Source organism: Diorhabda sublineata, chromosome 4 (genome assembly GCF_026230105.1).
Source record: "Diorhabda sublineata isolate icDioSubl1.1 chromosome 4, icDioSubl1.1, whole genome shotgun sequence".
NCBI lineage: Eukaryota > Metazoa > Arthropoda > Insecta > Coleoptera > Chrysomelidae > Diorhabda > Diorhabda sublineata.
In genome coordinates this window covers 29,469,498-29,911,223 of record NC_079477.1, presented here as the reverse complement: position 1 = coordinate 29,911,223, position 441,726 = coordinate 29,469,498, and the positions used below count along the sequence as shown (strand labels likewise).

General features: G+C 32.1%; 3 protein-coding genes across 3 annotated transcripts; 1 reads left to right on the top strand and 2 right to left on the bottom strand.

Annotated features, from left to right (window-relative positions):
- Positions 1-11,170: 11,170 nt before the first annotated feature.
- Positions 11,171-405,481, bottom strand: LOC130442609 (neuroligin-4, Y-linked). Its single transcript, XM_056776885.1, has 8 exons — positions 405,116-405,481; positions 323,636-324,364; positions 179,636-179,782; positions 170,567-170,823; positions 113,736-114,434; positions 78,093-78,244; positions 52,317-52,435; positions 11,171-15,046 (listed from the first exon to the last, which is right to left on the bottom strand). The coding sequence occupies exons 2-8, from the start codon at positions 324,087-324,089 to the stop codon at positions 14,016-14,018; spliced, it is 2,859 nt and encodes a 952-aa protein (XP_056632863.1). The 5' UTR covers positions 324,090-324,364; positions 405,116-405,481; the 3' UTR covers positions 11,171-14,015.
- A 14,394-nt stretch (positions 405,482-419,875) lies between these two features.
- LOC130442827 (cleavage and polyadenylation specificity factor subunit 5) lies at positions 419,876-421,417 on the bottom strand. Its single transcript, XM_056777186.1, has one exon. The coding sequence runs from the start codon at positions 421,084-421,086 to the stop codon at positions 420,367-420,369; it is 720 nt and encodes a 239-aa protein (XP_056633164.1). The 5' UTR covers positions 421,087-421,417; the 3' UTR covers positions 419,876-420,366.
- On the top strand, positions 421,235-432,395 carry LOC130442825 (BTB/POZ domain-containing protein 6-B). The gene is made up of 6 exons (XM_056777184.1): positions 421,235-421,830; positions 422,710-422,941; positions 425,631-425,801; positions 425,956-426,172; positions 426,283-426,648; positions 427,859-432,395. Exons 1-6 carry the CDS (start codon positions 421,731-421,733, stop codon positions 428,324-428,326), a joined length of 1,554 nt encoding a protein of 517 aa, XP_056633162.1. The 5' UTR covers positions 421,235-421,730; the 3' UTR covers positions 428,327-432,395.
- The last annotated feature ends 9,331 nt before the right edge of the window (positions 432,396-441,726 follow it).

Here is a 441,726-nt window from a genome sequence, read left to right as displayed (position 1 = left end):
GGTGTAAGAATCGGCCATACATCACTTTTTGTATCATTTTTTTTTTCAATGTTGTGTTTTTATTTCGCATGTGTTGATTAGTGTTTCATCTTCAGTTTCTACTACGTGGATTTATTTCATTGGTGTTATATGGTGATTTTTCTGTTGTTTTCTACAAGCTGTAGGATGTAGTTCACGATTTCACTGATTTTGTTGTTGTTGAAGTTTTCCTAGAGCTTTAGTATGCTCAATGTTTTGTTTTCTTATTTCTTTTTATTTTAAATCTCTACCGCCATATCTCCTCTTCACACATAGCGTCTCTGTTTAAGTCAAGTAGCTTACATGTTATCAAGTTTTCTTGTCTTAATATTAATTTTTTTATTGGGATAGCTACATTCTCTATGATAAGTGCGAGAACACCTGTTTCCAAAAAGGTCTTCCAATTTATTCTTGCATATTTCTATCATTTAATTTTTCATTTGATCATTTTCAAATTCATTGATTCTAAGTATGCCTGGATATTTCTAGGTTTTTGAATAATCTGTCGTTCTCATATTAAATCAATGTTCATCCAATTCAGAATCTTTACCACTTTAGCATTGTTCGTTTGAGGTAGAAAAATAAAATCATGCGCAACGTCTGGATACAACGTATTGTAACAAACAAGCTCGCGAAAAGGCTCCTTAGGTCGGCTTTGTCCAGCTACAATGAAATTTTAAAATTCGGCGAATTCACCCGACGACTTTAGCATTTTTTAAAATGGCAGAAGCGCCTTTGATGTGTCCTTCTAGAACTTTTTATTATAACGGGTGGGTTATTTACAATATTTCTTTTAAATGATTTCTGGAAAAGTTTATTTATTCATTTCTTTTGTTCCTTTTTGTATTAGAACTTTGTAGAATTCTGTGGTAGTAGAATTTGTGGTATATAAATTAGTTTATGTAGCGCATTAAGTTAGTTTTAATTGAATAGTCGTTGTGAATATATTGAATTAGTCAAAGTAACCGCAAAGATCTCTTTAGTGATATTTATAAGTAAATTATTATAAGTTAAGTGTATTGACTAGTGGGTGAATAAATCAAGAATAGCCAGTATTTATCAAATCACTCAACTAATAGAAAGAATGTAAATAAGTACGATAAGGGAGTACTTATTGTAATATTATCCGGACGAGGAATTTCATTTCCCTTATAATGATCTATAAGTATTTCGATTCCATCGGAGGTGAGCTATTCTAATTCATACATTCATTTAGGTTGTTACAGAAACACTATTTGACAGAAAAGTGTTATTTGTGGAACCGAGATGATCCTGGTCAACGATGGAATATTGTTATTATGTTTCCTTTGAATACTTGTTTCAATAATATCTGAATATTCATATATTCAAAAATTATTAATAGAGTCATAAAATTTCCTCTACAATTATAGAAAATTGAAAAGTGATACCTTAGCACTAAAGCAATTTGGTTCATAAGAAGTAACATTCATTTTTTCTAAATTCTAAGATGGTAATATTTCAATCTCCTTTGATGTAAGTTCATTATTTCACAGCGTGCTGATCCCGCAGACTGGAGTACTACAGACTACAAATCTAATTAATTAATCCTCATAGGCTAGATAAATCTTTATGTGAAACCACTTTTTCCAAAAACCAAAACAAAAAACAAGAAAAATTTGTTCTAATACCTTTCAATGCTGTTTTCACAAAAGGATTCGATGGAATATTTGATAGAGTGGGTTTTAAATTGGTTTAAAAATCCAACTATACAAACAATCATTTGAGAATCCTGCAGATGAAATATCAAATTTGGAAAAGAGTGGTATATATGCAATTAGCTGTCGTGATTGCAATAGAAAGTATATTGGGCAGATTAAGATATCTTTTATGGCCCGGTTTAAAGAGCACATAGCTCATTTGAAATATGGACAGACCGTAAAATCAGGTATCGTCGATCACATTCATAACATAAATATCAATAATGTAAAATTGTTAAAAATATATCCTATAATGAGTTGTTGGCTGCACTTCAAAGCTTAGAAATTGCTAGATGTCAAAATAGCTTCAATAGGCCAATTGTGGAAATTCTTGCTATAGAAGGTTTTCCTACTGGGATAAATTTTTGCAGGAAAAGGTTCATTAGTCGGAAAATTCAGTACACAGGAAAGTCAATTCTCTAAAAACGATAACTTGCTTATAGAAACGTGCGTTAGACAGTGTAATCGTGAGTGTTGGTGTAGTGGTGTTGTGAATAGTGTATTCAGTATGAATATCGCCAAAGGTTCAAGAAATTCCAACTAACTCTTTCACAATATCTTCTTGTGTCGAATGAATACATAATACAAAATCAGCAGATGAATAGTTCTCATATCAATAAAATATTTCGTTACTTACCTCATCGTATCAATTGGCTACTCAGCATGTTTGTCTTAGACTCCGTCTCAATTCGACGATATATGCATCCCGTAATAACTAACTTTGTCTGGGTCGTGGGGGGAAGAAGTCATGGAGCGAATAAAATTATTATCTTGGGTTCTTGTAGATGAAACATGCATTATAGACGTCCATTGAGTTTGTTAATAATGATTTATCATTTACTCAGCTATACTACCAATTCGAAGCAACAGCCATATCTATGCCTATATATTTATAAACAGACATTAAATTATGAAATATTCTAAAAATTCAGTTATGGAGCAGTTTACAGCTGGGTCTTCTTTTTAACACTCTTTAACTTTCGGTTTATCTATTTGCTCTATTCATAGTTATTACTCTTGAAACTCCTTGAAATTAATTTTGTCGAAAAGTTGTAAAAATATTCGGAAAGATTGTGCTTCCGTGACTCTAGCAGACATAGCTAAAGAATTTTTAAGTGCAATATACAAAAAAAAATGCGCGTCATCTGCTAGTTACGAATCCGTCGTCAACCGAAAGTCACAGAAGCTTATAATCTTCGTCTTTTTTAATCAAACGTAATATTTATATTCTGCTTCTTTTAGAAAAGGTGTTAGATGCTTTCAATGAAACAACAAAAATTTCTCGAAGAACTGTATTTTTATTCAATTCAGTTAATATTCATTTTAAAGATCAAGAGGTTTACTTTATTTACACATAAATGTTTTTAGATAATCATCTTTTAATTGTATATAATTTTTCTAATATCCATCGCCAAGTTTTGAATCACTCTGACAAAAGTATCGTTTTTCATAGATTTTAATCATAAAATTAAAGATATTACCATAGAACTATAATGTCAATATGGTAAACAGATAATTAGAATCAAAAAGATAAAATTCAATCAAACTAATATATTTTAAGTAGTTTATTTCTAGCAAGCTTGAAATAATTTTGAAACCTTTATTTGGTATTAGATCTGTGTAATATGAGTTTGCACAACCAGATCTTGAGCTTAACATTTGGTACCCAAAAAACCACCAAATTATTTCACTATTGCAAGTTTTTTGTTTGTGGCTGGAGAACGGTGTGTCGGACAAAAAATGTCATAATATAAAAAAATACAGAAAATTTGATTCTGCGTTAGCTGACACATAGAAATTTAAATTCGGTTTAGTGGTACAGCCGGTTTTCTCAATACGTATATACCGTATTACAAGTACCAACCGCAGAAGGTGCTCGAAAATGACAATTTTAGACTCTACTACGATAGGTCCATTATCACTGACAGACAGGTGACGAATAACAGACCTGACATCGTAGTGGTTAATAGAAGAATCAGTCCTTCTTGTCGATGTAGCTATACTGAACTCATAACGTTCTCAACAAACACCAGGAGAAACTGGCCGAAACTGGCCAAATACTCGGATCTCGCAACTGAGATTAAACAGATGTGCGAAAATTTGTAAATAGTCCCAGTTATTATGTCAGCAACTGTCGTCGTGCCTAAGACCCTGCACGATAGCATCGCCAAACTGGGATTACCAAAAAACACCTTCGCCGACATCCAGAAGGCTGTAATACTGAACACTCGCCACACATTGCGCAAGTTCATTATGTGAACCGAGCCTAATCCTTTTGATACTTTCTATCCGGGATAGGTAAATAATACCGGCTCTAAGCTGAGTAGTGCATAAGTCTTTCGCATAATAATAATAATAATAATAATAATAATAATAATAATAATAATAATAATAATAATAATAATAATAATAATAATAATAATAATAATAATAATAATAATAATAATAATAATAATAATAATAATAATAATAATAATAATAATAATAATAATAATAATAATAATAATAATAATAATAATAATAATAATAATAATAATAATAATAATAATAATAATAATAATAATAATAATAATAATAATAATAATAATAATAATAATAATAATAATAATAATAATAATAATAATAATAATAATAATAATAATAATAATAATAATAATAATAATAATAATAATAATAATAATAATAATAATAATAATAATAATAATAATAATAATAATAATAATAATAATAATAATAATAATAATAATAATAATAATAATAATAATAATAATAATAATAATAATAATAATAATAATAATAATAATAATAATAATAATAATAATAATAATAATAATAATAATAATAATAATAATAATAATAATAATAATAATAATAATAATAATAATAATAATAATAATAATAATAATAATAATAATAATAATAATAATAATAATAATAATAATAATAATAATAATAATAATAATAATAATAATAATAATAATAATAATAATAATAATAATAATAATAATAATAATAATAATAATAATAATAATAATAATAATAATAATAATAATAATAATAATAATAATAATAATAATAATAATAATAGTGTACCGGTCGCCTCTACTCATTGATGTTTTGGTGCAAAAATAACATGAATTCTCTCGAAACGATTGCAATTATTTCGAATTAATACCAAATTTCGAATTTCAAATCTATTCAAAAACTAAGATATGTATGTGACGTGATATTTTATTTTCTACAACTTTCATTCTACATGTTATAGGAGTATCTGTATTCAAAATATGTGGACTTCGAAAACCACACAATGTGAGTTTGCACGATTTTTCTTCGAGTTTTTAACCTTCTATTTCGGCTATACCACTTAAACTTTATTCGATATTCAATATGTCAATCGATGCATAATTCAGCTCTCTCTATTTTCAAATAGAATAACATTTTTGAGCGACGCAATTTTTTCCAGCAACTAGCGAGAAACTTGAAATAGTGCAATAATTTGACGGTTTTTTGTGGCTACTAAAAGTTGAGCTCACAACCTGGGATAGTGCAACCTTAGATTACACGCATTTGGACCAAATAGATATTTTAAAATAATTTAAAGCTTGCTGGAAATTGATTCCTGAAATGAGTTTTTTTCGACTTAATTTTACTGGTCTAACCGAGGTAATATTTAGAACAAAATTTCACATTAGTTTTATTTTGGTATATGGTAGGCTCTGACGAATCCCCTTAAATCTGGATGATTACAATAATAGTGTGAAAACATTTCTGTCATAAGTAGAATCAACTTAAGACCTAAATTTTCAATCTTTCAATTCAATATTGAGGAGAATTGCTGAACGTTGAGTTATAATATGGATTTCAAAGAAATTACAAATCTCCGATTCTCTATATCTCTCAGATATATTATAGCATTCGAAATTTATAGACAACTATGGAAAACTTTAGTTTCAAGACTTTCCTTAATCAATTATATACGAATGATGGTCTTTTGAAAATAATAAACCTTAAACACCTTACTATATCTGCGATCTCTGAACTTCCATCTAAACTTACTAAAGATTTACTTTATTATTAATTTAGAAGGATATTTCGTGAAATAAGGAAACTTTATGACAACACGTATTCTTCCTAACACAAGCTTTTATGACAGCTATTAAATACCACCTTTAACTTTAAATGAATCCAGCGAATGAATGTTACTCATAATTCAGTATTAGGTATCTCATTTCATTCAAACATGAACAAAATATTTTAATAAATGCTTTGTAATTATTAGAAGACAAATCTAGAGATCCACAGTCAAGCGTGTATAATCTGTTTAATTTCACTGACCAAGATATTTGATATTTGATTTTTCTTAATGTATAAGCATATAAATCTGAGATCATTCCTTTCATTTTCCACTTCTCAAACCTTTTTATATGTTTTCAGGGAATCTTAATTATGATTTTAACTATATTTTCATAGAAAATCAGGTCAACATAACCGTTGAAAATTTGATGCTTCGTTTTATTTCGTTCTTTATCAAAGTATACCTGAAATCCATGAGAATTGCAGTCGAAACTTTGCAGGTAAACTCTCATTGATTTAGTCTTCGTAGTGTCATTTTCTTCTTAAAAATTTCATTGAACGAAGATATTTTGAAAATTTCTCGAGTTTTCACCTGTTCCTTTGAACTCATTTTCTGTTTAAAAATACCTAAAATGAAGATAATTGTTTAGGAAAACCCTGAAATATTTCAGTGTGTACTTCGAACAAATAATCCATAAAAAATGTTCTTTCCTTATATTGAAGCCCACAGAAGTTTCTGTTCAAGAAAAATGTTGCTTTAAACTGTAGTTTGAAGCATATAAGGATTATCAAGTACCGCTAAAAAACAAAACAATTCAACTTAACTAAAGCATCATTTATTGTACAAATGATTAATTGGATGCGGAAGGTATATGAGTTCATCTTATTTGATATCAAACAAAACATATATCATCAGATGTATATGGTATACTATTGTCCAAAGTAATATATTTTTGAGAAGTTTCTTCCACACTTAGGTCAATCGTCACAGGTTTTTAGATTTGAGCAAAGCTATCAAACATAGAAGCCTTTACACTTTTTTACTGAATACACTGTTCACACCACCACTAAACCAACACTCATAATTAAACTGTCTGACGCGCGTTTCGATAACCAAGTTATCGTCCTCAGAGACTGAAGGTAAACTAAAACGTAATGAGTTGACTCACCCGTTTTATACTAAATTTTACCACCAACGAATTCATTCCAGCGGCAAAACTTCCATGTTATATTATCACCTTAAGACTCTGAAGACGATAAATTGATTATCAATTTCGTAGGCATCCAAGTTGTGATATTGATTGGTTGTATGGAGCCATACCATGTACAGGGGTTACAGCACTGTAGTTTAAAACACCTTCCTTAAGTAGTAAGCTCTGACTCCAGTGGCGTCGTTTCTACCACTTTGAGATCAACGTACAGATACCACAAATTGATACACCACTAAATGTTTAGTTGCAATTCTTGAGGCAGCCAATAATCGTGAGTATCACGCATCAATAAATCGTCACGCAATGCATGGTAGACAGAGATTAAACATCCACCCTATTTTCCTGATTTGTCTATGTGTGATTTATAATTATTCTCGGCCTAAGAAACATTTAGGTGATATATACTTTCCGACGGAGGATGGAATAGATGTAGTAATTCATCAGTTTTTTGTACACTGATGTAGGTGATTAACCTAAATAATATTTTGTGGTTTTCTTGTATATCAAAATACACGTTAGAATTTTTTGGTTTGAATTTAAAAATTGGAGATACACTTTTTTATTCAGCTTTTCTGTCACATCCGTCACACATCTGGGGTACATTCCATTGAAAAATATACATAAAATATTTCCTCAAAAAACGGGAAACTGATATTGCCCACTGCTAGAAATGTGACGGCGCCATGATGTAACGTTGCAGTATTTACAACCGCATTGAATCTATACACAATTTTTTTATTCCTACGTGATTTCACAGCCTCTATTTTCCGACGGCGCTTTCTGGAAATCTCGAGGCTCAACGATAATATAGTGTGCACTGAATGCTTTTGACATTTCTAGGATTATTTTTAATGTAACTCAAACATTCAGTGTTGTAGAGAATGTAGTATTGAACAAAATATTGTGTACATTTCATTCTGCTATTTTTTTTGTAAAATTTGAAAAAAATTATCACGAAATTTGCTCTGGTATTAATTACAATTATTTACTTTCAATGTCTTCCAATAATTACTGTTAATTTTCAATTATGATGTTCCACTAGTCATAACCGACTGTGCATACCCATTCTCTCCAAATGAAAATCATTGTGCCTAGAAACACCTTCGTCGAAGCTAGCTTCCATCATTTTCGTTTTATTTTGGCTTCTTAATGTGGCGAGTGAAATATGACTATCAAATGAGGCCAATAGGCCCATTGGCCATAATTCAAAATAAATAAAAAAATCTAAGTTATTGATACTCTTAATAAAATCATTGCGGATCTTATATAAATTAGAAATTATCAACCCCAGCATAGATCGAAACACAAAAATTTCGAAATCAGTGAACGCTATGCAGTCGTATAATTTCCTTTGTTTTCTTTTCCCGATACTGGGCAAGCTTTCGACTTACATTGGCACAGAAAATAATCTCAATAAAGTTTAACAAAATTCTCTTGTAACTATAAGTAGACGTATTAACCCAGATTCACCACTCGAGTCACGAATTACACGAAGAGAAGAAATCTGAAATTGCATGTATGAATCTATACAACAATTCATATAAAAATACGACAAACGAAAAGTAGAACATCTTCAAGAAACTAGATTTTTCGAAACAGGAAACATATACGCGATATTTTTAAGAATATCAAAATTCGAGTGGAATGAGCAGTTTCAACATTTCCACATTCGTTGCAATTATGGCATATGATTATTTTTAAAATTTTATTTATTATGGAATTCAACCAATGTTTGAAGCTAACAATGTGATAAGAAAATCAATAGGAATCACAAATAGTTAGAAGTGAAATGGACCATAGTTTACATTGAAGGTTAGCTAATTATCATCAGATTTATAACTAATATTCTGCAAAAGGAAGTTCTAGGAATAGAGAAGAAGCTTCATATATAGTATTCAGGTCTAAAAAGAGATTGTCTATCTGTAAAAGTATAAAAATCTTTCAGATCGTCACCTACCGGTTCTATGGGATGGGTAGAGGTATATATTAGAGTATTATTAAGTAAAATATAGAGTGTCACATACCCAAATATATGATTTATCCAACAGGATTTCTTATAAATTTCACTGAATCCGAATGTCTCATATTTTGTAAAACATTTTCCAATACGTTTCAGTGAAAAGGTGGTAGATCAACGCATCAACGAATATAAGTCAAACTGTGTCCGCTTGCTGAGAGAATGGAATGAGTTAATGTCAATTATGGTTCATAATATTTATTACAAAAGAACACTATTCATATGGACTTCGAGTATAATTGAAGTTATATAGGTGAAACCGTATGCTCCATAAACAAGTCCGAGTTTTCCTCCATTCCGTATATGAGAAAATTTTCAAATTATAGAATGTAGGATAGGTTAGGTTAGGTTAGGTAACTCCGATCTAGATTGGTCAGGATTCACCAGAACGCGTGAGGCCCATTGTGTTGTATATTTCATTTTACATAACTTAATAGAGTAGCTTACTAATCATTCGAAATTCTAAACCTAGGAGGAGGTTTTTCATTTTTCTTATTTCTAGTTCTGGAATTATTTAAGCATTCGTCGTTTCTCCATAAAGGTAGGGCACTGGTAGAGCCCATGATCCATCGGCTCTTCTTGTCAGAGACTCTTTTTGCAATAGTTGTCTTTAATGACTTCTAATTTCTAAAGTCTAATGACCACAGTACAATGTCTAATGATCACTCGAATGATCTTTTGGATCGAGTGTTTGGTGAAACTAATTATTTTAGTATTCTCTTCATTAGGCATTGTCCAAATCCCTCTAGATATTGTGCAATCACTTCTGTTTGACTCTGATTCATGAGTCAATAGCACCTTTCAACAATTCAACTGGTTGTTGCACTCTCACTATCTCTCTTCTCGCCTCTTTAGCAAGCCTTAAAGGTCCCTTGCATTTCGAAGTGTCCAGGTACGGTCACGGTACATACTCTGACAATTTTTTCGGTTAAATGTATTCTTTTTCTCAACAAAAGTGACGGATGACTTTTGATTTTAACATAAACATCTATACCTTTCAAAGATATATCCGTATGGCGCAGCAAAGACTTATATCAAAAGAAATATGAGCATGTAGAATTCAGTATGATATATAAGGGTCTCAAAATATCACATGTTCAATTTCCAGCAGGGTAAAGCAGCACAAACTATGGATATAAAGTCATCTACTATAACTATTATTCATATTTTTTCTCCATAAAATCTATGTAATAAAATCCGATAGAATGAATTTGAAACCATTTTCGTGTTGTTGTATTCAACTGTATAGAAAGAACCTATTTATGAGGGCTTTAAAGCTCTCGAATAAGCAATCGGTATAGTGTTTAGTCACGGAAACAAAAGTATCAAGTGCCAAGAGTGGGTGTATCCTGTGAAAAAATTTGCCAAATAATGCCAAAACGGGGGACTCAGGATTCAGTCAAGTGAATCTCTTTAGTATGATTGGCTACTACTTCTATGATATCACCCCTTATCTCCAATGATTTTATAGGCTCGTAGGAGCCATTATGATACTGAATTGTTGAAAACAATAACAGTGATCATTTGGAAAACATAAAACTGAGTTGATTTTTCACAATTTCTTGACACTTCCTCCATCGATTATCCAAAACTCGCTAAAATTGGAAATATCTGAACACTACAAAAAATCAAAAATGATGATAATTTGTTGAAAGGAATTAAAAGTAATTGTAAAGAAAAATCGTGATTTTGAAACATCATCATATCCACGTGATTGCACCATACAGTTAATATTGAAGATAGAGTGAGCAAGTTTATTTGAGTGGGCTCCAACTGCTAAAGTAAAGCATCGAGACAACCATCTCTATCCCCCTTAGCTCTAATTTAATTGGATTGCCATAACGTGTAAGTACTAAATGAGTGGAAAAAGTCCGTTACAAAAATTCAGATCTATATTTGAAAAACCAAAGGGCTACCCATGAAGGATCAGATTATTATATATTTGTCTAAGAGAGAGGAATTGCCAATATATTCAGATCATGCTTGATGTATATAAGAGATGTGACAAGAAATTAGCATCAAAAATTACGTTAATAAAAGTAATTGTATAGTATACCCCCTAAAAATAAAAACAACGTGAATATATATCACTATTTTCAATATCGCTGAGATTATGGTGATTGTTTTGTGTCTTTTTCCTTTTCTATTCTTGTATTCTCCTATTGTTTTTGAGTTTTCATGACCACGAATAAAAATCATTCGAACACAATGTGCTATTCCATCAAAAGCTATACAAAATTAGAATTCATAAATTCCTTGTAACAATAAATAGAACATTGAAACGTTTTGTGAAATAATAGTCAATATTGATTCATTGGGAAGAAGTGGTATAACTGCCTCATGAAGTTCAGCGAAACGTAAAATTGATATGCACTTTGTATTTGAATTCCGAACAGCAATATATAAATCTCCATTTTATCATTTCATCCTACTGTAATTTCCGTTCTGTTTACAATAGAAAACGCTTACCTCACTCATAAATGCCACTCGTTATTGTTTACGCCTATTAAATTTTTGTCAGAGCAATTCGAACACATTATGTCAATCAATATTCAAATCTGAATTTGTTAGCACACAAAGAAAGAAATACAATCAATTCATTTTATTATTGAATCCTTGGCAACCGTTCTATTTTGTTGTCTCTGAATACCTCAACTATGTTAATTCAAAACAATATATTAATAATAAATTTATGGTTTGGTAATGAAGGTTTATCACATGAAAAATTTAGTGAATGCTAGAATCGAAACGTGTCAAATTCTAGAATATTGTTATTAACTCAAATTACTGAAATAATTTTTTATTGCTTCTTTATTATGAAAAAATATTGTGTAATATTTTTTACATTAAATTAGAGTGTTTCTTTTAACTAATATACCAATTACTTGCTCTATTTTTTTTTCATAACGGGAAATATTTTAGTATTCTTCAGTCCATTATTTTACCTGCATTGATGAGACTTATAATTATTAATTCATTGAATAGCTGTATAGCTTGTATAACATTTCGATAATAACAGACGATAGAAGTCCTAAATTTTTCAATTGAGCCGGTGTCTTCATTGAATTACCTAGAGAGTGCGTAAACCCTAAAATGTAACTTGGACTCATAGTTTCCGGTCTCAACGAATGGGCTTGTCTCGAATAAACTATAAACTAGCTGTATCGATAATATGTTCGTGTTAGGAAGAAGCAAATTTTGAAAAATTTGAATTAAATGGATTGTAAAGAGGAAGTACCTCAGCAAACTAGCCTGTTACATCCGGATTACTATAATCACTGACGTGAAGAGTTTTCGTTGGATGTGAAAATCTATCTCGCGAAAAGTCGTCAGCGAATTATCTGATTTCCTTTTCAAACATTGATAATAGAGTTTTCATGTACCACATGTCTATTAGAGCATCTAGTTATCATGTGGATAAGGATATCAAGAAAAAATTGGATAAAAGTTGTGTTTTCTTTATTTTCGATTCATATCATCTTTTGGATGGTTCTGAAGATCATCGACAAACCACTTTGCAAATGCTACGATTTTTTCGCCGCGACCGATAATTTACTGAAGCTGGTTGAATATTTAGATAGAAGATGTGAATTAAGAGCTTATGAATTGGATCAGCTCATGTTTTGTGATAGTAATAGTCCCAGAGCTGGCTACATAAAACAGCAACGATAAGGTACATGACGTTTGATCTTGGAAACTTCTCACTTTCGTCTCAAATGAAAATTATTTTTCTTGGCTTCATAGATACTATCTGTTTGCGCTACCCAAAATTAAAACAAAAAATCATTACGAAACGTTGAAAACTCGATGAAATACAATCTTTTTTTGCCTCTCACTCATTTTCGGCCGTTTCGCGCCGCCACTGCCAACTTCCCCGCCACGAAAATGGACTTCTAATTTTTTTTGTGAATTCATTTACAGCGCTAATTATTTATCGAAAAGTTCTTCAGTAACGTTCATCAGCTCATGGTGCCTCAAGAAACCAAGAAGAACGGGGTAAGATGATGCTCCCTTCTCAGAAATGCGTTGACGTGTTCGCTCATTTAACGCCGCGCCCATTCCATGTTTAATTAATTACATTTTTTGCATGCAATATAAGTTTCCATGGAGCACCGGACTTTTTGGCAACGATACAACATTTCAAAAAAAATTTCATGAAAACCGGTTTATAATTAACGCTGTAAATGTATTTACAGAAAAAAAGTTAGAAGCCCAATTTTGCGACGGAGAAGTTGGAGGAGGCGGCGCGAAACAGGCTAAAATGAGTAAGTGGCATGAAATCATGCGCGCAAAGAAAAAAATATTGTATTTAAGCGAATTTTCATCGTTTCCTGCGCGCAAACAGATAGTTTCAATGAAACCAACAAAAATCATTTTCATTTGAGCCAAAAACGAAAAGTTTTCAGTGTCGATTTTCCTTATTTTTTAATATCTCCTATCTCCAGCTATTCTTTGCCAATTTCTTATTCAATGCTTTCTAAGGTCTGACATTACACCGTTGAGATATTTTGACTTAAATTGGCCATTTTCTATATCCAAATTCTTGTCGAAATAATGTTGAAGAGGCTCTATTTCATTTATGTGACAGGTGTACCCCAACCTTTGCGTTTCTACCACTGCCACGATACAGCCCAAATCTTTTGCCTGTTGAGAATAATTGAAGAAACCGAGAAAAGTTTCATAATATACTGAAAATGGATAAGCTAACAGGAGATTGCTGATAAATAAATTATCAATTCACAAATGGTAAGTGACTTTTCCATTAAAATTTGACAATTTTTTGGATAAACTATGTTGTTTCGTTTTAGGTATTCAAATTCATACTAAAGATGTCACCATGGATATCAAAAGAATATGATCTAATCATATATGACAGTTTTCAAATCAGAATGTACTTTTAGTTAAACAAATGTTTCTTCATCGGACGAATATAAAAAGTCACTTGTGCACAATCTAGTTTTTTCTCGTTTGTGTCTATCACACCCTCATCTCACTCATGGCAGCATGTGGAAGTCTCATGTTACATTTTCCAGTATTGTTATGGGTTAGAAGTGGTTGGCTTTCTGGACTTTTGGATCTGGGCGGCGGGGGTGGTTTCGGCACACTGAGTGGCATTGTAGCGTTACCGTTTGGCGGCTGTACGTAACCTTGTTGTTGCATTTCTGCTATTATACAAGCAGTATTATTTAGCATGGTTGCAGTTTTTGGCAGTGTCAGACATCCTTGATGTTGATATCCTCCATATGACATATTTTTAGGTAAAGTCATACAGTTTTGTAGCATGACGTTGGGACTAGGAGGTGGTGCTTTTAACGTATTTGAAACTGTAGTAGGACAGATCTGATGTATCTTATTCATATTATCTTGTTGTGCGTTAGTTAAAATTAACGCTGAGGTATCTTGTTCTACGTCTACAATCACATTTGTGCTTTGAGAATGCCCTAAATGATATTGATGTTTAGAAATTGTTTCAAATGCTGCTTGGTTACGGTTCTGCTGTTGCTGCAAATTTTTAACTTCCATTCTTGTCTTATCTCTCTGATAATATACACCAGCAAAAATAAGAACGTTGAGTATTAGTAATGAGCATCCTATTGCTATTGTAACACTCAATGCTGTACTGTACGCAGCATACCCCGCAGCTTCCAAACTAGCTAGAGTATCAGAAGAGTTATGACTTTGAAATATTTGATGATTATAGTTTCCAGACGAAACAATATTCACGCAAGTAGTGACGATGGTTTCGATAGTAGTTGGAGCTTCTAGCGTTGTTATACTAGCATTCGGTCTTCTTCTAATGAGTTCCATAGTAGGATCATAGTAACTTATTCTCGACAGTGGATCTGGCCGAACTGCTCCTTCGTATAGATCAGCACTATTATGGTTTCTAAATAAATTATGTTTAGCTACAACGTCTTCCATACCAGCTCTATGCAATTCCGGTATAAGTCGTAACCATACGCTCAGTTGATGCGCACGGAAATGATTCTTCATTCTTGGTTTCATACCTGTAACAAGAGATTATATTAAAGGATTGTATGAGATGAATTGGAATCATATATAGAAGCTGTCAGTAATATCTACGATAGAGAGATAAGGTGACATTTTACAACTATTTCAACTCGTACTTTTATCCTTCTGCTACCCTAGTGAAATCGTGTATCGATCGTAACTGTCGTGAAACTATAATTAGCTCACAATAATGTCAATGAAGTATGAGGAAAGTGGAAACATGTTAAAAACGATTTTATAGTAACTGTTAAAAATGTTAACAAGTAGTTTGAGTGATTAAAAGTAGAAAATAGTGTTCTGACTTCAAAAAAGGATGAACATACAATTGATAAAAGAATATTTGCAAACATTTTTAAGAAAAAGGTTGAAGGTTTTTTATCGTTAATGTAAGAATCCATACAAAAAGTTATAATCAACTCGTAAGTTCTTGGATTTTGATTGTTTATTTATTTACATATGCTTTGCCCACTATTTTAATAACTATACTATTTTAGCATCTTTTCTAAAATGAAATAAGAACTTGAAAGAAAACGTTTATACACGTAAAAGCAATTGAAAGCTCATTGCGAAAAAGGCCTTCCAGTTATGGACTAAACTTTGAGATATTGCTAACCAGGTGGTACTTTCAAGAAGATTATCTCAAATGGAATGTTACTTCTTAACTTTGTTTTCAGGAAAATAAGTCACTGTATTTTTTATTATATCTCGTATGAGGTTTTTGTATAAATAAATGAGCGTAGCTTTTATTATATCAATCCAATACTTTGTTGTTAGGAGGGTTTCAAAAGTTCAACTTCCAACAGAGTTAAGCAGCACAAAATACGGATTTGAAGTCATCTACTATTTCTATTGTTCATATTTTTGTTCATAAAATCTATGTAATAAAATCCTATACAATAAATCTGAAACCATTTTGGTGTTGCGGTATTCAACTGTATGGAAAGAACCTTAAAAGTATTGATTTATATATGATAGTAACTTTTGATAGAAATAACATTAGAATATGAGAAGTAAAAGATGTTATTAATGCAATATTTAGGGCGTGATAATATTAGTGATTCACGCAAATTTTTGTCGCATTTCTGGAAAAAAAAAGGAAGAAAATGTATAAAAATAACTAATACACAGATCAAAATGTGGAAAATATCTTGAAATTATATAGTTCGTTTTTAGAAATACCGCTACCAATTCAGCTTTGGTATATTGCTAACCAGGCCGTACTTTCAAGAAGATTATCTCAAATGGTATGTTACTTTTTAAGTTTGTTTTCAGGAAAATAAGTCACTGTATTTTTTGATCACATCTTGTATGTGGTTCTTTTATAAAAAAAGAAACTAACTTTTATATACTTTATATAAGTAGAAATAGTTGAGATTCTGTTCAAGGAAAACTATTAAATAATTTTAGAATATATCAACCAAATCCTTTGTTTTTAAATGAAATTAGATTCCTTTTAAAATAAAATGATATTTTCGCGATTTATATATAAAATGACAGAAGTAACGATATAAAAATCAACGTCAAAATTTGAAATATGATGAATCTCGTTTTTCAGCATTTTCTTGAAATACAGGCAATGAATAATTTTTTATCATAACTAATTCTAAAATCGTGCTTCTCAGTGTTTTTAAACTGTATTTGATTTCTTGCCTTATGAAATAATAGAGTAAAAATTTCCAAGCCTTTCGAAGTTCAAAATCTTGACTTATATATACAGATTGACAGCTAGAAAATTAAGAAATTAATACGAGTTAAACAACTTAAAATGATTTTTTCAACACTTGTATGTGAAGTAAATAAGCAAATTTACATTTGTCGGAAATCTACGTAGGAAGAAACAATAAAAAATACTTTCATTATAAATATTCATGAAAATATTAATATTGTTATTGCTGGGTGATGATATATATCTCTATTTTATAAACGGCCAACGCAACAAACCCGTTTAGCGCTTGGGTTTGTAACCGTGAACTAAGAAAGTGAAAGAACCCAAGTAACATACAGTCAACGACGGAAATATCCAGTGGACGAAAAGGCAAAATACCTAGACGTAACCTTAAATCGAGGTCTCATCCTTAACGAACACATGAAAAACACTGTAGACAAAGTTAGGCAAGCGAGAGCAAGACTATGAGAATCCAATCTAATCGGTAGGAAAAGCAACCCAAGGATGATAAACTACATACCAATGAAAACAAGGAATAAATGTCTACTGGACAACAAGAAGATAGAAACTATACGGAGAAACGGAACCGCAAAAAGTATTGGACAACATGTATGAAAGGCAGAAAAGCTATTCGAGAACTTGACAACACAGAAGGAATTGAGGGCATTCACCAGATGCATCAGAGAGGATTATAGGAAAGACGGGAGGGCGGGAAGACAACTGGATCTATAGGTTAAGTTAGGTCAGTAAAAAGAAGTAAAAATACAGAAAAAAAGACAAAACACAAAAATATTTTTCCAAAATCCTAGGTTTTCTGAGTCAATCGACAAGATCGCACCCCCCGACACGATAACTACGCACTTTATAAGCAAGTGCCGAGTTATACATCGAGGACAGCGATGTCGAAGGACCACTCTAGCTCTCAACATAAGATAAGACCTCAGAATATACTATAGATCTCAGGGTAGAGGAAATAGTCTTCGCACGAAACTGTGACGCGAACGAGGATGTGGACCTATCGAAATTTCAGGTGGTATATTCGCATACATCCTCGGAAAAATCCATACACAGCTTACTCTTTTATTGGCAAATTTTTCTATAGGTTTCTGCTGTGTGAGAAACATTATAGGTTTTTAAAGGTAATTTAGAGGACGTATCACTTTATTATACCTTCTGGTGATCGATGTATGTTTCATAAGCTTTTTTTCTACCTGGTTCCCAAGCTCTCATGAAACAGCTTTATCTTTGTTTTTTAGGAGCTCCACAAAAAGCGTTGAATGTTAATTGGTCCACAAGTACCATTGTACGTTCATACATATACGTTGCTTTCTATTTAAAAGATCTATAATCTTCGCCTATATAACTAATCTTATAATCTTCATAAAATTCGTGGGAATAGTTGAATTGACGTAGTTTTTGAAGTTTGTTAATATATCATTTGACCTTTATTATATCCGTAGTGTGACGATTTGATCGATTCAGCAATAAAATGAGCAGAATGTTATTTCATTGTAATATAATAGTACTCATATTGATTACAGAACGACCGAACTTAAAAAGAAGTTAGTGATAGTGTCATTTGAGTCTTCTTACCAAACTGTTAACTCAAAAAATTACTAAGAATAAAATAAATTTAGGTTACATTAGGTAATTCACGTTGTTCAAGGGTTATTTAGAGGAAGAGAGCGAAACTGGGGGATTATTTATTTTGGAAATATCTTAGACAGGTTTCATAATCAATTGGATTGTGTTGATAAATTTTGGTCGTAGAATGATCTTGAACGTTTTATGATCAATAATATTTATTCGACAGACGCCATGATGCACTTAATCGAGAAAAGCAGTTATCGAATATTATATTATTCGATATTATTATCAGATGAAAAGTAAAAAGTGGTACAGTTAGAATTCATTTCATCATATAAGATAACTACTGAGGTGGTGCTACAGTAGCTTTATATAATTGTTATTCTGTGACAGCTCCGACTACTTCAATAAAACGGTCGAGTAAAATGTTGATGAATATGAGTGATTTTTACAATGTTCAATCGTGTCTCTAACTTTTTTGAGTACTATTTATTTTCCGAAAATTTTCATGTGAACGGTTATTTTCCGTTAATAAAACTAGTTTTGTGACTTAAGAAACAGCTGAGACGAAGGGAATGAAGTAGGAAGGAATAAAAATTAATATGAGAGATAGAAAGGAGGTAAGAAGAAAACATATGTCATAACCCTCAATGAAACTGCCAAACATCTAACGGTGATCTCACTTAGGATAATTATTATCAAAAATCAACTACAGGAAATTAATGAGAAAAATAAAAGCTCTTGTTAATATTAATATGAAATATATCACTTTTGCAATTCTTCAAAAACACCCAAAGAAAAGTAACTTCATATTCTGACCTAAACCTTGATCAGATAATCCAAATTTCTGATTCGGCAATCATAATCAAACGATATTCACAAGAAAATATCAATTTTTCACAAAAATTATAAAACGAACTTATTTCAATAACTGAAGAAAGTATATTAGATTTTTGTAAGCCTTTCCAAGAGACTAAACCTTGATAACTTTATTTGACAATGCAATGAAATCTTGGTAAATAGTGAAGTGAATTTCATAAGAGGTTCAGAATGGTTTTTACACTCACTTGAGACTAGTATAAATTCCACAATAAAGACCTCAGAAAGTAGACAAGCTATTTCTCTCGTACCTAGAGTAATAATAAACATCTTCAAATACGACAAAAATAAATAATTTAGTAGTATTCAACGTTCATATACAGGGTGTTTCTATATTCGATCGACAACTCTGTACCACAGAGAGATCTCAATGAATGATTAATTTTGATATAGGTATACGAACCCTTACTGGGCCTAGTTGCTGAGATATAGGGTAATTAGTTTACAAATTAATTAATTATTCATTTCATTTCGAATAATAATTGAGCGTAAGTAGTCAAAACAAATAAAAATTATTCACTACCTCAATTTCAAACAAAAAACAAAAATATATTACAACAATAACAAAATTGTCAAAGTTACAGTAGTTGTTCAAACTATTGACCACTCACTTTAATACACATATTACACTGTTTTGTCATTGAATAACATGTCTTTGAGATAAGTCTGAATGAGATTGAATGATTTCTGCCGCAGATTGAGTTCTAGCTGTACACTTAGGACTTCATATAACTTTATAAACAAAAATCGATAGGATTTGAGTCAGGTGATCTTGAAGGCCAGCAATTGGGTCCACCCCGACCAATCCATTTTTCTATAACGCGTCTGTTCAAGTAATTTCTTGGTGCTGCAGCAAATTTATCCAAAATTTCTTTCAGAAGTTTGGTAAAATGTAAAGCCCAGTTAGGCAATCTTCAACCATATCCACCCACACATTAACCGAATATTAATACTGAAATCCCCTTTCACGAAAAAGTGCGAATTTTCTTTATCCCAAACGTAACTATTTCTAGAGTTGAAAATTCCTTCTCTAGTAAATCTAGCCTCGTAGCTATACAACACATATTTTGTAAAATTTTGATTTTCACGACACTTTTGTAAATACCAGTTTAAAAATTCCATACGGACCTGAAAATCTCTAGGTTCTAATGCTTGAACAATGGTCAATATGTATGGATGTAATACTTCTTCCTTTAAAACTTTCCATACAGTAAAATGGTCCACTTTTAAAGCGCGATCTACAGTTCGAGTATTTAAACATGGCTTTCAAAGATATCATCTAATATTTCCTCTTCCAGATGTACAGTCCTTGTTCGTTGCTTTCGAGCATTATTTCTTTTAATTAATAAGTTTTCGGTTTCTTCCATCCCCCTGTCGATACTTGCAAATGTAGAATGATGTGAAATTCGACGATTGCAAAATGTTTGTTGGTATAAACGAGCTGCCATTTCACCATTTTTTCGAGCTTCCTCAATAACATATCGGTTAACTCTTCCAATGAAAAATTCATTCTATAATAGCATAATTAATGTAAAAACTAAATTAAAATTCTATGTTTCTATCAAGATCGTGTCAAATACACAAAGGGTCACGAACTATCAAAAATGTGAGACGTGCCTACAAGATTATAATTTAGAAATTTTGAGTAGTATTTAATTACCTGCAGACGTTTGTTTAGAGGCAAATTGCCACAACATACAGCACCGTTCATTTTAGTTCCATGAAAGGTTAGTTAGTTTTTAAACTAGAAATAATAAGGCAATTTAAAACAAAATTTAAAAAGAGTTTGCTCCAGTGGCGAGAAAAATAGGGGGATAAAAGTGACAACTAACCTTGACAACGCGCCACAGGTTAAATTTTTCCAAAGTTTGTTCATGTTAAAATATTACTTTATTAAGGAGCATATTGGTCAAGGAATTTGAAAAAAAATTCAAAGGCATTCTTGATTTATGGCAAATTTTTGATTTTGATTTAAAATCGTGAACACCCTATACCTCAGCAATTAAGCCCCGTAAGGTTCATATTCCTATATCAAAATGTATCATTCATTGAGATTTCTCTGTGGTAGAGCGTAGTCGGTCTAATATAGAAACATCCTGTATATTTTCGTATAATGTCTTTAAGTTCAATACCTGAGATTTTAGTATGAAGACGCAGAGTGTTAGCACATGTTTAATTCACTAATATAAATCATATATCTGTTCTATTTAATTCATTTTATTCAATTCGATTTTATTCAACCATTTATATTGTGATGCGTACCATATATTTCCAGTATTCTTCAGATTAGCCGTTTAAATTTATGTAGAATAGTGAACACTTTTGTGTATATACGAATCCGGGAAATTTTTTTTATATACAGAGTAAGAAATGTATTGTTTCCTATTTATCTGGCTTACATACCCCGAAGGTTCATCATTCTACATTATATATTCCAGGCAGCGGTAACACACATCCTGATCCTTCCAGAAAGAACATTCACATTAATCTTACTCCGTTTACAACATGAATATCCAAAGGATATATAACCACAGGAAAATAACAATGGTAGGTAGGCTTCACAGTTCTATCTACACTTCAGTAGAATTCACGTTTCATTCAATAAAATTCACAAAAACACCTGCTTCTCTTTTATGAAGATTGAAACGGATATTCGAGATTTAGTTAACTGGGTGATGATATTGAGCAATTTTAAAAAAGTGGATGTGAATTATCCAAAAGTTCTTAGGACGATAATCATAATATTGGAGTGTAATTACTTAATTTTTGCGTAACTTACACCAATATGTGATTTGATATTTGAGAATGATTGAAAATACAAAAATGTGAATTAAGTTGAAAAGAAACAGGTAAAAATTGATGTTTCGATGCTCAGCTATCTAAAATGCAAAAACTGTGTAATAAGCAAATAATTATCCTCAAAAATGATTTATGAAAAGGATTAACAGATACTATGAGCAATAAAGGAACAAATAAGACACTTAACATTTGTTAAGCATTTCTAATTATTTGTGTTCAATAGCTGCTGGTAGTTTCATTTGTCGATGATCATATGTGATTTATTATATAAGGATTTTCTTAATAACTGTTGAATTATTTCATTGAATGAGGTATTTTTTTAAGTCAGGTGTTATACCCGTTGCAGTCCCCCATATTCTACTTCTTACCCTTAGAAGAAATATTTTCTAAAACTAAAAAAACATAATATAATGCACACTGAAACACCAAAGAGGTGTTTCACTGTAGTCTTAAACCGAAAAAAATAAATAATAATATTTTAAAAATTTCTATCAATTACTTACATTGTCTAAGAACGAGCCTTCCTTTTTGAAAACTAGGAAGGGATTGATTTTCAAAATTTCACCGTATTGTTACTTTGGACGCTTCTGCTGAACTAAAACGGGTGATTAGATATCATGAGAGAATTTTATTGGAAAATTAGAGACAATTAAGCCTACTTTCACCTGTGTTTATACGCAATATATGGAACTACAAAAAATATCCGTTTAGTAGGCTCATAGCATAAAACATCGAACAACAACCACGCGTAAATCCCCAGACTTTTCAGATCAATTGACGATTAAGCTTTTCGACTTAACACCCTGTATCTATTTTCCGATGGGGATTGCAGCATTCACACAGCAATAACTCCCCTTTTGGTTAAAGGTATTTGCGTTCGTGTATCGAATATGTATTTCAATTACTGAAAATGATGAAAGAGATTCAATCAACGGATTTAACGATGATTGATAGACGACCTTTTGCAATAACTTTTTACGAACAGTTTTGAAACATTGCCGAACGAAGCGTATGTATTAGTGTAATATTTATTCCCAAAATGACTTTAAACGCACTTCACATTTGAATTATTAATTGGTATATATTTAGATTGGATATTCACTTCATATATCATAATATTTTTCACGGTTACTTTTTTGTCAATACACAATTTTTTTCATCCAAATCAAGCTAATTTATTAGTAATTTTCATCAAAAGATAAAACTTAAAAATTGGGATATTGAAATGGTGATTGAATTTTTTCATATTTTTGCACTATTTGGAAGAAAGTATGCAGAGAAAATAACAGCGGCGAATATCAAATAACTGAGGAAAGGACAGCGAGGATAGATACGATAAGGAATCATGTGACAATTACGAACTCAAATGGGAACCAATAGGAAATGTTAAGGACACATAAAGAAGAGAATATCCCAAGCCTTAATAATAATAATGACAGACCCAAAAAGACATGTGAACCGAATAGAATAATACAAAAAAACTAGGTTAGAAAGAACATCATGACAGCACAAGAAGGTGTAAGCAAGGGAGAAAACAATACAACGAAAAAATGAAGTGACAAAAAACCGGAATTAATTTGATAAACCCCTCAAAAACCACCCTAGTTTTATTCACTCTAAAGAACAATTACGGCTAAAAACCCTCAGAAAAATACCGGATTCGGACTAGGTCTTGGAACAGATACTAATTATCTCAAGGTGGTTTTTGATCAGAGACTGATATGGAGATAACAAAGTTGCTTTCGCATGGGAACACGGGCTCAATGATATTCTACACTGAGCGTGAGTAGAGGTAGGAATATATAACCCAGACACTAAGCTCACTATTGTCTAGTCAAAACCAGACGCTATTGTTACAACTTTTTCAATGCAAATATATTTATCAGGTAGCAGACTACCAGGACAAGTATCTATTGAAATTAATTCAAAGCTAGTTTGGAACTACACCCAATCTTCGAACTCAGTGAAAGCTAACAACTAAGTTGCTCAAACGTTTTTACCTGTCAACACCAGAATGCACGCCAATCAATAAACTAATCACCTGAAAAGAAAGCGTGACAACTCTTCATAAGATCACAACCTTCCCTAAAAAGACAACAAGTCGTGGTCATAAAAAGTGGGAAAACGAGAAGAAATCAGAAACATGGAGTGAGATCCCAATGAAATGAGAGGTTTGTTTCTTATTTCACCAAAGGATTCCAAAAGGATGAGCTAGGAAGAGTTACTGGATGCTAACTAGACAGCGATGAACTATCACCTGAAGAGCAGCTCTCGACAGCTTTTGTAGTTTCTGCTAGGAAATAAAAAAACACTTAACACATCCTCGGTGTGTGCGATGCTGTTCACAAGTGCTATGGTACTTATATCCAAGATTCTTAGAACTAGAAGAGGTTAGCAGTGTAGCTCACAGACAAGATGTAAATTGGACCAAATTAAATACCTGACATACGCAAAACTGCTGGTTCTTGAGCGGTAAACGGTTCAAGCTGCTCAATTGATCAATAGATCAAAATGTAGATTCACGGCCTTCACGCCCGAAGTCATCTAACATAATCTAAAATTAGTGGTTTGCAGAGGCTGAAAAACTTTTTTCAAGATGCATTTTTGTGAGTGACACAATGATAGATCAGTCCCCTCATAAACCAAATCAAAAACTTGGTGCAAATATAATCAACAACAAATAATATTTGATATATTACACTGTTACGAACGCGTCTTTGCCCTGGAGTCAGTCCCGCTTAGATATAGTGAAACTCTAAAATTCGGCGGAGGCGCGCGGCGTCTTTGACATACTTTTTATAAACCGTAGAATCCGTTTGATGTATGTTTCATATGAGTTTTAATTAAAGTAGGCGATTTATTTATTTTTTCTTGTGAATAATTTCTAGGAGGATATACTTATTTATTTGTTTTGTTTCTTCATTTACTAGAAGTTTTGAGAATTCTTTTGGGACATATAAAAAGTTTGTGTAACGCAGTTTAGTTAGTTCATAATAAATAAACGTTGTGAAAAGACCGAAATAGATAGTAATCGAAGAATTGAATTAAATTATTTGAGTTAGTTGAGTGATACTGTTAACTGAATCACTTAGAACAGTTAAGTAAAGTGTAAGGTATTTGAATATATCAAGAACGTTAGAGATAGTGTCTATTAATTCATCCCACTGATGAAAATCGTATAAATAAAGAAAAATATTACAATATCTCCTGAGAATCTTGAATATCTTAATAAATGATGTAATGTCCAGAAGTATAATTCGAGAATGTATTCCCAATACCAACAAACAACTTTTGTGGACAAGTTTACAATATTTGCAATTAGTTCTAGTTATTCGTACCTAAACGTTTCAGATACCTGGTGAATAATATGCCACGCTTCCTGCGGGATTTGATAAATGGCCCAAATCCAAATTGATTGCTGGTTATATGTCTAACGTTTGATATGCTACTTAGTCATACTCCAATTATTTAATCTGTTGTCGTAGTTACATCCCTTTAAGTGAGACTTGGGGATTATTCACTTACTCACTTCTCTAATAATTATATCTTCCTAATCTTACGACAATATGAGATAATTCATAATGTGACGAATATATTGTAGCACTGCATTGAATAATCTGTATCAAAGTATTAGTGAATGTTCGATTTATATTGATTACACTCAAAAATAATAATGAAAATTATTATTTGTTTTTGAAAAAATGACGTAATTTGTATTCTAGCCCATTATAGAAAATAATTAAAATTAATGATTAATATTTGATTACAGCTATTGAATAACGAGCTTGTAGGTGTTATAAATGAAGTTCATTATGAATGCAGCGCCTCTCGCCACTGTGGATGGGCAACTTAATCGTATAACAACGAATTGTAATTGAATTGAACCTGCTTTTCTCAAATGACACTCATATTTATTGGTAGAAATGTTTGGCTATGGGAGATTATCGCTTGCGTATGTTCATGAGCGATTAAAAAGCTTCAAAAATGACTGCGAATACGTTTTAGATGGGTTTCTAAAGAAAATATCGTAATTCAAATGAAGCGTTACAAATTGGTGCCCAAAATGTTGACGTTAGGAAAATAAAAATCTCGCAAAAATATTATTCTAAGGATGCTATGAAAGAATCAACATTACTCATTAGCAATCTCCACTAATTTAGAGTCATTTCTTATATGTCTTACTGATTTCCATGTTAACGATACAACGCCAACGATTAGCGTGCTATTCGTATTTAGGTCATGAAAACCTGTACCGTAGTCTCCACAACAGCATCACCCAAACTCTGCACAATTATTATTACTGTCAACTTTTAAAACGAAAGTAGTATTAATGGAACAATTGAAATCTGTTAAATATTGGTTACAATATTGAAAATAAGAATTTGAAAGCATAGTACCAGATATTACTTGAAAATCATCCGATGTTTCTAATCATTTGCTATCATTTATATCAAGACGAAAACCTGAAATCGATTGAAGTAACTTGATGAACTGGAATGCAAACCAGAGAAATTATTCTCATTTCTGAGAACACCTGTTAGATTATTTCGAAAAAATGTCAAGAATTTATTGCGGGATCAGATATTTTAACTCTAAAATCACAGAGCTAGAAATCCCACAATGTTGAATTCTATATCGATAACTTTGTGGCTAACGACATGAAAGTTTAAAAAAATGTACATAAACTGATTCAGCCTCCAATATAATTAGGACACGAATACAACAATGCTGTGGAAGCTCAAAACGTTTCCCTAGCAATGTCAACATCGACCTCCACTGATGTTTTAATTACCGAAAAAGGTTGGAATGTAACGATTTACCAGAAATAACTTTCTAAAATTGTTCAAATATAACTGTTGATTAGCATTTTACTAAAATATAAAAATCAGTTATTTTGGTATATATAGGGTGTTTCTCTAGGATAGATAGAAAATTTGAAGTAAAAAAATCCTCAACGTCGGATTTTGATACACGTTTTTCACGATTTTGCCGCAACTACCAGCAATACTTTTCGAAGTATTTTGTTTTGAAAATTTTTAAGTAATAACTGATGCTGTTATGAAATAATGCAAGTTGAATTTTTTCTTTCAATTTTTGAATCCACCTCTGTAGCAAAAACATTTTCTTCGGGATACGACCAAACTGTGTAATCCAAGGGATTAAAATCGCGTGACCGAGGAGGCCAATGAATTGGAGCTTCTGTACCTCTACCAATCCTCCTAAATGGTTACTCATCCAATTACGACACCTTCTATCAAAGTATGGTGGAGCTCCATTGTGCATAAAAAAAAGATCTTAGTTCATTTCGCGTTTTTCTGATATTTCGAATAAGTGATGGCTGCAAAACTTCAGGTACATATCACAATTTATATTTCCAGGTAAAATATTATAACCTATTAATTTATTGCCCGAATTTGCTGTCCAAATATTAACTTTAAGTCAGTGTTTTGACATGTGGATTCTCATCAAACCAGTAGTGTGCATTATGAGAGTTTAACATATCTTGTCGCTTAAAAGTGGTCTCGACTGTGAAAAGAATACATTTGAAAAAATTTGGATTGAGGGCTGTCCTTTCTTGTAATGTTTGACAAAAATCCGCTACAATCAGTGAGCGTTTGGCAAGAGCTCTTGGACTTGTCTGTATTGATAAGGATTTGGCTATTGTTCTCTAAATATCATTTATTTATTTATTATCATTTATTTCTTTATTAATGGTTTTTGATGTTCTTGTCCTGCCAAAATTTATTTTCTTAGTTGTCACATTCCCAGCTTCTTGGCATCGTCCAATTTTTTTTACTTGGCAAGTTTCTTCGAGAAAACTTTTCTGCAGAAGGCGTAACAGCTCTACTAGAATTTAATGAGGTTTCAATAATTTTCAATTCACATCATGCTTACTGATTAATAATAATTAATAAGTTTATCAATACTTTATACCAGCATCTGTTATTACTTCATAATTTTCAAACCAAAATATTGCGAAAACTGTACGCATTATCGAGTTTTATTAATAGTACCTTTCTGGTGTGAAATTATATGATGTTTAAAATATTGCTGAATAAATCTGATATTGAATAAGTTATGTTGATATGAATCATATAAAAACAAATTCATTGGATGTATCAGCTGTTGTCAGAAGTTGAGGCAAAATCGTGAAAATGTGTATAATTTTTCTTTCTGCAACGCCTTTTATCTTGAATACTAATGAAGTTACCAATTTTTTTTCACTGAGCAAACCCCAAATATTTTTCAGTTTCGGTTCAGACCGAAACACCTTGCATTTTACTCCAAAATTTTTGCTTTGGATGCATGGAAACGAAGCGTTCATAACAAAAGTACAGTATACACCACGTGAGAAAGTGAAATATTTGATCTACAAACCATTGTGATTTTATTATATGTGTAATTTACTATCATACACAATATGGACAAACTAATTGAGATGTATGAAATCGTCTGACAGAGTATAGTGTAAAATAACAGATGTAAAATTTGAGTTGAGGTTGATTTGAAGCTATAAAAAAAGAAGCGATATTCATCCTAAAAGAGATGATATAAGAAAACTTACATAACTCTTTTAAGTTGACAATTAGCATTGTAAAAATATATGGAAGTGTTTTGATAAAGTAGAAGTTCAAAAAAACGTATTTATCTATCTCTTTATTCAATAGCAATACCTCGTATATTTGAAATGGTAATCTTCCGAATAGTTAGTAGCGACTGCTATATTGATTCTAGAGATTAATAAGGGCAATGAAGGGCAAAATACTTAGAAAATTATAATAATTACTTGGTAAAACATCATGTATTCATCATATTCAGAAGCATTATTTAGTTTTCTAGAACTAGAAAAAAATACAATATTTAAAGAAGCAGAACGTTATAAAAGAAAATAGAAAAAAATTGTCTACTGTAAATAAATATGAACTTGGAGCACATTTGTGGTATCTCAATGAAACGATTGAAAAACTTATAGATAGAACGAGAAATTATAATTACATGCATAAGTACCTCTATAAGTTGAGTTGGTTTTTTTGGAATTGTTCCTTATGTTCATCGGAACACATTGTTGTTGTAGTGATAGTGTGAACAATATATTTAATATCTTGATGTATTGATGTTGATTTTAGGTGTCTTCTCTTATAATAATAAGTTTTTTATTTAATTTTTGGAAGGTATATAGAAACTTTGACATGTCGACTTTTTTCAATCTTCATCAAAATATGATTTGACATCGATAATTTGCGTATTTATATCAATAAATATATCACCTAGGTACATCATGAAAATAAAATAAGAAAACAAGAAAAATTAATTTTTACTTAGTTTTTACATCAAATAGGTAGCAGTCATTAATTAAATTATTTTTATTTTGTGGACTGTTTAGGGAGTTTCATTTTTTTATTGTATTGATGATAGCGTCACAATTAGTACAAGGCATTTCATATATAATATTACTCCTCAGTATTGAAATTTGCCAATTCGCTGATAAAAATTAATTCTTGTTTTTCTGGTAGTTGTTACCATATATAAGGTATCTCATTTAAGATGAAAACACCTATATCCTTTGTTAAATTTAGATTTAATAAGCCAGCGAGTGGTAGTGGGTGATGGAATCAAATCAATTGGAATTTAAAATTTATACTAGGACTACTGCGGTCTCTATAATTAATATCAATAATCAAAATATGACAAACTGTATTAGAAAACACTAATTATATCAATATTTTATTTTTTATGTCATAATAATACATATTTCATACTGTCTATCATCTCCTAAAACTCTCATTAAAATTGTTCATTTGCTGAATTATTTGTTGCTAAATTAAGAGATGACTGGGGTAATTTAGTTTAAATTCATTCTTACTTTGATTTCCACTTTAAATATATAATTTTTGAGTTGATACACATCTAATTTCCTGAAAAATGTGCTGAACATCCTCACATTGTTGACAGGTTTTTAAAAAGCATCAACATTTCTGATATCTGAATATAAATTTTCTCGAAGGAAGATTGTACAGAAATAGCAATTACCGACGCAAGTAGGCGCTTCCGCTACCAGCTGTCATCATAGATCATAAGTGTTATGGGAACGGAATTAAGCCACTGATGGCAACCCAAGCCTTCTAAATTCGTTCTCTTTAATTTAATATCGATCGCTGTATCTGCCAACGATAAGATACATTTCTGGAAGACCAGAGAGCAGTATTAGTTTACTTTAATTGATGTTTCGTTCGTGTTAGAGATACGGAAGGTGTTAACGGGTATTTACGAGGACAAAAAAATATCAGGGCGTGGCTTGGTTCGTGCTTCTTCTACAGACACGTCTTTTATCTAGAAGAAAGACGTGAAGGAGGAATTTCATGTTAACGTTTTATAGATTGAACTTGATAAACCACAAGCCCAATTTATTTCACGTTGAAGTTTCTCAACAATATTCAAGACGTTATACAAGCATATTCATCAATTTATGTATGTGAAAGCAAGTTTTTGTATCATTTCATGTCTAGAGCATATTATATTCTCCATGCTCGTATATTGGATGACAATTTTTAAGAAAGAGACTATTTTATTTACCCCAAATCCAGGACTAGTTCGGAATGTTTATGATAACCTTGGAAATATTCGCACTGCAAGCTTTTTCATTTTCTCAAAATTGTAGTACAACAATTACATGCTCCTCACAAAATTAATTGATTCTAAGTTTTGTATACAAGAGTAACGTCTATATCCGGTTTTGTTAATATCCGTCGAGTTTAGGAAATAATTAGTATTCAGATTCGATTTCAATATCGAATACATGAAAGTAAATTGAGCTACTCCTAAAATATCGGCAAGTGATGATGGCCAATGGTGTTCCGACGTTAACATCTTTTCATCGTTATTTTCGTCCTATTATGGGGATCAAAATGCCTCCGGCAGGTGTGTTTTCCGCAACACGGTGAGGAGAGACTCTTCTCCCGTGGCAAGCTTTTTATTGTAAATTTTTTTTACAGATTAGATCGATAAAGGATATTCTTGTTCAAGATTCGGTTTTCTTGGATCATAAAATCAGTATTCCATGTAGTTTTTACATTATTTCTCTCACTGATGTAACATTTTCAACGCTTGTAACAAAAACTAACAAACCAAATAGCTGGTCAGTCCTCAGAGAAAAGAACCAATTCGTTTGGATACATATAGTCATAGTTAGATCATCATCTTCTTCTATAGTTCCAAGTCCGTTATGGGACTTTGGCGATTATGTTGGCTTTGATAATTTTGTTCACTGCAGCTCGGAAGAGTGAACTAGTTGTCTGTCCGAACCATGATGTTCTCCCTCTCCCAGGACTCGTTTTCCGTTTATTTTTCCCTGGATGATAAGATGCAATCTACTAAACGTGTGCGAGGGAAGATAATTTTCTGGTCTTAACAGATCTTACAATCTCTCTCTCTCCTTTCTCATTCGCACTCTATTTGCCAGCTAATTCGGAGTATACGCCTATACGTCCACATTTCAAAAGCTTCGAGCTTTATAAGAGTTGATTCCGTTGGTGTCTTAGATCGTGGCTAAGCAAGAAGTTTTTTAGTCCAATGAATATTACTCTAACTTTCTCAATGCGACATTTTTTTCTCTGTTGAGTGATCCCATTTGTCATTAATAGTTGTTCCCAAATAGTTAATCTTTTCCGTTCGTTTTAATGGTTCATTGTCAACAATAAGGTCACCATCGTTTACTTGATTTTTGGTGATGATTATGTCATCAGTCTTTTTGATATTAAGTTTTATTCCATACTCCTGACATTTCTCAACCATTTGATCTAATAACGTTTGTAAACCTTCTATTGAGTCAGCTACGAGGACAGTGTCATCGGCGTACCGTATGCCTCTCGGAATATATATTGTATATATAAGTATAAATTGAATATTAGTTGTGACAGTATACAGCCCAGGCTAACTCCTCTCCTAATGTTAATATCTGAAGTTAATTTATCTTTTAGTCGTAAATTTATTTTTGATTCCAGTAAAGATTTGTTATAAAATTGATATCTTTGCTATCAATAGGATATTTATTAGTTTATGATGACGGACCTTGTCGAATGCCTTCTCAAAATCTATAAAGCATAAATATATGTTACGGTTGACATCTCTACACCTATCCAACTAAGTTTTTTTCTCTTCCATGCCCAATTTTAGCATTCATATCACCCATTAACACTGTGATAGCTCCACTGTATTTTCCTTATAAGACGGTTTAAGATTAAGTCATTATAGAAGTTGCCATCTTGTCCGAAAAGGGTATAAAATTTGTTACTGATTGTTGAATTTCTTTGGCAACTCTAGATGCTACTCCAATACGATGGTGTGGGCCATTCTCCCCCGCATGGAATATAACATGGTCTTTGCCTTTGCACTGTCCTGATTGTGGCCAACACATTTCACTTATTCCAAGAATGGGTATATTAAGTCTTTCCATTTCTGCGACTGTATTGTTTATCTCACCGGTAACAAACATGCTTCTAACGTTCCTCGAATCCTTTCCATAATTCATAGTGGCTCTCCGGGAGCTAAATCATAGAATTATTAATTTTTTCAATAGAATTACACTTATTAGTATTGCTTTTCATCAAATCATTCATAGGTCAAGTTAAGGTTACGTTTAAATTATAATAAAGTTAAACATAACATGAAATATTTGCTGTGGCTTTTATACTGCTGAAAATGAGTTCAAGAATACTGAAATTTCACTATTGGAAAAGTGTATAGGGAGAAATTGAAAATTATGTACTAATTTTTAATTATTTATTTTATATATTTATTATTTAATTAATTATTTATTAAGTTTATTGAAGTTTATTTCGTGATTTAGCCTTTGTATATTAATTTTTGCGCTTAAACACTAATTTATTTAGTGGATCATAGCATTTGATCTGATCTCCATATATTCTACTTTGACTCGTATTAGATTACTAGTTTTTACAGTACTTTAGGGATAAATCTTAGTACTGCGTTTGCCTTCTTCCGTTAATTTTGATATTTAAAGAATCAGAAGCTTTTCTTCACTCGGGCCTTGTTGAATAGCGAATCCTAGATTATCGATTACAACTTAAATATGAGTTTACCACAGCTACGATTGGAAGAAATATCAGAACTGAAAATTTGTTTTTCCGATTCTGAAACTTTTATTCCCAATGCAGGAAAGTTGACTCCTATTATTGTATTGTTTCTAAGAAAATGATAATGAATTGCAAAATTTTGCAAAAAGAACAAAGAACAAAGAAATTTCTCCGTGGAATTGTTTTGTTTGCATAATAAAGAAAGTATTGCGAAACTGCATTATTTCATTCAATAGTTGACTCCATATTAACAAAACTAGAGTAAATTAGTTTTGTTTTACCTTCAACAAACAATGGAAACGTGAATATCCATACACCATCGATTGGTGGATAATGTAATACGCGGAAAGTGTGTTACCGTTCGTCATTCAATGATATTCAATTTCATTTGGGAAAAACGGATAATTTTATTACATTTTGACTAAATGTTTGCTGTCCTTATATATTGTTCTTACAAATTATTATGTACTGGTGTGCTCTTGTTACACAAAGAGGACAACTCTCATATGATCTCAAACGAATAGTTACTCAAATACTTTATAATTATGAGCTTATTCTTCTGCAATGCATATTTATTAACATCTTGTACATCCAAAAATACATTTTAATGGTAATATCTTTCTATTTGTGTAACACTGAAACGGTAAGTGTAGGTCGAGCTTCTTTATTTCTCATAGAAAAATGAATAAATGCCGGTTCAGCCAGCCACTCAATGAAGATGGAAAGTTGGTAGTTTAATTAGCAAAACTAACAGTTTGATTTTGAGAGAAGTAATGCACCTAATCACACGATCCACTGTTATTTTATTTTTATTATCTAATATATTGAAGACTTTACTGTTTTAAGTATTTACAATGGTTCAATTAAGAAATTGAAGTTAAGGCTAGTAGCCATTGAACCCATTTTCAACTATCACTTTTCATATAAGTTCAAACATCTTAATATAAATACGCAAATTGTCAGTGTCAATTATCATATTATGATAAAGAGAAAAGTAGAAAAGTCAAATTTGATCTTTCTTCCAGAAAAGATTACAAAAAACTAATTTTAAAACAGAAGAGATCTAAAATCGAGGACATTACAAGAAGAAATATAAATGCTTCTAAATGTTCTCGATTTTAGGTCTATTTTGTTCTATAATTAGTTTTTTTCAATAATTTTTGAAAGATTGATAAAAAGTTGACGTTTCGATTTACTTTCACTCTTTATGAAAATATGATATTGATACTGATAAAGACTGACGTAAAATCAATTTAAAAGCATTAATATATCAAAAAGACTAATAAATAAGGATTTAAAGAACTTTTTACACACACACACACACACATATATATATATATATATATATATATATATATATATATATATATATATATATATATATATATATATATATATAAATGTTACTAAATGTTCTTGATTTATATATAATTTAGGAAAAAAATCATTCTTTATCAGTTGAAATGTGTTCGAGGGTGATACCATTACCCGATGACGCTGACGGCGGTTTCGACGGAAACAGAATGAAAATTTCAAGAGGTTTCCATCTGTTTACGAAGCTACTATTAAGGAGGTGAAATAAAAGGATGGAAGTATTATTTACCCCAGAGTGACGGCCAGGTCCTAAATCTCATTTTGAAACGGGCTGCAATTTATATAACTCTGCGTAATTTATTTATTCGGAGAAGATTTGCAGGATTTACGTCTCTCAACATGTCTGACCCTATTTCGGTCGAAAATTGCTCAAATTATTCTACCTTCCCCTAATGTCTACACTCATGATATATACTTTATACGTAGGTAATATTTTGCAATCCAAATTTAAGGCCAAACCGAATGTTATTCGAATTACTAATAATATGATTCTTGGGTTCACATCCAACTTATTCAACTGGAAAATATTGGATTATTTGATAATTGTTATATTAAGTGATCAAACTCAAATATATTTGAATCTCTGCTCTGAGTATACATATTTGTGATATGGTCTCAACCTTGAGGTAGTAATGTACTTGTATTGTCGCAATACTATATTTTGAATAAGTGAAGCAAGTTTGCATTGAGTATACTAATACTGAAAATGAGGAAGTTTCGTACATCGTTAATAGCTACGTAGTCCCTTTGTTGTTTTAGCCCTAGATCATGTAGTCTATCTAGGATTATATAATCATTTGGGATGTAAAGCAAAGCTCATATACCAGGTCGAATCCGAAGTTTTTTCTCACTGTGTTCAAAATATCTTCACAATTTCATAAGACTTTTATCTCATTTTCCGCTTTTACCCAACAGTTCAGGTAGCGGCACTGCTTTTGTTGAATGTTTGACTTTCACGTATACTGTGATTGGCCCTCCAGTAGTTCTTCACAGGTTGAGATCACGTATACTGTGATTGGCCCTCCAGTAGTTCTTCACAGGTTGAGATGGTCGTAAGTCTATGAGTAAGAGAATTCTACTGTAGAATGGGTCTCGTCAGCAGTTGAGTGGCTTCAAATTTGTGCTTACCCCAGAGTACGTTTGTCCAGCAGTCCAGAGCAGGTATTATTTCGTTTTAGGAAGGAGAGTATTCTATGGAATTGAATGTATTATCTTGTCAACTACTTCGTTGAGCTTCAAATTATTCATGACAAACCTATGGTATGGTAAAGTTTCGAAATGTTTAAGAAATGATATTTTATTTTTGGCAACAAAAACATCTAACGTAAAATCAATCAACAAAATACTTTTTAGTAATATGTTGAAGATTAAAAACTTACCGAGTTTAAGATTTATAGACTGGATTGTAGCTGAAATAGTGAAATAATGAGTAAGAACGGTTGAAAATAGAGAAGCATGAGGATAAGAGGGACTTCACAACATTAGAAAATGCTGAAGAAAGGAAGAAAAAGTATAATAAGGAATAATTAGTCATGAATTAACAGTGGCTGCGTAGATAATGGAAAAGGGAGTGTTCTCTTATTTATTTCAATCAAGGCTAACGACTTTCGAGAAGAAAACTACTTGCGTACCCACAACAAAACATTTCTGATCTGATAGACTTCTACATCGTTAGAATATTTAAATTCAAGAACAGTGAGACATTTTTCTGCAATTATTTGATTAGTGTGGACAACTATATCAGCAATAATCATTCCATCAAAAAAGAGCAAAAAACATTGAAGCGGAGTTTTGGCATTACTTCCATATTGTTCAACTTCTGGCAGGTGGGTTATAATATTTTCGGACCTGGTTCTTACGTTTCTTACGTTATATTCCTTACACCATGTTATTCCATTTTTTCCATAAAAATTATGGATTTCAACCGGGTCTGCAATCGACCTCCTGCATTTCTGGGTTTTCTTCTTCGGCATCCTGTTCTAAGTCAATGTTATCACTACACACGCTGACATTGTCTATTTCGACGTCTTCTTCGGAATCATCCTCATCAATAAAGTTTTCATTTTCTGCAACAAGCCATAGTCTTTGGAGACGTCTCTGCTCTTCTTCGTAATCTCTCATCGATACACGAGCTAATACAAGCGATAATTCAAAAATAATAACCATAGTAGATAAAAATAAAGAACCTACCTGTAGAAACGATGTCACAAAAACAAAACAAATCTGCTCAAAAAAAGTTCCGAGTGTAGACAGGTGGGATGTGAGAAACCAAGCAACTTTGAAACGGTTCTATTCACACTGTGTCTATGCTGGAACTATGCTTTCAACAACCACGTGAAGAGGAATACTTAGTTTGAAGGTACTGAGGCGCTAGCGTAAATTGACCGAAATAATAAATTAATTTCATTCAGTCTTCCCACACTATATGATTTGTAATGTTAATAATTTGTAAATTATGTCATTAAAATATTAAGAAACTTAATTTTTCTATAAAAATTTTTTTGTATTTTTAGGAGACTATCTGTTATGATAAATTTGATTTAATTTATGTTCCATAGACATAAAGGTAATTTCTAAGTCATAGGCAGTTATCAATTCTTGAAGTTTCCAATTTTTCTATGTTGAAAAGGTTTCAATTTTTTTGATAGATGGCGGTAACTACGCCGTTTGCATTAATACCTTAGTCAACACAACTTAAGCCTCTTATTCTCAAACAAACATCAGTGACATATTGATTTAAGAGGGAAAATTTTGATTTTTTTTTAAAAATTGAATTTGAAATATCAATAACATCATTCTTAATATCCTAAACTCAAAGAATATAGGGATAGTTTGTTTTGTTGAATTCTTCATTTCTCATATTATGTTACTGTTGGCCTTATGGCTGATATGTAGATTTTCATTTTAGTACATCCACTGATTTTGGGCATATTACGTTAATTTTAACAGAAATTTATGAAAATTCTGAAGATGATGCCGAGTAAGACCAAAGTTAGTTACAGAGTAGTAATTTAAATTAGCTGTAAGTTGCTGATTGAAGTGAGGAATCTATTATATCCCAAAAATAATCAATTTTTCTCGTTATACATTACTGAAACATATAAAAATATCATCATTTATAAGCTTCAATATAAAATTGCCATTATCATTTTATTACAGAAAGCATTATAAAAAATTTATCGATACTCGAAGCTCAAACAATGTGAACTTTTCACGTTAGTCACTTTTCAAGCCTCTTTTTAAAAATGCATCAGCATGAAAACGTGTCAACAATACTAGAATATTCAACGTGACTGAAAGGAAATTTGTTGTGAAGGGAAAACTATTCAGCAGGAAATGAAATTCAAGTGCTTTAAGTTATCGCGTTTCACGCCAGTTTCTAAATTATGGGCTAAAAGTATCTTATCACCGACAAAAGTATATGTTATACAACGAGCAATTTGTGTAAGTGGTGATTATACAATTGAGACAGTCATGGTTTATTTAAAGGTAGTTCCTTCATTCTGGAAAACTAAATATGAAATGAGCTTGGTTATCTCCGCATAAAAACCTTCGGGTTCAAGAGAAAATAGCGGAAGGGACTTAATGTATTTGGTTCGATGTAGTTCACAATATCTTCTTCAAGTAATTATTGCTGCAACCCACTCATACATAAGCTGCCAAAATTTGCTATAATCTACTTGCTGGTACTCAGAAATCAATCGATAAACCTTTCAGAAAAACTGTGGAACGTTTTTCTTGTTATTATGTACTTTTTTAATTCAGTACAAAAGATCGTGGATTAAATTGTCAAGATAAGTTAGAAACCTCCTGCATTTATTGATACGTATTCTAATCGAAAATAAATAAACAAATCTACATTTTGACAAATGTGAAACATTTTGATGAAGATATGGATTCAATCCAAACCGGTCTTAAACTAGTAGAGCAATCCTGTACCTGATGAAACATCCTAATAAGAAATACAATGTTTTGCGAGAAATTCATTTTAATTAATTTAGAAAAATGCATTGCTTTGTGGGGATGTGTAGAATTAATCAAAGTAGTGTTCCACAGATAAGTTTTCTAACAAAATCTCAGAATTCAACGGAGAAGTTTCAATCAATCTTGAAATTGTTAAAAAACGACAAAAAAATTTCAACACAAAATATTTAGTTCTGGCAATAAATAAACAATTTAAAAAATGAGAAATATCGGAAAAATTGTGGAGAAATTGTATGAAATGAAAGATAGAGAAACTTTAAATATAGATGAGCATTATTATCACATTGGAATAAACAAAGAACAAAACATGAAGTAGAATAGGGCAAAGAAGGAAATAAGGTTGAACGATCTTTCACATTGTCTATAGAGAATTTGTTCATTTCATCACATACCCTTAATTGCAAAATTCTAAGTGATCAAATTTGTAGTTCTATTCATGATTTTTAATAGATATAGAATCCAACTTTAATGAACTTTTTGAACAATGGAAAATAATGCGTACTAAACCGTACTTACATTCTAGTAGCATTCATGTATTTTTGAATATTGAACAGAATGACTGCATATGCATTTTCAATGAGTAGTAGTTTATAACGATATACTAATGATAAATTTCAGAAAAAACAAGTTTTTTAGCTGATTAATGAAATTTTTTAATCTTTAGTACACAGTAAAGTATTTACATAAATACATCTTGGGAATTACTCAATAATATATCCAACAACATGTTTTCTAACATATTCTGAGAAAAATGGAATCTCACCTCATTGCTACGCTAATTTTTTGTGAAGTTCTAAGTATATAATTTATTGCTTGAATATGTACACGAAAAAAAGGGGGAATATGGTGTGACTTTGCCGGTCACTCGAAGTCATTTATATCCACTTCAAATCAGACAGAAAACTTTAGTATATTGGATAAGGTATGGGGAGCAATGTTGTCAAGTAAAAATGAAGAGCGAGCAGAAATAAATATCAAAATAGCCAAAGGAAGTAAAGCCATGTGATCATCAAGTGAAATGATAAAACCAAAACAATAATACGACCAGCAGAGAGAGAGAGAGAGAAATCCCTGCATTAAGCCCTTCTGTTAAGTCCGAGTAAATATCTAACAGCTCTCTTTTGTAGGTCATATCGGAGATCCGCCTCAATAAGAGCATAGTAGACTGTTAAGGCGGTAAATAAGCTCGGTTCTTTGGAAACTGATCGCAGCGTAAAGCTGGAAAAACTTAATTTTTCAGATAAGGGGCTAATACGTAACTCTCAATTCAAGGAATTTTCCACAATAAGCACTCAGAATTCTACAGATTTAAAGACGTCAATGGTGGTGCTATTTAATATAAAAGGCTGCAATCTATTTTCATATAATAAAAATTTGGCTTTAAAACGTTGAAACAGAGAAAATTAGTATCGCAACATGATTTGAGGGTGATAAGGTCACGTCACGGTAAGAACAGGGCTGCTCCAAGAGAAACCGAGCCTTGGGGCACTCCACATTCTACTGGCTTGCAAGAAGACATCGTCGTTCAGCCCTTACAAGCTGACTTCTGTTGGTAAGATATGACTTAAACCATGGGTGAATTGTACCCCTGAAACCGTAATACTACAATTTTCTATCAAAATATTATGATTAACACAATTGAAAGTCCTAGAAAAATCACAAAAAAGTTGTTGCAGTGAAGTGATGGCTGTTTAATTTGATAAATTTTTTGGCTACATTTACAAACTTTAAGAGAATTGGCGAGTCTCCTATCACAATAAATATCTTTGGCAGCTTTTATTGTGTTATATATTTTCTGTATAGTTTCATACAATTTCTGAAAAAGACACTATCCAAGAATTTCTTAGGTGAGATAAAAATCGCATGCTCTTCACATATATACGTAAACCTTTAGTTACATACATACGGATGTGAAACAAGGATTTTAACAAAGGGTGGTGAAGAAACAAAACTAGATATATGGGAAAAGACGGTGCTGAGGAAAATTTTTGGAGTGATAAAGAAGAACTTAAGGAAATGTATCAATAGCAAGACACATGAAAGTCCCTGGTTAGGGCATATTAAAAGAATGCCGGGAAAAAAGATTTGCAGATAGGGCCGTTGAAGGGGAATGAGGTACAAGCAGGAAGAGGAGATCGAAGATAAAATTGTTGGATGCAGTTTTGGAGGATATTAGAGGTGTAGAACGGAACTGGAGCGCTAAAGTACAGAATCACAACTTGTGAAAAAGAATTGTGAAATCATTTGAAGACCGTTGAGAAATGAAAATTAAGCCATGGGCATTAGTGGCCAGTTGTACTATAAATATATAAATAGATGAGATATAGGCTTTTTCTTATAACTGATCATCTTTCAAAAAAACATTTTCCATATATTTCTTGAGAAGCACTTGAATAACGGTTTCACTATTATCTTGACGATCTACTTGCCTACTATTCCAAATTTTCATTCGTATTTAGCTCTTGGTAAAATTTCACTATATATACCAGTTTCCTGATGCTTAACAGTATTCTTATTTTTATCTAATTTCTTATTTCTTAGACCTCTTGATATTTTGAAAAAGACAAAAGTCTAGCAGTGCACACTGCAGGGACTTCTTTAAAAGATTGAAAATCACGACTCTTTTCTTTCCTTATTCATCTTTGAATCCGATTACCTAATTCGTAAGCACGCTTCTTCAATTTCAGAAAGATCGTTGCACGACTATCCACTTAGGAACGCTGAGCAAGATCTTTAGTTAGCTACTTCACGTTCAGAATTCGCAATAATCTGAGGGCATATTTACTGGAAAGTACCTTCTACTCTATAAACAACTTCTATTCTGATAAGAATATGCAATGACTTATATACTAATTATTACCTAATAGTTTTACCTATAATTTTGTTACTCATTGTGATTAGCTTCTGCATATTGAAATCTTATTTCATTTATTTTATTTTGATTCAGTTATTTTTAAGTTTGTTTTCCAGTTTTTACAAACTTTTGTCTACAAATTGTAAAAACCTTTTTTCGATAAAGCTTTCTCTCTAAATATTAACACTTCATTTTGTTTACATTTCAAGAATAGATGCAACAAATAAAAGTCATGAAGGAGTATTTTTCCACTCACATCTTTTATTTGATTACATCATATAGATACTATAGATTATTCCCAAAACCTCAATAAAATATTGACTAACTCATCATTTCCTACCACAGCGGTCGTGATGTATTTTTTTTTGGAAACAAATTACTATGCAGACTCAGTAGCTCGTTCTAACGCGATCAGACTAACTAATTCTTTTTTTAATTATCAGTAGACATTTCCTTTTTAGTACATAATTGAGAAAATGGCACAAGAATACAAGTCGAGATAACGAATTTAGTAAACTTTGTTGCATTTTTTGTAGACGTATGTAATACGGAAAGTGAACTTTATAACATAATATAGTGGCAAACAGAGACTTATAACCGCACGTAGTCAAATTAATCAAAATTAGATTACAAAAGAGGTAATCACTACTATATTCGAAGCAGATACCTCGCAAAAAGTACTAACTATATGGCAATAAATTAAAAGATGTTTTGGAGTTTTTTCAGTTTATAATGAGATGTCCATTATTTATCGTTTCAGTAGAAATGGGATATTATTCAACCTGCCTTATCAGTATGGAAATATGCACTTGAAGTTCCTATTGGTTTCTAGATATTTTTTGGTTTTTCTTGAGAAATTATTCCTCTGGTAGCTAGTGCCAATTCTTGAAAGGTAGCACTTCTATTTCACTAGCTTCACTAGAAGGAAATTTCACTTCCATCATAGCTTCTGAATTGAATGAAAAAATTCCGGTTGGAGCGTGACTTATGTCACGCTTTTATTCCACGCAATAGAGACACTATTACCAAACCGTTGATTTATGATATTTGTATCCTGTCCACCTAATCATTTTGATGAAATAATAGAGAAACACAAATTCATCCATGAATTGTGATTCATTTTTTGTAATACTCGGCAAAGTACAATAAAGTGTCTTTCTGTTACATCAAAAATTCTCCAGTACAGATGACATTGAGCATCGTCGAATAAGCAAACAGTTTCTCATAGACCAAACATTTCATACAGGTGTGGTCATGCTGGTGTTAACTTTAGGGGCTATTAGTATTAGTGATTCCGGTGTTTCTCCACTTTGGCTCCATTTTTTAAATTTGACGTAAATTGTTGAGAGAATGAAATGACCTCAAGCAGTGCCCCAGAACACAATCGTGATGTCTTTTGAACATCAAATATTTTCTCTAGGAAATTCATAAGATGAATTCCATTAGAACTCATTTCAAATTGGCGATTCAATGTTTCCCTATGAACCCACCATGTTTTTTATATATGAAATATGAAAGAATTCAAATTATTCGCAACTTAATTTCAGTGAGATCCAATCGCTGGTCTTCTTATAGTTTTCTTGATCATGAAAAAAATTGATACTCAACTGAACAAGAATATGAAAAATATTGTAAAATATTTTTGGGCATGTTATCAACAAGACAGAGCACGAATAAACATAAGTACAGAAAGAGAAAGCAAACAAACAGAGAGACAAGATTGTATCCTAAATAAATTCATTAGATCTAAAAGATAGCTCCTATTCGACAAGGAAATTGAAAAGGTGAAATTGACTCCAATGGTACAGAAAACGACTAGCGATGAATCAGGAACTCAGCATTATCGTCTTCAGTGATATATCTGACCTCGAAATACAGATTGGTCGAGCTCGATTGAGAAAGAGAAATAAAGATGGGTACATTACGGGTTTCTACTCTTCATAAAACTCGTATCTACACATAAATATATTGAGATATATTGGTACTTTATTTGATCCATTACTTTAAGATCCTTAAGTTGAATTTTTGAGCTCGCCTATATATAGCCGAACAGTTTTGACTACTTCTTCTAGGTTATAATTTATCTCCTACTTTGATAAAAGTTTAAGAACTTGACGGTATTTAAGGGATATTCCAGAAAAACATTGATCATGAATATGGCCGGACGTATTTTGAAACGCATAAGAAATCATGCTGCTTGAATTGATTATCAAAAATTGTGTGCGTATACTTAAATTAAAATGAACTACAGTGAAATTTCATGATTTAATCAACCGAATACCTCAATCAATTATATTTGATTCGTGATCGATATTTTATTAATATTATACTATCAGAACCTTATGAGGAATACTTAAACTCGGAAGACACTTCAAACTTTCATACGATTCCCAATAACCTCTTGTAACTAACCGTTATCGACAAATTTTAGCTCCCATATGGTAATTTATTCTTTTATGGGTAGTTAAATTTCAGCTGACGTGCATTGATTCTTGAGAACTTTTTACGAACTACTCTGTGTTGAATAGCATACAATATCGAAAAAAATATATTGTTCTTGTCTATTTTACTGCTCTTTCGTTTGTTTTCGGCTTTAGTGTATTTATAGCCGTGAGGGAGAAGAATGTATCAGTGTATGATACCTAATGCATAATTATTCATTTTTTGGTCAAGCATAATCGGTGTAAATTTATCGAAAATTCGGAGATTAGTGCCTCTCAAAGAAGAACATGAATGCCGGTTTCCGAAAAGACCGAGAAGTGGCGACAAACTTGCCACATGCGCGCCGCCTCAAAATAAATATAATCGATGAGATCGTCAACACAACATGAAAGTTTATTTTTGGAGGGTGAAGGGTTGGGCATCAGCCTATCTAGTATTGAGCAAACAATTTATGGACGGCTTGGTTATCGCAAAATTTCAGCCAGCTGGTTGCCAAGACTTCTGAATTTTGAGAATCAATTCACAAGTTTTCATGCGTCCCCTGCAACAGTATGAAATGTAAATGACATATTAGAATCAATAAAAATGCCACTAAACTGTAATCGGTTAGCTCCAAAACAGCAAACAGAACCCAATACTCGTAAAGCATTGATTATACACCAAGTATCTCTGAGAAGGTATTATATCAAACAAGAGATTTCCATCTGAAAACCAAGTAACCTTTAGCTCCAGCGTGATAAGATCCAAGCTGGTTTGGAGATGCCTGAACAATTATCTAAGTTGAATTATCTAAGCAAAAATAACGAAATTACCCTCTAATTGGTTCGAGACACACTGAATTAGAGAAAAATTGAATAGCAGAAAGACTTGCTGAAGGAGAGGCGGACTTTGATACGACTTTTATACTAATTATTACCTATTACTATTACCTATAATTTTGTTGTGATTTTGTGGTTTTCTTATATATATTGATATTTCGTTTTATTTGTATCATTAGTCAGTTATTTGTATGTTTGTTTTTTAGTTTTTACAAGCTTTTGTTAATAAATTGTAATAATTTTTTGACAATAAAGCATTTCTCTCTCTCTTTCTCTCTTTAAGGAAAGTAGGACTTAAACTTTTCTGTAGAATCAGCTATAGGACTATAGAGAAAATAATAGAGGTAAACTTAGATAGAAAAAAAATTTGATAACTGTTGTTAATACAGACAAAAACACGTTTTGGAGAAAATGTGTTGAAGGTTTAAAGTGAGAATAATTTAGGGATATTAACAAAGGGTTGACCAGACATTACCACCTCAAGATACTAGGTTCAGTGAAAGGAGAGACGTATAGAACTAATTCCTCTTCCCATATTCTCTCGAGGTATGAGAAATTACGAAACAAAACACTGTACCTGGAGGCATATGAAATAAGCAATGCAGGTCTTCAGCAGCTGGAGATATAATTCATCCCAAAGTGTGAAGAGTTAGGTTAAAAGAGATGAGATGAGATGATGATGAGAACACTGAGCATCCTTATGCCACAGAAAAAAAGGAGATACTATAGATCTTTAATGTCGTACTATATAACATCTTAAACCATACCCATACACAAAGTATGATATAAAAGTAAATCCTTCACTTACAAGTAGCTCATAGTTCCACATGAATGAACGCGAGTTAGTTGATAATTCAAAAATGATTTCCCTTCCAACAATTATTCCTAACAATCAATTGTATTGTTATTTAACTGAATTTTTGATGTTTGCACGATATTTAATAGATATGACGCCACTATAATATATGAAATAGCATGATCCGTTATTACTTATTTTATTCACTCAATAACTTCAATTATATAGTCACCATTATCAAGCAAATTTTATTCACGATCTGTCGCGTAATTCAACCACAAAATCGTATCATCAAATTTTATTGACTACAGTCGATTTCGCTCTAAATTGCTCATGATCCTACATTATACCTTCGGATACATCTGCTTCATTTTTAATTATACTCAGTTCAAATAACTGATAACTGAATTTTCTTGTTTTGCGTTTGGTGTCGGATTGGGGCTTTTGAACTCTCTCAACAAATTTTATAAAACCTCCTGTCCCTGACCTGTCCTGACCTGTCCCTAGCTTGTCAATCCATTATTATGTTACCCTTCACAATTATTTTGTCAGTTATACTTCGATGGTTCATTCTAGTTATGTGAACACAATTTTTTCAATTTATTGATGTTTAATTATTGCATCATAATGTGTCGAGTTCCAATTCGTTCAATAGTGTCATTTTCAGTAGACTATTTGCATTCGGGTTGAAGGGACTTGTCTACAAAAGCACGTCTGCTCATGCTACCTTTACAAAGATTGTGCATGTTATGAAGCAGTACATTAACAGCAGTTTGTGGTTTTGTTTTTGATATTATGGTCAAAAAGATTTAGGGTAAAAACTGTATTTTTCAAATTTGAATAGACAAGATATGAGAAAGTTTTTTTATTAAATATTGATTCTCAGCATCTGTAGAAGAACAGTGGACTATCAAAATGAATGAATCCTAGCATTGCCTCTCTTATAAACTGGAAATACACTAAGAGAATAATAAGTTGAATAAATAACTCACGGAGCTGGAGTTGAGTTATGTAAAAAGCAAGCACAGGAGGTTGAACACTATCACACTTGAGTAGTTCCAGTAACGCCTGTCGTGTGGATGTACCTATAGAAAAGACTTGTCTTGATTCGACAGGATTGTACTTCTCCATAGAAAGAAATCCCGATAATTTGACGCTCTACGCGTCTGCAGGTAACTCAGTATTCATAAGACAGGTTGGCGAACTTTTTCTGTATGCTTTAAGCTGTCCAATTTTCTGGTCAAAACTTGATTGTCCAAGTCGAATGACTCTCTTCTGTAGTGAGTTGCGCTTTCTCAGGGTATGCTAGGGAGACAAGCTCCAAACGTGTGAGCAATTTTCCTAAGTAAGACGAATCTAGCCCTTGTAGAAAATTAGATGTTACGGAGCATACAGCATTTTGGTTTCAAAGAGTTTTTATGAAGCTGCCTTACATAATTCGGCCATGTGAATATGCCACCACCTTTTGCTGGAGCCCAAAAGGGAAAAAAAATGCGACTATCAAATCTATTTGGAAACAAAAAGAGATCTGGGAATCGCGATATCAGTATATCCAGGAGTAAAGGAGAAAATTGCTAGAGAAGACAAGAGACAAGCAACCAGGAAGCCAATGCAAACAGATTCTTATACGTCACATTCCTTTACATGAAGCCGCGGTGTTATAGCTAGTCGTGTGGGAGACCCTCTGTGAGCTGTACCTATGTTGTAATCCAATTCTCAACTTTTTATGTATTTTGCATGGATGTATTTTGAAATTTTGAAACTAGAGAATAGAAAGTTGGCAATAACTTGTTATCTAGTATATGAAAAATCCTATCCATTTACTCGGCTATCGGATAATATCGTTCATGTGTTTGTTATGGAGCAGTTATTATTTGGTTATGTACGAAATATGTTCACAAGTTAGATAATGTCACGACCATGAACTACACCATTTTAATTATTCATAAATTTCCATTTTAAAATATTGTAAGCCACTCTATTGTATTCAGATATCTCCAAAAATGTATCAAATTTCTCGTATGAGAGCAATTGAATTTCCATTTGATCATGATACACTCTATCACTCTATACCATGAATACGCCAATTATTTTGCGGAAATCGTCGATTAACTGGAATTCCGGCTTATTGGGGAATAATGATTATGAGTTCAGCGAATGTTGATATTTACATTATAAAAAGCAGTAATAACCTATTATGAAATATCCAGAAAAAAGAGATTTATCAGAATGAAGAAGACTGAGAGACCGAAACTCGATTTAAAACGTTTCTCTTCATTTCCTTCATACATCATTTTCGCCAATAACGATCGTTTGAGCAGAGGTGTATCACAGATTATTAGTTTCAAAAAAAATTATATAGAATAGAACAACCCATTTCTAACTGACTGAAAGTATTGTTTGTATGTACATGTATGTATGTATGTACATTTACATACTTTTTGGAACACACTGTAACATACCATTCGGCGTGTTTTTCTTTTGAATATTCCTTTATTCAGGTATTGATATCAATCTCCCAATTCAAGTTTCGTTACTGAATCGTCCTCTATCTATCTCCACTTTAAAAATAATTGAATCAAAGTGAATTTAGTAAAACCTGTGCTGCTATCATTGTTTATATTCGCTGGTAAGTTCATCTTATAGCTTCTTAACATTGCTTCTTAAACAGTGCTCACAAAATTTCAGTTTCAGTTGTCTTCATGAATTTCTTTTTGTTCCAAGACATTTTTCGTGTAAATTCCTGTTTTCTATTTATTTGGGGAGCAGAACGAATTGAATATAACAGATTTGGTTATATTGAAGAAAATATATGGATTCACTTGTTTTATATGTTAGAACATGAGATCCTTTTCATTCATATCTGTTCTACCTACTCGTTTGTTCTTTAGTAATTTCCCACAGAGTTCCTTCATTCTATTCCACAGATATACTGCTGCCAGGTTGAGCGCAACCACACAAGGGACTCAACCAGTACACTACTATCTCATTAAGTTCAACTCAAACAACCGAGAACTCAGTTGAGGCTGCAGTCATTCCGGCTATTCATAAATAAGTTTCAGTCTCATTTTTGATAATAGAATATCTAAGTAGTTTTTAATTTATCACTTTTTCATTCTTTCTGCTCTTTTGGATACACGAATGCGAATTTTTTTTTATTTTTTTTTTATTGTGCACAGCAATAAATATTTGATTTGAAGACTTGTATCCGGGGATAGTTTTTTTGGTTTTCATTAATTTCATTCAAGGTGTTTCCAGGTTTTCCACCTTTAAACGTCGTTCGTTAAAAAGCTGGTGGTGTCCAATTTAATACTAACTGAGACCGAATACCACTTCCTAAGGAGGAGTCTTCAGCCGGTTACAGCACCCTATACAATTCGTGATATATTCATCCACCATTAAGAGATTGAATCATTTTCACATTCTTGACCAAATATCATGAAGGACACTCTTAAAACATCAAGTTTTTCCTAACTTAAATTTCAAACCACTTCAACAAAAAGTTATTTCTTACTCACTCACATTTGGAATATAAAATCATAAGATTTGCTATAAAAGCAATCAACAGAATGCACGGAAATTGATATGAACAAAATCGGATATGCTCACGGAAAAACTTCAGAACGTGAATGAAAAAATAAATATCGCGGGATTTTACATTCACTTGAAATTTATTCATGGGAAGAGTTTCATGAATAATAGTTGAATATTTAAAATAAGCAGATGAGAAAATTTGATCCGAGACATATTAAAAAAGAAACTCCAGAGAAATTGAACGGATTAGGTTTTCTTGAAGAAAATATGGAATGAAGCAAAATATTAAATACAGCTTACGTGCGAGTTATTTACTTTACGATATTCGAGATGACAAAGTTCACTTCTTGAGTTATATCACTCGATAGACATAGAAACCTAAATGTTCGACAAGAAATGATTGAAAAATGAGGAGAACTGATGAGTTTTCGACTTTTGCTGAATGGACTTTTTTTATATCAGACGTATGTGTTTGTACCCAATGTAAAATCATATAAAACTACACCGATCCTCATTTATAAGGAAAACAAATGTGGGAATTGACATAGGAACGAGATGGGCTTCATTTTTAAATGACGATATGCTCATTTATCTTCTAATAGATACTCGAAGAAAAGAATTGGAAGTGTGAATGATGGGGTAATTATTCCTTTCGTATTTGTATTCTGAGATTCTGGAATTAAGAATTGAGATATCGTTCATTGACACTATCAATAATTGTAAAGACAATGAGGTTGTGACCCACTATATTAGAAAAAACTATATATTGAGGGTCATGTCTAGCGTGAAAAATCGAATTTCCCCAAAACAATGGGAAGTTTGATAAATCAAGATACTTGAAGACTTATTTATCTTATTCATAAGCGTACAACAATTTATATTTGATATTAAATGAATTATAATAGATTATAAAAAAATACGATGTATTCTCAACCTTCCTAGATGATGTAAACTTCTCAAACTGTTCGGAAGAAATACTTTAGCTATGCAGAGGTGAGGCAAAGATTGTAGTAGTTCTTATAATAGTGCTCGAACAAGGCGATTATCATGGATACAGCAAAGAACTATGATACTTATCCTTTGAAATTATTAAAAAAACCATTTGATTTGACTTGTTGGAATAGTTTTGCTTTGAAGTTAGCCACTCCTGGCGAATTCTCTAATTTTAGATAACCTCCATGAGTCTCGCAAAACTGGAAATCACAAAAAAATATCTCAATTATTACCACGTTTCCTCAACTTACTATCGTGTCTTTTAGTTTGCTTGGTTTCAAATTGGATTTTTATTTGTAACATTCCTGAAAACCAGATTGACTTGAAACTTCGTTTCCAATCTTCTGACACCCAAAAATTTCATATTTTGATATCGTATTCTTTTGAAATCTTCTACAAATTCTCTGAAGGCTATTTCCACTTTCAGATTATATTAACTCCTTTCAGTATAAATCATATTTTTAATTATTTCTCTCTATAAATAAACATAATATCTGTTTTTGTGAGACCCGCATTTCCAGTATTTCAACATAATATGTTAAATATGCGTATAAACCGCGTTATGATAAATTTATATACATCCATTTCAAATGATAATTTTTTGTTTTGCGATATGCATAGACATCGATGATAACTATAAAGTACTTCTAAAGTACTATTTAATTCAAAAGTAGCATTTGTTGAAAAAAAGTTTTGTCTTATCACAACAATACACCTACTTATTTGTTCGTCGTGGTTACCGAAAAATTAGTTGAACTGCACCACTTTATCCATAGTCGCTAGATCTGGTTCCCTCCAATCACTCACTTTTTTGAAATCTGAATAATTTGCTAGGTGGAAAGCGATTTAAGACGAAGAAAGCGAAGACAAACTTGTGTTTGAGTATTGCGATGTCTGCCTGTTTGAATATCTGAGTTACAGGGTGTTGGTTCCAGCGTTTAAGTATTTCACTGTTCGATTTTCGACTTCAACCAATTTGTTTTTCAATAGACAATCTCCATATACCGATTTGGAGATAATGCGTTGGTAATGTGATATTGTTCCATCTTGAATGATAATTTTTCTGATAAAAATAATTATTTATGAAAAATAGTTAACTCTTAACAGAAGGTTCAATCTAGTAATCGTGAAGAATATCAATTTATGTACAAAATTCCATTAATACTCATTTATAAATATAATAGGCAGTAGAATATTTTGGGTATGATTTTTAGTATGATTATCAAGAAATGAGAGATAAATACAAAACGAGATATAATGTAGGTTAATAACTAACTCAGATGGAGTTTTCTATGATCTATCAAGTAATTTATGGCTATTAACGTTGAATTTTTGTTAACAAATTTATATTTACCTATAACGATGCTATGAAAATATTAGTTGTAATTACTCATTGCATTTATTCACAAAATTAACTATAAAGTTTGACCAATTAGTTAACCGATATACTCAATATGATTGTTTCTTTCTGTGTTTGATGTATATATGTTATGAACATACTAACTGGTTGAAGTATGACTTATAAAAATGTACATTTCATCACCAAAATATATTTTAGTCCTTTCGTAATCGTAATCGTTTCGTATCATTTAAACACAGTAGTTGATCCATGGCCTTTCAAAGAACTTTTTTATTTTTGGTATTTGGTACACTAATAATGAAAATAGATGATAATGATATTCCTAATCTCATTTTGTCTACATTAATTCAATCTAGTAGTTCTGAAAGTGGACCATTTCGAATATACGGCGTTGATTCCTAATTCACACCTATGTTGGGATTATAACGTATGGTTGTGAAGTTATCTGGCAACTGAGCATATTTGCACACACCGATTTTGGATGGCCTGCTTAAAATCGTCTGATATTTTATCGGTAGCAGGCTAATTTCACACATATCCGATTTTTATCAGTCAAACAATCAGTTCCGTTGTTGTCGTGACAGAAGATTTTCAAATAATGATTTCAAATAATAATGAGTTGCTATTTGATTATTGTATCGACGTATTAAACGCCGTAGGATTGAGCATATGTACAGGATTTATTCTATCAATCAAAGCAGAAAACCCACGAGAACATTCTACACTCTTTCTGAAAAACTAAGATCGGACGGTGGAAAGTTCTTTGACTTCTTCTACCAAAACTAGTTTATTTAATCGAGAATGGAAAGGTATGAAGATCTAGTACATTTGCAAGCGTGTTTTCAGTCGAATAGTCCACTAGGTCACGGTAATACTAACAGAAAATAATACAGGTGCAGCATAACGAGGAAATAAACGAAGAAACGGGAGCGCAAAAAGTACTCGACATCATGGACGACAGGGCAGAAAAGTTAAGAAATAATTCCAATAACTTCTTAGAATAATAATTATAGTGCGTTATAATAGTAAGTTAATGTATCTCAATAATAGAAATGTATAAAACCGATTATCAAAGTATGATACTTACCAATTTCTAAATACTTTTGATGTACTGAATCATATTCATCCCAAACTATAGAACGGAATCTGTTCCTTTCTCTCGATGCTGCTAGAATAGGTTCTTGCTTGTGATTATCATTGGGATTCCTGAAACAAAATGATTTCTTCCATTTAAATGGATTTTGATCATTTATAAATTTATAAAAGAAAAAGACGAGAATCAGAAATTCCTCTTGGACAGATATCTTTTCGTAGAATCTTTGACAATATATCAACATTATTGTATTTTTGTGAAAGTTATAAAAAATTTAACCACAGTAAGAGCTAAAGCATTCTCTCATGATTCAAGTAGATATTTTAGAACAGTGAAAGATTTCTTAAACTTGGACTGGCTGGAATTATTTGTAATCTTCTTCGATATTTATCTTTTACTATTATTTATAACGAGAAAAAGGTTGTTTCATCTTTCCAAAAATGAATCGTTACAGCTAAAAACACATAATTTAGAACTTGAATTTCTAGCAATTTCTGAAAAAATCTGTAATTGGTAGGAACGTTTATCTTCGAGGGATAGTTATACAATGAACTGAATTCTAATTGATGTTATTTTCATTTAATTGTTGTCATAGAGAATAAAATAATGGTTGGAATTGACGGAAGAAATTTTTGAAAATGATATTTATTTTTGTAGCAAATAATTTGTATTATTTATGTAATTCAAAATTGTAATTTCCATTTGTAGATTGGAAATCTATTTAATCAACTGACTGAAGTTGTTTGTCATTTGAATAAATACACGTCTATAAATTTTTGATTAGATTATATTTATACCAGTGTTTTTCACAGAGTTAGAGTGACCTTACAAACGGACAAACATTTTGTTCAATTCCTCAGAATAATCTACTCTTAAATCAATGTATTTTCGCCAGAAATAATTTTCCATCTTTATCGATCACAGTTTTGGTTTCTATCGTTCATGTGCAAGGGTGTTTTTCATGAAAAAATTAATTTATAGTGAAAAATATTATTTTTAACATAAAATTATTTCTCAAATATATCCACATGATTGTTCGGAAATTCCTAGAGATATGCCTTTGTCTCTCCTAAGTCCTCTTCATTTGTCTAAAATTACTTTCCGCCAAACAATATTGCTAGATTTGCCAAGAAAATATTCTCAGAGAACCAGATCAGGTGAATATGGCAATAAATCAAAAGTCGCTTTGACTGATTCTCTAAAATGAACGAATGCTCAGCCGTATTGTCCTGATGCATTCTTTAATATAGACAAAAAATCATTTCAAATTACCTTTATATCCACATATTTCGGAAAGTTTTGATTGCTACCGAGTTTCTTAACTCATATTCAAAAGGCCTTTTTTAAAAGCGGGGTACCATTTCCGAATCATTTAATTGGACGAAGCTCTTAGAAGGTAATGTTAGTTCAACTTTTCTTCGGTTTCTTAATTTATTTTTTTCACGTAGAAAACAATGATTCACCCGAATTATTTTCCACCCAACAGCGAGGATATCTTCCTCCATTTTAGTATTAAAACTAATATATCTATCAAATATATATGAAACAGATTATTGTCTTAGTTTAGTCAAACTATCTAGTTTTGCTTCAAACCGTCCTCATTTGATGAATGTTCTCCAAACTAAATATTTGAATAAGTGAGAAAAAGACCCAGAAATATACAGAATTGGGAGTGAATTTATAAATTTCGTCAAATTTAGGCAAAATTGTGAATTGATATATTGACAATTTTGTTTCTATTACATACAGTAGTTTTTCTTGTGATTTATCTTTCAAGCTTGTCAAGTAATGATGCGTCCTATTCTTGTTAAAATTCCAAGTCTATTCCAAAAAGTTTGCATCTTGCAAGTTGTCTTTTTTAGAGCAGGTTTCTCCGATACTATGCGATCTGTCAAAACACATTTTTTCACAAAAATACAATGTCCAAGAGAGATGGTGGTGGTGCAGCAAGAACTAAGTTCTTGCTCATCCTGTTGGAGAAGTAATCAATTGTGCAGACAATACAGAATCTGAAAACTTGTATGAAATTGCTGTACAAGGTATCGGTGGAAATCTAAACCATTTACCGTCTGCAGGTCCCAGTGATATGATTGTAGCAAATGCTAAAGTGCAAAGTTGAACCTGCGGTTGTTATCAGGCAGAGAAAGCCGTATAGAAGGAAGGATGGGGTCTTTATCTATTTCGAAGACAATGCAGGAGTTATAGTCAATGACAAAGATAAAATGAATATATCCCCAGGATATCGGGCCACCAGCATTGCTTAAAAAATGAATTAAATGGAATATAGATGGAATATAAACAGAGGTACCTTCAAAACATGTGATTAAAATAGATCAACCGATTGTTAAGGTGTAGAAAAAAGTTGACCTCTCGATTTATATTTGATCTGCGGCAATAAGAAGAAATAATTGGGTGCCAAACACAGTTTGTGTGTCAGATCACCCAACGATCTAATGTTGTGAATGTTGAAAAACGTTTTTGTTTGAATTGATGTTTGAGAGCTCGCATATTCGTGGTGAAGAATGATTTTTCTCCTGCGATTGGATTTGCTTCTGGCAAACAAATACTTGTGTACCATTTAGACTCAGCCGTTTCACGTTGCTCTAACAGAACGGTAGCAACATGTCCAGTTATTCAAAATAAAATATGATCATTTGCGTCCATGTGCTTCATGAGTGGAAAGCTTTTGCTGCATTTTTGAATTCATATGAATAGATCAATGATTCACGATTCACGATTATGCGACATCCATCGAAAACAAATATTCTTGACAGCTAAAGATTCATGCAATATTGAAGGTACAATAGTGAAACCAATGCCTAAGTATATTTAAATTTTATGGTGTGTCACATGACGATCTTGCAATATCAGTTTAGGCACAGCATCGATGTTTTCTGGCACAACTTCCGATTTTGAACGACATTCATGTAATTCATCCTGTTTCTAAGTCCGGAAACGATTGGATTCGGAAAACCAGTGAAACCCTACGGCTTAAGACGTTGCTTCAATATCAAAAATCGAAGCTATTTGATCGGTACACAGCTGTTGACTCAATTCACATTGAATGGCTTAGAAAATCAAGGCACAACAGTGCTGCGATATCTCAAAATTAAAATAGATACCCCCGTATTGTACGGGTCTTGTTATTTTTAGTTTGAAAATGGTTAATTTGAGCGATATGTTTTACTTGAATTTGAAAACCACTAGTTTAATCATATCAACAACATCAACATATACTTATCAGTAGTTTTGTTTATGAACACGTTCATGGTTTTGCTCTTTTTGTCAAATTCAAATTGATTGCTGTTAACGAGTCACCCTCGTAAACATAAAATTATATTAATCTAAATATGAACGTTGAAATAAAAGGACGGTTGCCATATTATTTTTTAATTTATAATATGTTCATATATTCACAATAGTTTAATAAATTCTCTCGACAATCAAATATAATTTTGTTGTTTTATGGAAGAGTTATGTTATGTTGTCCTTTTTCATTGGACCCGTATGAAAATAGCTGAGTTTTATAACTGAACTATAAAACCGTATATCAGAGCAAAAACAGACACGTTAGTTAATTCAATTCTCTAATCTGATGGCAATTTAAAAGCTTTATGATGGTACATCAGCTGTTAAATCAACAGATGGAATTTTATATTAACTATTTTTATACAAGGTACTTGAATAGTTATACATTATTTCATAATATTGAGAAGTAGTGCGACAAGGGAATGATTACAATGACCGAATTGTCTTTTACTCTGTTTCCCACTATAAAACAGTGATTAAATGTAAATTTGCAATGACAAGATCCATTTACGAGGGTGAGCAACCTCAATTAGGGTCACCCTAATTTATATTCAACGAAATGAAGAGTTCTATGGATGGACATTATGTGACAGCGGCGTCACTATCAATGTTTCACTAAAATAATAAATTCACATAGTTTAGTGATTTTGATTATTATCTTCAAACTTAAACCCGGAGTTGTAATGTTTTTGGAATGTTATTTATCGTATACAGCTGAACAGGTTTTCAACTTTTCTTCCATAATGCACACTCTACCATTCATATATAAAAAATAATTAAGTGTTGTTTTAATTTACTGAACATACTTTCATCATTTGAATTTGTGCAGATTTAGAACAAGTATAGCGAAATGTGGGAAAACTACCCTCAACTAACTTTTACACTCGTGAGAAGTTAAACTCTGCCATACTAGCACAATATAATATGATGAATAAAAAACTGTACTTGAATTATAAACTGTACTCTAGTAGCCAGACCTCGTCGTATTAAAACGAACGTGTTTTTTTTCTCATGTCGAAAACCATCAGCTCTTGCATCAACGGGTCTGCTCAGATTTCTATGAAAGGTTAGAGAAGTTAGAAAGAGATCTGCTTTGAAAGGGACCCGATTTGAGTCAACGGAAGCGCTGAAGCGAAAAACGGCAGAGCTCTTAAAGGCGCTCACAACAGAAGACAACCAGCGCTGTTTCGATCAATGGAAAAAACATATAGAAAGGTGTGCATCGAGGGCAGGAAAATGTATTGAAGGGGAGCATTCTAATGTAGAATAATTTTTATGATAAAACCCTTTTTCGTAGTCAGTTGGGTTATTTAATAGCCATACTTCGTAAATCATATGAGCCGGTGAAAGTGACATCAGTCAGTTTATAGCTAATTTGATATGTTGGCATTGATATAGAAAATTCGTAAGAAAAGATGCAATACTTATAACTGGAAAATGTCTACATGTAAGTAGTTAATCTTATATACAAATATGAACTCTGCATATTTTATTATACAGAAAAAAAATGGACTTAAGTGACTTTAGCTACTTTCACTTCACACATGTGCGAGGTAAATAAAGTCATAATGACTTAATACATAATGACAAATACATTTGGATCTATAGCGTGACAAAGTATTTTGAATACACTACATTCATTTTCAATTTTACAGAAGTGTTATATTACTCGCTTGTTTCGCATACTTCTCCGTTATCTTCCTTTTCAGCAATAGGTTCATCGATTTCTTTTTCATGATATGGCAATGGTACCATATCTTCAACACCTTTTAAGGTTTATAGGTTATATGTCTTGTTTTACATCTCCCCAACCGGTCCAATTCTTGCTTGAATTTTTTCGGACGTCTCATTATTTGAAGCTACGGGACTTTCTATTCTTCCAGTCGGCTCTATGTTTAAGGCATAAAACTGCTGCAATGCTTGTTTCCATTCCATTTTAAAGGGTACTTGTTTTTGTAGTCAGAACCACTGAATTCCAGTTCACATGATTTTTTCTAGTATATATCTTCCTCTTGCTTTATAAATTAGCACTAGTGAGAATATCTTTTTTCATTTCAAACAAAACGATTAAAAATAAAGAGAAGAAACTGCATGAGATACTATAACAAACAAAAACTGACAAAGCTTGGATGAATTTTAGGAGAAAGATTCAATGAAAAAAGGAACTCGACAAAGAGGTCTTACACCCGTGAAGGTATACATAACGATTAAGTGAGTAGAGTATGAATTCATCAATAAGTAACTATTAAATTTCACGAAGACTATTTGAAAAAAAAAATAGGAATTATAGTGTACCATTTGAAATAATCAACCTTGGATTAAAATGTACTCTGGATCCATGACTGAAACGTTACCTTTTTTACACAGCTCATATTTTCAGGGAAAACTAGAAATTGATTAGTGTTAAATCTGGCTAGTAAGGCGAGTGTATATAATCAACTAGGCTTTCAGCATCCAAAAACTGACTAATCAAAAGCAACATTTAGCAATAATCACATTTGAAAATATCTATATAAGTACTTGAGGATCTGTAAAATATTTTGAATGTAACAGGACCGCACATCCCACTTAAGAAATAATTTGCCGTTCCATACAGCAGATTAAATATAAATTATAAATAATTACGCACAATTATTATCAATTTGGAATTGGGAATAGATATAATGTGAACGGCCAAAATAAGGAACACATTCTTTCAAACATAGGGTTCAATAATATTCGAATTTTTACTTATATCTAACTATATATAGCATCTTATTCCTAGCACTGAATATAGGAATTGATTATGCATCGGAAAAATATAAACAATCTTACTGCAGTACGATAATACGATGCCGTCCCTGTACTACACTTGATCTAACGGCTTCTTCAGCGATGCGGCACGCGCCCCTCCCACGCGGCTTTTTATTTGTGGCATATTAATCTTGGACGAATAGACTTTAACTTAATTGAAAAATTCACCTCCGGTCTCTGAGGAATATAACTTGGTTAAACAAACAGTGTAATTGTGTGTTCAATATGAATATCCCAACGAAGGGTTTCAGATATTTTAACTCAATAGATTAATCATAAAATCGTTGCGATGTTTCCGCTTCTTATCAGTACAAACTATGTTTCTTGTACAAAGTTCGTCACATGAAAATCTGATTACTTGGTGATGAACGATCTCAGTTTTTCTTATATTATAATAATACGAGTATGAAACAAATACTAACTACGTCAATATGCATTCTGTTAAGTGGAAATTCATAATTCTGAAGTATTATTAGGATATTCTTGGTATCACTCGAAATTTTCATTTGTTCAAAGAAGGAAGTTTCTAGAGCCTTATTCAATATTTGTTGCGGTATATGATCAGAAAAGTTCTTTTTCTGTTTTTTGAAACATGATTCTTGATTGCATTTTTGTTAAAATATAATTCAATCAATTTTTCGTTATAGCTAAATAAAATTCTTGAGAAGATATTGAGCTCTTGTAAATTCATGATATAGTCTGGTCATTATAGATATTGAAAATGTAAATGAACCGAGAAGAATCAACTTTGAATTATGATGATTCGTAGTAATTTTTTTGTTCAAAATACATGCGATATAATAGGTTCTATATATTTCTTCAGTAATTTTGAAGGTAATGGATCTTTGCAATTATCCCTTTTCTCATGATGGATATCAAAAACTTTTAGAGCTTATTCAGACCTACAAATTAGTTTTTGTATTTTTTCCTTTCAATAAAATCACTATCTCAAGTGCGCTAGAAAGTATTTATCACATGGGACTTATTAAACGAATAATTTCTTTGTGAAAATAATAATTAAGAATCTCTTTTATTTGAATTTTTGGTCATTTGTTCGTTTGGTCCGAGTCTTGGAGACTCTCGAAGCTCAGGAAAGATGCTGGGATGGACAATATATCAACATTATCATCATCGTCATCAACAGACCTCCTAATTTGTTCAGCATACTTTCTCTCATAGTTATTACAGCTAATATGAGTTAATAGACCTAGTTCAAAACTACTCTATTGAATATATCCATCAATTATTTTGCTTAAATTTGATAGGAAATAAATGAAGCAAATTTTTTCTGACTACTGTTTTATTTTTGCAATAGGCAAAGACATTCCTGAACCTATGTCGATTAAACCAATAAATATTATCACTTTTTTAACAAAAGTCGTTTTAGTATTGTGTGTTAGGTTGTAAAATAATCAGACCTACAGGGTAATGGACATTTCCCATTTCATATTAGATAAAATGAAAAGAGTCAATTGGGATATACCCGAATATTGCTATGTTTTTCATGAATAAATCAATTTCTTTAAAACTGAAGTCTCCGAAACTTCATAATTTTCATAGATGGACATTTTGAATAAACTTCCGTGATTGATTTCTTGTACATATGCAAATATTAAAAATATCATCCACATATATATACATCAAGATTATACTAAAAATTATAGTCTTACATCGAAGGATATAAAAATTTCTCTATCTGTTATTCTTGTATACTGAATTCTACAGATAAATTCTAGACAATTCTTGACTAAGAAACTCTCTTGAGGGGTAGATTTCAAAACTCCTTTAAAAACCATTTGGAAATATTAAAGCCAGGTCTACAAACTGTCGAAACAATAGGTCTTATGGTCCCAGGTTTATGAGTTTTACCATGGCAATAGGGCTTTGACATTTGCCAACAGGTAACTTACACTTAAGTTTGCTGGCGAGAGGGTTGTTGCAACTTTTGACTGTTAGTTATGAACTTGTGATCATTCTCCTTAATGTATTTTTTGATATCTTGATATATAGTCCTGCTTCGATTGTTTATTATCTTAACCTCATTCACTTTATTGATTGTGTATGACCTAAATTATATACCTAAAGGACTGAACTAAGAGAAGCTCGTATCTTCTAATTAAATTAAGGTACTTTAAACAAACAAAACTTACTATGTAAATCAAACATCTTAATAAACTCACATTAAGTAGAATTTGTTAGCTTTAACGACTTGACAGCAGTTGTCCGCAAAATGGACTAGCGAAGACCCGCGCTTTGATTTATGTCAGGATAATAATAGAGAGGAATGAGAAGTGAAACAAGCCGTGTATTCAACATCCTTTTAAGTTGATTTAAAACCTCGTAAATGAGCATCGATTCACGCAACCATAGTATAGTTCTATTATTTCCGGATGAGCAAAAATTAGCTTCAAGTAAAATTCGATATAATTAAGGTTAAATTTCATCACTGGAAAGGACATACTGTCAGTGAGACGCAGCTGAAATTACTTAACGTGTTCATATGTAGGCAGACCATCTGAAATTGTTCAGAATGTCAACAACAGATGAATAAGTTGATGGAGGTATTACTGTGAAGCACAAAACAAGAATTAATATCAATTCAAAGATATTAGAACGCCTGAAGTCCATTTTGAGATACACACTTACATTATCAAATGATAATTTCAACAGATAATTTCAAAACCAGCGAATTTGTCTATTCAATTTAAAATTGAAACTTTCACATTTTATATGAAGAAATACAGTACAAACTATTTAATTTATAATGTTATACATAACGAATATAACTTATATGAACGAACAGAATAAAGCAATGTAAATAAATCGAATGAAATACGGCGTTCAAAATCCCAGACAGTGTATACGACACTCATTGAAATAAGATTTCCAAAGTCCTTTCAAGACAACTTTTCAAATGATCCATTCACAAAACTCTCTCCACTATAAGTGTAGGCCCGATTCAAGGTATTTGAATTCAACTAGTACTCAAAATACAGAAGTTTCTCATTAGGAAACTTTCTGGAATTGAATATTGCGATATACGGAATTTCTCACAGAAATATAATGACTACCTGTCTCGAAATTTCCGAGTGACCTTTGTGAGGTATGAGAATCACTAAGTCTTCATGAACTCACTACACGTGATTATTCGTATACAGTAAGCGTTTTTTATGGGGAAATTAGATGCAGGTTTTGCTATATATTTGAGCTAGATTATTACTAATAATAAATTGTGACTATCGTCCAGAAATGAAACGATTATTTCTATTCGTGGAGATAATTGATAGACACTGTCTTTTACATTCTTAATTTATTTAAACACTATACACTACACTAACTTATAATAATTATCTCACCATTTATTTAAATTTTTCAATTACTTTGATGTATAGAACAGAAAAATGAAGGAACAAAATAAATAATTAGATTTTCCAGGCATTTCATCAAAGGCGGCACCTTCGCCGAGTTCTAGAATTATCCTCTATCCAAGCAGGACCGGCTCCAGGGCAGAGATGAGTTCGTAACAGTATGTTGCGAGCACTTACTAGTACACAATTACGCCATGTTGAATTGGTAAGAAGATTGTGTGAGACAGCTAGAAGATAAAAGATAGTCTATTCGATAACACAGAAACGGTTGAACCTGAATAACGAGTATAGTGGAGAAAATTTCGAATTCTCATCTTGGGTGATACTTTGGGATGTGAAACCCTTTCTAGGAGCTTGCTATAAAATCGAATTGAGGGTTTTTTCAAAGAAGATATATGAATTAATGAATATAAATCCTTCGAAAATGAACCAAAAGCTTGAACCACCACAATGTAAGAAATAAGATAAGCATCGAGTAAGCTGAGGCCAGTTTTGACTACCTGAAAGAATATGAGTTACCCCATTGTAGACCCACATTTTTAAGAAAAACAAGGGCAACAAGGAGAATTTTCTAATATAACCGAGAAATTCATCCGCTCTTTCAATGAACTTAACAATAACATTCAATAAGATGAGAATATAGAGTAAATATTGGGAATATCAGTGGTAACTATGAGAAAAATAAAAACGTATCAGTCTTTCTCTATGTCTAAAACAATTTGATAAGCTCAAAACTACTTGATAGAAATAATATCGAATCTTCACTTTGTTCCCTAATGTAAACGAGTTACACGATGTCAGTTTGTAATAACAGGACCTCTTGAACAGGGTAGACGACTTGTAGGCTGGATCGTAAACTCGAAATGATAGTTTCTACTTATCCCCAATTGGTCCTAAATTAGTGTTCCCTAATTTGCATATAATGGAAAGGAAAGTTTGGTAAATGAGAATAAAGAGACAACGTGCTTCAGCTCGTTGGATTATTCAGTCGAAATCACGTAAGTAATTATAGAGTATATAATCCAAATATTATTCATTTATAAATAAATCAGAATTATATCATTATGAAGTAATGAATTTTTTCAATTGAAACGAATGAAACCAAATTATCACATTCTAAATATTCTGATGAGACATCAACATTATCTTTGATACACATTTCAATAGGATTTTTCATATATTAGCTGTAAATAAAATTTTTTTCATGTTTCAAATGCTGAAATAATTTTTTGCAGTCAACTATATTTTATTTCCAGTGTATGAGGTGTCTAAATTTTCTAATTATTTCTGTTATGTTCGTAAGCTCGTTCTATTATATTCAAATTTAATTGAGTTCACAGTGGTATCGATGGAAATAAGGTACCGTTTAAGTAGATTTAAGACATTACCTTAACAGATTCGGAAGAAATGTTTTGCTGAGAGAAGTTTTTAGACCATTAGCTATTCAAACATACGCTCTGACTACAATGCGTATTGAATATGAAGCTTTCTTCAATCGGACTTTCTTCTAGTATACAATTAACGGCATCTTGTATTTTGCTTTGCTTTGATGTCCAAAAATTTCAGAAAAATTTTTTGTTTGTTTGAAACCAGTTGATAGGAAAATTTGATTTCCACTTTTACGAAGTTTATATTTTCAAACAATTAACGGAAGTCACTAAATGTTGTACAAAGAAACGGTAAACAAGGTAAGGAGAAAAAACATTAAATCTGTGGCAGTCTGATACCACTACTATTGATAGCCTCCATGGATGGATCAATTAGAAGTGCAGGAAAGAGAACTAAACTACTGTATAATGGATTTCGAGAACTAGAATGCATTTATATATCGAAATGCACCTTTACAGAATATATAATAATCACAGTTAGTTAGCTTCCAATACTCAGGAACTATGTTGGAATGAGCAGGAAGACAGGATTTAGAATTAGCGAACAAGGTAGGTATAGTATGCATATACCAAAGGGCTCATTAATAAAAACGAAATCTCATAAGAAACTGGAACGAGAGTATTCAAATCAATCTTCAAGCCAATTCTCACATATGGCTGTGAATTTTGGGTGCTGACAGAGAAATGCTAACTTTGAAAAGTGAAACAAGTGACTTGAAATCATAAACCCACAAACTCGCACGTGAGAGAAGTTTTGAAAGCTGAACCCATGCAAGATAACATTGAAAGGCAAGAACTAGGATAGTGGAGCTATCTACGATAGAATAATACAATGTCAACTTTTCTCTGCTCCAATATCTACAGTTCTGTTTGTTAACCGTTCCGTTTAAATGAAATGTCGTTTCATCAAAAAAACTATTTTATTCATGAACGGTGAATTTGCGTTCATTCTGTTCATCATCAATTCACAGAATTCTCACCTTCTGTCACGATCATATTCATTCAATTCCCGAACTAACTGAATATTGTAAGTTTGATATTTTTCTTAATGTAAAACTTTCAAAATAGATGATTTACTGAAGTAATTGTCGGCGGCAAGTTCTCGAGTTGTCTTATGTGTATTCTCCTCAATCTCTTACTTTTTTTCATCAGTAAAATCATCACTTCTACCTGGTTTTTTAATATTTTTCCCATGTCTAGTTTCTAGAAACTTTTTTTCAATTTCGCTTACTGTATACTGCGTAATGTGTTGACCAGGGTATTAATTATAAAAATTTCCTCCTTTTGAGTTCTTGTTTCATCTCCACAACTAATCATAATTGGAAAGACTATTCTTTGAGTCTCGGACAAATGAGCTATAACAATATAAATTTAATACGCGCACAAATATTATACTGACGTCTTTGCGAATATTCACTTTCTTATTAAAGTTCATTTATTGCAAGAAATCATGAGTTTCATAACTTTCTTTAATTGTTTGAATAGGTACAAGAATGAACCCTTTATACCATTACGCATAGAAGCATGTTAGCTAAACAATTAAATTATTGGTTCGGATCTATTGACCAAATTATGTGCCCTATTCACATGATAACAAAACCCACTAGCATGCAATGTTTAGCAAGCTCTGGATGTGGGAACGATTCATAGATCGATAAAGCAGTTAATAATGTTATCAAAAGATAATGTTTCATTACGGATTTGTGGGGTGACATATGCAATTTGTCCATGTTATCTCTATGTGTTAAATCTCGAATGAAATTATCAGGTATTCAAAAAATGTTAGGTATAGAATGAGGCTTCATTCATTATTGAGAATATTTTTTAAATGTTAAAATATATTCAAATATTCAGCCATATCCACAAAATATTCAGAATGGTTTTCTACATTTTTTATCTAGCATCGTGTGTAAAAAAATGATTTTATTATGAGAGTGTTAATTTTTTGCCAACACCGTCTGAAAACGATATGCGCCCTTCACCGTTCTCAAAAACTTTTCGCTTTTTTCAATTTTCTCGCCCTCGAAATGATTTTTTTTATCCTCGGACTGCACCCTTAGCAGAATAGAGAACTGCGAAGAAGAGCCTCGGTAAACCCAAAAAAAAACAGAAACAAATAAACCAGCTACGAACATTATACAACCATGAGACAGCTACGCAGTAGATGCTAAGAAAATGCCAGCTCCCGCAGAACAAGGAACGACTGAGCAATTAGCACAATATGCAGACACTCATAGCAACGCTGATCTCCTAGCAGGTAGAGTTAAACGGAGGATAATGAAATTTATTTCATGATCCTAGGTTTTCCTACAGAGCCCAGCCCAGCCCACAATAGGGCACTCCCCGACACAGTAACTCCGTACTTTATAAGAAGGTGCCGAATTTTACATCGGAAACAGCTGTAGAGAAGGCGAAGGACCACTCTGATAAGATCTTTTCGTGCCAAAAAGACTGGAAAGGCTTTACTTGAGGCAACGGAAACACACACAGACCAAGAAGACAAGAGTGTATACCCAATAGGCTAACTCTTGACAAAAAGATAAGACTTCCCAGAAACTCTGTCAAAATGGCAGGGAGTGGTGCAATGTCCTTCTTCTTCCTTCTTCCAGCTTCCGAAGAACAACAAGGATTCAGGTCTAATAGATTAACAGTGGACGCAATATTCATAGTTCATCAATTGGTGGAAAAGTCGATAGAATTCAATAAACCCATGTTTGTCTGTTTTGTTGACGTCACCAAAGCATTTGATAGAATACGCCTGGGAGACTTGATTAGGAGTCTTGAGAAAAACAACATAGACTATAAGTACCAACTAATCATCAAATAACTTCATACTGGAGCCAGAACAAGGATTAAAACTAAGGTAAGACTCTCTGAAGAAGTTCAAATAAATACTGGTGTTCAGCAGGAAGACAGTTTTAGCCCAACCCTATTCAACATCAGAATGCATCAAATTTTAGAGGAAGTCAACAAAGTCAATGCAGGATACAGAATGGGTCACCGCTCCCTAAAGATATTGTTTTATGCAGACGATGGTATTGCCGTAGCAGAAAATGAAAACGACGCACAATGTCTACTATATAAGATGAAAATTTCTGCCGAGAAATTTAATATGAGCATCACAGTCAAAAAGACACAATCAAAAATCCTATTGGATGCAAATGGACAAGTCGATAGCGGAATAATACAGCAGGTATCAAGATTCAATTACCTGTGAGTGATTATATCTACTGAAAGAAACCTGACAGAGAAGGCACGGAAACAAGCGATGAAAGCATCAAAAGTCAGTGGCTGTCTGAGATATATAGTGTGGAGAAACAAAGCGATGAGCTCACAGAGCAAGACAAGAATCTATAAAACGTGTGTGAGACCTATTTTCACATATTCCTCAGAATCCAGCGCCGAGACATCAACAACAAAAAGAATAAAGAGAACCACAGAGATGAAAATACTGCGAACCATCAAGGGACCTCAGAGACCGATTAAGAAGTGATGACATAAGAGAATAATTAGGCGTACAGGATATGGTGAGATGGTTCAGTGCACGAAAAAGATACTGGAGGGATCACGTAGGAATAATGCCAGTAGACAGATTGGTGAAGTGGGCTAAAATTGAGAGATGGAACACACGCAGACCTGTAGGTAGACCACCATAGAGGGGGTTCGAGAGCTGGAGTTCAGCTTCTCAGAGATCCAGGAAATGGGCTAAACGAGGAAGAAGAGGAACCTTCAACAAATGAGACCATTCCATTTCCTTAATTGATATAGAGTTGCAGCCCTTCCAATATATCGATAAAGAATTAAAACTTTATCAATCAAATTTATCTGTTACAAAATATTGTATGATATGAAATCAATTCCATCCATATTTTCATGAATAGAAATGATCAATGTATCAAACTATTCAAATTGGATGCTTGAATCAATTAATGTTTCTTATTCTGAGACGTATCTTCTAATCTGAAGAATAATGAAAATTGCAGTTTGAATTTTGGATGCAGGTGCTTCATTACATTCCGTAACCGTCCTATATAATTCCATCCAACCGACTTCCCATTAAGTAATAAATTAGAAGTAATACATTTCCAGTGAGTTCGTGAATCAAGGATAGAGTGCATGAATATAATAGATATCTTGCTAATGAAATGGCGTCTCTGCAGGTATAGATTTTCCAGAAATACAGAGAATGGGACAAAGAACCCTAAATTCTATTTTCAATCGTTGTGTTCCCATTCGAGGTATTAGACGTCTTTATTAAGGTTATTATGAAACATTCCTCGTTATAATGTGTGCCAAAAGGCTATATGGGGTGAATATCATTTTCATCCGCAAATATTTGGATTGTATTCAACAATTTGATTCAAACACATATAACATCCAATATTTCATAATAAATAGAAGAAATAAATTTCTCGACTTGAATATCATAGACTACATTTCGAGAAATGTCGAATACTAGATTGAGAGAAGGCTTTTAGCTTGGTGATTAAATTATAGATGAGTAAGAGGAAAAGTACATTTCCAATTTTTTCACTTTGTAATATGATATTTCTTCCTGTCACAACTAGAATTGAGAGAATACACGTAAAAGTATGACAACGATAAATTTTTTTGAAGAAATCGTGCCAATCAGTTTTATTTTTAGTGCCTTCATCCAGTCGCAGTAACAAACATAAAAGATTCAAACTGTTCAACTAACAGTACAAAGTTCATTTTATTCTGCTCACAGTATCGATGATTTTACGTTAATGTGTGTTACCAACATCAATCATTTCCCATTCGAATCGCCGCTAGCTGCTTACATTTAATCATCATAATCCTGATTTCTGTATTTAAATTGCCTTCAGCCTTCCCTGTGCTCTATAAATATCGAATTCACCTTGGCACTTTGCTACAAATGTTCTGACTATCAATTTCATAGTATTTATATAGTGCATTTAGCTGTTTATCGTTCACGTATCGGCAACCAAAACTGATTTACTGTTAATTCAAGTACCACAACTGATATATCACAGAAGAATAACATTCAAGGAAAGTCATACAGTTATTTATTGAATATTGGAACTTTTTAATCAATGAAATTTCGAATAGATGATAACATTACGCTGATAGCGCTTTTACCTGGTACATGAGGACTGTCGTGCGAATTGACAGTATTTTGCTTTAAACTGTTTAATATAAACATTATTAACCACGAAAATATAATCAACAACTTCTCAACATTAGTTTTATTTGAGAAAGAAATGAATGAATTATCTTCTACATTCGAAAGAATAATACAAAGATTGTATGAATGTCAGATCATTAAATCGTATATATGTTGCAGTGAAAATTTGAATTTGTACATGGACATTGTCAGTCGAAATAGGTAAACTCATCTTCCATTAGTGTTCCAAAGTGCATCCACATTTAGCATTCCCCCAAATATAACAACCCTTCAAAAGTTAGTTACTTTGACTTTTCTCTTACGACTATAATTTGTCCTCAAATTTCTGATACGTTTGTTGGTATACTTTTGGTATAATACTTTTTAAATTTAATTCAAAATATGTTCTCCGACCGCGTTCCCACATTTTTTAAGGTGTATGCTTCTACCAAACCGTGGTACTCTCTCCGCCAAGAAACATTGGTGCATCTATTAGGTTTTCATCAACATCTTCATCACAAACTAATTCTTCCACCTCCTGTTATCAAATACGATAACTTCAATATTAATATATAGCAGAACTTCTTTCGTCAAACGTTGCAAACGATCTTGCTCTGTTTCATCAGATCACATGTTAAACTAAATAGGTGATTCCAGGGCTGACACGCGGGTGCTTGCTCCGTAAGCATTTATAGCTTTCCCTTGATTGTCATAATGTCATAATGCTACTGATATTTTATCTCAACTAATCGTCGACGTTGCGTCCTTATCATCGAAAACGGTCCGTATCCATTTGACATATAACAATTCATGGTCATAATAACAGTGAGAAATCATTCCTAACTATAACGGCGTATATTTGTCACTAAGTCAGAACTTCTTCGTTTTGAACGTATTAGAAAATTAGAACAAGACCAAGCTCTAAAGATCTTTTTAGTATTGGAACTAGAAACATCAAAATGGCTGTGATATGAGTTATCCTAAATCGTAGGGAACTAGTTGAAATCTAGCAATTGACCTTAGGACATATTTTGCATCAATTAATTCAAAAGGAGAACAATAGTATGAAATGACATTTACTGTACATTAATGAGGAAAATTAAGAAAGAATTTATGAAGAAATAGATTGAGAATAAATATTTTTCTTAATTATTTATATTCGTGAGGTTAATTAATAAACACTGTCTCTAACGTTCTAAATTTATTCAAATACTATACACTTCACTTAACTAAATTATGATAGTTTACTTATCACTATGACTTAACTAACTGAAATAATTTATTTAAAATTTTCGATCACTTTGCTGATTCGTTCTGTTCACTACGACTATTTATTATAAACTGCGCTACAGATACTTATTCATATATGACACAGAGAATCCGCCAAACTTCTAAAACATAAAGAAACAAAACAAATACATGAATAGACCTTCCTAAAAAGTATCAAAGTCGACGCATGCGTCTTCGCCGAATGTCAGAATCCCAATACATCTAAGCAGGACCGGCTTTTAAGCAATATCTTCAACCAAGGCAATTATAATGATTACATTAATTGAGAATTCATTGTATTCTCCGTATCAGTTCCATACTTACTACTAGCTCTTTTGAGATCTAATTTCTTGTAAAATATAATAGACATTTATCAATACATGAAATCGATAAGCAAATATATGTGTTTTTAAAAACATATCTAAATATTTGCTTTGTGTTCCAAGTGACACTGGTCACATTCATGTATTTTATTCACTCATAAATAACTGAATATTGTGTTATCATTTTGATAAAGTATTGTCATAAAATAGTAGAAGAAATCATCCAAATCAACTCCTTCAATTTTCGCCTATTCACTATAATTTCAATCTAATACTATTGGAAAAAGCAGTTTTTCAGTCAGTGAGTATAATTACTTGTGAACTACCCACATACTCAAAGACTTAAAAGGCAATAGTATATTATCAATCGATATCATATGGCATACTTTCATGAAATTGACTTGATGTTACATTTTGATAAACAAACATTTCAATAACTATTCATTTACTATACAACCGCGTAATTAATACATATTAGTTAATATAATTTTCTTACAAAATGAGTTTTATGTATAGAACGCCCCATTTATCTCGGTAACGGCTTGTACGATTTTCATAGATTTTTGTGTACAAGGGTCATGTGATACGGCCGGTATTATGTTGCTATTTACATTGTTGTGAGATCTTTCGTTTTTTATGCCTTAATTTCGAAGTTATAGCTACATTTGCGTTATCTCCGAAGTTAAAATAATACATTTATGTGGCTATGACTGCTACAATAACAAATTTGACGTTTCAATAAATTATTATTGTTGGAGTTTATTGGAAGTCACAATGGATCGTTTATCTGAAAAAGAACAACAAGAAAAAAGTCAACAAGAAACGTGTAATACATTCAATAATTTATATCCTAACAGAAATTTCATAACAAGATCTACTGTAGGTAAATTAGTAGTGAAGTTTAACGAAACTGGTTCAGTGAAAGATTTATCTAAATCAGGGCACAGAGAAACTACATCAACTGAAAACAAATCTTCACATGATTGTGTCCTGTTAGAAGACGATCCACAATTGAGAACTAGACAAATATCCAGGGAACTTGATCCGTAATAAAAATTTCACGTGATAATAAATTCTATCTATATAAAGTTACGTTGGTTCAAGAGTTGTCACAAGACGATTTTGATAGACGTGAAGAGTATGCAGACCTAATGATGGAAAGTGTTACAATCAAAATGATCCAAATTTTCAAGTAGTGATATGTTTTGCGATGAGGTCACTTTTTGTATTAATGGAAACTTCAATCGGCATGAATGTGGATACTGTTCACGTAACAATCCCGCAACCAATGTCCCAAAAAACTAAATGTAAGGACTGGAATGACAGGCGACAAAATAATTGGTCACTTTTTCAATGAGGGTAACTCGAGTTGGCTCAGATATTTCCAAATACAAGAAGTATTTTCAATCACATTTAAAAAAAAAATCATTATTAGAAATTTTCAGACAATAACCTAATTAATGTGTTTCGTAGAAGATGGATTGTCAGGCGTGATTTTATTGAATGGCCCCAGTGATCACCCGACATGAATCCTGGAAACTTTTTCCTGTTAGGTAACTCAAAAAACATCGTTCTTGAAACAAAACCTGCCAATATTCAGAAATTAAAAGATAGGATTACCACAGAGATCAGAAAAATTGAGCAGTCAGTGCAAAATATATTGCAAAGTTTCAAAAATCACATGGCTTGTTGCATTGAAGTAAATGGACAACATTTTGAGCATCTGCTTCACTGTATTTTCTCTAAAATTCGTGATTTTTCTGCTTCATAAATGTGGATCTACTTGACTTAAATGACACAAACATTTGAAGATTTGTCTTCAGTTACATACTAATACTAGACCTTGTTATGAGATTTGTATTAGCACATAAATTATTGAAGAATATTTAAATGAAACTTTTGTAGAGATATTGTAAATGTAGCTATAACTCCAAAATTATGGTATAGAGATTATGAAAAATAATTAGTATTTTTCAAGGATTTCTGAAAATACAAAATATATAGGATGCTTTATTTGAAATAATAAACTTCATTATTTTTCCGGAAAAATGATAGATCTGACAACAATGTAAATACTACCACAATACCGGCCGTATTACAAGATCCTTGCGCACAAAAATTTATAAAAATCGTTGAAGCCGCTTTCGAGATAATTGAGGCGTTCCATACACAAAACTCACTTTGTATTTAGATAGTGTATAAGTGAATATTTCTCACAAGAATTATACTCCATATATCTGGAAAAAATAATCAAAGCTGAACAGAATATACGTCTAGGTAGCGTACTCTCATGCATAAATATCAAGAGAAAAAGTAGATGAGATAATTTAATCAAATAACTTGAAGCTTGACGGCTTAGTGTTCATGTCCTAGCGACACATCCTGCTCATTACTGTTGAAATGGTTTCACTCTCTTATTTCTTGTCATCACATCAAACAAAGGCGAGGTCGAAATACTTTGTTCTTTTTTCATTTAAAAAAAATCCAGTGTTGCAGGTGTACACATCAGACGAAAATCAGAAATTACTAATTATTTGAGACCATGAAATAAATATTATCAACATGGAAATCTCTCTTCGAAATAATGTGCATTGCATCGTAGATATCTTAAATATATATTTATCCTATTCTAAGTCATGAATCACTTATAAGAGTGGTGCCGTAAAACCTTACAACTTAGCTCAGAAAATTCTTGTTTTAGAATATTATCGTTTTGTGAGATTATTATTTGCAAATTGCGTTTATGCGGAAAGTTTTGTTTTAGTTTCACAAATTGTTAGAAGTAGTGTTGATTGGCTATCTTCTGGGGAAGTACCCGAAATAAAAATAAAATGAGGTTGTGCAAAGTTGTGAGCAAATATTACAGCTTTGCTTGATAAACCAGAAAGCAATGGTAACCGTGTTAATAATAGTAAACTTTGTCGACAGATAATGTTTTTGAAAATGTTTCTGCATGTATGGGAAATAAAAAAATAAACATGTTTTCAACTATAATTTTTATTACAAAAATTAAAAATTGTCATGAGAACTTGATACATCAAAAAGTTCTTCTATAAAAAAAATTAAAATTAGGTTACAGTTTCACTGTTAAACAAAACAAATTCTCACCCATAGAAAAATTCATAAAATGAATAATTTCCTCGGGTAATATTCAGTTTGAAGTTTGAATCTTTCGAGATGTTAAATGAAAATAATCACAGACATCGTCACAGTTGGGGTGAATATAGTCAGTTTTCATTGTATCTCAAAAATTTAATGGTGTAAGTGTGGTCATTATCAAACACCGACAAAATTTTGCTAATGAAGTGCTTCATGGTCTTTTTCAATGTAAAACAAACAACTGATTCTCGATCATATGGGCTAAATTCGAAAATAGATTCAGGTACATTTTGCCTGCTTCTGCTTCTTCTTCGATTACTTCCATTGTGTCTTCTTTATCATCGTCTTGAATATTGGGTTTTGTTGATGTAGGCGCTTATGACACCTCTATGAATATATCAATTTATTTTGGGGAAAAAACACCGAAAATGTGGGTGACATTATTGCATATCTATTTTTATTTCCAATATGGGATTTCTAATAAACACAAGTGAAGTGCAGACCTTAGCTCTTTATAATGAAAACCGCCAAAAATCTAAGTCAATTTCCTTACCTAATTCCTAAGAGCAGCCTGCTTCGTACACGTTAGAAACAGTACTGAACAAGTACCTTGCTTAGAAGCTTTCGCAACTGTTGAAACACTTAACTCTTAGTGTTACCAAATTCAAAATATACGAATAGTTTATTACCTTGCGTCTGGACAAAGTTATAAGATTTTACGGTACCTCAAGGTTATTAAAAAATATAGATTTGGAGTTACTGTAGATTTGAGACGAAATAAGTATAAATCACGCACTTACACTTATTTTCAAAAGCAATTAAAAGTACCTTGAATATATTCAACAGAAAATCAAGTTTTTAAGCCAAACTTGTTCAATATATATTCCCGTTACGAGTTTAAAAACGGCAGCTAAGGGTTAGAAGTTAGAATTGGAGAATAGGTACGGTCTTCATATTATTTTTTAATGAGGTGCATTGTTTTGGTATCAGAGATTTTTTTATTCTGTCGACTTCTCCTTTTCATTGTAAGTAAAAACGCGGCACGCATTCAGAAAGGAAATTTCTTGTGCTCTTGTTCTCGTTTCTCACGTTTTTATGAAAATGAGACTATCCAACATCATTCACGACTGAAATTTTGAGTAGCTTAATCTAAACATGAACGTATTAGTTTCACTGACGATGAGTGTTCGAAGCTTCCTCAAAGTGCATCATCTAAAAAGTTCAACCAATAGTACTGAATGACTAGCAGATAAAGTTTAAAAATACAAGATCTCACCTTATCAAAAGAACGTATTTGCCATGAACTAAGTTATTATGCATGCGAAGCTATCCGTGTCGTAATTGTTCATTTTGAACCAAAATCGTAATCGAATGAATACTTCCCAGGGCTAATTTAAGAGGTTTATGCAAATTGAGTTGAATTTTTGCCTCATTAAAACCTGTATGTGATCCACTATTAAAATACTGAAATGACAGTAAAGCCAGTGGATTTCAAAGGAAGAATCTGCTGCAAAAAAGGCAAATACGGTTTCATCGTCTAAAAAAGTGACAACAACCATTTTTTGGATAGTCATTGAATTGTATTTACGGATACTGTGAGAATTCACTATCAAATTAACTATTTGTGACAAATTGGGAAACAGAATGATGTAAACCAAGCACATAGCTTGAAACAAACTATTCAATTCATACAGAAAGTATATATGTATTTGAAGTATAGAAATTTACGGTGCACACGGTCGATACGTCATGTTGACAAACTGAAGTGAATTCAATAGATTCAGCCCCCAGCGACTTTTCCCTATTTCCAAGCCTCAAAGTTTCACTTGCGGGAGAGAGATTTTCATCAGAATAGGACGTTGTCACATACATTTGATGGAGAAAGTCGGCAACTATTATTTTGAAGATTTAAAAGGTTGCAGTAATACTGAACGAAGTGTAAAGACTAAAGACTAGGTTAAGAAGTGATTATGGAAATGAATGCCTTACTTGTTGATTATTAGGAATAAAACTTATTAGACATGGAATAATCATAAAATGGTATAAACAATTTAAATACGTTATATCTGTGATTTTCCATCACTGCTTGCTTTTATGACAATTGTATAAACAAATAATTGAAAAATTTTACAAAGTATTAGCAAAAGTTATATCGAGATTTTTCACCCCTTGTTTATAAAGATTGCACTTTAAGGGAGAACTATACGAGTTATGATGACCTACATTCGTGACAACGAGGACCTATTGATCGATGTTTCACCACAGAGATTTTCTGTTCAACTATTTGAAAACCTAATATTGTAGAATTATTGACAACATCGTAATAATTTTTCAACGTGAGGAAATATTCAACAATGAGACATGGAATGAATAAGGAGAATATAGCTACAAAAGAAGGGCATGCATGTCCTGAAAATATTATCTCCTTGGAAAAAGGCAGATATGTAGACCATAAAGAACGGATGAATGTGATATTATTTTTTAGTAACTGATAAATCTATACGCCATTCTAAACTCTTGAGTTTTTCTATTTAAGATTTAAATCTAAACCAGCTTTACGATCCTCTAAAAATTCCCACAAAATAATCTTTACAGCCAATATAAAATTATGGGCGAACATTTTTGAAAGAAGCGCTTTATAAAAGAAAACTACGTAGCTTAGCAATTATGATCTAAAAAACCCGCTGTGGAATAGGCCACAAACTACCTATGTAAAATCTAATTATCTAGCTGCTGTGGTGGGTTATGAAATATGTCCATCCACTCCAGGAAGTCGATGGTCAGCTTGAAATTATGTTAATAAAAATTTGCATAGCCTGAATATTTCTGTTAGTTTAGTGAAAATTGGAAGACCAACCAAGAATACGCATATACGAGTATACGATGTGATGTTACAAGTCTGCAAATCTCGAACTTAAAATTCTTCTTTCCCTTCTTTTTTCTCTTTGCTTCCAATTGTAAAATAAGAAATGTCACTGTTGTTGTCATTTTATTTTAATATCTTGAGTCAGCTTATCCATTTATTTTTTTATCGTCACCTTCTTTATTAATTGTGCTTTACAATTAATCTTTCCAATTTCATTTGCACATTTTCACAAGACTGAGCTGTTTCTTGTTTATCCTGTTATTCTTTTGTTACTTTTGTCCTTGTTTTGCATCCTATCCTACTCAGCTTTCCTGTTGTTCTCCATCTCCATCTATATTTGCTCCATCGTATTCTTATCCAATTTCCTGCTACGTATATCATTTGATGTTTTTCATATTTATTTAAACTGTTTCTAACGATGAGGTAAATCAATTTCTTGTTTATTTATTACTGAATTTATTCGTCAACTCACATTAAGTACATTAAACTATCCACTATTCACTAATTTATACACCTTAGTCTTATTACTTAACACTTATCTTATTCTTAACATACTAAACACATTTAATTGCCTATCCCGATTTGTTCATGAAGATATCAGATTATATACCAAATTACTCGTTAATAACTAAGCGCCTACTTATACAAAAAACAGATTTCTCGATAATTCGATTTATAACTTTGTCTCGTAATTTGTATCCGGCTTCTTATTCTTCTTCAGCTGGCGCTATGGTCCTTTGAAAAACAGGGACTTACCAACAATCGGCTGCTTATCCTAAGCCTTCAACGTCGAACTGTAGCTGGATCAGGTTCGCCTCAACGTCCTTCAACCAGCGAATGCGCAATGCTCCTCTCGGTTGAGGTCTTCTAGGAACTCCATATATGACTCTGGACGCGTAAAGATTAGAAGGCATCCTCTCCAAGTGTTTTAGTTACCTCAGACACGCCTCCTAGATGAACGCCACCAAATCTGGTTCCCCATACATTTGTTACAGCTCAGCTCCACGGACCATTCTCGCAAAGATGGCCAGGTCTTTCGTTTGGTCAAAATCCACTAACCCGTCGCGATAGTCTCGTATCGGTATGTGACTCCGGGGTGAATTAATATCTTGTAAATCGTGAGCTTTCACCTTCTTAAAACCCCTTAAAACTAGAGCATTCTCTGGACTGCACTGTCCAGAAGCCTTTGTTCTCTGCAGCATTTCTTGCCTGGATCACCGTTGTCACGTCATTATCTCCAGTTATCAATTTCCCAAAATATTTGAATTGGTGGCTCACAGGGAAGCGATGTTCTCTGAGCTAGAACGTGGTTTGGGAGGTTACGTTCTCCTTAAGGTTAGCATGTACATGGTTTCGGTTGGATTCGAGCTCCAGTGAGAGATTGAACGCTGTTGTCGCCAGTGGGTCACCAAATTTCAGATTCTATTAACATCGAACAGGACCGACTTAACAGTGCATGTCGTGGACTAGTTCGTAATATCATATTAGCATTGTGTAAATTTTCACACCCATGTCTAAACTTTTACCGTTTACTTTAGTTCACAGACTTCATAACGTAATTGAGATTATTTGATAGTTGAAGATATTAAAGAAAATATTATACTCTGATTACCCTTTTTTGTGGTAACAATTGGATAACTAAATAAAATTATTCTTGTTCACTTCACCAATGTAGGGAGATAGTCTTTTCTTCCCTTGCGATGAAGTTAACAAATTTTGACAATATTTTGAAGCACGTTAGTAACAATTTCCCACAAAGTTAGTCCTTAAAGACTGGTTGTAAGTGAACTCAACCAACACCCAAAAAAATACACTATAATTATGACCGATTGGTTTTTCGAACCTTAGGATGTTAGGATGCTTAGGATACTTCTACTACTACTACTACTTCCTCGGTTTATGAAACTGCTGTGGAAGTTTTTGTTGTCAAATTTCTTGAAGTATTGATTCGTTGCTCTATATCTTTTCTTCGAATCTTCTTGCAAACTTTGCTAATTCATAAATATATATGAATAATTCCATCAAATTGAAAAGGATATAAAAATAAATTATAAAACTTCATTGCTATTCATCGTTAATACCCCGGCGCAAAACGAAACTACTTGTTAATCTAACTTCCATTCTCAATAGTATAAATAAATATTTGATTGTGATTTGACAAGTATTTCTCTTCAATTAATTGATTAGTAAAAGCTCTTCTAGAACTTACCCTGTCCGAACGAAGTTTGCTATATAAATGAGGAATGATTCTGATAATGCCAGCTCAGATCTTGTATAATTCTTGGGAAAGTGATTGAAGCCATCGACTAGAGGTGCTCCGAAAATATATGGAAGCTCTTCACCATGAACAGTTCCCATCCTCTGCAAAAATTAAAGGCGGCTGATTCATTTGAAATATAAAAATAAATTTTATGGATGTAGGTACATATTATTTAATGAAGGTAGGTTCAAATGAAGGAATCCTTTTGGTATAGCACGAATTAACAGTATTTGAAGATATTTTATCAATACGATATAAGAAGTGAGAATAGATTCTTCCATAGGAAACACATGAATTTGTAAACTCGATGTATTATTGCTATCATCAATGTCAAGAAACTTCTACTAGTGATTCAATCTTCGTAATATCGATATCATCATCAATAATTAGCTACAATTAACTTGAGTTTAAAAAAGTTGGATGATGGGCAGGTTGCGGTTTTTCATTGAGTTAGTCTGTTTGTTACTTGCAATCAGGCGAGTATGATACCAAAACATCATACATTATGATATATAATTAAGCTCATTATTACACGATATTTATTGGGATGTTTTTTGTCTAAAATTGAGACTTTAGATAACAGAAGTACCGTTATATGGTAGAAAATTTTAATATGGTTTTTTTTGAAGATTTCCAAGTGAAATGACTAACGAGAGGAATGAAGGCGAAGTATTGAATATAAATAAATATATATAATGAATGTAATAAATTTTCTGTAGAAGCTATTTTTTTTTCATTCTAATATTCCATGTAATCGTAATCTATTTATAATCAATAATGTAAAAACACGAAATACCAACAAAACTTTTCCTTGGTTTCTATGGAAACACATACAACCACTAACTTTTCAATTTACTGATAATGAAGAGGTTATAAAGAAAAGGCTGATGAAGGAATATGAATGAACAATAGACAAATAATCCATTGGGCCAAGCCATGGTGATTCACGACACATAATTGGGGAAATATGGTCCTTATATTAGTGCTCTTTCAACGTTGGAAAGAGAACATATACACTTTTCGCCAAATATTGATTGTACGTTGGAAAGAGAACATATACACTTTTCGCCAAATATTGATTATATGGATCTAGAATCCCAATCTAAAAGGATGACGTTTGAAGCGTTCGAAAGTAAAGAGGGTAAAAAAATTTAAAGGAGAGAGTAGTAGGTTCTGGTAAGCGCCTAATATAATTTATCTTCCGGCATGACATCGATCCCAAGCATCTTCGAAACTGTGAAAGGAGTATTTGAAAGAATTGGTAGGAAAGACTGTAATTAAGCTAGGACTCGATTGTTGTGGGAAAAATTGGACAGTCAGAATGGAAACACATAGACTACGATTATTTGTCATAAATGTTACAGAGAATGCCCAAATTGTGAACAGAAATAATGAAAGTAAAAAAAATTCTTATCTATATATGTTCCTTAAAATATAAATAACAAAATAGAACTTTTGATCGGTAGTGCCTTCGGGAACTGTCAGTACCTATCCTCTCATCAACTGTATGAGCATCGCTACTATTCACAATTTGGGAAACAAAATGTCTTCGTCGTGAAATAAGTAGTTTTCTCATGCCAACGTTTGTAATATTTTTATCTGATACCCTTTCTCAGAAATAATCATATGCTAGAAGAAATAACATTGCAAACTTTATTTAAAACTTTTTCTCACACATAAATACACAAAGAAAATCAATTGAGAATAGTTGGTGATACATTTTGGATTTTTGTATTTTTTATCGAATAAATAGTTTCAATATGTACACTACACTACATTCCAGACACGATCCTTTCTCACTCTACTGCTTCTGATAGCATAAGTTCTGTATGTATCCTCATTTTAAAAACGGAAGGATGTGTATTCAAGTCATTTTATGTAGGAGCATCTATCTTTTTCAGGTGCTCTTAGTTACGTTCGTGAAGTCCTACATCAGTAGTGTAGTGGAAAATTCCAAAAAGGATTATAGCGATGCAACTATTTCACGCAAATGATGTTGATTGAGGTGTACCTATTTGTTTTCCATTGAATTTGAATATTTTTATATTAAAATAAAAAACTAGTTCCAATGAATAGTTGAATTTTCATTAGTCGTTCTATATAAATGAGATAAATGTGAATCAAAATTCCTACAGGAATAAAGTTCCTAATTACGACAACTGGCCTGTTGAGTTGCTGTGGTCATATCTATCATAATGGGGATGAGTTTATATATATATATATATATATATATATATATATATATATATATATATATATATATATTATATCTATGTATAGAGAATTAACAACACTGTTGTTTTTATCCCACTCAAGGAAAATATATTCATAAGAACAATCCTCATGACTTTTATCTATTAAAAACAAAAGTTGTGTAGAAAACAAAGAAATAAGTATACACATAACTAAATAAGGACACAGACTATTATTTTTTCTTTCCCAGTAGATTGAATTACACTAGGCACACTTAAAATTTTAGAAGATGAAATCCTGTTAAAAGATTCATTTATTCATTTATTTACCAGAGTGACAGTACATTACATTACAAAGTAATACAAATCACACAGGAATCCGACAGAGGAAAACGAGTTTTCTGTTCGTCAATCTGAAGTTACGAGACAAGCATGGCTTTTTTACCCTAAATAATAACTTGAAACTAATATGAACAGTTATGTTCAATGTAACAACAAATACTCAATTCAATAAACTTCCGAATAACTCCTTTTAAATTTTATAGACTTAAATCATCTGTTAACTCTAACAGGTTCAAGTACATATTTATAAAATTCATACATAGATCCAATCTCATTCAACTTTATCTATTTTATAATCTTTATCTTTGACATAATTATTGATGTTTTAATAACGATTACATATGTGTATTTTCACTAATACAATCTTTTAATTTTTTATGAGAGCTTTCATTCTTATATCTAGTTATTTCAGTTCATTTGGCAGCATATTAAATATTGTTATTTTTATTATTTACAGTTTTGTATGTTTTTGAAACTGTATTACTTTACGTCTTGTAGTACTGTTCGAGTTTATCTATATATTTTTTTAAGCGTTACAATTATATTATATTATATTACTACTTCTCCAAGATATTTATTCATTGATGATTCTACATTTTCCCAATCGTTACCTATTGAAAAAATTTCGGTATCATCATCAGATGATATAATTTCCGGCATACGTATCAATAAATCATTTATGTAAATTATGAAAAGTAATTGACTCAAGATTGTACCTTGTAGTACTCCTGTGTCTTTGTTTTGGATATCGCTATGATCTTGACTTATACTAAATACACTATTCACACCACTTCTACACCAATACTCACAATTACACTGTCTGACGCGCGTTTCGATAACCAAGTTATCGTCTTCAGAGACAGAAGGTAAACTGAGTTTACCTTGGTTATCGAAACTCGTGTCAGACAGTGTAATTCTGACCTTTTGCTCTCTACCCTTAAGATAGCTTTTCATTAAATTATTGGTCCTTCCTCTTATACCGTACGCGTATAACTTCTCCAGTAGTATTCTGTGATTTACAGTGTCAAAAGCTTTTGCTACATCAATGAACATTATTGCTACTGGAGTACTTTTGTCTATTGTCTATTGTAATTTTGGCAATATTGGATATTAATGAAATCTGTCTATAGTTTTCGATTTACTTGATTTAAAAGTTGTAGTTAATCTGGCCAAATTGATTTATCTATGCAATTATTAAATATATACTAAACTTGCTAACGTATCACTTATTAGACTAGATATCTTGATAGATTTGGCACTTATCAATTCAAATTATCAATTGTCTTCAATACTTCCGCTTTGACACCTTTTGTTACTTATAATTGATTACATTGTCTAAAGAGTAGAATATTAATATTCATGTGTTACAAATGAACTAAAAATTAAATAGTTACCTCAAATATCACCAGTTTTCTTGTATTGAGAATATTTGAATATAATATGATTATCATGATTAGTTTTGGTCTGTTACTTTTCAACTAATGGATTTTTCTTTATAGAAAAACGTTTTCAATATATCCGTACAGTTTGTAACGTTTAAGATTGTGATTCTTTTATTTTCCAGAAAATAATTGATTATAACTACTTTTAAACATGTTTCGAGGAGTTTTACCGTGCGGGATGTAGTTCGTAACAGTTTTCCACTTTATCTTGGGAAATGGTTGTACATTTTACATTTTAGTGTATCAAAAGTGAAAATAGTGAAGATATTAGTTTCTACCTTTATCGCTTGAAAATATTGGAATTTCTTGACTACACATGAAGAAAATATAACAATAATGAACATCAACTTTTGCAGCCATAACATGAAATGTAATTTTATTATCGATGCTTTTTATCTGCACCAAAAAAATTGTGATACTATTGATCAGAATATTCTGATCAATAACTCCTTATAAACTTCAATAGGGATTCTCAAGAAGTGAATGAGTTCTGGAGAAACAAAAAGCCTCCAAGGTAAACGTTTTCATCTACATTTGAAAAAGTAGGTAGAATTCAAAGTAAAGTTTCGATGAAGAAAAAGCAAAATGCGAGTTTTTATACAAATAAGTTATTAAATATTGTAAATTTGAATTTTTGTAGTCGTACATTCTGAAGTGTAGAAGGGAACATTTCTTATATTGTTCTACAAGTTCTGATTTTCCTTCGTCAAACAAATAAACTACCTCCGATCTATCATTCAGTGACGCGAACCTGCAGCTTCTCGTCATTCTCACAGTCTTCCATTCTTGAAATTAGTTCAAAATAACAAGTCGTATTAACTGGACTGTAGGACAGATGAGAAAGAACTTTTTATTTTGATTTATGACGACTTTCTGGAGCGTGGTTTGTCGAAATCTTCAAGTCACGAGAGAACCTCAATAATCGTCCTTAAATGATTTTGAACGCACCTCATAGAACAGAATATTTTCATTTACACGTTTTTTTTTTAGTGTAATAGTCAAAGAAGCGATTGGGAGAATGTTTTTTTCTGAAAATGCATGGTGATATGATAATTATTGCTGCAGTTTATCACTGTATAATTATTCCTCTCACAAATAAGATTAATTTCTCAAAGAAAACTCTTGGTTATGAATAAGCATGTCAAAAATCAATCAGACAGTCGTTAATTTCTAGCTATCTTTTGTATAAAAATAACGCAAAAGAATAATTATCATTTCATAAGGTTTCCTTGGACGTTGTGTCTAGAATCCATTGAACAAAACAGAAAAGGAATAGAAAAATGGATTGTATAACATTATTATCTCGTGTTCCAATTCTTATTAAAACCTATATACCCTTAGGTACGACTAAAATTGACGATGTTTTGAAAAATTACCAATTGAAATTAATTCTGTGGAAATTTCACATCTGCAATACCATATTTGGTCCAGGGGTGGCTAATACCCAATGGTTAACCATTATAGGGTTTTTTGTTTTTATTTAATAAGCTGAAGGCTAGCCAACTAAATTTTCCTGCATTTTTTTCTTGTAAAGACTTTTATTCTTCATTCGATTTTTTCATTTTTGAGATTGAATAGTTGCTGCTACATAAAAATGTAACAATATTAATTACGTGAGACTTACAGGCCACAAGTTTCTGATGATGAAAAAATTCATTAAATCGCAACATCGCCAGTTATTACTAATTATTGTACAATGAGGTTTTTATGCGAAAGCAGTCATTCCAATGCATACCGGAAATTGAGATGAAAAATCGTTTATAGATATCAAACAAGGTGGACAACAGGTGACACAGAGATAGACTCAATGAGTCTTGTATTATAACATTAACTAAATGCTTTAATACTGTGAGATATTTCAATTGATCAATTCTCATTTAATTCAGTATGGCAAATATACTAAATGAAAAATAGTCCGCAATTTTTCAAATGTGAACACTCAACTAGAAAGTTCCTCGTCGTTAACATGAATTTTATCTATGGTTTGCTAATCCAAAAAGACGTGATTATATGACAGACTAATAAAATCAGTACTGTTTTCTCTAATTGAGATTGATATTGGGAAAACTGGGTTGAAATAGAACCTTCACTAGTTGAAAACGATTACTTTTCATTGGCTAATACTAAGGGCAATTAATACATCAGAGTAATATTTTCTAAATTTTTCTCCAAAAAATACACATTTTCAGCTTGAAAATGCACGAAAAATCAATTTTTTTATCCAATAGTTCCATTTCACAGTTGATTTTGTTTAAAAATATGCAGGGCGGCTTTTCGACTGACGAGAGATCGTATTCAACGTCGTAAGTTAATTCAACTGGAATATTCATAGATTAAGAAATGGAATGGTGTTTTTAAAAGTGACAACGAAACCATAAGAAGAGCTAGAGAGGAGATAACGAATAACTGTTGAACTGAAAATCTGTCAAAAATAATTTGAAAAATCGCGCCTAGTTCCTCCCAAGCAATTTTAATTTGCACTGCTTTTTCTCATAATAAAAATGAGATGCAATTTCCAAACTCAAATTTCAAATTTTTCTCTTCAGATTTGTTTATTTTAAATCGTGAAGTCTCAATTTATTTCCTTCCATAATATAAAACGGTGAGGTATGTAAATAAAGACACGATAGTTAACTATTTCCTCGAAATAATCTGCTCAGTTTTCTGAGACCTCCTACTCTCCTGCTTCCTTCAAATACCTTAGTTATTTTACACGTAATAAAACATGAAATTTATAGCCGCTAATAATTCCACGTTTTCATTTTTCCCGAACAGAACTGGCATTTGAAATATATTCCCATGAATATATTTTAGCTGTAAACTTTAGTTCGGTTCTTGGCGTATATGTCAATTTTTAGTCGAATATACCGTCCATTTGCTCCTTTTCTTTCTATATAAATCATTTAAGTCATAATGGATTTTAAAACTCATATGGGAATGCATATATCGTTTCATTGAAAATTATTGGAAAATTAATAGTTAAATTGTTGATATCAGTATTATCATTATTCAGCATAGAAATTTAATTCATCAGATTTATGTTGAGCATTAAAAACCAAGAGGGCTGAACAATCAGAACTTAGACAGGAAGCTATGGAATATTTTGATCTTTCGATCAGATTCTTAACAAATTTCTATCTTGGGCTGTATTAGGAACAAGTTAGTAGAAAATTAAAGGCTTTCTTTTTCTTCTTCTTCTATAGAACTCTTTGTATTTTCGAGCATCAGAGTATTAGGAATTTAGTTTTGATTGTCCTTTCATCCATTTTCCGCTCTCTCCGATCCTTTGCTACTCAATTCATCTGCTGTATTGTTTTCCCTTAACTTCCCCCTTCCTGTGATCTTTATTGATACAAAGTTATCCTGGGTCTTCCTTTTCTTCTTCTCTTATATCTTTCTGCTTCTATCAATTTTCTTATTAGGCTTTGTGGTGCTTCTATGTGTACGTCTCTGCTATTATTTTTGCTGTTTCGTCTCCGCTGCTAATATTTTTAGCTGTCGTTTACACTTTTATTTTTATGTCTTCGCCCTATTTCTATGTTCTCAATAATAGTCTTATTTGGAGCATAGTATATTTGATTTGCTTTTCTCAGTTTTCCACTATCTCTATATCTATATTTTCGTGTTCTGTGAAAACAAATTATAGTTAGTTTTGAAATTGTTAATCTTTTGCTGATAACCCAGATATGAGATAAAGTTAACGAGAGACTTCTCTAGATTCAACAGAAATCTTCACTTGAGTCTTACATACATACATACTTATATACGACGTCGGTATGGAAACCTAATCACGTTCATTTTTACCTCATCATATCTTTTTGCAGAAGCTGCATATATTTTTCACTTTTGTTTGATCTTTGATTATTTGTCCCATGTTATCCTCTTTTTGTCTCTGCTGCTCCTTTCCTTTCCTTGTTTTTTTTATAATTGTACCTACTATTTTGGATTCAAGCCTTCTTTTTGATATTCTGTTTCTGGGCATTAGATATATGTCTGCAAAACATCTCAATATTTTTATCATTAGTTCCGTTTTCAATCTCACTCCACTTCTCGTTTCTTGGCGAATGTCATTTCCATTGCATTTATTCTAGCTATTCGATTTTGGATAAAGGTCTATTCGTCCTTGCTGTTTAATATAATAGACCTGCACTTATTTTTCATTATTCAGATATTTATAACATTACACCAGTTTAATTTGTTTTATCTGTATTTTAAAACTCCGAATTTCATGTTTCCATGCTTTTATTGTGCCCCAAAGTCAAAATTCATCTCAATAATTTCCATATGTAAATATCCAGGTTATGTATCAATTCTTCTAATGTTATCTATCATACAGGTATATGTGATTATTGATCAAGTTAAGTATTTTTATAATATATATTATGAATACTTATTCAACCCCTTTCTCCATTTTGACACCCCATAGGCAATATCAACAGATTTTGTTTTATTGGGACTACGTTCAAGGAAACAAGCCCATTTTTCCCCGGTAAATGAATGTTCTGGGATTTCCCCATCTCGAATAATTTTTTTTCCCTGAGAATCATGCAATAATTTAAATCTAATCAATCCTAAATAAACATGTTCGTCGTTGGTTGTTGTAGAACTGATAAGAAAGAAACAATCCTTTCGAATTGTGGTCTGCGAGGCCCACCTACATTACACCACTTGATTTATATTTATGTAGTATAGGGAGGATGAAATTATGAGAACAATGAACACATATCCATGAGGAGTTTGAGCCTAATTGGGTTTGTGAAGAAATTACCATCACTGAACTCAGAAAAGTTGCTGAATAGAATTGAAAACGGATAAAGATTACATTTGGTATTAGTTGATTATTTGTAATTATTTTTTTTTGTATACTCATCGTGCATTAGCGGTGTCTTACCTTTTTTCACGTACTTCTCCTGTATTTATATGAACAAACCAAACTCTTGGCCTTTGTTGAAATCAAAGAATACCCATAAAAGCTTCTTATAATTAATGATAAGAAATGACTGTTGTGTAAATCAGTATATGACGTTAAAATAATATTCTGTACAACTTCTTACCATAGGTTTTTCATAACGTGGAGCAAACTCAATTCGGGCATAGCTTTCAAAATTGAGTTAATTATTCTTCGAATTGAGGCCTGTCACCTTGTACTTTCACGTAATATCAAGAAAATGAAATATGGAGTTTTCTTCATCTCAACTGCAAGATTATCTGTTTATGCAAATTTAGACCAATTGCCTGATAGAATTCCCATCTACTTTTATTTACTTCATATAATGGAAATTCTATGGTTTTTTCGTCTCAAAAGCAGCACACTGTATATATGCCTATATCTTCGGTATACTCAACTCAATATATTTATTCTCCTTTTGTGAGCAACCGAAAGGATCTTTCAAAGGTTATCATTATCAATTCTGAGAAAAGAGAAGTTACAGACAAAGATTAAATATAATAGCTATTTCGTCTTATTCAAATTGTTGAACGAAGTTTCGTATCAGTTCACAACCATGGAAACATTCTATTTTATCAAATACCGCAGGAAGCGTAACTTTCGAAAAATTTTACTCAATTACATTATTTTATTTTGGAAATAACTTTATTGGAAAATAAAATGTTTTGTAGCAAAGTTTTAATAGACATATAGATATAGAAAAAGAAAACTTTATTTAGTGATATTTTTTATCAGAGGAATATGTATGTCAATAATATCCAACACAAATATTATCTCATAATGTATCACATATTCATTCTGTAATGTATCTGACAATCTCATCACTCTCGTTCAAGTTTAACATGAACACAAATATACTTCTTCCAAATGGATTTATTTTTTCTTATTCCATAAATATATCTTGGAACTTTTTAATAATCAATTGGTATTTTTCGACATAGTTTCCCTGAAATTCAGAAGCCTTATCATCTGATTTTCACATAGAGTATCTTCTCATAATGAATTGCTCATACTAGACTAATTGATTCCCGGCTGATTCCTTTAATCTACTAGTGATATATTTGTAATGGATAATTTTGCATCGTCCCAGCACATTGTAATCTATTATGTATCCCAAAATATCATCAAGTTGTGATCATAGAAGAGTGAAAAATCAAGAGAGAATTATACAAAAGCAGTATAATCGAATAGATTTCATACTTTTCCTGCTAATTGAGTTTCCAAAAACCTTCCATTCAGTACAAAAGAGCAATGGAGAGTTATTGATATGTTCAATATAAAACATAAGAGAAACTACCGGCAGATCTTATAGATTTTGCAAGTGAACGAAAGAAACAGCCAAACACATTTCTTGTAATTGCGAATCTGACTATAAAGACAATGTTATTTATTTAAACTATACTTAAAACCCTAATACTAACACCGTTTAGCCCACAGATAGCTAGCTCATCCTTTGAAGTCGCTGTCGCCTGACGCGTAAACGGTGCAGCATACGAGGATGTGTCAGTGTAAAGTTTGACGTCCGAAATTGTGAAAAATTTTATTTAAAAGGGTTAAGAGGTAAGCAGATTTACGAAGATGCGCTTGGTGATCAATGTCCTTCGTAGGCGACCGTGAAACTGCAAGCTTCAAAAAAGGTATATGTTCCATTGAAGGTGAAGACCGATCGGGAAGGCCACTTTCTGTATCAGTCCCCGAAAATATCGATGCAGTTCATAACATGATTTTATCAGACCGTCGAATTGGGCTAAAACGGATATCTGAAGCACAGAATATTTCATACGAACGCGAATTGTTACTAGGGATGAGACTTGGGTACATTTCTACGATCCCCAAACAAAGCAACAATCGATGGAATGGCGACACTCTGGTTCTCCAAATCCTAAGAAGTTTCGTGTCCAGAAATCTGCTGTAAAAGTTGCTTCAGTTTTTTGAGACTGTCATGGAGTAATGATTATTGATTTTTTGGATAAGGGTAGAACAATAACTGGAGATTACTATTCGACATTACCGACCACTCTACGGGAAAAAATTAAAGAGAAAAGACGCGGAAAGCTATCCAAAGGTGTTTTGTCTTTGCAGGACAACGCTCCTGCACACAAATCTCATGTTGCCATGCAAAAATTCGTCATTTAGGGTTTGAATTACTAGAACACCCCCCTTATTCACCAGATTTGGCTCCGTCCGACTATCATCCCTTTTCGCAATCGAAAAAAAGTTTAAAAGACCTTAGATTTTCTTCCAACGAGAAGATAATAAAAGCTGTGGACGTCTGGATTGCAGAGCAAGAAGAAATATTTTTTTTTGAAAAGGTTTGGAGACGTTGCAGGTTCGCTGTAATAAATGTATCCAATTAAGAGGAGAACATGTTGAGTAATAAAATATTTTGACATCATAATTACGTTTGGTTCTATTGTAGGTAAGAATTTTTCAATATATCCTCGTACATAATAGATTGATAGATCAAAGTTTTAAAGAAGTCGATTAATGGTTTTCACGCCCTAACTTATTGGAACCTATTACATATAGACCCACTCTACAAAATGGAAGGTATCAACTGTTTAAGTGAGTATAAAGCCCGAATTACAGGGATTTACATCTCAGTATCAATATGAATCTTATTAAGCGGAGATTGAATATTTGTGTTGTCAGAAATTGATTTCAAGACAAATTTAAGACGATTTGATGGATTCATTAGAAAATTCTGTAGGATTGAGTGACATGGTGAAAAAGTGATATCCTGAGTTTTCCCGTGGTAGAATGTTAAAGAAGTCAATAATCTCGTGTAGCAGAATCGACGTTACGCTATTAGATAAATAAGAGAGTACCTCCGAGTTACGTAATGTCATCGAATCAAGCATGAGTTCAACTATATATGCATTTACAGTAATCGTTCAAAAAGTATTCACCAGATGAGGATAATTTATTTGCAGGCTTTAATCTGAAGAATAGTGCTTCAATGCTCTCATTCCATCACATATGTGATTTATGAATTTGTGAATCTAGAAATATTTCGAAGGAGAAAACTAACGTGAACATTGCCTATTAAGCGATATTGAGGGTGCAAATGTATTGAGGATACTGTACAACAGAGTCAGTGGATCCACTCGTAAGTTGTATTATTACACCAATTCTTATCGTCAGCTTATTGTTTATACATCTGTCATAGCTTCTATTCTATTAGTTAAAACAATGTCAATAAACCACTTCACCTCTCTGTCAAGATGCTCAAAACCTGATGGCCGACTGGAAAGATCTATTTCCAGCCGATAGGAGAAATAAAACACAATTTTTTATAAAAATTGGAGTCGCTATATGAAAATGCGATCGAGGAAAGGAGCTCTGATTAAGTGTTAGGTGATGTATAGTTCCTGAAGATGAATATGGAATTCTTCTCTTGACGATCTCTCAGAAAACATTAGGAAAAAAATTCACACTTATGGTTTGGTTGTTTGTCTACAGAAAATGAGAAAGCATTGATATAAATATGACTAGAATACCACCAAAACATTTAAAAAGAATTCTCTAATACGAGTAATTTTATTATATAATAGTATGAGGAAGACACGATTGAAGTGAATCAAATGAAGATTATAGAGAAATACAGAAGATTACTACATGAATACTCACAATTACGAGGATGGTTCTAGACGTATTAGAAAGTCCACAATATATACAGCATATAATTAAAGTTTGCAGACGCCACGTTGTTTAGTATTTGTTTGGCAGCCATCAATAGTGAAGTTTTTAAATGAATTTGTCAACATGGAAAAACTTCTACTCTGGGTTAGACTGCACCTTCGTTATCAACATTGGATAGCAGAGTTTCAACGAGGCCGTACGACCTGTGAAGACCAGCATCGCAATGGTCGACCAAATGAGGTGACGACTCCAGAAAATCAACAAAGCGGTACTGGATGATCATCGACTGAAAGTGCGCGAGCTAGCAGGCATAGTAGGCATTTCAAAAAGTTTAGTACGGCACATATTAACTTGAAATTTTGACGTATGTATGTGACGTTTGAATTGCTATCCCAAGCATCCTATTCGCCAGATTTAGCTTTTTCGGATAATTTTCTGTTCCCATTTATGAAAAAATGTGTGTGTGGTCAAAGGTTTTCTAACAATAGCTATTTTATTAAGCTAAAAGGAGATAACGTTGATAAGTTAATTTTTTTTGTCCCAAAACTTTTTTGTTTTCTTAGCTGGGCCAGGTACTGTTCGGACCATCCTCGTCCACTGACTGACATGCGATTTGATAACCAAATTATCGTATTCAGAGACTAAAGGTAAACTGTTCACCGTTAGATGATGTAATTGTGTCTAGTATTAGTATGTAATATGAATATATATCACCAATGGTTCCCAAAAATTTCATTTTAATACAAGATTCATGTACTGTTCCACTATTTGATACAAAGATAAAAAAAATCCGGTTCAAGGTAAATTATCTGGGAAAATACAACATTTCTACAAGTTAAAAAGATTATGAGAATTTTTCTGAATCCTTCAATAATAAATGATCAAACGAGAAACCCTTTCCAAAACAGATTTGTTCTCTTCACGAATAATGTCAAGTTCTATTCTTTATCAGAGTTTCTGATTGAGTAGACGTTGATACAAAGTTAATATGAAATACGCTCACATAAATAATCGGAGAAAGGAAATTTATTTTCTTTGATCAGTATGTAGCTTCCAATTTTCCCATTAATATATGTCGTTTAAAAAATACGAACATTAAAACGATGTATGGAACTATTATTTATGTGCTTAACATGACGAATTGATGAAAAAATAGTCAACAATAGTGTTCGACATCATGCTTCGCACCATGTTCACTGCGTGTGTCCGATGACGCTATTATATTTTTTATGTGGCTGTCAAAAGGTGGGCATGAATAGTGTAACCAGCATGAATCGAGAAAAAATCGCCTTTCAAAATAATTCTTTATTTGGAGTTTGATGGAGGCTATTTGATAAAAATATTGATTATTGATGGTTAAAAAGAAATTTGTTGTCTTTTCATGTAGAAGTGGAAGTTTGAAATCGACATTAAAATCGAATGAACCCAATTTGATGTTTATTTTGAGAAATCCTAGCAATAAGAGTTATATACGAGGGCGGTTTAAGGAAATTGTGACTTTAGGGTGGTTTTATGATGATGATATTTTTGACATCAAAAATAAATCCTCATTTGGTACCAATTCGCTTACATTAAGTGTTTTTGAGTCTGTCGGAATGCACATTGAATTATCTTAGGACTCTAATAACTTCAATAAACATTTCGTTTCAGAATGTCACTTTCCAAAATTTCCTCCAAACAGTAATAATTACAATCAAAGGAGGAGATAGTGATAAAGCAACGAGCGATTGCCCAATTGCACTCCTTTCCACGTTATCTAAGATCATTGAAAGATTGGTCAGAAAGAAGCTTTTATCATTTCTGCTTGAATATAGAATAGTTATTATCCATCAATTTATATTTTTCAATAACAAATGCACAAATGATGCTATATTCTCCTAATGTTCACTTAAGCCAAAGCAACCATCACTTAACTGCAACAATAATCATTCTATGATTTCTCTAAAGCTTTTGATTCTGTAAATAATATTTTTATCAGAACTACAGTTTCAGGGGAACACCCACACTTCTAGAATGGTTTAAATTATACCTTAAGTCAGCTTGTAAGGGTTGATAGATCGATGTCGATGTTCATATGAGTCAATAGAGTGGAGGGTACCCTAATTTGTTTCTTCTCTTTCTTAACGACATCGCCTATCTAGACATCAGCAGTAGAATATATATTTTTGCAGATGATACTAGTTTCTCTTGGAGTAACACGGCACTTTTTAATACCATTTCTAGTGACCTACTCACCCTTAAATCATGGTGTGATTCTAATCGTCACAATCCCTAATAATACCACCATTAACCTCGTTTAATCAGTAAAATTATTTCAGCTTGTTGTGGACAATTTTTTGAAATGGGAGGAATTACATATTGCCGCCTTATCTAAAAAATTAAGTTCGGCCTCTTTTGCACTGATATCAGTTTCCAAGCAACTGAACTTATTAATCTCTATAACAGTTTATCACGCTCCCTCCAATATGCTATTCACTTCTGGGGAACGTGTTGTGCGACTCAATTTTAGCGAATATTGACTCTTCCTTCCTTATCCATCTTTGAGTCCGTATGTCTAATCCGTAAGCACTTTTCCTGTTTTAAAAACGTCATTACACAGTTATCATACAAATACACACGCAAGGAACGCGGAGCACAATATATTTCTACCTACTCCACATACAGAATTAGTTAAGGGATCATTACTATACATTGCGAAAAAATGCACAGTCATGTGCCAATTGAAATTAAATCTCTAACATCTTTTAATGCACTTAGCACGAATTTGAACGCATATTTACTGGAAAGTGCTTTCTACACTGCACACGATTTGCACACTTGGTTAATGTTGATATTAATTTTTTAATACAAATCATCACATATTTATTATCTGGTTCAATTATGACATCATAGTTTTCGTTTGTACACTTCATATTTTGATTTTATTTCATCTGTGTATTTATTTAGTTATTTCTAATTTTGTTTCTTAGTTATTTACAAGCTCTTGTTGTAAGCAAGTTTTTGACAACAAAGCATTTTCCCTTCCTCTCTCACTGCCTTATATAGACAAAACTTTCTTCATTGTCAATGGAAAGAATCATACAAATTGTGGTGGCTTGTATTCAAGGAGCGATTTGTTGAAAGAATGAGGAGTGTGTAGATAGATATTATATTTTGTTTATTGAAAGTATAATGCCAGATATTGATTAATATTTGTTAAATATTCTATACTGTCTCAGAGATCTCCTTCTATATCTGAGGGTAGTTAATACTTTTATTTCAATAAATCGTTTATTCGAATACAAACAACAATTCATATTATCTTCTCAGTTACATGTTTTACGACTTAACGTTTGAGAAGATTCTTTATATGCAGTGCGAAGTTTAATAAAATATACTAAAACGATGACTTGTTCTTATTTCGTCACCAATATTCAAAATTGTTGTATATACTTCTTTTGGATTTTTCAGGAACAAATTCTGTGAGGTAACGTAAGCTACTTTTTATATTGTCAGGGGTGTTATCAATATAAGAATTAATAGAAATAGATAAAGATCATTTTTTGTATATATAAAAAAAATTATCAAAAGTATAGGATACTTTTTAATAAAACGTAAGCAATTACAGTCTTATTTCCTTTTTCAGAATATTTAGAATTGTGAGAAGTTATTATCAATTTTTTTCTCTTTTCACGTATGCCATTAATTATGAATATTGGTTGATCCACCAGGAATTTGCATCCTCAAATATTTCAAGTTTTCTTCAAATTTTATAAAAAATTGGAACAGGTCGTTCTTAATCTAGGTAGGATTAAATTCCTATGTGTGCTTCAAATTGAGGTGAAGGTGTTAATTTGAGCCTGCTTCTATTAGTTATGTAACCTTTTTATATTTAGTTTGATTGAATTTTGGAAAGTGGAAAGCTACCTCGGATTGATTGGAATTTTCTGACTTGTCCATCCTGATATATACGTTCAAAACTTTCAGAAAGTTATGGATTGGGTGAATTCTGTTTTTATCTATACTAATGATGATCAGATTCTCTTCTCGGCATTTCGGTCCACTACTTTCAGGATTCTGGCCATTATCACATATCCAATGTATGATTCCTTTCTTAGAGATGGTTATAGGCTACGTCCCCTCCTTGGAAACTCCTATTCTATTGAATTCTCAAAAACACAATTTTTCACTAGAATGTTCCTATAAATTCATCCAGACAAATTATTTGCGTCGGAATTGCTCAATTCTGATCAAGAGCTAGGCTTGAATAAAAATTCAGATATCTTTGGACGTGATCCGAGTTTCTGTCAATATGTCAAAGTAGATGAAACCTGACTATACTATTTCGAATCCGAAACGTAGAGTTGAAAAAAAGGAAGACTCAGTTTCCCTGCAAAAATGGTTTTGAGATTCCATCGGTCCGATATTGTTGATGTAGAATTTTACGATTTATTGCGTCATTCACTTTATTCAATTGATTTGGTTTCTTTCGATCACTTTCGTTTCAAATGTTAACAAAAATGTCTTCGATGGAAATCAATTTAGACAAATAAACATGTGATGGAATGAATAAAATCGTATTTTCAGGAAAATCTGCAAGATTACATTTTGAATGTTATGAAACTGATTAAAATGATTTTGTATAATTGAAATAAAGTTATCTTCAAAACATGATTTTCTTCTATTTCATTCACTATCATACAAAAACTGGAGAATAGCTTGTATACTTATTTCTCAACATTACGAAGATAGAGAATGAACTGGGCAGTAGCTGGTACCTAGATCACAGAATATCTGTTTACTAAGGCATCATGATTAAATTTTCATGAACTTCAGAAACTCATTTATTCCGTAATTTCAGTTGATGCTATTTAATGGAATATCAATGGAGTGTATTTTATAAATTTCGACAAATTCATGTTTTATTTCTGTTGAATATTAGATTTCCATCTCCTTATAAATAATTTTGATCCCATTAATTGAAGTCTACAAGATAATATGGATTTTCACGAGCAATTTTAATAGGAAAAGAGAATTTTTTTTCATCAATCCCGCGTCATAGCAACTTGATAAACTCGTATTTGACTAAACCACGTTCGAGTAGACATATCGATGATGATCGATTTTACAAACAAATTCAGTTAACTAGAAACACCTAGTAACAATATCATATTGTTGAAAAATATCTCATACATATATCTAAACATTTCCATCAAATTATTCACCATACAAAGAGTGCTAAGAAATTCAAATCGTAGTAAACTAGATCGAATTGTTAGTGTTGGGAGAGCAGTAAAATTGCTCCGATGAATTGGTAGTAGAATAAACCCTTGTGAGGATAGCACCAAGAAGGCTACGACTAAAAAGACAAGATGCGCAGGGCAAGTGAAGGAGACAAATTATTTCCAATATCGTCTCCTAATTTGAATTAGTTACATAAATCTTTTCCCATCGAAAAGGACAATTGATCAGAGGACAGTCTATCTCTATCTCCTTGGCTGGCTAGAAACCAGTGAATTATCACTGGAAAACAATAAGGAGAGAGATTTTGGGAATTGTAACAGAAAAAGTATATGTACAAGATGATTATTATACCAGTTGAAATCTTGTCAAATATATCATTAGATTGATGGTTATGCAATACTTCACAATGCAACGGTCAGGATGTCTACTGTCGGGACCTTCTAGGACTATGAAAAAGTAGTTAATAAAAAAACAATTATAATGCCCTTTTTCCTTAATTTTCTCAAAATTGACGGAACACATAATCTCTCACATTTCCAAATAAAGAGTCTCTTTAATCGTGTTTTCTACAATCATGAGAAAGCGGACAATACCACCTTGTTCAAGTTGATTTTGTGAGCATATAATTTTAGACGTTTATTGCTATCCCAAACCCTCAACTTTCTATGCCCATGTCCGTCTTGGATATTTTTTTTCTGCTTAAACTTCCAGATTCCTTGAATTAAAAAAAGGAACTACTGTAAAGTGGCTTTGTCTATCGACAAATTTTGTCTATCTATTTTATCTTCACTGCTTTCAAAATCTCAGTAATCGATTGATTTATATATAGTGTGCTCATAAAGTGATGTATGCTAATATTTGACTTTTTGCTATTTAGTTAAATATATTCAAATTATGAAGACTATTTTCGTATTGGGAATGTGGCAAAATTCAACACCAAAGTGTTATTTCCTAGAACTTTCAGATATATCCTACATCGTCTTGATTCTAGGTCTGTTTTGTTTTTAAATCAGTTTTTCATAATTTTTCAACGGCAGATAAAAGTTTGTAACTTCGATTACTTTCAGTCTCTAACAAAATATGTTTTAACACTGGCAATTTGCGTATTTATATTAATCAATAGACCACCTACATAATAGATATCAAAATAAAAATAGGATCAATATAGAATCCTTTTAGAAGAATATAGAATTATTTTCCCTTAGTTTTTACATCTCCAAAATATGAATCAGCCATCAATCAATTTATTTGCTTTAACTCACTTATTTTATGACAGGTATCCAAATCGCAACGAATTTACCAAAACTGTAGTGTGAATGATTTTACAACATTCCAAAGAAGTGGATTTAATTGAAAATCACACTAAAAGTATCCAAGTAAAATCCAAAACGATTTACGAAAAACTCTTGTTTATAAATATTTTGTTGAAAATCCTTGATACTGATCCTCGTTTCACAAGCAAGATAGTCTTTTTCGATGAAGCCATACTGATCCTAGATAGACATGGAACCGTGGAACTTACTATTTGAATAAGTATTATTGGTACTGAATACCCTGTTCACACTGCTAAGGGTTCCAAAAATTCTAACTTGGATGGACCAAAATATTTAGATTTGTTGATAAATTAAATAGCTCCAGCAGAAATAAATGCAGTGAGTACATTAATTTTTTGATATACCTTCCATTTTTTTTGGATGTGTATCAGACAAAACCTGATGGTCGGAACCAAAGATAGAATAATTTTTTCAAAGAAAATATACCTGTGAATGAATTCTTCCAATATCAGGTGAATAAATATGATGTTAGTACATATTTCTAATTGATTATGAAAAATTCAAAATATATGTAAGGTTTACTATTTGAGATCTGTATACTTTTGAAGTATGAATATAGATATAGGTGCATACAGAACATGCCGATCGATATTGATCGATTATTAACATCCCTTAGTAGAGCAAATGTCACTATAAAATGGTGAGTTCATCTATATTTGATAAAGAAATAAATAGGAGTCATTTCAAAAATGATTTTGAAGCAAAACTGATACAACACAATTACCACGATTTTTTAAATTATAAACTTTGCTAGATTAGTTTAACATTAAATATCTTTGAGTATAATTAACATTAGTTCCAATTTTCAACTTCAAAGATAGAGAGAGGAATCGTCGGTAACATTAATTAGAACTCGAATAACATTTTTTCTTCTAAGAACTTTATTTCTCATCTACCATGTAATTGACTCTATGGAGCTCATTTTATGGGGTAATATTTGAGAACCTTATCGAAGGAATAGGGAGACTAGTTATTGGAACATAAAATATGGATAGTATGTTTTATGTTCATTACAGCAATTTCAAATTTTAAATAATACTCTCACACTCACGTCCAATGCATTTAACAGTTTTTTCAGTGCATTTTAAGATAGTAATATTCCATTTTATTTCCATTAATCTTGAAAAATTATTAGTTATTGTTCAATCTTCCAAAAATACTGTAAGACACATCAAAGATAGTTTCATAAATGGAGCAATATAAACAGAATAAACGACAAATGCTGAATGCAGTCTGTGTGATTTAAGAGCAGTGGCGGATTTGAAAACTGAACGTCTGTAATCCAATAATCTTCTTTCGCCTCTACTGGCCTTTAAAATTCATTATGTTAGTTTGCGTTTATTCAAATTACATTTTCAATCAAAACTATCTTCATTTTATAATTTACGTTATCATTAAATATTTTTCTTATAAAGAATTGTTGAAAGACACTCACAACTCACAAAGTAAGGTGAGTTGTGTTTTAAAACTTCTCAACACTTATATAATATGAATAAAGCTCATATAACAAGTAACATTGATGCATGTTTCTCATTGCACCACAGCCTAACAACAAAATAATAAATTATATGAAAACTTCAGGTGTGACTAGAAATAAAATAGCTGAAGCGTTAAGTGTTTCATGACTCAAAGTCCATAGTAAATAGTTCTTCACTCATTTCAAGCGAGAGAAGCTTCTATCACAATTTCGAGCTAAATCTTCTCTAGTTCTTTTGTCTATTAGCTAACTCGGATATAAGACAACTAGAAACGTATCAAGATTGGAGAGAATCACTAGCAGCCATTCCTATATCTTCATTAACTGTTCAATCAAATCTTTTTTATCGTATAATTTCTCTAGTATATACTTTCAATAAGCTCAACTCCATCGCTTTTTATTGGAATTCTCTTGTTATGCTCATTAACCCTTAACCACAGACATGAATTTGATTGACATTACAACAAACAGGAGTCAAATTGACTCTTTGTATTTTAAATGGGTTTTTTTTAGAATTAATATGAAACACTTGAAGATTTATCTAATTAAAAATTATTTTCAAGTTTAAAACCGTTTATTATAAAAATCATAATTATAAAAAACAAATAAAAAACACATTCTAAGAATATGAGTAAATAATTATTTTAAAATTTAAAAACGTTTAAAACAAAACAAATTTATCCTAAAAAAAGATTAAAAAAATATATTTAAATGCATGTTGAACATATAGAAGATGAACATTGTAGGCGTACTGGACGCCTGCATCTAGAGCATAATGTAGAAGTTTTCCTTTTTAGTTTCTTGGTTCTATTGGTTGCTCTTCTTTTCTTCCCAAAATGTTTCTAATAGCTACTTTTATTTCCTGTCTTACACGTGAATTACTCTGTCTTCTCTCTAATTCAGTGATAAGCTGCTTTCCAAGATTTTTCATTAACTCCAGTCCAGAACATTGCCATAGGCCATCTTTGCATTCTACGGCCAGTAGAATATAAAACACATTTTTGATCTAGACTGTCAACGCCAGACTTCGTAGTATTATAGAAGTGAATCATTTCTGGTTTGTCGACATCAAGATCTTGAGCTGCGGAGGAATGCATTGATGACACGAGTAATATAGCCTTCTATTTTTTTGGTACATGTGATAAAAAGTGACATTTTCCGAAAAACCATAAAGGGAACTTCCAATTTGTCTCGTCCTATTAGGCTGAAACTCGGGAGGTATTTCCGATTTATTTTTTTTCAAAGTACCGACGTATGTCAAGTTTTTGGTCTTCAAAACATTAACCAATTCGATGGATGAAAACCAGTTATCAGCCGTTATGTTTCTATTGCTTCCTTAAATAGGTATTGATAAACGTAGTACTGCTTGTGTTGGAATCAACAATTTTTTTTCAGTTTCAGTAAGCGTATTCCCATCAGTTTTTTTCCACAATACAGATATCCGTTAAAAAAATAATTATTTCTTGAATCAGTTAGTGCCATTAGTTTCAGGCCATATTTGCATGGTTTCTAAGGTATATACATTTTAAATTTGGATCTTCCTCTAAAACTTATAAGCATTTCATCCACACAAGCCAAATGTCCTATAGTGTAAGCAGCTTGACAATTTGCAACAAATTTCTCAAATATTGCAGAAATAGGTGCTAGCGGATCATTCTCCTTTCGTTATTGTCTGGTTTCTGAATCATCAAATCTAAGGCATTGTAATAAAATAGCAAATCGATTTCTGTTCATAACACAGCGAAAAATATCTCTGCCTGTCCCATCCGTTGAAAACAACGAAGTGATATTCTCGTCATTTGATTTGAAAGCCGCAGTATATATAAGTAATCCTAAAAAGGCGTTTAGTTCAATCATGTCCAAGTCACCTAAATCCGATTTTGTGGGATCCTCATATAAATCTCTCATTTTTGATAGCTTTTGATCAGAACATTTAATAATTTCTTCTGACATATTTACGTCTAGAAGGGACGTCCACGATTCTTTTTCGGATATTTTGTCTCGCTGGCGCAGAGGATGGCGCAATCCAGGAAGTTGCCTTATTATATTATGTTTGGTGTTCTCACATATGAACTTACTAATGGCGTCTTAGACCAACGAAATTTAGATTCTCCTTTTTTTCCTTTACCATAAAAATATTTATTTTTGTCTTCCGTTTCTAAATTTTCATCACATTGTTCATCTTCCTCCAGATATTCACTTTCTTCTTGATCAGTATCACTGTTATGATCACTAAGAATGTATTCAGAATCACTGACATCACTATCATTGTTGTGATCCGTCTCAACTTCATCACACCACCTTGTTAGGGTTTCCTCAAAATCTCTGTCAGTTACTCGAACCCTTTTTCTGGTCCCGTTTATATATTAAATATTTATCACGTAACAACAGACGGGAGTCAATTAGACTCCAAAGATGCGCGCAAAACTTTAAAACCAAATAACGTAAACAAAACAATGTTGTTGATCACTTCAAGCTTTCAAGCGTACTGAAGAATATTAGATTCGAGGGTACCTCGAAGCTTGAGCGCTGATGCGCGCGCAAACAAAAAATATTTTGATTATAAATTGCACATGGAGTCAATTTGACTCATGACTGTGGTTAAGGGTTAAAACTCCAGTTGCAGAAATAATTTTTTTCAAACTTATAAATCAGTATAAAATATAGCTAGACAAAATTTGCCGCCCCTTGAAATCTTCTCAGCCTGTTGGTGAATCCGCCATTGTATAATAGAGAAAGTCAATGTCATGAAGAAGTCAGAAAATATCGATTCCGGTTACTGCGTAAAAAGATGTATCATATCACCCACTAATCTCATGTGTATCGTTTTTCTCCAAGATAAATATTGAAATTTTTTTATAACTTGAAAACAAAATTGATATTGAATGACATTATCGTAGTTATAATAGTTTATTATGGAAAATAGAGTTTTAGAAAAGTTCTCACTGATACGAATCAACGATCAGTTGAGTCCAGGGTGGAAGCATCGGTTCTGGTGAATATACAACACTAGCACTGACTAATATCGTTTTTTCCAGCAGTTTTTTCATGTGATATTAAAATGATGAGAAAAAAATTAAAACCTCATTATTTGGAGGAGACTGAATACGAAAATATTATTTAATGACTACTTACTATTATACAACATCCACGTTTGTATACAGAAAATTTCCGTAGATGATGAAGCAAAAGTTTGGGAATGAGAAACCATTTGCAGAAATTGGGCAGATTTATAACAACATTATCACCTCTGAACAATTCGTCGTACGACAGTGGCTACATAAGATATGACAATACTGTTGTTATTATATCAAATCTGACATTATCATCATAAAGTTTGACATTTTTGATGATGAACGTATTCACAACGTGTTGACATACGAGTGCTATTTGAGCTGTTCACAAATACTTGAAACTTTATCTTTGTCAACAAATGGTATCAACAGTACATTTTTCTGTCATGATTTTTTATATGTTTCGATGAGGATTAAGTCAACAACAGTGTGCCGATCAACTAGCTTCGACTTTTGGTGATGAATTAGGATTTGGATTCATCATGTTTGGCTGCTTTTCCATATTCATTCAAGGTCGCACAGATATTGCAGGGTCGCCATATGACATTACGTACTGATATCGTGACTGATCTACGAATCATGCATCTATGTATATGAAACCGTGATTGGACAACAAATGACTATATGTGTCTTTCAAGATGATCCAAATCCAACAAAAGCGCACAAAGCAAATGATTTCCCGTTTTTTCGGAATTATTGTAACCACTGTTCCATTATAGCAACGTAAAACGGTCAATTCTGAATGGTACAACAGCATTTGTTTGCCAGAAGTGTTTGAAAAAATCATTTTGTACAAATCCGTTCAAACAAAAACGTTTTTTAAGTCTCGAAACATCGCCGTGCAGTCCTTGTTTGGCATTCAGTGATTTCTTCGATTTTCCGCAGATCGAAAATTAATTACGATATCAACGTTTTTCTACACCATCTATCTCAAAACCTAAATAGCAACCCTCGTATATATTCTCAAAGTATGAATATCAGTGAAAAATTGGAGGATTTCTCAACAAATCGGTAATTTAATATGATTCCAACTAGATTTGGAAGTGGGCATACATTTGCTACTCATTCACACATCATTACAAGTCCAATCCGAAATGTAGGTCGAAAGCATACGTCGGTAATATATTTTCTTCAAAGTATACGTTATGAAAATCAGTAAGATTACAGTGTTCAATAGAAACTAACCTATATTCTGTCCAGGAATGGTGTGGCACTGTAAAGTTCGCATATCATCAAACTATTAATTTATTTCACAAAATAAGGATGATAATTAAAAATGTGAATTGTTCATAATAAATACATTATTGAATAAATTCGGAAGGTGCTTTGTGTACATATTGGAACGAATTGATTGATATGGAATTTAGTAGTTTTGGTAAAGATAACTTCCAACTTAAGACATAAGGAGCCAAATTCCAAATTCATATGGAAAAAATGGCGACAGTTCTCCATTTCTCATAGAAAGGTCATAACAATTGCTATAAACAATGTTTTGATAAAATATACATTGTTATTTAATTTAAAAAGTAATTAAAAATTCTTCCTTTTCAAAAACAGCCTTAAATTTTACACAATGCCCTAGTCTGAAATATCTTCATAAATATCCATTTACTTTAGTGTGTACATCAAATTCTGGTTACTTAGTTATAATTTATTGCAGTTTGTTTTTAGGACGACCACCCCATATCACCATATAATTCACTTCCGTTGGTCTGAGTGTTTACCACAGTTCATATTTCAGACTGCAAATGATCATAAATTCAAGTAAACTGTAAACTGCCAGTTATCCATGCTTTTAATGGTGTTTTTAGTCGTATGCTCGAAAGTGTTCCTAATAGAAGATGCCACTATCCAGCAAACATTAATTTTCTAAAAATTCTGAAAAAATATTAGATATGGAGAATGTATATGTGAAGTGTATCATTATAATGATTAATTTGAGTATGAGTGACATCAATAACGAATTATAACAATTTTAGTATCTGCAGTGAATAACTGAACTCGAATAGCATCAATAGATATGATGCAAGATATCATACAGATTCGAAATATTGCAAATACTGGAACTTTCATATTATTGCTGTGAAGTGGAGTTCTTGTTAACGTATCATTGCTACCACTATTTGAAAATAATCCTTTTCTTGTTCTCCACAATTCGATTTGAAAAAGTGGATAGGGTTTGGTATATAGGTCGAGTTATGAAAAAGTAATTATACAGCTGTAACTGGAAAAAAAAACGTATTGAAACGAGAAAATTGCATAAATGGCGTATAGATTGATTAAAAGTTTCTTGAAATAACTCAAAGTTTGAAACGACATCTAGAGCGAGACTAACCTAACCTAATTTAACCTAACTCAACCATACTCAATCTAATCCAACCTAACCTAAAAGATTGTTTTTATCTTAGATTCCAGATTAGAGCACAGAACCTCAGGTTACGCAATGTTACCTTTATCAATTTAGCTATGTATGTGTTAGGTGATATTGCATGATTAAAAGTTCATTATAAATAGAATTTATAGACATTTGATAGCTTCTGTGGGATCAAAGAGCTTTTGAAAAAAAATATTATATTCATGTGTTCAATAAGCGTATACTTATTATAAAAGTCAAAAAATCACATTTTTCATTTTGTTCCATGATCGATTCAATCCAATACCTTTTTCCTTCGATTCTGTAAGTGAAACACATCAAATTCTCAATACATTAGGCGTCAAAATCTAACACACCCTATATATTTTCAGGAGATTATTTGATCTATTCAGTAGCACGCTTTTCAACCCTCTGTAACGTGAAGCATCCAATAAAAAGTAATAATTGATAAATAGCATTCAAAGTGTTTTCTCAAAACTTTTAACTGAAGAACAAACAGTTGGTGGTTTAATTTGCTGATAACAAAATATTTGTCGTCGAATTGATAAATGAGCGCTCTCCGAATATTTTCTTTATCGAGCGAAAGGTTTTTTGCTTCTCTACAGATATTTCCTCCACCATTAATTTCCACTTTGAATTTTGCATAGGGTAATCTGATTTCGATTGAATGTTGAAACCTCCCTTAACGCGAAAGCTTAACGAGTTTTATGAGATAAGTTTTTCTCTAGAATGTTCCATTTGTACATTGTGCTCGTTCACATTCAAATATAATTAAAATACTCCATTATACCATTTTCCAGGTTTTTTTGACCACCTGCGATGATAGTGAGATAAGATTCTCTATTCTACAATACTAAACCTCTCTTAATCGATTCCTTGTCAATGCAGATGTAATCTCCACAGTGTAGTTATAGTTTTTGGCAATGACGCCAACCCAAATTCATTCTGGAATAGTTTCCCTTCAATACATTACCATTTTTTGTACTCAAATCAAATTATGCCCAAAATTTATTGGAAGGAAATGAATCGTGAACGTTTTTTGAGAAAAATACTTTAGTATTATTGGATATAACCAAATTATCTGCTTAATGAATCTATCAAGTTATAATTTTCATATTATATTCGAATTCCTGTACATAGTTTTTAAAATAAAATTCTGATACTATTATTCACGAAATCACAATATTTGAAATCCTAGATAATGGATTATTATTATACAAACACCATCGACATCAACATAGTCTGCTGGAATATATGAAGAAAATTAAAATTGCCAACAAAGGTGTCAATATAGACGGCAAAAAACTTCAGATTCACCTTCACTTCAGATTCGCGGAAGACATTGTACTAATAGTATCGAGGATGTCAGAAGTATACATAACTAAAGTATTAAATAGAGCCCCCAAAAATAGGGTTGATTTTGAATAAAAACTCTAACCTTAACAAAAGCTACCATAAACAAAATCCAGCTAATGTAGCGAAGGATGGAACGAGCGATGCTAAGTAAGAAGAACTTAAAATGGAACTGGGCGTCTTATGTGGCCCGAAGAACAGACAATTGGTAGACCCAAAGAATTATTAAGTGGAGACTGAGGAAAGGTGCCCTCAGAAGGAGAAGACGCCCATAGATATGCTTGTCTAACGATATTAAGAGGGTGGTTCCCAGTTGGATGACAAATGCTAGGACCAGTGGCGAAGATGGCCTATGTCCAGCATTAGCAAGGACTGGCTGTGTGATGAACAGGTCTAATACTACTGAAATGACAAAATACAGGTTGTTGCCGGTTTGCGCAAGTAACACCAAACTAAATTAACCAGAGATGAAGGGTGATAATGAATAAATTCAAGAATAATAGTAGAAACAACTTAAGTTTCGATTTAAAAGTAAAGGAAAAGAGCTTTTAAGTCACAATTCTTTTGTTATTATATCACGAATTTCCAATATTCAACTTTTTGTATATGACATGAATCTCCTCAATTTCAGTATACCTCATATATTTGCTACATCAATTTATCTGAAAAATATGGTTATAAATGTAAATGTCATCCATTAGAGTTCGCCATTTGTAACATTTATGTTTACTGGTATTCAGCAATTTCACTCATTTCATTCACTTGCACAAGGGCTCTCCATCATTCTAATTGGGGCGTTTAACCAGCTTAATTTTATCCGATATTATATGAAATGTTATATCCACATTAGCAATATCATGAGTTTGAAAAAAATTCCATAAAATGTGTATGAATCTGTAATTAATTTTTTATCACCTTTTTCCACTATTGTTCCTAATACCGAAAGAAAGATAACAGTTACCAGTAAAAATGTGTAATTAGAGTAATAATTTTTCCATGCATTAATTGTAAGCATTGAAAAATCATGGAACAGTAGATTGTTCCTTCTATTATATTCGTAGTAGGTATTAAGATAAAGGGATTAAAATGAATTATCTAGCGAAAGGGCGGTAGAGCTGCTCCGAATCACATGTGACTCAGGGAGAATGAAAATGCTGACAACCTCGTCAAAGCGTGGACCTACTAAATCACTAATAGTGCTAGAACCTGCGGTGGCAATCTTTTTTCCGCTGATTCAGGAACAATTTAAGCTGTAGCTATAGTTCTAGCTGCTAAAAAACCTAGTGAAAGAGCCTTTTATTGAAGTCATCAACGCTCTAATTTTGGAAAACTTCCATGTGCTTGGGCGAGAGCGAACTAGGTAGATGGGAGCGGTAGGGCATTCGCTTTAGTATAAGTACTACACAGCTAGTTGTAGCACCTCCTATTTGTATGTATTCAACAGTCACTAAACGGTAAATCGTAACTTGTCACTCAAATTGAACCAATAGAAGTTTTCCGCGAATGTTCTAGTTGAATAACCAGAACTTCGTGATATGCATTAGAATGGGACTTCAAAACGAAGTCGCGAATATTGTTTCGTTATATCCAAATTATCACCAATTGTCTCCAAGCTACTTTAAATTACCTCATAGATTAACTCATATTTTTCAAAACATTACCGAAAGAAGTTTTGTGTTCTATTTTTGTTAAACGGAAGAAGTGCGGTTATAATATAAACCAGGGATGGGGAAACTACGGCCCGTGGGCTATCTCCGGACCGCAAAGCGTTGAAATCCAGCCCGAGGCCATCAAACAAAAATCAAGTACAGCTTTCGTATTATCAGGAATTGTCTTCGTAATATGCTTTCGGATGACCTCCTTTTTCCATTGTTAACAATTCAGCATCACACTTGGAACCGGCTTATGATGAAGTCATGCAGAAACAAAAACAGTTCCACATGTCACATGTTCCCACAAAGACCAGAGCTCCTCAACCTTTTACTTCGCAGCTAACTTGAGTTCAATTAATTGCAATTGAAAATGTTATTTTCCAATATTGCACAAGAAATTAACGTTTCAGAAAAATTGGAGTAATACTTTTCTTTCAGTGAATAATGTAATGCTACAACTAGGCCCGCTATATATTTCGTTAACAAAAATTGGCACCCGAAGAAAAAAGTTTCCTCATCCCTGCTATAAACGGTGAATCGGAAGTCATCAAAATATTAGAAACTGAGCAGAGACGACTCTGCGATAAATAAATTGTCTACTACATGTAAATGAATTTCCTTTGAGACCCCTATTTTAATATCTTGATGGACACTCTACGGGTCCTAGAGCATTTTCGGGTCCAATAGGAAAACCGCTTGAAAATTACGAATAACCTCCAATTGCAATTTACCAAAAAAATTGAATTGAATTAGTTATAAATTGATCAGGAAGACCAGGGACTGATCAGAAGTTCTCGATGACTGCAAATAGAATGTCTCGTATGAAACTCCTTCTAGAATTCTGAAGGTCTTGCAGAATTTAGTATTAAGGTTTATCCTCGAGACCTTCTTGATAGAATGGACCTATTCATTTGTGAGGAATCATCAAACATACTAGGTACCTAGAAAAATGAAATAGAGAATTGAAGTTATTCGAAGAAATGCGTTTTCCGCCAACTCAAAGAATATTCTTCTTGACTGTAGGAAACATAATTTTATGGATTATGGTGGCAAGATAAAGGCCTAATGAAAGTGTTTATTTTAGAGAAATACATCGAACTCAATTTCAACTCTCTACTTTCAAAACTTTCCAAGACCCTCCGGCGGCAGTTAAAGGTCTAATAAAATTGTAGTTTAAAGTACATCTTCCTAATTTTGATGCATCTGAATATATAGATTTAGAAAATTGGAATGCAAATGCACCGAATCTTCAATCTTATCACGGTTGACCGCTTAAGGAAGTGAGAACATGGTTCAGACAAAAGATGCCACGGATCTCCCACGATTTCCCTGTTATTCCCAGCCGGTGGGGAGATTTGTCAAAGTTGCTGAAGCCGCACTAGCTGTACTAGGATGTGAATCTAGATTTAGTTTCATTTTGGGAACACTGAAGGGTGGGAGGTAGGTGGTAATATTCCGTTTATAACAAGGATATATGAACTAAGAGATGCGTTCTTTAAGCCTTGGTATTTTCTTGCTGCCTTATCAAATATTGACACCTCTGTGCCACCAGAAGATGAATTGTTTTGCGTTGCATATTTGATGTATTATCTTCGCTTGATTCACAAATATCTCAGATTTTTCAGGCAAATTGTTGCTCTTTTACAAGGTTCACTCTCTCAATGAGACCTAACTCCTCAGGTTTTATATTATCACTAATGAAAATAAACATTTTTTCATTTATGTCACTATCACACATTCATTTCGTCATCACTCATTTATTTCACTATTACCAGTCAAAACGGAAACTGGATTCTTTTTGTTATAATTCCACCCTAGTATACATTCAACGAATATTGGCTATCTTCATTTGATTCACTATTATTCCATATTTTCATGCAAATTTTGAATGTACTCCTCTGGTTTTACCAGATACGAAATGGTGATGGAATGCTCGAACCAAGGGTAGTTGTGTTCACAATGACTATCAAAAATACTGAGATTGTTAAACAACATCATGCGTATGGCAGCACTTCAACTCTCCTCTGGCGCTTTGATGAAAAAGGAAGCGATTTTTGTGCCAGGTATAATTGACGTTCATTTCTTATCCCATATTGAATACAATAAACCGAGGAATTGTTAATTTCCAAAGAATGTAAAGCATGTTATGCTGATTAGAAGCATCATGTTTATACCTAACAAACGATGAACCAATATAGTAGTGACTGCCACATGTTGCTTTCTATGAACAAATACAAAGGGAGCTTTTTTGTAAATAGAATTATTGACAATACTTTGTAATTTTTTTTGTTTGTTAGGGAAATTATTGAATGGAAATTAGAATTTCACATTTGACTCCCCATATAACAGTTTTCTAGACACCAGAAAACCATATTGTTTATTTTCCATAATGTATATTTTCCACTACAGCAAAGGTATTTTTATTCATACATCTGATTGAATAACAAATAAGCTACGTGCTCTTGAAACAATATTGAATATAGAATGGCTTTTTTTCCCAAATTATACAGAGCATCACCACACAACATTCGACAAAACATTCAAATTTCACGTTTCAGTTCTATCTAATATTGGATATTAATCTCTGAACGAATTTCTCTACCTCTGTATGTTTTAAAGGTTTTTATCCTTTAATCTCATCGTACAAATGTAATCTGAATGAACTATGGGAAAAAATTAATTGTCACTAAATATTTACATAGATCAACAAATACGAGGTCTGGCTATTAAATAACGAGTCTGCGCGCCTAGAAGGCGCCCTAGACGATTGGGTTGAAAAACGAGTAGTGCGTTGAGTATCTAGATATCTTATCTATGCACGTCACAAAACACGCTTCCGTCACTTTTATATTATTTGTGCAGTAGTGGCTTGAAACGAACGTGTTTTTCTCTCGTGCCGAAAATCATGTGTGACTAAAAACAGGAGCAATGTATCAATATAGCGCTTTAGTGAGGATCGAGAGCAAATCAAAATTCAAAGCAATGTTGATCATTTTTTTCGACATTAACGGTATCGTGATGATTGCGAGAACGAGTTCGTGAAAACGGCCCGTATAGTGGAATAACAACTCGTGGATTTTGTACCAGGACAATGCACTTGCCCATAACGCGCTATCTGAAAGCAGTATTTTGCCAGTAAGCGTACTCCAGTGCTCGAAAACCCGCCGTACCCTCCAGATTTGGCAACATGCGACTTTTTTTTGTTTCCAAAGAGAAAAAAATCTGCTTTGAAAGGGATCCGATTTGAGTCAATGGAAGCGGTCAAGCAAAAAATGGTAGAGCTTCTAAAGGCACTCACCAAAGAAGACTTTCAGTACTGCTTCATTCAATAGAAAAAACGTATGGAAAGGTGTGTGGAGATGGAAGGGGAGTATATGGAAGGGGAGCAATCGAATGTAGAATAATTTTCATAATAAAACCCTTTTTTGTAACCAGTCTCGTTATTCAATAGCCAGACCTCGTATACTCAATTACGTATAAAAAATATTAAATACTGTTTTTGATTTATCTAATCTTCGTTCTCAATATCATCCCAGTGAATTTAATAATCACACATCTATGTTTGTTTCTAACTTATTTATTTGAGGAATCATATAATTAGCAATTCACATCTTATCTTCAACTGTTTTATCAGATTCTCAAGAGTCTCCAAATATTTTGGTTGCATCGTGTAGTAGTAGCATCGTGAGATTCATTGAATGGTTCATAACTATGTAAAAAAGTGTCCTCATGGTATCCCTAACGAATTTCATACGAAGTAAGATCTAATTAACCACATATTCCAGATAATAGCTTCAACATCACTTGATGTAGTAAATTTAAAGCAACATCAATCAGTTCTAGATAATAATAAAACAAAATATCCCAGAGATAGAGAAATGAATCTATTCTTATCCAACTACGAATTAATATAAATCCTGCTTTGAGAAACAAATTGTTAAGATTGAAAGCAACATATTGATAAAATTTTTCTCCAGTTTTGGAAGAAGCTAATTGCATTTTTATATTTATAAAATATTCAGCATTTTAGAAAAAATGGACAAAAAGCGTGAATAACGCTATAGAATAGAAGATAGAAGTAACAAACTATCAAGAAACAGAAAGGCAGATTTATATTACATATCGCACTTTCGCTCAAATAGTGTCATAACTCAAAAAATCAAAAAATCTCTTTTTTCTACTATTGGTGCTAGAAAACTTGAAAATTTTATCTCAAATAAAAATAAGTATGTCAGTTTGTGAATCATCATCCGAACAGTGAAAAATAGAGCTTGAATTGATTTCAAACGCATGTTTGTTTTTGTAAATTATAATCTTCATTTTTGTTATTTTTCTCTATTTTATTGATCATTTGTTACTTTTATTTCAACACACAATATTAGCTGACCACTTTCGGGTTAAAATAATTTCATTTGGAAGACAACTTGATATGGAATGAATCTATATTTGAATTGAGTAACAAGAAGTTGCTAAAAACGAGATGAACAGAAAGATTGAATACTCAAGAAAAAAATACAAGAAGGGTTGCGTGTTGAAAACGAAATTTCTCAGTTTAATGCCCTTTCAACTCAACTACCACATTTTTTCTGTAGAATCTGTTTTCAAAATTTCCATTGTTAATGGATTATGGTCTTAGCCGACACAAACTCTTCGGGAAGTGTTCTAGGCATGGTGTGATTAATGGTCTTTTCAAATCTGCTTTTGTTTCTTTGGCAAATGCGGCAAACTAGGGAGCCAAGTTAATCCGTAAATTTAACATAAAGAGGGATGTGGAGAGAAAAATTCAAAGAACCTTCAACTCATGGGTGATAACAATATAAATGTTTCATGAAGTGGAGATAGTAAAAAGTTTCCTTAAAGAATTCCTGGAAGCTTACTATCATTGAATTTTCTATTTGTTGCTACTGTTTTTTATTTGGAGGATAATACCGAATGTTTTGTATTTAGTTAGAACTGAAATTTAGTGGACAATGAGAATGTCGTCAATATTGGATTGAGAGTTAGATTCAATTTACCATCTCCTTTTGAACGTATTCATTAATTATAGATTTAATAATGAATTTCGGCCCCAATGATAGAAACTGTGAAATATCATTGGGTATCTCTGTATTTGGAATACTTTTGATACAATTATCTTAGGGCTTAAGAACACAATTCATTTTTTTTTGTTAATAAGAACATTAAGCTTATTCTATTGTTTCTTTTCAATTTTATGAAATTAATATTAACTTGATGCCGGCTCGAAAAATTAGATAAATTCATTCTTTGTATTAATTATTTGGTTTTTAAATTTTGAGAGATCTTTTCTCACTATGAAAATTGGTTTTATATTAAAAACTTCATATTATTTTGAAGAAAGATGGAAAGAATGTTCTTTTTATCACTTATTTATCTTATTTTTTCGAAATTTGCGAATTTACAAATTGAATTGAAACTTGAGTTAGCTTGGATAAGTTTCAAAAGCCTGAATTAACTATATTCCCAACTTGAGATTTTCTAGCTTTTGTCTCGTACACTGAAGGAAAGAGCCTTTAGCTGTGGTATAAGTATGTTATGGTAGTAAACACTCACATCAACTATATTTTTAATTATTTATCAAATGTTTAACACATCCATTGAATTGGAATATAATTATCCATGGTATGTTGTAAATAAGCAGGTTGGATATTTAGAAATTCAAAAAATTAAAAAGTTTAACTCAGTACTTCATTCCCATATTCGCTCCTTATTATATTTTATAGTAACCCCATAAGTAGTAATATGAAATTTTCGATTATTTACTTGTTGTGTAGCACCGGTAAAAAATCCCAATCATGGACTGAAAAATACCTCAATACACTTAAACATCTTTTTATTAACGGACAAACTTTCCCAGTACCTAATACCCTAAAGTATCTAGCGTATATTACACACAGAAAAATATGCAAACGCTCACATATTGCAACAAGTACGGAAAGTTGAAATTGATCAAACTTTACCCCACAATTTGCAAAAACACGAAAAAAACTGATCATATACAAATAAATCTTAAGGCCCATTTTAAAACACGCAGCATCAGTTTATAACAAAGGAATCAAACATAATTTCAACTCCCTGGAGATGGTAAAAAAACAAGTGCATCCATATTACTATAAAATATTCATGCATTAGAAACTTTCTAAGACCCTGGTGATTATATGATATGACGACATTCACAATGTCAAGGCCTATATAACAAAAATCTCAACAATCTTCGTTATTAACTCAAAGTCGAAATATAATTAACGTCAGCCTTGTCAAAACTAATAGCCCCGATCGATTCTTAAACATTATTTTTAAGCTGATTTTCGGGGATAAGTTTCTAGAAACCATATCTTGGAATGGGGAATAGAATAAATGACGTGGTGTGAGTATTCGAATAAATTCAGAAATGACTTGAATTCACACTTCCCTTAAATTCTTTACAAAATTATTTTTGTACTAATTAATATGAAAATTGGATAATCACATGCGTTTTCAAATATGTTCTCATTCATATAATAATTTCAAACCATTCTTACCTGTGGATAATCCCCGTCTTTTGTTTGGTAATCAAAAACATAGAAAAAAGTTTTAGGCCCTTCACCCTCTTGTCCTGTTTGCGGAGGTTTGGCACTAAGTAAATCTCCTGTTTGCACTAAAGGCGCAACGAACTGCGCGTCACTAAGAGCCGCAATTACTGAATCTCTAGTATTTACCGGATGTTGTACTGTCCGTTCCCAATCTGTGTACTCGTTCACAATAGTGAAGAATATTTCACTTAAATGGTATGTGTAAGCGTTACGAACATAAGTCCTTAATATTCTATCTCGTCGTTCTCCCTCGAAACCGGCAGTGATGTCGTTGTTCGAAAACATCCACAAGGCCTCACTTGTCACTACTCCGTATAAAAGATCATATGGATTATTTCCTCTCGGAGTGATTGTAGCTTCGCTTCTTTTCATATTTGCATTGACAGGTCTCATAAAGTTCTGAAGATCCTGAGGTTTAAAATAAGTTACCAATTCCTTAGCAAAGTCTGCTTTGATTACTACACCATCAACACTAGGCCCAAAAGCGGTAAGATATGATGGAGCTTCGACGTCAGCTTGCAGTAATTCGTGTAGAGGTGTTTCCCTGAGACAGTCCACGATCACCTCATGATCCTTACCAACATCGTCCGGAATGGAACAATTCATTTCTTTTGCCAGTTTCACAGCGTAGTTGACCGGATCTTCGACCTGAAACAGAGAAATAAAATAATGTGAAGTTTGTGGTATTTTATTAAGTGGATCAAAATAATAGACGCTACAGTTCTCTGTAAAAATAAAAATATAATTCATGAAATCCTATGTTCAATTTGATAATTTGAAAAGCCAACTTATATAGAGATATTTTAGTTGTAAATAATTTCGAACATAATTTTACGAAAATTTCTGCTTCTTTCTTTGATTAAATAATGAGCAGTTCTCTACTTCGTGAACTTGTATTTCCATTGAGAAGAAGCACACTAGATCATTTATTTACAATAGAACAGTAGTAAAATTGTACATGTCCTTCTTGGACTGACGTAAATAATTGACGAGCTATTGATTAACGTTTATGACCAAAAATTAAATCTATTTCATCCAATATAGCAACAAGGTGTTATATGATAATGATTTCCTATGAACCGCTATATCTAGATGGTATCTACATTTTTTTCAGCAAGACAACCCACGTTGATATATTTTGCTGTGGCCTTTCTTTATCACCAGATATAAATCCAATTAATGATCTCTGGGATATTATTGATACGTACGACACTCAAACCAAATTAATATTCTCCCCGTAAAAAATTCGGTAAACATCTAACAAACCGTCAGTACACTTGAACTCATCATCTCCACTGTTTACCAATGAAAAAATGGAATTGTAAGCCTAAATGCATTTCTAGTGGCCGAAGTCGGAAGGCGTATGTACACAATTTTTTTGATATATTCCTTCCAGACAGCCTACGATAAGGATAAATAGAAATATGGCGAACTTTAGACCATGAGCAAATGAATACAATGAAATTGCACAGTGTAGTGAGATGAGTTTGATAATAAAGATTCAGATATACAAACACATTAAGTTATTTTAAATATATGCGAATGTTTGAAGAAAAAAAAATATTCAGCAATCTGATAATGTAATCATAATAAGAATTGTTGAATTAATTAGACTAAATAAATTTTCCATTTATCGAGTAGTCACGAAACGCGTTGCTTTGGATCATTCACAGGACCGAAAAACATGTAAAAAAAACTGAAATCAGTAGACATAGGAACTCCAGATTTTATATGTAGCACAATTTATAATTTTTATAAGGAGAACAGGGAAGTAATACAGTCAAATATAGCAAATTATCCAGAATACAATTATACTAGTTAAGAAACATTGCTTTAAGATTTGTCAGCATGTGGTTTCAAACACAAAAAACAGAATAAATGGATGGCAATAACCGAATCGCCAAGGATCGTTCGATGGTGACAAGATTTTTTCAGATAGAAGACTACCAAAGTTCTAATTGACACATAATTCATCTAGTTGAAACATGGTATTAGAGTCACGATGTAGTTATCGGTTGGGTTGACAATAGTAAAATTGTTGTTTGAATGAGCCATGTTCGAAAGAGAAACAGATTATAATAATACACGCTGGAATTAAAGCTTTTACATTCCGCCACAGTCAGTAATCCCAATATTCCTATTCATCGTCAGTGATCGTAAAAAAGGCCCAACAAACAAAGAATTGCTTACTGTTATTAAAGGTCTGAAGCTAGCTAAAATTTATTATATTGTGCGTAGAACAGGGTTCTACTTTTCTTAGACTACCTCCTTATTATTGCATATTCAACCCTATAGAGTTAATATGGGCAAACGTAAAATCAGAATTACGAATATTTAGAGGTTGTAGAATTTGTAAAGAAAGCTCTAGAAGCAGACCGCGAAAAGCTTTTGAGAAACTGTGTTTAACATGTTATCAAAGAAGATCAGTATGTGATATCACCCTATTTATAACCTGTCAAAATTCAATCAACTGATTACTCTAGTTCAGACGATTCTGACTACCATGATTATTTATAAAGATACTTTGGAATTAGAATGTTTTTTTTCCCTTTTGTTTTATTTGCAAAGAATTTATTTTCCTTCGTGGTTTTTGCTTCGAAATTTCTTTATCCAAAAAAAAACGATTGGGGTACAAAAAGACCTAAGTTCACATTTGGTACTCTGTTTAAATCAAACTCCTTACAGGCAGGTACTCGTCTATTTACGTTTCATAATTTAATATTTTTAGTTGTTGCAAGTTGAAGAGGTAAAACTTTTTAATTTCCAAGTAGGACTACAATTAAGTGCATCTTTTTAAATAACGACGTATAATGAATAAAATGAGCTATCTACGCCTATGGTAGATCAATTATAATTTTCGGCAAGGGTTTTTATAATCTGCAATTTATATAGGAAGAACTATAATAATGCAACAGTACTATGCCAGCGGGATGCATTAATACTTTCTAGTATTTCTTCCAAAAAACTATATCTTTTACAAAAAAATTGTAGAGACCCTTTTTCATCTTACCCTATAACGTTCTGTTTTTTATTTTCTTCAACCTTTATCACAGACAGAAATAATGGGAAGTTTTGAAAATCAAAATGATCCTCGAAATTTTCTTTTACTTTGAGAAATCGATGGACACCTGAAGTTTTCCCTATATAAATTAGCTCAATTTAAAGTACAAAAAAAAATTTAGCCTTTTTGCTTATAACTTGTACTTGTGGCCTCCAGCAACTGGGCTATCAATGACCACCGCGCTGTCGGGGCATGTTAAACTGAAATAAAATGAAATCAATGAGACGACAAATTATAAAGCACATTTTCATTGTTGAAGTGGATTAAATTGATGAGATTTTTATAGAGCTGTTTTCTTTGCGTAAATTATCTTTGTGTTATTTCATTAAAAGAACGTTCTTCTTCACAGTGGTTTCTTTTGTTTTCTTATTTTGTGAGTAACAGCACCTAAATAAGTGTGCACATAAAACAATAAATTAGATTAAGCTCCCCAGTTTTGTTTGATGTCTCAACTGTTTGTATCCAAGATTGTTGATTTTATCTTATATTCGAATCGAATGTTTCCAGAAATTTGATTTGTGACGATGATGCGATTATGTTCAGAAGAAGATTGTGTTTCCTCTTATTATTTATTGAAAAATTAATTTATAAATAATATTCAAGAAATATCTTATCAAAGTCAACCTCACATCTTAATTTATTGAAAGATTTTCATGAAAAGTGTTCCAAGTGAAATTGAAGAATCACGGATTCAAATAAATATGGTGTTTGAGAGAGCCGGATTCAACTTTATATTTAGTTAAATAAAAAAGGAACAAGGGCAATTTGATCATATATTAGCATAAAGGGAGAAGAATTTATGTTGCACAAGAAAGCCCACAAAAATAATTGACCAGACAAATTATAATATAAGAATAAACTACATGATGGTGGTAGTACAAGGAAATTTTAGGCTCACCAGTACTTTCACTTTCAGTATTGATGTTCCTGATTACCTTTGAAATAACATAAGTACTAGCAGCTATCATAATGTGATGAGATTTTTGTGTAAAGTGAACTAGATGCTGCTAAATGAGAAAGAGAGGGTCTTTGGGTCGAATATGTATGGAATGAAAAATATATTGGATGAGAATTATTTTGATTTGGCTCTGATATAGTCGTCAGAATTTTCGTGAAAGTGTCTTGATAAGATAATACCTCACTACTCTGTCCAGTGTGTCATTCAAATTAGCAGCCTAAAATAGAGTGTAAATGAATCCCAGACCTAAATAGACTGCTTACGTATCGGAATACTTGAAGACGATAACTTGGGTTATCTGATAATTGACAAGTACCTTTCATCACTTACACTAATCCAGAAGATTTTAGGATCTGACATTGACAGAGCGTTTGCCTGGGATAGAGATGAAGAACTGCATAGATGGAAAAGTTTCCCCTCAAATAATCAACAGAAAACAAAAGAATGGAAAATAATTGTTGATAATTAGAATGATAAATTCAGTATTGTATTGAACCTTGGACCAATATGATTTAATATATCCAAGACAATTTTATGGTCTTCAAATAGCTTTTTAAAAAATAAAATGAGTTTACGATCTCTCACTGTAAAAGAAATATCAATAACCTAACTTTCATGTAGTAAAGAAAATCAAACTCCAAATTATTATAGGGTATTATAAATTGTAACCGGCGAGGAAATTCTAAATATTAGACGTATTTCAAGATGTTCAAAATACAAAGTTTACAATTTTCAATAGTTTCCATTTCCCTTAAATTTCTGGATTTATATAACATCCTCCGATCTTAATGGTATCAATAGCAACTAATTTCCAGATAGAGCAATATGGCTGCATTTCAAATACCTTAAGCTCCTTCAAAGAGAACAGAGAAGACTTGATTCGATGTTCAGTTACACTTAACATAGACTACTAAGAGAATATGAATGGCCTCAAATTTCTTTCTATAAACATGAAAAAAGAGAGTTGAAAATAGACGCATAGACAACAATCAAAAAGTAAATATACAAAACGTCTTTCGATCTTATTTTTAATCCCAATTTGGAATGATTGATTCTTACTCATTTTATCACGACCCCTGTCCATTTCAGTGGATGTCACTTTACTCAAAATTAATAGAAAAATGTTTAATACGTGAGTAAAAACAAATTTTAGTAGAGAATGGATCTAAATAAATACTTTTTTTAGAATTGGAACTATTTGAAAAATTTTGATTATTTTTGTAGAAAAAATAGATGAATCTTGTTTGAGGAACTGTGACGATTACAGGTTCAAATACTGTCCAAAAAAATCCAGTTCAAAATTATGACTAAAGTATTGACATTTGTAGACGTGAAAATTCTATTCATTCATAAGATTTTTCCATTATTGCAAAGCTCATACATTTGGACAAATCTATCAAAATTATTATAAAGCCATTAGTTCGTTCATTCCTTTCAGCTACTACAATTTAGGTAATACATTCCAGTTATCAAAAAATAATGAGAATTGCGAAAAATATAATTTTAAGTGATATCAAGAGTTCGCAATATATTTTCCTTATTTATATGTGCTCTTTCTAGGAAATTTCTTTCCAGAGTTAAGAACTGGGATCTGTTAAAATATTATCGATTTAAGCTACATTTGTATCAAAGTCATTACCCCAAGGTAATGTATATCTGAGTAGGAGTTTTTAGAAATCCCAGGAGGATACTAAGTTCTCGAGGATGCGTCGTTTGAAGTTGTTAGATTTATTATTGGATAGATGGATGTAGAATACTCGTTGGTAATATACAGTATGATAATATTGGAATGGGTATTCAACATACTTCAAACTTTTGATGTTAAGTAGTTATCATAGTAAAATATTTTATTTAAGAAAAACGAATAGATGAATCAGCTGAATTTGGTTTGGAAGAAATGTATTCAACTCTATTTTTAATAAACGATACATAAGAGGTTTTTCCATCTACATTTCATCTACGGGGGTGATATCCAAGTTTCCAGATAGACAAATAAAACAAAATATTCATAATTGGATGTAGCTTCATAGTATTCAAAATATTTTTCATGAAGATAATACGTGTTTGAATAAATTTGCTTTTTTTTTCATTCCGATTGAAGTACCATCAAAACATTCAATTTTAACGCATCAACCGCTTCTTCAGGTGTAGAAAAACGACTTCGCAATTTATTTCTGACTTGCAAGAATAAGAAGGAATTATTGTGTGCTAAATAAGGACTAAACACTAGATGACTTGGAAGTTTTGACTGATCGAAAACGATTTTGTGAGAACGAATGTGTGAGAGCTCGTATTTTCGTGATTGAGATGTTTTGTCTTCTGCGATTGGTATGCCTGATTTTTCCGAACATTTTTGGCAAACAAAAACTAACCATAAATAGTTGACTGCTCTAATTAATCCGAAGAAAAGCGATCATTTGCTTCGAAGTGCTTCTTGCGCGGACAATTTTTGTTGGATTTGGCCAGTCTTGAAAAAGCCAAGTCAATTGATGCTAAGTTTCGGGTTCTTATGCAAAGATCCGTGATTAGTTGCCCATCACTATCTCATAGACGTATTTTGAAGTACTGTCCTAATTTTTTCAAAAATCGACACAAGCTTGTTTTTTGAGTTATTATCAAATTATCCTGGATCCAACTTGACAAGTCTTTTTGAGAACCAAACGTTTATTCAATATTGAATAAATGCGATTAGAACTATTGCCGATTTATGCATCAATCTCACTGTATGTCACATGACATCCTGCAATATCAGTTTACGCACAGCATCAACGTTTTCTGAAAAACCGCCGACTTTGGACGAAATTAATCCTGTAGCGAAGTGCGACCAAGATTGAATTCGGAAAACCAGCGAAACGCGGTGACTCGAGATTCTGCTTCATTACCGAAAGTCGGAGTTGATCGGCAAACTGCCTTTGGTTCAATATACGTCATAGAAATTCATCACCCGAAAATGTTCCATTCCATTTTTTATCTAGATGTATGTACAGTATGACAACGCGTTATGAGTATGTTTGCCATTAAAAAAAGTTCATGATAGTGATGTCAGATTTGACATATTCACATAAGTGTTGTCATATATCAAAACTGGATTGGATACATAGCATAAATTCGCAGAAAAAATCATATTGATGTTTATCGTTATAACTTCTCGTTTATCGATAATAAGTAGCGTAGCTGCATTAAAGCGTCTCTGCTGCAGCGATAACACATCTCATCTTGTTAAGTAGCCCAAAAAGAATAAATATACTTCACGTTAGAACGAATGTTCTAGAAAATAGAGTTCGATTATTCGAATAAGTGAAATAGCAGAATAAATTCAGTTCTTAGTGAATTTACGATGGAGTAATTATTGACACTTAACTAGAATCTTCTCATTAACTTTACTCTTACTTTTATCAATCAATTTGTGAGTGTTTCTTTCTTCAATGATGTTGTCATAATTTGTATTACATAGGAATTAATCACTGCAATAAATTTCAATAGGATCTGAAATGTACGTCACGATTTTCATTTTATTCATCTTGGTTGTCACACTCACTTCAGAAATTTTGTGCTAGTATTAGAGTTCTTTCATATTTGCCAAAGTATACAGCATAAAGCTACTTATATAATACTTTTCCAAGTGTCCTCAAACACACTCTCCAATATACATCATCATTCATCACACAATAAAATGATTGGAATAATGGAATAAATATTGACGGATTAATTTGATAATTATATATCAATACCTCTATATTTAGACCAACTAATTCTTAATCATTTGATAACCTCAAAAACGGCGAAAGATAGGTTAACTTTATTCATATTATTGAAGCATCTTATATATCCTCAAATAGTTGCTCGCACGTGAGATTTATTAGAAACAAATTGAGTTATAAACTCATAATTTCATTTCTTGTTGAAATAATAATAAGAGGTATGTGATTTATGATGTTCACCCGGTATAAAGTGGGTACTAATAATTCATATTTCTGATTAGAAATCAAATTAACGTACTACGTAGCAATGTGATAGGTTATATTGAGAGCTTCGAATAATTCTAAGCTTAGAGATTGAATAAAATGGAATAACTATAAAAAGCAATTATTTTTATCGATAACTTTGAAATAATTTATGAGGATATTCGATTCTTCAAAATATCAAAAACAGTCGTCATTTCTTTGACCTTAGCGATGTTACACTTTAGACCTTAATAATAATGTAACGTTTTTCCTATTTATTTACACTCTTAATATTAATTTACTTATAAATATCACTTAAATAATTTCTGCGATTACTTTTACTAATTTAATCTACGACTATTTATTTAAAACTAACTGCGTTTACACGAATCATTAACATACCTAAATAAATTCTAGAACAAAACACAACAAATAAATAAATGAATAGATTTTCCTAGGAGTTATTCAGAAGACATACACCGCCTGCTATTAAAAAAATTATGTCAGTTTTATTTTATAAATAAACATCAAACGAGTTTCTCCATTAATAAAAAAAGTGAAAGAGGCCGACCGAAAAGCACTACGCGAATTTGCCGAATATTTGAAATTCCACAGCAGCTGAACAGGGCCACCGTACGGAACCATTTTACGAACAATAATTTTCTTTCGGCCTCGGTTTTCTATTGAATGCTATATGCGGCGTCCGACATTAACGTAAACTTTCCTAACGACGTCTGAACGCCAGGCACAGCGTCAGTTCAATAGGTCCAAAGCATCTAATATGCGACGACGTCTCGTATTAGATTGGACGTACTCAATACATACGATAGTACATTTCTATAATAAGCATCGTGACGCGGCGAACGGCTTGACGCTGTTCGCGGCGAACAGCGTTTATAGGAGACCATAGTCTTAGGCACAACTACTCAAGTATGTGAAGTTTCACGTATTCGAAAGTGTGTCTAAAGTACGCATGATAGAAGAAGAAATTGCAAATATTTTTTGCTAAAATTTAAATTACCATTTATTGAGTAGGATATTTATATATTTCCTGCGCTCCCGCGAAAGAAATTCTGTTTTTGGTATCAAATTTACTACAGATTCTTCGTTCAATATTTGTTTCCGTTATGAAAATCGTGAAATAAATTTCAGTAATGTAAACAAACGAGTTAACGATCGAATTTTGCGTGAGAATATTTGCAGTTGTGCTATTTTAGTGACAAAACTTTTTTAGCGGACTTACAAATGATCAACTATTAGTAACTAACTAAAAATACGTGAAAGTTTCCATACATATATTCAATATTACGTTTGGAAATATATTTTATAAATCTAATAGTATTCCGGATATTCATAGATATTCACTCGAACCAAACGAACAAAAATTTATTCAACGTCAAGAAGAGGAATAAACGAATCTATGCGATGATTGCTTGGTGAATAAATAATGAGAGATGTTACTGGTTTTATCCATGAGTTCACATTTCGTATCGCATAAGGTATATTCTAAATTATATCCCAATTCACGGTCCTCATACTATTCTTAGTCAGTCCCAAGAAAGCTGCGAGGTTTTCAGTTGCGAGCCCCATGATTCTTCGACCTAATTTATTATTTAAAGGCCTTCCAGTGAGTTTTATACCGGATGATTTTGACTCTAGAGACTTGTTAATAACTTTCACTCAGTTATAATTTAACAATATGGTTCATAAATTTTCTATAATACAGTGTAATCATTGGGGTAATGAAAACCTCTTTTACAAAGTAGTTATTCCTATTTATATAAACAAATAAGTACAAGCAACATATTTCTGTATTTTCATGTCTTGATTATCAATTAATATTAATATTAAACAAAAATGGCCGTTGATAATTTAATATCCAATGTTTCCCAGAATGTCACATTTGGAAATCGCACTAAGAAATAACAATTCTTAGTATAAAAATGCTTTGAATGGCGTGAAAATTGATGTTAATGTGCTAAAACTATTCGGCTTAGTGCAACTACATGAAGTTATCTAGTAGCAAATAACAGAAAACATAGATGAACGACGGAACAATTACCCGTATACACCTTGTTTACAGTCGATAACCAATTTTGACAATTTTTACTTGACAATATTCTGCTTATAATCATACGTCTCCGCGAATATTGATAGACTCACTTATTTGTTTAATCGTGTTCAATCGTAGATTTCACCATCGTCATTGACAAGGAAAATATATGGTGTAGGTAAGGTGTATGCATTTTGAATTTATATGATCGTTTGAAGAGAAATGTTACAAACGAATGTATATCACTTGAATTTTATTGATCTTTTCTGTAGTAATTACAATACATGGCAGTTCTTGATGTTCAGCACCAACCCTCTTTGAAGCACAAAACCTATTAAAAGTAAACAAATATTTTCAGAAGCTGCATAGTAGATTTGTAACTGTTCATCGAAAATAATGTTCAAAAAATGTTTGGATTCTTTCTTCTCAATATATACTCAACAATAGTTTTCTTCTTATGAATATGAAAAGTAAAATGTCTAGCAGATTTAAGTGAATTTAGACAGATGACTCTTTCTTTAGATCGCCCTCGTGTTGTGTTGCGCATTTATTTCATTGTGTATGTCTCATTAACGTCGAGGCTCCGTATTTACCGTTAATAATTAATGACTCAATCGAAACATCCATTATAGTATCTAATTCTCATGTTCTCTATCACTTATTCTTTCATAGTAAATTGTTAAATGCAATTCATACATGACTGAGGTTTGACATTTTGTATTTTGTATTGATTCGGCTCACAGTGAGATAAGGAAATATACGGTGTACAATTATATGCCACTCACAAGCCATTTCGTCGACAACTTATTACTTGAATTCTGGGATATATCTTCTCTCTACATTTGATAATTCTACTCTCAATATGTTAACATCGAATGTTATATATCTTTCACGAAGTAGTTCATGTTTTCGCTAAGCTATACCATGGTGAAGGCTTCAATTATCGATTGAATTGCTTGAGGTTTAGTAAAACCAACAATTTTTGCTCGTCCATTCCTCGATGATGGTCACCGTAGATTCGAATAGTAACAAGCCGTGAAAAAATCTAGCTATACCTGATATATGTATAAAATTAAGATATACATTCGCTTTTTTCATATATTTTTCTTGACTTTACTTCGTTATTTGTTTGTTTGTGGGCAAATTAGCAATCTCGCAATTTTTTGAAGCTGAGCAAACATCCTTCCTACACTAAAAACATCTAGTTGAATCGAATGTTTTTTTTTGTTTTTATCTTTCTATTTTCATCACTTTAAATTCAATAATAACTGAGTTATTGCTCATTGAAGGATGACTATTTTTGAGGAACACCGAAATTGAAAACCTATAAACTCAAATAACTTGAAATTGGAAAAACGATCTTCTCAAAACATGTGAAAAATCCTCTAAAATGAGCATTTAAAAATATCTTTTGTATAAGAGTTAACTCATTAATAACAAAAGTGAGGTTTCTTCATTTTTCTTTTTTGAAAAAATGTAATAATTATAAGATTATACAATTAAGGGATGATTTGGAGGGGATGCATGTGTCCGATTGATCATAAACTTGTTTGAGAATATCATCAGATCTACTAATAATACATTTGAACTGTATTTTACTCAAATACATGCTGAAATCTTGGGTAAGAAGGTAAGTAGATATCAAATCCAAATTTTCATAAAAATCGACGTTGATTAATGAAATTGTACAGTTTTAACCTTTTTCACCGATGCCGCGATGGTTCCTGGCATAATAGTGGCTGGTTAGTATATATATTGAACGGATTTATTACTTAAGCTGTAACATATGTACATATATAATTTGTAGCATCAGTAAATATATTGATAAAAGGAATGAGTTGGATGTTGATGAACAAGTGATCCCAGAGTTTAGTGATATTTATCGATGACATTCTATTACTAAATCTATTCTGTATTAACACTGAATATTTTATAGTGTCACGATATCCAGTATTAATAAAGAAAAGAAAATATAGCGTCAAGACAATCTCCCATTTAAAAAAATGTTTCGCTGTTCATTGTTTCTATATCTATTAAAAAAAACTTCGAACGAAAGTTTTTAATTGTCTTTCACAGCTTCCTTTATCCAATTCATAATGGAAAACTGGATATACCTTTTACTTCTAGAATATTCTACAATTCTCACTCCAAGAAATTGTTCTTTAATTGAATCGCATACCCATAGATTGAAATACAAATTAAATGACAATATCAGTACAGACGTAATCAAGTATTGGATTTATTTTCAGAAATAAAAAATATGCTCGAAGAAAAACATTATAACATTGACCAAGAGATAATTGTCATACAATCAATTGAGAAACAAATCTCACAGTCTCCTACATCGACTAAAAACTAATTTACTTCTAGCTATACCTAAAATAACATTCATAAAAATTGATTTTTCTCGATACTACGAATGAAGAACAGATGTGATTTTTTCCTTTCTCTCAAACCTTTTCAGTTGTCAGATAAAAGTCTTGAAACAATTTGTTTCACAATCGTTGGGTATTTTCCCAAATCCTATATTTTATTGATCTGTAGCTACCTTGTTTTACATCTTTCTAAATTAGTTTCTAGTAAAACTCAGTTCATCTGGAAGTGTACATATATTGCTGTAGATTGACTTAAACAGAACAACGTTGCTTTCCAAGGTTTCCAAAGATGGTATAATTATTAGTATTTTATTATTTATAACACTTTACTAACTATTATTTTGTTCTGTTTCTGACCCTCCAAGGCTGGAAGTCAGTAATATACTGAACTGAATTGAGTGTGATCTAAGTGACGTCGAACAAGAATACACATAGAGCCAAGAGCAGAACGGGTACAAGCTTAAGCGCAGACAGAGCGGTAGTCTCAACCCGTTCGTCCTCACACTTGCTTTGTATACTAACGTAGCTTTAAGAGAAATACAGAGAAAGAGATTTGTGGAATGGGGTTGTGGAGTCCGCTCTGACGCATTTATATCGGAATAACTTGTTCCACATTTGCATGCGTGTGATTCTGTATAAAATCACAAATTACATTTCCAACTTGTGAAATAATATAATAATTTTAATGCTATTTTTCATTACAAAATTAGAGAAGAAAATCGTTGAATTCGTAGTAAATTGTGAAAAACCTATAAACATATAAATTTCCATTATTTTCACATAGATTTAGGACTATAATCTTGGAAAATGAGTGAATGATATGAAATGAGAATTTTTTTGGATAATAAAACTCACAATCTCCAGCGGACATCACAGCAAAACGTTAATATTTTTAGATGAAATGATTAGAAAAAAAAATCATAACAGTTCAAAAGATAAATTCAATGATGTGGGAATTTGCTTAAATTTCAATAAACTATTACTAACCCAGAAAAAATCCCGGATAATCAGTTTCAAACAGCCTTCTAAAGAGTGAAGCCAGGTATATAACATAACTCAATAAGTCGTGTGACTGACACACAGATGGCGATGTCATTGTCAAATTTATATGACGTTTATGAAGTACCAACTTTCAAAAGACTATAGGTGAAATTTCATGACGTTTAGGTTAGTCAAAAAAAGTGACTGCAGCTTTTGTTATTTTGAAAACAATTTCGTGTGTTAATTTATCATTGTTTTTTGTAGAGAAAAATAATGTACAAGCTCAACAATGGCTTCAAAAGTATTATCCGTACTCTGCTTTATTGGAATTGGAAAAAACCATTTGTTATTGGTTTGTTCAATTTAAACGTGGTCGTACAGATATCGATGATAGTAAAGGTTCTGGTTATCGAATGAGGTCAGAAAACATCAAAAAAGTCCACAAATTGGTTATACCTAATCATAAATTTAAATTCCTTGAGGACGTAAAGATATCAGAAAGGTATTTACAATTGTGCATGAACAATTGACCATCAGAAAACTTTTTCAAAGTGAATGTCACGCTCAGACGGAAACGATCGAAAACAACAACGTGTTGATGAATCAGAAGAGGGTTGTTAAATAAAATCGATTTTTTACAAAAAGAAACTGCTTTTTTTTAGTTATTCTCACGACTTATTGTTACCTACCCAAAACATATCGCCATCCCAGAAGAATAGTATCTTAAATGGAAAAACTTGTTTTCTACAGGAGAATGGAAAAATCGAAGATGTATAAAACGTATAATTGACAAGGGTCGACGTAAGAGGAAATAATGGTATATTGAGAGCATCAAGGAACTTCCATTTTCGAAGGATTATTATTTAATCAGCCTAAACTCAGCCCCAAAGTGCAGATACGTCATCGTGTCTCTTAAAATTGTTCCTTGTTCTAGAGCACACAAACTTTCGACTATTACTTGTTCCAGCGATTTTATAAGATTTCTGTTATTTTATGAGAAGCGCATATTTAAGACCAGTTAATACAATCAAATGGAATTCGATCTAGATTTTTGTCACTTGCCTACATATAGCAAGTAATTTTGATAACTTGGTTCCGTGTTTAAATTCAATTACAAATAAGGAATTATGTCAGAAATTGTTACCCAGTTATTGGAGTTGGTCCTTTAAAAGAGACAAAATTGTGAGAAATAGGATTTTTAAATCAAAGTTTTGTCAATTTGAATCATCCTCAGTTCATTATCACATATCATATTCCTTACATCGATTGCTTAGAAAATTATAGTTATAATAATTATTAGTACTCTTCCTCGTTTCAAGGAAAATATATCAACACTATCATGAAAGATTTATAAAAACAAGTATTCATAAAAACATGATTCTCTGTTTGAATTCGAATACAAGTGGGGAATTTTGTCAAAAATTGTTCCTCACTTATTAGTTTGTCGTGAAAAAATAGAAAATCAAAAGAAATGAGATTTTTTATCTAAAAGTTCTGTCAATTTATCTAGTACTCAGTTCATTATCGAGTATTATATTTCCTTCATTTCTTATATCAATTGATTGGAAAATTATAGTTGAAATAATTATAAGTACTCTTCTTTAATTGGAGGAAAATAATATGTCGATAACATCAGATTTCTTGGAACGATTTCTGACAGAAAACTTAACTGTGAGCAGTACGTCAAAGAATCATGCCAAAGCTGTTCAAGCTTATTGAAAACAATCGCAAGCAAATCTTGGTTTTCTACCTTGAAGCAACTAGAAATTATCCAAAACCCAGCACTAAGAATAACAATAGGAGCATTCCATTCCATACCAATAGAAACCAAACCGGAGAACCCCCTACTTACATTTCAGAAGAAAATACCTTGCCGCTTCATATGCACTATTCATCAGCAAAAACCAGCAGAACCCAGTTTATTCCAACATGCAGCGTATTCGCTATAAAATTCCACATTCAACTAAAACAAAAACTGATCCTCCAAAGAAGCTGACTACAATGCTCGACAAGCAGTGAATAGTGAAACCGCGTGTGTGAACGATAGTGTACAACGATATGGAATCACTACTTAAATCGAAAGTGCAGAAACTATGGAAAAACGAAAGGCTAGGCTACGCGATGTGAAACATTGGTCGCAATCAAGATCAAGAAGATCATTCCAAGTTAAATTAATTAGGTAACGAATAGGTCGCACTCAGGGTTATTTAATTATAAAAGTCAACACCCAAAATATAGTCGCAAAAGATATAACTAATTATAAAACACCTAATAACTGACTGCCCAGAATTTTAACAATCAAGACAAGAAAATAATCTCTATTGAACAACAAATATTATAAAATATTACCCATTTATAAATCCTACCGCAAACTACCCTAACGTTAGATGCGACCTGCCTGCAAAATAAAACAAAATAAAAAAGAAAATAGCGGGAAGAAATCTCCACAATATCAACATCAGCATGAAATATTGATTGAGGTTAGAATTAACTACCGAATTTTGTACTCATCAATTGCTCATTAAGGAATGTATCCAACGCTGTTTTATACAGTATATCAAAAATTAAGCACTCTGGAAAGTTGGATCATTTATCATAGAAAAATCTTGTTGGATAGATCAGAGGATGTCATATTCTTTCCATGTTCTCATAATTAAATTAAATGTTCATCAAATTAATTAGATGAGGAGTATTTAATTATTAAAAATGTGGATGGTTTGACGTTTTTGTAATGAAATGTTATGATATGTAAAGGAATTGAAAATTTTGAATTCGATACGATGCAACTACCACTAATCAAATATGAAAAACTATTTTTGTGCGCTTCTAAATAAAGATCGATAATAATGTAGATTTAAACTATTTATCCAGATACATATTTATAAAAGGGATTCAATATAATAACCACCAAAAAGTACAACAAAAAATAAATTCTAAATACTTGAAATCACAGAAATTCTAACTGTTTAAGTCACACCCGCATCTCCAATTGTATTCAAACACCAAATTTAGTAAATGATCACGAAATCTTAGGGAACCTCCCACCGCAAGCGCCGCGCTCGCGCTCGCGTCGGCATTTAGTGAGTTAGGTGCGAGCACTTGTGTTCATTGGGTGTGTTTTTTTTCCTATCTGTAATGGCAAATGAAAACTTAGAGTAACGAGTTTTTGTGTTCCGCTGTTGAATTCTTCAATGGAATCAGATAAAGACAGTTATAAAATCACGGAGCATGCTAAAAACCGTCGAAAGCAAAAAGGAAAACTTTATTTTCGAAAGAAAATTTACTATTGTGAGGGGCGCAGAGGAATTTATCAAAAATGGTCATAGAAAAAGTTCATATGACTGCAGAGGGAATAAAACGTTCCTATAGGAGTAACAAAGTGAAGTTGCAGGATGAAATTTAAAGTAAAATATTTTCATGTTTTCACTTATGATACTTTTTCTAACCAATTATTGCGGATGAGATGAGGTTTTTCTTTTCAAATGGAATATGATGAAAAAAAAAAATGCATCCATTATAAGTGGGTGTTTCAAATTTAAAAAGGATTTACGGTGAGGTGAAGTGAATACCTCAATATTTATAGCAAAATTGTGTCGCGAGAGGATTCACACACGATCAAACAACGTAGCAAATTGACAAAATAATTATCGACTATGAATTGAAGAGAATGGAGAATTTCTCACAACAAATATAATTATTATATCAAACAGCTTCAATTGAATATTCCACTCAACCTTTATAAAATATAATGAAATATTTTGGGATGATTCGCTTTAGGTTGGTTAAAGTTGTGACTGGATGAGAATATTAAGCTTTAATTGAAAATTGAAGGGTCCAAGGGTTTGTTTGGAATGTCCACATATCGAATAATGGGTTTGTTGTGACATCATTAGAACATTTGGAAATTTCACTTATTGAGCTCAACAGAAATTCACATTAAAATGTTGAACAAAATATATTGTTCGATTCATAAATATGCTTATTATTATATAAACATTGAATATATCTGCATATTTAGTTCAATACTTACTTGAAATTCTCATTATTATTAATTTTTATTCAAAGCCCAAAACCAACATAGTTAATTCTAGTTTCAATCAATATTTCATGATTTTGAATTATATTTCTTGCAAACAAAGGTTTATGCACGAAATTGTTTTGATTAATATTATTACTACGAGATCAATTGTTAAGAGGTTTGGGAAATGTAGATTCTAAAGAACTAAGCATCAGTCAAATGGATAATATTTTTAAAGAAATGAAATATCCACTTGTTTCTCAACAAACAAAATGTTTTGAAGTTCCCACTCGTGTTTGAATTTGGATACACTTTTAGGAATACAAAATCTAGAATATTTCTTGCTAATGCTTCCAGATATTGCGTTTTATGCTTAAAAATTATCTAGTTAAACGGATAAGTTCAGATATATCTTCGCTACGTAACTTGGCTGTCCAGAAGGTAAGTTTACAACAGATCAACAACCTTGGATGACAAAAACAGAGATCGATTTCTGAAGATGGACCAGCAGTTAGCGAAACGTCAAGTATTAATAGTTATTTTGAACGGCATGGAACATTAGTGAATAACGATGACCGCGAAAGCCTTACAAAAATGAAACAGACTGAATAGAAAATAATAGTAATCGCTGATCGTCATAACAAAACGTGGTACTAATTCTATAATGAGAGATACTAATAAAAATATCAGCTTTGGAGAACATAGGAAAACATTTCTGCTTACTTTTAGCCCCACTCTGGAATGGTATATGTGCACTTCTATATCAGTTTCTATTAGAGTAGGGACTAATTTAAAAAGGGTAGATCTACCATTTGGAGGAATTGTGGCAAAAAGAGTAGACACCAAAGGTAAACTGTTCAATTGTTTACTTTAGACTCTAAAGAAGAGGACTTAGTTTCCAAAACGAGCATCAGATAGTCTAATTGACTGAATTTCACCAGATTTTAGAAACTTCCACTTAGTTTTTCAGTCAAGAATACAGTTATTTTTTGGTGTCAACTCAAATATTATTGAATCGTAAATCAATTCAAATTCACTCAGTACTTATTGAATGTATCAGTACTTATTAAAAAATATTGAAAAATTGATTTTCATGGGGTTTTTGGAACGACAAAATTATTTTGATTTAGATAGAAGCTCCTGGTAGGACTAGAAGAGGAAATAAAAATGTGACTTATAGTGCCAGTTAAGTTCAGTTTTTTAGCCCAAATATCTCACTATTGTCGCTCATACTCATACTTCATACAGTTTGAGAGTGACAGTTACGAAAGTTCCTCTAGAGAATTCTGTATATATATATACCATATTCCACTTACTGCCTAACTGGAATAAAAAAATTGTTTGCTGTATGAGTATTACGAATGTTAACATATGCACACAAGTAAACTTAAAAAGTAAGTATGGACGAGACAAAGAAAATGTTCTAAAATGTCATAGATCCATTAATATGATGAGGACAAGATATGGAGTGAAGAACGGGAACATGGTAGATACATCAAGACATTCAAGATAAAATCGTCAGCAGGAAAAGTTATACTAATCATATTTTGGAGACGAGATGCGTTATTTAAAAAGAAAAATACAAATACCAGAAAGAAGTTGCGTGGAGGTGTTATTTTGTAATTAGATAACGGCATCCAGTTTCAAATTTGGAACAGCTTAGTCAGGCTTAGTGTGTAATGAGCATCCACCATATTCTCCAAATCTGGCCCTTCGCGATTATCAGCTGTTTCTAGAAATCAATCACAGCTATTACTAATTTCACTTTTCCAGTCAGCTATCTCTTTTTTTATAACAATCACTAGGAAGTGCTGCTCGTCGTATGCCCAGAAGGCGAATTGTTCGTGAAGTCGGGAATCTCTCAACAATGTAGTTAATACATTTCCTTCTTATATTTTGTTGTTTCAAAAATCCACATCTGCTTTTACCCTGCAGTTCTTCACTCTTTCAAAAGTATCTGTCAGCTCATTTATTCTGCTCCTTCACCGAATATAATGTTAAGCTTAATACGTATATTATATATGAATCCTGGAATATTCATAATATATTATATAAGTTGGTTGATGTATTCATTATTTTAGATATGCTCCATTTAGACACATTGAGAAGATACCAAATTATAACTTAATATTTCCATTGATATAAAATAATGGACATTGATAAAGAAAGTGTTTACATTTATTTTCTAATCAAAGGTATATTTTTATGTTTCCTTTCTCTCAAATAAATTAATGCGTAATTTTTACAGACGAGTTTTTGCTTTGTCCACTTGTTCCGATTACGAATGTGAGCGTATTATATTTCAGGTGAGAACCAGAAAACACTAATTAGCCCATTAAGCAGAGAATACAAGAGAAAGGTGTTACGTTCTACGATAATATTCACAATACGTAGTCTGTTGAACGTCAACGACCACTAATACAGTTAATTATCCAACATCTGCATTCACGGAGGTTTGCAAAAAGAACTATTCGTACTTTCAACTCTTAATTGGGTAATGATTTTCCCTGAAATGCAAAACTTTGTATTTTCGACAAATGTAATCAGCTTTTTTGTTACTTTGTGTCTAAAAAAATAACAATGGAAATGATGTTTTTTATTGTTTGATACGTGCAGTGGGCTCGATGAAATTGTTGTGGGATTTGATATTTTAATGACGTGACGGTAGTCGTTTATATGGAGATACATTTTGTTCGGTTCGTTGAGCGTTAAATTGCGTTTCATTAGAATACAAGTTGATCACGGAAATATATATTCAAATATCCTAAAATTCAAAGTCATTTTACTGGATGGGATAATAAGCTGTCGAATTTTGTGTTTCCTATAAGAGAAAAGTTACTTGTAAGAAGAACTTTACATAGAATCAAGCCAAAATTTTAATAATTTCCGTTCTCTAAAAACTCATTTTTGAAAAAATACATTTTGTTCTAAAGTCAGGGATACAGCATTTTGAACTAAATTTATTGAATAATAAATAGGTAATTGATAGAATAAAATCTCACTCTCAAAATATTAAACTAAATTGGAACTTTAGAACAACTTGGAAAATATGTGGATACAATACGACTAAATTTTTAGCCCACTGCCTTCCTCCACACAGTCGCATTCCCTTTCTTCGCTCATCATCGTTTCTTCTACTTCTTCACCGCCTTTCCTTCCCTTATCGTTTTCTTATTTCAAACAAATCTTTGTGAATATGTGAAATGCCCATGGTATCCATCTCTCATTTATAAAAGTTTGTCAAAAATGAGTCATAACCCTTTAATCTCTTTTTCTATACTATATTTTTTAGTTGAATTTTTTCAAAAGTTATTTTTCCAAATCTTTTTTTACTCTTACTCTCAAAAAAGTCATTTTTATGAAATGGTTTGGATCTGGATGTTATTGAAGTTTCTTTTCTCTAAGTGCATGTATATTCTCTTTTTTATCTCGCTTTTCGGATATTATCCAGGACCCACTTATGTTTTACTTGATGTTATACAAGTCCCATTCCACTTCCAAAATATTCACATTTCCAGTTTATCCAAAAATCTCTTAGTAGACTTCTTTGGTAATTATTTCAGTTTTTTATTTGTTAGTTTCTTAAATTTTCCAAAAGCACGGTATACGGTTAGGAAAAATTGCTCAAAAGAGATTTTTTGAGGCTAGTTGGAGCTTCTTTGGAGAACCAATATTGTAAAATATTAATGATAAAATAATTTTTGTGTGGCCAAGAGCAACCACCATAAAATAATCTTAGCGTCTCAGTATCAATTGGAAAATCGATTCAATTTGGAAAAGTGTAAAGTGCTGAACAAATCTCATTTGGTACTTTACCAAGCAGGCATTTCATCCCTGAATAGAGCACCAAAGATTGGGTTTAGAGTTCCGTGATACAGAAATTATATAAGGCTATCAGACTAGCATGAAAAGCATCCTGAATAGGCAGCTTTCGTAATATCTATATTTGCTGCAGATCAAAGCAGTATGACACAATCAGCAGGTGAATTTTTCAATTCAATATTGATTCAATTAGATGATAGCTCATGAACTCAAAGTTGAAAAATCAATGCATTATCTTCTTTTTTTAAACCTGATAAAATTTTCCAGATTGTGACAAAACGTGCACACATAGGTCGCCGCAAATCCAAACGCATATTACATCTATAATATAATGAATCCCTGAATTTGTTTCTAAGCGTAAATCTCGAGAACAGTTGATCCGATTACGCTTATTCTTTTTTCATATATTCTTTGATGGTTCTTACGGAGCAACAAGTTTCCTGGAAAAGTCTAGAAGCAACACTTTTCTATCTTCTTTAATATGATCAAATGTTAGTGGAGAGGTTCTGGGAAGGCAAAACAATTGAATGACGTTAGTCTCAGTCAATGTCAACTATTGCAACATTAGTCAAACACGAATTGTCTGAGGTAAAATGTCACTTTAAATGTAAACGTCTCTTTGATGTGCATATATAACATTCCTAATATACAAGCCACAATTTTCTATAAAATCAAAAAAGTGTCGTACATTTACGATTCTTTCATATTCTACATGCCTCCTATAAGACGGCTGATAAATTTAGGCAGAAGAAATGCAACGACTCAAATTAATTGTTGATCTGCAAAGGAACGAGAAGTTTGCAATAAATGTGAAAGAATTCGAATAAGACGAGTTCGTGAAGCGCGGCATTCTACTAATGATAATGCAAATCCGGTTCAAGCTGCTTTTTGTCACGATATATCAAGTGTCCGCAATTCTGTTGCTATTGGACCTATGAACTCAGTTTGGCAATATTGTAAGGGCTTCAAATACAAAAATGAAGCCAATAGATTAAGTTGCGCAAATGGAAAGGTGGAATTTATACCATTGCTTCCACATCCAGAGCCATAGTACTAGTTGGTTTCAGGAATAGGAACAGATTCCATCACAAACAATTTTCAACAATACAACAACTGCTTCAAAATCACTTGGTTTGGAGCAAGAAAATTGATTTGGAGAAAATTTCATGCTAACTACAACAAGATTTGTCATAACATTTACAGTTGTAAGTTTATTAATAGTAATCAATAACTAGTTTTATATTAAACTTATGATAACAGAAGGTACCTGTGGCTTAATCGTTATACATTAGAGATATTTAAGATTAATATGATTGATATAATTCAGTTCCTCTTCGGCTTTCAATAAAGTGCACTTCTGCTCTTTTACCACCAAACAAATTAGATTTCCGATCGCCACCTTGGCTTTCTACGTTTCCTGTGCCTGTTTCCATTTGCTTACCATTATTACTCTTCTTTGGCTCAGGTCCAATAATTTTTTTTGAAAAAAATTTTAGCACTTTTGCTTACAGTTTGTCTCATTTCACGAACTCTTTATGACTTAGATATGATAAATAGATGTGAAATTTCAGTGTATTTGCCATTCACTGAACAATATCCCTGATTTATTGTACAAAAAACATCGTCGTTTCCTGAAAATCTTTGAACTAGTTATAAATATAACATTTACTAATGGTTTCCATCCTGTTCACATTCACCAACATTTTAGAATTGTCTCAATTTGTGAGAAAACTTGTTCACTAGTTACTCTATTGCACTATGACATTATGATGCTTGATAAATCTCTGAATCGTCATGAGCAAGCATGTGCGCCTAGCATATATTGTCGTTTAGATATCGGATCATTCACCGCACTTTTCACTTACCTCATATATTTACCGCATTTGTGCTTAAAATCCACAGAATATTTGAATTTTGCTTGGTCATAGAATCTGTTCATCGAAAGGTCTCAAGATTTTGTTGAACAATATTTATTCATTATATTCTATATTATCTGCATGTAATGCAATGCTGCAGTGGAAGATCAGTTCTCATAACTCCCTGATAATTGAATAAATAGTAGTTCCTGTCCTTGAGGACTAGATACTCACTGAATTTTACTGACGGAACCTAGTTTTGTCCCTACAAAGTGCGTTCTAGTGTCTGATGTCGATATAAATTGTCTATTTATTTGGTAGTGACACCGGAAAATCGAATTGGTGGTTGATGGCAATTTCTTACAGAAGAAATAACCGTCTCTGACAAATTGCTTTATTTCCCATAAACACGCTGCTTCCGAAAAAAGCTTTTCCTAGATTATTTTCACGTTTCAAGTTTTATAAACTCAGATTTAGCTTCTTTCTATAAAGTAATTTAGAATCTGTCTCAATTTTCTGAGTGGATACCATAAAATTGCTGGAAACCCGCCTGTGTTGATTATAAAAAATCGTTACAATGCTCTCCAAGAGCCCTTTATATCGTCGATATTGAAAACTTATATGAAAACTTCTACTTCGCTGCTTCCTAAATCTCATAAAAAAGTAAGTAACCCCTCGAGTTTCTTTGAAAAACGGAGCACCCTCGGTCGATTACGATTGTTTAGTGGCCAAACCCAATATTCCAACAGAAGAGAAAATTTTACACTTGGAACTTTTAATTTCCTCTTTATTTAATAAAAAGGGCCGTTGTTTAAAAGTTGCCGGTTTTTCAACCGATGAAGTTGTTTGCATAATTTACGATGAAAAAGTTTTTCGTATAATTTGTCGATAAAAATTCATCTCATTACACTAAGGGTACCTCGAATATTTCCAAAATAAACATATAGGTGTATTATTATAACGTTTTTCGTATTCATTTACCCTCTTTCTATTCGTGGGGTGAATTAATAAACTCCCTAACGTTCTTAATACAAACTATACAGTACACTTAACTTATTCCCTTATGAATATCACTCAAACAATTTCTGTGACTATTTGTACTAATTCGTTCTTTTCACTACGACTATTCACTTAAAACTGAACTAAACTGTGTTTGCACAAATCATTTATACACCCAAAATAAAACTTCACAAAGTTCTAAAACAAAAACAAATGAATAAATACTTTCCTAGAAATTATTTGGAAGAAATAATGTAATTAAACCGCCTTCTATAATAAAATATTGATGCGCGTCCACCATTTATGAAAAACAAATGGACGGCAACGTGCGAATTCGCCGAACTTCAATATGCAATTGTGGCTGGACAGGGCTGGCCTAAACACCAATTTCACGAGCTTGTTCGTAACATTATCTTTGAAAACACCTGGATCTGAGAAAGTGGTAAATATCATAAACAATAAATTATTTTAGGAAAATATATATAATAGGAGAATTTGTTGTATAGAGTGTTTCGAATAAAAGCAGTTCCGCTGCAAGAACAGTTGAACACTTACTACATCATAAGTAAGTTTGATTTGCTTTAAAAAAATGGTGACCGTTATCTTATGACCGCCCAACATTAAAATAATTCATCTTCCGGAAACATGGAATGTTTGTGAAGAACATACTTATTTGAGTTTCTGGACCTAGATGAAAATTGGATATTATCAATGAATTAATATGTATACGATGACGGTGGAACTTTTCAAGTTTTTATTGTTCTTTTTATCAAAGCTTGTCGGCAAAACTAGATAATATTGGTCAATCTTCGATATCTCATTTGTATTAATTAATAAAGAAACCTTGACAGAATAAAACGGTATTCATCTTTTTCTGTGCACGTTTTACGCACAAAATCTATTGTATTGTTTTATATTTTTTTTGTGTTTATTAATGTACCCGTTTCGACGGAAAACTTTACTCGGATCGCATATCGTCACATTCGTTTGAATTTCGAATAAATATTATTAGCCTGTAGCAACAAACTTGCATCTTGCTTTTCCATTGATAAACTGTCGTCATTTGTTAATTGAAACAATTTAGTGACTATTCTTTGAGTAGTTATAGCTAGTCAATTACGGTCCTAGATGATAATCTTATCATCATTTTTCAATACATATTCACCCAACAGTTTTCTTAATTTTATTGTTACGAACTCGTCTTTTAACGTACATCGTGACGCCGGTCCTGTTGTCCCTATGATGTTAATAAAATCTAAAGCTTGGTGTATGCGACGGGTTGTTTTATACAGTGGCAATCTCTTGATGTTATTTTTTATAACTTATTTCTGGTATGTTATGGCTGTTTCTATAGAATCCATTTTAAGAAAAGCTTTTTTGTTCATTTACATTTCAGAACCGAATTATCGCGAAATCCATTTTCTGTGAATAGGAGGTGGTTTATTGGCGGGAAATAATTCGATATAATCATTAAAAAGTGAACAGAGAATTTAAATAGATTACCTAGTTAACTGTTAGTTGATGGTTTTAGTGAATATCGAGTAGATAAGTGTTAAGTGTATAGTTTATTGTATAAATAAATCAATCAGTTACTGATCTAAAATTATTGAAATAGCGATATAATCCCTGTAGCTAAAATGTCAGTCTCTGAAAAATGCTTCTTTCTCTAAGTCTGGTTGCCACAGACATTATACCTAATATCTACATATGATTCAAAGTTTAAAATTTATAAAATACTCCTAAATGAGTCTGTTATTGGAAAGCATCAAACTCTTCACAATATCTAGTTCACGTAATTTTTAAATTCAATGGCAATGTCTGACACAAAATTTTCTTTCCAACAAACTGTCTAGGAGAATATGGAATTCGTTTCGGTACTGATATAATGTGTAAGGGCAGAGTTGCTTGAAGTTTAGAATAAACTGTTCCCATTATTAAATTCCAAGACGAAAGCTTGATAAAATTTACGTTTATGTAAAAAGTGCGTTAACTTTGAAGTACACGTTCCATGAAATATAATGTACACGCGTGGTGTATTTTGTATACAAAGTAGGTGGAATTTGAATCTATATTAGTTAAAAAAAATATGACTTAAGAAAGATTCATCGAAAGAGAAAAGAAACGGAGATTTTACGTGTTGATAATTCAGTAACTATAGAAAGTACGGTAGCTATTACTTAAGATTTGATTTAAGGACGGATGATAAATGTTATAGCTTTATTTCTTCGCATAATATTCTCCATTGTATCAAAATTCTTTAGCATTTGTTTGAATCAACTGTCGTGATTTGATCGCATCAACCGCTTCTTAAGGTGTAGAAAAACGTTGACCTCCTTATTTTGGATCTGCGAAAATAAGAAAAAATAATTTGGTGCTAAACAAAGATGGCGGATGACCCATCAATTCGATTTTTTTACTATTCAAAAACTTTTTTGTTTGAACTGATGTGTGAGAGTTCGCTTTGTCGTGGTGAAGAATGATTCGTCTTCTGCGACTGACTTCCTCGAACACTTCTGGGTGGGTGGATCGGCACACTGCTGTTGATTCAATCCACCTCGAAAATCATAGAAAAACAATTTGTCTGAAGTGATTCTGAAAAATAATTGTAATACCAATCGAAAACAACCTAACCTAACCACACTGAGGTTGTAACATGTAAGATGTGTGGTTTTTTCAAAATTCGACTACATATTTTATTGATATGACTTGAATATCTTCTTAATCATTATCTCGATTTAACTTGACTAATGTATGTAATTTTTCCCGCTATTAATTGGCACATAGCATGATAAAATATTTAGCATGCTTATAATTAAGTTTGAAATTTGCTAATGATTTGAAAACAAGCAATTCACTTATAAATAAAATATGTTAAAATTATACGCCTGTATATTTTGAAATAAAATGCCTAGAAAACCAAAATAAATAAAAATTTGTATTTGTCTGTTAACAAAACACGCCCATGATAAATAACCGTGTTTATTACTGGTTCAGCAGCGAAGATTGCACTCCCTACAAGAATGGCTGTACCGATCCAGCTCGGTACAATCGTCGCTGTACGAAGCCCGCGAATTCCGGCTTCATTCAAAACGGCTTGTACTAAGCCGGCTTTGTACATAAACGCCTGTTTTTTCTAAAAACTAGACTTTTCATTATCCAAGAAATCAGTGGAAGTCTGATATATGTTCCGAAGATATGATACTGAAATTTTTGTATCGAAGACGGAGATTAGTGAATTTAGAGTCAACTTGGAGAAAATTCCACATTTTCAATTGCATTATCACGAGGGGTATCACTTAATTATAGAAAGCTGCATTTTTGACATCCCCGTGGTGATTCACAAAAAGTTTCCTAATGAACAGACCGTGAATCTAGTATTATATTACGAAGTACTTCATATACTTCGAAAAATAGTAACCGTAGTGTGCCCAATAAGAGTGTGCCCAATAAAAAAAATGACTATTGCATCATGACGCAGTCTTAAGGTTCCGTAAAGATTATAATGATATCGTAGCCATCATATTTATCGGATCTATCACTCCGAGACTTTCCCACAATGCCAAACGTCGTAAAAGCAAAAAGTAGAAGTTTAGACTGAAGACATCCAAACAAAAGTAACAACGGTATGATTAGAGGTTTCCATCAAATATCTCAAAAATCAAGGCAGATAGACTAGATACAGTTGGTTCATTAGTGCACATGCAATTGATTTAAATATAATTTTTGAATCATCTTACCACTTAGATCAAACTCCCTTTGATATTGAAGTCTAGTCATCTTTCAGAATCTCTACCAAAAAACACTTGAACATATGTTTACAATCTTGTTACAGATATAAACTGAAATATGTCACAACAAAACTGAAATTTATTGAAATCAAAATTACCAAATTCCGACACTTTTGATTTACTATTTAATTCCCTAATCCATCCATATCATTATGGACAAATATCCACTAAATCTGAATATCTACTTCATTTGCATCCGTCTTTTTGTCCAGCTAACTATTTCATTGTTGAAGAGGATCGTTTCAATTACTTGTGAATAGTTATTATGGGTCTGAAAATAATATAATTAGCAGAAGATACGGTTTATACTAAATCGTATGAATAGAAGAAATTCCACAACTCTCTACCCTTTTCTTTCAATTAAATGAACCCGTATTAACTCGGAATACAGATCTAAGGAATTGGGTCAACGATAGTGTGCAACAATTTGCTTTCATGGTGAGTGAACCCCTGAACAAACAGTAACATCCTAAATCGTAATAAAACCCTAACCAAACACATTCTTTCGAAACGTTGGACCATTGTGAAAGTGAATTGGGAAATATATATTCGATAGACAAATAAAAGTAAGGTTAAGCAATTACTTCGAATGATATATATTAAGAGAAAAATTTGGTTCAAACTAATTTTTATTAGAAACTTGATTATTTGAATTCAAGTAATAATAATTTATTATAATCAGGTTTTCAAATAACGTAACATGATGATCAGACATCATGTTTCACAAGTTGCATGAATGTGGTGAATCATGCCTAACTATAGATATTTCATAATATATATTATATTAATAGGCAGTCATAGATAACCAAGATATCGTCTTTAGAGACTGAATGTAAGCTCTGAGTTAATAGAACTCACCTTCGGTTTCTGTAGACGTTAGCTTGGTATCTGAAACACGTGTCAGAAGTGTAATCTTGAATGTTAGTGTAGCAGTGTGAATAGTGTGTTCATTATGAATATCACCAACGGTTCCAGAAATTCTAACTTAACAGAATAACTTTGAGAAAAAATTAGATCGAATAAAATGAAAAGTGTGTATGCAACCTTCACACTAAAGATTCGTGTTCAACGGTCTTGATTAACAATCAATCCGTCGTACAGAAAAATGAAGTTTACATGAAAAATCCACATATTTATAAAAACGTTAATCAGGAGATGATCCGAGATCTGGATCATAAGCTACTGATATATAAAGCTATATTAAAGCCAATATGGGCTTACGGTATACAATTATGGGGTGGAGCCAGTAATTCAATTCTTGAACTACTGCAGAGTCTTCATTACCAGGGCTCCAACGTACCTCGCAAACTTATATTGAACTGGGAAATGCATCCAAGTGAAACGTGTGGTGTATTATCTTAAAAAATCATATCTATTATTTTTTTCTACAAAGAAAAAATGCTTTAGATGAATAGTTCTTTATTTGAAATTATTTTGGAACACGATACACTATTTTGATGTACAAGTAAATTCCGACCAAATAATCCCAAAATCCTTATAGTATCGATGAATTGGTTTTTCCAGCAAATAATAGATACAAATTTCTTACTTCATAATTTCCTTTCAAATTTAAATTCGATTTGAATATTTGCTTACGAACAGAGACTTTTATAAATAAAGAAAATCCCAACGCAAGTTTGTTAAAAATCAAAATGTAGAACATCTTTATACTCTAAGAATGAATAATGGCTTCAAATCTGAGAGGAAATCTATTCAGTAACGGAAGAGATGGATCGCATATATCTTTCGATTTAAGTATGTTTGTCTGTTCCGACGATTGGGTATCATGAAAATGTAACTAGAGTGTTAGTACACAAAACGCTCCAATAATTGGAGAAATTTCAATTTGTTACATGCAAAAGTTCCAACAAGAATATATTATAATATATCAAAACTTCGAACGACATTCTCTTATATTTCCTCTATTTCTCTATTTCTAGATAATATACGATCTCATTCCATTATGAAATCTGTGAAATAACACAGGCTAACATAATAAAAAAAATATTTTTTTGGTATAAATGTTCATATTTGAATTGATCATTTCACTCATTAATGGCTATAAACATTTTTTTCCACGGATGCTATGGGATATTCCACTTTCCTCATTGCCACTATAGGTTTAAAATACAGAATTCTTCACGCATTTACTAGACACGTGTTAACTTTAGATTATTGGTTTCCAAACTTTTGTGTTTCATAGAACAAAATTTTGCTGGATTACTACCAATTTGCAGATCTCAAAAAACAGATCTATGTATAGAAACTTGTAGAGTTGTAGCTTATGAATGACGAATTAACAGTTTTAGAGTGAAAGGAAACCGCCAATTGATTCCTTGATTCCTTGAACCGAACAAATTTTCGGTTAAATTTCAATTGATTGTACTTTGAGTGGATAGCAGAAAAGCAAAATTGGCCAAGGGTGAATGTCGAGAAACGTACGAGAGGAACAAAGTTAAAATGAGAAAGTATTCGGATGACAAAGAGGTAGTCTAAGATCCCACCGCTTGATCTTGCTGGTATCTGTTTTTTTGATGAAATTAATGGAATCTTGAGGATGTATGGAATGGAATAAGGATAGGTTGCTTCGTAAAAATTAGCCGCAATTACCTGTAATTAATTGTCATTAATATACTAATATGACTTGCAGCTATATGGTTTTCCAGTCGATCTTACAGCATTTGGAAGAAAATGATGTCACAAATCAAAATAAAAAGGTTGCCAGTCGTCCGCAGCATTAGGTTGCCAGGTGTAAGCAGATATATTATAGTTAATCAACTGCATTCACCGTTTTTTTTTAAATTTTTTGCACAATTAAAGTTTTATATGCATTGAACATGAAAATTCATTGTTGCCAGTTGCACAATGGCCGCAAACAGAGGTTGCCATGATTTTTGTGAACGACTCTCGCTCCAGGTAAGTAGAAGCGCAAGAGAGAAGATGCACGCTTTGTTACGTGCGATGAATAAGGACAAAGTTTGGCAGCTGCGACACTTATACAGTTTATGTGCAGTTTAGTCATTTCTTGGTTTCATTCCATTATGCTCAAAAATTTATGTTTAATAAATAATAAGTGAAAAAATGATAAAACTCAATTTTCACAACTTTATGCTATTGTTAACAGCAGTGTAATTAGTTCGATTAATACGTTCAATTTAACCATCGTTGCCACCGACTTGTAACTGCACTGTCTTTGTGAATTTTTTTTTCGACATATGAGGCCGCTTCTCCGTGATTTTTGCATTCAAACGATCCAACAACTCTATGTAGTATTTGCTATTGATTATCTTTACCTTTGGAGATTGTCGATGAACAATATTCAATGCGCATCTCAAAATACTGAAGCCATAACCTTCCCAGCTGAATGTTGTGCCTTTGGACGCTTTGGGTGTGGTTTACCGGCTGTAGTCCACTCAGATGATGATCGTTTTGATTCTGGAGTGAAGTGATGGATCCATTGTCATATATCGACGCCAAAAATGTAAACATGGGCAAAAACTGCTCTGAATCAACTCGTTTTTTTTTCTGATTGTCAGTAAACCGGTTCATGCACCATTGTAACCACAGTAAAGCACATACAAACAAGAATGTAGATTAGTTACGTGACAAAATATTCAAGAGTAATAGTCAATATCAAGTAGCAGAAACAATGATTGAATTTAATGATGGATATATAATAAATATGGAAAATCAGACGTTTCCAAGGATAGGAACATCTAAATTTGAACGATAATCTACACAATAAAACCATGAATGTAAATATGGTACAACATCAAAAATTGTTTCGTTTTTTGAATTAATTCCAATATGATAATCAATCTTCTTTTATGTACAGAGAAGACGGTAGTCAGATAGCCAATATGAGGAAGTAATTCATCACAAGCTAATTCATTGTCCTTTTAAACACCGTTCAAATGATTTATGGTCATCTGATTTGTCATCGATAACGTTCGTGTATGGATAATTGATCGGATACTATCCCAATATTTGTAAAGCTGAGATTGATAGATATGAAACAAAATATTAACCACTCAATATTGCAGAATTATGAAGATATTAATTAAAATTATACGGTTGTATATTAGATATTAGTCTTACCGGAAACTTGTTATATATCATTGGTTGGATAATAAAAACATCGAACTCAGTTTAAATCTTAGGAATCTTTGTAATATTCAAACTGAACACGATGTTCACACTATCACTAAAGGCATACTAAGACACTTTGTTCATGATGCAATGTCAATCTACATCCCTTCTTATCTTGGTGATCTATCCATTAAATTTAGCTCCAATAAGACATTCTTGAGTTTATCGGTGTAACCTTCCGCTACAACCCTATACAACTTTTGAGCTCTAGATGGTTTAAGATTTTGCGTCCGCCTAAAAGTGATTTCCAAACGACGCGGCGACGATTTAGGAACGCCTCTAATCAATACCGATTAGCTAATCGTTTTTCGTGCAAAAAGATATGAGGCATATGGTTTTCTTCACAGTAGTTAAAAACACATTTTCGTAGAAACTATTTGGCTAGAAGTTAACCTACCTCGGCTAGTCGTATGAATCGGGACACCAATTCCGCTTAATTTTCTGTATTCAACACCGTTTTTATTCCAAGTGGCTGGTTTTTATCAATCTTTTCACTCATTTAACAACTTAAAGTTGTTCTAGATATGCTGAATCGGATTTTTTTGACTTTCGATTTTGAATGGCCAATAAATTGTGTTAAAGATTTCTCCTTTGTGAACCCTCGATGTTGTTGTGGTTAGGGCTCTCTCGGCCATCACAAAAGCGCTTACATCACTCAAAAACAATCGAACGAGGTAGATAATAGTACCCCTAGGCCTATTGCAACAATTTATAGCACTCAGTGAAAGGTTTTTCCAATTTAACGAGAAATTTGAAACTGATACGCTGCTCCAGTTTTTCGTCACACTGTTTTGGGCATGAGAAAACACGTTCGTGACTATAGCAGTGACGGAAACGTCTTTTGGGAAGTGCTTAGACAAGGTATCTAGATATACAAAGCACTATTCGTTTTTCATCCCAACCGTCTAAGGCGCCCTCTAGGCGCGCAGTTTCGTTATTTAATAGCCAGACCTCGTATAGTATATCGTATCTCCAAGTGATTGACCAACACCAACATCTTCATAAACATTTTATTGTCTTCAAAAGCTTAGAAGTATCTACTTCTTTATTAGATGTTTGTAGTACGTCCAAGATAGATTGTAGTTTTGTCAAGTCAGTGGAAGCATTTTTATGTCTTGATTAATGATGAATTATTGAAAGTTTGGTGGAAGAGTCAGAGATATGTATATTCCAGTAAACATTTTAGAATGTTAGAATCAAGATTGAGTGGTAGATTCTTATGCTGTCCTTCAGTTATTTTTCAGTGAATTGAAATTATTTTGGACTTTTCAAAATATTAATTAGTAGAAAAAGAATGGAGAAATTTGAGAAAATAATTGCAACAATGTAAAAAGGCTCTTGTAGGAATAAGTATATTAGTTGAGCCCTGATTGGAGTTTTATCGATTCAAATTTAAGCTTTATGAGTTTGGAAACGTTGATATAATTATTACTTCCGCAGTATAAGCTCTAACCAAATGTGATAAACTGGTTGAATCACTCGTTCACAAATATTCCGGTGATAAGAGAAAGACTTCAATTTAAGTTGACCCGGTTCGATAATTACTACCATTAGGGTGTAGATGTTTCACCATTACGTGCGCAGTTTCCATTTACAAAACTTCATACAACTCCACTTACAAGGGATCTAGTTACGTCATAAATCTGAAAGAAGCCAACTCAATTTGCAATTTTAATAAGTTTAAAAACTATTGGCAATAACTTACACCATATATACGGACCAATAGAATTTCATATCTTAAAATGGTTTGGCGTCATATTCTGCGTATACAAAATATTTTGTTATTAAACTAGCCTACATTAAAATTAAGAAGTATGATATATAATTTTTGATGAATTATTGGGTTCTCATACTTTTTATTTGTAAATTTGTCGCGGAATATTTTATTCCACAAATACTTGATAATTAACTTCTCTCACAATGATTTCCTTGCTTTCTACCATTCCCACAATTCTTCAAACAATAATCATAATTATCCATCCATGTTACTACACACAACAGAATTATAATAAAAACAGAAATTCATGAGAACACACCTCAAATTTGGAACCATATGTCTGGAGAAATATTGTGACTGTGTGGACACCATTACAAACTAGATATAAATGAATAAATAGCAACTGAAAACTACCATTGATTTTGTGAGTCTGGGTTATCATGATATAAAAAGTTGATGGTATTGTATGCAATCGGAAACAATTATGTTATAATGATTCATGAAGTATTTCTATGAATTATTTTATCGGATAAATAAGTACTCTCTTTCAAGATTCCTCGTACAAATAGATAGTATTTGTTCACATTGCAATATGAATCATATAAACAGGTGATGCGAATGAAACATTAGAAATTGAAGGAACAAACAAACTGTTCATAGTTTGTATTTACTACTAGGTCAAATACACAAACCAGCTGTAAAGACAAATACGGTTATCATAATATTGATAAATGTTTAATTTATAGTTCGACGGAACTGGCGCATCTCACTACTTAGTTTGGTATTCAATGTAATTTATGTACTAGACATATGACGCCTTTCTCATGTCAACTAATATGTCCTCACAAATGGAATATCGTTATAAACAGCTTTTCTCGTTATGTAATTAGCGAATATAAGATAATATGTGAACAGTAACTTTCATATGTGCATGAATCAAATTTTTTATTACATTTTATTATTTTATTTAGTGTTATACCTGTCTTGCCCTTTGTATAGAATTTCTGATACGTCTATTTATTGATTGTTCTCTTTGACCACGAAAGAATCTCCCAAATAACCTACTGGATCTAAAATATCTATGGAATGGATATAAAGTAACAAAACCAATTTTCAATAGAGTTACCGGGATTGCGTTGACTATTTCAAATCCTGCTGTAATTCTAGTGTATACGTCGTCAGGATAACCTGATAAGGAATATTCCTCTTTCCAAAGGTAATCCTGATGAGTTCCTTGTCGATATAATCAGGAAAGCCTTAAGAAAAATGTATTGCAAATGAGCTTATCACGATATATTCCTACTGTGGATTTCGTCAGGATAACTTGATAAGAAACATTTTTGTCTTCAGTAACATAATCCTTGGTGGTTCCTTGTATAAACCTTATAAAATGTTAGTTTATTTTGAACAGGTTTATCCTAAAGAACCTCCAGCTTGGATTGCCCTAGTGAAGTTAATCTTGTTGTAACTTGATAAGATCATTATCATGTTTAAAGGTAATTAGGAAAAAATTTGGCATTTGACTTTCCAGTCTACTATTCTTAGGATTCTGGTATCTTCAATTTGGTTTGTCCAGATATTTCTTGGTCTGCCTCTGCCTTTTGGCCATAGATGTATCGATTATATTATCCTCCTTACCATTTCTATAGGTTTACTTCTCATGATGAGTCCTGCCCAATTTAGTTTTCGTGTTTTTACATACTTTATTATATTCCTCCTCTCAGTTCTTCTACCATTTCTTTATTTTTTCTCTCAATCTCCTGTAATATGTAGTCCGAGTATATTTCTCACTATATTTCTCTCGATTATCTTCAGGTCGTCTTCTTTTTTTACTTATGATAGTTGTTTCCATGGCTGACGCAATCACTGGTCTTATTAATGTTTCGTATATTTTTATTTTGTTCTTTTCACTAATATTCCTGCGTTTTAATAACTTTTTATTTTCTGCAAATGTCCAATATCCTTTTGTATTTTTTATTTTTTTCCTAAAATGTGGGTCCTATATATAGTTAAGAATACTTATTTCTGTGCCTTTAGGTGATTCATTTTTCTTTCAGTTTGTTTTAATATCTTAATTTATTCGGTTTTTCCTTGGTCCATTTCCAGACCGACTTTTACTGCTTTTGTTTTCAAATTTTTGATTGCTTTAATCAGATTTCTATTGTATCAGCCAATATTGTTATGTCGTCTGCTTGTATTTCGTTTTTCATAATATTTTTATTATTTAATTTTGCTTTTCTCATTACGTTCTCTAGAATCATATTAAAAAGGATTGGAGAAATCGAGATTGAATTAATATACGATTCTCAATCGCTTTATTCTCACGAATTTTAAAAATAACTGAAGGAACTTTGCTCTCCGGGATAAATTATAATAATAGGAATGAGAAAAATGAATGCAAACATTCTTCTTTATCGCCTTTTTTGTGCATAGGTATCATCCAGTATTTCTCTCTTCCATGGGATCTAGTTTTGTTTCCGGATTATCTCAATAAGTTGATGAATTTCTAAGTGATAGTTTTCTAATAATAATAAATATACCCACATCATATTTGATTTTATAGAAGGATTGAAAGGATTCGATACTATAATATAATGCAGATAACTTGATAGTGGAGAAAAGGAGTATAACGATTGTTCAGAAAATGAAAAGAATAAAATTCTGAGGATAAAAAAATCTCATTCACATATTATGGCCATGGAAGAATTATATTTGGTCAAGTTATTCGATAAGTTACATCAGAAAATATAGTTGAACAATTTGTTTATAAGGAACATGGGTTTTGTATTAACTGAATTTTTTTCTAAACGTAAAATACTTATGGATCAAAAGCGAACAGGATGATAATAAACTGTAGGGGATGTTTATAAATAAGACTAAAGCATTCTAACTAGCGTTATAAATTCTTCAATATTTGAAGTGCTACTCAGAAACTGTAAATTTTCCCTGTATGTTTTCTTGTTCACGGTGGAACTAAAGAGCTTTAGTATAACAATAGGCTCCCAGAGAACATTCTCTACTATAACAATACTTAACAGTATCTAAAAGGATTTTCGGATTTTCTAGAAAGAAAAACAGAATAACCACAAATCCCTAGGTATTAATGTCTACAAAACGCTTTAAACACCCGTTTTCAAACAGAAATTGGATTTCAATTCGATCATAGAGGTTTTTAGCTAACAATTCATAGTCTTCCTACGTTTATGCCATTCCGGAATGAACTATTCAACTGAGTTGTGATTGTAGATAGAGGTATTGCAAAAATAACATTTAAGAATACTTTCAAATATGAAAGTGTGAATAAAATAGATCTCATCTCAAACTTCATTGACAAAATTACGTGATATCAAGGAAAACGAAAATTCTCTCAATGTTTCGTTATTTCCCAACAGGTTCAGTTGCGTGTGGAAAGAATCAATGTCAAGCATGGACAATTTTGAATTTAGAATGATTCCTCAGAGTTAACACTTGATTCTCTATCTCAATGTCAAAGAAATGTAAGACTTCATAGCGACAGAAATATATGTAATAATCATTGGAATTATCCATATGAGAATTATTATGGATATAGAAAAATCGTCTTTCTGAACATAACTGGATAAAGGGCAGAAACAAGAATAAAATACCAAACTCATAATTACAGTGTTTGACCTTCGTTTCGGTAACCAAGTTATCGTCTTCAGAAACTACTCACCTTCAGTCTCCGAAGACGATAACTTGGTTTTCGAAACGCGAGTCAAACAGTGTAATTATGGTAGTGGTAGTGTGAACAGGGTGTTCAGTATGAATATGACCAACGGTTCCCAAATTCCAGCTTAGTAATAAGTGGCTCAAATAAAATATCAACCACGTATACAGGAAATTAAGTCTGCTCTTTTTAGAATCAACTTGAATATTACGCGGCTACTAAGAAATTCTAACAACTTGAGAAGTCAAAGCACTCCAACTGTAATCAAGAAAGTTAATTAAGGTATAAAGTCAAAGAAAAGGTGAACGAACTAATCTAACTTTTAATCAACTTCTGTATTTGCAGTACCAATAATTATAATGTTGAATTATAACATATATGAATCGTTTCAATCTTCTTGATATTAACACCAATGCATATTATGAAAAAATACTAATACATCATTTCTTAAAAAAATACACAAAAAATAAATCTAGTTCTCACATTGTCTTGAAATAAGAGAAGTACCAACATAGGGGGCAGACATTTGTTTCTCAATTGCCAATGTGGAAATTGTTTCCAAAAATAATGAGAAAATAGAGAAAAAATGGGAAGATTGATAGCTTACTGGTGAACAATACCTTGAAAATGAGTTCACATCCTTAATACCTCAGTTCATGCTTACACTGGGAAACAGACATATTATTGAGTGTATTGTCGTAAGCCAGTTTCTTATTCTAGATATAAAAATCAATCAGGGTTACATCTAGTCATATGGCTGGCCAGCTATTGATACTTTTTATTGAATAATTTCGTCTGAAAATATATTTCTCAAATTATCTCTTACATTCGGAGCTAATGGGTTGAATCAACTTACTGGAATACTTGAATATGTTTAAGCTGTCTAATTTTTATTGTTGAGCATTGGAAATTATCATCTATGATGATTGCCCAATACTTCCTATTTTCTGGTTGAGAATATGTTTCGCAGGTATTCAAAAAGGATTTATATGAACTGTGTTATTTTCTATGGAAATACTTGACGTCTTTATTATGGCATGCAATTAATGTTCAATTTCCTTCCAAACGAAGGAAAGAAGAACCTATTATAGATTTCAACAACAACCAAAATGTAGTTTTCTTCACCATAAATATATATCGATGATTGCATCCGCTTTTCAGGATGTTCCAAAGATGTGGAAGTAGGATTTTGCTTTCTTATTTCCCTATCCAATTTGTCCCACAACAACTCAATCGGGCTAAGGTCGGACGACTGTGATGATCAAATTATCACTTTCAAGCCATTATTTCCTTGCACTTCATTCTAGAACTCGTGGAATGATTGGAATTATTGCCATACTGGAAGATGAATTTTGTGCTAATCAGGTGCTTTCCAGAACATAATACCTTATCTATTAATTCCTTTTTACCTTTTCCTCTCCAAAATCCCAACAAGCTCATACCATCAGTCGGGATTACACTTGGATCTAACATCCGTTTTCTTTTGACCTGCGCCCAAACACTGTTCTCTTAGCCTCAACAACCTCAAAATTCTTCTCTTCATTCCATAAAATTCTCTACCCCTGTTCATACCTTCAATTTCCATCTTTTTCTGTCCAATGCAAACATTTAATTTTATTTTGACGTCTTAAAGCAGTTGTCTCCACTGCCACCCTGCCAAAAAAAGCCAGCCTATCTCAATATCAATTTCACTTTAGATGTACCGAAAGTCAGATCCCTAGATTCATTGATCTGAGCTGCTACCTCTGGACCCGTAAATAAATACAATATATCTTTAGTGGTTGAGGCCAAGTTTTTATCGCCAAAGCTTTTGGTGAATACATATTTCTTGACGTTATAATCGACGGTAGTCGTGATTTCTTTAATTTGGTGGCACGGTTCCTTTTGCCTAGACTAAGAAGACTTGTGATTAAAGTAGAATTTCCCCCGATGGTTCCTTGGTTTTATCATTTTAAAACTAAAAAACAGGGACTAAACCACAATCATAAACACCAAAGTTATGATTTACAGTTGAAGAATAATAAACAATCAACCCATGCTTGCAAGTTTTAACTTGTCACACTCACCAACAACATGTGGTGAGGTAAACAAATAACGGACATTATTATTTGACATCGTTTCGACCTTCGCTTGACAATATAGTAGAGAAATATGTTGAGTATTTTATTTTGAAATTCAATTAAAGGATTATGGGGAGGCCAAAAAAAAAGTGTCTATAGTCTCGGAAGTTTAATCTATGCTACATTGTTTCTAGTTGTTTTTCCAGATCCTCCATTTTTTCTATTCCTCCATCTAATTTCTTCTTCATGGTATTTTGAAACCAATCGTCACTTCACATCCTTATTATTACCTACTTGGATTGGACGATAACTATTAGTTTTCTGCTCCTTATACAACACATAGATTTTTTCAACAATGCATCTTTAATCTGTATGTATCTGCAGAAATTTCTTTTCCCTCACCCTCAACTAAGTTTCTCACATTCTATTTGGAATTAGGAAATGGTTCTCTAAAAAATATTGCTTGAAATCGTAAATAGTTTGTACTTAATTATGTGAAATATCTAATGTCTTTAGCAAGTCCAAGATTGATTTCGCATTCCCTTCAATATATTCTGAACTACTTATAATTATGTATTTCTTCTATTTCCATTTTCTTATTGTGTAATTCCGTCTCATCTTTCATTTTGATTTTACTCCTATATCTGATTTATTTACTAACAAATTAATCAATTTTCTGACCCATATTTCATAGTTTTTCTGCTATTCACTGTCTTTTATAACAGGCTCCTTGCTTCAGTACTCCAGACACTGCCATCTGCGTCTTCATCTTTTACATTTTTATCTGTTTAAATGAAGTTTTTCCCGGTTTTCATTCAGTGGTTAGTATATGAAAATAACTAATAAGTGTTATTTTATGCCAAAAAACTGCTTCTCAGAGGCTTTTATAAATATAAAACTTGATATAATTTTTTGTTATTGCAATAAGGCATAATTGAAGTTTGGTATTTGGATGTTTATCATTATTTTCATATATATTTCAATATAAAATATTGAAAGCAATGTCTAGTTTCCAATTATATAAGAGAGATGCCGTATTATAGATAATTGCAAGTAAGGTATGTACCCGTATTTTTAAAACTGGAAATCTTTTATATTTTATGCTGTAACATAGTTGAAATAACAGGCTTCTACCTATTTCGATCAAAGAGCAATGTGATTAGACTAGTTTTAAATTTGTAGTAGTTCACTTTATATGTTAATAGATGAATCCAGTCACAGAAACGTTTATATCGCTCCCCATATAAATATAACCGACGTCTATAAATCCAGATATACCACTTTATCTTCAATGCTATCATTAATAATCATCAATAATGAACATTTCCTTTCTTTTCTGTGTTTCAAAATCAATTACCTATCTTTTTCACTTCATGAAGATAGAGGCATTGAAATATGAGCATTTCTCTGTTTGCAGTCTCTACAGTTCTATGAATTTTCTTGTTTTATACGGAATATTCTCCCTCGGGTTATCGTTTGCATGTATATGAAGGATAATTGCGTTGAGTAAGTGGGAGGACGTGTGTTGCATCAGGTGACATTTTAAAAATCATAAAAATGTAAACGTAGATATGATATATAAAAACTTTCCCCAGCCAACATTTCCATTATAGTGGAATCGAAGACAGCGGTCAAATTATCGCATAATCATCCTTTTAGTACGAACAAACATGTCAAAATTGAACTTCTTAGAAGTTGTATTGTTAATAAGTACAGAAATGCAAAATGCAAAATTCACGAGGAGGAAAAAGTGTATAACCTCATTCGGTTCCGTGTCAACTCAAAGTTATCTGTTGAAGGTAACTTCAAATAACAAGGTTCAGATATAGCATGCAAAAAATTGTTCCTATGAAGTAGTTGTGGAAAATCTTATAAATATCAGCTATACAAGAACAAATCAATTAGTAATAAGTAATCCTAACATAGTTTAATAATACTATAATCAGCACTAATTAGTTGTGTTTCCTGATTTTCTTACAACGCCTTATGTAAGCATTTGAGCCATCTCTTTGACTGTTTAGACTTAGACCTCTTTTCTTCACTGGGCAATGGGTTTTTTTGGTGTTGGCGATTCTTGATCACCAACATCCATAGTTTTTTTTCTTCGGTAACTTCTTGTTTTTGTTATTCTTTCATAAAGAATATGGGCATTCATCATTGCTGTCACAAATAACAGCTCAGAACCGCACACAAAAAACTTTTTTCGCACTTTTCATTTCAAATAATTCCTTCCTCTACTTTTCTTTGGATTTACACCGCATATGGATTATAAAAAAAATTGGGCCCAGAGAAAAGTTTATCAATTTTGGTTGCTGCTCAACAGGTTAATATAGTTTGGTGATACTATAATCAAAAGCAATCAGGGGTCTATTTAGAATTCAAAAACAAAATAAAAATTCCGATTTTAACAATGTTTCCAAACATAAAAACGAAATGAATAAATACAAATTCACGACATGATCGTAGTTGGACCAATATATGTCCTAATTAACGTATGCTGTAATAGTTTTTGCACAAAATTTGAAAGTTTGAGAATAGGGTGTTATAATATAATATCAAAGTGGCTTTGTAAACAAAAAAATTATTCAATTCCTTTCAATTGGTTAGACAAATCTTTTATGATAGTTGTATCAAAATAAGTTGAAAATAAAAAAAATATATATATTGGTTTGATATTTCGATAAGCCTGACATAGTTCGCATTTTCAAAATCAAAATATTTTACACCGAGGCGTGTACCGTGCTTAGGTCGAATATGAAGGAGAAATACTTTGTAGAAAGTGAAAAATTTTTTCATTGGACGAACACCAGAAAGATTGGTATGGAAAGTAGAAGATGGAGTTGGGGTTCTCGCAAGAAAATCAGCGTATGAGTAGCCATACTTCAAACAGTATGGTATTGTGGGAATTAGCAAGAAATGTTCAAAGCACCGAAAAGGACAAAAGTGTCCTGAATATATTCCAAACAATTTACCATGGGTACCAAGATACTATCGTCAACCAAGGAGGATAAATTTTGCGGTAAAAGAATCATTGTCACAGACTTGTCAATTCGAAAATCAAAGCAAACGATAGTTTTCATGCGAAAAATATAGAAGAGTTTAAAAGAATGTAAAATATGAAGAAAAAGCATAATTCGCTGAGAAGGCTCTGGTCTTTCTTGTGTGGTGTGCGATTTCGACAAGAGGTATATCCAGGCCTCATATGGGTATAATGAGGGAAAATTAGAGATCTGGAAGGTATATTGATATCTTCTGTACTAAATCAGTCGATTTCGTACTCAACATCAGATATAATATTTTGGCCGAACATTATGCAAGGGCAACTCAAAATTGGCAATATCAAAATAACATTTTGATATTGCCAAATTTATTGACATATTTAGAGGAACTGCTTTATCTTACTTTCATATATCCACACATATTAACACACGATTCAACTTATAAGCATTATTTGTATGAAAGATTTTCTTCGCTAGTAACAAAGCTTTTGAGAATATATAACGAGTATATCTAACCACATAAACTCCTCTTTGATCATCATCAACCATTGTTTGGAATTAGTATTATATGTGCACATCTGTAAATTATTTTATGATAAATTGGGATAACGACAAACGTTACTTATGAGAAAGGTAACTTTCTAAAAACGAATCCAACTGACACAATTATAGACGTACTTTCTGTTTGTGATTTATCTCAGAATGTCAATTCACATCGCAATAACTTTCCGTATTTTTCATCCAGAAAGAAAGTGGTGAGTTTCTAGATATTTCAAAATATACAAATCTCTGGAGATAATTCTCAATCTTATTTTTGAGGACATAAAATTATATTATGCGCTTCCTGAAACTTCAAAAAATGATTAGATAACTTCATCTTCCACTATACTTGATATCAACCTTTGCGGAAAGAACTCTAAAGAAAATGCGAGTAAAGTGAGTTAACTGAACTTTCCTCTACCAGTATGCAAATTATATTCGGTAAGTTTGATACCAAGAAGTGTCGACAGGGAGAAATATATTGTTCTAGCATGAAATAGTTTTTATAAAATTTCAAGGGTTGAAGCAAATGAATAAACCTTTGTATTTTGAATAATTGGGGTACTCGTAAAATAGATGTTAGCATCCGTAATCCATTTTATAACCACTCACCATAAATAGATACAAAAACGATCGAATCATGTAAGTTACATCAAAAATATTGAATGAAGTTAGATAAAATGTTCCTTGTAGTTTTTCATTTAAATGTTGTTTTTCTCAGTTGTATTATATCTTATATTTTCTTATATTAATAAATAACCAAACTGCGATCATACTCACAATTATCTTCTCTGCTCATTCCACATATTCATCTTTATTGTAGCAGTAGAGCATTCATCATATTATCCGGATTTGGCCCTAGGCTACAACCGACTGTTTCACAAGCGATCAAATGCCAATTAGTCAATGAGAAATGTGTAAACCTTAATAGAAACTATTAAAAAAATATTTGTCTGTTTTTTATTTTGAGTGATAAAGCTTCGGAGCAAAGGTATAAATCCGTATTTTGAATACCTTTTATGAATCCTACTGTATCAAAAAACTTCACAACTAGTCTCAACTGTTGACATGGTTAAATATTCACATCACTGTAGGTCAGTGAGGCTCATGACTTATTATGTTTCTCACTTGTTTTCAGCTGCCTTCACAATTTCTTCACAGGCTGTGATTCTGAACTTTTGCTCTCAAATTTGGTTGTACCTCAACATCTACCATCACGTCTTCCATCATTTCTTTTTGCATCTCTGTTCTTCGTTTAATGCTTTTCCATTTTCAATTATTCTCCACCTCTTGAAAGTTGTACATAAACTTGTCTTTTTTATATATCGGTATATAGTCGGTTTGGAAATAAACAAAGAAAAAAACAAATACATGTGGACAGCAAGTTACATCTAAAGAGGAATGGACCTTCTAAGGACACAAAATACGTATTTGAAACTGTATCCTCGCTCAATTATCTAGGAGTAAAAACAGGACACATGTCTAACTCTACTTGGAGTCACAATTATAGGAGATGAAGAGAGAAGATTGAAGAAAAATTAGGAAGCAGAAGAAGAACTGGGAGGAGAAAATATAATAATCTTCATAAAAGCACAAAGATTAAATTGGGCAAGACACAACATAAGAAAAAGGCCTATAGAAATCATGAGGGGGATAATTCGATGGAGACCTCTGTTGCCAAGGAGCTAAGGCAGACCAAGTAATAACTGGAGAAACTATACTATACATTTCTGGTGCTAACAAAAGTGCCTACAAAATATTGAAGATTTATTTAGAGGCAATGGGATGGCGATGGAAATATTTAGATTAACAATGTGCCAAAGAAGATTTCAGTTTCTTTTGGCCCACATTCGTTTTGACCAAAAAAACACAAGAACTGAAAGACAAATTTTTGACAAATTCACTGCATTTCGTGATATTTTTGATGAGTTTGTATCAAATTTACCCAAGAATTATAATCCTTCGGCTTATCTAACTATAGATGAAATATTAGCTTCATTTAGACGTCGTTGTGCATTCAAGGTATACATACCAAGCAGGCCAAACCGGTATGGTACAAAAGTTTATGCCTTAGTTGATGCTAAATTATTTTTTGTAATCAAGTTGGAAGTATACTTGGGAAAACAACCACAAGAACCTTTTGCTGTTGACAATACGAATCTTGTACTAGTTTGTCGGTTATGTGAACCTGTCCGTGGAAGCAATAGAAATATAACAATGGACAATTTTTCTACAAGTAAAGTTGTTGCCGACACACTTTTGTGTGATTATCATCTGACAATAATAGGTACAATGCGCAAGAATAAGCCACAGATAACTTCAGAACCTATTATGACTCGAAAACCAGAGAAGAATTTAATGTTCTCCATTGACGATACGTCCACTTTAGTGTCCTACGTTCCACGAAAGAACAAATGTGTCATTGTTTTGTCAACGATCCACCATGATGATAAATTGGATAAAATAACGGGAAAGCCTGGAATAATCGTAGATTACAATCACACAAAAGGTGGTCACTTGTTTTTCATGAACTTTTGATTGTGGCAGGTATTAATTCATGCGTAGTATTCAAGAGCAACAACCAAACATCAATTCGACGCCGAAAATTTTTAGAGCAGTTAGGATATAAGGTATTCAGGATCATATTTCAAGGAGAACTAAAAATAAGAGAATTCCACGTACAATTCGACTGCGACTTCAGGAAATGAGTGGAAGAGAAGCTAAAAATGTTCCTGCAAACCAAAATCAAATTTATGACCAATGTCTGCTATGGTCGTTCAAGAAAAATAGAAAAACCAGGTACAAATGCCTAAAATGTAGCCGGTTCCTTTGCTTAGAACATGGTATTTTGTGCCACAAAAGTACAATAAAATGTATCAAAAACTTAGCGAGGCTTAATAAAAGATGTACAACGGACTTTTAGTTTCATTGGAATATTTTTACAACAACTTATTCTGAATAAGTAGTAATAATTGAAAGCAAGTTTATTTTTTGTGATTAATTTTTCCCTTTTATATAATTGGATTTATATAGATTGGAAATATTTCACATATTATCCGAAATGTTACAAAATATCATGAATTGCGTGGAAATCAAGCTATTACAATCCATTCTATAATTAACTTACACATATTACGATCTTTCCACATATCTGGTACCGATATCACTATTTCATATTGTGGAAATGAGCAAAACGTTCATATTTCAGCCGGCCTCATCAATATGAAACGTAAAATGTGTTATGCATGTGTCCCTGGATACGTAAAACGAATCTTGTGAAATATAGAAAAAATCGTATTCAAACTTTCTTTTTTAGCAAGCTTATTAAAATACTAATTTCAACAATTTTGAAAAATGTTATCACATTAAATATTTTATTCGTTATACAGGATGTTTCTATATTCGACCGACAACGCTCTACCACGCAGAGATCTCTAAAAATGATTCTTTTTAATATAGGAATACGGACTCTTACAGGGCTTAAGGGCCTAGTTGATGAGATATAGGGTGTTCAAAACCACATGTGTTGTCTAATATTTAACGGTACATTCTCCAACAATTTGATTTGTGATATATTATTTTTATTTTCATTACCAATTTTATTATTATGGTGATACATTTTCGTTTGAAATTGAGATTATGAATAATTTTTATTTGTTTTGAACAACTTACGCTCAATCATCATTCTAAATTAAATGAATAATTAATTACTTAAGTACTTGCAGACTTTTGTTTAGAGGCAAATTTTTACAACACCGTCCATTTTAGCTCCATAAAAGATTATCAGTTTTCCAACCAAAAATTAAAAGAAAATTTTTTTCCAGTGGCGTGGAAAATAGGGGGATCAAAATGATAACTAACAGTGACAGCGTGCCATTGTTTAAATTTTTCCAAAGTTTGTTCATGTTGAAATATTACTTTATTAAGGAACATATTGGTCACCAATTAAAAAAAATGAAATGTGTTCTTGATTTATGGCAAATTTTTGATTTTAATTCAAATTTTGTGCAATCTATATCTCAGCAACTAGGCCCCTTAAGGTTTGTATTCCTAAATCAAAATGAAACATTTATTGAAATCTCTGTGTGGTAGAGAGTTGTCGGTCGAATATAGAAACATCCTGTAACTTTAAGCAAAATGGTATTTTTTTGGCTCTATTTATTGAGCAATCTGCCCTGAGGGAATAAGCAATTGTTATGACTTACATTGACATTGGTAGATATAGTACCAGTGTACTATCCTCCATACTCTCACGATATATTTCATGCTTGTATAGAGTTACTAAAAGTTACTTTTAACAGCATGAGTTTATATGTAAAATCAGATGATGTAATTTTTTTAAGACGCCGCTCTGCACAACTCTGATTAAATAACCGTTTGGCTAAATCGTTTGGATATATTGCCACTTTGTAGCGGTATATGTCACTGAATTGTACAATCACTCCTTGAACTGATTTAATTTGGATATCTTACATTATACTACACTATTTGGCATATATCTGGGAGCGTTGACGATGATGCGCAATACCTTGTTCCGAAATTCGGAAATTCCGAAAGTCCATTCTGACTTGAGGATGTTTTTATATATTAACACTCTCTTTTTAGTTGATAGTTAGGATTTCCTGCCTATAAACCAATACATTTGGTTGAGTTTTAGTCCTAATTGCTTCCCATAAGTGAATGTTTGTTTCTGCCAAGTTAGTGTTCGATTTAAGTGAAGTATTTAATGCTGTTAGCTTGTGAGGGTTCTGCTTCATTAATTTTTTTAGGAGAACATGTTTTCTTTCGAAGTGTAAACGTAACATGGACGGACTTGGATCCATTCTAATACGGCATTGTTTGAGCCATATCTGGATCTTGCTAGATTTAGCTGCAAGTTCCTTGAGGCAGCCGTGGGATCTCTGTAGGACGATAATATGGCACTATAATCAGCGATTGTCGTCACTGTTGTTCTGCTTGTTACTGATAGGTCAGCTGTGTATATTAAATACAGAACCGGTCCTAAGACGTTTCTCTGAGGGACTCCAGATAAAATTGGATGGAGATCAGTCAGTGTGTTATTGTATTTTACAAGATAAGATATATTAGTAAGTTACGATTTTAGTATTTCGTAGTGAGGATAAGGTGGGCATTTTTACAGTTTGTAGTATAATTCTTCGTACCATACTTTGTCAAAGGCTTGTGAGATGTCCACAAAGGCTGCTGGGCCTTTTAGCTTCAAAATCAGTATTTATTTGTTGTTGTGGTATGACTTTTGCTTCTTTTATAATGCTATTTAGTGTTTTTATATAGATTTTTCCAAATACCTTAGACAAGATGGGAATTAAGCTAATAGGTTTGTAAGATGTGGCATATGTTAATCTTCCCTTTGTGTTGTAACACAAGAATGTTATGGATTTATAACTTTTAACAGATAATTCTTGCAACACCAGTAATTAAAAAAAACCGGGTGTATTTCTAATGTAAATTTCTGTCCTGATTGTTTCCATTACCTCAGATGTTTTGTTTCCATAATATGGTGATACTATTTGGTGTGGGGGGTCTAGAAATTGCCTTATTTCACCTTCCTCATATCTCGCGGATATACAAAAACATCTTCTTGCCCATGTATTTCGACTATATCCAATTTAGTTGGTCTTTTCAATTTCCCAGTCATTTTTCACAGAGAATAGTTTGTTGCTATTGTTGGTGTTAATTTTATCAGGTAGCTTTGAATAGAGTGATTTTCAATTCTTTGTATTTGATAAGCAAAATAATATACCACTACTGTCCAAAAGCTATTGAATAATTGTAAAAATTCCAAAAACGTTGGAAAAACTCACTTTTAAATCATCTATTGTATGATTTGTTAGATTTTTATGATGATTTAAGGTTTGATATTATTTAGGAATATAATATTTCAGGAGCTAGTAAATAAATATTCTGTGAAAATAATGACACAACGGTAATTTATTTCTCATTGACAATGAAATGATAATTTTCATGTTGAAGGTAGATTGTATAAACAGTTTATATAATATCTTCTCCACCTACCGACGAAGAAATTATGAAAGGAACTTTTTTTGACTCAATCATTCAATTTAAATTAGAAATAACTTGAAAAACACAAATAACGACAAAGTTAATTGAAAATTGAGATTAGTTGGAAGGAAAGAATTGCGTGACAAATAAAATGATCTTTCATCGTTAGATGTTGGTTCAGTTACTCAGATGTATGTGTTAAATCTTGTGTTCCCAATCCTAAAATCAATTGTATACAGATCGCGGGACTCAAACGATTAATACTGTTTAGAACTCGTCCACTGACATAGATCATGAAGTTGAAGTTTGGTAGACGCGCCAAGTACAAATTCCAAAAAAGTCTTTATAACGTGGCATGTGTTTATATTGTATCCATAACCTGTTCACATCTTTTGTGACGCCTTTTCATAGAGACGGGTCTAAGAGAACTTCTTTGTTTGTTTACAGCAAATTTTTAGGAAAGGATATTATAGAATGTGAGAATATCGTATATAAAACGAATGTCGTAGCAGCCGTAGAGTGAGTAAATAACTCGATGTCGCAGTCAGCAAATCGAAATTGTGAAAAAGAAACGGTATATTCAATTAAACATTCTCAACACTACTTCACTTCATCCCCATATACCTAACAAGGATCCCTCTCTTTCAGCTTCACTCCATATCTAGAGCCGACAGCTGGTTTGTTTTGTGTTATGGGAATATTTTTCTAATAAAAATCTATCTAAAGATATCTAATTAATCAAATATCAAACGATAAACCATTGATCAGACGAAGATGGTGCGAAAAGCGATCGGGAATGATTTGTTGTGTCTGAACCACTTAGGAATCTTGATCGTTTTTTTTTCATATATACGACAATGTGAATAGTAAATGAGTAGATTGAGTGAAGTCTTTGGTTGAATTAGTTAAAACAAAGATATTCCATACGTATAATGAATAACTTCTTTTTTAACATTCATATACTCTTTCTTAATATATTCCACTGATCAGATAACGAATTCATGCAAAAATATCATATTAATGATTTACAAAAGCAATTATTATACAATATTGAATTCCAGGAAGTTCTACCGAATAATGAAGATACTCTCAACACTATAAGCTAATTTAAATGAGATTACATCTACTGATGATATGATTAAATGTGATTCCCTTTAGTGCCATTCGAGGTTCGCCTCTGGCTAAAATTTTGCAAATAAGCGCCGAACTGTAAAGGGCCTTGAAGGGCTTTCTTCGCTTATATCCAAATTAACTCAATTCAAAAGCAGATTTTAATCTTTAACGTCCTTAAATATATTATCCCTTGGATATACCCTTTAATCTGACCAATTTGATCTTATCAATAATCTTGTTTCTGGTATGTTCAATTTATATGAAAACATTTTGGGGAATAAGTGGTTTGGATAATTTCATGTCGTGCAACAATTCATGTCAGTTGACATTGAATGGACGTTTGTTGATTGAAAAAAATCATTATTATCATTGAATAGTACTTTAATTTGCGTGTAATTTTTTTTCTCTATAAAAGAATGCGTATTCTCTCTAACATAAACAAGAATATATTTCTTTAGCGATCTATACAAAGTGTTCAGAATCCAGATACCAGAATAGCGTTGACATCAATTTTTCTTACGTTCGCATTCGTTGCAAAATGATAAAAATCTATTATTTTTGAAAATATCTTACTTACTTATCCGCAACCTCTTCTACCATAGGTGTAAAGGTGATATATCTTCTCCATGTAATTATATCTTTTGTTATTTCAGTCCTCTTTTTCTCGAGTTTTTTCTATTTCTTCATTCCATTTTCTTCTGGGACTGCCAAATCTCTTGTTTTTGTTTGTTTCTGTTTCCCATATTACTTTAACGGTTTGTCCGCCTTCATTGTTACTATGTGTCCAAACCATCTCAATTGTTGTTTTTTACATTCACTCAGTACGTTTAATTTGCTTCCAATTATATCGTTTCTCACTTTATCTTGTCTCTTCTCCACATATTTTGCTCAGTATCTTAATTCCACATGTTGTCATTTTTTTCTTTAATTCGTTGGTTAGCCCCTAAGATTCGTAACCATAGATCAGCTATGGGTAGTAGTACTGACATGTTGATTCTCGTTTTTGAACATTTCATTATCATTCTTTTTTGTAAAATATTCTGTACAGGGCTATATATGTCGATATTGTTTTCTTGGTTACCTTTCCGTCGATTCTTACATCTGGATTTACGATTGTCTCTAAACACTTCAGCCTGTCAACGCTCTATTTTTCTAGTTCCCGTATTTGCACCGTTACTTCTTGTTTGTTTGATATTTTCATTATTTCTGTCTTTTGTTTAGGCATCTGCAATCCGTACTGATCCATTTCATTACTCCCCTTCTCTATCTATTTTGTAGTTCATTTTATGCTAGCAAATATATCTTCAGCATACATTAGTCCGTTCATGTAGATCAGTTTCTGTTTCAAAAGCATTGAGTAATTCGAATTTTAAGATATTTTGAAAAAGCTTCAAAAATCTTTATGTTGACAACTATCTAATTTACCGATAGAGTAAAGTCTAGATGAGCTTATCTTATTTCAAGTAATTTGTATGTATGTTATACCACATGAATTAGTTTAGGCTTTTTCTTGATTTCTCGCTAGTTTTTTTATTTATGTTTGATGATTCAAGAATCAAATCAAACTGAAATTATTGGGCGATAGGTATATTGTCACTGTTTGATCTTGGTTCAATCAGCTGGTAAATTGAGCTCACAGATTGTTAGTTATCTCATCAAAATATCTGTGTATGAGTTGTCCACTGATATAGTCCTTAGAATTCGACCGATTTACCATTGTTTCAACAATTTAGTCTTCTGGAGCCCGTTATATATTTCCTATATCAAAGTGTTTTTCAATATATACACCAAAAAAAAGTTTTCAGTTGTTTGTATTAATACATTCCGACCTCCAAACTTTATTTCTCATCACATAAGTGCGTTTTGGATGGAGAACTGATAAAAGAATATATCAAGGAGAATACGTTCTATCTCAAGAAAAACAAAATAACAAAATTAACGGTGATGGTAATAAATTACTTCATGCGATTGGTTTGAAAATAGGAAGCATCACAGTGAAATTCTACAGGAACGCAATAATACTGATAGCTTCTTGGATATTAACCTAAACGAGGATGTGATTCACATACCATATTAAATTTGCATCTTAATTATAATCATTTTACAAGGAAAAATCAAAATATCGAATTTTATATACTCATCTAATCGAAAATATGAAAGATATACTGATTAAATTCCTTTTTGAGTTACTGTTCACAACCATATTTGCAATTCACAGCTATCGGAGATTTTTTTGGATTACAAATAGTGACTATATATGAGATATCTTGAAAGAACTATTTTTTCCCAAATTTTCATTTTTCTCCACTATTTCGCAGTTAATTATTGAAATTCTTGGAACAAATGCACAACAATTGACATTTGCCCTCGACAAAATTTGCTTGTTTAGAAATCAGAAATATCAACAACATGTCATTGTATTCTATCACCTCAACATAACAAGTGGTTCAAGAATCATATGAAATATCTTCCTATTCATCAAACAAAACCCTGTCCAGTTTAAAAGATAGATAGTTTAGAATATCCACCTTTTCCGGAGCTCTTCTTAAAATGCTGAGCTCCAGCTCTGATAACATATTTTTGTTGGTCTGCCTAGTGGTGTTCATATGTTTGGTTCATGTGATCCTGCCATCCGTTTCCTAGCCTTTTTTCATTATGTTCGCTCTCAAAATCCTTAATTTGTTGTTATTCTTTGATATCCTAACATCCCATTCTATCTTTGAAGCTCACACCAATAATTGTTTTTAGCGTTATTCTTTCAGTCTCCTCCATTATTCTTTTGTTCATTATGATGTTGCATCCGTTACATATATACGTGAGAAAAGGTATTGTTAATCTTGTTAATGTTTTTCAGGAGAAATTGCTAGGCATACAATGTGCTAATATTCTTAGAATAAAGAATATGTTCTGTAAAATTGGTTTGAATGCCATATAGGTTGCTACTTTACTATGAAAGTCGAAAATCATATTTTTTTAAAAGCAATATCATATATCACAGTAATATCATATTCATGATAAAATATTAAATGATAAAATTAAGTGGTTTGTGGACCAAAGACAAACAATTCTATAGGAAACGATTTGCGTCTTGTGAATTGTTGAAAAAGATTTTGTGTGCCAGGGAGAATAAAGATCTGATGCGAAATATCATTCAAAAAATGTTGGTGAATACACACCCGGATGTTTTTTTGTGAAAGTTCACAATATAAAAAGTATGATGTGGGAAGATTTAGCACAATATGATATATTGTGTTTTCGAAATATATTGTTTGTGACACAAATGCTTTTAAATAAAATTTATCCGATATTTTACCTCATATTTCCACTGAAATTTTAATATAAGTTTCAAAAAATAATTCTAGGCAGAAATATAAGAAGTTTTTATTCGATAATCCTTTTATTTGAAAATAGAGGAGTAGATATTTCCAATACTATGGAACCAACAAATCTAAAAGCAACACTAAAGTGTGGTGATGCATCATACTGATTCATTTCTCATTACAGGACTTCGATTCTTTGAAACAATCTGAATATACCCTTCAAATAACCTTGTACAAATAGTGTTCCATGCTATTTATCAACAATTGTGTCGCTTAATGAAATAATCAACATAATGGAGGCTCTATTCAAAAAGAATTTCTTGGTAGTAAAAGTAAAGTCTCTATTTATATGTTTGCATCACGGTTTCACAAAATTGCATTGTAGGTCATGACCATATTCAAACAATTATTATGTATGTATGTATGTATGGATTTGCGGCTTCGTATACATACACTGCGACCCAAAGAATAAATAATCATTATACTAGTGATACTTCATATTATTAGACAACAAAAGTATCAAGAGGCTTCAAAAGCTTCTTAACCAAATTCACAACACAGGAAACTTGCCAATAAAATGGCTTAGATCTCTCTTCATCCCACTTCCCAAAGAGAACAATGCAATAAGATGCGAAGACCACAGCTTAATTAGCTTGACGAGTCATACTCTGAAAAAAACTTCAGGAAACAATCCACTACACATTTTACATAAAATGTGAAAGCATTATTGGTTCATCTCAATTCGGATTAAGAAGGGGTCTAGCTGCAATCCAAGCTCTGGTTCAGAAATGCTATGACCTAAACAAATATGTAGTTTATGTTTTACAGATAAATTCGTTCAAATACTGATGAGACTTGACACAAACCAAAAATACTTTTAAAGAATCAGAAAATCCTTAGAGGTGTTAGACAGAGATGTTCTCTTTTATGTTCAACCTTTATTCGGAAAACATCTTTCACGAAGCTCTCGAGAGTCAACAATTACGTATCAAAGTAAATGGCACATGAATCAATGATATACGATATGCCGATTTCACAGTCCTGATATCAGATATCATGAACGACCCCCAAAGGTTCTTGGACATAGTTGGGATACACAGTGAGCTCATGGGAATCAATTTCAACATGAAAAAAGACGAAATTCCTAGTAATCACCCGCAAATTGAATGAGTTCCATAATATAAAACTATCATTCAATAGCGAAGACAATAAATGGTTAAAAATTTCTATTATACGGGAATCTGGTTATGTGAAGACTGACCATCAAACGTAGATCAAGCGCTAGCTAGAAAAAGCAAGGATACCCTCCAAATAATTCAAAAACGTATCTACGAACTCTGACTTTGACATCAACCTTAGAATTGAAAGCTTGACACTGAAATTTAACGCCATGAACAGATTGGAGGCATTTGAGATGTGGATCTACCAAAGAATTTTGAGAATTGCATGGATAAAAAAAAAAATCAATGAAGAAATCCTGAGGAGAATAGGAACATAACGTGAATTGCTGAGTACAATAGAACGTAAAAAATCAGCATGCTTGGGACATGTAATACGGATTGAGAGGTACCATTTGCTTCAGCTCTTAATAGAAGAAAAGATAGACGAGCGATGGGGATTGGGCAGAAAGAGGATATCGAGGATATCCTCTTCTGCATGACGAAAAATTGTTGCCTCATCCTGAATGCCACATCTATCTCTTATATTCTGTAGCCGGGAATGTTGTTTACGCCCTGGTCCTCTCTTGGTCCTCAAAAATTTATCCATTATCAATTCATACCACCAGAGACAGGATAAATTGGTTGGAAGTGATCGCGAACATCCATTAATGGATAGCAAAAGGAGAAGATACTGTATAAGAATTAAACTTTGAAAGGCGAAGATGTGCAGTCGCCTACTACGCACACCAATCACCTGCAGTATCATTCTATGTGAATAGAAGTTGAAAAAAAACAACCCTCATAATCAAGTGAAATACATCAACGTTGCTTCTGATCGTAAGATACATTTTATGTTTGATTGACATTTGCCTTTTCATGGACGTAATTAACATGAAACCTTCTACTAATGACAAAGAGAAATAATTTATTTGAACACAATTAATGACAGATATATTTTTTAATAATTCCAACTTTGACGACTATAAGTTTGGAAATAATGAATGTAAAATTATGCCATTTCATTAGTCTACGAAAATATGAGAATATATTTTGTGTAGCGCTGGAAAACATTTGTATACGCTGCCTTGTTATACTTCTAATCGATTTATGTACTATTTACTATACAAACCATTAACGTCAAACAAAAATCTACCAACAGCACATAGGTTACTTTTTACCCAGAATAATATTAGAATCCTATCATAATATATAGAAAAAAAACCCCATTTGAAAATGAATAGAGACGAAGCGGGCACATCTGTGTGGAACTAATATGTAATAAGGATGATAATACATCCTGTAGATCGATCTCTAATAGACCCACCGAATTTTCACTATGAAAAATCCTATTAATCAATCAAGGTAATAAACTATCCGTATAGTATGACAAATTTCGGTTTTTACGTGATTGAGTATCAAAAATTCAAATTTTCACATAAATTATATCAGTAGGATACGTTTCCATTCCCATCATAGATTCTACGCATGTGTCTCACATTTTTTTAGGATGATTAATTACTACGTCCTTCGCAGATCAGCTACGTTTTTGACATCACTCATATAAATCGACTGAACTAATAGACATATATGTTCTTATATTTCAACATAGAATGTAGGTGCTCTGGTTATTTCATTATTAATTAGTGCTATATCTGATACTATTGCCAAAATGTAATTCTATATAAATATGGAGTCATCACAATTATTACAACCAATTATGTATATCATGCTTTTGTTTTTAGTCATTTAAATCATTTGTTAGAGATAGATATTTGTTGTGGCAGGATCGCCGTGTGTTGATTGAAGGAGAGAACTTAATAAAACCAAAATCACTGATATATAACAAATAATAGTACTGACCCTCGTCAACATGACGTAAGCTCACAACTTTGTCCTTATTTATTCCGATGAATAAGGTAATTTTACAAAATATTATGTTATGTTATGAGTTACAAAGTGAATGTTATAAATACAAGGTTGTTTATAATTTTAGTGCCTAGTTTCTATAGGTTCATATTTTTTCATCGTATCGAATTACACGTTTTTTATTTATGGTAACTAACAATCAACCTCACTATTTTTAACGACTTTATAGTTAATAAGCGGTCACAAATGTCTACTCTCTAACGTATATGGACATATATTTTTATTTTCTTACCAGTGCCCATGAGGAAAGTGCTGATCCAGAAAGTAGAATCGTTCGGTGGAAAAGACCTTGCATCACTGTAGGAGATATCATAAGAAAGTTTATACAAGCGGCTCCGGAACCATGTCCTGCTAATGTAACATTATTTGGATCACCTCCAAAAAGTGCCACGTTCTGTTGAACCCAATGTAGTGCTGCTATTTGGTCCATTAGGCCATAGTTTGCCACCCTTGCTTTCAAATGAGGAGCAGGGTTTGCGTTTAGAAAACCTAGAAGAAACAATTATATTAGAAATGTCTGACTGGAATATCAATGTATAGTTGAATTATTTTGCTAACTAGAATTATATTTATGCTTTCTATAAAGAAAGATTCACAACTGTTAGATGAAAAAGATGAAAAAGAACAAAAAAATATAAAAGCTTTATAACATTTTGTACCTAAAGGCTTTCTTATTTCAAGATTGTACAGATTTTTTCGTCACTTTCCAAAAAATTATTCTTGTTGATCTTTTTTGCTTGTGGGCATTAGAACTTTTTCAGATTCACTAAGTGGAAATTCTTCTTCTTGTTTTAATTTTTAATCGAATTTCCAAACATATATTAGACCCCTATTTTTCAATAGGTTCACTAGTTCAATAGACCAAACTAATTGTCGGTTGCTAATAGTTTTTTTGAAAGGTTTTGATAATTTTCTGTATTTTTCACGATCAGTGTGAAGTTCCAATGCCTTTGTGGGTATCAGTTCATTTCGAGCCATGAAATAGTTTGTATTATAAGTTCCATAATGTCTTCCAAAATATATACCAAACAGCGCAAATGTTCACTTAGAGTTAAGAAATCGGAATCACGAAAAATACTTATTATTGAAAGACTCAAGTTTTACCGTGTATTCCTGAAACTATAGTTATGAAAATTGTAAATAATTCCATAACTTCTAAAAACACGAAAAGGCAATGGTGTACTAAGATGCGTTGATTTCTGTCAAAAAGACTTAATTTGCCGCAATCTTTGTGAAATGTCAGTAGAACAAAAAAAACCAACGTTATTGTCACTTAATAGGACGTTCTCGAATAACACTATAGAATTTTCCTGTTGTTCCTTTCAGCATTAGTAAATATCTCTCTATGAGAAACAACGGGATTGAGAACCTCCTCCAATATTTTATCACTTCTTTTCTACCGTTAACTTCCACAAAAAAGTAAAAGAAGTTATGGAATTACATTATTCATGGTATAAAAATTGGAATTTTTAAATCAAGAGATAAAAAGCTTTCGAGAAATTTTAACCCTCAATTGATCAAGGGACACTCAACATAAATAGTTAGAACGGCCATCGTAAACACACATCGACTTAATGTCGTACTTGGCACGATTATTGGATATGAACCATTCATCGACACATATTGAGGTCGATGATGAGATTACCAAATCCCGTATACGTGATTATACATTTTTGGGCTAGAAAATGATTCACAATGATTTCCTTTCATTTATCACATGTATAAATCCTATTTGCCCTCTTTTCTCATCTCACAGCCATTCCAAGGACATAATATCGCGATTATAGGGATAAATTTACAACATAATCCATAGTTTTGATAAAGTTTGTCATATTTTCTGTATGTCTATTGTATTCATTATTCGAGAAATATAAATAAATTATTCAGCTGTGGTGATAAAACAAAACTAGAATTGAAGCCGGCAAAACTTTGAATCTATCAAAACTAAATTGTCAATTGAACTAATTTCTGATACAACAAAAGTAGCTCTATAACAATTACAAACAAAGGTTTCGGAATAATTCAAAACAGAAATCGTATTCCTATAACAAATATACTATTCTGTTTTAAAGTTTCCAAGTATATAACACGAAATTTGAGCAGACTATCTGACTCTTGTTCATTCACATAATTCACAATATGTAATGGAGTTCATATTTCAATTTAAAATATCACTGGTCGATTCTACTCTTCGTTTTATTCGAACGGAAAATGTCCTTGCGTTTTTATAAAACAGTTGGCATGTTCCGATAAAACTGTAACTCAAATACACTTATAGCTTTATTGAATAAAACTATGAAATCGGTATGAGAATAACATTTTAAAATTGATACAGTACTCTCCTGCTAACAAATTTCTTTATATTGGATAGAAAATAATTTTATTTATTTGATAGACTCTAGGATGTAATATAGAACCGTGGATTATACGTATTGTTTACACCAACACTCACAATTGCAATTTCGATAAGCAACTTATCGTCTTCAGAGAATGTACGTCAGACACTATAATTATGAGTGTTGTTATTTTCTTCTCATAAAATTGTTTCCTAAAATAAAAGCCATCCCTTCTTCTAGGGAATATTTTTCCAGCTGGGGTTGTGAGTTTCTAAGTAATTTTCTCATTTTTGTAGGTCTTATAGTCTTCCGAGCTCGTATACTTGCTGCCTGGGCATGAAGAATGGTTCTGTGTTGTTTTCTTTATATAAATCTGGAGTTTATTTCCTCTATTATCGATCAGATTTTAATTGGAAATAAATTATAGGATGACCAAAAGTACTGTTCCATTAGATTCAGAGTATTCGAAATTTTTATACGAATTCAACCATTTACTGTAAGTGGCTCTGGACTTTTAATTTCTAATAATTCAAAAAGTCTTCAAAAAAAGAGTTTTTGTCAAGATATAGTTAAACATTCCATCTACTTTTTTTATTTTTTTGCCATGCTACATATGAAAGAAAGCAATATGGTAAAAGTGGTAAAAACCTAAAGAATTTGGCCAAAATTCAACACTTTGGCCTGATAGTGTGTTTTTGTTGGACAATCGATAGAATTCGCCATACCAACAAGTATATCTAGGTTATTCCAAAGGAGAGTTGGCTCAGTAGTTCTTCATGAATATCTCGGGAATTCTGATTTCACAAAAACATTACTAATATAAATTTGATAATTTATGAATAATCATATTATTTCAAAGGATTTTTTCTCCAAAACAGATTATATGGTAATATTACCGTCCATAATATTCCAAATATTCTTCTTCCACAAATAACAAAATGATTTTACCCATATTTCAACTGAATATGTCGAAGCTATGCATTTTCCCGAATCAAATTCTCATTATGAAGCTTACATCGTTTCTCCCTCAGATTTTTTCCGCTCACTCTGTTATTTCATTTTCCAGCCTCTTGGAAGTAAAAAAGTAAACTCATTCTCATTTACTTTTTATCGAGAGAAACGCCAATTGATTAACTTGGATTTTCGCAAGACCCTTGTCCTTTTCAACGAGTGAATCTCTCGCTGTACAACATCGACAGAATGCGATAGCTCTTCTAATTCAATTGCAAATATCTCTAACTATATTGATTCAGTTGATTTGGCTCTTTTGCATGACAATAAAGGTATTAAACAGTTTGTACGACGCAATGGAAACAAGGTGAAAATTACGCCTGAACAAATGGATTCACTACTATGTACTCGTATGTTGTCGGAAGTTTCATAAAGCCTTTATTGAGGGTGGTAGATTCAACTTTGAAATTTATTATCATAAATAATGAGTCCAGTAGATATAAAGTTCAGTTGTTAAGCACGGAAATCGATAAATTTCAACTATATAATGAATAGATATAGAATATCATAATTAAAATTCTCTTCGAGCGGTATTCTTAAAAATTAATTTTGATTATGATATGATGATATATATATATCGATATGATTTGAGAAACATTACACAATTGATTATTATATTCTATAGATATTTTTCCACAGAATTTTAATTAAATACATATTCGTTACCGTTTCGTTCATGGTAAAATCAACATTGCATTACAGAGACTATTGATTCTTGTAGCAATTGTTTCGAATAAATTATGATATTATGAGTACTTGCTGGATAAATTACTGAAAATTCATATATGTAGCTGGTAATTCACTATTTGGACTCTCTATTTTCGACTGATACAATCCTCAACGAATACAATTTCGATTAATAGTTGGGGAATATGTTCGTGGAAATAAACCACACCATTCTCTTTTTAATGTATTGTTAGGCATCTGATAATAATTGATATGTAGAAAGTGCCTACGTGTCACAACAAGGGAAGCAATTATTTATGGCTGCACTAGGTTCCACTGTTTACCATCAGGGTTAAATTGATAATCACCTATGATTCATTCTAAGATCACAAATTGTGCGATATCATAGTAGAGAAATTTTGTCGCCATCTTTTAAAGAAAAAACTTTAATCATTTTTGAAAACAGGGTTGCTACTGAACACGCTGCTTACATTAGCACTACACCAACACTTACAAATACACTAGTGCGTTTCGATAACGAAGTAATCGTCTTCAGAAACTGAAATGTATTAACGTGATCTACATATTTATACTGAATTTTTCCAGAAATAAACTTCTTTTAGCTAAAAGCAAATCCAATAGGAAACATCCTTTTCATGATACATTTAATTAATGATGATTACTAGCAGCATGTTCAGCAAAACCCGATTTATAATGAGCTATGTGCTCTTCAAACCGTGCATGAACGAATATACTAATTTGACTAATATAGTTTTTCTGTTACAATCATTACAGCGAATTTCATAAATATCATTCTTTTCGGAATCCTATGTTTTATCCTTGGGATTAGCCCACCATCTTTTCAATGTATAGGTGGATTTATGATGTCTGTGTAAAATTACTTACAATCTCTTTGTACTAACAGGACCGGAAGGTGCCAGAGTTTCCCTATTTCTCATTTTGATCCTGGAAAAAGATGGTTTCACCACAAGGTTTCTTAAGCGACTTATCAACCTATTTACAGTTCTTCCATTATAACTTTCAAGTAGAGCCTTATCTTCAAAAAAAGTCCTTTTTTAAGTGTATCTTCTACAATGATCCTTTTCCTATCGTACGATGAAAGGCAAATGTAGAATTTCATTTGTGGGAAAATTTGATAAACATAAGTTCCCATTTACTTTAGTCTATGAAGAATATTACTTGGTTATGGAAATGCGCATTAGATAATGTAACAATGTGTTCAGTACGAATATCACCGACGGTTCCACAGACTCCAGGTTAGTAACAAGATTGCTGCTCACTAATATTTTTCTGTACTTCTGAAAGGGCGGAAATTTCTATCTTTATAATAACTGTATTTCTTATTTACCTATTTTTGAGTGAAAGAAAGTTGAGATATCCTAGTGATTATAAACTCAACAAAATGCAAGGAAGATAGCTCCAATTTACAACATTCAAATTGAATTGAATTTAATCATCATGATAAGGACTTTACAGAAAACTAAAGAAAATGTTTTCAGAGGAATAACGATAAGTCAGAAAACAAATTAATCAACATTAGTACGGGTTTAGTTATGTTAAATGAAGTTGAATGAATAATAATATGGCAAACAGAGCAGGTAGCTGTGAGGAAGAAAAAGGGGCTCAAGAGGTGTCTCAAATTATTAAGGATGAAGGAAAGAGAAAAACGAAAAATCAAATCCTAGCATAAACTTGAGAATGACGATATAATCATCTGTTATCATGGGCGGAAAAAAAGTATGAGCCACAAAATACTTAGATTCGAATATAAATGGGGTGAGTTTGCCTTCAACACTCACAATTACTTGAGCTTGTTCTATTCCAACGATACCGTCTTGTGTTGAGAAAAACAGTGATAGGTTTCAACTCATTCCGGATTGTCAGTTTACTACCATAGCTGGTATAGCAAGAACATGTCTATCATGTTACATGAATGTTGAACAACGCTTTAACATGTGTTTCAAGCTAAGAAAAAATGCTAAAAAAACTCAATTTTCTGAACTTATTGTGTAGAGTATTGAGTAGAGTATTGAATAATAGATTATACCCCATTCCTTCGAGAGCAAGAAATAGACTACGAAAAAAGTCGAAAGCGACAGTCTTACGAATCTATCTAAGGTGATACTGTAGTACTGGATATACTGTTTACACCACCACTACACCAACACACACGATTACACTGTCTGACCAGCGTTTCGATAACCAAGTTATTAACTTCAGAAGCTGAAGGTAAAACAGTTTTGAAATCAATATACAAGATCTAACTAAACTGTATTGATAACGTACCGGACAATGTATAAAATGTGAACAAAATAATACAGTTCGAAACTGAGATTGCTTGATAAAATCATCAAAATGGTGAAGGCGGAGACGAAGGGTACAGAAGAAAGTTGTGACTTGTTTTCTAATATATTTGAACTAAGATGGTAAGGAGGATCTAGAATCAAAAAAAGATGCAAGTCCGTGACAAGATATCGAAGAGATTAACGCACATACAGCTGCTTTTGATAGAGAAAACTGGAGACAGAGAGCTAACACAAAGTTTCCTATGTTCTCTTTAGGTCTCATATATTTTCTGTCTGATATTGAGTTTTATGAGTATGAGTATGAGTATGAGTTTTACCTTTAGTCTCTGACGATAACTTGGTTATCGAAAGGTGCGTCAGACAGTGTAATTGTGAGTGTTGGTGTAGTGGTGGTATAAACAGTGTGTTCAGTATAAATATAGCCATTGGTTCTGGAAATTCCGACTCAGTGATGATATAGTAATTTAAAATATTTTTCATCGGTGATTGAGAAGTAGAGAAATATTTTTAAGGACGCAATGCATATCACAATCTACGAAGAATGAATGAAGTTGTTAAATATATAACCGATAGTTCAGTCAGAAGCTCATAGTCTTCTTTTCTATCCACATCCGCGATAACCAAATTAAATACTATGCACCTAGTTTCTCCTAAATGAAAATTTACTTGAAGGATAATGTTTCTAGTCATACCAAAAGCGACTTTCCATAAAAAATCCAATCCAACTGTTGCAGAGGAGTAGTACTAGCCGAAGGCTAGACGTATTCAATATTCTTTGTTCCTTTTTATTTTAATACAAAACAATGAAAATTATATTAGACAAAAAAATATATGAGATCTAAGGAGAAAATAAGGAAACATTGTGTTAGCTCTCTGTTAATCTCTTCGATATCTTGTTACGGGCATGCATCTCCTTTGATTCTAGATCTTTCTCACCACTTTAGTTTGAATAATTAGAAGACAATTCAGAAGCTTTCCGTTAGGTATCTAAATATGTGTTCTTCTGCATTCAAATACACCATTTTGAAAATATTATCAAGCAATCTCAGTTTCGAACTGTATTATTTTCTTTCTTTTTGTACATTGTTAGGTACTCTATCCATACAGTTTAGATAGATCTTGTATATTGATTTTACCAACAGGAAAATGTAGTTCACTTTCGGTCTCTGAAGCCGATAGCTGTTCTTGTGAGCATTGGCTTTGTAGTAGAAATATATATGCCCAATATGAATGTCATCATCGGTTTGGAAATTTTCGAATAAGTGATGAAGATGTCTTTCACATTTTGATATTATGTTTGAGACTACTTTATTTTTTCTTCAAAATATAATCGGAAGGATTTTTGACAAAATCTATGGTTCAACATCTCAACTGGTTTCACTTTGTGGTGATCAGTGATCACGTCTCAAAAACGTTCTAGAATCTTTGTGTCAAGCACATTAAATTTGAATAATTCATTATAATTTGAATGAAACACTTTTCTAATAAAGAAGCACGGTATTTGAAAAAATAACTTAATTGAAGAATATTTATCCAAAGGAAGCATATACAATTATGCTTTTTCTTTAATATTTTCATATAATATAGTTGCTTCTATCTTTATTACAGGGTATTCCAAGATTTTATACAAAAAATTCGAGATTGAATAGATAACGTGCTGTGATTAAAAAAATTTTAGTACTTTGGGGTTGTCCAATCAAATCATATATTTGAGTATATTTTCTAAATTATACATTGAAACATTATGAATTTTCAATGGATGTTCACGTATGTCCATGTAGTATATTAATATAATAAATGTGATAAAATATAATAAATAATACTACATTACTATCTGGAGCCCAGGGGCAGCTCTTACCCAATGGTCAACAATCTAAATATAGCAAAAATGAATTTTTTGATCGATTTTTCAACAAAAAGGTACTCTTTGTTTAACTGGATAAAATTCATGATCTAGGAGACTTTAAAATCGTTGTACATGCCAAGGAAACCGTTCTCCATAAAGACACATCCGAGATTGATCGCTTTGTCCATTTGCATGGCCACCACGTTTCCCTGAATTAAATACAATGGATTCATTTTTTATGGATATTTTAAAATCATTAAGATAGATCAATCTTAGATATGTCTTTATGGCGAATGGTTTCCTTGGCATGTACAACGATCTAAAAATTCACCCAAACCATAAATTCATTTTTGCTATCTTGATTGTACAGGTTGTCCCTGCGAAAGTTACGGATTGTTAACTATTGCTCATGAGCTGCCCCTGGCCTTCAGATAGTAGTGTACAATTATTCATTCATCCAAATATACTACATGGATATATATATATATATATATATATATATATATATATATATATATATATATAATCCATTAAAAATTCATATTATTTGAATCAATAATTTAGAAAATACACTTAAGTATAATTTCGTTTCGTAGCTTTGAAGGCCTATAACTCAAAAACGAGGGAGAGAGAGAGATAGAAAATTTTACTCATGTCGCAGCATTATTTGCACGTCATTTGATCAATTTTTTTGCATCAAATCCTGGTATAGCTCGTGCTAATGTCCCTAGTCACCCTAATTATATGTGTTTTAAAAATTGAATCAATAGTATCGATTATTCTCTCCATTTTCTCATATATAAACGTAATTTAAACGAAAAGTTCACCTTAATGTTTCAATGGATAATTTACTATCCAATAAATTTTTCTTTCAATAGTTATATTGACATATTAGTGGAATTTATTCAAATTGGGAAGGTTTCTCTCTGATTCAATATGTTTAGTTAGTTTAGTTAATAAGTTATGCGAAGGCACTATATTCGATTTATTACTATAGTCCTGAATAACTCTAGAAACACATTCAGTCTTATGAACTTAAAAATTTGTATAGAAAGCTTGCCAAATGGATCTGTTTGGAATTCGTAAGATTTCTTATAAACCAGAAATGTACTCACCTAATATACCTAATCTGTAGTTAAGCGTGATAACGACTAAGTCGGAGTAGGAAGCTAAAACGCTTCCATCGTAAGGATTTCCTGAATTCCACTCGAAAGATTCACCATGAATGTAAACTATCACAGGACGTAGTGAATCCGGAGAAACTGAAAAAAAAGAGATATTGTTACCACGTATATGCTATAAATATCACGTTCACAACGTGAAAATTGTTCTGAATATTAAAACAGTTCATATAGAAAATAACTGAATTTGTTATAGATGTTCTACTAGTTCTAAATATGTAATGTGCTACAAAAATAAACGTGAAGTGCTTCTTTATATTTATGGTGTTGTTCATATAAGACAAACTTCATGATGATTAGAGGAAGGTTGAGAATACATCATTTTATTCAGAAATTAATCATTAAATTCTGGAAATTTGGAAGTTACTGGAACACAATCGAAAAAAAAAAGATATTTATCAGAATGGTCTATGAATATAAAACATATAAACTAATTCAAATAACAGGTGTTGATGAAGTTAACGATGAAAAGAATTAGCATTACTAAAAGGTGAATATAAGTTAACTAAAGTTAAGATGTGGCGGAAAAATAACCGTCAAGTAGTACCAATATCTAAAAAGTAAACCTTGAACCGATCGAAAACTACAGTGTAATAATGCCACTGGGAACTATCTGAAAATCTAATATTCTAAAAAAAGAAGTCAACGATACACGCGATATATTAACTGACACAAACAATAAAGAAATACTATGAGCATTATATAGAGATACATTAACCTTCCATTGACATAGCATTGAAGAAAATTGCCCACTGAAAGGAATGGATATCTCAAAAAAATTAATCATAAAATAACTGGCTAATCAAAAAGCGAAAATTACAAATACTGAAGGAAATACAGAAGTAATTATCCCAGAAGAGTTAGACTAGGAAACGGATTTATCAACAGAATAATCCAACTTAATACTTGAAGCTGTGATATGGAACGGAGATATTCACAAACTGATTTGACAAAATTAAGAACAAATTATTGGATATGCGGAAGATCTAGTGATTATGGCTTGGGAAAAAGAGTCTGGAACATCTCAAGCAAAGAAAAATGAGGAAGCGAAAATCAGGTGACCGAGTATCAACATTCATGAACTACAAAATGGGAAAGCAAATGGAAGTAGATTGTTATAGTATGTTTAGAGTAGGATGTTATATACGTCGTAGTAATCAATATTTATACTTTTATTTGGCTTTATATCGACTAATTTTACAGATCACATGTGATTTATTTGTGAATTTATAAGAATTCGATCATGAATAGCAATTGATTAAATATTTTAAATAAAATACAATTATTACTATGGATGCGATTCAAATCAAATATAATAGTGGGCAAGATACCTCACAAAACCATACCTGATTCCCAAGGATGAAGTATAAAAACACGTAAGGCATCCTTAATTCAAACTTTTCCTGATGATGGGAGAACTTTTACCGAAACTAAATCAGTATAAGTAAGATGAAAATTTTCCTATATATAAGATGATGAATACATCATTAGTCGGGAGATATAAGTGGACTAGAATGACCAAAACAAACATGTTTATTGATATATAATGTTGAGCTATATACCATCGGTGATCTACCCATTTTTTTTAAGTTACCGCTCGCAGTTTTAAGCCTGAGTCATTTTTTCTACCAAAAAACGTCAACCCGTTCTTCGTACATGCATACAAAAATGAAGACAATTGCGAAAAATATGTAATAATTAATATTCTTTATATATGATGCTTTCCATTTCAAATATCAGTTATTAAAGGCAAAAAATTATACCAGAACATTGTTCTATTATACATATACGTTATTTACTTTATAAATTCGATAACTGTTGGCTTAAACTATAGATAAGGTTGTATTTTTTTGGAAAAAAATTATATAAAGAAACAGTACAAAGAAGGTGGAAGTTTAATATATCTATATATTTAAAAAAAACCTGCCGTATCAAAAACTAGTCTCCATTCCAGCCGACAATCCCAAACCAATGGCAGACATTTCATTGGAGCATATTAAACAACATTAAGTCCATCCACAACAATCCGTCAAATCATTCATTCCTAACTCAATCTGCGATAAGTTCGGAAAATTAGAATAAAAAATATGTGTAATTCTGTAATCTTTTGATTTTCAATTTATAGTCGTCTAAAAAATTTTTGTGTACTATTTGTTGCATTCTGTAATGTAACATTCCATTTTTATTATTATTTGAATTATGCAGAAGTACTTGAATATGGGCTGGCAACATATTCAAATGTCTGGAATATCAATTTTTAATCCTCGTAGTTCACTTAAGCCTAATCTGTATGTCATAATGAAGAATCCTACCAATTTTAAATATGAAGCTACGTTTTCAGCCACCTATATCACTCAGGTTTTAATCCGATCAAAAAATTTGTGCTCGTTTTCAGGAATAATAATCTGGAATTTCAATTCAAAAGCGTTGAGGGATGAAAGAATACGCATCGATCACAGAAGAATTGATGAAACTCGGAGAGTGATTGAAAACAATGGGTTGTTTTATTGATTTACCTGTTCACTTTGTGGAAAATCCTCTCTTCAACGAAATCAAATCTTGTCACTATAAAACAAATAATTATGGATCGTACCATACTCTATTTTTATCTACTAGAGAGTAGTAAAACCGAATTTCTAATGCGGTTATTATTACGGTCATTAAAATTATTGTTACAGGATGATTCCAAGAATCTCTTATCAACAGATTCATCGAATATAAGATTGTAGGGTTTTCCATTTAGTAAGGAGGTTCAAGTTGTGTACTCTCAACAGTTTAGTTTACTTGCAACATGCAAGGTGCAGTATGCAATCAATTGTGAGCTCTATTCGTATTATGGCAAAAGGATCAATTAGAAAAAATTTAAAGACATTTATGTGAAAGTGTTAATGACACAGTAAAATCAGTACGCTTTGTGTTAGGAATTTTCAATTTACAGAGTTATTAAAGAAGATTTTCAAACAACACGTAGAGCTCTAGGAGAACCAATACTTTAAATAGCAAATCAATAGAAGAAAAAAACTTCCAAGGGAAGTATATGTGATCTTCCGATAGTAGACAAAATTGTTGCCAGCGAGCAAGTTGATGAAGATTACCATGGAATGTGCCAAAGTACACTATGAAAACTTCTAAAAACATTGTTTTTCTCTGGAAAAAGGAGTTCCAGAGTCTATATTTTGATAAACAAAGAAGCTTGAAGACGTATTAACCTAAATACTATACGTAATAAAAATGAGGTACCAAAGAAAAAATATATTTTATTCAAATGAAACATGATAAACGAATAACAAACACCAAAATAATTTTGGCAATATGAAACTGTTACAAGTCGAAGAATAGTTCATTTAAATAATTTTTCTACTGCTCTAAATCTACCATCAAGGCATTTCAAACGGTTTTGTTAAAGGGGATTTATTGAGTCATCTACTTGTATCACTTGTGACTACCATGAGGATATGAATGGTTCTTGAGAACTGTATAATGTTAATGAATAATGCAAGTTATCATTCGAGATTCTTAGAAAATTGGCCACAACCAAGTGGTTGAAAAAGATTTACAGAATTGGCAGAATTCAAAGAATATTGAGTTCCATTAAGAATATGTGACGAAATCGTAGAATGCGAACTGAAGCTTATCAAACTGGTATGGGCACAAGAAAAGGAAGAAGTGTCAAAAAAATATAATATGATTAGAGAAAAAGAGAACATATGGAAGTTGGACAAGATTCTCATAAAATGATCGATAAACTCACTGTAAATATTAATTCCGACGTAACCTTATTCCGATTACGATTTGCACTTGTAAGAAGTAGGTCTACTTACGGACGGTTTCATAATTCCACTCTTACTGGCACTTTAACTGAATGTTTCTTAAGATTGAAGGGCCCTTTAACTTAGTTATGGAATGAATTGGTCCCATCATCGATTTGTAACGGTCTTTCAAGTAAAGGCTCTTTTAAGACGGTAAAAGGAGGTTGACAATACTCTGTCCTCTTCCAATATGCGTCGTTAAAAAATAGAACAAAATAAAACGTAGAAGTGAGTGTCATTTGTTGCCAAAATTTCTTTTTTCCTGATCTGGTAGCGTGCAGTTGTGTTTTATATTTGCCAATTCAATTCAATTTTCCATTCCAATAATGTTATTCAATAAGTTTTTTAATCATTTTTAATCGTAGTATGGAAATTTAACATGATTGATGCACAATTTTAATTTCTACGACATTTTTTGTTCGTATAATAGATTTATTGTACAAATTTGTATTCACGTTTTTCAATTTTGTCATGCGATATCCGCTGTCACCTACCGAAGTATCTTCCTCAAACTGCCTTCTCAATTCAATATTGTCTGCGTATGAACGGAACTTTACCAACGAGCTACAATATTACGAATCCGAAGCAGAGCGTCAGATACAGTTTGTACGTTTAATGCATAAAAACCTTTTCGGTTCCTATAAATATCTACGTCTTCGCCGCCTGGAGATTGTTTTGAAATTGAGATGCAATCGACTGCACTTGTTGATAACGGGTAATTGCCTATTCTACTCATGCCGAATTTGAATTATTAATGCCGTAAATGTGGGTTTAGTAATTCGAAATCGTTTGAAAAATCCAAGTTGTTATATATTTTCTTATAGTTGTTTCAATGTCGGTATATTTTTTTCTTCTGACAATAACATTTTCCTCTTCAGATGAGCTTGAGCTCAAACTTAATGTAGCACAATATCCAGCCAGACTCTGGTAATCTGTTAAAGTCGAACATTTCTAACTTTACCAAAAGTTCAATTTGAGAGAGAGAAATGCTTTATTGGCAAAAAATTTTCACAATTTGTTGACAAAAGCTTGTGAAAACTAAAAAACAAACATAGAAGTAAACCATAAAAATAAACAAAATTATAGGTAATAATAATAGGTAATAATTAGTATATGAGTCCATGGCAAAAATTAAACCATTGTGCAGCGTGCCCATAATTGAATATTATAGTCCAAAAAGTATAAATAACAGCACTTTCTTGTGTCTCAAAGGACTAACTGGGACTAAACTACAATCATAAAAACCGAAGAATCAATTTACAGTTAAACAGAACACTATTTTGACCTTTCCCTGATAATATGAAAGAGGAATTTGTTGAATTTGGAAAATTAATGGATGGATTATGGGGCGAAGTGAAACTTGTGACTGTCTTATGCCGGGACGAACTAGTCATATATCATTCTGATCCGTCTCCGGTCCGATCCAAAGAATGGATCGAAAGGGGTGAGTACACATATTCTACATGCTTCCAAGCTCTTTCCGATTTCCAGTTCCGGCTCGGTACATTCGCCACTATCGCCAGTCTTGATTCAATGAAAAAGGCGAAAGTTCCTCTGCGAAAAATTATAGCAGCTGCGATTTAGCCATATTGGCACTTTGTTCAGAGGAAAATTGTGAAAATACGTAGAAAGCGAAGAGCTATTTTTATATTTAGCTTTGTTTTCGAGAAAATAACCCATTATTTTTCGTGAGACAAAAACACGAAATGAAAATGAAAATATTCATACAAATTTCAACGTATTCGTATAGGAGTGAGATCAGACACGTATCCAAAAAGTGTGAACATCGCTGTTCAAACTCCAGTATGTAGTATGATTGTAGTCGGATCGGTAGGATACATCGTAGGTGTGTCCCAGCCTCCATTCGTGATAAGTAAGCCCCGTAGAGATCTCTTCGAAGTTTTGACACAGAGATACGAGAATCAAGACTTTTGGGATAAACTTTGTATACTGGTAATTCTGGTATAATTATTTACAGTTGTTCACAGTGAATATGCCCTCAAATTATTGCGGAATGCGGGAAAAGATGATATCTATTTGATTTCAATTGGCAAGTGATTATGTATTTTTTTGCATTGTGAGATATTGAGCCGTTAACTAATTATGAATGTGGAGTAGGTTCGTAAAGGTCCTGCTCCACGTTCCTAAGCTGATAGCCGTGCAACGATCTTTCTGAAATTGCAGAAGCATGATTACAAATTGAGCAAATGGATTTAAAGATGTAAATATCAAAAAGCTCTTTTGTAGTTTGAATAGTACATAATAGACTGTTGAGGAGATGGATAAGTTCTGTTCTGATCTCAGCGTAAAACATATTGTATAATATTGCAGAAAAATTGCACTTTTACAACTTCGGCGGTTTAGGAGTTATAAGCAGGTTAATTACACGAAAATATAAATGTACATCCGATATATTCATCACATTTATACAAATATTATTTCATACGAATATACTCGAGGTATAACTTCAAAAAGTATACTTCCTACTAAAAAAAGTGTTACGTCTATCGTTATTTCCTAAGCCTGTTTAGTTAGTTAGTCTAAAAATAACGAAAATTGAAGTAACTCTTTAACATCATGGAAAATATTAGGATCAGAAGCAGACAACTAAAATACATTGGAGCGGTTTTTGGAGCGGGACAAACAATTTTAACAACTAGTACATTCATAACAGTACAACTTTTACCACTTTTCCATTGTTTTCGAAGTCTACTTTATGGATGTGTAGTTGTTTTTGTCTCAGAAAAGCACTTTAAACAGTTATATTACTTGGCTAAATAACACTTTCTATTGTATATTCAATAACAAAATTAGTTTGTTCTCTCAATATTAGTTTACCGTTTAGGAAATATTTGTCAAAAATTTGTGTTGTTAGGTTTTTCCACAGTCGCAGACATTGACACGATACAAATTCAGAATGCCATGTTTTGTTCTGAATGGAAGTCGATTTTTTTGGATATTCGAATAAATGTATTTGAATAATTATAGGAGAATAACATCGAATGCAGTCTTTTTTCGGTGGAAAGTTCCATCCGCTCCTAGAACATTCAATCTCATCTGAACTAATATCCGTAAACTAAATGATATTACTGCGTTTGGAAGAGATTTCAGAAAATTCAATTTATCAGGACCACTCAACCTTTCTTTCTCACAATTATTGGTTCAGCGAATAGTATGCTCCATACGTTTTTAGAACAAAAAAATCTATATCAAATATAGAATCAACAAAATTAGTATGCTGCGGGATGGAATTATTTCGTATTGATTGTATCCATCAATTTACTTAGGTTAGTTTTTATTAGCACGATGTGACAAATTACTAGCCAATTTTCAAACGAAGACGAGAGTAGTTAGGGCGTTATCATAGAAATCTGCAAAAATATAGAGATTGATAAATTTATGATAATTATTATAGCATCCGTTGTTCATTTTCAAGTTATTCACATCCCAATTAAAAAAATTATTATTACGATATGTAAATCTACCCAACCCTGCAGAGGAGCAGTTCCTATATCAAGGTCCACTCTAACAAACACTGCTCTTATTGACATTTTCCTTATCCTACCAAATTATATCCAACGAATCTCTCTTTCACTGTTTCTCAATTCACCCCCATATATATTTTTATATAGCTCAATTCTTTATTGCATCTATTGATCGCCACTGTTGTTGTTGATGTTCATAATCAGTTCATCAATCACCTTGTTTTATTGCTTCATTTGCATTAAGCTCAATTCCTTTTTTGTTCTTGCTCTTGAAATAATGAACATTTCCTCCTTGGTACATAAATGTTGTATTCTGATCCGATTCATTAGAATTTTTTTATAAATCTCTTGATAGTCTGTATCTTTTACAAATTTTTCATAATCGTTGGTATTTCTTTATGCGCGATATGAAAATTGTGAATTATCTTTTTCATTATGTATGTGCCTGAAATAAGCAATTTTTTCGACTTCTCCCCTTTTGCCATTTAGTGTGGTAACTTTTTGTGGTTCTTCTTAATCAATCATTTTTTCAATTGAGCTTCTTCTAATAATAACAACACGTGCAAGACCTTAACATAATGTGATGTTTCTCTTATTTATTTGTAGGTCAATTTATTATAGACAGAACTAAACTGCGCTACATAAACTTTATCAAAATACTAATCTTGAAACAGAAGAGACCTGAAATCAAGAAGATTCAGAAACATAAACTTATTTATATACCACAAATATAAATCTCAAAACTTCTAGAACATAAGGAATAAGTAAATAGACCTTCCTAGAAATTATCCAAAAGAAGCGATGTAAATGAATCGTTTACTATAAAAAGCAAATAACCTTTCCTAACCTAACCTAACCTAATTTTAGAATTTCAATACATCTAGGCAGAAGACACGTTCATAACAATAATAAGAGCAAATATTCACTCGTTATTATATAATACTTGTATTTTCTTCATAATTATTAATTGATAAGTTCAATTCAAATTGAGTTTGGTCCTAGCGCTTCAAGTGCCATAAATTATAGCAACGCACGCACAATTTCACAACTTTGAACGCTTGAAACTTTTTTCTTCTCTTTAATTAGAAAACTCACGTTCAATAACTATTGATTGTTATCTCACTTTTCCCTAAGACTCTTACACTTCTTTTTGCGATAATGGAGGAATTAAGATTGATTGATGTATTTTTGTAAGGCAAATTCCAATATGTGAAAATATATTTTTCTCAAAATTCAGATTCTCATATCTCTGCATGAAACTGAACAAGACACAAAAATGTACGAGTATAGATATCTTTCCTTCCTTTTGCTACAGTGCACCTCATGTGCTATCCAACTTCTGATTAAGAGTATATAACACCAAACAGAAATATATGGAGCAAAGATCTTGAATATAAAAAGAAAACATACCGTACCTACAACAAAAAGCGGACATCATCATAACTGTTTAACGCTTTGGTATACAGAATCAACTACAGAAACCAGTTCAGCCAGTAAATTTTTGTAAGAGAGCATGCGTCAAATTTTCAATTATCAACTTTACAAAAAATTATATTGTAAACTGATGAACATGGACTTACTGAAGTCGATTATCGATTAAACGAATATCAACGTTTTCCAGTGGTTATAAAGTGAAACAATCTGTATGTTTACATTTACGCCCTAACGCTACTGTTGTCTTTTCGAATTTCGAATGATCAAATTTGAGTGAGCGCCCAGAAATTGAACATTTCTGAAAAAATGTCATCAATAAATATACGGTCGCTAGAACGGCAAAACTGAAATAACATTGGACTCACGATCGCGACAGAAAAAGGCCGAATAGATTTCGCCGTTTATTTCACATTGCTACGAACAAGCTCGCGAAATGTGTCCTTAGGCTGGCCCTATCCAGCTATAATGGAATTTTTCAGAATTCGGCGAATTCGCGTGGTGACTTTTACATTTTTATAAATGGCGGACACTCCTTTGATGAACTTTTCATTATAAAAGGCTGTTTATTACAGTATTTCTTTTAAATAATTTCTAAGAAAGTCTATTTATCTATTTATTCTATTTATTTCTGTTCAAGAACTTCGTAGAATGCTATTTGTGGTAGATAAATAAGTTTATGTAGCGCAGTAAGTTTAGTTTTAGATGAGTAGTGAAAAGAACAAATTAGTGCAAGTGTTTATTGATTCACCCCAGAAATGAAGATTGTGAATAAATACAATATTGAAGTTAGATTTGTAGTGCTTTTGATCTTAAAAATGACAGTGTTGATGGTATTTATCGTGTAATTCAATTTCATCGCACAGACTAGTGTAAAACAGTAAATTCAAAAAAAAAAAGAATTGAAAAAACCCTAAGAATATTCTGCGATTACTGTTAAGCTTAATGCTAGGATTGTAATTAACATTTTGATATCTGGAAATCGGTTTAAAAGAGGTTCTCTCTTTATTTCAACTCTTTTCATTTCTTAGTTATATTCTCCATTTTATACGTACGTACGTGCTGATTGTTTCGTATTGTCCCAGAGAATAAAAGTGTGTAAATACTCGTAAACATGAAAACTTACATAAAAAACACATGAAAATGAATAGTTATATTTTATAAACATTTACCGTTGCTAGTTGATAAGCTTCGATTTAAATTGTCGTATATGTGGAAAATGAACACATTGTTGCAATTTATAAAAACTGATTTTTTTATTCTGGAGCTTGAAAAAGAGCATTTCATCCATTTTTTCCGATTATAATCATGAAATGATATTACTAAAAACGTTCCATTGTTAATTTTTTCATTTGATGTTTTAGGAGTTGAAAAAATATGATTGTAGCATTGAATATTCTGGTTTTTTTTTGCTAATCCATACATCAATCATCAATATACGCTAGTTCAACAAAAAAGAAAATGTTGCTATTCCATAACTAAATTAAATTCATCTGGAATATTAGACATGTTTCAGCAATGGATCGTTTCTATATTACATTTAACTTCCTTTTCAGATGATGGATTGTTCTAAGGTGCATTTGATTTTTTCTCATCATTGTATTTAAATCGACAGGAGTATTGATTTTCAACCTACAACATTACAAGCTGATTGTGTATCATTTTTATCTTATAGAGAAAATTATACGAAACTTAAAAATACAACAAACAGTAATTGAAAATAAAATCAAGGTGATAAGTAATTAACACAATTCGAAGTCGTATGGGAGTTCTAAATTTGAAACTATTGAGAGAGATAGATAAGCTTTATAAGAAAATTTGACAATTTCATGGACAATATGACACAACTTTATATTAGAGGCTGGAAAATAACATTTTGGTTTACTAATAATTATATTATTATTGATATCTAACTTCATACTAAATTGAATTATGTCAGTCTATGGTAAATTGTAGAATTCTGCCACATAATAATAAGGTCTTTCAAGCAGAATTGCATTTCTCAATATCCGGATCTTATTAAATGTCTTTGCCATTTTTAATTATGAAGGTATCTGATTGAATAATTTTGGCACTGAAGATAATGGAATCTTACACAAGAAGTGAGTATTGTTAGGTAATGCGTTCTACTACTTAAACCAAAAATATAACGATTAGCTCTTTTTGTAATTTCGAGACAAATTCGATGAGGTACCACAAGGCCTACAGAAAGATAAACCAAAACGAAGATGCGATTCGAGCAACGGAAGCACGGATTCGATGGCAAAACAAGCAGAGGATAATTTCTCTACATGTACAGACCATTGAGCACCGTTGATATGTGGACCAAGAAACTTGATCAAATTTGAGGATCGTATCAATTCATTTTCGAGTTTTAAAGGTTGTACAACTCCTCTGTAAGATAAAATTGAATCTTTAAACAGAGACCTCTCACGTCAGACCAGGACTTAATAGTAATCTTTGCCCATGGTAGAATGTAAAGCCTGTATATCTGGAGTATCATAGTTGTGATAAATTTGTGAGACTGTGACATCATTAATGAATACCAAAAAAAGAATTGGACCTAATCTGAACTCTGAGGTACACCAAATTACTCTAAACTTTATCATTAGCTGAAACCTACATTCAAGGTAACATACGATAGGATAAGTAGATTTAAAGGAACACCTTGAATGCTGTAATACTCTAGTTTATTGATAAGAATTTCATTATCAACACAATGGAAGGCATCAACGAAATCGAATAAAAACTGAAGCCATTTAAAATTTATTATTGAGTGAGGTATATATTTCATTGAGAGCAAAACATGACCTCTTCAGTACATTTATTAGGTAGGAAATCAAAGTGTTGAGCAATCAAGATTTTATATTTGAAACGAGAGGGCTATAGACGGTTTTTCATTAGTCTTTCAATTATATTCGATGAGATGGTGATAATAATTATAGCTGTTACTAAACAGCTAGGGAAAAAAGGCGCTAAATAAACACATTATATTGAACTACATATATTAAACTATATTTGAATGTAATTTTAATGAAAAATATTCTGATTAGTCCATGCGTGCTGCGTTGTTAATTCAGTCAATTACAAAAAATACTTCAAAGAATTTTTGGTTGTATTTTTAATAGCCTACAAGCAGTTCTCTACACAATTTTCAAGTTTTTCACGGTTTTCGGATGGGAGTGAGTACCACTGTCTATTTAGTTTTCATAGGAAGTTTGAGTTGGATGCTAGTTATTTGTATCATTAAATATTGAGTTTATGAATTTAAAAGAAAATGGTATCACTATTCTGAGATAAACCGAGCAGGATTTGAGTCTTTTGCTTCTCAAGCCAATTTTCTACCACTTTCGTTGCTTCGGGACATTATCCGGATTATCAAGTTCATAATCAAATTTTACAACTTTATTTGTGTTTATTTTTTGTTATTCAATCTATGAAGAATTGGATTTTTCTTTATGAGTAACTCTTATTGAAATATCACCCAATTGATAGGATATGTAATTCCAGCAACTTCAAAGAGATGTGCGCTAAAAATATTTTGGTATATAATTCCATGAATAATTCCTAGGATTCTGCTATGAGGTACAGTATCATAAGCTGTGAGGAAACTTCAAATTCTAATATTTCCACCATCATATTTTGCTTTCAAAATTCCATGGTTTTATCATATTCACACTTTGTACCATCTTTTACGCCTCTATTGATTTTAGACTAATCGCCGCTGTGTCTGAAGCTAAAGAGACCTCACTAGATCACAAACACGACTACTAGTATTATTTAGTATGAAATGTTAATGTACATTTGAATCTTCTACTAAGTCTTAAGAGAGGTATTAAATTTGCTATAATCATTTCACGTAGGAAAAGGAATCATTCTTCTTTTTCCTAAAAATTGTGTATAGGCTATCTTGGGGATTTAAACCCAATATTATTTGTAGACATCACTTGATACCAAGCAATACTCTTAATATTTATGATGATATCATAAAGTATTCGAAACTGAAGGCAATATAGTGATATTAGGCCATCAAACCTCGATGAGCGCTGATTTTTCCCAATTATTAACTAGGAACATGTAAGAGACAACCAGTAGGTACTAATTAATTTGATAATGCACCGAAAGTAATTGTTAGCTACCTGTATTTACAAAATCCGGAGTTATATACGGAGCACTGTTCCCGAAGGTCATCCTGGTGGATGAAGATGGAGATTTAACAACCCTCAAGAGACATGTGGGTTGGAAGTCGACTACAGTGGCAGAAGATTATAGATGAATCATAAGCGGGTTGCAAATAAAAAGTGAATGAAACGTCGCCGACGCAATGTGAGACGAACCAGGAAATCTGTTCTATCTGTGCAAACAATTTACCACCAGAAGGCCCTGTCCTTTGATAAATTGTTTAAACAATTATATTACTATCAATTTTTGTAGTAATCACACAATTACACAATAAATATGTAAATTTTGGAAGATATTTTATTGCGTTGTGGGGATCGTGAGAAAAATATTGTACATAACTAGCTCGAAAGTTTTAAGCACACTCGAGTGAACTCTGCACTCGGCTTGAGACAGTCCCACTCGTGTGTTGAATGTTAATATTGGTTAGTAATGTACTTTAAAAAAATTCATTTCTATCAAGCTATATAACTTGAACCTATTATTAGAACTATATAAATCATATTTCATTTTTTAATGAGGCTTGTTAACATTTCTCAATAAATTTGATGAAATTGATCATTTTTGTTGTGATTCCACGTACATTAATTTGCCACATCTTCTTTATGTAGAAGTCTCATTTTAATATATTTATTTTTCTGACAAAAAAAAGGTTTTTATACTACCTGGTAACATCAATTCAACGATTTATGTGAGAATCGTCTAGAAGATAAACTATCAATTTCTGTGGGACTTGTCGATATAATTTATGTATTGATTTAGGTCGCCTGCACCGGTGAGATTTAGCAGAGCTGGGTCGAATCAAGCACTAGATGTGATTATAACTAATTCTACATTACTCGTATTAATCAAAACGCTTTCCATTGGAATTAAACTGATATTCTAACAATCTACATTACAAGAAATTAAAAACCTATTTTGTTATCATTCCATTTTATTATATTTGTAACCTTCTTTCAATAGATGTATTTTGAAACAAGCATAATAGACCAATTGGGTTGCGGGTTGGAAGTAGTGATCAAGAAATCTAACTTTAGGTGTACGTTTTTGAATACTAGCGTTTCCTCAATTCGAAATTATCATTTCTCGTAAATTGGCTCTGCAGAATTGATAATCACTAGCACGGCTACCAAAAAGAAAAACAAATTCACTACAATAATTGCCGAAGATTTCCATGGCTGCTGGAAATGAACTAATAACAATCGCCTTAATTTTGGAACATTAGCTAACAAAAAGTATTAGGAATAGGAAGTACCTTATAATAATTGTGACGCAGGTTACATTGGATAGATATTCATATTTATGGAGTAGATTATCAGCTCATTAATACGAAAAAAAAATATTATCGACCAAAGAAAAAAGACTACGATTTCAGTGGAATTTCTAGTTTTTTCAATAAACTTGAATGCAACTACGATATATTTCAAGAACTCATTTCCAATCATAGGGAACCAAAAATAAAAAATTAAGAAAATGTTTTGATTGATTTAATATGAATGAATTTACACAAATGTTGACAGAAGATTGAATGTTATAAATGTTATTCTCTTCAAAAAAAGTTGAACTGATAATGTTCATTTCTGAAAATCCAATGGAATCAATTGATTTGAAGTCATCTGATTGAAGTCAACCAATCAGTAAAACATTATACTGAAAATAAATCCCATGAGCTGCTCATAAATATTGATTTATTCCGATTTTGACATTTCAAATATTTATTATTTCAAAATGTCACGATTTGGTTGTGAAAATATTGATGAAATTATAGAATACAATCAAACATACTGCTACGAGCTCATCTCTGCCCTGATTACAGTAAAATTCTAAAATTCGGCGAAGGCGTCATCTTTGATGAAATATCCGGAATTCGTTCGAACTTTGTTTGAAAGCAAGCGGGTTATTTACATTGTTTCTGTTGAATTATTTCTAGGAAGGTCTATTTATTCATTAATTTTGTTTCATCATTTCCAAGAACTCTTGGAATTCTTTTGGGATACATATAAGGAGTTTTTGTAGTTATTGAATGAATTATTTAAATTAGTTAAGTGATAGTGATAAATGAATTATGATGAGTTAGTTAAGTGTAGTGTATAGTATTTAAATGAATTAAGAACGTAAGAGACAGTTTGTTAATTGACTTCACAAATAAAAATTGTATAAATGAATACGAATAACTTTACAATACTGAAAAATAACATTAACAGTGAAAAATATGTATAGAATCCATTTATGAACTTTTACAATGATACGAAGCATCGATTATATGTAAATAGGACGGCGGAAGAATTGATTGGCGTTAATTTTAAAGGATTGAGCTGTGAACATAGGAAGAGAAGATGGTACAGAGTATAAAGAAACTACGGTCAAAACCATATGGAACCTAACGAGTAAGCTGTTAAAAAAATATTATAAAGAAATTAGATTTATTATTGACACAATAATAAAAAAAAGTTCGATAGCATTAAGTTCCGTTGAAATAACTCAAATAATGAATATATGGAATGAAAATACCTCTAAAGAGCTGCAATGGAAATTCTATCACATATTCGCTATATATTAGCTTAACGAGATAGGGAAGCTGCTGCTTGCTTGACTTTGACTTTTTCTGTATCAAATCAAACAACGATGGTTCTGTTACAAATCGAGTTGAATATAACCCTGTATTCAGCAAGACTTTCCAGGATAGCTCAAGAATGTGTACTGGAAGTAAATGTTTGACATAAAAAAACGACAGCAAAATTTGTCTTGATAGATTATTTGGAAAATTGATGTCAAAAAGTTGCCCAAATATTAAAATCAACAGATTATTCCTATGAATAAATAGTTAGTGGCAATGTGAAAATCCGAAATCGTCACTGGTATGATAAGATGCCCATCGAGAAGAATACGATCCAGCTTGGACAAAATCGTCTGGTGAAGCGATTGGCTTGAATAGCTAGAAAAAAATTTATTAATCACTCCAATAGATCGTCCGCTTACAGGTCACAACAATTGCACCTTCAAATACATTTTTTTCTATAATTAGCAAAAAATTTTCTATAATCCTAATAATCCGCATAATCCTCTACCTTGTTGCAAGCAACAGTGTTTCGAAATCAGTTCAAAAGTTTATCAAATAATAATTATCAATCTCCCTGGTTTATACTACTGGAAACAAACTTTTCTAATTTGACCGATACTTAATAAATGGGATTTATCCATTTAAAGATGGGTAAGAGAGTCCATATGTACCTCAAACCCCAACTGACTACCATTCAAAATACCGTATACTATACTTACGTGCGTGCTAATGCACAAGGGAATATCAGGTAATAAAACAGTCCCTGCCTTTCCAAAAGATGAATCGAGCTCACTATCCTTTGAACATAAACTATTTCGTAACATGTAAGTTAAAGAGTAACCAAGAACAGGAAATCTCTTTCATGAAACATGCGAACTTTGTAAAAGGATATACTTTACTATCAAACTATGCATTTGAAGTCATATTTTTTCTTAGAGACATTTTATCTCCTTTTGATAAAATATGATGTCGGTGTCTGCTGTTAACATTTATTTGAGATATCTCAAAGAAGGGCGGTTTGATAAAACAGTGAGGTACAGAACTTTAACTGGGAAGAGTGAATTATAAGTATGAATATGTATTAGTTAGAAATCAGAAAAAGACAAAATATGTGGAAATTGAAAGAAAGAAGGAATTTCGCAAACAAGAAATAGTGAATATAAATAACCTCATCTTCGAAGTAGTCGACACCTTTAAATACCTACGAACAATGATAAGCAACAAAAATGACACAGAAAACGAAACAAAACAAAGAATTCATGGGGGATGTAGGGAATGTAATAAGTACAGAACTGCTGTATAATGCAGAGCAATAATATTAGCGGAGCAACCAAATTAAGAGTCTACAAGAGTGCGATAAAACCAGTAGTTATATACGCCGCTGAAACAATGAGACTTGTAAACATAGACAAAGAACAACTAAGGATATATAAGAGGAGAATAATTAGGAAAATCATGGACCAGTGAAAGTTGGAAAGGATGAGTATAGAAAACTATGAAATTAAGAATATATTAGAAAATGGAGATATAGTGAATACAATTGGAGGAAAAAGAATACAATGGTACGGACACATTAAAATAATGGTAAAACGACAGGGAACGAGGGAAGAGAAGAGAGAAGGAAAAGAAGAGGAAAGAGAGAGAACAATAGTCGAGACTGCAAAAATATGTGATAAGCTGTGATAAATAGGTATAAAATTTGGGTTGGCCACAAACACAAAATAAAGGGTCGAAAGAGCTAATTCGAGCGGCTACAATTCCAATAGAATGTATAGTCTTGTAAATATAGACGAGTACACTGAAGTAACGAAATAGAGGACGATATAACCTCAATTCGAACTTATAATAATATAAGTTAACAAAAATTACATAGGAATTAATGAATCATCTACCACATCAATATCGGAATACAAACTGCCTTACCAAAAACAGAAATTCCACTGCATTTATTGTCGAATTTTGATTTTTAATATAATAGAAAAGCAACAGTTCGAATTATCTGCAGCTACTCTAAAATCTATACAAAAAATTGTTGTTATCAAGTTGTTTCATATTTATATAATTGTAATAACTAATTGTTATTGATACCAATAGAGAGCGCTTTTAAAATACAAGGTTCAACTAAAAAGAAAAGAAACATTAAGTCTCCATCACTTCTCCGGCTAATGGAACGTTTGTCTTCTTCGAATTAGATTCATTCTTGGCAATCCAGTGTCTTGATTATTTGTTCGTTTCAGGGTAGTGGTTCATCTTTGAATGGACGCAGAAATTCGACTCCTTCTGCTTAAACTGTCAGCGAAACGTTCAACTGTTCTGTAAAGTCAGAATATGGCAAATAGCATTCCTTAATATGTCAGTAGCTTCTTCTCTATCTCTAACCTCAATTCGGCGACCAATTGATAAACTTTTCCATTCAAGATGCGGGTGTCTGTTCTTGGCCTTTATGAATACTCGTCATGAGTCACAAGCTATGGCTATATTTCAATTGCACAAAATTTAAGAAGCGTAGACTCTACCTTCCATTTCATTTGTGCAGGCGTATTGCCTTTCAAAAAATATCCAATGATACTAAATTTTTTCAATTTTTCATCCAAATTTTTAAGATAAAATATGTAGGTATACTATACTTAAATGAGTGAGCTAGAATCGTTTGTTGATATCTTATTTCTAGTCTAAAACTTCGGGAAATCCTATGAAACTGAAATGTGAAAAAACAATTTTATAATTTATGAATGACAAAAGTACAAGAAATTGTGGAGAAAAGGATATGGTATGGTCTTGATAATAGATAATTATACAGGGTGTTTCTCTAGGATATATAGAGAACTGAAAAATATTTGGGGTTTGCTCACTAAAACAATTTTGTATCGCCATACGTATTCAAAGACGTTGAAGAAATAAAAAATTATACAATTTTTTTATGATTTTGCCGCAACAACTGACAACATTGTATTGATATTTCATACGAAAATACTGATACATCCAATGAATTTGTTCTTATGTCTCACTCCCCCAGAGGGCCCTAGTTACACAGTTCGTACCCAGGAAAAATTTCAAGTTTACTTGAATATCATTTAATTTTACACCAAAAAGGTACTTTTCATAAAACTTGATACCGTGTACTCTCTCAATATAGTTGTGCTTTCTGTAGATTCATTGAGTTACTTCAAAAGTTCAGGCTCTTGCTAATATCTTTATAATATTTTCTCTTACTTTGAAATCAGGCTGAGTTTTCATAAAAAAATTTTAGTCCACTAATCCAAGTGACGCACTGTATATTTCAATAAATCTTTGCTTATTTTTCAGAAGCTACGTTTTGGAAAAGTTGAAATTAATTATTGTTAAGCTCACAACAAGCTTCAGAATTATTCTCATCTTGAGAAGAAACATACACTTACACCTATTAACAAAACAAACATTGAATTAAGCACTGCGAATAAGGTATGTTTTCCTTTGAATGAACTTTAATATAATTTGAGCAACTAATATCACAATACATTAGTTACTCTCTTGCAATATGAAGTAAACAGTGAACACAAAATTAATTGCAACAACGAGGATTTCAGTGGTAATATTCAATCGTTAGGGTATTTCCAGTTAAATTTCTTCGTAAGTGAATAGAAGACATATTTCATAAAGTTCAATACAATACAATAATACATAAGTATTCCAATTGGTTTTCCCTAATAAATTGTGAATAAAGGAACCAAAAGGTTAACTCATCCTTAGCTATAGACCAGGAACCAGCGGTAAAAAACGTTAAAACTCTGGAATTTGTTCAATCAATGTCGATTTTCATAGAAATTTGGATTTTAGTTCCAATTACCCCCTTAGGGGTTATCTACTTCTGCAAGTCTATCAGCTTTTCCGTTTTCCTCCATTCTTTTGAGACCGGAATACATTGGAAAGTAACTTAATTTTTCTTACTTAATACATTTAGCTTCTTTAGGCATTCCCAAATCAGTTTAAATTTTATGACATTGGAGCTTAGGGCTCTAATGAATGCTTTTCTACTAGAGAATATGATGATCTCGGGCTTACTTTCTTTATATCTTTTTGCTTGCATTTGCTTTGTGTATTACCTAGATGTTCATTATATTTTCGAAAAATATTTCTATTGAAACAGTATATATCAAAATAGTTCGGAAAACCTTGTATTGAGTATATATAAATTACACGTGAGTTAGTGAGGTAGAAACATGACAAATGATTCTCAAAATTATACTCCAAATCTTGTAATAGTTCTACGTAACACTTGGTAATAATCTTATTCTTTAGACTTGTCTGCGTGTAGAAAAGATTTCTACATTCGCGTGATTAAAAATACTAGTGATCTAAAAGGTCTCTCTGGCAACGAAAAATTGTCTTAGCACAAAGTATAAAAAACTTCGCATGATCAAAATTATTCGTAGTAAATAGAGTGTGAAAAACGCAATAATCCACAATGCCAAGAGTTTGTGTAAATACTTATTTGATGATCCCAGAAAGGGGAAACTCAAGATTTCATCGTATTTATACGCTCGAACTGGCTGCCCTTATGTTTTACACACTTCGGTCACGAACAATTTTTATTTACATTCGGTTACTCGACAGAATTTTAAACACCACGCTTCCCGCTTCGGTATTCACCACATCGACCTTTTTAATTCCAAAGTTTAATACGATTTCAGTTTAAATTCATTATCAGAATTTTCAATGCAATCTTTAAGTATGACATATTTAAAATACAGTCAGTCATTTGAGCACTTCAATTAGGACATTGGTGGTGAGAGAATGATAATTTATATATATAAAACTCAGAAAAGGACACTCTTAATGGACACTGTTCTCCAAAACTGATACGAAATAACAAGAAAAAACAAAAGGGCTGGTATATCACCACAATTAGAATTTGTTGATGACTTTGCTTATAAGATCTAGACAAAAAAAGCAAGAAAATCTCGTGAATTTCATATTGATAGCCATATTATCAAAAACAAAAGCGGAGGAAGGAAAGATGTGAGAAAAATCTAAACAAATGGGAAGGATAAAAACGAAAGAGAAGCTAAAGAGTACTTATAAAAACCCGCTCTATAAGCGCACAAATATTGGGAAGTATTGGGCGCAATGTGGGTAGAATTATAGGAAAAAAGAAAGAAGAAGAAAGAAACAGAAGGAGAAAGACTAATTAAAATAGTTGGAAGTAGTATTCCAATTAAAAGAGTTAAAAGCTAATTGCTACATAGAAATGTATGCAGTAAAATAAGGTTGTCCTCATCATTTGATACGCTTGACATAATACAATGTCACAACATGTGAAATTTAGAAAATTACAGAGAATTTTTGTCATTAAGATGAACAAATAGATATTCCAGATAAGAGCCGGAAAACCAATTGAAAGATGAAATGAAGAAAAACAATAATTAAAACGATACAAAAAGTGATCGTCAAGCATTCATGGAAAGTTGGGTTTGATTTTTTTTTGGCAAAGGTAAGAAGAGAATCGCATAATAATTGATGATTGTAGTAATAAAGTTGGGGCCTCAAAATTGCTACGAAATATTTGAGCACTTCCTTGGTAACTTTGAGATGCTGACTGATTTCTGAAAACCAGATAGGTTGGTATCTGTTATGTAGTGTATTCAAAAATTTGATCATCAGAACAGTACAAATATTTCAATTGCTGATTAACTTTCGCAGTATTCATTTCACTGGAAATCCAAATCTCATGCTTAGCAGCAAGTAAATTTTCATTTTCTTAAGGACCAACACTTTTTTTGTCTATTAATTTCACCTTGATGGTAGCTCTGAGTGTTGCTTTTAATAAATTATCAAGGTCACTGCCGCCGTCGTCTTTGCGAGAGTATCCATCAGTTAAAACTTCATTAGCCTCCAGGGGTTCAATAAAGATACCATCTATATTATTGGCATATTCTATTTCTAATGCCTTGGTATAATATAGTGATGTAAAGTCTTTGGGTGGCCATATAGTAATGCCTCAAAGAGGACATAATTTTTATAAAAAGCATACAAGCTTGTTAAGTGATATAATCAAAACTAGACAACCTCAATATATTGGTTTATGCTATCATATTCAGTTAGGCGAAAAATTGAAACCCGAAAAAGATAATAGTTTCACAAATTTTTTTATCAACGAATTGTAAAATATGGTGAATAAATAAAGCAATCTGTCATCTCTGTTGCCATCTACCGAAATTGTTCTTTAGTTAACAAAATACAATATTATCGAAATTAATTTACAACAGTTAACGAATGGAAACGTTATGACTTTGAGGGTTAACACCAATAATGAAGCATCGTTTCTATGGATATAATATTTCATGCTGAAAAGCACACTCAACATTAATAATGAAATCAATATAGGGAATCATCAAAATCAGGTGCTTTTCTTGAACAATAATCAGATAAATATAAAACTGAAGAAACAAAAACTTTTCCAACAACTCAATACCTCACAAAAAGATGAAAATTACCTGGTGACGAAGGTAACAGTTCTAATATTATTACTTTTTTATCATCTAGTTCATTACAAAATTTATTTCGGACTGCTTTGATAATGGCGATGTTTGTCTTGCAGCAGAATTGCATCGTGTATTACAGACTCAAAAATTGTGAATGTATTTCTGTAATTAGTGTATCAAATTGATTAGAAAAAAAATTAGAAATTGTTTAAATCTTCGATGACACTATTGTTCAAATTTTAAAATGGAAGATGTCCGGTACAAACAATTATTTTCAGGAATGTAAATTGTGCTCAGGCCTCTTTTAATTCCTTTTTGGGAAAATATTTGCAGCCATTACTCAATAACTTCATTACCCTGGTTTTCCCCGGGTAAAGACATCTTTTGGAGGTCATCAAATATTATCTTCCAGTCAGTCTTCTAAACCCAGTCAGTCTTCGTCAACTATAAAAGCAAGTAAAAAAATAGCATACCGCGAATCTAACCGAGCATACCGTTCGTTATCAAATACCGTTTAAGTTATATATCTCAAACCACCATTATAATTGAAATTCCATTATAATTGAAATTATAATTATTGAACTATCAACTCAATATTAGTTTATTGAGTTAATTTTGTCGATTTTATTTCAAATACTTTGGAAATTTGGAATAAGTTGATGATTAAACAAATTGCTATTGATAAATTTTGAAAAGGGGATCGACATGGTCACATTTTTGAAATCACTAGGAAGCAATTAACTACCACAATTCCATAATACCTCAACCAGTAAGTCCATAAACATAAATATAGATATATACAAGAGGACATAATAAACTGTCGTACATTGTAAATTAACAAATTCAAATCCTTGTACCATCGTTAAAGGTATGTTATATCGGAATTTGAGAAAAAAACGGTTTCTATGTACTTGTATCTCATCATAATTGTATTCTTATAACTAGAAATTTTAATGATATAGTCATAACTCACTTGACTTACTGATTATTCTGCGTGAGTTATAACCTACATTAATGCTCGTTAAATAATATACTATTCTTAATAGTAATGAATCTGAAAGTACCAACAGTTTTAGACAATCCTTCATCATCCGGATCCAATCGTATCTGCCCAAAGCATTCTTCAAATTCACAAATTTGAAACTTTCTTTTAGCTACTACTCTACATGGTTCATTGACATTATCACATCGTAGTAATCGGAGACGAGTGTATTCTGAAGCAGAAAGTGATCACAGTGAAAATTTTTAAAGTATTCTGCGTACTCTTCTCCCTGTACCTCTAAGTTAGTATTCATTATCATAGTCTTAGAAAAATTATTGTAATCCACTTGCGGTGATGGTTATAACTCAGCTGTCGTTTACGGTAGATGCAAATTATTATCTTAAACACTATTTTGAAATATTTCTATTAACTTGACTCCAGTTTTCAGTTTTTTCAGAGATTTGTGGATAGTAATACAAGGCAAGATAACTTGTATAACACTATTCTCTGTGCTTTTAAAGATCTCAAATAATTTGTCAATGTATTAAAAATATTCCAGCTTTGACATATTTTCTCTCATATCCACCTGCTCCCTCTTCTCATTAATTAAAAAAAGTATTCAGCATCTCCAAATTGCGTTTACCTGACATTAACCACAGTTTACAAAAGATATTAATCTGATTCCATTAATTAATGTAGATTACAGAGAAACTGGTACTAAATAACAAGTTCATGAAATAAATAATCTCACTTTTTTTGTTGGAGGAGATTAAGCGAATGTATTTAATAAACCAAATTGATGAGAACAGTTTTATAAAAGAAATACACATAGTGCGAAAGCCCAGGGAAATCTTTCATTTCTGGTAACCTTATTTCCAGCCCACAGATAAAACCTCCAAAATAAGAAACGATTGCTATTTCACCCACAAAAAGATTAAATTGTCTGCGTCAGAACTTGAGATATAATAAATCAAGATATAAATCCTTGGATACAACCCTGCATTTCGCTCATTGTCACTATCTGCGGAACAAAGACGATTATTTATCATTATTTTCTGTTTGTAGGAAAAGGTTCACGTACGCACTAAATCACTCCATGTTTAATGCAACTAAAAGCTGGGAAACATTTAGGCAAAAAGTTATTGGAACTTCATGTCTCTCATTTTTCTTTGTATACTGTAGGAAAAAACTGTTATGAGTTTTTTCTTTAGTTTTCAGTTGACAGCTGAAAAGTAATTACAGTGACAAATTATCATTACTATATACTTTTAAGAATAATAAGGATAACAGTCTCTCATTGGTTTTTGGTGAACTCAAATCTAAATCGTTTTTAAGAAAGAATCTCATTTGAAATTGAACTCGTGCCGTTGAAACCTGCAGTAAATACAAATGAGTATTCAATGAATATTAAAGAATCGATTAGAACCACTAGACACAAGATTCAACAAAAATCTAATCAAGTTACATGGATACTTTCTAGGGGATAATAAAGGGCGAAAGATTTCGCAAAAAGAATCGAGTTAAGTAATTTCTTGATAATATTGAAGAGACAGCTTAAGATTAGTGTGGAATAGAAATTACCCACACATTCCATCAAATAGACTTTTGCCTTTGCGTAACAACTACACATTAAATCGTTAGGAAAACCATGAAAGTTTCACATTTTTAATGGTGAATGTTCCCAGAACGTGCTGTTATACGAGTGCTAGTGGAAATGTTTACAGATACTTGAAACGTTATCTTGATCAAATAATGGGATAAATCGCGATGATTTTTTATAACTTCGAGGTGGATTAAACCAACAGCAGTGAGCCGATTAATTCGCTTCGACTTTTGGTGATAAAGCATCATCTTGAGCCATCGTGCTTCGATGGTTTTTCAAATTCAATCATCTATGCACCTCGCTACAGGATTAATTTTGTGAAGATCGTCCAAAATCGATTGTTGTGCCAGATAACATCGATGCTCTGCGTAAACTGATATTGCAAAATCGTCATGTGACATACCGTGAAATTGGAACATGCTTGGGCATTATTTCCGCTTGCATACATTCAATATTACATAAACATTTGGCCGTCAAGTAGATTTATTGGCGCTGGATACCGCATCATTTGACAATTCGTGTTGTTCGCGCACGAAGGACAAGCAAATGGTCTCCTGTTTTTTCGAAATAACTGGTCATGTCGCCACCGCTCTCTTATAGCAAAACAAAACAGTGAATTCTGAATGGTACACCAACATTTGTTTGCCAAAAATAATCGAAAAACTTGGGGCAACCATTGCAACCAATCGAAGAAGAAGATTCATTCTTGACCAAGAAATTGCGAGCTCTTATAAATCAATTCAAATTAAAACGTTTTTGACCAGTCAAAACATCGAATTGATGGATCATTTGCCGTACAGTCTATATTTGGGACCAACTAATTCTTCTTATTCCTGAATATAGAAAATAAATTGAGAGGTTAACGTTCTTCTACACCTGAAGAAGCGGTTGATGCGTTTAAATCACACGTTTTGGAGGTACGCATACGCATACAAAAGTGTATTGATCTCAATGGAGAATATTTTAGAAAACAATAAAGACATATCCAATCATAAATATTTGTTTTTATTTATCTATCTCAAGACTTGAGTAACAGCCCTCGTAGTTATAATATTTGAAGCTTACGCATAGGTACTCAAATAATTTGGATATATTCTGAAAAATAATCTACTGAAAAAACCAAGAAATGACAAAAACAGCGATGACTTCGATAATTGCGTATCTATAAACTGAAATATCAAAACTCAATTTCAAATGTGTCTCTAATTCAAGCAGCTGTGAGCTTTAAAAACATCTGCACGTACCACGTGCAATGAAAAATTGTCTGAACCCCGAGTACACGATTTTTAATATCCCCTTTATCAATAAATATGAAATCAAATAAAAAATCGAGACAAATGGTACATTGATAACAAAGTGAAACCGAACATGAAATATGTAACATGAGGAATACAATTGTGGAAAAAAATATCAACAGGTCATGCTGACTAGTTAATTGGAGATAATAGAATAATCCAGTATCTGTAACAATCTAAAAAGTTTTAAGCTTGCTTCGGAATATTACATAGCAATAGAGTATTGAGAAAATTTATTAGTAAACTAGGAGAAAATATTTTTGAACGGGAATCAGAAGATTGAAATAATATAGAAGCTACTTTTAACGAATATCTCACTGAATATAAGTACCAGTTTCAATCTATCCCTTGAATAAAATATTCTCCATCTGCTTATTATCTTGTCTGATCATTTTTTTGGTATCCGGTAATTTTCCTACTCAAATTGCCTTTATGTTGTGTAGGATATATCGCTGTGCTTTATGCTATCAATCATACACAAAAATATTTAAAAATTGTTAATCTAGAGACTCTTAACTCCAATTGATGGAAAATTTCTAGAATTGTATAGAAATTCTTCGTTAACATGCATAATTTTTAATTTTCTCGATTTTGTCGAATACAAGAAATTCCTTCCAAAAATTCTAAAATATTGAGCCCTTAACTAATTCTGAACGTGGAGTAGGTGAGTATGAGTCGTGCTCAGAGTTCCTAAGTCGATAGCCGTGGAACGACCTTCCTGAAGTTGGAGAAGCATGCTTACGAATTAGGCAAATGGATTCAAAGATGAATAAGGAAGGAAGAGTAAGAATTTTCAATCCTTCAAAGAAGTTTCGGCAGTGAGCCCTGCTGTTTAATCCTAGTAATATTTCACTGCTCTCTTTTGTGGTTTGAAGATTCGCTCAATTTTATAGATTCAACCACGTCAATGCTTTAAAAAAAAGTCTGCAACATATTCTTATATGATGAAACTTTAGTTTTTGAAACTTTGAGACACAGAAGATTAGAATTGCACCATGATTTAAGGGTGATTAGGTCACTAGATATGGTTTTATGAAGGGTTGCTCCACGAGAAGTTAGTATTGTCTGTAAAAAGACATATTTTACCACTGATGTCCGAATAGGCGATGTCGTTTATAAACAGAAGAAATAAAATAGGGCCTATTACTGAGCCTTGGGGCACTCCACGTTCTATTGACTTCTGTACGGTATGACTTAAACTATATGAGAGGTGTTTCCCTGAAACCGTAGTACTGAAATTTGTTTATTAAAATATTATAATTAACACCATCAAAAGCCTTAGAAAAATCACAAAAAGTTGTTGCAGTGGAGTGACGGCTATTTAGGCTGGAGTACAAATTGATGGGTAGTAAGTATTTCATATTGAAACAGAAACGATAAAAACTTCCTTTTAACCAATCTTTCTATGATCTTAGATAACGAAGAAAGGAGTTCAATTGGGGTAAATTCGTAATTGTTATCTCCTCCTCTAAGCAGAAGTATAATTATAGCCGTCTTAAGGTAATTGGGAAAAGTGCTATTTTGAAATGGAACTTTAATTAAAGTAGTAAGTTGATTTAATGTAGATATATAGCATATAATCAATAGACACGAAGTTACATGGTAATAACAGACAATATAAAAAGTTTTTCCATATATACGTATAAATATATCTATCTACATGTATTAGCTCAGAAGTATCACCTTCTATATCTATCGCGATTTTGGTAACGGATGTATTCATATTGTGTGATATCATATATTCGCCACGATTCTGCGTAATAGAAGTACATCGTAGAATATTCAATTTTTGACAAATGTGTTTCATAGAAACATTGAATTTTCTATGACATACTCCACGATATGCGAAAGTACGCGAAATGAAAACTCAAATCGCAACAATAAATTAGTGTTTAGTAAGTTGTGGATCGGTTGTATATAGTGAAAGTGATGTACAGTGTGTATAAATCTATCCCTATAATGAGAATCAATATTAACTAGGTGAATAAAATATCACAATATAATACGTTTTAATTGGAAGTTAATAGATAATTACTCGATCTCGGCAATTATTGATAATTCTTCTTTCATTTAACGTACGTCATAAGTCATTCATTATGTGAAGAATAGCACCAGTGATCACCTGGAATGAATAATGTAGTAAATAACAGAAGTCCAACAGAAATTGTAACAATTTCAACGGAAACCAAACATTATTAGATTTCCGTTGAATTTGTTGTGAAAATATCAACAAATCTCTTATTGCAGTATAAAATATCAAATTTAATATTTTGGACGGGAAAACGTGTAGGACGACGTCTCGAAGCGTAGTTTTATTGCCAAGTGCGTCAGAAAATCGTTTAGATAAGGAAAAACCTCCGCAATAACTTCACAGAATGGCGTGATGTGTGAAATACAAATCTAAAGACGCGAGAATAACTAAATACCAATTGAAATAAAAAACCGTGTGTTATCTGGAAAATCATGCCCGTTTTGTATAGGAAATAAATACAAATCTACAATAGAACTTCGCATCACACCGTTATACTTGAAGTTTCAGGTAATTCATGGATCAAAAACCATCCTCCAGGGTATTTTCCTTGTAAGATGATAATCAGCTAATTTTCTTATTAACGTCGATCCATGACGTACTGTATTGACATTTTTTATCACCTTATCCAATGAACTAACTCTTAAAATTTAGATTTACTAAACTGCTTCATATGATGTAATTCTGTTTCAATCAGAGATCTGATTCTTTGGAATAATTAATGTGTTGAGAGACTTCAGCTGCATCATTTATAGAGATATTTAAATGATATGCAACACCAAATTCATGGAAACCTCAATTTTTGAACAGGACCTCGTTAACTGAAATAGTCCAAATTTGAAACGTTCCACTTTTGATAGACCCTGGCTAGGTTTGCGAACATAAGGTCTTTTATGAACTTGTTCACATTCATGCTAGTCTTCTTCTTCTTAATCCTGTGTTTTTCAATGGTTGCCTAGCTGCAGCTGGTATGATGAGAACAAGCTTTCATACCATCTTGTCGGTGGTTGTCCTGGTGGTCGGGATGAATTCGGTTTTTCTTCCTTTGCAATCTTTGCCTACCGGTCATTTGACATTCTGTTCACGTAGTCTCTCCATTCCCTTCACCGATTTATTGCCAATCTTACTACATCCTGGATGTCACATACCTCCCTTATTTCATCATTTCTCTTGTGGTCAAATTGTGTCCTATTATTGATCTCAACGTTTGCATTTCAGTAGTTCTTAAAATCCATTTAGTTATGGTTTCCTCTGATCTAGTCTCTACTAATCCTCTTAACCTCTCAAAAACAAAACAAAAAAAACAAAAAACCACTTGTTTCCAGGGGGATGTATATTTCTTATTCGAAATATACATCCTTATTTAGTTGTACTCAACCTCAAAAGTAACTATTAACTCCACTTTTCCTTTTTGCCAAATTATCTGATCTTAGACCTCAACTGAATAAAAATTCTATTATAAATCAGGTGGAAAAAATGGTGGGGATTATCTTTATATTGGACAGACATCACAGTATTTGAAAAATAGATTCAAATGTTATCAATACAGTATAAAAAACAAGAAAACTTCATTAAAAAAAGATGAGGTATTAATAAAATATACATTCTATCAAAAAATTTCGAAACTTCTTGACGAATACAACTAGGAATAATTGGAAGGTTGGTTCCTACATAGTCTGTTGGTAAATCAGATTTTTATTTTGATATTCATGTTGTAGGCGATTTATTGATTGATATAAATATGTGGTCATCCTCAAGACATATTTGAATAAAGACCAAAATGTCAACGTCAATTTTTAACCCATTTTAACATTTTTATTCAGAAGAGAGACCAAACAACAAAACAATTTATCAATAATATATAAAAAAAAGAAATAAGAATCTGAGGACATCTTCAAATATCACAAAATAATGATGAGCAAGAACAATTCTATAGATGCTATCTCGAGAACCATCTCCCAATTTTAAAGAACAATAACAAATAATCAAAAAACAAATTTTTTTTGAAATTTGTTTTAGCATTGATGTTATCGGATATGAAAGTTATATTCTTTGAAATCAATATTCCACGCTTCAACTTTAAGAAGATATATAAATTCTCCATCGGAAATCACGACAAGATATTTGAGAAGCATGAATAATGCCTCTCCGATAATTTATTCATAAACTGAATCAAAGCCTGGGTATTATATTTTGATTGAATGCTATTATACGATGATAGATATGTAACTGGTCATAAATGGAATATTTATAATCACGTACTGACCCGAAGATTATGAATAATATCGCAATTATTAGAATTTGTATTCAAAATTCTATTGAAAATATCAAGCATCATCAGGCATTTACAGAATTAAAACAACATACTCCGTCATTTGTTAGTTGACAATTGTATAAATGTAAGTAATTACAATTTTTATCCTCTGTAATTTGTAATATTCCTAATGTACTCATGATCAACTTTAGGTGTACATTATGATCATCTATCAATTGATAGATTATTCATCATATTCAATCAATTAATGTAGATTCATATTGAGTTTTGCAGCTTCCACGAAGAAAATAAAAATCGACGCGAAGATATAATTCGTTGAGTTTTGTCTACTGATGATATACTCAATATATTCATAATGTGTCATGTTGAATATTGACCCGAATTAAAAATTTCAGAATTTTATAAACCACTGGACGAATGAGCTGAGGAAAAACATGACTCTGAGTTACTAAGATTGTCCAAAAAGTTTCCGCGATTGATTATATACACGAACAGGTGTGGTTATTAAATTATGAGACTTTATTTTGATATCATGTATATTTATTTATTATGGGTGGGTGTTCTTGCACCACACTGGGGTGTTGTATTTGGCTCGAGATTTATTTTGGGATAATGTAGAATGGGACACCAATTATGCAAAACTTTTCGCTTGTTAAAATCTTCGTGTAAAATCTGCCATACATATTCTTTGACAATTGGTCAGATTGAATAAGAGCTTTCTCGATATTTTCATACATTTCCAACGTGAGAGAGCAGCACGAATGTGAATCTTCGTGGTGATTTTGAAAACACTTAAGCTACTCTAAAACACGTGGATGCCGCAGACATTTGATATATAAACTTGTTACTATAAATTATAAGTTCCAGTTTTACCAAGTTTTATGTGAAATTTCACAACAATCTGTTGCACTATTTTCACGACCATCCAGAAAAACAGCCCCTATAAAAGCAACGGCTAAACTGGTTTGTTTACAAACACGATATGTATAGCATTCGAGAGAGTAGGTTTCAGGCTAAACAGCTGACAGTCGCTAATCTTAGGCACATGCGTACTTTTTCCGTAGCAGCCCTAGTCTGCTTACTTAATATAAATAAGCTTAATATATAAATTGAAAGAGCAATGAAAACACGTTTTTTTTTAAGAAATAAGTCGAATATTCATATTTATATTCTGTTATTAATGACGACATTGCGATTCATGAGTTATTTATTGAAAATACAGTTTACTGAGCTCTAAATCTACGGATTAACAGTTTTAGAGTGAATAATCACATTGTCTATAGTGGAAATCTAGATATTAATTTCAATGAAAAATGATCACCATATTTCTTTAGTGAAGAAAATAATTTTTTAATATTCTTGTTACATATATACGATGATATTTTTTACATTATCTATCACAATATAATTTGCGTTCGTTGAGATTTGTGAACGATGTCAAGAATAGGGTCTCTGGTGGTTTCGCTTAAAAAATATCCAAACGTAAGATTTATGAACGCGAAAGGAAGTGGTGGGCGGAAACAGTGGTAGACGATGTAAAAGATAAAGTGCTTGAACGTGAGAATAAAATAAAATCCCAAAGAGGAATGAACATGTTAGGTACAACTTCGACAAATCTGCGAAGAATCTGTATGAAAATATACTTTGAAATTGATAGATCACACGTTGAACTTAGAAAAGTTTTATGTCTGTTTTTACATAAGATGAGCGATACTTCAGTGTATGAGTTTTTCATAACCGAATGTAGTGTGAGACGAATCTGACAGAAAATTTCATATTACTCTGATAATTTGAATTGTTAGTTCATACTAATGTTTCACTAACTTTCAAATTTATTTATTTTCCAAAATAATGGTATATCAGGGCAACGGATAATCTATAATAACAATTTAATAAACTTCTTATGCAACTTTGTTTTGAAAGGAGATAGATGAAACCGTTTTCAACTAAAATTTGCACGAAATGTTAGTAATATACGATATACGGTAAAAAAAGCAAAAAGTGCAATGAATTTTCCAACTTTAGTAGCTCTTTCTCTCATGAAATGTGATGTGTATGCATATGTTGGACTGTACATTTCATTGCAGAGTTAAATTATGAGAAACAAACTGGTACATTTCTAAGAAGAGACTTTTAGATTATATATAAATATATATTCATCTCATGCTCGATATCGACTGAAAACAGATGCTTGAAAAGTGTATTATATAATATTGAAAAATGGGAGTACACAATTAGAGCTACTCCAAGAATTGTTGTGATTCGTTGTTGAGATAATTTGAAGCCCAGTTATGATCATATACGATACGAAAATTGGATTAATTTATATTAAGAGTTGCGAGTTCTTTCAGATTATCGTTGTAAAAAATTCCAGTTGTCCTCTAGAACTTCTCATTCTTTTCATTTAACTGAAGAAATATCTTCGATCTAGTCTTATTGCAAAAATTATGTTGAGAATAGTTTCCAATTTATCTCTCGATTTATATATAATGTTTTTATATTGAAGTATATGGTCTTTTCTATTCGTATACTTCTCCATAATGATCCTCGTTCAAATTTGTCTGATGTTTTCTAGGTACTTTTTCAAAATTAATCGTCAATGATTTATTATTTTGATGTATGAACATTACTTAGAACTGGTACAATGGAAAAAGAATTCTAATAGTCCCCACTACAGTTTGTAATAGATTAGAATATTGAGCGCTCAATTTTAGGTTCCTCATTAGAATATTTAGAATCATCAAGAGTTTGAGCAAACAACCAACAATTTCTTAACTCTCAGCTCAGCTGAACGGAAAATAGGTAATAAGATGGATGCCTGGGTGTAAAAAAGTCCTACAAGATCTGATTAGTGATGATTCTAAGGTTTAGCTTGTTTGAGGGCCGGAGAATTCGGCGAACAATAGAAAAAACGTGGCAAACACGATTGAGATTAGTAAATTCAGCAATAGACACAAAACCCATTTTTTGAGAGTCAAAAGTGTTGTTAGTACATCTTTCAACAGTCTACGAACAAGGCAGACCTTGTAGAGATAGATAAAACCAGCCAAGCTTGGGCACACAAAGAAGGACCTACTGTATCTTCTACCGACAAACTGCTCTATTTAAACAATTGCGAAATTCTACTGCAGAGTCTTCTAGCCAGACACGGCCCTCTGAGATACCACCTCCATATTATGGGCATCAGGGACGTCCTGGAATGTCACTAGTCTACAGAGGAGACAATTAGACTGTCAGACGAGACTGTTCAGTATAAATATTACCAACGATTCCAGAAATTCCAACTCATTTCAAACACTTGGGAAAGTCTCACATTCAATCTAGTGACATCGAAAGATAGCAATAAGAGTGTCTGATTTTTTTTAGAGGACATCGGCATTTGTTAATTTCAATTGGGGTACGACCATCGTATTAGAAAGACTATGGCACAATCCAACTATGAATGGATGGATGCTAAAATTATTGAGCAATATTTGCTTTGGATAACAAACACCCACGTTTTGATGTGAGTAATTTTATACTGATGATAGAATAAATTCATAATTATCTAAAGCATTACACTTCTGGAGGTCTAAAGGATAATCTGAATTGCCTTCATAATATACAGGTTACGGGTCTTGATTCTAAAAATTCGGGGTAGATAACGTGAAAATAATGCTATTACAAGAAGAAATTTTCTCATACGACCACTCGTTTTTGATTTATAAGCCTTTTTTGTGAAATCTCAACTTATATTTATCTATATTTTATGAATTATACATTCTAACATTAGATATTTCAATGGATGATGATGTACAATCTAAAGACAGTAAAAATGTATTTTGCAATCGATTTTTCAACTCAATAAATTTTATGGTTTGGGATATGAGTAGATTTTTAGATCGTTGTACATGACATGGAAACCATTCGCCATAAAGAGATATATCCTCTTAATAACATTATTCCCGTTAGATGGATTGGTCGGGGAGGTCTCTTTGCATGGCCATCATGTTCTCATGAATTAAATACAATGAATTCATTTTTTAGGAAATATCTAGAAAGCTTGGTATATGCAATACAAGTGAACACAAGAATAAACGTGCATTATGACGCTATGAGGCAGAATCTTGGAATGCTCTTCCAATTTCAAAGAAATATCCCTCGTAGACTCCGGAAGTGTGTATAAGTGCTTTTATCTAATAAGTTATAGACTAACCAACTTGATTTTTCCACATTTGTGTTCTAATACCGAAGTAGTTCCAATAAATAATAACAATTTACGATCATTTTCTTCAGAATATCTCTTTATGAAGAACGGTTTCCTTGGCATCTATAACGATCTAAAAATCTTCATATCTCCTAAACCATGAATTCTATCGAGTTAAGCGAAGAGTACTGTTTTGTTGTAAAATCGATTGGGAAATTCGTTTCTGCTATCTTAAGACTGTACGGATTGTTAACCATTGAGAAAGAGCCGCCCCTGGTCTTCAGATATAGTATAGAATCATTTATTCCGTTAAATACACTACATGGACATACGTAATCATCAATTAAAAATTCATGAATGTTCGATTGTATAATTTAGAAAATAAACTTACATATATGTTCTGATTTCGCAACATTAAAACCCTATAACTCAGAAACGAGGGGTCGAATTGGAAAATTGTTTTCATGTCACAGGGCAATTTTCACGTCATCTATTCCCCGAATACCCTGTTGATGAAGCTGGTCTAGTTACTTGATATTGATATAAGTCATATCGATTTTTGTAAAATCCTCGATAATTTTAGCAGTAAATTTCCCAATATTTTCATTTGTAGGTACATCCAATTTCCTATGAGCGTTCATATGAGAAAAGGTAAGATTTCTATATTTATTGAAATCCAATCAATCATAGATCTATTAGATCTGACTTTTCATATTCACAATTCAAAGTTTTTTTATGCAGCAGTTTTCTTTGCAGAGTACTTCTTCTTCTATTTGAGCTTCAGTTCACAACTCATCCCTTTTGTGATATATATTCTCATACATTTTATGTGAAGATTGTTCATTTCCAAACTCAGTTTTCACAAATAATGTGAGATTATGGAACTTACCTCTTCAATTTTTTACAGTGGAAGAGTTTGATTCAATATCTCACTTGAGGTTATTGTTCATTCCTCGCACAACGCTTCCAACTTTAATAGTTATAATTTATATTATTTATTAGTGTCTATTTATTATTTCGTTTTTCAGCAGTTCCGTATCTAACCAACAAAACAAATAGAGCTGTTACGTGACATAACCGTTATTTTATGCACGAACATTAAAGATTATAACCACGTTTATTTTTGTAATTATATAGAAACACGTTGTTTGTAAATTTAACCGACGAACAATGCTTGCAAAGAGCAGGGAACGGTTTTTCGGGAATTAATTAGTTTCGCTACCATATCCGGATGAATTTGTGGCCACTCGCTTTAAGCACTATACAAAAGCTGTCGTTATTTCTTTTTGTTCATTTGTATTTTATAGTAAAAAGAAGCGTGCTTATATTTCGTACCTCCGTGAAGTGGAATGAAGAAAGTTTATTTCCAACAATATAACCAGAAGTATCTCGGACTTTTGTCCGAGACTATTGTATTTTATTGTTATTGTGTGTTAAGAATGAATAGATTTCTTCAACGTACAGTGACAACATAGTTGTTCGAAAAATATCTGAAGGAAAATTTCTGAATGATACAATTTCTGCAAAGCACTGAGAATAATTGAAAATACGTTTCTACGTACACTCTACAAAAATATTTTAGTTGTGGAAAAATCTAAATAGATTGATATTGGGAAAACAAAATAAATTGACGAAGCAAATATGATAAAGATATGAATTGTAGATGGATAATACAGGACATGCAAATCATATTAAGTTGCTACAATAAAGATTGAATGACGAAGGAAATATTGAATGTATTTGTATCCCCAAACAAATATAAGAGAAAAAAGGGAAAGAAGGAGAGAATTTTCAGAGCACACTATTTATATCACAAACAGGCGAGGTTTAATCATTTATGCAACAGAAGATCAAAGAAACGATGAGCAAATTATATTCCTTGTTTTACTAGTATCAAGATGAAGATATTTTGAACAGTTTTAGTTGGTTGGGTTAGGTTAGAATAATTAAGATATGCTTGTTGGCAAGATTAGGGTATAGGGATAAAAATCCGTAATTTTTGGACTGTTGGAAAGTGAAGTTTCTCGTGATTTGGCAGTTGTCAAATGTTTCAAGTCTCTGTTAGAAGTTCCATGTCCGTGGCGTGAAATAATTGCCAAGTTTCATGAACAAAATCAAATTCTGTAGAAACCATTAAGGGTTAATCAGTTTGTATGAATATGTTTAGCCAGACAAAAAATTCACGATATTTTTTGATTTGCTAAGACAAGAATTTTGATTGAAAGAAAGTCAGGATCAGACAGAAAAGCAGAAAAATACCAATTACGGAGAATAAAGTTTTATTCGAAGCGGTTCCCAAAAAACTTGGGAAAATTACGAAAATTGACCAGAGAATCTAGAATCGAAAAAAAATATGTAAGCAACACTCTAAAGGAACAAAATGTAGTACAAAAATCAAGAAAATCGGCACTCAAATGTATATAAGCAAAAATAAAAACTTATACATCTTAGTGACAACTCATTATCTTCCGCTAATTTTTGACGGGAATAATAAGAAATATTATTGTCGGAAATGTAGAAAGTTAATTAAGAAGTGTATTTTGAAAGTTATGAAAAGTTCAACTCAAAAGTGTTGGTATGGTCGTTCTTCAGCATACATTTGTCCTTCTGGAAATTCTGTAACTGCCAAAATATATGAAAAAAAGCATCATGAAGAAAATTTTGCCAGGTATGGCAACTGCTTTTTATGCAAAGTACGGAGTGAGGTCAATTGAACGTTTTTGGCTAAATTTTAAACGGAACTTATATTCATAAGGTGAGGAATTAGAGAAGAGAGTTTTGAGCTAACTTCAGCATATGTCAGATTTAAAAAAAAAGCTATCCGACTGGGTGTTGATTCGGTTATAAAAAATGTGTATAATTATAGTGTGGTTTAATAGAGTGAAGTGCAAATAATTGAATGGAAACAAACAGTTTTCACGTTTTTTTTGTCCACACACTCATAATATTTCCAATTTCAGTTGAGTCAGATAATGCTCGTGGTTCGCTTATTTCACAAATATTCATATGATGGGCTCCAATATAAACTGAACAATCTCTTGCATAAACATTCTGCAGAACTGTTAATGTCCTATATAAGAGAAGGAGCCTTTAGAATAAAGCTCGGTTTATTAACCCTAACGTTCCCGCCCTCGTTGACGCTCCCGTTGGCGTTATCTTCGAGTTTACGTTGGCTAAGCGTTGGAACGCGATCGCGGGCGTTTGCGTGCATAAAACAGACTTCGTAATCTATTTAATTTATGTGTCGCGGGCGCCAGTCTCAATGTTTTTAAATTGACCGTAAAGCTAAATGTTTACTCAGACTAGAAGAAAATCCACTTAGGTGGATCACAAGATACTTGATCCGGTTTTCACCTCTTATATATACCCCAATTAGAAAACGATACCATTGTCGTATTCACTGAAGACACAGTTATCCTGGCTCAGGGCGATACCCAAGAAAAAATGGCAATCAATCTACTGACATCTGTTGATAATAGTATTTTATTCACGAGTCTATAAAGACGGTTATTATTAACGTTTTATTGGTGGGAATGAACAAGCTTCAAGCCTATAAACACCAAAAGGAATATGCCTTAATTAACCTGATATGTATCATGTGAGTAGTAGAAACAAAATTAAATGGTGGCAAAAGATAAAATTGATTCATAAAGAACGTCAGTTTTGAAAACAAACGTCGTGGAGACGGCATTTATATAACTTTCCACGCATTCCAATTATTTTGATTTTGACGAGAACAGTAAACGCAATCGGCAACGGCAGTGGCGAGAGAAACGTCGAATATATGAATCGGCCGTGAGAAAGACATATACGACAAAACATTCAATGTCACTGACAGCTATGTGTTAATGCTCCGTGCGTTAAAACTGCAGCTACGGGATTCGAGTCTGGTATAGGAAAATTTACTTTGCCAAATTTTATTTAATGTGTACCGAACCAAATTGAAAATATCTAGTAGTGTTCCACATGATAAAATCATAGAAACCGATTGTTTCCAACAAAACAATATAATATACATAAATGAAGACCATATAACAATATTAGGGAAACATTTGATGTCTTCTTGAAAAAAAGGTATTGCACATCTGTTTGTTACAATGTACAAAGCTTGCTAGTTTACTTATTACATTTCATTTTCCAGGTATAATTTGTTTTCCTCGCTTTTATTTGTTAAGTTGTTACAAACTCCATAGAAATCCAGGCATACATTCAATTCCGTTCTTTATTCGCTGGGGTTATCCTGTTCCGGTTCAGTTAAATGTGTGTATTCTCTTTTTTTCTAGATATGAATGCATAAAAAGTTTCTGTTATATTTCCCTGGTCCAATTTTTATGAAAACTCGTTTCCTTCTTATTTTGAATTCAACCGTACTCCTTATTGCACTACTTTTTCTGAGTATAAGTCTCCGGAGAAGTTCGAGGGTCTCAGATACGAAGTCGTGTATCATTCGCATAACTTCTATTATTTATAGGTGTTTCTGTGACTTTTATGTACGATGTTTCTGTTTGTGTAAAGCCTTTTTTTGTAATTTCTCCGGAGTGGACATAAAATGAAATAGGTGGTATGGCGAATGGTGTCTTTTATTGCTTTTAGTTTTATTGCCTCTAAAGTATCATTGAAATAATGTTTTCATTTAATACCTTTCACTTAGATGTATACAATAGGGAGTTGTTGATTCGGTACCAAGTGGATCAAAATATTTTGATTTTTATATTAGATATTGAAACTTTTCTCTCATCCACGAGATATTTCGACAAATATAAACTATGCTATTGATATACCTACATTCTTTATCATCCACAAATGAGGACAGTTTCCTTAAAGTACATTTTTTCAAATAATTAAATTATACATGGATCCTATATCCGACCTGCAGGTAGGGTCAGATTGATGGAAACGCAGCAGCTACAGGCACGCCATAGCGCTGCTAAATAGCGCGGTTTTTCGAAACTCTATAACTACAAGTACGTTACAAAAGCTCGAAAAGTAACAAGCCTACATTATTTAAATGAAAATCTTTATGCAGGCAAGTGCTTCTTGTCTATCACTAATGGCAGCACGTGTTTTGAGTTTTACCTTTTGTTTCAAAATATGGATGGAATAGAATCTGGACAATACAATAAGAAAGTCAACTTAATGGAAAGGGGAAGAGAATTTCATATTTCTAAAGACAATCGCGATCAAGCGAGACCAAAAATTCGAAAACAAGACATATGTTGTTGTTTCAAAAGCAGAAGAACTAATAAGAAATGAAATACTTGGTAAGTAGATATTTTTGAATGATAAATGCAAATAACGCAAATAAAATAGAGCAAAATATTGCAAAAAAAAATTTCGATCAAATACTTCATTTCAGCAACGTTGTGCTGCAAGTGTTTAAAAAATAGCCGGTATGTCAAAAAATCCCTGTTGCTTGTTTTTATTCTAAACTTGTTTATTGTTCTAGGGGCAAGTCGGTTTCTTCCAAAAAATAGCCAGCCGGAGAACTATTAGGTTCAAAGCGGGAAAGTCGTTCACAAGAGGAAATTGATAAAGATAATATGAAAGCAATTGAGACACATAAACAGTTATAAGTGCAGAGAAAGTCACCATTCGCGTGATAAATGTAGAAAAAGCTACCTCCTTCCTAAGTTGAGATACAGAAGAAGTACAAAGTATTTTATGACACAAAACATTTTGAATGTTCTCTGGCTAAGTACAAGAAAATGTTTTCTCAAAACTTCTGCTTCGAATTTGGAGAAACACATTCAGATACATTTTCATTTGTAATTTCGCATCAAGTTTGAACTTTATAAGTTGAAATCAAATGCCTTTTCCAAACACATAGATACTTATAAAAAAATACGTTCGAAGTTTGTTTCGACTGCCAAGAAAATCAGCCGTTGTCAAAAATGTTTGTTGGTGAAGTTTTTTTTTCTCCAAGTCAAAGTAGCTCAAAAATGATAACAGCGTCTACGTCATAAACGCAGGCAGGTTGTGGCTGCGATGAAATAGCAGGTCTCTTACATTATTTGAGCAAACTTGGAAAAACATATGTAGTTTTATGCTCCAAGTAATAATTTTTGGAGGAGTCGAGAAGGAATTCCGCATCACTTACTCTGGTCATCAGATACGGCAGCTCAAAGTCTTTCAGCAGTTAATCATGTTACTGACCTTAAGAAAGTTGATGTCGAAAACCTATTGCCCGGCATTGGACTTACTTGTAAAACATCTTATTTTTATGAAGTTATGAACTGCCCGTAAGACAAAGCCATGTGATAATTTAAAAACGGTTTTGTGAAATATATTCATTCTATTTTCAAACAACGTATTAACTAAATAAAAAGAGAGTTCATCTGCAAATTCTTTATTTCATAGTTTTAAAACATCAATGCTCAATTTGTAACGTACAATGTGCATAATTAGAAAGAAAAATAACGAGAAATAACATTTATATAGAATAATTTATACAACAACGTTCTCAAAATGTTTATTTACTTATTGCTGAGCTCTATACACGTAAACTTTGCCAGAGAAGACGAGCGGCGAGACAGCCGTGATGATTATAGCAAACTGTCAATTTCAGTTTCGTTTCTCTACGTATTCGAACAGAAAATCCAAACTGTCTGGAAATGGACAAAAGTACAGAGGTCATATTCTTCATGTGGTTCATTATTTGTAAGTGATAAGAGAGTGGTGCGGCAACAATGTTTCATCGTGCAGAAAAGGTGCTTTCATATAATAAATTAGAAGTTTTGGACAAGAAAACACCTACACGCTGCAAAGTATGTGGTACTTGAAGAAGAAGAAGGTTCATTATTTCAGAAACCATTTTTCTACAAGAAGTGTTGTCTGAGAATGCGGTGAAACCTGCCTGGATTGCAACGAGCACATAAGCTTATTCTGTTATGAGAAACCTTCTTCGCTGGGAAGAAAAATGTAAATTGAATCAATAGAAATCGAATGAAGGTTTAGTTAGATAATCGGCTCGTGATGTCTCTCACGGGAGTAACAAATGATTGGGTACTACTTCTTAGGTCGAACAGAAATTCAGTTAAATCCTCGCCTCGTGATGTGATGTCTAACGCCAGTTCCAAGGTGGAAAGAAATACCGGAGGTATAGGAGGATCTCCTTAGGTCGGTACTGTGAATTTTTCTGAGTAAAATTTAATAAAAGAAGTAAGAAGTATGTCTACATGATATGTTAAGGTCTGTTTTACATAACCTCGGAAACACTTGCCCACATATAAAGAATAATCATAAGTATCACCCAAATTACGAGAGAGGAAACTCTTATATTGGATACTTTTTTAAAAACCTATGAAACATCTTTGGCACTTCTAGTTGGGCTGCTTTTTTATCAATACCGAAATTCTCTTATCTACTCATACCTCAATCTTGTTAACAGCTCTTCTTTTTTGTCTTATTTGTAATATTTGAAATTTTTCTGTCCCAGATATTTCATGTAATGACACAATATTTTGATAATTTCTCGAAAATGGTTTACAATTGGGCATGAATATAGCGCCAAACAGCGTTAGGTAATGCGAGTCAAATCAAAAGAGCCCAATAGGAGAATTGGCTGATATTCAGTTTGAATTAGAACTTCCGATTGTTGAACCATAGAAAGAAGATCCGTATTTTCAAACTAATCAATAGATTATACCTCTCACTTGCAATTGCAAGCCATTATAGTTGACATCGACAGAACGGTTAGTTATGGTAATGTTCCTCGGGCGGAATCTAATTTAATATTTGTCGAGGCTTCAGACAGAAGAGATAATATTTTCTCCTAACGAAACGAACCTACTGAACTCCCCAATACATCAAGATACAGTTTGTAGAAGGATAATCTTTCCTATTTAACTTATTTATATTTATTCACATCATTAAATCAACCAACAGTTTGTTGTTATAGCACTAATTATTACTAACGTGCTTATGGATTTTGCGAAATTCGGTGCATATTTCGAACGCTCTCATTAATTCCCTTTCTTGCTGCTTTCTTTGGAATGATTGCCTTTTAATAATCATCCATATTTACAACAAAACTTCCGCTGCGGAAAAGATTAATTACCGTTTTCTAAATGGATGGAATTCGATAGTGCACGAGCTTTGAGAAAATGGTTTTCTCCTTAATCTACTCCAAAATTGTGAGAAATGTTGGTAAACATGAAGATCTCCAGTATAAGTTAATATTAAAATAGTTGTTTTTGAGAAAAACAGATGCATAGGAAGGAAAGATTTTATAATAGTTCAATCTCTAATTCAATTGCAAATTTGAAATATCTACCGAATGATAGAATTGATATAACATGGCAGAATTCAGCTGACTACTATTGAAGATAGATTGTATATATTTAAATAGATCAGTTTGAGGATATCTATTATCAACTTAGGGGCTAGTTTTGGAATTACAATAATTATAATTCACGTAAGTTGAAGTAAACTTAGAGAAACGTTCTCATTTCTATTCTAATCACAAATAACAGTGAGAAATTGTGTTTCTCTCAAATATAACCATTGAACTATTTCTTCGCAGAAATATTTGGTGTTTTTCGTGTTCGAGTTCAAATCATATCTTGATGGTACTTCAAAATACGCTCTAGACATCCCAGTTTGATCCGTACCAATTTTTAGGAAAGCAAGGAACATATTTTAATCTCTTATCAAAGGATATTCGTTGCAATTAACATTCTATCTTCATGGTATAAAACAAAGACCTAAAAATAATTAGTAAAGCCTTGTATGGAACTATACTAATATCTCTTAACTCAACAACTATAATAGCGTTAGTTGAGATCCGATTGGAAATTGGAGGATTCAAAACCTTTGCCAAGTTTTTTTTCAGGTTTTTCAAGTATCTCGCTCATGATTATCACAATTACGACTGCTTTAGCTCTCCCAGGAAGGAAGTCATTTTCATTGATAAAAATGTATAACAGCACATTCCTTTGTATAGGAATTTTCCCAAATTTATCAACAAATGGAAAATAGATTAATATATATGCAAGTTGGAATCTTCTCTATTCCAATTCGAAACATGCTGCAACTAAAACTGAATCATATGTATGCTACAAAAAAATGTTTTTATAAATTTCGAATATAGTATAAAACGATAGATGAATCAATATCCAGCAATAATAGAATTAACCAACGATGTTCATCATTTTTTTCTCTATTTTGGGTGGAAATTATTGGAAAAAACTTATATTTCATAAAGAGTATTGCGTTGGTCATACAATCAATAGAAATAATAAAATATTACAGGGGTTGATATATACAAATGAGTAAAAATATCCAATAAATTTGTTTCTCATAATTTATAGAACTAGTCACTCTTTAGAACAACGATTATTTAAATAAAGAATTGCTTTAACCCTTAGTGGTCACACCTCCTAAAAATAACGTATTGATCACATGGGCTCAAAATGACCCGACGCATGGATACAGCTGTTAATTGCGTTCTTTTTATTGTATCGATTTATATCTTGCGAGAAAACAAAGATTAGGACATCCTCTTCATAATCAAATTGTTTTTTCAATGCTTCTTTCAATTAGTTAACATCCGAAAACTGCAATAAAAATTTTTTACGGAAATTGTGACCTTTTTTACCAAAAAAATTCCTTAAATTTCAATTTTAGAAATAAGTTCAAAAAAAATTTCAGGGTTGTACTTAGGAAATAGTGTAGTTTCAAGGGAAAAACAGAGGTAAATGAGTTTTGTGGTGTAAAATAAAGTATGAAAAGTTATTAAAACTGAAAAATTATTCTTGATATATATATATATATATATATATATATATATATATATATATATATATATATATATATATTCTCGATATTCATCGCAAATCGGTCTGTCGGTCTGTCACGATGGATAAAGGGACTTGGTCTTTCTGTCAGTTCCTCGTTTGTAAAGACCGCTTCTTTTCCTGGTCGGCAAATCGACTCTCTCTTCGTCACATACCTGAGCACTTTGTTCAAAATGGTATTGATTCCGGCTCGTGAATTATTTCGGAGCATAGGCTCCGTGGAACGACGTACCAAATACGGCGTAACAAGGTGCATAAGCAATTTGTCCGAGCACGCTTTAGCTGATATAGATTTTCTAATGCCATTGTTTACCAATTTACATTTTAATAGAATACGTGCATAAACTTCATGTTTTCCGTTGTGCATAGCGTTTTTGTATTTATCAGAAAAAATACCAGCGCTACTTTATTTGACATTGTTTGACAAACACTTTTTTGATCACTTTTACAACACTTTGGTCATACTCGGTCAAAATGACCCCAGCAGAAAAAACGTCTGTGCACATTAAGACCCATAGACGCACTGATGCCATGATGGCTTCCAAAAACCATTGGGGTTTATTGTACTACCTTCAGCCAACAACAGATTGCACCACATGTTTCGATTAGAAATTTATTTTTCGAACTACATCAATTCAAAAACTGCCTAGGGTTATTTTAACATATTCGGACCATTCCGGGTTGAACTAGATTCTGTTGAAATCTGGAACCCTATAATTATTGTTTATAGGAATGTACCGGGTGTTCAAATAAGAATGTCTCTCGACCATATCTCGGGAACCGTTTATAGTTCAGCTTTGAGAAAAAAAATTATATCAAAAGGGACCTCGAGAAAAACCTGGAAATTATTTACAGAGTTGTAGGTCCACTGCCAGAGGGCGTAATTAAATACCAAATATAATAAAATGAATAATTTACAAATTAAGATGCATTTAAACTATGATTATTGTATTCTTCAAGAAGTTCCGCGTATATTCGATTTTACAAGTTTTAGTCTATCCCTTCAAAAAAGAGGGAACTTTATTATGAAAAAATGTCTGTAAGTCCAGTTCTACTCAACCTATCTATGCAAACTTATATTACATTTTATGCTAGGAAATTCAATGTAATAAGTTGAGCAAGATCAATTAACGTATACTAACGTATTGTTAGAGTATGGCCACCTCAATATACAGCAGAAGACGCTACTTTTAGCAGACCATTCAACCTGCAGATTCTGCTATGTAGAGGACCAGCCCTCTATCCATATTATTTCGTAATGCATATGAAATAGAAGATGTCTTTGAAACCTTTGAAAGTCATACTACATCCTGAACTTTTCGAAAGGAGTGGAATTAATAGGTCAGCTATAAATACTGAACATAACTACTGCCACTGCCAATGTATATATACATACACACATCAGTGAGATTATTTTACCTTGTAACAAAAATTTACTCACTAACTATGTGATTCTTTTTTGTTATTTGATATATAATCTGTTTCACAATAAACTGCAAACCTTGGATCATGCATTAAATATACACAAACGCCTATCTTGATGACTTTAACTAGATGAATCCTTTCAAAAAGGAGAGTCCTCTCTAAACTCAATAGTATCTACAGTTAAGTTAAGCTAGAGTATTCTTCAAAAAGTCTCATTTAAATTTCAACTCAATGGATGGAAATTCAAATAAGTTCCTTTCAAATGTATCGTTTTGGTGGCATTCAGTTCAGTATGAAATTTCGTGTTATTCAACCGTTATTTTATATATATTGCAATTCTGACCTGGTATCTTATTCAATATACACTATTGAATTACTGATAGTGAGGACTAACCTCTCCAGAGATAAAATCCTATCTCTTGGTTTATAATTTTTCTCAATATCAATAGAGCAACTTATGAGTGAAATATTGTGTGAATTTGTATAAAAATATTGAAAAATTATAGATCACTTATTATATTCATAACATTACTCAAAAGTTTTAGATCGTTTTGATTGTAACATGTTTCCATCATTAGGTCTGCAAACTCTTCACTTCTATCAAAATCGTCATCTGACAACTATTTAACCAACGTTGCTTTGTATGGGTGGAATTTATCATCACGTAAAATTTTTCCCTGAATATTTGTCTAGTACCCAAATGTGGATAGTGTTCTAGCAGGTCATAAACATATAAAATTTTGTTTTTAGTTGTATGCAATTTTTCTACGCACTGATTTAGATAAATCTTTCACTGAACCAGTTTCATTAAGCTTTTTCACTAATTTACTGACAGTAGATCTTGTTAAAGAATTTCGGGTAAGGTATAAATTATTAAAGATATTAAACGTTTCTTGTTGACCTCTCACCATATCCTAATATCATTAAAATATCAATTCGTTTTCTTTCAGATAAACGATCCATTGTGACTTCCAATAAACTTCAACAATAATGATTTATCTAAACCTCAAATTTGTTATTGTAACAGTCATAGTCACCTAAATGTTTTATTTCAACTTCGGCGTAGCAAATGTAGTTATAACTTCTATAACTATAAGCATTTCGAAAAGCGAAAAAATATACATGGTATTCCATTTAAAATAACAAAGTCCATTTTTTTTTCAAGAAAAAGAAATATCTGACCACAATGTAAATACCACCATAATACTGGCCTTATCACAAGACCCTTGCGCACAAAAATTTATAAAAATCATGCCGTTTTCGAGATAATTCCATATATTAAGCTCACCAAGTGAAGAATATATTATGCAATATAAGCCTATCCAATACCAATTATATGAGCTTCAATCTGTGGCAATGTTAAATATGAAACATTCTCGAATCGTTCCTTTAACAAAATTTTATCGATATCCTTACATTCTATTGAATAATGATCTATTGATAACAACTCGCTTGTGAAATACTTGGAAATGTTTGCTTAAAAATCCAGTTGTTGTTCGGGCTTGTTTACTGAACGAAATGTAAACTCGCACGCTTTGGTTTCTATTTATATTGGCTCCTTTTTGTATCTACTTTGTTGATTCCAGTTCACGAAAACCTTCCAATCAATAAATCAGTCCATAGCTCAATTCAAAGGTTCTTCGCATAATAATAGTCAATAACGTATAGCTGAACAAGGACATTCTCATACACGTAACATATATATAGTAACAAAAAAGCGTTCAATTGTAAGTTATTTGATTATTCGCTTTTCATTAAAAAAGCTTGTCTATCAATGAATACATCTCGTATTCAAGTATATTCATATTAATTCTCAATTTATATATGTGGAAATACTGTGAATTTTGATAATCCTATAGTAGGCGATTTTTTCTAGTGAACTGAAAAATATATTTTCTGGTGCTTCGGCGGGCGATTTATGAACTAAAAATAGTAAAATATTCTGGGCTTATTGAAAAAGTGTATTTAAAGAAAATAAGTTGTACCAGTGATGATACATAGCGGATACAAACAAAAAAGTAATAGCACACATATAAAACTAAATTATAAAAGCAATTATAGTTAAGTATTGAGACAAAAATGTGATCCGTACATGGAACATTGTATATACGAAAAATAGTACATTAGGGCAGCTTTCATCTCTGCTTCTCATCTCTGTATAATGGCCAATATGATTGGCTATCCAGACTTGGGTCTTTTGAAGGAACGTGGGATGTTGTTGCTTTTCCTGTATCTATTCTTCAAGTTCTGATGGCCTACTTCTTTTCACTATACGGTTGGAATTGACATTATACAAACAATATACAATCTGAGCCCTAAAATCTGCTAGTTTCAAACACTTTTGAAGTCCTTTTTGTGCATCTTCGACATCTTCGGTAAAGCAGCCAGGAATTTACAACTGCCATATCAAGAACGTGATAAAACAACCTCATATACTACTTTTTAGATTTTATTTTGATTTTGTAACGATCAATGAGGCTATTCATAAGATCAACACTCCCCATATGGAGGTTTATAGTCTTGAAGACTGATATAATTTTCGTTCAGATATTATGTTTTTGCGCCTTTCAAATAGGTAATACCTTCAAGATATGCCTATATATGCAATTTGGAGGGACGTTTTATGGAGAGCAACGTCAAAAGTTAACATAAGATCAAGTTTTTACGTTTTTTGATACCTATTGTCAAACGTTTTGATAGTTTCCAGCATTACATAATTTAGACACACTCTGTATATGTTATATTATATATATATATATATATATATATATATATTTATATATATATATACATATATATATTAATAGATAATGAGCATTTTTTATTCATAGCAAACTCTCAAAAATTTTTATCGAATGAGAATGTTTCTGCGTGTCAACTGGAATTGGTTCATAATTTCTTCTCCTACTTTTTTAAGATTTCTTCTCTTATTTCGTTTGCGATGAATCACTTGCTTAACTTCTCAATGAAGTTACCAACAAATGTCAATCATCACATTTGTGTTCTAGCCGCTTAGGTACCGTGAATCCTTTACATTAACTTCCTCGTGACCTCTTTCATAAACAACGTATCTTATTTGGAAACTTAATTGAGTTGCTATACAAAATTCCAGCAAATATCTTGAATTTTCAACATGCTACAGCTACAATAAATGACACCCAAACTTTTTACTCATCTCAAGTTATTGTGGATCAAATATTAACATAATACACTTTCAGACAAGGCATTTCAAATTGGTTTCATGAGGCCCAAACTTCATATGTAGACGTTTTTTCGGATCTGCAACAAATTTTTTTGACAAGGCTTGGAAGACTCATCCACTGTACATTTCTCAATGCAGAATGCAGAATTATATATTTCATCTAACAGTGTTTATTTAACACACATTTAACATCATAGCCTCAAAATTTATTTTAGATGAACTGACGAAAGTACTCAATTTGATCGTTAATTGGAGAACGACTTATTTATATCCGCTTTTCAAACTCTTTATCTATTTATGTCAATATAATTTGTTATCGATGTAGTTTAGCGAATGAAATTTTAAACAAATTTTTCATGAATTATTAAATTACAAAAACAGAGGTAATTTGTAATTTGTAATGATTAATCAATAGTGTAGTATAGCCATCGTTCATTTTCATGTAATTGTTGAAATCATTCTTACAACAGCTGGTTTGTTATTATCCAGTGGAGAGATATATATTACGAATGTTATTGAATCGAATAGAATTCAATGAAATAATTAGTTAAATGAAATTTATATTAATTCAAATAAAATATACCATTAAATTAATAATTCACAGAAAATTTCATTAAATTCGTTGTTGAGATAGAATTTTTGTATGAAAAGTTCACATCAGCAAAAAACGATAATATAATTTGACAAACACTAGAAGTAACAGGGGATTTGAACTTATTTAAAAAATTCACTCTAAATAACTTAGACACTTCTGAGAAGTTTTTTTAATCTATCATCAGCATTCAAAAGGCGAGCTCAATTGAAAGTTGTTAATGTCCAAAATGTATTTTTTCTGCTACTGTGTGTAAAGTACGTACTATAGACACACTTTCGAGTGTGTAAAACTTTGCACACTAGTGTGTAAAGAAACATTCTTTAAGCAGTAGTGCGTAAAAAAATGTAGTGTAGTGGCTAGAGCTCACATATGGAAGGTCCCAGGTTCAAATCACCCTGATGTCATTTTTCATTCTTCTACCTATTTAGTAATAATTATCTTTATATAGAATTTACACATGTAGAAGAAAAGAGTTGACAAAATTAACGACAAAAATTCATCTGTTGGTTTTCATTAAATTTGTTCTTATCTTGATTGAAATGTTCAAATAATAATAATAATCTCTAAATTTCTCATTTCTTAAACTTATTGATATAAAAAAATAATTTTCAAGCAAAGAAGTCCAAAAATCAAGAACATTTAGAAACATAATATTGATAAATATATAATATATTACCATTAAACTTCTGTACTTTGATAACATTTTCGATAGTAGAAAAAATATTGTATGCAATTCGTGTGTCTTTTTTCGACTAATATGATTGTCAATAATCTCATTCGTCAGAAAAAAGGCTACTGCACAATATGTTATATAAATAACTATATGATTAATGTGAACTACACATAATACAGAGAGAAATTGAAGTAGGTGAAAGAATTTAGAATTTTAGAAACCCATCTAGTCAATATGATGCGGATTAAATTTCTAAATATTAAGGTTGAGTAATATCACAGAAGAAAAGAAGAAAAAATTCTCTAGAGAAACTATAATCAGAGAAGATCAGCTGAATGTATCAAGTAAAAATATTAACGGATACTATCACTGTCACCTCAATAGACACCTAAAGACTTAGCAGACAATCCAGCGTGCAGATTTTGTTGCAAAGAAATCTCTATCCACAGTCTCTCGAAGTGTGAAACACTACGGAACTCACTACACCTGGGAACTTATGATATAGAAGACGCATATCTCTGGCAGCTACTACCATCCCACTTTCTAGAGTGGTATTGACAGATCAGGTGTAAATACCGGGTTCACAAGTATCGCAGAGCATCACAGCAGAATTTGTTGATCTTCTGAAGATGCACCTAAAAAGATAAATTGTATAGTATTGATTTCTTCTATGACGAATAATTATTTTTGTCATATGATTGTTTGTCCAAATGAAAAAATTGTTCATGGAAATAAAAGTGCCTACGAAACCTTTACAGTGTATTAGTATATTGAGGGAATCTAGATCCGTTTTCCTTATAGATGAATACTCAAACGCTCTTTACTGGAAAGAAGCAGCTTAAGATAATTTGAGATCTGATAAAAATTATACCGAAACAGTTGTTTTCAAAAAAGAATTATTCGTCTAGCATTGACTGTACTGATTCTATGTCTCTATTTTTCTCCCAACAATCTTCGAGTGAACTGAAGAAAGCTTCAGAAGTTCACAATAATGAAGTTATTGTGTGAAAGACTAGAAACTTATTGAACAGTTGTCAGGTGTTTTGATTTAGCTTAGTATTCTCACTGATTCATATTATCTACTAGCGTTTCCTGCTGCAGTTTTGCAGGCAATATATGCACGTTCAATTTGATATTATTAGATTATTCATAACGTTTTTTATCCATACCTGTTCAACTTTATACATAAAAAGAAACGTTCAAATAAAGAACAGGTATTTTTCAAGGAAAAATTGTACAGAAACGACGTGAAAAATGCGTTTGAATTTATTAGATACCAATCAGCAATACGGATCTCACAATTTATATAGTGATGCCATCTATCGAAAATTTCATACTCATCACTCTTGCCTCTTGCCTCATGCACACAACAACTTTGCTAAAAATCATCACTTGGTCACATCTTGTGATAATTGACTTTCTGGAGGTTCTTAATTCTCGATTATTTCTATGGTTCTCTGATCGTCAAATTTCTGGTTATGAAACGATATAAAAGCAGTTAACTGATGTTGGGAATATTACAAATTGAACTCAAAGTGCAGAGATTAGATCATCATTGGAACCGAAATTTTGAATTGGTTCAAAATATTAGTGAGAAAATGAGAGAAATTTATTTAAAATTGAACCAATGCTTCTCCAATGAATTTCACTGCCGTAACAGTTCATGCTGATGTTAACAGTAGGTCCCAACATTTGAATGTTCCAATTAAAATTGTTTCATCACTTTCTTGACTGAGAGTCTGGTTCTGTTGCAAAGTCGTGGTGGATTTATGTTTCGAAGAAAAATAATGGGTACGCTAATTTTCGACATGACACCATTGTCATTACAGTTGATTTCATATATTGTCATCCAGTACATGCTAATTTGAATTGAACAAAAAATAGGCATCGAATTAAAATTGTTATTTTGGGTACCCATTATTCTTTTACTCTAGTTTTTTCATCATTCACTAGATGTTATTCGCTACTTAGTTCACCTGTAGTTTAACAACAAAGTGTACATTCTGTGAGTTGGCTAGAATATAATCATTCCATATTCATGATAAAAAAAATAACTATAATAACTTTACTATATTCTTCTTTGGGAATCAATGTTACGTTTTCTAATTTTATATCATTCATCATTTCTACCACCAATTCGCACAACATGTCATAATGCCAAGTGCCCGTGGCTGAAGCAACTCTTAGTTAAATCTGTACCAGCTTTGCTTGAAGTTTGTCTATCCAAATTATCATAGATTCGTGGTATTAATACTATTTTACCTATTCAGCATCCTATTATTATTTGGACTTCTATAATTCTCACAACCCAATAATATTACAGAGTTTCAGTGGATCTAAATTCAAAATATTATGAATACTAGTTTGTGAGGTGGTGGACGAGGCGCAATGATAATGTTCGACAATCAACCACTTCATCCTAATAGCAAAATGTATTGATACAAAGGAATATATGAGAGTCACTAAGAAGCTTATTAATAGGATTATTTGTAGTAAGCTGGTTGTTAAAAATTACCACGAGTTTTCTCTTATACATTGAGATTGTGAACATCAGAAATACAAAGTATTGAAGTTTTATTATCCGCTACAAACTAACAAGAACCGGAAGGTAGTTCTATGTCATGTCTACTATTCACTTCTAAGGACTTTTTCTTTCTAGCATCTATTAGAATAGTAAACATATAGACATTGACGTGAACCGTGCTCACTTTAGTTTCTTATTATATTCAATATTTAATCATCACTTCAACTATTTTGGAGATTAACCGATACAAACAGAGAGACAGACAGACAAAAAATGTAGAAATATTTTTTGTTGGGTAAAAACTGTCTATATTCTCGTAGGACTACAGTATTCAGCTGTTAATTTGAAATTATGAACAGACACTTCAGTTTCATGGAAATGTATAGATCAAAAAAATCTTGAAGTTTGTTAAAGTACAAAATTCTGCGGTATCGAGATTGCCGCCTCTGGTTCTAGATATCTCTCTTTTATGAGGATGTCTCTGTACTGTTAAATTTTTATCTCATTCATATTTGTTAGCATAGAAATTACGATCGTTTCTGAGCTTCTGATCAATGAAAATTATTTCTACAATAAAAACAATTGTCAGTCGACTCAGACTTAAATGATATAAGTGAATGTTCAATCAGAGAATGAGTTAGAGGACTATTCAAATATGAATTCGTTTCTCAACGAACGTTTCTCTTCGTCTCATAGTTTTCGAGAAAAAAATGTAGTTTTCTAGTACCTCTAAATTGATTATTTATTGAGCACATTTTTCAACCCCATTCCTCACTCCCTATTGAACGTTATGCACTTTTCATGAAGATACCATCATATCTCGCTCATTTGTATTCAAGGAGATCCACATTCGAAAACCAAATATTTGTCTAAAATACCTATATTTTGATAGCTTTGCTTTCGAGTAACTGTCATGCTTGTATGTATGAAGAAGGGAAACTCAATTATCTTTCCATATTTTCACTTAGTGTTACGTGAGAAACTCTAATGGATTCTGACGGTTTTTATTGTTAGTAACAGCTGCAACATGTGATATTGTTACCGTGTCATTTAATTAAAGGTTAGACGAATTAATGATAATGTTAGGAATGAGATGAGAACGCTCCAAATGCGGCTCGTAAACTCTTTTTTTTTTGGTAAGCAGTTGCTGGAGTGCCCAAAATACATTTATCTGTGACAAAACGTGAACAAAATGGAAGTACTAACATGGATATGAAGTAGAGGTATAAGTGTATTGTCCGTTGCTGCAAAATAATTAAATGAATATTTTACTAAAGCTTCTTATCGTTTTAGGTCAATAATATGTTTGCGTCTTACTGATTCATTTATTCAGTTAAATTATAAAAATACTGTACAAAACTAGATATTACCACAGACTCAGATTTTAGTGATCTCTCACTTGTTATGCTGAAATCTGCGCAACATTTTCTCTTTCCATTGCTAGATTTAAATTATTTTTCTTTGAGCTAAACAACCCAAAGCAAGCTTTTGCAGTCGGGGTTGCCTCTATGTTCGCGTTTATTATGGAGACATGGAGGGGAATGCGCATCCAAATTTCGAGAAACGCCGAGCAGCCTCCATTTTGATCTTTGCGTTGTCAAGTGTCTGTCATACATATATATAATACTTTTTGCAAAGTATTTCGCATCAACCATGGTGGCTATTAGTAATGGATTTGTTAAAATTCACAACTTGACGTATTCAACAAATACTTATAAATATTATCCACGTCGCAATCTTATAGGTAATTCTCGGTTACAATTTGCTACTTTTACATAGTAAATATTCGAGCGTAATTTCAGTGTAATCAATTCCACTGAAGATTAATTCTCATGTTGATATATGTCCTGGTGTCATTAAACTCGTATACCGCACTATTTATTATATGTACAATACTGCAAACCGTAGCTTCTTTTGTGTGGTTTGTCAGCATCTTCATTTCCTTGTATTCCTTGATGTGATGGGTCCCATAAAAATCTTACATCTAAATTGTTATTTTGTATTAGATAATTTCTTGATTGGTAGTTCAAAAGGGTTGTTGGTATAGAGAAAATAAGGAAAGCGGGTGATTCTTTACGTGAAGAAGGATATTTTGGTTAATTGAAAAATTCAAAAAAAAATCCATATAAATGAATTTTGTTGATTCAATTTTTGACATAAATTAAGCTCACTCAACATTTTAAAATTGTAACTTTCTTTATGTGATAAACTAAGTTCATTTAACATTTTCAAGATTTTAACTTTCTTTTTGTGTATGGTGCTCTTTTAGAAATGAAGTTTTGCGAATGGAACTCGTAATTTTTGTATATGTGTTTGAATAATAACTCCATTCATGTAACTACGTTCCAAATTGAGGTGGATGAAGTATGTTGTCACAGGTTAGAATCCACACACTGTCGAGATGTAAATGCAGCGATATTTGCAACACCACTTTGAGGGTTGTGAACGCTTTCTAGATTATACAATAACATTCTGCTCATGTAATTCGAATATAAATGGTTTTAGTAGAGCAGAACCGGGAATATACTTCTATTGTATGAAAACTTCCCTTACTCTGTTGGTAATTCTCTAATCCGTTTCAAGCTGAAACATTCTCTAGATTCATTTTCGCAGCGAAACCGCCAGAAATATAAGAATATAGGACCAGCATTGTTAAAACAAAATACATCTTAATACAGGAGCTTAAATGAAGCTTAACTTTCAGGGGTAGTGCGAAATATATTTTGATTACTTTTGTGGCATTCTAATATGTAAAAATTTGTGATATACGAATAAATATGTGTAAAATGTTTATATTCTCACTGAGTGGAAAGTAAGTTGGAAGTTGAGCATTTTTTGGTTGGATATATCTAATTGCCTCCACAGAATAATATTGACGAGCGTAAATAAGTACCGATAATAACATATAAATATGCGCGTGTACAAATTAAATACATTTCTAAACCGCCCTATATTCGAAGCAGAAGATATATTTGGAATCACTTATTGACATTTGCTGCCGTTAAAGAAAAAACGAATGTGCTTCATATTGATGTTGCTACTGGGAACTTCTAAATTTGATTTTTTGATTCAGTGATTCTAGAGCTGCTTAGTTTCATTTGTATAATACTGCCAGATTGGTATTTGTAGAATTTCACTGTGTTAGGATTTATTAGACCTGGTAACGCGTTTTGATACGCGTTGAAACTCTCAAATTTCATTATTCATGTCTGTCTGTTTGTTTACTTGTCCCAAATCCGGGACACCAGGTACTGCGCATAACAGACAGGTGTAATAGACTACAATGGTACTTAATTCAATACCCACAATATTGGTTGCCTTTCTACTTCTATCAGCAGTAGAGCTACGATCGCAGTTCTGAGCATGAGCAGCAGTTACTTAGCATGAGCGTCAGTGACTTTGGTTCAAGTAAAAAAAATGTTCGCTTCATAATTCTACTACCGATGTGCTCTTTATGACGATAGCTTTGATACACCTTGAAATTTTAAAATTTCATTTTTTATGGAATAAATGTAGGAATTCCTCTGTTAACTCGACCCAGCCCGAGACACCAGCTGCTGCGCATAACAAATATATGTAACAGACTATAATTGAAATTGAAAAAAACAAATTCAAACGAGAAGAAACATGAAGAGAGTTTATGCTAACCGTTTTTATTCAATGAACCTTTCTCACAATTGTCTCTGTTCTAAATATAAGGTTTATCTTTCTACTTCTATCAGCAGTAGAACTACGATCGCAGTTCTGAGCATGAGCGGTAGTCACTTTGACTCAAGCACAGGAAATGTTCATCATTTTCATGATTCTGCTACCGATGTTCTCTTTATAATGTCAGCCTACAAAATACGCCACTTGTAAAATCACATTTGTGGTTCGTTTTCTAAACGCAAAGAAAATTGATCAAAATGAAATTCATCGGCTAGATTTACGAAAAAAAATACTAGTAGTGATTAAGTGATTGGAATATGTATGAATAGAAGACGTGATCAAAGTCAAGATGAAGGATATGGACACTCGTCTTTGGTTACTGATGAACTGTTTCGCGCAATTTAAGAGAACTTTAATTAAATTGTATTTTGATACCCAAAACTCTTATTGAAGAAAACAGGAAACCATGAATGGGCAGAACGCTCCAGTTTTTGATACGCTACGATAAAGACGGTGGTGAGTTAATGGGAATAACATTTGGATATCGTACGACACCCTAGAAATTGAACGGCAATCAATGGAATAGAGGAATACCATCGCCAACGAAAGTTGAGCTGAAGTTAATCTTGGCAACGATGTGCATTTTTCCGATTTCTTTTCAACTATGAGGCTAAACAATCAACGCATACATATTCCCTGCGGAATAATTAAGAAATTGCACAGCGCAATACAGAACAACCTAACCAAAGATATCTATCAAAAGTTGTTGTTTTTTCCGCGATGATGCCTGAGCTCACATGTGAACATGTTTGATCATCCTCCGTATAGCATGAACCTCGCTCCTAGCTACTTTCTTAATCTCTTCTTAAATCTGAAATATTCCCTTTCCAACACTAAACGATAATGACTAGCTATAAAAACATGTTTCCATATGGTTGAAAGACAGGCGGTAACCTATGAAAAAACCATAGAAAAAATTGTAATTATTAGTATGTAGCAGATTAGTTGAATGTTTCTGTACAATAAATATTTTTCATATAAATAAATGAAACTTACCTTGGAGATATACCAGTACAATTTGAAATATTAAATTTGTTCAAAATTGCACCCAGAAAAAGTATTTAACTTTTCTTTATTAGTTTTCACAAAATTCAATTGAAATAAACAAAATTTCGGGATAAAATAGGTTGTCTTTTAAACTTATAAATAAGATTAGAAGTATTTTTCTCCCCATTACTCATTTTAAAATTACCGCACGCTTTTCTTTCGTTGCTTATTATTATGCTTATTACTGTTAACCTAAAATAAATATTATGAAAAATGGATAAATTCATTAAACCCAGTGTAAATTTTTCAAGTGAAAGTAATGAAGAAGAGAAAGAGCCAACGAGAAGCAAGCACAAATCTTGTTCTACGCCAAAATGTCTTGCGTGCGGAGGTAATAATTTCAGTAGTGACCAGTAAACAAATACGACATTTAACCACAAAACTCCCATTAGTTTCCCAAAAAGACATAACGTATTTGAGACGTTTGAATGAACAACTGAAGAAGCAGGTAAATCTCATGAGCTCCTCTATCAAAACATCAGTCACAAAAAGCAAGCTAGGTAAAGCAAAAAAGCCGCAATCTATTGCCGAAACTTCAGTTTCATCTATTTGCAATAAGTTGTCAAGATAATGATTAGCCAAGAAGATGCTTGAGAAATTGAAAAAAAAAACCTCCATCAGCAGAAACAATTAATGACATATCTAACGATATTAAATCGACATTGACTGAAAAATTCAGAGTTTTTGCTCTAAGATGATGAGTCTACTGATATCAGTGGGAGATGGATTTGAAATAAAAGAGGAATTTTTTCACCACTGTTCAACCATACAACAAGTGAAGAATTATTTTTAAGGGACGAACATAATTTGGAATGGGGTAACAGTATAAGTGTTTGCTCAGACGGGGCAGCAGCTATGACAGGAAAAGTTGAAGGCTTTATTATTAAGGTTGATGAGAAAAATCCTAATATTAAAAAACAGCATTGTTTTTTAAACAGGGAAGTTCTCATGATGAAGTATCTGCCAGAAGAACTATTGTGTGCTCAAGAAATCGTAATCGTAAATTACATCAAGTCGCATCCACTGAACTTTCGTCTTTTCAATGCAATATGTCAAGAAATGGAGGCAGATCATCAGTCACTTTCTTTACATATAGATATACGATGCTTTTATTGCAGGAATGTACTTTCCAAATTTATGAGTTAAAACTAACACCGAGTCGTTTTTGAAGTCCCAGGGTTCAGATTATGCGTATCTATTTAAAAAAGAAGAATGGCTTGCAGAACTTACATATATCGGGTATATATTGGGTAAAATTGAAACCTTTCGCACTAAATTGAAACTATGGATCAGTCTCGGTAACAATGGTAATAATGAAATGTTCCTGATGTCATGGCAGCTCATCCGAAAAAATAAGTTCAGCCTTTGATTGTCAAACACCTGAATCTTCTTACAGAGAAAATAAAATTCTATTTTCTAAAGAAAAGATAGAAATGATAGAAATAAAACAGATCGCACAGTTTTCAGAAACATATTTAAAACATTTTTGGCTATTTGTGAAAAATGAATATCGTCTGTTTTCTTACCATGCTATTGCAATACTTTTGCTATTTGCAACGACCTATGTATGTGAATTAGGATTTTTGAATCTTATCACAATAAAAGAGAATGCCTCAGAACGATCGGCAAATTTTTGTCAACTATTACTCCACAGGCATTAAATACCTTTTTTACGATTTGAATTTTAAGTTTGTTGAATAATAAATATTGTTTCTATGATTAATAAATGAATGATTATTAATATCACTCGAAAAGGTTTGTTGTTTATGGTGTACCTTTAAAAATTTAACTTCTCTTAGGTGTACCAAAACTTTCTGTATTTTTTAATTTTATTTCCTAAATTATTTTTGAGCCGTTAATTCATGTTTGTTGGCGTCCGAATTAGGCAGTTTCTTGGATTTTATTACTTCATGGAAAACGTGTTACTAGTTTTTTTAACTATTTTGATTGACACAAATTATACTAACAGTACTAATAGCTGCCCTGTAAGAAACACAGAGTATTTCTAACTCCTTGTTTGTTCAATGTATAAATATTTTCAGTTTTATTGTTGTCACTTTTCCATTAATATTGATTGAATTGAGGTATGAGATTAATTTTATTTCGAATTTGCCAGCAGATATTTAAAAAATCTTTTGGGTTTGTTTTCTATTTATTTATGTGAATTTATATAAACTAATATTTTGTACTATGAATTGGATGAATAATATTAAATTAAAATCAATGTTTACTTGAATTTAAATGTTTGTATTAATACAACAAAAACATTGAAATAAAGTATTATTTTAATCGATGATACTGTGAAAACAATTTCCACTATACGCACATCAAAATAGCTCATGTTGAAAAATATTGTGGAGAAAATTACTTGTATTATTTTTTAATCAGTATTCGGTACACGGCAGAAATCGGGAAAAATTTGTAAACACGTTTCTGAAAAATTCGTTGCAAACTTTTGTAAGTTTCCAATTAAATGATACAAAATTTGTATGCAGTTGTGGTTTTGAGTTTATTACCGGGTGCTTTCAACAGAAAACTTTCGAATCATTTGAATTGAACCGAACCTAGCCATCCATTTCTAATTTATATAGACGCCTATATTCAAAAATAATTTATAGTAACCACAAAACCTTTTTATATAACCTTTTATATAGTAGGAATCACTACATACTATAAATAAATAAAGTTCAAGGAACAAATATGACGAGCTGCAAAATAATATTGAATGTATATAAATATAGTAGGGTGGATTAAATATAAACCGATATTATTGAACAAATAAAAAATTTGAGTCGTAAAAGTGGTTGTGATGGATGTTAGACTTGTCTGTTACGAAGCATAGAGAAGAGCTGCAGACTGAGTGTTACTGATGAGAACGTCAACGTCAAGAAACATTCTTTCAGCCAAGACTTAACCACTACATTTCGGAGAGTGAACGCTTGTCTATGGAGTGGAGGACGATAGCGCGACAACTGAATAGGTTACACTGTCAGCGAGGAATGTGTTGTATTTTAGTACATGAGAGGAAGTAATTACGGTTTTATCACAAAACAACGACCTGTGAACGCTCAGCATTATAGTAACTTCTCAAAAATCACGGTGAAACGTTAAACGAATTTTGTTGGGAAATAGTAGAACAAGAGTGACATGTAGAATGTGACGGAAACTATCTAGGAAAACTCTCAAAAATGTCTCTGTAACTTAACAATAAAATTACAAACAGCAAAATTCTGGTTTATATTTGAACCACCCTCGTATAAAGAATATATCTTCTATATTTTCTACACCCATAGATAATGAAATGTGTAGAATACAAGCTCTAAAAATTTATATAATTTCGTATTTTATAATTCGAAAACGAGAAACGATATGTACTTTTTAGTACACTTAGTTTCCGTTAATATTATTTACATAAATTCAGCATATTAGAAAACAAATTGTGAGTTAAGTTGGAATTGAGTGTCCTTCAATAAATTTGTATCATCCATATCACTGCTTTTACTTCACAGAAACGTATACATTTTCAAAAATTTATTATGAAGTAATTCACTTTTCTGAGAGTAAATATCAAAAGCTTCCAAAGATATTCGATTAGTATCACGTTACTTCAGTCTGTAATGTGGCTATTTTATTAAAATAGATAATATTGTGGAAATTGAAGTGAGAAAGTGAATTTCCTGGAAATGTGTTTGTATTCTTGGTTTTTGAGATGTGATTTGGAATTAGATTCGACTCTCATCAATCCAAACACGAACATTTCAATATTTAGAGACTATTCCATTTATAGTAATGGTCAATCACCTATTAAAAATATTCACGTTCGAAAATCCCATGAAAATTTCAATTCAGTGAACTGTATACCATCACAATGTTAATTTAGTTATGTCGATGTAGATTACATGAAACTATCGTCTGTTTTTGGAAACAATTGCAATCTTTTCTTTATTTTTCATCACATCCGTATATCTGAGTGGTAGTCTCGGCAATATTAGATATATTTATATCACTATAAGTTCATATTAAGATAATCTATATCTCTGAGGAAATTAAAGAAATAATATGAATAATTAGCTGAGGGCAAGCGAAAATATCGAAAATGCTGGCAAACTTGATAAAGGTGTTTCATTAAGGCTAAAAGTCGTCGAAAAACTCGTGTTAGTTTCTTGGTCCAAATAATTAGGAGATTGGCAAAATTTTTTCGTTCAGACATCATTCCACTCTATATATGTAATTTAGTTCCTTGTGGGTGTTTACTTTCGTTACTTGATTAAATTCGTTAAGTTGGTTTCTGCAACGTCACATACAGTTACTAATGATGAAGATATATCCAGAGCAGAAAACTTTCCTATAAAAAATCAGAAGTTCCTAAGCTAACAGACTATTTTTAGGCGTAGACAGTCAATTAGATTTCGACGAAATAATTTTCTTTCCTCGTACTCCCATAATAAATATAGAAACCTTTAAGTTTTCATAAATTTTGGAAAAAATGTGTTTAAGTGAATGAATACTATTAGTAAAGCCGTTGATATATCATCAAAGTAGACGCCCAAAATATTAAGAAATACTGCAAAGTGATGATGATGGTACAGAGACAAGGTGCAGTGAAAATCGTAACTTCCTACCGGACTATCTCTGCATTGGCTGTCCATGTAGTGGCGGATAGAATCCTCATTGACCTCTTGGATTTCGAGTGTGAAAGAATACACAGAAGAAGCTCATATATTACAATAAATATCTGGTTAATTGACGCGACTATTGATAAAAGACCTTAGCTTAGAAGACTGTCAAAAGCATTAACTCTAATAACATCGTCTAGGTGATGCTGCACAATGGTGGCAATTGATTGCTACCTAAACAGAAAGAGCTCTTATGCGAAAGAATGTAGACGGCTACCTAGTATAAAGATATCATAGAAATAAACGAAACAACGTATAAAGACAAACCCGCCAGCTAGAAGTAATATCAGAATAGTTCTTGGCTGGACACAGATGACAGAAGATGGCGGTTCTTGGTAAGATCTTGACATTATCAGTTTTGTGCCATTTTTATTGCGTACAAGTTGCAATTCTGGAGGGAAATCTAATTTCTTGTGGCTTAACAAGAGATCAATTGACTTTCGTGAAACTTTTGTCATTTTTATTGTAAAACTAGTCATAGGATTGCTACGGGAATCTTACATATCCATCAGCTCTTCTAGTGGAAGCCGCATCCTCTTAGAAAAAAAAAATGTTGATATATTATCAAAATCAAATCAAAATTTTCACTCAGGGTACGACATGACTATTCCTTCTTTCGCATGTACATGTTAAGAATCTTTTCCTTCGCATCGATCTCAGTTCCTAAGTGCATCACAACTTTCAATTCCTGAATTTCTCCAAGTTCTTCCATACATTTCTTTTTTCTGTGTATGATATTTAGATAAAAGATGATGATATATATTCCCCCTCACTCCTGCTGGTAACGAATAAAATTTCCATCATTTTAAAATGTACATCATCAAGTTTGGGAATATAATATATTATTATATTAGTGAGAATGAGAATTTTAACAATCAATCTATGTCTTTTTATGAAATAATGAACAATTTTCTTTATAAAAAAAAATGAGCTCAAAACTCTAATTGAGTTTATGTTGCCAGTAAACTTCTACTAAAACGTAAGTTAAAACTTTGTAAACGTGCTTCCTTATAAAACTTAATTACTAATATTGTATCATTATCTCTTGGATTCTCTTTCTGCATTATAAAGTTTAGGAAGTTTAGTTATGATTTTACAAATAATCTGAGGTGTAAAAACTTGATTCTAGTAAGCGGTAATAAAGTTTCTTTGTTGAACTAATTATTAAATGTCGGCGGTATGATGATATCAGAGGAAATCCGAACCACACTGCCGCTCCTGTTCCTTTTTCTCGTGTTTGCTCCTATTGCTGTTTGAAATAATTCATCAGTCTAAACTGAGATTAAAATATGAATGTAATTGGATACATCTGTTGGCTAGTGAGTTCGTAGGATGAACTTAATCAAATCAAAAGTCTCAAAGCTAACAGACTATTTTTTAAGCGCAAACAGTTAATTGGATTTTGATAATACAATTTTCTTTCCATTTATTCCCATAACAAATATAGAAACCATAAATGAAATAAACTAAAATAGAAGAAAATCGAATCATATGCTACACAATTTCTTGTAGATTTATGGGGAATTGTGCAAAAATTGTATAAAAAACATTCTTGCTGGAAATATTCCGACTGAAAGATTTCCAAATGATAAAGTGAACGAGAAAATCACATGAATTTGGGAAAGCTCATAACTAAGAGTATCTTTACGTATTCTCGTAATATAAAGGAAACTATTTCATGTCACTGAATGAAAAATTGGACAAAAATGGATAACAATTATCAGGGTTCGATTTTATCTTAATATTATAATTATTTCCATTGATTGGCAAGATATATTTCTCTTCTAACCTCTGTTTTAGGAAGTATTTCTTCGAAAAAATCATAAGGCAATTAGAAAATCATACCATATCAACTTATATTGAAGGAAATAAAGTAATTTTGTGCTCAATCATTCAATATGTCAACAACCTTAATAACAATCTAGAACGAGTACTAAAAATATAGCACATAGAGTATTTCTGAATGTCAGAATTAACACATTAACAAAAGTATAGCTTTTTCATGATGATTTCAATGTTAGATGCAACCTGCTTGCGAATAATATATCATATCGTCAAATCTACTTCTAATATAATCTAATTTGAATAGTTCTTTTAAGCTCCATTCAAACTAGAAAAAAATATTGGAATCAAGCGGTTCCATATCGTATTATTCCAATCATATCTACATGTTCTTTAACAAATAATCGGATATAAATTGGAGGAGATGTACTACTAGATTAGAATGACAGTTTACTTAATTTATGTTTCAATAATCGGATTAAAAGTGTAATCCCCAATGGGGAATTAAAGCCACAACATCCATTTTCCTTATTGAGCTATAGACCAAAATTTATAGCAATTTAAAAGAATGACCAATACTAGAAGTTGGGTACAAAAAAGGACAGCATATTACAGAATTGAATGAAATGTTTTCAAATTAAAAATAGTTTATTTTCCGCGGTAATGAAATTTGGTCTCTATCGATGAATTGAGGCGTTTTGAAATGGATATGAACGAAATATTGAGATAAATCAATTCTAAACCATTATTGTTGTTAATTAGCCCTAAAAAAATGGTCCAAAATGAAATGTCGTCTAAATTTATTTGTTTTAGCTTCTATGCAATTCATTCTACAAGTAGAATGACGGAATCCTTTATCCTCTTCAATGTATTCAAGACGTCATCATATTTTATCTTGTTAAAATACAGAATCTCTCTTTTTCCATATTTATTCATAATTTCTTCGATAAAATGCACTTTCCCTTTCCGTTTGAATGACATCCTGCTAGAGAACATGATTTGTACGGGAAATTTCACTTTTCTATTGAGACAGTCTCAATGGAACGTGCCTTATAATGTTAGAAAAAAACTCAAGCACAAACTATAAGTCGAGTTTCGTCCCTCCATTTTATTGCATCCCATTGATAAGTGTATGCTTTTTTTCCGAAAGATTCCGAATAAAATAATATTATTATTATGTCGATTAACAAGTGCGAGGATTGTCCTGGCTCAACAAAGAAAACACAAAAATTTTGGAGAGAAAAGATATTCATTTTTACACTTTTCTTGGCGATATTTCATTAGTTCGATGCTCTTTTTTTATTAAGAATAGTTAATCTCCTCAAAATAGCCATTAATGGCATTTCTTCATTTTTGGAAAATATTTGACCACAGAGCCAGTTTTTCAAATCAAGGTAGCAATTCAAGCCGGTTCTCCATTGTTTTTATTGTTCTTTTGTTTTGAGTGTGAAGTGAAAGACCCATGGTAATGTAACAGCGCCATAATTCAACTATAGTTTTGTAAAACATCGCTAGACACTCGATGTAAACATCTTCATGACGCTGTTTTTGTTCCATTTTTAACGCCTACTATGTCTGCTAGTTCGCGCACTTTTACTCGATGATTCAGTACCGTTTTTTGGATTTTCTTCTACATTTCTTGAGTCGTCACCTAATTTGGTCGACCACTGCAATGGTCTTCGCAGGTCGTACGTTTAACATAACGATAGCAAATTTTTTCCAGGTACTTCTGGGACCATCCTCTTACATGGCTTTGACAATTTTGTCTATTTTTGTTACGAAATTTCAATCAAATCTTGTGATTTTGAAACTCGTCGATTTCAAAATTAAGTATTAATATCGTTAAAATTCCTATCATAATAAATGAAACGAAATTGACGTAAGTTAATACAAAGAACGTGGAAAGAAATGAACTATAAGTGAAAATGGGATGCTTTTCATAATAATCTAATAAAGAGAACTACGACAAAGACTTCCATAAACTTTTTTGACATGTTAATAAATTTCTTCCACTTTGCTAAAAAAGCGTAACGTCCTGAATTTATGCTTCATAACTTTTTAAATGCATTTGGTAAAGTTGTGAAGTTACGATTATGAAACTTTGTCTCAATGTTCACCCAAGGCGACTGGTTTAAACTGCAGAGCATTGTTACAGCAGTTTTGCTTCGTTTGTTCTTACTCGTGTTAATTTTTCATTTCAATAATCTGGTATGAGTTGAGACACGGTATTGTGAGGGTCATAAAATTTCTGAAGATTGTGTTTCGTATCAAATAATAACAAATACTCAGAATTAAAAATTCATACAGTGTTTTTCTTGATAATTTAAATAATCAGCTTCAGAACAACTGGGAATTTCTGGTAACAGCTTCTAAGAGAAGCGCTATTGATTTGATATATGGTTTTCTCTTCTTGTTCTCAGTTTCATTCTCATTTATTCTATGTCTTTCTATTATTTATTCTCAATCTCAAATTACTCAGTGTATCCACTCACTAGTCAATCTAATTCGCTCCATTTTTTCTTAACTTGTACTGTAGCTACATCATTTTGAATATATGTCAATGTTTTGTGTTTTGTATCTTAACTAATATATTTTATTGTTCTCGGTTTCCTATCAATTGCGTTAATCTTAGATTAATCCTTTTTTTTTCTATGTATAACTTTCCATCGCCTTATGTCATATCATATTTAGCTTTGTTGTATTGTTCCCCTTGTATCATCATTTTATTTGCGGTTAATAATTTAGGATCTCCACTATACACTCAGTTTTTCTTTCTATTTTATCCGTAAATGTCTGCATCGTGATTGCATTCACTGTTTTACTGTTCAATTCTGCTTTTTATTTATGTTGTTACCTTATATAAGATTGAAAAGAATAAAATCGGACTCAACGTTCATTCAATTACTCCTGATAATTCCTTTTAATCATCTTTCAGCGATCACGTTTTTAGTTGTGCTTCCCATAAGCTTCCAGTTTCTTGTTTTTTTTATATCTCATGCAAGCAAGTTCTCATTTCTGGGATAAATCAATATTAAAAACATTCCCTCTCGTCATCCTTGTTTCCTTCTTCTGTAACTTCAATTTCTATACCCACTCTGGATTTTTGCCACTTCTAACTATTTTCTATTCTTCTCGCGATGAAATGATGAGAGAATGATTTATTTTTATAATGGAGTGGTTTTGTCTTCTATATTGTACTTCAATGAGATAAATGCTCCAATTATTTCTAATTGACTTTTTGTACACCTTTGCTATGTCATTCATATTTCTATAATGCTACATCAAATTTATCAATAGCTTCTATTATATCGCTTACGCTATTCTTCAGAATTTCCCAACCTTTTGTGTATGCGAAAATCCCAATGGATCACACTAAAATCGGCCTGTGTTTGCAGAACCAGGTTTAGTAAGCTGGAAGATAATCAATCTGCCACGCTCTAATTACATTTCAATTATCTCATCTAAATCTAGATGCAACTTTAAAATAATTACAAGCAAACAGGCAAGATTTCGGTTGATTTGGTAATAATCTCCATCATGTTATCCATTGAAGTAGCATCCAATACTTAAGTAATAATTCAAGTGTTTCCATAGAAAATATTTCGGTAATTGTTTTTACCAAAATATATGAATACTCTCTCTTTCTTATTAGTAGTTTTATGAAAAATGGTGTTATTGATAATAAGTTCTGCATTGTCCAAAAGTAAAAATGCAGCCGTCAGATATCAATATTTCAAAGCAGTATACGAGGTTTGTCAAAAAATTTGAATTTTGTGTATTTTTCACAATTCAGAAAAATGTTATAGAGTTGATTTGAATTAAAAGTTAAATTCAAATATGCATTCATAGCCATTAATTATGAAAACTCAAGTTTTGTGATCATTTACTGATCATTCAATATTAATTATTCTGGCGGGATGGAATTTAACGCAACATTTAATGCCATAGTCAGTTGTTATTTATAACATAACAATAAAAATTGCAAATTTACTAAATCGTGAAGAAAAAATAACTTGTATTAATTGTTGGAGACAATTAAAGAACAGAGAGGCCGCAAATATTTTTAATAATAAACATCCGCATAGAAACATTAGGCATTAAACAGTTACAAAAATTTTATATAAATTTAGTGCTAGTGGAATTATAGAAAATTAATTTAAGAATAAACGCGAATGATGATACTGAATTTGAAGTGATGCTTTCTGTCTGAGAAGACCCAAAAATTTCATTAAGAAAAAGGGCCTCTGCAATCCAAACTACTTCAGTAAGTAAAGATAGAGTGGCAAATATTTTGAAAGGTAATAAATATCATGCATACAAACCGTATTTGTACACACGTTACTACCAAGGGATTACTATATTCATTTTGAATTCTGGGCTCTAATCCAAGGAAAGTTGGATGAAGACTCGTTTTTCACAAGAACTATAATATTTCCAATTAGGCAACATTTTCTTCAAACGGAACCATCTCATCACAAAATTGTCGCTGGTGGTCTAACAGTAATCCAAACTTTGCAATAAAAACTCGGATCCAATATTCTTTTAAAACGAACGTATGGTGTGGTGTGTACAAAAATAAGTTAATTGGACCTTTTTTCATCATTCCTTAAATGCTGTACAATACTTACATATTAGAAAATCAAGTAAGTGATTTTTTGCACGACCTTCCGTTACAAGAACAAATGACAATTTGGTTCCAACAAGACGGTGCTTCCATACGTAGTACATTAAGCGTTAGAGTACTCCTTGAAAATATGTTTTATAGGAATGTGATTCATAAGTATTCAGATAATTTTTGTCCTTCTAGGTCTGCTGATTTGACTCCGCTTGACTTTTTTATGGGGTTACTTAAAACAGAAGTTTTATCAGCGAGGACCATTTGATGATGTAGACCATTTGGAGAGGATTATTTCTGAAGAATGCCACGAAATTACTCCAAATACGATACGGACAGTAATACAAGAGTTTGACAAAAAAACAATTAAATGTCGAAGCTGTAGGATATTGAATTGGAATTTAATTATTTTTGTTTATGTTTAATAAATATTCTTTGTATGAATTTTTCTATTTCTACATGATTCTTATGCATTAATTATGTATGTAAATTGGAATGTTGTTCTAAAACAGTAATAAATAGAAGGGTTATCATATTTTTAACAGGTGAGAGAGATAAATTTTATCCTGCCAGAATAATAAATACGGAATACTAAATAATCACTAAATTTTCATGATAAATTGCTGTGATTGCATATTTGAATATAACTTTTAATTCAAAACAATGTTATAACATTTTTCTGAATTGTGAAAAATAAAGATATTTTACTCTTGCACAAAATTCAAATTTCTTGACAAACCATATACTGCTTAAAAAAATTCATATCTGATGGTTGCAAGAATAACTTTTTCTCATAAAACCACTAATAAAAAAGTTTCCCATATGGTTCCAGCCCAAGTAGACACACTGTATTTAATATCATGTATCAATAATCATAATCTCATATTTAGTACATCTGTTCAATTTTCCACACACTCTGTAGCCCCTACGGTCTCTAATAGTTTCTGTAAATGATAAAATCACACTATTATTAAATATGAATGGTTATAATTTGTGTTTATAATATTAATAGTTGTAATAATGTTGAATTAGTCTTCTTTACTTTAGTCCCTTGGTTATGATATATCGACAAGTATGTAGCTTCTTCTCACCCGAGATTAAATTATTTCGTGTTTTTCATATATGTTATATATGTCCTATATGGACAGTTGGTATTTTCTTGAGAATCCGCAGAACCGAGCTGAAACCTCGGAGAATAGAGAAATCGTTGGCATTCTGTCTTCCTTAGTCGGAACAGCTTCCACTTATAGAAACTGTCCATATGGAAGTATTACATATATGGTGTTTTCTATTTTTATTTCCTGAGGAGGTATTCAGTAATGTCCTTCGGGAATTAACAATTGGTATCTATGATTACAACACAAACCAAACAGCTACTGGAAAGAAGGAGAGAGCTCATTAAAGACAACAAAAGGAATACAGTAGAGTATGCCGAACTAAACAAAACAGCAAGGAAAATGGCCAAGCAGGACATACGAAAGTATCAAGAAAATCGAATAGAGGAGTTGATACAGCAAAACAGAGGTCTGAACATCTTTAAAAAAGAAAACGCACATAAAAAAGAAATGATCAAATTGAGAGACGGACAAGGTAACATAACAGAAGATCGAAGAGAGATACTCAAGGTAACAGAGAAGTTCTACACAGGTCTGTACGAGTCCAAAATAGACAATGAGTATGTTAGAAAAGCAAACAGTGACCATAAAAACAGGATATGTAACGTTGGCTCCGAGGATCTACCTGAGATTGAAGAGGAAGAAATTGTAAAAGCTTTAAATCAACTAAAAAACGGAAAGGCGGCAGGTGACGATAACATCATACCGGAAATGTTGAAGGAAGGTGGAAGCCTACTGATAAGAGAGCTTAAATCATTATTTAATACATGCCTAACCGAGGGAAGAATACCACAGGATTGGAACACCGCGATAGTCATACTGATATATAAGAAAGGTGATCCAAGCAACCTAGAAAACTATAGACCAATCAGCCTGCTATCACAGATCTACAAGCTTTTTATGAGAATAATAGCAAACCGCCTTGAATTCAAACTCGACGCATACCAACCCTATGAGCAGGCGGGCTTCAGAAAAGGCATGAGTACAATAGAACATCTCCACACCGTAAGGACACTGAACGAAAAAGTAACGGAATATAACATCCCATTATGGATTGCCTTCATAGATTTTAGAAAGGCCTTCGACACAGTTGAATTTTGGGCAATTATCAGGTCAATGAAAAATGCAAGAATAGACCAACGATATATTGACATTATACAGACACTAAACGACAACTCAAAAATGAAAGTAAGGCTATATGAAGACACTGAGGAAATCATAATTAAAAGAGGCGTTAGACAAGGAGACATTGTGTCACCCAAATTGTTTACACTGGTGCTAGAAGACGTTTTTAAGAGCCTACATTGGGAAGACAGAGGAATTGATATATCGGGAGAAAAACTAAGTAACCTAAGATTTGCCGATGACATTGCCATTTTTGCCCCAAACAGTGAAGAATTAGAATACATGCTTATAGAACTACAACAAGAAGCAAGAAAAGTAGGCCTAGAAATGAACATTTCTAAAACCAAATTCATGACAAACCAACGGACAAACAAAGAGAGTATAAATGTGCGAGGACAACAGATAAAGAAAGTGAACTCTTATATCTACCTAGGTCAAGAATTAACATTGGGTAAAACCAATCAAGAACTTGAAATTAACCACAGAATACATCTAGGATGGGCGGCCTACGGGAAGATGCGACACGTCTTCAACTCCAACCTACCCCTCAAACTAAAAACCAAGGTTTACATGGAATGCATTCTCCCAGTAACAACCTACGGATGTGAAACATGGGTCCTAACAAAGAAAATCTTGAATAAATTAAAGGTACATCAAAGATCAATAGAACGGAAAATGATAGGAATAACGCTTAAAGACCATAAAACCAATGAGTGGATAAGAAATAGAACCAAAATCGAGGACATAGTGAGGCGAATAGGTAGTCTTAAATGGAACTGGGCCGGACATGTTGCTCGAAATAACACCAACTGGAGCGGAAAAATAACAAGATGGAGACCTTGGGGGGAGAAAAGAAGCACCGGCAGACCACAACAAAGATGGTATGATGATATCAAGAGAACAGCCGGACTTAACTGGTACCAAGTGGCACAGAACAGGGAAAACTGGAAAAATATGAGAGAGGCCTATATCCAAAGGATAGAAAACGGCTAGAAGAGAGAAGAGAAGATCTATGATTACTAGTGTATAAGCGTGTATATGCGTCACGTTTTTGGCATTCAATTTGATTTGATATTTCATTATTATATTTTCTCTTCTTTTGGGCCACAAAATCCACTCAATTTTTATATGTAGTATTATTTGATTTTTCTTTAAAGGGGTGTCTCTACATGGAATAACAGATTGAAATAACTGATTTAATCAATTTCAGAGCATTGTAGCGTGTAACATTTATTAGTTTACATCGAATATATCGTCGATGGTTCATTGGTTTCCGTGTTACATTAAAACGGTGCCATTGTAGTTTGCATTCAGGACACGCAATTATTGGCCGCACTGAATTCCTTGATAGATTTCCACCAATATAGACCAGGAAATGTTGTGGGGTACATGTGATACAAATCAAACATTCATGTGATGAAAATTCTCTTAAGCTTTGAATCCCTATGTTCCAATTATCAACAGCGGAACAAATAAATGGAGAATAGCCTTCAGCTGGTTGGTTGAAACCGATTGAGTGTTTTCTAATGTCTCAAAATGACGTCGTCTTAGATGTTTTCAATTTAGGAAAGCGGAGAAGACATTAGGAGGAAAATAAGGATGGAAGTTGCAGAGAAGAGGATGTTTTTCACTGAAATAACGAAATTCATTAATAAAAATAAATAAATAAAGAACATTAATGTGGCCTGAATTCAAGTAGTTCCCAAAAGTATGAGGATATTAATGGACAATTACAGGTATTCTGTTGATGTTTTGCAGTTCAATATATTTTTCTACGTCGTTTATTATCTATCGACAAAGAAATATATTTGAGCTATGGACAAAATCTCTTTCTGTAGACATGATTTTAAGAACCAACCAGTATGTTGCCATGGATAAATATTGACTTATTTCGATGTGCACGTTTAGCATTCATGGATTTTTGCAATAAAAGAAAGTATCAATCAGATGAAAATTGAACGGCAGAAGAAATTGCGTTGATTTCAAAGGATTGGGTTGTGAAAATGAGATAGTAAAAAGTTTAAAGAAAATACGGTCAAATACAATTTGGAACCTAACCAAGAAAGCTGTTACAGAAAAATATTATAAAGGAATGAAAGTTATTATAGACCCATTCAAAGGTGTATTTCAACAAGCGCGAACTGCCAGCAATTATATACGAAAAAAATTTCAATCAGTCCTTGTTAAAGGAAACAAAGTTCGACTACATTGAGTTCTGTAGAAATAACGAAAATGATGTCCTTTTTTGTATCGAATAAAACAACGATGGTGCTGTAAGAAATCAACCCTATATTCAGCAATTATTGCCAAGGTGATTAAATAATGTGTACTGAAATTTTTTATTAGAAAACAATGATAGCAACGTTTGTCCTGCAGATTATTAGAAAAATTGATGTCAAAAAGAGGCTAAAATATTAAAATCAACAGATTATTTCTAAGAATAAATCGTCTCTCGAAATCCGAATATGGTCATTGGTATAATAATGTATTGGAAGAAATACGATTCGGAAAAAATCGATTGGCGATTGGCTTGAATACCAAGGAGTAAAAATTACTAATTACTCCAATAGACCGACCGGTGTTAGTCGATTGTTCAAAAGTGGTATACAAGAGCAAGAAGAAGAAATTGCGGGTCACAACAATGCCAACTTAATATAACTCTATTGACGAAGAACATCATAGTCAAATTATTAACAGCATGCGTATTGGAAATACATCTTCATCATTTATAGAAACCAACACTTTTTAGTTGGAAGAAAATTTTATATCTGAATAACCCTCGAACATTCAAAAATATCCATGATCAACAAGGTATCAAAATCTGTTATAACATGCTTTCGAACAATTATCTATGTCCTTGGATTAGTATTACTGGTGATTGTAACAATAAAACCAATTAGGAAATTCACTCTATTTATCACTTGACTCAAGCTATTATTGTGAATCTCTTTTCTCCCTATTCATTTGAGAGAATTTTGAGGCGGAAAACCTGTATTTAGCTCTAAATATCCTTGTTTGTATTTCTCAATTCTTCTATTTTGTATATTCTATGACTAAATGTGAATATATTGAAGTTCCATCAAGTGATTCATTATTGAGCTCATATTTCAAAACACAGAGTATTGTTAGTGAATACAGATCCTTCTTGTTTATATTTCATTCACTCTAATCTTTGTAAAACTTTGTAAAACAATATCATTTTATTTCACTATCATTCTATCGAGTAAGAAATATCTACATAATACAATAATTGATTTTGATTCCTAATTAATTTCATATATTTAGAATTCATTCATTCACCTTAGGATCAAATTCTCATCGTGAAATATATTCCATTATTGTTGTTTTCGCTCGGTTCCTTCTCAAAACATATTGTTTCATTGCGTTCTTGTTTAGAACTATCAGATAGCAATCGAATCTCTAATTATTTAGGGCACAACTTATGTTTATGGAGAACCGAGTTAGTTGAAAACTTAAATTGCCTTGGACTATATTCCCGGTTTCTGGGTTGACTATTGTTATTACAATGATCGGCATATAGAACCAAGAAATTGTTGTTCAAATTGCATCAACTCACATTATTCAAAGGAATGTACACAATAGATATTAGTATGCCCAGGATCCGAAATAACCCTTAGCATACTGAGAGAAAAGTAGTCACCAATGCTGTGGCCGAACTAGAATTATCATAAGATAGCTAGAAAGTATTATGGCTAGTTTTATAGGTGGTATTGGAAATAATTTATTATAATAGTACTGGATCTTGTTATATTGTTATTATACGACTTTTTTCTGAATCTCATCGACGTGAGATATTATACAGGTTGCTATGCTACAACTAAGGATTTTTATTGAATGGAGTATGGATAGATAGTTCGTATTCTGCTATTTTACCCCACTAAACATTACAGATAAACAGAATATTGAGGATTGTATATTTATGATATGTTCATATAAGAAGACATCACAAAGTCATTGGGATCAATAATAGGTAATTTAGGCCTTGTTTCAAAAGTATTGAAAAAACTTATTCCATAATAAAAATAATAATAATAATGATGATAATAAGAAAAATATAATTAAAGATTCGAACACTCAATCTGACAAATGCAGAAAGTGCCAACAAACATCAGAGACCATCCAGCATCTAACATCTGCTTGTAGTGTGTTTGCTAATACTGACCAATACACCGGCATAACTAAGTGTGCAACATCATCCACCAGAAACTAGCCAACAAGTTCGGTCTTAATACGTATACACCGTATTACAAGTACCAGCCGCAGAAGGTGCTCGAAAATGACAATTTTAGACTTTACTACGATAGGTCCATTATCACCGATAGACAGGTGACGATACCAAGCTATACGCAGCACATAAGCGTCAAATCAATCACCTTCTCGATCACACTTCGATTCTCCAGCGATATACATATGGAGTTTAGACTCTCAAAGACTCTACATACCGAGAAAGACATTATCATGAACGGAGATGTGCAACTTCCTAACGGAGATATCGTACAGGCGATGGAAAACAGAGAAACCTACAAATACCTAGGATTTCAACAGGCTAAGCTGCTGAACAAAAGCTAGAATCCAGTATCAATACAACAAAAGAGGTAAGTCACTTACGAAATCCGAAATAAATGCGGGCAATTCAGTGCAGACAATCAAAACTTATGCCACACCAATGATGACGAAGGACAACAACCACCTCCCGAAATCATCTTAGCCTGCACTCTCGACAAGTAATGAAACTACGTGAATTTTTCATACTAAATCGGAAATCTCAACACTACACCGAATTATATCCAAGGCGGATAAGGATTACTCACTCCTCAATTTCGCATCACCAGAATCTGACTTAAATATGGTATTGGACACTGATAAGCTGGAACATGTTGACAAAGAAGCTTCAAATAGATGGCTAACTAGCAGCAATCTCTTTCCAGAGACCGAAGGCTTCATGATGGCTATCCAGGATCAAGTTATTAACACGAATAACTACAAGAAAAATGTTATACAGCATCCAAACACTCAATCTTACGAATGTAGAAAATGCTAACAAAGATCAAAGACAATTCAACAAATAACATCTGCTTGTAGCGTGTTGGCTAATACGGACTATCTACACCGGCATAACCAAGTGTGCAACATCATCCACCAGAAACTGTTCAACAAGTTCGGTCTTCTCAATACGTATACACCGTATGAGAATTACCAGCCGCAGAAGGTGCTGGAAAATGACAATTTTAGATTTTACTACGATAGATCTTTTATGGTGGTGGTTGATAGAAAAGTAAATTCAGTCGTTCTTGTCGATGTAGCTATACACTCATGACGTTCTCAACAAACACCAGGAGAAATTGGTCAAATACGCGGATCTCGTAATTGAGATTGAACAGATATGTAGCGAAAATGTGGGAATAATCCGAGTTATTATGTCAGCAACCGACGTCGCGTCGTGCCTAAGATCCTGCAAGATAACATCACCAAACTGAGATTACCAAAAAACACCTTCGCCGACATCCATAAAGCTGTAATATTGAATTATTGCCACACAGTGCACAAGTTTATTATGTGAACTGAGCTTAATCCTTTTGATACTTTGTATCCGGGATAGGTAAATAATACCGGCTCTAAGCACAACAATAATAATAATCATCTATTAATTCTGTTTGTGTTTATCTATACCTAATGGAATTGGAATTTCAGAGTTTACCTTTAACTAGAGTGAAGAATCCGCTGTAATTGTTGAATCGTGATGTGATAAATGAGGATCAGAGAGAAGAAGTGAGCTTCGAGAAAATCGGGAAAATATTTAAATTACCAAAATAATGAAACACAACCATTGAAATAATTTAATAATTTTGACAGTCCTTGTTACTTTATTGTAATGTTTTTCTTACCGATTCATACTGTTTCTATGGTGGGGTGACATTTTAAGCGCTGTATCTCACTATTCACTTCTTTATAATTAGTTTCCCAATTTATTTAAATCCACTTATTATTTTTCATCTTGTTCACTATAGCTGTTCAATTAATACCAAACTCTCGGTGTTAGAGAAGCTGGAATATATATCAGAATTCACATTTCTACTGTTCTAGAAAGTAAACAAGGAAGCGAATAAATGAAAAGATCTTTCTAGAAATTAGTTCCAAACAAATAAAACTGACAACTCGCAGCTGTTTTCAAAAAACATACATCACAGGCACTATCAAAGGCACTGGCAAACATCAAACGATTTGGCGTATTCGCCAAGTTTTAGACCTACATTATAACCGGACAGGACCAGCTTTACGGCCCATTGTTATTAGAAGCAAACAAGATAACACAATAACAGATGAAGACAAAACTGCGGAAAGGTGGAAGGGGTACTTCCAATAAAAACTGAACATGATAGAAGATTTAAGAACTATGTCTTTAAAAATACATGCTTATATAGATACATTTGGAAACAACATGGAGACGTATTCATAAAAAAAAAATAATGTTTCCATGAAGATATTATGGAATTCAACGCCGTTATCAGGGCCAATACAATGGAAATATGATGGAGACATTTGGAGATTTATGAACATGAAAGAAAATGTAACATCAGATACCTTCAACACAAATATAGGACTACAACAGAGAGAACCTCTATCTACTGCGATATTAAACGTAGTACTGGAATAGACAGTACGAAGAACCGGAAGCAATACCACGAGAATCCTAAAAACAGCACCGTTGCTAGTGTATCCAGATGATGTGGTAATTTAATCAACAAGTGAAAAGGATTTGAACAGTACATGCGGGGCTTTCATAGAAATGGCAGGAATAGCAGACCTAAGAGTAAATGAAGAGAAATCCAAGTTCATGGAAATGACGCATCCCAAAATGCATGAAAATAGGAGAATTAGTGGAGTGGAATTATAAACGCAAAAAATAATTGGATTACATGTATCTTGGAACACTTATCAAAGGTAATGGCGCTGAGGGAGAAAACATAGAAGCAAGGTTAACTCGAAGAAGCAAACAGGCAGAAACAATAAACAAGATACTAATCTCCAGGAATATTTTTCTAAAACTTAAGCTACATATATATGAAAGCGAAACGTGGATACTGAAAAAAGGGGAGGATAATAACTTGGAAATATGGGAGAAATAATTACCTAGGAGGGTATTAGAAAGGAAAATAGAGGAAGATATATGGAGAAGAAGGAGAAACCAGAAAATAAAAAACCTGTATGATGAACAAGAAATTAGCAAAATCATAAGATCCAGAGAAGTAAGCTGGCTGGATCACTTAGAAAGAATGTCGGAATCGAAGAGAATAACCGATATAAATATGACAGGAACACGAAAAAAGAAAACCTCAAAAGAGACGGTATGAGAAGGCACCAAAAGATCTTATGGTGGGAGAAGTTTGGGACTGGAAGGCGAAGGCAGGAAACAGCAAAGTTGATTGAAAATTATTACCCGATGTGGGCCTAGATGTCCTGTGTCTACCATGATATGTGAATGTTGTTGATTAATAATACATTCATTTCCCGAACATTGTTTCCAAGAGTCTACAATGATAAATATAAAGATAAATAGGTAAAATATAATAATTTGCTATCATATAAAAAGTTTTTCGTATAATGGTATATTATTGAATTATAACTCATATCTGATTATCGAGGAAGAAATTTCAGAATCCTCAGAAACAAATATACTTAGAAACATCGTCTAACGTTTATTACTAATTCAAACCTTCAATAAACAGTGGATGAGTACAAAATTCAGGAAAGCGTGTGATACGTCTAACATTAATTAGCTAGATCAAAGATGTAACTGGTACACGTATATGTATAAGTTACATATCTTGTATATTGGTATATATGCAGTCTGTATCACATAATGACGTCGGTTATATTCACTATTATGATGCTCGCTAATGCATATGTTATCTTTGTATAAAATTTGTTTTACTGTATAAATATTTTATTACTTCTCTTGGGTAAATGATGATAATGTTTATATTTTGACTTCTATTCATTATCAAAATATTAATTGATTTTAACAACTATGATAAATAAATCATAAATCACGTCATGATAATGTCAAAAAAGTATCTGTTGTAGACATATTCATAGAGATACATTTAGTCCTCATACTTGATATTTCTAAAAAGTATCTTGATGAACTCTCAATCCATCTTCTATATATTAAGATATATACAGCATCATAATTATTACAAAGAACCTCATTTGAAGGTTGCACTGATCTTAGAGCAAAGTGAAGCATATGTAAAAATCTACACAGAATCAACACCTTGTTACTTATGGCACAAATAGATTCTCGATTATGCACCTTCATATTTTATATATCATTCACTAGAAATAATAATAAATAAAGTCACTGAAAGTATAATCTCAATCAGAATATGGAACTGAATGTCTCACAATGATTTCGATTCTTACCATGACAGGATAATCCTCATCATCTGGAATCGCGGTAAAAACGTCTCAATTGTAAATCGTAGAGCTCCCAATACCTAGAGTTCTACTCACTAATTCCACGGTGTCATCAAACATTTTACACACATGTTGGTCTGTGAATGATTGTAAACAATTGAATATAATAGTGTTTGATTAAATGTTATGTGATTTTTCGGCGTTTACGCAGCCTTTCTAAAGTTTCTATAACTCCAGTATAATTCATAATAAATTGCACAATACAACTTCAGACCTGCAAAAAAACTAACACAACCTGCCCTTCCTCACTACGAGGATAGTCCCTGAAGTACCTGGCCCAACAAAGAAAACACAGAAGCTTAAGGAAACAAATATATTCAATTTTCAACTTTATCTCCTTTCCGCTAATAAGAATTGTCAAACTCTCCTCAAAATAACCATTAACTGCTGACATCACCTCTTCATTGTTGGAGAATCTTTGATCACCGAGCTATTACTTCAAGTTTGAGAACAGAGAATAATCCGAGGGGGTTAAATTTGGCGAATAGGTTGCCTGAAGTAGAAATTCAAACTTTAATTTTTTGATTTTGACCATTTTAATAACGTGCATTGTCTTGATGGAACAAAACTTTCATTTTAGCCAAATGCGGCCGTCTTTGCTTGATTTCATCGGTCAAATGTTGCAATAAGTTTTCAATGTTTCCCTTATCTAAGTAACACGATGTTCAGCAATATATAGTACAAATGCTCATTTATTCATTAATTAGTTTTTCAAGAAATGTTTGTTTGTGTTTCAATAACTCCTATGAGTATTCTTAATGACTAATTACCATTAATGATAATTTTCTTCAAACGGTTTCCTTTACATTTAGAATGATCTAAAAATCTACTTATCTCCTAGCTCTTAAATTTTGGCGAGCAAAACAAAGAGAAAGTTTTTGTTAAAACATTGATTGATGAATTAATTTTTGCTATCTTTAGATTGTCTCTGTGAAAGTTAAGTATTGTTAACAATTGGGCTTGAGCCGCCTCTAGCCTTTAGAGGGTAGTGTAGACTTATTTATCGCTTCAATTCATAATGTTCGAATTTATTATTTAGGAAAAATACTCAAGTATACTCTGATTTAGCTTATATTTTGAATGCCTATTACTCAGAATTGAGGGGTTGTATAAGAATTTTTTTTCTTTATGACAGTTTTATTTTCGTCATCTTCTTACACCGAATTTTTTGCATTAAGTACTGGAACACTCTGTATAGGACAGACATTTCATTATTTAATGAGTACAATAAGAATAATCAAAAAATCAGTATGTAGAAAATCTTATTCTCATTGCAAAGCAGGAAGCCTTGGAACTGATTACATGAAAATACTCAGTATATGTTGATAACCACATTAACTTGGTAATCTGCAGATTTTTTCATACCATCCGTTAAATGGTGGAGTTTAAATTAAAAAAGTTTGCACTTTACCTAACTAATTTACATAGTGTAGAAATTGTGTAAGTCAGTGAACTAGAAACTTTTGATTAGCTACGATCTTGAAAAATTAGACGACGCATCGCGGAAATACATCTTAGCAGTCGTCATTAGTCCAAAATATTAAGAAATATAGTATCAGTACAGAATGAAATCACTAAAAACCTTCAAAAGCGCCACTGACTACAGATAACGGTAATGTTACTGTTGTTGAAGATCCAGTTATTTCAAATCAAATACCTTCCAAAACTCCTGAACAAGCTGGAGAACGTATTCATTCTAATATAGCTGTAATATATAATAAACAAGTTATAGAATCAGTTTTGTGTGGTGTTTGCTCTAAAGTGTCACCAGGTGCTCATATCTGCATTGATTGTAATTTGTTTGTTCATGCAATTTATGATGAAGCTTACCAAGAAAATGGTATTTGTTTCTGACGCTTATCGTCATCATCATCATCATGCAAAAGGTGATCCCTGTTGAATTTTAGTCAAAGATTTTAAGTTGATAGCAAAAAACGACGTTCTTGATGTTCAAATTTCCTGACGTCATACCGCGACAAAGCAGTCAACAAATTAACGCCAGAGCTTCAGAACATCTGCCAGCAAATCTGTATATGTAACTAATAAATGTAGCTCTCGTATAATTTTTTTTTCTGTTATTCGAAATGTCACCAAGCTTCAGATTGGACATTATTTTCTTCTCTAGTTGATTCAATCTCTTATATTTTATCAGTGAACTAACATCTCAGTTTATTGACTCCTAATTGCTTTGTTTATAGTTAACATTAAATCTAACAAATAGTGACCCTCAATTTATTGAGATATTTTATCCAAACCCGAATTTGTTTTATGGAATTTATGGTATACATGGTCGTTTGTCTGCAGGTTACAGATTATGTACTTGATGTGAGAATTCAACCAATTTTTTCTACTTCAACCGACTCGGCCGGATAATCTGCAAAATACTTTGTGAATCTGCAAATTATGTATATATGGATTTTGGGGTATCGTATATGCTGCGATCCAAAGGATCTATTGTGTCTCCATTTCTTTCTGCGATATTGAAGAACCCAGTATTTACAGGTGATCTGTAAATCCCACTCGTCTTAAAAAGTCTGTGGGATAGCTGTAAGTGCCAGAGATCTCCGTCGAGATGCCTTCTGATTTTCTTAAATTAACCGTAACAAATACCCATGAAAATTGAGCAATCAATTGGAAAATAACCTCAAAATTTTACCTTAATCTGTATTCTTTCTTAACAAATATCAATTTGACTTAGAAGGAAATATAATTTTCGTAAAAAACAATGTTATTGATTGAATTATACCGAAAATCATCTGGTTAGTGTATTATAATTGGGATCAGAATAAATAAAATTTCAAAGATAGAGACGCCTGTTTTCAAAAGTGGATGTTAAATTTTAGGCAGTCCATGAGCAGGTTTAAATTGTCACAAGGAGAATTTCGAAGTGACTATCTCAGGTAATCTTTTCGTATCGCCTTGAGTACTGCAAAGGGACTGATGAGGAAATTAAATATTTGACTTGTTACCTAGTCTGGGTATTAACTTTTCATTCACTCAAAGAACTAATACGTTAAAAATTATTGTGAAACTGTGAGTAGAATCATCTTTCATTTGAATCAATGGTTTTTAAATGAAATCGATGTCCACATTATCTTTATCTCATTATATTTTCCAATAAAAACAATGTATTCCTCACTTTCATTGAGTTCTTCCAATAATCCATTGATGAAAAAAAATATCTCCACACACATCAATCAAAATGGATTTTTTCACAATAAAATGAATGGGATATTTTTTGATAAGAGACACCTCGTTGAATAGAATTAAAAATCGAAAATATTGGATCTGACATCAACAAAAATGTTGTGTCGAATTATTATGGGACTGTTTGTTAGTATTCGGATAAATTGTCACAATACATTCTGTGTTGTGTTGTGTTCTTGTTTTTTGGAAAAAATATACGACCACATTTCGTGCCCTATTTAAAAAAAAAGTGCTTCTGCAACAGACGTGACGAGACTTTTATAAAAAACAATTGACTATTGCAGAAGATTTGACAAACGACCCCATTTAGCATAGCCGAAGGCAAGAGCTTATCGGTTCTGAGAAAGCTGTCACATAGAAAGAGAATTATTGGAGATATATAATATATTTTCGGGATACGAGTTATTTTTGGGAAATATGCTGGTTTTGCATGAGAGAAAGTTTATACTGCGTGGTATAATATCAAAATGTATATATTTCCAATGGAAATATTGAAATGAAATACTAGGGTATAAATTTGGATGTAACATGACTTCTTAGTGAGGTACAGAGTCGGCGTAAATAATAATTATCAATAATGGTGATGTCAATTGGCGCTTCACGATATACAAGTATAAGGGCGATTTTTAGCTATATTATAAAGAGTTGCTATATAACGAATTATATTTAGAAACATAGAAACTAATTTTTCTTGAGAGCAGTGAATAATATGAATGTTATAATAGTTCAAATTGTATCTAGATTCCTCTTTGTGGAAATACGAGGGCCGTTTTTTTCAACCTCCTATCGCTCCGTGCAACGCTACGCGAGCAGAAGAAAGTGGGCATGCGCTGTAGTCGACTGCGAAGCTCTCGCACTACACACTTCACCATTGTTAACATTCAGGCGTCAGTAGGCGTTGTGCTACAGCCACGCAAACATGTCCGCCATTATTGTGTATGGGGAAAACTTGAGTGATTATGTTGTGCGAGATTGGTGTCGAAATTTTGAAGATGACCGTAATGATGTCCATTTCAGATGACCTAGTTCTTCTAGTTGAGAGAATGGTTAAAGAAAACTGCAGATTCACCGTTACTGCTTTGTCTAGGGACTTTCTAGAAGTTTCTAGCTCTGTTTTGTATTCTATTGTTACTGAAGGGTTAGGCTACATTGGCAGCATTTTTCTTTGACGAGGGTATTGAAAAGTTTATTCACAGATATGACCAATGTACCAATCTTTTGGTAATGAAATTATCATTTCATATGAACTTGTCCTTCATCTAGGCTTTGCCTATCGGAGGTTGAAAAAAACGGCACTCTTAGTACTTTTTCAATATGATGATATACTAGATATACCAAAACAAAAACAAAACAGAACATTGGTCTTGAATTTTCATATACAGTTTTGGTCTTGCTGTGAGAGATTTGTGGGTATTGTAATTTTGACAAATATTGAATATAATGATAAAAACAGGATAAATACTCATGTTAATACGTCAAATCTGATATTTTTAATGATGAACGTCCTCACATCATACTATAATACTTCGACTATTCATCTTTGTCAATAAATGGAATTAAATCGCCAACAGTTTCATGCGATGATTTTTCATGACATGGAATAAACCAACAGCAATTCTACCAGAGCAACGTAGAACGGTCAATTCTGATTGTTACACTAGAATTTGTTTTCCAGAAATGTTTGAAAAAATCCAAGAAACCAATGGCAGACGACGAATCATTCTCCTCCATGACAATGCGAGCCTACATGTTTTTGAACATTCAAAACATACAATTTATGGGTTAGCCGCCGCTATTGCTTGGCACCCAATGATTTCTTCTCATTCCCGCAAATCAAAAATAAATTACGAGGTCAACGTTTTCTCATACATGTAGAAGCGGTTGATGCCTTCAAATCACATGTTTTGGAGGTACCTCAATCGGAATGGACAAGCACTAGCGGCCCTCGTACTTCACAATATTTCTCAGCATTGATGCTCATATTTCCGTTGTAAGCTCATTAAAATTTGGTAAGAACAAGCAGTATGCATCAATTGTAATAAAAATGGAACAAACGTGTATTTACACTCGTTTGAAATCAAAGTTAAATTTAACCAAAAACTTTATAGTTAGGTTATGTCCAAATATTATTTGAAAAAGCAACCTTCCATAGATTTTTGAAGTAATGAAATGATCTAAGTTTTACAGTAGGTCTAAAACTTCCTATTTTCATAAAAAAAACTAGTTTAGATAGTTAGGGAAAGGAAATCTAGTAAAAGCATTATAGATTAGAGCCGCACGCTTTCCATAATTACGAAATTTCAAGAGTTTCCACTGTGTGATATAAAGAGACTATGTTTGAGCTCCTTTTTTAGACAAAAAGCGGGATTAAGCGTAGCCTTTATTTTCACAAAGTCTTTCATGAACGTACAGGAATAACGGAGCTGGCAAAGAAATTATTTAATTTCTTTTGTCATTTTATGTAAAAGGTTATTGCAATATAGCTGGAATCTTGTCGTGATTTCAGTTTTCATCATCAAAGCAAAGCGCTAACAATTTTTTTATCAATTAAGCTGTTACATAATTAAAACCGTTGGCTCAGAAGAGAGTCAGAAAATGTGAACTTGATGAAAAAACTTTGCTATTCATAGAATAGGATAATAGATTGAATATTGTAAAGCTAATAGTGAATACTGATTGGTCTCATTCAGTAGAATTGGAGGAGATATGTTACCACCAAAAAGTTTGATAATGAAATAAGAATTTATTCATTTATAATTATTTTGAAGAAATTTTATTCAAAAAATACAAATTCACGTTTTTGCCATCTTTTTGATAAACTTCTTGACAGCTTGAAAACGTCCGCATTATATGTATGAGAATGTAGGTAGGAGATTACCTTGGTGCGCATATATCGAATTCAACTTCTTCAATACAGAAATAATAATCACACTTCAAAATTAGGAGAGTAAACTGAATAAAGAAATATAGGAATTGAAAACTTTATAGATGAACTACAAAAAATGGTTATCAATGATATTGGAGAAAATCTAAACGGTGGAACTTCAAGGGGAATACCACAAATACTTTTGTCAGATGGATCATGTGACGCAGCACTCACAGGGTATAGAAGCATGGAGGAATAAAAAGAAAGCCTATGTTCAGAATTGGGCATACAAGGCTGATCAGATAGATAGATGAAACCAAAAGAGCAAAGATTTATCCACAATTTCACTATTTCGCATATCACAAATATAGAATATTATGGGCATTCGGAAATCCTTTCAATTTCACAGTGGCTTTCATTTGAAAAATCATGTTTGTTTTGTGACAAAGCTATGAAATAGTCCAAGCCTATTTAAAAATAGATACACTTCTTTACAGAATGACTATATTTGAAAAGTGGATGAGAAATTGGATATGAAATCATGAAAACTGACGATATTTCAGATGAAGTTTGAGAAGTGTTGATAGATGATGTAGAATAATGGAATGAAAAATTAATACATCGGAGACTGTTGAAGTACAAAAAGATAGAAAGAAAACCACAAATGCTTTAGTCAGACGATTTAAGAAAGCTTCCTGGACCAAGCGATGCAGCTCAACCAGGATATAGATGCAAGGAACAATGATGGGAAGGGATATTCTGATTTTTTTTACAATTTCAATTTGTAAATCACAGAAATAATGATCGTAAATCAAAATTAAAAGACAAAACGAAATAAAAATTCATGAGGATTAAAGAAGATGTATATGAAGTACAGATAATGATGATGAAAGTTGTAAAATAATGGAATAATTCATTAATACGCCGGAGACTGTAATATAATGAGAAGAAGAGGAGAAGACCACAATTACGTTAGTTAGATGCTTTAAAAAAGCTCTCTGGACTAATATTCGCAGGTCCACCAGGGTAGAGAAACATGAAGAAATGAAAGGGAGGCCTATGTTCAAAACTAGAGCCGACAGAGTGGTTCATCTACCTTATATCACAAATTTGAAATAATATGAGCACTGGAAAATCAGTTCAATTTACAGGGGCTCTCGTTTAAAAAATCATATGTTGGGTTGGTGTCAAAGTGGTCCGAGCCTATTCAGAATTATGTATAGACACCTACTTTTTGCCTCAATGATATTTTTTGAATCTTCTGAAATGATCAAACTTTGACTTAAGATCTGTACATCTTGAATTATCGAATTGAATTTCGCAGAAAAGTTATATCCATATAGTTTGTAGGAGAGAAAAAAACGTAGGCCTCAACATTGGGAAAATGTTGTATATGATAAATATGATAAATAAACGTGATGAGAGAAAAAAGTAGGTTCACAAAGAATAAAACGGAAATATTTCAATCTGATTCTTGCAGCTAATGTGATATTATCTGAAAATTGAACTAGTTTAGCTCTTAGTAATTTTTCTCATAAATAATTAATTAATGAAATATATAAATAAGACTCTACAGATATATTACTTGGGCTCATTATAATTTTACAAATACTCTGCTCTTTAAATATAAAATTTGTATGAAAATATACAAATATGATAAAAGTTCCATTGAAACGTTAACAATGGATAAAGTTGCGCAAAGATGGTATAGGAATTAGCTTTATTGATTTCACGGCAGCTTACCGGCTATTCATAACAGAATAGGTTCAGCTAATAACTGATACAAAGAGTAATTTCCATTTCATAAAAATCGAATCGTGTTTTATCATGAAAAAGTCATGACAATGCATGCCTCGAAAGGATATACTGCATTTAAAAAAATATTCGCTCGATATTTACTAATGTGCTTGAAACTCATAAACTGTATGATAATCTTTATCCAGATCGAAATATTTGTTGATAAATTTGTACTTGAAACGATGTCAATTATTGAACACATTTTCCTTTGATGAATATATCCACTTCAATATGCCGTCTCTAAAAGCAATGGGAATTTGCTCTAGGAGATGGAATTATACAGGGTAGAAACTACACGGTGCTTAATGCGACGTTACACTAATAAAAAAATTTAAAAATATATTGGAATAAATATAATTTCATTGATTCATCCACATATAATAAACATAACGATTTTATTGAATCCATAAAATTCCCGAAGTGAAGTAATTTGGTGATTTTCTTGTGATATTTATATAACTCTATAATATTGATGTTTTCTGTTGTTTTCTTTCTTACCTTGATTGAATTGAGAGATCTTAATAATATTTATAACGTATTTGAATGAGTCGGAATAATTTGGTGAAGGAAATGACAAGAACATTCGGTAGCCTTTCTTCCCCGTGTAGATATACAAGTATATTATATGATCAAAGCCTGAAGAAAGAAGTGACATAAGCAAAAACATATAAGAAAAGTAGGAGAGGAAAAAATACGAAAACTTGACTACAATAAGTAGTACATGAAGGAGGAAGACAAGGGAAAACCATACAGCAAATGAATGAAGTAGCAAAAATATTGGAAAAAGTGGATAATGATAACTAAAGTCTCAATACTCTGACGCTCGGAACAGGATAAAGAGTTCTAGAGAAAAAGAATAAATATACTGATTTGCTGAAATCCTCTCACTGAAGATAAATGGAGCAATAGGAATGTTTATTTGAATTATATGATACCTAGTAATCAGTACATTATTTCAACCTCTGTACCTAGACAAATACTAATGAATCAAAGATCTCAAATTCGACACAGAAATATCAAATATGGAACGATTTTCTTGCGAATTCGCCATATCATTTCTCATAAACTAACAAAAATTTTAAGACAATAAAAAATGCACTTGAAACTCTCGATTTGTTTGAATTGTGATTTACGGAAGCTAATACACGAAATTGAATTCTTGGATGCCAAAGAAACATTAATTTTATTTTGAAAATCTTGACTTAATAATTTGTATTGTTAAGTTGGAAGAATTTAATATAGAGTTGAGAACTTTTGTTGTAGTGAAATATCAAAGAAACAACAACAAATGTCATAAACACAGTATCTGACATAACAACGTGAAAAACATTCGGATTCGACTTTTTGAATTCCATTGTTCATATTGTATTTATTAATTACAAATTCAAATACGTTAATTCAATAATTTAATTTTTGTTTCTATTATTTCAAGGATTCTATATTCGCAGCTCCTAAACTTCTTCCGACATCGTGGTTTATACAGAGTGAGTTTTATGTATGGAACCGGCTTGTACGATTTTTGTGCGCAAGGGTCTTGTAATACAGCCGGTATTATGGTACCATCTATATTATTGTCAGATCTTTCCTTTTTCCGGAAAAATAATGAATTTTGTTATTTCAAATAGGTCACCCCATATATTTTGTGTTTTTAGAAGTCCTTAAAAAATACTGATTATTTTTCATATTCTCTATGTCTAATTTCCATAATTTCGGAGTCTATCAAAATCTTCATCTGAAAACTTTTGAACCAACGTTACTTCATACGGATGGAATTTATATATATTATAAGTGAAATTTTCATAACGGATGTTTGCGAAATATCAAGTTCCCTTGATATTTGTCTAGTGTGGATCGTCTTCTAACAGGACACAACCATCTAAAGATTTGTTTTCAGTTGATGTAGTTTTTCTGCACCCTGATTCGGATAAATCTTTTACTGAACCAGTTTCGTTAAACTTTTTTACTAATTTACGGACAGTAGATATTGTTACGGGATTTCGGTTAGGATATAAATTATTAAATATATTATAAGTTTCTTATTGACTTCTACGCCTATCACCATATCCTAATATTATTAGAATATCAATTCGTTCTCAAACTAAACGATCCATTGTGACTTTCAATGAGCAGGAATAAGAAAATGTTAATATCGGCCGTATCACAAGACCCTTATCAAAACTCGCTCGGTATATTATTAAGATCTCAAATATGTCCATAATACATATCATGTATGCAACCTAAATTTTTTTTTATGAAATAATTCTTCTCTTGGCTACAGATAGTCATCAAAAAATCTTCTAAGCTGTCGGATACATACATATTGGCCTTCCTTGGTGCCAATTCACTCCGAGAAACCCACTGTTTAGTCAAATTATCACATAATTGCATTTGCTTTAGAAAGCCTTATCATATCCTTGTGATCATTTAGAAATGGAACCACTGAGACAAATTAGGTTAATATAATGATAGCAATGGAATTCAATGAAACACATTTTCAATTGATGATGTAAAGTTACCATGTTATACATTAAGTAGAACTTTGATGTAAGTGATACTTCATTTGCGAAAAATTCGCTGGATGATTAACTATTAACAATAAATTTCAAATGCAATGATCCATAATGCAAAATTACTTTATATTTGATTCAACCATATTTTTTACTTTTATCGGCAATCGAAACCAATCGACTTGTACGTGAAAGAGAAGTATTTTGTTCATTTATCCGAAACAAGATGAAGCAAATTCGCACAAATCTGAAAGTGGGTCACTTTGACAATTTACTAAAAATGAGAAATAACATAATCTTGGATTGCTGGAATCGTTTAGAAACTCGTTAAAAGACAAAGAAACTCAAATAAGTGCTCCGTCGCTTTGAAATATCTTTCATCGTAAACGAATGTTTACTTCTCAAAATGGGGGTGGTCTTCTTTTGGAAACATTTTCCAAATCAGCACCAAATTATTAGGAATACTTGAAAATACTGTAGCAAAGTGTGATAAATCAGATTTTCAGTTTCAGAAATTAATTTATCGTCGTATTTTGAACAGTTCGCCAAGATCAATAAGTTGTTCATGCTGTTTTTGCAAATACATCATTTGATTCATATGATTAGAACTTTAACAAAAAAAATGGTGGAACTAGGGATATAAATATATACTTATAATATATGAATAGAAGATATACGATATTGCTTAAACACGATATTACTTACCTAATCACGTGATATTAATAATATTTTCCTCATTTCATATACTTATCGTATTCTCCATCAGCTTATGACACCCTATACAATGGTAATTGCAATATATTAAAAATGAATATTTTCTCGTACAACTTTCTTAGTTGTATTCTCCATCTGGAGTTCCTATTTTGTAGTAAGCCACTTCCTTTACGCAGTGTAGAGAAAGTTTGAGTAATAAGGATAAAGGATAAGATTTTAGAATGAACGACATTTTACTCGTCATGCTTCCTAGATGTAGAAGTACAAAATAAAGAAACATCTGTTGAGGCAATTCTCTCAGTTCATGGAGCTACACATATCAGAAAGCGTATTCCAAATAAAGCAAGAATCAGCTTACAAGAATCAGCTTACTAGGAACTTGCAGTAGTGGTCTTCATTATGAATGCCAGGGATGTTTTCAATTTAAATTTAAGTTTGAACAGTCGGAAACAGAAAGACACGTGAATAATGAATATTTTTCACCAGCTGGCCAACAGTTTAGAGGCTACAAGAGTAATGAGTTTATCCATTCACTTCTTTACCTATCAAACAAGGAGACTCAATAGGACTCATTCTTATGAGTTTGAGAAATATGTTGAAACTGATGGAAATGATTTCTAGTGCGGAAGTGTCGTGTTAGTCAAACACGTGTATTTTCATTACATTAGTGGAATTATCGACTACGGTTTCTGAAGCGCCAGAATTTGGCTATGCCATTCTAGCCAACTCACGTTAACCATGCAGAGGCTTTGGAAGTATTCGGAGCGTACTTCTTCCTTGACATCTTCGAAATAGCTTATTTCTACATTAAATTATCGTTGAAATTATTTGAATAGTTTTCTTATGTTTTAACCGGTAAAAAACATCAGACTCTTTCTAAAAATATGGAACTCTTTTTGTGTACATCGTATATTATTATGTAATATGTAGCATGGAGTGATGAAAGTCCCCATTTTGCTCATTTAATATGTTTGCTCTCCCACTACACACTCCGCCATTGTTGACATCTGGCGTCAGTCGGCGTTGTGCTACAGCGACGAGTTGACAGAATGGTTAAAGAAAACTGCATATTCACCATTACTCCTTTGTAATGAAAAGCTTCTCCACAGATCAAATGTCTCAATCTTTTCGGTGATTATGTCGAAAAGTAACCGTTATTGTACCAATCGTTTGGGAATGAAATTATTGTTTTATATGAACTTGTCTTTTATTTATAGCCTATCAAAGGTTGAAAAAAAGGCCCTCGTATCATTGGAATGAAAGAGTAAATTATGAAAAAATTTAATGGAAAATATTTTGTTTGTCAATAAAATATTTATTTAAGATAAAGTATTCAACGCCATCTCTTCTATAAATATCTAAGTATAACGTTTGTTTGTAGCTGCAAGAATTGATATTTCGAAAACGAAATGAAATATCTTGTTTTATTTTATCCTAATTAGCTTAATTACTTGCCAGATTGCATCGTCACGTGCATCTTCGAATGATCAATATTAGATAAACTATAGAAGGCTCATAAATTCTTTTATTCACTTCCAAATATAACAACGATAACAATATAACAGTAAATTCTGAAAGTGACTCAAAGTTTGTTATTCTATTCTTCAATATAATAGCTGTGATGATATTTTACCATTATTTCCGGTTTCACAGTGTATGAAAATAACTCACAAAAGAACACTCGTATTAATAGTTTATAATCTGACTTATATCCTATTTATCTTGATAAATGCGCCGAAAATGCACGCTAGCTTTCTAGTTAAGCCTCAAATAAATATCTTTTCAACACTCATCGAAACAATCACGACGTAGAAAATTTTGCTCGTGTCACGTACTTGCTATAATTCAATGAAAACCTTCTACTAGCCCAAATTGGCAAAGACGAAACGTCCTAGTAGTAAGTAAAGCGTAGGAAACTTTGAACAATGGAATCATGGTAAGCACAATACCCGAAATAAACCGCTTTACGTTAAACCAAAGAGATTGTTGACAATTGTTGGGAATTTTAGAGAGAAAAACAAGCTAAAGAAGGAATAAGAAAAACTAATGGAAACTTTCTGCTACCTAATTTACTTCAGAGAACAATGAATGAGAATATATAATTTTGATTCCGCTTTTTGGGGTTGTTTGAAAAAATAATTATAGACTTTATTTATTTAAGGGCAATTTTTCTAGTTACATGCCATCAATTTCGTTTCCGTTCTTGGACCTTTCACCTCCAATTACGCCAATAAATATTCTGTTGCGGATACTATAGAACTTAACAAGAAAAATGAAGCGGTCAAAGCTGCGGAGAGCAACAAGATTCTACATAAGAAAAAACGCATGAATATTCTTGAGACTGTAGTTGAAATGCTGTTATCACAGAGTGAATAGTTGTACATATAATTCGCCATCGAAGAATCAATTTTTCAAGATTACATGTGAGTGCTATGATCTACGATGTCTATAACAAGGTCAGCTTAAGTGAACACATTCTTGATCCATTACGAAACGCATTTGGTGATGATAGTCCTTCAAGAGCAGCTGTAACTGCGAATTTATGAAATGATAGCTATCGATTGATAATGAGGCACGTGCTGTTCTTCAGTTACTATTGAAAACATTGGGAGAGTTAGACATATGATTTAATAATATCCAAGATGCACAAAGATGATCAGATTGGCATGATTATACCATGCGTTATTTCTTAATATCCTTCAGCATAAAGAAATATTTACGTGGTTGATGCCTCAAGACAGAGTATGAGATAGTTGGAGCAATTTACTAATTATTTGAGAGCTTTCCAAAAGATGACTGTCTGGTTGTACAATATTAGGTTGTGGAAGGTTCGGTGAGTGAACTGTGCCATTGATGCGTAGGCCTCAAAAAGACCTATGTCTAATCAAAAATATATTCAAATTTAGAAGAAACAGAAAATACTAAGCCATAAATACAAATAAGTCGTGTAATGATAATAAATTGAAAATATGAAACTAAGTATTCGAGAATAATATTTATTGAAGTATTGATGATAATACGTAATAAAATATACCATGTCTTCTTATTCCACCCAGCAGGTTAATCGCTAAGTAGATGAAAAAATATCCTGATACCCTTGAAGGAAAAAATCTATATATCGCAAGGGGGCTGTAATGAATCGGAGAAATTTAGAACAAAAGAGACAATCGACCATAATATCGAGGTTAACCAAAAAATATTTCAAGAAAGATGATTCCCTATTAAGATAGAAATTGTAAATACCATATTTAACCAAATATGACTCATTAGATGGAAACACATTGATTTATTGTATATTGCTAGGCAATTAAGTAGTAGTGTCTTTGTGGAGAGAGCTACCATTCTGGAGGCTTACCACTTCTGATTTTGAGGATCGTGAAAGTGGGAACCGTATCGTTCGTTGATGAAAAGCCTCCGACTCACAGAGGAGAAAAGCTTATCATGATCAAAGAGCAATATATTGGAGGACATACAAGATGATATAAAGGCTACATAGGTAACGGATAGTAAATCTAAGGAGAAATTGAAAATACTAGTAGCCATTAATTGTGTGCAAATTTATGCATTTATGCAAATTTATGAATCAAAGTCAGTACAAGCACAGCGTATAATAGATAAAAATCGTTGCAGAGGATGCAACGATCTAAGATTTTTTGCTATAAGATTCAATAAATGCGGATGAAGGATGGATTATTTACCTTCAATCTCTGAAGACGATAACTTGGTTATCGAAACGCGCGTTGGAGAGAGTTTTATAAGTGTTTGTGTAGTAGTTGTGTAAACAGTGTATTCAGTATGAATATCACCGATGGTTCCAGAAATTAAAACTTAGAGCAAACTTAAAAATGGGAAATATACTAGAAACTGAAACAATTATCCGGATGATATGAATGCATTGCTAGGAACAAAGTACTTGAAGAAGAGATATACAAAATTGATAAGCGTATAAGCACAGAAAAAGAAATAGTTCAATCATAGCAGGAGAAGGAGCGGACCAAATATTAGATAAAAGAACAATTGTATACTCTCCATTGTTGATAATCCCTCAACAGTGTATAAAAATATATACCCACATCTCTATTTTTATGGCGAGTTTAAGTTCATTCATTATACATAATCCCTAAAATCAGATAAAGTGTGTTCCATATCCATATCGGATCCAATTGAAATTCTCACCCACTTCGTTGAAATTCAAACTTGTTTGAATAATTTTCACTGTTATTCATGACAATGATAGTTTTGACATCGATAGAAATCCATATTATTCATTCGATTACGGAATACGTCCATACCAAAACTTGTAGAATTGAAATACATTGAAAACACCAGAGAGTCAAGTGTTTCAGAATAAATAGTCTCACTCCAAAGCGAAAATGTTTGTATACTATTGTTGAAATGTGTGCTGGATTTTTTAAATTTATTTGTAGTAATCACAACATATATTTCATTGAAAACTATAAGAATTAGCAACAACATTACTTACTTGTTATCTCCAAGAAATAAGAATGAAAAAAATAATTATGAATATGTTATTGAAATAGATAATTGTATTAACATCTACTTCACTTTTCAATAACATTGAGTATAGTTCTCCGAAAGCGATTGACACTATCTTAAACTATGTTTTCTAAAATTCTTAATTTTCCTACCTCACCGATGTGGTTCTACTTCTAACATGACACATACATTTGAAGATTTGCCTTCAGTTGTTGTAAGATTTGGATAGATATTTTACTGCACCAGTTTATTTATACTTTTTACTAACTAACTGATCCTAAACCTTGTTACGAGATTTGTATTACCACATTTGAGTAAAGAGAATATTGCATGAAAAATAATCAGTATTTCTTAAGGAAGTCACAAAATATATAGGGTGATCCATTTGAAGTAACAAAGTTATTTATTTTTCCAGAAAAAGGAAAGATTTAACGATAATATAAATACCACTATAATATTTGCCGTATTACAAAACCCTTGCGCACAAAAATTTATAAAAATCATACAAGCCGTTTCCGAGATAATTGTGGCGTTCCATACATAAAACTCACTCTGTATGTCGTTAATTATCCAATGATACTCTTTTCTGTCACATCCTGACATTACTTTTTGACAAATATCGTATTTTATCCAATTTATAGTACATTTTCAATCATTTCAATTATAAGTGTTTTTATTTCTGCTTTACTCAATTTTGTGCCTCTTTTCTCTCAAGTATAGGGGCCTTAAGTATTTCTCTTCTTTTATTTTTCCCTAATTTGGATTCCATACTTTCTCTACTGGTCTTGAATCTTCCATTCTTTGTGAATGTGACCCCACACAACTGTTTTCACCCAATGAATTGCTTGACAGAAATAATTCCCAGATCTTGTGGTATTTGATCATTTGTCAATCTATCCTTTTTTGTTACACCTCATAAATTTCAGCTATGCAGCATGCAATGCACTTTTTTGTCTATTAGTGAGAGTCCAGGTCTCAGAGGAATAAGTCAATATTGGTCTGTAAATTGCTCAGTAAACATTTAATTTCGTATTTCTTCATGGTCAAAAATAAGTATATTTATTATGGTTCTTCTTGTTGCGTATGTTAGGCGTAGTCGCCTGTTTTATCTTCGACATCCTTGCCTCCTATTCTGCTTCAAGGTTGTCGCTCCACCTTTTTCTGGGTCGGCCGGTACTCCTTCGGCCCGATGGGGATTTATCGCGCGCTATCTTGATCAGTCTGTTATCCATACTATCCATACTTATGTGCTCATTCCATTCTTTCTTTCCTTATAGTGTAGGTCATTATGAGTGTTAACGTGGCCTTTTATATTCTCGATTTGGCTTCTATTCCGATATGTTTATTTCGCCATATGGTTTCGTTCAAACATGCTACAATTCTTAAGGCTTTAGTTGATGGCTATCTTACTTCCTCTCCAAATCCTGAAATCTCGATTCCTAGGAATTTAAATTTCATTACTGATCGTCTACGACTAGCTTACATCTTATTGGACTTTTGAATGTGGCCATAAACTTTGCTTTGGACGCAGATATTATCATATTGAAAGAATTAGCTGTGCATTTAAACACATGTAAAAGCCTTTGAAGACATTTTTTGTGACTAGAACAGCATTATCAGCGTAACATAATATATAATATTTCGGTTCTCCTTCTGGTAGCCCTTTAGCTTTTTTACTTTCTTGATTATTTCGTCCATAATGATATTGAAAAGAAAGGGGCTCCCTGGCGAATCCCTTTGTGTACTGCTATTTGCTCCGTTAGCACTCCGTTCACTTTGGCTTGGATTTTGTTGTTCATGTATATATTTTCAATGGTTTTTATCAAGTCATAAGGGATTTTTTATCGTATAGTAGATGTATTATGTCTTTTAGTTGTACTCGATCAAAGCTTTATTATGCATTTCAAGATACTAAATCTTTTATTAAGATTCATTGGAAAAACCCTGACTCTGGTTATAATATTCAATTGGAGTTCAACGGTAATATTCTAATAATGAATATTCGCATATACTCTATCCAACCATATTTAATCTATACAAAACTCCCAATAATATTACGTCAATTGGCCTTTTGGACTTCGTTATGCTAATTCAAACTATTTCCTTCCTCCCTTTGTTTTCAAACACACAATTTGGAGTCGAAAGTATTTTAGTTTTATCCAATTCACTCAAAAATAAGTAAAAATAACACGGTTACTAAGCTTTTAAATGTCAAGTAAATCTTCTACAATGACAAAGCTGAAAATTGGATTTGACCGAGTATCGATTCTGTCTTTCAACACTTTCAAGTTAAATTCGAGTCTCATACTATGTTTCAGTTCGTTGCCTTGTCAATTAACTAGGGAAAAGTTATACCCATTATATCACAAAAACAATCCAAAGTTTTTAAGAGAATAACAATCTTTGACTGTTCCATCGGGGAGAATGAAACTTTTCGAACAAGCTTTCCCCGCATCTTAATAGACAGATGACACATATGAGGTGTTGAGAAGAAACGACACGTGTCTCACGTGTCTATTGACTGAAGTTATAAATAAAAGATGGTTATTGGAATAGGAATCCTCATAAAATAATCAAATGACAATTTACACAGAATAAAGTTACATTATTTCGATTATATTATAAGCTTACTGGCTATTCAGTTCATAAAGCGATTATCAATATAGTGAGCCAACCCAAATTCTGGGTATTCACTTAGATATTGTTGTTGTATCATAGTGAAACGGTTCGTGAAAGATATTGATATGGTATCAAAAATGTAAGTCAGTAGGTATGACTTGATAAGGATCAGAAGAGAAACTAAGGAACGGATTGATATTTTCTGAGATACATAACGAGCCAACTTATTTTTCAGACAGACACCTTCCCATACGTTTTTTCCATTAATCGCAGTAGTGCTGAAAGTCTTCTTTGGTGAGTGCCTTTAGGAGCTCAGCCGTTTTTTGCTTTATCGCTTCCATCGACTCAAACCGGATCCCTTGTAAAGCAGATCTTTTTCTTACATTTCTAACCAAGAGCTTTTAGTCAGGAGTCAGATTTTTTGGCACCAACTTCGCACAGACTTTTGTCATGTGTAATTCCTCGTGTAAAATTCTTCTAACCGTTTCCTTATCGGCGTTTACAGCGTCGGTAATAATCCGAATGCTCATTTGACTATCTGCATGCACAAATTGGTTGATTTTGGTCACTGTTTTCCGGAGTTGAAACAGTCACAGGACTACCTGGGCGCTAGTCATCTTCAGTACTCTCTCACCCATCACTAAAGCGCTCACAACACTCAAAAACACGCACACTAGATAGAGAATTGTCGGTATAGCCCTCTGGCAATAATTTAAAGCAGTCAGTCGGAGTTCCCTTCAATTTAACGAGATATTTGAGATTGAAATGCTGCTCCTATTTTTTGTCACAAATTGTTTTCGGCACGAGAAAAAAACATGTTTGTTTCGAACTGCTACTGCACAAATACTATAATAGTTGTGGAAACGTGTTTTAGGACGTGCTTAGAGATATCTAGATACCCAACGCGCTACTTGTTTTTCACCCCACCTGTCTAGGGCGCCCTTTAGGGGCGCAGTCTTGTTATTTAATAGCCAGACCTCGTAGTATTATCGTTGGAAATCTCTCAATAAATGACCAATTCAATGAATATCAATTCATATATTTCCATATGAAAAAATCTGACACTGTTTTGAAACCATTCACATTTTTTAAAATTCAGCCTCTCAGTAAAAATTCCGAAGACCACTTCCATATTTTCAATAGAACTATATTACTAGAGTATCATATCCCTTTTTGATTGTGTTCAATTTGAGTGGAGCTACTTGTAACAGGAAGTATATTTTCATTGAAGATTGCATTTTCATAAAATCGAAGATATCACGTCTACGAGCAAATAAAGAGAGAAGTGGTTCAGCGATAGTACTGAAGTATAGTATATAGTCTTTTTCTTGGAAATAATGGATCGAAAATATACGAGGTGTGGTTGGAAATTTTGATAAAATAATTTTTGTGGAAGCAAATACTTACTCTGCATCTATTTCAAGTAGTATCTTTTATGTTTAAGACAAGCAGTGGCAAATTGAATCAATTCCGCTTGTCCTCCTGATACAATTTTTCATTCAGTGAGATCGTAAAAAAATTTGCTAGAGAAGCTAGTAGAAATGGGATTAGTGAAGAGCTCGTAACTCCATAAGGGTGAGTGTTAATAATTTTGACAAATGATTTGCAATTTTAAATGCCAAATTTGTTGCAAATTCATTAATGAATATAAAGAAAATATCATCTTATTTCACATCAGATTTAAAATATGAATCTAGAGTTCCGATAATTGGTGGGTCGAACGTCAAGTTTATGGTCATGGTTTTCATTGCTTGCAAAGACATTCTACGATAAGAGTTGGTTCCAAGGAGAACAACTGCAGCCTCCGAATTATCAGAAGCAGGTACTAGAATGTATGAGAAATGATGTGTGAAGAAAAATACCCAGAAAATGAATTATTCATTTTGTTCCCCATGTTACTATGCAACCTAGTGCAAGTCGCACCTGATTTACGAGTGTTTTGCTGCAAATTTGACTTTCAATCTACACGAACTCGCTCCACTTGCCCAATTAGTTGAGATCCATTTAGAAACAAACCATTCGAAATGTTATGAAAAATTATATGAAAACATAGAGAAACATAACTTATAGAGATATAATTTTTTCGTTTTCCTCATTTAGTTCAAGAGTTGTGTTCAGCCTACAATCATTAATCTATTAAGGAGTCTAATAATGTTTAATTTGAGCGAATAATTTAAGCTCTCTCGACCGACGTTATTTTAGAAAAATAACTGAGGATTAGTTATGGTTGGTTATTCAAATTTTTGTGTTATATTTTGAAGACCCATCTGGATCGATATTTACTAGGAAATACTTGTAGAAAAAATTGGTATATGTGGTAAATTTATGTAATACATTCACAGCTAGACACCGAACTAGTTTTGTTGTCGACTTGCGAATGAAATCCTTAAACACCATTATGTCTCAACGATTTTCATAAATTCGAGTGCAGTCGCTGCAAACACGTCTCCATTTTGCTATTTATAGAAGTGACTATTTGCATATGAATTCTCGAAATAAACCACGTTCAAAGACAATGTCGGATTCTGAAATTTTCAAATATAATCTTGTAAAATTCATACCAAGGACTAGTCAACATATTTAGGTTTATTCGATAAATTATAAAACACAGAGTAAAATTTTATTCATATCTAGTCTCCAAAAAATGAATGAACTATATTGTAAGAATGAATAGCATACTAGAGATTGTTGTAATGACAAAAATGAAAATTTCTCAGTCTGAGCTCATGAATATAACCATTTGTTTATAATGATATTCCATTATAGAGTGAGATTTACGAAAAAAATAAATCAAAGTAAGAATAACATTTGAACATCATATGATCCTAGATGGACTTATTATCCAAAAATAGTATGCAATTTTATTGATACTGATTGAAATTATCAATTTTGAATAGACTGTCTTATTTCCCACGTCATTATAATCATAAAAGTTCGTAGAGTACCAAATATACGTTTTCATTATATCCACATTCAAACTTCTAAGAATTATCTCTGAGAAAAATAACATGTTCTATTTCTCCCAAATCACTTGATATGACATTTATCGATCTATTTTTGATATACTATTATAAAATTGGGCTTTAGAAAATATTGTTTCAACTTTTTTCACAAATAACTATTTTGACACAAACTCTCCAAAATACTCTATTTCCACTGAAGTTAAACTTCGAGAAGTTTTTAATCCACGCAAAAGTTTTCGGTATTTTGAAAGTTTAGAATATCATGAAACTATGAGAACTGCATCGGCAGAATATCTCGCTATTTCTACGCAAATATCTTCATTTAGGATGTTCGCTGCCAACGATAAATTCTCGTTTCAACCCCTCCACTTTAAAGTACATTATCTACCTTCTAAATTAATATTTCATGGTGCAAAATGATTTTGTTGTCACTGCTTTTATACAAGACGCTGCTTCAAATTGAAAATTCATATTTAATGGACCACGTTCTTCACATAACAATGAATATCAAGAATATTTTTGAAAGAGAAAAAGAATCGTGAGTTAAAAGTTACCTGTAAATGAAAACATTCCGATGAATAAGATTCCTTATACACAACCATTTCAAAATTGTGGTCAATAAAAATGCGCTTTTTGAGTTTAATTTAATTTGAAATTCACTTTCTGAGTTTAATTTGATCACAAATCAACTTTCTAGATTCAATTACAGTTTCTCTCCTCTTTTTTCTTGTTTAAAAGCGTAGTTCATTCAATCGACAGAAAAAGAGAGAATTAATTCATCAAACTCATCGAAGAATCCTCGAACTGAACATTTACACTACACTATTCTAATTCTTTTGTTGGTATATTGACATCGATTATAGAAATATTGTAACTATCTGATCGTTCAAAAATAAACACAGATGGAATAGGATGAAGGGAAAACTCTATAATTTCAGTAGTTAAAAGAGTCACCGGTATTTTATCGACATTAAATAGAGATCAAAGTAAATGAATGAAGTTGTCATGGTAACGATTTCTTGTCTTGAAATTACGACCAAAGATGGAAATGAATTGTTAATGTCAATGAATGAAGAAAACCTGGTCAGAGACTTCACCAAATTGATTATAAGAAAAATTAGTATGAGTTTATACTGTAACTTGGTACTTACTTAAGGTATAAATGAAGTTTGTTCCATTTTCAACTTTCTTTACCTCGGTTTAGACTCTATTCGAACAACCGATACTGCTCCGTCCACATAGCTACCTTTATTATTTTTTCCAACAATTGTGAATTGTAGCTGTATATTATGAAAATCTATAACATTTGCGTAAATGTTAGGTTGTGGAATGACACTAAGCAAAGAACTGTTCATCTACGCACTGCTGCTACAACCAATTGATTCGATAATTCAAAACAATGACAATTGCTGTTTGAATTCATTGGCCGTAACCGAAACTTCGAAATAAACTTATTGTTTCAATTGAATTTCTCTAATATTACCGACTGTTTCCTAACTAATCAAATATTTAACTAAACTAACACGTTTATTTTGAGTGGTTCAGCGTGGCAAGTTAATATTTGATAGTCTATTTATCAATTCAACGTCAAACTTCAGCCTTACTTCCAATGAATAATCAGGTGTATTTCAATTAGTTATAAGCGGCTGACCATTCGTAAACTCAACATAAAGTTCAAAGTTTGTGGCATCAAATCCGAACTTTATACGGATGCGTCTACATAGACATTAACGAAGAACTTGATTTGCCGCTAAAGTTGTTTCAATTTACCTGATAAGATTGATCCAGGTTGAGTTTGTAAGAACAAAATCGATTCTGATGACTTATAAATTTATTAGTGGATATATAATATAACAATTTATTAACAATATTTCAGTATATGTTGTAGGGGAAGACCTGGCAAAGCGAATACTAGATAACTTCTAAAGTATTTGTTTTTTAGTCCACGCCATATTAGTCACTTTGGCTTAGTCGGCTGAAAATTTTCAGGCTGAATCGCCTGTCGTTCACGAAGTAAAAATTTGTTTATCAAGGTGAATGAATTCTCAAAAAAGTGACATAGTGACACCATAAACTCAAACAGTTGCTACAACTAGATCAAGCTATCAAAAATCTTCTGAGCCATTTACTGGGTGTTCAACTTCTCACTGCAGACCTTTCGTGTTGAGACCTATACCACAGCCAACTAACCCAATAATTTTAACTAGTATACCAATAACGGGAGGACCAAAAAATTTGACAAAAGTCTAGTTGAAACTGTTAGTGGAAGACTAAATGAAAATACTCCTAAGAAGACTGGAAATATTATCAAGATTGAGAAAAAAATGAAAAAGCCGAAGAAGACAAGCTACTAGAGACTATTAAAACATTTAAGGACAGTTCATGTTTTTTCTGAGGTGAAATGTATATTGAAGAAGACGACAATCCAATTTGCCACTGTTGATGTCACGAAAAATATTCTACTTTTGAAGGTACTACAGAGTATATTTGTGATAACTGTTACTAATTTCTCTTTAACTTGAAGTTAGATTTCCCCAGTTATCAATTATTTTTAGGAATTTGAAGGAGGATATTCACTTTGCCAAAGTACTGTGTCCACTTTAGCCAGTGATCTAGGAAAGTGAATAATTTCCCACTTTATTTCTGCTTTATTCTGCACATTTTAATTATTGAAAGAAGTGGTTATAATATTTGCTACAGCCAACGATGAAGACTGATTGGAAGTTTTAACTTTGTTTCTTTTTTCCTTCAAACTTTCTGCTAAAGTCATATATATCTCAATATATTCACTTTGTCCGCCCTTCCCTTACATATATACATGTTTGTGATAAATATGAAATGCGGGAATCCTCACCCTATAGGTTATCTCATTTTTAGATCAATTCGAATAGGGAAATAATATTGGAATGCCAAACTGAATAGCAAAGAGAGTTTTCAGTGAACTATAGAGATTTCGACATATGCCATAATTTCATGTGAATAGTTATTTACGTAACTAGTTTTTAAAAAGCTATATTGTTCAATATGCGTTAAATTTGCCGAAACAAGCGTCAGAAAATTACGCGAGTTGAACAATACTGTTCTTTTCTTAACATGTTTACGTCCAAAGTTTTATCTAAATCCGTGCTTTTATAATATTTAATAGAAATTTGAATTACAATGTGGAATCAAATGGTACTAGGAGTATTGTTACTATGGAAGCCAAATGTGGCAGTTTGATACTTAAAAAATCAACGTATTGGCCTTCAAAAAATTTGAAAAATGATGCGTTTTGAAAAATATAACAACAGAAATATCAACGAATAGGTACTACTTAATTATTTTGAAAATTTAAAAACATTAAGAGCGTCGACTTTGAGGACTACATATTCAGTATGCGCAAAAATTTCGATATCAATACACTATGCCTTTAGCTTGACTCTGCAGAATACCACGCAAAAGAGATTTATAAAAGACGAAATACTTCTGTTTGCCGAATTTAATTTACGATGAGTTTATAATTTATTAGCGGATAACGGAAGCTTGCAGGAAGGATGAACTGATGATTCTTCGAGAAGAAGAGGTATTTGATGAAGGTATTTTCTTAAAAATCACAATTCCTGAAAGCAAAACATACGTTATTAGCGAATTTGTTGTCACTGTTGGAAATTTTGCTGATGTCAATCTTGTTGACCTCAAAAAGTATAGAAATATATTAGATCGTGGGCTGTGAATAACGACAGATTTTAAGTGCGATATTTTAATGGAAAATTTGGCATAGAACCCGTGGAGATAATAAGGAGCAAAGATTGATTGATTGATCATTCAAATCTCTAAAACATACCTTATAAGAAACGTGATGAAATATTGAAAAAATTTTGAATAGGAAAGTCTCAAAGATAAGATTGAAATAATTGCGGATTTACTCACAAACAAACAAAAATAGAGAAACTACGAAGCCCATCCATAATATAGCTTGTAATAGAATTATAGGAACCAGACGTAAACTCAGCTAAATCTCAACATGAAAGGGAGAATGGAAAGAGCAAGTTACGAAGGAGACTATTAAGTAACTAGACTAACGTTTAACAACTTATAAGCTGTGAATTAATCAGCCTAATTCCTACTCTGTCTAATGCAATGTCTACCATGTCTGTAGATAAACCAGTGTTTTTATAGAAGGTGTTATTTCGTTTCGTCGGAAAAATTATCGAGGTAGAATAAGAACAACGAATAGTTGTAAACATTTGACACATTGACACAAGTGTATGGCCATGAAATTTTGTCGCGGCCCCTTATTTTTGAGTGGTTTCGACGTTAAAAGCGGATGAAAATATCAAAAAGTAGCTAACTGGCAGGAAAAAACCTGCACAGTGTCGAACAATCGATACGCATGTAGCCATTTAGATAGAAAAGTTATTTATTGAGGTGATAATAAATAAATGTTGTTATTTGTTATGTGAGAGCCATTTCCATAGATTTGGAAATGACTCTCGACAAATGAGAAGAAGACGAAAAATGATATTAGGAGTAGCTTAAGAATTTTGAGCTTATCACTATTTTCTGTAGTGATAGATTACGTTTCAAAAAAGTGAATGTATAACACTAGGATTATCTAATACTACAAGAAATTATATTTGACGATGATTTGGTACTGATCATCGAAGACTATGAATTAATATGGATGAATAACGTACAAAAAAAAATAGAATTTCTATGAGAATGAAAATTAATGGAATAAAAAAAATCACAAGTTGGAAATTGAAGAAGGAGAACTAGGAAACGTAGGTTAGGTTAAGTTAATAATGGCAACCTCGATCTAGATCCTAATTTCCTTGTATAACTTATGGATTTCCATTCCAGAAGATCTGTTCTAGTTATGCTATTTCTTCAAAGGAATGTACTGTGTCTACCCCCAGTATTTCATCAAGGGAGAGCACCGGCAGCGCTAGTGCTCATTGTCACGCCCATTACTAGTTGTAACATGATACAATTTGTTGCAGTATCGCTAGAAATGAAAAAATTAAATATTGAAAAAGGTGACTCGCTGCGATATTTATTTTTTGAACAAGGATCAAAATAAGTTTATTAGACATTATTAATATACAGCTCATGATTCTGAACAGAAATGAGATGAGATTATGAAGAAAGTAAGAGGAACTAGAAAAGTCTCTTCTTCTAGTATTGAGAACAAAGTAGCAATAGCTGGTTGCGAATTAAATCTCATAGACACTATAATTGGGGAAGAAAGATTACGCAAACATTGCTGCATCCAATAAGCTTATTTGTACATTTGTATTCACTAATCCATATTTCTTCACTATCCAGTTCACAGCATTAGAAAATAATGATATGATCGTTAATAATCCTCCAAATCAGAGAGGTAAAATCATTTTAAACATGAATTTGATGACTAAAAATTGGAAAGAAACTACACAATCCTAATTTAATGATAAGCAAAATTAACCTAACACAAAATATGAGTGAAACGATATTTGTTGAATCCAAAACTTTTTGGTATTAGTTAGTATACAGCAAATATATTTTTGATGGAATTAACTTTTACCCTTTAGAGGAATGTTGGGGTTTCACCTTTTCGTAAATGAATTCCCCATATCATTAAAAGGTTAAAAGATCAAGTTGGGTTTGCCACTCTTTCGAAGTACAGAAAAGGGCAGGGGTAGATTTAGCGGTATCATCCAAATTCCGGAGAGATTTATATACATGTGCTACCTAATTTGATGATTTTCAGTGCAAATTATATTAATTAAAACATTAATGAATGTTGGGTTATTATCATGCGGTGTATTAAGAAAATTTGATGAGCTTATTTTCTTTCAACCTACATTCTATTCAATAAAAATGAATTAATAATTGGAAATCAACATCTTGTTGCGATATTTTCTTCACACATTTATTATAATTTATCATACCATAGGCTTACTTCACCCTCTCAAATGATATTATCAGTAAATGGCTGTGTACGCTATGTTGATTCGAATGAGTCTATATTTTATTTCCAAATACGGACATCATCCTTCATCGTAGCTAAAAATTTTGTAATAAAATTCTGAATAAATATGGAGAATTTCATTTCAAAATATTAGATGTCTTGTATCTTTTATGCAGAAATTTTTTTATTCATAATATGAGCTTTCCACAATATGAATTTATCGATTCTTGAAGTTTCATCCAAAAGTATTACTTGTGAAATACTGAAAAAAAATGACAGTCAACTCATTTATTATTATTACCAAACTTCATTTCACTAATATTGTTTATTTATAGTTCACTTTGTATCCATGAATAAAAAGCTTATAGTTGTCTAGTATATGGTTTTAGAACGCAGAGTGCTTGTACAAGTTATTATGAAACCTATGATATCAACGGAGATCTTCTCTTGGGAGATCAGCATATGAGCATCTAAGCTGAGACGATTCAATAGATGGTAATAGCAGAAAATCTGATTAGATCGAAAGTTCCGGTAGACAATATGCTACAGTAAACAATGAATTTTATTTATATTAGAAGTAGAAATCTCATGTGAGACGAATTTGATGGGGAAACACAAATTGGAACGATAACAGCATGAAATTTGAGAGGAATATCGTAGCAAAAGGACACACAAAAGATATCACTATACAAAACATGCGTATTTCCACGTTTGTAATGGAAACAGAAGCCAAAAATGCAACACAATGGAAAAGAAAGTCATGATATACTATGGGCAAAAAATGAGAGCTGAACTCATTGCCTCAAGAAGAGCTCGCCTAAATATTCGAATATGGTTCCATCGAAGGAAAAGAAGATAACGCTATTTCGATATTAAGTTCAGGTCGGCGAGTGTTTGAAGAAGGTTACAGTCACCATCAGAGCAGCATGTCAAATCATTTATTAATAGAAAATTATATTCTAGAATCAACACATTGTTCAAAAATGGAATCCTATTCATCCTATTGCTTTTTCAATCAAGAGAAGAAACAGTAGCAGCCTCCAATTGATCCATTAAGTGATTCCAATAACGTCATGGAAGGAAATGAACATTTAAAAGTTATTCTGATCGATTTTCATATTTCAAGAATTATATTTGATCCTATGAAATCAACCGTATATTTGGGGAAATTTGATAACTAATATGACAAACGTCTTTTACAATAATATTCCACTCCATTATTAGATTCTAACGAATCTAATTCACGGCAAGAAATTTATCACTATTTAGGAGAGAAAAAGAGAGAAATTCTTTATTGTCCAGAAATTGGTACAATTTCTAAACAAAAGTTTGTAAAAACTAAAAAACAAACCGAAAAATGAAAAAAAAAATAAAACTAAATAAAATTTCAATGTACAGAAGAAAACCACAATAAGTAACAAAATTATAGGTAATAGTGATAGGTAATAATAATCAGTTTATGAATCCATAGCAAATCTAGACCAATATGCAGCAACAACAAAATTAAATATTATTATTAGAATAAGAATAGGAGTCGTTTACAGAAGAGAAGGCACTTTTCAGTAAATATGCCCTAAAATTTTCCGGGAAAAGATGATATCGATTTGATTTCAGTTGGCAAGTGATTGTGCATTTTTTTGCATTGTAAAATATTGAGCCCTTATATAGATCTGAACGTGGAGTAGTTAAGTAAAAGTCGTGCTCCGCGTTCCTAAGTGGATAGCCGTGCAACGGTAAATAAAACGATAAATAAGGAAAGAAGAGTCATAATCTTTTAAAGAAGTTCCTGCAGTGAGTCCTGCTGTTAAGTCAGAGTAAATATCTGACAGCTCTCTTTTGTAGTTTAAAGATTCGCAAAATTTTAGTCGCACCACACGTACCCCAAAAAGGAAGGGGCATATCGGAAATGCGACTCAATAAGGGCATAATAGACTGTTAAGGAGATGGATAAGTGCAGTTCTTTGGAAACTGTACTCAGCGCAAAACAGGAGGAACTTAATTTTTTATATGAGATTTCTTAGATAATTTCAGAAGATATCATTTTAAGAAGTTTATTCAAACCTTTATGCTGTAAAACTGGAAGAATAGATGATTTTTGAAGTAACTTCATGGTTACTACATGGCTATGACTAATTATCACAAAGCCACATGCAGTAAATTTCATTGGGAATGAGAACATTATAAAACATTCAAAGAAAATTGATGTTGAGGTCAGGAAAATCCACAGTAAGAGATCCCCTTTCAAATTTGTTGCAGACTATTTCTTTCTATTTTTTCATCTCAAAAATTTTTCATTCCAATTCTAAGACAAAAATGATTTCGATAATAATTATTATCGTGAATTTAGGGGACTGAAGAGATTCAGATTATAACTGAAAGTTTATAAATTCCGCATATATGTGTGATTCTTTATTAATTTTCGTAATATTGATTCAATAATATGAAATGATTCCGGTGATAAATCACAATAAGGGGAAAATCGAATTGTGTGATAAGAAAGAAATCGAAAACGTCAATTCTACTAATTACTCGATTCAGATAACGATACCAAATTTATATTTGGAAACAGCGATAGAACACCCTAAATCATTACAGTTGCAAAGGTGTATCTGGTCCAGATAGCGACATAGCTACAGCATCGCAATTAAAAAGGTCGTTAGTCATTGTGAAATAGGTTTTTTTTCGGTATAATTTTTTCCACGAGCACAGGATACAAAAACAGAATACTGGAGAATGGAATGGTTCAAAAAACTTCCATTCATATTTCAATTAATGAGAAAGTTATTTTAATATTATTAGCGATGGATTATTGATATGTAAAACTACATATCAGATACCAATATCTAACGTTTTCAATTAAAATTTTTCCAATTATATCGACAATCAGAATATTTCATACTTTTTCAATTGAACTTTTGTATTTTCCCAATAGAATGCACGAACATTGAAGACTGAGATAATATTTTTCAAAGATGACATTAATAATTTCATATTGATTCACTGAGAAAATTAATACGATAAGAAAAATTTTATATCGCTCTAAAAATCATATCCCTCTTATTCACACCAAAATTAACTATCCTTTTTTCACTACTAGTGTCAGAAGCCATGTTCTTAGTTTGTCATAGCTAACCGGGGAATTAATATTCAGCAGTAGCCCCGATGACATCAAATTATTGCCAAAATTATATTTAAAATATTCATCTACCATTTAGTTTGTTGAAATATGATGAAATAACACTAAGAATAGGTACAACAAGAGAACCAAGCCGCTATATAGGAATTGGGCTTGGTTTCCGTTGGACCTGTATGCTAGACCATGGTGAAGAATGGCAAATCATACTCGATTTGAGATTAGGTTAGGCTAGAGAAATTTTTCCTATAAGCAACGAAAACATTTCGTTATTATTCACAACAATACATGTACATCAATTATTATTAATGAAAATCATAATCACCGATTCTGATGTTTTCGGAAGCATTAGTTAGATTATCAGTTTGTTAACAGTATTATTCAAAGCAACAGGACCAGGAGTACGACCAGAAATTCTGCATAAAATAGAAAAATTTTCAAGCCGTTAGTTTTTTTTCGTTACTTTCAATTAAGTCAATATTATTTTGAAGCCTTAGTATATAATGTGAATCAAAGGCACGTACTTCATATCAGCAATATATTAGAAGTATTGTTAGTATAAATAGAATGCAAAGAAATGTTTTCTTAGTTTTGTAAACACTCTTTGTTCTTAAGATAGCCTCTATTCTGTTACTTTCTGAATAGCATAGGTATATTTGAATATCAAGGTAAGCTAGTATTGATGATAATTAATCTGAACATTACTCAATAGGGGTGAGTGATAATTACTGAATGACCGCAATATACTTTTCCAACTCTCCGTCATCAAAAGCAACAGCGTTATTTAAATCAAGGTTCAAGACTAATTGTATCAAAGCTTACGTCCAAGCAACTGAAGTTGCTTCTGATAATTTAAGGAGTAATTTCTATCAAAAAATTCAGGATTTTAATTATTCCTATTAATCAAAAAATTTATCACAGTCTGAATCGAATTTTCTTACAAATATATTTCATTAATTTTTTCTCCAAATGTCAACAATTTATATTTATGGTTGATACTACTTAAAAAAAACATTCTGGATGGAGTGAACGATTGCATTTCTTAAATAAATAAACTGTAAAGTCTTTATATGATATGAACACTTCATATTTGGATTCCCTCACAATAAATAATCTAATCGCACCAAAACAAGCTCATCTCTTCATGTATAAGATAGATGTGGTTCATAACCATAATTCTGAAGAATTAGTATAGAACTCATTCCCTCTAGAATGATAAAATCCAGCCAGCTATGCAATACTCATCTTGGGTCCATACGTACATTTTTAACTTTGGACCGTTTTTCAGTTCTAAATGTGGGTATGGATTGGTCGATAACATCAATTCCTCAAGTATGAACTAGATACTATTTGAATCAATATTATTTTTAAAATAATCATACGCCCCAGAAGCCCTAGAACACAATTTATTAAAACTGTGACAACATTGTTGTCATTTCATTGGACACCATAATTAATTTCCCATTGGAAATTATTTGATATTTATCTTATACTTTTCAAGAAAATTATGTTAATATCTTATAGATGTAGATTTTTATGATTTTTCCACGTAATATCCCTATTCCTAAAGGATTCCAAGACTTTTTTGAGTTATATACTCAATATATCGGAAATATAAATTTTTTTCACATATTTTCTTGTAAAATTGAATTCCGACTATAGGTAATGAAGATATGGCAAAGAACGAAGAAGTTTTCCATATTTTCTTGAAAAAAGTATCAACTGCAGTTGCATGAAAATTTGAATATAATTATTTCGCAATTCCAAGTTTTTAACCCTAATTTAAGGAAGGATTCACGAGTATGAAAATAATACCTCTGTTATAAGGAAAATAGCTTTCCTCTTTCCACAATGGAATCAAGCAGGCAGAAGAGTAACCCAAACAACTCCCTTTCATATGATATTGTCAACTAAACCAACTGTTCATTTGCTACCTCCACCTTTCCAACATTGAAAATTTGTGTGAAAGCTGATTTTTTTTATTCTCAGAAACTTCTGAATTGTTATGCAACTTAAGTTGGTCACTAATGAGTTAAATGGGCTACGCTATCCGTGTACGTAAAATAGCTGGTAACTATGAAAATTCATCAATTTTGCAAACAAATATTTGCTCTCAATATTAAATCCACAATACTGTGTGATAAATACCCAAAACTCGATATTATTATCAAACTTGATACTTCCTATAAGGAATATAGTATAGGGAAAAGAAAAATGTGTCAAAACAGAAGTTTGCTCATAAAAAAGTAAACGCTCAACAATAACGATTCGTTTGTGTCTACCTTTTGTATCATTTCACGAAAAAAGGGTGAAAGATAAACTATTATTCTATAAGTAGGCAATAAAACCGATATATTGCCAGGGTATTACAACATAAAACAAAAAAGAAGGTCAATCGAAGGACATTTTTTCATTATCTTAAATTGGAAGGAACACTTTTACCTTAGACAGAGACTAATGAAGTGTCTTTAATTATCGCAAAGAGGTCAATTAATTGAAGAGTTGAATTGAGTTGGGGTATTTTAACAGGGATCTCAATAAAAAATGCTAATTATGCCTCATTTGTTCTTAAATATATAGTGTTTGTAACTGTTTATTATGAATAGACCCTGAGACCATTCATTCATTCACAACTTATTTCTACTTATATCTTATACAGAGTGTTTCTATATTCGACCTACAACGTTCTACCACACAGAGATCTCAATAAATGATTCATGATTCTTAGGAATACGAGCCCTTAGTTGCTGAGATATAAGGTCTTCAAAATTTTTATTCAATTTAAAAAATTTGCCGTAAATCAAGAACGCCAATATGCTCCTTAATAAAGTAATATTTTGACATAAACAAACTTTAGGAAAATTTAAGCAGTGGCGCGCAGTCGCTGGGCTATTGTCATTTTATCCCCCTATTTTTTATGCCACTGGAGCAATTTATCTTAAATTTTGTTTTAAATTGCCTGACTATAATTAGTTAAAAAACTAATAACCTTTTATGGAGCTAAATTAACGGTGCTTCTAAACAAAAGTATGGAAGCACATGAGTAATTTACAAATTAATTAATTATTCGTTCAATTTCGATAGTTTACAAACAGTTTTAAAGGGTTACCAGTTGAATAAGTGCCAATTTGCCTCCAGCAAACGTAGATTTGTTTGTTTTTTTTTCGAATATAGAGTGATGTGTCCCTGAAAAGCTAGTTTTAATCCACGATTTCAAATTCTCTAGATGATCAGACACTGCTTTCAGTATCCGTCAAAATATCGACTCTGCATAACACTAATTCTTTGTATATTCGAATACTTGTTGTATAAAACATCTGTAGGTAACTTCAAAAATCCAGAACGCACCTTTACGTTTTAGGTAAATTCTTATTCGTTTACATTATCACTAAACGTATATATCACAGATCTGAACGACTTTTGTTTGAATTTTCCACTTCAATTTTACTAAAGCTAGGTTTAAACATCAAAATTTATCAATACTTGTCATACTTATGTTTTATAGCATCATATTTGTTAGCTGTTTTATCAAAATCAAAATTCGACCACATTTTCACCTAGTAGATAACAGCATTTCACCTGTAAATTCTTCATTGAAACGTGTAATCATAAAAAATTAAACTAGGACAAAGTACAGTTTGTAAAAAAACTGCTGACTAACAGAACAAGCCACGTCGATATTACAAAGACACTGAATTAGTAATTTTGCCGAAGAAATGCGTGCTACAAAAGTTCATCTAATGACGGTTATTTGTGACTTTCCGTAGTACACGATAGTTCCTTTTAAAAAGTTAGATTTTCATTGAAAGAGAGTGAATACCGAGCTGCCGTCAAATAATAGATTTTGAGAGGTGAAAGTAAACAAACTAGTCAGTATAATCGTTGCTTTCATCAATAAATTTTCATGATCCTTAGAAAAACCGCAACGGAAACTCATAATTTATCAATAGATATATATCACAATGGGTGTAAAAATGTAACCACTAGCCGAGCGACGAAATATATACAACACAATTCTTGATATGCCAGTTACATTCATTGTTAAACCTGAAATGGGCAACAAAACTCTTTCTTGCCTTAAATCGATTGAAAGTATTTGTTAAATATTGTGAATATTTGATTTCCAGACAAGTTCTTCATAACTATATCCAAAGATTGTTTTTAAAATGAACTCCTCAATCAGTTTATTGAAAATAAATTATATTCAAGCGGAATGTTGTTTTTTAACAATGTTGACATTAGTAGATTTCACGTTAACTGTTTCATCTACTCGATTTATTTCTCAAAACAGCAAATTTCAAACATAAACTACAAGTATTATAACTCTTAATCATTTTATTTTTCAGTTTTACCTCAATTAATACAATGAGAAATCATAATTAACTAATATAGCATATAAATAGTGACCTCCAAGGGTTAATTAGAACCTCCACGCATTTGGAGCAAAACAACCTTTTTACCCAGAGCAACACGAAATTCATCCTGTAGCGAAGTGCGACCACGATTGAATTAAAAAAAAAATCAGCTCGAGATAGTGCTCCATCACCAAAAATCGAAGCGAGTTGATCACATACTGCTGTTGGTTTGATCCACGTCTATAATCATTGAAAATTATCTCATGAAAAAGTTGCGAGTTTATTCCATTGTTTGACCAAGATGAATATTTCAAATATCTGTGAACAACTCACATAGCACACGTACTGAGTACGTTCACCATTAAAAATGCTATACTGCTATATCCTCAAAATTAAGTAGCAAACCTCGTATATATCAATTCATAGACTCGCAATCAATGAAAAAAAGAAAATATCGAATATCGTACTTTCCTCCAATTATGTTTTTAAAGAATAAGCAATAATACTACTTTTACTCCAAATAATCACGATCTTTCTCCTTTATTCGATGTAAATTGTGTCTAATTTCTGTCTTAGTTATTATTATTTCACATTGAATTAGTCAAGAGTTTAGCAAATCAAGGATTTTGAAGGAATTAAGCGGCCTGTTACAGTAAAATCCTACATAATTCCTTTTGATAGTAGATGTTTCCCGAGGGTGAATAATAAAATCATTATATGTGGTGGTTTTTGATTCATAGTATAAATGAAGAACATTCCATCTTTACAGATGAGGTGAATCCACTGGGAACAGTCCGTCGATATTAATGTGCTGAAAAAATAATTATAATTATCTGGATCTATAATTCTAATATGGAAGGTACAGATGTAATAGATGAAAATATTTCCAGGAATTTCATTGGGTTTCCAGACAAAAAGAGTGAAATATATTAATTCATTATATGAGAGCTTCCATTTCAACTGTTATAGGAAAATTAGTAATGGAAGATCTTGAGGAAACTTGATATAGATATATTTTTCGATATGTAGATGATTGCATTACTGTCGTACGAAAGAATCAAATTCAAAACATGAATAAAAAATTCAATTCTCATCATAAAAAACTTCAATACACAATCAAAATGGAAGAAAACAATGGAATCAATTTTCTTGATGTCGCATTATATGAAATTAACAATAACATAAAAACAGATTGGTATACGAAACCAACTTGGTCATCAAGATATTTGAACTTCAATTCATGTCATCCTAAGTCAAAAAAGATCAGATAATAAGTTTGTCTGATAGATTTATCCAGCTATCAGATCCTGAATTTAGATGCTAAACTATTCAAAAAGCAAAAACTGCATTGAAAGAAAAGTTATCTGGAAAAAAAATGACAAACAACATAATCAAGAAAATGATAAACAGACATTACAATCAAACATTTTTCCTTACCATGTGTCTAAGAACTTTCCCAACAACTATTTTAATAAATATGATATAAGTCATAAAGGACATAATACGTTATCCAAATATTTCACTAAATTTAAATCTAAAACACCACAAAACAAAAGAAGTAATATTATATATCAAGTGCCTTGTACTAATTGTGACGCTGCCTACATAGGGCAGACCTCTCAATATTTAGAAAATAGAATAAAAGGACATCAATATGATAACAAAATAAAGCCGCGTTAATGAGGTGAAAAAATTAAGATTCAAAGATTCTTGGAACGCAATCTAATACACGAAAAAGAGAATTTTTAGAAATTGTTCACATTCATAAAAACGTAAAAGCTATAAATGATAAAAAAAGAGCTGAATAATTAAATAGTAAAATTTATAATTCTATTTTGTAAATAATAATAAAACTACAAATAATTTGATTGATTGAGTACTGCTACATATTCAAGATGTGAGGAAGGAGAAATTAATTCTTCTTATTAGAACAAAGTTCTAGTTTGATTTTATTTTTATTTTGATGTTCATGATGAAGGTGTCCCATTGATCAGTATAAATACGCAAATTGTCAGTGTCAATATCATATTTTGATAAAGACTTGGAGAAAAGTCTCCAAATATTATTAAAAGAACTAATTTTGAAACAGAGTAGACCTAAAATCAAGAACATTAAGATGCATTAATTAATTATTTCATATCAAATGGTAGTTTCATGCTTGGCAAATAATCGAAAAATCAGAAGAAAGTCTGACGCAACTGCAGTTTGGACGAAACGTTAGTTTTCATCTAAAATCGTTTGGCGTTTCGCCAAAGGGTCCTTGTCGAGTATCAGTATCTACATCTTTAGTCATTAAACAGGGTTTCCGAATGTTTCGGGTATGATAGAAAATAACACTTTACTAGAATTTACAATAATAAGTGGCATTTGTGTCCCAGGGAAGCTTGTTCATCGTCAGGCAAAACAATGTGTCAAAAGTGTCTGTCTTTGTATACATTTTTTTCTATTTTTGAGACAAATAAGATTTTTTTATTTACTGCTATGAATGTATTTTTGAAACAAGAATAAAAATAATCTTAAAAAGTACAAAAATAGATTTCTATCAAAAAAAATATAAAGCAGCTTAATGGGTTAAGAAAATTATTATTACACTTTCCTCAACAGTCTCTATTAGTTCGTCTTTTTATTTGTGTTTCAGATAGAGTTTTTAAATATTTTCCGTAACTTCAACCCATTCACTTGAAATTTCACATACTTTTCAAACATTCTCTTATACATTGAAGAATTTTCCAATAATTATAATTTTATTACATCGTAGTTAAAATCTATGATCATAGAGGTTCTCTATGACCAACTAAGTCCACATTGCTGTGCATTTTAATAATATATTTCTTCAATGCTGTCATCATCAATTGTTTTTATCTCAATCATTATCAAACATCAATTGTACAAACATTGATTACGAAAATATCATTTTTTTCTACATTTTTAATGAAGTTTGGGTTTTCAAATCAATCATTGGATTAAATTTTTCCGAGTATAAAAGAAGGGTCCAGAACTTTTAACGTTGCATACATTTACGTCAGATCAAGAAGAAAACTTGTACTTTGATATATGAACATTAATATAGGAAATATGCTACTTGTCAACATGATTTATTTCTATTTGACACAAAACACCCTGTATCAAGAATTTCTAATCTGTTAATTTCCTTCGTCCTTTAATATGTTTGTTGTAGGTCATTCACCATTACCTAAGCTTTTCATAGCATTTCGAGTTGGTCTCCCTCATGAATATGAGTTAACATCTCATGCATCTTGTCACTTTAATAGTGTCTGTGATAAATGAGAATCATGAGGAGCATAATTTCCAGTTTTTAGAATCTAATTTCAATAACAATCAAGGTTTCAAGGAATTACGTCGTGCTACGCCTCGTATAAAAAGCCGTGAGCCAACATATAAGGCAGAGAGAAAAAGTACGTCAATCCTCCTCAATCAAGCAACTTTCGACGAAAAGGATGTAAGCGGATTTATAAACTTCAGCCAATGAGTGTCAAAGCAAGAAAAAACCTAAAGATTTCCAAGTTTTCTGTATATAGGTCGCAATTACTACGAATGATCATTTGAATATGTCACACGTTCATATGTTGACATAAATTGAAGCAATTCTATAGATTGATAAATCGATAGATATGATTTATACCACATAACTAATTGCAATCGAACAAACTCTTTCATTTTATCAACTCAAACGGAATGGATTGATATCTCTAATGGTTTTATACGATACCTTGGTAGTTCATATTGTAATTTGATAGATTTCTCTCTCAGAATACACCTCATTTCTCTTACTACTAGAAGGAGTTTCAATGATTCCAATTGTACTTTTGGCATTTTCAAACTTAAATCATTCATCACTCCCTACTATTCAAGCCTGTCGAAATGCTTCGGTAAAAGTTATCCTCAGAGTATTGAAAGCGATCTTTCTAAGTTCCATTTTTCTGTTCAAGAATTGATTTAGAATGTATTCTTCACAATTGTTTGTACGTGGAATATGGGATATGTTGGGGAATTGATAGTAAATTTTTACTATCGAGTGGAACATCTCTTCGTAGTGTAAACGAAAACAGAACGTATTAATAAGGATATATGAAATCATTTTTCATAATATTGATAAATAAAAAATATGAAATGATGAGAATTCCATGATACGCTTTTTCCACAACACAATTTAATGCGTTCCTGGGGAAGGGAATGTCTGTTCTTAAGGAAAATAAATGTGTGTATATACCACGAGGAACAATATCTCGAAGGTACAACGACTGGCTTGCATGTAAGCAACTGAGGTCATGAAATTTGATTCTGAATCTCTCACCTCTCCACAAAGTACTGGAAATCGTGGAAGAGAAAATATCACTTAGAATATTTAGAAATGAAGTCACCATAGAAAAACCGCCCCTAAATAATAACCAAACTGGGACATGCCTCTGGACGATGCATCGAAAAAGTTTAGATTTGAAAAAAAATTCCCCTAAACACTAATCTGTAGAAGTAAGTGGTGCTATCTAGAGAGGAACTATCGGAAACAGGAGATCATCATTCTGTCTAATTGATAAGCAGTCATTAGAGCTATGAGCTTTAGTGTCATAAAATCCAAACTCCTTATTTATTATAATTATACAAACTGGGCAAGAAAATGAAATTATCGTACAATGGATTCCGGGACACACCAAAGTAAAGGAAAATGAAGTAGTTAATAAGCTCGCTACAACGGAGTTCGACAAGCCCTTCATAGGACCTGAACCCTTCTGTGGTAACAGCAATAATAGAAATAGCAATGGAAAAGGAGGTGGATATGAGCAAAATCAATAGGGGAACACAGGCGGAAACCCTCTTGGTAATCTATGCCCAGAAAATATCTACTGAATGTATCAAACTAAACAGGAACAAACTACGAATACTAACAGGACTCGTATCAGCGCGTTAGACTTAGCAAATAATGTGAAATTCAGATTTTTATGCGCAGAAACGAAACATCTATTCACAGCACTACACCTAGGAGCGGAAACATTCTGGACTTTCTGAGGAGTGGGATGAACAGATCAGTTGTAAGCACTGGGTTCCTAGTATCTCAGCAAGATAAGGGTCACAGGATATATGAAACACAAATATCTACATACCTACATACATACAAGTATTAGTTGGTTTCTCACTGTGGAACGTTCGAGTCAATATGGCACATTTCTTTGTTTGAGTGATATTTTCTGAAGATTAATCCGATATTATCACTAGCTTATCTGGAAATGTCGGAAACTTCTAGAATATCACAATATATAAATAACGCAACGTTATCAAAATCAACAGTTTAGTAGTACAGCTGTTGTCAAGGTAAATGTTAAAATAAATTGATTTGAATTATTCCAACTAGGTTCATTCGAGACCAGAGAGTCCTAACCATTTGAGATTGAATTTGTGGAATTAATTTGCTTTCTACTAATTAGAATATCACTTTTCTATGTTATCAGTTGATTTAATATCTTACCTTGTATTGAATCAATAACTTTAAGAAAAACATTCGCATTAACTTAAAATAAAGTCTTTTAGCTACACGTTTTTCGTTAGCGCGGTGTAAATTATCAATTAGATCGACTATGAAAGGATACAGCTTCAACTTCATTTACAGTTAGATGTGATAATAATTTTGTTGTCTATGAATCTCTAACCATGTAGCAAATTACTCCCAACCAAAATTTAGATTGAATTGAATGGATATGGATAGACAATTCGAAATAAACCAGTTTATCAGGAGTGAGAACACAAAATATTTAAAACAATGAACATCCACTTTTAATTTCAAGTACCGACAAAGAAAATCACACGAATCAAAGTTGTTTTCACTTTGTGTAATTAAAAATTTAATTAAAAGGATTTCTGAGAACCCCGGCTCAAACTCGCTCAACTCGTTATAATTAACAAATTCTTTTGTACAGAAATGATGTTGAAACATTGTTTACAAAATACAAGATAAATGATCTGCATCTGCTCGGAACTCAGTACTTTTAATAGACAAGGAGGATCACATATACAATTATAGACTGTCGCGTGTTTCACATTCGGGAAAACTGAAAATCGATATTCAGTGAGAGTAGTTAGAGTCTACAGAACAATCTTATTTTCACTCAGTCTAAATTATTATGGAGTCATAGAAAGTTTCCTATAAGTGGTTGAATGTGAAACTGATTATTGAGAAATTATAATTTTTTCTCACTTTAACAAAATTTCTATAATTTTCTCCTGTTATCATACTGAACGTAATAATTGTCTTCATTTCTATAATTTTTACCTTCTGCATTTCCATGTTTTTAAATATCCTATTTCTCCTTTCCATAATTTCTATTTCCATTACACTCATAATTGTCTCTTCGAAAAAACGCACTTTCATTTTCGGTTTGTCCATTATTTCCTGTATCTCCTTCTCCAATTTTTCCATTTCTATTTTTCAAACTCATTTCCACTCACATAAAATAACTCAATAATTTTCGATTTCATATTAAAGAGTGTAATGATTTCGTTGCGTTGAAATGTCTCACTACTTTTCTTCATTTTTTCCTGTTTTAAAATATTGAGCTACGTTGTAAAACTGCATTGTTCAAGTTCTTAATTCTATTATCTTTTTTACAAAATAGAGACATTACTCTAATTATTAATTTCGTTTAACTTTTTATTATTTCATGAAAACTTTTCCGTTTATCTTAATCACACTGCCATGAAATTTGAACTCAATTCCCACATTTACTGCATATATTATGCCTCATCTATTTTATCTCCTGCCATCTCTTCTCTCTTTAATAATATCCCGCTAATTTTTCCATTTTCTCTAGTTCTGAACTGGTTGATAATAGCTCCGCTCCTTTTAGCACGTATCTCTGATCTTCTTCTCTTATACCTAAGTCTTCAAAATATCAACAACACTTTTCTGATAATTTCACATAATTCCTTTGATGGCACTTTCTGATGAATGTTTCTTAAGATATTTTCTCAATTCTTGATTTTCTTCCACCATACGAGTATGTTTGATCCCTTTCCTGATCTTAACACCATTTTTCATTGAATTTCTATTCTTACATCTTTATTTCCATCTTCCACCTTTTCCTTCACATCTGCATCTTACGTAGTGGAGGATAGTAATGTCCTCAAAAGGAAAACAATTACAAGAATTTAATCTCATATTTTGATAAGATATAAACTATGAACCAGCATTTTCAAAACAAACCTTGATTATTTTCAATATTTTGTATATACAAATGTGTTATCCTCATCAAAAGTTACGCCACAAGTATGTCTAATTTTTGGACAGTTCAACAAAAATAGTGAAATCATTAGGCTTATCCTTCATTTTGTGTTTACAACAATTTTTCTTAATTGAACTGATATGATTGAACAAATCTTTGGTTATGTTTTGTATTTCGTAATTTACTTTCTTCGTTACATTCAGTACAAACCTGGATTTGTCATGAATACTTTGAACACATTTTCTTTCTAGTATGAATAATTTTCTTCCGATTTTGATGAATCTTTGGGTCAGTTTTTAGTTAATAGTTTAGTTTTTGATTGTTGCTATTCATATTGAAAGAGGCACATCACTTTCATTATAACCAGAAAAATTAGTACAAGTCGTTTACGCGAGACGATAGTTGGCGCAAACGCTTTTTCAGTTATTCAGTTTGGTTAAATGAAAAATATCGGTGGCTATGCATCCACTGATTATACTAAATATTGGTACAGAATTTCTCCAAACTGGTGTGAAAACTACTAAACGCACTAGAATGCACAAAATTGATCACACATGGAAGAATCATGTTTTCTGGCTGTGAATGTCTCTGTCTTGAAAATCTAACAGCTTCCTCCATTTTTAGACTTTCCTATTTAACACGCAAAAAATAGAACACATCAAAATTTCTAGAAACAAGACCAAACAAGACACGGACCTTATTGAATCAAAGAAATCAATTTTAGTTTGATGGTTGAAGCTCTCACAATTGTGTTACAATAATTCGATATCTAATTTCAACAATAGTTTCGGGTTAAGTTATCCATTATACCGTATTTAACATATTCGAATTTCAACTTGGATATTTTGGCTCTTTCAAAAAAACTGTTAATACATCTTGATGGTGAACTTGCTGTTGTTAATATATTTACAAGGAATTGCCAGTAGATATTGAGTGAGAAGAAAGGCCAAATATTACATATCTATCAAATTCGCATTTCCAAGGTACTACCCAAAATGTGATCTACCTTGTCCTGAATCTCCTCTGTGGAATACAATTTTAACCAGAAGCCGATAATGGATTGAATAACTCGATTTTAGATTATCTGCAAATGAAGTGCTACATTAAATGATTAATGTGATGTGAGAGAAATTTGTTGCTCTGTTAGAACAGTTTGTACCTACAAAGAATTTTTAGTATAGTGAATTTTTATTTCAGTTGGTGATATTAACTGCTGTCTTTTGTCTAACTAGTACAATTTTCGTCAACATAGTTTAAGTTCATAGATAAAATTCTTATAACTGATTGTGTTATATTCATTTAAGAATATTCATAACTGAGAAGACTTACTTGTCTCCTTCTACAGATAACTGAAAATACTATTTTCTCTTCTCAACTTAGAATTGCTCCAATGTAATTTGAACATACTATAAACTATTTTTTTTCATTCCTTAATGGAAAGTACACACTTTCCTTCCTATTAGTTTAAATTTCATCCCTAGTTTGACGTTCTAAATAGAAATTGGATAGAATGAACTTCGTCTGTTTCTGAGAAACATCTATTATTTTATTTATAAAATATCCCTAGCATAGGATGAATGTTAGTACATGACAAAACAAATTTTATTAAGTTACCTATGTATCGAGTTTTCAATTTTGCTAAGTCTTTCAATAACAAAAAATTCAACGAGTACGGTGAAATCGCGGCTATCTTTGCCTCTTTTGACTATTTTTTGTTTCATTAATAAACACCTAGGCTGCTTTTTATATTACGTCTACTGCCTATTATTTTTAACGACCAAGTTCAAGTTTAACAAAGTTTTATGCTGGTCGTTTGTGTAACGTAGTATGCAATAAAAGTATACGAAAAATATGGCTTCTTATTATAGAAAAAGTTTTGGTTTGGTGGAAAGCATTTTCAAATTTTTCTTTAATCGTTAAATATAGGTTGAAAAGCTAGCAAGCGGGTAAAACTTTATTTAAGCTCATATAAGAGAAACGTGGTATTTATGGGGAGAATGTGTCATAAACATTAGATTTCTCAATTTCAAAATTGATATATTCATAGCTATAGTCATTAAAAACCAATAAGTATGTTTATGAAGTTTTCCTACAAGTGCTTTTCTTTGCCAATTCATTTTTATACAACCAGATTAAAGTAAGTGTACTTAAATTCTATATAATTCCTACTAGGTGTACGGTCACTGGGATAATAGAGACAACGATTTGTTAGAATAGGATCAAGAAAAAAGTGGATGTTGAGCCTATTTTTGTAGCCCATCATATCACCGAAGAGTTTGCTCGCAAGAGAGTCTCCACAGAAATAGATGTGGGGATGAAAACTCAATACAAACTGTCTATTTTCATTTAATATTCAACTATATATTATTCAGAAGATACGTGTCGTTTCAAATTTCGCCAAAAACGTTGAATTGACCTCAGCTAAGGCACATTAGGAACATTCCTTGAGTTCTAAATAAACGGAATATGCAACTCTACATAAGCTCATACGTTCTAGATCTAACACATTCTTTTCCCTATACTTTGACGGTTACAGAATTTCCAGAAGGACAAATGTATGCTGAAGAACCGCTACGAGAATATATCGCCAACCATACCAACACTTCCGAGTTAAGTGACTGTTGAAATACACTTCTGATCTTACTTCTACGCCTTTCTGATAATAACAAGTCTTTCCAATAACTACCGTCAAAAGTAAAATATGACTAGTCTACGTAATGATTTCCAAGCCTTCAGTGGACGAAAACTCGTTGTCATTGTGTTTTTTGTTGCATTTGTTGCTTCTTAGAATATTTGGTTACCAACCATACCAACACTTCCGAGTTAAGCTTTATGTGACTGTTGAAATACACTTCTGATCTTACTTCTACGCTTTTCTGATAATAACAAGTCTGTTTCACTAACTACCGTCAAAAGTAAAATATGACTAGTCTACGAAATGATTTCCAAGCCTTCAGTGGACGAAAACTCGTTGTCATTGTGATTTTTGTTGCATTTGTTGCTTCTTAGAATATTTGGTTACCAACCATACCAACACTTCCGAGTTAAGCTTTATGTGACTGTTGAAATACACTTCTGATCTTACTTCTACGCCTTTCTGATAATAACAAGTCTGTTCCAATAACTACCGTCAAAAGTAAAATATGACTAGTCTACGTAATGATTTCCAAGCCTTCAGTGGACGAAAACTCGTTGTCATTGTGATTTTTGTTGCATTTGTTGCTTCTTAGAATATTTGGTTACCAACCATACCAACACTTCCGAGTTAAGCTTTATGTGACTGTTGAAATACACTTCTGATCTTACTTCTACGCTTTTCTGATAATAACAAGTCTGTTTCACTAACTACCGTCAAAAGTAAAATATGACTAGTCTACGTAATGATTTCCAAGCCTTCAGTGGACGAAAACTCGTTGTCATTGTGATTTTTGTTGCATTTGTTGCTTCTTAGAATATTTGGTTACCAACCATACCAACACTTCCGAGTTAAGCTTCATGTGACTGTTGAAATACACTTCTGATCTTACTTCTACGCTTTTCTGATAATAACAAGTCTGTTTCACTAACTACCGTCAAAAGTAAAATATGACTAGTCTACGTAATGATTTCCAAGCCTTCAGTGGACGAAAACTCGTTGTCATTGTGATTTTTGTTGCATTTGTTGCTTCTTAGAATATTTGGTTACCAACCATACCAACACTTCCGAGTTAAGCTTTATGTGACTGTTGAAATACACTTCTGATCTTACTTCTACGCTTTTCTGATAATAACAAGTCTGTTTCACTAACTACCGTCAAAAGTAAAATATGACTAGTCTACGTAATGATTTCCAAGCCTTCAGTGGACGAAAACTCGTTGTCATTGTGTTTTTTGTTGCATTTGTTGCTTCTTAGAATATTTGGTTACCAACCATACCAACACTTCCGAGTTAAGCTTTATGTGACTGTTGAAATACACTTCTGATCTTACTTCTACGCTTTTCTGATAATAACAAGTCTGTTTCACTAACTACCGTCAAAAGTAAAATATGACTAGTCTACGTAATGATTTCCAAGCCTTCAGTGGACGAAAACTCGTTGTCATTGTGATTTTTGTTGCATTTGTTGCTTCTTAGAATATTTGGTTACCGATGTTATTGATTTTTGAACTACCTTCTGCAACTTTAGGATGTTGTTTACATATTTATTATAAATTTTGAATAATTTTTCTCCATTTTCGAAAACTGACTTCAAGTTTTACATGAGTTGCTTTAACCAAAAGTTCTCTCTTCTCAATTGTGTGTCTGGCTAAACGATTCCTCAAGATCTTGATTTTGTTCATAAAACTTCATGTTTCATGTCGTTCGTTTTCTTTTAGATTTTCCATACTTGAAACTAAACTCCTAACAGAGGTGTAATGTTTATACTTAGGACATTTGGCAACTGCCAAATTAGTAGAAACAATTTAGTCGACGCCTACTTTACTTGCTAAGCTGCCTAAAATTGTACATATTTTTCCCCGCTCAATCAGATCTACCTTCTGCTGATATTACCAATTAACTGCTGGGGATAATCAGGCGCGAAATACGACTAGTGACAAGTTTCTCAACCTGATATGGTCACCTAAGACTTAATTTCCATGAAATACGCATCACTGATGATGCAGAATTTTGATAAAGCTTGTAGGAAGAAGAAACTCTAGACCAGGCTATCGGTGATTGGGCCTTTATTAGTTTTTATTAGGGTACAAATGTAACGGTTTATGAATGCCCACTATGAACCCATTAATAGGATAAAGAATCGAAATAATGAAGCACAGCACTATACACGTTAAGTATCAAAATTTTCCACTGCATTAATATTTATTTACGTCCAACTATCAATTATATGTGCCGCTACGCAATTAAACTATGTTGATTACCGTTAATTATCACAAGTGCCTCTAAGCCCTGCACTCTGAGTTATAAGGTAATTAATCAACCGACAATTGTGGATCCTTTTTCGATATACAGGGTCATTAAATAAGAATTATTGTGCTTGAATTATTTCAGGTTATTGGAATAATAGTATTAAACTCCAACTATTTACATAATTTACTTCTTTTTACCAATACTATCAGGTTTTTAGATTGGTAACAGTAGATGCTCTAAAGGGGTATCGGAACGTGAGTGACGGGTTACGTCGTAGTATCCTTATCGTCGCGTCTAACCATATCATCGGCAACATCGAATTATCGAATTAAGGGGCGCGTTTTATCATCATTTGTTCCGTTTATCTATGCATTAAAATGGTATCGATGTCAAAATATACCTATTTTGGAACCCATTCGGTCATTAGGTATTTTAGTTGAATATGTCTACAATATCTTAAATAGAAATCCTGACTGGCGTTCCATTATTAATATAACATGAGAGACAGGAAGGTTATAATGAAATTTCTATGTTCAATTTCTGAATATTTTATTATTGAAGCTTGATTTGGTCATGGAAAGATGAGATGATTTAAAGGTTTCATAAGGTATAATAATATAGATTATTGCTAAACCAATAGAAATTCCTTGCATGTCACACAAATGTTGAAAGCTCCTGACACGGTCTATAAGTGTTCTAGCGTCTAAAGGATGTCTCCGACTTTCTTAACTATTTTTATTTTTATTATCAAACCATTTGATAGCTGGGCTCAGAGCCAATTCTTGTTCTAGCTTATCATATCATCGAGGAGTTTGCTAACAACTCTGTACAAAGATAGATGGAAACACATTTCTAGAATATTATCAATTCTTCCACTCTTCTTTTTTATTGATCAAGAAAATCGAGACAAGTTCTCCAACAAAAAAGATAAAAAATTGACAACAATCTCAGTGGTAGGATGAAACCCATTTGGACTGGAAGACAATATAACATAAGTAAAAGTGAAAATAATTTACGGTCGATCTGAGGTTGGGAGTTAACGGGGTGAGATTTTAAGGGTGAAAAACAGTTTATCTTGATTTGCGGTAAAGCTACAAATCCTATGGAAAATGTTGCATGGCAAAATTGTAGGTAATAAAAAATTCTACAACTTTTGTACTGACACATTTTTTCACATAATCTCAAAATTTATGTGAAAAATCGAAATAACGAGGTTTCTTTATTTTTATCTTTTTGAAATAAATTTTTTCACAAAATTCGATGCAATCTTACTTTATTTTGACTTAATATTTAAAAAATCACAGCAAATTTTAAGTGAAAATTTTCACGTTTCAGAAAAGTAGTTGGGCTCTTTCTCTACAGAAATCTCTACTTTCTGGTGGTGTGCACTCACATTAAAATGGTTTTCTCAGTAACTGCAAAAGAAAAACAAAAAGAATGCGAATCCAGGAATTTTTGTAAACATTATTTTACAATTATTAGCCATTCATCAAAATATTACACTTTACAATTTTTTATATTTATCAATGTGACATGAAATCTCATATTTTTTTAGAAATTGAATTTTTTTCACTCCTTAAAAGAGATTTAAAGAAACAAAAAGCCCATAGACTTTTACAAAAATGCGAAAGCTAGTCAAAATAAGGTGAAATAAAAATTATATAAAAAAAGTACAAGTGTGAATATGAATACAGAAGTTGGAAAATTTTTTATTACATACAACTTTCCTAATTTTTCCATTGGGCTGCGAGTATTACAATAAATGATCATAAACCATTTTTCACCCTTCAAAATATTCCACTTTCCGACCCTATACGAGGTCTCGCTATTAAATAACGAGACTACGCGCCTAGAGGGCTCCCTAGACGGGTGGGGCAGAAAACGAGTAGTGCGCTGGGTATCTAGATATCTTATCTATGAAATGAACGTGTTTTTTACTCGTGCCGAAAACCATGTATGTCGAAAAACAGGAGCAGCGTATCAATCTCAAATTTCTCATTAAATTGAAAAAAACTACTATGTGCTACAAAATGCTGTAAGCGCTTTAGTGAGGGCTGAGATAGCAAATCAAAATTCAAGGCAAGACTGTCAACTAAACTTACTATTCGTCAGTTTTGGCAGCACTGCGAGAACGATTTTGTGAAAAACGGCCCGATTTTGCACTAGGACAACGCACCTGCCCATAACGCGCTATCTGTGAAGCAGTATTTGGCCAGTAAGCGCACTCCAGTGCTCACACCCGCCGTAGCAATCAGTTTTGGTACAGTGCGACTTTTTTGGTCCCGAAGATATAATCTGCTTTAAAAGGGACCCGGTTTGAGTCGATGGAAGCGGCAAAGCAAAAAAACGGCAGAGCTTCTAAAGGCATTCACCAAAGAAGAAGGGGAGCATTCGAATGTAGAATAATTTTTTCAATAAAACTCTTTTTCGAAACTAGTCTGGTTATTTAATAACCAGACCTCGTATTGCCCGTCAATATTTTTTCTTCAATTTTTGTAATGATTCCTTCCTTTTATCAAAATTTCTTCCTTTTCTAATTGGGTTCCATCATATAACCATTTTTTTCCATTTTTTGAAATTTTGGCTTTAGGTTAAGCTCCTTAGTAGAAAGTAATATTAACTCTGTGCTAGCGTAATTGTTGATTTGAAATTCAATGCAATTTTAAGAATATTTGAATTGACAGTAGAAATTAATTAGTTTTGACTGGCAAATATGATAAAACGTCATTATAGGCTTCCATTTCTTCACTGTGAATTTATTTTCCATAGTTAATAGCAAATTTATCAAATTCAGTGAAAAAAGAAGTTATCTGAGTAAAATAGATCTTAAAAAAAGCCGTGAGCAGCAGAGCCACATCACGAAAGTCGAAATACACAAACAAATCTTTCCATAAAATGAATTTCTTTGAAATGATATCAATTCTCAATCTTATTTCTTTATATGGAAAATTTGCTATTCCTCAATAACTTTTCATTTCACAAGTTAACTGTCTCTCTCTCTCGAATGAAAATTCATAATTTCAATAGACCCGATGGTCTCGAACCCTCTTGTTCAATTCCAATTGACCACAAAGAAAAAATTGTCATAATGACAAGAAATTTCGAAAATGGGAAGTAAAAAAAATCACCCTAGCAACGATCATACTCGTATTATTCATTAAATAGGAGGCGGTCCAGTTCAACAATTACAACGATTAAAAAGATTTCGGGCGTTTTGTGCTAGAAGAACTGAAGGAGAAAACTTTGAACTTGAGAAAGACAATTCTTCAACATCACCCCTACTTGCATGCGAAGTTCGAACCCTCTAGTTAAACTTTTTCTGGCCAAAAAATAAGAAAAATGACCATAAAATGGAGAGGGGTGGAGATGGACCTTAGACCGGAAATCATCTCGCAACTAATTGAACTTACATGTGAAATTTTATTTTTCAGTCGCTTTTCGTTTGACCGTCATGCCTACCGTAATAGTCTAATTTTTCCTTGAAAAATTCGACTAAAAATATCATATGATCAATTGCTCGATGTGGTAGGCTCAATATTAAGCATTAAAAATAGTATTTGTGCAAAAATATTCATTTTCAGGAAATTAGAGGGCTTATCCCAGCTATTCATTGAATGAGCTTTTTTATACGAAATTCAATTTTAGAAACAAAAAAATACAACCATTTTATGTAAGGGTTTTGATTTTGAAACAAACAAACAATGAAAGAAGTAGAAAGAAGTTTTAGTGTACTCACTTATTCCAAGATAATTCGTTTCACCTTGTATATACTGAGTAAATAACACTAAACGCTGTTGTATAGATTTTCCCTTCTGGATAAGAGCAGGTATGCTACAAGCTCACATTAATTTCTCCCGTAGAATAGGTTCGCGGCAATTTGATTAATTGTTGATGAAAGCGAATTAACCCTGCACATTCTACTGTTATTGTTTCGTACTTAGAAACTGAAAAACGATTATCAGAATGTGACCGTCAATTGCCCTAGAATTAGTTCACATTGTCTGAAGTGTACTTTAAACCGTTTTCAGAGAATATAATCTCTGAAGAACCCTTTTAATGGACATTGCTACGCTTTTTGTGAACAAGGATATACAAAAAGCCGGCACAAGTAGAGTTTACTTAATTTTCGTTGACGTACATGGAAACGGAAGAAATAAAAAATAAGAGCAAAAGAAAATAATACAGCAAAAAATAAAAAATTGTATCATTTTTATTCTTACTTATTCTAGAAGTCTAGCTTCACGTTTATTTTTGATGTATAAAATATTGTGTCAACTATGAAATGTGACAACATAGCATTGTATCTGTTTACCATCGATTGTTTTCCGTCGAGAAGTCAGTTTGTCGACGTTTTTTTCGAAGTAGCAACTGTTTTCATTCCCAATTTCTATTCACTCCAATACAATATATTCACTAATTGGTGACATTGTCCCTTAACACGGACGGTATTAAATGAAAAGAATTCGACAATCACCCAGATTCTTCTGTTGCTGATACAGAGTCTTGATTTAATCATTATATAGGCCGTTTTTATTAAGTATAGCGACACAAGAAGGACCGTGATTATAGGGAAATATGACGAATTTCAAGATATCACAGAGTAGTTTTTTATTTCCGAAAACTATCAAATAGTCATTGTTTGGAAAGATGTGAAAATGAACAAAACTCACGATCGCTATCTCTGCATTTATTGCTAAATTTCGTTAATTCAAAAAAAGATGTTAACAAAAGTTTCCTGTAATGTTTTAACTCATGAACCTACCTTGGGACTGGAAATCTCCAATTTGAAGGATACTATTACATTTATAGAAAATTTTGAGGCAAGCATTGGTGACAAAAGTTGTCTAATGATGTTGACACCAGGTAAATAATTTCATTGCACAAAAATTTAAAAAAAACATATCATAATAATATAAAATATATTTATTTTCCAATGTAATCTGCTTTTAGCTTCATACACATTTCCAAGCGATGTTCAATAAGTTCGATATGTGTCTTATAATAAGAATCGTCCTGTAAATACTTCTTTATTGCTGGAGAAGCCTTAACAACCATGCCATTTTTTCAAGTCTAGGAACAGAAAATAATCCAAGGATTGATTGGCGATTAGGGCGCATGATGTGGCAATTCAAACTCAATAAATTTGGCAATTGCAATAACGGATGTGTGAGCTGATGCATTGTCTTGATATAGCAACAATTTCTTTTTGGTTAAATGTGACTGTTTTCGCTCAAACGTAGCAATAAGTTCGTATAATACTCACCGTTAATAGATTTTCTTTTTTCAAGGTAGTCAATCAAAATTATCCTCGCGCATCCCAAAGAGCAGATGTCATGACCTTGCCTGCAGATAGAACGATATTTGCCTTCTTTGGAGCCGGTAGTCCCTTTTCAAAACATCGTTTTGATTTTTCTTTTGTTTCGGGTGTGAAGTGATGGGGCTCTGTTTCATCCGTGAATATGAAACGGCTCAAAAATTGGGGTTTATCACTATGGAACATTGCCAAACACTGTTTTTGTTCCATTGTGAGTAAAAGCCGGCACCAATCTTGCGCACCGCTTTCTTAAGATCAAATTTATGTACGTAAATACACGATGTACTGCACTGAAATTCCTACCATGCCTGCACTTCCAGTAGATGATCATCCAGTACCGCTTGATGGATTTTCATCAACATTTCTGGAGTCGTCACCTTATTTGGTCCTCGTTTATCTCTGCCACCTGATATTTTATTGTTAATAACAAACGAGCAATCTCACCCCGAATAGAATCTAGCTTTTATATTGGTTGGGCTAATGCCTTTCAAATAAAGTATATATCACATAACGAAGACAATTTTTTTCAATTCTTCACGAATTCAATGAAAACTTTCACTATTGATAGCTGCCAAAAAAACAACGTGGCGTTCACAAACTTGAAACATATTCTATGTGAATTGTGTACATTCTGATACAGTGGTATTTTTAAGCAACTACCTCCATCTCTAGGTCAGACCAGGTAAATCTGGGATCATCTACGTATTCTATTATAAGTGAATTGATTTCTGACGTTGAATTGTTGTTGGTTTTTTATAAATTTCTCTAGAGTTGGCCTCTTTCTAGAAGTATACACTATTAAAATACTAATGATGTCTCCTTATTATTTAAAAAATTAGAAGCAGAAATAAAAAAACCAACCTATTCCAGGATTTTCGTGAAAATTGTTTGCATATCAATAAATTCATTCAATAACTCAGCATTGTTGCATACTCATTAATCTAGCTAGAATAAGAAGAATTGAATATCAATAAATGTGGAAACTAGTAATCTCGTTGGAGGCTCAATGTTTCTAAAATTTTTGACTCACATGAGGATTGTTTTTATTTCGAAATTTCAGCACATTATTTCAATTTATTTCTTCGTTTTTATTATTTGAGTATATCCCGCCACACAATTTTGATTTGAATTTCGAGGTACTTAAACCTTTCAAATCATTTTCAAATATAACACGTTCCCTCAAAATGGATAAATTTCTCGTTCCTCATATTATATTTTGCTTAGTTAATTAATCCACTAAATCCAATTAATTTTTTCCTGAATACGAAAGAAAATATCCAAAAATGAATAATGATAGCATACAATGAAGTTTTTTCATGTTGGGGTATCAAAACTGCTGTGAATTCAAATAATCTCGGGTGGATATCACATTTAATTCAAGTTTATTGAGAACACAATCAAACAATTCTGAATTTTTTGTGTAAGCACATCCAAAAGTGGGGGTTAAATTTTTGGGTACTTTGTGTAAATGCTTTAGCAGGCACATTAAGTAATTGAATACCTATTACCTGATTCTATAAGAGAGAAAATCTCATGTAATAGTGGTTATATTTGAAGTATGATCAAAATGATTCTGTTTATATTCATTCAGAAGCATAATTTAATTTTCTGACAATGTAGAAGACAAATCAAAATTATCTATCTGACTTATTGAGATAAGATAATGTGCAAATAATGAAGTATGAATTTAAAAATTCCAACAAACACTCACTTGATATAATGATATGTTTACTTCATTGAGTTGTATGAAATATAGTGGTACTCGTATAATTAAAATCAATATTTTGTTTCTAAAATGGAGAAAACTGTTGCAATTGTAACAAAATCCATCTAATATTCATCAAGGAGTAAATATTTTAACAGTAATACTGAATACCATTCAGAACGGATTTTCAATTCATATTCAATTAGTTCGAAAATACGAATATCATCCTATTTTATACATAACGCTCCACTATAGTTGTTAAGAAATTCAAAATAAGTTGACACAAAATGCAGCCTTCTTACTGAAGGTGCAGAATGATAATCAATGTTGCCAGCTAATGATTTTTACGAATTTTATATTAAATGAAAAAACTAGCTACTTGCGGACCTGGAAAATACAACACTTATTTCTAGTAGTTATTCTATAATATATACCGTTTATTTATATTACTTTAGAAAAGGTCTTCTAACCCAGACTTCTGTATCATACTTTTGTATTATTGTGCGCAGTTTAATAATTTGTATTATATATTTTTTCAAGATAAACTTCTGAAAAAACGGTTTTCATCTCGAAAACTCATAATTTGGCCTCAGTTTACCAAGAAATATTAGAAATTTTCATTGATATATGCATATGAGAATTATTTTCATAATAAACATGTTCCATTTATCAGCGAGAGAAGGTTATTAAAAAGATTTTTTATCATAAAAATATAATTCAGGAGTGAAGCAGGCAATTGTGTGTTCTGCCAATTGACGCAGCAGCAGGCAAGGTGATGTTCACAGTATTTTTCAATATCCGATACTAATCGAAATCCTCGATCATTGATTTGACTTGTTTTGCATATCCGTCTATAGCAAATGGCCTAGTCTGCTGGGAAAAGAAGTAATTCTGCCTCACGGTAACGCGCCTTCGAACGTCTCAAAGATGACAAAAGCACTGACTAAGTAAATACTACAGCCCGCAGATGCTGCTCTGTGGAATCCATAAAACAAAACATCTAAAGGGAAAATGTTTCAAATACTAGACAAACTGGAAGATACAGTACATGAATGGCTCTTTTCACATGAATTTTGAGAGAGTTCTTCAGGACGTTAAACAAGCTCAGATTTCTGATGAATACTTTCGAATAAAGTGTTCAATTGTACTCAGTATCATTTCGTGAATTTTAACTCTTTCAATTCAATAATTTGCTTATAAATGCATTGGGATCTGAGATTTTAGTACTGAACGGTCATAGGCTCGTGAAAAGTCCAAATTTGTTTCTTTTGTTACTGTTTGCTGTATGTTTTATTCTTTTCTATAATTTTGTCAGTCAGATGCTGCTTACAAACAGTAGACTCGGAATTGCCAAGTGAGGATTGATAATGTAATTTTACTTATTTAGTTTGCAGCAATAGTTTTTATGAGATTTTTAATATCCAAACATGAAAATGGGAAAATGTATTAATTATTGAGATATTATGTCTCATCGGTATTCAATAACCTATATATTCACAATTTTCGTTTTACGATAAATAAGCCTTTGCCAGACAAAGAGCTCCAAGATATTGTGGATAATATTTATTTTGAAGAAAATAAGAGCAACAGTGATTATAGTGATATAATTAAAAATGATATATAACCATCTCGCGACGGTGATTCTTCAAGTGAAGTTGAAGATACTGCATTGACACAAATTATGAATGATTTGTTCACTTCTTAAGATGAAGAATTCATTAGTGAAATGAAAAGAAAAACGAAGTTCCAAATAGTAATTCAGGTGTTACGATTGACTGACCTAAGAAAACTTTTATACTGAAACATAATATTCTACAAATAAACAATTGTACTGTGTAATGATAATATAATAAAAAAGTCTTCAGAAATGGATGCTGTGTGCAAATTATTTCCTAAAACTCATCTGTATGGATTGCCCAATCCAACAATCAACGATTAGAAATTATAGAAAGAACATCTATAAAAAATATTCAAAATACATCGAAAGCTGGTTTCAAAAAAGGAAAGAGGATAGTGATCACTTGCCAAATGTGCACAGTAGCGCTCTGCAATGATTTGTTTTGCTGAGTATCATTCTTGATTACCTTGACTATATGCAATAAATAAGAATTGTTGGATCACAATTATGTTTTTGTTCCATTTTTTTCTTTTTAGTGCAAAATATATTTTATACGCTTCATTAGCTAACTGTCATAATATACTGTTAGGACACATACGATCCACTCATCAATACTATTGGGATAATATGTCCCAATTATTATTTTGCAATAATCAATAAATAACACGATATTTATTTAAATATCAACGGGTTCATTTGAAAATCACTCGTTTGAATTCAAGATAATTGCAGTACAAACTAACTTTATTTCCGATGTTTCTTTATAAAATAGTAAGAGTTATACCGTAGCGTCTTTTCATTTAAACCAATAAAAGTAGGCGCATACTTAGCACTTTGTTTTGTTTAATGTGACTAAAATCCTATTTGAACTTTAGAAAATCCTCTAACCTGCTTTGCCGTTGGCATAAGTGGTAAGTTTCTTGTTTAGAATCTCAATTTTCATCGGTATTGGTCGATAGGGTTGAGCGCTATTTCAGTACTTTGGAACTTATTGGAAAACTTAGACGATCACAGAGTCATAAAATTGTTTGTAAAACTACAAAAAAGTTAATAGGAAACAATAATAAACTTTTTCCAAATTGAGGAATTCAAGACATAAATAGTTTTTTATTATCAGAGTTCAAATAAGACTAATTATGACTAATCTGTATCTTAAGAAAAATAGAATTCTATATATTTGTTAGTGAATCCGAAATTTCGCGACACAATTTGAATTTTGAAGTACACAAACACTTCAAATCCGTTATGAACTCGAAACACACGAAAAAATTCAACAATACGTAAAAGTGAATATTTTTGCAGAAATAAATGAACATTGAGGCTCAACATTCAGCTTTTTATATTTGACACTCAATATAAATGACATATTTAGGATTCAAACTTGCAATAATTTCCATTTAGTATAATTAAGTTGTGTGTAATTACCTGATATTTTATTCCGGATAGAAGATTATATATTTGAACGATAAGACTGTTCGACGACCAGAAATTATTTTGTTCCTAGAATTCTCGTACCCATAAATAATTAAATTCCAACAACCTATTTCACAAATTCATCGGTTGGTTTCCAAGCACCATATTCACTTTCTAATCCCGCCGACCATCATTATAACGCAAAAATTGCTATAAAAGCCATATCATCAAATTACCATAATTTTTTTTTTTAGTTAATTGGCATCAGCGCTTATTGCGTCTCTCTCGAATGCAGACTAAATAAACGCCATAAACCTCATCGAAAACAACCCTAATTAATTCAAGGGAAAGAGGGTTACGGTCCAACGTGGTTTTTAGTTACAGTTGATGGAAAATTTTTGTAAGTACCCGTAATGCGGCGACCATTATCTTTTTATATAACTAAAAACGATGAATTTAGAAATGATTAGAGGACATTCATCAACGTGATTATTAATCAACTTCCACGATATGAGAAAGAAAAAATATACTCAAATGTTAAATTGGAACGACATTTATAAAATTAATGCTGATGCTATCTTACAAGTAACAAATCACTACACGACAGGACATCATGATCTGGGATCAGGTAATCATAACCTATTAGCTGATCGAGATTCTTATCAGAATTTATGGATCGTCACCTCGACACTCTGTCATAGACAGATATGCTGTTCTCTCCAACTTGTCTTGGGCTTATCATACAGTAGTGATTTGAACCTTGGTGAATTTGGTTAGTTTTATAATTGTTTGACATCAGTTTCAGTGATTTTTCGAAATTTCTGTGAACTAAAATACTTTTCCCAAGAACAGAAGCATCCACCCTTACATTACTTAACTGCTACTTGTAACAGTTAATCCAATTTTTGAATCTTCCTCAGTCCGAATTTATTTTCAACGTATGAATTCAATCTTGATAATCCGTTAAATTTAATTATTTGATAATTGAAAAAATAATAATTGATGTGAAAAGCGGAATTCATTCCATCTATAATTCAGATTCATTAAGTGTATGACTTGGAATCGCAGTAAGCACGTTCCAAATATAAATGTAGGAATTTATATAGGGAAATAATCCTTGTTTAAATGAAGAATTGAAACAAAGATTATACCCCTTGGCATGAACATGGAATTGTGGAAACACTAATCGAAATATCCGCTTACTTTACGATAACGTTTCAGTTTGCAGTTTTATAACGTATGACTTTACGACTATCAACATCTATAAAAATATTTAGTAGTGTAGAAGACAGCAAATCTAATATGTGAACGCAAACAGTAGAATCTGTAATCGAAGTTGTCGCGATTGCAACAAATAGAAATTCAAAATAACAATATTTATAATAATATGATGTATCAAGTGAAAAAATGAAGATATGGGATATAAACAAGAGCAATTGGAGCCTATAACAAACTATACGAGAAAAAATTATTATTGAGCATTGAAGGACTGATTTTTCAGGCTTATCAATATTCAATAGATTTCTCACGTATCTGATTGATAGGATTCATTTAACCTCTTGCCTTAGCCAGAAGTTAATATTCTACGAAAATTTATTGAATTATGACTTCAAATTGCTGTCTTTTTCCAGTAACTTATTTTCTGTCAATGTTATAACTAGTTTCTGGAAATACTTTTGTTACAGGTAAAACAGTGGAATAAAACTTTGATAAAATCAACTAGATTTGAAAATAAACTCTAGAGGCACTAATTCACATTCAGCAACTTATCGAAACTAACCATTTTTTTTGTTATTTTGAAATTTGAACTAAATAATGTTCTTAGTATGGTTTCATTCAATTGAAAATTGAAACCACAGGTTTTTGAAAATATCGTTCAAATGGTCTCCATTTTATAGAATTATCTATTTTTCATCACCTTATCACGACCTAAAATATCGAAATATGTTTCAAAATCAAAAGTGTTGTTACGAATTTTCAATTATGAAAATACTGTAAAGAACTTTACTACTAATAAACCGTGAAACCGGTTCTGTTCTAATAAGTTCTAGTATGGAAGTTAAAGTTTGACAAATGCGTTGACTGTTTGTATTTCTGGTGATCTATTCACATTATGTTTCTGTGACCGTGTTTATAGAGAATAATTTGAAAACTTGGTTAATTGTATTCTTTGATATCTATTTAATCCCCCAAAAAATGCATTTTTAAGGAAAAGCAATTACATTACGTATTTTGTATTGAAAAATAACAATTTAGATTTCTTGGCGTCTTGAATGACGTCTTGAACGACGAAAACGTCATCAGCAATAATGGTGTTTCGCGTGACGTGACACTTCCTGATTGGTGTTCGCAGTCACGTGACTTAATGCCTATTTTTATCGAATTTATTTTCTAAAAAGGAATGGACTGTTTTTCTCTTATCTTTGTCCCTTTATTAATAATTAAAAACCATAAACCAAGAAATTCGTTATTAGTGGACGCAACATATTTATAAAAAGGCTTTTCTGCATATACACTGCAGTCTCGGTATTTCGATAATTTGAAGCTTCTAGAAATGATTTTAATAAATGAAGCGGGGCTATAGCAGCCGCAGTGAGTCAACAATTTGATGTCATAGTGCATAGATACATCAAGAAAATGAATAGTAACCCGAATATATTAATTACCAATTATCAGAACTTTTCAATAGTAACAGATCCATCACGTTACTACTTGATTTGTTTGAATTAGTGAGTTCCATCAATATATATATATATATATATATATATATATATATATATATATATATATATATATATATATATATATATATATATACGTACTTCATGCTGGCCTTCTAGACCCATAGCAAAGAAATGGTTCCCTTACAATCTTTCTTATTTCTTGCTTTCGTTTTCGAGTCCTGAATTCCCGAGGATTTGACTCGGCCACTTGTGTGTTTTTGTCCCATAATTGCCATTTTCCACGTTCTTGGTATTGTCTCTCGTTCTCTTATATCACTTTTTGAAGACATATTCTCGTTGTCAGTGCAGTTCCACAGTATTTGATTAATTCCGTTTCTATTTCGTCTTCTACCGGGGATTCACCGTTTTTTAGCTCCTGTATTATTTCTAGTATTGCCTCCCTTAATGGTGGCAATTTATTCTCGTTATTATCCCAAGCTTGGGTCGTAAGCTCCTCTCATTGTCTACCAACATTTTCTGTTTATAATATTGCGTTGAAGTGATCCTCTCAACTTTGGATGATTCACATTACACAATTTTTTGTGAAGTACAATGAAACTATTTTTTCTACTCAATTATTACTTGCCTAATATGGGTATTAATTGAGTATATTTTTTACGTAGGAATATTTTCTTCAACTTAATTAAGTACCCCATAGATTTCTTTTCCCAGCAATTTTGTATAAAAAATATTCTAAATTGAACATTGGAAAAAAGGTAGATATTCTTGTAAGACTTCCATTTTTTCATCATCAATTGAGATATTATTAGCATCATAAAAAGAATTTCAGTTTCGCCACTAAATATTTATTGAAGCTTTATCTTTTTGTTATTGAATAGTCTGTACGTATAATTGAATTTGTTTGAAGTAATTGAATTCCCTTGAATGATATAATTAGATATTGCTTTGGCCAGTGTATGACCATTCTTCAAACCACTATTCTATAACTCACGATTTCAATGTGACTCCGAAATAATACATTGAAGCCAAAAAGCACATTCGAAGTCTCTTAATGGAAATATCTATTAAATTATAGAATATCTACAAATGAATTTTCAGTTACGTAACTATTCTCAAAAGTGTGGTCGATTCCGAAGTACATACCATTTAACCATGATAATTTAATCACAATTAACAATGTGAAATTTCGAAATGAATGTTGTAAATTCTATTTTCGTTGTCATATATGACGTTTTTGATCATTTTTCATATACAAAATAGGTATGCAGGTGTTTTCAACGTGATCTGAAGTAATATGTCCTCCAATTTCTAATAAAAAAGTTCACATAACGTACCTATGTGACGAGTTTTTTCATAAAATGAGTACAGGATGTTGATTATTGGTAACGAAGAGGTTCTGTCAGTGATATATACGGAAGAGACTATATACACAGCGATCGTAAATCTTGAAAAAGTAGGTTTGTTAATCTACGAAAGGTTTGTTTATGTTCCAATTTCAAAAGGAGAACGATTGATAGTAGTTATTGATAGATCTCAAATGAGATTTATACCTAATACTAGTTAACTGTATAATAGTTCATTACAATACATTTTTTCTTTCCGTGATGATTGAATCGCTGTTATCGAAAAATATTGTTTTCAATTTCTACGGCTAAGACCTGGGTTGTATGGAATTTTTAAATTACGTGAGAATAGATATACAGAGGTCGGTATAGGTCAGGAAACGCTCTCGAAAAAGCGGTATAAGTCCAACAACGCTTATAAGTCGGGCAACGCTGCCAAAAAGAATTAATTCGAAGCGTGTTCGTGCCTCGAAGAGTTGTGTCTGTATCATGATAACAAGTGCTCATCGGGTAAACTTGTTTTCAGAATGAATAACCGATACAAGTTTACGATTCCAGATTGAGAGTTTTTTTCGTTACGTAGTATCTGCGAACGAACACGGATTACGAAATCATGTTCACCGAATTTCAATAACAATTTCCGAAATCTCTAATACCAAATCGATCAACAGTGTGAAATATGTTCCTGAAATTCTTGAAAACGAGCTGTGTTGCCGACGCGCTGCGTTTTGGACGACAGGTATCGGTAACAATTAACGAAAATATGGAAATAGTGGCGCTGGCGTTAGTTAAGCAGCCGAACCAATCTGCAGTGCAGCTACCCGTTCGATATCGAGTCTACCGTCCGCGTCTCCTCCAAGCACCTCGGATGCAGTCAGAATGATCCACAGTTCCAGCATTTGATTTTGTTGTCGGATGAACCAAACATCAAGCCAGTACGGTCAATCAGCATAACTGCGTGTACTGGAACGACCAAAATCATCACGTCTTCTTTGATGAAGAATTGAACTTTCATGGGGTGTGTGTGTGGGCAGGCATCCATGCGGAAAGTCTCGTTAACCCGCACTTTTGACGGGCCAAAGATTTCTGGATATGCTTAAAAATTCACGTGTGCAAATGAACTACAATCCAACACTCGCGAATATCCATCATTTCATGCAGGATCGAGCTTCGCCGCACTAGGCGTTATATGTGCGGGAGTACCTTAATGTTCATTTTGGAGAATGGATGAAGATGAGGATTCGTTGAGTAGCCCGCACGGTCATGTGACCTGAAACCCTATGATTTTTGCCTGTAGAACCTTTTTAAATATCGCGGTTTTGCAAAAGGATCAAGCACGCTTCCTAAACCCCAAACTGCAGTTGAAGAAGGATTTGAAACTCTTCGAGGATTGTTGGACATAGTTTGTTGAACCTGCCTCTCCGTTGAGAAACGTTGTCGTAAATGCATTGATCAATATGAGCATCAGTTTGAACACAAACATAACAACCTTTTTTCGAATCCCTTTTGTTATTTATTGTAAAAAATTCATTTTTAAGGTGTTTTTTGTCTAAATGCAAATTTGTTGCCTGACTTATGCCAAACTCTGTATAAAGTATCAGTTTAAAGACGCTTACATTGGATTGCTTTCATCTCTATATCATCCGGATTTAAATCCAATAGAATTTATATAGGGCACCAAAAACAACATGAAACAAGGACTGAATAGGATTGAATATAAGTTAAAAATTGTAGCATCTTGAATAACTTGTAGAGTATGAAAAGATAAAATAATTGATTCGCTGATATTGTTACGAACTTCACCACTACAATTCCCAAAAAGGCCATTTACATCATTTTTTTCATAAACGACAGCAATCTCTTATTTTTATAACTAATTTATAATATGTTGTTGCTGAAAACTAACAGCTGTATTAGTCACAAAATAATCTGATATGTCATCCCGAAAAAATCGGAATAGGCAAAATGAACTATGCAATAAAATAATTTATGTTAGTATGTCAAGAATTAGAGATAAGTGTTTAGAAATAAGTTTAGTAAGTGTTAGTACATACTTTAGTATATAAGTGAAGAACGCCGTTAAAAACCGTTTATATTAATAAAACCAACATAACATTATAAAAACATATTGTTTTCAAATTCAACAGCTAAGACTTGAGTTGTGAAGAAATTTCAAATTACGTATATAAAATCTTAATACTCATACAAGAATATGTTCACACTGGATTGCGTTCACCTCCATTCAATCCGGATTTAAGCCCCATAGAATTTATATGAAGTACCGTAAATACAATTCATTATTACTTATAAATTGTAGAATATCGAAAGAAAAGATGGATATTTCCAAATAATATAATGAGTTGAAGAACATTCACTTCTAACGTAAAATCTACCAAGAAGATTTAACTGGGCCCGTTAATGTCTATAACACCACACCACATATGTATTTTTAAAACGCGAAGGAAATGTCTATCTGTTTGTTAGTATAAATCTATACTAATGCTGCAAAGATTCTCCACTAAGACCTATTCTGCTGACTAGAGGCAGCTTCGTTTTGTTACAATGTTCCTTTTGAAATATGAGCTTCCAATTCTTTATTAGGATAAATCTCTAGCAATGAAGGTATATTGTGCATCAATAATTATATTTTGCAGTAGGATACATACATTTTCAATACTCACTCTATGTTTAACTGTGGAGTCCGCTAAATAGGTAAGAAGTTATTATTCTTTGAACTTGGATTGTAGGATAACTAATTGGAATATTACTTGAAACTGACATGTACATAGATGAGTTTTGAATTTATGGAAGAGAAAAAATCGGGAGTACTAAGGTATGGTAACTAAAGGGGTTCGGGCATCACAAAAATGTTTTGTTGGCCAAAAATTGGTTTTTAAAAATTGTTGTGTGATAAGTCGCATTGTCATGGTTTAAGATGTAATTGTTCGTGATCTGCAGTCTACATGAATGACCGCTTTTCTGCACTTTAAGGCTTGAGTTACTAGTGGCTGACTTCATGGTTCAGTCTTTGGTCTTTGATTTGCTAATTTTTGATTTTTGAGCGTTGGGGAGTCTAGCTTGTGGTATTCTATGCTATTGCATTTTTGTTTATTGCTCGTATTGAAAAAAATCCTCACCAGTGATGACTTTCCAATGAATTTAGATTGTTCTCAACTCATTTCAAGGAAATTTTTCAGAAACATTTTTTTGTAGATCATTTTCATCTCCAATTCATCATTGAAAATCAACTGCATGGGTGAGGTGAATCGCATTCAAATTCTCCTTTGTCATTCTGAGCGTCTACCGGCGATATGAGAGGTGAGGTTGTCTGCAGCCAAAAAATTCACGATGCATGGCTCATAATCCATCAACTTCTGTCCTTCTGCAAGTACTAAGCCACATTGGCATTGACAGAAAACTCGACAGACCTGCAGAGGTCATGCAAAAGATTTTGTTGCTTCTGTATTCAGATATAGGTGCTACTCATTCTTAGGAATCAGAATACACTTTAACAAAAACATTGAGGAATAATTCACAACTTGTATTAAAGTCTATAGCATGTACAGTGCTGCCATATCGCACTTCATTAGCAAGTATCACCACTTAATATCCACACCTCATATGAAGAAAAGAGGAATTTCCTATAGCATTGTGAAAACGAGTAAAACCAATTTAAATAGTTTGACTTGAAATAGCCTGTATCTCAGACACATAGTTGATAATAAAAATGGGGAGAGCGGCATATCAATGTAATTGTACTATTGGAAGTGAGAGGAAAAAAATCGGTTTCTCACTGTCTATCTCTAACCACACGCTATTCAAATCAAAACTTGTTAATTTTCTTCTTTGTTGATCTCACCTCTCAAAACTTTATCCAATCAAAATAGAGTAGATACACATATATAGTGGTATATCAATGTTCTTTATCTATCAGATCCATGTACATTTTCTAGTGAATCGTCGTAAACAGAATTCATATATAATTATGAATAATTGCATTTCTCGGATGAAAATAAAAGTATCAAACTACGTCCATGGAATGTAATGACAAATAATGAGAGAAAAGTCTTACCTTGTGACGGAGCATATATGTTCAAATAGAGACAGTCTTCACTTTGATTTTTCAGGTAGGGTAGTAATCTCTTCAAGTACTCTAATCTTCCCTTTGGCATTTTCTCGAGCGCGGCTGTCTCATTAGAAATATCCGGGAGCTTTTGGGGACATACCGGTCCCAATTTATCCGACAGCAAGATTCCATCCCAGGGAATGGGCGTTCGCGTGGGGCTAAACCGATTCGACTGTACGGGAGGAGTTGCATAAGGAACTCCTAAGAATACTTCGATGGATTTTAGAGAACGTTGAGCGTCCATAGGAACAATGAGACCTTGTAATCTACCATAACGAGTCTGTATAATTCTCGTACTAATTTTTGCGTTTTTCATAAAATCACTGATGTCACACCGCACAAAAATTATGAGAAATATTGAAATCAAAGTTCCAAAAACCCTACGGAAATCTTGACCCATGCTTATGTCGGAAACATTATTCTACTGAAAGAATTTCTGGATTCGTTATTCCGTACAAGAAATATTGTGGACTGTTGAAAGAATCTTACATTCTAAATTCACTTAACCTGAAAAAATAATGGACACGCCAGCATAAAGTTGAAAAGATTAGTTATTATTCTGGGAATACTCCGCTCAGTTGTGTCTTTGTTCAAGAATTTCCGGAGTTGGGAATTTGTTGAGTTGTTGGCGGCTCTGACTCGACTGGCGTTGAATTTGCGATCGATGTGGCACACCTGCAACAAAATATGAATTAATCGGGTATACACAGAAGTACAAAATTGGTTAGATAGAAGAAAATGGGGAATTTTAAATTCGTGCATGATACCACAAAAATGTATTATCAGTTAATCAAATCGTATTCTGTCTTTATGACAGAATAAATTGACCCAGTGAACTTTGTACTGATTAACAGTCGATGAATGTTGTTTCAACTGAATATGTTTTTCACATCAACTAAAATAAATATTTGTCCAATTAGAAAGTGGAGTGATATATTGCCGCTTGAGAAAGAATTTTGCCACGCGACGTGGGACATGGCGATCTTTTGAAAGCGACTATTTTATTCAACAGACGGAAAAAATTTAGTTTTCTACAGTTACACTCTCAATAGTCGCTCAATTTTTGAATAAGAGAGCGAGAAATGGTGACAAACTTGCCACATGCGTTGTAGAAAAACTCCTCTCGGAAGACCGTCGAAGTATTCTTTGCAATATGGCTTAAGAACTGAGCATCAGCTTAGATAGTACTAGGCAAATAATTCCTAAACGGCTCGGTTTCAAAATTATAGCCAGATGGGTGCCAAGTCTTCTGAATTTTGAGCGGAAATTTACACTTTGAGAAGTTTGCTTGCGTCTGTATGAAGATAAAGGAGAAAATTCATTGCACCAATTACAATTACAATTACAATTATAATTATTAATTGTAAACGCGCTTGTATCAAGTGAAGGTAGAAAGAAAGATGAAGGTGTGCCAGTTAAAGCGAAGGTTACACTGTCAACAGGGAAAGTGTTTTGGGACATAAGAGGGATAAAAACGGTTGATTTTCCCACTGACCAACAAACTGTAAACACGCAGTATCATAGAAACTATCAGCAAATCATGGACACAATGCAAACCAAATGTATACTCTGGGTGTTCTCACATGACTCCCTAGTCGGGTTATTCGGTGACTTATCAGAGGATGTATGAATTCTGATATTCTGAAATTCAAACTTGAATAGAAAGCAAACATTATTGAATTAGAAAATGACAATAGGCTCGAACGATGTTTAACTGTATCATTTGTTATACAGAAGAAACTAATTCATAGACCCAAAAAAAATCTGAGGGGATTAATTCATGAATAAAAGTGAATAACTTCGCATCTCAATACTTTTTAGAATAATAAATGTAGTCAAAGTGACTAGTGAAAAAGATAACAGTTAACGTTTTGAGAGCACTGACACCATCTGTTTAAGCAATTTGCAGCATGTTGGCCGCTGCTGCTGTTATAGATAGAAGATGTTAATATCTAACACAAGATGACAGAAAACTGAAAAAGAAGAATGATACTGTTGTTCTTAACCATTTCTTTTAGCAAAATTATAATGAAATGAAATGAAACTACCACCGTATCCTACGACGTAATAAAAACCCAGTATTTCACTTTTTGCACACGTAAAAAATTTGACTGTGCGTTATGACCCCTTAGAAAATAGTATTTAGTTCCAAATTTATTAATCCCACCTAGGTAGAGTAGAAATAACGAAGTTTCAATAAATTCTGAGAACATTATGAGCTATAAAATATTACGCACAATAAACAAAATTACTTTTTTTTAATTTAATTTCATTCTTGGAAAGAGAAAGACTGATTTGATTGCTACATCGTAACAACGACGATTTTATTGATTACTCCGAGAAATATATAAGACTCGAAGTAAATCTTCTCCGAGACAGGAATTTAAATTAAACACAGAGAGCTAGCAGACTAGCGAGAATATGCTCAAATTTTCTTTATCAGAAAGGTTTTAGAGATCTTATTTCTTAAAATAAACGTTTAAATATTATATGCCTATAAGGCGTTCACTGGATCGAAAAACATAGAAAAATTTGGTAGTATAAATTCACATCATCGGTTAGCACATTTCGTATTTCATGAACATAAATTTGAATTTCTTATTATGTTCATGTCGGAATCGTGATCAGGAGTTCTTTGAGATAAAGTATACGTAGATTACTGTATTTTGGGGAGGAGTTCGTAGCAATAATATAATTATTGGATTTGAAATCCATTTTGCATACGTCACATGTCAGTCACAAATATTTACACTGATGCATTAAGAAAGGGAATGCGGTAGGCTGGTCCCCAACGAACTTGAATTGCACTTTCAATAACCATATGCTTAACATTTTTAAATATAACGCAATGAGAATGTAGTATGTAGTGAGCATTCATTCGCTTTGTGAATAATATTCAATCAGTTAACTTCGTCTATAGAAGAGGAGCTGAAGAAATAATTATTTCAATTTCCTCTTTTGAGTTTATCGTGATTAAGAAAGAAAATCCTGTAAGCCTAATAGATAAAATGACATATAGACAAAGAGATTGAAGTTTTCGTAGAAAATTACAAACAAGCACATATTAAAATAGTCCTGAAATTACCCGCAAAACAAAAGGAAATAATTATCAATAATAAATCAAGAACCTCATTTTTGAAAAACGATAGAAAAGGACTCAAATAACGCAACATAACAACTAAAAGGAGAAATCCAGCGTATTAAAAGTGAATCTATTGGTAGCTATTTGAATGAACTGACTAATTATCACAGGACGGATTATATACTTTGGAAAACGAATGAAAAGATCTTACATAATCCACCAATTAGAAATGCAGACAGAACTTGAGCTCGGAAGAATATTCAGAAAGCATTCAGATTCGCAATACATCTACAAACGATCTTCCAATGGATTGATGGAAAAGATCCAGAAGATTGGATTGAGCTAAAACAAGAATATGCTTATATCCAGGCTTTGAATCGGCTTCGGCTGGAAAAAGCTCCTGGCTTTGATCTGATTACTGTCGAAGTTACTGAATACCCTGTTTACTCCACTATTACACCAACACTTATCATCTTCAGGAGGTAAACTGAGTTTACCTTGAGTCACATAAGTTAAACCGAGTTTACCTTCAGTCACAGAAGTTAAACTGAGTTTACCTTCAGTCTCTGAAGACGATAACTAGGTTATCGAAACGCACGTCATACAGTGTAATTTTGAGTGTTGGTATAGTGGTATAGTTGGTATAGTTCCAACTTACTGGCCATAGTAAATTATACCATTCTCATAAGGCATCATTCAGTTTGTGTTCCTAAGATATGGAACGTTGCGGAGGTCATTATTATCCTCAAACCAGGACAGCTTCCTTATGCAGTATTATCCTACACACTGATTCCATTACTGTCTGTCATCTCGAAGCTCTTAATAGAAAATAAAAAACTGATTTTTAGTTTTAGGAAAAGTCACTCGATCGTAGATCAAGTTCATAGAATTACGAACAGTTTTGAAAAATCCTCAGGAAAAAAGATCTCTTTCACTGTCTTCTTGGAGGTGGCACAAGGCTTTGATAAAGTATGTCACAAAAGATTACTCCACGAATTGAAATGGTCCTTATCAAAGCTCTATGCATCATGAAACGGAATTTATGGCCGTTGGAGATAACCATGGAGAAGCTGCAGGAAAAGTTACAAACATCCATTGACCAAATCGGATACTGAACTAAGAAATGGCGTATCAAGATGAATGAAAGATTATACTTTCCTAACAGATAAAGAAACGTGAAGGACTTGATATCAAATATAAAAAGATTTATTGGCTATTAGGACGATGTTCCAAGTTATCCTCGTACAACAAACTGCTTCTATACAAGCAAATATTGAGATCTATTTGGAGGTATGGCATAACTCTAGGGTTGTACCATTGTACAGTATCATTGAAATTATTGAACAATTTCAAAATAAGAACATCATCGACGCATCCTAGTATTGCTGAAACAATGATATCCATCAGGATATTCAGATGGAGACTGTTGAACAAATCATAACCAAATTTTCGAGTAATTCGAGGAACCATGAACATCGGCTACTTCATCATATGAACGTCGAGACAATCCATATCCTCAACAACACAAACATGATCAGAAGACTTCTGATAACTACTATCTATATTTGCGATATCAAATCTTTGAAAAACAAAACTGATGTTAATGCTTTTGTGTTGATGTGATACATACTTGACAATGATTCCAATAAAAGAAAGTAATATGAAAAAAGTTAGTAAATGAAGAAAGAGGAGAAAAAACATGGAGATACTGTTGGAAAAATTAATAAAACAGGAAACAGGACATAGATAGAAAAATATCGACTTAACAAAACGAACACAGTACAAAAACTGAAAATTCTGTCGTGGTTTGGGTATGAATGACATTCATATCTGTTCATCCAAATTCAAGTTATATATTATGAGGCGTGATAAAAATAATCCAAATAATTCACAACATATCTAAGTAATTTCATTTCAATATGACAGCCTGTTCTCTGATATATCCATCATAATTTCCACCAGGTACTTCTCATATCGTCGTAATTGACTTCTGAATTGTGACTTTCGCCTCTCTTGACAAATACTTCAACATACTTCATGCGGCTCTTACTCCTGATGTTTTTTCAAAGTAAGGAACATGTGGCAGTCCCTGGGTGCTGGAAATGGAATAGTAAAAACTAAATGATGATGAAGTTGATGTTAACCAAATGCTCTAATAACATCTCGGGTTCGATATATCGCAAGTAAACGGGCATAATCGTGAAACGAAAGGAATTCTTCATTCAATATATCAAGCAGGAGTTTCTCATAACTATATACATGAGTTTTGCTCAAACACTAAAAAACGATGCCGTATGTCACATCCCATAGAATATTGTTTTGATTCTAGTCTAGCAGAAGCCAGAGATGTTCCATCGCCTATCATAATTTCCCAGTTTAAATGTACCGTCACAGTTTCGTACACAACTTGTAGAAAATGTTTGGATAATGTCAAGACAGTGAAGCATATTTCCTCTTATATCTCTCAGTAAATTTTTTCTAGCAAATCGTCAATAATGACCGTCGGGCCACTGCACTCTTCATTGCGCACACTGCACAAATTTTTACCTTTTAGCACAAATTTATTTACAAAAGAGGATACTTCGAAGTCCGCAGGAATCTTGACTGGCGCGAAAATGTTAAACTATCTCAAACAACCGTAGACAAGAATGAAAAAGGCATTATTTAAGTCTGTGTGTGGCCAAAACCTATAGGTACATAGGTACATATAGGGAATCCGATATTAACAACAGTCGCAGAATTTCGAAACGTTACATAAAAGTTGCAGAATTTGAGACACGAATACTCTTGAGAACCCCTAACCAAAGATCAATTGAATTTATTAATCTGAGTAAAAACAGTCTACAACTATTAACAGAAGTGTGGTCGGGGCATTGCAGCTTCAATGGTTATCTGGAGAGAGTAAGGAATAAATGAAGTTATTCAAACTTGTGTGAAACTGTGAATGGATTAGTTACTGGGAAATCATATTCCCCTGAAATATTTTAAGTAATACTTTAGTTCCATTTATGTGGTATCTCAAGTTACCAAATATCTTGAGAATTTTAAATTAGCTCCGAATTCTTGTGGACCTTCTGCTCAAATAAAAATGAATAAGATAAAAAGTCACTTCCTACTTTAATGACATTTTTTGGTATTATGCTATTAAGTATTAGCATAAAGAGTTGGTAGACTATATTCAACTCAACTAAATTTAAACGAGATGTCGCCGGCTCGACTTTGTGTGCCCCAATTTCGTAGTTAGTTACTACCTTATTCACAAACCTAAACTTTTGACTATATACATTGCTTAATTGGGAAACATTAGAGGAAATATCAAAAGTTTTTAACAAACCCTCACGCTATTTCTTTGAACTAGATAGAAGGGAAATAATTGAAATGCGGTCTTTTTAAGACCTCTACATCTCATTTCTCGAAATTGTGATATTTGGAAGTCTGTAGTAACAATGCGGCAGTGATTACGGTTGAGTTGTTTTCTGGCAGTTGAAACTTGAGCATTTCGTGGGTATATTTTGCGATTGGTTGGTTATTTATTGCGAGAAACAATTTTCATTGAATTAAAACCAATATCTACACAAAAATTATTATCTAAAACTAAGAAGTAGATATAGTATAATTCACAAGCACGTTATTTAATTCTTACATCCCTCATATTTTCAATTTGTGGTATAGTAATCATTGTAACTAATGCTAAACGTGCAATTTTGAGCTGTGGTTATTTGAATAATACTAAATGTGTGAGATGGAGCCAATGAAGTTTTCTTAATATTTTTCTCAACATCATTATTCAGCTGGTATCTCCCAGGAATACTCGTACTTGGTTGATTACAATCAATTTAATTAACTTCAATGATTCCCATTATTTAGTTTGCTTTCTTGTAAGAAATTGCTTCACATATCCTTCAGAGATATTTCGAAGCTCCTTTTAACTTTCAATCAAGAATGTCTGCTTCGGAATTTGCAAGTAACCCTGCCGAGGGTCTTATGAAAGTATGTCAAGTATAATTCTTGGTATTAGGCAGTTTTGAAAATTTTCAGCAATAGTATTTTTCATTTGATCATTTGTTTGATATATTTTCTGAATCTCACTCACAATTACACTGTCTGACGCTCGTTTCGATAACAAAGTTATCATCTTCAGAGATTAACGTAAACCAAAAGCCTAATGAATTAACTTACCCGTTTTATACTATATAAAATTATTCCAGCTGGAAAAACCTCCTTGGCAGGAATATTGTCCCTATTTAAGCTACCCTTACATCTAGTAATTTCAATGCTTTCAAATGCATCTAACAATTTATTATTGGACACATTTTTTAACAATTTTACATTATTGATATTTATGTCATGATTATGACCGGCAGTGTGATCGGCAATACCAATTTTCTCGTCCGTCCATATTTTAAATGAGCTATGTGCTTTTTAACCCGGACAATAACGGATCTGGTTATCGAATCGCGCGTCAGTCAGTGTAATTGTGAGTGAGTGAATGTCAATATAAATTTCATAACATTACTTCTACTTCTACTTCCTAGGGTGAAAAAGTAGTTTTCCTGTGTATGGAGAAAAATACAACTTTTTTTCTCTACAATGAGGCCAGGAAATGTCTACTTTCGAAAGAGGTAGGCACTTTTGTCATAATTGTGCCCAGATAATCGATTGCTTATACACGTTTGAAATTGTTTTGTTGAGTTCAGTCATTATTTCATCATCATCATTATTTCTCTCGTTTACTCTTCCATGTATATTTCTACTTCTTTCTTCAAACTTCTCCATTACTGTTGAGAATTGAAATAAGACAAACTTTGAAACATGTCGAAAAAAGTAGGCTATAAATAAATTTCTTAATGCATACGTGATCCATATAAAAGGAAGCATCAATTCTGTGTCTAAAATTTTGCAGTTTATTTCCAATAAATGTATCAATCATTTGATATATCAATAGCTATAACTAATAGATTGAATATAAACATGATTATTGCGGTTTAAAAGCAACAAATAATGCACATATTCTTAATGCGAACTTTTCTGTCTCCCCATTTCCAAAGTTGTGCTTTAAAACGGAGATTAACCATTGAATACATTAGAAGCGAGGCGAAAAGCATCTTTCGTTAAGAGGTCAGTTTAGTAAGTGCTTTTCTGTCTTCGACTAGTGGAGTTTATCTTTTAATTTTATGCTTAAAACCTTTTTCAGTTTGTGTTATTCCAGCAACTTTATTGTTGTGACTTTTTATTTTCTTGAAGTAGAACGTTATCCAGAGAACAACGCCAACTTTAAATATAATCTATTTCTTCTATTTTTTGTTCCATTGAAATTTTACAATAAGATAATATTAACATAATGTTCACAATATGGAGGAATGTTTTTACAGATTTCTCGATATTTAATTCAACTGTCAGACCACTAGTTAGAATAATTATGATTGGGTAATCAGCTTCAATTAATAAAATTTTGATTTTTTTTGATGATCAAATAAGAACTAATTTTCCAGAAAATATCAGCGCAATAGCAAAATTATGTTCAATAAAATTATCTTTCTGAACTTATATACAAATACATAGAGGTCGACATGAATCAGGCAAAAAATTTGGGTTACTGTAAGTGTTGATACCCACCTTGATCTATGCATTTACCTCAGTCATGTCAAAGATACGACAGGCGCCTGGGCCGTATCAATAAGGCCCACGATGACAATTTGTCACAGAAATGTTTAGAGCTCTTAGACTTCATTCGATTCTTCTACTCGAACTCTCAAGTCTACGGAGGTTTATAAATAATTTTTAGGCCAACGCGTGCCTGGACAAACGAGAGAGAAAGACATATCTTAGCAGCAATATCCATAATTGTTGTGTCGTAAAGTTGATAGTCAGTGCAGAGTTTTCCAGTCTAAATGGGAAATTGCATATTTTTTTATAGAATAAAAAGATAAACGACTGTGTTTGATTTGTTATCAAACAGTTGTTGTTAAATACTAATACAGAGAGCGAATTTCCCCTGAAATCAACTTTTATTATTGCAATTGCGAAAAGGTCAAAACCTTTCACTGACGGTGACATCCAAAAAGCATTTGACAATATCCGAAGAAACCAAATATGGAATGGTCTACAGCATTGAGCAGTTGCTGTCAAGTTTATTTGAAACAACATAGAAACATACTAGAAAAGGATTGAGAGAGGGCGGAGTACTGAATCTAGCGCAGGAATCGAACTTTATAGTGTATTGAACAGAAATTTCCTGAAAAGGACAGAAATATCGAAAAACAGCAAAATGGACGTGTATAAATCAATATTTATATCTGTTTTTATACTGGTAGTGAAAGCTGGGTACTTCAAGCTGACTCGAAAGCAAAATTCATGCAGCTTAAATAAAGTACTTACGCAGAACCAGAGGTGTCAAAAGGTTTGAACACCTGTGTAGAGTGGACAGTGTTTTGATCTGTAACTGGTTTAATATCTCAATTCAATGCTCGAATACAAAAAATATATGGTGATATGATTTTTATAACTATTGAAAGAATCTGAGAAAACTTTGAATCAATCTAGTCAGGTTACCATGTGAAAATCAATAACTAGGTTGATGAAATGAAATGCGAACGTCCACTGTATTATATCAAAAATTAAAAGCTTTCTTATTTTCTAATCATATCGCGTATACATTTACTTGAGACAAAATGTACAGAAACAGTATAGACATAATGGATTCCTATGATTCTCAAATTGTTACTTGCATAGAATTTGGAAAACATTTACAAATATAATTATAAGTGGAGTATCTTCGGAGCATGGGAATTCGGAGGGATAAAATATGATTTCCAATATATTTTCTATTATTTCTAGCACTACAAAATTCTTTCTAACTTAAATAGTACATTTAAATCTAGAGAAGTTTTCTAATATTTCATATTCGCATTTTCAGTATAAAATTCCATTTACTTGCAATTCTGGCATCGAGATCATCAAATGAGGAGACAAGAAAAAATTGAATCCAATTTTCCCCTAGAATTCATCAAAACCCATGTTTCAAATTTCTCCTGCGTTCCGCAAACCCATTCTTTTGTATGCACATTAGATGAGAAAGGGATGGTTAAAAATAGCATCGTTCATTTCAAGCGTGATTGACATGCGAAATTACTCTTATTTCATTCTCGTTACATGAAAATTCCATCACTAAATTCAATATACAGGGCGAACTTTTTATGTCAATCAATTGTATCCATATTACTTTAGAAGTTACTGGAATTTTTGATTCTCAAAGATCAAAGCTGAGGAGCCCTAACTCCCCTCAGTGTGGCGAGTGGATAGATTTTTGAAGGCACTTATGAACATATTTGAACATTCCGCCAAAGTGGAAATTGAATATATTTCTAATTGAATCAGTAACAGAAAAAACTCGCTATTTTCAATTATTATAAGTACGAATTGAACCTAAAAGCTTATCACAGTCGTTTGAGAACGGATTCCATTATAATAAAAATATACGATGTGAGCAAAATATACAATTGTTAATTATTTCATAATAAATTGATTATAATTCAAAGAATTACTTATAACAGAGAGACTAAGGAGTTGATATTTTCCTAGAAAATTTTTTTGTCGAAATACTTCAGAATATTTTCCATATCTTAAGAAATCAATACATTATTCCAATAACTACCTTTGGTTTTCAGTTATTAAGTTATTTCAGATAATGACGTGTTAGTGAAAAGTTGTAATTGATATCCAATCGTGCTTAGATGATCATTTTAAAACACGAAAAGGACTATAGAATATACATGATGATTTCAAGATAATTTACAAGTGTCTTAAGTGATTTAAAAGAGTAAATGAGCCCGTTATGGAACAAGAAATGTGAGAAGGTTTCAATAACGGATTAAAATGAAAAATTAGGAAGGTTCTTCGTTCGCAATAACATATGAAAATTTACAAGACGTTTAAATGTCAAGCACAAGCTAACCATGCAGCAAGGATCGCTAGAATCAAAAGGTGTTAATAGCGAATGATTTTGGTTGATATGTTTTGGTTAATCTTATGAGAATATTTGAAATTGTATATTAAGTGTGAATTGAGTTGAGGATGAAGTTTTTCAAAATTTCCTATTGTCATGTCAAGTAAATAGGCCATTACAATATAGAGAAGCAACAAACCGAAGAAAAACACAATAAAAATAGTAAGAGGGAGAACTATGATAACAATGCTAACGGAGATTTATGTAGAAATTTAAACGAGTAATTTTATGAAGAAGACGTGAAGCCCACTTGAAGGTGATAGAAATGAGAAAGGCTTAGAAATACCCAATGAAACAATATGAAGTTATAGTGGAGCAGTGGGCCTTGAAAATGATTTATTAGAGAGAATTATGTTTGCCTAATCCCTAAGCTCACTCCTCCAATTACAGAAAGATCGTTGCAAAGCTATCAACTTAGGAAAGCGGAGGAAGACCTTCACCTACCTACTTCACACTCAGAATTAGTTAAGGGCTCAATATTTTACAATGCAAAAAATGTTCAATCACAGCGATAAACAGTTCGCATTCTAATTGGCCTTTGCTGGCGAAATTTAAGCAAACTTGTTCTTCTGACTCGTTTCTTTTTTCTAGCTCTCCATGTATGACCTTTTTGATTTCATATATCAGGCTAAATATCCATAACAAATCACGTGTTGGATGAATTGTCCATGGAAATATGAGCTATAGGTGAATGTTATTGTGATAGGCGGAGATAAGAGGGACTAAGTGATACAAGACATGGTCAGATATCACTGCAAGGTTTAACTCGTTTGTGTACTTGGTCTCTTAAACAGCGATAAGGCTGATTCGCTTCACCAGCCTAGGATCAGGTAAACCACGGGGTACAAAACTCATTATAGGTATATCCAAAAGTGAACTACTACTTCGCTGAGAAAACTGTTCTCAAGACAGTATCTACGGAGATAAATGGAATTACTTGGCATATGACAAGAGGCACACGTAGATGAGCCTGATGCTTGTCTTACAAATATTCTGCTCCGTTCATTCAGATACGAGTGGTAACTGATCTTTCAACCGGACACTTCGCTGGTACTTTAAGGAGGATAAAAATACAGGCTCCATCATCAGTAAGCTCTGAAAACTCACATGTGCAATGTTCAAACACTTGGGCAAGACTAACAAGTTTTCCAGTAACCTTAAAAGGCTTAAGCAAAGATGCTTGGTCAACTTTCTCATATACATCGAATTTGGTAGTTCGTACTGTAACACAACAGGCTTATGAAGTGGCCCATTTGCGCAACTGTAGAAAACACAGTTAAGACTAGAGAAATGATCGTTTGTTGTCTTGATCTCAACGATTATATTCTTACAAGAAATTTCCTATAAATATAGCTTTCTATATCATTTTGTATACTTTCACTATGAGAAGGAGTGAAATGAGCAGAGTGCACGGAAGTTTGCAAAGTACTAGATCAAAACATTTGAATGAATATGTCCCAAATTTACAGTTACCCTTCATTAATAGTTTGAACTGAGAAAATACTGAACTTTTATGAATTTCTGTCTTGATTTGGGCAGTTTTTTGATTTAGTTAAATGTATAATGAATTCTTGAATAGCACTCCTAGTTATTTATATTGTCGTCTATCGCTAACCACAAAAAAATTTCCTATTTTCATTTATTTCATATTTTTACTGTAGACTATTTGAATACTAAAGATTAAATTCAAATGCATCTCGACCGAGATTCTTATTTATTCTAGTTTCATAATCTCAGAAACTATCTCCGAGAGACTAATAGAGGAAGCCTAATCCGAGAAAGTAGATTAGAAATTTAATATTCTAATCTCGACTCTTTCAAAAAATATTTTTTTACTTATCGAAGAATATGGGTTAACGAGAAACTGAACTTTTATTTTAAAATTTCAGATGTGGAAAATAATTTGTTACAGATTTTCGATCATTTTATTCTCCTTTATAAAACTGAAAAATGTATCTTAACGGTTTCAATTCTCCATGAATTCTTGCTCCCAGCTAGTAATATCTACCACACCCGAGAAATATTTTGTTTGTTCCTAAAGCTTTTCTCGCGAACCCTTTAGAAATTTAATACCAGCTCGGAATTCCATCCACGGGAATTTAAACGATTTGTGGACTTTACTTTTACATTTTTCATATATTTCTGTTTTCGGGAACTTTTTTGTATTATATTTCTATAGAATTTTCTTCGAATTTCAAAAGTATGAAGTTATAAGTTATAATGTGGAAAGTTTGTTGTTATTTCCAAGTATATTCCTTTTTGTTGTTGACGCTCCACTCTTCAGGTTCAGAGAATTATACAATAGTTTCTCTCTATTTCTCTATCTAAGTCTTATATTTCTATCTACCATGAAGTGACCTAGTATCAAAAATCAAGCAGTGCTACTTGGAATTGAAGAGATCAAGTTTTTTTAACAGGCTGGCAGCGGCAGTTTAGCAATATTTAATGATTATTCTATATCCATTTAACTATTATACAATTCAGTAATTTCAAATTCTCTCAATTTTTGATAATAAACTGTCAGATTGACTTTTTTGATAAAATAACAATGTTAATGATGCTATAAAAGATTGTCAAAGATGTCTACAATTTCATCGATAAAAATCAAGCAATAAATACTGCAGATGTAAAAAGAAAAAATTCTGTTTATATGAGATGGGAATACAGGGTGTTTCTAAATTCAATAATCAGTTTTTATTTATTTCCTAAGCTTACAATAAAGCTAGAAAATTCTGTAATTTTCGTGCGCTACTAGAAGAATAATTATGGATGTATTTTCAACATGACTGGTGTGAAATTTGCAACTTTATTCCATAAAATGTATTCAAGACAAATTACAAATCAACTAACCGATTGATAACCTATAAATTAAGGGGTAATATATGAGGGTGGCTCAACAAGTTGAATTCTAGCTAAAATTATTAAAAATTTACTCTAGTGAAAAAAAAAATTATCCTCCAACATGATTTCTTTCTAGTTCTAAACACATTTGCAGTTTAAAATTTTGTATACCAGCCAAAAGATAAACGTCACAGAATGCGCGTTTTCTCTACCACTTTTTATTTTTCTGAAGTAGCTTTACATCAAGCAATTATTTCAAGTTTAGAGAGAGAAAGTAGGGAAACAGATCAGGTGAAAAATTTGAATATTCACTTTTCATTGACAAGTACTATTTTACACTTTCAATTACTATTTCTCGAATAGCTACTGTGAATTACGACAGACTATAGATACTTATCCGTATTTGGCTATTTTTAGAAGTGAAAAATCACTTTTAAATTATTCTAAAGAAAAGAACACTTCCAAGATAACATTTAAGTAACTTTTCTTCGATCCGTAGATTGTTTTTTCGAATATAAAATACCATATTTACCGAATAAGGGAAATATTTTTTATCATGTCAGTATTAAAATTAATCTTTCAATCAAATTCATATGAAATTTTCACAGATGACATAAAAAGCTTGGCAAAAATTATGAATATTATCGACAGTAATTTCAACCTCTAGATATAATTTTTTGCTCCTATTGATGAACGAAATCAGTGGCAACAATAATTCAAAAGTACCAATAAAGAAACAAAAAAAAAACAAAAGTAAACGCAGGACAAAAATTTATATAACAAACGATTTGACTCGATTTCTTCTCTATGAAAGGCAATGATAAGAAACATGTAGCTGCCTGCTTTATAATAATCACAGCAAGGTAATTGTAAGCTTTCATATCAAATTCCTATAGTATGAGCATGCCATTCAAACGAATAGATTAAAAATCAATTATTTGAAAATCTCTCGATTTTTCTATACAGGGTGTTTCAAAAAAGATGATACAGTCTAGGGATAGACAGAAAAGTGCATTATATATGGGATTTGTTCAGAAAAAAATTTTTGTAACGCGATCCATTGAAGAAAAAAAAGTAGACACATGTTTTATGATTTTGCCGCAACTACTGATACATCCAATGAATTTGTGACTGACTCTTATAGAAGGTGCTAATTGCACGGTTCGTACCAAGTAGTATTGAACATACTCGTAACTATTTCAATATTAGATTTATTTTTAAGCAAAATTTCAAGTGAGCTTGAAAACATTTCGGATACTATCAATGTTTTTCTACCCTCAATCAATGTATTACAATCCATATTATACTGAACCCTTCATTTTTGAAAGAGAAACGTCCAAAGGACTCCAAAACGGTACTAGTCACACGCTACTGTGAATTTTGAAAGCTTATATCTCGTTTAATTCTAAAGTTTGAAAAAAAAGTTAAAACAAAAACGAAATTTTTGAAAATTTAAAAAATGCTTTCCATTGTAACCATAATTCTTTCAGAATCAAGCTCTCTAAAGCATTCAAACTTCTTGATTCTATTATTTGTATTCAATAAGAATAATTTGCAAAATACCAGCATTTTATTTGAATTAGGGTGGCAAATTTAAGGGTAGTAATGATGTTTTTCCAATGAGATGAAGGGATTCTATCTTATTTCCATCACAATTCCCCTATTTTATGTATTACAAAGACTCATTGTCAAGTGTCATGTCCACTACAAAATTCAATTTTCCAAAATCTTCGGTTGTTGTAACTGTATGTTGTTGATATACTTGATATATTACGTTTACAATCTCTCATTCATTATGAGAACAATCAACATTCTCCCCCCTTCTTTTAGCTCAAAATAATTGTATAAGCACCACCAGTTTCCTTGTACTAAAAGTCTTTTTGGTAAACAGTTTAGTCTCGTAACTCTCAAACTCTCTTTGAAAATGCTAATTAATTTATATATTTCTCCGCACAAACATTTTTATGAATAAAAAGTCTGCTTCTCACATAATTTCGAGAGACTCTGAAATTCGGTCAATTAATTAGACTATATTAGAAGAATTTTCATATTTTCAACAATTTTGAACTCTTTTTAAATCATAGTAATTATTTTATTTGGAACTCAACTTTTTTTGGGATAATAAAAAATTTTTAATCATCCATTTTAAACTGTTAGGACAATCACGTTGGAAGGTAAAATATTCATAATTCTCGAAAATGAATCTCAAATCCGTGTATACAAATTAATAATGTTTGTAAAAATATGAATTTTCTCCATATCAACGTTCATTATGATTTCGACAATCTTATGTTCACAACACAGTTGTTAGAAAATAAGAAATATCTAAATATGGCCGGTTATATCTGATAACTCTTTTTCTAGTTTTGAAACTTTACATATGAATAGATGCCAGCTTCTCAATTAGAAACAATTTTATTCAGTCAAATAACTGCTTAATAATAATATTACTTTGTTTTCTTAGCTTCCGAGGAATAGGAAAACTAGTTTTCAAAAGTTATGTTGATAATGTTCGTTATTCATATCTTTGAATATGTTATTACAACGGAATGCTGGAATTTGTCTTGCTCTCCGAGTTGAGTTTTAATGCTTGGTAATCAGATCAAATTTACATGAGATTACAGGCATTATTTCTGAGTTAAGACTGCTCAAAGACAATGAGTGAGAACTTTTTGGGAATTTCAAGTTTAAAAGCCGATAAAGAAAGTTAAATATTGATAATTATATTATAAAGCAAAATATTTGGTTGAATAATATCCTGATTTCATCCAAATTGATACTAGTACCTTATACCTTATACCTATGTTTAGCTTTTTTTATCTTTGATTCTGCAAAACTACATAAATAGGAGTATACTAGTGGATCAGTCATATAACTGGATTATAAGGGATACTATAATCATTAAGGTAAAATTCTACGTGCTTCAAAGTCAAGTTTGTACTAATGTCTCAGAATAAACAAAAAATAAAAGAATCTTTTAATGTATATCACTGTCAGGAAGTTACTATTTTTCCAAATGGTGAAAGAAATGAATTTACTGATTTCAAATGTGAATTAATATCTCCGTTATTTTTGTGGTGAAAATGTGGTTCTTCTTCAAAAAACTAGCTTGATTTGAATGTGAAATGTAGTTACTTCTCAAAACTACTATTCACAAGGATTGTATTATCCTCCGCGGTCGTAAACTCCAAGTACCCCAGACATGTCAACCTTATCTTTAGCAGCGCTAGTAATACTGATATAAATGAGACGGTACCGAGTCGAGAGATAATCGTCAGTATTGCAGGTTTCCTGCTGTTTTCCTGTAACCTGGTGAACCGATTTACCAGCGAAATGGCCGAGGATAGGAAATAATACAAGCGCAGATGTACGCGCCGCGCCCCCAATTACTCGTTATCCTATTGAATAATAAACAAAAAAAACAAAAATAAACCAACAAAATATATCCCCAAACCTTGAAAAAACCGTTTTTTTAGGCTGGAGTTTTCTGAACTCACCTAACTCCGTTTGGTCGTATGTTTATTTTCTTTTTTTAGCCTGTAGCAGTGCAATCACAAACCAATCACCACAATCTCAGCCCTGCAGAGAGGAGCAGCTCCTATAGCAGTGCCAATTCTAATGATCCTTCTGTATAAAAACTTTCCTCATTTCCACCCAAAATGTAGTAAGCAAAAAGCCAACCAAAGAATACCGATGTGAGTTAAAATAGAGTGTTATATCACTGAAAATCTAGATTCAGATAACGGTAGTAAGCTGGTTAACAATACGTATTATTCATTCATGTACTTATTGAATCTAGATATTCAATGTACATTTCATTAATAAGAAAGCTTGAGACGATAACGTATGCCCAAGTCTATAACAAATGATGAGGAGTCTAAGCTGCCACAATCGAGTTACTAGAAACTTCCGAAATGTACTTAGACTACCCTATGCTGAAGATATATTGAATATCCAAGCAGTTACATTGATAAAGAAAATTAAGAGAAGAGAATTTTCATAATTTAACATAGGCATCTTCACATATAAGCGGTGTATAATGTAGAATGATTATTTATGACTATTTATGATTATTTATGATAACCCCCAAATCATAATGAGAAATCACAAACTGTAAAAGGTTTCTCTCCAATATGTACTATTTTTTCCAGGGCTCAACTGAATCAACCTCTTCTATTACCAATCAATAAATGAAAGTTTTTGTTGAAGCGAAACGAATAATTTTGATTGAATTGATTAATCAACGCATATGAATTACTCCAGCTAGAGCAACACGTGGATTACTCACCAATGTGATTAACAACGATAAGGGAGAATGTACTGCGATTTTACTAGGATTCTGAGGATTTCATACTTGCAATTCAAGTTTTAATCAAGTTTTTATATTACATACTATGTAGAACATAAGCGTTGGTATTATTTTCCCTAACGACTGTAAAAATTATAATATTAAAAAACGTGAAAATTGTATAATACATTCCAAAGAAATAATCAATAAAACATTTTAACAAAAAACGCATATTTTGCAGGTAGGTATGGTTTTAAAAGAATCTATCGTAACGTAATCTGTAGAATTATTCATTCAGAAATGAATTCAAAAAACGTTTACCTCAGTCACTGGAAAAGCGAAATGTTTTTTCCTGTCCAATAGATAGTGTCGGCTTTGTTGAAGTGAGAGATGTATGTTTGGATGAGATGAGGGATTCGAGATTCTGCTAGAAAAGATCAAAGATAATTCTTGATGGATTTATAGAAAGGGACGCAAATCTTTATCCATCGACGAAATGAGTAGAATTATTTCATTCTCAATCATATTAATCTCTAAAAAGAAGAAAAGAAAAATTCAGTTTGTTAAAAATTATTCGGTTATCTTGACGGAAGGTAGATTTTTTTATTATTTTCGTACAACCTTCCAAGTCAAGTGTGTGGTCCTTTTTAATTAGGGGACATTCTTCATCATATATTCTATATACAAAATTCATAATGAAGGGCTGCAGGAATTTAGAAAAAATTGCTTAGACTGCAGGACTCATATTAACAAAAAACCCTACAAAAGGTGGATAGATAAGGTAGAACAAGACCTCAAGATAATGAAAGCTGAAAAATGGAAAGCTTATGCTGGGGATTCACAAATTTCAAATTTTCTTCAATTTATTTGAAATACTATGAATACTCGTTCTAACGATAACGATCAAATTATTCCATATCCCAGAGCTATGATACAAAGGGCGAATCAACTATTCCATAGGATTAATTTTCTTGAAACTAATCAAACAAAATGTTCATCAAACCCACACAAGAGAGAAGAAGGAATTTTGTTTTAGAAGTATGTGCAGCAAATACCAGTCAAGAGCTCAAAAATGTAATTAAAAACTATTGTGGTTATAATAGTTTTTAATTACAGTGTGTTTAAAATCTAAATGCGCCATACTGTGAGAAAAGTTCTAATAACAAAGTCCAAGATTTTGTCACTATTCGCGTGATTATATATTATAAAAATAATAGTAAATTCTTGAAAATATTTTCCTCAATTAATTGTTAGTCATGTATAGATCCTACGATATTTAAAATATGAAATTTCTCACTATCAAAAAAATTAATGACAGACAATCAGCACTGATTTGAGAATATTTGTAATGCTAATACGTTCTGCAAATAGCTCCGAATTTCGTCATTCCCACAATTTCAACTGCTGGAGAATTATCTAAACTACTTTAAGTTGACAGCTCAAGATGGTGTGCCGTCGCTAAATTGCGGATATAATTGCTGCATATATAATCCCTTTAGACAATCCAAACTAAAGTTATAGATAATCTCAATAGAAATATTACCATTTGAGCGCTAAATTCCTTCGGATTGTAATTCTGTTTATTATAGCAAAAATAACAATATATGAGTCCTCCTCCTCATATTATTTCCTAGAATTAAGTAGTTTGAAATTCGAAATGGTCGTTTGGGGAAACAGAATATGATCTTATGGCACTAAACAACAAGAAAATTATCAATTTTTTTCTCGTATCTAAGATTATCTGATTTGTAATATATAATTTAGAAAAAATAGGTAAGAGACGTAAAAAAAATTGAGTCACGTCAAATTTTTGTGACAAATCAATTTATTGTTATGAAGAACCTATACTATTTATGAAACTCCAGCTTTATTTTGAGTACATGCTTTCTTAGACCGTTTCACTCCTTGATTCGGAATCTGGAGTGTTTCTAATTAAAGACTGAGAGTAGTTTACAAGCATTGCTGGTTCCATGTTCCTTGGTTGCGCTTTTCAACTGTGGCCTATTTCTTGATGAAACCGCTCTCCATGCTCGTCACTTAAAGCGCCCGGATAAAACTTCAAGTCTGAGTGTAAAAAGTACATATCACATCCAAATTTATAATATGCATAGTTTTCAGTATACGCCATCCAAGCTTCGTATTCTTTTTCCTTTAAGGTAGTAATGACGGACAGATCATTAATCAACTTTCTTGACCTCGGGTCCAACAAATACAGCTTCTTTTATTTTAGCGTCACTCAAATAAGGAAATTGTTTTAAAAATTTTAAACTCGTTCCATGTTTGTCCATGGCTTTTATTTTTGATTAGCACTAATTTGATGAACAAAGGTGGTAATATTATCTTTTTTGGGGTTAACCAAAGGTTATTTCTTCACATAATATTCATTTATTTCTCGGCTGTTCCACTCACATAAAAAGCAACAGTCTCTCGTGTATCTTTTGAAACACTAGTTTTATTATTTCTCATAATGTACACCATAAAGAACAAATCAACTTATGAACTGTAACTTTTACGGTACACGGTAACTTTAACTCCGGCCATAAGCAGATTCCACTGCTCCAGCCTCGAATTTAACACTTTTTCTTTCCGCAAATCTGAATCCTTTATAAGATCATTAAGCTCCAATAAAACTTCGTCCTATTGAGGGATTGTTTTTGTTACAGAGGACATCACCGGCGTATTTTACAGCATGCTTAGATTTACTTTAAATGCCTTTGATATTGGTCAAGCAAAAATACCAGGCAAAATAAAAACACAATAATGTGAGAAATCAACTATTTATTACAACAAACACACTTCATAATATTTATTAAGACTCCCAACCATTTTCTTTCTCATTCAATTGTATAACTAATCTTTTTCCCTGTGAAACCTTCTCTTCTTTTCTTTAATGCTTCTCCGAACTCGTTTTTGGTTACCTTCTTTGGATTCTATCTTAAGCATCCAACAGTAGTCTGTTAACACATTTACATCCCTTACTATAATGTATCACTTTTTTCTTCACTGTAAGCACCCAAGCTTTCAAGAACGTATTGAATCTGGGAGTGTAAGAAGTGAATTTTCAATCTCATTTACACCTTTGAGCTGTATACGCTGTCAGCATACGCTGTATTATAGTTTTATATTCAAGATACTTCGCAGTGCCCACCAAAGTAAAAGAATCCCATGCTTCTTTTTCGCTATTTTCATTCATTAAGCAAAGAGGTGATCAGACAATTTTTTTATGTCGGTGCCAGTGGAAACCAGCGGAACCAAAGTATTGATCATGTTTTTCTCGCCAAGAGTTGAACTGTGTGGTGGTGCCCAATTAGTTATTTTCCAGTGTAGCTCTTTGGCTTTATTATCCCACAAACGTAGAAAACAATGAAATTTTAGTATAACCACACAAACCATCCATTGTTATTTGATTTTATAAAGAATCGTAGGCTGTAAATTTGTAGTTTTCTTCCACATAAATTGAGAGATGAAAACGCGTTCCTATTATGCAGCAAAGCAGCTTTGAGGCTATTTTTCGATGAATCAGATCCCTTTTTTTAGTGAAATACTGAGGAAACTCTCTCTCTCTCTTTCTCTCTCTCTCTCTCTCTCTCTCTCTTGATGACTGTACCAGAAAAATGAGGTACCAGATGATAAAAGGTTCTTCTTCGAAAATATCGATGCAGTTCATGACATGATTTTATCAAACCGTCGAATTAGGTTAAAACGTATATCTGAAGCACTGAATAGTTCATACGAACGCGTTCATCATATAGTTCACGTCAATTTGAACATGCGAAAAATTGCTGCCAAATGTTTGAATGTTGACCAAAAGGGTAGAAACATCGCGTTCGATTTGTGCTCAATTGGAAAACGTTGTAGACTTCTTGAGCCGAATTGTTACTATGGATGAGACTTGGGTACAGTTCTACGATCCAGAAACATAGCAATAATCGATGGAATGGCGACACTCTGGTTCTTGCTTCAGTTTTTTGGTACTGCCGTGGAGTATTCATGATTGACTTTTTGGATAAGGAAAGAAAAAAAACTGGAGACTACTATTCAATATGACTGACCTCTCTACGGGAAAAAAATTGAAGAGAAAAGACGCGGAAAGCTATTCAAAGGTGTTTTGTTTTTGCAGGACAACGCTCCTGCTCACAAATCTCATGTTGCCATGGAAAAAATTCGTGATTTAGGGTTTGAATTACTAGAACACCCTCCTTATTCACCAGATTTGGCTCCGTCTGACTATCATCTTTTCCCCTCAACTGAAAAAAGTAAAAGGTCGTAAATTTTCTTTCTGGTTTGCAAAGCAAGAAGAAACAATTTTTTTGAAAGGTCGAGAGACGTTACAGGTTCGCTGTAATAAATGTATCCCACTAAGAGGAGAATATGTTGAGTAATAGAATATTTTGACGTTGAAATTTTATTTGGTTCTATAGTAGGCTAAGAATTTTTCAATATATCCTTGTAAGAGAGAAATATCAAGTGATTTTGTGAGATATGAACCTTATTACTGTCCAAAAAAATCCAAGAAGATAGTTGAAAACTGAAGGTAAATGCCAAAATATCGGAAATAAAAGAAATTAGTTGATTAATTTTCCAAGTAAAATGATATATGATGAACATTTATTCAAGGAAATATATAAAATCTAGAGATTGAAAAGTAAAAAATTAAAAAAATATAAATACGCTCGTAGTATTGTATTTTCACTAGTCTACTTGGAATCAGTCCCTTAACCGTAGCTTTAACGACCACTTTTGTATTATATAGTGAATTCGTTCTACGCTCCGTAGAGGCATACGAGATTTAAAATGTTCATTCTATTCAGCATGAATGCTTATCTTCAGATTTCTCAATCGATAACAGGCATTTCAATCTTATTGCTTGGGTTGTTGCAGGAAATACTCCAAGGAAAACGAATTTCATAATAATTTTTTACTGAAAATAAACAGAATCATTAGTGAATAGTCACTTATACGATAAACCCATTGAAATGAGACAATAGCTACAGGTGGTTATGTTGCATGATATAAATATATGCAGTTCAATATATTCAGTGAATTATTGAACATGTACTTCTAAGATAATTCCGGATAGTAACATTCAAAATGCTGAGTCTGTGAACAGAAGTATTCTCCACAAAACGATCCATTTCCTTCAATATGTTGATCATTAAAAGCACTGAAACCAATGCTACCAGGGCCTCATTTTAAAAAATTGAGTAGTCACTATTAATGGTTGCAAGAACAGAAACCAATATCAAAGAGCTAATGAGCGTACGTTTATTATAGAAAAAATTCCAATTTCACTACAGTCTGTTGATTCAATGTCACTGACAAACTTATCCAGTCCACTTATTCTTAAATACATATTTCATTTTGATTATGAGAAAAATACCTATGAAAATAATACTTTTCATTCAATTTGATTTTGGCGTTAATTTTCTACATCGTTTTTTAATAATATTATCTAGTCACAAGTTGCCATGAGGTTAAAATTAGAGACTATTTGACAACGTTGAAGTACAGAGTGTTGGTAAATTATGTACCAAATTCACAATTTTAAAAACAAATTACTTTTCAGAAGACATCAATTTGCTTAATATTATGTGGACATTGAGACGATGTGGTGACATAATTGTTCATTTTCTATTTTCTATAAAGTAAACACAGTTCAATTCAATTTTGCTATCACCGTGGACAATTAAACAGAAAATTACGAACAAACGGAAATTTTTGAGAATATTTCAAAGAATACAAGCTCCCGATCACAAGACAAAGCTGAATCAAGCAACCTATAAAAAAAATAAAAATAATTAAATATAGAACCACTTCAGGAACTTAACTTCAACAGAAGCAACCATAACTTATGGAAAACAATGAATGCACTAACTAGACCGTAACTAAAATACCCTCCTAACCAAACTCCTGAAGGTCAATGTCCAACAACTCCTTAGAGAGCAATGTCAGCATTGAAGCTTAGGTTAAAGATTTCCTGGAATTTCTTTATCTCTCTGATATGACCGTATGAGTGTCAAAATTTAGAAGAAACTATCAAATAATGGTTTATTCACCAATTTTCTGGAAGTTAGCACAAATCATACGAGTCCGTAAGCCATGTATCACATCTTACAGAGCAATTAGCTTACCTGCTATGTCAAAACTTCTTTAAAAATTACAGTTAAAAGGAAATAGAACAGATTTTAAGAATTGGCAGACTAATAACTAACTATAAATTTGGGTTTGGAGTGTATCAAGTCCCCCAAAAACAAATTAAAAAAAAAAGTCTCAAAAAAAGCTTACCACTCTTTTGGAAATTTTCAATATTGCTTAGACATTATACAAGGTCTGGTACGACGAACCAACACCAAAAATTGGGAAAAACGTCCTACACAACTTTTCCCTAATTTCAAAATCGTACAAGCTAGATCATATCACAACTCTACATTCAATACTGTCAAGCGGGGAACGCACTTGACCCGATCATATTGACAGGAACCAGCAATTGCCTCTCAGATATTGCAGATCAGCTTATACATTATTCCATTGTAGCCAAAAACTGAATAGAATACAAGTGAATGGAAATAAATCTGTTCATGTTATCTACATCTAACCAATTATGTTTTCCGATGATACTACTCGATAGGCTGTTTTTTCTTGGAAAAACAGAAGAACGTAACGCAAAATAAGATATTGGAATAAGGGTACCAATAAAGTAGACGCTAAGAGCTGCAGCTCCTTTACCTTCAGATTTTGTTATTAGGATGTTTAGAATCAAGGGTCAATATGGAGAAATCGCAGAGCTGCAAGACAGATGTCGAGTTGATAAAATGAGTCCGGAAGGATTTGCTCATTCTCAAAAAACCGGTAGATGTCGTTTTCAGCATTTTTCAAAGCTCAAAAGTATAATGCCTCAACTAACATAACATTGAACTATTATCGTGAAATTAATTATCAATCAAATCCTGTTCATTTTCCATATATAAGCTTAAACCATTTGAGTATGATTCTACTGAAGAAATTATGATTTGACTGCGTTGTCCAATAATCAGCTTTTATGAATAAATTACTCACCTTATTATTATTGTCACTATATCACCATTTATTTATAGAATATTTCATATGAGTATCTACTGAATCTCTTTCCGTTAATTGAAAACGAGTATATATGAATGAAGAATATCCCAAAAGAATTCTCCAAACTTCTAGAATATAAACAAACAAAACAAACAAAATAAGTAAACCTTCCTAGAAATTATTCAAAAGAAACAATGTGAATAAACCACTTGCTATAAAAAATACTTGAGATCAAAGGAATTCCGCAATGTATAAAAAAATATGCGCCTCCGCCGAAATTCGAAATTCCATTGAAGCCAAGCAAGGGCCGGCTTAAGTACCCATTTCTCGAACTTGTTCGTAACATTAGTATAGTTTAGTAACGATTCTGTAAAACGTTAATTTCAAAAATTCATCAGCTTGAATTAAAATATTTTCGTCGTGGCATTCTTTGCTTCCTACAAACTAACCTAACAATCTTATATCGCAAGCATATTTCTCCATAGAATTATAGACAAAATCTAGAAAAAAGTTTTGAATAGTTAATAAATCCTTGATAGAAGATTCATATCAAAAAGAACATGGAGGAAATTGGAATCAAGTTCTGAAAATCAGATATTTAAGAGTGAATCCATTGGGTCTTTCATGATAAATCTCTGTTATGAAGAGGGAGATTGGAACAAAAAAAAAATCCCTTTAAATATGATGAACGTGGATATATAGAAGAGAAAAGTGCATTATCTACACGTTTATATTTATTAATCAAAATTTTTGAGAGACGCTCAATTTTTTGAGAAAATATGTAATTAAATCGAACGTTTATGCGAAACAACGTATTTGAAACAATTCATTAGACGCGTAATACTACAAATTTATCTTCTACTCAACCCTTCCAAGAAGAATTAATTATTACCCAGCTCCATACTTCATCATCCATTTTTATATCAGAAGCTGTAACTTTTTCCTTGTAATAAACATATTTATGTAGCTTGGCATCGACGTTGTAATCAGGATGATAATCGCAAAATTATTACTTGTAAACTTGAAAATAACAAATGAATCATAATTTCTACATAAATTTTTGTCACAAAGAGGAAAAATAAAACTAAAATATAAGGATAATAGCCGCTCAATATTTCGTAATCTTTATAAAACAATTCTCGCTTTTCCAGTGAATGCTAATTAGATTGAAGTCTGTTGAATTCACAGAATATTTCAATCGAAAATCATATCTCGTCGATTGATATGGAATTAAATTTGAAATGTAAATCACCTTTTTAGTTTATCAGACGTATTTAGTTAGAATCTTTGTGCTAATAAAAGTTACTGCCCAAAGATTGGGAGCTATGCTTTTGAATTCACATTTTGAACGTACATAATGAGATTTACTGTGGACATAAAAGATTAACAATGTAGTGATAACAGAACTGAATGAACATAATAAAAATCAAAATAATTGATGAAATAAGTGAATTAATTAAATAAGATTACTTGAATTATTGGTTTTTTTATTTTCGGAGAAATTTAAATCAGCTTTAGAAATGTCTCCTTTATTCAGTGTCCGTTATTTCACTTCATTATCTTGTGACTCATTAATTAGGATATTTTTTCCTGAAGATAAGTCATAGCTAATCGAATGGAAACTTTTGAGGCTAGAATTCTATTAATGCTGAGTATGAGGTAGACTGTTGGACTGTAAGAATTTCTCAAATATAGTGTGCGCCAGAGAAACTTACTTATTTGAAAGGTCAATAAACAAAAGTACTTCAGATATTGTTTTAATTATTTTTTTTATTTGAGAACACAATGTCCCAAGTTTTTTTTCATTCAGTGCTGAAAATGATATTTGTTAAATGACGACCTCCAATGTGTGTGCACTGATTTAGGCGATTTCGGAAGTTTGTCCTCACTCTTCGCAGCATATCAATGGGTATGTTGGCAATTGTAACACGAATGTTGCTCTTCAAGTGGGCAATGGAAAGTAACTTTCAACGGCATATGCCCGTTGCTTTCTCAACCAGAGCATGATGGCAACTGACTAGAGGGGAGGAAACTTGGGGACTCCAGATGCGCTCCCTCCCACTCCTCTACTCCCCCAAGTCACCGTTTGGCAGTTTTTTCAAATGAGTAAGTTTCTCTGGCGCACCCTGTACTGGACTCGAACTTCAGCCCCAGAAAGCTCAAACTAGCAACTCCTATGCAACATACAATGAAAGATATCCATATCATCAATGAAAAGTGTCAACTTGGTTTCGTTTATATCTGTTTTCAGGCTAGTTCTGTATCAATAGGATCCATAATTCCAATTTGTCCTAATTAGATTCAAAATTCACCAAAAAAAAACGGATGTTCAATTTGGATTAATTTAGAAGATTTAGAAGATTTTTTTCTATTTCTCTCCCCAATGAATCACCAATTGACTTGATTCATTCACATCCAAATCTGAAGCATAATTTTGGCTGAAGCAAACATCAACGAATTTCATTATGCGAGGAAATTACATTATAATAAAAAGTACAATATGACCGCATATACTAAACTTTGAATCATAATTAAAATAGTAACTTCCAAGTTATAATAGCACCTTCAACATCCAATTAATTTTAAAATATCTCTATCAAAATGTCCCACAAACCAGGCTCTGGATAATAATACAGAGGTTAATTGTACCACGAGGCATATCTCTGCTTTTATGTGTCCCACTTTTACTGCAACAATATTAGATTACGTGGAAAACTGTCTACGTCTCATCCCAGTGGAGATTATTAGATTAAAGTGAACGGTCTTCTGAGAAGGTTTTAGTTTCTCATTGATTACGTAACAAGACTCGTCGTGGATTCATAAATTCTGTTATTTTTTTTAATGTGAAGTTAAAAAACACGATTGCAAATATTTCGCAATCGCACCTTCCAAAATATTATATCTATAACATTCTGTGATTATTCTCATGCAAAATCGACTTTTTAATATCGAATTTAAAAGTAGCTTTTCACAGAAACTGAGACTTCTGTTCAAACATCCTGATTGATAGTGCTGGAAGTGTTAAGACACATTCTTTTGTGACATGACAAACGACATACTTCATCAATCAATCCATACAGAGAATGCTCATTTACAAGTGATAAACTCAAGTTTTTCATTCTTTATTTGTCACATCAGCATTATACATAAGATTAAATGAGACAGCCAGGACTTCTATTCACTATCGTTAAATATTTTTAACTGTGATCAAAATGATTCGATTATAGGAAATTAATCACGAAAATTACATAAAAATATTGCGAATTGCGTCAAAAAAGCTCATTTGAAATGTTCGTTTCCAATATCATTATAATATCCTAGTGGTTTATCAACTATTTTACTGTTGTTACTTCAATTTTTGTAAGGCAATCGAGACCGACAATGTATGTAAAAAGCTCATTATATTAGGGAACCGAAAAGTTAAGTAGTCTCTGTCTATGTCTTTGATTTGATTTGATTGGCTTGGGTCAGTCTTTTCTTACTTCAAGTCATGTCGAAAACAGTTTAAATCACGGTCCTATATCCAAGTCTTGTAACCGGAATCAATTTACACAGAGCGGCGAGGTTCTCTTGTTATCCGAGTTTTAAATGTTCGAAATAGCCATGGAGTGGCCCTGCTATATGGGGATGGACATGCGTAGGATAGGGATAGAAATTTTAAAATGAACCATACAACCCAAATTCGGTGATTGCGTTGTACACTGTCAAATGAAGTTATCTCGTGTTTTTCATATTTGCAAAGCTGCTTCGCCATATAAATTATATCTAGGAAATATTTTTCTAGTCCAATAAATCAAACCGGAAGACTAATAATATTAGACTTGACCGACCATCCTAAAACATTTACGCCAGATTGGACAAATGAGCAGGTGTTTGGGTCCCCAATAATCTATCACAGGCAACGTATTGCATTAACGGCACCATTCAGATCCTTTAATGGATCGATTTATCACTGGAGCCGAAAAATAGATCCTATGTGATAATCCAAAACACAAAAGGCTATAGTTCTATCCAAATGAATCACCATGAATCACATTTATATTTCTTTTTGATTTTAAATCTTTTCTGTTATAGAATTAGTTTACCTTATAACTTTTGAAAAACATAAAAATTTGACGTTTCGACTGCCTCGTCAAGATATTTCTTTATCAAAATGTTGGACATCACGCTCTTCACACGAGTTGTAAATCAATATTCGTCGAGTCGTTAGCCAGGAAAGTAGTTGTTTTCTCCTTTGAAGAACGGCAGAATATATTTTCGAAATATTGAATTTCGAAATTATTCTAGGGGTAAATAGTAGGAATCGTTCATTTTGATATATTTCACACACCTCATTTACCATCGGAATCTATATTATCGGCGACTACGCTAGAGTTCTACCTGAATAATGGTTCGCAGTTGGAAGTGAGAATGGCGTCAGCTAGCGTTCGCTGGGAAATGTTTACATGAACCAAATAGCGATGCTCTTTGACGTTTTCTTCATTTCGGGTCTCAAACCCGAACTAGGGTTGTTGAATCACTCTGATGAGACGTAATTACGTCGAAACTAGTCAGTAGTTACAACTGCGAGCCATTGGGGATGTTGATATCCACAAATTTTAATTCAATTTTCGTCGAGACATTAGCTAGGAAAGTAGTTGTTTCCTCCTTCCTCGACTTCTTCTACTCTGCATTTGACACATCAATGATTTCTTTGGCCACCTGTTCTGCTCTATTCTCATCACACATATCCATTGTTTGGTATGTATTCTATCTGAAATCGTGTATACTCGACCTGTTCTTCATTCCGTATATACTCTGTTCTTGATATTCTCTACTACTTTCTCAAGTAGTCCATTTCCACGGTCTCTATTGTTTTATCCTGTTTATCCAACAGGGGCCTACACTCCCATTCATTCGTTGAAATGAGAATCATTATGACTTGTATATTATATGTATAATAATATTTTTTGTTTAGGTCAATTTTTTTCTAACAATAGCAATAACTTGAGGATTTATGTAGCTTTTTTACTTGTTCCACCCTTGTATCTTCTTTTGTTGTTCCATCTTCCGAATTTATGCTTCCTAGGTATTTGGATTGTCTGTAACGTCTAACCTCATTTATTTGGAATTCCGGGCTCCTTGTTTATTCCCTATTGGCATATATTCTCATTTTGACATATCCATATTCAAACCCCATTCTGCATATTTGGCAGCATATAATCTGAATCGTCCTCGTCGTAAAATATAACAACTTAGTCTTCTGCGAAAAATAGAGAAGTAAGGCACTCACCTTCTATCTCAATTCCCACTGTCATAATTTTATTTCTGCAGCTATCAGAGCTTCTTGAATGTATATTTCAAATAATGTTGGTGATAAACTCCACCTTTATCACAATCCTTTCAAATACAATAATGGTTTCAATATTGTACTTCCTAGCTTGATTATACCTTTTGACTTTTTGTATATGTTCTGAATAGCTCGAACATAAACGTTTCTGAGGTCAGATTAGCGTTTTCAACGGCACCGTGATGTAGGCATTTTCCAGATCGACAAATTAGAGGTAAATGGCTGATTTATGGATCTGTCCCCGTTCATATTTGTTTTAAGTTGAGCTTGTTTGTTGTTACGAGCTTCTATTAGCCAATTGTGTTGGTATTAGTATTAACAATACCGGGACCAAGATGATCGAATCTTTTCCGACAAAGCCGTGATGCAGCTAGGATTCGAAGCATTGCCAATTAAAGAACTGGAGAAGAACAATAAATTACACTTGAAGAGCCCCGCGTCAGTATGGTTTGATTTCGTGCTAATTAATCAAAAGAGCAGAAAGAAGCATTTCGCTAAACGGCTCGGTTGGAAATATTATATCATCGAGCAGACCCCAGAGATCAACAAGTAGATGTTTTTCGACAAAGAAGCAGAAATTTATGAAGTACTGATTTGAATCGAGCAGTGTTTTGATACGATTTCATTACTGAGAACTGCTTCCGCATTTGGCTACGTTGTTTGCGAATTGTATGGCGCATTGAAGTCAGGATTGTGCTGACTTAGTAGCAAAGCAAAATTGCTATTATCAACTCCACAGCATGAGCTTTGGCTAAACAATCGAATAAAGAAGTTTCCCAGCAACACTCAAAAATTCCATGGTTGTTTCTACCGCCTTAAATTCTCGAACCGTTTTGTATTCGTCATGACCGTCAACAAATAACAAAGGCCAATCTTTGAAATTTTGTGGTCTGGATGTATAAAATCCATATTTTTGCCATAATTCATTATATATGGCACGTTTTCGGGTCGGAAGACCAGTTTTTGTGCCTGATGATAGAATAGAAAATGTCTATCACAAGATGCTTTACTGAAAATTGCATCAAAATACATGACCAAAGAAGAATCATTAAAATACTTATTTTCCATATATATTCTTTATCCTAATTAGAAATTAAACTAGATAAAATCCAAAATCTGTCCATTTATTGTTTCTAAAGGCGGAAAAAAGTCCGCCGGATGGACTTGTATTAAATAAAAATACCATATCTATAACATTTGAAAGAATCCGCAAAATATGAAGGCAGATTATTCCAATTCCTTGTATATCATCTTATTGATTATTAATTTGGATGGGGGTTTGATGACAGCATATTGTTACCTCACGTTGAAAAGAAGTCGTTCAAACAGTTACAGATGATAAAATAAATATAATGAAATTTCTGTTTCCATTTTATTTCGTTCAATAAAAAAAGTTTTCTAAATCGACTAACGACAAACTTTTTGTTTCCTTTCCCTATCTTGAAAAGCCACAACTTCGATAACTTCAGATATATTAAAGTGTTTTATACCATTAACCGATTTTCACTCTCTCAAGAAGTTCTCACAAAAAGAAACTCTTCAGAAGGAAACCTTAGACATATTAACCATTAATCAGTTTATTGTTGTTCCTGTCCTAAAGTGATACCTGAAAAGGTTACCACGAAATATGACCTCACAGTGATAACAAAAGAAGGGTAATAGTGCGAAAGGGAACGCACCAACACCCCAAATGATGCTCCGGTGAATCTAGTGATCGGATTTGTAAAATACGGAGGAAACTCAATAATATACGTCGCTAAGTAAACTTGGATCACTGAACTCGAATTCAGAGAATTTCATATCTTTCAGTCATTGAGATTATATACAAAAACAGAATTGTCTAGATAGTGGATAAATTAATCACTTTATCAGGATATTATTCATAATAGTGGGTCAAAGTTAGCTAAAGTAATAAATACGGTGTCTGATCATGGCAGATAAAATGAAAAACGTTTTCATTCAACAATCAGTTCTTTACAAATGATCAATATTTGTCATTAATTGAAAAAGTAAGAGAATCAAAGAACAAGATTATTGAGAAATGACTTGAAGATAATCGGCGGTTGACAAAGTAGGAAGTCGTTAAAATTGAAATATCAAAAAAATTAATAATTCCAGTTGTAAACGAGGGTGATCTCATTATGTACTATGCTCATTTAGATGAAATTTTCAAAATAATCCACGAGTCTCATATTATTATTGAACACGGTGTTGAAGTCAGCCAGAAGTTAGCGAAAGTCATGAATACGGTTTGTACCGGTGTCTTATGATAGCAGATGATGGCAGATAAAGTGATAAAACGTTTCCATGAAATTATCACGGTACTTATTGCAAGTAAAGGAGAAAACAATCAGTTGTTTACAGATGTCAGATGATATCAGATTCCAAGCTGATCTGATAGACAGTCTGACAAGCTGATGCTGACTATAAATTCATCATGGTGTATCAAGAATATCTCACAAAATTTATGCAGCAGAAGTAAAGATTCATTCACTTGATGTTTTAACTTCATTGGGAACACTTATTATTTTGCAAAGAGAATTTACTAACATAGTGGTCAAAGAAGTATGTGCGATGTGACCAGAACTAAAAATTATAAATCGTAAGCCACGATATTCCCAATCACAAGGATCTGTTGAAAAGGCCAACCAAGAGGTGGATTTTATTTAACTGTAATCTAACAAGACGACGAAATGATCTGAAGATTTGCGTTTTATTCGATTAGAAAATAGAAAGCGATACATTTTAAGCAGTGATTCGCGAGATGGAGTATCGAATAAGCTGGCATGATAATTTGATAAGGTGACTGACAACGGAAAAAATACTGAAGGTCAGTTAAATATAATGCAAAATGACACAAAATAGTGATTGCTCTGAAAGAAACATTATGACAGGAGACAGAAGGAATGTGTTAGTAAGGCACTATGCATAGAATTCCAAATCAACTTTAAGTTATGAATAAGTACAATATCTGCAAAAAAAACGTTTATTTCAGATGATTACACGCCTCAACACTAAGTTACCATCAAAGAATGTGCAAAAAAGTTACATCTCGGCGTCCAAGGATTTCAGCATTGAAACTGTACTGGAGAATGCAATTCTAATAGGTGCAAATATACAAAGTGAAGCATCATTTGTAATAAAAAATTTCAGAAGGGCCTTTTTTATAAGAATAAATAATAATTATGACAGTGATTTTCAAATATAATTATTATCATTAATGCACGTGAGCTGATTTCAAATATTTTATTTTATTAATCTTGAAATACAAATACTTAATTTCTGTTTTATTTGTTTTGTGGCTAGTGAGCTTTCAATTTACAAAATTACTTCATATGACACCGTTAATTTAAGTAAAAATCTTACGTATGACAATATTATTATAAATCTTATAATAAACATAATATTACTAGTTAATGCGATTAATTCTGTGTCATTCAGCACGTTGTTTAAACTTGTAGACAATATGAATAATGTCTGGAAATTGGATATAATATCCAGATTTATTACTTTGATTGTAACAGATATACATAGAGAAAAGAAAAGATTAATTTTAATGTATTTTGATTACATGAAGACATATACGCTTATTTCATTATTCTAATTAGAATTATTGGAACGGACATTTGTGTTAAAAAGCTTTCTCATATAGAGTTCCGCATTCATTAATATTCTGTTTGGAAAAGAAAATTACTATGGGAACTCTCTATGTACATCAATTATCATTGACTGGTTTCCTGAGTTCAAACTCAAAAGCAACGAAGATACCCAACGAAAAGAAAGTAAAAAATAGAAGCATTTGAGTATGAGGTATTGAAAGCGCTATTTACAATTTCGCTTATTAAGTTGAATTGGTTCAAATAATATGAAAATCGTTGCAATATATGATTAACTGTATAATTCAATGAATAATTTCAGCCCGAAAAAATTATAAATTTGATGAGCTATATTCTAATTTCATTGGCTTATTGGATAAAAGATGGATAAAACTATAAAAAACTAGAAAAATCAAAGTTCGCTAAATCAATTTATATATTAACAAATTATTTTAGTTATCTTCTGATAAATAGGTTTCTATCAAAACAGAGCTGAAATCGAGATCATTTATCAAGAAAAAAATTAAAAACTAATAAGTTGAAAGTTGAAAATATTTATACCTAATTTGATTTTGCTTTTGGATAATTGCTTAGTGACGATCTGTATACTTTTTTGTTTGTTGAAAAATTTTAACTACTAGGTATCAATTTATATTTTACACAAAACGAATTTTAAAAATACTCAATAAACGGAACAAAATGTGAAGCCGGTTATCAAAAGACTACCTCGTTTCTACACAATGAAACAAACAAATCTGTTTGAATTTGCTTAAGCATAATAAGTAGGGCTTTTACTTGGATTCATCCCTACACGTAAAGTGCACTCGATTCGCCACAATCAACTGTGTTATTGACTATTTTCAATAAGGAAAAAACAATTATTAGTGACTACACTGGAAGACAAAAAAGTTTCTTGTTGTAAGAAACTTAATAGGATACAATAGTAAAATGAACCTATTTAAATACAAAGATGGCCAGATAAAAGCTGCATTTATGTATGCGAATATCAGGTTTCCATGTATGTACCTCGTATTCCAGAGAATCTACTGTGTCCCCCTTTCTTGCTGTGATACTAGGGATCTCATTGATATCCGTGTTTATAATATAATATGGCTCCATCCAATATATTCGTCTTCGTAGTATCCTACACTTCTAGAGAATGTGGATAAAGGTTTCGTGTTTCGTCTTTGCGCGACAAAATCTGCACGCAGCATTATCTGCCAAGTCTAGCGTCTTCAGATGTCCTGCTACAGTGCCCCGTCTCCTGTTAGTAGTCTTAGGTTGCTTTTGCTTAAATTGAAACAATCAGTAGATCTGCTCCAGATATAGTTTCACAAGAGAGTTTTCACCTACCTCAACCCCTGTGTAGTATTCCAGTAATTGGTTTAACTTCTTTCTACCTTCTTTTCCAATCCTTTCTCTGTCTTTCTGTAGCTGATACCATCCTGTACTTTAGCGAGTCTAGCACCTGTCTCGTTTCCCTCCGTCCAAGTCCATAACTTCATTTTTCCCATTCCCTTGCTTGGATTTTGTGACATTAAAGCTCAGAGCCCTAAAGCCTGCTTGGTTATTGGCCAGGATGATCATCTTCTGTTTTGCAGTAATTCCTTTCTAGATTGAACACATTCTTGAATTACCCAGGCATTCAGAGTGTCTGGTTCTATGCCCGTATACTTCTACTCCAGCTTTGTCTGTCCGTGATTTGGAGCCATCCGTGTACCATTTTATGCCATTTCTTGCTTTGATCGCATTTGCTTCTACAGCTTAATAATGAGATGAATTTTCCTCAAAGCTAATTTTTTCCGGTTTTTAGGCCATAGGCGTGTCCCAGGTTTGGTCATTTTTTGAGATGTAATATATAAGATTTTTTTATTATGGTGAAAAACACTACAAACAGTTTCGTTCAATATTTATTTGAAGAATGATCTTACAGGTTTATTTAACGTTTTGTGAGGACTGTATTTGTATAATTGATGATGAACTTACATATGGGTGTCATATCTACCCTTTCCAAAAACCAGTAGTTACCACCTAAATCCCATCACCCTTCGGTCCAAATTTTCATTTTTCTGATATCTTTACATCGTAGACAGCTTCTGAACTATTAGAAAAACATAAATTTCTAATGAAATTCCATAGCCAGGCAATTCATAAAAGTCTATAAGGTCATTAACTTAACGTTCTTAGTCTGCATCCATATTGTTGCCAAAAGATCCTATAATTTTGGTACACTATGTACTTATTTACATCAGAACTGCCATTCGAAATAGATTTTTCCTGTACAATTGGTATTAATTGTTTGTAAATAAGATATTATATTTTGTTCCAAACATCAAACTCAGCTATATTCAAAGTACAAGCAAGTTCATTTAACAATAATATTAACTTTAATATATGTCATCCACCTAATAATCGTTAAATTGCCAGTTACAACTTTACCACAACTTTTAATGGCTGCTTCTGTTTTCTCGATACTTTCCAAGGGACTTTTATGTTTCTTGTTACTTTGAAAGATATGTTACGCTTTCAAAACAATAGTTTTCGTTCTTTGATATAGTATAAAACGAGCTGGTGTAAGATAATAGTTTGTTTAGTTTCTCAAATGAAACATTTGTTGAAATTTATGATGACATGCAGAAAGATATGCTCAGCTTTTTAAAGTATGATCATGCTGCAAAGTTTTTGCTTCCATGAATTATTTTAATGTATCAAAGCTATAGGTAGTTGTTTTATATTGAGCACCGTTACAAAGGAATGCAGCAATCAGGAAATTATTGAAGCATCTTAAAAGGCAAAAAATACAGACACTGCAAAATGTTCCAACGAAAATCTAGAATGTATGCCCACAATAGATAACAAAGAGTATAGGCATTAGAAGATAGTATGAATTAACATAACGATTGAACTCAAGACAATGAATTCACTTACATAAGCATGTGATTTTGAGTAAATTCTGAAATATATAGTCAGATTGTCGAACTATTGTCTCTAGTTAAATGATTTTGGAAAAATGCATTCACAAAATACAACAACAATGATGAGTTATTTAGAATATGTCAATACTTCTCAATTGTACCTACAATTCCTTGTCAAATTAATCCCTGTAGATTATAGCATACAACTCAGGAGTGCAATTTAAAAACTGAATATATTATGTACGAGTATGTATAATAATTAGCGCAAAAGCTCAAAAGCCAATAATTTTTGAATACGATATGACCATTTAAACAAAAAAAGAATATTAAAATACTAGGATTCTAGTAATATGGAGAACGAATGAACTGTAAACATTAGCCTGAACAGAGATACACTAGAGCAAGTTTATAATATCAAAACCTTAAAAGTAAAAACGAATTAGCGAAGAATTGAAAAACAGAAATAAATGTTGGAATACAGAGCATTCATAGCGCAATATCAAAAATGTATTATTAGTGAAGAGAGAACTCCTTGTCTGCAACAATTAGCAAAAAAAGAAAAGCATATTACAAATAGCGAAAATGACAAATTGAAGAGTAACAAGAATAGACAAAATACGAAATGGAGAGATTATAAGAAAGAGGATAAACGCTAAGGAACAGGAAAAATTGAAACTAAAAAATGAAATGGTAGGACTGCTTAGGATGGTTAAAGAGTGAGAGATACCACAGATACCAAAATATACGTGATCAGCGTGTTTCTAACAGCGTCAGATTGAAACGTATCTTACTTCTTGAAGCTAATCTATTTATATCCATTTGCTACCTTGCTACAATCTCACAATCGGCTGTAATTATTTATTTACAAAAAAAAGTTGTCAACTTTATTGCAATGAACTCGTATAACTAATTCCGGAGTTTCTAATTTCATTTGAACTCTGCATAATTAGTATTGAGTAGCTCAACATGTTGAATGGGGTATTAGCTTTCTCTTATTCTGAAGTTGCTGAAATTAGTAAACCAAACATTGAATTTAGTTCCTTTATTTACTCAACTTCAGAACGTTTACTACAAGAGTTTCTAGTATACGTTAGTGAACAAATAACAAGTCAACAAATGATTATGTATCACTTTCAGCTATCATTTTTTTCCCTCAAGTATTCTTTAGGTACTGAGATCAATCCGCAATGTTCCGTTTAAAGAAATGAGAGAAATCATGGTTGTTAATACGAGAGTTGTCTGAGAAGTACCTAACCTAATGAAGAAGCATTTTTTTCCATAGTCATTCCTATTTCCTAGCATAGTCTACTTCTCTAGCTATGTTTACAGCTTTTTTTAAGTCTTCCAAATAATAGTTACCGTCTTTATTCTCAGAATAGGTGCTTATGTCATTATCTGATGGAAATTTCTCTCCTGCAAGTGGCAAGAAATAAATATTTATTCTACTCGTAATTTATAAATAGTTCACAGACAGGTCAAGCGAATAAACTTCTAAATTTTTTCAAGCGTTAATGATAATTGCTAAATGGTGACATGAATTGTTTTATCACACAATATTTCTAATATTTCTAATGTCTTGAAGAAGACATTTCAAATATAGAAAAGTTCTTGTCAATTCTATGATACTGGAAAATACTCAGCTACAATTGATTCTTGAATTGGGAAAAAATATTGAGGTTTCCTACCACAACGAAGATATTGTTGGAAAATTACAGAGGCAATACAACAAATCAAATATTTGCTCCTATTGTGAGAAAATTTTAGTCTTTAAACTTAACAACGTAATTATTGCTTGAGATCAATTTTGTATTTGGTAAGCTGAACGAAGTATTCAGAATTCAGTATTCAGAATTTGATATTTCTACTAACCTTACTTATATTAGATTCTAGTCTTATTTGTTTTCAAAATACGGGACGTTTCCTTCAAGATTCTAAGAAATATAGGAAATTTCCGACTGATACCGTATATATATATATATATATATATATATATATATATATATATATATATATATATATAATTATTTAATATTATCTTAATTATTTCTCCAAAGTTCTCATACACCTAAGTTGTTGGAATCCAACAATCTCACAACAAGTAGAACTGAAATGTTCCTGTTGATTGCCTCTTTTGTACTGTGAGGATCTGATTCGCCATATTTTATGCGACTCACAAAAATAACTTCAGTCTTTACAAGTGAGCGGGCTCGAGATATTGACATTGAGAAATGAATTGATTGTCTCTTTTCGTCTGAGAACGTCTTTAATGCACCCCTAGTTGCCAGAGCAAGCGTCAATGTATAAATCCCGAAAATCTTTCCTGAAAAATACGGTGTGGATATTAAAGTGCCAGATTTTCCTTTAAAAATGAAATTGGGTTCAAAGCTCTAGCTTTACTTAAGAAGTTGAGTCCAAAAGCAATTTAAACTAAAATTAAACAAGTGTTCGAGACAAAAAACCTGCTTTGGGGGATTGGACATCCAATAGAAAGAAAATTGAATATTTCAACCGATATTATTTACGTATCTATCAGTAACATATCATTTAGCTCCTATAGCAAGCTGGAAAATACGAAGATGGCTTAATAGAAAACAGGTTTGCGATTTTTTTATGGAATTTTGCATATAAAAAAGCTACTTGCAAGGTGAGTGTCGCAATTGCTGCGACCTGATTAATATCAAATAAGAAAATGAATTTTTCCATCGATATTTCCAGCAGAAGATCCTTGGTTATAACATCATACAACGTTTTAGGATTCCACAAATGTAATTCACCTTGACTACTAATAAAAGAAGAAAACGAAAATTTAACAATATTTTGACATGTTTTGATGCGAAACTCGGCCCTTCATTTGTAAAAGAAAAGATGTTTATCCCATCACAACCGTACGCATTTAGAATATGCTCCCAAACACAAAATAAAACCTGATGATAAGTGATTACAGATAAATGGAGAGGTAGAGCAAAGACAAAGATTATATTTTTAGGTTATTTGAGAAAATTTTTTCAGTGAAATAATTTTCCATGAAATCACCCTTGTATTTATTCATTGACTGTCTACAGTGTACCAGTACGGAGTAGACAATTCTTCACTATACCACTTTTGGTCGAAGGTTGTGGGGACCAAAAATTTTTAGACAGCTAAGCAAGTAAAGTAGATGTGATCTAAGAATTTTATTAATTGTTTTTTGTAATTTGTTAGATCTCAATTATCCCAAGTATCAACATTACGTCTCTGTTAGAAGTTGAGATTCAAGTACAGAAAAGAGAAAACAAACGACGTGGAATAATTGCCTTGCAGTAACTATTGTTTCATAAAGTAAAATACAAATAAATATATCAAAAAAAACAGTTTGTATGGATTTTTTGTTACCACACTTTCAATACATTACGTAACTGAACAACTAGAATACTGAAATAGCGAAATTTCCGGTTTAAAGTTACGCCAAGAATGTAGATATCCAAGAGTTTTGTTCTACAAATAGAAGCGTCGATTAATCTCTGGGAACTTTCTCTTAGTCTAATCAAATTGATTCTCTTATAACCTTTGCATTTTCAGAAAACATATTGTTTGAGTAATTAATCCTCGAACAAATAGTTTCAATTTTGGATTCCGGATTTAATCAAACAGATGTGGATTGCAGATATTGATTGATGCATTCAATGATTCAAATTTCAACTTACTAACTTAATCTGAACTTTTCACAGTCTGTTCCATGTGTCTTTTGACGAAGATTTATGAACAAATCACAAATCGTGAATTACACAAGTTGTAACACACCTGGGCGATGATCGTGCAAACGTTTACTGTTGAAATTATTTTATGAAAATGATTTGATATTGTTTTGGATGTATCTAATATTACAAATAAATGTGAAATCTTTTGAAGTAGTGTTAAGTTGCGATAAGTAACATATTTTAAGCGCTGTTTCTATCTCCTAAGGGAATTCTAAAACTCAGGAATTACCTTCAGTACTTTCACAACATTAGTCTCAATCGTATCTTTGTCATTAAACTGTCCTCCCAACAGCATTACGAATCTGTGGTAAAACTAAAATTCAAATCAAAATAACGCTTGATGCTGATTAAATATTACACAAGGATTGAGGGTTTCATTGACGCATCGTCGTGGTGATGACACTAATTACCGCTCAATCTTCTGAGTTTGGCAATCTTCCTAATATAATATTCTTCAATGATCAGTAATCGTGTGATATCTTAAAGCATTTTCATGGCATACAATATCTTCAAAATCATAGGGAACAGTCAGCATTGTCTTTATTTTGCTTTAACTGACTGTTTTCTTAGGATCTTAATACTTAAATGTCAAATGTAGCAAAAGAATGCTTCGAGGAAAACCATTAACTACAAGGGACCGCTCTTTAGAGAAATTCACGCAGATAGAGGGTTATCTAAGGTAGAAACAATGATTCTGGCGATTAATGAGAGAAAAAATAATACACGAGACAAATACCAAATTCAATTCCTCGAAAAATCGAAGAGCTCAAAGATATGAAGATTATTATTCCAATCCAGATAGATGTTTTTTTGGAATATTTTAGAAATATATAGAGATAAAGATTCATTCATGATATTATTTTTAATGCAAATCTGATTTTTCTCGACATTCAAATATTCACAGAAATCTGCTCATACATTTTTCATATTCAAATTATCTAGAGATTAATATCAATTATTCCCCCAGAACACGATTTGATCCATAGATAACCTCACTTTATCTATCCAATGCTCGTTTGCAGTGAAAAACATGCTTTCATTGGCTAATAGAGAACTCCTAATGCCGTCGTTAAATTTTAACCCGATTTCATTTACGGAATTGCCACTAATATGTGTAGTATTTGGGTTGCTCTCGACTGCACATTAAATATGTTTCCAGAGTGTTATCCGGAGCTCTATTTATGGTCTGTTTATAGAGAAGTTTTAGGTGTTTCTACGTATATGATATTTTAGGTACTACTGAAATCATTGTTAATGGCATATAGTTATATGAAATTTCGCAATGTAAATGTCGAAATATAAAGTTAAGCAGCTATGGAAGTTTATTCATCACATCAGCATTAATTAAGAGACAAGATAAAAGGAAAAATTGAAGCTAACTATGGGCCCAATTCACTTCTCAACCCACATAAATTGGAAAAAGCTACTAATAAAATACTGATCAGAATATACCATACATGCAAAGGATTTCGAAAGTATCAACAACTTGAAGAAAATTTGAGAAATATTGAGGTAGCCAATGTTATGAAAAGGTTGATGAACATGAAAAATGGCAATCAACAGCAAAAGTAATGACAGAAGTAGAACCAAAAAAGGAATTTGAATTGAATAGTGGGGTAATACAATGTCGAAAACCCTCTTCAGTGTCGCTTCAGATGAAGCCATTAGACTGACTAGTTTCAAGAGAGCCATAATAACGAATAACAAAGCATACACAAATCATAGTCTATGCAGATCATATAGCCATATGTCAAGAAAGACACCTGCATGGAGTTGTTGAGTGGAGATGAGAAGATGAAACTAAAGGTAAATGAACATCCAATGTTTCGAATTAAAGAACATAAGAAATTGATCAGAGGACACAATTAGAAGCTTCTTAGAAATACCAATGATACCTGCAGCATTAACAAACTTAGAACAAACACAAAATGTACATATATAAAGTAGTGATAAAACGATAAAATAATAAATCTAGAAGAAAAAAGAGATGAAAAATAAATTGAGGTTATTGGAGAGGTCAATTTTGAGAAAAATTTGTAATCCAGATGAAACGGAGAAAGGAAAAGCACACAATGTGGGTTTAGGATGATACGGACATATGAACAGAAGACGTGGATAGGTTGCACTAGAGAGAAAAACAGAATGTAAACCAGTTATAGATAGATTAATTAATATTAATACTTCAAAATGTCTTGATTCGGCACTATAGTGGTGTAGGATAAAAAACGATGAAGGAAGTTGAAGTAAACCTATGGAAGAAAAGTTATGGAACATTGTAATTTTGTATAATGAACTTGCTATTATAAAATCGTTAAAAATATCATTGCAACTGCTAAATGAACTATCCCGAGTAAAAGTCACTCGTTTCCATTTGTATTTCAGTTCTTGTAAGAATTGAATGAATACAACTCGTTCACCATTGTGTTAAAACAATGCTTCAGGTATTTTTGATATTTATCTTGAAGACGTCTTTCACACTAGTGCTGGAAACAATAGAAAAATGATAAACATTTGGTCACAGAAGAATACTCCGAAAAACCTCGTATGTGGATTTATAAATTAAATGAGATTTTTCATAATTCAAGGAAGATTGAGCCTCTGTTAGTTAAATTACTCCTTGAGCATCTGTTAAATCACTTCATTTGTCTTTTTGGAAGATAAATTATGGTTTAATGATAATAGTATAATACGATTGGCACATTTCACAAAGCGAGAATAAATTATAATTAGTCCATTTATACATAATCATTAGTGACCAAATTGAAAATTACTCACTTCTACTTACATATTTCGTTATAAAAGAAGTGCATTTATGACTTCACGTATAGTATCTGCAACGAATTTGTCAAGAGGAAACAATTTCCAGTCCCATTTTCGAATCAGTGAACAACGTCGACAACGCTGGAATGCTTTTCTTATCTAATCTCCATTTACTAGTACACAATCTCCTATCTGGCTTTCGAAGCCAAGGCTGAGCCACCTGACGACAAATCGGCCAACTGATCCCATTCAAGTTTCGTTTCAGTAATTTCTCTGAATTGTGATTATTGGTATTTAACTGGAAAACTCAAGGTAATTCAGTTTGGAGGAACAACGAAAAAATCGGTGACATGTATTCTTTCTATATTATTTGCAAGGATAAATGTTTTCCAATGACGATTATTATAAAATTATTGTACACTGAAAATTAATTAGATAACATCACCAAACAAATTATGAATCTACTATATCTATACAATTCACCAGAGTATGCTAGTTATCATTTTCGTTGTCCTTTGATTGATACGTATGTAAAAGAGTAGAAACTCTCCACATGTAAAATATTCCAAAAATATCACAGTTGTTAGCCGCGATTCTGGATCTACCGCGTACGTAGAAGTTGCTATAATTATAAGTACTTCTTCCTAGGTTTGATATTTAATGTTTTGTATTTTCAATTTTCTCGAAGACGTTTCTTAATGTCTTATAATTTGGTACTAGATGATTTACGCTGTATGGTCTAATATTTCTCACTGGATTCAATGTGTTTTCTATATTTTCCTTCAGTGGACCTTCTTTCATTCACTATTCCTTCACCATAAACTCTCATAAGCCTGTCAATTTTAACAGGACCACTTCTTTATATTCCAAGAGACTGAAAAAACTTCACTGTTAGTAAAATTATTGATTGCCGTGAAACCAATTACTGCTCAATTAGCCATGATCATAAATATACTTAAACTCCTAGTTTAAACTATGAGTACTTCATTTTAGGTTATATTCTTCTGATCTAACTAGAATGCTCGCTTCAATTAGGCGTCTTAAATCAACATTTGTTGTTTTGTATCTTCAATTTTCACGAAGACGTTTCTTAATGTCTTGAAGTCGAAATTGAAGAACCTGTACGCTTCCTCAATAGGTTCAAATGTACTTTCTGTGTTTTCATTCCGTGGACGTTTCTTCATTCACTATTACTTCACCATAAACTCTAGCAAGTCTGCCAATTTTGGCAGGACAACTTCTTTACATTTCAAAAAACTAAGGAAACTTCACAGTCAGTGAGATTATTGATTGCCATGAAGACAAATTGGCTGAGCTTGAACCGATGTCTGTTGTTAACTGGATCTACCGGGACCTACCAATGTACACTTTAAAGTTGGTATGAATGTAAAAGTTACTGCTCAATAAACCACGAGCATAAATATACCTAAACTCCTAGGTCAAACTATAAGTACTTCATTTTAGGTTATATTCTTCTGATCTCACTGGAATGCTCATTATATGGTCTAATCTGTCTCAATGGATTCAAATGAACTTTCTCTGTTTTCATTTCGTGGACGTTTCTTCATTCACTATTCCGTCACCATAAACACTAGCAAGCCTGTCAATTTTGGCAGGAACACTTCCTTACATTTTAAAAAACTGAAAAAACTTCTTAGTCAGTAAAATTATTGGTTGCTGTGAAGTCACATTGGCCAAAGTCGAACCGATATCACTAAGTAGAGACTATGCGCGATCGATTCTTATGTTCATATTGACCCTTGTACTGGAAAATAATTTGAAAACATTCAGCTTATGCTGTGGAAAGCTGTGAGGCAATATGATTATTTTAAGCATTAATATCACTGTTGATAACCTAAAGTACCTCAAAACGTGACTTAATATAGCACACGAAAAATTTTGAAAATCCATTTACTCTTTATGTAAAATATGATTTAGATCCATTTTGCAAATCCATTATTACAAGGTTTATTCTAAAAATCAAATTTAACTTTATTCACTACTACTAATTATCGAACTGATATATCGTTTAAGTTTAACCTGGTTTAACAATATATATTCCATCGAATTAACTATTTACATTTGGTACATCAGTGGAATTTGTAATCTCGCTAATGTCCAACTGAAATTATATTTGGAGAGTATAGATTACAAATCTAATATTTTAGGATAATAATATTTTGAAATTTATCTATAACCAACAAATGAATTTTAGAGGTAAAGATAGACTTAGGCAAAAGGGCTGTTTGATTTGTTGGGTTACTGATAGGTAATCTATATCTAAGAGAAGAGGTAATAATGTTATCATAACTTTCAAGTGGCATAGAGAGCTCAAATATAGCGTTATGAATACATTCCACATACTTTAATACATCACTCTGAAGAGACAAGATTCAAACCGGTAAGTTGATTGCACTTCTCTTTTTACATTGTGTTAACATTGTGGATTGACTACACATTCTTCGGAAATATTGGTTTCGAAACAATAAAAGTCGAAAAACACTAATTATTGAAATTGAAATAAACGTGAGAGGAATAATTCATATTTCATTATAAACAACTATAATTTTCACCAAAAAAATATTATTTGAAAAATTATCTAGTGACAATTTTTTTCTTTTGTGATTCTCTCTGTTTTCACCCCGACCACAATGTCATTGAAATGATTCAATGTCTATATTTTACAATGAAAACCGCAAAATGAGCGAGGTTTGCGTTTTATTTACATGGTCTTTCATTAACTGAAAAACGTCGAGCTGCACGGCTTCAACTCCAGCCCTTTCAATTATTTTAACTTTATTTTATCTGAAAAGGCCGTATGAGAAGGAATTATCTGAATGCAACATCCATTCTCTAATTCCTGGCTATAAAAAAACATTAAGCAAACAAACTTTTACGTACCGAGATAGCGTGACAGTTTTATAATGTTCTTCCACCTAAATGGCCTTTACAAGTTCTAAAGAAAGGGTGTACATCATTTTTTTTCATCTGTGTTTTCAAGGTAGTCTGGTAATTTTCAACGCTTATATTAGAATTTCTTGATGTAGGTAACGGAGATTGGAAAAAAGTTTTTTCTTGAGACAGAAAAAAGAATTATAGATTTGTGAAGAAACAAGGCACAAAATTGAAAAAAGATCAAATACGTTATTCTATGAATATGAATGTGTCTAAAACTTTCCTATGAATAGACATCAGATTCTCAGTTCCCTTTCGCAATTTCTATCTATTGCTAACAAACATTTTTCCAATCGATCAGTGATTTTTAACCTCTCGTATAAATTATGTCATATTACACTTAGAAATCGAGAAGTGGCGGGCGTCTGATGGTCAACCACTGGGTAAATATTACACATGTTTTATTAGGAATGTTCTATTGGACAACCGACCAGCAGATTAATAGCAACACAACTGATAAGCAGCCGTTAATTAGTGAGCCACAGAATCAACTGGAGATAGACAGTTATCAATTGGATATTCGCATGTTTATGTGAAGTACCGATTTAATTATGTATATAAATTGGTTGACACAATTGGGCACAACTGAGTAATTTGTTGGTTGTTTCAACTCTTCATTTGACAGTAAAAAATACAGCTATCATAAGAAATACAGGGTCTGTTCTGAAAGTAGTGGGATTCATTTTTAATTTCAAATATTATTCATAAAAATGGTAAAAAGGATTAAATTTTTTCAAAATAACTCTTCTCCTCATCTACACTTCTTCCGCCTGAACGGAAAGCTGTTCAACTCCTGAGTCACAGCCTCTTCGACCACCTCTACCACACCGTGATGCTAAAAGTCTAGTGAGGGCCAAGAAGATCTTAGCAAATAGCTTTTCGGTTGGCCTTTTAGTCCTCAAAGAATCTCGCAGCACCAATTTAGCGCACACTCTACACACATATCTAAGTTTTCCATCACAATCTCAAGAACTTTTGAGGAATGTTAAATTTATCTGCAATCATTCCGATACTCATTTCACGATCACTGTTAGTACAAATTCTTCCTATTAACACATTTTCGTTATTCTTGATGTTCAAAGGGCACCTAGAGAGATTATTGTCTTAGACCAACATGTTCGACTGAAAAGTATCCAATCTAGCCATGGTAATATCACCGTTGACATCTTTAACCATGTCTTTTTTTTTATTTGCCGAGTTATATGCTACATGGTTCTTTTTAACGAACCGGTTCCACACGGGTTCAGAATACGAACAATCTACTCTCTTCAATGGCCAGGAGCTGACTGCCAATCATTCCGCGTTCCCACTTTCCCTCTCCTTCAATCATGCGCGCGCCGACCGCTTCTTTTCCGTACGTTCGCTCAATAAAAAACCAGTCCTACTACTTTCTGAACAGACCCTGTATGTTTTTTTGGTGGTGAATTATATAATTAATTTTCCAAGTACACCGTGCATTATCGAGAAGTTCATACTATTCTTAAGGTTTTTTTTTTGATAACAAACCAAATAAAAAGTATAATAAGTCGAAGAGTAGTGTGAGATATGAAATAAATTTCAAAACTTTTCATGCAATGTTTGGAATACAATATTTACGCTACAAAATTTTGTTCATGTTTAAAATGAACTAAATGATTGATAGATAGGTCAACGACCGAGTTAACGAGCGATACGAGCCCAACTTACAACCACGTTTACATTACAACGTTGTTTTCAACTATCTATATTAAATATGAGATTCTAATTAATAAAACTTAGTTTCAGTAAAGTTGAAGATCAATTTAATAGACCGTAATTCATATTTTTGATCGCTCGGATACCATTTATATGAACTTATCACTGGATCTCGCATAATTGGTCTTTCATCCTTTCTCTTCGACAATATTCAAGCAAATATACTGCATCAATAGCTTATAGTTTGTGATGAAATACAAATTTGGCGTGATATTGATTCTGTCATATTTGTAATTGAATCAGAACATTATTTCCTTCCATGAATGAATTTGTAAGTACCAACTTGATGTAGCCTGGAAGTTGTGCTTTGGCTGGAAGCCGGCTATTAACCTTTCATACATTTACAAATTCACAAACTAAATAGTTATTCGTCTATATAAGTATCCATGCAAATGGAGGGTGGCTTATTAACACAAAATTTGGTGATTCGAATACTAATGGTTTACGGATAAATACATTCAGATGAAATAAATTCATTTTGATAGGTTCCTGTTTATATAATGTAGCTACTCAATATGGAGTTGAATGGATCTGAATTACGTCAATAAACCTCAACTAGCAATTTGTACAGTCAAGGTTTGAGAAATCAACTACAGTGTGTTCATAATAAATTGTAAATATTTTTATTTGTATATATTTAATAATTCAAGGCAATTAAAACAAATTGTTCTACAACTACTCCAAAGTTTATCAATTTAATAGTCATTATAGGAGGTTCACTTAGGAGAATCGACATACCAGATATATTACCACATGAAAACTTTTTTATTTTGGTATCTGAAAACCGTTCTCGAAATTCAGATATACTTTGAAGGTCGCAAGTTTTAAATTCAGGAGTGAGAGGTCACAAAAATCTATTTTTGTCTTCATTTTTTGCAAATTTTCTGGATGCCGCTCAATTTGTTCTGATTATCAATATTGTAGAAGATTGAATTTTCTATAATATTTTTATTTAACATTTTCTCACAATTTGAACTGTTTTCGAGATATAGGGCGGAGTGCGCGCGGTCATGTCAACTGGTAGTCCCAATGAAAGACTCGTAAGTTTTAGGTTAAATGCTAAATATATAATTAGCATTTATTATAAACTCTAACATGGAATTCAATCTTTATTATTGATAATCCTAAATTTTTTTGGTAAGTATCTATTTAATGTATCAATGCATTTAATAACACGTACCTGGCCATGTAATTACAATATTTCTTCTTTTTCATAATCGTTGTTAACGTTATTTGTTAATTTTTTTTTTGTAGTTTTTATCAAACTATTCCGTTTCTCCTTAAACTTCCTTAAAAACCAAACTAGTATTCCAAATATACTGTAGGTCCTCCACTGAATCTCAGAAGGACACCCGTTTAAGTATTGTACTTACTATACTATAGGTGAAAAATAGAAAAAACTATAAATATAACCGTACAGATCTTGAAATATCAAATGCAATAATTGCAAATGTACAGATGTTTGTGATTGGAATAGATCATAACTATATAATAATGGTTTTTTTCGTTAATAAATGGGTTGAAATGTTATGAATGATGTTTCATTTTCATTAATACGTTTACCACGCTTCATTACATGTACTTTGTTAGTTTGTTTGTGTATTTGCTTAGAAGGAATTTTCTGATGAAATTTCACCTGTTAACTGTCAACCATCTACGAGTATTGACTGAATGCTTTTGATACTTTCTCGCTTTTTATGGCAATGAATGATTTTACTAAAAAATTATACTCGTGAATTGATTAGTTTAATTTCTATATGAGACACAATGTTCTATTTTATCGCATTATATTGATGGTATTTTAAGTATATTTTCCTGCACGTTAGTGACCATTATATTATACTTCACTAAATAGTGTATATTTTAACTAATCATCTACATTTCTTTACCTACAATATATCATTCTTAATGATCAATGTCACCACGACTTAATACAAAATTTGTATTTCTAACTTCTAAGTAAGAATACATGCATAATTTGTTTAATGGGACATATTATCTGATCTATTTTAAATAACAAACTCGCGTGTTTCTTATCAGTTATCATTGATTTTCCATTAGTTTTTATCCAGGTCTATCCTATCATAATAACATCATTATACTAGTTTTTCATATTCTTGTCATAGTGTAATCTGCTCCGGTTAGTTTCCAAATAAATTTCAATTCAACATATTGATCGATTATTTCTAACGTATAATTAAGTTTTCAAATCATGCATCCCCACAAGTTCCAATCGTATTATTAACAATCGCATTTGAACTTGCACCTTTTAAAGGTAGATAAAGCGCTGCAAATTATATTCAATTTTGAAGTTTTTTCTGTACATTCAGTCATTAACATTGTACCCATTATTTTTATTTTGTCAAACAGCGAACGACAGCTCTTCGTCTGGCGACACTAGGTCGTAGTTCAAATAATGACAATCGAAAACTTTGATAGTTGTACTCAATGTCTTCAGCCTGACTTTTTGATGGCATGAAATTCAGAGATAACTGAATTATATGAGACAGAGTATTATGAAATAATAGTCAAAAATCTTCAATGATACTTTATTGTTCATAAATGAGCAATAGTAGAGATTATGTATAATTATATACAGTGGTGATTGAATGACAAAAAATACATGTGATTTTCTGGGACGATATTTAGAATAAACATGGAATCTGATCAGTTTCAAAACATTTGTCAAATAAAATGTCACTTATAAGTACAAAGAACTATTGTTGGATATCTGATAATATACAAAAAAATTCGGAAATAGTAATATATACATACCTATTTCTCTCTGGTAATCTATTCTTATCTCATTCCTCGATGATGGTAAGTTTCAAATGTAATCATCTAAGGATGAAGTGCAATGGAAGGCAGACATTCAGAATCCAGACAGCTACTCAGATCAACCTTGAACTCTGTATCGAAACGAGAATCAGGACAGGAATACACTGGTAAACCAAAGTAACATAGGGTAAAATGAACACTTAGCTAATAATAAAATAGGCATTTTTGTGTTAATTAGAAAAAATTCCAATAGGAGCAAAACAGGCCAGGCCGTTCAACATGAAACGGACTAGGGGAAACAAATCTTCTGGTAAAGGTGAATCAAACCTCTGTGAGATAGGTAAAATGATAACCCAATTTTAACACGTGTTCAGTAAAAAAGGAATATGGTGGAGAAGACAAAAAACATTATATTAGGATTACTAGAAAATAGACCAAAGTGTAAACAATAAGTGACGAAATCGTTTATTTCGAAGCACTAAATGGTAAGTTATCCCCAAACCTGAAGGTATGAAAAGACCATGAGGGACAATGATCCCCTGGGCGTCTTGTTGATCTCTTCCCATCCATAATTTATATCTTTTTCTCGGAACTGTTTCCGCCGAACGTTTAATTCATACGCACGAAGATTGTAAGACAGGTACAGTACAACAATAAATATTCAAGGAAACCAGATTTCCATCTAAGTAACCTGACGATGAAAGAAACGAACATAGCTTTAGAAACGGCGCTATATTTTCTTAAACCATCTGGTAGTATTACCAACCAATCACCAGTTTACCCACAGAATATACGCAATAAGAAGGTTGACTTGCATCTAAATTTCAGCAACGCAAATTTAGTTCAGCCATTTACCATTCGTGGCGCTCGTGTGATAAAAATATGTCAGTGTCAAGAGTCAAGATAAATAATCATTTTTTTAAATTTCCCAAACGCTTTCCTGATGTGTGTTCTAAATGGGAAGAATTTTGTAAAATTCAATACTCAATATCAAATTATCGCTTGTGACAAAACATTTGAAGTGTGAAGCTATCCCATCTATTCCTACCCCTCATCTGCCTGCGTTGTCTACTTCCATTTATGAAGATCACAGTTACGCCAAAGTTAATGAGTTTAAACTAAACCAAGAACATTAATATGCTATAAATACAAGTATAGTAGACACTGATATGATCATCGAAGAGCATCAAGTTAATAGACCGTGTGTTTGAAGAATAACAAAGAGCAGTTAAGGAAATTGACGAAGATTTGTGAAATTGGAACCTTTGAGGGTATAGAAGAAAGCTTTGATAATATAACGGAAGAATTCACTGATAACAGTTGAGAAACATCCATAGACAAGGTACAGCAAAATGATGGCTATACAGGATACAACTTTTGCTCTTTCTATGTACAAAAGAAGTCTCTGTAACCTTTTATTTCAACTGCGATAGATTTATATACTTTATTGATTCCACTACTAAAGTGCTATGATATTTTATGTATCTCTGGTATCAATATTGCTCATTTTTGACTTATGTTGCTGGACAGATCGACTTAAAGCTTTCAAACTACTTTGATATCTAGATTCATTCACAAACTTTTATACTCTTTGGCTCCCTTATATTTATAGCAATATCTTTTTGTTAAATTTCAGAATTGTTATTGTAATTATGAGCAATCTATTCAACTGAAATACTGTTTTAGTTCTGGTTAGTATTTATTTGCATATTACACTTTCTACTTTCCTTGTTAGAAAAATGTTTATTTTGTCATCGTTTTAAAAGTGATATTGTAATTATGTCTACTAATTTTCCTGGTTTAGTTGAAAATGTATTTATAAAAACATTCAAGAAACTGCGAAATCAGAGCTGGGTAGAAATGTATAACATAGAATTCAGTAGATATTCTGTGTTGTAAATTTAAATGAACCGCGAAAATGGATCAGTTCTACTACGTGCCATCGAAGGCACTGGCATCGAAAATCCGCCATGCTGTTTACACTGAATAACAATTAAGTTTGCATTTCTTCTTAGAGTATGATCTGTGGATATACCTATACTCTTGAAAATACAAACAAGACATTAACCATTTTGAAACATGACCTGAAGCCTTTGAATTAATTAGAAATATTATTGTGAGAACCAAAAACATGATAATATAAAGATGAAAACCGAAAATTAACACTTAGGTAATTACAATATTATTTATTTTGGTGACAATCATATAATTGTACGAATTAATAGAAACTAAACAAATTTCATTTGTTTACAAGATCAACCCCAATGTAATTATTTTTCAGTTCAAGACTATGATATACTCGTTTTTTAACACATATATGTATTGCTGAACGAACAGGTGTCGGTGAAAAGAAATATGTGTGGGTAAAAATTGATAGCTAATTTTATTTCAGTTATGATGGACCTTCTCAAATTTGTAATGAAAACTTGAATACTAAATAAAGAGCTGAAAAATATCGATCAAACGATTAATGATAAATAAATACTGTAGTCTATTATTTAGTTTTGATATGTAATTGGATATTGCCAGAAATAAAATGAAGAAAAAAAATTATAACCGGAGTAAATAGCCATACAGATTACCGAAAACGCAAATTAATTGATATTGTAGCTAGTTAGGCACAGTTTAGTCTATATAGGTATAATAAAACAGCATTTTGAATATGGTATAATATGTTGCCGCTTATCAATTGAACTTGAATAGTGGAGGTAGAGAAGCTTTATTTGTCCTCTATGACAACAACTGTGGAAGATCTTCCTGTATTTTCCATATTTGCTTTTTTCATTTGATGACTCCATGAAGTTAGTTCTTCATGTGATGGAATCACGCTATCTCTTTTGCTACGGTTAAAACTATTTCACATTACATGAAATATTTCCAAGAAATCTAATATTTATTGGAAGCCACTCAATTCCATAACAAATAACTTCATTTGACTTGATTCACATCATATAAAAATGATTTGAGTGAAAATAATACCACTCTAAAAAACATGCCCACCATCTCCCCTTTTTTGAAAATTCTCACGGTTTCGTCAGAAAGATATGAATGCAATTTTTGCAGAGGATACCATCATTTCCAATTCACGACCATTCTCCCCCAATCTTCCAGATTTTTGCTTCATACATCATACAAATGAATTGAACTCAATTTCAATATAACCGTGATCGTTTTGAAAACTTCTTTGGTATAAAGTTGATTATTGAAACCTCTCTTGAACCAAACCTCAGTCGTGGTTAACATTTGATAACTCAATTTTTAAATATATGACTCAAGCTACTTTAAAAATAAACGACTAACATATCGCTTCTGTTGAGTGAATTTTTCAAGAGTTTTTAAATTTTAGTTTATAATACGTGAAGCATAATTCCATATTAATTAAGTTTATGATGTCCCCACAGCAGCATGAAGATAGAAACTTAATGTAATGTGAATAATTAAAGTAATTCTTACACACTTTTGGGTGCCTAATTTTCTCTGGTTTTTTGGTATATGCAAAAGTTATATTACAGAAAATAATAATTTGAAGATAGTCTGCTCCATCTTTGTGATCCATCGATCATCTGAAGAAGAACAAAAGAACAAAGTGAAATATGGATTGTTTATAAATACACGCTCAATAGAAGAACAAAAAGTGTATCATTATAATATTTATTTAGATCCTTTGAATTTGCAAAGGTGATTATTGATCATATGGACGAAGCTGGATTGAATCGAGCATTTTACGCTGCAATGTACCAACGGAGTTATTGCGTAGTTCAAGCTTGTATGAAATGCCATGGACTTGAACACCGATCTGTCATCGTCATAGATCTTGTAAGTTATCTCCTAAGAGGATTAAAAAAATAAGGACGTCTTCTTGAAAACAAAAATGTTATAATTCATTAATATACTTTGAGAAAAGAAGCTATTTATCTAATGTTTGCAGGAGATTATTATCTGAACGTTGTATCTTATATAGTTAGGATGTTTGTAGCAACGACTTCGAAACCTCTCACAAAAGAAAGTGACTTGATTGCGAAACAGTAGTAGTAGTGAAGTATATGCAATTAAAATTAATCAACACAGGAGAATTAATCTTTTTTTTTTCCTTGGGCAACACAAAGCATGATGAAAATTTGTAGTGAAAAATAGTTCATTTTGATGAAATTATGAGAAACTTTCATATTGGTTTTATCAATTGAACACATGGTTGAGTATTGAATATCTAAATATATGTGATTAATTTTTATTGCTACACGTAAATAGAAGATCTGAATAAACTCAACCTAATTTATTCCATTATATCCTATCGCTGATATTCTAAGGATTGTTTGGAGATAAAAAAAGGAAAATACGTGAGAGACGCATAATATCCCTTCGTGCCAGTGTTTATTGTCTCTGTCCTATTTTGTACATACTCGTGCGATAAGGGTTGTAGAAACAAATTGGATTCTAACTTTAGGGACGAAGAAATCATGTAAACCATTCAAGTTGTTGGAATTGTAAAGCCTAAGAATGTTAATATATGAGAAAATAAAATAAACTCGGATTTCCAACCATTATCCATATTACCATAAAAAATTGTTTTCCTCCATTATATTATGTAACGAACTTTTGAAATACGATAATTTTTTGTTGAGCTATACTATGATAAAATGGTTATGAAAAGATGAATTATGAGCAGATAGCACTGCGGTCTAAATACAAAATCAAAATTCTCCACGGGAAAGGTAATATATACAAAGAGTGACATAGAGGCAATCTGATTAAAACCCTGTAGCTCAGTCTGTAGTGTCTCATTCAAATAGCTCTATCACCAATGATCCAAAAGATATAAGTAAACTTAAAATGAAGATACAAAAAAATCTCACTGAATATATGAAAAATCTTATAAATTCAATTCAAGTAAATTTTTCTCTTTTATAAAGATGCTACCATTATCTTTAGATTGGAAACAGCGAGAAGATAATTTTGATTCACTCTATGGAGCTATTTGACTAAATTGTAGCCAAACTGATAGTCATCTGTATGTGTAGCTGTCACTAGAAATAACTCAATGCGTTGAGTATAATACAAACAGACGTCCGTTTTTCTAAATTCTCAAAGTAACTCACGCCTAGTGTTTATTTGTACGTGAAGAAAGTCCACTAGTCACAAAATTATTGGAATTATTTTTCATAAATATCAATTTTTGCATTAGAATTCACGGGTTTTCATTATGAATATACTTGATGTATAGTTTTTTATTTATAAAAAGTGTTTGAGGATAAGTATAAAATGGGTAAATTCGAAAATAGTACTATTTGCCCTCCGTACAATATGTTTTTTATATATATAAATCAAGACAATCAAGAATGATTGCTTTATGGTTTGATTAAATTATCATTATCATTAAATTGGCACAGATTTGAATAAAGTGGCTCCAAATACTTGGTTATCCTATACCGTCACGTAAAGCCAGAAAATAGTTAACTGAAAAGTGCTTTAAAAAATCTATCACCAAGATGGATATATCCCTATAACGTTCACAAATACTTCTCGACACAGTGTACGAAAATAAGTAATTTGAGTTTAAACTAGAAGGTAAAACTGTGAATCCACAGAAAAATCTTCTTTTTCAACTTTCAAATGTTAACGATCCATACAATTCAGTGTTTTGCGTCTTTTTTATTGAAGTCTTAGTTGTTGCGTGTCAAAGAGACTCTTAAATAAAGGCGTTTTTACTTCCCTCCACCAGCTATAAATTCCAGTAGAAACATCAAATGAATCATTGTGTCTTTTGTGGCTCTTTTTTTGACTGAATTTATAAAACTTCATACGAGAAGTGGTATAGATCAGTCAATATGAAACTGTATTTGTTTGTTGGAAAATATTCAAAATAAAAAAAATCATTTCATAAATAATGAGATGGTGAATGTAATTTGAGATAAAAACATAAACATGATGGTTATCAAAATTATAATGGAAAATGGCTCATTTTTTTGCAGTTATTGCGAACTGGAATTTTTCAATAATATCGGTTATTTGGTTTTTGAAGCTGATAGATTAATAAATGTGTTCAATGTGAGAAGAATAGATTAAAATATGGGATAGGAAAAAAGTTATCGCACACAAAAGTGTCTATTTTATAATAATTTAATGGAAAACAAATTATTTCTAATGGTTAAAGGATTTGATATTTAACTTTTAATTTAAACAAAAACTCCCATATCATATAATTCTATAATAAACAAAAATCACGTTTATTGCATTTCACATGAAGTAGTTCACATACAAAGTATATGTTATATTATTATGCAGAAATGCAATTTGAAGTGGTTATAAAACAATCCCATTTCATTATCGCAAGTTTGATACATCATAACATTATATTCAAGTAAAATAATCAAATTTATAAGTATTGTTATTCAAATATATACTAATGAAATTGCTATCCATGTTATCAGTGTTCAGTGTTTCATTTTGTGAGTGAATATGTTTGCAAAAACAGCAATAAGACAAATTTCACAAATTGCTTTGTATAACATTCCTATTTTGATAATAAAATAGATATGTGCCTATTTCGATAAAATCAAATTGAAAGTATTGAGGATGAAAAGATTGGAAACTAGTCTAGGTTTGAATCATTACCTATTTTAGTACACTTGAGTCCCGCTAGTCCGAACACGGGTAATCCCAACGACTGCTTAATTGGAACACGTTCCAGAAATTCTTTATAAATACAGTACATAATTTGGACTAATGTGAAAATATATTCCAGAAAATCAAAAGTATATAAAGGAAGATCAATTAAGTTGGAAATAAAGTACAAATTGTTTGTTTAATGATTACAGACTAAATTGACACAACATAAACAAAAGAAGCAATACGCAGTAAAAAATATCGTAGGTATATACCATACTAAACAAAAGAATAAAGGTTACTTTTTGAACATAAAATCCATCATCGTCATTTGTTACAGCTTTGACAGTCTGTTTTTAGCCGCTTAGTAACACCATTTACTCATGAACATGACATCCGTGGGTGTGGCAGTAGACTACTGCTCCAAGTAGTGAAGAGGTGAAGCGCAGCTGCTGCCTCATGGTACGAGACATTCCCCTCTACTTTCACGCCATACATTCATTCACATCTGCTCCGACTGCACTCTCTGGAATGTTCTATAGCAGTAGAATCAGGTTAACGGTGTAATTGTTTGTAGACTATTCATCAAATTCCAAAGATTCCTTAGCTTGTTCCAAGATCCAAAGGGATGGTATCGTCTTCAATTAAATATTTCAAAAATCGTTTTCGGTACTTCCTACCTCTTTGGTGGCAATGAAGAAACCTTATTTATAACAATTAGATACATGAAGAGTATGAAAGAGTTTTATGAAGTGATCAATCAAAATTTGAGGTTTTGGTTTTAAGAAAAGTTGTGCACGAGTCAATTTACACAAATATCTTCTTCTTTGTCGTTATATTTCAATATATATCAGCCATTAATTAAATTATTCGTAATTGCATTGTTAAAGTTTACTAATAATGTTATGTTTTTCTTATTTATTCATATGATTTCTACTCGGGGGGTTAAATTTCTATAAACAATGTCTCCTACGTTCTTGATTTATTTAAATACTATACACTACACTTAACTAACTTATAATAAATCACTCATCACTATCACTTAACTAACTTGTATAACTTATTTGAATTCTTCCGTAAGGGGATTGTCTAGCTCAGTTTAGTTCTAGAAAAAAAAAGAAGCAAAACAAATGAATTGATACCTTCTTAGAAATTATTCAAAAGAAACAATGTAAATAAACCGCTTACTATAAAAGCTGAAATAAAAACAAAGATCAAACGAATTCCGCGTATTTCATAAGAGGCGACACCTTCGCCAAATTTTATAATCATTCATGTGAACAATTTACAAAAATTCTCTGTTTTGTATTTGATTCCATTTCAAGAATTTCTAAATTTTTATAATTGCTCACAATAACTCTGGAATATACTTATTTTCCTAAATCAAAATTGGTTCAATTGCTTATTTTCCTTTTAATATAAATTGACACGAATTCGTATGTAATTCCAATGCCACAAACCTGCAAATATCATCCAAATGCCAAATTGAATAGGGCCTCAATAACTCCCATTCCAATTTTCTGGCTATCAGTTTAAATCACTCTATAGGAATTGCCTTTTGTAAATATTCCAATTAAAAAAAGATAATCTGTGTTATTCAAGATCTCTCAGTTGGGCGTAATTGGAGTAATATAAAACATAAATTGGCATACGAACGGGATACAGGTTGTTTAATTTCCTTTTTCCAACTTTATCTCGATGCTATAGAAAATAAAATGTGGGAGAAACAAGCAAGCGGAAATTAATGGAATTGCACGTGTGATCTCATTAATTAAGTCTAATTTATTGGAAGTGTGAATACCAGCTGTGGTCAAAGATTTAAAGCATATTTGTAGCACTTGTAATGGGACTACCTAAAGTTTTTAACAGCTAACTAATGGAGTCATGAGGAGAAAACTTTCGAATAAATTGTTGTTCGGAAAATAGAAGGTATTGTTAACTCTCAAACTTATCACAATTATTACAATTGTGAAAAAATATTACCAATATTGATAATGTGAGAATACTGGAGCCAGAACTTGGTGACACGTTTAATACAAAGTGGAAAAATCATAGTTAACATAATGACATTTTAATCACATTCAAATCAAAGTAATTGTGGAACAACCCGAACAATTCTTACTTCCATGTAGAGTCGAATGACATTTTTAATTCGACTTTTGAACCGTTGGCAAGTGACGAATTTAAAAGAATTATAGAAGCTGGGATTTAGTAATTCATATATTGTATAATAAAAAATATTAGTTCATTAGTGAGCTCTGTACCAAGTACAAATTCAGTACCATGTGATGCATATATTCTATACTACGTGAAACGCTATAAGTGATCTTACCTGTGCAAATTGAGACCTCTATTGCAGAAAGAATCACTTAATTACATCCCAAAAAATCCAACATCCTCATCATAACATTAATACTTTTCTCGAAACAGTTTCTGATGAATTGTATTTATTAAAAATGGGTTTTTAAACATTTCTTTGATACTTCTAACTAAAATTTATATTTTTAGACCGTTCTGATTCTTGAAATCTGTGGATTTACGCAGAAAGGTGAACTTTACAATGTTAAAGTTGGTGATATCAAAGACATGAACTCATCATTAATATTCGATATTTCTTCTAATTAAACTAAAAATATTTGACGCGCATTACTAACGATTTTTACATGTTTTGTAAAAAATATATCAATCTGTGAGGAAGATGAAACTTTCTTTGTCAACTATTTAACTAGTAAGTAACCACCTACCCCAAGAATTCAAACAGAAGAACATTAGCAACAATTATCGCTAACATAACTGGTGATCTTCTGGCTCTGAAACGCCATGATGGATGACAATACAGCTCAACTGCTGAAAGTTATGTGAACGACTCGATCAAGTGAGAATATAAAAATCTCCAAACATATTGTAGAAGCTTTAGCATGTATCTTTCCCAAACCAACAGCCACCTTTTGTAAAAGTACACTTGCAGCACCAGAAAAGAATTATCAGTTTGACAAAATTTTGTATCGACTGAAGAACATAAAATAGTCAACAACCAAGCAACAAGTAATTTCCAAACTGTGGTTACTTCACTATAAACTTCAATTGAAAAAATAAATACTAACTTCATTTTTCTGTGGTTGTCGGAAAATATCGTGTTAAACACATGATGATTATGAAAGATTTCAAACGAGTTTGCAGAATTGAGCCGTAAGCGAGAAATAAATAATTAGCCTCAACTAATTAAGATGTTTTATTCAAACAAGAACCTACTTTGTGGAATATCCCGTATATATGGTCGTTAATTTGCAGATTACAAAGGTATTCTGCAGGTTTTATAATAGATTTGAGAATTGAATCAATTTTCTGTACTTTATCTAACTGATACTCTACATAATACTTTGTTAATCTGCACGCAAAAACTGGTTTACGCAAATTAACGGTAACATATACTTTAATATATCATCACTATTAAAGTATCAAAAAAAATATTCACATTCCTATTACAACAGCCATCACTACAGCTGATTCACTGTAATTTCAACTATGAGTTATGGAGCGTCGTCGTAACTTCACTAAGATCAGACTATCTAATTACAGATACAGCTGCAGCTGTGGTTAATTAATTCCAAAATGCATATCTCAGAAGCCATTGTTATACACCAGTTTCCAAGAGCTATTCTTGACATACTTAACATGGGACAGAAATAATTTCCAGCTGGTTCATTTGCAACTCAAACAATCCGTATAAAAGGAGTTATAATATTCGTATGTTTGTGTTAATTGTCTTAATACATTTGTTTATATATTTTAGAAATTAGAAGAACTTTTTATGCCAAGAGTTGCATTTTTCAAATCTCTTAATCAAATTTTAAGTTAAAGCATTTCAATTGTAAAAAATAGTCTATCAAGTCAAGATCTGTATTATATCTAATACAATGTACGAATCAACTAATATCTCTGGTCAAAATGCGAATATCAAAATTGAAACCTAACCTAATCTAAATTTATTTGAGAGAAGGATTTAGACTGCAAGTTGGTCTATAAATCTCTATACAAACAAAAAAGTCGAATAATTCGTTTAGTGGAAGTTTAGTTTCATAAAACATGAAGATATCTGCTATTTGAAAAACATCCTGGATACATAGAAAAACAGAACTAAAGAAAGACGTTTCTAATCTCAACTGAATTGAATAACTACGAACTGAAAATAACTTATCTCAATTGAGTTATTGCCTTTCACAATAGTATTGTTACGCAATCCTCCACTAACGTAGACCGTGAAGCCAATCCTGTTCTATTATTTTAATAGAATCTAATGTTTGTCAGATACGTCAAGTACAATTATCAGAAGAATCAGTTACATCAGTGTTTTCAATACACGGTAGCAATTTATTTTGTTTCTATAAATTTTACACAGTATAGAATCAATTTCTAGGAAGGCCCCTATATTTTTTCATGACAAATTAAATATTTTTAACATTCTGTATATGATTGAAGTGTATATGAATGAGTCTCTAACAGCCATAGTGCGCAGTAAATAATAGGATGTCATAGTAATAATAATATAAGCGGTTAGCAATAAGTTAGAGAATAGTTAAGTCGATTAATGAATAATTCAGTGAATAGTTTAGTGTTTAATGTATAAAGAAATGAGATACACTATTCGTATAAATTCACCCCACTGTTAACAACTAATTAAATAAACAAGAAAACCATCACATAATATATTGTGTCTTCTCTAGTCAAACATAATCCAATTCGCCCATAATATCTCTGTTGTTGGTAATTTGTTATATCATTTTGGAAGTTAATAGAACTAGCATCACTATCTAAAGTGATAGTTTTACAAAATACACACTTCGAATAATAGTTCTAAGAAAAAGGAATATTTTCAAGATGGTTTCTAAATCTTATCTCGTTTGGACAAAACAACAACAAATATTGCTCCTACCAAAAAATATTTATAGGTAGATGAGACTATAATCTAATTCTGTATTTCCGTAACGGATTACTCCAATCTAAATGACACGTTCCAATACATTCAAGCACAACACCAAATAGATGTTCGATACTATAGGAAACAGAGAATTATCTACGGTTTCGACGCCACCACTTTGGGTATCTGGATGCTTCCGACCGTTCATACAGAGATCATGCATTATTGTAACACAATACCTTGATAAAACGGTATACATGGTGGCCGAAATACGATAGGAACCTTATTTAGGATAGAAAGAGATGAACTAAATTAATTCTGTTTATCGTGGTGTGTTCCAGAACTGATTATATTGTTATTATACCATGATTTTACGAAAGTTCCTTGATATTTGATAACTTTTCAATTTTTTATGGCCTAAAAACGACGTAATCTGCGGTAATACAAAATTACCCTTAGTTTTGTCCAGAATTATAAAAAACTGTAAAGAGGTTGGTCAGAGGAGGAAAAATTAGTTATAAACTACGACGCAGAGGATAAAGAACCAGCCACAAAACTGGTTATTAAACTATTTTTTCCTATCATACTAATTTGTGAAGGAAACTTAATATAGTGTATGGACTCCTATTCCAGAATCAGCTGACCACTAGACTGTACCAGCTAGGGAAAATTGGTTGTACTAGGGGGTTATAAATACTTTTGATATAAAATAATTGTGATCAAACAATTTATTAGTAGGAACAAACATGTGATAGATACAAAATTGTATTTCAGCTGTTTACTTACAATAATTATATGTAAACGAATGCATTTACATTTAAAGACCTAAAACTTATGTAAGTTTTCATTCTGTTATCCCCGTGATTTGTTAAGTGAATCAACGATTATTTTACGAAAGTTCATTGACATTTAATAATTTCTCAATTTTCTAAGAACAAAAAACGACGTAATCACGCGATAGTACAAAATTACCGCAAGTTTTGTCCAGAATTGTTGAAAATTGTGAGGACAGTTGGTCAGAGGATGAAAAGTCAATCACAAACCTCGCCATCAAAGCATTTTTTCATCTCATACTGATTTGTAGAGGAAATGTGACATAATATAGTGTATGGACTCCCATACTAGAAACAGATGACCACCAGTCGGTACCAGCTTGGGGTTATGAACAGGTTTGATATAAAATAATTGGAATCAAACAATTTATTAATAGAAATAATAGATACAAAATACTGTATTTCAGTTTACTTATATTAATTTTTTTATTCCTGTGATTATTTTCGTACATCTGCCGTCAAAACTACAAAATAATAATATAAAAATAATTGTTAGGTATTCATGAAGCTAGTTCATGTAATCATAGCTGAAAAAAAACAGGTGTGTGATAATTTTTGCTAGGGAACAAATCTAGGTATATAAAAGATAGTTTCACTTTACGTCTCCTTTAAGGGATAATTTCAAAACATGATTTAACACATTTTTATCACTTAACATATATTTCCAATCCCCTAGTGATTGAATATTATCAAAATCCTTTCTTAGTCCACAGATGGGTCTTTCAATGAACATTTATGGATATTTCATGTTTCTTTCTCTGGTTTCTGGTATCCACGATTTAAATCAGCTGTTGATTATCTTCATAAACCTTACGAGTTACAGGCATAACTATAAAGTAGAATAGAATATTCAATAATAATCCCAAATAAAATGTGTGATTTTTAAATTGAAACTGAAAAATTTCAAATACATAATTCCACCCACCTTTCATTTCTCATTTATTATTCAATTTCTAGCCTGGCAACAATATTGGAAGATCCAAATTTCAAATTTCAGGCGCCCATATACAAACTTTCATCGTTCTGTTCACCCCAATCGGAATTTAATTTTCAAAAAGGCTGAAATACGTAGGTGGTTATTATTTTTTATCGAAACCTGTAAGTTTCTAATTTTCAAATAAACGAATTTTCATACAAATTTTCGTCTACTTTTTAGTCCCGTTAGGGGTGAAAATCAAAAAATTTTGTAAGAAAAGTTGTAAAAGGTGACCAGAGACCAAATTTAATCATTGACCTTTAATAACTTTTGCTAGGTTATGATAAATCAGTCAGCCACATCCAACCACATCATATTTCAATTTCTTCAACGATAAAATCAGTTTATTTCTTCCATAAAAACATTAAAGGTCATCAAGAGGTTTATTATTGTGTATATATCACTAATAATTCAGTTATTTCATTCCGATTTCTGAGTGTAAAGATTTGTAAAAACGTTTATCAAGTTTTTGAGCCCTACGAGTTTTCTAGACAACTTTGCCTCAAACATTAATATACGTGAGTTTTTATAGCTTTGCTAGCTCACTTCAGACATTAACTATCAATCGCAATGACAATTTCAATTAATATCATTCTCAAGTAGTAAGCTCCATCTGCAGTTGATTTGTTGCTCTTACAGAGTTAATAGTAATACATACATATATTACCATCGTGGGTGTTATAATCTACTATCATTTAACCCAGATTCTAAACCGTGGGATGGCTGTAATTGCCAAAGATCTTCGTCTTCTATTTCTAGTAATCCCAGGTGAAGTGCTCTAGAGTTCCTTAGTGTTTCACACTTCGAGAGAATGTGGATAGAGGTTTCGACCACTTTGCAATAAAATCTGCACGCTGCATTATTTGCTAAGTCTAGCGTCTTCAGGTGTTTGTTGAAGGACAGTGCCTCAATAGAACTCCTGTATTCACAGATTGTTTTTACTTAGGTTCCTACATTCCGAAGATCTCTCATTATAGTTTCCCTGTCTTAGCCTTGCTGCTCCTATCTACCTTTTTTCCAGTTCTTTTTCCATAGTTCTGTAGCTGATGCCACAGATGGGTTCGAATTCTATGGAGGGCTGGTCTACCCCCGCTTTAGCGAACTTATCAGCTATTCCATTTTCCTTTAATCCAGTGTGTCCTGGAATTCCAAACCTGTTTGGATTTTATGGTATTGGAGCTTACAGCTCTAATGGCTGCTTGACTCTCAGACAGGATGATCAACTTATAATTGCGATAGTTCGTCTCTAGATTGAATTGAACGCATTTTTCAATTGTATAGATTTCTGCTTGAAAAAGGCCTGGATCGCTGCCCAGGCCTTCAGAGTATTTGGTTCTGGACCCATACACTTGTTCTAGGGTTGTCATTATTTAGGAACGCTCTCCAGTACTATGTGAAGAGGTAGAAGATTTGGAATCACTTCTAGTGCAGCTGTTGGGCATGATTTCATGGCTCCGGCTGCACACAAGCAAAATATTGGAAAAGTGAAATGTATGATCCTAAGAAGATTGAAGATGAACCTATCAAACAATTGGTGATAGATCTGCCAGAAAAGAGTCGATCATGTAAAAAAATGTTACTCTTTGAGTGCTATGTAAATTTAAAAAATTCCAAAAGGCAAAAAATAGCACGAAAAACGTTGATGCATAGTAACACACTGTAGACATTTGAATGTTTGCCTGAAAATTTTATAGCCTAGAGAAACATTTAGGTGATCGGAGATACACCGATGAGGATCAGATAGATGAAGTGGTCCATCAGCTTCTTGAGGGCATTCTCAAATATGAATGGCTTCGAGCTTGATTGCAAAAGTGGTAATTACTTTGAACATAAATAAAAACATGTTTCTAAAATGACCTGTTCACTTGTATCTTAAAATATACAGCGTCAACTATGTATATTACATGTACTGTTATACTAAAATTGTAGGATTGGATAAAGTTTGCATCAAATATATAGTCAAAGATAGAAGAAGAGAAAAATATAAGCAAATAAAGGTAGTTTTTACTTATTCCAATTTCCCAAACTAAAAATGTACTGATACTTTGTAATATGCGGCAGCTACATTTTGTTGAATAATCCATTCCTCAATTAAAATCATATATTTGTTAGTGATACCGGATATTTCAGAAAAGGTTCTAATAGAAAATATTTATTGACATAGATGGTAATCAGCATAGGTTTTATGAACTTTTCTTATAGGTCCGAACCTCACTACAATGCCGTCCAAAATTTGTTTTCGGTTCGATTTCGGTTTGATAAGATATTATCGAGTGAAAAATATATGTGTGAATTCATACGATTCGAGTAAAGTAGTAGTAGACTGCGCAAATATATTTTATCAAATCAATATCGAACCGTGAATAGCATGATGGTGAGGATTCTCTCTAGATTATCATCATAATATATAATCTAATAAAATGAAAATTTCTTTTATAAATCGATCAGCTCTAGTATTCGAAGAATAAATACCAAATTTTAGATTATTCAATAGCGAGTTCCACAGAAAAAATCTCGAAGTTATCGAAGTAAAGAAAATCTTTCTACAGAAAACTTGTTATGAAAGACTAGAAGGAACGTTAATGTTTTAGCTTAACCCCTGGGGAAAACTAACTACTTTGTATAATTAATTAAAAGGTTAATGGGTTATTTCCCGGAAGACAACGTTAATCCATTTAAAACATCAACTTATTGTTTCTACTTGAAATAGTTAGCAAATTGAGAAAAAACTTTAATATCTGCATTGACAGTACGATTAAGATTCTAACTGAAATGAATGAATAGTAATTCATTACAAATCACTTATTTTAAGGAAATATATGTCGTAATTCAACCCAATTCACTATTTTCTCTACCATATGAAAGAGGTCTCTTCCCTGCAGATTGGAATCTTACTCGGATTCAACCCATACCAAAGAAAGAAAAAAATACGGTTCCCAACAACTACCGTCCTACTGCTCTAGCATCAGTCAAGGTCGTGAATAGCTCATTAACCAGCAAATGTTGAGAATTTTGAGTCTTCTTACATCATTAACGACCATGAACCTTCTAAATAAAGTAGGATACTACGGTTTGTCGATCTATTCAGGTCACTATCGATAGACACACCTTAGAAAGTTATGAGGTCAACGCTGGTGTTCCCCCGGAATGCATCTTGTCACCTACTCTCTCCTGTATATCAACGATCTACTGGACAAAACTACAAACCCAATATATAGCTTAACGGACGATAGCACAATATCAATCTTGAGAAAATTCCAAAGTGGGATGAAAGCAGCAAAAACCAATGCTGCTCTTTTTATAAAGAAAGTTGACACTTCATCTCAGGATTTGATCCTTCCTGGACATAATATATCACCATCATCGCAAATTCTCTTTTCCGGTGTTGAGGCTAACAATATGTCCCTTACCGAATAAGCTGAGACAGCTTTACAAAAATTTGAAGTCCTCATTAAGATCAAGAAGCTATACATTCCGCAACAGCTCTAGAATGCTCCACTCAATACAGACGAAAGCAATCCGACTTATAGGTGACGCAGAGTTGACCAGAAACTTGGAAAGCTTTGAGCATAGAAGAAAAGTCGCTGACCTGACTCTGTTTTACTGATACGACCACGGTAGATTCTCTTCCGAGCTGACCAATATAATCCCAGCTAAAGCAGGATTTGTAAGACCCAAAGGCATACATGGTTCATGACCACCAAGTTTGCGTGCAGAGGCCCAGAACGTCAATTTATCGAGACTATATTCGTTAAGGAAGTGTAAGCATGTGCAATAGGTTACCAAGGCAACTTGGTATGCCCCGCTGATCGACACCACTTTTTTGTATAGTTGAGTAATTTTTTAACTATATCACAAAGCATCCTCTTGTTGACTATGTCATCATATCCTTGACAACATATAACAATTCAGTCAACCTGCAAAAGGGTTCGTTTACTACTAAGCTCCACTTAAGTGGGGATGCGACTCCCTCTTGAGGACATCCTTTGTTAGCAGTAATTGAAATGGTGTCTTACCCTACTTTTATTACTTCTGCTCTACGATCCATCTGGAGGTTATCCAGCCTACTGTTCTCAGTAGGTTGGATTGACACGGATGGAGAGGTTTCCACTTCAGAATATCTGTTGTAATGTAGTTGTTGATAGCTTTTTCCATCGTTTTGAGTAGAAACAACGTGAAGCTAATTGGTCTAAAGGATTTGGGATGTGTGGTATCCTTCTCTCCTACTTTTGCTATGAAGTTACTTCTCCAAGGCTCTGGGATGTACTCCATATGTAGACTGCTCTACTAAGGTAGATGAAGTGTAGCACGATATTCTCTTGTCTTTTTGAAAGACGACCGGGAAGATTTGATCTACTCCTGGCGACTCGAATGGTTGAAAGGTGCCCATTTTATTCGTTCACTCCTGCATACTTGTTCTTCAATTGGTGCAGTTTCTCTCGTAGCTTTACTATTTTACATTTTTGTTCTTTGAGACATTGTTATTTCAATTAACCTATTCTCTGTCGTTTTCTGTGTCATCGGAAATTACAGGAAATGAATAATTTCCATTTTGTCATCTTCTAAACTATCAGAACCACACTGCAAATGTTGAGTAAAAACATAAGGCAATTCCATATTAACGACCTTCTTCAACTAAGAAAGATGGTAAAACCTCATCAAAACATAAAACTAGTCACACGATTCATCATAAAATTTTTGATCAAATAAATAGCGATAAATTAAACTCACAGCACAAGAGAAGAGACAAATGTTTAATAAAATAGGTAGAAGTGATAAATTAGAATGCCGAAGCACCTTAAACGTATAATTCTGCATATAATGGAAATCATCCTTTGTTATGCAAACTTGTGATGTTGGTCAAAAACCCTATATATTTGAATTTGCCTCTAATTAGAATTGAATTTCATTGTCAAAACTATACTCATTAGAACTTTAATTAATAAGCTGAGTCACTGGCTCAGCAAAACCAACATTTCGCAGTTTTGATATTCATGTAGATAACAATTCTAATTTAATATGATGGTTCAACATCCATCTCAGTCTGTTGGAATCCTGCAAATTTTGCACTTCCTAGGCTATTTCAATGTAATTCTGCGACCAGATTGAATTGATGTTTAGGGCGCGTGAAGTTGAATTGTTTTGTCGATAAAATTCCAACTGTGATATATTTTTATGAATTTCATCTGTACTGCGAACTTTAATTGCAGAATTTGATGAGATTTATTCCTTTCGGAGAATTCTCAATATTCCATCATAAACAGAATAATTCATCAACTCTCGTTGGTACAATTCACAAAACATTGCCTTCTAAAAATAGCAGATCTAGAAACAGAAAAAGTGAAGAACTTTATTCTGAATTAAGAAAAGCTCACAAAAAGAAAAAGGTTTAGCTAGTTTACTAACCACACACATAGGGTGTGTCATCCCTCCAAAATGTTGATGAATCAATAATCATCATTAGTAGTCAGTCTTTAGCTTCAAAGCAATACTGTGAATCTGTTCACATTCTCAAAATAAAGATACACATACATTAACAATATTTATGGATATAAAATGAACAGTAATGGAATTAAAAATAAACAGCGAAATTGACGTTCTTTGAAGGCCTATCATTCGAAAACGGGGGCTCGTCTTGAGAAAGTTTATATGAAGTACTACCATTATTTTGGCTCATACTATATGTTCCTGATTTTTCTGGGACACATTTCATATTCACGTCATCGATTTTTGAGTCTTCCAACCCTTGTCCTGTTTTATGCCATTTACAATTTCCAATTCTCTTAGTCCTCTTCTATGTATACTTGTCATGAATAGGATGATAAAAATAATAAAACTGGAGACAACTATTGATAGCAGGAACCTAGAACCGGTAAAAATAAACCTATTACTCTATTCTGACGATATAGTAATAGTCGCAGATATATTCAAGGAAATTGAAGTAGACATAGACATAGTAGACATAAAAAGACAATGAAAAACCTAAGAATGAGAGTGAATATGAAGAAATGGTAGAGGATTGTAATAAATCGAAAAATAGAAGATTAGGAAGATTTACTTATGAGAAGACAACGAATGAAGAGAGTGAGCAATTTTGAATACCTGAGATTCATTGTCACAGAAGACGAGAAAATAGATATACACACAGCAAAAGTAGTAAGAAAAGCAGATTGAATATACTATGCCCTTAATAAGATAATTTTCGGGAAAAAATAATAAGGAGGAGACATAAAAACGAAAGTATACAACTCAATAACTGTACCCACATTAATATAGATGCAGAGTTCAATAGTATCAGCGAAGATGAAGCAACCAAGGAAAACGAAGATGGATAGGAGTAATGAGGTAAGTTTAGAGAGACTCAAACAGGAACCAATAGGAAAATAAATACTTAAAAGATGTTCAAACTGGTATGGACACATAGAGAGATAAACACCACAAAGCCTAATAAAAAAGTGACAATAGTAAAAAAGTAAAAGAAAACAATACTGCAGATGAATAAAATAACGAAGGATTGGAAAGAGTGAGGAAAGTGGATAAAAGGAGAATGTAAACTAAAATCTCAACACTCTCACGCTCGAAAGGAATAAAAATCCTCCTATTGAAACATTCTCATTATAGTAATCTTAAGGCAAATTTTTTGCGGCATTGTTTTGGAGAAAGTTTACAAACTCTAAAACAAACATTACAACCGAGTAACACTGTAAACGATCTGAAAATCCTCTATTCTAAAAGACCTTTGTCCACAAATAGTTTCCGTTGAAGGAGACTTTATTCCAATAGAATAGTTATTTCATAAAATTGTTACGAGGGGCATTGCACTAATCTAAATATCATATGGGGAAATCACAATTCATATTTATCAACAAAAATGATAAATCAATAATTTATATTACAGAACAAGACTAATAACTTTATTTTGAGTCTTACTCAAGGTACTCTCTCAAAATATTAGATTTTTATACGAGACAAAAAATAGAAATTCACTATCATAGTTAGTTTTGTTAATGTTATGAAAAAATAATGGACTTTCCGGAATATATTTCCGATATAGCTTGGCTAACAAGTATATATCTCATTTGTTTAAATAAGGTGTCAGTTTGGTACTATATCCATTTAAGTAATATACCTTTCATTTTAGCAATATTAATTTCCGTTTATATTTAGATAACCGAATAAGCTTACTAAATATAAAAATGTGATGCTGTAATGACTTTGAAGATTGTTATGGATGAGGAACAGTTGGGCGATCGTTAAACTCAGAAAAGTAGTAAAGTAAGATCAAATTAAATAGTAACGAGTGACTTTTCAAACTACCTTCAAATAGTTTTCGATTCCTAAATCTTGAGCGACTCAAAATGTTATTTATTCACATTCACTAGATTTGGTACTACGCAACCTCCCGAAAATAAAAGATGTGTTGTAAGGAATGAGTTTTAACACAATCTCTGATACTAAACATACTGTTTGTACCAACATTACACCATTACGCACAATTTCATTGTCCGTTACGCGTTTCGATAACTGAGTTTTCGTTTTCAGAGACTGACTCACGATTCATGATATTGATAAGCCTACATACACCAAAGATGCTTTCCAGAAGTAATTTCAGTAATGGAATCAACGTTGGAATAAGAATTCAATAATTTAATATTACTTTTTTTCAATAAGAGAATTGACAGTAGTCTTTCATCATATCCAGTATTTGATGTTTATTTGGCACATTTTCTATCTTAAATTGATCTAAATTATTATTGGAGATATTAAGAACTGTTTTCACTCTATCGTTCATAGAAAATTATTGGATAGCTTTGAGGTCTCTAGCAAACTAATACATAATTCTGTATAGTAATAACATAACTGTTTCGCAGAAGGTATTTTCTCGTTATTTTCTACATCATAAAACAAATAGTATTCCATTTATTTTTCCTCTTCTTATTTTGCACTTTCACTTTAGTTGTATATCTTGGAAAAAACAATTCACAAAAAAGCTTTTACCGCATCCAACATTAAGCAGCAATCTCAAAAAACTAGATTAGACGATCATCGATCGAATGACGAACTGCTATAGAAGAGATATACTGTTTGTTTTCTCTTTTATTTACAGAGAGGATGTGAAACTTTGATGGCTAACGTACGGTTGAGCGTGTTATTTCTGGGTTCATTTAACTCTATTAGATTGACCTAACGTGAAAAGATAAATGTAATAGAAAAGTGACCACTTTATTGTATTGACAAACTCTAAAATCGTGAATTTGCTCTCAATATTTGATCGTTTTTTCACGATATTTGCTCAGGTACAATTACAAGTGTTTTATAAAGTACATTTATTAAAAGAAATTAAATTAGAACAAACTACAAAAAGGATTCGAAAAAGGAATACTGTAAGTGTTTAAATTTGCAGCTCGGAGATCAGGAAGGGTGCGTGGACTTCTTGCAAAAACGGGGCTCTGGAGAAGGCCCCACGGGAGGAAATCACAGGGTATCAGGTCAGATTACTATGCGGGCCATTCAACGAATCCTCGTCTGCTTATCCATTCTCCAAAATGAGCATTGAGGTACTCCCGGAAGTGCGTGGAGGAGATACGGACGGTAAACTCGATAGTGAATGCACTTCAACATTCGTCGTAAAAAGCAATCGTATATTTGAAATTCTCCCGATAACCGCACTGCAGGTTGGTTTGGTTGCTCAACTAATGCCAGCGGCACTGCTTCCATATTGCCATTAGTCGTTACAGATACCGGTCGTCAAGAATACGGCGCGACGGTAACAGAGCCCGTTTTTAAGAATTTTGGGTACGTCTTCCAGACTGTTGAACGATTTGGTGACGGCAAGTTTCGGAATCCATCTTCGTACGTAGATACGACGTAACAAACAAAAACTCTTACTTGGAGCGTGAACTTTTATCGGTCTTTCATTCTGAAAAGGCGTCTACTCGACGAGCATGTATTACCATGACACAGACACAACTGTCCGAAGTACGAACATGATTTGTTCCAATCGTTTTTGACAGCTTTGTCAGACTTATGAGGGTTGCCGGACTTATGCCGATTTTTCGAGAGCGTTACCTGACTTATGACGACCTCTCTATGCTTGTTGTAGTGTTAATTTTGAGAACTGGAGTTGCTATGAGATATGGATGAAAAATATTCACAAAAGATCGAATGATAACAGCAGAATTAGATCGAATGATTGGACGAATCGTGCTGCTAGTCAGAAGTTACAGAAACTGTTTCTTGTGTGAAAAATAGGACAAACAGTATGACTATGCAATTGACCACATTCACCATATTTATGAAGGTTAATCAAATTTTTCCTCAAATAAATCACAACGAACCAATTTTCCATGAAAAAGAAAAAAAAATGTCAATTTCTGACCAAATTTAATTTGGAAGAGAAGAATTTTGACCAAATAATACTTGACAGATAAAATGCAATGAAATTGAAGGACATGTTGTAATGTTTTTCGTATTTGTTTTGTACGATTTCTATTCATGAGGTTAATTAATAAACACTATCTTTTACGTTCCTGATTTATTTGAATACTATACACTGCACTTAACTAATTTTTTGAAATTATTCGATAACTTCGCTAATGTTTTTCATTACGACTACTAATTATGAACTGAGCTAAACTTCGCTACCGAAACTCATTTATATACCACAAATAGAATTATTTAAACTCCTAGAACATAAAGAAGCGAAAAAAATAAATAATTAGACCTTTCTAGAAATTATCCAAAACAAACAATGTGAATAAACCGTTTGCTATAAAAACGTATATAAAAAACAAACAACAAACGGATTCCGCGGTTTATAAAAAGTAAGTTAAGGGCGCGACTTCGCCGAATTTTAGACTTTCAATATATCTAGGTTCGTTACAATATACGAGAATTAACAAATGATATTCAGAGAATTAGAGGATTTATAAGAGCTTATTTTTTATGACAAAAAACCAGTTTTTACCAAAGTAAACTAAAAAAAATTAATTTCCGAACAGAAAATCAATTACTGACGAAATTAACTGAAAAAAATGAAATTTTTGAACAAGCTTAGTTCTCAATATCATTTCTTGAATGATAAATTCAACCATTGAGCCAGCGGTGCTTTTAGTACCGATAAGTGTGGGTGTAAAGTGTAAAAAGTAGCAGATTGGTTTTTCCATAATAACAAGAATAACATTCTAAAAACAATAAAAGTGTAGTTGTTTTATGTATTAAGGCACTAGAGTCATACTTTTTGTGATGAGGCTGGACATTAGTTACCGAGGAGTTTAGCCGATGCAACTAACAAGAAACTTTAGTGCTGCGTTACGTATTATATTTTTTTCGAAATTTTCCAGATTCAAAAATACTATGGAAAATCTTTGGAATTGAGGCAAGCAAAATAGGTTATGAGTGTACATTATACATCTGAATAATGTGATTGATTTGATGAAAATCGGCCTACAAATCTTATTTTCTTCCATTAATTTAAAGTAATAGATAAGTTTAAATCATTGGTAATGTTAAAAACGTAGTTGACGTGTAATCGACTGTTATCCAACATAATGCGTAGTTACTTCAGTGCCTAGATACTGAAAAGCGGTTTCACTTCCCATTTCTATCGACCAATCGCCCAAACTATTAACAACGTACTGTTAAACAAGTAGAGATACTATTTCTTGTAATGTATTTCCTTCTTTTGCAAGAAAATTGGACAACCTACGTTACGATTTATTGCTTACAACAAAAATAGAAGAAGAAGCGACCAGGAAACTGGAGCAAGAAATGATGGCAAGGCATGAGGGAAAGGAAAGTATCGGAAGAACTCAACAAATAAGGAAATCCGTGCAGGAAAGTACTAGTTTTGAAAGTGACAAGGAAAATGTAGTATTTGAGTCAGAAGTATTGAAAATAAAAAATGCAGAAAGACTTGGTCAGAGCATATGAGTACATCTTTTATTTAGAGAGGAAGAACCTAGCACATCAGAATAATAATTTGAGAAATGTTACTTGTTGGAAAGCGATTCCAGACTAATGGAAATATTGTTTGAAAAAAATGAGAACTCACTAGACTAAGTATATAAAGTTCTTAGGTAACAAAAGCCCTCAAACTCCACAAAATAAAAAGATATCAAAGAGAAATTACTGTGCTATATAACAGAATAAGAAATAAGGAAATTCCCATCATACAATATTAACAAGAGCAGAACCAAGGCCATTTACCGAATAGAAATGATTAAAAGAGAAGGAGATTTCATTCTAGAAGAATGGGAAGTAGCACAAGAAAGTTGAAGTTTCACCACTTGTATTAACATATAAATCTCTCTTTCGTAGTGATGCTGTCTCATACATTATTTTTAGAGACAATTCAAAAGATTCATACCACTTTGCTTCATTACCATGAAGAATTCAGATTAATCGCATATGATAGCTACATTCCTAGATTTAGTAATAGGAGATGTTTTCTTATTTAAGAGATTGGAAAAACTTTTATTATGAAAAATGTAATAGAAGCTCACAAAAAAAGTAGTTAGCAAGGTTCCCATTTAGTTATCAGAAGTATCATAAATAAAAAGAGATCGTATAAGCTCTATTATCCATCTGACAAATTTGGAAATTTGATATCACGTACGGAACTATTGCAAGATATGATTTTGAAACCAACTCAATGTCAATAGCAAAAAGTTACCATAACTAGAACGTTTTTAGGTACATTATCTTTATTCTGAACATTAATCAGACTCAAAGACAAGAACAAGAAAAGAGAGCTTACCTTCCTCTATTGCTCTAAATTGATTCATTGCAATGCTTGGCGAAGAAATATTAGTTAATTTTGAATAATGTTCATTTCAAAATTTGCCGGTTAATTGGTTGAATCCGCCATAATTTCAACTAAGTTGCACCAAAAATTAAAATAATAATTTATCAAGTTTCCCAGAAAATTTCATTATTATTAGATAGATGTTAATTATTAATAAGATACACAGAAGCATCAATTTGTGGAAAATAATCACTTAATAGAGGAACAATTATCAATAATGGAAATTGTCAATAATCAATTTTTGCAGAACATGTGCGGGATTAAAATGACCACTATATTATATTAATTTATTTTAAATTTCCTTCTCCAAAAAATATGATATTTGTTGATTCTTTGAGTCTATGGAATTAAATCAAGCTTGAATTGATATTTTAATCAAATTATAATAAGAAAAGTTAATTTTTGAGACGCGAAAATCCAATTTCTCATTTTCCACAGAATGAATTTAAGAAAACGCTATTTTGACTGATTGATACTAGAAAAGTGAGTTTTCAATCAAATTTAACTAAAAATAATGATTTTTGATCAAACCAACTGGAAAAATTCAGTTTTTTACCAAATTGAACTTGGAAAACAGAAAATTTCATACAAGCTGAACTCGGAATAGATACTTTTAATCATATCAAATAATAAAATCCAAATTATCATATTATTAAAGTGAGAGGAATTGATAAAATCAATGTACGTTATCTATTCCAATTCAACAAGTTGAATTTGGAAATGATACTTTTCAGTATATCGAAAAATTTTGTTAATAATAAACTAAAAAAATGATTCTCTCGCCAAATCAATTAATAAAAATTCATTACTGACTAATTGTGTTCTGGAAAAGACAATTTCTTGGCCGAATCAATCTCAGATATGTCTATTCATAATTCAATTGAATCGGAGCGAATCGATATGTGAATTAGACTAGGAAAGGAATTTATGACCAATTCAAATGAAAAAAAAAAAGAATTATTATCAGATTTAACAACAAACTGATTTTTAATCAAATTTAAATCCTATAATCCAAATTCTTACAAAATGTAACTTCAATAAAACAAAATTCTCACCAAATTCAGTGCAAAAAAATGAATTTCAAATTTAAGTAAGAATTGATCGGCGAGATGTCTATTTTTAGCCAAATTTATGATAACTATGATAACGATAATGTTCTATCAATTTTCAACCAACAAGCAAACCAAAATAAATTCAGAAAATACACTTTCTCTAAATTATGGAAACCAAAAAAGCTCGACAAAGCAAATTTGAAAAACATTCCTTCCGATGAATTCAATGAAGAAAACCAATTTCTGCTCAAATACAACACTTATATATTAATATAATACAACATTTTTCGATTCAATTAAATTGTCAAGAACTAATTCCCAACCAAATTATACTTGGAAACGCCAATTTTTCATGCCTGTACACATTACCCAAAATCATATTTCCACCATCAGGGGTTAAACAGAAAAAATACGAACTCACTATACAAAAACATTATCTAATCTCTATCCAACTTCTTGTTAAACAAAGAAGGCGATGATAGCTACTGCAGTACACTACTCTAAAATAAAGATTACTGTGAACGATGTTGTCTGTATTTGAGCGATCGTTCTAAATTATCTTTATTTTCATACCAGAAATAGATATTTATAAAATAGGCGAAGTAACTTAGTATACTTCCATTTTAGAAACAATATAATCAAAATAAACTGATCAAGAAATGCACGTACAATAAAAGGGTTCGAAATGTTCGAAATTTCAAATTTCAATTGATAAACGCGAAACTTCCTGAACTGCTTCGCTGTAATGACAAGTTGACTAATTAAGTCTACAAAATTAATTGTATTTCGAGATAAATAATTATCATATTATAAGGAAAAGTAATCTGTGTCAGAGAAAATAAATAGTCATACAAATTTACGTCCTTAAGATAATATTTAGATCTCCGTATATTATACAAAGAATCAAAATACAAAAAAAATTTTTATGAATTTTCGTATAATATTCATTTTACTGGATAGTTTGTGATAATTTCAATAAGGTTGATTTCATGGATCTAGATTGATCAAAATATAACAGAAACAAATACTTGAAATGTATTCAAGCTAGTACAAAGAAATAGGGTTTGAATCGACGTCGATTTTATCGAGATTAATCAACACTATTCCTCTTTTGACCTAATAGAAACTGTCGACAATCGGAAAGTGAGTATTTGAGAAAAAAATCGTGTTATCTTCTTCCCGATAAAGAAACACGATAAGAAATTTTGTTGTATGGGCGCGGAAGTCCTATTAAGGCAGTACATCTCTTAGTCGCATAGTAATTGGAATATATAGCTAGTATAAGGGAGATAAGTTTCTGTAAGATTTTTTTATGGAAGACTTTTTCGCATTATCAGTTACAATCATAGGGTCATCTGAAAAGTATTTTTTTTTATTATTATCAAATTTTTCACTACTCAAATCTACTCAAATTCCAGTATATTTGTGCCATTATAATTATTGATATTTTATCATTTTCGGGTGTTATCATAATGCCACTAGTTTAATGACAATAAAAGTTGTTGACGTTTTTTTTTCTCTCAGAGATTTCTTTAAATATCGAAACGAATATTTTTCTGGCACTGAGTGTATCAAAACAATTTCAGTAAATTTCTGATGAGGCTTTGCTTGTTAAGTTCTTTATTTAATCAAATGTTATTAGTGTATATATAATATAATTTTATCTCACTATACACACACCATTACCTTAGGAGTTTTGTATATCTAGCTTTTTTCGAATGATTCTAAATGCCCACTGAATTACTAACATACATATTGCAGAAACAAATTTTTATTACAGAAATGTTCAGCTTCACAGAATAAGATCAAAAACTCTGAATATTGTAACCTTTTCTATAATGGAAAAGCATCACGTATTTCTCCAAAAAATTCACTAATTTGGAAACTTTTATAACATCAACAGAAGCACTGTCTAACAAAACTCGTTTCAGAAAAATTTAAATTACACCTTTGAAACTTGCATCAAGTTGGCTCAATGGGACTAGTAATTTTCAATATGCCACCACCAGCTCCATTTACGTTTAAGAAACCACGTTACTTTATAACCATAGTTTCCATCAAGAACTTAAGCAAAATATTACATTCCTGTTATTATTCTCATTATTTTGGAAGTTGAATTATCAAACTATTAGAAAAAAGATATTTAACTAGTAATATATGTCTCGCATTTAATTCTGTATATAAATTCACACAACTATGATCATTTGTAGTCAGATAAAGGATTCAATAACCCAAATAGTCCAAAGATTCCTGATTATCAGTCATTGTAACGTTTGACGTAGTTACGGTTATATGTATATTCCCATTTTATTCAATTTCATGGAGGTGTTGTGTCACTCTGAATGTTAGCTATTTGGAATCTATATTTTGATTCAAAGCATCACGTCACTTCTGATTGACACTTCAACGAATTTTGAATGTACACCCAAGTGGCACTTCCAGCACAAGTATATACTTTATTTCGTTTAGTGAAAAATTTTGGATTATATCCCTTAACAAACAATTTTCTTGTCTACATCATTCGAATTTACAATTAATATTAGATCAATGATATATGGAAGTCAAAATTTGTGATATTTATGAATTTATTGATAAATTTTATTCAGTAAACTGTATACATTGCTATTCAAAAGTTCCATTGCAACTCTTCAGATCAATCACAAAATTATTGTGAATAATAATTCCACAAATATTATATTTCAAATGTGGACACTGGAATTAAAATATTCGAACATCTATTTTTTCCTAACCTATCATTCTATACTGATGCATGAGCTTCAAATGGTTAAATCTTTGCGATACTAGAATCAAATCAAAAATGAGAATTCAGCCGTAGGATGAAGCATTGAAATTCATGTTTCTGATATAACATCTAAAGTTTCTTAAGCTCGTATCTATGACTCTATTTTATCTTAACATGTACTTATTCTATTTCTGTTTTGTACATTGGTCCATATCAGTATTTCCGAAGTGAAGACTTCTACAAGCATACATTACTAAATCTAGTTCTCATACTTTCAATAATTTTTGGGTAATTTTCTTCAATGGAAGAGTACATTGTACTAACTCCCTAGCTGTAGTGTTGAAGATAGTTAGTTATATCAAGTATTTAAATTCATCATCATCTAGAATCATCATGAATTTCACTAATCTAACTTTAAAATCCTATCCAGTTTTCCTCTTAATGTTGTCCGTTTAATTTGCCTCTCTGAAGTATTTAATAAACTGTTATATCAGATTTCTTCGGCCCAGTTTCTACTACAGTAGTGACAAAAGCTAATTCTTCATTTGCATTCAATATATACTTCATTACTTTCTATGTATAGTTAATGTTTTACAAATCTCATTGTGAATATTCATTGAACTTATTTTTCTACTTCCAACGCATTTTTAGCTCTTTCTATGTTTTTTGTGTCCTGTCATCATCACTATGACAATAATCTTATTTTAATTCATGTGTTCTGTATAGAATTTCGATGTTCAATATTTATTACAAATTGAAGAATCTACCGTAATAGTTTTTTGAAGTGAGCTACATTTACTTTCTGACAGTGGTATGCATGAACTCTTATCGTACTTTTTCAAGTGTGTCATCTCCACATTCTATTCGGTTGAAGTATTATTTCCATATTATCGGAATTAAAAATTGGAAAGTCATTGGACAAATGTGGGGAGTTGAAGGAAAATCACATTGAAGAATGAAATGTATTTTTGTAGAGTAAAATAACTTGTCCATTGGATCGTCACTTTTCTATCGAATCTCCCTCGTAGGTCATATGAATCTTGTGCAAATACCTCTTGGTTACCAGCACGGCTCAGGATGAACAGTATAAACTTATCTACAGGAATACCTATTTTATCACACGTGCACGTGTGCAGGACTTTTGTTCACCAACATCATTCCCTCCTCTTGTTCGTTTAAAACAATAAAACAAAATGTGATAACAAATTAATACTAAACCTTTCATTTTATTCAATCAACTGATTATCACTCAAACTGGAAACAAAAAGCCGCCTAATTTTCTGCAATTCATAATAATATGAATCTTTCAGTTACTGAGAGATTTCTCAGCTTACTTATTGATAGTTTGAAGTTGCTTAAAGATTGGAAATAAAATCATTCAATAAGTCATTGGAAAGAATAAATAGTGAAACTAACTTTCAAAGTGAAAGAATCTTCTCCAGGATCCTCCATAATATTTTCTCTATCATGTTTTCTTCGTTGTGGTCACAAAAATTTTGTTAACAAAATCAACTGAATCAGTAATCACATTTTTTTATTATAAATACACATTAAAACGTTTCCACGTTTTTCAATCACTTCAATCCACACAGAAAAAATAGTTCAAAATTAAAATCACTCACTAAGTTGTTTATTTTTTTAATCCTTGAATCTTTTATTGATAAACAATTGAAGACTTATGCTAAGGACGTACAGATTCACGTCGAAAATGTCCCGTTGCGCGTATCGTATACCGGCTACTGTCCTGGATAAAGGACCAAACTCCGAAGTAGAAAGAGTACTGGCTGGTTTCCGAAATCGCCGTCGAGGGCGGGATTGAGCCAGCAAAAATCGTTACTATTCGCGCAGGAATCTTGGAAATGGGTGTTACGATTTTACTGCTGTCGGTATTACGATTCAATTATAATTCAAATTTATTTTATTAATCGTCTAATTGCATCATTATTTGTCTCTAATGAAATATAAAAAAAAATTATCAAAATTCATTATGAAAGAATTCTCCACATTTCATCACATATATAAAATACATTTACTGAAATAGATAATAGCGGAGTTGATTTTATGTAGTACGGTGACTTTATAATTCGGCACCTATAAAATATTCGAAAATATTCATATGACAATTATTTTTAAGAGAAGCAGATCGTAGTTTGAAAAAAAATAACTGCCGACTTATGATGCATGAGGTAGCAATTCATTCTTAAAGAGAAATCCCATTTTTCATAACCAAACAATACCGTTTTTGCTGGATTTCTTAGTTGAACGATTTTTACTTCCTTTGAATACGGTTCTTCCTATTTAATTCATTATTTTGATAGTTCTTTTGTTTCGGATTTGATGTGATGGACCCACATTTCTTCATTTGTTATGAAACGACATGAAAATTCGGCTTTATTTTTGTAAAACATTGACACACACGCGATGGAAACATCTTCACGACACTATATTCGTTCCGTTGTCAGCAAACGCGGTATCTTGCGCCAAGCTTTCTCGTGTCCAAATTTTCAGTTAATAAACGATATACTGCACTTTTTAGCTACTACAACATTTCTGGAGTCGTCACCTCATTTGGTCAACCACTGCGATGCAGGTCGTACTACTACTATATTTTTATGTTGAGAACGAAGGAGTAGTCTCACCCAGAATGTAATCTAGTTCAGCTTTTATATTGATTGGGCTAAGGCCTTACAAATAAAAGTATTGTATTACATAACGATGACCAATCTTTTGCATGTTTACAAATTCACTGAAAACGTTCACTATTGATGGCTGCTGAACAAAAACTAGAGAACGTGGCGTCTTCAAACTTGTAGCATATGCTGTCTAGATTGTGCACTTTCGAGGTACTTCAGTAAACATCCTCATATGTTAGTTGTTGATAATATACGGGACTAATACCGATAACAAACTTCCTCAATCAATCAAATTTATATGACACCAGAGCAGCTAATGAGCCTTTATTGCTCTCTAAAAATTAGAACTGAGAAAATATAATTACATAATAATAATAATAATAATAATAATAATCATAATGATAATAATAATATTGCGTTTCCACGAGGCTCATTGGCATTCTCCAATAGTGCTAGAAAAAGGAAAATGGACTAGTAGAGGCAGGAATGTATGGCCCAGGAACCAAGCTCACTATCCCAATGAGTCCAGACCGTCCTTTTTTCCAGGCGAAAACCTGCACTATTGTCACATCGCACACAACGGAATTACCGCAATGCGAAGATATTTATCCTATCGGATAGCAGGGTTTTCAAGACCTTGATTCTTATAAAATTCAATCAAAGCAAATATATAAATGCATTGAAGCTTTATCACTGCTCAATGGGAGCAAACCAGAAAGTTACTCTAAGGTGAGCACCTGGCCATACTGGAGTATACGACAATGATGAAACTGATCATCTGGCAAAGAAAGGCAGGACAACTCCGTTTATAGGTTTCTCAAAGAGCTATCAAATCATGATAATTAGAAAATGGGAAAACGATAAGAGATAATACTATAGGTCTGAAAAGAGCCAGAAAAGGTGAGCCGCATTCACGAGGCTTTACATAATAGATCAATAAGTCATGATTGTTCGTGAGGTAGATTCACGGCCTCTACGCCCTAGTTCATCTTATCTAATATAATCTAATTTGGTGGTCTTAAACAGTAGCGTGATTGAACTGGAGAAGTTTGCTGATTTAGTACAGCGCAACGTGTATTACGTTGGTTAGATTTCTTCAGGATTTGAACTGAATGAGGATATCACTAAATTGGGAAAAAGCTACACAAGGAAAATTATCGTGAATGAGTATAAGCCGATAAAATAAATGAAAATTTGACAAAGACCAAGTAAGTTTGTTTAGATACATAGATTACCTAAATATTTTTACCAGAGTGACGACTGTATCACTCATTCAATAGTTCCAATATTAATCACAACCTTTAGCATAAAAATCGTTCAACTGTTCTGATATTATAAAATATTACGAGTGATACAATTTCCAGTGAAATCTGCAAAAAAATATTGTAGATTATTGAAAGACTACAGAAAATGAGAAGACAAGCATATGTGAAAAAATGCCAGCGTTTTATGAACGAAGGGGTTAACAGAGGGGTGTAAGTTAGTAGAAGAAGTGTCAGAGGCGACTGAAGCAAATATTGATCGGTTTGCCGATATCCAAATCATCGTTTATCCTAAATATGATTAAATAGTTCTATTCCATCACTCTAGATGAGTTAATGATTCTCATTTTCCCGGGAATCACTGCTCTATAAGATTCAGGAATAACTAAACAGCAATATATTCGACCTGATATTGGAGCTACACAATAATTAAAGAAAGTAGTGAAAAGGTTTTTCGAATCTTCATATCAGTACATCGATGTATTTAGTTTTGTTTTACCTCCCAATCAACCATTTAATATTGGTTCTTGATAAGCTGCTATACTGGATGAATTTATTTGAATATCAAAAAGGCTTACAACGAAATACTTTTATATTAAATAACGCATCTGATCTCAGGCGATTTGAAAAATCAATTTAAAAAAGAGAGAAACAATTAAAATCGGGAGAAAGAATCAAGGAATTGAATTGCGAGAAAGTTTATTAAGAATTTCTTTGTCACGATGTTGGTTGTACGATAATGGTCTGTCATTACTTTTTTTTATAATAGTAACTATTTTTTGTTAAATTTGCAAATGGTATACACGCTCGGCCGATCAACTAATAATTTGATAATATATTTCAGCTTCTTCAGTATTGCTTTCAACTTCTTTATCATTTAGGTTGGAAGAGTTGCTTAATGTCACAGTACTGATTCTTGTTTTCAGTAATAGATTGATTTTAGCTTTTTTCTGGACGTGGTTCATCGAAAGAGATCCCAAAATGTTTTGAAAATTCTTGCTTCGGAAACCACTGTTTCTTGTAATATTTTTCCAAACACAAACAATTAAATTCTATGAGTGTAAGAGAGCAGCAAACCACAGCAAAGATCACTACAAAATGGCTACCAATCACTGCTAGAAAATTTTTACTAGAACTCTTTGCAAAATGGATTCTCATTATTCGATATCTAATTTTTCTAATAAGGTATTAACCAATACACGTATTCAACTACTATAAAATAATTATTTCTATATAACTGCAAAACAACTGACCTGCAGAAAACATTACAATAAAGCTCTAATAATTTATCATAATCCTTAAAATATTGTATAAGAAATGTTATGCAACCGTTGACAAAATGATTGTTATTTTGTTCTATAAGATATTTTTTTTGTATCTAGAACGCTCTCAACAGATTAACTATTATCACAATAGTAATAAAATGGAAGAGTAGCTTAAGAGCTATAAAGTAAATTGGTTAGTTGAGCTACTGCATGCTTAGTAGGTTTAGAGGACTAACTTTCCATACAGCGATGGCCTCGACCAGCCAATAAACATCTAATCCCTGCTATCAATTGAGTTTTAAAAGTAACTTTCTACTTGGGAGGGAGTAATGTTACGAATGCGTCTCCGTACTGGAGCCGGCTCTGCCTGGAATTCGACATACTTCCTTTGATATTTTTTATTATAGCAGGCGGTTTATTTACATAGTTTTTCTTGAAAAATTTCTAGGACAATCTATTTATTTTTTTGTTTCTTCATTTACTAGAAACAATGTAAATAAACCACCTGCTATAATCAACAACAATTTTTCAAAAAATTTCAGCACTTACTTACTTCATTGTGAAAAAATTATGTTTGTACATTGGTTGTGAATGATGCTGAATACTACAATCTCAAATCGTCTGTTTTGTGGTAACATACGAGTAAACGTAAAGAATCCATTTGAGAATATATCTTTCCATGTCGAGTTTTAGAAATGTACAAAAGAGCGTTATTTAACTGAAAACAATTCATCAGCTACTAAACAAATTAACTTAAAATTAATTTCCATTCGGCGATGATAAATTATTGTGTACGGAGAAACACAAGAAAACTTCATCAGTAGTATAAGTTTGCGAAAAATGTACTCTGAAGGAAGTAAAGTCACAAGATCAAAGGGAAATGGAAGAAAAGTCAACATTTTTGAAATAGGTGATAAAATGGAGGGAAATTTAATTTTCACCACCTGAATTTTCAGGCCAAGGGTACATATTTACTCCTTACAAGGAAACTGAAAATATTAGAGTATTAGAAGCATATTAACATTTCACGTATTAAAATATTTTGTTAAAAATTTGAAATATTTGGATTATGAGAAATTTCAACAAAGAAAATATCACTGGGGTATTTAAAACAGTAAATCACGTCCAATGGAATCTCTGTTACGTTATAAAGAAGATTGTACAAAATATATAGTGATAATAGAATTTGTCTATGATATCTTAAAGAAATATTTGCTATAAAACAAATTATTATCTTAACTACGTTTACTGGGAATGCAGAAATCAAAATCTATTTATAACTATTAAAAGGGAAAGCTGGATGGAATCCCTTATACAGAGTTATCCATAATTTTCACATTTTTTAACCGGTGTATCCTAGTAACCACGCGAGTATAGCAGTGCGCTATCATGGGTTAAAAATCTAGAAGTAACAATCATCACTATTATTTAAAAAAGTGCGGCCACGGAGCAAAAGAAGCGAAGATACAGTGGTCAAATGCTTTGGCGATACCCCTCAAAACTTTACGTTGGATATTGAAGTCAATACGAAGCCTACAAACAAAATTGCAGATTTTGGAGGAGTGAAAACCCTCAACTAAAACACCAAACAATTGAACATGGATGCTGCAAGATGGCTCAATCTATGATGAAGAAATGATTCCGGATGAATCGATTTCCCGCAGAGTAGATATTACTTCCCTCAGCCCACACCTATATCTAATGGATTCATTATATTAGGTTTTCTCAGAAGTTGCATCTACGTGAATAAACCTAGAAAAATTCTCCAATTTAAAGTCATTCGCCCAAAAAATGCGTGGCGTGGCTTGGCGTTTCGAAAATCTAAGGACAGTTTTCAAGAAATGTCTTAGGCGAGCGCAATATTTATAAATAAATGTTGTTTGGATACAACGTGCTTTATTTTTGAGATAATTTCAAAAGTGCGAAAATATTTTATAGTCTTTTAAGAGTAGAGAACATTGAAGATGACAATTCTGGATAATGACAGATAAGGTAATGGTCCCACAACATTTACTACATAAATTGAAATAGTGTCTCTTTCGAAAAATAAAAAGAATATGCAGCATTGCAAGCTACAAGGTAATGTGCTTTATCGTACTGCATATTATTTCATCAGTATAAGGATTTTTTGAGCATTGTAAAAGATTAAGTATGCATGGACAATCTTTAGTAGAGAAAAAGATGTAAGTTTTATATAAATATATCGTCCAGAGTAATATTTTTGAATAAATGTTTAGTTATTGATATTAGATTCATAGATGAGTACTGTTGGTTCAATAGAATCTACCCATAGATTCCTAAAATTCTATAAAATACTTTGGTTCTATATTTTTGACGCCACTTAAGGCCTAACTTATCATTTTAGTAACGTATGTTGTTCTATCCCACAATAATTTTTCCAGAGTTCCCACTTTCTTTGTCCGACATCTCGTATATTTTTTAAAGGTGTTTGACCTACATAACGATTCAATTTTCAAAGGTTTTACATCAGTTTTCCAACAGCCAAAGAGCTTGTTAAGAACGTAGACTTGTTTTTCCTTTAATTGGATAAGTGTACAGCATTTCCCTAATTGAAATGCGGATATTTCTGTCATTTTAATATTTATTTCCACTGGAATTATGTTGTTGATAAAATACCAGCTAAAAAGTACCTAATTATCTAACTTTACGACTAGGGTAGTTATTAAGTGAGATATAAAAATATTCGATCAAGACGGAACGTAATGAGTTGCGTTCTCTCATTCTGCTTTCATAGCACTGACAAATAAATGCTAATACAATGTGGGTGATTATCAAATTATTAAATCCATGCAAAAAAATTGGCTAATTGGCGATGGATTAAAATATGTTTTGAATCGGGAATAGTAATAAATCATTTAGCTGTAAGAAACATCTTTCATATGTTTTCATATGTTTCTCTACATGTTTTTATATATACAGCGGCTATTCGTTTATATCGTTTTTAGAACCAAGTTCTAGGAGGACTTTGTGATTTATGTGTTTTTTGTCACTATTGGTTATAAATACTAGTTTATTTATAAGCTGAGAGACACTAAATAATCTGGTGTCACACCGAACACATCAGAATAGACAATTGTACAGTGTGTTAATAGTTATTTATGCCACAAGTGAGTAAAGTAATACGAGTAGGACTCCTACGAGTGAAAAAATGTTACTTTACTCACGAGTTTCATAAAAAAAATTTTCTATCTCTATCTCCGTAGACTTCAAAAAATTCTACAAAATTTTCATCAATTTTTATTTTGTAATAGTAATATTAAAAGTACAACTGTGAGCATTATTAATTTGAAGTGAAGAAGAAGTTACATCACTATTGGTACTTGAATTGCCATGAGAAAGAAAGTGTTAAAAAATTCCACGGTACGGCACTTTTTTTAACGCAGAAGCGTGAAAAAATGAACCACTACAGTACTTTTTTTCACGCTTTTTGGCCGATTCAGTAATTACATTCTTTACAAATGCATGAATGAAAAAAGACGTGAATATTATAACGGGCCTAGAAAAAATAAATTATTATATTCCGTTTTAAATAAGTGCAGTAATAAATCTTAGTGTATAGTTCACTAAAAAGTAAATAGTTTATGGGTACTTAGTGTTAGCATACAAATAAATTGAGTTAGTAAGAAAAAATTGTATATAAATCCACCCCACTTCGAAAAACAGTTTGAATAAATTAGAAATAAGAAAAACATTACATTAGTGTAAAAAGTGGGATTTCTTAAATAAATATGGCTAAGACACTTAGTGACTTGGAAGTGACGGAACGAATAACAGAACTGGAGAATCGCGAGTTTTACCGTCCGGTAAGAAGAATGAATTAATAAAATGCCTCAAAATGGCACTGGTAAGAGACGAATTTAATCCAGAAACTTATCCACCTTGATCTCGGCAATTTCTACCAAAATGGACGAGAAGATTTCGACCATGAAAGACTAAAGACTGTAAATATGGACGAGATTATTTCAAATTTAAAGAATGATATATCCATTATGAAGAACTATATTTCAACCATGAAGAGATTTGCATTGATAATAACGTGAAAATGATAAAGATGAACGAAAAAAGCAAAGGAGCTAGAGAAAAATATTGTTAATTTTCGAATACAAGATATTCCAGCAGAAGAAAAAAGAATCTAACAAGCACAACTCAAAACACGTTGGTAGCTTTGCTCGAGTCAAGGCCCCGACTTTTGATGGTGAGACGTCTTGGATCAATTACGTTAAGCAGTTTGAGGCAGCCGATAGTGAGTAATTGGTCAAATAAAGAACAAGTGGTGAACTTAATTATCGCTGTGCGAGCAGATACCTTAGATGTACTCCAGACGATACCTCTCGAAGAAATTGATAACTTCGAACAACTGAAGGATAGGTTGGACGTGCAATACTGTCACGAATATCTAGAAGACTTGTGCCAGTCGCAGCTGAAAAACCAAAGGTAGAAGCGTGACTAAACTCTCCAAGAGTACGAAGTAAATATTGCCTGATTTCTCCGATTCGCTTTCACATAAGCTCCAGAGAATTAACCCATCCAAAAACCTTAGTAAATACCCTGACTGCAGCCCTTTAATATGAAGCAGTCGCAATGGCGTCATATAACAAGAACAAGATGAAGATAACAAACAAACAATCAAGAGCAAATGTCGGAATTTGGCAGTTTGAATAAATTAGAAATAAGAACACCATTAAAAAAGTTATTTTCCGTTTTAATTTGCTTAAGCTAGAATTTTGACATATTCGAGGGTATGTACACAAAATTTTTAATATTTCTTCAGAATAAACAAAATTTTTTGTGGTCTCAATTTCACTCACGTAATTTAGTTCTCATCTCAATTATTCAATCTAAGAATCGCACATTTTTTCCTCTCTTCATATTAATTATATTTTATCCTCAAGGCATAACGTTTTGTTGTCATACATATCCCTTGATAATTTATATCTGAATATATTTGTGTATTAAATACCAATTTCAAGCTGGAAGAGTTAAATTTTTATTCAGAATACAGTAGATTCAAACTCTAACTCATAAATTTTACCCAAGATCCATCCATCTAAGGCAAGATTTATCAAATTGTTGTGCTAAAATTTGGGGGTGCACAACTTCTCTTTAATAATTTGTTACTTAATAGATAACATGCGAGATACGAGAGCAGTCAACCTATTTTTACCTATTGTACACCTGAGAAAAATTTCGTTTAAAATCTGTAACTACAGATTTTGTCATCGCTACCAAATCATAAATAGAAAAAACCGTTCAGACTATTGCTCACATCACACCCGGTCAAGTAACCAGATTTTTTCAACTTTATGTTTCAAAAGTACGGTTATATTTACGAATTTTACATTAAGTTACATGAGTTTTGGGTTTGGGTTTTGGATTCCCCAACACTCCTATTTTTTGTAAAGGAAGGAGAGTAAAAGTGATTCTCGTTAGAGTTTGTACGCTAAAGTCCGTTATGTTATCAAAATTCGCATTTAAACCTATTCTAAGACACGCGAGCTACAAGTGCACTAATTTCTTGTGCACACGGACTAATATAAACGTCTAAAAAGTCGCTTTAGACTGCCATGATTAGGGGAGAGGGCAGATAATTGATCAATCTGATATTTCTAAGATATCGCGATTGGCACCGTCCATAGACATCAGATATCAAAGACACTATTAGAGTTTTGCTTACGAAATTATTGATTTAAGTAAAAAATAATTATTGAAATAATAACGGGATAAAACTTAGTTTTTTAGTTCTTTAGGTGTTTTTTTTCTTTAAGACATTTAATTTGCCATTTAATTTGGAGCTGCACACAAAAAATCACACGATCGGCAAACCCAACAAATGAGTATTACTGTCCATTTTATCTGCAACTTATCAAATATCTCATTTGATTACATATTGTTATTGTTTTGTTTATCCATCTAGCAGCCCTTTTCCACGTTTTAATTAATCAAAACAAGAAGTGTGTCCCATCAATTGCAACAAAATGGAAATGGGAAAGGTTGATGTCCTTTGTTACATTTACTGTATTGTATTTGGAACATACACATAATGTAGCAGTTTTCATGGGTTTGAGTAAAGGGTTTCATGTGGTCTGACAAATTAAGGGAAATTCTTCATTCTATAATACCTTTCATTAGTTCATGGTGAAAAATATTGTTAGTTTAGGAATGACAGTTGAACAACACGAGTTTATTGAAAGAGAAAATTATAAATATATCGCGCAATTATTACATAGTGGGTTCATTAGGTGAAGCATCAATTCATTGTTAGTTGAACAGTAGTTTCAAAAAATTTTCTTTTTGTTTCTAAATCACAATTTTTTAGAAAAATAATTTCATCATATAGAGGTAGTAATTTTCCAGTGATTACAAAATTGAATTGAATACAGTTTGAGTTTCTATCGGTGACTTGGGCATAAGAACGTGAGTAAATTTTTTGAAAATTTGTTTGATGATCAACATTAGTTTGATGTACTAATCCAGTTATTGTTATGTACTCGAGGAAAACGTGTTACCATTGGCGACAGAAATATAAAATACTTCGTAACTAGTTATGCAAATAATTCTTAAGTTACTACATTGCTTATTCAACATCATGAAACTGATATGAGCGTTAGCTTGATAAGTTAATATCTAATCACACTTCAGCTTCTAATAGTCATATCAACAAATAAAATATATTGAGCAAATAATGGCCCATTGGCCTCTTCTAATCTTGAAGGCTGTTTGTACATCATAAAAGAATTCTCAAAACTTCTAGATAATAAAGAATCAAAACAAATAAATAAATAAACCTTCGTAGAAATTATTCAAAAGAAACAAAGTAAATATACTGCCTGCTATAATAAAAACAGGGTATTTACAACTTACACCGCGCTTTCGCCAAATTCTAGAATTCCACCATATCTAGGCAGGACAGGCTCCAAGATCCATATAGCTGACTTGTTCGTAACAATATATTTTATTGTAAAGAGAAACTTAATGTCTCCTATATACATCGTTAAAAGTTTCAGTTCAATAATTGAAAATATTGTTGATGTCAATATCCATTTTTTTTCCACAACAACAGAAAAATAAATTAGTTGTGATGTTTTCAAATACCAGTACCTTGTATGTGGAATAAAATCTATATGTAATTATTATTAAATTACTTAACATGTAAAATTTTATTCAGATTAACCAATTTAGTATTTTGTTAATAACGAATATCAATTAAAATGACTATGAGTCATTTGTTTAATATTTAATTAATAATAATTCACAATATGTCGTGTGTATAGAGGTGAAATAATAGGTTGACCATTGAAATAGCGTTGCTGATAAATATTTTGGTTCTAAAATGGAAATAAATAATAAATGGATAGTTTAAGATAATCGCATACCTTATCAATAAATTTATAATGAATGGCTTGAGGGATACTGAATATTATTCTCTAGTTTTCTATTCTTCTCCCAATATGATTGCTATCCACTCACTAAAAACGAGTGAATCAAAACTTAAAGGGGATGATAGAAACTCAACAAATCAGACAATGAAGACACTTTCTACCTCTTTCTCCTTGTTGTATCACAGGTTGTGAGACGTGAGACGCCTACATATCTTACTTGTTCAATTTAAGATCCCTCCTGTTAAATGACGACGACAAAGTTAAAGGAAGACACTAGAGTCAGAAAATATTAGTTTTCATTAGTACAAAGATACAATAACTTATTACCAAGAGGGAATCCTAATCTCAATATTCTCTAAAGTTACCTAGCAGAAGCCTGGTCAATTCACATTGAAATTAAACATTGTCTCTAAATAGGAATTTGTATCTATATACTGTAAGCAATCAACAATTCTAGGAAATTGGCAAAAAAGTATTATCGAACCAATAACCTCTTTCACCTTGTATTGATATGCCTCTGAAAACCAACTCAATATTGTTCTAAAGTTTCATTAATGTGATGTATGAATAGAACAATACGAGGGGTTGATACTTAAGATTTATTATTATATTATTAATATTCTCCATCAAGATCAATACACTTTTACATGCGTTTGAACCAATTTTTTCACATTTCGAATGAAGTACCTCCAACGCATCAACCGCTTTTTCAGGTGTAGAAAAACGTTCAACTCGCAATTTATTTTTGTCAAATTAAGTATCAAACAAGGACATAATGGCCCATCAATTCGATGTTTTTATTGTTTAAAAACGTTTTTGATTGAGCTGATGTGTGAGAGTTCACATTGTCGTTGTGGAGAATGATTCGTCTTCTGCGATTGGTTTTCCTCATTTTTTCGAACACTTCTGTCAAACAAATGCTTATGTGCCATCTAGAATGTACTGTTATACGTTGTTCTAATGAAACGGTGGCGATATCTCCAGTTATTCCGGAAATACAGGCGACTATTTGCTTCGAAGTACTTCTCACGCGAACAAGTTTTGTTGGATTTGTGGATGTGGATGGATGTATCCCAATTGAACTACTGCCGAAATTTGCCTCATTCCCACGGTATGGCCCAAGGCGAACTGACGATATCAGTTTACGAACAGCATCGAAGTTTTCTGGCACGACGCCGATTTTTGAACGACCCTCATGAAATTGGAGTTTCATCACCAAAAGTCGAAGCACACTTATGTTGGTTTAATCCATGTCTACGTTTATTTTGTGTCAGCTTAATTCATCTTAGTTTGAAAATTGTACCCAGTGTAGATTTGTTACCAGCAAAATCGAGATGTAAACAATATATCAAGAAAGTTGAAACTGTGATGATATCTTCTAGTTTATTTTGTCGAAAAGCTAAGAATATATAAGATGTAATAATAGGTACTAAGGACAGAACAAGTAACTACATTTTTAGAAGAAGCTTCAAATGAACAATATCTACTGGCAAAAGTCATTTTAGTGTTTGTGATCTTTGACGCCTGTCGTAAAGATGATTTAATACGTTTGAATTTGGACGATGTGGAAGATAATGGGCACTTCATTGTTTTTGCGGAATGGACAAAAGCATATGCCAAGAAGTTATACTATTACCAATAAATGTAAACCGTAAATATGCAAATCTACGACGTAAAAATATGAACAGCAAAAGTTTATTCGTTGCATACTGAAATCGTTGGTATGTACCGGACATGGGCTAAAGCGTTCTTCGGCAACCATGTTGATGGGAAGCGTCGCTGATTTATTCATTCTGAAATGACACGAAAGATGGCGTTGTTTCAACGTTGCAGAACACAGAAGAATTAATTCAAAGAAAAATACATATAAGTACAGTGGAGTCCCGATAATCAGAAATGATTGGGACCGGACCCATTTCGGGTTAATGAATATTTCAGATTCAGCGGAATCATTACAAAAATTCATATAAAGCGATAAAGACAGTTTATTTTATTTTATTAAATCTTAAACTAACCAATTGTGTATGGAGTGCGTAACAAGAGAGCGAAAATTTTCAAACACAGCAGAAGTAATACTGTAGAATAAAAGTAAAAGTAGTTTTCTACTTTTATGGTAACACATTCAAAATACAGTTCAGTACATACCAGTATCGTACTGTAGCAACGATTAAATTTATCGGATATCACTGAATAGTAATAATATGCCTTTCCTTAAATTGTATTCCATAAACACTATTCTAGTTGACGAACTTAATATACGGTTTGTACGATCTACAGTACAGTGTACTAAGAAGCTGCATTATTAAGATGCAAGATTACCTATTTTAACCTATAGTTATGCAGGAAATCATAAACTTCCTCTTATGGTTATCAAAAAATCATTAAAACCAAGGGCGTTCAAAAATCTAAATGTAAATGCATTACCTGTCATCCACAAAAACTCAAAAAATGTATGGATGACATGAGAACTATTTAAAGAATGGTTTGATTCCTAATTTTTCCACGAAGTCACTCGATTTTGTTAACAAAATGGCTTGCCTATTCGAGAAAAAGTGAAGAAAATGGCCTGCCTATTCGTACTTCACTTTTTCTCAACAATGCCACTCCACATCTCTCAGATGACAAGTTAGTTTGTAGAGATATAAAGGCCTTAAGCTCCCGTACAAAAAAAGTTGAAGATGAAACACTTATTATTTCAAAAGTTCAAGATTGTAATAAATATCAACAATGTTGTACAGATGCAGGAGCTATTACAAAATATTCCTGGCTGTGAGGACGCTAATGAAAATGATGTAGAAGAATGGTTGCAAGCTACAAGCTGACGATAACGGTCATGAAATTTTAAATGATCAGTAGATTGTTAATATGGATTTTAAAGAACCAGACAACGTGTCAGATGAGAGTGAAGGTGAAGCTGAAAACGATTGTGACCGGAGGGTATCACACTCAGACGTCGCAGCTGTCTTGGATATAGCGCTACGCTACGTTGAACAACAGTCCACCTCGACCCTAGCGGATATGTTGGTTCTGAGACGCTGGCGTAACTTTGCCGAAAGAGGGAGCTCTTCGTCAAAAAAATGTAACGGACTTTTTTTAACCAGTATAGGTTAGAATATTGTTCTGCTCTGTTTATAACACTTTACTGTATTCAAAAGTTATTGTAACTTTTATTGATACTACTATTGATACTACTTTTATTGATACTATTGATACTTTCTTTTTTTTGTCATACTTAAAAATATCCTTATTTCAGTTTCAGATTGAGCGGACTTTCGAAATATCAGACCCCACTGTGTCATAAAAATTGTTTAACCTTTCCCACTTACAAAAAAATGCTCTGCCATATTCCATCAGGAACATCAAAACATTTGCAAACTATCTGCTTAAACATATCTAGTTTTAAAAAATGAATGTTATTATTAATACCAATGATGCATAAATATACTAATCATGTTCTTATAAATAAATAATTGTTTAACTTAGGACTGATTTGAATTGTTTATTTTTGCGCACTGAAACAAAATCCGATATCTGGTGTTTGGAAAATGGCACCTTTTATGTCCTTGTAATAACAAATTAAAACAGGATATTTTCAGATGAGTACAATAAAAACACATTTTTCATTTACAATTATTTATTATAAAATTTTAATGGGACAATTTGGTTTAATCTTCACATTATTACTTTTACTAGACAATGAAAGAGTCAAACACACTTCTTCATATAAAATTATTCCAACTGTTACCAGTTTCAGCATTAGGAATGGATAATTATAAAATTGAATATGAAATAACTTCCAATCCTTGTGTCATTAATAATATCTTAGAAAAATCAATAAGTAAGCTATTTATTTACAAAAATAAAAAATATATCCGTTCATTAATATAAGTAACAGTTTTCAAATGTTATTTTTGAGAATATACATGTGCTTTTCAATTAACTTATAAAAAACACATTGTACAATTGAAATGAAAATTTTATAGTTTCAAAAAAATGTTGACTTTACTAGTGTCACAAAAACAAATTCTCATTGTTAAATACTTATGACCACCAATATATTTTCAAAATGTCGCAAAACACTTAAATAATTACATTGTAAATCCTCCCTCACATATAAATGAACTGAAATCTGCACAATGCCTGTGGTAAGGAGGAAATTATTGGTCCATACCCTTGAGAGTTATCAAATAATTCAAAAAGTGGTGCAGCAACTAGTTTATAGTTCTTGGGGACTGCAAAAAGTGCTTTCTCTTGTAACTGAACCAAAAATAATCGCTTATGTTCTTTTGGTTTGGTTATATGAGATGCTATATATGGATATTGTGGAGGTTCAAAATTTGGTCTCCACCAGTTTCCTATTATATCTTCTACAACCCATTCTTGTTTTACTCCATCTAAACGACCTAAGGTTTCTGTTAGGAGTCTTTTTAATCCTTCTACTTCATCTTCACCTGGATTCAATTCACCGCCTGGAAGTTTGAAAAATGTAGTTCCCAACTGCAAAAGTAGTACATGCGGTAGTCCGTGTTCATGTACTAATAATACACCTTCTACACTTCTTCGCATTCCAATTCTTTCGAATTCGTCTCTCATACGTTGAAACCGGGCGGGTACACTTGGATCTTTTTCAAACAGCGGTTCTTTAGTACCAAATATATAATTTGTTAAAGGATACAAATTTATTATTCGATTTATTGCTGTAGGTGTGAAAGTATTTGTTTGAGCCGCTGTATTGGTAGCGGTTTGACTATTTCTTCTTGGCCATCCTGTACCTCCGCTTAAATTATTCTGTTGTTCTCTCTTTACTTGAGACGATGTCATAGCCATGGTGACAGACTTGGTTTATAATATATATTACGTATTTAAAATTCACTTAAATTGCGTACTTTTTTCAAATAACGTGTTGAAAATAAAAATCAAAACCAAACAACCACCAACCTCAAAATATAATATGACAAATGACTAGTGACATGTTGTTTATACTAGTTTAAAGTGCGTTCTAACATTGAAAATTACACTTTAGTATAAATATGAGTTGGAAATATGTAATATAAAAGTTGCGTTAATCCAATCATACAGGACAAAGTCATCCTTATTTTAATTCATGTTACATATGAACTGGTTAATTTTTTGCGTCGATGTAAAATTATGCTAATCTGAACACGGATTTAAACAAAAAGGATTGCTAGCCTCCACGGTTATAGGCAAACATCCATATCAAGAAATGTCAAGGTAGAAAGATGCAGACTGACTATTGACTTACGTATTGGTATGACATGACTGAAAATAGTCATATATTTATTAACAATTTGATAGAATATATACATTTCATTAATACTCATTACTGTTATCTTATATGAGGTACATATAAGTAGTGGACAATTATAAATGGTAAATAAAGAAGTTTGAAAAATTTCAACAAATCGGATCAAGAGTGAACTGTACTAATTATGTGAATTAAAGTTTCCCTAATGATGGCTATGTCGAATTTATATTCAAAAATTGGATCAAAACCATTAAAGCGTATTCAAGAAAATACAAATGTTGCTCAAACAAGTTCATGGATGAACAGTGAGTATTTTAACATAAAATTTCAAATTTTGTTCACATTTTATCGAAATTTCCAAAATGAGTTTTTGCTTGTATTGACCTGACCTATTGACATAAAAATACTAGGTGTGAAAGAGAAATAAATACGAAATTAACTGAAATATGTGTAGAACATAGATACGAAAATTTTAAAAAAAAATTCTTTGTTTTTATTTCAACATTTTTGTTCTCAGATCATAAGAAAGTCTAGGTCATAGTTTACAAAGTGGCACTTTTGTATATAAATATAAGCTTTTGAGTTTAAAGTAAATATATTTATTTACATTGATATATACATAAAGTACTCCCTAGATATATATTCTAGTCCATATTCTGTCTATATATTTTGTCTATATATAAAATTATTTATTTTTCCATAATTCAGGTTTATGAACTAATGACGTCAAAACTTTTTTAAACAATAATGAATACACAAGAGATCATTATATAAATGGCAATTTACATTGCAAATAAGCACCTTGCTAAGTGAACATTATTTCAATGGACTTCAAAAATTCATTTACTGTTTCTTGCTTGAATTATTTGAATAATATTTACATCAGAGTATGTTCCACACATACATTTATGTGATAAAATATTCACTTGTCAACTACCAGTTGAATAAAAAATGTTGTTATTAAATCTGAACATTCACTCATTGTTCACATCTTTTTTTCATAGATTTTTTTAGATAATCTATAACAAGTTTTATAAGATGAACTCACTTTTTGATACTAATTACAAGGGTATTATTGAACATATATTTCTATTTATTACTAAGTCTCACATCTAGAAAGAAAAAGAATGTATTGATTTATATTTTTTTCAAATGTTGTGAATATAATTATTGTTTTACTGTAGCTGAAAGTCCATCCAATGGCTCTCTCAACTTGTCTCCACCACACACTATATACCAAAAAGAAAGTTTACCAATTCTTCAACCTATTAGTGCTCCAGAATCTCCTTCTTCCAGTTCATGTGGATCGCCTACAGTTTCTATAAGTGCCCTAGACCAAAATTGGCAGGCTTCAAAAAGTAACATTAGAGAAAGAAATGCAACAATGTTCAATAATGACTTGATGGCTGATGTCAGGTAAGAATAAAGCATTTATATATGTAAACTTTTAAAAAGTATACATCATATATTACATACATAAATAATTCCAGAATCAACTCATTCATATGTGTTTCATGATGCTTTGTCTGATATGAATCTTAGCATTTATTAAATTTTTTTCTAACATTTTCATGCCATATTACAAAAACAATTTTAAAATTAAAGAATAAATCAAATCAGTTAGTGTGAAGCATCTATTTGGTTATTAGGATATTATTTGTAACAGATTTTATCAAATTTGTATATAATTAGTGGAGACCCATAGATGCATTGTTTGTAGAGCCTTCATTTTGAAATAAATGTGTTCTGTCTGTAAAAAGCAATTTATTTTCTATAGAAAGTTCACAATAATTGATATTCACCTGATCATGATTACCAAAATATTTCAAAACATTGTTTTTCTTTCTTGCACTTTTACTGTTTGTTTAAAAATGTCGATTTTTTTAAAAGCTTAATTTAATTTTTGTGTTCATTTTCTTACTAGTTTTAAAAGAATTTTAAGTTTATGTTAGTATAAGAACATAAGGCACTACCTTAGAAAATCACTATGATTTATTATACCCTCATATCGAGAGTATAATACTAAAATAACTATATAAGATGCTATTGTACAAACACCTTTTTTTTTGTTATTTATAAAACTTGAGCAGTAAGGAGATACGGATCTATACTTTTCCTTTGTAATCCTATTTTTGAAAACATTTTCTCTTTTTGAACATCTGTATTTTATCAATATATTACTTTATTGTACGCACAGAAAATACTTTATCTGGCAATATCTGTCTGTATCTCGTCTTCTAACCTTTTTCTTAGTTACCAATCGCAATTGCATTTTTGGTTAACACCCCACTCCGCCCATGGATGTGCTTCTTTTCTTGCAAGACTTCAGAAGAAAAAAATAATATCCAAAAAAAAAAATCAGTCTCACTCAACCAGTTCATACCAAAGTACCAAGTTCCAAATTCGCATACCGCAGCTAGTAAACCGAACATACCGTTCAACCTCAATACAGTTCAAATTACCTACTTTTCAAATTATTATAATTAAAACGCTAATTAATAAACTTTTAACCTAATATTAATTTATTTAGTTAATATCTCTGACTTTGATTTTTGAATCCCCATTTAAAATTTGAAACAAGTTAGAGATTAAAAAACACTTTTAAAAGCAGTTCAATGTAAAGTAGATAGAAGGCAGACTTCAGGAAATTCTAGTTAAAAAAATTTGTCTCTTCAGTTACCCATATTCAGATCACTTATAAAAACATGAATTATAACAACAATTTTTTTGGAATATGGTTATTATAATAATAAGGGTATTATCAACCAAAGAATTTCAGAAATTAAAATGTACAGTCAATACATTATTCAATTCAATTTAATTATTCAAAAGCACTTTCTTGTTATCCAGATTAAGTAAGCAGTGAGGTAAGAGCACCAGAGCCAGATATTGTACCTATAGCTAGCACTTTTTAGTTTGATTCTAAAAATTGAGAAAACTATCATTGTCTCGATCTATCTCTTAATAGATAATTTAGAAATAGGTTCCCCTTCTTGTATTTACCATGTTAAACAACCGACTTTCCGCGATTTAATGGAGTAAACAAAACATGTTTGGGTTGAATGCAGATAAATTGTGATATTTCTGTGAATTCTTATATTTTGCTAGCACTGTTAAGTACAGACTCTTAAATTTCAAATTGAGAGTATTCAATTCATATTTTGAGTTCTCCGTTTCTTTGGGTACACATACTTTTGATTAGTCTCAGTGGTTGACATGTTATGTCGACTATAGATATCATATTTTCTTGTCCAAGAAAATATTGGTATAGAGCAGAGAGCACATATATTCAGCTCTATCTGCCTTCTGAAATGGTATACATCTAGCAACTACTACCAAACAGTTTAATGTACCAAGAACCACCCTTTCATGGAAAATATCCTTAGTGGATAAAAATGGGACCTTTCCTAATGTTTCCTCCAGAACAAGAATAAAAAATTGTTGAATTGGTTAAATTTATGGCAAAGATAAAGTTTCTAATAAGAAAGATCAATATAATATTGTGTTCTAGGAAACTAGCAGCTGAGTTGTAAAGATTGGTCATGATGTAAAAAATTACAACATGTGGTGTAAATGGTTTCATGTGTAGCTATTCAAATTTATTCCAGTGTATTAGCCAAAATTTAACTGGAAGTTCATGAAAAATAATTTTCACTCAAGTACCTACATTTGTCAGATACACATAATGATTATTTTTTGTATCTTCTTTGTAAATAATCATAATTATACTATATTATATTTCAACATTTCAATTATTTCAATTTTGTTATCAGTTCAGCAATATTAACAGACTGTCTGCCACGTGTACTTGGTGATGTCTGACTTTGGTCATGCCATGTCTAGTATAGGACCATTTGTACTTTTAATTTTAAAAAAATTCATATTCAAAGAAATAAAAATCTTCAGTACTTCTAATTATATCAGTTTACTTTGTACTAACTTTCTAATAACCCTGCATTGAAAATGGAAGAAATTCTTTATTTTTTTTTAAATTGTTTTTTAAAGAAATCTTTTCACTAAAGTGTCTGTCATTGGTGCTTTTATTTTACCAAATAAATAGGGAAATAAAATTCAATAAATACTAAACATATATTTTTAATTTGAGATTTCTGGTTGGTACTCCTGGCATCTCAACACAAGTTATACCAGCTCACAAATATGTTCTCTCTACTGGCAGCTCTGTTTTCTATGCAATGTTTTATGGGGGCCTTGCAGAGAGTAAAGAAGAGATAGAAGTGCCTGATGTTGATCCCACTGCATTCCTTACGCTACTTAAGTGAGTTAGATTAGCTGTAAAATATATGAGTATCAGTTGAACACTTTAAAATTACACTAAGATTTTACATTATTTGAAAATATTAGTTATCATTATCAAGAATGATATCTGAATTAATAATGACTATATTATGGGCATTCTCATTTTTTTCTAGATACTTGTATTGTGATGAAATTCATTTGGAACCAGATACAGTTCTAGCTACTCTGTATGTAGCTAAAAAGTACATAGTGCCTCATCTTGCCAGAGCTTGCGTTAACTACCTCGAAACAAGTCTTACAGCAAAAAATGCTTGTCTTTTGTTGAGCCAGTCGAGACTTTTTGAAGAACCTGATTTGATGCAACGATGTTGGGAAGTTATTGATGCTCAGGTATATTTCATATTTTTCTTACCTTGATATCCAAAAGTATTTTGTTTTTGTATTTGTTTACTTAACACTGCTGGCTGTTATTTTTTTTCTTTTTAATCTTTATATTTCAGGCCGAAATGGCAGTAAAGTCGGAAGGTTTTATAGACATTGATATGGCGACATTACAATCTGTACTAGCTAGGGAGACACTTAATTGTAACGAGATGAACCTTTTGGAAGCCGCGCTCGCTTGGGCGGCTGCGGAATGCAGCCGGAAAGATTTAGAAGTAACACCGCAGAATAAAAGGGAAGTTTTGGGAAATGCACTCTATCTTATTCGAATACCGACTATGACATTGGAAGAATTTGCTAATGGTGCAGCACAGATGGGCATTCTAACACAACAAGAAATCATAGATATATTTTTCCATTTTACTGCAACCAATAAACCTTGCTTACAGTATTCTATCAAACCAAGATCTGGATTAAAATCACAAGTAAGTATTGTAATTCAGAAAATATGAGTTTTTCATAAAATCGGGGATTGTACTATTTTTTTTTTATATTTCTTTTATTCAATGATTCCTCAAGTTGTTAAGCATCCATATTGAAACTGTAAGGTTTATAACAATATGATTACTTGTTATTTATTATTTTGGGGATTGTAATAATTGTTTAGGTCCCCTAATTTTTAACTATGAAAATTTTACTTCCTACTATAATAGGCTACTATACTCTCCTACATTTCCACAGCTAATTTTCAAATATATGTGAATGGATCACATCGAATTCTATGGAGAAGACTTGCAATAATTATTGTGATGGTGTTTAATTTTACTGTTAAATAATTTGTGGGAAAATAGTAAATCACATCTCGTGCAGTGGTCATTATGAGAACTGAGCTTTAATTTGCATAATACAATTGCGTAATTAGCTATTGTGAGGAACAAGATTTCAGGTTTTTGTTTTAAACTCCTCGAAGGGTATAGATTTGAAACAAATAAAAAGAATAAATTTCAAAGAATATGATATTTTATTTCATTAATCATTTATATGGAAAATAATAGTAAAATATTAAGTATTATGCCAAGGTCCTTGATGATAATGAAAGCAGAAACTCAAAGATTTTCTTGATTTTCTAGTGACAAAACCCAAATTGCAAAAAGCATTATTTCAGAAATCATTTATTTGGATATGTGGATAATAGCAAACTTTCAAATGTTACATCAATTCCTTGATGTCTGTAACTTTTGATGGTAAAATGGAAGTATCTATAGGATTCTGAAAGAAGAAACTGAAAGATATCCCGAGTTCATTAGTGACAAAACCCAAGTTGAGAAAAACTTGATGTGACAAATCATTTATTATTACATTTCACACATTACATTAAATATTACACCTAATTCTTGATGTCTGTGACTTTTGATGGAAAAATGAAAGTGCCTATAGGATTTTGAAAGCAGAAAGTGAAATATGTCTTTACTTTCTAATGACAAAACCCGAATGGTTAAAAACTTATTCTGGAGGGTCCTTAAATGTTCTGAAAAATGAGAATATTCTAGGTAATCAGATTGGCTATAAACCAGGGAAAAGAGAAAAACAAAATTGACGCCAGTTTCTGTTAATTAATTTTGTATCTTTTGCAATAGTATATTTCAAGCTTTAACTTTCTCAGATTGCTTGGCTAATTTTTTAAATCAATTTCAGGTATGTCATAGGTTTCAGTCTTGTGCATACAGATCAAACCAATGGCGTTACAGAGGGCGTTGTGACAGCATTCAATTTTCGGTAGATCGAAGAATTTTTGTTGTGGGATTCGGTCTTTATGGGTCTTCTAGTGGAGGCGCTGACTATGCGGTGAAAATCGAATTAAAACGATTAGGTAGAGTCCTTGCCGAAAACAACACGAAATTTTTCTCTGATGGTTCCAGCAATACTTTCCATGTTTATTTCGACAATCCCATACAAATAGAACCCGAAACGATTTATACAGCATCAGTCATCCTAGATGGATCAGAATTGAGTTATTTTGGACAAGAAGGGATGAGTGAGGCGACAGTTGGTCAAGTAACTTTCCAATTTCAATGCAGCTCGGAAAGTACAAACGGTACAGGAGTACAAGGTGGACAAATACCAGAGCTTATTTTTTATGGTCCTACCAATGAAAGTCATTAGACTTAGTAATTTTTGTTGACCAATTATAATCGGCCATAGAGTACCTAGATAATAGAGAGGTTATGATTTAAATGAGTACAAACACAAATAATTGGAAAATTTTATATCATTAAAGCTAAATTTGAACTACCATTGCTGTTTGAACGTCTCAAATATATTTTCATAGATAAGACTATAGATGAAACTTAACACTCCATTTTTTCGAAAATCGGTTTCTAAATGTTTTTGGTCGTCAAATTTTGCTTGTAAGTCAAATCAAAGATAGTTTTTCTTATTTTCGTTTGTTTCATTACTCCTCGCATTTTCGAATTATTTTCTTCACTAGATAAGTAACATTTAGAATTTGAAGAGAAATTGTTTTTTTTTTGTAACCTTGCTCCAACACATTTCATTGAATTTTCTATGAACACAACACTCTTTAATACTGATCAAATTTCTAGGGACTCCAAAAGTTCCTGCCTTGTTACTTTGATAAATTCATTTGCTCTGCTTATATCAAAATTCCTTTCTAATTCAATTGCAAAAATATTATAACATAAACCGATTATAGTCTAATAAACTAAAAATGAAATTAGTCAGCTATATCCAAATTCAAACGTCAGTGGCGGAGATATTTGATCTATAATATTCTAATATAATTTTGATTTAAATATTGGTTGGTTTTTTTCGCACTTCACTTTGATATTTGACAAATACATCTTTTCAAAAGTAATTATTTAAAGTACGATTTAGTCCGCTTCATTTGATAAAGAACTGTCAGTATTGTAGCTACTATTATTGATACCACCTTAAAATAAGACTGATTCAGTAAGTGTTACAACTATAAAATCTAATTTTCACATGCGGTTTTTATCTTTTTGAATGTAATTTATAGCGTTGTTAATGAACACTCTGTTTACTGCTACCACTACACCAATACTGTCCATTATACTGTCTCACGCGCATTTCTATAATCAAGTTTAGTGTTTAATATTGATATAATCAAAGGTTCCATAAATTACGATTTAGTTATAGTGTTCTTTCGTGCTGAAAGAGTATCTTCATCTATTTCAGTACATAGCCAAAGCTATGCAATTTTGGAAGTTACATTGTTCTACATAACATGTTTGTACCCAAATAAATTCTATAGGGCTAAATTCGCAGTTATAAAACCTTAATACCGCCATTCCATCGACAACTTATTCAATCTAACTGGTTCGGTTTAGTTTCATTAAATCTGCTTTATTTGCAATATCCTCGTATCCAATCCCCTTTTACCACAGCAGTTGGTACATCTTAATTTTTTGACTGTTTGTAGTGGGAATATGTTTGATTCGGCGACTATTATGGGATTCATTACTATAATAGATTGATCTTGACACTAATTGGATTCGTAACAACAGTCTGCATTTAAAATCTCGTGATAGTCACCAGTTTTTCAGGTACAAAGATCATCGATTTTACCAGAAATTAACTGTCATTAAGTTACTATAGGCTGCTGTTTGAAAGAAAATTATTCCTTATTCATTTTATCCACTTGATTATCGCATCAAATTTGTTAATTTATCCACATTGTAAATTTGTCTATGGTACTTGATCCTCGCCCAAACATCCTATTTGTCTTAAAATTTTCTAAGGTAGCTGACTAATTCAATTTTCAGTTTGTCAAATTAAACTAATAATTAAGAAAACAAATGTATTGGATCATGGAACTACATTATTGACATTGAATTCATGGAATTTAGAAATTAAAACAAATCAAATCTTGCCGCATGTAAGAAAGGGAAAATGCATTTTTAGATCAAATTATAGACTAATTCCTCAAATTTTCTGCATATGTAGTAATAATTAGTTTTTCCTACGTTGTGAAAATATACCATTAAATTTCTTTAATTTGTTACCTTTGAGATCTTTTTTTAAGTTTTTGTTGAATTTAGCTCTTCTTTTAATTAAAATGGTTGAAAATCTTAAATTTATGAAATAGAATTATGAATTTCACTCAAATTGTTTAGATTATTGACAACTTTCTCGTTTTTCAGTTCTTATTTTTTTTTGTATTTGACTTTTTAAAGATGCTCAAATTTTTCTAATTAAACGAAAATGAAAGGCATCATTAATGACACAATTAGAATCTCTCATGGTATTTAAATGTATTTTTGGAAATCCAGTAATTATCATCTATTATTCAGTTGTTGACACTCGAGTAATTGACAAGTACTACTAATGATTGACACACCAATTATTGACAATAACTTTATTTTTCCTCATTACCTGAGTATAAATAATAATATTTAATGACTTAGTAATAACAAAAGGATGCATAGCATATGAGTAAAAATAAAAAAAATCAAATTGAGTACAATAATAAGCTTCAGGCTTCAAATATATCTATCTATCTCCTTTTAAAAAGTATATTTCATGATATTGCCAATATTTTGCAATTCTGGTTGTTCCAGTTTCTGAGTGCAATATGACTTGGAATGGGTAGGTTGCTAGTACTCCAGCGGCATTTGCGGTCATTTAAATTGTAAGGTTTTCGTTATCATTGTTGATTTTAGCAATATAGATGTTTTTGACAGCATGATGAACCTTAGCCAAAGATAGTATCCGATTTTATACAAAATATTCTTCCTTCTTTCTTCTCTATTCTTTCTTCACCAAAGAGGTGAGAACTGTAGTTGTTACCATACGACATTCTACTGGGAGGTTTCCACTTGACTTGTAATATAAGGTAATTCTTGGTACTGAGTATGACCTGGTGGCTGTACCGTTACAGGAATGCCTCTTGGTACAGTTTCTAGAGCTTCATTTATTTTTGGTTTTTTTGGTGTCATATCTGCAATAAATGAGTGTCCAGTAACTGACATCTGATGTACCAATAATTGACACTCATGTCAATAACTGGAACCATTGACGTTTAGAACATTTATTAATAAATGAGCTTTCTGATTATTCTTGCAATGTTTTAGTATGGTCGCATTACATTTGTTGAGACTTTCAGTTATTGACACCTTTATCAATAATTGGTACATGATAATAATAACTTTATCCAATCATTGACATTCACGCCAACTTCAGATCATTTGTTTTACTGATAAAAACGCAACAAAAATCATTTGATTCATACTTGAACTGTTCCCCTCTACAATATGGAATAAATCAAATGTAAATATATTATGGAATCAACATAGCTGGTACAGTGTTGCAAATATCATATTTATTGGAGTTTTTGTATTGAAAATGGCTCTGAAACGTTGAGTTAGTTAGTGAAGATTTACCTTTAAGTGTCAATTGTTGAAACACTGTTAATAACTGCTTCCTGTACATTATGTTTTTTACATTTCTTGGTTTTTTATTGTTTAATCTCTCTCTTGGTGACTTTTTAATCTCTTTTATACATATCGGGATGTCTATACATCTATAAAAAAACTTATGTAGATTCAAAAATCACTGAAATTTAGTCAAATATACGAAAAAGCATACATAGAAACGAAAAAGATGTCAATGATAGAGAAAACAAACAATTTGATTGAAATTTATAACTCTATTTTATAAATTTTAATGCAGGGCTGATATTTATTTTTGTGATATGACAAATGAAGAAAAAATATATTTACTGTGGTTAAAATAAATTGTTGTTTTGATTGCTATAATTATACAATTTGTCAATGTTAAATTATATTTTGATAAAGACAGAAAAGAAACTTCAGATCCCTGGCATATAAAGGACATACAAAAGTTGTTTGTTTGGATTTAATTTGTGTTTGTTTTCTCTTATGTCCGACTCACTTTACATATACTGATCAAGCATTTATTAGGTAGAAATGTAGTTGTACATATATATACTTTATTGGAATCAAAATCGAATTCAATTTTAGTAATATTTATTTTTGAATTGAATAGATGGAACATCCAATTTTCACATTCAATGTAAATTGAACATGTTTACCTGATTACTGTAAAATGAAATTTAGATTGGAAATAAATTTATTTATTCTCGTACTTTCAATAAAATTTGTAGTTAGTTCAAAGATTGTAAGTACTTATATTTCTAATTGAAAATGGTTAAAGTAAAGAATAATGCTTTCAATGTTTGTTTGATTTCCCTAATTACTCCACTTATATATGATTGGCGACAAAGTAATTTCGTTTTTGTAGTATAAAATAAAACACTTTTTTTTAACAAAGAATAGTTTTAATTAATTTAATTATTTATATATTTTCCATTCTACTCAATGATCTTTTGTCATCTATCTTTCAGCTTAATGATTCCTCTCATAAAATTTATGGTTCTTATCAGCACAAAACTGAACGAGGTGCGATTGAAGCTAATCGTTATTTGTGACAAGTTTGACTATTCAAAGAATGGTGCCAGTTCAGGGCTGTATGGGAGTTGCCAAAGATGTGTGAGGCTTTGCATTATCGTGGTGGAACACTAAACCTTTCCAATTTGACAAATCTGGTTATTTTTCTTTGATTGCATCATCCAGTTTCATTAATCGTTGACAGTAAATATCAGAATTGATCGTTTGGTTCCTTGCAATCAGCTCAAAAAACACAACACCTTCGTAATCCAGTGAAACTGACGGCATGAGCTTTTTTTGTTTTTCAGCTTTCGATGTTGTTTGTGTGGTTCATCGAGTTTGCTCTGTACATATCGTAAATTATGATTATTTGTGTTATATTAATTTCTTTTAATTCGTGAGGTACCCAAATATCAAGCTTCTTAACTAATCCAAAACATTTTAAGTGTTTTTCAATTGTGAGCGATACATGTAGCCTCTTTGCAATCTTTCGAACATTTATATGATAATCCTCTTCAATTATGACTTTTATTTGGTCAATATCAACATAAGTAGACCGATCAGAACGTTGCTTATCTTTGGGGAAAAAATCTCCAGAACGGAATTTTTTATACCAATTCTGACACATGCGCTCTGGTAAGCCATCAGCACTATAAAGCCGCAACAGCTTTCGTTCTTCATCGTACGTTAGGACTTAGTCCTGTGTTTGCATCAATGGTTGCCCAGATGCAGCTGGGATGATGAAGACCAGCTTCTATACCATCTTGTAGGTGGTCGGGATGTATTCGGTTTTTCTTTCTTTGCAATGTTTGCCAGCGACCTGCTTTATTTCCTTTATGGAATGCTGAAAATGTTCGTTTCTGTACTACATTTAAAATCCACCCACAACTAATAGCTTTTAAATAATCATGCACCACTTTCTTCTAAGTTACGTCAATGTGACAAACGGCAAAGTACAGCACTAAGCTATTCAAAAAATAAAGCAACGCTCTCTATTTGATTGTTTCTCAATATTTCGCAAAACAGACGAAATTTCAATATACAATCTGCGAAAACCGTACCGTACCACTAGGATTAGGGAAAGATATAATTAGGAATAAAACACATTTTATACCCTGTATAAATTATATTCATACATTTTCAAATTTGAGGTATTTTCTGACATAATTATTTCGTCCACACAGAAAAATGAACATTTCGAAAAAAAAAAATTGAAAAATGTTTGTTTATATTCATTTTTTATCTCACTTAAAGATTTCATATGGTTTTATGACTTTAAATGTGATCATAATCGCTTTAAAAAATCGTCCAATTTCGATGATTTTTTTTTTAAATCTACTTTTTTACGGGGAATTTAAGTGAAAAAATATGGGGACTATCCCAATTGAAGATTATATATGGTTTTATGACTTTAAATGTGGTCATCGTTCACAACTTTTGTGTCAAGCATCAAACGATGTTCATATGTTTTTTTTGTTAATCTACAATAAAAAACGAATATTTTGAAAAATAATAAATAAAAGGTACTAACGATTATATGTGAGAAAAGGTCAATTTTAAGAGAAATTGTTATTATTTTTAATTGTAAACACATGATAAATTAACATTCTTGTATAATGTTTTTATTTGTCCCTTTTTTTGTGCAGATCATGGGAAAAAATATCATTTGATTATTTGGAAGGAAGTTATCAACAATTATACGTGAATAAGTGCATTTTCATAAACATTTAAAGCCCTCAAACCAATATACGTTTTCATTTTTTTTATTCCCATAATTTTTTCCGCAAATCTGCCGTAAAATCGAAGATTTAAAAAAAATTAATCGAAATCAGATATTCGATTTTCTAGAGCCAAAAAACGAGGGGACCGCGAAAGTATTAAATTACCCCATTTTGATAATGTATTATTACAACCTAATTTTAAAGTCTCAAATTTTGTGCCAAAACTATTGCCATATACATTATAGAAGAATCAGTGAATATTATTTTTCTGTGGCCGTTATTAAAAAAATCGTAGTTGCAAATAAAATTTAATACATATATGTCGATGGCAGAAATCTCTTGCTGTACTTAAGAATAACTGTTAGATATTGTTACTTACGTCCCTAAAAACAGTGCGAAAATGCATTGTTTTCGATATCAACTACACACAATACATAGTGATAATAAATAAAAATACAATTTTCATGGAATGGGCTAACCGCATGTTACATTCGAAATTCTCCTGTATATAAAAAGTTTTTCTATAAAATACTATTATTTAGGCTGATCTAATTATAAACCATAAAAACTCACAAACAAAAATACTTTGGCCACATAATGCCAAACGCATCCAGTTATACAATACGAGAATTAAGTACTTAAACTTGTTTTTGTAAAACAGATACTCTTTTTTGTCGATAACATCGATTTTTTCTGCGAAGAATTATCTACTGCCAAATAATAATTATTTTTCGTTCACTTAATAATAAGTTATACTTTTTAAATATTCATTTACCGAATCGTTCTTATTGAATATCTAAATCGGAACATTCCGATTGATTTATTTTTCTCAAATACGGCCGTCAGCTATACGAAAATCGAAGAAATAACCAGATCTCGAGGAATCCTGTTAGGTCATGCCTAGCTGAATATTAAAGTGACTAGACATTTGGCAATTGGTGCATAACTTGAACTAGAAGGCGTGATTCTTAAAACATCGCTGTCTGTTTTAAAAATTTATTTGTTACATGAAATATTATATTCAGTAGCGCGACTAACAATAGAAGGTTTTGGATTACACTATGAAATTAAACTTAAGTACAGCGTCGGATTTAGGACGGGTCTATGAGGGACTGAAGCCTCAGGCCCCGATCATTTATTCTAAAATCAATAAAAATTAAAAACGAGATATTACAATATATGAATTTTAATAAGATAATTGAAAATTTTGCCTCGACTAAATCGAGAAAAAAGATTTTCTAGTAGGAACTTTATATAGTTTATGAAATAAGATTTTAACTTATTTTGACCTATAATTTATTTTTATTTAAAACTAATATATTACATTTAAGTTCGAGCTGATTTTGATTTCTTACACCAACATTGCTTAAGTATAGCAATAGTCTATTAAACTTCAACAATATATCTGTATTACGGTAGTACAAAAATTATATTATACAGTGTTATAGATAGAAGGCGACCACATGCGTATGCACTGACTTAGCGTATCTGTTCTCACGAATAGGTAATTGAATCACATTTACGTCGTCTAGCTACAATAGCAAAGCAAATCAGCTTCATTAATACATTCCACTCAAAACGAGTTGCTAGCTTGCTACTTGTCATATATTCAGCAAGCTCAAAAGATAGTACAGATAATAAATGAAAAATACCTTAGATAAGGTACCACAGCAAACAAAACCAAACGGTTGGACTTCTGAATAGCTTCAACATGGAGTTTCACGTATTTTTATGCAGAAGAGTGACCGTTGGTTTATCATTACAAGCCTTAATTGAAATACCGGAGTATGGAGTAGAAACAATGAGGATTTCTAAAAGCTTAAACATTCAAGACCTCGCTATTGGCTAGGAAAGTAATGTTTGGAGTCAAAATAGGTCTTATACTGGACGAATACCTGGACAGAAAGACTACTGTGAAAAGTGCGGGGTACAGTGATTTGTTGGCCAATAAACTAAAATAACCGATTCGAAACAAACATCACTCTCAAAGAGGGTCTGTTGTTACATAACGAAACCCGATTGTACAAGGATCGTCATCCCATATAAACAATCCATATATTAGAATTTGAGACCTTGGAACACCCTAGGGTCTCTCTCCCTCAGATTCTTATATCTTTGAACTGCTAAAGGAAGTTTCGGAAAGGCGTGGATTTGCCTCAGATGTTCAGGATGTAGAAGTTGTGCATTCAGGTTGTGGTGTAAAAGTGAACGATCAAAAATCGCAAACGGAAGCTTGTGACTCGCTGGATCAAATGCATTGCTAAACGTTTGAACTATATTTTAGTTTAATGAAGTTTTATAACCAAAAATGTGATTAATTTTTGACTTTCCCGTGCTATATTTATGTGAGTTCGAGATTATTCGAAAGAAACTACCCTTAAAACATGAAATTCATTAAGATTTTTTTGTCATAATTGTCATAATGATTGGATACAAATATCATAGAAATTTATTAGCGAAAAAGAATGAGAAATAGGTAATGGTTTACAAAATTCGGAAAAATACACGCTCCAGAAGCAAAGTCAACTGAAACTTCATGATCATTCATTTATGAAATTACTAGCTAACCCGGCGAACTTTGTTCCTCCTTGGAAGCAATAAATAAGCAGATTTTGGGCTCTATTGAGCTCAATTTTTTATTAGGATAATAAATATAAATGAAAAATCAATTATTTCAATTATTTTTTTTTGAGCAGGTATTTTGATGCATAGGTTGTCCTCAGTAAAGCACTTTGAGATAGACGACATTTTTTGTTTAATTATAAGGCAAGTGAATTTTCCAACAAGTCATCAAAACGAAAAGAAAGCAGAAAAATAGAGTTAGACCCCAGGTTTGAAACAATCGAAGGTGTTACTTTCGATTTCCATCAAGTGGTTCAATAAGTCCCGCCGTTGCCGTTTTTGCAAGGAACCAAAGCAAACCGCCGACTCCTTTCTAGGTTAGTGCGAGTCGGTCATAGACAAAGGCTATGGTGCTTATATTTGAGCTTTTGTAAGCCTGAAGAGGTAAGTCGCATGGCCACCAGACAGGCAACTCACGTTGCAAAGTCGTTGCTACCTGACTGATTCGTGGTACACAATAGATCAGTAGGTCAAAATGTTAGCGAGGAATATTCACGGCTTTTACGCCCTAGCTCATTTAATCTAATCCTAAATTTAGAATCAATTATAAAGTTTTTCATATAAAAACGTTGAGAATGCTATTTTATGAGGCTCCGGTAAAAGAATTATATGAAAAAACCTATGTATACACTGCAATAATAAGAGGTTGAGGTGTTGTGGAAGATTTATTTTGCTCTGGCAAGTCAACAACGTCTTAGATTTAACTTAAAATTGGTTAAGCTAAAAGAAATGATGATTGAAAAAATGTAGATCGTGTCTTAACTTTAACCCATATATCCTGAGAATAAGCAAATACTATTTAAATGGTTGCTTACATCCACAACGACACATCAACATCGTGAAAGAATTTATGGTGAAAAACCAGGCCACAGTATTTTCCTGATATAGTTCTGCTCAAGCTTTTTATCTATTATCTATGTAGGTCAATTCATGACAACACTGTATAAGAAATTTCTTAGTTAGTTTAAACGGTATAAGCTGGCAGATATAAAAATCATGTATTTTATACTGTGTGTTCATAAAGAAATGTAGTTAAGTGCATTTTGGGTAATTTAGTAGCGATTTGCATACGTATCATTAAATAAACGAGCTATCTCATCATAAGTTCTTTTATGATCACCGTAACCTCTCATCAAACACGTCGTTATTCTGTTTTCCTGTTCGGTTAACATAGTTAAATTCTAAAAGTACGTAATTACAATATATAATCTCTCACAATGATATTACATACGATTAATGACAGAAAAAAATATACTAATTTTTTTTTTGACATAAACCAATTTTTGTACATTTGAATTTTAAACGGCTGTAAATTTAAAACTATTGAAAGTTGAATAGCTCGGTCGTATCGGATATATTTATGACCTACTAGGTAATGGTACACCAAAAATATATATAGGGTGTAGCAAAAAAAGTTCATTAGTTATGTTGAATTAACGATACCCACTGTATACTTCTAATCGACATGAACAGATGGTCATAATTATTTGAAAAACTTTTATTTTTTATTTGTACTTGTTTTTATCAACCTACCAGATATCGATATTATCAAACTCTGTTGCTACGAGGTTTGTCTAAAAAGTGTCCGATTTCAAACTGAATATGTTAGCACTGACCCCCATTGAGAGGTTGTTAATTGGATTTCAACCATTTTGTATAATTACTTTCTATTTTGCTGTTTACAAATCATATAACTGAGACGTTGTGAAGATTTTTCTAAAAAAGGAACAACTTAAATATCGAGCTACAACTGAGAAGAGTTAAGACACTATGTACGGAAACTCTGCGACCTAATTTACGACTAAAGAATTTTGTGCAGCTGAATTCAAATGTGGCCGAATCATCTTGACTAACGAGGAGCGTTTGGCGTTAGCGATATCATCGAAAAAGTTCATCAAATGGTAATATATGACTGTCGATTTAAGGTTAGAGAGATATAAGAAGCTATTGGTACATCTAAAGAACTGGCAAACTGAAGAATTATGCATGCGCAAGCTAGAGAGTTGTTTGTCGCTTTGAGACCAAAAGTGCATTCGAATGAAAATTTCCTAAGTCGGTTTAAGCAAAATAAGTCGGATTTCTTACATCACCACACTCCTGAAGCAAAAAGTTGAGACAGTGGATTGTAAAGAGCAATCCTTTTCCAAAAGACGCAAAGACAGTTTCATCATAGGGGGAATTGATGTTGACCATTTTTGGGAATAGTCATGGGGTTGCATTCATCGACTCTTCAGAATGGAGGGTGCTTTACCAACATGACAACGTACCTTCTCATACTTCGGTGATCGATATCAATAAAATTCACAAATTGCACTACAATTTTATTCATTATCCACCGTATTCACCAGATCTGTCCCCCAACAACTGTTTCCTATTTTATAACTCTGAAGCTCCACTTGCAGGATATAGTTTTCATTAGATGAGAAGGAAGATGAGTGTCTTATTGGCGCAAATAATTGATTCAACTGATGCTCCACTGGCAACGACACTCTTCGTAGTGAAGCGTGTCTCAATACTTTGGGAATGCATGTTGTAGGGTAAAAAACGTGGGGCGCTTGAAAAAATAATTTTTGCTCTATCAAACTGTCAATCTGGGTTAGAAAATTCAAGGATTTTATGTAAAAAATGGATGTTTTGCGTATAGTTTTTTTGGTTTTAATAGATCTGAAAGACATCATGACATGCTGACCGTTTGTAAGTAAAATCATAATCCGAACACCACACCGCATGCTTTTTCACTTGTGGTCACTCCAGTCGAGTAGGTATCATACGCATTTGTTATTTGTGGAAGGCATTTCTTTTACTATTCTTGTGCAGAAATGTGATGTGGGCAAATCTACCATTTTTGATATTAAGAAGAAGAAAGAACAGATACTACTTTACATTTTGAGAACTGAAAAGAATCCAGGTGCTCTAAAGACATTAAAACCGCCCGAATATCTAAAAAGTTCCTCTATCAGGCTATAATTTGATGAAGAAGGCGACGTAAAATAATTTCAGGATAAATTCATAAATATTATCAATGAGAAAGATTTATCTGCATAGCAAATCTATAATGAGGATGAGTCTAGTTTGAATTGGAAAACGATACCAGACAAAACGCTGACATCTGACTTAGAAGTTAGAGGTGCTGGTTCTAAAGTCTCCAAAGGAAGAATAAATTTCATGGCCTATGCGAATGTTGCTGGGAAGCCTTTATTAGTCATTGACAAAGCAAAAAGGCCACGTGCCTTTGCATCTCTACCAAAGCTACATTATATAAGCAAAGAAATATATGAGTAACGAGATCTATATTTCTAGAGTGGTTTAAAGAATATTTTACTTTCTAATTAAAAAAATGTTATCTACGAAGAACCTACCACTTAAACCGATCTTGCGGCTCGATAATGCGCTGGTACATCCGCTTGATAAAGACTTACAATCCATTGATAAAAATTTCACAGTTCACAGCTCAACTCTTACCCAACGAATGTAATAAAACTTTATTCAAAACATAAAGGTAAATTATAGAGAAAAAACTTTGGCTTCAAGTTTGTACTGTATCTGATGTCCATAAGAAGACCTCTATGAAAGAAGCTGATTTTTCATTGGCTGAAAGTTGGGATCATTTGAATGCGAACTTGATACAAAAATCTTCGATTCCTTTGTGACCCCAATGAAACAACGAAGAATACACTCGATGACTTTGAACCCCCAGATGAGACTCTATCAACCCCCGTTGATAGAGTCTCTTCTGATGCTGAAATTAATGGTTTCTTACTAACCAATGATGATTTAAATAAAGCTGATCCTCTTACTAATGATGAAATAATAAGACTTGTAACACAAGAATGTGAGGAAAACAGTGAAGAAATGTCTGGATTTATTTGCCAGAAAAAATTCTTTTACGTAAATTAAGAGTCAAAGCTTTTTACGCATGAGTTTTATATAATACTGCACGTATAGAAATTGTAAACCAAGTAAAAAGGAGTCGATTGTTGTCCTATGCATCTCAAGTACATATTAATGTGAAGAAATATAAATTTGAGGCCGATTACAATTTTCTCCTCCAAATCCTCTTTGTTTTTTGTTTAACTTTCAGATAGTATCCATCGAAATTTGTTTGTATGTGAGATGATAAATTGTTGTGAAAGTTTATTATTTTTTATAAACAATAAAAATATAATAAACCATACCTTGCGTGGAAAATAACGTGGTACGAACTAAAAGCTATCTAATAACTATCTGTAACAGATAAATAATGTTAATGAGTACCAATTGGCGGACCTCTCAGATATCATAAACAGTTATTTTTGCCATAAAATTGATATATACATATATCAAATCATTGCCATAAAAGCCATTCAACTTTTTGTTGTCGACAATGTATGAACATTTAAAATAGTTTACCGATATGGTAACTGCACTGGAACGTTAATTTTATTATACACTATTTTATTTATTTAAGACGACGACTAATCCCACTACAATAACATAAATGAAAACTATGTTTGCTTGGTGTAAGCGTACTGAGAATTCACTACAGTTCATAATTTATAGTCATGCAAGTAGAATGATAGACCCCAAAAACTAGCAATGTTCGATGTAATTGTAAAAGCCGATCAGACAATTAGAACTACAACTTTCTTTCGTTAATAGACAAGCTATAAAGCTTGTCCAAGTGTTTGTTTTCCAGACGGGTGAGAGCTGGTACTCAAAAATGATTTGGTCTACAGTTTTTTCTCCCTCTATGCACCAGCGTCTTCCTCTATACACCAGCGTCTTCCTCTATGCA

Coding starts and splice junctions, on each gene's coding strand:
- LOC130442827 (XM_056777186.1), bottom strand. CDS start 421,086: ATGGCTATGACATCGTCTCAAGTAAAGAGAGAACAACAGAATAATTTA.
- LOC130442825 (XM_056777184.1), top strand. CDS start 421,731: ATGATGGCTATGTCGAATTTATATTCAAAAATTGGATCAAAACCATTA. Junction 422,942..425,630: donor GACTTGATGGCTGATGTCAG/GTAAGAATAAAG, acceptor TTTTAATTTGAG/ATTTCTGGTTGGTACTCCTG. Junction 426,173..426,282: donor GGGAAGTTATTGATGCTCAG/GTATATTTCATA, acceptor TTTATATTTCAG/GCCGAAATGGCAGTAAAGTC.
- LOC130442609 (XM_056776885.1), bottom strand. CDS start 324,089: ATGGGTCAAGATTTCCGTAGGGTTTTTGGAACTTTGATTTCAATATTT. Junction 170,824..179,635: donor CTACAGATTAGGTATATTAG/GTGAGTACATTT, acceptor TGTTTCTTCTAG/GTTTTCTAAACGCAAACCCT. Junction 78,245..113,735: donor AAGACGGGGATTATCCACAG/GTAAGAATGGTT, acceptor TAATTTTTGCAG/AGGATGGGAACTGTTCATGG.